Source organism: Anas platyrhynchos, chromosome 1 (genome assembly GCF_047663525.1).
Source record: "Anas platyrhynchos isolate ZD024472 breed Pekin duck chromosome 1, IASCAAS_PekinDuck_T2T, whole genome shotgun sequence".
NCBI classification, from domain to species: domain Eukaryota; kingdom Metazoa; phylum Chordata; class Aves; order Anseriformes; family Anatidae; genus Anas; species Anas platyrhynchos.
In genome coordinates, this window is record NC_092587.1 from 88,959,472 (window position 1) to 89,454,005 (window position 494,534).

General features: G+C 41.7%; 8 protein-coding genes and 3 long non-coding RNA genes across 28 annotated transcripts in view; 7 read left to right on the top strand and 4 right to left on the bottom strand.

Moving 5' to 3' along the window:
• Positions 1-73,845, top strand: part of LOC110353218 (uncharacterized) — a 234,280-nt gene extending 160,435 nt beyond the window's left edge. Inside the window, exons 8-14 of the long non-coding RNA XR_005267213.2 lie at positions 2,885-3,020; positions 10,243-10,365; positions 24,064-24,117; positions 44,608-44,825; positions 70,888-71,050; positions 72,686-72,758; positions 73,680-73,845. This is a non-coding gene — a long non-coding RNA (uncharacterized lncRNA). The remainder of the gene's footprint in view (positions 1-2,884; positions 3,021-10,242; positions 10,366-24,063; positions 24,118-44,607; positions 44,826-70,887; positions 71,051-72,685; positions 72,759-73,679) is intronic.
• Positions 73,846-89,271: 15,426 nt separating this feature from the next.
• DCBLD2 (discoidin, CUB and LCCL domain containing 2) lies at positions 89,272-133,815 on the top strand. 2 transcript variants are annotated; one of them, XM_038182498.2, is made up of 16 exons: positions 89,272-89,709; positions 107,399-107,626; positions 111,562-111,699; positions 112,963-113,014; positions 114,349-114,421; positions 117,811-117,944; positions 119,347-119,387; positions 120,545-120,760; positions 122,344-122,468; positions 126,266-126,413; positions 126,764-126,937; positions 127,838-127,931; positions 128,288-128,337; positions 129,507-129,644; positions 130,672-131,126; positions 131,894-133,815. In XM_038182498.2, the coding sequence occupies exons 1-15, from the start codon at positions 89,592-89,594 to the stop codon at positions 131,112-131,114; spliced, it is 2,172 nt and encodes a 723-aa protein (XP_038038426.1). In that variant the 5' UTR covers positions 89,272-89,591; the 3' UTR covers positions 131,115-131,126; positions 131,894-133,815. The 2 variants fall into 2 exon arrangements, with proteins under 2 accessions (XP_038038426.1, XP_027318456.2); XM_027462655.3 differs by having other exon boundaries at positions 89,276-89,709; positions 130,672-133,815.
• On the bottom strand, positions 131,715-134,612 carry LOC139998650 (uncharacterized). Its single transcript, XR_011803344.1, has 2 exons — positions 134,027-134,612; positions 131,715-132,008 (listed from the first exon to the last, which is right to left on the bottom strand). It is a non-coding gene; the product is annotated as an uncharacterized lncRNA (long non-coding RNA).
• Positions 134,613-148,603: 13,991 nt separating this feature from the next.
• LOC110353973 (uncharacterized) lies at positions 148,604-169,232 on the top strand. 3 transcript variants are annotated; one of them, XR_011803348.1, is made up of 3 exons: positions 148,604-148,730; positions 165,851-165,976; positions 169,028-169,232. It is a non-coding gene; the product is annotated as an uncharacterized lncRNA (long non-coding RNA). The 3 variants fall into 3 exon arrangements; XR_011803347.1 differs by lacking the exon at positions 148,604-148,730 and adding an exon at positions 159,410-159,671; XR_002405282.4 differs by lacking the exon at positions 148,604-148,730 and adding an exon at positions 164,148-164,334.
• LOC101792536 (cell cycle control protein 50C) lies at positions 149,885-160,780 on the bottom strand. The gene is made up of 7 exons (XM_027462698.3): positions 159,572-160,780; positions 158,635-158,745; positions 157,289-157,390; positions 155,794-155,884; positions 153,543-153,680; positions 152,347-152,556; positions 149,885-151,193 (listed from the first exon to the last, which is right to left on the bottom strand). The coding sequence occupies exons 1-7, from the start codon at positions 159,782-159,784 to the stop codon at positions 151,006-151,008; spliced, it is 1,053 nt and encodes a 350-aa protein (XP_027318499.2). The 5' UTR covers positions 159,785-160,780; the 3' UTR covers positions 149,885-151,005.
• Positions 160,938-400,001, bottom strand: CMSS1 (cms1 ribosomal small subunit homolog). 7 transcript variants are annotated; one of them, XM_072023207.1, is made up of 11 exons: positions 399,718-400,001; positions 263,529-263,695; positions 187,050-187,147; positions 182,257-182,331; positions 172,024-172,153; positions 169,018-169,077; positions 168,153-168,255; positions 166,673-166,733; positions 165,622-165,709; positions 163,916-164,004; positions 160,938-161,210 (listed from the first exon to the last, which is right to left on the bottom strand). In XM_072023207.1, the coding sequence occupies exons 1-11, from the start codon at positions 399,999-400,001 to the stop codon at positions 161,127-161,129; spliced, it is 1,239 nt and encodes a 412-aa protein (XP_071879308.1). In that variant the 3' UTR covers positions 160,938-161,126. The 7 variants fall into 7 exon arrangements, with proteins under 7 accessions (XP_071879308.1, XP_027318529.1, XP_071879318.1 ...); XM_027462728.3 differs by lacking the exon at positions 263,529-263,695 and having other exon boundaries at positions 399,718-399,851; XM_072023217.1 differs by lacking the exons at positions 263,529-263,695; positions 399,718-400,001 and adding an exon at positions 297,505-297,577.
• TOMM70 (translocase of outer mitochondrial membrane 70) lies at positions 182,257-469,399 on the bottom strand. Of its 2 annotated transcripts, none has more exons than XM_038175607.2 (17): positions 469,075-469,399; positions 459,865-460,038; positions 458,452-458,578; positions 455,687-455,796; positions 453,810-453,958; positions 452,663-452,870; positions 451,902-452,036; positions 450,633-450,740; positions 449,819-449,935; positions 448,116-448,213; positions 447,655-447,777; positions 440,670-447,180; positions 433,071-433,135; positions 416,093-416,180; positions 281,229-281,278; positions 187,050-187,147; positions 182,257-182,331 (listed from the first exon to the last, which is right to left on the bottom strand). In XM_038175607.2, exons 1-12 carry the CDS (start codon positions 469,348-469,350, stop codon positions 447,027-447,029), a joined length of 1,779 nt encoding a protein of 592 aa, XP_038031535.2. In that variant the 5' UTR covers positions 469,351-469,399; the 3' UTR covers positions 182,257-182,331; positions 187,050-187,147; positions 281,229-281,278; positions 416,093-416,180; positions 433,071-433,135; positions 440,670-447,026. The 2 variants fall into 2 exon arrangements, with proteins under 2 accessions (XP_038031535.2, XP_071900766.1); XM_072044665.1 differs by lacking the exon at positions 281,229-281,278 and adding an exon at positions 314,414-314,518.
• On the top strand, positions 316,648-398,107 carry FILIP1L (filamin A interacting protein 1 like). Of its 5 annotated transcripts, none has more exons than XM_021276995.4 (6): positions 316,648-316,929; positions 320,084-320,257; positions 327,507-327,685; positions 379,895-382,649; positions 394,277-394,461; positions 395,748-398,107. In XM_021276995.4, exons 1-6 carry the CDS (start codon positions 316,663-316,665, stop codon positions 395,836-395,838), a joined length of 3,651 nt encoding a protein of 1,216 aa, XP_021132670.4. In that variant the 5' UTR covers positions 316,648-316,662; the 3' UTR covers positions 395,839-398,107. The 5 variants fall into 5 exon arrangements, with proteins under 5 accessions (XP_021132670.4, XP_021132671.4, XP_021132672.4 ...); XM_021276996.4 differs by having other exon boundaries at positions 395,964-398,107; XM_021276997.4 differs by lacking the exons at positions 394,277-394,461; positions 395,748-398,107 and adding an exon at positions 383,232-383,987.
• TBC1D23 (TBC1 domain family member 23) lies at positions 399,902-431,390 on the top strand. Of its 2 annotated transcripts, XM_027462663.3 has the most exons (19): positions 399,902-400,037; positions 406,622-406,733; positions 406,965-407,070; positions 409,443-409,647; positions 411,713-411,836; positions 414,140-414,264; positions 414,378-414,421; positions 415,655-415,758; positions 416,306-416,428; positions 417,420-417,512; positions 419,327-419,497; positions 419,721-419,763; positions 420,401-420,510; positions 421,178-421,320; positions 422,516-422,560; positions 425,663-425,751; positions 427,200-427,335; positions 428,483-428,677; positions 429,639-431,390. In XM_027462663.3, exons 1-19 carry the CDS (start codon positions 400,000-400,002, stop codon positions 429,718-429,720), a joined length of 2,088 nt encoding a protein of 695 aa, XP_027318464.2. In that variant the 5' UTR covers positions 399,902-399,999; the 3' UTR covers positions 429,721-431,390. The 2 variants fall into 2 exon arrangements, with proteins under 2 accessions (XP_027318464.2, XP_027318470.2); XM_027462669.3 differs by lacking the exon at positions 422,516-422,560.
• NIT2 (nitrilase family member 2) lies at positions 433,451-442,567 on the top strand. Of its 3 annotated transcripts, none has more exons than XM_027462708.3 (10): positions 433,451-433,582; positions 434,825-434,943; positions 436,313-436,433; positions 436,556-436,644; positions 437,916-438,009; positions 438,984-439,058; positions 439,523-439,601; positions 440,235-440,333; positions 441,328-441,383; positions 441,755-442,567. In XM_027462708.3, the coding sequence occupies exons 1-10, from the start codon at positions 433,555-433,557 to the stop codon at positions 441,841-441,843; spliced, it is 849 nt and encodes a 282-aa protein (XP_027318509.1). In that variant the 5' UTR covers positions 433,451-433,554; the 3' UTR covers positions 441,844-442,567. The 3 variants fall into 3 exon arrangements, with proteins under 3 accessions (XP_027318509.1, XP_005026645.1, XP_027318507.2); XM_005026588.6 differs by lacking the exon at positions 433,451-433,582 and adding an exon at positions 433,620-434,110; XM_027462706.3 differs by lacking the exon at positions 433,451-433,582 and adding an exon at positions 434,190-434,721.
• A 3,340-nt stretch (positions 469,400-472,739) lies between the features above and the next one.
• On the top strand, positions 472,740-483,335 carry LNP1 (leukemia NUP98 fusion partner 1). Its single transcript, XM_005026592.6, has 3 exons — positions 472,740-473,030; positions 478,977-479,222; positions 481,300-483,335. Exons 1-3 carry the CDS (start codon positions 472,881-472,883, stop codon positions 481,480-481,482), a joined length of 579 nt encoding a protein of 192 aa, XP_005026649.3. The 5' UTR covers positions 472,740-472,880; the 3' UTR covers positions 481,483-483,335.
• Positions 483,336-494,534: the final 11,199 nt, after the last annotated feature.

Genomic DNA, 494,534 nt, shown 5'->3' on the forward strand with positions numbered 1-494,534 from the left:
CAATGCTAGAAGTGGGGATGGAGCAGGGCAAGGAAATGGTAATTCCCCAATTTAAGTACTATCCAAATTCTCTTTCCCTTTCCTCCTGCCAGTCTCCAGTTCTTCTGTGTCCAGCTCTGAGGAGGCCTGAGTGCATGTCTGTACGTGTGTGACCAGACTGTCTGTGCCCAGAAAGACCACTTGTACCCGCTTATCTTTTGGGTATGTTCTTCATTCAGTGCTACCAACAATGTGTTTTCGTTTAGCTAGGAAAAGAACATGTTCTACTTCACTTTGAACCTCCCTTGAGGGAAAAGCAAACAAACGTGTTTAAATTGCAAGAAGAAAAAGTTCACCAATTCAAAATAGTCTGATAGGTCTCTAAACTCAAAACAGAAGCATGGGAGGTTTGCCCACCGGTATGAAGATGAGAATCTGAATTGTTGGACAGGGCGGCCAGCATGCCAGCAAAGCTCTCCCTTCGCTGTATCAGGAGAAATCAAGGCTCTTTGTTAACTGACAATTCATCAGTCTCTGGCACTGATCCATCCACAGGCAAAAGAGCCATGCCTCTACATTTCTACTTCAGTTGTGGTGAGACACGCAGACAGTCTTGCAAACAGATAAATATTCAGCCCAGTCCCTGGGGGCTGTTACCACACAAAGTCTGACCTGAGATACACTGAATGCAGTGTCCGTCATTTGGAGACCCGTCTATATCTGCTTCTGTTTATTGTGAAACCCGACTGTAGGATCTATTGGATAAGACCGCCTTTATTAAGCCTCTAAATAATAGCTGTGCTGCAGTAACAAGCCAGTCACGTCTGTCAAAAGCTTGGGAAAAGCTGTACTCAGTTCAAAACAGTACTTTTATTTCCAACTTTTTAACAGAGACCAGCTTCTAAATACGATATCTCTTTGCTCGTGTTTCTGGAAGTCAACCTTTCTGACTGTTTTTCTTTGGCATCTACTTCTCCAGCAAAGAATGACCTTAATCATTTTATAAAGAGTCAGTTGTTTCTTTCATTTCACAGTTATTAGTAGAGCAACACTTAAGAATTGGTTGGTGCTTCCAATATATTGCAGTATGCCCCACCAAAGTTAGAGGAATAATGAATTTTTGTATTTGGACACTTCTTTGGAACAGCACAAATTTTCCCTTTAGCTTGTCTGGGGGCTCTGCCCTGCTGTGTGTTTTCTAGCAAGGTTTACACTGGCTTCTCTTCTTGTCCTCTGTGCTGAGTGACAGCAAAATGGCTTCCCCTCAGTGGGCAGAAGGGTTACGGCCTTTTTGCTTGTCCGGCATCTGCTGACAAACTAAAAGGCCCCAAAACTGAGGGGCGGATTTCGTAAAGGTGTACCAGAGCTTTAAACCAGCCTGCAACAGAAAATGAACTAAGCAAGGGTTTTAGAAAAAATGTCTGCTGCTGCCAAGTTTGGGAGAAAGGGAGAGCACCATTAGATACTGTAAATGAGCCCAATTTTCAGATGGAGATTCTGAAAACCTTTAAAAGCGTATCAAACCCCTTTCAGATGTTTTCTGAACAACCATTTTTTTTTCTCTCTCTCCTTTTTCTGTGCCCGTTGAATACTGCCAGCTGTGTAATTGCAATGCATAATACCTGAATATCAACTGAAAAGTTGCTGATGCCTTACCTGGATCTTAACAAGAAGCTTCCCTCTCTGATACCTTTGTGATGCAGGAAGAGGCATCCTTGTTACTGAACTAGATGGGAGTGGACGTTTATTTGTGAAACCATAATCTAAAAAAACTCACTAGATTTTATTACAGGGTTATTTTTTCTTACTTGTGAAAGTTTTTGGCAAAAAGAAAATTACCCAGAGATGAAAATCTTGCCAAAGCAGGGTTTCCCAATATATATCAATATAGACTGCAAGGAAGATACTAAGATTCTTCTTTACTACAGTCTAACAATGTCAGCATAGCTCTAGGGATACAGCAGGCCATTTTCCCCTCTCAATCTCTGCACTGAATTCCCGGTTAGAGCTTTTCTTGGGTAAAACCAGTAAGATCAGTGCTAGGGTCTTCAGTTTCCTAACATCTTTCATAAGGAACAGACTGACATTCAGCTTGACTCTTTGGAGCTGGGAAGCCCCACCTAGTTCTGCATAATCTCTAGTGCAACAGAAAGGATAACCAGCAATCTGTGTAACAATTCAGGAATTTCACACAGAGACAGTGAATTTAAAAGTCTGGTGAACATTTGTGACATTAGTAATTTGCTGCTTATTGCAGTACCTGGATCTTTGCTGTGTTAAACACCTACATTACATTTGCCTCGAACACTTATATAGAAATCAGGCCCTAAAATAAAACAGAAACCCATCTACGCTGTTCCAGTCAGCCTCTTCTCTGTCCTTAGAAATGAGCTGGCTTGTTCCTTCTCAAAATGTGCTTTCTCCCTGTTGAAAACTTTTCCACTGTGAACTCAGATAATTAGTTTAAAATAGTCTCTTTTGCCCAGCAATGACCTGTTGTACAAAGTCTGGCTGTAGCATGGGGAGAAAAATCTCTTTCTAGAAGAACAAATGTGACTATCCTCTTCTTTTCTCACCTAACCCCATGTATTTTTTAGCAAACCGGTGGGGGTAAGTAGAAAGCAAACTATTTATTCAGGCTTTTGTATTGTGTTATCAGTATAGCAGGGGCCATGGAAAGCTTAACTCCAGAGAAGTTTGCCAAAAGTATCCTTAAAAAATAAAAATAAAAAAACATAGTGAAAGAACTAATTGTGTTGTATCATCCTAGTAATAAAGAGGCTCTGTGTTGCAGCAGTATGGCATCTCTGTGGACACAAAATTATTATTTATAGTAAAGAAAATCTAGTTCTTATTTGGCACTCTAAATGTTTTACAAACCAAGTCTTTCATCTCTATTTTACAGACAAAAGTACTGAGATACAGACTGTAAACTGCCTGCAAAAGAACACCCCAAACACTAGCAGTAGAGCTAGGATAAGATTTTGAGACTCGGCACAGAGCAGGAAGCCCATGCCCTGCAAGAGCACCGACATCACCAGGTAAAACTACCAAATGACAGGGGCTATTTATTTGGGGTGGATTTTGGAGATATACTCCGCTCTCTTTCCAGCCAACCACAGTTCTACTACTGGCTTCAGTAGGAACTGAGTTTTAGACTAAGAGATTTTTTTAAGAAACTGCTATCTTTAATACATCTTATGTGTAGCAGCACCTATTATCAAGCTGTAGCTATTTGCCTTATTCACTGTGAGTGAGTCCTACATGGTTACATCTTTAGAGCTGAAAGCCCCTTCTAAATTCTACTTCAGGATGAAATAGTTGCTCTGCAGGCTTTCAAAATCTCCACACTTAGAGATAATGCACCAAACCTATTGTACCAGCAATTTATGTCTTGTTTATGGTGCCATGGTTTTCCTGTGTAAATAATCAGTCAGGATTTGGCCCCCCAAGGTTGTTGTCCTGCTTCCAAAAGGGCAGGTATTTTACTTCAAAGTGCCATGGGTTTTTTCTCCTGGCTGCAAAACAGCCTGAACCTTCACTAATATGGGGAGGCCAGAGTCCCAGTGGAATAACAACCAGCGGGTTGTTAAGAGAGAAAGACCTTTAAAGCTCTCAAACATCTTTTCTCCTACCAACAACGTCCAACGCATCCCTTCCTCTTGGTGCTAAGAAGATGAGGCCCCCACTGCATCTTTTAAAAACAAGGAGAACAACAGCTTCCCATGTAAAATAATTGCTACTAATAAGAATCTGCCTTCCTTTTTTTCCCTGTCAGTTGAACAGCTGCAGACTTCTTTTCAGTCTTGAAGGATGTCATTTTTTAATTACCTCTGTACTGACATTTTGCATATTGGGACTAGTTGTATATGGAAAGAAGAATGGCTGTATCAGATTGGATTGAGTCATCCTCTAGCTAGCCTGGGATCCTGCAACCAAAAAGTGACCAAAACCAGATGCCTAGTTAAGAGCATCAGGACAGGGCAAGCTCTCACTAATACGTTGCCAGCATAGTCATATTTTCCAGCAATCTGCAATCCAGAAACTATCTCAAGCAGAGATGATATTGTGTTTAAGTTCTGTCAGGGAAAAGGGAACATCAGGAGAGGAGACATTGAGTCTAGGTCTTGTACATTCACATGAGTGGTACATTCATTTATTTGATACTGCATTGTTTTCTATTTATTTCACAGTTGGTGTAATTTACACAGTTGGTGTAATTTATGAATTATTTTTCAAAGAGTTCATTCTTGCTACTTGGCCACAGTAGAGAATTTTTATTACAGCATGAAGAATTTGTCTGATCTGATGTCACCTAACTCAGAAGTATTTTCCCATTCACCACATGTCAGCCAACTAGCATTGTTTCCAAAAGATGCTGAAATCAAATTCTGCATGTTTCCTGTTTAAACCTTTATCAAACGTCTCTTTCTTTTCAGAAACAAACAAACAAAAAAAACACTACAAACAAACAAAAAAGCAATGTTTTTTTCAGAAAAACATTTGCATGTTTTGCCAGTTATATACTATTTACTGGAATACTAGGTGGACTCCTTTTTTTCTTCTTTAAGAAGACCTGCAGCTGCTTCTTCAAGTTCCACACAACTAATCCACTAAAATTGGGACAGTATGTTAAAGTTAATGATGTGCTATGTGATTAACTTCCTGACTTACCTGACTAAAACCAGAGTCTAGGAGTAGTAGAAAAAAGAATGTCTCTTATCTAAACGGTCTCATTAGACAAGTGGTATTTCTTGAAGGAAAAACTCCATTCAGTTTACATCCATAGGAGTAACATGTATTACAGGCTTAATTTCAGGAAGGAAAAGTTAGAGTTTTGATTCTCAGCAAGTTATTCATTATGATTTTACATAATAAATTGCACTCACCATTATGGTTTTCTCCTGCATGCTCCAACAGGCTTATATATCAGTATGCATCGCTGCTTAGATAGGGCCAACAATTAAAATCTCACTTCACTTACTTAGAGAACTTACTGCACAAGGACCAATCCTGAAAAAATAAATAATAATAATGATAATAATAATTATTATTATTTATCCAGTTGACTCTCAGGAAACTACTCTCATTTGTAAAGTGAGATAATTGTAAGTCTTGAAGGATTAAAATTCGTAACTCTAGAGGTCTTACTTCAGGCTTTATTCCACGTACAAAATGCACATGTAACTTTTTCATCATTTTGCTGTAATAAAAATCTCTCCTATGTCCACACAGTGAAAGTCATTTACAATGCAATTTGACTTCTCATATATTTCTTTGCTGCCCCTCCTGGTGAGAAATGGAAATGTCCGTGTTAATAGGTTTAACTCATAAGGGCAGCTATGGGCATGTGAAACATCCTCTAGTACTAATCAGAGATTGAGGTATTCTATATTACCATGCTCTGTACAAGCATGTTCCTTAGCATCACAGTGAAACAGAGGACCACCGTGTGCGGATGTGACAAATCTTATGCTGTCAGGGTGAGACCGAGACACTTTTTCCTGTCTCCGACCCTCCAGCATCAGCTTCTGCGTCTCCTAAAGGATGCTGTTTTCCCTGCCACAGGGATCCTGTCAGACTGCCCTGCCCTTGAACTATTTGACTCCATATGAAGGTCTTACAGACTTCCTGCTGCTACAGTTGAGGAAGACAAATGCCCTCCTGACAACTGGAAATGTTAAGAACACAAATATAATTATTCTTTCAGACCTCATTTGGGTACTTTGATTTAAAAAGTATTATTTTCATAACTGCTTTTCAAATATTACCTTCCTGGCTGCTTTGCACATTGTTTTCTTTTTCACTTAAGATGTATTGCTTATGCTGGGAGAAGCTGTGTGGCCCCACGGTTTGAGAACAAGACCAGATGGCAGGAGTTATCACATCCAACATCCAGTTTGCCACTGACGTTACGTATTGCCTTGGGCAAATTGTCTGTTAACACTGCATATCAAGTCCCGTATGCATTTTTGGAAGGAGTAGAGACAGTAATATCTTTCCTGTAGTAATTCTCTGAATGTTTCTTAAAGACTGTACTGAGCACAGGGTGCCCAGCAGAAAGCTGAATCCTTACCTCCCACAACATCCCTGCCTTACCATGAGAGCTGTGTTTGCACACTCCAGCAGATACATCCACCTCTTTTGTCAGTAGACTTAATCAGAAAAATGTAGCACGGGACAGAGGCTGTAAGAGTAAAGTGGAGTAAGCAGGGGGTGAGGTGAATGCTGGCCTGCATCTCACCAACATCATTCTCCCTAGAGGAAATCAAAGAAACATGAGTTTTGCAGACACCAGCCTCTTAGTTTAAATGCCTTCTGTGGTAAGCTTGATTCCAGCTGTTGTTGGATACCTGTGCTTGGGCTTCACATAATTTTTTCCAATGGAATAATTCTGTAAGTATAAAATTAGAAATGTTTGTTATTTTTCTTGGAAGACTTTTTTTCATCATAAAACTAAACACTTCTAACTGCACTTCTAACTGCAGCGTAACTACAAGCCAAACTGTTCTATACGGTCCTGCTGATTTTTTTTTCCTCACTGAAATGGCCTTCAAACATGAAAAGTGTGACGGGGAACTGATCAATATTTGGCACATTCTGCCAAGCAAGCGTCTTCTGCTTGAACACCACAGTTTTTTTAACCTGAAGAACTTCTGTTCTCCACTGCCTATTACCCCTAAACTCAAGTGGCAAACAGAAATAAGCAGGCCATTTTATACATAAAGAACCGGTAAGCAAAGATTCCTGAGTAAGCCACTTTCTTTTTTTATCTTTGATAAACAAATATATTCTTCCATTCGGTTGTACATTTTTCTTGGATAGGTATTGCTGCTAAGTAAAAGCCACGAAGTAAATCTAGGTGTTGTCAGCACACGGATAGCTTTAAGATTAGGACTAAAGCTAAATTCTTTCCCAAAAGAACTAGAAAGACAAACATTCCCCAGCAGTATAGATTGCAGCCTGTGAATTTTTATTAAAACATGTAATCTGACTGAAAATGGAAAACTCCTATTTCTACTTGAAACTAAAGAAGAAGGTATGAATGTCTTTAGGTGAGTTTTTTTTAAGGGTAGTTTCCTTCAAATGTGATTATCAGAAAACCAGCTGAAGGGAGGGTTTTCTGTTGTTATATATTATTCTTGTAAAACAATGTGTTATGGTTGCTTTTATTAAACATTGATCAGAAGGATCAGCCAGGGAGCTAGGGAAATCTCTGTGATAGCTTTCCTATGGGCTGTTTGCTCAGGTGTAGGAAGGGCAGTACTGATGTTTCAAGAACACATTTCCCTGAGTGTTTTTGAAAGAGCCAAAGAAACAATAGTTACATCAGGTCCCTCTCCTCACCTGGCTCCTGTGGAAGCACCTGTATTTAAAATACACTCTGTGTCCTCTCCCAGTGGTGAAGCCAGGAGAATTATTATTGGCAACATTTTCAAGCCTTAGATGTCTAGATTTAAGCATCTAAATATGTGGCTTGATTTTGAAGTACTGAACACACACATACATGCACACAGACATGCGCACGTTTTATTGAAGTCAGCTGGAGACGCTGGGTCATAAACATTTTTGAAAATCAGGCCACTTATTTAACTGTCTAACTATGGATTTATGAGCCTAGCTTCAGACACACCCAAGTCTAGTCATCGGCTCTCACAGATACAGGCGTATTGTCCCAACACTGCACAGTGCAGACTGACTAATCTTTAAGTCCCGTTCCAGAGTCACACTTCTTAAAATTAAGCTCAACAAAAATAAAATTGGGCGAATTATTTCCATATATTAAAACCAAGGATTATTATTTTTTTTAATCCTGGAAGGGAAAGGATTTGAACCTTTCTCTGCAGTAACTGGAACCTAAATATTGCAGCCCTACTGTTAGCTAGTGAGAATCAGAAAATCAGATTGATTTATTGTCCAATTTTCTATTTTTCTTTGAAATATTACAGTGTTTACTGAAGTCTGTGGGACAGCTTGTGATTATTGCTTATAAAGAACAAGGGGATCGCCAGACAGCCCTCGCTGTGCCACAGAAGTGTTATAATTACACACTGCTTTCTACTCACAGCTTCGGACAAAAATGTGACCTTGCCTCAGGGACATTAAAATGGAACACTGAAACCAGTTTTACTAAAATCTTCCTGTGAAAGCTGATGTGGGATTGGTGCAATGCTGCTGCCTAACACCTGAGCAAGAGTTTGTCTGCAGTGCCAGTTCCTACCAGCCTCTGAGGGCAAGGCTTTCGCAGTGCTGCAAGCAGGGGTTTGCTTTGGAGCCTTCTTTTGTGTCATAAACTCTCAGTCAAAAAACTTGGGTCAGGGAAGTGTACAAAACCATTTCAGTCACCACACATCTCTGACATTGTTCAAATACATTCAATGATCTGCTTCCATCACAGTTGACAACGCAAAAATGACAAAATTGACCCAAAGAAAGACTCCATAGACTCCTGTGCTGGTTTTGTTTTGGGATTTGCCTTTTTTATTATTAGTTTTTTTTTGCTTTGAGGCTTTTTTCTCTTTTTTTGGATCACAGCAGCTGGAATTTGGTTCATCAAGTATTGCTGTAAAGAATTTCCTTTACTGATAACAATGCAGAACAAATTCAATTTCTTCTTCTCACTCAGTGCAAGGATCTGTGTGTTCTCAAGAACTAGCACATTTCAGAGTCAAAGGTGGTCCAGAAAGCATGTATCCACAAATAGATGTGTCTGTTTTCATTTAGCAAGGTATATTATGGTTTAGTTTATTCTCTCAGGTAGCCTTAGACTGTCTTTTCTCTTACGCTTTTTTTTTCTTTGTAATAGAGTATCACCAGCAAAGGCTAGATAGAGTAAAGCAGAACAACTTGGTGGGCGGTAAAAACACTCAACCATGTAAAGCCTAACATTATTTTGATTCCAAATGTTCTCTTTTAGAAAACAATTTCTAAAACAATTGCTTCTGAGCTGGAAAAGACACAAAGGCTATCGCTTGATCTTTTAGTAAAATCTGGTAGCAAGGTCAGTGGAAAGACAGAAAGCCATCCTGGACAAGCACAATTCTCTTCGCCTCTTTCTTATTACCTAACTTGCAAACATTGGATGGATGCAGCCCTTTTGAATCTTTACAGAGTACAGATTTGTTTTTACGATGGTGTTAGTCTACATTTATACTACTTAAGCGAACAGAATCACACACTCTGTGTTTCACTGAACAAAGTTCAGATTCAGGTGTTGTGGCTGATACAGTCACAAATTCCCCTTCCCACAGAAGCTGTTCAGTACAGAGGGCCCCCTGTGGCTGCAGCTAGCTGGACTATAACTTTTGGTCAGATCTGAAATGGTTCTTTTCTCCCTACAAGACAACTTTGTTTCCTCTGCCTTTTCAGCATATTGTTTATAAAGCATGATCTAAAAAGATGTGAGTGCTGAAAATAAGAGCTATAATGCAAACCAAGGAAAGATTTCTGATGGATGAGTCCACAGAAAAAAATGTTTTAGTGAATGTCAGCAGCGTTCATGTTCAAGCTCCTAGAAATATCCTAATTTGATTTTTAAGAGTCCAGGTACTCTCAATTCTATTTTTAGTTCTAAAAATTCCCAGAAACACACCTTTAACACAGAACTTCTGCTGATACTCCTTTTACTCCACTGCAGGGTGGGTATCTCTACTATTTCCATTGTCTAGCTTTCTTTTTCTCATTCTTTGTGGTAGTTATGCAGTATATGTTTTCCTAGGTGCTCCCTACCATCTCCATAAACAACAAGTAAGAGACTAAGTGGGGACAGATTGGTAGCCACTTTAGTCACAGAAAAGAAATAGCAGGGGAAACTAAATTTAGCCCTGAAAATCATAGAAGTAGACAAATAAAGGAGGAACAATTCCAAGTGAGGAGTGAAATGTGCATGCCAAGACTGCAAGGGAAAACTGGGAAAACGCTTTCTACAGACACCCAGTAACAAAAGCTTCAGTCAAAAGTAATGGGAGATTCCCCATTCACTTAAACAGTAACAGTGGCAGGGCCCAGCTTTCTGGACAAAACATCACAACAGTGTAAAAAGGTGCTTTTCACAAGTAGACAAATTGTTCCTCTCTTACTGGTCTTAGAAGGAAAGGGTGAGCAAACAAGTTGCAATATAGAACAAAGGAACCAGGACACATCTACGAGTACCATTAGATGTCTGGTTGCTGGCTAATGATGACTTTTTGCTTCGAAATGTATAAATGCGCTATCATTTAGCTTCCCGCCATGATTCCGTTCCCTCTTTTTTTTTGCCCGCAGTTCGCTCTACATTCAGTGTCATCACCTGGCTCCTTTCTGACAATTGTCCTGTTTTGACCACAAGGATAAGGAGACGGACATCTGCTTAGCTCCTCGCTTAGAAAGCTAGAGGCCTACAAGAAGGTAAGGTAGCTTGTGTAGCAAAGAAAACCTAAACTTGAGAGGTGAACAGTGATGGTGATGGCACTCTGCAAAGAGTAAGGGAAACGAGACAGAAGCATGGGTAAATGCAGAGTTTAAATTCAAATCACTTTGATTTGATTTTATTTTTTGTTTCACTCATGCAAACAATTAACATATTGGTATAAGGTTACCTCTGGTACTTTCCATCACATAAACAGGCTGTCTCACAGTCTGGGAATGATCTGGGAATCATCTGAAAAGTAGATCATTTGAAATAATTGTGCCAACCCTGGACAGTGAAGCAGTAAGAAAATTTAGATTTGTGAGGAACAGAGGGTTTTGAGCTAGTCACACTATAAAAAGATATTAAATAATAACCAAAAAATGCATAGGAATTAGAGATTGTGTGGGAAGATGAGATGTAAGAAGGGGCATTTGAGGTGAGAAACAAATCAACATGTTTCTAAGATCTGGAAGGGTACAGTGTGCAAAGTAGATTAACCATAACAGGATTTTCAGTCCCTGGCTACCTTCATAAATAAGGATCTCATTAAAATGAAAGAAAAATTCACATCAGATATTTTGGGCAGCAGGACAGAGGTTGTTATTCAGGCATACGTACCTGCAGGTCTCATGAAGTACAAAGCCATTTGTGATATGAGCAGGAGAGGGACCTTGTTGTTGCTGCTGTTTTCTTGTTGATTGTTGTTTAAAAAATTACAAAATTGAAAGATTTCATGAGTTCAGTTATGAGTGTAACTTTTGTTTAGAAAGTATCGCATGCACACATGCAAGATAGTGTGAAGAGGTCTGGGATTGATGTGAAGTAACAAAGGATTTGAGGGACAAGATTGGTTATGTGCTTGCATGTTCATTACTGGGAGAAGTAGGCTTTGTGACAGAAGCTCCACTTATGAGCACACCAGATTTGGTACAAACAAAGTAAAAGAAAACCAAAAATATCCTTCCCCAAGAAACTCTAAATCTTTGTTTCTTGGCCAGGTGTAGTATGGAAGTCTTTAGAAAGCATTTAAAGTTAAACAAACTAAATCCTGTTTCTTATAGGCTTCTTAGCAGATGGAATTTTGTAAATGGACCTTGGATAGAGCGTTAATATAAACCTTAACCTGCTTCACTTCCACCTTGCATATGATGTGGTAGGAAGATACTTTTCACCATCATTAAAAATGAGGCACATAAAACTATCTGCTTCTCCATGTAGAACAGAAAATACACTGATTTCTTTCTCTTTATCTAATCCTCCCCGTGTCCAGTCCTCAGCAACACATTACAGTATTGTCAATTTTTTGTCCATTATTTTCTTAAAAACACGTTTTACCAAAATCTGGTTTTCCGCAGCATAGTATTGATTTGAATCCTGAATGCAAATGTGAGTAAATTGAGCTTTTCCTTTTTTTCTTACACACATGAAGAAAACTAGAAATCTGTAAACTAAACTTTGTATAACAGTAGACCAAGTATGCTTTTTTCATTTTACTGAACCGTCTCTTGTGGATCACACTGAAACTTGTGGACTCCTTCTCATATGAATTTGTTTTTCCAAAGAACAGCTATTCAACTGAACTGCTGCTCTTCTCCAGAGACGCTAACTCATACAGTGCTTGGTCCTTCTGAGAAGTCATTAGAAGTGTATGAATCTGAAGTTTCCCTCTTCTTTGCCATAATAGTAGCAACTAAAAAACTCACAAACTGCAATGGCTCCCAGTTTCTCTCTGCCTTCACCAAATTCAGAGAGGGTCTGCCACTGTTCCCATTCAGCTTCAGCTTTTTCAGCTTCTCAGTGCTTATGCTATCAAATGATGGTGTGGAGAGGAAAGGATATCCTCCCTCCAATGATTCAGCCTAGCATGGTAGGGTTGAGGTGAGATTTGTTTAAATACCTTTTAACACTGGAGCTTCATCTGCCCTTGGGAATAATGTAGTGAAGGGATTTTACCTCATTTGTTTCCATGGACCATAGTGCTTCAGGGATCAAAATCCTTTTGGGGAACAGTGATACCAATCCTCAGTATAGACAATGCAACAGATTGCATGCAGAAGTCAGATAACAGGCAAAAGGATGTTGTTGTGCACACCAACCAAAATATGGCTACTTGGCATACAAAAAGCCTGACACTTACCATGTGTGCTTTGCTGGTAAAAGAATAGTTGATATTTTTGATTCTATATGGCAATGTGAAGTTATTGCTGTGAAATATCAAAGTCACTGCCTGTTTGAGAGGACAGCAGAAAATCCGTATGCTTCAGTTTCAGGCTGCACATATAAATACATTGCCAAATTTACAAAACACACTGTTGATAGTGCTCTTTTAGCTATGAGTTCTGTAGATACATGATGGCATCCTGGCCACAAAAGTTGAAGTCTGGGGGTTTTGATCATTTACTTAAAGACAGGCTTTTAGCATCTGAATCACAACTTACATGAGGTTTTGAAATAGCACATAAATAGTCCTCAGAAGAGAAATACAATTCTGTTCTCACTGCTCCTTGCTCATTCTTTCCTGCAGTGCAGTCCTATATGGACCCTACTAGTACCTGTTCTTAGAGTTCCTCTTGCAAGAATTGTTGTGTGCTTTAAAGATATCAGGCAAAAGGCTCCAAAACCCATTCTCCTTTGACTTAGTGTTATTTTGAAAGACTGTAACTACATAGGCATGAACAGACCTTGTCCTTATCAAGATCAGGCCTAGAAGGTAAATTACGTTAGAGCTGCACTGCAGTCCAGTAAAGCCAGTGGATTTGCAGCAGTGTAACTTAGAAATGAATGTTCATTTATCACTCCAGCATGGACTGTCTCCAGTCATTGTTTTCATCTGCTGCTGCTTCTGAGCCATCAGCTCCTTCTGCTTGAGAATGTTTAAGTCCTTTGTTTTCTTCACCACCTAAACTCTATCCAACGGGCAACACGTTTTCCCTTAGATATTTAATATTGATTAGGTAAATGAATTTTAAATTTTAGAACTATGAAAATTTGGAAACATCTGCAGACATTGAATAAAGTCTGTTTTCTTTTGCAGTCTGCTAACAGCTGGAATCCCCAGCCTAAAAGCCTTCTTTGTTTCCCAGGTTTCCATTACACATTTTTGTACCACACATGCAAACTATCCAGGCCTGTGAAGGAGGGACAATTCTTATTTTTATGAAAGATGTTTGCCATTTTCCATTCTGCACTCTTTAGACCTCTAGTTGTCTAATAAATGTTGTTAAAGACATTCCTATTTTTCCCTCTGCAACTATATTTTTAGTACCGATGCTGGGCCAAAGCTTGGTTTTGTACCAAATTTAATCCTGTCACACAGTTAACTTCAGCAGGGTTTCTCTAGATTTGTATGAAGGCATGATAAATTTAAAATGCAGAACTAAACTTATTTGTCGTTAATCTCTTCTGTCTAAGCTGTAGAACAAATAGAGCATGTATTAACCATGGGACCAGATAATCATTTTGTCAGTAACATTGGTGAAGAGCTTTATCTTCCTTTTTCTTCCTTACATGTGTAAACATGAAGTATGTCAAGGTGAAGATTTATAGATCTTACACCGGAACCTTTTATTGAGCATTATTTTTGTCTTGGTGTGTGAACTTCACTGATGTTCCCCTAATCTTCCATGATTAGGTCCTATCAAAGACTGGTCTTTAATGGCATGCTGGACATATTAGCGTATGAAATTCTTCTGTAATTAAACTGATTAAATAGGTGAGTCTTGGTTTTGAGTACTGATCAGTATTCTGACCCAAAATGCTTGGCATAATGGCAGTATTCTGACCCACCTGGTCAATGTTTTATTTTGTCCAAGGTAACAACATTCTTTTCAACATGCAGTATCTGGTGAAGGGATTCTCAAGTATAGATACAGATACCTAGGAAACAGAGTGATCTCCACTTCTTAGAGTTATAAGACATGATTTTCAAACCCGGTAGTAAAATCACAAGATTGCATTTTAATATGTGGACAGTCTTTGTAACGACAATTGCAATCCTACACTCATAGAAAAAGTGAGGAACTGCAGAAGGTTACTTAGTCTACCTTTTATGAAGACAAGAGGAACTACTCTCTGCTGTACTCTACTTTTAGCCATTCCTGACAGAAACATATCCAGCTTGATACTAAAAATGTTCCATGAAAATTCTGCTGCCTTTCCATGCCACATATTCCAATCTTAAATAATCTGATGCTTTGAAAGATTTTGAAATGTTCCTGTGTCTCCTCTTTTTTCCTGTTATAGTGTACTATGCAGAACAACAGCATAGGCCTCCTATTTGCCATAACTCCTCACTTTTTAGAGACCGTCCCTTCAAAATATTTTTGAATAGGCAGACAAAAAGATTATGGTAATCAAGATGTATTGACTAAAATGCAGGGCAGCTTGGATTCAAAGAACTGTCTTCTGATGATTGTATCTGATGATATTTGAAAAGACCTAGCACAAAAACAAATAGACATTTGTCATTTATCTATGCCATACTTTTAGTGGGATATTGAGCAACTAAGATGTCAGATTTTTGAATGAGAATAGCATATACTTGTGGCCTGACTCCTTAAAAGACAGGTTTTCTGGAATCCTAAAATTATTTCCACTGAAGGCCAAGGTTAAAGACTGGATGCTGCGTTGTTTTTTTTTTTTTTTATCAGCATGGAACTAATTTGTGCTGGAACACTAAACTTCCATCATTCAATTTGCATACACAATCCCTTAATGGCATTGACTGCCCATACAAGTTCAAACACTTTTAAAAGCAAAGCTGTTTCGGTATTATTAAGTGGATATGTCAATTTATTAACATCATATTTAACCTTCCCTTTCTGGAACATGAGATACCTCATTTCAAAGTGACATTTTCAAAAGGAATCTTGTGTTCACTTAGCCAATGAAATGATCTCCATGATTATTTTCATCCATTTAACTTTGTAAAATTTCCTCCTCATATTTTAAAGTCTTCTGTCTCTTCTACCTCTTTACATTGACGCTATTTTTTCTTGTCATAAACAAAGATGTGACATCTCTGGATTGTATTTTATTCCAGTCAAGGCAAAAAGAGCACAGGAGCTCAAATAAAGTATAAGTCTGAATAATGCTTGTTATAAAAGGATGCCAAAGTATCTTGGCGACCACATTCATAAGCCAGAGCCAGAGAACCAGAAACTGATGTCTAGTAAGAGATGTCAGATTCAATTCTTGCTGCCAATGTCGGGCAAGAAAAATCTGCTCAATAGATGGTTTGCCTCATATGACCCAGTTGGCACTTAGAGCAAGGATGCCTAATCATCAGAGAGTAGTGCAGGTAAATTGTTATGGAAGCATGTAGTCCTCCCCGTACATCCCATTTCTTGAATACCGTTGTTTTCTGGATTTTAACACTAGGCATTTATCCATAATAATACCGTTAGGGATTATAGGAACCTCAGTCTGCTTAAAATAAAGAAATATTTGGGATTTGAATCATTGCTGGCAGTAGATGCTAGCCCAGTGGATTCATGAGAGCTTCTGCTCTTCTTCACTGACACTATATCTCTTTGACTTCATTTTAATAGGGGAGGGAAATTGTAAAGTCCTTGTATTTCTGTGAAAAGAGTGAACTTTCCTTTTGGCTTCACCACTTCCAAATGGGACATGTTTTTCTTGGTTTGCCATCTCCTGAAAGTGTTTTAAATTCCACAGGGTCTTGAGGGAAGTTCTTTATCTTCCCAAGCCACAAGTACCTGGGCAAGAAAATGGTTGAGTTTGCTGCCCTACTTAGGGCTTGTTTGTGTAACAATACTCCTCTGATGGAAAAGGCTAGGGAAGGATGCCTGCTCACCATTTGTCAATAGAAACAAGGCTGATCTCTGAAGAGAAAGGGGAGCTGGAATTGAGCTTCCTGCTCTGGCACTATTACTATAGGAAAGGAATACACAGAGACGGCAGTTTCAACATGGAGAAGCCACAAAGCACAGCATAAGCTGCAGCTATGTGTTTCTCTTTGACCAACACAGGCACACTAAGCAGTAGGTCCCTGGCTGTCCTGTCATCTCCCAACACTTCACTGACCCAGGCAACTGCCTATGTGGCCTATACCTAGAGGCAACTTTGAAGTTGAGGCTGAAAAAAACATATATTGAATATATCAAAAACTATATATTGATATATTGAATTGCACTGTTATCTAAAGGGTCAGAACATGATTTCTGTCAAATACCTGAGGCAGAGCTAGCCACATTTCTGATCTTGTTCCAAAAAGCAGGGCAACTGTGTGCTAGATTTTGGTGGCCTACTGGAGTTCAGCCTAGAAAAAAACTAGAGTGTATCCTCACCTCTACTGAGTGTGATGGAACAGTATGATAGCAAAACCAGCCAGCACGCTTATCTAATTAGTGGCTAATCAGCAGTAACAGGAGCTTGTATCCAGCTGGTGTTTGCATACAGCAACAGCAAAGTGACATTGCTGAGAGTATGCCTTAGATGGCCCAATAAATAAAAAATAATATTTAAAAAATGTCATTCCCCTCAGGCTGTAGTTATTCCTTGCACGGGAGTGTGCATAAATTGTTCCAGGTTGGCAAACACATGCTCCACAAAAAAGTCTGGAAACAAACTAAGCCCCATCTTCACTCCTTACTTCTGAATGGATCTCCATCAGCCACTCCATTTTCTTGACAGCTCGATCCCAGTGAGACCAATCAGATGCAGTTGGCTATTCTCAAAAAGCAGATACCAGAACATCTCTCTTGACCTCCTTGGCAAAAGAAGGAAAAGTAAAGTGCAAAGAAAATTTCCTGGTAAAGGAGCAAGGCAAGCAGGTCAGAATTTATGCCTCCTTGCCATAGAAAGACAAAATAGTATAAATACACCTGAATTCCCAATCAGCATTCCAAGACAACTCTGCAAAACCAAAAGATCAAATCAAAGCAAGAAAAGCATTTCCAAAATGAAGCAGAACTCAAGTTTGACTAGTTAACATGGAAGGGCTAAACATGAATCAAGACCGAGCTGCACAGTGTGTGCAGTGGTCAGTAGGGTACCATTCAGGAGGTCATTTCTCTGTGATGCCCAAATCGTGCTCTGCTTTGGTACCAGCAGCTTCTGTGGTCATCAGGAAAGCTGGACTAGTCCACATGAGGGCTGCCTGGCATGTTTAGTCCAGCTGGCTGGAGACATGCTGTTTTTAAAAAGAATTTGTTTTCAGTGCTGCTTGCAGTGTTCACGCCTGACCAACTTTCTGACTGACTATGCAACTCCCAGATAGCAAAGACACGATTTTGAGTTCATAAAATCTGATGAATAAATCATCCCCTGGGGTTTGGCAGGGCTTACTAACTGCCTGAGATCTGCTGTAACTTTCTCCACTTGGCCTAAAGACAGTGATATGAGATGCCTGAAAGTTATACAACTAAAAGCCATCTTTAGCCGCTCCATAGAGCAGACTTGCTTTAGAGATTCTGAAAACTCCAATTCCAGCAGGAGCATATGGGAACAGTTGCCGTGAAAATCAGGCCATTGTCATAAATTAGTGCTTTAGGCACACAAGGCTGGAATGAAAAAGACTGATAAATTAAATAGGATCATTGGTGAATGACCCGCCTGTGGCACTCAGTAGAAAGCTTGGAGATAGCTGTTTGGATTTCATTCATTAAGAAATGCATGCAACTGTGCTTCCCATCTGCTGTTTAGAGAATGTTATGGAACAACAGTGAGAACTTTTTTTTTTTTTGGTTTGGGTTCTGTTCTTTGAGCGCATCTTTTATGAAGCATGTGTTTGGCTATTAGTTGTGATTTCATCTTAGCGGCCTCTTTGATGACACAGATTTTTGAAACAGATGCTTGTGATGATGGAGTGACTTTTCCCAGGGTTAAGTGGGGCCTCCAAGACACAGCGCTGACGGCCTGCTTCTAGGGTCACTGAAACTACTTCAGTGGTTTCATTTTAGCTGCCTGAATGAGACCCCTTATGATGGTTTTAGTCTTCAGCCGCATTCTTTTGCTTCAGAAGAGACTTTTCCATGCATGCAGAGGATAGTTTTTTAGCAATGCAGACAGACTAGTTTTTTTTTGTTATTTTTTTTTTCAGACATTATAATTAATCATATGCATGGGTCACATATTGGTCCGCCTGCCAAAAAACAGTACACAGCAGCAAGTGAATACTGTTAGCCAAACTTTTACAAGCCAGAGGGATCTCCTAGTTTGCAGCCATCTCCCATCAAGAAATGCACATGCATCCATTCAGCACTTAAGAATGCTTGCAAGAGAAGAGCAGCCGAGTTGCCTGCTTGAAATATTTCAGGGACTGGTGTTCAACTCACTGGTTATCAAGGCCATATTCTTATCTTCCATGCTTTATCATTTGATCTCCCAGTACTTTGGATCCCTTTGTATAAATGATGATAATGCAGCTGCCCTGATCTTACAGTCTGTTGTTTTAAGGTGTATCTTTCCAAGGACTGAGAAGCACTCAAGTGGTATGGTCCAAAGTGCCATTTCATTGCCCTTCATTTTATTCTTGTCTACAAGCTGGTCTGTCCGGTTATGTCTCCTACTCTTAAGCAAGCTTGCTTCCAAAGATTCAGAAGCATCATTCTGAATCAGCAGTTGCCTCTCTTCAAGGCTTCTAGACAACCTCACTGTATACCCTCCAGGTGTTTGTCTATTCCTCTTTAAGTTCACCTTACAGGTTGTGTTGTACAAGAATAAGATACAAACAGGTCCATGCAAGTCTGAGATCAGTGTCATTTTCCACTTTGTCTGAGGGTTCAAGTACCTCATAGTCCCTAGCACAGCTACATTTACTTCACTACTGTGAAACAAGTAAGAGCTGGTACCCCTTCTACAGGTAATATTCCTTACCTTTTCAGGAGTAGTAATAGAGGAGCACTAAAAAAAAAAAAACAAACGAGTTGGTATCAGTCTGCCTGATTTTGAGAAGAAATAAAGAAGAGTACAGATCAAGGCACTCAATCCTCCAGCCTTGCCTAGGAAAGGCATCCCAAGCACTAGGCATGTGTTTCTGCATATGTTCAGGACAGCTTCTGTCCTGACAAGGCTCATCCACCCCTAGATCTGCTGTTCAAGGGTTTAATTTGATGTCACCAGTAAATCCTACCCCAGCTTCCTGGTACCATCTAATTCAGGGGTAATTTGTAAACTCTTCTTTGTAAGATGTATGTATTGCATATCAAGTTAATTTGTAGTGTTGATAGCACCAATTTTAGAGCCTTAGAATACCTTCAGCACTTACTCCTGAGCAGTTCATCTAGTTTACCTGGAATTCTTGAGAAAACACATCTCTTTTCTACTCATAGTTGATGTCCAAACATTATTTTGGTTAAAGCAAAACATCTGGATCTCTGAAGATGTTTCTGATTATCTTCTCACCAGACAGACATTACTTCCCATAGGGTAAAGATACTACTGATTAATTTGTTCTTATGCAAGGCAAGAAGAATCTACTGGAAGCCAGGAAACAAACCATCTGTACCAGAGAAGATGTGGGTAGAATATCTTTGGAAAAGAATGAGCATACAGTTGTAGAAATACTTTTTTTTTTAAAGATCTAGGAGAAATAAGGCTTCATGTCAGTGCTTCAGGAGATAGAAATCAGGGGTCAGAAAAGAAACAGAGGCATTTTATTCCATTTCCCTATAGCAAGCAATAATAAATAATAACAAATACAGGGTAACGTGAATATTGGATAAGTGTGATGATCACTTAACTATAGCTGCAAAGTAAAGACTCTGTAAATTTGAAATGCAATATTTTTTAAAGAACTAGTGGAAAGTATTTTCAACAGCACCTGCTGTTGAATTTCCGTTATTTTTCAATGGTTTTGCCATTACGTTTTCCAATTTTAAAAGAAGTGAAGCTGACTAGACACAAGATACTGTCAAATGCCTGTTGCCTTCAGGGGGCAGTGGTGACCTGGTTCAGGAATGGCACGGCGACATCTTCCGGCCGCCAGACCCTAACTACCCACATTTCCCCCCTCCCTATGCACAACCAAATTAGCTAAAATATAACAATCTTCAGACGTAGACATCATAACTTAAATAAAAAACATAAGGCACAGTAACCAGGAGAAAACTAGGAGGTAACTGGTAACCCTGAGTAAATACACTCTTAAAGTAGTTGTTGGTGTTCTACCAACATAATGTTAACTTTCTCTAACCAACTTTTAACAAACAACACAAGCTTATTTAGTATACAAGGTCCAAAGATAAGATCATACGAAGGCATCGCAGCCCCCACCCACGGAGGCCGCTTTGCTGTTGTCTGGATTCTGCCAGTGTGGAACTCTCAGGCTTAGACAGGACGCTTGCTGACTTATTGTCTTTTCTTGTCACCAGGGTATACAGATTACAGGGGTGTCCGATGATCTGTTCCTGTGAACAGAAACTCAGTTTTCATTAGTTTTATTCTGAGACGCGGTCGGGGCACTGTGCCGAACTGGTGCCAGCGCCCAATCCACTGTGATCTGGCAGATAGTAGGCGAGTTGATCATTCCTTGAGGCTGCATTTTCCACTGGAAGTTGGAGTGTTGGCTGTTTGGAGCTTCTCTGGCCGCACGAGTTGTCGTAACTTCATGGGCCCACAGGCCCTGGGCTTGCGCCTGGGGGGTGATCACTGTTGGGTCCATACCCATTAGCTGCTGCAGGCTAGAGCCATACAGTGGGTGATCCGCCCCAGTTACTTGGGCCAGTAGTCTCATACAGTTGTCCTCCTATTCTTGTTTAAAAACGATCATCCCCCCCCCAGTCAAAGATCAGTCAACAAGTTTGTTTTATATCAAACGGGAGCATGTCGTCTCCCCCGAAAACACCATCTATGAGGGTGGAGACCATTGCAGAATGAAGCCCTTTATCCGCAATGGCTTTAACAATCGCTTGCACATCGTTAGGGTTTATTGGTGAGTGAACCCTCTGCCCCCCGTCTGTCACCCAGACCGGGAACTGTTAGCATGGCCGATAGAGCCCAGACAGCACATGCAATCTTAATTTTCCTCCAATCCGTGAGAGGAATTTCTCCCCCTCACGGTGCAGCTTTATTTCGGTTGGGGATGTTTTTGCTGTCTGTCCCCATTTCCTCCTCCTCCTCCGAATGTGAATCAGGATCTGATCCGCAGTCGGCGCTCGGCTGACTGCTCACCTCCGCGTCCCGGTACCCTCCCGTCGAGTCCTGGCCCTGCCCCCCACCCCTGCGGGCGGGCCGCTCTCTCCCTCGTGGCTCGCCCCGCCGCCTTCTCGGCGAGGCGTTTGCCCCACAGGAGCGTTTTTTCGGATGGCCGTTCCGATCGGCTCTCTGCCCCTCTCTCGCGCTTCTACCTCCTCCCCGGGCGCCCCCACAGCCGTCCTCTTTCTCGCATTTCCACGTGTTAGTGAAACCTAGCACTTCTTCCCCGTTCCCGCGGAGGCATCTTCACCCGACTCTTCTAGTTCGGCACCGTACTGGGGCGCACATGGCGGTGGTCTCTCCCGGCTTTCCTCAGGCTAGTCCCGCCGCTCCGGCCGCCGTTCACCCGAATGCAGCTTTCCCGGGTTTCGGCACCGCTTGTTGCCTTCAGGGGGCAGTGGCGACCAAGCCCAGGCCGCTCGGTCCCTTGGCTCACAGACACCAATGTGGTGGATGGCAAACGGCGTTTATCGTCGAGTCACAGGGCGTGAGGCCCATAGCGTCACTCCCGCTCGCTGACATCACAGACCACACGCTACTGTCCATCAAGGGAGGGGCTCCACCTTTCCGTGCTGCGCCACATCGTCCGGCCGACAGACCCTAACCGCCCACAAATGCCCAAGGTAAATACATGGAAAGAAAATAATAAAGATACATTTTTTTCAGTAACAGCAAAGGGAATGTTAGCAGAACAGTATTAAATACAGAAGGGACTCTGACAAAAAAGTAAAAGGTTGAATGGTGTCCCTTTAAAACAAAAATTAAAAATGGCTGGAATCTTTCTCAGTTGCTTCAACACAGATTATGGAGTATGAATCAATCTGAATTTATGCAGCAGGTTAATTACATATTTGTAATATGAATCAGATATCTCAGGTTCTGTACTTAGAAAAATCACCTTTATTAGCCTCATGTGAATGCTCTGTGCCAAGACCACCCAGTGACATGACTTTACTTTGAAGGATGGAGGAAACTGTGTAGCCTTAAATTCTTAAGCAAATGCTGATTCTCAGGTTCCTAAATTACAAAATCGGAAGATGGAAACTCATAGCACATTGCAATAAAATCACTGTTTGCACCTAGAAGAGAGAAAGTCACTCATGAGGTTCCCTTCTGTGTTTTCCTGTGCTGCTGCAGGATGTCCCCTGTAGGAAACAAAAGAGCTCTTATCTTAAAGGCAACAAATTATCACACATCCACTACTTCAAGCCTAGGGCATTATGCAGGTGGTTTAGAAGTTGCATCACTAGGTCTATTCTGTTGTTCTGGAAGGGAAAGACCTAAAATGGGAAAGAAGGCCAGTACCCTGTTAAACTACTTAAGAGGTCAAACAAAATCTGTCTGCAGCCAGCAATGTTTGGATTTTTCCTTTGGCTCAAAGAGCAAGCTGTAAATCATACAGCAAATGTGTGCTCTGCTAGAGGGTCAGAGGAAAACATCTGCCCATACAGGGCAGCCACTTCAGTCTTAGTCTTAAATAAATAAATAAATAAATAAATAAATAGAAATTGCTGCCAAGTTCCTAAGAAGTGCCCAGAAGCAGCTGGTGCTCCAGGTCTCCTGCTTCATCCTGGGCTGGTGGGTTCATGTCCGCGACAGAACATTCAGCATTAATTGTGACACAGAATATGCAGAAACAAAGGGAGGAGCACTCTCATGAAGCTTTTGCTTGTTTTCTCCTGACAAGTCTATCTAAGCTTTTAATCCCAATTAGAAGGGGACTGTGGAAACCTTGAGAGGGAGAAAGAGCTCCTCACTCCTTTGCTGGTTTGTGTCCAGCCCACAGGATTAAAAATCGAGTATGTTCTGTATGTTCTAGCCTTATCCTGACGACCATCTGTCTATTTGCAAGAAAGGAGATTCACAGTTCTGTGAAGTGGAGAGCATAAAACCAGACCACCTCCACTGCATTCAGTCTCAGTGGAAAAGCCAACGAAGCAGGAAGTGGTGAAACTTCCCTGGAGAGCACAACAGCATAGGAGAAGTGCATGGCATAGGGAGGGGTGGAAAGTTGCACCAGTATTTCCTGATCCTCGCTTTTCCTGTGAATATATATTAAAATATATCCACAGATCTGTGTCTCTGTATTTATCAGTATCCAAAGCTACCGAAATTACAGCATTTTTTGTAATAACAGGGACTGACTTTAGCAAAATGAGATGTTCTGAGACACATTGAAAAAGAAGAGTCATTTCATTGATGTGGGGAAAAGTCTTTTCACTTTAATATATCTGTAGGTCTACTGAGTTTGGGGCTGATTTCTGACAGAGTAAAGCAAACAGTTATAAGGAGAACTCCGTGGTGCACTAAGCATGCTGAACTTTACAGCTACCTGCACTCATAACATTTTCAGTATTTCAGTATGGTCTGTGATGGCAGAAATCTGCAAAATGGATGGAAATGATTTCTCATTTTTCTCTGAATGTGCTATCTACCAACCTGACTTTACTGAAAAGAATTTAGATTGGAGCCGGCCTGGGTATTTGGCTAATACACTGGCTTCCTGCCTTTACCTTGAAATTTTCTTTTCCCCCTAGGCATAGAAAAACTCGGCAGTCTGCTTAAAAATGAAGAAGTCGTGACACCTAGCGGTGAGTTAAACAACAATAGCTTTTGTTTCTTAATGAACTCACAGTTGTTTTCCATAGGCATGTTGTTCTCAGTCAGATTGCGATGTGAGAGGTGTGGGTATCACCATCATGACTCCAAACATCCAGGCAGCCACTCTCTTTTTCTTACAGTCCCATGCAATGCCTGTGCCTTGTTGCATCTAACTCCTGCTCCTCTCCACCAAAGGCTGCTTTTTCATTAAGGCCCAGCATGCAGCCCCTGGTCATGCTCCTTATTGAACATGACATTTTGAATAGCCATTTATACTGCGACCAGGCTAAGTGCTTTGACTTTGGAGAAAAAGGGAGCATGGCAGAGTCCTGGCGTAAGATCAAATGGGAATTACAGCCTTTTTTTTCTTTTTAAAAACTTATTCATCAAAGTTGTTTTTAGAAGGTGACTCAAAACTGTATTGTATGGCATGCAGCAAATTCCTGGCAGGCAGTTTAAACTGACTCAGTTGCTGGCATATTCTTTTGCTTTTGAAGACTACTCAGAGTCTGCCTTGGTCAGCAGCAGTCTAAAAGCACATACTGGCTGTGATACCACGACAAGAAGTCGCACTGAAAAGCAGTAAACCAGTCTAGACATGTGCAAAAAAGCTATAGGTTCTTTCCAAACAGTGGCAAGCCTTGGAGATTTTTATTGTTTTTTAGGGAAGCAGAACAGTTGTTGAGTTAATGGTAACTAGGCTGCAGTCACCAAGTGGAAAGCTTTCTTGGCTTGTTGAGCTTGCTGATTGAGGACCAGCCATTTTTTATCACAAGAATGAGCTTCAGTGCAAGAGTTTTCAAGTCAAAACATCACAGTATGTTGTTCGGGAATCTGGGTGCATGCTTCTTTGCATCTGTAAGAGTTGTTAGCAGTGTAGCCTTCCAGTTTCATGTCCATATTTGTGCATGCTATATCAAGCATACTTTCCATTGCCTTCAACGTGACAAACTCCTTTCCCCTCCTCTTTTAGAATAGATGCTTGATAGAGCTGCATGTTGTAGCCAACAAATGGAAACTAAATTACTTGAATATATATGATTTTCTTCATCTAAAAATTTATATAACCACATGTCCACATGTATTTAGTACCTGTAACTTCCCCGGTTTGCTGTCTTGGGTATAATTAACACTTCTACCACCATAATGTCTGTATATAAGGCAAGTGAATCTAAAAACATCAGTTCTGTCCAAAATGTTCCAGTTTCCATCCCTTGAATCATCAGCATGTGACCTATTCTGTGCCAATATTAATAACCATTGCTCATGGCTTTCAAACAACTCAAACTATTTAAAAATTAATTCTGTTTACAGTACCTTTTAGAGGAAGTATTTTGTAAAAGTGAATAACTCAAACTGACTAGTGGCTACCCACAAAATATGACTATCCAGTAACAAAATGAATCATTTAGAATAAGTTGGCAAGGACAGGACGTATTGTTGGAGAAAACATCAAGCAAAGATCAGATCCAACAACCAGGAGTCCTGGGTTCTCTTTCTGCTGTACCACACATTTGCCATGCTGCTCTGACAGGCAGGCCTATCTGCAGTGGCTTAGGCAGCTACTAGCCTCAGTTACCCTGAACCACACTGTTTACTTTTTTACACTGTATGCTGTGAGGCTGAGGTGAAGTGCCCAGTTCAGCTGTCACCCGTAGAAACGTTTGCAATTGGAGTTGGAGCCCATAGGTTTATGCTTTGCCTTCTGGTTTTTCCTTTGTAAGATGGAGTTGCTCACCAGCTGATGCATGGCAGGCTTGTCTGAGGTCCCTGGTGTGGGCTGAGGGCTGGTATTACTTCAGTCTCCACTGGTGGTGATGCCACTGCCATTGCTAAAGAGAAACAACACAAAATGGAAAGCGATGCTAATGTTCACAGCCTATAGCCTGAAATAAGTAATGCAGGCCTGGTTAGAACAAGTGCAACATCTGGCAGAGCAGGAAGCTAGGCTCTGCTAAGTGCTTGGAGGCCACTTTTCACGTTTTGTATTTGCCATTGTTGCTATAGGCTCTAAGCAACCCCTAAACTGTCACAAACAGAAGTAAGGTGGTAAGAAACAATCCTGCACAGGATTTTCAATACTCAGCTAGGACATGCATTTTAAACTAGATTATATTAACAGACTATTATATTAACAGACTATTAAGCTATTGAGTGCAGGTGTGATATGGACACTGAACCCCTAGAGTATCAGACTCACTTTCATGATTAAGCCTACAATCACAGAGTCACAGAATGGTTAGGGTAACAAGGACCTCTGGAGATAATCTAATCCAACCTCACTACCAAAAGCAGGTCCAACAAGAACAGATTCCTCAGAACCATATCTGCTGGGTTTTGAATATCTCCAAATATGAAGACACAAAGCCTGTCAGGGCAACCTACTTCAGTTCTGAATCATCCTTCAAGTAAAAAAAAAAAAAAAAAGTTTTTTTTTTCTTTCTTTCTGATGTTTAAATTGAATTTCTTGTATTCCAAGTTTGTGCCCCTTGCCTCTTGTTCTTCCCCTGGATACCACTGAGAAAAGTCTGGCTCTATTTTCTTTACACCCACTAAATTGGGCATTCATACCTATTGATAAGGTAGGGTAGAGAATCATAGCTCTCAGCCTCTCCTGCTGTCAGGTGCTCCAGTCCATCAGTCATCTTTGTGGCCCTTCACTGGACTGGCTCCAGAATGTTCACCTCTCTCTTGTACTGGGGAACCCAGCACTGGACACAGCACTTCAAATGTGACCTCCCCAAGGCTGAACACAGGGGAAGAATCACCTCCCTTGTCCTGAAGGCCATGCTCTTCCTAATGTCTCCCCAGAGGCTGTCCTCTGCCTTGCTGCAAAACCATGTTGCTGGTTCATGTTCAACTCATCCACCAGAACACCCAGGTCTGGTATCTACTGTCTGGTTCCATATTAATGTCCAGTTCTAGCTGCAGCTTTCCTCAGTTTCCTAGATTTAATGCCCTGAGTTTCCCTCTAATACATAGATTAATGTGGCCAGGTCCATTGAATTGCATGGACTGTTAAAATTAATGATACTTAATTATCCACTAGGACTGAGAGGTCTAAAAAGGCCTCCAAGCTGTTGACCAGTTCAGCAGGCTGGATCCATGTGTAACTGTCATGAGCAAAGCGAAGCAGCAGCAATTTATCATGTTTTCTGGTGAATCTGGGTAATGACAAACCTCGTGCTGTGCCATAAGTTTTAATGGCATCCTAACAACTGCAGAATAGCTCAAAACGAGGGAGGAGCTGCCTCTCCTAGTAAGCTGTTTGTTGTCCTTCTTGTGGCACACAAGAAGGCACACGGTGAAGTGTTTTCTGCATACATATTTGGGCCACCTCTCAGCCCTACATTTCTCAGCCCAAAAACAGAAAGGAAAATTCACTCTGTCACTAGTAAAGAAGTGAAAGCCTTCTACAAAAATATAACTAGCTGCTTCTCCAAAGAGCAACAGAACAGGACACAGTGGGTTAACACTCCAAAAACAGGAAATACCCCTAACCAACACACTATGTCATCACATAACCTAGATTTCAGTCAAGAATTTGGGTGTTGTTTTAGATAACAAAATAGAACATGTGTTCGTCATTAATCTTCTTGAACATTTGTTTGGCCAGAAACTGTCTCTGATCAACCCACTTATGTAAACAGGTCTATGCTTCAGACAAAAGTGGTAAGATCTTATTCCAAATACTTGCATTATAGGGAATCTCTCTTTAACCCTAATGAGATACAGTTAATGATAGCCTCTGCATTGATGGCAGTACTCCAAAGACTTTTATGTTCCGTTTAAATTTTGAAATTAAACGAAAATTTATCTTGAATCAAAGGGTAGAAATATTACCTCTAAAAATCTACCTTTGTCTCTACCAAGTATCAAACACTTTTGAGTTTAGCTTCCAAATGACCGGAAAGCTTTTTCTTCTTTCGTGACCAAATAGCATATGTTGCATTCATTGCAGCTGAACACCCTGGAGAGGTTTCCATTCATCATTTAATTTTTCACAGTTACACGATCATATACAAAAATGAAGGAGAAAATGAGAACAAATAAGCTTTGTTTATTTAAGGAAAATAAATGTTGCATTGTACTTGTCTCAGCTTATTCTGGGCACAATTTATGTATTTCATTTATGTTTGAGAATGCGGTCACATAAACTTTCAAAAATTTTACTTGCAGAATATTGGTGGAGTAAATTAAAACATGAAAGTTCCTATAAGTTGTTTCTCCCCGTAGCTGGTCTCTTCATTCCATTTTGTTTCAGAACAAAATGAGAACAAGCAAATGACTGTAGTCCTGCCAGTTCAAGGGCAGGGCATGAGTGGGGGTGAGGGAGTTGTAATCGCTGCAGCTACTGACTGGCGGTGAAACTTCTTTGTCTCTATTTATTCATTTGGAAAATGTAAAATATATTTAAGAACTAGCCAAGAGCTGTATTCTTACTCACTGTGAGGGAAGTTTGCGCTTCTCAGTCAAAAAGTGTTAATGCTTTAATTGCTTGAAGATTAATCTAAGACTTTTAACTGTCTGATAGAAATCATTTCCAAATCCAGGGAGTCCTAAGTTGGCAATAAACACAAACATTAGAAATATTTATCATCAAGTTACAGCATTGAAGAAGATCAGTCTCAACTCTGCCAATTCCAGAACACAGTATCTTAATTGCATTACATATTTTGGACACTGTCATGAAATGCTTCTGAAGATCACAGAGATACAGAACTCTTGAGATACTGATTTTTGTGTTTTCTTTAATTTGGAAATCAGCTTAAGCATGACAGTTGATTTAAAAATTTCTTACGAAGTTCTGCATTCAGTAGCTGGGAATATGGTACAGAAAAGACTGTGCTGATAGACACAGAGTAATAAGGAAAGGACAGAAGCTAAAGTGAACGGAGTAAGGGAAAATAGACCAACTGCCCTGGCTCTTCATATTTCAAATGCCTGGAACAGTGAAAAGAAAACAGAGATACTTATGAAGGTAGAAAGAGAGTTTGGTAGCAGTTTAGAAAGGTGACAGCTGTTATAAATGACATGTCAGATACTGCTGCCTCTTCTCTGTCCTCTGGACAGAAATGTTCCCCATCCAGCTGTGTTTTAATGGTGGCACTGCCAAAGCCAGATTTGCAGAGCTTGCAGCCAGACGATCACATATACTGAGTAACAAATTGAATTGAAATAAAGCATCCACTTCCAATTTCAAAAGTATTAATGCAAGTCCTTTTCCATGTGGAATTCAATCCTGGTATACAGAACTGAGCAGTGGTAACTCTTCAATATGCAGTTTTTCCTCCCAAGTATTTCTCTGCAGCCCCTTCGCTTATGCAGTTTGGCTTGCCACACTGCTATCATAACAAAGGTTCATTTAAAGATATTATCCTGTTAGTATCTGCAAATGATTGAAATCCATGGTAGTCTAGATAGGTTGTCTGGAGTTGTCTGAAATTACAAAAATCCATCATAGGCCATTACATAACCTTGTTTTGAAAGCAAAAAGAAATCAGAAGCAGAGAGGTTGGCTGGTGTAAAACGGATAGGTTAAAACAATTGTGATAGAGAGTATTTAAAGCAATTGAAGTCATGCAATGATTATAACAACAAGAAAAATGGGAGGAAATATTTGTAGATGAAGTCACCAAAATGTGTTTTAAGTAACGTTTATGGAATGTGGTTGTTAGCTTTCGTGGTGTTTATCTGAGGGTCACTGAACAGAGACAGAGGAGAAATGAGTGGGAAGAGCTAATGTCATCATGGCTGTCATTTTAGTGTATCCCAGGGGGATCCATCATCACACTGACACGCTTCCAATATAAACCTCTTAGCTCTGGTGCTGAGCCTGGATTTTGGAGTGAAAAACTCACCTTGGAGCCCTCATTTTCTGAGTTACAGCTCTGGAGCACATTTACCATCTGAATAGCTTAGATTATAGGAATGTCAAAGGTATCGGCAACTAAGACCTTGAGATTTTGTTGTTGTTGTTTGTTTGTTTTTCTAAAATAGAGCTCAAAATAAGAACAGCTTCAAGGCTGCCTCTTGCGATTTGAAACCTTGGTCTTCTAGGATTCAGTATTCCTTAAACTTCAAATATATGTAGCAGTTTAAGAAGGCAAACAGAGCCAAACACCTTCAAGTCTGCAGTCAAGATAATTTTGTTTTGATACTGCCAAAATGTAACATTTAGATTGTGGGATTTTTTATATTTTCTCTTCCAAAACCAACTTCAGATTTCGTATTTTTCCTTCTGAGGTGGTATTAATTCCTTTCCCTTCTTCATTCCATCACTCCCCAATTTACATCCTAAAGAAAATCATGACTATGAAAAGCTCCATCATTCAGCAATGTGGGAAGAGTGGAATCATGAAAGGTGCAGTAAACACGTTGCAGAAATGAGCTGAAGGAATCTGAATTACTTGGAAATGGGATCTAAGCCATGAACAAACTTCTATATAATGGAAGGAGAAGTAGGCTGGGCAATAACCAGTCAGCTTAAATATACTCTTTTTTTCCCAGAAGTATGATACATTTTCTTCATTCTCTGCTCTGTAATGGATAAAATTTAAGCCACCATGATCTCCACATCAAGCCTACATCCGGAGAACTTTAGAAGTCTTGCCAGTTGCTCTGGATGTTACTGTTTGAATAAGTGGAGATCTGCAACATGTTTGTTAAATTTCTGTTTGTTTCTGTCTAATTTATGAGGGAGCCAAAAGAGTTATGCAAATTTAGAAGGAGACTGAATAGAATATTTACCTAAATTAGAATATTTACCTAAATCAATAGAGTATTTACCTAATTAGCTAACTGTTCTACAGAAAACCTAAAACAATGTAAAATACAGACAGACCAGATCAGGACCAAAGCTACTTCTAGACGATCAAAACTCAGGTGGAGGTATGAAGTAGTCAGTGTTCGAAGTGGTCTTGGTATGAGACACACACTGTGGGAAAGGAGATAGTTCTCGTAAATGTAAGTTAGCTGAATTTATTTCACATTTATTCTGCACAGTACTGGTAGTAAAAATGTAGGAAAACTTGATACTGTGCTTCTGAGGACCTGAACCACTGCCCGTTTCTGAATATCTTTTAAGTGTTCAAGCTGTCTGAAATCTGTGCATCCAGCTTTTGCAAATAGGCCTGTCTCTCCAATAGGCCTCTCTTAGTGATCCACGTGAAAATCCTGACTCCAACTGTCCCTGTTTGGAGGCCATTCCCATGCTAAATCTGAATGTTGCTGCACGATCTTGCCCACAGAGGCAGACAGCCTTGTCTGTGCTGCTGGTAGTTGGCACTTTTGAAGTTTCCAGGAGCTCTGCCTGTGCTCTGAGGGAGCAGCCAGCCTGTTCTCAAACTGCCTTCAGGGTCATGCTGAGGAAACACCCTCTTGGAAGCTGCTTGGCTTGTTGTTCCATAGGTCTAAAGTAAATGTCATTGTCTGAAAGTGTCTCATTCCTCTTTGTGTATGCAAAGACCATGGGAACACTTACAATTCAATCTCCTTCAGATACCACGCACAAAACCAGAGGAAATAACAATGTTTGTGTCTTTCAAGAAAATCCACAGTGTCCAGATTTCTTTGGCAGACATTCCCAGTTTGTTTTTCCAGGCTGAGAATCATGGAAGTACCCTTTCCACCTCTTTCCACTTCTCTGTGCCTGCCAAGTTCAAGGCTGATGACACTTGGACTCACAAAGAAAAAAATCAGAAGTGAGTTGGAGAAACACTTCCAGCTGACCCAAAGAGGAACTGCGTCCTCTACCTGCTACAGTCTTCCTCCACATGTTTTACCTTATTTCTGCAGGTTAAGTAAGTCACTGCATTCTTCTGCCATTTACTTATCTCCTGTTTTCTCTGTGTGCACAGCAAATCTCCAATGCTTGTGGGACTGTTCCAAGTTCAATAAAATTTTATTTTCTGAGGGTTATAAGATTCCTCGAACTCCAGTCAAGATCTGGAGCCAGAGGGGGTCTCAGTTTTCATAAAATCAAAGCTCTGCCACAGACAAGTGACACATATAGCCCATTAATTAAGTTCTCAATCTGAAAGTGTTATTTTCTATGTGGGAAAAGTCAGCTTAACTGACTATAAACTGTTGCTGAAATTTTAGCTGGAATTATGCACACATAGTCCTGGCTGGTGTAAGCAGAAAGTATTTGCACAGACATTCATTGTCCTGACCCACAGACAGAGTTCAAACAAACACTGATGGGAAAATTAAATTAGGAGTACAGGATATTGTCCTTCATTCTCTGCATTCAAGCTACTCAGATGGCAGAATCTGAAATTTATATGGCATTGTAATTGGTCATGAACAAAGTCAAAATGATTCCAGGGTTTGATCTGAACAGATTTTATACATGAATATTTAACATTAATAAAGCTTGTCAGAAGGAGAACTCTGAATGTTGAAACTTTGCACTCATTTGCAAAACAAGGAAAGAACCAGGGGTGAATAGTGAAAGCTTATGCAGTGTCCTATTTAACATTCTTCATCTGCTACTCAGTATTGTGCCATGGTGATACAGAAAACAGCTGAAGTTTTTACTTTTTCACTAATATTATGGATGAATACTTTTCTCTTTAATTCTTGTATCTGTATCTGCCTGCATGCATAAAGTTAAATTAGGTATGGCAAAGGAATATAGCAATATGAACAAAGTTTTTAGGCTATGTGGCTAAACTGAAAAGTAGGGAAGAAAAAGTCATTCTGGAAAACATGGTATTGGTAATAAAATTAGAAATGAGGGTTAACCAAAGTAGTTATTTTGACACAGCTATCTGTATTTTATTTGGTGTTTGGTTCAAAAATTGGTTTTGGGTCATGTTTAGATACATATAAATTTCAAATTTCTAAAAAGAAAGAATATAAACATTTCAATTTCTAAATACTTAAATGAAACATGCATCAGACACCCAATTAACACCTACTCCCTTCCAAAAATAACCAGAAGGTGTAAGTACAGTGTCCATCCCCGAGTCCAATCCCTATCCCACCCCAACAGATTTTTCTTCTCTGAAAAATCACCCATACATGAAAGACAAAAGGCTGGTAGGATTTAGCAATAAATTTGTCTTTAAAACGTCTGCTTTCTTAAAACCTGACCCTTCGCCCAACCCGTATCTTATTAATATGTGATTGTAATAATAAGCCTACCTATCTTCTATTCAGCACTACAGCGTATAGACTGTACTCTTGCTTGCAAGCCTTACCCTGATGGACAGGTTTCATGAGTAATCTCAGTTCTCTGCCCTTCCCTTTCTTGCTCCCTTTCTTTAACCATTTACTTCATTACAGACTTACCAACTCCCGTATCAGAACCAATCATCCTTTCACAATTGAGCCCTGATTCCACCTCTGCACAACCACACATTAAAAGCAGGTCTCCCCTTAGTGGTTAGGGTTAGGATTCTGGAGGGACAACCATGACAGTCACCTTCGATATAGTTAGTCACTCCTCTTGCCTCTAGGATGCCTCATCAGATCACTTCTACAAAACAAACAAACAAACAAACAAACAAAAAACAGTAGAAGTGTTAATTCAAGATGAAGTAAGGACTGCAAGGCTGCTGTGATACAGTGATACATACAATTCCACAGATTGACTTCCTAAATCCAAACCATGCATTCAGCTTTTATGCTACCTTTAACAGTTACTCTACTGTTAACCACTTCCCATCACAACTAGCCGGAAGGCACAAACTCTTGCCATCACCAGCCCTTATCCTAGACTTAACACATTAACAAGATCCTGCAGTAAATTTATGTCTGCAGCTCATCCTTTCCTAAGCCCTAACCGTAACTGTAGCTGTACGTTTCACCTGACTGCTCCAGAGCATTGAACTTAATTCCAGACATAACAATAACCTTTAACTGTAACCAGTCACTTCTTTCTACCACAGAACTAATCATTTGGCAACTAATCATCAGTATACTGCTAGAACGTCAAGCTCTGAAATTAGATTTGCAGGATAGCAAAATGCCGATACAGGAGAATTATCTTCCAGTGATGTTTCTTTTTTTCTGTCATTGGCAAAAATGCTTTTTTTTTTCTGCTTGGAAACACATATGTATTTTAAAAAGTATCTGTTGTCAGTTTTAGCTGCATTTAGTTTTGAGCACTGGATTTTAGTTTCAGTGTAGCTTGTCCGTGCTTTAGCAATCCCTGGACTAACAGACAACCGTTGTTTTGTGGTTTGCCAAAGAAAAGAAAAACATGAGGGCTTCTTCAGTATAAGGAATGCTTTGCTTTTCCAGATCTAAGCTGTATAGATATGAATTTTGATATTTATCTTTCCCTTAAATTTGTTTGTTCTAGAAGATACTTTAATTTATTCCAAAAACATTGAATAAATGAATAAAACTGTATTCTTTCTTTTCATCTGTAAAACTGCTAAGAGCACTTACCCCTCTAATTCAGTGCTGACTGAAAACTTGTGATTCCCATTAATTTTAATAGGCATTGGAACAAATTCCAAAACAGTACCCTATAAAACTAACAGCATGAAAAAATAATGCCTCAGAATTAACATAAACACTTCTCTCCATAGATACATTTATTCAAGAGCATTTCACTGGAGAAAATATACTCCAGGTTTTCCTAATCATACTTCTCTTCTGGTAATGTAAGAAGTCATTCCTCAAGGGCAATGTTTTGTTCCCATTCAAATCAAAGATAAAAATTCTCTTGAGTTTCATGGGAACAAGAGTATTCTAAAAATAAAATTGTTCCTCTGATAACCTCTAGTGGATATTTTTTTATTATTTCTCAGGAAACAAACACAACAAAGATGACATTTTCATCAGTTCCATTTCTGTCCTTAGGGTGTAATTCTGTTCAGTGCAAATTCAGCTTAGGGATATGTGAAGGTACTTTATGTCTTCTCATGTATCCTCTGGATTGCCCAGAGGCTAAACTGTCCCTTACTGCTGCTAATTTGCAGCTGCTTATGGGTAGCAGGATAGCTCAGGAGCTCTCCTATAAGTAGGAAAAAATAGTTATACTGCATCTTGGTAGGGCAACTGTTTCTTGGACTCTTATGATTTCTCATTGGCCCTGGTATGCTGCCAGAAATACCAGAGAAAAGGCTGTGATTCCACTCACAATCACTGAATCCTTCTTGAGGATGGCAAGTAACAGAGCTGCCACAATGAAAGGTGGAACAAAGTACTAGACTTGTATCCAAGCCACACATCAGCATTCACAAAATAATTGAAATTATTAGATATATTCGGCAATAGGGCCACCAAAGCCCCTGCATCTGAGACTCTAGCTGTAAATTCTTTGGCTATGTACAAAGTCCCAGGCTTTGTGACCCAAGTGTTCCAGGAGAGAGGGGAACATAAAAACTTTTAAAATCTTACTTCATGTAAAAACAATGAGCAATCTGTTTGTGATGAATGCTCTCTGTGTGCTGTGGCATTTTGTCTCATCTGCAGTTTACTCTTGCAGTTAAACAAGGCGCTGTAGGACACTTCCTAATGTCTTTTGGAGACTTGTTTGTTATTCTGCATGAATATATAGTACCACTGTTACCTTACTGCATGGCGGCACTTAGCCAGGTGACCATGCTGGGCTCAGCAAACAGCTCTGGAATTGGTGCTCCACTGTTCATTCAGTTATTCAAGTGGAGTGAGAGGGAGGACCACACAAACACAATCCATGCTTATCAAAAAGCAATGTCAGCCTTTCCTAGAAGAGCTTTGCAACTCTCTCTGCTAAAATAAATGCTTCCCATCAGGCTGCCTGATGGAACAGAACCTGCCAACACCAGCACTGAGAAAGGGAAGGCTTCAAGATGTGGCTTAGATATTTCAAAATAACCTGCACACTGATAACAATATACAAGACCAGAGTAGTTATAGACCATATGAGAGTCGCGTCTGTAACTGACGCTCCCTCAAGCAACGGGGAGGTATAGAACAGAAGAAAATGAGCAAGTTGTTGTTGTTTTTTTTTTTTTCCATGTTCAGTGATTTTGCATGAGAAAGGAATCTTTGCTTGTATAGACACGTCACTGCTTCGTTGTTCTGTTCTACTTAAGGTGGCTTGTGTTTCACAGTAGGACTTCAAGTGAAAGTAGTGTGAGAAAAAGCCACAGAGAAAGCTGCTGAAGATGCTTGGGAGAACTACCATAGGCATGGATCATGTGGGTATGGTGAGGCAGGCAAGGTATTGTGTTAAGCTTCTGAGTATGCTTGAGCTGAGCCAGATGATAAAACCTTGAGCAACTCCAGTCAAAACTGAATCCCCTGCAGTAAAGGAGAGTGTCATGCTCTCTTGGCAAACTCCATTCTGGATTCTCATCATCATCCAGATAGAGAAGAACATGGGGAGACTCCAGAAGGAGTCCCTCTGAGTCTTCCCTGATCCAGCCTGCAAAAATTACCACATCCAGAACTTTGCCTGCCAACTCATTCAGCCACGTCTTTGTGAGACTACGTTATCCGAGATTAAATTCCTATAATTATATTTATCTTCTTCTCCTCAGCTTAAGCAACGCTGAATCTCTAGGAATTGAAACTATGAGCTATTTATTAATACTCATCTTCAAATATGTGGAAGTTCCTGTGTTATGCTATAAATACAGCACCACTTTTTTGTTTGCTTTATTTAAAGGGCAAATAGGTAATATTTTTGCAGTTCCTAAAGTAAACTCTTGGAGCCCATTTTCAAACATCCTTTGATATGGCCTTTAAATTTGCAGCTATTATTCAGACAATTCAGATACCCATTTCAGTGAAATCCATGCATGAACTTTCTGAAAGAAGGAAAGAAAGGAAGAAGAAAAATTATTACCAGTTGGAAACATTTTCCTATGTGTAAAACAGTAGCAGCACGTTTATATTAAGCCACTGAATTTACTTGAAGCAACTGAAGTCTGAAGAGGGAATCAAACTTTTAGACACTCACAAAAGTTAAATGATAAGTATTTAATTTTAATAGTGACTAGATATTAATTTTCATAGCCATTACCGCTTTTATTTAAGTTAAGGTTTATTAAAATAGCTCGCAAACCATTTCAAACATTGCTTGTACATGTACCCCAGGCACGGGTGTACTTCTAGAGCAATGTGTGTTCCTCACCAGTAGAGAGCAGCACTGGCTTAACCATTGTCTCAATTGCAGGAGGTGCTCTATTTTCTTTCTTTCTTGACCCTACAGCTAAAGCCAAAGAGATATTCCTCCCTGCCTTTTTCAAGAGGAACGTCTGGTCTCGTTACTGGATGTTTTTCAGTGAAGTAAAATCTAAGCACATCATATCACTGGCAGAAATCTCTAATGATAAAACTGTTGCTTTGCCTGTTTTCCTTCCATGGGTACCTTTTGCCTGGGCGACCCTCTAATTAATTTCTCACGAGCACTGACAATACAGAAGGCAAATGTGAGACTGACGGGCAGATGAAGATGCTGGGTTATCAGCAGTGCTTTTTGCTTGACATTGCTTTTTCATGGACTGGCAAAGAGGGGAATCACAGAAGTGCATCAGCAGGGCCCTTGTCCCAGAAGATATTTTATCCTACCTGAAACAAAAATGATTGATGCAGGCAGGGAGAAGTAATACTGCCAAGGCGATAAGCTGCAGATTCTACGCTGCTGTTCAGAGAGGATAATCATAGGAGGTGGCTGGTGCTTCCTATCTGCCAGAAGGTTCACCAGCAGAGCTTGCTTACTGCCATCTTCTTAAAATACAGTGAATTGCTCTAAACCCTTCTTACTTCAGCTTTTGTGAGTGACTTTTTCCAAGTCAGGCTGCTTTAATGGAATGATTGTTTTTAAATCATTCTTGCTGTCAGAATAAGTCTATTCACACTCTCACATACCCAGAAATTCAACAGTGTAGTCAATACCTTCTAGCCAAGAAGTAGTTATGGATGGCTTTCCTAGCTTAGAAGCTGGAGTACCACTGCTTTAGCAGCTAGGCAGAACTTTGTTAAGCCTTACAGGGAGTCCAGGTCTGACAACAAAATGAGAGATAACAAATAAAGATTATAATCAGTTTCTCCCACCATGTAGAGCTGTAACCTTTGACGTAACATCATTCCTCCTACTTCATTGTACTTCTCTTATAAGCCACAAGTTAATTTCCTTCACCCTTTTAAAACCTTAGTTATGTGCTCCAAGTCTTCAGTTTACCAAAGATTTCCATTCCCAAGACTTCAAGGTCTACCAGGAGTTCAACCTTTTTGTATTCTTACCTGGTAAGTGAATGCATCTGGCTAATTAGTGAGGGATTCAACTTCAGAGTTGCCTTCTGTGTCCTAGTTAATGCTGGGCCATGTCATTCTGTCACTTCTAACGTGGCATACTGTTTTCGATTGATAAGGTATAAGATCCCTTAAACTTGTTGCATGCAACAACTTCTTCATGGGCACTGAACATTGCTTCTGTCACCTTGCAATGAAATTGATCTTTCATAGATTATTTTTTTGTAGATTCTGAGTTGGTTTTTGTTTGTTTTGTTGCTGTTGTTTGCTGTGGCAGTTTTGTTTGTTTGGGGGAGAGAGGGTATCAGTTATTCCTTAAGAAAATAAAAGAGAAGTGTAACAAATCAGAAATTCCCGCCGGTAATTTTTTTGCTAAGAAATATGTGATCTTAACTTGTATGCTCCAATCTACATCATTGGGCCTACATATATTTTTGGCTAGCTTTCCTCCTCTTCAGCCTATGTGCCTCTTTTCTTTCATAAGCAGGAAAGAACAAAAATAATTCATGGCAGTTAGGGTTTTCAGATATGAAGAGCATTAAATTAGACCAAAGCTAAACATTTTTGGAAACCATACCAAATTGTGTACAGATATGCCAGCTATTTTTCTTATGGAGTACCAATGGGCAAACTAGGAACTATACAGAATCTAAATTCATAACTATTTACTGCAGAATAGTTTAGGGAATTAGTCATCTTATGTACAAATAAATAAGGTTTCAGTTCTAGGTGGGTCAGAACACTCCTAGAGAATGAAATATGGAAAAAAGACCAACTTCACATGAGCCAATGTACTTTGTAAGGGTGCTATATGGCAAGTTATTGCTATTCAAAGCAATCCAAAGCAAACAATAACTTAAGTCAAACCCACAGTATTTGAAGGCAAACATTTAGTGCATGCAGCCTTGTTGCAGTAGTACATTATAGTAGTTTGTGGCATGAATACCAAGTGTAATTTTAAAACAGGGTTAGGTTTTATTTCTGCATAAAGGAATAAGTTTGATCGTGTATTTTACCATGGAGAAGAAGTGTAATGGACATAACTTTATAGTGGATACACATTACTGAGGCCCTCCAGGTACGTATGGGGAATTAGCACAGACAGTATAGCCCAGCCTGTCTGAGCATTGGCAATTCCTGGTTTCTCTTGCTGGTCTTTTAGGCTGTGGCCAGTGATGGCTAATTGCCAGAGCCCTGTGTTTCTCTAAAGAACCCTGGTAAGTGTTGTCTCAACATCAATGATATGGACAGCACTAATGTACCTCAAAGGCTTTTTTTTTCAAATGCCCCATCTCTCCTCCTCACGTTTTGGTCTGTGTCAAGTGTAGGCCCACTTTGCACTTTCTGTAGCCTCTTAAGAGTAATCCTAACAAACCATGATAGATGGTACACTGTAAGTTACGCATCTTCTCAGGCCCACTTAGGCCAGTGATCTCTCCTCAGAGAAATAATAAAGAGCTGGGAAGAGCTATAAATGGCTTCAGGGAAGTTATTGAAACTGTCAGCAGCTAATACACATTCTTAGGTCTGTTTGGTTTTTGTGAAGATAAAGCCATACCTACTCAGCAGTTTCCAATGCACTGATTAGTCTGCAGTGCTAGCAATTCCTCTTGCTCTGTCAAAATAACAGTATCCTGTATTTGAAGAACTGTTTTCTGTGTAGAAAAAAGAATCTTACTCAATATGAATATTTGCAAACAATGTTTATTGCATGCAGTCTTTACAGAGAGTCTCTAGTTTGGGTGGCTATTTCTGAAGAGATTCCTTCATTGGCTTTATGTAAATACTGTCTACTCAGAGAGATGGGAGATAGGTTCTTAAAACCATAAGGAATGACATTACATTTTTATTATTACACATATCCCTTCTCAGTGGTGGAGTCTAGCTGAGAGGAGCGTCTGGAAATTGTATAGCCTCCCCATGGCTACGTTGTCTCAAACAAACTCTGAGGCATATTGTAATGCTTATCTGATGTTCCTCAGGATATCTGAATCCTTTTGTTTGCAACTAACAGTATTTCATCTCCTCTTTCATGACAGGCATGCAAAATATAATGGTCCTTTTTCACTAGAAAGGAAGAAAAGAATGCCACAAATTAAATATTAGGCAAGTAATCGCCCATCTTTAATGAGCAAGGACAGTTGCTCAGCAAGTATTTTGCCCTTTATTCTTTTCACAGGAATGCCTCTGCTCTTCCTTGAGGCCACCAGGCACAGCACAATTTAGGAGAAGCCTGTGATATTTCTTGGAAACAACAATCTTGCACGGAAAGGCAAATTTCTTGTATTACACATTTTCTGTCTAAATGCTTTGCTGGCTTATTAAAATGCCCAGTGAAACTAATGAGAGAACATTTTTAGCTTGAAGGAGTAAATGATAATAGCAATTTCTCTTATTCAAAGCCATACGCTTTCATAACAAATAAATAAATAAGGAAATCAACTCTTATTATCAAAGCCAACCCACGTGTTCATCCCAACTGCCAAGCTACAATCTGTGTTACTAAGGTGGTCATCTATTCTTTTTTGATGTTTAATATTAATAGGGTGTTTATTCCTTTACCCTCTTTAAACTCTGCTCGATCAGCCAATCCTTCCACTAAAGGAAATTACAGGCTGCAGGGGAATCTGGAGAAATATCTGTGTTTTAATACTAGCTGTATGTCATCCAGGATCCCACTGGAGATGACATTATTGCTTTTCAATGGCGAGAGCTGGTCACATGGGAGGTGATGTTTTTATTATAATCAGCTGCAGAGAACTGGTGAGGGTGAGCTCATCTGCAGCTGAGTATGTTTGAACTTTTGTACCTTTCAGTACCTTTCTGTGAGCAGTAGAAACCCTCTCCAACTGGGATGTGTTAGTAAGTTTGGTTTCCTGTATGTGTTGAGATCTTAGGAAATGGCCACAGGAAATGAACTTTTAAAAAGAAACAAAATTGAAACACGGAATTACCATGTTGATCATTGAAACAAAGCAGTCTCATCCAGGTTAGGTAGGAAAGGATTATTATGGTTTAAATATCTGATTTGTTTTCCGTTCACAGAATTACTGAGAAGATTTTTTGAGTCTCTGTTTTATTACACAAAGCATATTCTGCTTACATTGTAGTCTACTGTTATGCTGGGGGTCTCTTGGGACATGCTGAGCACCCTGAACGCCTATCTGCAACCTCAAGAATTGGTCTTTAGTCAAAGCCTTTATAAACACATCGCATCTGCTTCCCTGGGACAATTTCCAGATGACATGCATTTCATTGACTTTTCTGTGAGGAGTAAATGGAAATCTAGTGGCACATCTGGTGCTGCCTTCAAATCAATTTACAATAGTTAAAGAGATTTGAATTGGCACTCACTCACATGGGGAACCTGTTGTGCAGCTCTTTGTTCACTTCACCCCACTGAATTGACCATTAAACAATTGTATTTACCTTAATGCAGATTTTGTTAGGAAAAAAATGACATTTTGCGCATGGCTGAGCGTTAAGGCAGTTAATCAAATTAAAGCAAAAAAACTTGTGGCACAGTAGGAAACCTGGATAACAGGAACAATCATTTAGTCAGCACATTTCTGTTCCCACAGGAGCCAAGACTAATTATTAGGACCAGGCTGCATCCAGAGGGATGAGGATATGGCAGCACAACAGCATTTCTCTGTACAGCTGCTCTAATCAAATTTATTTACATGTTCTACAGAAACAATGGCTTTAAAACATATTTATTCCCTGTGCAGGCTGGGAACTGTACAAAATGGAGTGATGTATTTTCTCTATCAAGTTTTCGCAACCATTTGCAGTGTATGAAAAGCAGCTTTTGCTATCCAGCTTATCCAGTACCATCCATACAAGTCAACCCTGAGTAATTTTGGAAAAGGCATATCAAAGAAACAAGGAGTTTACAAAGGGAAAAGAGGAAAGCAGATCCAAGTCTGGGAATTATCTCCATGAAACAGACACTTTTCTTTCTCTCTCTCTCTCTTTTTTTTTCTTTTTCTTTTCTTTTTTTTTTTTTTTAATTTAAGTAAAAGCAATATAACATTCCACAGTCAAAGGATGTTCTCTTATCACAGAGAAGACTTTGGGTTAATAGCATACTTCTTGATATCTCTCTATTCTATTTACTACACCAGATCGTAAAAGGTGAGAGAGAGTAGTTTAAGTCTAGAGCACTTTAATGAGGTAAAAGCATTATTTTGTGCTTAAGGCACTGAGCCAGATCTTCGAACATCTGGTTCAGTTCCTGCCTTTTCTATAAACTTCCTGTGTGACAAAATACATTTGAACTTCAGTTCCCTATCTGTCAGGCAGGGATCACATTGTTTTCTTGTTTTACAGAGGTGGTCAGTTCATACCTGCATGGCGCAGTTCAATGAAAATGTGACTTTAAGCTGTGGAGGAGAATTGACTCCCTTATGTTCTGAATATCCAGTCCTAACTCAATCACTTTTTTCTCTAGCTTAAATGTCTCTCTCTCAATATTGCCATCTGTAATATTAGAATAATGCTTTCTTACTTCCAGTGGCAGTTGTATGAATACATTGATTGCAAAGTTTCCTAGTGCTTAGAAAAAGAAATGTGCTGTAAAAATTGAAATGGTTTTGATTGTAAGAATTTCATGCATTAAGGTGCCTTTTGCATAAGATATAGTCCTTCCACTGTCAGTTTTGCTGCATCTGCTCACAGAGCTTCTTCCCTGTTGTTTTCAATATGAAACAGTTCATTCAGTCTTCAAACATTATCATCTCCCATCTCTCAGATGCACAAACTCGGCTGCAACAGCATGAAAGACAAGAAATGAGTAAATGGTGGTTGCAGCCTGATCTTGGCCAGAATGCTGTTAAGATTTTATCTCTGCAGCGCCTTTCGTGTTCATGGAAAGGCACTGACCTGCTGCTTGTGCCTAACTGGAATGCTGGCCACTAGCCAGCAGCAGAGCAAAAAGTCAAGTTGTGAAACAGGAGAAATATTTGAGTCAACTCCTGAAATAGGTGGAGCAGTCACAGGGAACTAACTCTACTTACCATCCATTCTAAGTTACATGTTTCCTTCCAACAATTTTATTGTTTCTGTGGCTTCCTGACTATTTTCCAGCAAGATTGCAGTCTCAGCCTCCAAAATGCTGGGAAGATCAGTCCTATCTAAAAGCAGTCTATGAACCGACAAGTTTCTGTGATGGCTACTTTTCTGTAAGGGAACAGATTGTTTGGAGCAAATGCTGAATACGTCTGCTTTATGGTGACTGTTTATGTCCTGGGTTTATTGAGAAAAAATGTTTTACGCTGCTAACCAGGACCATTATTTTCAGAAATATAAGTATGCTCATTATCTGGTCCTGTTCCTACAGTACTGTTGATCTTTTCTTTTAAAGTTTTACTGAGGAACCAGACACCATACTCTCAAAAGTACAGATTGTACGGATTCAGGTGTTGTGATCAACCACCATTTTATATTGCAGTATTTCTTTAAATTGTGCTGGTCCTGTTACTACCTCCTCTTTAAGTGAAGTGACTTTTTTTTTTCCTGTAATGCAGGATTTTTTTCTCAGCAATACAGGGCTCAGGAATTGTGTGGAACAATAAGCAAATGGTGTCAGTATCCTCCCCGTGGAGGAAAAAAAAAAAAGAAAGCAAGTGAGCAGGCTTTTGAGGAAAGTTTCAGCGTTTCATTCCAGGATACTCACTCACAGCAATGCACATTCCACAAGGCAGCCTGTTACTGATAAACACAGAACACATCCTGCTTTCTCCTGAACAAACATTTTCTAGTAATTTAAAGGTGAATATTTGAACTGATTAAATGATAAGCTAGGTGTCTTGAAAGAACATGAGTCATTAGGATCTCAAATGCAAAACTGCTCACTCTTTTTCTAGGCACATGCCAGATGTTGTGGGGTTCCTCAGAACCTCTCTCATGGGTACCCCAAAGTCCTTTCTGACACAAGGAACTCTGAAGGCTTTTTCCAGGATTCTGCTTAGCCCTGAGAAAGTAGCCATTAATATTTTGGGGGGGATTGGTCAGGTATGCAAATCAATGCCTGGTTCCAGAAAGCAGAATATGAAGAAAAGTTAATAAAGTGGGAGCACCAAGGACTGGGAATGTTTGAACAGCCCCAGTGCTTGTTCAGTGGAATACAGGAGTCCCTTATCACCAGGCTCCAGAAATGCTTAGTGTGGGTAAGAATTAAGGGGTGGGCTGGTATGGGAGGCACTGTGGTGGGGGTCTACTACAGGTCTCCAGCTGACAGATGTGATCACCGAACCTCTCTCTATCATCTTTGAAAGGTCCTGGAGAATGGGTGAGGTGCCTGAAGACTGGAGGAAAGCCAGCGTCATTCTAGTCTTCAAAAAGGGCAGGAAGGAGGATCTGAGAAGTGACAGGTCAGTGTTTGGGATGGGACGCGGGACCGGGGATGCCTCCTCTTCACGTACAAGGACACGCGTCTCTTTCACGCTCCTTCAGGAGTAAACAAGCCAGGAGAGATTAAAGCCTCTTTCTCCAGGTCAGTAAGATCCCTGCCTTTGGTTTCGTTGAGAATTCAGGCCCTAACAACTCAAGTGTCTTCTGGACGGTGTTTCTTCTGGGTAGGATAATTTCGTTTCCCTTTTGAAGACTTACAGGGATGTAGTAACAAAAGCAAAGGCATAAAACGGTACCTGAGGCACAGGCTACTTTTCAGCCTGCAGCAGACTATAGGTATGATATCAAAGGATATCATACCTATACCTTTGATATCATACCTATAGGTATGATATCAAAGGATATCATACCTATATCATCTATCATGATATCATATCAGGAAACGTAGAAGACTGCCTGTTGCTTCTCAGGTTTAAAGTTTTCCCTTAAAAGGTGTATGCAAAGGTGTAATCAGCTGTTTGAGTACAATTCTCACATATACACGAACATTCTCCTCTCCCCTTCCCAACTTGAGTGCAACACTTTTCATCATACTATTGTAAATTCTGAGTCAACTTAGCTTTATGAGGTTTATTTGTGGGGTTAATAAAAGACAAGTAAACGATTCGTAGTGCCGGGGGGGGAACTAGTTCTTCTTAAGACAGGGACCATTTCAGCATCTTGAAAGCTACAGAAAGGCTTGAATCATGTTCCTGGAATGTTATAAATGTCTTCAAAATCAGACTATAATCGACGGACGATCCATGGGTAAGTTTCAGGTAAGAATAGTTATATCATGAAATAGGCTATAAAAATGTAAGGTATGAATATTACACAATATTTAGCAGTCTTTTAGATACAAAAATGATTAATCATATACAGGTAGATCAATCTGAAGTTATGCAAGCGAAACCTGTTAATGCTGTACCGGCGGACCGGGGACTCGGCGCGGGACCGGGGACTCGGCGCGGGACCGGGGACTCGGCGCGGGACCGGGGACTCGGCGCGGGACCGGGGACTCGGCGCGGGACCGGGGACTCGGCGCGGGACCGGGGACTCGGCGCGGGACCGGGGACTCGGCGCGGGACCGGGGACTCGGCGCGGGACCGGGGACTCGGCGCGGGACCGGGGACTCGGCGCGGGACCGGGGACTCGGCGCGGGACCGGGGACTCGGCGCGGGACCGGGGACTCGGCGCGGGACCGGGGACTCGGCGCGGGACCGGGGACTCGGCGCGGGACCGGGGACTCGGCGCGGGACCGGGGACTCGGCGCGGGACCGGGGACTCGGCGCGGGACCGGGGACTCGGCGCGGGACCGGGGACTCGGCGCGGGACCGGGGACTCGGCGCGGGACCGGGGACTCGGCGCGGGACCGGGGACTCGGCGCGGGACCGGGGACTCGGCGCGGGACCGGGGACTCGGCGCGGGACCGGGGACTCGGCGCGGGACCGGGGACTCGGCGCGGGACCGGGGACTCGGCGCGGGACCGGGGACTCGGCGCGGGACCGGGGACTCGGCGCGGGACCGGGGACTCGGCGCGGGACCGGGGACTCGGCGCGGGACCGGGGACTCGGCGCGGGACCGGGGACTCGGCGCGGGACCGGGGACTCGGCGCGGGACCGGGGACTCGGCGCGGGACCGGGGACTCGGCGCGGGACCGGGGACTCGGCGCGGGACCGGGGACTCGGCGCGGGACCGGGGACTCGGCGCGGGACCGGGGACTCGGCGCGGGACCGGGGACTCGGCGCGGGACCGGGGACTCGGCGCGGGACCGGGGACTCGGCGCGGGACCGGGGACTCGGCGCGGGACCGGGGACTCGGCGCGGGACCGGGGACTCGGCGCGGGACCGGGGACTCGGCGCGGGACCGGGGACTCGGCGCGGGACCGGGGACTCGGCGCGGGACCGGGGACTCGGCGCGGGACCGGGGACTCGGCGCGGGACCGGGGACTCGGCGCGGGACCGGGGACTCGGCGCGGGACCGGGGACTCGGCGCGGGACCGGGGACTCGGCGCGGGACCGGGGACTCGGCGCGGGACCGGGGACTCGGCGCGGGACCGGGGACTCGGCGCGGGACCGGGGACTCGGCGCGGGACCGGGGACTCGGCGCGGGACCGGGGACTCGGCGCGGGACCGGGGACTCGGCGCGGGACCGGGGACTCGGCGCGGGACCGGGGACTCGGCGCGGGACCGGGGACTCGGCGCGGGACCGGGGACTCGGCGCGGGACCGGGGACTCGGCGCGGGACCGGGGACTCGGCGCGGGACCGGGGACTCGGCGCGGGACCGGGGACTCGGCGCGGGACCGGGGACTCGGCGCGGGACCGGGGACTCGGCGCGGGACCGGGGACTCGGCGCGGGACCGGGGACTCGGCGCGGGACCGGGGACTCGGCGCGGGACCGGGGACTCGGCGCGGGACCGGGGACTCGGCGCGGGACCGGGGACTCGGCGCGGGACCGGGGACTCGGCGCGGGACCGGGGACTCGGCGCGGGACCGGGGACTCGGCGCGGGACCGGGGACTCGGCGCGGGACCGGGGACTCGGCGCGGGACCGGGGACTCGGCGCGGGACCGGGGACTCGGCGCGGGACCGGGGACTCGGCGCGGGACCGGGGACTCGGCGCGGGACCGGGGACTCGGCGCGGGACCGGGGACTCGGCGCGGGACCGGGGACTCGGCGCGGGACCGGGGACTCGGCGCGGGACCGGGGACTCGGCGCGGGACCGGGGACTCGGCGCGGGACCGGGGACTCGGCGCGGGACCGGGGACTCGGCGCGGGACCGGGGACTCGGCGCGGGACCGGGGACTCGGCGCGGGACCGGGGACTCGGCGCGGGACCGGGGACTCGGCGCGGGACCGGGGACTCGGCGCGGGACCGGGGACTCGGCGCGGGACCGGGGACTCGGCGCGGGACCGGGGACTCGGCGCGGGACCGGGGACTCGGCGCGGGACCGGGGACTCGGCGCGGGACCGGGGACTCGGCGCGGGACCGGGGACTCGGCGCGGGACCGGGGACTCGGCGCGGGACCGGGGACTCGGCGCGGGACCGGGGACTCGGCGCGGGACCGGGGACTCGGCGCGGGACCGGGGACTCGGCGCGGGACCGGGGACTCGGCGCGGGACCGGGGACTCGGCGCGGGACCGGGGACTCGGCGCGGGACCGGGGACTCGGCGCGGGACCGGGGACTCGGCGCGGGACCGGGGACTCGGCGCGGGACCGGGGACTCGGCGCGGGACCGGGGACTCGGCGCGGGACCGGGGACTCGGCGCGGGACCGGGGACTCGGCGCGGGACCGGGGACTCGGCGCGGGACCGGGGACTCGGCGCGGGACCGGGGACTCGGCGCGGGACCGGGGACTCGGCGCGGGACCGGGGACTCGGCGCGGGACCGGGGACTCGGCGCGGGACCGGGGACTCGGCGCGGGACCGGGGACTCGGCGCGGGACCGGGGACTCGGCGCGGGACCGGGGACTCGGCGCGGGACCGGGGACTCGGCGCGGGACCGGGGACTCGGCGCGGGACCGGGGACTCGGCGCGGGACCGGGGACTCGGCGCGGGACCGGGGACTCGGCGCGGGACCGGGGACTCGGCGCGGGACCGGGGACTCGGCGCGGGACCGGGGACTCGGCGCGGGACCGGGGACTCGGCGCGGGACCGGGGACTCGGCGCGGGACCGGGGACTCGGCGCGGGACCGGGGACTCGGCGCGGGACCGGGGACTCGGCGCGGGACCGGGGACTCGGCGCGGGACCGGGGACTCGGCGCGGGACCGGGGACTCGGCGCGGGACCGGGGACTCGGCGCGGGACCGGGGACTCGGCGCGGGACCGGGGACTCGGCGCGGGACCGGGGACTCGGCGCGGGACCGGGGACTCGGCGCGGGACCGGGGACTCGGCGCGGGACCGGGGACTCGGCGCGGGACCGGGGACTCGGCGCGGGACCGGGGACTCGGCGCGGGACCGGGGACTCGGCGCGGGACCGGGGACTCGGCGCGGGACCGGGGACTCGGCGCGGGACCGGGGACTCGGCGCGGGACCGGGGACTCGGCGCGGGACCGGGGACTCGGCGCGGGACCGGGGACTCGGCGCGGGACCGGGGACTCGGCGCGGGACCGGGGACTCGGCGCGGGACCGGGGACTCGGCGCGGGACCGGGGACTCGGCGCGGGACCGGGGACTCGGCGCGGGACCGGGGACTCGGCGCGGGACCGGGGACTCGGCGCGGGACCGGGGACTCGGCGCGGGACCGGGGACTCGGCGCGGGACCGGGGACTCGGCGCGGGACCGGGGACTCGGCGCGGGACCGGGGACTCGGCGCGGGACCGGGGACTCGGCGCGGGACCGGGGACTCGGCGCGGGACCGGGGACTCGGCGCGGGACCGGGGACTCGGCGCGGGACCGGGGACTCGGCGCGGGACCGGGGACTCGGCGCGGGACCGGGGACTCGGCGCGGGACCGGGGACTCGGCGCGGGACCGGGGACTCGGCGCGGGACCGGGGACTCGGCGCGGGACCGGGGACTCGGCGCGGGACCGGGGACTCGGCGCGGGACCGGGGACTCGGCGCGGGACCGGGGACTCGGCGCGGGACCGGGGACTCGGCGCGGGACCGGGGACTCGGCGCGGGACCGGGGACTCGGCGCGGGACCGGGGACTCGGCGCGGGACCGGGGACTCGGCGCGGGACCGGGGACTCGGCGCGGGACCGGGGACTCGGCGCGGGACCGGGGACTCGGCGCGGGACCGGGGACTCGGCGCGGGACCGGGGACTCGGCGCGGGACCGGGGACTCGGCGCGGGACCGGGGACTCGGCGCGGGACCGGGGACTCGGCGCGGGACCGGGGACTCGGCGCGGGACCGGGGACTCGGCGCGGGACCGGGGACTCGGCGCGGGACCGGGGACTCGGCGCGGGACCGGGGACTCGGCGCGGGACCGGGGACTCGGCGCGGGACCGGGGACTCGGCGCGGGACCGGGGACTCGGCGCGGGACCGGGGACTCGGCGCGGGACCGGGGACTCGGCGCGGGACCGGGGACTCGGCGCGGGACCGGGGACTCGGCGCGGGACCGGGGACTCGGCGCGGGACCGGGGACTCGGCGCGGGACCGGGGACTCGGCGCGGGACCGGGGACTCGGCGCGGGACCGGGGACTCGGCGCGGGACCGGGGACTCGGCGCGGGACCGGGGACTCGGCGCGGGACCGGGGACTCGGCGCGGGACCGGGGACTCGGCGCGGGACCGGGGACTCGGCGCGGGACCGGGGACTCGGCGCGGGACCGGGGACTCGGCGCGGGACCGGGGACTCGGCGCGGGACCGGGGACTCGGCGCGGGACCGGGGACTCGGCGCGGGACCGGGGACTCGGCGCGGGACCGGGGACTCGGCGCGGGACCGGGGACTCGGCGCGGGACCGGGGACTCGGCGCGGGACCGGGGACTCGGCGCGGGACCGGGGACTCGGCGCGGGACCGGGGACTCGGCGCGGGACCGGGGACTCGGCGCGGGACCGGGGACTCGGCGCGGGACCGGGGACTCGGCGCGGGACCGGGGACTCGGCGCGGGACCGGGGACTCGGCGCGGGACCGGGGACTCGGCGCGGGACCGGGGACTCGGCGCGGGACCGGGGACTCGGCGCGGGACCGGGGACTCGGCGCGGGACCGGGGACTCGGCGCGGGACCGGGGACTCGGCGCGGGACCGGGGACTCGGCGCGGGACCGGGGACTCGGCGCGGGACCGGGGACTCGGCGCGGGACCGGGGACTCGGCGCGGGACCGGGGACTCGGCGCGGGACCGGGGACTCGGCGCGGGACCGGGGACTCGGCGCGGGACCGGGGACTCGGCGCGGGACCGGGGACTCGGCGCGGGACCGGGGACTCGGCGCGGGACCGGGGACTCGGCGCGGGACCGGGGACTCGGCGCGGGACCGGGGACTCGGCGCGGGACCGGGGACTCGGCGCGGGACCGGGGACTCGGCGCGGGACCGGGGACTCGGCGCGGGACCGGGGACTCGGCGCGGGACCGGGGACTCGGCGCGGGACCGGGGACTCGGCGCGGGACCGGGGACTCGGCGCGGGACCGGGGACTCGGCGCGGGACCGGGGACTCGGCGCGGGACCGGGGACTCGGCGCGGGACCGGGGACTCGGCGCGGGACCGGGGACTCGGCGCGGGACCGGGGACTCGGCGCGGGACCGGGGACTCGGCGCGGGACCGGGGACTCGGCGCGGGACCGGGGACTCGGCGCGGGACCGGGGACTCGGCGCGGGACCGGGGACTCGGCGCGGGACCGGGGACTCGGCGCGGGACCGGGGACTCGGCGCGGGACCGGGGACTCGGCGCGGGACCGGGGACTCGGCGCGGGACCGGGGACTCGGCGCGGGACCGGGGACTCGGCGCGGGACCGGGGACTCGGCGCGGGACCGGGGACTCGGCGCGGGACCGGGGACTCGGCGCGGGACCGGGGACTCGGCGCGGGACCGGGGACTCGGCGCGGGACCGGGGACTCGGCGCGGGACCGGGGACTCGGCGCGGGACCGGGGACTCGGCGCGGGACCGGGGACTCGGCGCGGGACCGGGGACTCGGCGCGGGACCGGGGACTCGGCGCGGGACCGGGGACTCGGCGCGGGACCGGGGACTCGGCGCGGGACCGGGGACTCGGCGCGGGACCGGGGACTCGGCGCGGGACCGGGGACTCGGCGCGGGACCGGGGACTCGGCGCGGGACCGGGGACTCGGCGCGGGACCGGGGACTCGGCGCGGGACCGGGGACTCGGCGCGGGACCGGGGACTCGGCGCGGGACCGGGGACTCGGCGCGGGACCGGGGACTCGGCGCGGGACCGGGGACTCGGCGCGGGACCGGGGACTCGGCGCGGGACCGGGGACTCGGCGCGGGACCGGGGACTCGGCGCGGGACCGGGGACTCGGCGCGGGACCGGGGACTCGGCGCGGGACCGGGGACTCGGCGCGGGACCGGGGACTCGGCGCGGGACCGGGGACTCGGCGCGGGACCGGGGACTCGGCGCGGGACCGGGGACTCGGCGCGGGACCGGGGACTCGGCGCGGGACCGGGGACTCGGCGCGGGACCGGGGACTCGGCGCGGGACCGGGGACTCGGCGCGGGACCGGGGACTCGGCGCGGGACCGGGGACTCGGCGCGGGACCGGGGACTCGGCGCGGGACCGGGGACTCGGCGCGGGACCGGGGACTCGGCGCGGGACCGGGGACTCGGCGCGGGACCGGGGACTCGGCGCGGGACCGGGGACTCGGCGCGGGACCGGGGACTCGGCGCGGGACCGGGGACTCGGCGCGGGACCGGGGACTCGGCGCGGGACCGGGGACTCGGCGCGGGACCGGGGACTCGGCGCGGGACCGGGGACTCGGCGCGGGACCGGGGACTCGGCGCGGGACCGGGGACTCGGCGCGGGACCGGGGACTCGGCGCGGGACCGGGGACTCGGCGCGGGACCGGGGACTCGGCGCGGGACCGGGGACTCGGCGCGGGACCGGGGACTCGGCGCGGGACCGGGGACTCGGCGCGGGACCGGGGACTCGGCGCGGGACCGGGGACTCGGCGCGGGACCGGGGACTCGGCGCGGGACCGGGGACTCGGCGCGGGACCGGGGACTCGGCGCGGGACCGGGGACTCGGCGCGGGACCGGGGACTCGGCGCGGGACCGGGGACTCGGCGCGGGACCGGGGACTCGGCGCGGGACCGGGGACTCGGCGCGGGACCGGGGACTCGGCGCGGGACCGGGGACTCGGCGCGGGACCGGGGACTCGGCGCGGGACCGGGGACTCGGCGCGGGACCGGGGACTCGGCGCGGGACCGGGGACTCGGCGCGGGACCGGGGACTCGGCGCGGGACCGGGGACTCGGCGCGGGACCGGGGACTCGGCGCGGGACCGGGGACTCGGCGCGGGACCGGGGACTCGGCGCGGGACCGGGGACTCGGCGCGGGACCGGGGACTCGGCGCGGGACCGGGGACTCGGCGCGGGACCGGGGACTCGGCGCGGGACCGGGGACTCGGCGCGGGACCGGGGACTCGGCGCGGGACCGGGGACTCGGCGCGGGACCGGGGACTCGGCGCGGGACCGGGGACTCGGCGCGGGACCGGGGACTCGGCGCGGGACCGGGGACTCGGCGCGGGACCGGGGACTCGGCGCGGGACCGGGGACTCGGCGCGGGACCGGGGACTCGGCGCGGGACCGGGGACTCGGCGCGGGACCGGGGACTCGGCGCGGGACCGGGGACTCGGCGCGGGACCGGGGACTCGGCGCGGGACCGGGGACTCGGCGCGGGACCGGGGACTCGGCGCGGGACCGGGGACTCGGCGCGGGACCGGGGACTCGGCGCGGGACCGGGGACTCGGCGCGGGACCGGGGACTCGGCGCGGGACCGGGGACTCGGCGCGGGACCGGGGACTCGGCGCGGGACCGGGGACTCGGCGCGGGACCGGGGACTCGGCGCGGGACCGGGGACTCGGCGCGGGACCGGGGACTCGGCGCGGGACCGGGGACTCGGCGCGGGACCGGGGACTCGGCGCGGGACCGGGGACTCGGCGCGGGACCGGGGACTCGGCGCGGGACCGGGGACTCGGCGCGGGACCGGGGACTCGGCGCGGGACCGGGGACTCGGCGCGGGACCGGGGACTCGGCGCGGGACCGGGGACTCGGCGCGGGACCGGGGACTCGGCGCGGGACCGGGGACTCGGCGCGGGACCGGGGACTCGGCGCGGGACCGGGGACTCGGCGCGGGACCGGGGACTCGGCGCGGGACCGGGGACTCGGCGCGGGACCGGGGACTCGGCGCGGGACCGGGGACTCGGCGCGGGACCGGGGACTCGGCGCGGGACCGGGGACTCGGCGCGGGACCGGGGACTCGGCGCGGGACCGGGGACTCGGCGCGGGACCGGGGACTCGGCGCGGGACCGGGGACTCGGCGCGGGACCGGGGACTCGGCGCGGGACCGGGGACTCGGCGCGGGACCGGGGACTCGGCGCGGGACCGGGGACTCGGCGCGGGACCGGGGACTCGGCGCGGGACCGGGGACTCGGCGCGGGACCGGGGACTCGGCGCGGGACCGGGGACTCGGCGCGGGACCGGGGACTCGGCGCGGGACCGGGGACTCGGCGCGGGACCGGGGACTCGGCGCGGGACCGGGGACTCGGCGCGGGACCGGGGACTCGGCGCGGGACCGGGGACTCGGCGCGGGACCGGGGACTCGGCGCGGGACCGGGGACTCGGCGCGGGACCGGGGACTCGGCGCGGGACCGGGGACTCGGCGCGGGACCGGGGACTCGGCGCGGGACCGGGGACTCGGCGCGGGACCGGGGACTCGGCGCGGGACCGGGGACTCGGCGCGGGACCGGGGACTCGGCGCGGGACCGGGGACTCGGCGCGGGACCGGGGACTCGGCGCGGGACCGGGGACTCGGCGCGGGACCGGGGACTCGGCGCGGGACCGGGGACTCGGCGCGGGACCGGGGACTCGGCGCGGGACCGGGGACTCGGCGCGGGACCGGGGACTCGGCGCGGGACCGGGGACTCGGCGCGGGACCGGGGACTCGGCGCGGGACCGGGGACTCGGCGCGGGACCGGGGACTCGGCGCGGGACCGGGGACTCGGCGCGGGACCGGGGACTCGGCGCGGGACCGGGGACTCGGCGCGGGACCGGGGACTCGGCGCGGGACCGGGGACTCGGCGCGGGACCGGGGACTCGGCGCGGGACCGGGGACTCGGCGCGGGACCGGGGACTCGGCGCGGGACCGGGGACTCGGCGCGGGACCGGGGACTCGGCGCGGGACCGGGGACTCGGCGCGGGACCGGGGACTCGGCGCGGGACCGGGGACTCGGCGCGGGACCGGGGACTCGGCGCGGGACCGGGGACTCGGCGCGGGACCGGGGACTCGGCGCGGGACCGGGGACTCGGCGCGGGACCGGGGACTCGGCGCGGGACCGGGGACTCGGCGCGGGACCGGGGACTCGGCGCGGGACCGGGGACTCGGCGCGGGACCGGGGACTCGGCGCGGGACCGGGGACTCGGCGCGGGACCGGGGACTCGGCGCGGGACCGGGGACTCGGCGCGGGACCGGGGACTCGGCGCGGGACCGGGGACTCGGCGCGGGACCGGGGACTCGGCGCGGGACCGGGGACTCGGCGCGGGACCGGGGACTCGGCGCGGGACCGGGGACTCGGCGCGGGACCGGGGACTCGGCGCGGGACCGGGGACTCGGCGCGGGACCGGGGACTCGGCGCGGGACCGGGGACTCGGCGCGGGACCGGGGACTCGGCGCGGGACCGGGGACTCGGCGCGGGACCGGGGACTCGGCGCGGGACCGGGGACTCGGCGCGGGACCGGGGACTCGGCGCGGGACCGGGGACTCGGCGCGGGACCGGGGACTCGGCGCGGGACCGGGGACTCGGCGCGGGACCGGGGACTCGGCGCGGGACCGGGGACTCGGCGCGGGACCGGGGACTCGGCGCGGGACCGGGGACTCGGCGCGGGACCGGGGACTCGGCGCGGGACCGGGGACTCGGCGCGGGACCGGGGACTCGGCGCGGGACCGGGGACTCGGCGCGGGACCGGGGACTCGGCGCGGGACCGGGGACTCGGCGCGGGACCGGGGACTCGGCGCGGGACCGGGGACTCGGCGCGGGACCGGGGACTCGGCGCGGGACCGGGGACTCGGCGCGGGACCGGGGACTCGGCGCGGGACCGGGGACTCGGCGCGGGACCGGGGACTCGGCGCGGGACCGGGGACTCGGCGCGGGACCGGGGACTCGGCGCGGGACCGGGGACTCGGCGCGGGACCGGGGACTCGGCGCGGGACCGGGGACTCGGCGCGGGACCGGGGACTCGGCGCGGGACCGGGGACTCGGCGCGGGACCGGGGACTCGGCGCGGGACCGGGGACTCGGCGCGGGACCGGGGACTCGGCGCGGGACCGGGGACTCGGCGCGGGACCGGGGACTCGGCGCGGGACCGGGGACTCGGCGCGGGACCGGGGACTCGGCGCGGGACCGGGGACTCGGCGCGGGACCGGGGACTCGGCGCGGGACCGGGGACTCGGCGCGGGACCGGGGACTCGGCGCGGGACCGGGGACTCGGCGCGGGACCGGGGACTCGGCGCGGGACCGGGGACTCGGCGCGGGACCGGGGACTCGGCGCGGGACCGGGGACTCGGCGCGGGACCGGGGACTCGGCGCGGGACCGGGGACTCGGCGCGGGACCGGGGACTCGGCGCGGGACCGGGGACTCGGCGCGGGACCGGGGACTCGGCGCGGGACCGGGGACTCGGCGCGGGACCGGGGACTCGGCGCGGGACCGGGGACTCGGCGCGGGACCGGGGACTCGGCGCGGGACCGGGGACTCGGCGCGGGACCGGGGACTCGGCGCGGGACCGGGGACTCGGCGCGGGACCGGGGACTCGGCGCGGGACCGGGGACTCGGCGCGGGACCGGGGACTCGGCGCGGGACCGGGGACTCGGCGCGGGACCGGGGACTCGGCGCGGGACCGGGGACTCGGCGCGGGACCGGGGACTCGGCGCGGGACCGGGGACTCGGCGCGGGACCGGGGACTCGGCGCGGGACCGGGGACTCGGCGCGGGACCGGGGACTCGGCGCGGGACCGGGGACTCGGCGCGGGACCGGGGACTCGGCGCGGGACCGGGGACTCGGCGCGGGACCGGGGACTCGGCGCGGGACCGGGGACTCGGCGCGGGACCGGGGACTCGGCGCGGGACCGGGGACTCGGCGCGGGACCGGGGACTCGGCGCGGGACCGGGGACTCGGCGCGGGACCGGGGACTCGGCGCGGGACCGGGGACTCGGCGCGGGACCGGGGACTCGGCGCGGGACCGGGGACTCGGCGCGGGACCGGGGACTCGGCGCGGGACCGGGGACTCGGCGCGGGACCGGGGACTCGGCGCGGGACCGGGGACTCGGCGCGGGACCGGGGACTCGGCGCGGGACCGGGGACTCGGCGCGGGACCGGGGACTCGGCGCGGGACCGGGGACTCGGCGCGGGACCGGGGACTCGGCGCGGGACCGGGGACTCGGCGCGGGACCGGGGACTCGGCGCGGGACCGGGGACTCGGCGCGGGACCGGGGACTCGGCGCGGGACCGGGGACTCGGCGCGGGACCGGGGACTCGGCGCGGGACCGGGGACTCGGCGCGGGACCGGGGACTCGGCGCGGGACCGGGGACTCGGCGCGGGACCGGGGACTCGGCGCGGGACCGGGGACTCGGCGCGGGACCGGGGACTCGGCGCGGGACCGGGGACTCGGCGCGGGACCGGGGACTCGGCGCGGGACCGGGGACTCGGCGCGGGACCGGGGACTCGGCGCGGGACCGGGGACTCGGCGCGGGACCGGGGACTCGGCGCGGGACCGGGGACTCGGCGCGGGACCGGGGACTCGGCGCGGGACCGGGGACTCGGCGCGGGACCGGGGACTCGGCGCGGGACCGGGGACTCGGCGCGGGACCGGGGACTCGGCGCGGGACCGGGGACTCGGCGCGGGACCGGGGACTCGGCGCGGGACCGGGGACTCGGCGCGGGACCGGGGACTCGGCGCGGGACCGGGGACTCGGCGCGGGACCGGGGACTCGGCGCGGGACCGGGGACTCGGCGCGGGACCGGGGACTCGGCGCGGGACCGGGGACTCGGCGCGGGACCGGGGACTCGGCGCGGGACCGGGGACTCGGCGCGGGACCGGGGACTCGGCGCGGGACCGGGGACTCGGCGCGGGACCGGGGACTCGGCGCGGGACCGGGGACTCGGCGCGGGACCGGGGACTCGGCGCGGGACCGGGGACTCGGCGCGGGACCGGGGACTCGGCGCGGACCGGGACGCGGGACCGGGGACTCGGCGCGGGACCGGGGACTCGGCGCGGGACCGGGGACTCGGCGCGGGACCGGGGACTCGGCGCGGACCGGGGACTCGGCGCGGGACCGGGGACTCGGCGCGGGACCGGGGACTCGGCGCGGGACCGGGACTCGGCGCGGGACCGGGGACTCGGCGCGGGACCGGGGACTCGGCGCGGGACCGGGGACTCGGCGCGGGACCGGGGACTCGGCGCGGGACCGGGGACTCGGCGCGGGACCGGGGACTCGGCGCGGGACCGGGGACTCGGCGCGGGACCGGGGACTCGGCGCGGGACCGGGGACTCGGCGCGGGACCGGGGACTCGGCGCGGGACCGGGGACTCGGCGCGGGACCGGGGACTCGGCGCGGGACCGGGGACTCGGCGCGGGACCGGGGACTCGGCGCGGGACCGGGGACTCGGCGCGGGACGGGGACTCGGCGCGGGACCGGGGACTCGGCGCGGGACCGGGGACTCGGCGCGGGACCGGGGACTCGGCGCGGGACCGGGGACTCGGCGCGGGACCGGGGACTCGGCGCGGGACCGGGGACTCGGCGCGGGACCGGGGACTCGGCGCGGGACCGGGGACTCGGCGCGGGACCGGGGACTCGGCGCGGGACCGGGGACTCGGCGCGGGACCGGGGACTCGGCGCGGGACCGGGGACTCGGCGCGGGACCGGGGACTCGGCGCGGGACCGGGGACTCGGCGCGGGACCGGGGACTCGGCGCGGACCGGGGACTCGGCGCGGGACCGGGGACTCGGCGCGGGACCGGGGACTCGGCGCGGGACCGGGGACTCGGCGCGGGACGGGGACTCGGCGCGGGACCGGGGACTCGGCGCGGGACCGGGGACTCGGCGCGGGACCGGGGACTCGGCGCGGGACCGGGGACTCGGCGCGGGACCGGGGACTCGGCGCGGGACCGGGGACTCGGCGCGGGACCGGGGACTCGGCGCGGGACCGGGGACTCGGCGCGGGACCGGGGACTCGGCGCGGGACCGGGGACTCGGCGCGGGACCGGGGGACTCGGCGCGGGACCGGGGACTCGGCGCGGGACCGGGGACTCGGCGCGGGACCGGGACTCGGCGCGGGACCGGGGACTCGGCGCGGGACCGGGGACTCGGCGCGGGACCGGGGACTCGGCGCGGGACCGGGGACTCGGCGCGGGACCGGGGACTCGGCGCGGGACCGGGGACTCGGCGCGGGACCGGGGACTCGGCGCGGGACCGGGGACTCGGCGCGGGACCGGGGACTCGGCGCGGGACCGGGGACTCGGCGCGGGACCGGGGACTCGGCGCGGGACCGGGGACTCGGCGCGGGACCGGGGACTCGGCGCGGGACCGGGGACTCGGCGCGGGACCGGGGACTCGGCGCGGGACCGGGGACTCGGCGCGGGACCGGGGACTCGGCGCGGGACCGGGGACTCGGCGCGGGACCGGGGACTCGGCGCGGGACCGGGGACTCGGCGCGGGACCGGGGACTCGGCGCGGGACCGGGGACTCGGCGCGGGACCGGGGACTCGGCGCGGGACCGGGGACTCGGCGCGGGACCGGGGACTCGGCGCGGGACCGGGGACTCGGCGCGGGACCGGGGACTCGGCGCGGGACCGGGGACTCGGCGCGGGACCGGGGACTCGGCGCGGGACCGGGGACTCGGCGCGGGACCGGGGACTCGGCGCGGGACCGGGGACTCGGCGCGGGACCGGGGACTCGGCGCGGGACCGGGGACTCGGGACCGGGGACTCGGCGCGGGACCGGGGACTCGGCGCGGGACCGGGGACTCGGCGCGGGACCGGGGACTCGGCGCGGGACCGGGGACTCGGCGCGGGACCGGGGACTCGGCGCGGGACCGGGGACTCGGCGCGGGACCGGGGACTCGGCGCGGGACCGGGGACTCGGCGCGGGACCGGGGACTCGGCGCGGGACCGGGGACTCGGCGCGGGACCGGGGACTCGGCGCGGGACCGGGGACTCGGCGCGGGACCGGGGACTCGGCGCGGGACCGGGGACTCGGCGCGGGACCGGGGACTCGGCGCGGGACCGGGGACTCGGCGCGGGACCGGGGACTCGGCGCGGGACCGGGGACTCGGCGCGGGACCGGGGACTCGGCGCGGGACCGGGGACTCGGCGCGGGACCGGGGACTCGGCGCGGGACCGGGGACTCGGCGCGGGACCGGGGACTCGGCGCGGGACCGGGGACTCGGCGCGGGACCGGGGACTCGGCGGGGACCGGGGACTCGGCGCGGGACCGGGGACTCGGCGCGGGACCGGGGACTCGGCGCGGGACCGGGGACTCGGCGCGGGACCGGGGACTCGGCGCGGGACCGGGGACTCGGCGCGGGACCGGGGACTCGGCGCGGGACCGGGGACTCGGCGCGGGACCGGGGACTCGGCGCGGGACCGGGGACTCGGCGCGGGACCGGGGACTCGGCGCGGGACCGGGGACTCGGCGCGGGACCGGGGACTCGGCGCGGGACCGGGGACTCGGCGCGGGACCGGGGACTCGGCGCGGGACCGGGGACTCGGCGCGGGACCGGGGACTCGGCGCGGGACCGGGGACTCGGCGCGGGACCGGGGACTCGGCGCGGGACCGGGGACTCGGCGCGGGACCGGGGACTCGGCGCGGGACCGGGGACTCGGCGCGGGACCGGGGACTCGGCGCGGGACCGGGGACTCGGCGCGGGACCGGGGACTCGGCGCGGGACCGGGGACTCGGCGCGGGACCGGGGACTCGGCGCGGGACCGGGGACTCGGCGCGGGACCGGGGACTCGGCGCGGGACCGGGGACTCGGCGCGGGACCGGGGACTCGGCGCGGGACCGGGGACTCGGCGCGGGACCGGGGACTCGGCGCGGGACCGGGGACTCGGCGCGGGACCGGGGACTCGGCGCGGGACCGGGGACTCGGCGCGGGACCGGGGACTCGGCGCGGGACCGGGGACTCGGCGCGGGACCGGGGACTCGGCGCGGGACCGGGGACTCGGCGCGGGACCGGGGACTCGGCGCGGGACCGGGGACTCGGCGCGGGACCGGGGACTCGGCGCGGGACCGGGGACTCGGCGCGGGACCGGGGACTCGGCGCGGGACCGGGGACTCGGCGCGGGACCGGGGACTCGGCGCGGGACCGGGGACTCGGCGCGGGACCGGGGACTCGGCGCGGGACCGGGGACTCGGCGCGGGACCGGGGACTCGGCGCGGGACCGGGGACTCGGCGCGGGACCGGGGACTCGGCGCGGGACCGGGGACTCGGCGCGGGACCGGGGACTCGGCGCGGGACCGGGGACTCGGCGCGGGACCGGGGACTCGGCGCGGGACCGGGGACTCGGCGCGGGACCGGGGACTCGGCGCGGGACCGGGGACTCGGCGCGGGACCGGGGACTCGGCGCGGGACCGGGGACTCGGCGCGGGACCGGGGACTCGGCGCGGGACCGGGGACTCGGCGCGGGACCGGGGACTCGGCGCGGGACCGGGGACTCGGCGCGGGACCGGGGACTCGGCGCGGGACCGGGGACTCGGCGCGGGACCGGGGACTCGGCGCGGGACCGGGGACTCGGCGCGGGACCGGGGACTCGGCGCGGGACCGGGGACTCGGCGCGGGACCGGGGACTCGGCGCGGGACCGGGGACTCGGCGCGGGACCGGGGACTCGGCGCGGGACCGGGGACTCGGCGCGGGACCGGGGACTCGGCGCGGGACCGGGGACTCGGCGCGGGACCGGGGACTCGGCGCGGGACCGGGGACTCGGCGCGGGACCGGGGACTCGGCGCGGGACCGGGGACTCGGCGCGGGACCGGGGACTCGGCGCGGGACCGGGGACTCGGCGCGGGACCGGGGACTCGGCGCGGGACCGGGGACTCGGCGCGGGACCGGGGACTCGGCGCGGGACCGGGGACTCGGCGCGGGACCGGGGACTCGGCGCGGGACCGGGGACTCGGCGCGGGACCGGGGACTCGGCGCGGGACCGGGGACTCGGCGCGGGACCGGGGACTCGGCGCGGGACCGGGGACTCGGCGCGGGACCGGGGACTCGGCGCGGGACCGGGGACTCGGCGCGGGACCGGGGACTCGGCGCGGGACCGGGGACTCGGCGCGGGACCGGGGACTCGGCGCGGGACCGGGGACTCGGCGCGGGACCGGGGACTCGGCGCGGGACCGGGGACTCGGCGCGGGACCGGGGACTCGGCGCGGGACCGGGGACTCGGCGCGGGACCGGGGACTCGGCGCGGGACCGGGGACTCGGCGCGGGACCGGGGACTCGGCGCGGGACCGGGGACTCGGCGCGGGACCGGGGACTCGGCGCGGGACCGGGGACTCGGCGCGGGACCGGGGACTCGGCGCGGGACCGGGGACTCGGCGCGGGACCGGGGACTCGGCGCGGGACCGGGGACTCGGCGCGGGACCGGGGACTCGGCGCGGGACCGGGGACTCGGCGCGGGACCGGGGACTCGGCGCGGGACCGGGGACTCGGCGCGGGACCGGGGACTCGGCGCGGGACCGGGGACTCGGCGCGGGACCGGGGACTCGGCGCGGGACCGGGGACTCGGCGCGGGACCGGGGACTCGGCGCGGGACCGGGGACTCGGCGCGGGACCGGGGACTCGGCGCGGGACCGGGGACTCGGCGCGGGACCGGGGACTCGGCGCGGGACCGGGGACTCGGCGCGGGACCGGGGACTCGGCGCGGGACCGGGGACTCGGCGCGGGACCGGGGACTCGGCGCGGGACCGGGGACTCGGCGCGGGACCGGGGACTCGGCGCGGGACCGGGGACTCGGCGCGGGACCGGGGACTCGGCGCGGGACCGGGGACTCGGCGCGGGACCGGGGACTCGGCGCGGGACCGGGGACTCGGCGCGGGACCGGGGACTCGGCGCGGGACCGGGGACTCGGCGCGGGACCGGGGACTCGGCGCGGGACCGGGGACTCGGCGCGGGACCGGGGACTCGGCGCGGGACCGGGGACTCGGCGCGGGACCGGGGACTCGGCGCGGGACCGGGGACTCGGCGCGGGACCGGGGACTCGGCGCGGGACCGGGGACTCGGCGCGGGACCGGGGACTCGGCGCGGGACCGGGGACTCGGCGCGGGACCGGGGACTCGGCGCGGGACCGGGGACTCGGCGCGGGACCGGGGACTCGGCGCGGGACCGGGGACTCGGCGCGGGACCGGGGACTCGGCGCGGGACCGGGGACTCGGCGCGGGACCGGGGACTCGGCGCGGGACCGGGGACTCGGCGCGGGACCGGGGACTCGGCGCGGGACCGGGGACTCGGCGCGGGACCGGGGACTCGGCGCGGGACCGGGGACTCGGCGCGGGACCGGGGACTCGGCGCGGGACCGGGGACTCGGCGCGGGACCGGGGACTCGGCGCGGGACCGGGGACTCGGCGCGGGACCGGGGACTCGGCGCGGGACCGGGGACTCGGCGCGGGACCGGGGACTCGGCGCGGGACCGGGGACTCGGCGCGGGACCGGGGACTCGGCGCGGGACCGGGGACTCGGCGCGGGACCGGGGACTCGGCGCGGGACCGGGGACTCGGCGCGGGACCGGGGACTCGGCGCGGGACCGGGGACTCGGCGCGGGACCGGGGACTCGGCGCGGGACCGGGGACTCGGCGCGGGACCGGGGACTCGGCGCGGGACCGGGGACTCGGCGCGGGACCGGGGACTCGGCGCGGGACCGGGGACTCGGCGCGGGACCGGGGACTCGGCGCGGGACCGGGGACTCGGCGCGGGACCGGGGACTCGGCGCGGGACCGGGGACTCGGCGCGGGACCGGGGACTCGGCGCGGGACCGGGGACTCGGCGCGGGACCGGGGACTCGGCGCGGGACCGGGGACTCGGCGCGGGACCGGGGACTCGGCGCGGGACCGGGGACTCGGCGCGGGACCGGGGACTCGGCGCGGGACCGGGGACTCGGCGCGGGACCGGGGACTCGGCGCGGGACCGGGGACTCGGCGCGGGACCGGGGACTCGGCGCGGGACCGGGGACTCGGCGCGGGACCGGGGACTCGGCGCGGGACCGGGGACTCGGCGCGGGACCGGGGACTCGGCGCGGGACCGGGGACTCGGCGCGGGACCGGGGACTCGGCGCGGGACCGGGGACTCGGCGCGGGACCGGGGACTCGGCGCGGGACCGGGGACTCGGCGCGGGACCGGGGACTCGGCGCGGGACCGGGGACTCGGCGCGGGACCGGGGACTCGGCGCGGGACCGGGGACTCGGCGCGGGACCGGGGACTCGGCGCGGGACCGGGGACTCGGCGCGGGACCGGGGACTCGGCGCGGGACCGGGGACTCGGCGCGGGACCGGGGACTCGGCGCGGGACCGGGGACTCGGCGCGGGACCGGGGACTCGGCGCGGGACCGGGGACTCGGCGCGGGACCGGGGACTCGGCGCGGGACCGGGGACTCGGCGCGGGACCGGGGACTCGGCGCGGGACCGGGGACTCGGCGCGGGACCGGGGACTCGGCGCGGGACCGGGGACTCGGCGCGGGACCGGGGACTCGGCGCGGGACCGGGGACTCGGCGCGGGACCGGGGACTCGGCGCGGGACCGGGGACTCGGCGCGGGACCGGGGACTCGGCGCGGGACCGGGGACTCGGCGCGGGACCGGGGACTCGGCGCGGGACCGGGGACTCGGCGCGGGACCGGGGACTCGGCGCGGGACCGGGGACTCGGCGCGGGACCGGGGACTCGGCGCGGGACCGGGGACTCGGCGCGGGACCGGGGACTCGGCGCGGGACCGGGGACTCGGCGCGGGACCGGGGACTCGGCGCGGGACCGGGGACTCGGCGCGGGACCGGGGACTCGGCGCGGGACCGGGGACTCGGCGCGGGACCGGGGACTCGGCGCGGGACCGGGGACTCGGCGCGGGACCGGGGACTCGGCGCGGGACCGGGGACTCGGCGCGGGACCGGGGACTCGGCGCGGGACCGGGGACTCGGCGCGGGACCGGGGACTCGGCGCGGGACCGGGGACTCGGCGCGGGACCGGGGACTCGGCGCGGGACCGGGGACTCGGCGCGGGACCGGGGACTCGGCGCGGGACCGGGGACTCGGCGCGGGACCGGGGACTCGGCGCGGGACCGGGGACTCGGCGCGGGACCGGGGACTCGGCGCGGGACCGGGGACTCGGCGCGGGACCGGGGACTCGGCGCGGGACCGGGGACTCGGCGCGGGACCGGGGACTCGGCGCGGGACCGGGGACTCGGCGCGGGACCGGGGACTCGGCGCGGGACCGGGGACTCGGCGCGGGACCGGGGACTCGGCGCGGGACCGGGGACTCGGCGCGGGACCGGGGACTCGGCGCGGGACCGGGGACTCGGCGCGGGACCGGGGACTCGGCGCGGGACCGGGGACTCGGCGCGGGACCGGGGACTCGGCGCGGGACCGGGGACTCGGCGCGGGACCGGGGACTCGGCGCGGGACCGGGGACTCGGCGCGGGACCGGGGACTCGGCGCGGGACCGGGGACTCGGCGCGGGACCGGGGACTCGGCGCGGGACCGGGGACTCGGCGCGGGACCGGGGACTCGGCGCGGGACCGGGGACTCGGCGCGGGACCGGGGACTCGGCGCGGGACCGGGGACTCGGCGCGGGACCGGGGACTCGGCGCGGGACCGGGGACTCGGCGCGGGACCGGGGACTCGGCGCGGGACCGGGGACTCGGCGCGGGACCGGGGACTCGGCGCGGGACCGGGGACTCGGCGCGGGACCGGGGACTCGGCGCGGGACCGGGGACTCGGCGCGGGACCGGGGACTCGGCGCGGGACCGGGGACTCGGCGCGGGACCGGGGACTCGGCGCGGGACCGGGGACTCGGCGCGGGACCGGGGACTCGGCGCGGGACCGGGGACTCGGCGCGGGACCGGGGACTCGGCGCGGGACCGGGGACTCGGCGCGGGACCGGGGACTCGGCGCGGGACCGGGGACTCGGCGCGGGACCGGGGACTCGGCGCGGGACCGGGGACTCGGCGCGGGACCGGGGACTCGGCGCGGGACCGGGGACTCGGCGCGGGACCGGGGACTCGGCGCGGGACCGGGGACTCGGCGCGGGACCGGGGACTCGGCGCGGGACCGGGGACTCGGCGCGGGACCGGGGACTCGGCGCGGGACCGGGGACTCGGCGCGGGACCGGGGACTCGGCGCGGGACCGGGGACTCGGCGCGGGACCGGGGACTCGGCGCGGGACCGGGGACTCGGCGCGGGACCGGGGACTCGGCGCGGGACCGGGGACTCGGCGCGGGACCGGGGACTCGGCGCGGGACCGGGGACTCGGCGCGGGACCGGGGACTCGGCGCGGGACCGGGGACTCGGCGCGGGACCGGGGACTCGGCGCGGGACCGGGGACTCGGCGCGGGACCGGGGACTCGGCGCGGGACCGGGGACTCGGCGCGGGACCGGGGACTCGGCGCGGGACCGGGGACTCGGCGCGGGACCGGGGACTCGGCGCGGGACCGGGGACTCGGCGCGGGACCGGGGACTCGGCGCGGGACCGGGGACTCGGCGCGGGACCGGGGACTCGGCGCGGGACCGGGGACTCGGCGCGGGACCGGGGACTCGGCGCGGGACCGGGGACTCGGCGCGGGACCGGGGACTCGGCGCGGGACCGGGGACTCGGCGCGGGACCGGGGACTCGGCGCGGGACCGGGGACTCGGCGCGGGACCGGGGACTCGGCGCGGGACCGGGGACTCGGCGCGGGACCGGGGACTCGGCGCGGGACCGGGGACTCGGCGCGGGACCGGGGACTCGGCGCGGGACCGGGGACTCGGCGCGGGACCGGGGACTCGGCGCGGGACCGGGGACTCGGCGCGGGACCGGGGACTCGGCGCGGGACCGGGGACTCGGCGCGGGACCGGGGACTCGGCGCGGGACCGGGGACTCGGCGCGGGACCGGGGACTCGGCGCGGGACCGGGGACTCGGCGCGGGACCGGGGACTCGGCGCGGGACCGGGGACTCGGCGCGGGACCGGGGACTCGGCGCGGGACCGGGGACTCGGCGCGGGACCGGGGACTCGGCGCGGGACCGGGGACTCGGCGCGGGACCGGGGACTCGGCGCGGGACCGGGGACTCGGCGCGGGACCGGGGACTCGGCGCGGGACCGGGGACTCGGCGCGGGACCGGGGACTCGGCGCGGGACCGGGGACTCGGCGCGGGACCGGGGACTCGGCGCGGGACCGGGGACTCGGCGCGGGACCGGGGACTCGGCGCGGGACCGGGGACTCGGCGCGGGACCGGGGACTCGGCGCGGGACCGGGGACTCGGCGCGGGACCGGGGACTCGGCGCGGGACCGGGGACTCGGCGCGGGACCGGGGACTCGGCGCGGGACCGGGGACTCGGCGCGGGACCGGGGACTCGGCGCGGGACCGGGGACTCGGCGCGGGACCGGGGACTCGGCGCGGGACCGGGGACTCGGCGCGGGACCGGGGACTCGGCGCGGGACCGGGGACTCGGCGCGGGACCGGGGACTCGGCGCGGGACCGGGGACTCGGCGCGGGACCGGGGACTCGGCGCGGGACCGGGGACTCGGCGCGGGACCGGGGACTCGGCGCGGGACCGGGGACTCGGCGCGGGACCGGGGACTCGGCGCGGGACCGGGGACTCGGCGCGGGACCGGGGACTCGGCGCGGGACCGGGGACTCGGCGCGGGACCGGGGACTCGGCGCGGGACCGGGGACTCGGCGCGGGACCGGGGACTCGGCGCGGGACCGGGGACTCGGCGCGGGACCGGGGACTCGGCGCGGGACCGGGGACTCGGCGCGGGACCGGGGACTCGGCGCGGGACCGGGGACTCGGCGCGGGACCGGGGACTCGGCGCGGGACCGGGGACTCGGCGCGGGACCGGGGACTCGGCGCGGGACCGGGGACTCGGCGCGGGACCGGGGACTCGGCGCGGGACCGGGGACTCGGCGCGGGACCGGGGACTCGGCGCGGGACCGGGGACTCGGCGCGGGACCGGGGACTCGGCGCGGGACCGGGGACTCGGCGCGGGACCGGGGACTCGGCGCGGGACCGGGGACTCGGCGCGGGACCGGGGACTCGGCGCGGGACCGGGGACTCGGCGCGGGACCGGGGACTCGGCGCGGGACCGGGGACTCGGCGCGGGACCGGGGACTCGGCGCGGGACCGGGGACTCGGCGCGGGACCGGGGACTCGGCGCGGGACCGGGGACTCGGCGCGGGACCGGGGACTCGGCGCGGGACCGGGGACTCGGCGCGGGACCGGGGACTCGGCGCGGGACCGGGGACTCGGCGCGGGACCGGGGACTCGGCGCGGGACCGGGGACTCGGCGCGGGACCGGGGACTCGGCGCGGGACCGGGGACTCGGCGCGGGACCGGGGACTCGGCGCGGGACCGGGGACTCGGCGCGGGACCGGGGACTCGGCGCGGGACCGGGGACTCGGCGCGGGACCGGGGACTCGGCGCGGGACCGGGGACTCGGCGCGGGACCGGGGACTCGGCGCGGGACCGGGGACTCGGCGCGGGACCGGGGACTCGGCGCGGGACCGGGGACTCGGCGCGGGACCGGGGACTCGGCGCGGGACCGGGGACTCGGCGCGGGACCGGGGACTCGGCGCGGGACCGGGGACTCGGCGCGGGACCGGGGACTCGGCGCGGGACCGGGGACTCGGCGCGGGACCGGGGACTCGGCGCGGGACCGGGGACTCGGCGCGGGACCGGGGACTCGGCGCGGGACCGGGGACTCGGCGCGGGACCGGGGACTCGGCGCGGGACCGGGGACTCGGCGCGGGACCGGGGACTCGGCGCGGGACCGGGGACTCGGCGCGGGACCGGGGACTCGGCGCGGGACCGGGGACTCGGCGCGGGACCGGGGACTCGGCGCGGGACCGGGGACTCGGCGCGGGACCGGGGACTCGGCGCGGGACCGGGGACTCGGCGCGGGACCGGGGACTCGGCGCGGGACCGGGGACTCGGCGCGGGACCGGGGACTCGGCGCGGGACCGGGGACTCGGCGCGGGACCGGGGACTCGGCGCGGGACCGGGGACTCGGCGCGGGACCGGGGACTCGGCGCGGGACCGGGGACTCGGCGCGGGACCGGGGACTCGGCGCGGGACCGGGGACTCGGCGCGGGACCGGGGACTCGGCGCGGGACCGGGGACTCGGCGCGGGACCGGGGACTCGGCGCGGGACCGGGGACTCGGCGCGGGACCGGGGACTCGGCGCGGGACCGGGGACTCGGCGCGGGACCGGGGACTCGGCGCGGGACCGGGGACTCGGCGCGGGACCGGGGACTCGGCGCGGGACCGGGGACTCGGCGCGGGACCGGGGACTCGGCGCGGGACCGGGGACTCGGCGCGGGACCGGGGACTCGGCGCGGGACCGGGGACTCGGCGCGGGACCGGGGACTCGGCGCGGGACCGGGGACTCGGCGCGGGACCGGGGACTCGGCGCGGGACCGGGGACTCGGCGCGGGACCGGGGACTCGGCGCGGGACCGGGGACTCGGCGCGGGACCGGGGACTCGGCGCGGGACCGGGGACTCGGCGCGGGACCGGGGACTCGGCGCGGGACCGGGGACTCGGCGCGGGACCGGGGACTCGGCGCGGGACCGGGGACTCGGCGCGGGACCGGGGACTCGGCGCGGGACCGGGGACTCGGCGCGGGACCGGGGACTCGGCGCGGGACCGGGGACTCGGCGCGGGACCGGGGACTCGGCGCGGGACCGGGGACTCGGCGCGGGACCGGGGACTCGGCGCGGGACCGGGGACTCGGCGCGGGACCGGGGACTCGGCGCGGGACCGGGGACTCGGCGCGGGACCGGGGACTCGGCGCGGGACCGGGGACTCGGCGCGGGACCGGGGACTCGGCGCGGGACCGGGGACTCGGCGCGGGACCGGGGACTCGGCGCGGGACCGGGGACTCGGCGCGGGACCGGGGACTCGGCGCGGGACCGGGGACTCGGCGCGGGACCGGGGACTCGGCGCGGGACCGGGGACTCGGCGCGGGACCGGGGACTCGGCGCGGGACCGGGGACTCGGCGCGGGACCGGGGACTCGGCGCGGGACCGGGGACTCGGCGCGGGACCGGGGACTCGGCCACAAGGTAAGGCAAGTGAGTAAGCTCCCAAACACAAAGCCACTGTAGGACCCATGAATGCTTACCTGCTCGCTTCTTAATTTGAGTCATTGCTGAACGACTTCATGGGGCAGTAGCATTATCAGGCTTTTCCTGTTCTGAGTAGTCACCCCCGATGTTACCTGTTCATAGAGTCTCCAAAGATATATCTTAGAAATGGTAGAATATATCTTAGAAATGGTAGAAAACACGAAGAAAAAGCAGCCTACTCTGAAATTCTGAGTCTTTTTCAGCAGAACTCTAGAAAAGCTCCCCAAGTTAGTGCTCCCTAAGTAGTTTTAATCTCAAACTCTCCTGGAGTGGCAGTTCTTCCCATCATTCCTCATGCTTATTATATAGGAAAGGTCAAATGATCCCCACCTGGCAGATTTCACTTCACATGTGTGGAGTCATGAGACCTTGTGGAATAGGCTCATCAACCTGGCTTCTATGTTTTAGGTTCAATTGCTAGTTATCACTAATAGAAATAAGCTGACAAGGGGCTTAGTGATTAGAGTTGACCTAATTAATTAATTACAAAAGGCATATAAGGGTCATATTTCTACTAGTCATTCTGTGAGGAAAATTAGTACAGAGTCTGTTAAAATAAGATAGATCAGCATAAATAAAAGAAACAAAGAAAAGGAAAATGACCTAAAAGGCAAAATTGTCGTCATAGATTTTCATCTGTCTTGTCACGACAGATAAAGAATACAGCAATCAGAAAGACTTTACTTGATATTAATGTTTTTTAAATTTCCTTTTCTGAGTTTTCTTCTTTATGCCAGAGTTTTTAAAATCTAGCGCCATGACCTCTGACTGCAGTATTTACTTAGGCTGCATATAAACTATCAACTATAAATGCCAGGATCTGGATCCTCACTCCCTATTCAGGTGAAGGACCGGGCAGAATGTTTAGGCTTTAATTTGGTTACATGACTACATTGCTGTAGTCGTGGTACCTGTCATCTCTCTACAGGTACCTCAAAGGAGGCTGTAGCGAGGGGGTTGGTCTATTTTCCCATGTGCCTTGGTTGGATATTAGGAAGAACTTCTTTACCGAAAGGGTTGTTAGGCAGTGGAATGGGCTGCTCAGGGATGTGGTTGAGCCTCCATCCCTGGGTGTCTTTAAAAGACGTTCAGATGTAGAGCTCAGTGATATGGTTTAGTGGGAGACTGGTTAGTGTTAGGTCAGAGGTTGGACTCGGTGATCTTGGAGGTCTCTTCCAACCTAGATAATTCTGTTTTTCTGTTGCAGTCTCCCAGCTCAGAGCCAACCACCTATTAGTCTGGCGCAACGGATTTGTGCATTCCTAGCACTAGCTGTTCCTTCACCTCCTCTTCACGTACAAGGACACGCGTCTCTTTCACGCTCCTTCAGGAGTAAACAAGCCAGGAGAGATTAAAGCCTCTTTCTCCAGGTCAGTAAGATCCCTGCCTTTGGTTTTGTTGAGAATTCAGGCCCTAACAACTCAAGTGTCTTCTGGACGGTGTTTCTTCTGGGTAGGATAATTTCATTTCCCTTTTGAAGACTTACAGGGATGTAGTAACAAAAGCAAAGGCATAAAACGGTACCTGAGGCACAGGCTACTTTTCAGCCTGCAGCAGACTATAGGTATGATATCATCCTTTGATATCATACCTATATCATCTATCATGATATCATATCAGGAAACGTAGAAGACTGCCTGTTGCTTCTCAGGTTTAAAGTTTTCCCTTAAAAGGTGTATGCAAAGGTGTAATCAGCTGTTTGAGTACAATTCTCATGTATACACGAACATTCTCCTCTCCCCTTCCCAACTTGAGTGCAACACTTTTCATCATACTATTGTAAATTCTGAGTCAGCTTAGCTTTATGAGGTTTATTTGTGGGGTTAATAAAAGGCAAGTAAAGAGTGCTGGGTGCACGGGGAGTCTGGGTTCCTCCAACACGCACACACGTTACACCAGGTGGCAGCTTTTTCTGCTCCTAGGCTAATACATGTTCATTTCTACTTCTAGAAAAGGCAGGGTTATTATAATTAGTTCCTGGATTCTGAACTCTCCCACTGGCGCATGCCTATCAGTCCCTGGTGGTCCCTCTGGGGGTCTTCCATGCTGAAGGCTCATAGTCTTCCTCCCAGGCTTTGTCCTGTGGTACATCGTCCTTCTTTGTGGTGACTGTCAAGTCTGGTGCAAAAAAAAAAAAAAGGAGAGAATTTCATGAATAGCTTTCAGAGCAATGGTCCAGATAACCAAATAGATTTTGAAAGAGTAAGAGTGGAGATTACACTTATGTGTAAAACGTGTAAAAGGAAAAACTCAGTAGCATATTGAAAGAGTGGATCTAATAATAAAGTCTTAGAGCAAATACTGTAAACAAGCAGGACTTCTACAGCTGAAACTTAGAGCAGAGAACTTCATAGCAAATACAGGTCAAATTACCAGATGCTTCCTGATAACATAGGAGGCACTCTGTGCCTGCTTGCAATTCCTCACTTAGATAATGCATAGGAAACAAAATGATCTAAACTCCCAAGGCACTTGACCCTGTGTGCAGTTGTCTAGGAACAAAATTATGTACAAAATACAGAGATATTATCTGGGTCTTGTGTATATCGTGATTCCATAGCAATGGAATTTGCTGAAGAATTGTGGTCTTGACTCTTGCTTATTATTAGATACTAAATGAAAGGGTATGAGAAGGATTTGGGAAGCCCTGAGGGAAGTCTATGTGGTGAGCATTTTGCAAACATCTAGCAAATGACAGTCCTGTCCTTAAGGGAACACAGCCTACAGAATGAGAAGATACACCAGAAAGTGTAAATGCCAATAGTAGTTGCAATAGCTGGGATTATTAAAAAAAAAAAAAAAAAAAAAAGGATCGTGGTGGTGCTTATAAAGTGTATTTCCATGAGAAGGATGAGCTACCCATTGTCTGGAGGGAGGTAAATTTGGAAAGGAAAAACATTCGTTTAGAAACAGCATGATTAACCATGTCACTGCAGAGCAATTCTCTAACTGCCTTCCAGCCATAATCATCTCACAATCCCAAACTGCCATCCCTACCATTACAGGTCTGAGAAGACCCATCTGCTGAGAAGACCCTCTGATCTTTGCCTAGTTGCCAGAATTTCCAGCTTCTACCATGTAAGTGGAAATACTGTCAGTGACAGTAGCTGAATGTGAAGCATTATAGAAAAGGCTTAAAATTAGTTTATAATGGCTATGAAACTGAAGAGTGTCTTTGAACTGAGTTAATGCTCAATATGTTTTTTTAGAATCCCTTAATTTTTAAAATATTAATGAAACAGCTGCGAGATATCTTGTACTATTCCAGAACATCTTCATGCATTCTTAGATACACATTAGATACACATTAAGTGTGAATATACAGATTTTTGACTAATCATGGATACGAATATTAGTTAACAGAACTAAAATTTGGTGACATAGGTCACATTCCATAATCCTGTAAATAAGCCAGCTATGCTCTGATGGCATTTTACCTGGGGGGGAGGGGGGGGGGAAAGAGGTGCTTTGTACAGTTTTTCCTTAAGGTAATGCACAAAATACAAGTTATACATATGCTGTTTTATAGTCCTAGACATACCCCCATAGCATCTCACATGGCCATGAGTTCCCTCACATGGCCGTGGAAGCTAGGCAGTACACAGGGAAGTACATAGGAAGTATAGGGAAGTACTGAGACCACAGCTAAGAGTCAAAATTAAATAAGTTTCATCAGTTTTAATGGGTGTATTTGTAATTTAAGGTACTATTTTCTTTTTTTTTCTTGTGCATTTAACTGCCCAACCAAACAGTTGCTTTCAATTAATAGCTGATCAGATTTTATGTTCAATTTAAATCCAACATCTTTAAATAGCTCTAACATAGAGTTCAAATTGCAATTGCCAGCAAGCAGTTCTCACTAAGACTCATTCACACTCACTCCAAATAGTATTTTGGGATGCTAACAGAGATTGAGAGCATTCCTTTCTCATTCTATTTCAATTTTGACATCTGTTTGTTTGTTACCTTTTGCATTGCCTGGCCTCCATTTGGAAATAGACTACAGAAACTGCAGCCACAGCATCCCACCAGTACACAAGCAGTACCTGTGCAGAAGCTGTTCACCGCCCACAGAGGGGAAGGTGAAGCTAGCAGCAACCTGCATGTATGTCAAGAGCAGAAGAACAGACCAAAGTGAGCACTCTGTACTGCCACTCCAGCCAGGTGAGTTTGGCACTGTGGTTTGCATGTCTTAGGGTGCTGCTGTTTACAAGGGCATGTCTTAAGGTTTCTTTCCCAATCTGCATTGTAGTTTTTCTAAGAGCTGGTCTGTAATGTGTGGAAAGAGAATATGTGGATATGTCTCTGCCTTATGCATATTCTCAAAAATGTGATTTTATGAAACCTAGATTTGACTATAAGGTTCTAGACTGGCACAACTCCACTAAATCAGCAGGTATCTGCCCTGCTATGATTGGGCTAGTTTGTTTTTGGACGTCACCTGACAGTTATCAAAACTGAATAGAGTCAAGTTAGCAAAGCTAAGACAGAAGAGCAGATTATCTTGGGAAGGCAACAAGCCAAATGTGTCTGATTTCATAGACAGACCATGGTCAGATACAGGCTTAGCATGATCGGGAATATTGTTATAGGATTTGCAAACTTTTTCAAGACTTCACCTAAACACAGCCTATTCTGAGAACTATCCGAGCCTCACCACGAAAAGCAGAACCTTGAGGAGCACTGTAGCAAGGAGCAGGAATCCTACAGAATGAAGCAGTATTCAGAAGTCAGAGAATGAGTAGTGAATCCACTAGAGCCCAAAGGGGAACTAAACACTACTCAAAGCTTTCTGGGGCCGATGCGGAGTTTTCCAAACTATCTGTATTAAACTAGATTCCTCAGTCTTAAATGGCAGTGCCAATTTCAAATGTATTTTTCCCTTTCGGGCTTTTTTCTCTCCTTTGGGAGAAAGCGGGAAAAAAAGCACTTGATGTTTTGTAAAAAAAAAGTCTTGAAGCCCAATCTCCTGTTCAGGTGAACAATCATTTAATAAAAATCTATTCACAAACTATTGGCAATCCTTTTGAAAATAGAATTGGTCTTCTTGCTCCTATTATGTCCCTCAGCGGGCTGTTTTAGTAACTCTTTGCTCTGCTCTTTAGAAACCTTCTTTTAGCTGTCATTGTGCCAGTATCATCTTTTGGAAGGCAGAGCAAATTCCTCCTCTATATGTACTCCTTGATGCGTTCATAGGCAGCAATCACACCTCTACTTATCTAATTGCTCATTTGAGCGATCTCTTTTAGCAAGACAGGCTCTTTGTGAACCTTGTATCCAGTCTCCTGACCTGCCTAGTGTCCAGTCTCTGAATCTGTTCTGTGCACACAATCTAGATCTAATTAATTTTTAAATAATGATAAATAGAACACAACAGTCCAGGAGAGGTGTTATTATTTCATGTAAATTGGAGTTAATAATCCCTTATTTCTGGTAAAATATCTTGCTTTTCAGATGAGGATCATCTTTGTCTTTTTCATAGTTTCATGTCAGTCACATCTCACAGTTGGGCCATAAACCTAACATATCAGTCATTGTCCCTGGACACCTCCAGTTGATAAACTGCCAATTTAAACCAGAAAGTCATGCGAGTCTTTGCATTTTCATCATGTTTCTATTACTCCTGACTACAAAATTGATCACTGTTTGTTGTATGATGTTCTTTTCCCTCTCTGTATATGATATTTTGCCACTGTACTGAAAATGCCTCCATGTCATCAACAGATTTCATTAATATGTTTCTAGCCTATGTGCCAAGGCCATTCGTGAGAATATTTTATAATACTGAATTCTGTAAACAGTCCTGGAGGATGTCTCCCTATAATCCTCCTTGAACCCTCAGTGATAAACCTTTGTTCTCTCTCTCCCTTACTCAGGTCCTTGCCAAACCCTCTTGTTACTGTCATACTCATTTGTATTCACAGTCAAGTGATTCTTACAGTATTTTGCATCTTCTCCATTTTAACTAATGGACTGTATAAGAAAGCTTTATAGCAGTCACGACAGATTTACTACATTTTCTTTCCCTAAAATAACGTTGATTGTTGTCAAAAACAATGCCAGAAGAATCTGTTACAGTCCATCTTTTGTAAACTCAGACTGTGTTTTGTCCTATTTTTATTGCATTTATGCCTTGCATAAGTTTTTTTCCTTTACAGTGTGTTCTAAAGCATTGTTTACTATTGAAATCTACAAGTGCATTGTTATGTTCTTTCTGTGTTATCAAATCCGGAAGTAGGGTTTGCTGTACAAGGTGGAAAAAAAAGTACTCATTTTGTTTTGTGGCCTTAGGTAGATAACTGTTACTTTCTGATCTGTTAATCTGTTACGATTGCACAATGATCCTACCTTTTTATCATTAAAGGCTACTTATTTTTGGTCTTTTTAGCAACTTATACATTATTGCTATATTTCCTGACCTTCAAACCAGAGAAATTTTGCTTGGTTAATTTCCTTTTCCATTTTATAGGCTTTTTATTTTAACTCCAAATACACTTGTTTTCAGGTAGCTGTTCATCCATTTGCAGCAGACCCCTTCTCTAGAAGTGTTTTCCTTTATTTGGGATTCAAATTACAAAGGGTTTTTGCAACTCACACTTAGAAATTCTCCCAAATTTTCTCACCATTCAGGACTTAGGGCTCTTCAGTCCAGCCTACTTCACCAAACAGTTCTCCTTGCTTTATAAAACTTCCTCTCTAGTTTTCCAACACTGTTTTTTTGTTTATTTAGATAAATTTAATTTATATTGACCTGATTTAACTCATGATTTAACTCATGATTTAACTCATTGGACCCCAAATTATTTTATGCCACTCTTGTTCTTTAGCCAGTTGGAGCAAAGAACACAGTACTTACTCAGGAACACTTAACGAGTAAATTATCAAGCTTTTTCCTTCCCCCAGGTAAATGAAATACAGTACAACAGCAAATACATATTTCTTCTGTTAGAACAGTACATCACATACAGTCTTTTCAGTTCACATGATGGCAACTCTTCTTAAGAAGTCTTTGATTTCTAGTTGTGAAGAGGCTGATTCATTAATTTTTGTGGCTTCCCAACAACAACAAAAAAAAGTCTGTCTCATTTTTTCAAAACATGTTGTGCCTAATTTAGCAATGCCTACTTTATTCTTCAAGGCTAGAGCCCTACCCTTGAATAATCCTGATGCTTTCCACTGGGGCAAATTGATAGTAAGAGACACAATATTCTGAGAAGACGTAGCAGAATCTGACCCTGAAGGAAAGGCAGTAGAGTCTTACAGAGTTTATGAGGGAGGTAAATTTTTATTGTTATGAAGGGGTGTGGTAGTAATATTGGGAAGAAATTCAGGTTAAATAAAAAAGTATCAGGAAAAAGTATACTGAGACCAAAATACACTACAGTCCAGAAACACGTCCCACAGGGAATCTTGGAAGCTTAAAAGCCTTGGACTTTTAAAAGCAGATCTGATGAAGCAATAGAATGGGCCTGCATTTTTAAGCTGGCTAGCAGAGATTTTTTCCATCTCTGTCTTCTGTGTGTGTGTGTTCCCTACCTCCTCTTTCCCTGACAGATGTTCTACTCCTCATTAAAGAAGGGAGTAACAGCACCCTTTCCTGACTGGTCCTCAGCTTTTACCCATAGTTTAAGCCTAGAATTCAAGAACTGGTGCGCTGTTTTGTACCTAGCTAATTAATTCTAGCTATTATCTGTCCGTGAAATATTGCTCCTGTCTGTGGCTCAGCACAGGCAGAGAAGCTAGCTACCACTTAGCGGTTCTGTGAAGGTAAAAACCCTTACTTTTAAGGCACAGCTTGCAACCTGCAGGTGGGACTCAAAATAAAATGTTTTTATTTGTTCTGATTAATCTCACATACTTGTGGCACCAATGGTAGGTGATTGGTTTTTGCAGAACTAGTTCCCATACCTCTATTTTTTTTTACGATCTTTGTGCATATTGTTAGATTTACATACATTCCACCTCTAACATTAGGCTGGAGTCATTCTTCATCTTCCAGGGTTAACTTATCCATCATTAGATGGACCCATGCAGATCTGTATGAAATGTTTGCTTTTAAAGCCAAGCTTTCTTACATCAGCTTTTGACATTTTATTCACTTGGACAAGCTGATTAATGGTGTCAGCATTGTACATTTGCTTTGCAATGAATACTAAACAGATGTTGTACTGGCTTGTTGCCCCAAACTATGAGCATGAAGAGGTGAATCCCACAAGACCTTGCTTTTGTGAGTAGGTCAGTCACCAAAAGGTCGAATAGTGTCCCTCAGTCTGTTTTGTACATACATCTGATCTTGATTAAACTTAGATATTTTGATTCAGATCTTTTGGGATAGGCTTTATATTAGAATTCTAGGGTCAAAACCTAACTAGGCAAAACTTGTGCTGCCTGTAAGAGCAGTTTTCTCTGTGAGGGCTTCTGGGTGAAACCAGTTGCGAGTTACTGTCACTATATCTACTGTTTGTTCTCAGTAGGTGTGCAGGCAAGGTCTGTCAGGAGAGGCAACATCTCATCAAGCCAGTGGGATGTAACAACAGAATGTAATGTTTCAGACACACAAGCACCTCTTTTGGTCTGAAATGGAGACCACAAATCTCACAAAGCTCTATACACAGTGAGAAGTGAATAGTTCTTCCAATAAATCTGGGTATGCACCTCTAGGAATAAATTATCTTCCTGTCTTCTCAAAATCCAATGGAGTTATTTATTTTATTTGATTTACTAATGTATTAAATCTGTATAGACAGAGCTATGAAATTATTAATATGGTAATTTGTTCATTCCCATGTTGTCTGTTTTCTCTCAAAAAAAAAATTCTTTCATTCTAGGGAAAAAGAAGAAAGAAAATAGAGAAACTACACATGAATCCCACACAGGTAAAACAATCTATTTCAGTATATGCAAAATACGAATATTTGTAATGCTGTGGGGTCTTACTGCCATCTGTAAAGCTCAGAGAATAGCTCCCAAGTGAATCTCTATTAATTCCCGGTTTTCACCCTTCAAACAAAGTTTTATAAGATCATTCTGAATGGTTAGGATATTTAAATGCCAGAATTATGATTTTTTTTTTTTTTAATGGAAGAATGTGTTCAGATGTAAGCTACTTCAGCTAGAAAACCCTTTTCCTTTATAAGCGTCCTTGTCCCACAGATTCCTGAAACTTGGTTATTTAGGTTAAACTAAAGAGAATGGATTCAATTCTGGAGGTGCATGGTATACTTTCTGCTTTTGAACATGATGGTGACCATCACAATACATTTTCAGATAAGGCCAAGACAATTTTATGAAGAAAAGACAGAAGAAAATATAAAATTATTTCAGTGTTAAAATATCTCTGAAAAGACAAACATAAAGTGACAAAGGACATAAATGTATGGAGGCCATCTTCTGTTTACTTTTCTGATAACTACACGTATATTGTTTACATTTCTCTATATCCATGTTACTTGCATTTCATTAAAATAAGTCCTTCTATGGTGTAACAACCAGTGCATTTTAAGCCCATTCATTTAAACTATTGAGAGTTTATGTGCGCTAAAAGCCAAAGGCAACAAGGCTTTTATTTATTGAACACCCTTTATATTGCCAATGTACCTTTTCTTGTGTAAGATGACTGTCAGTTGTGGCATAAAATGATTTCTAACCTAATTCATCACTTTCCAGTTGGCAATACCCTTCCCCTTGAATACAAATTTACAAGTAAAAAAGCTATTGAAAGGTCAAAGGATAGAGAGAAGAAGAACAGAATGGCACTTATTCCTTTTGCCACTTCAAGTTACTGACTTCCTTGCTGTTTCCATGCATTCATTTGCATAATAGAGGTGATCATCTGGCCTTTATTATGGCAGATTGAATGTAAATCAGTTACTGAAACATATAATAAGTCCCAGGGAACTCTCTCCACACTGGCATACAAATGAAGGCCCTAGTGCTGCCTAGGGATACTGGAGGTGACAAAAAAAAATATTAGTGTTGCTGATTGACTCTCATTGTTAGAACTTGCATTAGAGACTGTAGGAGGATTTCATGGTCTCAGTGAAAGAAGTGTTTCATTTAGTCAATTTCCATTCTCCCATTGCTGTAAAGTTGTTTAAGAGACTGGCTCTGGGCACCAGCCTTCATATTTCAGGATAGAACTTGCTGCCAAAACCATCCTCATTTTTGACACCCTCTTGGACAGAATTGGACTGCAAGATGGGAGATTTCTGCTTATATTCAGGCATAATCATGTACTTAATGGCCTTATTTTAAGCATCAAACGTTTTCATTAGGAAAAGACCCTCCTGATCTGCAGTGTTCTACTGAGTCATTCTGTTCAGAATATATTTGCAGTTTCTCTGGTAAGATGCTATTTTCCTTCTCAACACAAAAATGGCTGCAGGCTTTTATTCTTGTACTCACCACACTCGTACTTAACCTCTTTGACCAAGATTTCCTACCTTTCATTTTTCCTAGAGCAGGCTAGGATGCCTTACCTCCTCTATCACTTAATAGAACTACTGCACAAACACACTTGGTCCAGGGCTTCCAAGGAAAAAGGTGCACATCTGTGTTGCTGTACCTCCCTTCAGCAAGTCTGACAGTTGCTGCTTAAGCTTCCAGTATTGAATGTGGTAATCCCCTTGTCTTTAAGTTTGCTTCTAAAATATGATTTAGTGAACCTTTTTCTTCTCGTCTGCCAGTAACGGTTGTCAAAGTTCTTCATGACCTTCTCCAAATTAATTCTTGCTAGCATTCTTGTAAGTCACATCTCACTCAGCATGAGATTGACACTATTAGGTCATATGCTGCAATCTTCTGCAGTCTTCCTTATTTTTATTTTAGTCTTGCATGAAGCACGTAGGGACATGTGTTGGCAGAAAAGCTGGGGTACTGTGCATTAAGGAGTGTGCACAGGATTTGTCTCATAGATCTGAAAACAGAAGGGGTCTGGCGAAGTGAGTATTGCCAGTCATAAACCTAAAAAATAACACTAGGACAGAAAACATAGTGATATTTTTAAAAGATGTAGGGCCAATGAAAGGGGTGGGTGGCTTTCTTCTATCTTGTGGCTTCATCTTTCTTTCAGGTTGATTTGGGTCATATTTTAAAATTCTTTCAGCAATCATAATGGCCAAAACCGTACTCTTTTGTAACATCTTCTCTCTCATTCTCTCTTTTAATTTGGATTTTTATTCTTGAAACTCTTGCACAATCATTGCTTGCCAGCATCCAAGTGCTGGCAACAACACAAAACAAGAGAAATTTCCTGGGTTTTATAGTAACTGGCAAAGCTATTCTCCAGGGAGAGGCATTAGCCCTGTGCATAAAGCTTGGATTTCATATAAAACAACCCAGTTAAATATGCTGTCATTTTCATGTATGTCTTTATTAGCATAGCACAATGTTTCTTTTGATGCTTTAAATATTTTCAGACATCCTCCCATTTAAACTTATAATTCTCTGTTATTTATGTTAAACGTTACACCAATTTTCTTGAGGCTGAGTCATATTTGCCTGCAGTTGTAGCTCTGTATTTCATCATCACCAGTTAGGGTTGTCTACAGCAGCACATTACTTAAATCTAGATGAAAGATATAATCAGTTTTCATTGCTGATCTGTTGTTTCTAGAGTATATTTTCACATTTTGATTCTTCTCTTTTCACTAAAAGTCCCTTTATTTGTCACACTACTGATGTGGTAGCAACTCAGATCAGTTTGCTTTGGTGGGACTACAACCAATCAGACAAAAAAATAGGCTGCTGTCCAAATTTGTTAATCTGGAACAGACAGAGGTGATACCAATATGTTTATGGTCTAATGCACAATTTTAAAAGCATACATAATTTAATCTCTTGAAAAATTGAATTTCTTTGCTACAGAGATTACTAATCTCATCTTCAAAAACAGAAGAATGTCTCTGTTTCTGAAACAGAAAATCTTGCTTGAAATTCAGCCTTTTGCATCTTAGCTTCCAGATACTGTCTTCACAGGTCCCAGATTTTAGCATTGTAATTTCATATCAAGTTTGTGCTTACATCTCTGGCTCCCCTCAGCATTAGTAACAAATATATTAAAACTAAACATTATGTTGTTCTCTGACCTTGATGTATAGACATAGTATTTTCTTTAGGTTGAGTATATAGACCTGAAATGTGCAACACCTAACTGCTTTCACCTTTATGAAGGTGACAGAAAGGGTGTTCTTAGTATTTTCTTAATTTCTTAAATGTGATTTGTTCTCCTCAAGCATGTAAATGTATCACTAAAGAGCTTCATCTTCTGGGGAGCCACGTCTAATATTTCTATAGTTACCACCAGTCAATGAGGTTGGAAGCAGGAATCAATGTAAGATCACCTTATGATTCAACCTGTTACAATGGCTAAAGTAATTTGGAGGCAAGAATGTGTAAGGATGCAGGCAGAGAAGAGGGCTAGAATAACATAGATAAGATGCACAGAATTCAAAGGAGTTGCACAGGGCATGACAGATTGTTTCTAACTGGGGTTTGCATAAAATAAGTGAAACTAAGAAAGAAAGCTATGGTCCTGACTAAAATGTAACATTGAAAATAGGGAGAGTGATAGAGCAACTATATAATAGAGATTAAATATGTGGAAATAATTGAGGCAGCAGAGTCATGTATCTCAATTCAGCAAAAATATGTACAGACTTAATTTAATGAGCACTCTTCATTGCCACATAAGCTAAATCTATGCTTAAATTACTACCTGTGCTTATGTGCTACATTAATCGTTGTGAGGAATGTTTTAACAATTCATGTCCATAAAGAACAGTCCTGTCTGCCTCTGGGCCCTGCACTGGCAATTTAATTCTTGAACCACAGATGCAGTGTGTCCCAGTTTCCCCCTCATTCTAGTCAATTTATCAAGTCTTCAGAAAATACTCCTCAAATTTATGAACCTGTTTGCTTTTGTTATTCCGGACTTCTATTTCTAACAGTTACAGCCTTTTTTTTGTCTTCTTCGAGATTAACTTAACACTGCTATAGATGTGACTGTCCCTGTGAATGGCTGGTGAAGAATGTTTTAATTACTGGTGAAGTGTCAATAAGAAAGTTATTTGTGTTTGTATGAAGTCTTTGATGTCTGGGGGTTTCAGAACAACTGATAACAACTAGTGACTGTTATGGGATACTATGCAAACCTCTGGTATCTGGCCAGGTGTTCAAGAGATTAAGAAGAAGAAAAAAGAAGCTGAAGGATGGCTGGGAGACAAGACCTGCAGAAAATGTTCTATAAACTTGGTATGGTGTCAAAGGAGTACAAAGGACGAGAAAAAAACTTGGAGCTGAAGACTACGAGCCTTCAGCATGAAAGACCCCTAGAGACGACTGATGCGCATGCTCCAGTAGGAGGGACTGGACCCCGGAAGCTAATTATAATAACCTGTTTTTTTTAGAAGTAGTAATGAATATGTATTAGTCTAGGAGCATAAAAATCCGCTGCTTGATGTAACTGGTGTGCATCCTGGTGGAGCGGAGACTCCCGGTGCACCCAGCGCTGTTTGCTTACCTCTATTCTTTTATATTCTTTTAATAAATCCTATTTTTTATTTAATCCTAATTTGAATCCTGAGCCATTTCCAACAATCGTATAGTAATTATAGTCTCACTTCACACAGAGCCATAGGATTCATTTAATTCAGGTAATTTAGATGGCTCACTACTTGAAAATGCTGCTCTTGCTTAAGAGTACCAAAAGCCCATAATTACAAGACAGAATTTCTCTTTAACATTTTTCTAACTGTTTTTACTTGAACGATTTTAGTAGTACTGGGCATAGATCCAATAAACATGGATTCGTTGAAGGGTAGAAGACAGGCTGAAATCCTCCCTAATATTTTTTTTTTTCTATGTGATACCATAGTAAAATGTAAAAGAAAATTGGTTTTGGAATTTATGTTACCTATTTTTCTTTTATAATGACTTCTAGGCCCAGTAAAATTAGCAGATGTTTCCAACCAAAATAGCACAGAACTAAATTTTAAGTGGTTTATTTTCTTTTAAAAACATAAAGCAATCATCAGCTGAGTAACTTTAGACTGTCAAATAAATGTGCTTTATATACAATCGTAAAGCTCCTATCTGAAGTGAATTAAAAATTAATCTTAGGTAAATATATCATGGTGGTTTTGTAAATGTGTTTCTGGAGACGAGGTTAATTACATCCATTGAAGTGAATAATATACAATCAATACCCATTTTCCTTTCTGGAAGGATGAAATCAAATCCATTCTGCAACTGGGACTTTGTTGTTGTTCTTAAAAAGTCAGCAATAACAAGCAGTTAAAATGGGAACAAAGAAAAAATGAAAACAAAGAGAGGAATATAAGGATTTGTACTGAAAGCTATAACAAAAAGTAGAAACCCCAAATGAGATGAAAATGAATAGCCAAGAGCAACAAAATCTAGATCCTAAGACCTAGATCCTGCAGTCCTTTACCACCACATATTTAGCTAGTGCAACAGAGTGTAGTGCAGGATTCTGGAAGTGTTTGCAAGATCAGGCACCAACCATCCAGGTTGGCTGAAGATTAGTAGGAACTATAGTTAATAAAATAACATTTGAAATATCGTGTAAACTACTGAAGCTCCAGAGATACTTTAATTCTGTAGAACTCATGAAAGGTTAAAGTTATTCACAATTTGTCATTGCTTTTCTTTGGATTTTTAATTAAAATGTGTTTCCCAAAAAGCTGAATTATGGCAAAAGAGAGAAATAACTATTATAATAATGACATGGCAACTGTTTTAATTCAAATACTTTAACAATTAAAAATAATCAGAAAAGGGTGGGGTTTTGTTCCAATATTGTTGTAGCTGTTAAATTATAAAGCCATATTTCAATGAATAATGCTTTTATACTATGAAGCTTGGACAGTTTCAGAGACAGCGAGGTTTTTCCATGGCGTATGTCAAATTCTCCTGTTGAGCTGGGTCCAGTTATTCGTAGGCAGGCATTGGGAGGACACTGGATCTATCCACTTTTAGGTAACAGTGCTACTAAGATAATGACCACGGAGGTTAAAGTTTTCGTTTAATATTAAATGATCTTTTTAGAGTGTCTCCAAGACATACTTGTATTGTGGTAAAGGAGCTTGCTTTGTCAGTATACCTGTTGGATAGTTTGTGATGTCCAGGAGCATTTATTTTATATATTATTATATTTATATATATTATTATATTTTATATATTTATTTTTTTAAAAAGCACTTCTACAAAGTTAATGTGCAATAGTAAGGCATTTGTCTCTTGCTTTTCTGGTGTTAAGACCTCCAAATGGATCAGATGAATTTGACTACCTTGCAAATGTAGCTGTAATCTTAACAACTGTAAGATAATATTTTGTATGCCTGTTAAGCAGATAATGTAATTGTTTTGTCTGCAATTCCACCAAAAGCAGTGGAATTTGCTTTCTGGAAAAAGAGTAAAATGTACTAATAATTCAGTGGATACCAGGGTGAAACTCTGAACCTGAGTATGAATCTGAACTTGCACACAAGTGATTGCTTGTGAATACTATTCTAGTAATAACTTGTCAGGTGTCTGCTAACAGCAGAAAGGAGATATGTTGCCCTTAGATGCGCATATAGCTCTTGTATCAGCTTTGTGGGTGGGCCTTTGTATTTACTGTCACAGAACAAATCTAGTGCATGTGGGGGATTTAAAGAATTAACGTATAAGAAGTTGGATGTGCCATCAAAGATCTAATGTGTTAATATTGTGAAGGAAATCAATAATTTGTCTACTGTAAATGCATTCTTTGTTTTCTTCAAGTGCAGAAGAATTTACCTGCTCATGATGAACTCTTATTTCAATAAGGGGGACAACGGGCGCGGCTCAAGGTGAGCGGGGCCGGGGGGGGCTGAGGGCAGCGGGCGCCTCCGGGGGAGGCCCCAAGCGCTCCCCCAGCGCCCCCTCAGCGCCCCCTGATCCCGGGCCCTGTCACGTGTACCCCCCCCCCGGCCCTCCCCGGTCCCAGATCTCCCCCTCCTGGTTTTGGGCCTATTTTTGAAGGACATCGAGGTGCTTGAGCAGGTCCAGAGAAGGGCGACGAAGCTGGTGAGGGGCCTGGAGAACAAGTCCTACGAGGAGCGGCTGAAGGAGCTGGGCTTGTTCAGCCTGGAGAAGAGGAGGCTCAGGGGCGACCTTATTGCTCTCTACAGGTACCTTAAAGGAGGCTGTAGTGAGGTGGGGTTGGCCTGTTCTCCCACGTGCCTGGTGACAGGACAAGGGGGAATGGGCTTAAGTTGCGCCAGGGGAGTTTTAGGTTAGATGTTAGGAAGAACTTCTTTACTGAAAGGGTTGTTAGGCACTGGAACAGGCTGCCCAGGGAAGTGGTGGAGTCACCATCCCTGGAAGTCTTTAAAAGACGTTTAGATGTAGAGCTTAGGGATATGGTTTAGTGGGGACTGTTAGCGTTAGGTCAGAGGTTGGACTCGATGATCTTGAGGTCTCTTCCAACCTCGAAATTCTGTGTGATTCTGTGTGTAATTAGAGAACACAGATAAGCAACTACAGAAACTGGAAAATCTCTTGTTTATTTAATATATCCCCTGTCACTGCAGGAATCTTATCCATAGTATATTATCTGGTACCTTAGAGTCACATTATCATAATTCAGGCTGGAAGGGACCTTCAGGGGTTATCTCCTTCTTCAACCCTGTGCTCAAAATAGTTCTATCAGATCAGGCTGATCAGGGCCATGTCCTGGAGAGCCCTGAACATTTACAAAGACTGGAGATTCTCCAGCTTCTCTGGGTAACCTATTCCAGTGTTTGGCCACCCTGATGGTATTGGTATTTTTTCCCCTTTTCCCTGGATACGGAATTTACCTTGCTGTAACTTGTGTCTGTTGCCGTCACTGTGCCCCTCTGAGAACGGGCTAGTTCCATCTTCCAATCCTGTCCTGCAGCCAGGTAGCTGTAGACAGCAACAAGGTCTCCCCCCTGCCTTCTCTTCTCCAAGCTGAAGATGTCCATCTCTCTCAGCCTGTTGATGTGCACCATGGTCTCTGACCAGTCCCTGACCATCCCAGAGGCCTTCTGAATAGACTCCCTCCAGTAAGTCAGCATTTTTCTTGTATGGGGGTAGCCTGTAACTGGACACTGTACTCAGACACAGTCCTACAAGTGCTGAATAGAGGTGAAGGATTCCCTGGCTCTGCTGGTCCCTGGACCTCTTGCTAAAACACCTCATGATGCCATTGGCTTTCTTCACTGCGAGGGCACACTGCTGCCTCGTATTCAAATTGTCCACTAGGACCCACGGGTCCTTTTCTGCAAACTGGCTTCCTAACACCCCCAGCCTGTATTGTTGCATGGGGTATTTCTTTCCAGATGCAAGAGCTTGCACTTGCTCTTGTTGGACTGCAGGAGGTTTGTGTTAGCCGGTTTCTGCAGACCGTGGGGTTTGCTCTGAATAGCAGCCCTGCCCTCCAGCTGAGTTCAGCTTTTGAAATACAATAAAAGAATGTAAAAGCTAGAGAGCCACGGTGGGAAAGAAGCACAGTGCATCAGAAGCCTCTCAAGGGAGAAGAGAGCCAGATGGAGATGATAGTTTCACTTACCTCTAGAACTTACTTGGAATGGGAAGGAAACATTAAAGAAATGCTCAGTTGGCTAAGCATTTTTCTCTCAGCATTAAGAAGTTAGTTTGATCTTCTGTCGTAGCCTCTTGGAAAAAAAAAGATTTTTGCTGATTTCTTAACATTTGCTGGCAACTTGCCTTATGGTATTGATATTGCACGACACTGTATTTGTTTCCCATAACATTTTAATTCTGTATCTGTTTTGATTTGATGACAGGGACAGTTTTAAGTCACAAACTGAAATGGAGTCTTTATATACATTTCTGTTTCCTCCAGAGGAGATGCCTGGGAGCTCCCACGACTGAAATGCGAATTACACTGCAGCTGGTCTATTTAAACTCTTTTTGTGCTGCAGTCTTCTTAGAAGAAGGAAGATTCTGAAAGCCAGGGAAACCATCTGGATTTATCTAATTCTTCTTCTTTTTCATAAAAGGTATGTAGTAAGACAAGCCATCCAAACACTTGCATTGCTAATGGAACGATATTCCTAATTCTTTGGCTCTGCAGATTCCATAAATCTTTATGGCTTTTAGAGTGGATACTCTTTCATAGTTTGTCACCACTTCCATCAAGATGGTGTTCCCTTTGCAAAATACCTATCCTAGGGCTCCACACAAACCACTTGTGGTGAGGGAGTGTGGCTCCAGGACAGACTACTCAGATGGATTAAGCAAATTCAGCCTCTGGCTGCTTTAGAAACTGTTTCAGGTTTTCACACCCCTTTTAAAAATCAAGCCTCTCAAGGATCCAGGTACTCTTTTCACAGGAACAAATAAAAACCTTTAGGACAGTCAAATCAGGTTAGGAAAATACCACACAGCCTTTACAACAGAAAATAACACAGGAGAAAACCTGTATCGTGTCCACCAGAGACCATTATTGATTTATGGGTAGGATGTTCAGATGCTCCTGTTAATGCATGGCACTATTAAGCCACAAATTATTCAAGGAGTGATTTTTCCAGTATACAAGTACTGCTAATGATTAGTGATGTTAGGAATGCAGTCTCTGTAGTGCAGAAAGGATGTTGTTGTAGTGATATAACTGCTTCACGTGACCTGTGGTATGAACCTCTGTGTCTAGTGAATGGAAGACAAAGGAACATATAAATGACTTTCAATTCATCTTCCGTTACGTGTCGTGGGATGTCTTGCTGATTATTACATCCTGCAGGCTGACTCAAAACAGCCTCATCTCAGATATTCTTCCATTGACTGCTTTCATTGGTATTTCTTCCTGTGTGGCTATAAAGGTATGAACAGGAGAAAAATACAGAACTTAATAATTGAATCAAGGCAGGCTAGATAGCGCCTTGCATGCCTCTCTGTGGAAAACCAAACCAAAACAAACCTTTCACAACCCTGAGCATTGCCTTGAACATCTTTTAATTTTCAGGACCTTGACAAGGAATGAAAATCTTAAAGCAACTGGTGAAAATAATTTATGAAGATGGGAAGAATGCTTGCTTTCTTAGGGCACCTTTTACAGTGGAACCACTGGAGCTGGCCACCACCATTGGCTTGCAACAAGCTTTTCGCAGCAGAAAGCAGGGACCACGGTGTCTGTGGGCCAGTCTTCAAAAGCTGTGAAGGTGTACCTGTGCTTAAGGACGATGGTAGTGCAGTGGTGATCCTCTGAGCCCACCAGTGGTTTGGGTGTTTTTTGGTGTTTTTATTATTTTTTTTTTCTGCCTTAAATATGCTTTCATGATTACCTAGGGCAACCAGTGCCAACTACTCTAAGTCCCTCCAAATGTGCTACTTTGCTTCCTGGGAAGACTTGAAAGTTATTATTAATTTTTAAGTGTTTAAGTTCACGGGTGAGTTTAGCTTGCTACACCAAGCCTCCCCGATCGCCCGCTGTAAGCGTTTAAAGGCAGGCGACAGACGAGCAGGGGCATGGCGAGGTCTGGAGGCTCCTCAGCCAATCTCCTGCCTGTGTGCAGCCGGGACCGTGCTTGTGAGCAGGGAGCGGCGACCACTTCATCCTCCCCCGCTCGCAACACTCGCGGCTCCGCGGCTTTTTAGCTTCCCCCGCTCCTCCGGGGGGGGGCAAAAAGATTAATCCGGAGCTACTCTCGGAGAAGTTGCGGCGGGGCCGGGCGGGGGCACGGCCAGAGCCTCGGGGCCCGCCGCGGGGGCCGTGCGGCAGGAAGCGGGGAGCCCGGAAGCGCTTGGGCCGGCCGCAGGGGGCGGGCGGCGGCGGCGGCGCTCGCTCGGCCGTCGGCGGCCGCGGGGCGCAGGGGCAGAGACGCGGCCCCGGCCCGGCCCGGCCCGCCCGGCCCTGCCCGCCATGCCCTCGGAGCAGCGGGGGGCATGGTGAGCCCGGGGCGGCCGCTCCCCGCGGGGACCCGGCAGGCGGCCTCGCTGCTCCGCCTCGGCTCCTTCCTCGTCCTCCTCCTCGTCCCGCTGCCGGGCGCCCAGGCGCAGCAAGGTGAGTGAGGGGCAGGCTGCCCCCGCCTGCGGGGCGCTGGGCCCCGGGGCTTCGCCCACCCCCGGGGGAGGCTGCGGGGAGGCGCTGCAAAGCCGCTTGTGCGCGCCCAGCGGGCTGCAGGAGGGAGCCCAGGGTGAGGGGGAGGAATGTGGGGTAGGGGGGGTTGCGCCTGGGCTTTTTTGTGCGGTTAGGTGGGTCGGAGAGGGCTCCCTCCGCGCGTGGAATCGGCTCCGCACAGGGCGGGATGTGGGCACGGCGTGGCAGGAGGTCAGAGGTGGCACGGGAACTGTCACCCATCGGCTGCTGGGGAGAAAGGGCTGGGAATGAGCGTTTTGACGCCAAATTGAAACTTTAATTTCTGTGAATACCGGAGTTGAGAAAAGAAATGTTACAGTTTTCAGCCCGTCTTGCTTCTTGCACTGGTGTGGCTTCATTTTGGAAACTCAGCTCTGTTTTCACATAACTTTCTCTCCCTGCACATCTCAGAGGTGGAGATATATTTTGAGTGTTACAAGTGCTGCATTTAAAGGCACAAAGGGGATCGGAAACGTGTGCTGTGTACTGTTAATCACACGTTTTAACTAGATTCTTGAATGGGAAATGGTTAGAGAAGAGTGCGCAGAGCAGACTGGTCCATTGTCTCATCTTTTTATCTTACTTCAGCCTGTACACATATGAATCTAATACTAGAAAGCATTTGGCATACTTTTTGTTTTGTTTTGGTGCTGGAGGAAGTGAAGATCCATTTGTTTTTGAGAGGAAACTGGGCAGTTTGAACATTTTGCCTTTTCTGTGTGAGTCCAGCTGCAAGGCAAGGTGTTGGTTTATGCTGTTGGAGCATCATGTGCTCTTGGACACGTGCTGCAAATACTTGTGCTGACCTGACACTTGTCTGACCTTTTGGTGAGCAGACTGAGTTTGTTATTCCAGGAGAAAACTGAAATAACTGGGGTGGGAGGTGAGGCATAGTTTTCTTACAGATCAGTAAGTAGAATTGGCTCAGTGATACCGTGCAGCAAGAAGTGGGACTGCATGGACAGCAGGCGTTTAGGTACGCTGTTCACGCTACCTTTTTGTGCTCTGGGAAATGACTGATGAGCTCCTAACCTGAATTTCAATTTACAGTGTCCCATCCCTCTAGTTAATGCTTACAGTTGGCTCAGAAGTTTTGCTTTTGACAGGGAGGGGAACCTCTTTATTGACAAGCTTCATCGTATTTCATAACAAAGGGTTAGGGTCTCTGCTGTTGTTGAGTACAGTGCCCTTCATAAAGAGAAAATGTCGGAATTTCTAAGAAAATTCTGCTTGCGAGCACCTGTTTCCTTGTCAAAATATTTTCATTTAGCCAGTTTCAGAGGAGGTTGAGGAGTCCATATCATAGAATCATAGAATCATTCAGGTTGGAAAAGACTTGTAAGGTCATCTGGCCCAACCTTTAATCTAGCACTGCCAAGCCCGCCATTAAACCACGACACTAAGTTCTACATCTACATGTTTTCTGAAGGCCTCCGGGGATGGGGACTCAAGCACTTCCCTGGGCAGCCTGTTCAAATGCCTCACAACCCTTTCAGTAAAGAAATTTCTCCTAATATCCAATCTGAACCTCCCCTGGCATGACTTGAGGCCATTTCCTCTTGTCTTATCACTTGGTGATTAGGAAAAGAGACTGATCCCCACCTCACTGCAACCTCCTTGAAGTAATTACAGAGCAGGATCGTGTGTCTTCAAGTGCTGGCATAGTTCTAATTTGGTGAAGGAGTCCCGTATGGAAATGAAACTGTCTTTCTCATGAAGGGTCTGCATAAATCTAATTTACTGTATTAAATATGTGCATGGACTTCCAAGAGAATATTTTGATTGTCAAGGGAGGTACCCAAGGCTTAGGAAATCCCACAGAGTTGCATTTAAGCTCTTCTAGAAAAATGCAGTAAGTGATGTTATGGAGGAACCTAGCCTGACTCATTACTTCAGGGAGGCTGATCCTCTGTTAATAAGCAACTGTTCACTTTCTTTCTCACTGTTCAGCAGCTCTAAGCCTCGCATAGTGCATGGTATTTAGATCTTATTCTGAAGGCAGAATGTCTTGGTTTCTGACGTGCTTTTCTGGAGAGCACCTCACTAGCATCAGCTGATGTAAAAATATGTTTTTGGTCAATGTGAAACTTACTTCGAATGTTGGGTCAAGTGTTCTCCTCCTCCTCCCCTTCCAGCCTAGCTAGGGAATCAAAGCTAGGAATGAAAAAGTGCAGGTAATTTTGCAGTGAATAGGCTTTTCACATAGTAGCCTGCTGCGTTATCTTGCAGGATTAGAGTGGTGGGGTTTTATTTTTTTTTCAGTCTGTCACGCTGAAAATCATCCAGTAATCCAGCATTCTTTGGGACAGGGCTCTGAACAGTGTCTCGCTGTCTTGGAAAATAAGAGCATTTTGTGTGAGCTTTAATGTATTTGGAAACACTGGAAAAAGTGCCCCGCACTGCATGTGATACACACTCGTGCATTAAGGACCATCTAGGTGCCTGCTGTGCAAGTGACCTCTTGTGATTTCTGAAACAACATTGTGGTGGCTCTAGCTCCTGGTTGTAGAGAAATTGCTTTAAGCTCTTTTCTAGTACAATTTTACTTGTTTTTCATGTTTTATATTTTCAGTTGTTTTTCAGCTGTGAATGAAAGCAAGCCGGCACCATACAAGCTTCCTGCTCTTTGTAGGTTGCATTCTGAGAACTAGCGCTCTTTACAGATATTCAGCTATTGACATCAATCCAGCATGGCCTGTTCATTAGTTAAACTTGACTGGTTTTTGGGGGTGTAGAGAAACATAAAACAGCTATGAGAGAAATGGCTGCTTGCCTTTCATCCAAATTGAACTTAAGTAATGACTCGGTTATTCTGCAGGTACAAAGATTGTAGGGCACATGAACTTTGTTATCACGCACACAGTTTGGTAGTCATCCACTGGTGTTCCTAGCGAATATGGATTTGCATACAAAACTGGAGTAGGGCCTTAAGTTACAAATAAACTTTAGATGCTGAAGTTGATAGCTAAGTGATTTGAAGCAGATTTGTTTGCAAGTTTTTCTTTGAAAGACTAAACTTAGTATGCTTGTTTCTGAATGTGATTCACATGTTTTGCTCTACCAACCTGTAAGAATGTTATTTCATAATGGAGCCTCCTACAGGAAAGTGATTCATCACTAGCTTGAAAACTGTCTGCTTCAACGTAGCAAAGAGAAATTGTTTTGCAGTGTATAGTGCTGTGTTACTGTGATCTGAAACATGAAGAGAAAGAAGGAATGACTCTGTGCATTGAGCCTAGTGAAAGTTTTCCATGTCCGTGTGATTGAACTGCAGTATTCCTGGATCCACTGGCTGTTTCCCATACCTCGCTGGTGCCTCTCTGTCTGCCCTCCCCTTCTCTGCAGTGCTCCCGCTCTCACCTCTGCTTGCCCATCCAGCAGGCAGTAGATAACTGTGGCTTTTTCTGGGCTCAGCCCAGGGTTGGAAATAAATCTGTCCCATTTGGTGACTAAGAAAACCTTCCATTTGTGAACTTCGTGCCTGAAAGGATATAATAATGTCTTCCAGCAATAAATTTGGAAAGCAGGTGGCCTGGTTAGGGGTGAAGGAAGCAGACAAAGAGAAGGTGGCTGTAGACGCGTATCTATTAACTGGGCAAGATGGAAGGACAGGGAGACAGGCTGTAGCATCTCCAAGCCAAACATGTCTTGGAAGAGATTTCTTTCTGAAACAGGTGACTGGGGACGGCTCCAGCCACCAGCATAGCCCATTGCTGGTGTCTTCTTCCTGCTGCTTCTGCAGAAAGCTGGCATGTCAGTATGAAGCACTACTGCAAAACTGCCTGCCGTGTCAATAATTGTCATGTGCTGCCCCTCATAGGAGTGCCACTTTCTCCTCTTGCTGTATTTTGTTGAGTGCTGTCTCCTTGCTTTTCCTATCCATAGGCCTTGGCTGGGAGGGGAGGAGGAGGATTACAGACAAACTATAAGGGATTATTTTGATTTAAATGACCCCCAGCTCTTTGGATGAAAGATTTATTATCCTTCATATTAACATTAGAGTAAGTATTTTATGATGGAGAGGGCAGTGCTCTATTGAACTCCTTACTGCTTGTTAATAGGAGAGTTTCACTTAAGAATGCAGAGTGCTGTGGGGATGCAATAGGATGCTGACTCTGGAGAATTCAGGGGTTGGTGCTGTGTAAGCAGGAGTGCTGAGGCAAATCCCCTTCATCCTGGTGGCAAGACATACAGAAGAATTTTCAAGACCAGGCCATAAAGTTCTGCCAGGCTTGGCTGATGTGTCTACTGCTTCAGGTTTCCTGATGCTCTTTTCCTCTTCCCAGCATTGTAGCTTGGAGATAGATGTGGTGAGGAGTGCCCTAGAGAATTGTGTGGAGGAGTGCTGTTTCTGAGGGGGAGTGATCTGGTATTGGAACTATGAACCTAAATATGGTGATTTTTGTTGTTGTTCCTTTTGAAAACAAGAATCTCAGCAAAGTTATTTTTCCTGTTCTGGTTACTGAGCCTTATTTGAAGTGGTTAAGTGGGGCTGGTGGGCAGAAGGTAGATACATGTGTTCTGCAGCCCCGTGCTTCCTGGGAGGTTGCCTTGCAGTACTGATTCTGTTCAGCCCAGCTCATCTCCAGAGGCCTGCTGAGGTCATGCTAGCATTGCCTGCTGCTCTTTAAAGAATGCAGGAACCACCATTTTGTGTAAACACTCTTAGACTTCTCATACTCGATCCCAGAACGTGTCACATTTTGCTTTGGATTCAAGCAGCACGATGCACACGTGTGTGTGTGCATGCATGTGCATACACGACTTCAAAAATCAAGTCTCTGAGTTAGTGTTAAAAAGGTAATATTGTACATGTTCGTTCAGAAGCTTACATGTTGTTACCGTGTGCATCTTAAGCCAGTGATCTTCTGGCAGAGCAGTACAGACTTTAGGAAAACTGTTTTCCTGCTACTGAAAGGAGGCGGTAATATTCAGCTTTCAAGGTTTGGAGAAACTTTTTCTGATGTTACTTGCATAAGCAAAATAATTTGTCTCTTTTTCTGAAGTTCTGCCTTATACTTTTCACTCCAAGAAATGATGTGTTAGGTTTTTAATCTAATTACTGCTGTTCTGTATAGCTTCAGTCGTCAGCTAGTTAAGTGTTGCCTCGCATCCTTCGGTTTAGCTCATAATCATCAATACTAATGCAATCCTTTACTCATTGGAATTGCTGCTTAATGTATCAGCCACTGCTTCTATGTTGGTTTCTTTAATGTACTTCAAAAAGTTTTTAAATCCACTTGCATGTCACCTCCACCCCAGTAGCTGTGCACTACACTATGGGGAAGTACTCAGTGAATTTGTTTTATAGTCAAAGGGTTTTCCTCTCCTCCTGCAATTCCTAATACATGTAATTCCTTCCCTCAAACCATTGTCCAAGCACATAGATTTATTACAGAAGTGACACTGGGTGTGGGGGGGAAGCAGTAACGTTACCTAAAAAGGTTGCATTAAATTGGATCTGCGGCATTTTCAGTGCTGTTTCTTACAGAGTGGTGGGTTAATGCTTGTGAAACCTGTTCATTAATGTTATAACTGTGAAGGCGAAGATTGTTGGTAACTTTGTGTTACACTTTTCATTATTTGTGATAAAGGACTTGAGGTGGACTACTGATATTTTTTTGAGATTTTTTTGCTTTGTATTTGCATGCTTTTTGTGTAATTTGAGTTAAAAGCAACACTTTAATTTATGAGATTGATTTGACATTTGAACTACAAAACTATATTGGTTTTGCAAATGGCTTTTCTCTGAAGAATCCTTTGTGCAATGTTTGAGAAAGAAAACAAACCCAGCCCTTAGGTGAGGAAGAAACATTTAACCTAGGCTGTTTCTTTTTGGGCATTTGTGCTGTTCCCCTGCCTGAACACTTAGTTTCCCTAGGTGTGCCTTTGAAAGAGCAGTAAAAAGAAAACATTTCTTTATGATTGCTGAACTCTTCAGAAATTAATTTAAAGTGGACTTAGTTTATACCTATTTAACTACTGGTATCTCACTTTTGAAATATGTAGGGTCTTGGAATTGATCAATGGGCACTTGGTAGAGCTTCTGGGAGACCCTGACATTTGGATGCTTACTGCTGGCATTTCACACAAAATCTCTACTTTTATAATTGTCAGTTCTATTTTGGTTAGATGGATTCTTTTCTCAGTGCAGATACTGGAATAAAACTAATTAATCAGTCATTAGTTACTCCTCAGACTTTGGTGAGACTAATTGCACCCTGGAAATCAAGTGCCTGAGTGCTGATCTTTGACAGTAAGTGACAATTCATACTCTTAAATATTTCCTTGTGAGCTCTCAGTGAGTCTGTGATTTTAGTTGACATCTCTAGGTACAAAACAACTGACATACATTTAGAATAAAAGTATATAATATCATAGTGAGTGCATGAGTCACTAGAAGCACAGTATTTTTTGGCAGCTACGGGTAATTGCTTTAATAAGGATATTAAATAAAAGGATATTTAATAAAAATCCTTTTGAAGAAAAATGATTCCTTGAAACAGGATATGTGTAAAATGGGGGCTGAGTATCTGCCTGTCACATGTGCTCACTTTTAATTTTTGCTCACATGAAGAAGATATTTTGTCCAGTTTAATGGTCTGTGTGTAAGATAGGTGTTCTGCATTTTGACTCCTATATCCATCATTTTCTCAGATTTGACTGCTTAAGAATAAACCTCTGTTCTTAGCAATTTACTGAAAATACTACGTTTTAAGTTTTCAGCTGAATGAACTTCTGTTAACAGAAATCTCATGCATCTTGTTTTTTGAAGGGCGACAGAATCAGGGAAGTTCCAGTTCTGTACCATTGCTATGATAGTGTACATAGCTGTTGCATTAGTGAATGTTTTTGTGCAAGTCGAATAAAGTTTATGAACTTGGTTGTGTCATTCTTGGCAATTCTCGTATAGGATAATAAGGAATTGACCCATATGCTGTGATGTAGTTGTATTTTTAAAGAGTAAGTTAGAAAGATGTTTGATTTTCTTTCCCCCCAAGTGTTCAAAGCATTCTAGCTTCAGAAATAGTGAAAAATGATCTTTCTCAAGGTACCTTTAAATCAAGATCACCCGTATGGTAGACCAAGGGAAACCAGCTGATGTGATTTTTTTGGACTTCAGCAAGGCTTTTGACACGGTTTCCCATAGGATCCTACTGGACAAAATGTCCAGCATACAGCTAAATAAAAACATCATACGATGGGTGAGCAATTGGCTAACGGGCAGGGCCCAAAGGGTTATGGTGAATGGGGCTGCGTCAGGCTGGCGGGCGGTCACTAGTGGGGTCCCTCAAGGCTCCATTTTAGGGCCGGTACTTTTCAATATTTTTATAAACGATCTGGATGTAGGAATAGAAGGCATTTTGAGCAAGTTTGCTGATGACACCAAACTTGGAGGAGTTGTGGACTCGAATGAGGGTGGAAAGGCCTTGCAGAGGGATCTGGATAGGTTGGAGAGCTGGGCGATCGCCAACCGCATGAAGTTCAATAAGAGCAAGTGCCGGGTCCTGCACCTGGGACGGGGAAACCCTGGCTGCACGTACAGACTGGGCGATGAGACGCTGGAGAGCAGCCTAGAAGAGAGGGATCTGGGGGTCGTGGTAGACAGCAAGTTGAATATGAGCCGGCAGTGTGCCCTGGCAGCCAGGAGGGCCAACCGTGTCCTGGGGTGCATCAAGCACGGCATCGCTAGTAGGTCGAGGGAGGTGATTGTCCCGCTCTACTCTGCGCTGGTGCGGCCTCACCTCGAGTACTGTGTGCAGTTCTGGGCACCACAGTATAAAAAGGACATGAAACTGTTGGAGAGTGTCCAGAGGAGGGCTACGAAGATGGTGAAAGGCCTGGAGGGGAAGACGTACGAGGAACGGCTGAGGGCACTGGGCCTGTTCAGCCTGGAGAAGAGGAGGCTGAGGGGAGACCTCATCACAGTCTACAACTTCCTCGTAAGGGGGTGTCGAGAGGCAGGAGACCTTTTCTCCATTAACACCAGCGACAGGACCCGCGGGAATGGAGTTAAGCTGAGGCAGGGGAAGTTTAGGCTTGACATCAGGAGGGGGTTCTTCACAGAGAGAGTGGTTGCACACTGGAACAGGCTCCCCAGGGAAGTGGTCACTGCACCGAGCCTGACTGAATTTAAGAAGAGATTGGACTGTGCACTTAGTCACATGGTCTGAACTTGGGTAGACCTGTGCGCTGTCAAGAGTTGGACTTGATGATCCTTAAGGGTCCCTTCCAACTCAGGATATTCTATGATTCTATGATTCTATGAAATCTGAAAGCTTTCAGGAAAGTCAAACTTAATGTAGCATCCTAAATTTGATTTTGTTAGAATCATGACAACACAACTGTATGGAGCCATGTTATACAAGAAATCATATTTTAAAGGGCCCTCCTGGTCTTTAATACTGCAAATCCATTTTTCTGTAAAATGACCCATTACTTAGGGTCTGGGAGGTTCAAACTTGATACCTTTTTGTGTTTCTTTTTGACAAGTAAATTCTGGAGGGTTTTGTTTGTTTTCTTTTAAGAAATATGTCTTTCATGCTTTCTTTACTCTGGTTTGTCTTTCATTGGCAAGGCTGCATTACAACATCAGTTTTGTTAATTGCCACTAAAGAAAAAAAAAGACAAAATCAGATCTTTTCAGATTTTTTTTCTGTCCTGTGGATATCTTTGTTTTGTACATTTTTCATTGCTCAGTAAAAGTTGACAGTAAGTGTGTTTTAACATTCCTACACTCTTTATAATGTAAGAATTCAGTTCAGATCCAGCAAAATCATTGCAATAGTATCCATCAGAATGATAATCCTGCCAGCTACTGATCTTTGGGTCATTAGCATTGCTGAAAACGGATGTATTCTGCCTGCAGCCATGTGAATTCTTTTTTAACTTTTCTCCCTTACAGCAGTTCCTCTGCTAGAGCCATTTCTCTAAGCGGTATGCTGATTTTCTTGGTTCTGTACGTGAAGTGGTGTGGGAGATAGCTATTTGATGTATTTATGAGAAATATTGCTAGTGGTATAGAAAGGAACTGGAAAAGCTTGGTGTGCTTCCGTAAATTGTGGTGAGCAGGTAACTTGTCTCACAATTGAAAAAAGGTGTTGGTTTAAAAGCTTCACGGAGTAATGCTGTCAGTCATATTGTGCAGACACTGTCGATCTTGGTCTGATATTTAAACAAAGTTTTTAAATATTCCAGATTTGCAAGAGGTTAATTATTTTTATCCCTAAATGTCATTTTTTCCTTTTATTCAGTGATACATTTGTGGTTTTCCTAGACTTATATTTGGCAGTCCTAGGCCCTCTTGCCACCTGCTGTATTACTTAATGTTGCTTCACCACGTAGACAGAATCCTTTCAGGTCTCTAAACTTCTGTTTCTTGCAGTAGCAATAGTAGCTGCTGCAATGTCCAGTTGCAGCTTTTGAATTTGAGGGGGACAGAAATGCTGAACTATTCTGGCAGTTTTGTCACAGTTCTCATTACACGTCCTATCTTTGCATTGTTGGTTTTATGCTGAGGTGGAACTAAAGTGTCATGCTAATTAGATTTGGGTTGTATAGCTGCCTGCATGTAAATGTTTATTTATTATTATTATTTTGCATAGACAACCCACAGGAATAGGGCAGGTTAAAGATTCTCAGTATCTTCAGTGGAAAGGAGGTGGGTTAGGAAAGCAGTAGAAACATGAATGACAGTGGTGCAGTTTCACTTGGTTACTTCTCAGAGCTCAGAGGCCGTGACTCTGAAAGAATAACTGGCTGCAGTGATCCAGCCAGTTTCTGTGTGTGAAACGTGTTGTGCACTTCATTTGCCAACAGCTCCACAATGGTTTTCATAGCTGGCAGCTGTTACGTTGTCAGCAGGACTGTAGCCTGATAAATCTTTATCTGGTTATTTTAACATTGCTCCAAAATGAGTAAGGTGTGGGGAAAACATTGTGTGTTAGAAGGAAGCCAGTGGCACTTAATTTTGTGAGTTTTATGAAACCCTGAACCAAATTATCTGTTAATTGCTATTTGTACGCTGTTGTTGGAAAATGGTATCACCAGGGTGGAAAGAAAGGTGCATTAAGTTTCATGCTTTTAAACACAGATGAAGTCCAGTGGTAATCAGATTTTTCTTTTCCTTGAGCAAATTTGGAAGTGGTAGATAAAGCATTTTCATTACTTTATATTTTCATTTTTAAAGAGCTGTTTTCTAGGCCTTCAGTTCTATAACACAAGGCGTCCTTTTCTTCCTGATGTGAAGCAAAGCTAAGGGGCAAGTTGGTGCAGCTGCTAGGTGCAAATAATTCCAACTTGTGATTTTTGTTTTTGTTTGTTTGTTCATTTTTGGTTTTTGAAAGAAGCATCTAGATGCTCCACTCTTTGTTCAAGTACCCAAGCCATCATCTTCCTTGCTGCAATCTTCTCTGGGGCCGTGGTAGCTAAAATTGATTTTTACCGGTTGCTGCTGGATTCTCACCCTCTCCTCCCTGTCCCTAGCTCCCATCCTCTCCATTGTGCAGGCTCCAGCAATTGTGAGACCCCCATTGGCCCATACCTTTGCCCTTACTCAGCAAAAGACAAATAGGGGTGTATCCAGAGTGTAAAACTGCTAGGGTACAGCAAGCACCAGCTGTTTGTAAAGGCCACCACGGTGTATGCCAATGTGGACCCACAGTGTAGGCTGTGTGATCTCATGTAGGGATTGGTAACAGAAGAGAGGAAAAGATGATTGTGGTATTAATTTAATGTGTGTGTTACCGGTATGATTGGAGAAGTTTCTGCTGCTTTGTTGAAATACATAAGGCTCGTGAAATTTCATTGGGTCCTGGCATGATGAGGCTTTTGAGGGCTTAAAAGGATCTGAAGCCTATTCTGACCTTGACTACTGCTTATTCTTGTCTGGTTTTGTGTGGCCGTCTCTGAGTTCTTTTTCATTTCATTCATCAGCTGTGCTTTGCTGTGTTGCACTTAGTGCACTGAAGCACAACGGTGCTTATTTTTATGAACGTGTTGGTGCAGATGCTAAGTAAATGATACATCTTGGGAAGCAGGCGGGCTGCGTGCGCCAGACAAAAGATGACACACATGAACTGTCCCTTTGATTCTGCATGGTAGTAGGTCTGGAGGGCTTCTGCAACATGCATCATTGAACACAAAGAGCTGTTACAGAGTGCTCATGTAAATCACATTTCCCCATGGCTAGCCTGCCTTCATAGGCTGTTTTTTCTCGGGTACTATTTAAGCAAATCATAACTGTCCATGGAGACTTGCATCGTTTCCCTGAGATCAGTAAGGAAAAGCTCTGCCACACAATCTTAGACAGTGGATCTTCCTTCTCTGCTCTTTTGAGGTAGTCGCTTTGGTTAGTACGTTGTAGCAGAGGAAGCAAATGTCTCACCTGCTCTGAGGAGGCAATAATTTAGGATAATTTGTTTTAAAATGTTACCATATTTTGGATGTTAAATTTAGCAAGGCTAAGTGTTATGCTTTTGTGTGAAACTCAGTGACTGAAAGCTAAGACTGCATTTCCAGAGACGGTGATTGAAAAGCTCCATGTATAGATAAAAATAATGAAGTGCTAAGAATCACGAGCCCAGTATGTGGCTAGTGTTGTAAATGAAAGCAGTAAAGTTTTCTTGTAATGTCATTTCAAATGTTGTGCTTTTGCTATAAGAGCAAGTATCTTCCTTCACCTCACTGCAGTACTGAGCTGAAAACATTTTGAAAGGCAAAATACTCTGCTTTACCTTCTGTCCTGTTTCCCTCTTTGTTACACCTCAGCCCATAATTTCATTACCATTTTAAGGCTGCCCCACAGCAAGTAAATCAATGGAAGCTGAGACAACGGGAACCCAGCCAGCCCTCCTTCCCTCGCTGAAAAGAAATGCTGTGCTGTGGCAATGGGTAGGGGTGCTGGTTCGTCTTCAGCCAGCTCAGTCCTTCAAACCAGTACACCACTGTGCACCACTTTTGTGAGCGATCTTTCCCGGGAAGGGATGGTTTCTGCATTTCTGGTTGACACTCAGTGGAGTTTAAAATGCCACCACATGCTGGCAGTGCTGGGGAAAAAAGCAGTTGCTGGTGTTTCCCTGCCCTTATACTGTCCCGTCCATCTGTCAGATAAATCACTGCTGCATTTGTGCTGTGAAATAAACAGCAGGATTGCTCTAGGTTAAACCTAACAGCTCTTTTTATCTCAAGTCCCTGTTTTGGTTTACCATATGGCTCCAGAAGTGTTTACCTCCAGCACTAGGAAGGGTGTGAGAACAAGTGGCCAAAAGCGAGGGACAGACAAGGCTTGCTTTTGTTCACAGCTGCGCTAATTTAAAGCACCTTCAGGTGTTACTGAGCTATGGCCCCACTTGTGGAGGTGTGGGGGAATTTTATGTCGTGAAACATCTGTAGCGGCATGAAGTGCTCCAAACAGTATGGTACTGAGGCAAATAAATAGTGTAAAGATGAAGGTGGACTGTGTGCTTGGTAGCTTGCTAAGAGCATTAATTCTGACAGAGGAGCAGGTTCCTGCCTGAAGAACATAATTCTGGGGATGTGTGTGGAAACAGCAAGGAGTTTGGATGACAGAAATAAAGGCATTTATAAATACCTTGAAAAGCTACTTAGAATTTGAGGTCTCTATGGCCTTCATTCTTCAGTGTTTCTTAATCATGGAACTGTTTTGCTGGTTGTGTGAACTTTCTTGTCTGCACTGAGAAAAACAAGAGGTAGATGCAGCATCTTTTAGTGATGCTGAAAAAGAGCACAGAAATACAGTGTACAGGAGCTAAACAGAAGAGGAGGGATTAGCGCACTGTATCAGAGAGAGCTCCACTGTATGTGGAGCTAAAATGAATGCTTTAAAGTGTATTTTTGCTTGTATGACTAATAGATTTGGTACTACCATTGCTTAATTAAGAAAGATAGAATTACATTCTGTAAGTAGACATAAATTTACAGAAAATCATGGCTTATGTGTGCAAAACATGCTCAGGAAGTCCACTGGTTAAATAGAGTCTGTTCAAGTGGCTGTGCCACGTGTTAAAATTGAGATCAGTGTTTTGATCTGCATCAGTTATGCTTTACAGACTTTAATCTTAAACTGTCTGATCTCTTTATTTTATCATTCTCTCTTCTCCAAGTAAGGAATCAGAAAGCATTCTCATGTTTTAAAGATTAATTTTTACCATGTTTGAAAGGCAGAAAGAAGATCAACAGTCTTAAACAGCAGCCTATCTCAGGGGGAAAAAGTTCTGACTTTTTCTTAGTAGTTGAAGTCAACGAATCTGTTTAATGGATATTACTAAAGGACTTAGCACCCACTCCTGCATGTGCAGTATCCTCTCATTTTATTAAATTTCACATTGTCTTCTTGTTCACTGCATTTTGCCATGTTTATGTTGGTTCAAGTTCTGTATTTTGCTGATGCAAAGATCTTGGATATGGGAAATTATGTTAAATCATCTGCATGATTGCATCAGACATCAGCATGCTATAGCCTGGGGGTCATGTGTAATCCATCAGGTTAATTCATCCAGACTGCGTTCGAAGGCGCCTCTGGAAGAGATGAATGGTTCTCCTGACGACATCAGTCTGCTCTCCTCTACCAGCTTCATAAGAGGCGCCCGTGTTTTTAAGACTTGCTGAAGAACTGGGGTTACTCACTTTGCTGTGAACCTGGTCCTCAGGGCACACGAAATTCATTGCACATGTGCAGACTTTCCAGCAAGTGTCAGGTGTAATGTGTACGTGCAAATGATTTGGTGAAGAGCTCGGTCAGTTCTGCTGCTACAGTGGGTCTGTTGTGTGATGGAGAGGGCAGAAAGAAGGCATAGGACTCATTCAGCTGTGTACTGGTAGCTGGTAACAGAAGCTGTCATCTCATTCAAGAGTAACTGATTTAGGACTTGACATCTGTCTCTGATGTGTACTCAGATGTTCCACTCTCATACACGCAGATTAACCGAAACAAAAGATTCTGTGGTAGTTAATTAATGGCTTCCAAATGAATGAAGTAGCTAATGCTACTGTACATTGTGCAGAGAATTGTGCTTTCTCTTTTTCTTGGGGAAACTGCTGAGTATTGCAGATTGTTCCCCTGATAAAAGATGTATACATCTCTGGGGATGATCCGTGGTGTTTATACAACTCGAGCAGAAATGATGAAGCACCATTCATATAGAAAGCCTCAAGAACTATCCTTTTAGAACCAATAAAATAAAGTGAGGCTTCATTGTTCTGTGGGTTTCACTGCAAGTAGACTTTTAGAAATTCCCAAATAGCTCCTGAGTGATGGTTCTGCCCTTGGCAGACTGTAAGTGCGTGCCAGACACACGGTGATAATCTTTAACTTCTTCAGGCATGAAGTCTGGTGCTTCTGCTATCACTAACTGAAGTGAAACAAAACAAAATGAGATCTAAAACACCCAGCCAGAATGAGCTATTTTTAAAAAGTGGCATCATCATAAGGTGATGCTGTAGATGCAGTTGAGCACAAGTATTTTTCCTTTCCAGCACAATTTGACAGCAGGTTCTTTAAAGTGGGTAGATTACAGGAAAATTTTGCCTTGCATGTTTTCTTTCATTAAAGCCTACAGCAAAAGGAAGATCTCAGATCTACCTTTCTATCAAATCGTGTTCTTGGAGTTTAGCTTTTTTTTTTTTTTTTTTCTCATCAGAAAGGCGTGCCTTGTTCATTGTTACAAATGCAGTGCTGCTATTGTTCTGTGCTTGAGACAGCTGAACAGCAAGCTAGCAAAGAGAACGGTGAAAATGAGTGTTAGAAGTGCTCTTTCCTACTTTTAATTGGACAAAATCACAGTTTAGATACAGTTTGGGTCAAAGACCCAAGCTCTTCTTTGTCTTTGACTTCCAGTAACCTAGGCTGAAGAAGCAAAGTGTAGGGAAGAATCATGTGTGTTATTGGAATTCCTGGTTTTCAGAAATAGCATATGTGCACTACTGCATTGCAATAACAGGCCCATTGAAATGAGAAATAATAATCAAGTATTGTCGATCTCAGGACCATTTTATTTTCCTTACAGTGTGATCAGAGCAATCTATCTGCTTGGACGGGTCAAAGCTACTATGATCTGATGTTCAAAAGGTGATTTTATTAGCATATCTGCATATTTTAAATCCGTAAATGAGTGAACAGTTGTTCCCACCTGTGACAACAGGAAAAGCACAGAACTGGTTGACTGGCTCATTGCTTTTATTTAACATACAACCTACAATTGATTGAAACATTGAAAATTAACTTCATATGTTTGCAATATAAATGTCTGTTCTGAAATACTAGCCACAAATATCACCATGAATAGAAGACCTAGTATATATTTGTCAGTATTATTGTTGTTAATATTCTATATTTCACCTGTTGTGTAATGTGTGTGAGTACTCGCTTGTGAAAAAATAGTTTACCAGCAAAAGAGTCCTTGCTTTTTGGTTTTGTTTTGTTTTTTGACTGATAAATATACTGTGAATAATGACGAGTTTGACAAGCAAAGTTTTAGTAACTAATAAACCGACAGCATACAAATTTTAAATGATAAATCTCTCACTTTTAGGTTGATGTGCCTTTGGAAAGAAACCAGTATTAAAATGATAAGCAAATTGTACTACTTAAGCTCCCGATTTGGTAACATTGAACAATTTTGTATTCATGTATTAGAGTAAAAGTTTAGTAAAGTAAAATACACACTTTTTGTTTGTTTTTGTAATGGGATGTATAAATTAAGTAGAATGTAATTATCAGCTATCACTCAAATGGGAATAGCATTTGTTGTGGGATGGAACAGTGTTTTAGAGCAACTTGCTAAAGTTGGACAAATTAAAACATGACTAAAAACCATCTTTACGGATAAAACTTCTGATTTTACTGAAGCAGATATCCCAGTTATCTTTCCCAAAAGAAGCTGCATCTTTTTTCATTCAAGACTGCTAGGAAGAAAGTTTGCATCTGTTTGCAATTCTCTACATAACAACAGCGGTTTACTTTTTGGAACATATGACTGTCTGTAAAGTGCTCAGTTTGTGAAGAAACAGATTTTGTCACTGAAAATCAGGTACTTTTACAAACAAATTAATTAGATTTGTTTGATGGAGCTTTTCTTCCATGCCACTTCAGTGTGTTGAACTTCTGTTCATGCACGAAATCCGTTTATGTTAAGAATCGTCGAACTCAGTTAAAAATCTTAAATATCTGTACAATTTTTGGCCCTATAGCATGGCTTACCTTTACAGGTTTAGTAGGGAAGCAGAAATATGTGATAAGAAACAGTTTTTGCTGGTCACTTCTAGCTGTTAAGCAATGTAAATGATGTTGATCACTGTTGAAATCTTGACATAATGCTGGATCTGTTGTAATTGGAAGGTAGGAACTGCAGTCACGTAGGAATTTTGAGGGGCAAAATGGATCTATGGATAATAAGTGTATTTTTAGGTGGTTTTTAGGTTGTATTTTTAGGTCAGTGCTTTTTAGCAGTGTGTGTAGTCTGATTTTTGTCTCTGCTATTGTTGCTTCCATTCCTGCTCTTAATGATTTCTGATCATTTCAGGATCCTGAAAGGTCCTGATTGCTTTTGAGTTAACAGATCTCTTTCAAAAGATCTCTGGACTTTGTAGTGTCGAATCCTGAAAGTGATAATGCTGTTCCCAGCATAGTCATTCATGTGACCAAATTCAATAAATAGGCTTTTGGGGCTCCGGTGCTAATGGTACAGTGATTTGTAAAGAGCCAGTGATGGTGAATGTTACTTAAAGTACGTTCTTATTTCCAAAACAACTTACAAATTCTTATGCCAGTACTATATACTGGGGTCAGTTCACGTTATGCTGTTGAGTAAATAGATTGATGTTTGCTTTTCATCATTTGATTTTACGAAGTCATCATTTGTACAAGTCATCTCTAATATTGTTACTGCTGTTTAATATTAATATGCTAATGTTAAGTTGAGGGCCTCATGTTGGAGTTAGAAATTAACTTGTTATACAAATCCCAGAAGAATTAAGCATGTTCCCCAAGGAGCGGGTTGAATTAATTACAGCATTAAAATTGTTTTACAGTAGAAAACAACGCACTAGCAGATTGATGATGTTCAGACCTGGCAGTTATTTTCAGTAGAGTATTTGCTGTCTCTTGTCTTTCCAATTCTATTCTTTCTCGTTGTGTTATGGATACAGTAACAACAGAAAAATGACGTGCTTTTATTTTATTAGTGGGTTTCTACCTCCTTTCTCCTTTTTGGAATTTGTTTTCTACTGTATATAGGTGTTGAGGGAACACAAAATAGCAAGGACACTTTCTGTACTTTCAGAACAATTTTTAAAGTCATTGTGGACAAACTTTTATCTAGTCAAGGATGTTGTAGAACCCCTCTGGTCACAACTGATGAGAAGTTAAACCCTAGCCAATGTTAGTTCAGAGGTATTTTGTTACGATTGCTCTTCCATCTGTACATGACTTATCTTTGAGTTTTTTTTCACAACATTATTAGTAACGTTAAAAAAATAAAACACTGTTGCTTTTTGTTTTGTTTTAAATTTGTGCCACAGCAGAAGATAACTAAATCACCAGTGAAGCTTTGAAGTTGGATGCAATGTAGCTAACTCAATTTTTGTTCTTTTGTAGGTGATGGATGTGGACACACCGTTCTGGGTCCTGAAAGTGGAACTCTTGCTTCAATAAACTACCCACAGACCTCTCCCAACAGTACAGTCTGTGAATGGGAAATTCGTGTAAAGCCTGGGCAGCGAGTTCAGCTCAAATTTGGTGATTTTGATATTGATGACTCAGATTCTTGTCATTCCAGTTACTTGAGAGTTCACAATGGGATTGGCTCCACCAGGACAGAGATAGGTAATAGCTTTTATTTTTGGTATTGAAAAGCTATTGTCTTTTTATAAAACTTGGCACATAGTTTTAGTACTTTTGTAACTCTTTATTTTTCTTTCCTGTGCATAGAGTATGTGTAAGGTTTATAGTATTATTTAAGTTATTTTTTGTAGTCCTGGAAAACTGTTCTAATTCAATTGGTTATTGGTCAGGGTGAGACCTTGCCTGAATATGAGCATACAGCGCTTTTTACAGTGTGGATTTCAACTCAGAGGAGAAGTGATGAAAAGAAGGAAGCGTGTATTATATACAGAAATCTTAAATAAGGTAAAGGAAGGAATTTCAGGAATTCTGTAGTCAGAGTTGTGTTTTTCCTGAGCTTCGTATCAAGGAAACTCTGCAAAATATAATGGAGTGCTGTGTATACCCTACCACAGCAGGAAAACAGACATCAGGGACTAGTTTTAGTAACTTTACTACTAATAGTACCTCTAGAAACAACAGCTTAGGAAGGACTTGTAGTCTGTACAGGCTGAGAGTACAGATGAAACTATTAACTATATAAAAATAAAAGTGGCAAACAAAACAGTAGTCTGATAGTCCCTTTCTCAGGCGATGTGCTCCTTTCAAGGATGCTTACTATTGTTGTTCAGCACGTAAGGTTTCTGGAATGCCACAGTGTTCTTAATCTAATTATTCATAAGTAATTGCATTTTGTTTACTGCATTATTAAAGTGTATGTATATCTTTGTCTTGCTACAATTCCTAGAACCTAAAAATATACTGAAAAAAATGATGAATTATAATGACAGCAGAACATCCTATATTTTGTTTGTACATACAACTGTGCTAAATGCAACACAGATCCTATAATAGTCTTTGATTCTTCAGGCTATTGGAAGAGGCTCTGCTGTGATTTTCTTTTTTTCTCAGAGATTTCCCAGTAGCTTGCAATGTGGACAGAGACTCCACTGAGTTCTTGTAAGCAGTGAAGAGGGAGTTGCAAAATTATGAGCAACTTTATTTAAAAAAAAAAAAGGCTGCCTTTTTATACTGAGGAAACTTGTCTGATCTATTCATCTCAGTGGTAATAAAGGATGTCAAGCTTCAATAATTATGTTTTTCAGATATCTTCTGATAGGAAGGAGTCCATAGTTTAATTTCTTCTCTTTAAGAGGGCAAATTGAATTTCATTATTATAAGGCAGTTATTTTCAAATAGTGTGAAATTGTTATCCACATCAAGGTGTATGTAAGGTTTTAAAACCCTTCTGATTATTATGCATAAAACTCAAAATGAATTGTCATTTTTCCTTCACTAAAATCAGTTGCTATTATGCAGAGTCATTTTCTTTTGTTTCCTAGATCAGTAATCTGGAGAGAGATAGAGAGAGATTTACTTCACCAAGATTGTTTTACTTGTACTCGAATACTAATCCCACTCAACTGAGGCTTTTTATAAAGAGGCTAGTGGAATGTTAGCTTAGTTAAACCTCTTTTCCAACTGTTACCTTGGTAAGCGTGTGTGAAACTAAGCCTGTGCTTGGAGTGGTTGAGCCAGACTTGGTCTAAAATAGAAAGCACCGAAGTCCTTAAATGGCAAGGAACGTCCAGTTCTGATAACTCTATTATTCACTTTTACAAGTGACGTAATGGGTTCAAGTAAATTTTCTACTTCATTTATTTCTCTTGACTTTCAGCTGTTCCCAGCTGGTGTAGTAACACAGTATGTCGAGCAAACGTGTGTGTTGTTCTGCCTCTGATAAATTAAATCATAGAACAATCAGTGATATTAACACTGGCAGATACAGATGGTGCAGTTTCTTAAATATTCATATTTGAAGCAGTAAACAATGGAGAGACTAAACAGTGATTTGAATTTGGAAGGAATTAATCTTCTGAGTTTATCCAAGTTCTTAATTTTCTTGCATTCAGAACTGCTAATATAGTCTGGTATTGAAATAATTGCATTACATAAAATCTGAAATTCAATGATACCTATTTTAACTCAGAATAATTTAAAAGTTGTCTGATTTAGATTCAAAATTGACTTGTTATTGGGTTAGTTCATTGATAAGCAGAGAAGGTTTCTCCTGAAGCTCTTAATGGTTAGTTCTCACTCTAAGACTTTTGAATATTTATCAGTAAGTCAACAGATTGAAATCTTTGGTGTTAGGTTTGTCAGTAGTTTCAGTAAGATTTAGAGGTGTTTTGCATTAAGTTTCGTTGCAATCCAGCCAGTATGTATCTATACTTAGATGTATTTATTTAATATATTTTATGTAAGGCCAGATCTGTAGGAGCAAAGAATGTAAACTACTGTGAGAATTCCCCTCCTGCTGAAATGCTGCTGTACAAAAGTGCTTTGGGTCCTTCAGTGCATAAACACAGACAAATTGGTGATACTACATCTTCTGTACATACCATTGACAGTCATCACTGCAGTCACATTTTGTCCATTTCTGGTACCAACTTTTTCAAAAGTCTGCTAAAAATCTGGAAGGAGGCCAGATTTTCTTATGGAAGAGCTGGGGAAGCGATTTATAGTCTCAAAAATATGTCTTGCAATGAATCATAAGGTGCATCCATCTACAATTTGTCAAAGGCTGTATCTCCATGGTATGAGCAGCACTGGATCGTTTATCCAAGCTAGATTTACATGTCTTGCTGCGTGTGTTTGCCCAAAGAAGAGGTTAAATGGTGTCTGTCCTGAGAAGAGTCTCGTGCTGGTCAGCTGTGTAACAAGATCCAGAGGCTGAAAAAAAAAAAAAAGAAAATGCATTAATTGGAAAAATGATGCAGTTCATCGTAATGAATGCAATTAATCTCTGAAACATAGCTTAGGGCAAAATATAGGGCCACTGGGGAGCCTTGGTAAAAGGGAACTTATTTTCATAACTTTTGTTGACGACCAGCTTAAGTAGTGAACTGAAGTAAGGTTTTATTGCATGCCACTTTATACGTTTCATTGAAGTATTGTAAGATCTATTTTCTGGTTTTCATCAGAAAAAAAAAAAACACATCCTTTGTTTGAAAAATATCAGAATTAGAAAAATGTAGGAAGCTCTGAAGAGTGACAGGAACTTGCATTTCTATTTTTGAAGTGTTTGAGATTGCAGTTCTCTTTTTAAAGGAATTTGACATACCTTTTTGAAAACTATATTTGGTCAGAAACAGGGCCATGCTATTCCAACCCCACTTCCTTAGTACTGTAATTCTCCTTTAGGTGAGAAGGTTATCTTTTTTTTTTTTTTTTTTTTCCTCTTTTACAATATGATAACATACGTACAAAAAGACAAATAAATGAATTATAAACTGAAACATACGTGGTGTTATCTACTGTTGGGGTTATCCACTTTCAGTATTCTGCAGAGAATATACGGTCAGAGGCTGTTTATACCATTGATTGTCCAAGGGTGCTTGTAGAACAGAAGATTTTTTTTTCTTACCTGGTTAATAAACTGCTCAGTATTTTATTATAGTTTCTAGTTAGTAGGGAAGAATTCCGTACTGATTTGAATCTGTTTAATAGCCATTCATCCAGATAATTTCAAGTTATTTGGTAGTAATTCTAGGACTTTATAGGCAAATATTGTCAAAGCTGCTGACTCCAGCTTCTCAGTCTAAAATGCGGTATTTCTAGTCATTTTCTATTGCAAGAAAAGTATCCAGATCCAGAGGCAGACCAAGTCTATGCTGTATTACCTTTTTTCTTTTCTGAAAAGCTCCAGTACCTCTCTTACATTTTCTAGGTGCAGCAAAATGGTAGGTGAACGAATTGCAAGTTTATATTACCCATACTTTGCTTTAAATGGACACTGACTATGTGCCTTTGTATTATCTACGTGTTTTTGTTTTTGAATATATACACCAGAACTAACGTGAGCTTACACTGGAAATGAAGATTCTAATTACATGCGTTGGTTTTAGTCCACGTCTCTTACCTCCTTCTCTTCCTAGGAAAATACTGTGGCTTTAGCTTTCAAATGGATGGCTTAATAACTTCAAAAAGTAATGAAGTCACAGTACAGTTCATGAGTGGAATACACACTTCTGGGCGTGGATTTCTTGCAGCTTATTCAACCACTGACAAATCAGGTATTCATAAAATTCTCTTAGTTTTTCTGTGCTGACAAAATGAGAGTTGTCTAGTTAAAACTAATAACTAATGCAATTTTTTCCTCACATTCTCACAAATTAACATCTAAAAGTGATAAATTCTAATACAGTTTTCCTAATATTACTGCACAGGAAATTGAACTGTTGAGTTACTATATAAGCTATGGTATTTAAAAAAAAAAAGTTCTTTTTTATTAAAGCTTACCCCAGATATAGCAAGAGTCATAGTTACTTGTTATGAGTGAAAGAGCTATTTCGGATAAAAGATGAAATGCATTTTTTCAGGTAGTAATCCAGATGGCAGATAACTTTGATTTTTTTTCTTAGCGAACTCTATACATTTTAAGCAGACCCACCTCATGGAAAATTTTAGTTTCAGTAACAGCTTGCTATACTTTCTCAGCTCTTCAATCCCTCGTTGACTGCTGACTATTTTTTTAATGATTTTGTTGCCATTTCTTGTCTCCCCCCGTGTTTTTGTTTTGTTTTGTTTTTCTAGCCTTTAAAAGAAGCTACTGTATTTGTTTTGCATCTTCTTTCACTCATTGTAAAGGTGAGTGACATATGTGGTCCACAAGGAGATGAGGGATTGCCAGCAACTGCTTTGCAAGGCACAAAGATTGAGAAAATCCTTATTAGATGTGATTTTAAAAAGAACAAATGAAGGGTTTTCATGTGATTTTTTTTTTATTTTATTCTTGTTTTCTGGTGCTTTTCTGTGTATTTTGGATTGTATGTGCTTACACAAAGCACACAAACATAAAATTTGATGCAACAGTCATAATGCCAGTAACATGTCACTCTAATGTTCCTGTGCTGCCTGGTTTTAATAGTGTAAAACTGTTAAGTGCTGAAAACACAGGCCTGTTTAGCTAGCTTATTACCTAATTTTCTCTGTTTCAGTTTCCTTTTGTGAACAGAGCATATGTTTGTGTCGCATTCATAGGTTCCCTGAAGTATCGCTATAAATTACAATTAAGCTACAAAAAACTTGCCATATGTTTGTAGTGTATCTCTTCATGTCTATCTAACAGTGTATTTCTCAGTACTCAAACAAATTATCAAGGTTCTACTGTCATACAAAATCTGTTGAAAGAAAATTATTAAATAAGAACTTTCTTTTCCTTCGAGACTTTTGGTTAAGCCACAGAGGCTCAAATGTGTTTTTTGTGCCCTTTTGAAAAGCATGCTCAAACCTATTGTCTTTATCATCCTCTTGACCTAATATTTTTTTCTTTCCAGACCTAATTACCTGTTTAGACAATGCAAGTCACTTTTCCGAACCAGAATTCAAGTAAGATTAATTTTACCTCTTTTTCTGCCCCTTTATCTGTACTGAAGTCATTTTAGTGTTTCTAGTTCACTGTTACTTACACCTAACCTAACTTGAAAATTGGAGGTCGAGAGGACTCAAGAAACAAAGAGATTGGGGTTAGAGCTTAATAATATTGACATTTGCACTCGTCCTTCTTGTTCTTTCCTATTTTTTCAGTATACAGTAGAACCTCGTTAATTTGCACTAACACATATAAGCTAATATCACATTCCCATTAAAAAAATACACTTTTATAAAAGTATATTACAGGGTGTATGCCCCCTCAATACTGAAATTCATATTAAAGTTCTCAAAGAAGCACTGAACTCTGAAATGGATAAAAAGAAATAATAATTGCAAAGCCATTTCACAGTTTGGTGTGAATTAATGAGGTTCTGTAGAGGTACAAAATGCTGTTCCTTCTGATGGAGGAAACATACATTGCTCGCCTGTTTTGTGCTCCATTTCTGTCTAAAGCAAGGACAGTGTTTAAAGCTGTAGACCAAAGTGAAGTATTTAAACTTACTTTTTGGAGAAATGAAGCCCTGAAATCAAGAGCTTTCAATCAAACCTTTTGAAATGCAACCTTTGCATTCCTCATTCATTTTCCCAAGTTCCAGAATTGTAGGTTCTGGCATTGCCCTGTATGTGTTTGACTTCATATCCTGTTGATTTCACCGTAACTGCAAACTTGCTTCAACTGTTGTTGAATAGACATTTTACCCAAGTTCATTGTTAAATCTTTAAGACTTAATGATTTTTGTATGTTCAGTATGAAATGGCACCAGAATGTGAATGTGTGCAGATGTCTTCCCATTTTTTCCATGAGCTAGTGGTATTAACTGAATTTGGCCTGTTTTTTTATGATCAAAACGTTGCCAGGAGCTATTACAAAATATCATTACTTTTCAGATGTACGGTTTAAAGATGCAAAACAAATAGATATGCAGGTCTCTAGTTTATAAAATATAATTCATAAATACTGCTACTTACAAGACTTTCAATTTACAGAAGCCATGTAGTATTTATGTTAAAAAAAAAGACATAATTTTATTATATTCAGTTATTATAACTGAATTACAGATGAAATGGGTTTTTAACTACCTTTTTCAAATGCCTGTTCTGCTGTTGTGTACGTCTCTTCCAGAATATATTTTTGTCTGATTTCTTATCTTTTCAGTTAGGATATATCCTCATGTAATGATAAATGAATGATAACACAGTGTACTGTAAATAAAAAGCAGTGACTGTTGTATAACATTGTAAGTTACAGCTGCATGCATATCTTGACCTGATTTTTTGTTTTCTTCTAGTAAGTATTGTCCAGCTGGGTGTGTGATTCCTTTTGCTGATATTTCAGGCACTATTCCTCATGGATACAGAGATGTAAGTAAACTTAATACTGTGGGCTCACATGAATTTTGGTAAAATTTGTTATGTATGATTAAAACTCAGTTACAGATGTCTGCATTAGCTCTGCTGTCTGGGTTCAGGGAGTTGTGTCTCCTAAAATGAATAACATGCTACTTATGTGTTTCTTTTTACGCTGCTGCTAAATGGCTGGTGCTTCACTGAGTCCAGAGGAGGCTCACAAAAATAATCCGAGGGCTGGAGCACCTCTCCCATAAAGAGAGTCTGGGAGCGCTGGGTTTGTTTAGCATAAAGAAGAGACAGCTATGGGGAAGCCTTCTAGTAGCCTTTCAATACTTAGAGAGGGCTCATAAGATAGACAGTGAAAGATTTCACCAGTCTTGCAGGTTTGTAGGGTAGGAAGTAGTGGCTTCAAATGGAAAAGAAAACCAGAAAGAAAAGAAACTAGATCTAGATTGGATATTTGAAATACGTATTTTACCACAAGGGTGGTTAAGCATTGGTACTGGTTGCTGAAAGAAGTTGTGGATGCCCCATTCTTACAAGTGCTCAAGGCCAGACTGAACGGGGATTTGGACAACTTGATAAGGTGCCTGTGCTCCTGGTGGCGGGTTTGGACTAGATGATCTTAAAAGGTCCCTCCTAACCCAAACCATTCTATGTTGCCATCTCCAAGAAGCGCCATAATACAGTAGAGACTTGAACATTTTTTGCAAGACCTGCTGAGAAAGATGGATCAACCAAAATACTGTTTCATGTTTTGTTTTTGATGGCTTTGTCAAGTTGTGAAGTTCAGATTTATAAAGACAGAAACAGTAGTGTGTTTTTTAATGGTGTCCTCCTGTTTTTGACATGAATGTATCTCTAAACAGAGGCTTTCAGTTGTTTACATTGAAATTCCGTTTACACTCAGCAGCTGTAAAAAACATTTGCAAAACAGTTAAAACTATAAAATTAACGGTTCTATAAATGGGAAATAAACATCTAATAATGTAGTTTACTTAGAATGCTACAAAAAACTGTACACTTTTAAAATATTTAATATGAACCTGAAGTATGCCTCCCTGATTTTTCTTTTCTCAAATATCTGTAAATCCTAGGTTACCTGTATAAATAACCTCCCATATGTTAAAAAAGAAAAAAAATCACCACAGTATAACTGTGTTAGATGTTCTGGTCCACAGTAAGTCCTTACTAAATAGCTGCAGGGCAATTTTTATACCTAGTAATAAGACAGAGTTGATTCTCTGCCCATCTGTACATGTTCAGCCTGTTGGAATTTTTTTTTCCAAAATCTGCAAAAGCTGTTTTCTATGCAGGAAAAAGGAAATTTCAGGAAATAAATTCCCTGTTACTTTGTGTTGTTACTTTGTGTACTTTATTATTCTATTCTGAATAAAAGGCAGAGAATAACCTAGAAGTCAAGTTTGGAAAGAAATCAAGTTGTCCACCACTTTAGATAAAGTTTCAGGTAGAAATTTCTCTTGCTTACCTTTCTAATGATCTTAGCTTCTTGCTGCTTTAAAAAATACCCTAAACTTTGATTTTTTTGGTGTGACCCTAATGTCTTACACTCCTTGAGGACTTGCAGCGCTCATTGCTGACATCTTCTGGTGAGCAGGGATAAGAGATTTTCATCTGCTGCAGGATCGCATCCATCTGCTTTCAAGGAAAATAGGAAGGAAGGGAGAGGGGCGCAGAGTTCACCAGCCAGACGTCATTATATTTATTTAGAGAGCTTTGGGGATATTTGAGGGGTGAGGAATAAGGATCCACAATCGGCTGGAGTTTTTATTGTGAATATACTGAAGAGAATTATATCTAGGAATGTCTCGGTAAGCAGTTTTTCTGCCAGTGAGCCTGAGATATAGGGGCCTCCTGGCCTATTGCAGCATGCAATTATTTCTCAAAAGGCCACAGTAGAAAAGTTGTTCTTTTTAAAACAAAACAAAACAAAATGTTGAGGACAATCATCTATGAAGTCTCCCTTTTCTGGAAAGGATCTGCTGATTCCTCCTAACAGAATTGCAGCGAGGCTCAGTAGTGCCCAGTGGAATGGTTGGCAGAGCAACGCAGCAAATGTATTTAGTACTAGCAATGAGCAGCAAACTTTCTTTAGGACAGCAACTGTTAAAAGTAAATATAACTCTGCAGTTGTCATCTGTTGTTTATCGGCTTGGGAAATCTGTGCTGGGATACCACACTAGGAATAAAAAGCTAAATGTGGTTCTGGAAGGTATATATGGAGATACCCAGGTGATCTGCAGGCAACTTGGTCCCCGCTGATACTCTAAAATTCAGGTTGATCCCAGTCACATTGAATGTGAGCAAGGGGCTGCAGAGTTGCCACGTGTCTGCGCATACTCAGTGCTTCACGTGGCTGGCAGAGCCTGTGAATAGTCTGTATGTGCCTGTTGCACTGTGCAGAGCCAGTCATCCTGCAGGAACTTGGCGTACACCGTTGAGTGGGTGCAAAGCCCTTGCTGCTAAGCCTTTTTTGGAACTGGACTGTGTTTCTGCTCCTTAGCACAAGGACATTTCTGCCTTGAGCCCATTTGGGTTTTAAGGTCTTGCTTTCCAGATGAAAAAGGTGTCCTGAGCTGGTTTGCTGTGCAGTGCAAAACGGGCATCTAGCTCTGCTCAGTCTGTGCTGTGCCTAAATGACTTGGTGTAGTGGGTTACTCCTGCTGTCAGGACTACAAGCCATGGAAATGGAAATATAACTGTGGTATTTGTTAGCAGGGTGGGACTAACATCCTCTGGAATACGAAGGGAAGAGCAACAACAAAAACAGTTTGATTAATTGATCTCCACTGACCTGTACAACATAAGTAATAGGGTTCCTCAGAAGAAAATGTATTCATATATTAAGGTGGTTTTTTATGGATCACATTGCTGTGATGTTAAACCACGTTTAATCACGAGATGAAATATATCACCCTCTGGCTCAAAGTTACAAAATCTGTACTGCATCACTCCTTAGTTGTGAGAAAATGAAGAAAACACACAAAATATGTTTATACTAAAAGGTTTTCTTGGAATTTATATATTCAGCTTCTGTTGTCTAGCATAAAAGATTTATCATAGGCTGAAAATCTGTCTTGCTGTCTTTCTTAGAGTTGTTCACCTTGCTGTTTACTTGAGCATATTTGATTGCAAGAGTTGCATTCCAAATATGTCTGCGCTAGGAATGAAATGTCTGAGATGTTTTTTACGTTTTTATAAATTCCACAATAAAACAAAGATAAATGATTTCTAACTAACAGATATAGTTAAATAATAACTTTCTTAATGTCATAATAGCAACAAAAAATGTGACTTGGCAACATAGCATTTACAATACACTGTGTTACTTAATGTATTTACAATGTAGTATTAATTTTTTCTTTTTCCCCCTCCTCAAGTCATCATCACTTTGCATGGCGGGTGTTCATGCAGGCGTTGTGTCAAATACTCTGGGTGGCCAAATTAATGTTGTAATCAGCAAAGGCATTCCATACTACGAAGGTTCCCTGGCTAACAATGTCACCTCAAAAGTGTAAGTGCACCTCCTGTGTCCTCCTTCTCTTTAGCACCATAGATCTCGGTGCTGCCTCATCCCAGGAGTAATTTCAGTTACAGGATCTACATGTTCCGCAGGCAGATGCTGTTCTGTACAGTTCTCACAATTCTCTTTTACTCTGCAATTTTTTTCCCAGGTATTTTTTGTTAACCTCTAGACCATGAAGATTAATTTCACAAAATCTGCAAGGAGCTTTTATCTTCCAAAATGCATGGCATGGCTATAAATTCCTAATGGGCTGTGTAAAAATATTAATTTGTCCAGTTATTTTTTCATAATCTGTAATTTCTATTTTTTTTTTTTGTTAATTGGATACCATAATTTCTCTTGTATGAAAAAGGGGAAGTTTGATATCTAAGGATATATATTTCTCCTAAAATTTCAAATTTTACAAGCTAGCGTACAGGTTTTTTTCTTCTTTTTTTTTCTTCTTTTTTCCCTTCATGTCATAATAATGTGCGTGGGGATTTTCTTGGGGGGGGCAGAGTAGGGGAAGAAGGTGGGAGTGGGTAGAAAAAATTGTTTTTTTTTTTTTTTTATTCCATCGCTGTCCTTTTAGTCCCTTCTGTAATTTAACGATTATAGTTCAGACTTTTTTTTTTTTTTAACAAAACCTTGAGGCAAAAACAATCCAATAACTGCTTTATTTCCATGTTACTAGTGTTTGGAATCCAATAGACAAAGGTCACTTGCCCTTGGTTGTCTCTATTAAATGAGAGCAGCTACTGTTTGTCCTGAGGTTGGAGGTTAGGCTGGGGAACTCAGTCATTGTGAGGAATGGTCCATGTGCATGTGTGGGCAGACTCGCTCTGGGCAATGGTGAGATGAAACCTGAATAGTAAGTAATGTGATTTTGGTGGTTTGGGAAATACCAATATGATGAAGATGAAAATTTCTGAGTTTGAATGCAGGTCAAAGAAAATATTTTTTTTTTCCCATTTCGCCTTTCTCCAGGATTTAAGTGTGAGAACTGTAGTGCAGTTTTGAACAGAGGAATTTGCAGAGCAGAGCTTGCTTTCCGCTTGATGTATTGGTGTTTCCATTGTAGCTGCATATGGATGTCTGCAAGAATACTGCACAAGAGAAAAGAGTATAACGTCACTTTATCTCAGAAGTCCCAGGAACAGAAGTGATCAGCAGAGATTGATTCTTTTTATTATGATACAGTTAATTAAAAAGGGAAGCATCAGTTGAAAAGGGGTTTGTACTTAAAGCACTGTGACCAGGTGGCAGAAGTGTTCCTTTCATCATGAAATCCTTGTTTAGGCATATGTGTCTAGGTTTCAGTGGCAAGCAGTCAGACAAGAAAAATAAATTGAAGGCAATTTGTGTCAATTTTCCTTACTTACCACAAAAAACATCTTTTTGTTTTCTGCAGGGGACCATTATCTACAAGTCTCTTCACATTTAAGACAAGTGGTAAGCATTATCACTTCTACTACATGTCAGTACTTTCGTATGAGTTCTCTGTGTTCCATTACTTAATTTTGTTCTGCGTAGTATTTTCACTGTCTTCATCAGTAGTGTATAGTAGTGTTTCTTTTGAATTCTTTTACTAGCATGTTTTGATGATTAATTGTCACTACATTTAAATATGCAGTGTTGTACGTGTAAATAGAAGAATGCAGTATGTCATGCTTCAGTGATTGTTTTGTTCAGTTGCTTGTAGGCACATGTGTTTGTTGTGCTGTTTATGCTCCCCTTATATATGTGTAAGACATTCTAGAACTGCGTTCTCCGTCCTGCAGGGTGGTTGTCCTGCCAGTTTATACTTACTTGTCTTTTAAAATATTTTTCCTAGTAAAAGTCTTTCTTTAGTAAGCTTTGCTTATCTGCAAAAAGAGATTTTTTCATGTTTTGCTCCTCTACTATAATCTGGTTTAAAGTGACTTAACTCCTACGCTTTAAGCACACCACTTAAAGCAGTATTAAGGTATAGGTACTTGTTAGTTGCTCTTTATTTCTTCTTTTAGTACAGGAGCAAATAGATACTGACTAGCCACAAAGAAATTTCACCAGCAATTTAGGTAATTTTTTAGCCATTGGAAGAACATGACACGGAAGGAAACTTAGTAGGAATGGTAACAAAAAAATTAACTAATTTCAAGGACGGATGTGTTTGAGCTCAAGGTGATGTGGATTTTGACATTCATTGGTTTATTGTCATCAATTAACATTGTGATATTGAGATGGTTTGAAAACCAAGAAATTATGTAGGCACAAAAAGAAAGAGACTAGTTGGTTACTTGCTCCTCATTCCTGAACTAACCATGTGATGGACTTTTAAACGACAGCTCCCCTCCAGTGCTTCTCTGATAGTCCTCTGTGTGGGTGGTAATCGAGAGAATATCCACATTATTCTTGAGCAGGCATAAAACATTTAGTAACTAAATATTAGAAGTTTGGTTCCAGCATAGAAGAAGGCAAAAGACTGTGGTTTTTTTTTGGTAGTGTTGTTACGGAATAAATGTAGATGTTAGTTTAATATATGCCTAGCAAGTGTTAAACTCCAAGCAAGTAAAACCATTGCATAACTTGGATTTTCACTCTGAATCTTCACCTTTTCCTGTGCTCAGGTTGCTATGGGACACTTGGGATGGAATCTGGGGTAATCCCTGATTCCCAGATCACGGCGTCATCTATTCTCGAGTGGTCTGACCAAACAGGACAAATGAATACTTGGAAACCTGAAAATGCCAGACTGAAAAGGCATGGGCCTCCTTGGGCTGCTTTCCTCAGTGATGAACACCAGTGGTTGCAGATAGACTTGAATAAGGAAAAGAGAATAACAGGTAAGTGAGCTTGATGCGGCTTTTAAGGTGCATTCAGGAGGTTTGGTTACTAACATCATTTTTTTCCAGTGTTTAATCTTGGATAAAATCCAGAAGATGTTTAATTACAAGTTCAGCCATATTCTAGCTTATGCACCAGAAAATCTAGAGTTGAACAAGTGGAGTTTCATAGTACAAAACACCTCTTTCATTAGAATTTGTTGAAGTGCTTCCTGTGTTTATACTGTATCCTTGATGCTTCCTTACTGATTGTTTCCTTGGAGGCTCAAATCCATCTCCAGTCAACTCAGTCTGCTGGTACCTCTGATGTGGGTGTACTGACGGATGTTTCTAGGTTTTCCCTGCTGCCCTCCACAGCCACAGTCAATCCAGCAGTGGAGATGGGAGCAGTTGCTGTGCTCTGTGTGATGAGCAGCAGGCCGAGCAAAACAGCTGGCAGCCTCCCCTTCCTGAAGGGGAATGTGGACCGCGACTCAGGGTTGCTGGACCCTCCTAGCAGAGCCTGTTGTGTTGTCCCCCAGCAAACGGACCAAACAACGCAGAATGATGCAGCCAGAGCCTGGGTTAGGCTCTGCTCCTTCACAGGGATTGCGGTGGACCTTCTGTCATGGCTCTAGTCGCTGTGGTTGTTTGCAGAGACAGCTGGATATGCTGTGTATCCAGTTCAGTCCGGGTGGCTTCATGTTCTGGGATCTGGGGAAGCTTGTGGTTCCCTGTTCCTGCTGATGGCAGTGTGGCCCACGCTGAGTAGTGAAGCCCTGAGGCACTCGCAGTTTGGGGTTAACTTCAGGGATAGCCTGCTTGAAAGTAAACCCAACGACAGTGCAGCTATCGTATCTCCTGTGCTAATGTTAGTGTTTTCTATTTTTGACTTAATTGTTCAGAGGCAATCGCTGTTGTTAGCGGGCATGCTTGCAATCTGACTAAAGTCCAAACTCAAGTTGCTGTAGGTCAAGCATGTTTTAGAATCCTGGGCTTTGAGGCTACCCTGAGACATCCTGTTTTGATCAGTTTGTGTCTGTCTCCTAATCAAATGCATGAACTGGTCCCTGAACTCAGCTGCATACCTTGCTGTTACCTTGCATACCCTGCTTCCTGCCCTTAAACAACTTAAGTTTACCTTAGGCATCGCCTCCTTGGGGACTGTTCAGATTTTACATTACTCCTCTAATTCCTCTGCTAATAACCTTCCACGAAGCTGCTTTCCGTGTGAGTCTTTCTGCAGCTCTGAAGTGTCTGCTTTAGGGGGCTACAGTTCTTTTTGGTGGTGATTTTAGGTTGGCAGCACAAAAGCAAGGAAGAGAGGTGCTATCGGCACCTGCAGGCAGAAGCAGGCCATTTTCACCAAGAAATGGGGACTAAGTGCTTATGAAGGCTATATTATGAGAATTAAAATTTAAAAGTAAAATGATTATAAAATTTTAGGAGTTTGAGAACCTGTTACCCTGAAGAAACTTTTCTAAATGTAACTGGACCAGTAGAGATTATAACTGTCTAACTCCAGATTAAAAAGTTGATATGTTAATTTTTTTTTTACAAACTGGTGACAGTCTTTGTATAACTGGGCACTGTTATTTTCACAGGTATTATAACTACTGGATCAACCTTAGCGGAGTACTACTATTATGTGTCAGCCTACAGAATTTTATACAGTGATGATGGACAAAAATGGACAGCATACAGAGAGCCCGGCATGGATAAAGATAAGGTAAAAATTACCACACATTTTCTAGGTATGTTCTGTGGAGATTCACAATTGTAAATACGGCCAATTTTGGTACAGTGAAGAAATGTTAAATAACTTTTTCAGTGTAATTTTTAATCATAAATAGCATCCATGCAGAAGGAAATCAGAAAATGTGCAGATATGTAGGGATTTGAAGTAGTGTTCAGAAATTCAGAGGTGATTTTTTGACTGTTTGGGAATGGGAATATTCTGTACAACTTCTGTTGCCAGTGGTAGGCTGCCTGGTACTGTGTCCCTTTCTAAGAAAAATAGGTTGCTTTTTATGTTTGTTTGTATTGTTTTCCCCCCAAATCAGAGTTTAAATTCTCAACATCTTCTAGATTACAGCATAAATGTTAGGGGTTGTATGATTTTCCTTCTTTCATAGCACTTTTGTTGATCTGTTGATCTTTTTGACCAAGAAGTTTCTTAGTTGTGTAACAGAACAGTCCTTGCAGAGGGGAGGTATCCTAAAAGAACAAAAAGGTATGTTTGCATGGCAAATGCATACCACAATGGAAAAAATGTTAGCAGTAAGATAGATAGCATTGTGCTACCTGTTCTTCCTAGTGGTTCAGATCAGATTTTCTTAAACAAGAGAATATTTGGAATGCTAACTGGAACTAGGATTTCTTCCTTTTTCTTAACATTCTTGGATGCAGTTTACTTCCATAGGCTTGTTGTATCGTGTACATGTGGATATCTGGTAACTTTTTAGGAGAACAAAAACCCAATCTTAAGAAAGTTAATTCTTAAGTGGTACTTTCTGGGGTTTTCTGCTCGTTTTGTGGATTAAGAATGTTTCAGAGTAGGATGTAGCAACTTGTTTCACTTGTTAAAAGTGACCCTGACTCAGGGAGCTTGTCTACTTCAGGTTTGCCTCCAAATTCTGTTTCTTGTGGTTGTATGGCCAAGGTCTTATAAGCAGCTGTCCTCAAGGAGTTATTCTTTCCTTCCTGCTCCCTGTGGACAGTCCCCAGTGTGTAGATTCAGCCGCCAGAGCATCCTGCAGGCCTAGGAAACTGCCTCACGTGCTCTGGCTCATGACAGGCAGCAGCACCTGCTGTCGTTAACAGTTCCTGAGTCTCACTCTGAGCTTCAGACCTCTGCCTGAAGAACCAGAATGGATTCCAGGTGCTGAAATAAATGATGGTACCTTTCCTGCTGTGTTTCCAACCCTCATCCTGAGGAAGTGCAAGGTAAAAGTACCATGTTGGTTAAATTGAGAGGTTTCTTAATACTGGACACAATCACAGTGGGGAAACTTAACTGAGCAGGGGTGGCTTTACTGCTGGGACTGGTCCATCTCCTTGACCCTACACATGTGCTACCAGACTGTTAATATGAAGTATTCAAGGTAAACAAATACAGTATCTTTTGCTGTTTTTTGAGTGCCCTCTTCTGGCTGTAAAATAAAACCTCAGCTAGCTTCCTAGACTTAAGCTAGGTTTAATTTATTTTCCTAGAAAACATTTACAGCTATTGCCTGTTAAGTGAGCTTGTTCTTTTCCTTGCACGTTTGTGAAGTAAAGCAAAATGTGGAGCTTGAGATTACACGTGATGGATCTTTTTTGCTCTTGGAGCTTGAGATTACACGTGATGGATCTTTTTTGCTCTTGTTATATCATTAGTTACCATGTGTGAAGAACTGTACATATCCAAAGGGCCAGCTGTGAAGGGAACTATTTAAGTAATAAAAAAAAGATTGGTGGTGTTGATTTCTGAGGCTTCAGAATATCAGATTTTTCCTCTGGCACAATCTCATTCAATACATCTTTGCTTTTGGACACAAACACATGCAGGTGTCTCCCTTTGATCCTTATACAACTGTACACCAGACAAATCAGGTGTTGCAATTCCCTGTTTTTTGAAAAATGTTTTAAATTCCTGAAGTTGTTTAGGAGACTAGGAGCTTTTCCAAAGCTTTCCTGTAGTCCTCTATGTAAATGTCTTCTAGAGGTGTACCAGTATTCAAGAAAAGCCTTCCTTATCATTTTTATCTATTTAAAGAAGGGGGAGGGAGGTTTGAAAATGCTTGAAGTGGGGAGAAATGACAAGTTCCGTTGATGTAAAAGCACAGGGGTAAGCTGAGTCTGATAACAAATGGAATATGAAAGTGATTTGCTCATCAAAAAACTTGCAGTTTGTACTGAGCTGAGGCAAATTTTTATGGGGGGAAAAATAATATATATTGAGCTGCAGGCAAAGTTAATTTACTGTCTTAACACTTGACATCAAAAAGCTTGACTGTAATGAAAGCAGTAGTAGTAAAAAGTAGTGTTACTTCGATACAAAAAAAATGAAAATGTTGGTTACTTAGTTGAGAAAAAGTAGAAGAAAAAATAATACATCACCTACATGAAGTATTGTATTTAAAGTGAGCAATTCTTTTTTTTTGTTTTTTTGTTTTTAACTAAATTGACTTATTTGATCAGTCAGTGCTTTCAATCAGGTTGACAATTACTTTGTAAGGACAAACCAAAATTCTTACGCTCAAGTGGTAATAGTAATGGGGCTTGCGTGTCTTGAGAGTGGGGATAGACACGTTATGTAGGTCATGAGGCTTGACTCCATTAATGACTACTAAGAGATTTTTTTTGGTTTTGGCTCTTGAATGGCGAGTGTCCTGGAATAATCCTTTTCTTTCAAACTAGTTGAGTATTGCAGTTGTTTATTCAAAAAATAGATATTGTAGGGTTAAAGTATGAAACACCAACAAGCTGAATTGTTCAGAAGTAGCAAGGTACTTCAATGTTTACATAGTAATGTGATTGAGCAGAAAAATCCTACATCTCTTTAATATTTATTTTTTGGGTGTGTGCTAGTAAAGTCTAATTCACTTCTTAATTCCATTCATCACGATTTGCAATATCTGCATCAAGACTTGAAGACATGATCTCAAACCAGTCCTCCTAGAAAACGATGGACTGGTTCGCTGGCATTGGTCTGGCTGTTAGATATTGTGTTAAGCAGCTTGGTGCAAAACCTGTCAGTCTAGAAGCTTGTCAGCGTGCTTATTCTGCATCACACATATGGTGACTCTCTGCTTACTGTTTTTAAATTTCAACCAGACAAAACAGTCTTACATTGTCAAATTGGCTAAGTTCTTTATATGCAAAGGCCAGCAGTGAAGGACCAGCTTTAGCTAATTCTTTAGGCAATTTCTGCTTCTTTTTCTCCCATAATCAAATGGCTTCACATGAGATTTTTGACAGACACGATTTTGCTTTCCTAACATAAATTTTAACATAGTATTTTGGTTGGAGTTCTGCTTTGTAGATAGCAGCCGCTAGAGGACAGTGTGACTACATACTGGACTTTCTTAATTCTTCCTAAGAAATGCCATAGCCATTCATAGGACAGGCCATGCTTAAACAACTATGCAGTGTGAAGGCACTGGTAAATTCCTGCTTTCACAGTATCATAATTGCTTGCTCTATTTGAAGAATAAATGACAACAGCAAGAAAGAACTGAGTTAAAATTATTTTTCAGTGCCATACAAATGCAAGATTTATTTAGCAATAGGCATTACCTGGGTCCCATCAGTACCTTTATTTGAAGTAAGGCAAAGGCTGTAGCAGGTATGTGTGTGTGTCTGTGTGTACACAACTGTTCTTTCTTCTGCATGGGACAGGGCAGGCAGCAGCACAGTTCTGGGGCTGAAATATTCTCAGGATCCTGCATTGCTTGTTTTTGCTAAATGAAACATCTAAAACAGTTTTACTTCCTTAGTTGCTATTTATTTGTATAACATAGTCTTTTTTTTCTTCTTTTCCAGATATTTCAAGGGAACACTGAATTGTACCAGGAAGTTCGTAATAATTTCATCCCACCTATTATTGCACGATTCTTTAGGATTAACCCCTTAAAATGGCACCAGAAAATTGCAATGAAAGTAGAATTGCTAGGATGTCAGTTCAATATAGGTAAGAACTGAAAACCCTTCAATTTTGCAAGACAAGTGGTGAAAGGTGTCAGTAAAGTTTATGTTTTGGGCATATTTTCAATGAGAAAACAATACTGAGCAGAGCAATCCTTCTGTAACTGCTACTGCTGAATTTCTTCCGAAGTTACTACACTTAGCCTGGAAAATAGCTCATTTCGGTGTAATAAGGTGATTTAGAAAGTATTTCAAAAGACACCAGTCACTTGCTTTCCATGTTTCTGTTTCATGTCTTTTTCCTTATTATTTATATTTTCTTGATATATTTAAAACTTGAAATGTGTGAAACTAGCCTTTCAAAACCCTCTTTTTACAAATACTTTTCTTTTAAAGTCCGCTCTCCTAAACTCACCATGCTGCCACCACCACCACCACCGCAGAACAATGACAAGAACGATGACTTCAGTGATGACATCATTCACTCAGTGAAGACATCGCTGCAGACAGATAAAACAACTTTCACACCTGAAATAAAAAACACCACGGTGACTCCAAGTGTAACCAAAGGTACCCATGCTTAAACAGCGATAGTGTTTGGGAACTGCTGACAGTGCTTTGCTATATATTGTGTGCTTTCTGAATTTAACTTTTCTTGACAATTTTCACGTGCTATAGTACACTATCAATCTTTTCATTTTAATATTTACCAGTATATTAAAGATGTATGCAGAAACAAACCCGATACTCTAAGGAATGTAAATATTACATGTAAACTGAGTTCAGCTTTTAATTACTGAACAATTTTTTTGTTAAAAAGGAGAAGTTGCAACTTGGATTTCCCTTCAGAATTAGAAGTAACTGCTTGTTATTTAATCTGGTAATTTCTCAGGACAAAACACTTTTGTCATAGCTTGTCTTTTATGGAACAGTCACATTGGCATGAAATTCAAAAACAGTCTAGCATCCTTGTTGTTTATCAAAGAAAATTGTCAGCAGAGAGCAAGGTGATTGCAAGTGTAGGCAGTGGTGGAGTGTCCTTTGGATAGCAATGGGACAGGATGGTCTAATGTCACGTGAAGAGCCAGCATAGACAAATAGTGATTAACTGCCAAGGTACTCTGATATTTCCTTCTCATAGGAGGTTCAAACTTCAGTGGTTGCATACTCCGGGGCTCTTTGTTAGCAACAAAATATATTGTTCTAATAGAAAATCTTATTGAAACTAGGTCAAAGCTGTTAATCTTGATGAGAAAACTCTCAAAAATACTGTCTGTGCATACATGTAGGAGAGATGTTAATTACTGTTTAAACTGTGAGAGCATCCGGGGGGTAGCTTAGTTTAGCTGGGTGATCCAGTGGGCTAGATGTTATACATGACAATGACACACTCTACCCAAGTAGTTTTTAAAATAAGAACTGATTTATGAGAAACTCTTGTCTGACACCACTTAATTTAATGGCTTTCAGATGTGGCATTGGCAGCAGTTCTGGTTCCAGTGCTGGTGATGGTCTTCACTACTCTGATTCTTATCTTAGTTTGTGCGTGGCATTGGAGAAACCGGTAAATGAACGGGTTAATAAAAGTATTTCACATGAACGTTAGTCTGGTGTGTGGGAATTACATAGTCTGCATGTATTGCCACGGGAACCACTTGGTGCACACTTCTGGAAGGGACTTTTTTCAGAACTATATTCTCTTTCTGAGAAACTGTTCGTTTATTTGAGTAGCTAGCACAATGAAAAGCACTTCTAAATATTTTCATTTTAAGTGCTTTTACTGAAACTTGATTTCTCCAGTAGCACCAGGCTGGTGCTTTTACTTTAAACTTGACAGCCAGCTACAGCTAAGGTGACAGTTGCTGAGCATTAATTCATCTTCTGGTAAGCAGACTAATAAAACACTTTCTTTTCTCACAGCAAGAAAAAAACGGAGGGCACGTATGATCTACCTTACTGGGATCGTGCAGGTAACAGAATGATTTTATGACATCATTTACTTAGCATTCTTGGTATGAAGTGTTTTACAAATCACAGTAATGGGCAATTTCTACTAGCAGAAACTTCTCTACTGCTGACTAGCACAGACAGAAGGGACAGCAAGCTTCCTTTCTGAACAGACTGAACTTTTCTGTTTTCTGAATTTTATTCAGAAATGGAAAATACCTCCTGCTCAAGCTTAAAGCTTCAGTCTTTTTTTTTTAGTAAACAAAGTGTAGAGTCTCTTCATTACAAGGAGAGAGGCAAAAACGATTTATGAGGAATGTTTTTATACATTTCCTAGTCATATTTCTGGTGGTACTTCTGTCCTGGAAAAAACCTTTCATGTAGTTGTATGAGGTGTGTCAAGTTTTATCTTTTTTCAGTGTCCTATTAGCACATGGGATTACTTGTATTTCCTATTAGGTATCTTTCCTGTTTTTGCTGTCCTGTGCCACATTAACTTAACATCAGACAGTTCCACTGCACAGCATGTGGTGCTGCAGCATAAAGAGCTGGTGCAGCAGTTGGATTTTTACTGTCTGTATGACTGTGCTTCCTTTTTCTGACCCTAAGCTGAAAATTTCCACATTTGTGTTTTTGTTCTCTGGCAGTTTAAGTATAACCTTTATCCTTTAGACAAGAAACCTTTTAATGGCCTTATTTTTATTTATTACATGTCAATTTCTGATAGGTCGCAGCATCATTGCTTCAGCATGTTAGTGTCATAATATCCTGTATCAAAATGTTAATGATGGATGTACTTATTTTTCTCCTCACTTATTTAAATGTTCAGTAGGTGGGTCTGTTTTAAAAAGGACATTGAAATTTGGTAAAATGCAGTATCAAAAAAAACGCTGTTACACTTCTCTGTAGAACCTCTGTCTGTGCCCTCCCCTGGGCTGCCTCATACAGCAGTTCTGTAGGTGCTAAGTACTGCAGTGGGAGCAGACAGGTTGATACGATGACAACAATGGTTTCACCTCAGAGTCTTCAGGCTGCCATAAAACATTAAAGTATCCCATTAACACAGCATCATGCAAGTACTGGTAATTGATTTGTTTGCTCACTACTGCAGAATAAAGACATGGTGTAAAACATTGTAATAGCTTTAACTACAGTATGGATTTACTTTCATTTTCTTTAAATCCATGCGAAGGATGGTGGAAAGGAATGAAGCAGTTTCTCCCTAGCAAATCAGCAGAACATGAAGAAACTCCTGTACGCTACAGCAGCAGTGAAATCAGTCGGCTAAGACCAAGAGAAGTCCCAGCAGTGTTACAGACAGAATCTGCAGGTACTTTTTTTGTTGTTTTATGGGCTATGCAATATATAGAAAAAGCCAAAAAATGCCAGGAATTTGGCTATGTTTAATACTTTTCTGGTTGCTTTGGGGAGAAGATGAGAAATGAGTAGTTCTGTATGTAAATGCATATCTTAAAATGCAGACCTTTTCAGCTCTTACCTGATTATGCTGTGATGCATGTGGATAGATACTGTCCCAAGTTCATGCAGAAGCTGAAAGCTGCTGTACTTGTCCTTGAATGTCTCTCTAGCCAAATTGACGTGCATTTAAAATAGTATTACCACATTTTCTTTATGCACAAATTGGAGATGTGGCATTTGGTTTCCTGAGCTGAGAATGACTTATATCATCCTCTTCATCTGGAAAATGAGGAATTACTGATAACAGCACATGCCCTTTACTTGTGAACCAGACATTAGAGGAAGATGACTGCCTCTGCCTTTGGTTCTGTGCTTATGTGAGGGCAGAAATATGCAGACACGCAGAAATTACAGCTTCACAGCAGGCAGAATCAATTCTCTCTTTGGCTGCTCGTCTGTTTTTAACACAGCTAGCCAGTTTTCTCACCTCCAGCTTTTGTTATTCAGATTAGCTGTCAAACAAAACCATCTCAGCTGACCACGTGCAGGCTTCTCCCCTCACAGGACAAACCCACCACCCTAGGGACCACTTCTTATCCAAAGCCAGCCAGGATAATTTCATTTACTTTTAATATTGCAGGGAAGCATGTTTCAGAAAACTTGGTTTTGACCAGATTTACAACATGGGAAATTGTAGCTCACCAGGGAAGAAGTGTAAGCCTGAGAAATCAGGATGTTGTAAGCTTAAGCTATCCAACAGCTTTATCTGTTGTGCGAAGATTTTTTTTTTTTTTTTTTTTTTGCAAAAGCACCTGGTTGTGGCAGACAGACTGACCACTGGCTTGATCTAGGATAGTAATTTCTGTGATGCTGTTGACATTAATGTGTTGCTGCTCTAAGTGTATTTTTGTTTTGTTTTATTGGTGCTTGCACCACAGAGTATGCTCAGCCACTGGTAGGGGGCATCGTCGGCACACTTCATCAGAGATCAACCTTTAAACCAGAGGAAGGGAAAGAAGCAAGCTACGCTGATTTGGACCCTTACAATTCACCGGTACAAGAAGTCTATCATGCTTACGCTGAACCATTACCTATAACTGGACCAGAATACGCAACGCCAATAATCATGGACATGTCCAGTCACCCCAGCACTCCTCTAGGCGTTCCTTCCATTTCCACCTTTAAAGCAGCAGGGAACCAAGCTCCTCCGCCGGTGGGAACTTACAATAAACTCGTATCGAGGACAGACAGCGCATCATCAGCACAGGCGCTATACGACACGCCCAAGGGGCAGATGGGGCCAGGTGCTGCAGAGGAATTGGTGTACCAGGTACCGCAGAGCGCAGCCCACTCTGCCGGGAGTAAGGAAGAACTAAGTTAGCTCATGCGTAAGGTAGGATGAAGGCAACTGTGGCTTGTTTTTAAAAGCCAGGTTTTATTTTCTAATCACACTGTTTTTATATTGTTAGTCTTAAGTAATACAATGTTGAACCAAAAGATGTGGCATTGGAGTCTGGGAAACCAGTAATTCTGCCTTTTCTTAAGCTGTATATATAATTACAGCTTGTCTCTTGCAAAAAAACATGGACTTTTTTTTAAACTACTGTACAATTGTCTGCCAGACATGAGAGAAGAATTCTTCAAGATTAGCTTCAGTAATTCATAGATGTGAATGATAAATTGGGAGAAACAACTGTTTTAAGTACAAAAGCCAATAATTTCTTGCTAATGGTACTATTTCTGAGGGGAAAAAAGCCCACAATCAGAACTCCTAACTTTCTAAAATCTGTATGTTAGCACTATAGCTCCTAAAATAAATTTTATCCTACAAAATGCATGTACAACCTTGGACTCTAAAAATAATATCAGGACTGATGGCAAAAATCCCATTAACTTCACAGCATAAACTAGTCTTGATAGTGAATTGTTATTTTGGCTTTTGTTCACAGGATTGCTTATTGTAACCTGTATGTTCCTCATATTTCTCACCATTGTTGTTAGCCTTCTAAAACTCGAGTCCGCTGCCTATACAATCCCTCTTCTTTTCTGCCTCATCTCCTTAAGCCACTCAGTCTTGACCCCTTCTAGGGATAAGGTAGGTACAGTCTAAGTTTTACAAGCAACTTACCTGACAACTGCTTTTGCGTGTTCCCTTCTCAGTGAAGGCTGCTCTGACCAGCGTCTGCGTTCGATTCAAACTTGTACAGGAAGCTGCCAGGTGTTCGTGGTGACTTGAGTTCAGAGAGGTTCCCACACCCTCAAGCAGTATCTGTTGCTGTACGTTAAGATGTGAGCATATACAAAGAAAAATATGTATATACTTTTGTGAGTGCTTGAGAAAGCACACAAATACTCTAATGGTGCATAGCTTGTGTTAATACATGCATTTAGCACATATGGTACATTTTAGCACAATTGGAAAACTTTGGCCATAGGGCTTTTCTTATGATTGTTCTTAGTACAAGTATAAAAGATTCCAAAACCTTTGCCGAGAACAATTACTGTTCCAAAGAGTGTCAATTTTAGAAGCATTTAATTGAATTTGTATCTTTTTGAATGTTCCAGTTTTCTCTACTGCAGTCAGTCTTCTACTTGAGATAATATAGACTAGTTTTATTTAGGTAATCACAAGATGAAAGCAACGTGGCTATCACTTTTTATCTTGTTAGAAAAAAGCACAGCTTTTTAACATAAACAAGTAGTAGAAAAAAATCTTAAATAGCTTTAATTTTTATTGTAACAGCACTGTTGGGAGGATGCTGAATTAATTTATAAATGTGAAAATCCCTAGCTGCACACTAGCCCAGTTTTATGGACTTTAATGGTTACTGTTTGTTTCTGTGATATAATTCAAGTCAGCCTTGTTTATTGCCCATGGACTTTACATGGGGTGGAAAACATCCAAATCCAAACTAAAATACTATTTAAGCCGACTGCCACCATGTATTTCTTACCAGTATGGGATCCTGACTTAACACTTGAAATTTTTTTGCACAGAGGCTGTATATAACTCAGTAAACCAAATTTTTATGCTCTGCTACCTTAAAACCCAATTCTACATTTCTTTTTTGATCATGAGAATGATGCATTTTTTTAGATGTGGGAGTCTAAGCCTAAATCTGAATAGGCAAATAAGGTTGGTATGCAGGACCTAGTCATGAAAAAGGAAATTCCTGCATATAGGTTGCATTTTTGGTGTTACTGAAACATTTTATGCTTGATAAAGCTAGTTTGCAATCTTTTTAGTTTTGCTTAAACAGGTAAGTATGTGCTCTTACTCATCAGTAGCAATTATGACTCTGAAATTACCTGATTTTATTTGAAAAGTGCAGAAAGCTATGTTTGCACCAAACTGTGACACACTTATTCCAGCCAAGTCAAGAAACATTTAAAGCTTTTAGGCTTAGAAAAAAAAATCTGCCATAAAAATGAATGGATATGTTCAAGTCAATAAAATTAACACTCTTGGAAATCTGCATTTAATTTTTACTGTAGGCCAGATATGGTATAACTGTGGGTGTACTGTAGACTAAGATGGTGTTAGAATTAAAGAGTTTCTGTACAGGGAGTTACTTTCAAGCAACCAAATGCAGTGTCATTTCCTGAGCAGCATAAGCTGTTGACTGGAATGGTTGCTTTAAGAATGGAATTAAGTTCCTTTTCTGAAAGAAATGGGTCTTGTGCTTTGCTCCCTGCTTTCAACTTTGATCATTTTATCTTCTAGGGCTAAGATACATTTGAATATTGAACATTTGGGTTTAAGATGTATGCTATGAACTGTTGAACACTGATTCCCAAATGTAATTGCATGACACACCTAAGGTTAGCATTTTCCTGTGTGCAATGCAAGCAGAGGTACATTTAATGGGTCTCTTTTTTACATGTGAAGACATATGGATATAAAATGTATTTCAATCTTGTTTGGCTTGAGTATTCTCCCAGAATGTATGTTCTTACCTCAGCATGTATTGTAGTTGCTCAGTATTTGTATATGTTGCTAGAAATTAGACTGTATAAATAGTGAGTTTTTTAATGTATGTTAAAAAGTATTTTAAATAAATTGTACATACGTATCATGCTCAGTATGTCTGTATTTGACAATCTACTGTCAATAACCTCTGGTTTGGAAATGCAAGGGTTATTTTTTAGCTATGATACTACATCTGGGCCATTCCCTGCCTCCAGGACTGACGTTATGCTGTTTCCTGGCAGTAGGTGTAGGTAGCAACCAGGCAAAGAGGAATCCATCCTCGTCATGTCACCAACCATTAGAAGCAGTAAACTGACGCTTACCAGAGCTCTCCTCGTGGCGGAAATCTGCTGCTGGGACAAGCGGTATTTGCAGGCAGGCTCTTCCTGGAGTTCGCTGCTGGCAGAATGCTGGGTCTGTGCTACCCTCCAAAGACGAGTTGAGACACCATGTAGGCAGCTGCCCTGGGTTAGTGCAAAGAGAAGATCAGGCTCTGGTCCAGTGCAACCTGCTGCTTAGGGGCAGAGACAATCCCTCAACACCACTCAGCAGACCACCCCCTCTGTACTAGCAGTCAGCCAGACCATAGATATTTTCCAATTACTGACAAAAAACCTTCTTTTGCTTTCAAATTTTCCATTCTTTACCTTAATTCTTGCACTACAGTTCCTGAAATAAGATTTTTTTTTTTTTGCAAGTACAAAGTTATAATTGGATCCTAAATGGCTTAGTCTTGAGCTTGTCAAATTGAAATACTCCTTGCACCATTACCAGCAGACTATATCAAGCCTCCCTGTATCATGCACTGGCCACTATTCTAGGAGGCCTGATCTCAAATGGGACAGGGAACTGTGTAAGGCAGAACGCATGCTATTTCCTTAGATGTCTCTGCACCTTGTTAAATATACATTTTGTGGGAAAAACAACTTACCTGTAATAAATGCTGTTACTACAGTTTGTGCTGTCTCAACTTCATGTTTAAGGTTTTTCACAGCTTGGGTAAAGGCAGAAAAAAAATGGAAGCAGAAATGCATCTAGATTTCTGAAAATGTTTGTTTCAGAATTAGCAAACATCCTACTATTGCATACCTTACAGTGCATGCAAGACTCCTGAAATACTCATCTTTTATTTTTTTGTTTTTGCTATGAGGTAATAGCAAAAGCTCAGAAGTGCTTAAGTAAGTTAAAAGGCAAAGTATTCTGTTCACTACACAAACTGCATTATTTCTAGGGAAAAAAAGTTCCCCAAAACTTAAAACCTTTAATGTAAATGAAATTTGTCCATTAGCCGTAATAACACTGAGTATTCACATTTGTGCTGTATTGCTCTATACTGAGAACAAAACATACCTTACACCTGCAGTAAACTCATCTCCTCCTGCACTGGGAATGTCTCTGCAAGCTGGAGGAAACTCTTGTAACTCTACTGCACATTTGAGCTTTCTTCTAGCAGTGAAACCTCAAAGAAAGAAACACACGTTACTCAAAATGTGTGATGCTGGCCTGTGAGGAGAGTAGCAATAAGGAATTTTTAGTGTGTTTAAGTGTCAACCCTGGAAAGGCCAGCTTGGTAAGTTGTCACATCACACTTTCTCTTAAATAGATCTTAAAACAGTTATTGATAATGCAACTAAATATACCATGGTTCAACTTCGAAATGCACAGCTATTAAATATTATGAAACCACACAAATTCTCATCCGAAAAACTTGAGAAAACGGTGTTAGTTTTCAGCACGCCATGTTTTTTATACCAACTGCTGGTGCTGGTGCCTTGCAAAAGGGAAAGAAAACGTTGTTTTCACAGGTAGTGACTACTGCACATGAAATTGGAAGGATGACTTCTAGCTGCATTCACATTTAAATGGCAGAAGCAACTTCTGTCTGCATGCTGAAACTATTCAGAATGACTACACAAGCAACTCTATGATCAAATAACAGTGCAATTCCTTTTACTTTTTTACCTTTGTATGTGGCTTTAAGGAAGGCAGGGTTATAACAGTCAGGATGCTATTGGCGAAGAAAGTTGAAGTGGAAACCTACAGTCAGGTTTCACGCTAATACAATGCAGCAATGCTTCTATTCCAAGTGAACAGATCACGCAGAAAAGATTTCCTCAAGCAATAATTCTCTAATCTTGCAGCTTGCTTGCACTAGTGCATGTTTGTCAGACAGTTTATTTATGGCCTATTATAAAATCTTACGTTATTTCTTAAGTGCCTGCAGGTCACTTACCTTGCTCCTGAACAAGGCGCAGCTTCACATGGTTGTAGCTCTTCCAAAGCAAGCTTCTGGTGACAATGAGATGAGTGCCAGAGACCATTCTGCTCAGGGAGGCTCTTCCACATTGGACATGTCCTAGGACACGATTCTTTCTGAAACAAAAAAAATAAATACATAAATTGAGTTTTAACAGCAGAAAACAAAACCAATGTTTTGTTTATCAAACACCTGATATGCATCTAAAACAGTTGATAAAAATGCATGGACAATTGGGTCAAATTATTTCTTAAGTCACAGAAGTAGGTCTGATGCAAACCATTCTGAAGGTTTAATTTTGAAACACCTCAAAGTAGATTCAAAGATATGTTCTATACTGCTTAACCTTCATAAATCCTGGTGGATTTTTTTCTGCATTAAAAAAATTTTAAAAAGCAACCTTGTTTCTGCAAAAATGGCTTTGTCGGGTCACTTTACCCATCTCTGAAATAGACCACATTGCTAATATGGGTAGCAGCTGTAAGCAGGATTTGGTAACAAAGTTAAAACTCAAGTTGTAAGTGACTGTAGTAATTGTAAGCCTTCCTATTAGTGTCTCACCTGGGAAGTGGGATGTCCAGCCAGCAATGTGACTACCTGCTGCTACCGGCTCCATCATTAGTAGTGACCCAGGTGCTGCACCCGGAAGCTGCTGTGGCCTCTCTTAAGTGCATCAAGCACCCAAGTGCTGAGGGAAGTGCTGACCTCACAGCCTGGTCAACAGAACAGCCAAACAGCACAGCGACACACACTCAGACAATCAGGATATAGGTTTCCTTTGCTCTCACAAAAAGTCCTCAGCTGGACTAAAAAATACCACCAATGAGCTGCTGAATTTTTTTGTACCAATAATCACTTCATTTCACATTAAGGAAAAAAGCAACTTTCAGAATTCACCCTATACAGCTTATCACTCAATGTGAATTAGTTTTTTTACCATTTCTACAAACTTTTTAATTTTCTTCCATTGTATCAGTAGAAGAGCCATAGCCTGCAGTACGTACCAATATAAACTGCTGCCGTGCAGCAGGAAGCATTCCTTTGGGTTTCTATCCCCAAGCCATCCACTTTAAAAAGGAAAAACAAAAAAAAAGTGCTCTTTCAAGTTTGGCTGAAATTGGCCTTTGACTTTTGGCAAAGAAAAGGCAGAGCGAATAGTGCAGAAAGTCTCAACTTGTTCAAGAAAGGACAATACAAAGGATTTGAAAATACTGTGGTAAGTCAAGTAGTTCCTTTAGTACAAGCAAAGCCTAAGAATGCAGCCACCAAGGCTTCTTACAAAGCTCCTCGGAAAAGAAAGCAGGTGGAAGAGAGAGGAAAAAAGTGCAGTGGAAGATATATCTGTCACAATGCACATACCGAGTCTGCATTAATAGTACTGAAAAGCTGGTTGCACTCCCTGACATGTCAACAACTGCAAAATCCTGCAGTCCTGATGGCCATGGAGTAGTATCAACATGGATGGCATAAAGAGTCAACCTTGTTCACCAGTTAAATGACATTCTTTAGCTGCTAAAGTCATGAGAAAGCTATCTGTTTTGCATTTCGTGAAACAAAGAGACAAGGGAAAGAGTTTTTCATAGCAATGATTAGGAACAATTGAGGAACGGCTACAAAGAAAACAGAGCAGAGGGAATTTTAAATGATGAAGACCTTTAACATAGTACTTTTGTAGCTGTTCAAGATCAAAAGGCAGACAAGTTTCACACATACCTCTAAGAGGCAATAAGTAAAGCAATTAAGAGCAGGGTGCAAACAAACCAAAAAGGCCAGCAGTATTTTATACTCCTTCACACTTCAGAGAGAGAAAGCAGAACCTCACTTTTAGCTGGAAAACTCAGTGCAGGCAGAAGACTTGAGAATTACTTTAAAACCAGATTGGTCTGTCACATAAAATACACTGCAAAGAAACTGACCAGAAAAAAAATATTTTTTTTTTATGGTTATCTACAGTTCAAATTCTACCACCGGTGACTGAAAAGATCTTGTCAAGATCATTTGGTGCCTATCATGGCGAGTCAGGTACTTGGAATGGTAACTGTGTAAGGAAAGCCTTTTCTTACAAGAAATCAGGCTGTTACAGAAAAACACCAAAATTAACAAATGGTGACTGTCTCACACTTCTCTGCCTCGATTAAAATACCAATGTCATGCATTTGGTTTAACATTTTACCAGTTTCACTCAGGCTTGTTCTGGCTGTAGTTCATTCTAATAAACAGTATGGCTAACTGAGCAGTAACAGTGGAGGCTGCAATAGACAGAATCTACTTTATTTATTAAGTTAGAAAAAGATGCCGCCACATCAGGATGTATCCTCTGGAAAGGGGAAGCAACTAAGCCTTCCCTGGAGGCGTGCATCCTCCAGGCTGTGGGGTGGGACAAGGCACAAGGAGAGGAGCTCCGAAAGGGGCCCTGCAGTTCAGCCAGAGCCCACACAGAGCAGCAAGTTGCTGACAGGCACCACCACCTTGCACAAGTGGTCACCAGAGCATCCAACAGGCTGGAGAGTGCCAAACCCAGGCATTACGGAAACCAAGCCTGAAACCAAGCTGAAGCCTGAACCGAACTGAAACCTACACTACAATAACATACAGGATTTATCGTGTCTTCATGTGTTTTGCCTTAGTCACTTTATTCTCTCCTTTTTAAGTTGCTCCAGGATTTTGAATTGAAAAGCCCTTCTGCTCTTTAGGGAGCTCATGGGAAGTGGAAGTCCAAGAGAACTCTACCCCATCACAAAGCTGCTTCAGAATTTGCATTCAGAAACGGATAATTTACATTCACTACAGTCTTGCACATAACGATACCTTAAACAGAAGTGCAGAAAGGCATGAGAACAGTACCTGTCTTTAACTGCTAATTGACGTACTGTTCATTCTCACGACACAGCAGAGAAAATGTCTGGGTCAAGGGACCTTTGCTGAGGTTCACGATTTGCTTGTAGCTCCAGCTGTGAAGACTAAGTAGTATTCTGTATCAGATATAACAGCATTGTAAAACACACACACAAATGTAAACTCACTTGGACATATGGAAGAGGTATGACAGAATACATTCAGGACTCATTCAGGATTGCAATTGCAGAACAAAACAAAGAACATTCTCCAGACACCGAGATAAAATACTGCAAACAAGCCTCTGCCTTTTTGTTCAGATTTTATGACAACAATTTTGGAACAAAAACTAAAATGGCGGAAAAAATTGAAACCCCAGAGGATGTCCTTAAACTACATATATTAAAACGAAACTTAATCCAGTGTCTCTTTCTGTGCAAGATGACTGCTCAATTGGAAGTAAAAACTTGTATTCCTCAGTGAAGCTCAAATGTTTCACAACTTTAAATGGTTTCCCAGCCCCAGTTTCATGCAACAAGAAAGCATTAAACTGGTCCAAAAACTCACTGATGTACAAATGTAGCAAAATGAGGTTCATAGCTCTCAGCCCGCGTAACAGCATTTTAGCTACGACCCTTGAAAAGTCATCTTCCTTCAGGAAAGCATGCAAAAAAGACCTCCTGTCCTAAGTTGTAGCTGGTACAATAAACACCATATAAATCAGCATGCACCACATACAGTATGCAGTGGGTAAATTCTAGTACTAAATTCTAGTGGGTAAATTGCACAACAGAAATATTTTAGAGATTCTTCCAGTAATAATAATAATTACTAGTGAAGAGCAGCCTTCCAAACACTGACAAATCCTTCACAAAAAGCACATGCCGAAAACAACACTGTCCAGCAATATTTCTACACAGGAGAGGAAGATGGAACCATGTACACAAAGAACTGTCTCCTCCATAAAGCAAGGAAAAATGTTGATTATTAAACCAAACTTCTCTCATAAAACTACACCTCCACTGGCAGTATTCCCACTTAAAACAGTGGCAGATATTAAATTTGTCCGCATTGAGAGACTGAAACCATTATTCATAATTCCAAAAGTTTTAATGATTTTTGCATCTGCATCAGATTTTAAACGCATACAGTCATGAAATGAATAGCCACATGATACTCAACACTAATAATGTTGCCTGCAAAATCAGTTCCCAGTGAGTCAACCTCAAAGACCACTCTAAATACAACTATATTAGTATTATCAAAACCTGTGTTTACTTCCACATTTGACTTTTTATAGGGCATTTGTATGGCTGAGTTAGCATTATATAATTCAAAAAATATTTTTTGCATAGGTCATGATACCAGCCTTCCCATAAATTCAAAGATAACCTCCCTTAGCCTCAGCTGTAAATGATGTCACTGGTTTTTCATTTTCTGTAATGCCAACAGCACTTTGGACATCAAGAGACTCTAACATATGTTGGCATAGCTAATCTTTTTCTTTAATATATATTTGAGACACTTGTTTTTTGCTAAGTCTCCACCCCCAGTGACTTCTCTGATTTATCAGTCTGGAGGATAGGTGCATCACAGTTCAAATGAGTATGCCCAACTATACCATTGGAATCCTCCTTCATAAATAACCCACAGCTTTAAAAACTTTGTCTAGTGATGAATTACTTAGTTGATACAAAGAGAGGAGGGTATGAGGAAGCTGTTTTCCTGGTGTGAACAATGCCAATTTATTTCACTTTTGGGATGTTTTTCTGAAAAATGATTTATTTTTGAAACATCAGTTTTCTGCAGGATCTCTGGTGTGGGACTTCTCAGAGACAGCAGAATGACACATGGAATTCCAAATAGCTGTATGTCCAATTTAACACTATTTCAACAAGGTTGTCTTTTTTCCTTTTGTGTTACAATGTAAGATACAATTGAAAAGCTATTTTCAAAATCTGCAATTCAAACACAGGTATTTCAAAATATCTTCAAAGAGCTAAGAAAATGCTAACTTGGTATTCCTTTTTACATGTCTTCAGACTTCGATCACATAGAAGCTGAAATGGTTTGCATGCCTTCTCACCATGAAGCTTCACATAGAAGCAAATAGAAATTTAACATTAAAAAGCTAATCTTCTTTACCCTGTCATCTATAAACAAATGCATGAAGAATGTATTTACAATACTTGTTGACTTATTGTCAACACATATATATTAGTATGTAGGTACACATTATAAGTAGTTCTATTTCAAGGTTGTGCTACAAAGTTCTGAAAAATAAAAACAAGCCCTTATTTTTACAGAACTTGAGGAAAAAGAACACCTGAAACAACATTTTTTTCTGCATAAAACACTTATATAAAAATGCCACTGTCTTACTCATTTTTTTCCCTATACGTTTGCAAGCCAGTTTTGCCACAAACTCGAAGTTTATTTCTTCATAGCATTGACAACACCATGGAAACAAAACAAGCAGATCCTGTTACTAGCTACTTTGAGGCTGATTAGCAAAATAAGATCCTGATTTTATAATCTAAATATGTAATGGTGAATGCTTATAAAAATCCCTACTGAGTCAGACTTAAAAAAATATTTTCCCATTTAAAGCTATAATTACCCACCATCAGAATTCAGTTGATTTTGTTTTCATATCAAATAAATGAGGTACTGTTCAGTTCAGAACATCATTATTTCTATTAAAAACATTTTATACTTTTATTAGCATTATTAAGATACATTAGTAGTGTGTTGTTTCATTAATAAAAGTATTTTCAGATGAAAGATATATTCAAAAGGCCTTAAAAATAAGTGAATCAGAGACCTCTTGGATTTTCTACTAAAAATGAAAAAAATAGTAAAGAGCAAATGTCTGGCCAATGCCAGGATCAATCTAGCATTTTCCTCTCAGGCACTTCATTGACCAGTGAGGCTCACCCATGGTATGTGTGAACTGAGTTTGGAAGGAAGCATACATTTTTTAGGCTTACAAAACAAAACAACTTCCCTGGCTCTTTTCTAGTGAACAATAAACGGTGCCCAAATACGCTTCGTCCATATAAAGGCATCTGGAATAGCTAAAACAGATGCAGACATGTTGACTTAGTGATGCAAATCTCAACCTAGAAGATACCAGATTAGATGTGGTGTGTTGGTTGTGCTCGCTTGGATGCGGTTACCACATTGCATTATCTGTTTACCAGGTTTTCATTTCACTCCTTCCTAGCACATGGCTGGCACTGAGAACTGGTACTAAACTAGATTGCTGCAGAAATGGACATTCTTAAGTTACTCCTGTTGCCACTCATGATTTGAGAGTCCCTAAGCTTGCAGCACAGTGGCTGTTTGTACATTAGGTCCGATCCAGCTGTTTCAGGCCGAAACACACAAAAATTTTTTTTTTAAAAAAAACAAAACAACAACGCAATGCACGTGACTGTTCACAAACACAGCGTATCGAGGCACGGTTGACCCAACACTGGACCTGCGCACAGTACCGCTCGCGGCGCCCGGTACCCACGGCCGCAGCGCTAGTGCACCAGCAGAGCTCACCCGCTGCCTCAGGCGAGGCGCAGCCCAAGCTCCCCTCACGGCTCCGCAACGCCCAGCTACCGGCCTGTCCGAGCCGCCCCCTAACATGGCGGCGGTCCCCTGCCGCCTCAGGCACCACTCCACGAGTGACCGTTACCGCCGCGCGCCCTCAGCTTCTCGAGCCCCCATTGGCTACAACCTGCACCTCTCCTCCCGCCCGCCGCTCTCCTATTGGCCGATCGGCGCAGGAGCCCGCCCCCCGGTCGCCTGCACGGGTGGCGACCGCGCGAGGGAGCGACGGCCGGGGGCAAGGGGCCGCTGGGCGGGCAGGCGGGCACCGTCGCTGCCCAACACAGGGCTCCCCTGCTGCCCGTACCGGTACATTTCCGTCCCATTAACAACGGGCACGGCCGCAGTATGGTGCGGTTTTGGACAAAGCCGGCATCAAACAACCACCTTTTCCTAGTAAAAGAGCAAGCGGTTTTACTCTTAGCACAATAAAGTCTGAAGAACAAGTACTTCAACACAAAAGACTTCCCTTTTTGCATTAATTTCTAGGGGAATCATGCTCAGCCTGCACGTATCATCCTTACAGTAACGTCTGAGTGAAGTTTGGCTGAGGAAAACTTGCCAACATGTTGGTATTTATAGTGGTAGCACCTATGAAATCTGTAGGGTAAATGCAGAACAAAGGCCCCCTTGGTTTCCCACTGAGGGAAAGCCTCCAGGAACAGCTCTGTAAAAACACAAAACTGTCCAAGTCCCCCCAGCCATACTGAATGCTCCAGCCCTGACCAGCCCTTAAATCTCCTGCCGTGGGCTCACACGCAGCCTTCGTCAGCTTCACAGGTTACCACTACTTGCCTTTCTTGGTACTGTGCTATTTCAGTACCACCATCAGGCAAACAAACTACCTGAAGCAGAAGTGACCCAGACAGAGTGAAGACAGCATTAAAAATACATGGCTCAGTCCGCCTCGTCACTTACGAGCTACTGGTCCACTTCTTATAAAAGAAGCACAGCCTGGGTTCCAGTAGAGACAACTCCATTAACTTTGGTACAGTACTGAAACTTTAAATTTATACCCACCCCATAGGAAGGGAATATTTTTTTAATCAAGCAATTATTGAATCAAAGGCATTCCTGAAAATAATCAATCCTTCGGAACGCTAGGAACACTTAAAGTTACACCTGACATATTTTTACCTCATTTCTTTCTACAACATGTTCACAATCACCTCTTCAGTGTTTATAAGAATTCCTGACAAAACAGGTAAGTTTCAGGGCAACCCCCAATTTTAAAAGGTAGTCTATTTACTTACATTTTGTGAGACATTCCACTGCATTTCAATCAAAATCCTGAAAAAGCCAAAAATGATGAAAGTGCCCAAAAGGCTTGTGCACTGTCTCCTAATTTTCTTACCTCCCTTTGAAAAGCAACTCTTGACCTTTTTAGCTAAGACTTGGCTTTCCGCTGGTTGCCTGAGGTGAAGTTATGAACTCAGAAATCTGAATGATAAATTCCTCAAGCTACAGCCTGAAAGTCATTGGCACAATTACAATTTATACATCTGTTAAGCAATTCTTGTATTTAATTCATTTTATCAGTAACAAAAATATGCAAAGATAAAATCTTATCCATAGCTTTACTTCTTAGCTCATCAACTTCATTCAGGATCAATGCCTTTTTTTATGATTAACTGCAAAGCCAGAAACGACATGAGAAATGCATGAAGAAAGCTTGTCGAAATACCTTGTGATCGTTGCTAGATCTCATAAGACCCAGCAATTGTGATCTTATAACATGGAAATTTGCCTGTAAATACTGGATTTTTTTTTTTCTTACCGAACATAGCAAAGAAAACCTCATGCAGTCTGCAGTCAGGACAGAGATGGCTGACACCAAAATTACACATGAGCACAGCCGATGCTTGTCTGTTCTAAATTCTCATCTCCAGCCCTGGCTCATTATCATCAGAAGATAAGACTAGGAAAGACCTTAGATACAGAAACCTCACTGCTTTATAGGCTGTCTAATTCTTGTAATGTTTGGCTGATTACTCACTGATTATTCTTGCGCTATTCTTTACCTTTAGAGATTTTAATTTAAAGTAACAGTGTTGCAATCAAAGTAACACATTGAACGTAGAACCACGGTAAAAAACAGTAAAAACTGAATCAAGTTTCACAAAACTGACAGTACTCCAAAAGACACTTTCTGTGTAAATTCCATTTGTAAATAAAATAGCAAAGATCTGAACTGAGATGGGTCAGCAAAATGTAATGAGGTAACAAAAGCATTCATGCCACACTTGATTTGTCCATAGACTGCTGTTCTTAAGACCATACATTATTTTATCAGCCTCCACAATAAACTGCATGCTGCTAATTCACATAGCACTGCCCTGGTGCTCTTCACACTCCCTTCCCTTCTCTACCGTTCTGTAATTTATCTCTGCATGCAACTCAGACCACTGGCTAGGTCCAATGCATGGCGAGCCATGAAGACGTCCTGAGAGCACACACCGATTTCAGCGCAAGGCCCTGGAGGGGTCCCAAACGCCGCTTGGACGGCCCACACTTGTATGGCACAGGCCAGCGAAAGCCAGCCCATGCAGGAATGTACCCTCTTTACACCACTTGAGACACATCCTGCCACCCACCAGGATGAAGCACCACCAGCATCAAGTGCTAAATCACGGCTTCTGCTGGTACTGGGGGACACGGCGCTGCTGTCCCCTGCTGCTGTGACAGATTCCTCGGCACACCCGCCAAGGGGAGGGGTGTTATGAGCTGCAGATGTTATTATTGTCCTGAGCTGTTGTGAAGTCTCTCTCTGCACTGTCTAATAATAAAAATAAAATAATAGCTGCCACGTTGTACCTCAGAGGCAGTGACAGCAGCTTTGTACATGTCCCCCAAATGTTAACTTGTTATGACAAATGGGGTTATGGGCAGGGTTAGTCACTACTTCCCAGCCTTTTCCTTTTAACCACCCCATTTTTCTTGACACATTTCTTCTTACAATGCGTTCAGGTTCACTGTTGCTAAGAATACAGTCTGTCTAAAGCCCAGAGATTGATATAAGCAATCCGAGAAACCTCAAGAACTTTTAACCTAATCTTCGACCCTGAATCTCCCGGTGTTATAACTGGGTTTGCAGAGCTGTTAATGGAACATTTTCTCATGATGCACAGGAATCATGATGGTGAAACGGCAGATAACTTGGGATAGCTGCATCTGACACAGTAGAAAACCTCATTTTTTTACAAGTTGTATTTTAGTTGTTTCAGTTTGGAAGGGATCATTTCAGGCACTTTAACGCAGATACAATGGCTGCAATTGCATGGGAGTGTAACTAAATGACTATTTTTTGATCCGTACCACTACATTTCAAGTAGTTTCTTGTGAACTACTAATTCTGAAGGAAACATAAAACAACAAAGCAAGGTGTTTCCAAAATGAACCATACTTCCCCTGGACCTGCAGCTACTGAGGGAGACAGGTGTTTAAGATGGTTCATTGAGAAGCTCAGCCAGCTCCTGCCCCCAGACTCTCTGGCACCTTGGTCACCTTTCCAGCAAGTCCTGGACCTGGCTGCCATTTCAAATGCTGCCATTTCCAAAGCACAGCCTTGCAGTAGGTGCCTAAAAGTCTAATCCTGAGCCCAAGAGAGACTTAACAGCTATACAGCCTCCCACCTAACAGTAACGGAGAAAGAGCCACCTGCAATCCTCTCCCAAAGATACTTCTACTCAAAATCGTGTCGTGTGTTCAGTAGAGGCTGTAGGTCCACTGCATCTAACAGGAGCCAGAAAAAAGAAAAGGCTATTTGGCAACTTTTGCTTTTTGGTGTTTCTCAACTGGTATGCAACTCGCAAGGCAATAACCTTTTGATATCATTTAATATTGTCTCTACTTGCACTAGACTACAATCAGCCCTATTGTCGTTTTCCTCTCCTAGCTGGCCATATGGGGAAAGAGAGAAAAATTTCTCATGTGCTCATGAAATGTAAGCAAAAGCCGAACAAGCCCCACTCTCCCTTTGCTTGGCTTCCCATAGCCTGGGGAGAGAGCAAACAAAAACTGCTCCACAACCCCTCCCTTGCAAACAGGCCACCAAGGCAAAGGCAGCTGCCCAAGGCACTCCCAGCTCGCAAGAAAATTGTTCTTGGAATTGTAGGGAATAATGCAATTAGAGAGAACTGAGTCAAAACACCTTATCTCAAAAGCTAAGTGCTGTACTTCAGAGCGCATGTACCATCCACTGAAAACCAGTAAGTTTTGTTTACTTAACTTGACTGCTCCCCAAAGGTATATGGGGTTTATAGATCACATCAGGATACACCATCCTATGGCATCTCTTTGCCTCCTATCCAAGAGCAAATAAAGTACTTTGCCCCTTCCACCATTCTTCCTCCTTGTGAAAGCAGTTTTCTTTTCAAACCAGCTTTCTCCATACTTCACACCATACTGCTCTCAACCAAGGAGGACACTGCCTTCTTATAATGTGAAGCAAGTGCTTTCTCCTATTTCAGATCTAAACTCAAATCTGAACATTATCAAAATTTCCCAAGCCCTCCCTTTCCTGAAGTGTTCTCCTTGAATTTACTCTGGTATGAGTTTGATTTCTTAGAAAAAGGAAATGGGTTTTAACACTGTAATGCAACAATAAAATACATAGTGCTCCATCCACATACTACTATTAATATCACAATGCAACACAGCTGTTTATATAAAACAGATTCGGCATGTAACTAATTTTTCCAGATTCTATAGGTCTGTGATCATGTTAATCTGTTTCACATGAAGGATTTATCCTTTAGTTTTTAGATGAGATAAGCAAATCTCTATGTTTAGACAGAAAAAAAAAAACAAAAAAACAAAAAAACAACAATCTAGACAGACAGATACTGGATGTGTGTGTGTGTAATTGTAAAGCCTGAAAAAGACTTGGGAAAATGCTGTAGCTGAAGGGCTACTGAAATATCCTATAATTCCTACTTCAGTTTTATGTCTCTCCATATAGATATACATACTATTAAAATTCAACCCTAAAGGGAGCTGGCAACCAAAAGCAGCACAACAGTTTTTGACATTAAAATACAGCTCTCTCTTATGCCTCTCTGTAATTTAGAAATGAGATTTAAATTGTATATAAGGTTTTCAAAATAGTGGGATTCTTCTACCTCTAGATATTTTTTGCCACTGTTAAAACTGAACTACAGAATATCAGATGATAAAATTATCCTATGTGTAACTGCCATCTTCACAATAACAAATTATACACATACATACATACATATATATATATATATATAACAGCAACAACAACAAACCACAGACCAAAAACAAACAAACAAAACAAAACCGAACAACAATAAAAAGGGACTTACCTGTTTGCACTTACCAGGTGCTGCTCTTAAGTTGACTCAGCAATCTTAAACCAGGATATCTTTGTACCAAATCCACAAGTTTACATACATTATCTCATATAAAAATGCCTACTTAGTATTGGTGGAAGTATGTTTTATAGATAAACTTATTAAAAGTCACTTTTTGAAGAATTTTATCAGCACCTTTTTTTTTTTTCTTTTTGCCTTTACTCAAGGCATATAATATTAATTTGTAAAATCAAATGTGCAAGGCAAAAGTAGCTCTGTGCCAAAAGCATAGCATGGTTATGATGCTCCAGGTACTTTAAAACTAAGTTACACTTCTTCAACAAAACTACAACATCTCTGCTCTACAAATCTATTTTCCCTGATCAAATTTGATCTAATAATCACTAACCAGAATAAATTAATTCAAACTCACATTGGATTTTTGTCTGAAATCGTGCTTTCTGCCGCTATCAGCTGCTTATGACAGAAGGGGATTATCCCCTTACCCACGCCACAATGAGAACGCACTAAGGATGGCTTTTACTATCCAGTTGTTAGGGCAGTACTCCAGCCAGGACTCTCACTTCTGTTTCAGCCCCTGCAGAAGGAGTAAGGCAGAGGCAGCATAAAACAATTTCAATAAACATTTCATACAGGTAGAGGATTACATCTACAAAATTATCCTGAAAAGGCACCTTCAGGCAAGTGCTGGTACAAGGGGCAGACCAACAGCAGAGCTGGAGCACTGGCACAAAAAGCAGTGTAAGGAGGTTGCTAAAACTTTATTTTCCATCCATTCTTTTGAGCAAGGCAGATTCTGTCCAAATACATCTGCTGTGAGTACTTCATCAAAACTGCCATCCCCATTGTTCTGGGGTAGGCAGCACTACCCGAAATGACAAGACAGACACTGCAGAGCTGTTCAGAGTTAACAACAGAAACTTCCTGAGCTCAAGTAGCGGCTTCCAAGGACGCTGTTCAGAGGGTACAAGAAAGATTGAAGACGTGTTTAAAGTTGTGGTAAGATGAAAAAGAACTTTTATTTTCATAAATGAAGACTTAGATAACTTCCGGAGTAATAGACAGAGGAAGATTTGTTTGAAGACAGGTTTTCCCTGTGGAGGAGTTTGAAGACATTGCACATTTCAAGAGATGAGCCAGGTTCTTGCACAAACCTCTGGGAGATAAAGGACATACTGTGAACGCTGCTTGCTAGGCTGTGTTTTCTAAATATTATTTTTTTCTTGTAGACACTGACTTACTGAAATACATACCTCATTATTCAGTCTCCTTTTACTAACATTTTTACCAGATATTCCACAAAGAAATAACATCAATGGCAATTGTGCTGTGACTTAAACGCCCAGATGATATATCATTTCCTGCAAACCAGTTTCTCAGAGGATTTAAAAAAAATGAAAGAAAAAAAAAAAAAAGAGAAGGGGGGAAAGAAAAAAAAAAAAAAAAAAAAAAAGAGTCCTGTGGTCTGTTTGGAGCCAGAAATCCTGAGTTCAGCTTTGGCACTAGCTCCCATCAGGGCCTTCCAGAAGGCTGCATGGGATTAAATTTTCAAAAGCACTTAGAAGGTTCAGGAGCACGTCTCATTGTTAGAAGTGATTTAGACTAATGAGCTTAAGCATTGTTAAATATACTGCTTCATGCCCTGTCTCGTCCGGTCCACCGAGGGATAGTTTTCACCCACAGCCCCTGGCAGATTTAGATGCAATGGTTTGAAATACTGGAACCCTGTTTCCAGTTTGCTGATGGAGGTGACTGGCCCTGACCAGGAAGAGTGGAAGCAGACACATGCATTAGCACAGAATGTCAATACAACACACTGATGGAGCAAACTTGTACCAACAGGCCAGGCTATGAACTTGAGCAGCATCACTTTCCACTGCTCATGGCTCAATTATGAAGCACAGATTAAAGGAAACAGTACCTTCTGTTGCTGCAAATAGATTAATCAGAGGCCATCTGTCAAAGGTCGTAAGATCCTAAATACCTGATACATTTTTAAAGGCAGACTTGACAGTGTCACACAGCTTCCCTATGCCACATTGCCTTCTCTTGCTCTAGTATGTGTTTTCTTTCTTCTTTTAGTGTTGTTTTTTTTTTTTGTGTGTGTGTGTGTGTGAGGAGGAGTGAGGCACACAGAATACTTATCAAAGAAATTCATTGCATGCGTTTTATTCCATTTCCTCTTCTGAAACAGAGAAATTATTTTTAAAAATTCATACATGCCATAGTATACTTGGTCCAAATTCTTCAGTGTTGTTCCTACATTTTGCAAGAGACTGGAAACTGCTTCTAGGTGTTTCAAATATGAAACATGAAAATTGATAATAGTCTATTAATTCGCTGCAACAATAATTTTCTGAAAATAAAGGTGTCAGATTTTCTGATGTTTTATGTTTACTATGAGTCTCTGCACCACAGAAATGAGAACCTGAATGGGGAACAGACATTTAGAGTCAGTGTGCACTTCTGCACAGAAGGGTGAGTTAGATAGGTTTGGGTCTGTGGCTTAATGATTACATTATCTAGATGTTTCTGCTAAAACGTTAGCATCGAAGGAGCTTTTAATTAAACTTTCTGTTAAATTGTAACGCCCTCTGTCTAGCTCTGCAAGCTAGTCTTGGTACCCAGATAAAACCAACCAAGAGGGTTTAAACACACTCCATACTCCTAAAAATGGCCTGTATTCAATTATGAATCAAGTATTAAACTGTGATGAATATACCGCACTGATATGCAAATAAACTATCGGCTTTTTCAGGATAGCTGAAAAAAAAGCCGTATAAAACCTTAGCCAAGCCATTCAGCCCACGCATACAACCAACAAACAGACTTTACCATCAAGTTCTATCTGCTCAAGCTTTCTGGAGCAAGATCTCACTTTTTTACCAATCCAAGCTCCAATTAAGCCATTAGAAATATTGTATCAATCAAAGGCTAAGAAACAAAAATGGACTCAAGAGTTCTGGCCAAAAAATTAGTACCATACAGTTTCTCTGCCATTGAATTTTAAACTACGACAGTATCTCCTGTTTGAAAGTCAGTTCACTACCAGTTTCCTAGGAAACAAATGTAGGAGCACACATGCATTAATAATAATGCAGCCTCATACAAGTTTGGTGTTGGATGATGGAAGGGCACTGCCCCTCAGTTTGCTTACATTCACCAAACCTGTTACTGAAACTGATCTAGAGCTTAGGGGAAAGAATGAAAGGCCTGTGCTGCCTGTTCATTCACAGCAAACCTTTGCCATTGTTTATAAATCCAGGAAACCTTATTACTTCTGAAAGTATGTTTTCTTTTTTCTGAGCTTTAAGTGGATGGCAGTTATGATAAAACCTGTCAGGGTTGCTGCTGCGCCACAAACCACATAAGCAATTCCCAAGAACGGGTTACTTCCTCCGCTCCATACCATGGTTGAAAGAATCACGTATTTCTTCCCCTTGAATTTGGTTACAGGGAAATCTGACAAGGATGTTAAGGTTTCACTCATAAAGTTTACATATCTCCAGCTGAAGAAAATGTAGTGCTCAAAATCCTTTCCAACGCGTAAAGAAGCTAGAGATCTGTACTTACTGTAAAAATTTCTTTAAATGACCTGTGAAGTCTCTGCTATTCTTAACCAACAAAACCCACGAAACAAAACAGTAGCAGCTTTCAGTTATTTTAGATAGTCTCCATGTAATTCTGGAAATACTGGGATTTTTTTATTATAAATTTCTGATTCATACTTTTGTAACTGCTACTGAACTAACTTGGTAGGACCCATAGTATTTTTAAGCAGAAGAAGAAACTTACTTGAAAAGGAGCCTTTTGGGGAAGCTTACTGTGATGATACTCTACATATTCTTACTGATGAAAAGTGCTCACCTTTATTTAATAACATTGTCTACCCAGAATATTTTATGTTTTTACCTTTTCTACATAGAGCCTTTCAGAACACAACTGTGCTACAACATTTAAAATCACAGCTGTATTAGCTGAGTGGGTAAAAATTCATAGCCATCTTGATGTAACTCCTGCTGACAAAATGAGGGCTTTAGTCAGCAAAGATCACACTGTTCATTGTGAGATTGCATTTTCACCAGCACAGAAATTCCCATCAGCCCATGGCTCAAATCTGCCAGAGGGCTCTGCTGACACAGGCATCCCGTACAGCTTGCAATAGCAGGGATAACTCTGGGATTTCTTGCACCCCAGTAAGGGTGCCTATGCATCTGAGGAGGCCAATATTAAATATTTTAGCTAAATTCACGTCTTCAGCTGTCTCTTCAGGTTCCCATCCATCAGTTTTACCCCTCATGTAAAACCTAGTACTGCCATGTTCTGCCTTGCAGAAGTCAAATCCAAAGGTCTTTGCTGCCATTTGAGTAACATGTCTTAACTCTGCCTGCTAGAGACAATCTACTTGCAGCATCTTGTCACCCTTACAACAGCTAGATCTCTTCATGGTGACTTGGTTTGGGGTGTTTTGCTTTTTTTTTTATTTTATTTTATTTTTTTGTTTTATTTTTTATTTTTTTTTTCCTTGCCATTTTACTATATAAATCCCATCCCCTTCCATCTCATTGCAACCATTTAACAGTTAAGGATTGTCTTGGATTATATGAAAGGATACTATACGAGATACGGAAAGTGTAATTCCCTGCTGGGAGGCCATCAGCAAAATGTCTTTCCCGGCTGATACGACGATAAAGATTTTTGAATGTAGCAAAAGCTGACACTCGCATCCAGATAATGAAGTCATCATTTATATAACCATTGTTCCTCTCATTTTCCTCATCTAACAAATATACTGGTTTCTGCCAGTAAGGAGGTCTTGCTGTCCCTGGTGAAAAAGAAAAAAAACACAGGGAAGACACTGTCAGTATAAACAGGGGTCGGTTTACTAATTTCTGGGCCTACTCATAAACAACACAGAATACAAGAGATGGAACAAACGCAAGACTCTGTCTGTTATTGCAAAATTATATATGCTTGGTAACACTCCACATGCTTGGTTCTCCACTCACCTCAAACACGAATTAACAGAGATTAACAGTATGCATTAGAAGCCACAAGTATAGGAAAAACAAAGTGAATTGCAGAAACAAAATATACTGATACTGTTTATTCTGGCTTCTCATCTCTTCAGCAAGGAATGTACCCTCAGGACTCCACCTTCATTTTTATACATTAGTTTATTCCTGTACAACCAGAAAGGCACTTTTTTGCACTTTAATGGCACAGCCTATGATATTTAGAATCTATCATATGAAAACTACTTGGATAATTAACTCTGAGGCAGAGAAAAGTTTCTTGCATATTGCATCCAGCACAGCAATGCCCTGATCCAAAATATAGTGCTTTTAGTCCCACTTCAATATGGATCAATCCTAATGAGGAAACAGACCTAGAAAACAATTGTTTGAAATAACTGCTGAAGATGGCAGTCTCACTTGGCTCACAATTGCCAAGGTCTGAAGAAGGAGAAATGGGATATGTAATTCTCCTTTCTAGATATTTTCAACAGAAAATACAGAGACTACATCCTTGCTTTTTCTGGACAGATTAAATGTTGCAAGAAAAAATGCACAAGAGAGTGTTGATGCAGGCTACTTTCTTACAAAATCACTTTCTCTCAATTTCTGTGGTCGTTAGTAATAAGCAAACAATATTTTGGCTAAATCTGTCTTCTACTCTCATTCACTTTTTAAAGCTGCTTCTTCTTCAGGTATTTTTTCCAAAGACATTTCCCTTTTCAGAATGGGAAAGCTCTGCACACAGGGAGGGAAGCCACTGAAAAGTAAGGAATGCCAGTAGAATCCTTCTTACCTGCAAATGCAGAAGAGAGATTGTGTGATTGTGGATTGCGAAATTTCACATTTTTATCTGTCCACCAACTGTTTCCAGTCTTCAGCAGTGGTACTTGAATAACAGATGAGTTAAAATTGTAAAAAAGATCAATAGTATCTGTAGGGAATACCAGAGGCAATGTATATGAGTAGAAGTCATTCTGATGTCTAATATGACTAGCAAAACTAACATGCACCTTTCAAGTGAATAGGAAAAAAAATCCTTAGAAAGATTTTATCATGGTGGTGTATGGAGTATTATATACTCCGTAAGTAGAACTAAGCTGCTAGAGCCTTAGAACTTCTGGAGTTTTAAAGACTGAGCATACTCCTACAAACAATCTGACTGAGTCTCTGTGTAGAAATATGTGTGACTATCTTGTGTCCATCAACTCTATGACTAACTTCTTCACAAATCCTTTCTGGAACTCTCTAGGTTGCTACAGAAGTTACACTCCTAGCTATCTCTATCTCTCCCTAGAGTTTCTTTACCAGTTGTCCTAAACTGATTGTTTTGTTATATATAACTTGTTTTCAGCAAACAGTAGAAGTGAAAGCACAGTCAAGGGAATTGATGATTCTTTGGAGAAAATATTGCTACAGTTTTATGCTAATTAGAGGCCTTATTAACGAATTCGGTCACAAACATTCCTTTAATCATAAAATATTTAGTTAAATTGTGATTACCCTTGTCATCCTGGGCATTGTCATCCTGGACAAAAAACACTTGTCTTTTCCATTATATTATCCTACTTGGATTAGTTTAACATAAGGCAAAAATATTTCAGGTTTCATTAACATCTATGTAAACACCTAGGTAGCCAACGTGATGACTGGCAGGGGAGGTTAGATGGCATAGATGGGGATGGGCTGCATTTTAGGAAACACGATGAACACAATGACATGAACATTGATGAAAACATACTTTTAAAAAATCCTATTACTAAAACTATGTTCACTTGTCTCATTAAAGCCAGTCAGATACACTCTTGCGTAAATGATCATTGTGTGCTCCACTACATTCTCCATCTACTTATCATTGGTTTACTAGCAGGAATTGCAATTCTCTGAGCTCTGTCTGCTTAACTGCTCCATTATTAGCAGACAAACAGCTAAATTGTCAGAAGCACCCTCTTTCACAGCAAAGGGATAGAAATAAGCAACCAGAGTGAGTGAGCATTCAGACTTCACCAGCTTCCCCCACATCACCAGCAACTGGAACATTTCATCACACTTCGCACTAAGGACTGATGCAAAGGCAGAGACTTGAAGATTTACCTTCAGCATTTTTTATCCCTAATTTTCTGCAGGAGAATTCTGTCCTGCTAGCGAGGGCTCCAGAACAGCACAGGCTGCATGGAGGTAGCTCTGCTGGCCTAGGCCTCAGCCCAGTCCAGTAGACCAGATTTCCAGAGGAGCAGGTATGTGCACAGGTGAAAATCAAATGGGTCTAGAAGCTGCCATTCACAAGCTCTCTGGTGGGGTGGCTCAGTTACTTTAAATATCACTGCTGCATTGCCAAAAACTGCTGGGTGAAACAGGTTAAAAAGGAGTGAGAGGGGAAGAAAAAGGAGGAGGTAGGGGAACAAAACCTGTAGAAGTTCTTTTCTTCTTTCCTTCCAAAGAAATCAATTCTGAAATCTGCCAACGTTCATGGCTAGGAGCCCTCTTCTAGATTTTAGCCTTCATGTACTGAGAGGCAGATTATGTCCTCCAGATAGCCATACAGATGAAACCCAGGATCAAATAAATTCATGTAAGACTATGGATGCTTCCAGCATTCAAAGAACAAAATGCAAACATACAGATCCAAAGGTCCAAACCAGTGTCAAGAACTTGTTGGCTCTTTTTAAGCACACTATTGTGGGAAGGTAGAATTTGAGTTGTCCCATTATTTCACAGAATCCTTGATTCTGTGATTATTGTACCAGAATGGATATTTTAGCAAGAAAATACACTAAATCTAATATGTATATCATTGTTCCCTGTTTCACCAAGACTCAATTCCTGAGTCCTGTTGCAGAATCACACTGAGGAATAAAAAATCTTCCTCACTTTGAAGATGAGAGGAAAGTTACTGAAGAACTCCATACTCACCACTGCAGCGATGCCAAACAAATCCTTCTGTAGGAGAAGGACAGAGATCTTGCAATACCAGGACTCAGCTGGATTGAGGTAGCAAATCATAGTTTCAAGTGGAAATTAGTAAGATGGACACGGAGGGTACTTACCATTGAACATGCTGTTGGCAATAGCACCGCATGGAGCCATCGGTGTTCCATTTTTGTATGTGGTGAAGGGCGCACAGTAGCTCTGCTGAACCTGCATTCAAGGTCACAGAACAATCAGGCAAAGAACGTGTAGGATTTTGTTTCAGTTTGCTGGTGTTAATGTCCTCCTCTCACAACTTCTTCTGAAAAGCCACCGAATAAGTCTCTAGTACCTTTTGGTCACATTAAAGAGACATCCAAATGAATAGGTCTGTAGTTGAGGAACACATGCTGTATCTCAATATACAAACTTTAGGCCTTCACCAAGTTCTGTTGCAGCCTTGCAAACTCTAGACTACAAAACTCATTTGGTGATCTGCGGTTGTAACATAGCTACAACTTAGTATGTTCCAGTGTGCAGCCCTGACTTACCCTGGAATATCTTATTTTTCTTTGTTTTTATTTTTGATCTGCATTGCTTCAGGAATGTAGAGCAGCAGATATATTTAGCCACATTACTTCAGCGTGGCCAAATCTTGATGCATGAAAGCATGAAAGCACAGCATGAAAAACAAAAACCCACCTTTGAATTTGTCACCCTCTCACCTATCCCAATTCACTACAAACTCTAAGTCTTAGCACAGAAACATTTTCAAACAGCTCAGATCAGCTGTGTATTGATTGGCACAAAAGCCAAAAGCTGTTGCACCTGAATGCAAACAAGCTGCCTGGACACCTGGAGAAGCAGTTATATGGGGAACGTGTCTGGAGAGTTACAAGAAACATTTTATAGCAACAGGTTATTATGGGACAATCACCTTATCTACTGACAGGGCAGTGCATGAACTGTATATATGTTAACAAATGTTATTTTTAACCTAAAAACCCCACTTTTTATTTATAGATATGCAAGTTAAAAAAAAACATTAATGTAGTGATCGCAGTGTCCAACTGCTTTATGCATGCATTGCTGTGAGTGATGCTGAGTAGCCTCCTATTCAAACATCGAAGTTATGTATTTCTTAATGCTACATGATCTACATGATCACCTGTTTCACCATGTACCATTCCCTACTTCTGGTCCACTTCCAAAGCCAAATGTCAAAATGAAAGACTTTGAACACCTTAATTTCCTAAGTTTAAAATAAAAACACAAATTAAAAGAGTTCTGTCTAAAAGAACTAAAACCACTAGAAGGAAACACTTTCTGTAAATTTATTTTTATTTTTATTTTAATTAAAAGACAGTGTATTCTTAATATTAGCCCTATACAGTGCAGGTTTGTGAACCACAACATTGGACTGACATCTTCTATTTATGCACTCAACCTTCCAACTTATAACACATAATTGCCCTAGCAATCATAAAAGCAGAGACTAAGCACTGAAAATCTGTACCTTCTCATTCCCTACAGCCATCTCAAAACACCTTGAAATTTACACTTAGTTAGCTGTCTGTGTGGTCAAAGATGCACCTGGTGAAAATACTGATCTCATAATATAAAGAAAAAACTTACATTTACTTCTCGACCCAACAACTGTGCATCACTTCTTGATATCACGTATCGACGGTGGTTTTGATAGAAGTTTTGCAGGCCATAGTACATAAAAACATCACCCTAGAATTCAAGGATAAATCCTTTCAATAAGGTAAGCTCATGCAGACAAGAGAAATCATGTTACTTACAAAAAAAAAAGGGGGAAATAGAGAATTCAATTCATACTTACATTCTAATCAATTACTTTAGCAGACACTGGCTAAAACCTGTCCTTTACCCCAACTGAAAGTTTTTGTATTTTGGCACAAAATTAAACATTCTTTAAAACCCTAAATGAATTCTAAAATGAAACTGCATGATTGTTATTTTACTCAAGCTGGTAATGACTGGCCATGAACCAGCAATGAGTATGAATAATTTCATGGAGACAGACACCCATTTTCTGTAAAAGGAAGATGCCCAAACAAAAAAGCAGCCACCAGTCTTAATTCCTGCAGAATTTTTTTTCAAAAACTAAGGCTCCCTCTCCTCAATTATCTGAGTCCCTTGGAAAAATTAGTCCTGTAATTAAAATGAGAATACTAAGCAGGCAAATAGAAGGAACAAAGAGGTTTAGTAACCTATTAAAAAAACTTTATTCAGTTAAACAAACTTATCATCTCAAACATTACTGTATCTAAACCATTACTCACAGGGCACTTTAACAATCTCTTTGATACTGAAGAACCATAAAGTGACTTTATAATATAAATACCGTCGTAATTTTAAGGGATCATTTATGCAGTTCTAAGTGCAAGACACCTGTGGCAGAATATGGGGTATTCTAACAGCCTCAGCAACATAACCAGAAGTTTGGGACAGAAAACGAAAGATAATTCTTCCAAATGAAAGTGGAGAATGACACTGTTAGACTTGAATTGTTTCAAGGACCTTAGGTATTAACAGCACAAGTCCTGAAAAAAGGACTGCAATGGTTGACTTGTGACAAGTGGTCAGAGCTTCAGATTTCTTTGTTATTTGAGAGCTTAACAGTGCAGTAACACCTAACCTCAGGCAAGATCAAGGGTTTGCTATGGACTCAAAAAGAGAAGTAATCTCCACAGTCAAACACCATTTCCTCCATCCCTACTTTCTCCTTAGAGATCTCCTGTCCCAGGGCAGAGACAGCCTGATCTGAGCATTTTTAACACATGCCAAAATCAGTAGCAAATGTAAAAGTGTAAAATTCTGAGTATTTCACATTTATAAATAGCAAAAAGAAAATTCAGTCATGAGCTCTACAGAGCAAAATTAGCATATTTTATCATGCAGGGGCATAACCAGATGTGCTAAGCCACTCGAGTTGGTTTCTCATATCCACTTACCAGCATATCTTCCTTCAGTGTGAAATCAATAGAACAGAGGCATTCGATATTCCAATTAAAGGAATTTTCACGAAGTTTTGAACAATCCGAGCATTTGTCTGAATAATTAATCTGTCAGAGAAGTGAACAAGCAGGGAGATTACAATAAAGGACATGAATGCAGGAAAAGATTAGTGTTTCAGCTACAAGACCTCCCAGAGCAGTTCTCTCCTAAGTGATTTGGGATTGCCAAAGACATTGTTAAAATTGACAGAGATATAGAGCATTAAGACTTGGCCTCAATGGAACATTCAAAAATTTCATCCCTAGTTTAAAGCTGCTTTAGAGCCTTCTGATGACTGTTGCAGAACCTCCACATTTGCTCCTCGGCAAAGGAGTGCTGAGTGATGAGCACTTCTGCAGCTTGGCCTGGCTAACCAAGTAATGCTTGACAAACTCCCATGGGAATTATGGCCCGCCCTCTGTGAACAGCCTGGATGTAGTGCTGAGAGTCAGCTCCAACCAGCAGTCCATTAACAGCAGCAGGTTTAACCAATTTTGCTTCCAGGAAACAGCATTTAAACATCAGGGCTCCTGCATTTTAAGATTTTGCCCCAGCAAATATTTATCTTCTAGTGCCAAACACTATTAAAGGGGTTAGTTTATTTTCCCTCAAAAAAACGGGAAAATAATAACACCATTTCAGATATTACCACCCAGTGGTGGGAGTTCCCACACATATTTTGTATATTACTTCTCAGTTAACCACCCAGTACTTGGCTTTCATTGGTGACCAAATATCTGAGGATTTTCACAGAAATACTGTCTGTTTGACGTGTCCAAGGCATGAAGCCATTGCTATATTCTTTATCCAGAAGCACAAACTCAAAGCTCTTTTCTCCCAAACATAGACTGATTTTTTCTTAATAGAACACCTAACACCCCACTCTAAACAAACCTGGATTTCTTTGACGCTGTTTGCTGACAGTATGAGGCAGATTCCCACAGAAAGGCAAAACGCTCCTGTGAGAAAGAAGGTGGAGAGCACAGTCGCAATGGTAAGCTGGGGCTTCCACGCCGGTAGCCTCTGTTGTTTGAATGCACTGTTATCTGGACATCTGGAAGGACGTGCTTCTGCTTCTTGTGGAGCAAAACTCTTCTTGTTTTTCATATTCTTCTTAGTGAGAGGAAGGAATAATATACTTGTACTGGAGGGTGTTTAAGCTGAGATACTGTCTTCACTGCTGGGAAACTGTGCTGTTTGTTCAGACTTGCATTATAGCCAGGAATTACTTATTAACTAGATCTCTCTCCTCCTCCTTTTCTACATTCATGTCTGGATCACCATGATCAGCTTGTACCAATCAGATGTTTGTGTACTTCGGTCAGTATGTCCAGATCATGCTGCCTGAAAAAGCTTAAATATATGCCTTTTCCTGCCCCACAGTTCAGGAAATTCGGTTGCATTTATGTCTTATTCTTCTGTAAGGATACTGCCAACTCTACTGGAATTTCTGTGTAATCTCAGATTTATTATTTCTTCACCCTTCGCTTGCTGACCAGCTACCAAGCATGGGATAAAATGAAAGATCTACTCCAGTTGCATTGGATACCACTGGGAAGGACTGGAGGGGCTGAGAGTAGTAGACAGACAATATTGGTTTGGAAAACCAATTTCCTTAACCTACTGCTGCATTCATTGGTATTGATCTAGATGCAATTTAAAGTTGTAAAAATGCTGTGTGTTCTTTATCACAATAGGACAATTAATTCTAAAACAATCTGATTTGGATATATGGTCTTCCAAGATGTTGACAATCAGTCCACATCTATTCATCTTGTCTTTCTATGAAAAAGGTGTACCCATTCCCTACTTTTCAAAATGATAAAAGTATTACCCAGTGAGAGATAATCTCCTTTTAACTGGAAAAACAGTAGAACATTCTTCACACATCTCAATGGTTTAACCACAATAAAGTCTCAATTTAATATACTGAAAGTTTAAACATAATGTATCATGTTATAGCATAAAATAGCATTTGGTCAGCTGTAGATCAGATGGGAGAAAAATACTTTTTTGACAAATTACTGACATTCATACATTTCCGAAGATCCTGTAAAGCAAGAACTAGCTTACCACTCCAGTGAGAGAAGTAAAGGTTTCCTTTGGGACAGCAGAAGGAGATAACTGACACATACAAAGGCTTTCACACCTAAGTTTGCTCATCTTCCAAGTCTTAAAAGTGACATATAATAGTAAATTTTGCAGGTGAAGGCAAACTAATTTCAGTATCACATTGCTTGGGCAATAAGTCATACTAAAATCACAAATAAAACTTCTGTTTTTATTATTAAAAGAAAAGGAACATCAGAAAAAGTTACACCATGCAATCTTTCTGTATTGTTTGACCTCAGAAAAGTTAATATTCCTAATGCAATCACTGTTAATCACTTTGCCAGTTGCAGACAGAAGTAAAAAGCAGCTGTAAACAACGTCCTTGTAGGTAAAACCATTAAAAGAGTCCCAGCTTCACAGACCCTTCTCTGCATAGCTTTATAATACTCATCTCCAGTAGGTCAATTGTTTCTTTCTTTATCTGAAGAAAACAAAAATCAAAGAAAGCATCAAAGGTTACTGATAATTCTTTGGCCAAATACCATGACTCCCGCAGTCCCATCTAACACAGCTACAGATTAGGTTGCAATTCATACAGAGTTGATAAAGTATGCTGCAGCAAGAGATCTACCCTGGGCTGCAAAATTTTTATAGGACTTTCCAGAGTATCAGCCAATATCAACGAGTCCAAGGGACTGTAACAGCCAGTGTTGCCTGAGGCTGAGACACCTGAATCAAAGTGAGCAGGAAGGTCAGGTATACATGAGCCGTATGCAAAAGTACTTTTGTTTATAACTGACATGGTTGTACCTTATTGCTTATCTAAAGATAAGTCAAATGCATGTGAGGGTAAATATTAATGACACACTTCATCAGGAACACAAGATTCTCTGCTATCGTGGTAAGTCCAGAGTTTCCTTATGGTTCCTTCTTCCCACTTATGAATAACTTTTTTTCTGAGGTTTCTCTCAGGTTTACATCCTTTTGTGCACAGGAATGTATGATGTCAGAAAGCCTAACTATTCTCTATTTCTTACAAACCCTTCTGCTTTAATGAAACCTGAAATTTGCTCAATGCTTATTTGTAAATGGAAGAAAATAATGTTTAGCAAAATGCTTTAAAAAAAAAACAAAACACATTCAAATCTCACAAGTAACTCGAAGAGTTGAAACAGCTCTGTGTTGTCATCAACCTCTATACAGAAAGTTTTGGAAGTGGGAAACTTGTCCTTTGGTCAGATTGGGAAGTATACAGTCAATTTTTATTTAAACCTCTACACTTCAGTGTAACTCAAGCTCACCAAAACAGTCTGATAAACTCATTCACTCTACATTTGGTTTCTTTGTGAGGTTTCTTTTCACTTCCTTCTACCCCCCATATAGGATAAATGAAATGAGAGACAAAGGAACAAAGAAAAAAAAATCCAACAGCATTAATGAATGAGATGTTGAGGCAACTGAAAGAGCACTGGATCAGGAGAATAAGGTCCTTAGCTCCCTAAGACTGTATTCCATATTTCAAGTCTGCAAATTGCTAAGCATCCCATTGTCTTCTACAGTCCTAAGGTGCTTTACCTCAAAAGCATTATCTGGGTATCCTTTATTACTGACATTCCTTACAAATAACTTTCAGGAATCTACCGCCTGTCTGCAGCAGGATAAATAGCTGCAATAGCTGCACTTACATAGCTCAACATGTCAAAAGCCTTTCTGTATAGTTTACTACCTGAACCAAATGCAGGTTTGAAGACTTTTTGTAATCCCATGTTTACTATTCTGTAATGATATATAGAGATCTATCCTTAGACTAACACTATATATGAAGGTGCAATATTCTTACTTCTTTGGTTTTAGCTTGAACTAAGCATGAGCATTGGCTTCTCTAATTTTGATGTTGACAGCTATTTTTCCTTAATAAAATAGAGCCAGAGTCACAATCTTGGCTTCTATTCCTAGGCAGACATGCTGAAATGCTGTAATACTACATCCAGTGAGCTGAAAAGGACTGTCCAGGTTCACAATAGCCCCAAATCAATTATTAACAACATATATATATATATATATATATATATGTATTTTAGGTGGATCACCTATATTCTACTGTGTGTTTATTTACTTGATCTGGTTTACAAAAATCTGTTACACTGCAACCAGCACACGTTGCACTACTGTTTTGTGCTAACATGCCTATGAATTCCGGTTCTCCGGTCTTTGAAAAACTTTCACGTTAAGCGCAAGTGATGTACAAAAGAGGCTTAGATATTCACCACAAGAGGGAGCCTCCTTGACTCAATAAACAAAGTGTTCTTTTTGCTACTTCATTTCTGCAATGTATGTTTTTGCAGGGCACTGTATCCAGGATTATTGGATACTTGCATCTTTGTGTATGCGGGACTGTAAAATGCAGCACATTCAAATATACATGCAGGTGCAAAGATGGAATAATGACCGACAATTTCTTTCACTTGTGAAGCTTCATATCTGTATGTAAGAAAGTCCTACTTCCCTTGTGATTATGTGTATTAACCTGCTCTAAATGTGCAGGAAAATGGAAACATTGTGCAGGAACATGGCAGCTTCCTAGCAAGGACGACTAGGGCAATCTGCCTCTTTCACTCTGCTGGCTAGGTACCAGCTGATTCCCCACAGCATACGGTAAACATGTCACAGCAATTAATGTGAAAGCTCACTTATAGAACTGAAAAGCATGAGGAACTATATTAAAAGGAGTCTACAGATGATGGATGGCTCTACATAGTTTGTACCCTCCCTTTTTCCAAATATAGGGGAACTGCCTGTAGATTTACTCACAAGAAGTTATCTTACTCTCAGACAGAGACCAATAAATGCCTCTCCAAAGCTGTACTTAGTTTTTGAGGAAACTTTTGCACAAAGTCCTCTTACTGAGAAACTTTTCCAGGAACAGGCAGAACAACTACCCAGCATAAACAAGAGAAATTCACAGCACAGCTATGACCTGCAACAACAACATCAACAAAAACTTCTGCAAGATGTAACATTGAGACCAGAGAGTACAGACTTTCAAGTAAAATGTTGACTTCTTTGTGTTTCTAGACCTCTGAAGTTATCTTTACAGAAATAAATCCTTACCAACCAAGATCTAGGCACTAGAATCAAAAGTACTGAGTACAGAGAATATAATATACACAGGTGCTTATACGATACCTCAGGGATATCCATCATTCTCCTTAGTTTCTGATCTCTCCAGTTCCAATCCAGAATCATATATTTTGTGGAGTTCAAGCACAGGCCATCTAAAAAAGCAATAGAAATTTTATTACCAAGATAATACAGCATGTGCTTATCAAAATTATTTTTGTGTTTTACATCTTTTGCTGTCTGTTCCCAAGGAAACTAATCTTTGAACACTTAAGCACTACATTTGCTGGTTGAAAAACTAATGCAGTGACACTGCAAACTCCCTTAACCACATAATCCCATGCCGTTTTGGAAGACAAACACAAAAGCAGAACAACTACTGTTGCCAGGCTTGTCAGGAGCTAACATCCTGCCAGCAAATAATTCCTCAAGCTTCCTCTTGATGAAACCACAGGAGTTGAATTTCCACAGCTGATGAGGAGCTGGTAAGTTACAAGGACTCTAGCCTGAAAAATCCTATTAATGGGAACTGATGGCGTTTAGCAGTTTAAAGGGCTGGGTGCTACGTGAATATGAGACAGGTCAGTGGTGCTGGAGGGACAATTCAGAAAGGACCATTTTTTTTTTTTTTCCTTTAACCACTGTTTGTTTGGAGAATAAAGGTCCTTTCTGAACTGGCCCTCCAGCAGTTCCCTAGTCTTCTATACAATGTCCACAATTTTTATAACATTTTTCACTCCTCTTCATTCTTTAGGTGCCTGGCACTGCAACACAAAATTGTCAAAAAAGGACTAGAACTTAGAATAAAATAATACTACACTTTGTGTCCCTGCCGTAAACTGATACCACTTGAGATGGCAATGTGCTGATGTGCTGAGCAGTAACAATTTAATGTTGGTGAAAGACAGAGAAAGCAAAAAAATTATGCTATTCCTGTACTCCTTTGGAAGGAGCAGTAGAGTCCCAATCTACAGACAGTCCCTGACCACAGGGGACCAGTGACCATAGACTCCTGATGAAACCACAGACTAAGCAAGACAGTACTTAGAAAGAGGAATGGAAAGAATCACCTTATCTTGCCATTTTGTGTTTGTTTTTCTTTGCATACATCGTGCCTGTTAAGCAAGTAAAACTACTCCAAATTTGGGAAGAGAAAATTATATTTATATAGAATATTTAATTTCATCACATACAAATCAGAAATGAAATTGACAACCAGATCTTTGCTCCACCCCACAGAAAAGTTTACACTGAGCTCAGAGTGACATATGATACAATGACTTCTGCTATTATTTCCTTTTGATTTACTTGTAGTGTTTGGTTTCCTGGAGCTTTAAATCTTACACCATGGTTTTGCAATCACTTCTAAGTCAACATAAATTAGTATTCTTGACAAAAGAGGAAGTCCCCCACCTCTGCCTGCTCATTACCCAATTTTGTGTGCATGCTGGTTCTGTTTTAATTGGGATCAGTTCACTGAGCTGCCAAACATACAGTTGAGCTAGCACAAGAGGAAGGGTGGGGGAGTAAGTGGGTACTGACCGGGGGTGGAGGTGCTACTCTGCTTTTCTCTCATAATACTGATTTATTCCAGCTTAAAGGGTTCATTAAATCAACTATTAGAATACTGATCTCATTTTGACTGACACAGTAGAAAACTGCACAGCTTAGTACCACAGACTCACATAACCTAAGCTCTTCAAAAACAAAGTCTAACTTCTTGTGAGACCAAGAATAGGATACTTATTGATAAAAAAAACTTGTTCTCCTACCTTGCTCCACCAGCGCTTTTATCCTCCCAGGAGTTCCAACCCCAATGTGGAACACACCTTTCTCCAGCATATTAATCTGTTCTTTTATCTAATTTGAAAAGAGAAAGACAAACTGTTGTAAAACCATGACTATTCAAAATTTCTTCTCAAAGAGCTGGAAATAAATTCAAGATCACATACTATCTCTTTCTAGAATATCATCAAGTAACAAATTCTATTAATCTTTCAGGCTGTCAAGATGATCTCTCTGGGAGAGCATTTAAGAAATGGAACAGCCAGCTGGGCATCACACTTCTCTAGAAGGTCAGTCATGTTCAGCTTTGAAAATCTGCAACTGCACCAACTATTTCTGGAGGTGAGAACAGTTTATTTTCTTCAGTATTTAAGTATATTCTCTGGAAATATTTGGAAAACCAACAAATCTGAATTAGCTCTAAACTCCCTCAAGATGCTGACACTGGAAAAAAGATGAAATAAAGCAAGTTGTGTGTTTGACAGTATTTATATCAAAGGCCATGTTTCCACTCATTACTTCCCATATTCCCACAAATTGTGTTCTCCAACAAGTATAAATACTGGATATCCAGACATCTCACTGGCATATGCCAATGTGGGCGCTGGTACAGTTTGCTTCTACGAATGTGTGTGTAAACCTTTAGTTTGCCAAACTTTTGGTTTATACAGGCAAAATATATTTGAATGAGCACCTCATTCAAATGGACATGGAACATCTTTAACATGCAGCACATGCATAAGCATCTACACTCTGCACAGGATTGCACCAGAGTTGGTGTTCAGCTAGATTCCTCGAATTGTGACAAAAACCTTCCAAGAGGAAGCTTCACCTAGAAGAAAGGAACACTATATTGAAAAGCACTATTGTTAAATGTTTTACAAAGAAAATGGTATGACACCAGTGAATTTGGAAAAAGAACAAATCTGAATTAGCTCTAAACTCCCTCAAGATGCTGACGCTGGAAAAAAATGAAATAAAGCAAGTTATTTGTGTGTTTGACAGTTAGCTGTTCTAACACACTTACAGCTTTCTTACCTTTATGTGCTTTGCAAACAGTTTCAGAACCCTGCAGTCTCCTTTAAATGCTGTCATTGACCTAGAAATAAAAAATTGCAAAAGGAAATGCTAACATCAGGGCTGAGATTAAGACCACACAGGAGGAAAATAAAACTAGCTGGCATTTCTCAACATACTTGAGACACACAGTTCCCCAATGACCTATGATTGTACTTTGAACGCTATGTACGTTCTCATCTGCTACTTGCAGTGATCAACAACCGGACAAACACAATAGCAGGTATCAGTAGGTGGCAATATTGCTTAGATAGCTTTTCAGATACTGTTGAATAGTTAGGGCTTGTGCTTTCACAGCTAACAGTTCAAAACTGACTAATCAACAAATTCTAATTAAAATATTTGCCATTACTGACATATAGGCATCAATGAACACATGCATGTGTCCAAAGGAAAAAGCTGTATATGTACAAATGTAGATTTTACAGAATTTTCCTGCAGCTTAGCAGATGAGTAAACCTATACTGCCACAGTCTTTACTGTTGGGATTGTCCAAATTCCAGTTGACCAAAACTCATTTGTCTGAAAACCTGACTTATTGTTTTGATACTCCATTTGAGCATACACTAAGAATTCTGTTTGGTATTAGTAAAGCAGGATACTACACATCCAGTACTTATGGAATGTCTCTGCACGCTTTCTGCAGTGACCGAGCCAAATTTTCAAATTTCACTTGTGCAAAGCTAAAGGTTTATATACAAGCATACATACACCTAAGGCTCAGACAGTAGTATTTGCATGCAGGGGCTAAGCATTACAGGCACATCTGCCATGTCCATGCTGTTATCTGTAGCATAAAATTCCCAACTCTGTGTACTGACAGAAAATCACAGGAAGCAGGGTCAGGACACAGAAGACAACCATGAAATCTGTGAGGTATACATTAATTCATCAAGACTTCATGAATGAGATAGGGGAGAAGAGAGAAGGGAAAAAGAAAGACAGGGAACACTGAAAATCATCAACATTTTGTCAGCCTGAGACAGCTGAGAACACAGACACAGATATGGAGGCACTCCGGACAGACACACATGTCATCACTTGAGGCCCCAGAATGCCTTGTCCTCATTGCCTTTGGTGCTATCAGCATCATGGCTCTACAGTCACTACTTCTAGTGGTGCATTTTGATGCTTTATGGCTTTACGGCTTTACTGTGTTCCCACATATAACATGTTGACTGTCTCCCCAAAATTGGTTACACCTTTTTTTTTAAACAATAATAGCACTTACATGCAACTGAACTACTAAGTGTTACTTTAGTCTAAAACCAAACACCACACTCCCACAGTTTAAAGCAGCAAGGGATATTGCATCAGTTTCAGTCAGTAAATTTGTTGGCTAGCAGAGGACAGTGTCCCAGTTTTGCCTTTATGTCTGTGGATCCAAGACAAAACCTCTGACTGACAGCCAACCTCAACATAACATTTGCTATCGACATACTTGATGAGTTCCAAGGAACGAAGGGCAGAACTGCAGATAACCAGCATCACCACTGACTTCTTCTCCTTGTGGTTTTTACGGAGTTTTGCCCACTTAGGACAGACTGAAATGAAAAAGCCCACATACACACTTACAGAAAGTACTACTTAAATACATGCCACAATTTTAAATTGCAAGAGTACATGATGAATGGTAGCCAGCAGCGAGAACACACATGCTGACTCCTACGAGGTCTGGATCTCTGGCAACAGTTTTACATTTAGTCATGGCTGAGAAACTGGAAAATAAAATGTCCAAAATAAATACAATACAGAAATATTATAGAGCTGAACAAATGAGATAGCATTAAAAATCAACATGTGGTAAGGTGACAAGGCCACTGTCTTCGTTTGTCACATATGGTAATTTGTATCAGGTAAAACCAGTTGAAAACAAACAAACAAACATTTACCAGACCAGAAGTTCTATATAAATATATAAAAGAGAATAAAAATACTCTTGGTTCATGTCAGTAGGCAGTGGCAAGATTGTTACTGGAAGGTAATACATATACGTACATATGTATATACGTACATATGTATACATACACATACTACTTATGACAAATAATCCCAAATAATTAAAAGAAACTCTAAAACATTTTGGTCAAAAAAAAAGTTGTTTTGTAAAAATTAGCCGGAAAAACAAGACCTGTCACAAAACAAACAAATAAATGAGAACAACAACAAAAACCTATAATCCTGGAAGTTATTAATGTTTTGTAATTAAAAACTATTTGGGGGTGAAGATAAAAACTGCAATAGTAGTGCATACATAATGGTTTTCATACAATTTTCATCTCATCCAGACCAACATTTTAACTTACTCTCTTTCAGGTATGAAGAAAAACTGTGGGTGAGATCATTGGCTGGCAAGAAGCAGGAATCTGAAAAACATAAAGGAGAAAGTATTTTTGTTGACGTACTTTTAACAGCAAAATGAGTATAAATGTTTGCAGCATAGCCATTAGTTATATTGATGAAATCACATTTATGTTAAAATCCACCATCAATAAATTACCATTTGTAAAAAGAGATACAAGGACATCACGTGTACGTGAAGCTTTAAATTGTGTAAGTCAGTGAGAGTAACATTTCCCTACCCAATTGTAATTCTTTCTTTTTTTCTCCCACCATAAAAACCGGAATACAGGACTGCCCAAAGGTGATCACATACTTCAAAACAAGTCTTTACCACACTCAATCAAACGTTTTAGCCAAAAGCCTTACAGTCAACCTGCTAGACTGTTACTTCAATCTAAGATGGAAAATGTAGATCACCCAGACAATTCATACTGCATAAATGCAAGAACCTACCAATAAGTGAGACAGATGTTGGTCACTCTCCTGTCAGTGAGTTGCCTTTCTTTTTGGCCTTTCATATTGTGGTAATAATCTACCTAGTTACACTAGCCCTAATAGTAACCCTTATTCTGCACTTTGACACCTTTTGTTTTTTTCCTTTTTTTTTTTTTTTTTTTTCTTCATTTCCCATTGGCTGCCTATCTTTTACCTACATTATATTAGCCAGTAAATATGAAAAGGACTGTGGCAGACACGCCATTTGACTTTAAGGTCCATATAGAGACAATGAAGAAAGACAGTGTCCTAAATTAGGTAGTTTGGAAGGTCTCTCTTTTTTTTCAGTGCCTACACAGAAGTCTAGGATCTTAAATTTGTGATTAAAATTAGATGGTCTGAAAACTTGCCATAGTTGTTAAGGCTCTATTGCCTGATGGAACAATACGCTCCCTCAGAGCATTAACAACTCTGTCTTCAGGGACCCACATATTTGTTGTCGTTGCACATGAAGCACTGCACCTCAGGGTGCCTGTCTATGGAATGAGATGTTTGCTGATACATTTGAACTAAATTAAGGAGGTTTCCTTATGCACGTTATTTATGTTCACATGGATGGCACATTGTGCTAATGCTGGCACTGTCAATCCATGGTTTCTACTGCAACAGGCAGTGTGACAAACTTGGTTTATAGCTGGATCCTGCCAGAAGTCCTGCCTGTGCAGCTTCTTGAGAATAGCCACTCTCCACCACTACATCTTCCATTTAATGGGTGCTGTCTTGCTAAATACTTCTATTTTGTCCCAATCCTTTCTATTAAAACCAGAGATTGACATTTACTGGGACTTGAACTCCAAAGGGAGCTCACTGTGTACAAATGAAGGATCAGCAGCTGATTTAATTTTAAAATTATGTTTAAAAGATGCATTTGATGCTGGTGGCAAAGGGCAGTAGCTGGTAAAGTACCATAAATATTTGGTGGTAATAGGAGAGCTCTAACCATCCGCTACAGTCCTCTTTCCCCATGGGCAAAATATCTTAGCTGTTGGTTTGCTATTCTGAATACATTAAGTCTCATTACTGACTGAACAATTTAAAAGATGGTTTCTAAAGCATATAAGCTTCAGTCACTGACTTTTCACAAATGCTCCAGCAGAACTGAGTATTAACAACAAATTTAAATAAAAGTTTCAGAAAGAGGGAAAAAATCCACACAGCTCCAACCTGTAGCAAGAGACCACGCTGACTACAAACTTGCCCTTCTGCACTGTGTCAGTTAACAAGAACACACAGATCCAAATATTTGCTTATTTGCTCAGTGCTTTGACATGAATGACTTGACAGCTGTAGAAGTTAGTAAACTCCTTGGGTCTCCAAGCCTCCAACTCCCAGCACAAAAATAAAAATCCCCATCCAACCCAAGAGCCAATCCATGTGGAAATGGGTCACTTCATTAGCCTAAAGGCCTCTTTCAATAAGAAACAAACCAAAGCAATTTATTATTTGCTAAAAACTCTGAATGTCTAGAAATATTTAACACAAGCTTTTCAAAGCAATCTATATGGGACTTTTCCAGGTTTTCTTGATTTAATAAGAAAGCTGAACATAGCCCAAAGAAATAAAGAAGGGTCAACTTAGAATCACGGATAATAAGGAGGAGCATATTTATCTAGAAAGACAAGTTTAAATGTTAAAAGACAGACAGCACTGCTGGGCTAAAAGGGTGCTAGATTGGGCATAGGTCACCTGCAGTTCAAGAAGTATCAATGGTGCATGCAAATGTGTTAATGGGGCAGTTTGTTCTTCATATGCCATCTCAACAAATAATGGACAGTTCCTCTTCATCTGTAGGAGTGAGAGGCACACAAGTTCAGTGTTGCCTTTACCTCTAAGGCAACCTCTAGCTGACAGAGAGAAGCTAACCCTGCTCTGTCCTGCCTTGCCTTTTCTCTCTCTGGCTTTTAACTGGAGACAGAATAAAGGAAACCAAGAGGGTGCTATAGTCATGGTTAAAACTTGTTTGCTTTAAACTTGGACCAAAACTACCATCTCATTTCATGCCACTCCCTGAAAATCCATTGTGTTCAATATTTCATAACCATGTCAGAATCATGTTTTGTTACTGTTTTGTCTACTCCTCTCAGCCCTCTTATTATGCATCTGGATAGATGCAGATAATCCCAGAAATGAAAACTATTTTCACTCTCTTTCTCAGTCAGTGTCTTGGAACATACTAAGGAATCATACAATTTCTATGAGGAAGGTGAGCTCCTAAAATTAATTCTTTATAATAAAGAGAAACAAAAATGGTATTTTTTTTCTTTTCACTCTTGCAACTCGAAGAAATCCTAATATTTGTTCAAAATAAATTAACTTATTTACTAAAGAGCAAAGTATAAAATATATACAGTATAATAAAATATTTCAATAAAAAGTACAACTCTTAAGACCTGTCTGAAAAAAATCCCTATTCTTCTACGGAAAAAGAATTCACCAGTGTCACATTATTTATCTATTAATATAGGATAAATTACCTGACAGTGTTAATTCCTCTATTTCAATCACTGAACGTCTTGCACCAAAATGTTGACTAAGCAGATTCTGTAGATCCTCAGGGACACCAGGTTTCGGAGAGGATTTTTCCAGAACATCAGATATTTTCTTCTAAAAAACAAGCAACAGGGTTAAGTATGGTAGGATACCATTTTTGCTCTTTCAGTAGCTAACAACATAGTAAATAAATGTTCCTCCATAATTTCATAAAGGTAATTGGATTAATTAGAGCTTAATTAGGAAAAGCTCTTACAATGGAACAAAACTGTGTTTAGTGGGAATGAAGACTTCAGAAGCAAGTCCAGATACTTTGACAACAATGGTCCAAGACCCTGAAGATAAAAAAATCTTGTTCACTCACCTAAAACGCCACCATATCTAAAACATAAATGAAAGCTGTTTTTGTGGGGTTTGCTGTTGTTACACTTAAGTATTGATTCAAAGATCGAAGCCGAAATTCCTTTAAGTGGTATATTCTTTATTGCAGCGCTGGATGCACGGGGGATCTCTCCACCTATCGTGCATACCCAAAGCGGAAAGCAGTCTTGAATTTATACAATCAATCTATCAATATTCTACAAGCGCCTATACATATGCATTACCTATCCCCGCCTTCCCTCGCTTCTCATGCTAATTAGCCTTTTGGCACCTTGCGCCTGCGTAGAGCCTCCCAAGAATTGTGGGCAGGGGTCTTTGGGACGTGGGCAGGGGTCTTTGGGAGGAAGACCCCGAGTCTTCCTCACAGTGTACTTTTCACCTTTGGTCAGGAATCTGCTGAATTGGCAAGTTTCTTAATTGCGAGAGCTGGTTGTTGCCAATTCTTCCGTTTGTTGTATCTTTATAATGAATTCCAATGTCCAATTTTGAGATTTATAGTCCTTACATTTGTTTCTCTGTCCGTCTGCCGCTTCCTTATCATGAGTTCCAGTGTCTTGTTTCGAGATATACAGTCCATGTCTGGGGATTGTCCTTGCCTCCCCAATACCTCCCCAATACCTCCTTAATCAATCCCCCCTTTTCTTTTCCCATGCAAATTCTTTTGCATCAGATACTTTCATTATTTACAGTAACACAACAAAGCAGGCATCTAAACAACATGCACACAAATATTCCTAACACTACTAATGTGATTAGAGCAATGAACACTTGTTCCCACCATTGGAAGTTGGGCAACCAGGCGGTTAACTTATTCCATATTTCACTAAAACTCCATGAAAGATCATCTTTACTGATCTCATGTAGGACCCTTGTCTGCTTCCATATTTCTTCCAGGTCGGTAGAGATCCTTCCACTCTGATCTACATACATACAACAACTTGTATTTATTACTGTACAGACTCCCCCTTGAGCGGCCAGTAACAAGTCTAGGGCCATCGGATTTTGTAATACTACCTGTGATAAACTAGATATCTCTTCTTGTTGAGCCTTTATAGCATCCAGAGTTTTGTTTTCTAACTTCTCTATAATTGCAGAAATATTAAGTATCGCCTTTTCCAATTCATTCACTCCTAACCATGGGATAAACCATCGAACAAAACTATGAAAAGCGGTGTGTCTCTCTATCAATGGATTGTTAATTTTTCGTCTAATTCTCCAGATATGATTTCTCAAGTAACCTCGAGGCACTACATCATGTACTGTCATACTGGGGACTACTGCTCCAAGAGTGCAAGTTCCCTTCCAGTTCTCGGGCAAGACCTTACGGGCTGTATCATTGCATAGCCAATACCACCCTTTTCCTTCTGGAACTGGCCAGCTGGTTGAATTTGCCCAACTGCTAGTTGTACTAATATCAATTGTTTGATTACAAGATGTCTGATTTCCCACATAAGTAGTACCTGTATTTATACAATCCTGTTTTCCCATACCCTTAGGCGGGTTACACCTTTGTACACATACATAGTAAGATTCCAATGGCACAAAGCTACTAACTTCTAGTTCCAAAACTTCTTCATATTTTTTTTGACCCAAGATGTGTTTTCCCACAAATTAGTCCAAGATAAGTTTGCAGGCAAGGGAATCCCAATTAACGATATACCCTTATTCCCATGCTGTGGCAGATGGGTGCATACCCAACAGTTCGTCTTATTAATCACTTGAGATACAGTTTGTATTAAGGTCAGGTGTAAGTTCTCGTCCCAAGTTGCCCATCCCAAATCTGACAACCATATCCCCACAATCATTAGGATCTGGAAAAACACAATTTTGCTGGTCCAATTGGGGTCGTGGTCCATTTCCTCGCCGGGGCCTTTTTCACCTTTGAATCGTGGATCCAAGCTGCTTGCTCCTTAATCTTAATGGCGGTGTGTGTTGTCAGTAATACCTGGTATGGTCCCGTCCACTTTCCTTCCATTTTTCCTCTAGGGGTTGTCCTGAAAAAGTCTTTATATATATAATCCCTGAGCTTAAAAGGGTGGATTGGTTGATCCAACCGTCTAGCCCAGGTCCTGAGAACAAATTTATGTACTTTATTTAATTATTTCTGAAGTTCAGTTATATATGCATATAAATATTCTAATCCTAACTGTGTTCGATCCTCTCCACTAAATAGAAATGGATACGGCCTTCCAAATAAGATTTCAAAGGGACTCAAATTCCCTTTTTATTCTAGGTTTAACTCAAATTCTAAGTAATGCTAAAGGGAGGGATTGAGGTCATGACAGATTAGATTCTTGTCTGATTTTAGCTATTTGTTGTTTAATTAAATGTTTCATTTTTTCTACCTGTCCACTTGCCTGCGGTCTATAAAGAGTATGCAGTTGTCTTTAGAATATCTTTAGAATCTTACTTATCTGTTGTACCACTTGCACACAAAAATGTGAAACTCTATCAGAAGACATTGCTACTAGAATCCCAAAGCATGGTATTATTTAATTTAACAAGACTTTAACCACTTCTTCTTGCTTTGTTTGTTCGACAGGGAAAGGCTTCAGGCCTTCCTGAAATCATGTCAGTCAGAACCAGTAAATAACAATACCCCCCTTTTCTAGGGAGTTCTGAAAAATCAATTTGCCACAGTTGCCCCGAATAATTCCCTTTACTGATTATTCCAAATTTTATTCTATTCTTGGTATTGGGGTTATTGTGTAAGCAAATGCTACATTGTTGAGTTACTTGTTTTATTGTTGTATATAAATTTTGTTCCACTAATGTCTGACTCAGGCTCTTATGCAATGTGTCAGCTCCCCGATGTGTTTTATTGTGTTCTGTAAGAACTATGGGCCATATCAAATTAGAGGGTATTATTACACAGTTATCTTTTAAATATACTCATCTATCTGGTTTCATTTTACCTTTCAAATCTTCAATTAATTTTAAGTCTTCTTTTGTATAATTTGGCTTTTTGGTTCATATATATAGTTTGGATTTTACCGTCTGGTATTAAAGACAATGCCTTCACCTCAGTTATTTCAGCTGCCTGTTTAGCCTCCTGATCTGCCAATCGATTTCCAATTTCAAAATCAGAGTTTCCCTTTTGGTGTCCTTGGCAATGCATCATAGCTACCTTTTCTGATTGTTTTACAGCCTGTAACAATTTTAAAATTTCTTCAGCATGTTTTCTTTTTGTTTTCCTTGAGCAGTCAGCAATCCACGTTCTTTCCATATCGCTCCACGAGCATGTACCACGCCGAATGCATATTTAGAGTCTGTCCAAATACTTATTTTCCTTCCTGCTGCTAGTTCCAGTGCTCGTGTAAGAGCAATTATCTCTGCTTTCTGGGCGGATGTCCCAGGGGGTAATGGTTTAGACTCGATTACCTGTTGAGCAGTTGTAACAGCATATCCTGCCTTACGTTGTCCTTGTTTTACAAAGCTGCTCCCATCAGTATACCAAGATTCGTCAGCATCTTCTAAAGGTTCTTCCTTAAGATTGGGTCGACTAGAATACACAGTCTCTATTGTTTCTATACAATCATGAGTTATAGGTTCATCCAGAGTTCCGCTAAGGAAAGAAGCTGGATTTACGACGTTAGTGACCACAATTTCCACATCATCTAGTTCTACTAATATTGCTTGATATTTTAAAATCATCAATTCTTGTTTAAAGACTTTTTGTGCTTCTCCAGTCCAGACTAACTTTGACTGGTTAATCTTTATCAATTCACATAGAGGCTTTACCAATCGTCCATAATTATAAATCCAAAGGCGACACCAACCTGTCATTCCTAAAAAGGTTTGTAGCTCCTTTACCGTTTGAGGTTCTGGAGTCCGGCAAATGACTTCCTTATGTTCAGTTCCTAGTTCTCGTTGTCCTCCCGAAATTTCAAATCCCAGATAGGTCACACTTTGTTGAGCCAGCTGGACTTTCTGTCAAGAGACTTGATATCCATTTTAAACCCAGAAAATTAAGAAAACTTATAGTCCATTGAATACAGCTCCCTTTAGTCTCGGTAGCTATTAAGAGATCATCTACATATTGTAACAAAGCACCTTCAGTGTCCGGAGGCATCCATGTTTCGAGTTCCCTTGCTAATTGGTTTCCAAAAATAGTGGGGCTATTCTTGAATCCTTGAGGTAGTAATGTCCACGTGAGCTGCGTCTTTCTGCCTGAATTGGGATTTTCCCATTCAAAGGCAAATAGGTTTTGGCTTTCTGTGGCTAAGCCTAGGCAGAAGAAGGCGTCTTTTAAATCCAGTACGGTAAACCAGACTTGACTATTCTTTAATTTAGTCGGCAAAGTATAAGGGTTTGCCACTACTGGATGTATATCCTCAGTGATTTTACTTATGGCCCTCAAATCCTGAACTAACCTATAGCTTTTTCCATCTGCCTTTTTAATTGGCAATATGGGTGTATTGTATTCTGATTCACATTCAATCAATAATCCATACTGTAAAAATTTATCAATTATCTCTTTAATTCCTTTCCTATCTTCTATCCTCAAAGGATATTACTTAACCTTAACGGGTTTCTCTCCTGGCTTTAATTTAATAATTATTAAGGTCACATTTTTGCTCTTCCAGGGACTTTGGTAGCCCAAACTCCTGGACATATTGATCTGTGATCTCTAAAGGTATTTCACTTTTAGGGTCAGTTTGTATTAGTGCCAAGCTTAACACATTTATTAGTTGTTCTTCTCCTATTCTTAATTTCATTTTCCCTTTTTCAACGACAATTTCTGCTCCTAATTGCTCTAATAAATCTCTACCTAAGAGTGCCCATGAGGAGTTAGGCGTATATAAAAATCTGTGTATGCCCCATTGTTTCCCTAACTTGTACTTCAAAGGTTCACAAAAATAAGCCTTTTCGGTTACACCTTGTCCTGGTTTCAGTTAGATTTTGTCTTATTAAACTGTCTTTATCTCAACTCACGGGCTTCACTTTCCATTTCTCTCCCCCGTCTCAGAGAGGGAGGGGGAGGGTGAGCGAACGGCTGCATGGTGTTTAGCTGCCAGCCGGGTTAAACCACAACACACCTTTTACCCTAACATAATAATTCTGTGAAGGCATTAATGCTTGATTTAGAACTGAATACGTTGCCCCATATCAATAAGAAATTTCACTTCCATTCCTCCCCTAGCTTCATTATAATCAGTGGAGGATCCGCTAGGGTAGATTCCCCAGGTCCCCGTTATTCCTGTTGAAATCAGGGACCAATGATTACCCTAGAAAAAGGCTAGTCAATTTGTCCTCCGAAGCCAGGTCCAAACCGTTTTGTTTTATTTATTTATTTATTTATTTTCATTACATTTCAGAGTTGGTCCAAAAATTCCGTAGGGGTTTCTTTTAGACCTTGTTGGAAGCATATTCTCAATTCCCAATTCATCCAGATTTTAGTATTTACTTAGCCGTTCATAATTTTAGGGATGATTAGGGTCTCAGTGGGGTCGGTCAGGGGAATGCAGTTGTCCACAGTTCCCTGAGCGGTCCCATCGGTAATCTGAGCTCGCACATGAACTCAGGTTGTTTTAAGAGTTAACTGTTTTTCTGTTTCCATAACAACTCTCTCTCGGACCCATCATGATCCATTTGCCCCAAAGGGCTAACACCCATGATTTTAAGATCTTTGCCTAGAGCAGAGGCAGAACTATTAACATTCCTACATCCTCTTTCCCTGCTCATTCAACTTCAAACACCTTTAACACTTTCAACAACCCTTTTAACACTTCCTTTATCTTTCTCCAGCCTGTACTTCTCTAATGCCAACATCAAAGGCTCAGTCAGGGGCCAACTTAATTCCGTACCTTTTCCCACCAAGATGCTGAAACAACATCAGTATACAACATTTCATCCTATTCTCCTTCTCAAAACCAACATTAACTGTAGCAAAACATTAGAGTTTAAAGTTCCATTTAGGGGCCACTTTTCTCCACATTCCAGCTTATAAAGCGGCCACCATTGATTACAATATTTTATCAATGTTTTCCTGTTCACACTTCCACCGGCAGATCCTCCAATATCCTTCCAGTGACTCAAAACACATCCTAACGCACTTTTCTTAGGAATTTCACTGCTTACTCGCCCCCCCATTTTCCAGTTTACACTTTCAGAATACACGTGTTACTTACAAAAGCGTATCACAAAAACGTATCACTCACAAAATTACAGGCACGCAATATCTTTCAGTAGCGATGTCACAAAGCTACTATTACCAGCAATATTGCTAAAATCACAATAACAATAGTCAGAGTCAAATTCCACATGCGATAAGTCAGAAAACCGAACTGTGTAACACCATAACGATATCTTTCTTATAACAATGCCACGAACCTACTATTACCACCAGAAAAATAGCCAAAATCACAGTAACAATAACCAGAGTTAAATACCATACTCCATGAGTCAGAAAACCGAAATAAACAACACAATTCCAGATGGACCTTAAAGCGAGCTCTTTCCTTAAGGTCCCCAAATATACTTATGGTGCTTACCACAAAGTATATACCAAACGCTGCCTCGCAGAAGATCACCTTCTGACTTACAGACAGTTCCAGATACAGATGGACCCCAAGGTCCCCAGATATACTTGTGGTACTAACCACAAAGTATATACCAAACACTGCCTCGCAGAAGATCACCTTCTGACTTACAGACAGTTCCAGATACAGATGGACCCCAAGGTCCCCAGATATACTTGTGGTACTAACCACAAAGTATATACCCAATACTGTCCTGCAGAAGTCACCTTCCGACTTACTGGACAGTCCCAGACGACCGGTCTACCAGAAAACCAAACCAGAATAAAGAATATACTCACTTACAATGATGGGGTCCTTGTCTGCCTCCGCAGTGATCCGGTGAGTCGAGGAGTCCCTCCGGGAAATCCCGGGGGTACCCTAGGGAGTCCTGTCCCCAGCGGGTCCTGCGGTCCGGCAGAGAGGTTGTCCCATCTGGGGTGCCAGATTGATTCAAAGATCGAAGCCGAAATTCCTTTAAGTGGTATATTCTTTATTGCAGCGCTGGATGCACGGGGGATCTCTCCACCTATCGTGCATACCCAAAGCGGAAAGCAGTCTTGAATTTATACAATCAATCTATCAATATTCTACAAGCGCCTATACATATGCATTACCTATCCCCGCCTTCCCTCGCTTCTCATGCTAATTAGCCTTTTGGCACCTTGCGCCTGCGTAGAGCCTCCCAAGAATTGTGGGCAGGGGTCTTTGGGACGTGGGCAGGGGTCTTTGGGAGGAAGACCCCGAGTCTTCCTCACAGTGTACTTTTCACCTTTGGTCAGGAATCTGCTGAATTGGCAAGTTTCTTAATTGCGAGAGCTGGTTGTTGCCAATTCTTCCGTTTGTTGTATCTTTATAATGAATTCCAATGTCCAATTTTGAGATTTATAGTCCTTACATTTGTTTCTCTGTCCGTCTGCCGCTTCCTTATCATGAGTTCCAGTGTCTTGTTTCGAGATATACAGTCCATGTCTGGGGATTGTCCTTGCCTCCCCAATACCTCCCCAATACCTCCTTAATCAGTATCAGTTTGAAATTTGATTTATTATTTTTTTTTATTACCGTTATTACTCAAGCATTAATTACAGGAATCAAATGATTGTGTAAAACACCTATAATTTGAGTAAAATAGGACAACTATCTCTTTTTGGAAGAAAAGGTGGTAAGCTAGACTAATAGTATACATCATATCATGGGAAGTATGATGAAAATGAGTTCAAAGTTCACAAAAACAGAAGTCTAGCAGAAAGAGTTCAGCATCTGTTTTGCTCCTCCAGACTATACATATATTTTTAAACCAAACATTTTTTTGAGCCTTAACATGAATTCATGGAGATTGAGTTTTATGCCTTAGGAATGTTAGCAAATAACAGCTCTGAATTTTCACTGAAAAGAAAGTATTGTTGCATTTTTTCACATAATTAAATGGATCACGGTGGTAGACCAGCTCAATATTCCTGTTACCTGAATGATCTGCCAGCATTTTAGATTACAGCAGATTTTCACAGATAGAGGCAGTCTGGAGAGAATGGCACGGATCTGAAGCCTCATCCATTCTCACTGAGAAACGATTAATTTGTGAAAGGCCAGCTTGAGGTTTCTCAGCTGCGTAAGCTAAAATTAACTTGCTGCCATGAGGATGTGTGGCAGTATAAGCCTGGAAGTGAAAAAGAGATGAAGAGTGTGGCTAGGACATGGCAACGGGATATATATCTGTGAGGGAAAGTGAGACTGTGGAGGGACAAGGTGGGCCTAGAACCACTTTTGGCAGCTGTGGAGGGGTGGTGGGTATCTGTAGTGCTTAAACCTTCCTCTTGGCCTACCTTTGGCATGACCCAAACCCCCCTCCAGTCATTGGAAGACTTTCAGTAGATATGCAGCTGGTTGGCTTCTGTAGTGCCTGAACCTGTGGCATTCCTTCACAAGCTTCAGCGCCATTTTACACTGTTGTATTTTTCTGCCTTGCAATAATTGTCTTTCCCAGGCATGGCCACAGGCCACCTGCAGTACGCACAGCCTTCTCATGAGGCCTACAAACAAACCTTTTATTTGTTATTCCTAACAAATACTGAAGGCAGGGCACTAGGGAGAAATGCTCTTCTTCAGCCCCAGCCTCTTCAGTGACCCGCATTTGGGAACCTCTTCTTTAGCAGATAATAACACAGAAGTATCAGACTCCTTTCACTTGGTAACTCAGCGTAAGTGGCTGTTCCTCAGGACCATTATATCACTCTCTGGGCCACTTGATCCCTCCAGGAAAATTACAGCACTCTTGAGGGGAGAAGCCTAATACTAACAAGAAAGTCCGTAAGAGTATGAGCAAGGACACCTGAGCAAACTCTCTTCCTTCGAGGAGAGCTGTGGGGAAACATTCCTCACGCAGGAAGTTTTATTATTTTTCTTCCAATTTGTTCCAGATGCTTAACAGTAAAGTTTTTCTTTTCCTTCCTTCTTTTTTTCCTTTTTTTTTTTTCCTTATTTTTTTTGGAGACTGCAGTTTGTTTGGAAACAATAGATCAGCCTGATAAATATTTCCTGATGAATTTGCTAACAGGCTGTGTATGTTAACTCAGTTGCCCTAGTGTGCCAGTGAAACTAAAGGTGTAACCAAGTGCCTGTTGTTTGCCAGGGAATGGGGTCTCTTTGCTAGGGCTGGTTCACCACTCTTGTGGTGGGATGCTTTCACTCTGGCAGCAGTGGATCCAGCTTTGCGGTCGCTTTGCCAGAGCTGCATTTAAAGCTAAATCCCACTCTTCCTTCTTCCCATTCCCCAGCTGACTAAGAGGCCTGACATAATATAAAAAAGCCACCTCTCTGCCTTGTGAAGGAGCCAAATATTTACACAGGCTGTCCCAAATGACAATTAACTTGCTTGATGCCATGTTATTTTCATCTAGCCTGCAGAGTGTGTGTGCTGTTGAGGGTGAGGATGGAGCATGGCCAGGGGGGCAATCCAGAGTATTTATTTATATACTTATGCTAGGAGGAGAAGAGGGAATGAGGACAGTTCTTGGTGCAAAGGATGTGACAGAAGCTGAAGCCGTGCCACACAGCTGAAACTGGGCAGATTCTGCAGAATGAAATGCCACCTTTCTTTGATAGTTACATTTTCCCAGTGTGCCACACCTGCAAGCTGTATGTGGATGTAAAAACCCTTGAGCGGGTTTCAGTTCAGGTGAGGAACGGGTATTTTGAGTAAAGTCAAAAAAGTGTGAATTTCTACTCTTATCTGAAAAAGGCTGCAATGTTATGCTGCTTCACATCACACGGTTGTCCCAAAATTATACAACACCACCCACACCCCCAGGACGTTCATACCTTCTTTCTCTTCTTTGCTTTTACAGCGCTCTCTTGTTGTTTTTCTTCGGGCTGACTAAGAAAACACTCTGTAGGCTGCAAAGCACATATTCAAAAAAAAAAAAAAAAGATTCAGTATCAGATATCTGATCACCTGGAAAAAACAAAATCAACAAAGGGAAGCAAGAGAGAAAGGAATACAGGAAATATAATGCTGGCTAGGGAAAACAAACAAACCCAAATGTCCCCACCTGTAGAAGAGATCAATTTCTTACAGTTACCTATATCTGAAGTAATTTTGGACTTGAGATCTATGTTGCTGTAACCAAGAGAGGAATAAAAGAATGGAAAGCTGAATCATACAGGTTGCAGTCACATTTTCATAAAATAAAGAGAAGTGGGTTTTGATAAATTAAAAATAAAAAAAGAGGAAAACATGAACAAAACATGTCAACAACTATATACTTTTAATCTCTATTATTGCATGTGATCATTTTTCCAAATTTTGCCAATAACGCTCTGAAATATCTGGGTCTAATGTGAACATCCAGATGGTGAAAGACGGTAGAAAAGGGTGAGAATAATTGTCAATAATCATGCTCTGCATTTCCTTTGACATTTGTAATGCAAAATTTAGGAAAACATGTTTCAGATTTGTTCTGCCCCATTTGTGCTTTGTCTTCTCATAGCAGGCAGGGTCAAATGTGTGTAAGAAAAATACATGTTGCATTTCAGAATAATCTTCATCCAACACATGTGTTGCGATTTTTAACCCACATTTGTGCCTGAGCAAGCAGGCTGAACCGGTCCATTTGTAACAGAGTCCCTGTTCACATAAATCAGGGTTAGGATTTGTCTGAAAGCCACCTAAAGCTGTCCAAGAGAGGAAGCAAGGTACAGGTTTACAAGCATAGCAATTCTCTTCTCTTTTTCTTTCTTAGGGACTTCCACTTCCTGGAAATGCAAATGATTCTGCATACACAGGTTTATAAAGGACTCAGAGAAGGAAGGGGAAAATGGGCTGAGCTGCAGGAAAAAACTCCTTGATACTAGGATGCATTTGCCTGGAAAAATCTGCTCCTGTGAGAGGCCATGGAGAAATCTCATCAACATCGTACATTAATAGCTCATGGACCACCAGTCCCTGAGCCTGGAGGCAAAGGATCAGCAGGAAAAGGAGCCTGGCTGAAAGTCAGAGGATTTGCTCCTTCATTCCCTTGTTAGGGTACCTTCAACAGGGTCAAAGGAAAGTTAACAGATGCTCAGAATAGCTGAGCCCCTCCAACCACCTCTTGCACTGCCACCCTGACAGGAGGGCGCTTCATGACAACTTGCACCAAATGAGCCTGGCCAGCACATTTGTACCTTTCCATGCCCACTCTCATATCTTTATCAAAGGTGTTTGGGGGAGTTTAATTGTTCATGTTATGTCTTCACTTCCCCCTTTCTCCCGACTTGCCTTGATAATGTAGTTATAGAAAACAGGGAACAACCATGTTCCCCACAAACAAATGACCTCTATTGATTACTCCCATTTTCTGTGTCACGATACAATCACTGCAGTTGCTAAAGTAGCAGTAATGTATAAAATTGTGTCTGAAACTGGTTGAGGCTTTACATTATAATTAGGAGCTACCAGAGCAGATTTGTCTGGGGACTGGCTAGAGTAGGCAAAGCACTCAGTAGCTAGGGCTGGAATCTAATGCAGCCTGAATCAATACCTAGCCATGAGAAGCTGTGGTTGGAAATGTATCTTCCCTCAGCAAGTGAAGATCTGTCCCTGTGATTTTGTCAGGAATAAGCAGATACTATTTTCACTAAAAATCAAGATACAGCAAGTACTGTTCACTTCAGCTAAGTCATTCCAGGTTTAACATAAGTTTTGTGTTTTTATTTTTGTTTATTTTTTTTAAATCTCCGTCCTGACTCAGATTCAAGTGCTTATTAAGAACAACACCATACATTTCCTCATTCCTAGCCCTGTTGTTAGCATTCCCAGACATTCAGACAGAAACAGAGCTACCCTCTGCCTTCAGGTCCTGCTCTACCCTTATGCATCCCAGCTGTCCATAGATACTTGAAGACCACTTGCCAGGTGTTTTAACCATAAATTCCATATTTACCATTACATTCTACATAGAGACCAAGCCTTTGGATTGATTTACTCAACAGACACTACCAAGCAATCAAAAAGCCAGAATGGAGCCAATCTGAATCTCATTCTTCCCGTAGAATATGATGGTTCCTTATCCTACAAAATGTCACCACTGTTTATGAGCCTTTCAGAATACAGAAAAATGCCACTCATTCACTTTGGGCTCATTTCTTCCTTCACAAACATTGTGAACTGTTTTATATACATCTGCAAAACACCTTGTGCGCTCCCAAACAGTATCTACATGTATGTGAAAAAGAACAAAATGCAGAGCTGAAAAGAAGTCTCTAAGAGAAACAATATTTTCTCACTGGTAACCCTTCATTCAAATGCTTAAAAGTATCATCAAATGTCTTGGCTTCCTTTTTGAAGGCAGTGTGTAGCCTTTTCTTTTGATGACAACAGAAGTACACAGCGGGCTTGTAGGGAATGCCTTGCTTCCTCAGAGAATCATGTCAGGACTGAAAAAAAACTCCTTTACAGCAGCATGTATATATATTTAGGCATGGCATGCTGTTAACAAGTGTCCACCTTATTCAGACATTAAAAATAATGCCATAAGAGAAAAATAAACTTCATGGTGGTGAATGGCTGTAAATCTACATGGCTTTGATGATCTATAATCCAAAATATTTAGGCATCTGATCTAGACTGAACTTCTGACCCTTAACCAAATGTTAGTTGCCTACCTACTCATGCAATAGCTCTTTGCACGGCACCCTTAGGAAAAGGTCATTTGCATGTTTTTCTTATGCAAGACACAGAGCAGACAACCTGCTGGGTTTTGACATGGCTCCCCTGTGCTCTGTGTTTTTATGCTATTTTTACATGGAAGTTCTTAAAATGCAGAAAACAGGAAATTTGTGCTGAGACCACTGATTTATGAACTAAAATGTCATAAATTCCTTGTTTGTTAATCATGGACATAACATAAAATATTTCCTGTATTATATTTCTAACACAACTTTTTTTTTTCTTTACATGTTGCCAAGTTACTGGAAATTCAAATGTAAAGTGAAAACATTCTTGTGTGTGTGTGAAAGTTTACATTCTAGGTCAGCCATATACTCTGACTTTTGGAGTTCGTGACAAAGTAAACACATCAATGCTCCATTCAGATTGGAGACAAATCATTCATTTCATTGTAAGTCTGTGGACAGTCTGCAGACTGGAAACATAAATGTTCATAATTCTATCTGGCTGTCTCCTGACTGGCTTTAAGATGCCAAGTCCACTGCAGAATAGCTTCCAGCCCATGAATAAGGCAGAGATGAGTGAGTAGAATAGGTTATGTCACATGCACCAGAACTACAAACCTACTGGCGTTCTGTAAGTACATCCAACTTTGCAAGTGTTTTGCTCTAAAAGACAACAGCACACACATGACTGAGTTCCCACAAAACCTTTGCACCCAGGAGTTTCATGACTGAAGATCAACTTATCCTGCTCCAAAATACAGACTGATATTCTTTATATTAAAAGAAGAGCTGGGGCAGGTGTTGTGCTACAGGTGAGCAGACCAAGTCTACCTCAGGAGGGTAACCTGTGTTGGCTATCCTTTCTAGTGTTCTCACAGAATGAACAAAGCAACTCCTCCAAATAAACCATCTTAACTTTGTTCTAAATGTGTACATGAAGATAGTGTTGATAAAAAAGGGCTCCATAGGCATTCTCACTGAGTTGAATTCCTCACATCTGATTCCCAGGTAAGGTGTGTAGAAGGGCAATACAGCTTTCTGCTGTATTGCTCAGTTCTCTCTTTCCTAATCAAAATATTGAACCAGTTCAGACATTTGGCTCACTTCACCCTTGGTCCCCTTGGAAAGACACCCAAATGCATGGTAATTACTGTATTGCTTACACTTCTCTGTTACTAAAAAAAACATACCTACAAATGATTTTCACTTGGTCTATTGCCTAGGCATCATACCGTGAATTTAATACTGACCTAGGGTCTAAATTAATATCCGTAACTTCAAGGAGAGATAGCCACCAATGTCATTTTAGCTCCTTGACAAGCATTCAGTCCATTCTCCAGTTCGATACCAGGAAGACAGAAGAAACTAATTTTCAGACAAGAGACTTCTTAAAACCAGCTGAGCTCTAGCTCTGCTAAAGTGATGCTATCTGCCAATGACCTTGCTGCTGTTTCCTGGGTGTATTCCACATACCGATGAACAACAAAGTTCTTAATGGTTCTAAAGGAAGCTTTTAGCAGTGCAAAGTTATGGAAACATCAATCCGTGTAGACCTAAATTCTTCCTCATGTGGACATTTCAAAGGGGACATGCATGGGTGAAGATGTCATACAATGTTTAAAACACAGCTTTCAAGACCTTGTGTATACAGGGAAGAGGATAAAACAGTGGTAACACCACTCAGGCATTTATCCTTAGACAGTCACTTTTGCAGGCGACCAGCTTGGCAATATCAACTCACACAAAGCAAGAGCTAAATTATGATTGAATTATACTTGAATGAGACCACTTTCAAATACTGCAAAAATAATTAACCCCCTCCCAATTTATGATAAAAATCTTATTACATGAACAGATTAGACAAAAAGTGAAGAAATCTGTCCCTTTAGTGGAAGAATGGGGACTACATTCCCCGACACGGTATCATTTAAGTGCTCTGCATAATTGCTAAACTTACAGACCTGTTTTCTTTTCTTTTTCACAGCAGGTTTGGAATCTGGATCTTGATGTATTGCTGTCTTATCACTTGGTTTCTCAATTGTTTCATCATCTGAAGGATCTGATGAGAAAAAAAGAAGGGGTTTTCATTGCATTTTCATTTTTCAAATTCATCTTTTCTTTGCATTCAAAATATGGATTAAGATCTTTAACTACAAGCTTGTCAAAATAGTATAATCTCAAGATTAGCAACAAATACAGCTGTAATAGAAATTTAAATAATTTAAAAATTTAAAAAATGGTATTTGAAATTTACTCTAGGAAAAGTCCCAGTTTTTCCCTCATCTTCATAGGATCTGTTCTGGCAGGCAATGTATTTCCATGTCTTTCTGTAATGCTACACGGTTGGTGCCATCTGCAGCATCACAGGTAGAAATGTCTAATCTCTCCAGAAACCCACTTGAACTAAATTGAGCACTGAAAGAAGATGTATCTGATAAACTACAACACCTCAAGTTGCACGACATCTCTCTGTGTTATTTCAGAAAAAGTAAAATGTTACCTTAGATTCATAGCACTGCATTCATCATAGAGCATTACAGACCTATCTCAACAAATCATTAGACCCCAAAGTAAGAAACAGTTCTGCTCCTAAAGACTAATGGCTCTGTGGACCATAGGATCACCAAAGAAAACATATAATTCCTCCTAAGTTTGTTGACACTTCTTTTGGAATAAGTTATTTTTTCCTACAAGGACAAGAGTCTTGCAGATGGAGGAATAAAAATCCCACACCAACACACACACAGAAAACACTCAAACCTCCATCTAGAAGCCCCAAATGCCTCACTGACACCAAGTACCTATAAGAGGAAGACTTCTAAGATTTGTATAATCTTGTACTGTATAAAAATATATACAGATGTTTCCTGCAAGCACATTTTAGCTGTGTAACTCTCACAGTATTAATAATTAGGCAATGGCACCATTTCTAAACTTTAATCAGAATGTCTGTAACAGTAAAAAAAAAAAAAAAAAAAAAAGGTTATGCTGTCAGAGAAAATTATTTAGATTAAAATGTCTCCATTCATTCTCTTCCTCATCTCTTTTTATCTACAGAGAGATTTCTGGGGAAAAAAAAAAAATCCTATCCAAAAGGACAGTTCCCTCACCAGTGCTCTATTAGCCTCTGGTTTTAAAAGATGTTGTATTCCAACACAGAATTTTCTTTTGGGGACTAAATTACTTGCCCGGTCATTGCCAGAAGCATTACCATCTATTTAACTGAATAATTACAACTGAATAATTCAATTTCTGTGTCTGGAATACTCTGGAATATTTTTCCACTTTGCAGGGATTTCACAATTGTTGAAATCTCCTGTATGCTCAATTTTTAAGCTGTTATTTCAAAGATAAAGTTATTTATTTTAAATAGAATCAGTAAAGGGAAGAAGACTTTTGAAGACTTCCAGGGATGGTGACTCCATCCCATGGAGTCACCATCCCTGGAAGTCTTCAAAAGACATTTAGATGTAGAGCTTAGGGATATGGTTTAGTGGGGACTGTTAGTGTTAGGTTAGAGGTTGGACTCGATGATCTTGAGGTCTCTTCCAACCTAGAAATTCTGTGATTCTGTGTAAAAATTCCCTGATTTCCTAAATAGAAGTAGTAAAATTCCATAAGCATCATACAAAGTACGGAAGATCTGACTTCTGATTATTACATGATATCTATGCAATCAATAGCAGTAAGCAGAGTAAATTTAGGGCCAGAAGACATGAGAGAGAGAAAATCAAGTATGACTGCTATTTAATAATTGCAGCTGAAATATGTACATTTTGAAAAAAGAAAATATAAGCATAGGGGAATTAATATGATTGGGAAAGAGGAATCTTTACGCATCCCCAGATGCAACACTAAGCATTATATGGCAATAAGGCTCTGGTTTCTAAAATCCGCACCGGTACCAACGCACATACATACTTCTGCCTGGGAAGCACTGTCTTGCAACTTCCATCCCTTTTCACACTTTGAGGAGCTCATGTAACAGTCAGTATCTTAAAAATGGGTTGTGACAGCTGTTAAAAATTTGGGGAACTTAAAGCTAGCAATTGAAGAAAATCAGTGAATATTTTAGCAGGTTCGAAGTCATTTGTCATGAAATCTTATTTGATATAGATTAAATTCTTGGCAAACTGCAATAGCTTTAGAAACAGCAGCAGGAAAGAAAAACTAACTCTTAAATGAAGATAAACATGTTAACGAACTTTATTCAGACCAAAACAAATGCCATGAAAGAATTGGCAGCACCTATTTGCAACTTAATGCATACTAAGAAATCTTGAATGGGAATGCACCAAGAAAAGCCTCTGCTTTCCAAGACCAGGGCAAATGCACAGATGTGCGTACAAACACACAAACGTAGGCACTAAGTGGACAGTGCTGCTAAGCTGGCCTATTCGATTTCTTCTTTTCACAGACATAGCCATCGAGCCATCAAATGAGTGGACTGTGACTACCCAAGTGCTAGATCACAGAATCACAGAATGGTTTGGGTTGGAAGGGACCTCATCAATCACCTTGTCCCAGCCCCTGCCATGGGCAGGGACACCTCCCACCAGCCCAGGCTGCCCAAAGCCCCATCCAGCCTGGCCTTGAGCATCTCCAGGGATGGGGCATCCACAGCTTCTCTGGGCAGCCTGTGCCAGGGCCTCACCACCCTCTGCATGAAAAATTTCCTCCTTATATTTAATCTGTGATCCCAGGGGAAGTGGGTTGCTGGTGGCAGGGGAAGAGAAGGGATGTCCCACTTAGCCCTTGTCTCTGCTGCTCAGCTGTAACATCAAGGTGCCCCTTAAGAAGCAGGAAAGTCAGCCTTAGCAGAGGACACTGTGTGGTCATTTTGGGATTCCCTCCCAAAGGATGCGAACAAGGCAGGTGGCAGGACTAAATCTCAGGCACATATATGTACACTAAGAAGTGTATGGTACTAGGCTCCATGAGCTACCCCAACTTTACTATAAATTTATTGTTAATGCACAAAATAGTGTATCTGGTCCTGTACAGCCTAACATAAGGCAGCAGGTGAACAGAAGATATAAACTTGAAGATTTAGGAGACAAACAAATTTCTTATGTTACAGCTCAAATATCTGTGGCAATCAGCTGGGTTCTTACTTTCTCCTCCCAAGGACGTCTGATGCTCCTGAACCACGTCTCTCTCTCCAAACCAACAGTTCCTTCCCCACTGCCATTCCTCTCCAGAGTCACTGAGCACTTGTATCTTTTGGGCATTTAGGAGTCTCAGGTATGATACTTCTATAGAGGAAGCTTAAAAATTACATAATCCTTCATACTCTTGAAAGTATAAAATGTGTTTGGGTGACCCAGTATAATCACCCTGCTTTACCACATATCTGAGGTCCTGGATGCACTGCATCCAAGCAGGCTGTGTATCCACAGTAAAAATGAAGAACCCCCCAAGAGATCATTACTAGTCCTTTCTTTGTCCCTCTTGTTCAGCCTCGCCTGAGCCCCAAACACCCATTCCTGAATATATCTGTGCATGTCTGACTGAACTGAATTGCTAAACCAGCTCTTTCTCAGCATATTTATTTCACACTCGAAGTAAATAAGAATTGCATTAAGTAGGTTCATGGAAAATGCCTGTGATCTTTAAGCATTCCTTTTTTAAAAACCACTTGGCATGCTCTGAAAGGCAAACAGGGGCAGTCTAAGTTTTAAATAACGTCTTCTCTTTCTCATAACTAAAAGATACACTGCTGGTAATAGCAATCTAAAACTGGACAACTGGTTTCCATGATATGAAATAGCCTGGCAAACAATGTACCACCTGTTCACTGCCCATCCGAGTTACGGGCTGCACTTCGTGATGCAACGTCCTTCTCCCCTTTCAGCTAGAAATGAAAGGGGCAACCAGTGTCCATCCCCAAACACCTGTGAAAGCAATTCTCATTTGCACATCTTCCTGCAGTACCTGAATATTTTCACTTCATACAACAGTAGGACTTTCTGTCTATTCCAGAAACAGCCATTTACATCCCGGCTGAGGCAGCAGCTAGTTTTGAGCTGTGATTGTTTCTGACACCACGTCAGCTCCAGTGATGACAGGAGGGTTTTGTTGTGGGCATCCAAGTACCACAGGCCAGACTCTGCCACCCTTGCTCACGTTAAGCAGTGTATCTCCCTATGCAAATGGTTACCTTGAAGTCAGTGGGGTTATTCACAAAATAAATTGTAACTCGATGTGAATAAACACAGAGGCATCCAACTCAGATTCCAAACATGCCTGAATCAGAGCAGCACTGCCTGCCCTGCTTTGAGGTGTCAAGCTACCCAGGAAATTCCTCTATGCCCAAACAGGAGAGAGGACAAAGCCTGCCTTAATAACCAGTTGACACAAAGGCAGAACCTAATTGATTAATACAACACTGACTTTCATCTCTCGTGTGGTGCACATAAGCAGCCAGGCACTGCTGGAACATGGGGCCAAAAGGACGATGTTATTCAGCACAGCAATCCTCTGCATCTGTTTGCCTGTGGTGGGTAGACCTTCTGGAACCACAAGGTCATCAGAGAAGTCTGAACGATCACGTAATGGTCTTGATATAGATAAATAAATATGAATTCCAGAGCTCGCTCTTCACCTTTTTCTCCAGTATTGCATCAGCACTATGGCACACACTAATAGGCTTCCCGTCATTAGGTATTTATATTTCATTTTACTTTGAACCATGCTGAAATGGAAAAAAACATTCGTGTTTAACACCTGCCTCCCCTTCCACAAATAGACCTTCATCTTTATGATATTGATCATGTTATTTCAACTGATTCAATGCAAGGGTTTCTAACTTATAAGTCTGTGTACATCGATAGGCATGCCAAATATATACATGCGCACACATTAACACACAAACATGTACACAGGTATATAGACGTGCACGTAACAAGGCACACAGATATTTCGATAATTTAACAGGTTCCCTTTAAACATCACCTTCATTAACCACTGTCTGCACAAAGAAAGTACATTTACTTTGTTATTTATTCCAGTATTTTAAAGGCAGACAAATCCCTTATGCTACAGGAGGTAATGACACGTGCTTTGATGTGAATGCAATTTTGTCAATACTAGCTAGTGTGAATTTGTGCTTGCTAGGCTGCCTCACCATTACTGAGACTTTTGACCTTTACAATACCACTACTCTGCAGTGAAGTGATTAATACAGGAATTACAATGACCACAACATAAATCACTCATTCTTTTAAGGAATGAGCTTAACTGACTGAAAAAGTAAAACTTTACTAGGAAGATCTCCTTAAAATGCCTCCAAATAAATAAAAAGTTACAACTGAAAAGGAACAGAAAATAATTTTTGGAAAATCAGCCTTGTGGTTTGAGCCATTCTAGCACAGAAATATAGAGGATGTTAGCAAGGATGACAGAAGCTATCAAAACTTCTTCATAGGAAGAGACGATAAAGAGAACAGAAGGTTTTTTGAGGAAAAGATGAGGTATGGTGCTTGCAACTTTTCATAATACAGGCACAATGAACATATAATTGAAAAGAAAGCTTACAACAGAAAACTATTCTTTTGCTTATGTACTCAAAGACACCTGAGGGAATCATTCCTATTAGTTTGGGGGATTTTTTTTTTTTTTAAATCTGGAAGCTTAGTGAGATCAGACATTTGTTTGGCATCCAGAAGATCCCTGGTGAAACAGGACAGTACAGGAAAAGTTCATTTCTTCCAGTTAAACTAATCTCTGCGACAGAATTTGGAGGGAACCTGCCTTATGCAGCCAAGAGGGAGACTGCTTCGACTTTTATTTGAAGTATCTGCCACTACCCACAGTCAGAGAGACTCTGGGCCAAGACAGCCCATGGGTCTGAACTGTTACAGAAATTTCTGCATTCTTCATTACAATCCCACCAGTGTTGTATATCTGTACTAATCCAGAAATCCTTACAGGAAAACAAAGCTTGTGTATAATTTATTTTTTACAAACTTTGTTCCTCTTCCCTTTTCTTCCCTCCGACTTCCATCCTCCTCTGACTGTTCTAAAATTGCCTTATATCTAAAACCAGAATTTAAACAGGGCCTGTGTTTTCAATTTCTAACAGAAGGCCATGGATGCTGTGGAAATAGGTTTTGTATTTGCTAGGCTCTATTTTTAGGTTCAGGTATGGTGCAGGAAAATATGTCCTTGTCATCACTTTGTAGGTGAGCATAATTCATTCAGTTTGGTGGGCATGCTATGATGGAATCATTTCAGACTGCTTGGTTATGTTTATTTATTGGCTGATTAAACTGATCTGTATTCATTAATCTGGGGAAAAATATTTCTCAAGGCTCCCAGCTTTAAATCTAGCAGATTGAAAAATATTTTATTCTGAGTGTGCCAAGTGCGTTGAAGTCTTTTGGTTGTTGTTGCTATTATTATATGTTATATTATATGTATATTATAAATTATATGTTGTTGTTATTATTTGCCATTTTAGATTCTTTTTTTCTGGAAGTAAGAATGGAGTGGGACAGACAGGGAGCTCAAGGAAAATAATAAAATTGAAGTTTAGACCTTCCTATTATTTTCATATTTTTTCATTTAAAACTGACCTAAATTTGCAGTGAATCAGATTAATTAATCTTAATGTCAATGCATTTGCTTGAATTTTTCTTGTATCTCCTTCGCATATCCCACGAGGCACACACAGTGCAAGATCAACTAATTTTCTTATAAATGTAGCAGTTGTCTGCAAAATTGGATCCCAGCTTTCTCCTTTTTCAATGGAAAAGCCTCCTTTTTCCCCCAAGGTCGTGCTGATCACAATAGCTGGCCTGAACGTGATGATGACAATATTTAAACGTACCACTCCAGGCACAATGCCCACCAACATCCAAAGGAACAGGTGAGGTCCTTTAGATGAAACAGGCCTGCCAGGGGCGCTGATCAAGTAAGAAAACAGGTCTAACTTTGCAAATATTTTGAAGTATTCCAAGCACAACGATTTTCTGACAAAAAGAGAGGGATGAAGAGACAAAAAGATGCATTTGGAAGCAAATAAAAGGTGGTGCATAGCAGTGGGAGAAGCCAGTCGTGCATAGCAGCAATGGGGAAGGATTGTTTTAAACCATAACCTGGAAAGGTCCAAAATTGTTATCTGTGTGTCACTGGCACTGGTATTACACAAAGAAGGATCTCTTTCATGCCTACCAGGACAACCCTCGCTAAGCTCCCCCTCTGCAGGCAATGAACAGCTCTGAATTTTTCTATTACAAAGTTAACAATTGCTCCAAAGCCCGTGTCCATGGTTTAAAACCAGATGACTATGAAGGTTTTCTGAGAACCCCTCAAGACAAGCCATACAGAACTGCTAAGAATGCAAATTTTAGTATTAATACAGTTCTTCAGATCAGTTGCTGACTACTTACCATGGCAATAGTTCAGAAATTGCTGGGAAGTGTGATAAAATGGTTATAAACTAATTAAAAAAGTTATCTGGAGCCATATCCACTTCATTTCTCAAGTAGTTGCTCTCTCTGAGTTGGAAAGGGTCCACTGGCAGCCCCAGAAAGGTAAATAATACTCCATATACACGTATATATACAAATAATACATCATGAGCATAAGTCATGAGCATGAATCACCACCAGTGGCACTACTGAGAAATCCAGGTGACAGATTATGAAAAAAGAATAAAAATCACTCCCTTGCCTCCTTGAATAAGGAGTTAAATCATTCTGAACACTGCATTAAAACAAGCTGTAGTCCTAGAAATCAATTAAAGAACAGGTATACTGACAGTAATGAAAAATGAATATTTAATCACATCAAAGGACATAATCATAGCTCATCAGAAGATCTTTGATGCAAGAAAGAATGACAATATGGCTATGCAAAGAGCCTCTTTTCTTCAAAAATTAATGAAGATCTTTCCTTTTCTCTTCATTTAAATTTTTGAAGCTCCAGTTTTAAAACACTGCTGAAGTTTTCATAGTTTTCTCACTGGGGTCATGAATCAAATGAAGTCCCTTCACTTGTAAGACATTAAAATATTTGGTTATTATGATGCTTTGTAACTAAAAGGAAAAACTGTGAATGAACTGGTTTATATTATTAGTACCAGGAGGCATGAAGGTGCACCTGAAGGAAGCTCTGTTGCAGGTGACCAGCAGTTAGTACCATCGTTTTGTCAACTTTCACTGTCAGCCCACTGCAACAGAGATCAACGCTGCCTCCATGTCTGGGCTGAGATAATTTGAGCAATAACTATACGTGGTGCCAGCGCTCCATCATCCCAAGGTCTGATTTCCCTTCCCTCTGCATGAGCTCCTCTTCCAAAACAGACCTGCTCCAGCACAACACTAAGTCCTCATAGCTGCGAGTGTCCCTTAAACTGCGGACTTTACCTGCCAAGACACTTCACAGCATGTATTTTACACTTGTGAGGCATACCTGAAGGGCACACAATATGCAACTGAGCAAGAAGAGAGGCAGCCCTACTGAAGACTCAAAAGCACTTCACTTTGTCCCATTAGGAAACATCCAGACAGCGTAAGACCCTTCCCAGCCCCATCTTGCCTAAGCCAAGCCGAAGCAGAGATTATTGTAAACTGTTTGTAGGATGTGCAGGTAATAGTTTACAAGTAATGGCAACAGTATACACTACAAAGACAATATGCTTACACAGGTGTAAGCTCCTTCCTTGGTGGTTCAGAAGACACATCTACCACAAACAAACTGCCTGACAAATCTGGTGACAGGATATTCAGGATATACCTTCATTTCAGAAAAAAACAAATAATAATTTAAAAAATTGAGTCATTTCAAAATAATTTTCAATATGCTCTGATACGACAGAAAACATTTAGTGCACAGATACACCTACCTGCCAGACTGGGCCATGCAAGGAGTCTCCCACAGAACATTTCTAACAACCATCTCTTCTTTTTCCCTTATTTTTAACACTTCCTCTTTAATATTCAAAATTGGTACTTCCAAACACATTTTTGACATATATTGATTTGGGAGTGAACCGAAAGACAAAACAAAGGGCATATCCAAGAACAAGACCAGAGGAAATCCCCTGTTGTGTATGTGTAAGGACACAAGAATCAGCCTCACGGGACCAAGGTTAGGCCTAGCTTGCAGTACAGCCACAACTGCACGGCTACAGCCCAGCCTAGTCATAATTTGACCTTCACATGTTCATATATTGCCTTATAAGCAGAAATGGATTAAAAAAAAATACACAGAAATTGACTTTGCAGACATAAAAGTAGCAGGCCACCCTCCACTTAATAAAACCAGCTTTTTCACCCGCAAGGTATCCCATCCCTGTCTCACACCAAAAATAACAGCACCACCCACAGTAGGTGAAGGGCAAACACGAAGGTTTGACGTGTTAGGAATATGACAGGCTATCTCATTGCTTGCCATCCAACTTAATTTCTTCATGACTGGCCTGTCAAACAAGAGCACCCAAAGCCTGAAGATACAATAACTAACACATCAGCACGGAGCGCACATCGCTCCTGTTGTCTGCTCTAGTACTCCAAGGCAATGACACCATGAGTGGAGGCTCAAGATGACATCCCCCAGTTGCTGTATTCTCCTCATTACTCTTACTTTTGCTCTTTCATAAACCACCCTTTACTTCTGGTAATCTCTTTAAATCCCTGAATTCAGTTTAAAAGCATATTCTTAGAGAGATGGGTAAAGCGGGAGATTATTTTATTTAGTTTGCTTATAAGTAGCATGGATTTGGTCTGTTTAGAAATGTACTGGATGAATGTTATAAAATAATTAAATGCTTGACCTTGTAAAACGGGCTTCACTTCTTGACAGATTCCAGGCATTACATACCCTACAATCACTTCAGAAACCACTCAAAGGATGCTAGAAACACGATGCAATAGTTTAGGATGGTAAGAAGACACTATCCAACTCTGAGAAGTAGGGGAACGTTGAAAGTAAGAATGCAGTTGGCCATCCCAGAAATTGGCTGAGGCATTACGGTTCATACATCTTGCTTGTAAAATGCTCCATGTGATCTTTAAACAACCACAAGCGACTAGCAATTTGGGTTTAATCAAAGAAAAATCAGCTGACAAGAAATGGTTACAGAATGAACAATCATATGAGGGAGAACCCCAAAAAGCTGGCTTGAAGTAGCTATCAATCCTAACAGGCTTCTGAGAGAAGAAACAGCCTGGGATCTGGAAAAGCTAGATCCAAATCATTCCCCACTGTGGGGAATTTCCCAGAGGAAATAATACAAAAGAAGGGTGGGTAGTCAAAGAGAAAAACTGTCTAAAAAGCAGCAGACAGATCATCCAGCATCATACAGAAAACTCAAGCTATGAGTCTGGCAAAAGCTAGGCACTAACTAGGGCCTGACTCCATGCTATATTTCCCCCTTTGTGGCATGGCTAGGAAACTCATGCAAAAGCCATCTTAAAACAAAACAAAACAGAGCATATAGCACTGTTAAACAAAATATTGTTTCATTCATCTTGAAAAAAAATAGTACAATCACTCTTAAATCCTTTTCTCCTACTTGTAGGAAGTTCACATTACAGTGGTTGGTCAGGGAACATTTACAGCCCTGTAAACTGGAACAACAGTGCTCTATAAAAGCCCCCTGAAAACGAACATGCCCACTCCAAAACCACCCATCACATCATTTGTGTACGCAAGAAATCACCCTTTCTGCAAGATATTTGTATAAGAGAGGTGTGTGTCACAGCTCCTGGTGAGGTATTACAATTCCTGTGCTCTTCTGACCCATGGGCACTGCAATGCCTCTTCTTTTTCTAAGAACTGATTTATCATGAATGGAAACTACTCCAGCTTGCAGACTTGCTCCTTTTTCAAGTCCAATATCCAACCAACATCATTCATTAGTTATAATATTCACTCCTAACAAACGTTTATTTTTGTTAATTGGAAGGAAACATGTAAATTGCGGGGGAAAAAAAGGAACTTGGAATAACTCCATAAAACTACTTAAATGGTGGGCTCCAGCCTAAATCTGACTATGATTCAGTTTTGCCCAGGAATGTACATGTAGTATGGCCCAGATGTGATGTCTCTCTTCTTAGTACTGCTGGAGATTCGCATTTCCTCCTGTTCTCTCACTATCTGGGGAAGCAGCTGTGGCTTCACAGCTGTAGTTCTTGTTGTGAAGGTAGCACACAGAGTCTGGCTGACCCTGTGGACTTGCAGTTGATGGATCATGACAAAATTACACAGAGGAACTTGCCAAAAACAGTGGGCGTCCATAAAAAATATACAGCACACGTTGTAAAAACTTAACAGCCCATATTACATTATTGTTCATAGATAGGCGCTGATATTTTACCAACCACTGATATAATTGACACCTTTTTGGCTCGTTTATTTTGCAGACACACACATCTACAGTACAGTGTTATCACAGACATGACGCTTTCTCAGGTTTTCTCTGAACGTTAAATAATGTATGCACACATAAAATGTAGCCTACACTTAGCTATGTGTCAACAACAACAAACATATCCCATTAAAGAACAATACTGCAAAAAAAGCTTTTACCCCAACTCTCTTTTATGTCTTAACACAAAATGTGGAAGAAGGCATTTCAAGTCGTTGAGATTTATTCATCGTCTTGTTTTATTCACAAGTCTTCACACAACATAGCAATATCAAGTCCATTTGACAGAGCTTCAGATTGATTCATATCAAATTAAGTCTCCTTGAGGTTACGGAACAAAATACCCTGACATGTTGCCACATAGAGTTAAAGTGGCAAACTCCCTGGATCATAAACCATCTGTTGAAAAGCGGTTCCCTATCCAAAGCCCAAGGGTTATATTTCTGAGCCTCTTATTCTCTTGCTTCCTCCCCTGCATACACTACAAAATTCTCAGCAGCGTGGTCCCAGAAATTGTAGCTTGCACTGCAATTTCAAGCCACCCTAGCGTCTCAAATTTATATGTTACTGGAACACACGCTTGTGGATTTAAATCACATTTTCTAAAAATCTCACCGTAAGAGTGAGAGAAAACACATTTTCTTATAGACAGAAACCTTTTACATATGAATGAAGATTAATGTAATATAAAGGGGAAATACTACACAGTGTGCTAACGTTTTTGAAAGGAGGAAAGGCGACAGGCTTTTCATCTATGTCAATGCTCTCTATTCAAGATTAGTAATTACAATTCAATCTCTCATCTGTAAAGGTCTTTTGTGAACTGGCATGCAGCACATTTGTCTAAATGATCAAATAAAGCACATTATGACTTGATCAGTTGCAACTGCCATAAAAATAGAGCTCATACCTACATTCATGTGCTGCAAGCAGATGGTTGATTGCTTTTCTGTCCTCTTACATTGCAGTCCCGCTCCTTTAGATCCTCTCTGTGCAGAGGGTGACATGCTGTGAGGTCAGTTTTCTGACAAGGTCATCTGCCTTCAGAGTATGAAGAGAACTACACGGAAAGTGGGTTGGGCTATATTTAGAGTTTGGTCCAACTCCGTGCCAAGGTCCCCCCGCTGTCTCTCCCATGCAGCACCGTCTCAGGTCTATTCTTGCAGAGTCTCAGCCCACAGAATAGGCGAAGAGAGGAAAGCCGCTCTGAGCTACTACTGGAGCTAGGTTTTTGCAATTCGCTAGAACAAGTGGATCAGGAGCTCAGCTGACTCCTTATATCCCTCACTCTTCGGTTATTTAAAGACTTTTTCTTTCATTATTCAAGTGGATTTTCCCTTTTCAAGTGAATAAGCAGAGGGAACTGCCTGGATACAGCAAAAAATAGCCTTCTGAGCTAAGGTAAGCTTGCTTCATTTTTGTATTGTCATTGTAATTAGAAAACAACTGATGATGACTTGTTCCAGATATGCTTTTTCTGCTAGACTGGCTCTGTATGTCATCATTAACATTTTGGGGGGGATAATGAAAGACATTTAGACATTATCACTGTCTTAAGAAAATGGGAAAATAAAAAGGTATCAGCATGTGCAACAGCATATACATTGTCTGATTTCACCTGTTTAATTTAAAAAGCACACAGCCAAGAAAGCAGGCTGTGTCATTCTGAAAGTAGCAGAAAAGCATATATGTGACTATGTGCATGATGGTTACATATGTAAGTATGCAGTCAGATGTGCTGAGTGATGTTTTATCCACCTTATTTTGTATAATATGAAAACACATGGCTTCAGGGTTGCAATACAGGGCTTCTTACAACTAGCATGGTTTAAAAAAAAAGAATTTATAGATGAACTTGTGCTCAAATTCCTCCACAATTCTGAAAAAGTTGCTCAGCTTTAGCCTGAGTATAGACAAGATTAAAGACCGTGTTCAATTTAGTCTCTTTCACAGAATACTTTTACCTAGTCCTGCCTTGCTTCTCCTTTTAAAAGCATAAATGCCTGAACAGGTTTCCTCAGCACTGTTTTACACTGTTGCAACTCTTGCAACTCTTAAGTGAAAAAAAAAAACAAAAACCTGGAGAGAGTACAGCATGGCATGCTTGACTGTAAGGAGATCCTAATACACTTTGGGGTCACGGACATCATGATACAGCAGTGTGGAGTCCAACGTGAGGAGACTGTTATGTAAAGACACTGTGGAGCCATGGATATAGCGCCAGTGCACGCACAGACACCACCACCACATATATCTCCAAGGCAAACACACATGAATGGCAACCTGAAAAAATGGGGTAGAAAGGTCTACTTGGCCCTAAAGTCCAAACGCTAATATGAGAGCACCAAAAAGTTCTTCATTATCAGAAACATCAGGCACTAGCCTCAGCAGAAACATTGGAAGAGAGGCCGATGGGTTCTAGACTGAGAGTAAGCAAAGTGCAAAGGAGGTCACAAAGTCACTGGGAGTTCATCTAAGGCACGGCCACTGGGTGGATTCCTGCACTTAGTTCAGGTCTTTCTTTAACACAACCACTCATTAAACAGTATCTCTTGTATCAGGCTGAAAAAGTAAAGGATTAGATGGTGGCAAAAGTCTCACCTGCTGAAGAAACGTCTGATTCTGTTTACTCTCATCTCTGTGTAAGATCGGCTGATCTTCCTTTCCTTCTGATTTTTTATTTGACAATTTATGCCCAGTTTGAGTGTTAAGTTTATTTGGAGGCTGTAATAAACACCACCTGCTTTGCTCAGAAAACCTTTCTAGTGGTTCTACAACTCTTTAGCAAACAATTAGGGCCACATGCCGTGGAGCCAACTTGGGCTGTGTGGCATGCAAAAATTCACATTCATCCAGGTTTCCATTGCAAGAACTTCGGGAAGAGGCTCTTACACGAGGGTTACTGAAGTGCTGTAAATGTATTCATGAGGTTCTCCAGTAAGCAAAAGGCTTCACAGCAAAAAAGCAACTAGTGCTGTCTGAGATTGGCAACAACCTTTTATAAAGTTAGCACTGAGAGAAAAGAGAAAACAATGCAGCTATCTACATCTGCTTAATGAATCCACATAGTTTCTGCAAAACTTTGTGGCACCTGTTCTCTGTTTGTGTGTGGGGAAAAGTTATTTCCCCACTGATGTTACAGGTATTGGGAGCTTAAAAAGAGCAGCATGGGTGTAAGCGTAGCCTACAAATCCAGCACTCACAAAGAAACCCCCTGGCAGAGGGCAGGAGTGCTGCTGATAGCAAGAGGCAACAGGGGCAGCTGGTTTTGAAGACAGCAAGGAGGGACATCACACCTTTGTCACAGGAGCGGGGCCACAAACCATTGGGAGGTTTGTTTATGTACAGGTGGCAGAATGAGAGCAATGGAGAACGGCAATGTTGTTATCGGGGCAGATATGAACCTGGCATTAAGGGAAGATGTTGGAGAGAAGCACACCGGAGTGAACAAGCCTCATGGTCTAATGTGGACAAACCTCAGTCTGCCACTAACCTCTTCCCTGCTGGGGCCAATCCTGCCTCTAGTGGTATCCTCCTCTTCCTTGTCTGTCCCCTGTGTTAAAAATGTCCAGCACCAGAAGGAGCTGGCTTCATATTGCTGAAGTGCAGACCACCGCAGAAGGGGAAAAAAAGAAAAGGAAAAAGAAAAGAAAGCTCTTTCCCTTCTTTTTCATTTTCTTTTCTTCTCTAGTGCAGGAAAGAAAGGCTGAAACCCTTTCTGTCCACCTGGGAAGCAAAGAAGGCCTCAGAGGGAGCTGAAACCCACTTTACACAATGCAGGTGGGAGGGCATGGCTATAAGTACTGACTGACCTCCTGCCCAAGGCTGTGGAGGAGGAAGAGGCCTGGCTCACAATATATGCTGCCAGTTGGCCAGGCAAAGCTCCAAGGGGACATTCACAAACTGCTGGCACTGGTGCTGTCACCCTCAGCCGACAGGTGTAAGCAGAGCCCGAGCCAGCAGGGTAAATCCAAGCAGTGCCGGGGGGCGAGAAATTCCCACCAGCAGCCCGAGCCTCCTACCATGCACAGCATTTACGTGCCTGCCTGGTGGCTTTCCTCTGGTGCAACCAAACAGCAAACGGCGCTGGGATTTTCCTCCCTCCTTGCTGTCCCTCAGCCCAGCCAGACTGAGGGAAACAAGCCAGGGTGTTGAGGGAAGTCTAGGTGTCCTAGTTAGTTAAATAATTTCAGCCATTCTTTTACTCTCTGCGCACCAGAAAACTAGTGACACCTTGTTGCAGAAAACTGTCTGCTCTGAGGTGAGCAAAATCTTCAGCAGTTTGCATTTTCCTGCAGTCTGATAAGGCCTTGGGACTAATGGAAAGGTCTCCCACATAGATTTTCAAATTTTGGGTTAGAAAATACTGCTTTTCACCTAGGCAAATTCATTCCTCTCTACCCAAAGCACAACAAGGCCTTGCATTCTTGTCTAAGCACAATGAGCACAGACAAAAAATCTCTGAAGACCACGGTGCCAACCTGGTCGCCCAGAACCTCTGGGCACAGGCACAGCTCTGCACGGACCTGTGGTGTCAGCAAGTGCCTTAGCCCTGACTTGTACAACGACTCAGAATTAGCTAAGGTCTGTAGTGCATGGTCTCTGCATCGAAGCAGGAGGGGAAGGGGAGGCTGGAGTGGCCTCACCTGACCTCGGAAAGGCAGATCGGTGCAGTTAAGGACACAGCGGATGCAGCCTGGTTTCTCCTGGTCATGCCCAGGTCTCTCCTGCAGTCACACCAATACACATACAGACATGTACACAGCTGTGCACTGACAAACAACGAAGTTGCAGGGAGTTGAGACCCACTTTCTATCCATTAACAGAAAAACATAGTACGTTAGGCTAAGATGAAGCATCTCCTTTGAAAAATGAAGTTATTTTACATGGACCTCCAGTTTGGCTAGGTGTAAAGGAGAGCAACTATGACAATTTTACTTTGAATGATGACGAGACTGAAATTAAGCAACTGAAAGCAGTTTACCTGCAATGTTACAAAACAGCATGCAGTGGTGTGAGAGCACAGGTATATATCCAGAGCAGCAGTTTATCCATACTAGAAAACATGCTTCCAAAAGTATTTAAAAATAGAGGATGTGCAGCTGGTCACCTGCGTGGATTATTTTTTCATTTTCATAGAGCTGGTCCCAGCTTACTGACAGCTACAGATTTAAACTGAAATCAGAGTGCTCCAGCGGGGCCTGCATTTCTTGCAGTGGTAACAGAGGTACAAGGCATGCTAGCAGAAAAGGGCTCTCCAGGGAGTTCATCAGGAGCTGGGAGCCTGGGAAAGCACCAGCACAGCAGGGCTGTGCTTTTCTGGAGCAGTCTGCCTAAGAACAATGTTTGCAAGGCTTTCTGCTGCTCTGTGACACCTGCCAAGGAAGAGGATTTTACGCAATGCTAGACGGTACCAGTACATTTCATTTTAAGATGAACATAGCTAAGTTTAAAAAAAGTCCCAGTAAAAATCCCACCTACACAATGCGGCACAGTCATGCAGGAAGAAATAGTTGAAAGTGGTACTACATAGGAGTCTAACGCAAATTTCTTATCTTCCATTACACAATACTAAATTCTTTCAACCTCAGCAAATTTACAGGGATCACTAATGGGGCTAAAAAGCCAGAGAAAGAAATCCAACAACACCGAATTCTTATGTCTCAAACACCATAGAGTGAAAATGCATACACACAGCTGCAAAACCGTAAATCATAATTTTACATAAAACAAAACTTGGACAAAACATAATCTTGTTAAAATAAATCCTTGGAGGTGAACTTTTCCATTTTTCACTCATAACCAGCTTTTTATTGTGCCAGTCTTCTCAGGCATTCACTTAAACAGCGCAACAGCGTCCAACCTCTAGAACCCAAATAACATGAAACAATCAGTACTCACAACACAGTTGTGTTAGACACAGTACTCATGCAATTTTCTTAACCACAAGCAAAGGGTGAAAAGAATATAAAATAATCCACAAATGGATGTCAAATGTTTTAGGTACTCTCCCTAAAGAGAGGATTTAAAAATCATGTGCAAAATATAGTCAAAACCAGGAATTTTACATCAAGCCTTTTCTGTCTTGAAGAGCACTCGCTTTAAATAGAAAACGAGCAGCAAGGATCCTTCCTGTTACTCTGATTTATTCTGTTAATATCATGGTTAGAGATGCCATCCAATATAAACTGATGCGTAGCATCATACAGCCACTCACACAACACCCACCTAAAAGAGTGGGAAGACAATAAAAGGAAATCCCACTTGAGAAGAAGATAGGATTAACTCACTAGCATGCAAGAAAAAGGAAGGGCTAAAATCACACATCAAGATTGGTGTGCTTTGCAGTGTTTCTCACGCAGCCGAGCCCACAGGCTGTGTGCTCCCCATTGTAAATCCATGCATCGTCCAGAACCAGCCCACCTGGGAGCTGAGGCAGCTCAGGCTGTGGTGGAGTTTCTCGATACAGATAAGTACTCGTTGAAAGAGGGAGATGATATGACCTCTCTCAGTCCTTCTGCAACAGGAAATTTGAGACTCCTGAAGGGGGAGAGGCAGAGCATTCGCTCCCCCTCACACCAACTTTCATCCGACCTCCAGCTGTCCGAGGAGGACAACTTGTAGCCTAATTATAGATCTCTTGATTCTTCCTAGAGATAGTCCCCTCACGTGGGCAAAGAATCTTATGAATCTCATGCATCTTTCAGAGCAGAGACAGTCCTCCATTTCAAACCCTTCTGCTCTATCACAAGTATCTGTACCGGATCCCCCACTCAGTTTGCTCCTCCTGAGTGAAACAAAAGGACAAAATGTGAGTTTGATCAAGAAATGCAGGGTATTGAGTGACCCCTGGAGAAGGCATGGCTGGCTTCTTCTCTATTGTATTCCCCCACAACGTGTCAATAAAAAGAGCTGTTAACACGGAAGGAATTTTTATTGCAAGAAGTGCAAAACTACAGTATGCACTCAGCAGTTTCACATTTTACGGTTGTTGAGGATATACTACATAGATTAGTAAATATGCTGTGTTTTCTTTGCACTTTGTGTACACACATAAAATGTGGTGAGAGAAAGGAGTCCTAGAGGATTTATTTGGATGGAAGTCAGGTGCACGTCTGTGCGTTGTTACATTGAGGAGCTCTGGAGTCAGCATTTCTAGATCTGATAGGGACTGCTCAGTCTTTGGCAAATCACTAACAGTTCTTCCATCTCAGGTTGTCTTACTGCACAAAAACAAGATACAGAAATGCCTCTTAACTCAATGGGGTGTTTGGGGGCTTGAATGACATGTAGAGTGCTGGGGGATTCCTGCAGAAAGTGCTATGGTAGAATAAAATACTAGTTGTTTATTTTATTATACTTCAGACAGATGACCAAGTCCCTCTGCTAAAAAGAAAACAACCACCACCTTGTAAAAGCAGCATTTTTGAAAAACATGTTTTAGAGAATCCAAACCAGTTGCATTCAGCTCACTAGGATGAAAAACAACCTTGAGGCTCACTGCATTGGAGAGACAAGGCTCAGAGGGATCCCTATTAATCTGGAGTTACAACTCCCCAGACTCTATCTCTGCGTCGATAGCCACATTCAAAGGCTTCTTTGTCATAGCTTTGTTTTTCAGTGGCTTCTGGGAGAATGCCCTGACATGAAACAAAGGCATGATAAAGGTTATCCCTATTCAAAGGGTTTCACTACTGTGTGCAGCTCAAGGAAAAAATGATGACAGATGATGTAAAGCTGGGGTCAGAATATATGTGGTATGGGAGAGACAGAAGCAGCGCTTTATCTAGGCCCTGAAGGTCTCAGCTCTGGAGACAGTCTCCTCCTAAGGCAGATGTCCTCCAGTATCCTCTACGAATTCACACGCTATGAATCCATCACTCTAGACCCTGCTGGGAAAAGTAGTCTCCTCTCTACTTGATTTACTGCAAAATTACCGATAAGGAAACCGCGCTGTAGTGGAACACGACCCTCAGCACAACAGAGATGAGATAGGCCATGCATCTGCAGAGGGGAGATCACCGTCTTAGCCAAAGTTACAGAAAACAGGAATGGTGAAATAATCCAAGTCTGACCACATGGAAAACAGGATACCCTTCAAATCAGAGAGATTTTGCATCCCACTGTTTTGTCTTTGGCAGCAGAGAGTATGTCCACATGAAATTAATACTACCAGAGACTGGCACAGCAAGAAAAAAAAAATTGTCACGATAAGTTTATCTGTTTGCTTATTCTTCTGACTGACTGATCGCTTACCTCAGCAATGGGAAGGACTGGAAGGCTGCACCAGGACTGTAATGAAAATAAAGCCCCGGGGAACAATTTTGATTATAATGGAGGTTTCAGCTGACTCCATTTTAATTAATCAGAGTAGCGCAACAGTCTGAATTCCCAGGTACCCCATTTCAACCTGCAGACTAACATGACTTGTTTTAGGCCATATTTTAACATTGTTCTAATAAATTCTTTAACAGTCCTTTTAAGTCTCAGAGGTACTCTAATTTCTTCTTTATTTTTGTTATGGAAGCTTTCAACAGGCACTTCAACCACAAAACACTAAAATGATATGCCTGCAAAATGCCAAACATAGACTCAGAAACCAAATTCCTCTTCAAGCCTAACATTAATTAAAAGCACAGTGATTTTTTTGATTACAAAATAAAAGAGTGACTGTACATTGATAAAACACTTTAATTTAAAATAGATGTCTATAATAAAGACAAGCCACAGTAAAATTTGGTTAAAATGCTCAGCATAGACCCAGGACAGTAATATTAGACATCATCTGCTATAGGAGAAAGCCAGAAATTGTCAATGACAACAGAAAAGCAGGATGTTCAGGGCTCAACACACAGTGCAGTGCCTACATTATCTGCATGATCCAGGCTTAAGTAAGCCAAGGCTTAAGGACTGACAAAACACGTGCAGTCTGAGAAACGCAGAGCAAACAAAGAACTCCAAATATGTAAGTTGTGTACTCATACATCATAAGACCCAGCAGAGAGGATGTGATTTATATCTTTAAACTCACAAAGCATGTAGTTTTTTCCTCTGCATTCTCCTGTGTGTCTTGAATTCACCAGTGGTTTGCTACTGTATGGAAATAAGAGTGGTAAATGAATTGTCCAGGACTTGCCCAGGTGGCACTGAGATGCTGAGCTCCGCACACTCAGTTCAGTGTGACCTGCAGAGGTGCCTGTGTGCTGCCCCAACCTGGCAGCAGCTGTGGAAACTGCATCTTCATCCAAGAGGGATTTAAAAAACAAAAAAGACCCAGACATTACAAAAAGACCAGGGAAAAATGTGAAGGCAGCAACCAAGCAGAGAGATCAAGCTAAATGCAAGAGGAGTGCAGGAGACAGCCCTGAAGCGATGGCAGGAGGGGAATGAAGACAACACCAGTAGAGCCCTGAGCCTCTACACTTTTCCACCTCCATCATGACAAAAATGCCTCATTTTCTACAGGAACAAACCTCTTCCCCTTCTTGATGGGGAGCAGGTTTGATGAGCAGGTGAGCATCACCTGCTCGGTGTGCAGCCCAGGGAACTCTTCCTTCATCCCTGTGTGGGGGCAAGGCAGAGGGGGTGACTCTTGCTGCTTTGAGGCAGTCACAGAGCTGTGGTAGAAACAGACCTGCTCCTAGCAGCGCCTACCTCTGCTGAGGGGTGCTGAGCCCCTAATTGCTGAACTGCTTGGCCAAATGCAGCCCATCTCTGACAGCTGCCCACTTCTGTTACCTAGATCTTTTGAGAAGGCACCATAATTACGGCTCTTCCCTGTAAAAAAAAAAAGGCTGGGGGTGCAAAACAGAAAGCTCCTTCCCATGTTCTCTTACTCCAGTGTATTCATAAAGCTGCCAAAACAAACAAACAAACAAACAGCACCAACAAAAGAAAACAAAATATCAATTTAGATTGGTTTTCAAGGGTACAAGAGTTCTGCATAGGGAAAAGAAAAGGGTAGCTCATGTCTGTGTACAAGCAGCAAAGCAAACACCTGATTTAATACAATCGTAATGATTTCCCTTTGACGACAGAAAAGGTACAGACCTAAACTCCTGTCCCTGGCAAGGCATCTATTTCAGCAGTCACTACTTTCCCTTACTTTCTGATAGCCTTACAGTACTACAGATACTCTATTTTACAGTTTTAATTGCCACAAATATTACAGGAATAAATTGCTGCAGGAAAAAATCACAGTACAGTATAAAGGCTGTGACATCCTCAACTGCATGTAAAATTACTCCAGACTGGAAAACAACTGCTCACATCTAGCAGCAATTGTGAAAGCAACACTTAGAGAGTTTAGACTGAAAACCTCTAAGAGGGGAAAGCATCAAAGTTTTGCCAGAGAATGAGACGTAGGAGCTAACTTTTTGATGTGGAGAGGCAGTTTCTGCACAGATTCGCAAGCCTGAGGCATTTTTTTCCACACTGAGCAACCAACCCAGCGCTTAGTTCAGGTTTCAGAAGAGCTCCAGTGATGCATGTAACACCTGCTGTGTGCACTACCACTTCGCACTGTTCAAATCAGAAGGAAAGGAGCAGATGCTATTGATCTTCCTGCCTCAGGTTAAGCACCAGGAGTGGGAAATCCCCCACCACGAACACCAGCACTCCCACAGTGCAGCCTCAAGTGATCTAGAATTTCCCTCCCAATCCTCTGGTCTTGACTCACATCTTGTCTTTTAACTGCATCCAAGGATGAGCACGGGTAAAGAACGCAGCAGGCTTTCCCTGGGCCTGACCCCAAAAGCTACTTCAGAATGGCAAGCCTGGGCAGATGCTAGCCAGGATCTCTGAAGAGAGCCCTGAAGAGCTTGAGCCTGCAAAGCCTCATCACTCCACAGCTCTGAACGCTGCTGGCTGCTTACCAACCTCCTCAGCAATATCAAGAGCTGCTAATGTCCCAGTACCTTTCTACATGGCAGTAATTAGAAAGTGAAGATGAAGATCATGGCTTCACTGCACAAGCCAGCATCAGCAGGATGGTAACAAACAGTGTGCAAGAGAAGAAGGTCCAAAGTCTCCAACCTGTACTCAACACAGAAAGCATTCAAGAGATCAGACAGCTCTTTTTCTAACCATCAAATCTAAACTGGGAAGAAGAAGTAACTGTAGAGGATTTTCATTTGAAGAACAGACCCTATTCTGGTCTGCCAGGCAAGGCTGCTGTTAGCATGCCCTTCAGGAAGCCCACAGTACCCTCGTACTCTGCTATGCAAGTAGGAAACGAAGTTCCTTCTGCTGCACTCCTGTGTTGAATTATGGGCTCGTTTTTCACAGAGAGTTTTAAGCATACAGTGCTAGGATTTGGACATGATCAGAGGTCTGCGGATCTGTCTGCTGCTTTCAACACAGTCAACTACAAGGTGTGAGCAACTTGCCCGTGGAACCAAACAGGAGCCAGTGTGAGTCCGTCTCAGATGGTTCATCTCATTCCTACCAGGAGGCCCAAAGCAGGCAGCTGCTCCTCCTCACTGGGAGTGCTAGCAATGGCATCCCAGCAGATTAGGCTCTGTTCCCCATGAAGCTATACATTATTAATCTTATCTGAAGCAGACAGTGCTGACGCCCAGCTTCCTCAGTGTCTGGAAGAACACCAGCTGTCTCAAACTCAGCCCGAGGAAATGCACAGAACGTGCGTGAGTATCAAGAGGAAATGTTTCTTAAAGCTTTGTAGGATTCAGAATCCCTCCCCTCTTTTTTTTCCTACATGCTACCAAAACAACTGCCTGGGATTTATACCCCACTCCGTGTCTCTGCATCCCCAGGTGTAAGAATACTTTTTTGTAGTTTCCAGTTACAAGACACCTGTCTACTTTTTCTCAGACAACAACCTGTCCCTTTTGGCCCATCCATTTGATTTTGAGCATGGGTTACTGCAAGACTGTCTTTATCAGACCAACAGAAGAAGATGCCCAGATTATGCAGCTGATGGAAGACACAGCAACACCCCTCCCAAAGCCCAGCAATGGGCACTGTAAAGAAAATTACTGCACACAACATAATTCCTTAGCTTCTACCTTGTAGAAATCCTTCAAGGGCTTGGTTCTAGGACTCAGTAATCTTCATGGTCCTTTTTCATCATCACCCTTGAGCGTTACAATCAGCAAACACCACATGGTTCTTAGCATCAGGAATAAAGAGTTCATTTCTACTAAAAGGCAACCAAGTTGAGGAAGAATATTTTACCTCAAACTTAAGAAGTGGTCTGTAAGGGGCACTGAATAACACTAGATAACACCAATAACATGGTCATAAACCACTGGATGGCAAATTACCCCAAAAAATATCAAAACAGGAAAAAAAAATAATCTTTACTGACTTACAGACCTTTCAAAGTCTCTAACAATCTCAAACCAGTGACCAAGACTTTGCTAGCAAGTGAGAAAGTGTTCTACATTTTACACGTTACAGCCGAGTTGAGGAAAGTAAGTCAAGCACCCTGAATGGCTACCACGCAGTCATTTTTACAGCAGAAATCGACACGACATGGTCACATCTAATGAAACCGCATTATTCATTATTCTGGAAAATACACTTATTCTACGCACTATTTCCCACAGGTTTACAGCCCTAATAAATCTAGATTTGTGTCATTAACCTCTAGAACTAACGACTGACTACCAGTAAGAGTGCAGTAGGTGGTGATGAAAGCAACAGAAATGCCCCATAATACGGGTGTTATTGCCTTTGTGTCAGGAGGCACTGTGTGGTAAGTGAATATTAACTTCAAAGACAAGGCTCGTTTTACATGGCCGGCCTCACCTATGAAAGCTGAATCTGGAGCATGTTGGTGTAGCAGCATGCTCCCAAGACTTTTTCTGATCAGTAACCATAATGAAACACTGTGGCTGAATAGCACTATCCTCACCCACTTCCATCATCAAAACAAGATGACATCATTACTTTTATTTTCTAAAGCTCGTTTTTGGCAAAGGAAGTCATCTGTTCTCCTAGGTACTGTTTAGAAAGTGAGATTAGTAGATTAATCCATTTGTCTCCCCAAGAGTCGTGCTTTTTACATTGCCATATTTACCACATAGCTTCGGGCATGGCAGATAAAGACTGTCTTAGATTTGTGATTGCCTCAGATCTGTTTGACAGGGCTCTTTGTGCCTCTGGAAGCAGGCTGACAGTTTAGTAGCATGAAGTCCCAGGTTTAATCCTGGTATAAAGCATTTGAAAAAAATAAACATTTCCAAGTAGAAGGCTGAAAAATATTACACTTCCATACTCAAATTTCACAAGGCAAATCTCCTTATTCCCAAGGTAAACCTATTCATGTATATTTACCTGGCAAGTACATATGACGGTGTTTGACTAGAGCTGCTTATCATTGCAGCAAAGGAGGCCTAGATAAACACATACAACAGATCAGTTTAGCTAAAGCCTGTAGGATTCCCACGTTCTGAGGGTTTGACCCTCAGAGTCATTCTGTATTTCTATTAAGACACAACCACTAAGCTTTCATCAGAAGGCAATGACTGTAAATTTCCTCCCTTACCTGATCTGCAATTAATTGGTGGTGTTAAGAGCCTAACGTCTCACGTACCTGTGTACAGCATAGCAGCCAAAATCTGCCTATATATGTAGGACAGAACAATTTAAATATACAACAAATAGAGAAAATTTGATTTTAATTACATTGGACACAGTATTTGTCCAAGCAAATGCACAAGGGGAATATCTTACAAACTAAGCAAACGAAAAAATCCAGTAAAATTGGCACGTCAAAAGAGAATTATGGTCACATCTCTTAGGGTAGAAAGGTTGATAAAAAGAGTTCAGAATTGCTGCCAAGGTTATTGTCATCCTGAATTTGTATTGGCTGTTCAGACACCGGTCACAAGATGTAAAGATTAACACAACATTTAGTTTTGTATAGAACTGTTACTGCATGTAAAACTAAACAAGTTGTTTGCTTTTTCTGTTGTTTTGTTTTGTTAAAACCAACCACCATTCAGCACATGTTTGGTAGAATACACATCTTTCAGGAGTCTTTTAATCAACCATAGCAATTTGTAAACCCATTTCAAAAATAAATATTTAGAGGTCATGTAAGCAATGAACTCAAAGAATGGCTTACGTCCAGGCATTGTGCAGACTGAATGATGTGATCCTCCAGACATCTTTCTGCCCATGTGGTGCCATCAAAGAATTTTATTTTTTTAAACATGACCAAAATTAAGGAAAGACAGAGATGTGAGGAACTAACTGTAAATGAGATGGGGTCATGCGAGAGGGGTCAAATCCCCCTGCTCCACCATGAGCCAGCAGAAAGGAGGGAATGAGATAAGACAAAAGGTCGGAGCAGCAAAGGTGGCCAGATCTCTTCTTAGAAAGAGCTTAAGAACTAAATTAAAACAAAAGGCAACCTTCACACTTCTCCTCAGACATCTGCTACTCTCTGCCCTCTTTTCTCCTCGCTAGTTTGGAGAAGACTTTTACCAGGCAGATGTCCTTTAATTGTCCACCTGGACATCGAGGTGCTCAAGGCAGGAGCTGAAGTCTCAGCTGCCACCCCAGCATCAAGTGCAGCTGGCAAAATACTCAGTTCCACTAAACAACCTTCCTTGACCCGAGAACTTTCTGGGGGTCAAGGAAATGGGGAAAAAGAGAAACACCTCATCACTGAGAAATGATTTCCCACCTCAGACTAGACAGCAACTCTTTAAGAAATGCCATCGCTCCCTCAGTTCAGCAAGAGTACGAGGGAGTCCTTCTGACTTCGGAGGCCATGCAGAAGGCCTTCTTCTACTACCTCGCCACCAACCTCGCCAGGTCTCTGCACCAATTTGCAGCAATATCCTTCATTGTGCTACTCCGCTAAATTAGTTGCAGATGCTCCTGTAGTAAATCTTTCCTCAGCTGTAAGCTTCAGAAAAATGAACTGGAAAAGTCTGCTTCATAGGCTCCATGTCAGCCACAAAAAAAACTGCATGAAACCATGAAGTCAAACACAAAGCCCCCTGGGGGGTTCTGGAGCACTACTGTCACATCCTGATTTTCAAATTTCATCCACTCAGCTGAAAGGATGTTTAAAACCAACATTTCTGGGGACAAAGAAAATCTCGCTTCATTCTTCTCTCATTATTGAAGTGTGGCTGAACCCTTCTATTCTCAGAACTGCCAAAAATAAATAAATGCTGCTACATGTAGGGAACTTTCAGCCTCAGAAGTGTAATTTCTCACAAGAACTTCTGAGCAACTGAAGATGTGGGAAAGGCCATTATTACTTGCTCTCAGCTAGAGCAGTTGCTAATACGAATATATGGGCCTCTTCAAAGTCTGCTTGCACAAATGGTTAGCCTTTCGGTAAACAGCAGGGTAATTTGTCACCAACCCCCCACACCTCCCTCCTTAGAAACACCGTACTCCTGAATATCATCTGGGAAAGCAGACCCCAGCTCAAGGTGAACACTCATGCCTCTCGCCTCCTTTCTCAGGTTTACCTCTATGGCTGAAAAGTTTGTTTGGCATTCTAGCTCATCTATACCATCAGTTCAAATTTAAAGCATTAAAAACTTGCCAGTTAACTTTGGGTTTAAGGTTGAGATTGAGAAATCTCACAAAACCCAGGATGCTCAAGCTACAGCCTAAAGCTACAAGTTACAGCCCTTCTCCCAGCACCTTCTTGTCCTCTTTGGACAAGAGGAAATGGCCTCAAGTTGCACCATGGGAGGCTTTGGTTGGATATTAGGAAAAGTTTCTTCACTTAAAGGGTTGGGAGACATAGGAACAGGCTGCCCAGAGAAGTGGTTGAGTCACCATCCCTGGAGGTATTCAAAAGTCTTGTAGATGTGGTGCTTAGGGACATGATTCAGTGGTAGACTTGGCAGTGCTAGGTTAATGGTTGGACTTCATTATCTAAGAGGTCTTTTCCATCCTAAATGATTCTGTGATTCTGTACTTACAATAATAAATAAAATAATAATAATATTATTAAATTTGTCAGAAAAAAACGTATATAAAAGTAGAGTGAGTTTTCAGAGGACAGCCCTAATCTATGCAAACAGGCACGCTACAGCATAGGATGGTGAGATGATTTCCCTCAAACGTTGCATGAAGTTGATGGCAAAGCTGGGAACAGAGTGCAAATCTTGCTTATGTGGTACAACAGCAATAAACCCATGTGTGGCTTTTCTGCTTATTTACTGTACGTGTCTCTAAGTCTACTTACTTTTCACACACTGATTATGCACGACTGAGGTATGATTTTCCCACACTTGGAAGTGTGACATGTAACTGCTTGTTGTTATCACGGTGTGCATTACCACAAGAGTGGGAACTGTACATCTGAACAGCCTGGCTTTGTTCAGCTACAATCCTAAGCCTTTATGCTTGCAGCTAGAGTATTTCAGTTATGCACTCCTTGTGGCTAAATAAGGTGAATTTGCCCCACCTTACTACTCTCCAAGTGCCCATGGCTCCGAACCCCTCAAGGTGAATTTTGAGCGATGTTAGACTCACAAAAACGAATAGCCAACCAGTATCCCTGTAGTGGCACACAGTCAGGGGAGCTCAGACAGGCCAGGAAAGAGAAGCCACTGCTATAGTACTCCCTGCTTTGCATGTGGAAGAATCCTGTTTCTCAGGACATTGTAAAAAACAAAAATACATAAAAACAACAACAACAAAAAAAACTTGTCCCACACAGAGCCCAGGAAAGCAGTCAGCACAATACGGTTCCCACTGCTCTCCCCCTTTGCTTTGCTTTGTAGGGAAACGGGGCTTGTATGACCACAGTGTCTGCCTGTATGTGTATGTCAGTGTGCTGATCCCAGAATTTTGGTTTAGACCCACAGCCATATTACAACAACATTTGACAAAGGGACAGAGAAAGCAACCTCTTGCAAGTTCTTACAAGTTTTGTGAAAATTATCAGGGAGGCGATTCTGTAATTCCTGGCTGAAGGAGTAGCTGGCACGTGAGGTCCCAGAGAGCATGGAGAATCCCAACAAATTCCTCAGCCATGGGAAAAGTTTCAGCTGTGGTTCACAATCAACCACTGGACACAAATTAATAGGAAAGTAGGCATGGTCAGCCCCACTGTTCAGAAAACTACTTGTCTGGCTAGGCAGTCATTGGAAGACATAGTTATGTGAATGATTTATTCTATTTTTTCCTCTAAGAAATCTTTCCCAGCACTGAAGAAGGAGGGAGCAAGATGGTGGGTGACAAACACACTTGCTAGCACAAGAGCGACCTTTATAAAAGCAGATTTTGTGTTTTCTAATTTAAGAAAAAAAAAGCCAGTGATGGGGTGTGGCAAGAGATCCTGTTAGTTTCTCAGCTAGTTATTTTCAAACGTGTTGCATGTATATGCTTTCAAAACACAGCAATGCATAACTTCTGGAAGGAGCACCGAGGCCGAGCTGACATATGTGTTTGGGGACAGGGAGCTTATTTTCTTAAGGTCTGCATATGAGAGTAAAGAGATCTACTGCAAATGTCTTGATCACCAGCACTGCCTGCAGCTGTTTAAGGGGGGAAAGGGGCAGACTGACCCCATTATCACCCCCATACAAGATCTGTCCCTTAGTCACCCTTGCCCTTTGCAGCCCCAGTGAACCAACCTGGCAATGCCCCGTGACTCGTGCTGTTTACCCCTACCCTTGCTCCTGACAATCCAAGGCAGTCACAGAGGAAACACAAGGCACTGACCTGGCGAATCTGCAGGCACTTGTGGGAAGCAGGCGGTGACCTTTTCAACCAGCAAAACTACTGCAGAAAGACAGTGCTTGAGCAAACCTTATCACATAACAGAAAACTTCCCCACTGGCACAATAACGAAAGGGAAGTCTATTTTCCAGCAGCAGTTTACTGTTTGAGGATGTAACCTGAGTACAAAAGGATGTATGAACTTCAGCTTCCAGGTTGGAAGAGTCGTGACAGAACCACAGCACACGCGCTCATCTGTCCCACCAGGAGTTCACTCAGACTTGGCCATGCACGTGCCAGGTTGTCCTCCACAGCAGCACTTCTCTGAGAGTCAGGTATTTAACAACGTTGACAGCTTGGGACACAGGCAGCACAAAACAGGATGGGAGGCTCAGATACTCTGTGGGCTGTGAGGCCCTGGCACAGGTTGCCCAGAGAAGCTGTGGATGCCTCACCCCTGGAGGTGCTCAAGGCCAGGCTGGATGGGGCTTTGGGCAGCCTGGGCTGGTGGGAGGGGTCCCTGCCCATGGCAGGGGCTTGGAACTGGGTGGTCTGTAACTTCCCTTCCAACACAAACCTTTCAGTGATTCTGTGACACATTGCTGTGCTGTGCAAAAGGTCTCAGTGGTTAGTGAGAACAGTCTTGCCATGCTTTCTCTTGAACCTTTGCCCTCCAAGAATCTGAACAGACACTATGGCACACGAGCTGTGGGCTCTGTGCAGCACCTTCCACATGCTTCTCCTGCACCAAGTCTTGGTACCTAATACCACTGCCCCTTTTCCATGCATATTCAGCTTCCCTTAACTCCCCCCCGTAAAACCATGAATACTGTTTTTCACAAGTAGAAATTACCCACATTGACGTAACTCTTATATCACTTTAATAATAATAATAAAAAGCTTTCAGTCTCTTGCCAGCAATAAAAGATGTCAACATCACCAAAAAGTGATCTAGCTATTATCAATGTAAGCGATAGCACTAAAAATATCTTTGTACTCCAACCCTCCATGACTCAATCTCTATCTATAAATACTTTAATGGGATTTATTCCATTTATTTTCTAGTTTCCCAGGTGATGACATGACAGACCTTCAACCTGGTCTTGCGCAACAAGCATAGGAGAGGTCAGTGAATTGGCAATAACAAACTGTTTGAGAGCCAGCAACAGCAAGAGGGAGTTCAGATACTTGATGACAATGCACTAACACAAATATATGTTTCCCTCCGCAAAGACTCCAGCATAAAAAAAAAAAAAAGAAAAAAGTTTTAGGAAGAGATCTTTCATGCCATGATCCCCTAGACTGTTTGATCTGGTTACCTAAGTACAGTCTGAATGACTGGCATTTATCTGCAACTAACCTGCAAGAAGGACAAAGATCTGGTGTATCAAGTCTGCAGGATGGACCGCAATACAACAGTTCCTACATCTCTGAAATTTGTAATAAACAATTTGGCAAAGACCTCAGTTAAATGTTTTTGCCTTGTTTTTCACGTCCAATTGCACTCCCCAAGTCGACAGCCATTTCTCTATTTAGGATTTCGGGATGAATCATCCCATCTCCTGTTGTACAAGGCTTTGAGCATGCTTGCCACTGCCAACATGCCCACTGTGTGCCTCCTCTGTTGCATGCCATGTGCCAACTGCTCAAGTGAAGATCTTCTGGTGGGGCTGGGTCATGACACTGGCAGCGAACTTGTGCTCCAGGGGAAATGAAGAGCAAGCCAAATCCCTGATGTGAGAAGTGGGCCTCGTGTGAGGCATGGGGACGGGAGAATGCTTCTCCCCAGTACTAATGAAAATTTAAAAGGCTTGACTTTGGCATAGAGAAATGAAAGGGCTCTTTCTCTCTTTTTTTTTTTTTTTCTTTCTTAATATACTCCTCTGTTCACACACTCCTGCATAGCTACGTGAGAATCCTTTGTGGGAAGCTCAACAAAACACTTCAACTTCTCTTTGCCAGGGACAGCTTGGTTAGGTTACCAGAACACAGGAATCTACATGGAAGAAAAAAGCAGCAAAATGTTTATAAAACGTCCATTTAAACTCAAGCTGGTGCTCCGTGCTCAGTAACACCTCGCATGGCTGCTCCTGTCAATGAGGCAACAGAAGAGGTGTTGTTAAGGGCCTGTTCTTCAGCCATGCTCTAAAATCCCCCAGTATTAAGCAAGCCTGCCCGTCAGCCACCTTGCTCTGCCTGCAAGCAAACCCAACTCGAGTAACCTGAGTAGACATTAGCAACTCAACACTCACCGCAGTTTCATGTCGTGGTCTGACCAAGCGGCACAAGCACTTAACCACAGCCTTTAACAACAGCAATGCTACGCATACTAATCCCTCACTGATATTTCATGTCAGCTCCCAACATGAATCAGCACAGACAGCGATGGATTTGGCTTAACAAGCCGAGTCAATTGTGCTTGCACTTTTTTGGAGGAAGGGAGCTTATCGTTCCTAGTGAAATCACAGAAGGATGCTGACTACAGCCTGCCAACCTCCTCCCAGTGGTGCTTTGCCAGGGCTAACGTGCAGCTGGGCCGTCGCCACTAGGGCTGCCCAAAAGGCTTGGACATTCCCTTCGGGGAAAAACACCTCAGGAGTTGATGTCATTTACACGTTACCTGACTCTGATGAGCAAACTTGCCCGCAGCCAAGCACAACACAACAGTGCCACTTTGAAAGAAGTGTTCAGGGCATGTTTTTCATTACCACAGTCAGCCCAAACACTCCACAGCCTCCAGCTTATCCCACTGTGCCACAGCCATTAACCAGCTGAAGGGATAGCGACACGTGGATGATGAAAACATTCCACAAGCACGCTGGACTACACTGAAAATCTTGTGGGAATGTCAAGTTAGATATTTTCCATACCCTGAAGTGCTTTCTTGTGGCACATTACACTTTCCAATTCTTTTTTTTTTTTTTTCTTTAATTAACTAGTGTGCTCAAGCTTCCTGAGGCTTCTTTTTTTGCAGCAAGGCAGAACCTCAGAAGTCTAGAAAAATAAAAAAGTGACAACTCTTCAAATATTTTTCCCACCAAAAAGAAAGCATTTTTCCTCATATCCTCTGATTGTTTCCCCCTGTATCTTCCATGCTCTAAAACACTGACAGCATCAACAGACGGCCTAACTAATCAGAACCTCAGTCACAACAACCACAAAGAACTCAGAGCATTAAATGCCGATGCCACAGGTTTCTAACACCAGCTCTGTTCAGAAGAACTGCTGTATTCTTGGATGATCAAACCTTAATACAGTGTCAAATTTCTCAAATATCCAGTGGGTGAGAGGAATGAAATATGAGCTCAAAGATCTCAGGTCCAGGGCGAGGTGAAGTCCAGAGGCAGTGTGGCATAGCAATGTGTGCAGCCAAGAGGGCACAGGAAAATAATTCATTTGACTTCTCCATCCAGAAAGGCTTTGAGAGATACCCACTGTTGCTGGCTTGACAGAAGGAGCTGTGGATGACATCTATCCAAAGCAAGGCTCCTACTCACTCATCTAGAATAGAAGCAAAAGTCTTTCAACCACCTCATTTAAAAGCAAAGTTATTGGAGGATGACTGTTCTTGTTGGGCATGCCAATAAACTAACAGATATGCCAGCACTTAAGGACTTGGCTATCTCCAGGCAGGACATCGCACAGTGTCACTGCTAAAACAAGGTCAGTTATTTCCTTCCAACTGGTATGCGAAAGCTGCCAATAGCAATAACAAAAGTATTCAAGAAGGAAAAAAGGAGCACAAACATGGGGATTAGCTGGAAATTTAGACAGTAATTTTTTATTACTATTACTATTTTTAATTGCAAACGGAGTCAGAACACATTCTCTTAGTGACAATGTAATTTAAGCAGTCTATTATTCAGTATTATGTCAAACCAACAGACTGCAAAACCTTAACCTCCATCCCAGGTTCACTCTCCTGTCCCACCCCCAATATACTGGTTCCAAAAAAACACTATATTTAATCCCTGAGTTTATAAAACAGATAACATAAATGCTATTGTACTCAGCTCTAGGGAATTGTACAGTACTCTTGCAATGTCTAAGGAAACTCCTGCTGGGATAATATTTAAGACTCTAGTCCCCAAAGCAACATTTCTCAAATGACCTCAAGCCTAAAGTTACCTAAGTTGCATCAAAGCTGCTCAGACATGTTGTTGCTGGCATCAGCTCAAGTTCCTTTAAAACATAGTTGAGATGTGCAATAAATAGAGAACAATGAAGTCAGCACATGTGAAAGAATTTAAGAAGTTGCCTATAAGAAAAAGCAAGGCAGATTTTGCATGTAAATGTGAGCAATAATTTTAAAGGGTGGCCGAGTGCCTTGCTCACTTGCAACCTGCTCAGCCGTTACGCTCCTCTAAGGATTGCATGTCCTACCCTTTAGCTGTGTTAAGATGCTGCTGATCCAGATACCAAGATACATGTTAATACGCAACCTGCCAGAGGTGTTTGAAATTCTATCTGATCCTCATCAAAGAGCAAAATTCCTCGCCCTTATTGCAGTGTGTTAAAAGTTACCAAATGCCCCAGAGCAGGACGGCTGCCTCCCTTGAACACTGCCTTCCCCACATCATAATGCCATCAGCTTCAGGTGAACTATATGGGTTCCCCATGCTATCTTCATCTTTCAATAGTGGCTTTGAACCAAGAATTTTACTATTGAAGAACAAGTACGGAAGGGCTGAATCCCAAGATAAGTAAGCAGCAGGGCTGACCTCATAAGCTGTTCCCTAGGGCATACCATTGGGATTGCATGAGGTTCCTGGAAATATATGAAAAACAGACATTGAGGTTTTGCCATTCATAGGCAGGAAGTAAACAATGTTTAGCAGGAATTAAATGCACTTATTATTCAAAGAAATTTAAAACACATACAGACCAGGCTGGGGTTAAAGTGATACTCAGATCCAATACGGGAACACAGCAGGAGCAGGTCATAGCAAAATCCACCCGTGTAGCTTATGCACATGTGCACACTTGTAAACATATGTAGACAGCTACAGGCACAGCTCTCCAACCTTTCAAGAATCATGGCCACTCCATTAGAAAAATAAGAATTACAGAAGCACTTAGTGTTGTTCAGATCCACTCCCTGAGAATTTAGCAGGGAAAAACAAAACAAAACACAACCACCAAACCTTCCAAACAAACAATCCACTTCAGTGGGAAGAAAATCAAGCCAGTGATGAGTACTTCTGAATACCCTCTCATCCTACTAAAGTGCTTTGCACAGAACAAGCCGTGTGAGCCATGAAGCATTTCATCTTTTGTCTGCTTTGAGGTCACATGCTGATGAGCCTCACCCCTGAGTTTCCCCCTTGACACATGGAAGAAATCTACTGGAATATATTTGAAGCATGAGCTTTAATCGTTCTCTAATACTGAAGATTATTCTTCTGTTCTAATTTGCCATAGACTTTCAAGGGAAATTCACTGGATAATGAAAAGTTTCAGAAACACCAACCATACAGAAGTGCCTATCACTGCAGGAAGCCACAATCCTATACTGAAATTTCTCCAGACTTTTTCCTGTTGTGATGACCTCAAGGACAAGTACTTTGAACATTAAAACAGGCACCTCACCTGCCTAAGCTGCAGCATTAAGGCCCATAGTTGGAGGTGACAGACACAGTCCTTATTTTGCATACTCCATTATAAGCTCACAGGGACCACACTGATGGTACATATCAGAGACAATATGGCTTTTGCATTGGGCCTCTGCCATCCTGATTGCTGGAAAACCCCACTAATTTCACACTAACTCACCCTAGATCACCACTTGTATTTTAGGCTGCCCTGTCAGGCTTAAAATGAAGTAAAATCAGAACAACAATACTGAACCAGCAGAACATCTGAGGGAATATGCCAAGGGAAAATTGGTCTTTTTATTCCTCTGCTTGGTTTAAGAAGGCACAGAGGTTTAGATTATCCTCCCTCTATTTTTTTTCCCCGAGTAAGCTGCAACTGAGGAAGACTGAAGGCTCAACACTGCTGTGTTTTTCCCCCTTACAGATAAATTAACTACTAAGAAAGAAATCATCTTAAAAGTACAATACTCATTTTCTTCTAGTATCTTCCACCAGAAGAACTCAAAAAGCTGCACATACTTTTTAATGCACTTATCAACCACAAATCTGGAAAACTGGACTTGCAACTATCGAGTCTTTCACAAGAGGTATCAGCTCTTGGTGAAAAACCCTCTTTTTGTTTTCAATAACCCAAAGAAATAGCTTCTGGGACCCAGAATGAGAAAGAAACTTTTAATCAGTCCCATCTCATGCAGCCAAAGTCTCACCTCTGGCTAATAAGGAAAAAAATGTTCTTGATGTAGCCACACTGCACTACACTGGGATTTGCGTGTTATTCTGATGCATGGACCGTTTGATTCATAAAAAAATGAAATTCTATGAAAAAGCTGAAGGGTCAAACATTTTCATGTGTCACATACACCACCAGGGCACTGAGAACCTCTCAGCTCTGAGTACAAAAAGCACAGAACTTAAATATCCATAAGTATCCACGTTAGGATTTGCAAGAGAACAGACAACCAGTCCCAATGCGTCCCAAGGCCGAGCTGTTGTTCCATCGGCTTGGCTTTATAATCCTAAATAGAACTGAAATAAACCCAGCTCAAAGCAAGGTTCTGAAAACTCAGCATACTAAAAAGTTGTTCTAATGTCCTAAGAGGCGCATATAAAACATGAAAAAAAATATGAGCAATTAGGTTTTAGGGATTGTGATCTCACACATGAAAAAAAAACATTTTCAACCGAAGTCAATGGAATTATATCCATTGACATGAAAACACAACACGGCACTCAAAAAAATTACCGTAAATCTTAAAATCCCCAGATGCAACCTCTGTGGCCAGTGTCTATATTAGCCACATGTGCATTATCCTGAAAGGAGGTTTCAATTATTTTTATAGTGAGATAATGTTCCCTTGACTATCTTAAAGTCTTAATAGCACATAACAATTAAATTTCATTCTTCAGAAGACAATAGCAAACATCTGCAACTTTGAGTCTATACAAGAACTAGCAATTTTCCCATTTTCTTCCTGAGAAGGGTGACATCTCTCTGACTTTTCCACAATACCATAAAGCTACTGACAAGCTACATACAAGAATTTGAGGGGGAAACAGGGGGAAGTCTTCTCTGAGGCCAAGTCCAAACTGGAAGTTTTGCACTTTGCCAGTTGCAAGAAAAATGGGAAACAAAACACTTCATTTTGTAATAAAGTATCAGCTAACACCCTTAGCAGAAGGAAACCCAGCCCTCACCAGCCAAATCTGACTTTCACTCAGTGAACTAAAAATATATTTGCAGAGGTTTGTTAATATGGTTGACCTCAAAATTTGGAACTTTCTTCCTTCCAGATGCAAAATAGCTCAGGATTCTGCGTTTTCAGGGAAGGATCCAAAGGCCCCTCTACCATCTAGTCCCTACTGAATTTAATCACCAGGCATTAGCGAATACAGCCAATTCTAGAAACTAAGGAACCAGTTATCCCCACTTTTGGATATAAAACTGAGCAGTTAGTCTCTTCTGTGCTTTCTATGATATACTTTACAGCACTGCTATGCAAGCTTTAGCACACTGCATGATGCCAACGCTGACCTTTCCCAGCAGAGCTCTCCTGTGTTTGTTTGATCCTAATACATGTAATTAGAGGAAAGAAAATAGGACAATTATCAGGACAGAGATCAAATTTAGGTTCTTCTTTCCTCATCTCCACTTTTAAGATGGTGTTAAAAAAAAAAACCAAAAATGTAAGAAAAAAGACACTACACATATTTAGTAATGGAGAGAAGCACAGGAAAGGTACCATGAAGGTGGCTATAAAAAAAGGCAACTTAAAGCTTGTTTCACCAGAGATACTGGCATATATTAGCCAGCAACAGCACTATAGGTCAAGCTGACTGTTCACAGCTAATCCAAACTACAATTTGATTTGTGTGCTAGAAACTTAAGAAAAAGTATTTCAGGTTGTTGGCTTTGTTGTTGTTTAAAAAAAAAAAAAAAGGTAGCAGTAGTGTCATCAGACCTTCTTCCCTATGGACATGTGATTAAAAGAATCAGTGGATCACATCAGTTTCTTTAAGATGTACAATTATCCAATTTTCCTAGCAAAACCTCAGGGCAAACAGATAGGAAGTTTGTTGTGTTTGCACATAAAGAAAATAGACTCAATTTACTGGAGAATGATGTTCTCTTTCTCCTCTAAATGACTGTTCACCTGCATGGTTACCATCAGTATGTCCTTCCCCTGCCTACCTCACCTGAAATACGGCCTCCAGAAGTCCAGCAGCACAGTGGCCAGAGTCCTCTTGCAGCAAAACCCAAATCCCACCTGACGTCCTTTACAACAGTACTTAGCAGAGATGCAGACCTCGTTAGCTGCTCTGCAGACCTTGGGACAGGGAATATTCATTAGAGAAGCTAATGGAGGTTACTTGCATTCATGGAAGGAAGGAATCCCAATCCCCACCAGCAGCTCCAGCACACTAATATCAGCAGCTCCAGCACACTAACATCAACATACAAATTACAATCTGACACACAATGGGACCACCTCCAAGTGGAGCCAGTGGTATAGAAGAGCCTTTTTAACACAGAAATGCAGAGCAATGTGTTCTCCTACAGCTTAAACTCATTGTGGGTGGTTGGAAAAAGCATACTTTCTACCAGCAATATAGACAATCTTCAGGCAAGGATGTTAGCGCCTGAGAAGAGGGGAGGGGAGCGAAGGAAACCAGCTTCGTTTCGTGACATGACATGGAATTTGACATGCTTTTCAAGGCAGTAAGTCAGCCCAGGAGAAATGCTACATCTGGGAAAATGGCTGTGTAATGGGGACACGGCACTGAGATAGTAGGTCAGCCTCAACCTCTTCAGATTTCCTTTTTTAGCAGAAATGATAGTGCCCCCCCAGAAAAACTAATCCTCTTCAAAACTGAAAGGAACAAATTCATTTTCTTGTGAGAAATTCCAACACCCAATTAAATTACCAGAGATCTATACCAGATCATTCAGAAACTGAACTATAACCTGTAGTTACAGAGGCAAAGATGATGCATTTCCACGTGTATTAGCACAGAAATGTACAGTGTAACACAGATTCAGAAAAACAATCATCCTCTTAGACGTGGGGCTGAACTGAGCTCAAAACAAAAATTATCCAGATTAAATAGGCACCTTTTGAAGCCCCAGATACGAACCTGTGACCCCTGGCTGCCAGGGACCTACCTGTGAGACGTGTGGAGATCCACCAGGGCTTAGCAAACACACCTTGCGGCCTAGCGTCCCCTGAAGCCACTGAGCGAGACTTGCCAAGTATAGAGATTTAAATATGGATTTAATCCAGGCTGTGGCAGCATGGCTCACCAAGAATAAGGTGTCTGTGGGGCAGCAGATAGCCCGGTGACATACACTGCACAGAAGATCAGGCCAGTGGAGCCACAGAAGGCGGCAGGGCTGGAGGGGCTCTCACCCACACAGCCAGGCCCTGCCCGACTGGTGCAAACCCAGGACGAGATGGGCCTGAAGGGGCTGTAGGTATGAAGGATCAAGAGTGCGGGGAGATGCAGATATGTGGCATGACCTACAGGGAACACAGCATCTGCTTTCACAAACTACCCAGTGAGTCACCAGGGTGGAAAATATAGCGTCTGCTCTAGTCCTTCTGAGGAAGGAGCCATTTGCAAGGCTCTAATTGGCCTCAGTGGGGATCCCTCGTTAGTCATCCCGGTTCACTGTGAAGCGGAGGTACTTTCTGTGAATGGCCAAACCACAGCGATGAAACAGATTTCTTCAAGACTGAGAGACGTGAAGCAATCCCCTGCCACAACAAAGATCCTATCAGCTACTGTCATCATCCTGCATTCTCATTTGTGAGTGAAGATGCTCAGTCTGACCGCTTCTGTGTCAAACGGAAGAAAATGGCCTGCTGAGAAGGAAGCTTTGGATTTTTTCTTGGCAATGCACACTGGGCCTGGGCTCCAAACTCTGACACACCACATGTAAGCAGATTGTGCTCTTTGCCCAGCAAACAAGGAGCTGCATCTCCACAGCAAGACATAGAGCTCTCATAGCTAACATCTAGCTATAACTCAGCTATGTAAAAACAAAACAAAATCAAACCCAGAGACTGGAAACTGAGCCATCAATCAGGCAACACATATTAAAAGCTACAAAGATGCTAAAAAAGTTAAAATTCACAAAAGAAGTGATGTTAATTGGAAAGGCTCAGGTAACCTCCAGCAAAGAGCAGCAAGTCACAAAGGAGCTCTGGCTGGCCAGGACAAGGAGAGGAGGCAGCTGGAGAGGGCAGCACCATCCACTCACTGCCAGAGTGCAGGACACAGAGTAGGAAGGTTGACTGGGATCACTCCTTGTAGGCATGGCTAGCTTCAGTGTGTCTCCAGCTCCAAGGGCACACGTACAAAGGAACAAGATGCCAACAGGCAATTGTGCTGGACAGCACGCTTTCCCCCTGCCAGATACAGCTTAGAGTTGCAGCTGTTTGATTTTTACCTGATTTCAAAGACTATCTAGCACATTGGGACAAATTCCCAAGGGATGGTGATTCACTGGCAAGGATGAAGGGTCCCGGCAGGGTTCTCCACGCATAGGGATGAAACTTCTGTAGCTTTTCTTCCAGGGTCCCCCCTTGACATTCATCTAACATATTTCATACTTAAAGTCACAACACTCCTGAGCACATATGTATAATAGTGCTCTTCTTGTACAGTCCACTAAAAGAAACTACTAGGAAGCAGTCACACATTTTTTCTTTAAAAGGAAATTCAAGAGATCCTAGTTTTGATTCTCTGAAGAATTCCTCCAGCCATTTTGATACATGGGGGATATATAGAACCACGAGGAAGCAATAGTTTATCCTAGAGCAGAAACTGCACTTTTGTTTCACTGGGGAGGGGAAGGAATGAGGAGAATTAACAGATCATGCATTCATTACAAATACCAGACATCTGAAAAACAGAATGAAAACAGATTGACTAAACTTTTCTATAGTCACTGTCAAAGGAAACAAGTATCATTACCTAGAAACAAAGCATCTATACAGTACCAGTACTGTGTGATTTGGTTTTGTTACGCTGTGTGAAATGCAGAGCAAAGCGGTCCCTCAATCTGAAGAATTTAATCCAGAACTAATCCAAATGCAGAACAAGTAAAGGTAGCAAAGAGTTTAATTTTATTTTTTTAAAAGGATGTTTGTCTTATACAAGCCAATGATGTATGGTTAGGTGGCTTATTATGAGGTTATGCCTTGTTTTCATAATTGTTTTATTCAAAGTATAAATGAAAAAAACATATATTCAGGCACAAACGTGCCTATAACAACTTTTATTCATAACACATCTGTTTCACTCTCCTTTTAACTTACTTTTGAACTCTAGTTCCTTAGATGCCTTTCAATGAAAAAGATGGCCAAGTTTGCATATTGACTTGAGCTGATTTCTAGGAAGCATGTAAGTAGGAGCTCATCACAGCTGGCTCTTAGTAACACCCTCTGAACACTCTGTGGGGACAGCTGTAGAAACCCACCACTTCTCTTAGCCATCAACAAGAGCTGGGGAGAAACTGCTTTTTTTCTATCTTGCACTCAAAGAGGACAAAAGCTCATCACGTGCAAGACAATACACAGCTCTTGTTGTGGCTGAAGTTTGTGTTACATTACATTGACAGAGCTGCAGAAAAGTAAGCAGAAAAGCAATAAATCATATTCCTAAGAAAGCAGCAGCCACCCAAGAAATGAGCTAGTACAATAGCAAGACCTTGCATCACCAGGTGTTTTAGGTCATGAACACAAGCAAGCAGGAAGAGCGTTGGGTAAGCGAACATCTCATTTAAGCTTCATGAGCTCAAAGTATGGGATATTTCACAAATTCTTCCCCAGCACGACGTTTAATTGGTTCACCCAACTAAATGACTCCAGGATGAACCAGAGATACTGTAAAAGAAATAAATTGCCCTTCTCTTAGCACAGATGCTACAGACAAGGAAGTAAAGGAAGAGTCTTCATAAAGACGTGCTGTAAGCAGCTCCGTCTACTTAGGCCTAAAACCTCATTGCCCTGCAACTCTCTGTAGTGTATGTTAAAACCGATTTGGTACTTATTTTCTTCTGAGCCTCTCACCCTGAATCTGCCAACTCTTTCCATCCTTTAGCTAGCCCCGATTGCTCCCATCTCTCCTTCACACCTCGATGCCATTAGCTCCGCTAGCCTACCGGGGGTCTTCACCGTGCCTCTGACGTACACAGGAATTCTTCTGTGAGCACAAAGGAATTCTACGGCCAACGCGCGTTTATAGCTAAAAGCAATAAACTGAAAATTGAACCGACACAGCAGTTAGATCAATTACATTTTCTTCCAGTGACTAATAATTTCTTTTGTTTTGTGTTTTAAAAGTAAATGAATAACAAGACTTACAGGCAGCTGAAGCATGGAAAAATATTTAATGTGAATTTCCAGAGCGCAGCGTTTCTGAAGCCCTGCCAGTCATGTAGGAGATAGAACACGGCATTGCTAATTACTCTCATGTGTAACCACAGTGACGTTATAACACAGGTTATTTAAAGCCTTGTGGGATTCGCTTAGTATTCTAGGTAAAGTACATTTTAAATGCATTTCCCTGGATGATGTCTGAAGGGGCATTCCAAAAACTGAAGTGCAAATTTCACAGCCTCTAGCACCGGCAATATATATCCTATAAAACAATCAGAAACTTTTATCTTTTGCAGAATAGCTGGGATCCCATGCCTTTGCAGACAGTTTCATACTTTGCTCCCTAAACAATAAAAATGTCACAAGAGCTGCTGCTAGCAGGTTGGAAGGAGGTCAGCAACATGAGTGTCAGGGGCTTTTTATTTCCTTTCTTCTAAACTCCTTGGGGAGTCTAGTGATCAAAACTTAGCAAAGTGCATAAATATGTTGCATAACAGGATTGCTAGATCTGTTGGCTTCATATTAGAAAGGCTATAAAACAAAATTCCTATTATGGATATCTCTTGATGTTTGGTAGTAAGTCATGCATTCCCACTACAGATAGTCATTTTCATCCTCTTGCCGTTAAGATCTCATTAAAGAGCATTGTTGCAATACTTTCACAAAATTACTGTAATTTGGGAGTTTTACTTTTGGAAAAAAATGTAACAGCATAATTAACATGTTGATCATTTCCACTCACTCTCTTAATTAATGCCAAAACAGCTGGAAGGCCTGCAGCATTAACCACTTGCTTGCTTTAGCTATCACACTGAGAGTGTGACCCATTTCTATAACATCAGCACTACCAGAAGCCAGAATCTTCCTGCACTTCTGGCCACAAGATCTGTTTGAATGGCCAGTACAGACTTGCAAGAGTATCTGAGATAAAGATTTATCTTACTAGAATCATCTTAACTAATATTTCACCACTGACCCATGCAAATGGAAAACAGACAAATTTGAAACATACTCTGTATTTAGTCTCAGGTGATGCCTGGGTCAAGCTCAGGAAGCTGGTTTTGATCTATGAAGTTCTCTGTACCTCTGTCCTAGCTGCCTAGGGAGAGCCTCAACTTTCCTCTTCTACTGTGATAGCCTGAGACATGGAATGAGCAGAGACAATCCTCCCAAGCTTTCCTTAACAAATACTAAATCTCTTTGGAGAAGTTTTATTTATAGTAACCCAATACTGTAGGCTACTGCGAATCACTGGCAAACCATTTTGAAGCTACACTAGTGTGACTGAGAGAAAAATCCTGCCCAAGCATAAGCTCTATGTTAAGCCATGAACCAAATTTTAGTCACACTGCTTTAAATGGCAAACTTCCTATTGCTTTTGTAGGGACCAAAGTTTAGATCCCAGTTACAGAAATGAATCCATTTAAAAACACAAAAGGAATCTGGCATTGAATTTCCTCAATATATACATTAAGGTATTTTGCTACATTTTCACAATGACGTTGAAAAATATTGAAAGTATCTGCCCCAAACTAGAATTTCACATCCCTTAGGATTTCTAAAGCATTCCACCCTCCCACTCTCATGGTACTTTATAAACAAGTTTTAACATCAATACAACACATGGCACATAACAGACCTCTCAAAAAAAAAAGGTTAAGTCACAAATTCTACAGTTTAGCAGTTCTGAACTGCTAAGTCACTCTTCCCTCCAAAATGTAAAGCAGTGCCTTAGAACTACAGATACAATTTGAATATTATTTCTTAACTTCAGAGAAAATACCAGTACTGAGCAACCTTAATGAAAAAAAAAAAGCAAAAAAAAAAAAAGTAATAACCACTTTGATTTTGCATGAAAAAGAGGAAAAATATTTACAAAAAAAAAAAAAGTACTACAGCTGAAGGAAAGAAATTAAGTGCTTGCACATCTGCTGAATTATGAGCATCTTACTGAACTACACAGTCCACAGCTTATCTGACATGAATGTGTCTCTGCTCCCAGTGAGAACTGTTAGATGTTTTAAAAGTCTCTAAGGACAGTTTACATGAATAGAAAATATAAGAACCAAAAAACCACCTCCAAGTCTCTGATACATATATATATGAAAAGATCTGGGTTTAATCTCACAAAAGACTGATCTTTAAGCACAGGCAGTAATTTATTGACTATGAAAACGTTTGACTAGCCTAGGCATTACCCAAGGACCTCTTCATTCCTGAAGATGACATTATATAGCTAAAAGTCTGCTTTAAAAAAAAACAAGTCCATGTGCTTACCACCAAGGAGAAAGCAGAAGAAAAGCGTCTATTATCAAGACTGATGGTAAACATACTCCACATGTGTGTAGGACAGGCTTTCAGATAACAGTGGAGGAGAAGCAGCAGCTCTGAAGCTGGTGCTCCAAACAGCGCAGCAGAAGCACTGCATATGGGGATAAGTTGTAATCTGCATTCACCAAGGATAGGGATAACAAAACAGAATTACTCATTTCTTAGAAGGGTTTCTAGTTTCTTTTTTGAGCCCAGAAATTGTTCTCTCAGCATAGCTGAATACTTCCTGCTGCCTCTCATCCTTCAGGTAAAGGGAAATAAAAGCAGCTAGTATATGATCACCAACAAGAACTGTGTCCCAGCCACAAAAAAGAAAAGCAGAAGGCTAGTTAGACACAATGGAGATAAGCTGCCTACAATAATGGTAGACGGTGTCTAAGAGGAAAAAGTGCCTCTGACAGTAGCTTTTCCCTACTCATGCCATGAGTTTTACTCCACAGATTGAGTCACATACAAAATAGAGTGGGACTGAATAGATGCATGTGTTGCAAGTCTTTTTTTAACATTGAGTCAGTGGATCCTGAGAGATGTAAAAGGAATGCGATGGGAGAACCATGGGGTGGTTTCACCCCACAGACCGGGGAGCAGTATGTTTCTGAGCATCAACACCACAATTACTGCAGAGACCTGCAGCAGCTCTGAGACAGCCCCAGCCCTCTGCCCTGGCCCCAGCACCCCACAGCCTGGGTGTGTGCCCAGCTGGTGCTATGACAAGTCCTTGCCAAGCTGCTGGCCTCAACGAACTGCAGACAAAACAGAGAGATCAGGAAAGCAACCCCCGAGAGACTTTCACATGCCTTAGATATGCTTTGGGCTTCTCAGAGTTTGCTTCCTTCTTCTTCAGCCTGCACCCAGATAAAGTTAGGAATAGAAATCTCTGCTGAGCATATCATCAATCTCAATAAAGCAGGATGCAACATGCTTTTTTGTCATTGTGGACACAATCTTTACATCAAGCTACGTACTAATTTAAACAGTGTCAGGCAACACTCATCTTTCTAGGTTGCTGCACTCATGGATCCGGGTAAGGTAGAGGATGTCTGAGTGATGCTCACATGCCTTCTGCAATCTGGCTCCACTATTTTGTAAGTTGATAAAGGTGAACAGGGAAGGTGAAAGGTCTAAGACATGGAAATGAATAAACAGACACTCAAATTGCCAGCAAAAACAACTGGTTCACATGAGAGGGAGTAGACCTTCCATAATCTGGTGAAACTGCAACATCAGTTCTGAGGTCATTGCTTAGATGTCCATCACTACTTGTGCTCAGTCTGAGAGGGCTTCCACAAACTCAAAGATGAAGGAACTGAAGAAAGACAAATTTGATGAATATTTTCTCTCATCACCTCCACAATGCTACTGTCTTTAAATGAGCACAGAAACATAAGATGTCCCTGACATCCAAATCTGATCTTTATTAACTAATCTTTCTTGCATTGCTCCAATCAGCTTAGCCAGTTCTTTTCACCCAAATGTTGCTGAGCTGGTGGTAAAAGCAAGTGGTCAATATATTGAAGAGATGTGAAACTAAAAATAAAATATAGCAACATGAAGTAAAATGCTGTTATGTTTTAACTTCTTCTCAGATTGCAAACAGACTTTAATGTTATAATTATTTAAAAGAAAAGAAAAAAAAAAACACAAAACTTTTCAAGGGCTAAACACTCTTCAAAGGAAATCTTACCTACCTACTTTCCATGCAGCACTTTTCAAAAAATCAATTTGAGTGGTTCATTCTCCTGATTTAGACTAAATTACAAAAGTTCATTTGATAATAAAGTCTAAGAACTGCACATTTTGTTTGCAGCCACCAACTGGTGACAATCTTGCTGAGCAGGTAACTTTTCTTGCATTGAAAGACTCAAAGCCAAAACACAAAACTAAGTAAGTTCCTGCATGTGGTTGTACTTGCCTCAAAGGGCCTTAAGTGTACCCACAAAATATGAACAGAAAGTCAAATGATCCTATAACTCTAGTTTCAGAATTTATCAATACAGTTTTATTACAATTTTTAAATAATTTTATTTGCTTACAAAAGAGGCAAATATTTCATCTGGTGTTTCTTTCTATGACTTTTCCAGCAGAAAATAAAATATTTGATTATTGGCCCTAAAAACTGGGTTCTCTTATTTCAGAGTCAAGCCATTTCTCTTTTGTGGAAAGAAAGCTAATGTCAAGTGTACACTAGAAACAAACAAGCAAACCACCATTGGGTTTCTAATTTTACAGGTTTTAACACGCTGAAGGCAAAAGAGTTCAGGTAGATGAAGATGAAAACATAAGTTCAGGACTCAGCTCAGAACTGTCTTAAGTCAACGCTTCATTTTGCTGGCAAATTGAGAGAAGATGACCAGACAACATTGAAACATAAAGCAAACTAATCATACATAAAATTAATCTAAAGCACACCCATGCCGTATTATTTCTTGAAAATAAATAGTGACTAGATTTCCTAAGAAGCGGGTGCATGTTTAAAGCACAGTGGGCACTGCCATTAGCTCAGCCCTCACTCTGTACTTATACCTTTCACAACAATGTGATGAAGCAGAGGATGTTAGGAGAAGACATAATCTTGCTAATCTAAAACCCAGGTAGCCAGCAGAGCTAAGTAAGAGCTGACTGTGTAATTTATCAAGGAGTTAACCCCTTAAATAAGCTATTGCAGAGCTCCCTCCTGAGGGACTTCTCAATTGCAGTGAAAACTGTTCCAAATTCAGCTTCCACTGCTAGAATGAAAACAAACGCCACAAGGGCATGATGAGATGGAGGCCTTCACATAGGCGCGAGAGAAATGATGGGATCTCACATGCTGCTTCAGTTACCAGATCTAATAGTTTTAGTATGCCTGTAAAGACAGCCTTCAAACTGACATTGTTACAGAGGTCAGAGCTCACAGATTCCAGGCAATCCATCATCAAAACCCTTCAAAAGCTGCAGCCAGATTTAACATCAGCACCTGATGGGGTGTTATTAAACAGACAGCCTTGCACTAAAGCACTCTCATCTAGGAGCTTACACAAACTATTCAAAAAATAAAATAAAAAAATGTTATCATAATGTGCCTAGTCACCTCATCTGACCTCAGCAAGAGAGCATGGGCAAATTCATCTTGCATGGCATTCAAACCAATGCCTAAGATTCAGTACTTTACAAACAGCACTTCAATTTACTAAAGTAACAATGAAAGCCCTCCTTCTTCCATATTCCCTCCTCCATGGTGTTTTTCAGGGTGTCTTCTTTTGACAAAGACATAAAACTCAAGTCTTAGCCACTTACTGGGCTCCTTAGAAGATACAAACTTGTCCATCCTCACCCAGTGTTAGGTTGGCCAAATTCCAAACTAATTTATTCTGCTTGTCCAGATTTTCCTTTTGGTTTGGTGACCAAAGTAGCCGTAATTTCTCCATGTAACTCTGCTTCTTCTATCTTCTTATTTAACAGCCAGAATTTTTATTTTTCAAGTGGAGGAAAAGTCAAGCTAAAAACTTGTTTTGAAAGATTCTCCTTTAAAGGAGGGTGAGATAGGAAGAAAAATGGCAACAGGAGACAAAGAAGCTACTTTTGTTTTTAAGTTCTAAATGAGTGGAGGTCATCCACTCTAGCAAGATTTTAAAATTGAAAGGAAAATAACCATGATTAACAGATGCTTTTCCAAGAGCAGTGGTGAATAAAAATTACCACCGGGCAAATTCTGAAGAGATGAACTAGCTGATGATCAAGGAAAGAAGTGGTTGCATGCAGCTGCAAAGTAAGCAGCATATGTTATTTCAACAATCTTTGGAATTCATAGACACATTATGTTTGCATTTTCTGCAATGAATTGTTGCAAGCATGCCCATCAAGAGACAGGAGCTGTGTTCTAATGCTACTAGTGCTGTACAGAACCTAAAAGCATACATGGTTGCCAGTCTCTAACATCTCTCAGTTGGGATACTTTTACCCTTTACCTGCCTTTGGTACCTCCCCTAACATCTCATAAGAAGTCCTGTGCAGTCCCCAAATGCTCTTGCCCTCCATCCCATCATGTGTCCCATGCACCTTAGCAGCAAACCCCCTCAGTCCAAAAGGTGCTTTGGCATTGACTCATCTTGATGGGGTTCAGACCTGGATCCTGGGGCTGAGGCTCTCCTGTGACAGCCTTGGAAAGGACCCAGACAAGATGTCCCTTCCTTTGCATCCTTAATTTGGGTTCCTGCCTGCCATTGTGCCCCTGTGATCCTCCAGCTTTGTGGAGCTGGGCCTTTGGTGGGCTGATGGCCTCTTCGATGGCCAGGGAGGAGCTGCGGCACGCCACTTGCCTTTGTCTGCTCTCACATAACCTAACAGACCTTCCCTGTGCAAGAGTGACCTGGCATCTAAAACACCCTCCAAGCTTTTATTTTCTTTTCAATTTATTTTCCTGTATAATTGGCGAACATCTGCTCTTCCTATTGAGCATTTGGTATAATTTAGAGGAAGAATGAAAGGCATTTGTATTAGAAACACAAACAGAGGCATCAAGATCAGACCAAACAATCCTCACAGAAAGCATGAAAATAAACTCCAGCTAAACGCAAAGGTGAATTTTCTGAATTCCAATACCTCTCTTTTTAGAGGGGGGTGCAGTAAGCATTTTTCTGCAGTCACCAACTCTTAATTTATTAACACTAAATTAGAACTTTGGAATTCTTCAAATGTTCACCCTGCGTACCTTCAGCCTGGCCCAAACAATACTTCATGAGCTGGATTTGATGCACAAGATCGTTTCAGCTGATCCAAGGCATTACTATGGAAGAGGAGAAAGACATTGGCCCTTCTGGGCCAGCAAAGCCGGGCTTGCTGACTGCACCCCAGATGGAAGGCACTTTTCCTTTTCTGACCAAGGACTGAACAAAGAAGCCTGATGAAGTTACAGGAACCAACTTTTTCCAATTGTGGGGAAAAATTTCTGCTTATGTAATCTTTCTTTTGCCAAACGTGAATCTGGGAGCTCGGCTGAGCTGATGCTAGTATTTCTTTAAAGTTCAAGAGCCAAAACATTTTTCAGTGCGATGCTCTTCTGACTTCCACCATTGACTATAGGCTCTGCTGAAAAAAAAAATAAAAAAAAGAAGCAAAGCTACACCATAATCCTAAAAGTCATCAACAATTTCATTAGGATTAGGCAAAGCATTTTGTTTCAAGTATAGCTCAGAGGGCAAGAATTGGAAATCCAGGGACACCGAGAATCCTATATAAGCAAATAAGCAACAGCATTACCCTGCGTTAGGTCCCAGGGGCTACAGATACTATTTGATGCCTGTTTACCTGCGTGTCAGTGGGTTACCTTGCTTGCCTAGGAAGCAAGGAAAGAGGCAGCCTCAAGTGCCTTCAGACAAATTGCAGTTTTTTCACTTTGTTTCTTAAATTGGAAACTTATCTCTTCACTGAGAGCACAGTCCCATTGTTTTCCAAGCAGAGTCTGTTCATAGCATGCTCCCTGAAGACGCGAATTAAGGTGTAAATTTATTGATTTTCTGTATTATCTCATATAATGGTCTATCACTTAAACAACACACAAGAAAAGAAAAGATTAAGAATCTGTCTTTACCAATAAATAAATAATTAAAATTTAAGAAGATGACAAATAACAAAACCCCACCAAAACCACCAAAACCCCAACAACGCTGATTCCTGGAAAGCCCATTTCATAATTTGCCAGGAAATGGCAGTGATGTATATAAATTTCAAAATAATAAACATTAAATAAACACAGACAACCATCACTAGAAAGACTGTTATGAAAGCCTTTTGCAACAGCAATAAACCCCAAATCCTGAAAAATTGTCCAAGAACACATGGTCAAAACAAATACAAGAACTGTCTTATAAACTGCATGTAAATTAAGAACAAAACAGCAATAGCCTTCAGATTATATCTGCAATGGGAAATGGCTCATCCAAGAAAGGGATGCCAACCCACCTGCCTCAGCCATGCCTGAGCTTGGGTTGGTTCTCAATCTCCCTCAAGTTTCTATCAACCTGAACAATGTTTGAGCATCCTGACAGGCAGAAAACCAGTCTTGAGTTCAGAAGATGTTGTATACCTATATAGGGAAAAACAGTCTCTTCTGTCCATCTCATGATAACTTAATAAAAAAAAAGAAACAACCCATGAGAACATACCAATGTGAAGAGGCGTGACACAAAACACCAGCTCCCTCTTCTTTAAATAGCCTCCACTTGGCAAAGAGTAAAGGGGTTATTGCCGAGTTGCCTGCCTGAACAAATAGTGAGGGATGACTTCAGGTTAGCAAGGTTAAAGAAAGAGTTGAGAGCAGTAGTTCCATTTTTAACTATTTTTAATTTAGAGGCCACAAAATATTTTCCAGCAAAGAGAAAATACAAAGTAAACAGAAGGGGCAGTTTTTTGCATCCCTCCAACCCTCCTTTTATGTTAAATTTTAGATACCCCATAAGAAGGATGGGGTTGATTGCTGCTACCCCTAACCCGGCCTCTGGGTCTGTCACCACTGAAACTGAAAAAGGTGTTTTTGTTATTCTCAACAACAGCATTTTGCAGCAGCACATAATGCTTCTGCATTGTTATATCCACTGCTAAAATCTTGACGAACTGTTCTACAAGCCTCTTTTGACTCAGCAACAGCCAAGCTTGTTTTGGTAGCTGTGGACCTCTTCCATTTTCATCATTTCCTTCAAAGCTGATACGTATTTCCAAAGTTCCCAGTGGCTTTAGAGACAGCCACCAGCAACTCTTAGAGGATGCCACTCAAAATAAGTAAATAAGTAAAGAGGCAAAATAAACACAAACAGCAAGATAAAAAGGCACAACAGGTTTGCTTTGCTTGGTGGGGCTAACCATGGAGCAGCAACATAAAAACCCTACTTAAAAAATTCTATAAAATCCTTGCTGTTTCAATTCTATCTTACACCTGAATCCTGCATATATGCAGTGTGACAGCCTTCAGGATTTCTTCCAAAAAACCTCATTACAATATACAGTTTCTTCTGCAGTGAGCAAACTAACATCACGTGGTAAAACTGTGGGACTCTCATGGATTCTGGCTACAGGTGTCATTAAAGTAATGGGTACGCACAGCTGGGGAAAGCTGAGATTCAGCATCGGTGTCAGTGTGTCTCAGGCCACTCCACAAACGACTCATTTCTAGAAACTCCAATAAACTCCAAATGAATCTTAATTGGAAAACCTTTCAGGCTTTCCAAAAGTTAATTTTATTATAGCAAAAAGTAAAAGCTAAAGTACTGAGATATTTGATTTCTATCAACATGATAAAAATCTCACTATTGGGGAAAAAAAAAAGAGATGGTTGATTTTGGCTGTGGTTGCTGCTGCTGTTGTTGCTTTGCTATGCTTTGTTTTAAGTAAAGCTACATTTTTAAACAGTGACAAAGCTCAGTAACGAGTTATTAGTTATACTTGTATGGTTAATCTATGTTAGATTCTCCATCACCTGAAGCCTTTAAATCAGCAGCAGGCACCTCCTTAGAAGATAAGCGGTAGCTCAGCCAAGTTTATTGAGTTGTACTAAAAGCTGCTAGATTAGGCTCTACAGTTTATGTTTATATAAGATTGCAACCATGACATAACGTCTCTTAGCATAAGTGTCTACTAACCTATAAAATATCCAAAATACAAAGGCCCTATGAGCTACTACCTCTCATGGATGCAAGCATTGGCACTTGAAACAGACTGTTGTATGGCAAATGAGAAACAATCAAATGCAGAAACATCAACAAGGGCTGCTTCAGTGAGATATGGAGAATACCACAACCATTATCATGTTACAAATATAGCGCTAAAAATAAAACCCCACATCTTAAAAGAGTGCAAATACATCTACTGAAGATATCTGCCTTACTAGTGCCATGGCAACTGCACGAGTAAATACACACACTGACCTCAAGGAGTAGCAACTTCACCCAATTAAGAGCATTGCTTATAAAGGGAACGAATAAGCAAGAGCCGGCTGACCACATATCCATGAAAGCTTGAAATGTTTTCTGCTTCCAGGGAGTATTTCAATGCCTTTGTTATTATTTTGAGAGAAAGCAAGAGAGAAACAAGGTATTTGTCCCTAGTTTTACAGTCCCTGAGTGCACGAAGTTATCCAACTGAGCAGATGTACACTTTGAGGACTTCTCCAAATCCAACCTGTCTCACTTCCATTCCCCTTGGAACTGAGAAGCCTAACACCAATACCCTTAGCTAGACCCCAACCCCGCAGGCTGATCTAACCTTACACAAGCCACCCCACTGCTTGCCTTCACCCTGGAGACAATGACCTGCTCATACAAATCAGCTGACAAATTCAAAATGAAACAGCTAAATCTGCCCGTTCAGGGATTACCTTGCATTTCACCACTGTCTGCTTGAACAGCTTTCATGCTGCTATGATTCACTGCTCAAATTTGTCAGCAATGCTGTGCACAATTGGATAGACCTGTAAGAATGGACTTACGAGGGTGATCTGAGACTGGTTCCTTAGGAAGCAAACCTTCTGTGATACGTTTTACAACGGTCTGTCAGACGTTGTCCCTTACCACTGCTGGCCAATTCCAAAAGGCAGAGAGAAGTCCTGAAAATATTAAGTTCCTAAAAATCTGGTGAAAAGTCAGTACAGACAAAGGAAGATTATGATCAGAGCATGCATGGAATTAAAAATAGGCAAACTTTGCTGTTATACATCCTGCTTGGTGATACAGCACCAACATTGCTGCTGACTGGTCTCTTGCCTGGAGGAGCTTCAGACAGGGAACACGGTGTGAAGCTTAGGCCATTGCAGAGCTCCCGGTACCCAAGCAGGAAAGGACACAGATCTGTAGGAAACCAGCCATCATTACATCTTCAGTCCACAAACAACCTGGTTATGCTTGTTTAACCATAATGTATTTTTCTATTATAGCAAATTACAACGTATGCATGTTCACAAGTTCTCCACATCTGAGCAAAAACCCAAACCAGAAAAACCCACCTAGAATAATGTATTACTTACATCTCCCACAATAAATCTAACTGTAACAGTTGTAGGCTTACTCACAGACTGCATTAGCAATTTAAATATTGTCTAACAAGCAGCTAAGAGCTAAATAGACTTTTTCCCTTTAAAAAAAGTCTTACAAGTGTGAAACTTTGAAAAGCTGACACTCATTACCCCACGTCTTTACCATGACTAAGACAGACAAGCCTGAGTTACAAGCATTTCAGAATTTTGTGAAAACAACATTAACATGGGAACTGCTCTGCTGCTTCGTGACCCACTGAAACCAACTCAAAGTAATTGCTATGCACAGAGTTATTCCCAGAAAAGCAAGTCTGTAAGCCACCAAATGGGAAGAAAAGGCAAAAGAAGAGACTTGTGCATTTAATAACCAGTAACAGTTGAGACCGCTATTCTCTATCCTGCTCACCAACTTTTAAAAAGCTGTCATTTAAATGCCTAAAATACCTTATTTCTCGTGACTACTCAAGCAAGCTCTCCAGTTTGAGGGTCCTAACCACTGCTGCTGTTTAAAGCATCCAGAACATTACTTGCACATGCGCTATAAAAACAGTGCTTGCAGTAGGAGCGAAGCTTTTAAAATTTGGGGAGAACAGCCGTGGGGTTTTCCCCTTTTGAGAGCTTAAACTTTTATGAGCGAACCTAAAGGACTGCCAGACTTCTAAAGTGACAACACATTACGAAAAAATTTCCTATGTGTTTTGCAAATTTGAAGTCAGCCACATTTCAAAACTGACATCACGGTTTTTAATATCAGCTCTAATGAAATATAATTCTCCAATGACATAGCTGTGAAGTACAGCATTTTCATTTCACTAGCTGGCAGAGAGGTTCTGGCCTCATTATTATTACTACTTACGTAGAGCCAGAAGTGTTCTGGGCCTTGCACAGACACATCTGAAGACAAGGCCTCGTCCTCACATCTGCTGTAAACACAGAGACCACAGGGTATTCAGCCTAACAGAAGGGGCAGATTCATTTTCACATGGCTGCTATCGCCAAATCGTATGTTAACACACCAGAATATGAATACAGTGTAAGGAATAGTTGGCCTTCGTCTGCTCTCCAGTTTCAGTTTCACTAATCTCTTTGGGTGGGATTGAATAATTTTAGTTTGGGAGAGTTTCACTGTTGTTTTAAAAATTATTTATTTCTTAAATATCTACAGTACATGAAAAAAAAAATAAAATCTGGCTATCAGCAAAACCCTGAGGGGAACAGAGGTCAAGTTGGAAAGTAAAAATGATAGATGCTGTTTCAAATCTATTTCTTGTTTAGGTCACATTTCTTCTGTTGGATGAAAGAATGAGATACTTATTTTGAAAGCGCAGGTACCTGCACAGCTCATGGCAGTTTAATTGCATGTCAGTACAAATCAGAAAGCTCCCTGCTGCAAATGAGTGAACTATGTAAGTGAGCAGAGCTCTTCCTTTCCCAGACCCTGACAATCAAGGAGCAGGGATGAGAGAAAAAGCCAAAATTCTCTGCTTCCCTGAGGCCTACACCCACTTAACTGAGATGAAATCAGAGCATGGCAGGCTGCAATAGGAGAGGGAGTCTGGCAACCTCAGGAGCCCCAGGATAGTTGTTAGGAACACCTGCCACAGGCACTTCTCGCTGAATTTGTTGTTGGGATAAGCAACAAGAGCAATGTTGTACTTCCCTTCACCTATGCCTCCTGCTCAATGCCTGTGATTCTTCAGGACACAGTGGTGTTACTCTGGGAAAGAAATGTGCCTCAGCTTGGCTGTCCCAAGACATTTAAAGGCTCTGGAGACAGAGCATGGTGCTCTAGGGCTGAGCAACAACCCTGGTGTCATGCAGTACTCAGGGATCCTGCCACCCAGGGGACTCCCATGCACACAGGAACAGCTCCAGTGCATGACAGTATATGACAGGGGTATTGCACAGCCAAGTACGAAGGGAAAAATCTAGGCCTGACCTGACAAAACACACATAGGACGAAGAAAAGGATAATCACCATCTTCTGGCCAAGCAGAAAGTGTGAGCTACTGTTGCTATCTAAATGCAACATCTCCAAGTGGCCACTGTGAGTGGAAAGCAGCAGGCTACAGCACCTCCAGCACTGGGCTGATTCACTCACACTCTGCTTGGGTGGGAGAAAAAGTAAGACCCAGTATTTGGCACATCAAATTGAGAGGACGAGAAAAAAGCCTCCAAAAAACACATGGGACAGACATCTGGTGAGAGTTAACATCAGACTTCATTGTGGGGTGTTGGCCTCCCATATACATGTAGCTCTTGCGGTAACACCTTGTTTGATTCATAAACCATAAAAGCAGTAGATCAGTAGCAATCTCCCCTTCAGGCTGGGCTCTGATCTGAAGGTAACTCAGGAACCATGCCTTCTTTTTGCATCTTTCAGAAATCCTTAAGGATTTTTGAACGTGGGTCTGCAGTGCATGAACTGAAGCCTAAACACAATTTGAATTCCTAGTGAATGACACCTGCACACCAGCTCTGTTTGAGGCTATGGCACAAGGTGAAGAGACTCTCTCTTTACTTTTTCTAGTCAGGGGGCTGAGTAAGGAGGGGAGAGTCTGCATACGACATCATGGTGCAGCTTGAACAGTGGTGGTTGTCTCTCTCAGTGCTGCAGCTCTTTTCCAAAAAGATAGCTGCGGAGGATGAAGTAAGCGTTATCCTTCAGTTACTCTAGATTACCAACAAACACTAAACTGGTCTCCAATGCCCATGGAACACAGAAGAGAAAATACAGCATGCAGTCTCCCAAAACTTTGGTTATCTCTGGAGGATACCTTGGGAAGAGGTGGAGTATCAATGGGGACTGGTCATCTTTTCTGGGTCCATGAAACCAAGTTCAAGTCAGGAACAACACAGATCACTCCTCTGAGGGGTGGTTGGAAACTTGCAGGGGGAGACAGCACAGCAGGGGAAAAGCTGCCGTGCGTGGCTGCTCTCAAGAGGTTATGGCCAGGACTCAACGAGGCACTTGCTGGAGGCTTTGCCTCAGTAAGAAGAGAATCAGAGCCATGTAAGGGTGGTGGGGTTCGGCCCATTGTAAGCCCTGGCATTCATAAAGGAGCACAGCGTCACTGCATGCCTGTGACAGACAATCATGGCTTGTTTTTCATAATGTCATGTTACAATACTTTGCACTGTGATTTTTATATAGTAAGCCCTTAATGTAAGTAATTGAATTTTCTACTAGTGGGAAACAGGCTGCATTGACCATACCCAATAAGCTATTGTCCCACTAGTCATTTTTGCATCATTTTTTTAACCAACATTTGTTTTAAGGCACTGCCTTTTTTTTTTCCCTCTTATTTATTTTTTTTTTGAGTGCTCTCTTGCCTCTATTAAAGGACAATGCAAGCCTGAAACCAGCAAAATGCTCACGTCATTCCTTTCATCAGGAGCTGAAGCAATATGGTTTAGGAAGGGAATAAACTAGCTAACTAGTTGCTAAAGCTATCTTGAGCCCCTTCCTGTGAACTCCATAAGCACTAGTTCTCACACAACTCTAGAAGCTCAGTATGCAAAGTTATACTAAAACGGTATTAAAACTTTTACATCTTCCACCCACATAAATGAGTCCCCTCCTACCCCTCCACAGCTTCCAGCCTCAAATATCCTGGCATAAAATGATCAGACAAAATAGGTGACTTATGTTTTTATTGGTTCCTCCAGACTATGACGACATTTCCTAAAATGCTGAGCCAGGAAACTATTAATGTCTCTGAAAAAGTGGAAGGGGTCAGGCTATTTCAAAGGGCATGTGTTTGCTAAGAAGCCTTTGTTGCAGATGTATAGGCCACTTAAGATTCAATTAGTAGTAACAAAAATATTTAGCATTCACATAGTATTTCTAGCTTTCAAGTAGATTATGAACACATTTGTAACACCTCTGTGTGGTAAGAAAGTATTACCCTTTTTTACCTTTTTCAGAATTAAAACTGGAAGGTGAAACAGCTTTCCTTAGATTTTATAAAGCAGCATGTCCCTTCCAAGACCAGAAGCCCCCTCAGGTTTTGTACACGCTCCCAATCTCAGGCTGTTACTGGAGGGAGAAATGGAAATGGTCTCAAGCTTATGAACATTACAAAAAGGAAGACAAACCAGATTTTCTTGATTTATCTCAACCACATTGGCCTGCATTTGGCAGCACAAGGTAGTTCAGGCATTTGCAGGTGGGGCCATAGATTATTTTAAAAAGTTCCCTCGGTTTTATTTACCAGCACTAAACCAAACCAATTGGTATGCCAACAGGAGCATACCAAAACCAGGAGAGAAAGAAGGATCCTAGAGGGGATCCCAAAAACCTTGTAATTTTCAGGCAAATACTACATTGTGCATACTTCTTGCTTGTGCTCTACTGTCAGTAGGGATGGGAAGTGTCAAGGGAGGACACAAAAAAAACGCACAAAACCTTGGAGGTAAAGCTGCTCTAAAGGTATTATAGCTTAACTTGTGGCAAATTTAACTTCACCTGCCAACCCAGCTTTGGTCCTGATTACATTAGAGTACACATGAAGGTCAGTTCCCTAGCATGGGGGTGGCAAAGCAGATTTAAACCCAACCTACCTACAGCACACAGAGTACAATACATTTTCCACAGAAAAGAGTGCTGTGACCTAAGAGAGGTCATTCTGCCCTTACTGAGTCCAGAATCTCACTCATTTGTCACACCTCAAGCCACCACGATCCTGTCACGCTACCACCACCACCGTAGGTAAAAATCCCACTATTGCACAGTGCCATCTCCTGGGCAAGCAAGACTGAAGAAACTCCTGACTCTCTCGCAGCATCCAATGTTTTCACGTCTCTTCCAGTGCTGGCACTACCTCTGCTAGCAGAACACAAGCGGTGAAATCACAGGAAGAAGAGCAGGTTGTTTACAGCTCCCACCGTGAAACGTGAGACCCGGCAGCCTGCTCTGGAGAGAGGCAGTATGTGCACGGGCAAGTACCGTGCAAACCCACAGGATTAAGTTCACTCTGGGCTGCTGGCTAATCACAAATTAGCAATTAAGGCTTCCTTTCAACATCCAAACAGGAAATGGGAGTGGAGGAAGTGAAAGCTTAATAATTTCTTGTGTGTTAACAAGTTACATGAGCCACTCCAAGAAAAAAGTTTTCTGAAGTGAACTTAAACCTAGCACATTGTCTGCCCCAGTGGCAAGCATTTCTCTTTAAAACCAAACCGTGCGTCTTGGAAAAGAAAGCACTGATGCAAACATTCAGTTTGACACTGCTTAATTTCCAGGGAAAGAGAACATCAAGCCACGGAATGAAGTTGAGGACCCTACCTTTGTGTAAGCACAAGTGCTGAGATTATGATCTTGAAATGAAGCCAGAGGTGGTTAGTCTGGAATCTCTCTAGAAACAATCAGTGAAGAACCGGAACAGAGGGGTAACTGTTCAGTTATCATCAGCTGTTAGATCCATAATGGCCCCTGACCAAGAAGCAGGAAAATCAGACAATGTGTTAGGTCTTTTTCTTTCTACTATCTCTCTGGGCTACTGTCCATTTTGGCCCTGTATATTTCACAACATCTACCTCACCATACAATAGAGGGTGAAGAGAGCTGGGGAAGAAAGTCCCTGTGGGGCAACAAGAATCCTGAAAGGCCTGAAGGAGCAAAGGACTCTTAGGCTGAATGCAGCGAGGAACATCTCTCTCCATCTTCAAACCCATCAAGTCACAGCCCCTGGCAAAAGCAAAAAGCCTGACGCGTTACGCACTCCTAGCTTTGTGCTATCTTCACAGAAGGAGAAAGAAAAAAGCTTTGCACAACTGTTGAGTAACTCTCAAGAGCTCAAGAAAGATTAAAGGCCAGTCTCTTGGATGCCTGGAGATATCAAAGACAGATTAGGGACAAAGAATAAGATGACATGTATGGGTGGATGCAGGCAGATGTTTTGAGGGAACAAAATTGATCTGGGAATACAACAAAGAACTCCTTATTTTTTAGGGATTCTTTACAGATGTGCCTTCCCCTCCCCCCCAAACAAAACAAAAACAAACAAACAAACAACAAGAATAAAACCACACAGATAATTTAAGTGGACTGCATGGAGAACAGAAGAAAGGCAAAAGAATTTAAAAACCACTACAACAAAACACCTTCTGTCAATATATCTGCTGTACAATCTCATTATCTCCCATGGATGCAAACAAGAACAGACATATAACATAGTTACTGCAGCCCACAAATACTGACCGGAAAAAATAAGGAGCTAGTATCATGTGGGTGCATGTTCTCCATTATGGAGCGTGCAAGTTTCTTTTTTCTCATTACAGCAGCTTACCTCTACATACTTGTTACAGTATGTACATGGTTGCGTGTGTGGACTTCACTGTGGACTCTCAAATTGCTGCTCTGAGCAAGGAAAAAGGAGGAGAAATGTCTATTTGACATGTGAACTTCTATCCTAGATCTTCCAGGCCAGACAGTTTTCACAGTAGGCATTCCCCATTTCCAAGGCGACTGGAGGCAGATCAGATATTTGATCAGCCTCAGGTTTGGATCACCCATTTGCAAAAACTCTCCAGAACAAGAGTTTTGAAAATTGGAAAACATTAATTGCGTAAAACTGCTGGGTTTGTTTGTTTGCTTGCTTGGTTTTAGATGTAATCATAGGTAGGCATTATCTCCTTCATTGGAAACAGCAACGCCCTTTTCCCAAAGGACTCATACTGCTTGCTACCTTGCTTTTTACTTCTTTACAACAAGGTATTTACTTCTATGGAGTCACTACTTACTTTGTTCATTTTCTCATTCAGGATGTTTGTATTCAGGGCAGCAATGCCACTTCCTACCACATGAGAGACCATGACAACTTTGCGAGACTGCTGCCTGCTCAGTTCCCAAAATGACGATGTCTGCCAGAACATTCAGGTTTCCAGCCTGTGATGCTTCAGCAGGTTAGTTGGCCTTCACTTCTATAGTATCAAATGCTTTTCCTTAAGCCAGAGGTTTCCAATATTTCTCCCTCTCTTCCCAAAGAGCAGGGAGGGAGTATCTAGATGCGGTTACTTTGGTAAGGAGCACTGAAGAGTTCCTACTTGTTTAGCAGATATTAGTACCAACAATCCACTGCCAAAAATGGAGGAGGAATGTACTGACAACTCTTGGTGAGAGACAAATTATGATCCACATCTCCTTGCCCTACATTCACACAACATCCAAGCTCACATGTTCCATTCACTTCAGGAATACATACTTGTGACCAGTTTCTCTGGACCAAACACCAAGTACCTGTTAAATAATATTAAGAATGATTTCACCCTGAGATGCTTGTACTGGATCTTACCCAAGAACTTTTTATACATTACATATATTACTGTTTTGCTGCAGTTGCTGTTTCAAAGTAAAGCAAGAACTCTGACAGATATATGCATGAGATCATCCAGATGAGGAGACTGTATATTTGGAGAGGTGTGGTAATACTCGACAAAACAGATTATCTTTTTCAGTCTGTCTTCCAAAATAAAGATTTTCTTGGATGATTATTTAACACAGGGGTTCCTAGAGGTTTGTCCAAGGAGGGCAACTTAATAGGTGGGATATTCAGGCTAGAAGCTGCATAACAGAAATCAGTCTGTACGACAGCGCAGAACAGCTACAACTTAAAAATACCTCTGAGGGTCATATTTAGAAGTTTTCTAAGTCAGTCTTTGGGAAGTCCCAACTCAGAGGCTGAATTCTCGTCAGAAATATAACTGATCCTTGCATTTTCTTTCTTCTCAAGGAGACATTTCTAAATTTTTGTTTTGTTCTGTTTTGCGATGACTACTAGGATCTGTGTTACACAAGGAGAAGATTGACAAAGCAAGAGCAGACATGCTAGCCTTTCAATTTATAACATACTTGTAAATGCTTGTAAGCTCAAAACAAGCAATAGTCTTTATTGAAAAGGCCTCCAGCTCTACAAGCAGCTCACGTTATATTCAGGCAGTAGTGGAAGGGAAGGGGTTTTTACTGTTTAAATCTTCAGTAGATTTCATAAGTTTTTTTTTCAATAGTCTGAAGGTTTTAGAAGGTACTAAAATAACTTTTAGTATTGTCTAGAATACCACTCTCATTATGGTCTCATTGAGATACGTGCATGATGTGGTTTCTCTGTGCCACAAACACACACAGAGGAAAGAATTTTGCCTTGCGTTATATTTGTGCTGAAGCCTAGAGAGTAAGGAGTAACAACTGTTGATATATAGTCCCCCTTGAAGGCCATCAGCCTCTGTTCACATGTCTTCAAGAGAAGGTGGCAATTGTAAACTGCATCCAGGATTTGAGCACACAATTATACCAGTCAGATGACAATTCAATCACAGATAATTTAGGCACTGTTAGTAGTACAAACAGTCCCCCAAGCTTCAACTTTTTGTCTATGTTTTCAGTGGCCATCCATTCCCAGTTGCACACAGATTCACAAAATGAGAGGCTTTAGCATTTTGGTCTCTGTTTTGTAGGGTTAGCAAGAAGGCTTGCTCAGCTGTTATGCCCCTATTACCAAGACTGCAGCTTCCTTAACTTCAGTCATATTAACAGAAAACACCTACTCTAGTCCTTAAGTGCAAGTAGGTGTAAGAGAGCATTCGATTCCACCTACAGAAACCACCTGAGGAACAAACTGTTCATCTTTCTCAGCAAGCCTCTTTTTGACACTTAGTTCAGATGTTCTGAGGGGAAAAGCAACCAGTGAAATGAAGAAGCAAACAGATGAAAATCTTTGGAACGTCCCCTCAGCACTCTGCTAGGCAGGGAAACCTGGCGCCAGCCCCACTGTCCCCTGAGACAGAGGGGACTCCATCAGAGCGTGAGCTCCAGTCCTGAGCAAAAAAAATTCTTTTGTCTCTGCTAGTCTAGCAGGCCTGCCAATGGACATCTTAAGTTTTAGGCAGGAAAACATGTGTTGTGTCATGTATTCCTGTCATGCTGGATGATGGGACAGTGCCTGCGTTTGGAAGACTGGGGGAAAACAAGCACAGTGTTCTCCTGGGGTTGGATCACCCTTTGTAAAAGGGCTCCTTTTAGTAGCAAGCATGACTGGCTGGCAGAGATCTGGCTTAAGTGGAGCATCCTTCTTTTTGCTCCCTAATCCCATGCAAGAAGTATGTCTGGTCAAGAAATTACGTCTCATGCTGCCCCAAGGACCTCCATGCCTCCTTACTGAAGAGAAAAAACAAGCAGCTGCCTTCTGCTGCAAAATGACAGAGATCCAGGCTAAGCTGTCGGGAAAAATGAGACCAAAGCCTCCTGCAATGGTCTTATGTTCACTGCACGTGGTCTGACACGTCTGGTAACAGACTGGAGAACTCTCAGAAAGGGGCTGGTCCCTGGGAGACAGAGAGGCCTGAGAAATACCGCCTGCTTTTAGCTGAAGATTAGAAAGTGAGTTGTACCACAGAGTCACACAAATGTGACAAACAATATACCATGCAGCAAGCTTTCTACACTGCAACCAGCCGAGGAGATTTGATGTGTGGTCTGTTTAAGACATACAGCCTCGCTGTTTTCCATGTTTTATCTCATTCTGATCACGAGCTAAACAATCCAGTCAGTCCATTGTTCTTACCACATGGTAAGTAACTAGCTACATGTAAACAAAACAATTAGGCTCCATAAGGAATTGCTTGCCATTCAAAGCTGAACTAAACATTGCATTTCATTTCTGGAATCCAAATATGGTAAATTGGCTGACAGTTAGCTATGGCGATACGATTATTTGCTGCTCGGAAAGGGTAAGTGGAAGAGGCAGCACAAACTGGAAAATCACCTTTCTTTCTCTTCTGGGCACAAGCAAGAGCTAAACTGCCACAGCTGGCTCTAAAACTCTCCTTCTTCGGTTGCAAAAGCACCGGGCTCCATCACATCTCCTCCCCTCAAGGAGAATACCTCTAAGCCGTTAACCTCTTAACACATCTGGCATTCTGACAGCTCATTAGGGGATAGCACCGCACACAAGAAAATGATGACTTGGTTTGTAGTTATTAGCTGTATTCCTGTTTCATCAAAATCAGACCATCAACTTGCTGGACAGAATATGCATGAAGGAAGAATGAGTCCCCTCCGCAATGGGCACAAGGCCAGAAGCCTAGATCCTGTAAAACCAAATTCCCCACTCCAAAACAAAATACTCAACTCCCCCACTGCTATCCATTTTATGTGTTTAGCTTTGCAGGCTGAATGTTCCTAATTGAAGCATTCTCACAATGTAGGAGTCTTGAATACGCAGGGCAGAAAAAGAAAACAGAAAAGAAGCATTACTAAATCCACTGGTGGGGGGAGCTAATACAGGCAAAAATAGAAATGCATTTTGTCATAGGACCCACAAGGAAGGCCACTTCTGTATCTTAAACGTGCATGCTTTGCTTCTCTGCAAAGGTTTAGTTATCCACTGTTACGAGTCTGCATGATGCTGAGGGGCAGGAGGCAACTGCACTGAAGTAGGCGTAAAGCTAGGAGAGATAAAACTGAAGCAGGGATGAAAAAGGGCATAACGGGGTGGGTGCTGAGCCCTGGGGCTGAGAGGTCACAGGACATCAAGGGGAAGAAAAGAGTCTGGAAGCTCATGGTAGCTTTCAGGGTAAGTTCACATGTTTCATACTGGAAATCTGTGAGTTAAAGCCACAGTCATGGTGAATCTTCCTATCCACGTAAGACCTGCTCTCCCAACCAACTTTATGACATGCTATCTAAGCCTGTACGGCCTAAAACATCCCAGCCTTCTGATGAAGTTCCCAGATAAACTCTAAGTTTTGACACGTAGCTAGACAAAGGTTATAAAAAAGGTTATAAAAACAAACTACCGCCTGTTTACTGTGGCAGTGCAATACATACGTCTCCGCCTGTGACGAAGGGTGAAAGACGCCATTTTGTGTAACAGCCTGGCGCAGACATCTGGGGGAAAGGTGACATGCCCTGTTACGGGGCAATTATCCAAAGGACACCTAGCGCTGGCTGAGTGGGAGACAGGCTGTGCAGAGACCCTCCCCACTATATTAACAGGAGATGCATAACTTGTGTGAAAAACAGAAGCTAAAACACCTCATTTGTTTGGCTTTCTGAATTCTGGACGACAGACTGTGGGGGTGGGAGAGAAGGACCAGGAAAAAAAGGGTAAAATAGCCTTCCTAAAGGGTAAAATATTCCTTCCTGAGCTTCACCCTGCATTGCAAATATTGTTGGCCATCAGATTATTGCCAACTACTTTCTATATTCCTTGCAAATATTTGTGGGCACACCTTCAAAGCTGCCTTGTACAGTGAAGGATCACAAAGTATCCTAAATATGAGGCAACAGAGCCAGGAACACACAGAAAAATGGTGAACCAGCTTTTAACTGGATAAACTTCACGTGTAGTGCTGCTTGTCTGACCCTCATGTTTTCCCTTTTTGCCCTCTGAAGTGAAACCTTCATCCAGCAAAGACAAAAAGGCCTACAGAGAGATGCCCAAGTTCAAGTTTTCATCAAATGGGAACAACTAGTTCCAGTAGGTTCTGCTTGCCCTTCAGACAGATTTACCATCCATCTCTCCCGACACTTTCCCAGATGTACGGCATTCAGAATGCATTCTCCAAAACACACAAATGTGGTACAAGCCTTATTCTTAATTTGTTTTACCCTTACTCTTCATTTTTCTGCCTCCTCTGAGCCCTGCACCTTTTTCAGTCTCTTAGTCTTAGCTTCATTAACCATATGCTCTGCCATTTTCTGCTTTGCCTTCATGATCTCTGGTTTTCCTCCTCTTCATTAAAACAACCCTTCTTGGATGTTATTTCCCCCAAACAACAAAAATCATAGCACTAATCTGATTTTATAGATGTAGCACAGTTGATTTTACTTCACCATTCTCATTCTTTTGTCTGCATTGACATTGTCCACAAGCCCTATGGGAGAAGTGCTGATCAGATTTGAACTGTGCTTAGCAAAACAGCACCCAGAACTAGTCTGGCCCTTCAGCCTGTCCCCAACAAATGCACTTAAAAATAGATAACTTGTTTCTTATGCAGCCATCATCCTATTTCTATTTTAGGATTGAAAGTTCCAGATCCACACATTAATACTGCATCTCCTCCCAGTGCAGTACCTAATGCAATTTTCAACAAGGTCCCTTTGCCAGACTCTTTAAAGGTGGTTGAGCAATTTCACCTCAGACCCCAGGCAAGAGGCAAAACTCCTGCTGGTATCAGGGAAAATTCTTCTGAGGTACAGAGCAAAAGGCCCCAGAATTTGATCCTTAAAAAGATAATGCTGCTTGCCTCCCCAGCTCTTGCCACTGCAGCTCCAAGGGCTTGGTAAGCACTTACATACCACAGTGTTGAGCATGGCAGTAAAATGTAGACAGATTGTTTGCACAGGCTAGGATGTGGGCATCCTGTTTCTCACGGCACCATCCTCATAACATGCAACCGCCGCCAAGCATTACAGTATAAATCCCCCACTGAACCCAAGATGTGGTTGACAAATATCCAAAAAAAGAGTAAAAATATTTATATCTTAAACATGTTGAATGGGTAAACAAGATTGTAACCGGGACTCTGTTTTGTCCTGCTTACCAATAGGCAGGCTGAAGCAGACAGGAATGTTTACAGCAGGCACCGCTGCGCCCTGTGGGCTCTTCTTCCTGCTGCCTTCTTCGGCAGGAGCAGAGCAGGTCCTGGGCAGGATGGTGGCCACCCACTTATGGTTAGAAGGTGGTCAACACCTGGCACACTCGGCAGATGCTGAGCTTCTTAGGAATAATTTGCTTCAGATCCTTAATCATTCCTAAATCACTGGACTTGGTGACCCTTGTGGGTCCCTTCCAACTCAGGTTGTTCTATGATTCCCACACTACATAAAAGCACCATGCACGGCTACATGTTTTTCTTCATCTCCTAAACGCTACACAGATGTTGATTGTCACTATAGGTTTGCTTTTGCCCATCTTTAATAAATGATTCTATGGAGCCTGTTTACTTTCTCAAGATAGTTATCTAATACTTCAATAAACCAATCACTACCAAAAATGGTCAGTAAGTGGTCAGATTTGTTGCTTACAAGTAACCAACCTCAATTCTCCTCCTTTCCTGCTCTCACTCCAAGCCTTTCAAAGCCTAAATCTTTTCCTTCCGCAACCACCAGTCATTTTCCCTTTACCGCGCTTGCATGCTAGAATTCACTGAGCTGTTAATGCGAAAAGCTAATAATCTCTTACATAAATACTCTGTGTCATATTCGGCCCAAACTAGTGTTCATATTTTAAGGCATATGGCTTTAATAACTCAACATTTTAGAAATATATTAGTTTTTTTAATTTAATTTTTAACTGAAGGTATTTGACTAAAGGTCTCTAAGCCTACACATGTACCACCTACCTGTATCTGAAACGATATTCTGCAAAACTGTTCAAAATGACAAGTGAAAAGCTTAAACCTGTAAAAAGCCTGCAATATTTCAGTGCCACAGAGCAAGTAACAGCTATGCATTAACTGTCAAGCAATCCTAGAGAGAAAAACCACCTACTTAAAGATGCCATGTAACTGCTAAGGGATGTTTTCTGCAGTTAACACCTTAGAGAATACAATCTTATAACGTTAGGGGAACTCAAATATCTAAGAATAGTTTTCTGACAGATGCTGAGCACAAAAACCCTGTTTCAGGTAAGCACAAGAGCTCAGGACTTGCCTTAGACTGAAGCTCTGACAGTTCAGGGCAGCAGGTCTGATTTCCAATGCTGTCTCTATTTCCAGCCTAACTATTTACTGGTGTATCAATATATATTAAGGGAGAAAACCTGTTTCAAAGCTTCTAACATCTTCTGAAATATACCATCCCGGTGAATGTATTTATGCTGCAAATTCCTTGCTATAAAACAGCACCATTAAAAGGAGACTTGCAATCTACTCAACTACTTATATCAAGACCCTATCATGAAAATCAGTTGAGTGCCACCAATTCCCTATCCACTTTTATTGTTAATTCTTCTTTTATATCATTACTGTGTTGTCCTTTTTCTTTTAATTGGTTTGCTCCCCTTTCCTTACTGCCTGGGACACACACATAAAGGATTCACCCAACATGCAAATACAGCAGTGGAAGATGATATGCCTGAACAATGCCTAAAATAAAATCTAAAGAGAAAAAAAAAATATTTTTTTTTTCCACCAGAAAATGCAGCCATTGCTTTTAACAGTGATATGCAAAAGCCATTAAGGCAGATGTATGAAGTTTAAGCTGATGATATGCTGTAACCTGCTGCATCTGAGGAAGTGTTGTTACAGTGAATGTTAGTGAGAGCATTTTGATGTGGGCCACAGGATTGGCTAACACTAGTTTCATTGCTCAGTGTGGCATATTTTTCACATTATGTAATGCTTATTGTATGTATTATAATGACACATAGCTGAAAGCCATCAGTAAAGGCTTTCGCTAGGGATCGGGCAAAGAAATTTGATACAATGATAAAGAGACAGCACTTGATTGTTTTTCCTTATACTCTTTTGTACCTTTTGGTGGCTGTAAAATCAGTATGTTCTGATCAGATCTCCCAGGCTCACCTGCAACCCCTATGATACTATTTGTCAGACCAAATTTAGAAACCAGCTGCTGGCAGAAGAGCTGCAGTCTCCTCGCTGGTGGGAGGTCACTAAATCAGGAGATGGAGGAGGGGGGCAGGTCTCTGCCAGTTCACTTCCCATCATCACAGGCCATACAAGTACCATCTTCTGTCGGACAATTTCTTTCAGTACACACAGATTCCAAAATGGTTAGAAAGCAGACTAACTAGCTGGGGTAATTACAGGGAAACCTCTCAAAATATGAAGCCATATTAGGTGGCCTGTTATTGACTATGCCTAATTTAAAGTTTATGTGTCATCAGGGCAGACTTGCAGAAATCCTCATGAATGCAGCGTAATCAAGCTTTTATTAAAACTAGTCAGACGTTTTCACCACTAAAGCCAAGATTTCATTAGGAGCCTTTCTCTGGTTTCTCTGTTTAACTTTCTACATTTACAGAACCCTGTCAAAATTACCTCTTAAAGACTTGAGCCTGAATTAACCGATACCTTCCAGGGGGCTATTTGTCACCAAGAGAAAGTGCCCTAATTTGGATAGTTTAGGTTATTCAGATCTGATTTCTTTTCTTTTGAGAAACTTCAATGTACGTAAGTGCTATATTACTGTGCTGCTGATGAGAAACAGACGAAAAAGGACTGCTTCCAATCCCAACCTCACATACTGTAATTGTATTAAATGATCATTTAATTATTAAATAGAAGAGAGTGCAATGCAAATGAAAGTTCAGAAAGTAAACAGTTCAATGGCTCAAAATCTCTTGTGTCACTGAAAGACCACAGAGGTCTAAGAATCCACACCAACTGGAATTTTAATAGACTAAACAGGTTTGATTTATTATTAAAAATTAATGTGAAATTAAATGACTGAGCACTACTTCAAAGGAGCTGGCTCTACAGTTACTCCACCAGTTTGTTCATAAACTTATTTCCTGGCCAAATACTTTAAATTCAATACAATGTCATTATGAACTGCTGAATTGCATGTAGAAATCTGTCTATCACTTCTTTGAAATACCACAATGAAGAAATATTTATCCTAACCTCACCGGGCAAAACATAATCTTGGAACCCCTATAATTCCAAGATGAAATCACCACAATTGGTCTAAAAATATTGCATTTTTAAATTTAATACCTCATATTTTGGGGAATGAAATATTTGCATCTTGCAAAGGCTGAGAAAAGCAGCTCAAGTATGCCTGTCCTTAAAAACAAGGTTTCTCAAGGTTTCTGGAAAAAAGAAATCCACTAGCTGTGTATACCAAAAGAATCGACAAGCCCCACTCCATTTTGGTACCTGGTCACTTTTGTCATCACAGAAGCATGTGTAGAGTGCAAGGTTTAGACTGAAGACTGAAGAAAGTTGCATGTTGTCCCATACAGTGGGGAAAAGGGATAAAATCTAGAAGCAAAATTATTTGGTCATAGCAGGCCCATGTGCTCTTGGTTCCAGATGACTCCTCTCCTTAGTTTGCATCTTCAGTGCCTTCTGGGCCACTGGAAAGGCAAGTTCCTTCAAGCAGAGAACTCGGTAAGGTCATTCCAAACATCAAAGGCAGCAACAAAGATGACACAGAAACAAGTATGAGAAGGACATAAAAGAAGGAGAGTCCGGAGCAGCTGTCAGAATAAAGGAAGCATGATTGAGGCTGGGCAGACAATAAGAGATCAGAGGAAGAAATGCTGGCAGATTAGCATCAAGCTGAGCAGTGAAAGCAAAAAGGGAAAATTTGCTATTGCTCTCCACTGGAACAGAAAAGCAATCATGCTAACAGGAAGAACTTGCTGAAATAATGGAACTGTCTTTATAATATTAACCTTGCCAATGTCTAAAATCCCTTAAAACAGGCAAGATCACTGTATATGCCAAGGAATGCACAGGAAACACTTCCTATTTATCTGGCAGTCAATATTTAGAGACTATGCAGGATAAAATGACAGAAATCTGTCCTCATACAAATATAATCAGAGAAGTTGGAAAGGAGGAAAAAGCTAGAGATGTTGCAAGCGTAAGGGATGAGAATACAGAGCTCCTGTTGCATGTAGGCAACTAACATGGGTGTGCAAACATGTCTAAACTAGAGACACTGCAATAATATCATTAACTCTGCAAAGGTCAACTATGGGAGCAGCCCAGCTGGGACACAGAGCAGGTTTATTAGCTCATCACCTATCAACCTTGTTGGGTAATCCTAATCCAGCAACAGTAACTCTCTCACTGCAACAAAAAATAATGTAAGAGTAGGAGACCTTCATGCTGGGGGGGGATGAATGAGACCCCTCCATCCCTATGAGTAGAAACATAGAAAAAAGTAGAAAAAGCTCCAAATTGTGAAGCATCAGGAAACTGCATCTCTTCAATCCAGTCCACAAAGCTTAACAACAAAAATCAAGGATAAGCATTAAACAGAAGTTTACATATCTGACTTGTACATAGACAAGGATATTGCAAGGGAGAGGGAGAGGGAAAGGGAGAAGCTCTCAAGGGTTTTGGAGTTGCCAAAAACAAGGGATGCAGCAACCTTGAGCTACAAAATCATTCCCCGATTTTCTCATCTCTCAGTCAGGAGCCAATCAGACCTCAGGTCATAGTTTCTGCAGTCTCTATTTTTTCTAGGGTAAAAATGATATCCACCCAGGCATTAAAACAGGATTATGATTTAACATCGAATTAGTACCATCACAAATTCTGGATCAATGCATGTCACTCCCAAGATCAGTGTCAGCCTTTCTCCATCTCTAGTATGAGATGCCCAAGACAGGGAATTTGGTGGCACAAAAAGCCACACAGTGGGTTTCTCATCTTAGAAAACACAGCTTCACCTTCAGTACAAGAACAAACCTTTCCACAACAGTAACTACTTCAACAAATTCAGGAAGAATGCCAACTCCAACAAGGGCATGACACACCTGTCTTTGTATGAAGCCCCTCCTTAATTTGTTACCATGGCCAACTGCTGTAATAACCATAGGAATTGGGGATATGGAACTTGGCATCTGGGCAAATTATTCCTGTGCATAACATGCTGTTTGCATCCCATTATGCTACAAACTAAAACAGCAGTCAGCCAGTACTGACTTCTGCTGTGCTTGTTATTCGGGTAAATCCAATCTCTATTTACCTACCTCATGACTGAAAAGAGATCAAATGCAATCAAAGATTTAGGAGACAAAAATATTAGAATTAAACAGGAGAGCTGAAGAGCTAAGACCACCATATGTTATGGATGTAATTTGTGCCATGGAAGCCCAGAAAGAATCAATTGGTCAGGCTTTCTGTTGCTTTGCACAGGCTTTTATGCGTGAAAGACATTTCAATAAACACTGTGCCCATGCCCTAAGCAATTACATAGACGTCCTCAGTGTTATTGGAAGACAAAATTGAGAACAATGAATCATGACCCCAAATGGGCAGAGCAACAAAACTGACAGCAAGCTGAACCCTGGCCTCAATTTCACCCCACATGGCCAGTGTAACACAATTCCTATCCAACCTTTGCATCTTAGCAAAAAAGCAAAAACCTGCACCAGAACGCAAGGAATAAATCCACAGATTCCGTGTTCAGACAAAGCACAGTCTGAGATGCACCATGTGTTCTGCAGGGGAGAAAGGGAGGGAATGCAATAACCAGCCTGAGGACACACTCAAGTATTTCTTCAGTGACTTCTGTAGACGAAGCCTTGCATCCTTCCATTGTCCCAACACTCTAGGCAGTTTCCATCAACTAAAAAATGAAGAAAAAAACCCAAACCAACACAAAAAACCTGCAGTCCACAAGGGGGATTATTTGGGCCTGTAGCTATTTCTGTTTTAACATACAATTAAAATGTTGAACAGAAGTGAATTAAAAAACAGCTAATTTATACTGCGGATGATGTGGTCCACGGTCAAATATGAAGCATATTGGTGAGTCTTATTTTCCAATGTAAAACCTTGGTCTGCATAGCGATTCAGACTCCAAGCCTAAATATTTTAAAGAGCTATTTAATTACATATGAGAGACATTCTATACTTTTCTGTTATTGAGGCTGAAAAAGTGCCAGTGAACTTCTGCAGTGCTCTACCTTTGGAGGACTACATATTGCAGTCATGTTACAGCAACAGAAATTAGGAGCAGTCCTTCAAGTTTACCTCTGTAATGAAACAGACCAAAAGAATATGTTTTAACTCCTACGCAGACATTCACAGTAGTTGTAAAAGGGGTCACAATGTCCTGGTAACTTGGTCCTGAGCTGCTACAATGCATCTCAAAGATCTAACATAAAGCCTGAAGTCATTTTTGACAATTTGGTCTTAAGCAATAGACTTTATGTAATTTTATTTGTTTCTTAATTACAGAACAGACGACAGTGCATTTGTAGTTTATACAGTTACATCATGCAAATAGCATTCATTTTAACAATTGTCTAAATGCACATTTAAACAATTAGCCAATATGTTGCCTCAAATATTATCATGCCCAATTAGAAAAAAATTATAAGCACTCAAATGTAATTATAATAGTAAAGCCTTGAAAACGTATTTAAGTGATGCAAACAGCCTAATTTGAACCAGGTGGATGGTGCACCAATTCTAGAGTGTTTCGATTCTGTGGGTTTATATTAAAGGCTGGCAAAGAGATTAAAAAAAAAAAAAGGCACAAAAACATTTTTAGATGAAAGCAAAAGGGACAACAATTCATACAAATGCAGAAGAAAATGTGGATAGGATGGCTGACTGCTTTGTCTCAACATTTCCCTACAAACCCAGCTCTTGGGAACCCTATCCACAAAAGACTGATTTTTCTGACTCAGAAAAAAAAAAAAATATATGCAGAGGGAGTTGGGGTTTTTCAGCCTGGAGAAGAGGACTCCAGGGAGATCTTGTAGCAGCCTTCTAATACCTAAAGGGGGTCCTGCAAAAAGCTGGGGAGGGATTATGTGTCAGGGAGACTCTTTTGTTAAGGTCCCTTCCAACCCAAACCATTATATAATTTTCTGATTCTAAGTTTTCTGTGCTTTCATGCCCAGTACTATTGAGCCGTGCAATGTAAGCTAGAAATTCTCTTTCTCTCATTCTCGAGGACTCCTTTATTTCTCTCATGCATTCAAATAATCATAGAAAAGCTCATGTTGGAAAGGACTTTAAAGCCCATCCAGTTCCAACCCCACTGTCATGGGCAGGGACACCTCCCAGCAGCCCAGGCTGCCCAAAGCCCCATCCAGCCTGGCCTTGAGCACCTCCAGGGATGGGGCATCCACAGCTTTTCTGGGCAGCCTGTGCCAGGCCTCACCGGGAAGAACTTCTTCCTAACAACTAATCTAAATCTCTCTTCTTTTAGTTCAAAACCATTGCCCCTTGTCTTATCATTATCTGTCAGAGTAAAAAGTGGCCCTCCGTCTATTTCATAAGCCCCCTTTACCTTACTGAAAGTCTGCAATAAGGTCTCCCCACAGCATTCTCTTCTTCAGGCTGAAAAGGTGTTCATGCACCTTTTCCTATTTTTCCCTATGGATAATGCATCTTCCTATATTCAAAATGAAAAAAATGTCAGTAGACTTGCCTCTTCTTATTCTCTACCCACATATTAAAGAGGTAGCTTTACCTATTCTGTGCCAACTCTAATGACAAAGAATTAAAGGACTACGTGTTCTGCTCCTGGCGTAAATGAAAGCTGACCTAATGTAACCTTCACTTGTTCTCTATAAGGAAGTTATGGAGGCTGCAATTCATATTTAAAATCCCTTTTTCTGATAGGGAAAGAAACCTATAGTTCACAAGCAGTGTTAGGGACGCCAGCTCACTAACTTAAAGGCTAAGAAGAAGCACTGGACAAACAAGAGCTACCAATAACAACCCACCACCAAGCAATTAAAATACAAGTACAAGAGAAGACTGGCAAAGTTGGGAACTTGGAGGGTTGAGAAAAACAAAACAGAAAAACAAAGTTGACAGAGCAGAGATGCATGGCAAGACTGAGCTATATAGCCCATGGGAGATGGAGATCACCAACTCCAGGATTAATCCCACAAAAGCTTCCAGAACACATTCAGTTCTGTTCTCAAATTTTGACAGGTATATGGGAATTAGTAATATGAAGAGAGAGGTTATTGAAGCAGCTGCTTATTTAAGCACAAGATCAGTACAGGTAGGAATCAAACGCCTGCAAAAAAAACAGGATATTGTCAGTTTTCTCCGTCAAGAAAAGTGTTGCAATCTTAACAAAACAAAACAAAATCAAACTTACCAGGGCTGAAATACCTGATTTCATTCTAAAGAACTGAAAGTGTCAAAAAAAAAAAAGAAAGACAAAAAAAAAAGACAAAAAGACAGGAGGACGGGGATGTTGTGACTGATGGAGTTGGAAAGCAAAGCAATGCAGAGTTATGATGGTTTTATGATTGTTTTATTCTAGTTTTAGATGTGCAGAACCCAGAATTGGCTGAAAATAGGCAGTTATGCCTGTTGCACTCTGGAGATTAGGATCAGGCAGAGGCTTTATGCTGGCTGCCAGTGCTTGAATCGTTTTGAGACATTTCAGAAGATTATGTGATTCCAGCAGACCTTTTTTTTTTTCTTCCCCTTGGTAAAACTAGTGGGTGCTTTTAATAGATTAACAGTACAGTTGGGCTTTGTTTGATAAAGTACTGCTTATTCAGAAATAAGCAGGATCCAGACAAAATGCTTCATCAGTTCACTGCCTCCCAACAAGATCTTTATTTAGGAACAGTGGGCTCCAATCTACCCACTGTTTGGAGTGAACCCAACTTGAAAGAGAAGTCAGAAGCATCTAGCTGGGAGCAAAAGTTCTTAGCTAAATATCTAATACACAGGTGATGCTAAGCAGAGAGTCACTCCAGGGCAAAGCACTCCTTCAAAAGCTTGTACCTGGATTCAGAGCTGTGCCCTTAGTGTACCTACAGCCTCCCAAAAAAGCGATGAGGGAGCTACTGCTTGCTCTCACTCACCCGAGCAGGATCCTCACCATGTACAAGAGGACAGTTGCAAGCAGTAAGGGAGGTGAGCTCATGCTTTTGGCCAAGAGATCCAATACCTCTTATGATGACAGTCTGGCTGGTTAAGTACAAAATCCCTGCATTCACTCCATGAAAGGTGACGACTGAATGCCTACAGGATTCCAACCCAAAATGGACAAAAGCACCTGGAAAACTGAAATGGGACCACAACACTTACTTCACCCAAGACACACAGCACTCACCAGCTATAGAAATGACTGACTGCTTCTTTTTCCTTCCTGGTCTTTTTTTTTTTTTTCTTTTTTTCTTTTTTTTTTTTTTTTTTTTTGTGGTCAAAAAAATTGAACTAGTGACTCATGAGCTCTGTATCCTACAAATCTTCCCCCCTGCAAGGATGTTTAATCATTCTCAGCCGCTCCTATCACATCTCAGTCAGTTGACAAAGCTTCATTTTTTAAAGGAAACTTGTGATTTTCAAAACATTTTCCTCTCATCCTGAAGTAAGCCACTTAAGTCTCTCTACTTTATTACATGCTCCAGTACACCAAGCAGTCCATGAACATAGGGAAATGGATTAGATAAATAGAAATATTTTTGTTATGACCTAATTTAAGGATCTTAAAAATAATATGACTACTTCAAAAACTGCAAGGCATCAAAAGGCTTAAAAATATTGCAGAGACATGAGAGTGCAAGAGATCTGGCAAGTATTGATAGGGTAACATTTAACTTGAATGAGAAACAGGAGGCATTCAGAGACACATGGTTACCATTCACATCAATTTATGACCAGGGCATTTCTGTTACTGTAATACTCTTTGTACCAGGAGCCATACGCAATGGCTCTTTCTTTTATGTGCAATGTCCGTTTGTCATATTGGCAAAAAATTAAATAAAGGTTTGCATTTGGAATTCACTGCCCACCAGTACAATGTAAAAGGTGAAGGTAGAGCAGCTTCTGCTCTTTGTAAAAGAAATCAACAGCGCTGTGAGAGGAGTCATGTAGTTTTTCCAAACTTTGCAGCAAGTGATGGAAGAGAAGGCCAAGAAACAAAAGTAATCCTTACTTAATACTTAGTAATCCTTAAGCCATTCTATATCCAATGAACTTTAGTCCAGTACAGTTCAAACTGCAAGAGACACCTTTAAGAAAGTTGCCTAACATCTCTATCAAATTAATGAAGGCACTACTTCCTTGATTACCTTAAAAGCTCATTTGTGCACTTGCATTAGCATTGAAATTTCATCAGCATTTTCATCAGGATGCCTTTAGTAAATGACTTTCTACCACAGAGTCGATGTATTTTTGGTTACCTGAACAGAAATTTAAAATGAACAGCACAAAACACAGCCTGCAAAGCACACACACACAACTCTGTCTATTGCAATTCCCTCATTAGATTTAGAGTTTACATTATCTTCTATATTACATTCCTTCTTACAGAAGCACTTAGACATCACAGCAGTCTGAGTAATAAAACCCAAATTATAAATAGTAACAACTTTTCCTTATCAGGCAATAAGCGTCCAGGATCCCAAATATGGTGAAGCAATTCGTAAACTGGAGAACTAATGAGTCGTAGGAAAAAATATTCCAGCTCTTATCACCAAGCTGTTTTTCCAGAGGGTTTCTGCCTCTACCTGTACACCAAATTCACGTCGTTAAGGTGTGTGGAAACAACTCCTCAGCCACACCATGGTCAGCTCAGAGCTTTGATTCTTGGGTGTGATGCTTGACCTCCTCAAATCACTCTTCCTGTTTTGCCAGGTGTATGGCTCCTCCTAGGAGCATTTACTTTGAGGGAAGAAAAATCCTAAGCCTAAATCCATAGGAAATACCACTGCCCCCACCCTAACCAAAGCTTATTTTACCTCTAGCTGCTCCTATAAATTCCCCATCTGTCTGCATCCTTCTGTACTCTGTGCTTCTGTACTTCAGTACTTCTGTACTTCATTCCCTGTACTCTGTTGCCGTCTCACTGAGGGTATCTGCAAGCCCAATATAGTGCTAAATCCCTGAGATTTTGTAGCGTATCTACACATACGGAACACACAAGCACAATATACCCAAGGACAGCGCTAGCATACTTGTATTTCCAGTGTTGCAGGAAGCTCGTTCAAAACTAGGTGAGGTATTTCTGCACAGCTTTATACTGCAGTATGAGTCAGGCTCTCTCAAGAAGAAATCATCTTTCTCCTGCTTGAATAACGTTCCCTGTTCAGCATCATGGCTCACGAGTGAGGTCCCTCTGGCACTGCACAAATAGAAATAATAAACAGTAGCAACAGACCCTCTTGTATATTCCTAAAAACCACAAGTACACTTAGTTGGATACTGAGAGACATGTTTTCCCTTTCCCTATGGTAAAACAAGATGACGGTGTGTCTCTCTGTAATAAAACATATACAAGGGAGTCCCAGCAGAAGGCCATGCACGAGGGACAGAGCCCAGTCCCACATGCACGAGAACTTCAACATTAAGTACAGACAAGAAAATTACATTTTTTTTCATAGCTCATTGCCATTTCTTTATCACAATGCTGCCAGACCCAAAAGCACCACGGCCAGAGCTGCAGGTAAACCTAGACAAAAATTTTCTCAAAGGTAAAGGATATCCAAGGAGAGGTGGTTTGTTAAGTTAGAACATTTTATCCTATTAGTTGGTAAAACCTTACAAGCAGAAGAGAATCATTGCTCCAATGACAGCAAAACATTTTAATGTAATGTACTTCTTCCTCTAGCTTCCCTGACCATTGCTTCATCAAGAATGTCCCTTTTCCTAATGTTTCTCTACTAAAAAGGCTTCTCTGGAGAATAATAGCACATTTTCCACATGGAACATCTTGTTTTGCTCCTTTGTTTATTTGTTTAAAAACCCCCAACCACCAGCAACCCCAAAATGACAAAAAATAAAATAAGTTCCACTTGGAAGAATTCTTGGCAGGAAAAAAAAATTGAGTACCTCACGCCCACAGCAGAAAGACTGGTGGTTGTTTCACTCTGCTGGAATTCTTTATAAAATCACTGACATGCCTGTATGGAATAAAATGTCACAGCAGTTCTCAACACTTCACCTATATTTTACAAATACCTCAGTTAGGAGGTCATGTAAATTTTGCACTTAGTTCTTCTGTGTGCTTTGATCATTCGTTATTAGTTTGAAGGCAATTTTTAGATTACGGAGTAAAATGGATTCCATTGAAAGGACATGGATTATCCTATATACTGGAGGGTAAAGAGGAAAGGGGGGAAATGAGGTTATGTATCACGTGTAATGCTTTCAGAATTCCCTACATGAGTTAAACATCTAAATCCCATGGAATGTCAATGGGACTGAAGAGGCTAATATCACCTAGATGCTCTCCCTGTGCCGATTAGGTAGGTGCCTGGACAAACCCTCACACATTAGCTGCAGATTTCTAACCAGGGTTTTACCTTATTCAAAGAAAGTACTAGGCAAAGACAATCTCTCTTGGTGTTGTACAATGTGTGCGAAGTGTATTAGGACACAGCATTACCTAAGGCATGATGTGCTACAGACATACCAAATGCATGGCATGGTTTGTCTTATGTCTTACGTCTCACCCATTCAGCTGGGGAGTTTCACTGCCACAGTTCAATTCCTGGTCAAGACCACAAAACAGGGAAAGAAATTTTTCTGAAGTCAAAGCATTTGGAGGCTTTTAAGAGCCTAGCAGTTTAATAACTACCAGTTTCATCTGAAATTAATAAGTCAAATATTAAAAAGAAATCTTCTGTCCAGCTTTCAACATTTGTGGAGATGTCTGCTTTTTTTCCACTGGCATCTGAGCAGCTGATCAATCAGAACTTCAGGAAGCTTTGTAATGCTGCCATGTAGGACATTATCACCCCAAACCTTTAGCAGTAGCTTAAGCATACTGCAAACTGACTGATGATGAGCCTAGTGCACTAAAATCAGATGATGGAGTCAGTATGCATCGTTTGTGTAGGAGAACATAAAAATTTGGCAGCATTTGTTTGTTAACCAAAGTCGATGCTTGTGTTATGCAATTAATGCCATTCACACTTTTAAAAAAGAAAAAAAACAAAACACAACAAACAAACAAAAAACAGACATAACTGTCAAAGCTGCACAGTTTTTCCCAAATGTAACTACCCCTTTGCTCTGTTTTTAGAAAGACGTTCCCATTTGTATGGATGACTGGTGGAGGCTTTGCAAATTAATAAGTCCCAAAAGCTGCTTTAAAGCTATATTTCACAGATTTTTAAATTCAAGTTCCACATTAGAAGAAGGGATTAGTGTCACTGTTATAGAGATTACTGCACATTAGTATAAAGACTTACAGAGTTTTGAGTCAGTGCCACTGAAACAGAGCACAGTGCTGTATGGGAAACTCTGTTACTGCGCTTATAATAGCTCTTAGCACGCTCAGAAATGCAACAGTCCCCCAAAAAATCTCAGACCTAATTCATTACGTTCATGTATTTAAAATAATGCATGCAGTGCTTTACAATTATTTGCTCTTCCATAAACTTCAGTGGTATTTTAACATTTAAGCAAAAAGTCTGCTCTGATTTATTTGCAGATTAAGTTGTATTTTTATGCTAAATGCTCAGCTACTCTTTACCCCAAAGACCAAATCATGACATTTGCTCATATATGGTTATTCTTGGATGCATGGAAAGAAAAAAAAAGAAGAAAAAAAAAAACACCCAAGAAGTTTCTCAGTTAAAAGCTCTCTCCATCTGCCTGGAGTTTTATTAATAACTCATCACCATGGTATCACAGCATCTTAAGGAAAATAAAACAGACAGATAGTTGCTAGGCTCCCCAACCTTTAAGGATAAAAGGGAATACTTCTTGAGGAAGAGGGGGAGAAACTGTTTTGGTCTTGTTTCATTATCAACCTTGAGGGCAAGGTGAAGTTGAGAGATGGGTCTTGTATTATGCTCTGAACGCTGGAAGTATTGTGGACATCACTCACATGTGTCATCCATGACCCAATTCTCTGCACTTACATTCAAAAATAAATAAATAAATAAAAATCCAAGCTATGAAGGAACAAAACCTAAGCAGAAGGGAAGCAGATGAGGGGATGTATTGCTTTCTTCAGCACTTCAATTTAACCCTCAGAAGGTCTCTCCAGCCCCATCGCTGCTGCCCCCACTTCACCTTAAGCTAATGTGAGCTGCTTCCCAATGTGCTGAGCTCTCTCCTGGTGAGGGGCCAGGCTCCCAAACCAGCCATGGCACTGAGCTCCCTTCACTGCATGGCCTCATGCTGGCAATGCAGCTGAAGGAACAGTAGGAACCAGGGAACATTCAGATGATAGGGCCTCTATCAGAGGTGTCTCAGCAGTTTCTAATAAGTATTTTCAAAATTACTCAGTTTGAAAAGTCCAACCTTTTACCTGCAGCTTGCAGGCCCTCTTCCCTGAGGGAAGAGGCTGACAAAGAAGATGTCCCTGTGACCCCGTCAGGTTTAGACTCTAGAAGAGATGAGCAGTGGTGTATGTGCTTGTAAACATTACCTGCTTCAGTACACGAAGTGAGATAAAATATGCTATAACATATCAGACATATGATATATTGAAGCATCAAGCTGAAATGCAGTAAAACATGGCAGGCAGAGGCAAGCAGGGTTTGCTTGCAGTCCACATCCCATTTCAAAAAGCAGGTACTACAAGGTTACTCATGTACAAGCATAAACAACATCTAGTTTGGAGACTACAAGAACATGCTTCCTACTTACAAAGAATTACAATCTCAGATGCATTCATTCTAAGACCAAAGTGATGCAGTCAGAAGTCACACCTTTAATTGGTAGCTGTTCTTCTGAAGCACCTCATGCGGAAGAAAGCCTGACAGAACCACAATGGCTAGTTGCAGGGAGAGGCACACAGACTTACAAGCCACCCAGTCTACCATCTGTGAGAGGTACAGTGAGTGGTTACACCATTTCTTCCCCTCTCTTCCCTTCCCTTCCACCTGTTAAGACAAATAAGCAAACAGGGCTACCAAAAAAACAAACCGCTATGGCATGTGGCAGAGCCTCCTCCAGCACCATACCCTTGAGGTCCCAGCGCCCATTACTCCTCCTCCTCATGTAAAGTTAACCCAGCAGAAAAATTGTGCAGCTCGAGGCAGAAGACAAGAAGCCCCAGACACATGCCTTCACCACCAGTGGCTGGACATTACATGAACTGTCACCAAGAGCAGGCCAGCTCCAGGCTCCCCAGAGACTCTGCCACAGCTTAGTAGGTTTCCTTCACAGGACTTTCACTCCTGCATGCTGTTTACTCAGTATTTTAGGAGGAAGGAAACTAGCCTTTATCACCTCTTTCTAATACTGACGTTACTGCCTTCTAAAGCAGAAGCTTATTACCTCCACCAAGCATAAAATGCTGCATTTTGCTCTCTCAGGTGGCCTCACTTCACATTTCTTACAGTTGTAAGAGATGTTAAACACCAGAGGAGACTGTTCCCCTTGTCTTTCTGCTGCCTGGTTGACGAGCGCGAGCCTCAATAAGCCGAAACCCCTTTTTCTTTTTGCTAGATAGCTGTAGCTCTGAGGCGGCATGATTCCTGCAACATTAGGTTGTGTGCTACTTGGACTCCTTCTAGGGTGAAAAAGAAGCACAGGCCAAGGTAAAAATCTCTGGAAACAAAGAAACAAATAAAAATCACTCTAATTTACCCCCTGCCTGTCAGGCCGGGTGCATTTTGTCTCTCTCTGTATCCAGAACATATACAACTAATTCTATTTTCTAGAACTGCAATTGTTGATTGATGAGTCATCTTTCCTGTAAATTTATTTTTTTAAGTGATTTTGGCATTGTTCCTTGAAATTCCTTGCTGGCTATGTAATGGAAATTTTGACCTCAAACTCTGGTTTCTTTAACATCACAGATACTGAGATTATGAGTTTAGGAAGACCAAGGAGTTGAAGGAAAGATACAACGAAGAAATCTGTAGCTTAAAAAGAAAGCAAGCTGTTCTAAATAAACTATCAAGTAAATATTTAGCTGTATGGCCATTAGGCTATGTTCATAATAATACAGCAACTCATCTATCATAATTAAGAATTCATCAGGGGGAGGAATGCCTCCCTCTTTCCCCTCCCAAGGTTGGTCATGTGGCCAAAGTTGTTGGCAAGTGAAAGCTGACATCTATCAAAGTTCAGTCTTTCTTTTAATTACTGTCTCCCCATATTAGTTTCAAAAACATATCACAATTAGTAGTCAGAAAACAAAAAGCAGGAAAACGTAAACCAGAAGAGAGTAGAAAGAAAGCAAAAGCACCACATCATTCATCCATGAGAGGTAGCGTAACACTTTGCAAACTGTAATCAGCAAGATGAAGGACTTTTTACTCCCCTATTCTTGCTCCATTTGGGGGCAATGGGGAAAGTACAAGTCTAAATTTCTCAGGTATGTTAAGTGGAAAACACATGCCATAGAGCTTGAAATTTTGCACTTAATGCCACAGGAAAAGTTAGGTGAGTCTGCACGGAAAGATCAAAACTGAGCACATTTCTGAAGTACCCTGACTTATCTAAAATGTCATTTAATAAAAAGAACAGAAACTCCTCAACCCAAGCAGACTGTCTTCACTAGCAAGAAACCCCCATGCTGTTCAGAAACAGATGGGTGTCCCTAGCACCTGCTAAACTAAGAAGTGGCACATTCATGACTCACAAAAGCTAAGCCTACTCTAAAGGAATTGACATTCATGCCAATCTTCCAAACGTTAGGTGGGATTGCCAAGAGACATGGCAACGAGAACTTGAAATTATGCATTCTTGGAAAAACTCTAAACGAGATTTCTCAAATGAGAACACCATTATGGTCTCCAGTAATTCGTCCTGGTTGTGCCAGAGGGCATCCCACCCTATCCCACCCCTGTTTAGCTTGTCCCACCAACAGTTTTCATTAGGCCAACCGAAGTCGATGGAACATTTGGCAAGGAGCTCCGCTGCTGCTCTAACCACAAGGCAGCCCACAGTGGCCTCTTAACAGACTTCACTTAGACAGCGACCAACTCAAACGGCCAGTTTAAGCCATGAAGAATGCAGCAAAAGCCTGAGACTTTGAAAAGAGTCACTGCCCTTCCCTGTCAACGTAGCACTCGATGGAAACTGAATACCCAAGGGTGAAGTAGCTTTGACCACGTAGGCTGGGATCTGCGGCTGTGCTGTCGGCACCCCGAAGAGCCCAGCAGCTGCTCTGAAACTCCTAAAGTGTTTGTCCGCGGTCTGTTGCCATGATGAAGTGAGTTAATATGACTCATACAGGTGTGATGAAAAATAAGGTTTGAAAAATATTTGTGATAAGATGCTACTGGAAGTCAATGTGCAATCACATTCCCAGCTCTTGTCACAAACTTAACAAAGTTGCATTCCCTGTAAAAGATAGTGTTTTGGTTACAAGAGGGGAGGACGGGACAGTCAGTTCACTTGTTCTTTCTATCCTTCTGATCTCAGCAACCAACTAATATTCTTTCATGCAAAATAATCTTCAAATTTCCATGTAGAAAAGGGTCCGTGAAAAAGCCAACCCTTCATCTACGAGATTCTACGTATATTGATTGATGGCTCAGAGGTGGCTGTAGATGAGTAGCCTGCAACCTCAGCTAAAATACAGAGGATTTTACCTTGACCAGTCATACAGACTCCCTTACATACAACCATTACAGGACATAGAAGAGAAATGACTATGAGATTTCTTCTTATATTGACTGATGCATTTTAAAGTAATGCATTTCCAAATTCTTCCCAATCATTCTTTCCCGCCTGCTAGGCAAACTTTCTCTGATTCAAATGCAAGCCATATACCGGGGGGTGTCCATGTTAGTGATGAACATGAAAACATGTTGGGCAGAATATGGGAAAAAAATACTTAGCATCTGTGCAGTTACTTGAGCTGCTGGGGAAACTTGCACCAGATGTTCCTTGATGTTACCTCAGCTGCCTCCCAAACCACTATCACGTCTGTTCTCTTCCTTACTGAACACCAGTGTTATTAACTGGAACCATGCGTAGTTTACTCCTGGGAGAAACCTTAATATATCATTTACAAGCCTGCCAAGTGCCACATCTCTATTAGAAACTGAAAAGCGCAATCAATGTTACATGCTAAATTCAGTAACAGGTTATGCAAATGGCATAACACGGTATGCAAATGGTACAGGAAAGAAATATTCTCCTCAAGCTCTTTTCAGTCACCAGAAAATTCAGCAAATATCAGAACAGCCGCATTTTTACACTCAGTAGTATTTCCCAGGTGACTGTGTGTGAGGAAACATTTTAAATACTTCCACCCACCTAATAAATTATGTTTCATGTCTAGGGGAATATCCTGCTATCAACACAACCACTAGAATACCCAAGCTCTGTACATACACAGAGAGGCAGAAAAGCAGCTGGGCCAGAGGAGGGCCTGACACTGAAAATGAAAAGGTTTGGGGCATCACAGGGAAGATGATAGGTAGAAAAAAAAACAAACACCAGCAGACAAATCAAAACTTCTTACCCTTACATTTTTGATTCTGGAACCTGAGAAATTATCCTAAGTTTAGATATAAGCAATATACAGTATAGTATCTATATATGGCCTCAAAGGTGTAAAAGGAAATCTCTTAAGATTGCAAGCAAGAGTAATCTAGCTCATCTATTAACCTCAATGACCGTAATGCAAAAAATATATAAGGAATTAGTAATTAGTTACTCCAAACTCTCTCAAGTTACTCTCTGGGCATTTTACTTTCAGCTGAATGATTTTTTCTAGTTATTTCCTAGGTACATTGCATCATGCCATTCTGTGTAACACAGAGAAAAAATGTGTTAATCAAAGCATCCCAAAAGCAAAAAATGTACAGTTCCAAGTTACTACTATGCTCCAGATGATCCACTGGGTGATCTTGAACAAATCCCTTAGCCACATTCCCACCAAAAATGGAGAAGGCTCCAGACTCTGAGAAATGACTGTCAGACCAAAAAATGTTTATAGAGCAGCTTGCAATTATCAAACAGAGGGCTCTACAAATGGAAAGTATTACAGCATATGCTATGTTCTAGCCATGATTTAAAAACAAAAACAAAATAAAACAACAAAAAAAAAACAACAACAAAAACAGAGAACCTTTGCAATTGTGAGTAGGTACATATGTTCCTAACAGAAATGAAACCCCTCTTTCCTTGGGTAAATTTCTTTGGTTTTCATGGCATACATGATAAAGACTAGGCCTAGAAACAAGAACAATAAATCTTTATACATAAAGGATCACATAAAAGTTGTTGAAGTATTTCACAAGCGATAGGCATGACAAAGTTTGTGGAAAGAGGCAGCATCTTTAACTGTATTTAATTCCTATAACTAAAAGTCAAATTTCCAGGTACCAAAGCTCTTCTTTAGGTTTCAGTCACCTTTGTAGATAGAGTAAGGTATAAAAGGAAAAGAAGCATTCTTCTTAAAAGGGAGAGATGCAGAAGGGAAAGCACAACCTGTATCAGGTCAGGATGCGACCAAGAGCACACTAACTCTTGATTTGATAGATGGAAAGAGAATCCCTTGGTGTTTGATTTGGGTACAACAAATGCAGAGATGTTGATGTTTAACTCCAGGAGGAGGAGGTCTCTCCTTCTGGAAGGAACCCAGCAGTTAAGTTTTTCTGGTCCTCCCTGAGCTGGTTAGAAAGATTTGGATGAACATACAAAGAAATTGAATGCCACTATTTCCTAGCAAAATGCTTCTTCCATTCATATTATTGCTCTCTGTGGAGAAGGCAGCATCAGAGATTGCATTAACTTCTTCTGCAACGTCTCAATACCAAGTGTCAAGACTCAGCAGTAGGGGCAACAAGAGCTTTAATGCAGATACAGGCTGAAGCTGTAAGCATGACAATTTACTGATAAAAGCAAATCCTCTTTTATAGCATACACTGGCCAGTGTTACTGCCAGCAGTTTATTACGGCAATGAGCTATGCTAGCTACAACAAGCATATGGTGGAAAAAAAGTGGCAATATGATTAGCCACTGTGTAGGAAATAAGAGGGAAACATGGAAACTTACTAGCCACAGTTTTGTCTTTAATATAAGGTAGGTGTACTCAAGTTTTCAAGAGTCTACTAAAGGAATCACCTGAGACTATTCATATTTTCACAGGGTCACTTTTCATTGAGAGTCTTATCCTTCAGACCATGCAACCATGCCAATAAAAGCTAAGAAAATGGGATTATGAAAAGTAAAAGAAGGGTACAGACACTGCTTTATTCTTGTTTATTCTCTTTTTCTCACCTGGCTCTGCATGAAAGAAAAACACAAAACAAAGAAATATGGTCATTGATTAAAAAAGCTCCAGCTCAACACATATTGTTCCCAAAAGCATAGCACAAGCAGAGAAAAAGACTACTATATTCCCCATAATTATCTTTCAGCACTTTTTTTTTTTTTTTTTTAAATCAGCTGTACCCTTCATTCAACATGTAAATCTAAACAGACAGAGAACGGAAATAAGCATTTCCCTTCCACGTGTAAAATTCATGATTAGTCTAAACAATTAAAAGCATCAGAGTGCCTAACACCCATTGGTTTCTCCAAGTATTCATCCATACTGCATGTCTGGCAGGAGTTTCAAAGAAAATCTGGATTAAATAACATGATTCAGATGTGAAAAGACTGACAATAAACAGCATTTTAGTACCGCTCGGTCATAAAAACAGCAAGCTTTAGTACTGCATGTCCACATTAGGCAAAATAAAACTGTTTCTTCCGAGAACAACATGCTGGGTGTTTAACCTGTGTGCCCCACAACAAAAAGTAGGGGAAATCTGTTTTTCTGATTTCCCTTGTTCCATCAACATTTAAAACTACTTAAAACAGCCATGCATAATAAAGCGTAACTAATATCCTACAAAATGACTTTTTAAATTTAATTATCCACTTTCTTTTTTTCGATTTTAATAAAGCCACTATACGCTGTTTTTTTTTTTTTTTTTTTTTTTTTTTTTTAAACACTCACTTCTGTGAAGCAGAAACAAAAAAAAGGTTTTTCTCAAAGATCAGTGAAGTGCATCAGATGTCCTCTGATCCATGCAAAAGCCACTCACTGCCAGCATGTCCTGATGCTAGCAGGAATGACAGGCCTCACTTTGGCACAGTGGCAGCTCCAGAGCTGTGGGGAGAAAACACAAGGCACAGGAACCTCTTCTACATTTTATATGGGCCTTCCTCATTTCTCTTCAAATCGCTGCAGGAAAGGGTCTTTTAGTCGTTCCCATAACCACTAATTTTTCTATAAAATGGATAAAAGAACAAAGTAATTGGCTTCACCACATTTCTGGAGCTTTCTGGGCTATGGTGGAGAGCTGAACTCATCCTGCTGTGAAAGAAACTCCTCATATGCAAGTACATATCACAACAAGCTGCGAGCAGATGGCAAATATAACGCGTATGTATGAAGGAGGCTCGGGAGTGCTTAGTCATACCGCTCGCTAGAAAAGGCAGTTTACTATGGATTACTAACATGCACATTTTTCATCAAAACCAAAATTCAAAGCTGGAGATAGATTTCAGAATAGAATTTGAGAAGAATGTCGCCCTGTTCCTATGATCTTTCCGTGGCTAATGGCTACAGCTGTAGACAAGACACAAAGCTAGATGGACATCAGTCTGATACAACCCAGCTGTTCCTCAGTGCTCAGGAGAAGGCAGATACAACGGCATGATAGCCCTTCTAAGACAGTTTAATCGTGTTACTGATGGTGTGATTTTCTCATTACTTAATTATTTAATAGCAGTTCTTTTATTGTTAATGGATGTGGTTTATGCAAATCTTATCCACTACAGATACAGATTTATAAATTACTCTAAATTACAGTGCTGTAATTGGACAGTGTTGACATGAAACTTGAGTAGTTTAGGAATTTCCAGAGGCTCGATGCCTGCAGCCAAAGTTTAATTTCAGCTCTGAAGCAGATTCCCCCTGCACCTTTAGGCTACTCAGCTCTCTTTCCTCCTCTCTAAACTTGCCTCCCAGGATGGTGTTAGAGGTTTAATTAATGGATGTGAATCATCTCAGCATTGCCTCCTGAATTCAAGATATAACCAATAATAAGCCAAAGTTTTGCTTAAGCAAAACTGTGGTTACAGCCAGCCTGTGTGCGCCAGCCTTCCCATCCTCCAGACACAGAGCAGGCACCACCATACATCCTCTGAAAGCCACCTTCTCCATAGTTCTGATGTCTCCCCTTTCCCACCCACCACAGGGAAGGTGAACACTCTTTAAGCTAGCTGAACTGCTGGTGTGATCATCTTCCATCCAAGTACAACAGGGTAGCACAGACGAACTCCTTCAGCTTTTTTGGTTGAGCGCACTCATCCTGATCAAACCAGGCAAGAGAAATAACTGCAGCTGAGAAAGTGGGAATGAGGGGGTGGAGGAATGTCTGAAGAAGATAATTAAACTCCTGTCAGTCATACAGTTCTGAAGGTCTCCTTCTGCTTCAGTACCAAGGATGTGGGCAGATCCAGTAAGGAAAATGAGGGCAAAAACAGCCCATGTGCATGCCTGTGTATGAGACTGAGTGTATGAGAGCCAGTCAGTCCACAGAAATCTCATGGCAAAATCCACTTCAGCTATCTAATTGCCACACAGCAAAAGAGGTTATATTCAGATTTTGTGCTTGATAGGAAAAAGACATGTACGTGTTGTTCATGCAAGACAAAACATGAGCAGCTCATCTTAAATTATCTTAGATCTACCGCTTAGCTTCCTTTCATCAGAACTAAACAAGACAGGTGGTCTGCGCATCCCCAAAAGCTGCCTGTTCTCACACAGTTCAGCCACTGTGAAAAGCTTCTCATAGGGCTACAATCACCAAGACATGGAAGCTCACTGAATGTTAAACTACATGAAGTTAGGTTACAATTAAGACATTACAGACCCCCTGGTACTGACTGCAAACTGGAAAGCTGAATACTCAGAGGATTAAGGCTTTCATCTTATTCTAAATGGTTAAGTGTTTTCAGCTGGCAACTTTGCCAGATCAAAACAGGCAAATGAATATATATTTTTAAACTGAGCTTAGACTGCAAATCTTCCCACTACACATACCATTTGTTAGCAAACTAGCACATACTTTCCACTCCTTTACTTTCACGGGCACCAAGCATGGAGAGAGCATGAACTCCTTTCCCCTCCAAGCAGCCTTCTCTCCAACCTTCATCAGCTAAACTCTAGCTATGGGAGGCCTAAAAGCATTTACACATTTAAAAACAGCATGCTAGTCAATAATTGATGATACTCAAAATGTGATACTCATTTGGGAGTACCCCTTCAAAAACAACTAAGAAATCCCGTGGCTGTTTATGAGTCTTTCAAGCTGCAATCCAGTTTATATACACAATTTATAGCATAGAAACTGAGTCAGCTGTTATGTAATCTAGGCTCCTCCTGAGAAGTTTAGCTTCATGATGACTCCAAGTGCGCTGTTCTCCACCTACACGGGCCTGAAACGCTGCGATCATTACCATGGGCAGCTCACCAAGTCTCCCTGTCTAAAATCCACAGGAAGACATTTTCACCTTCCCCTCCCACTCTGAAACGCTCCTTATGGCTCTGGTAAGAAATGGAGCCAGCTTTGACACAGCTACTGCCTCTCAGATACAGCTCCCACCCCATTACCCTAGGGCTAATCAAGTGGTGCCTTTACTCTTGCTGCCTTCCCAGTTTGCTGACAGGCCCTGTCCTAGCCAAAAGTTCCCATGACACCTCTACAGAAAGAGTTCCCTTGCCCTGGTCTCTTTTTGCTATGCTAGAAGAGGTTGGAAGGGTAGACTAGTCCCTGACCTCACTTTCAGTCCTCTGTTCCTCCACATGCTGTGTATTGCCTGCAGCACCAGGTCAGGGATGCTGGCAGGAGGGGATGCTGCTCACTTCTGCAGAGTGAGACCTCCCCTGCATGGAAACGCAGAAATCCTCCTGTGAAAAGCCTTCCCTTTGTATTCAGAACAGACGTGGGCTTAACTAAAGGCATATTTCCCTATTCAAATGGGAAACGAGCAGAAAACGTACCACATATAAGTAAACTTCATGTGTGTGAGAGTTCCTGTTCCTGGTAAATAATTACTACCTGCAGCAACAGGTAGTGCAGATCCTCCTTTGTTTTTCCCCCTCTTTTCTTCAATTATGGCATCAAAAGAAAACTAAGACCTTTTAAAGACATAAATGAAGTATTTCTGCTCTGGAATGGCATCAACATCTGGACACCTGGCAAAACACAGCTCAATCCTGACTGTACCTATTTCTCAACCCCCCTGACAGCAAGCATGAATACTCTTGCCTCTCTTCTTATTTACCAACAACATTTAAAGAGGAGAGTGTTCAGAAGTCCATTTCAATGGTTTTCATTCTGGTTACATTGCAGCAAAATGCTTTGATCTGGGGGAGGGAGGAGGAGGGGAGCAGAGAACATCTTAAGTTCACAATGCCAAAAGCCAAGATGCACAAAACTGAAACATTCCAAAGTTAAAAATAATCATCTTGAAACTGCAAGAGCAGAGCTGTAATTTCGAGCAGTACAGCATGACATCATGGTTTATATGGGGCCAGCTCAATAAATCAAACCGTGCCTAATTAGAGATCCTACTGCAAATCTACATTATTTGGACAAATAATTAAAACAGGACAGTCTGTAACACAAGCCAGATATGTTTACTAAAACATGTTCTTTTCAAACTTTTAGCTTCACTACTGCTTACAAAGCTTTCACATTTAGTAAATTATAGACCCCTAAGCTTTTATTTTAGTCTGACTTCACTTTCAAGGAATTCTTCAATTAACTTTACGTTGCTTTAAGCTCTTCATCCAATGAGAAAACAATCTGTGGTTTCTTACTTCTTCCAGTGCCAATGGCTGCCCTCCATGTTTGACTTGCAGACTTACTGTCTTTTCAGAGCCAGGTTCTGTTTGTCTAAAACCAGCTAGTTGTCATAGCATTTTGACAAGTCTTCTGTAAAAGGAGAACAAAACTTTGTGGTGGGTAAACTGCTAAGAATAATGAAGGTTGTTCTCGCAAGCTCAACAGGCGAGTGCCAAATTTAAGGAACACACAGCAATAAGCCCAAAGCTGAAAGCCCTGACTACCTAAGTTGCCCTACTTTCCCACCCCAAGCTTTTAATTCTCCAATTTCTGCTTTTCTCCTCTCAGTTGTTTTCTAAAACTTGTGCTTCTTCTCAAGCCTGAAAGCTATGACATGCTCAAACATTTAAGGCTTAAAAGCCCCCAGTGCTATCAGGTATGTTAATCTGAAGATGGTCAGGATCCCCTGGAACTGCTAGAAATACCATGGAGACTTTAACTATCATTTACTGTGAAGATAATGTTAAACTGAGAGCCAAAGAGTTTAACAAAAAGCATGAGCTGAACAAAGGGATGGGATCCTTTGCTAAAGTGCACATTTTTCCTCCAGGAGCTTAAGAGGTTTGTACATATTTTTTTGTCTTGGATTAAAGAAGGGGGAGAGTAGAGAGCTCTCCTTTCCTTTCCCTTCTGACACTTGAGGTGCTAAACGGACCAACATATGAAGGATTAAAAGAATTATTAACACAATGCCAGAAGAGCAAAATGTTTGACAATCAACAAAATAGGGCTTTACATAACATAACCTTTACACATAGGTGTGTCTGTTGGTTGAGTATTATTCCATCCAAATAATTTTCTTCTGTATATCGTTAACCAGGCACAGACATGGAGAGGGCATCATTCGCTTCTTACACAGATTTTAGATAAAATAATCCATTAAAATTTTAAACTAATTAAAGCATATTAAATATCACGTGCACTGCAAAGCATTGTTTTTCAAAGCACTGCAAATGCACTTCCCTTGACCACAGCCACCGTGATCAGCATATAATTAAGCAGGAATGCATCTTTCAGACATCCATTTGAATTCTTTGTGACAATAAAAATACTTGTAAATTAAGAATGATGATTTTTAAAAAACTTAAGACTGTCTTAGTGCATGGAAATATTGTGACTGACCTCTTAAGTGTGAGCATTTGGAGCCACAGCCATTTGAATTCCCCTACATTCTCAGTGTGCAGCAACAGATTTCTTGAGAAAAAAATCCCTGTAACAACTATTTGGACATACTTCTGAAAGCAGCAGTGAGAATTAAAAAAACAGCCTTCCCAAAGAAGTATCTATTTTTGCAATGTGTGCTTTTAAAGCACAATGCTTACGGAATTAAATACTTCAGTTCTCTTGTGTAAACTTGTACAGATTGTTTGCTATTGATCTTTTGAGTCATATTTTGGCAGTAAACTTGTATCTTTCTAGAAAATATAAGTACTACAGACCAAGTGATGTAATCTACATCTATATTTAACTCTTTTTTACTTTTTTATTTTTAAAGAATAAAACTCTGCAAAGGATAGGAAAATCAAAGACATTGAAAACAAAACAAAAAAGCAGAATATTTGCAGTTAACTTTTTATTTCAAAATAAATAATATGGACTTCGTACTTCAATTTTATTCCCAGATTATGAGCCTTGTGATAATGAAAATCTTCAGAAGAAATAGGTTGTTTGTAGGAACACAGATCTTTTAAGTCACAGGACAGAACTCAGATGAAAGAAAGCAATGTTGCCACCTGTCCACAAGACACAGGACTATAGACATCTTTCCTTTTCAACTGAATGACGTAGCAGCTCTATAAAAGCAGGGCAAAAACTCCTCTCAAGTTAATGAGACCTACAGTTTCTTCAGACCTGATTCTACTCTCCTCCCTGCCTCCAAGCTACTGTCAAAAATAAATAAAAAGAGGTAGAGGAAGGGAAGAGAATTGCAGCGCAGCAAGACCATCCATGTGGCCTAGGCTTGCGCTCTGCATGCCACATACATACTGATGCAAAATTCCCCCTCTACATTTTTATGGCTCAAAGCAGGTGCCACAATGTCAGTGTTTCTGCTCCTTTGCAGATTACATAACACCACGTGACATTTTTGACAGGAGCAGGAAGAGCCTATGGATGGGTGTAGCTGACAGAGGGAAACGTGGAATGTTCTTAATCGGTACTTAAAGCTTTGCTCTGACTCAAAACCTCAAATGTGATAAACCTTTAACCAGCAGAAGAGATTGACAGGAAAGGAAAAGACTGAGTGAATCAAAGAATAAGAGCAAATGAACAAGAGCACAAGAGCATCTGTGGAGGAGATGGAATACATGCATTTCCTTCCTTCCACCTAAGCTGACAACCACTATCTAAGGGCTCAAATCTCTTCAAAGTCTGGTTACTCTTAGAAGAAGAACGTGGTCAGGACAATGGGTAGAGAACACTTGGCAGGATCATACCCTTTAACTCTCAAGTCAAATTTTAACTTACTTTGCTGAAGCTGGGACTCACTGATGTGGACGTCGATGAAACAGCATATTTAAGCTTTGAGAAAATCAAAATTCACACAACTTGCATTGACTTTATTAGTGGCTGAAACCCATGTAAAATCTGTGTGAATAGTAAGTGAGAAGTATCGGCCTCACTTTATAGGAAGGATCAGACTAGATGAATGTAGAGAGCTCTTCTCTCTTTTAATTGTGACAATACAGGCACGAGCAAACTTGAAAGATTAGGAGACCTTATTTCCCAGTATGAATTACACAAATTCTTGTTTTAGTTTTGGTCTTCTAAAAACACGCTAAACCCAAAGGAATTTATGCATACAGCAGCCCAGAGCCTGCCTTTAGATGCTGTCCAAATGACACACGGTTTTGACCAAGGAGATAGCAATACCTCTGTTTCCATTAATTCTCTATTAAGAATCACAGGATTCAAAACATTCATTTCCAGCATTACCTCATGCCTGGGCCTCTCACTGATTAATTAAAACTGTATACGTAGAGGAAAAAGAACAAAAAAACAGAACTGCAATACTGTGAACCAACAGTGTCCCTGATAAAAGAAATGGACTGCTGTTCTCAGCTTGCTTTCATAGGTTGATTGTGAATTGTGACCAGACAAGATCTCCTTTTTCAAGTTTCCAGCAACTGGCAAACATGTCTAATGCACAGGAAGTCATATTTATAGTTGCATAACTCTCTACAATATACCAATTCTCTTGTAATGAGAAGTTGTCTCTAGGCCTGTTAAATGAAAGACCTTTTTCCTTGGGATTGCAGCTTTTTAACAGGAAGCTTCTGAATCTACAGTTAGTAGTGGCTGCGGAGAGAAAAGCTCAATACAGTACAGTCCCTGTTAGTGGCACTAGACAGTAAAGACATATCATATTTGTGTTTTAAAAAAACAATTCTCGAATCCTGTTATTGCAACTTCTGTTAATTACTTTGTTGAATCATGATTTAAGTTACAGTATGCATTTAACTTATCTAATTGATACATTTCCTTTGTTATCTAGCTTCACATTCTTTTGGGGTTTAGATAAAGAAACTGCTACTACATAAGCTTAGGAAGAAACTTGGGCAGGGTTTTTGAGAATGCAGACATTCAATAGAAATCTAAAGCTCTGCTTCACTAAAGGAAAACATATTTCCAACTTCTTAAAAATACTGCAGGTGACAGTAACTTGCTTGTGTGTTTGTACTGTCACATGGTATGTAGGAAACTGTTAAGTAAAAACATAAACATGTATTTGAAATTTTTAAATTCTCTTCCAGCAACCATATCAGAGCATTTAAAAGGGCAGGGAAAGCACGTGGCCAAGTATTTTTTTTCTGTTCTTCCCCCACTTTAAAACAAACAAAAATAATACCATTATTAAAGGATGATAGAAAAAGAGATTAATACTTTACCAAAGGAGAGTTTCTCTGAAAGCAAAAATCACTGCAAAAGTTATTCTTACCTAGAATTCAAAAAGAGACAGAGAAAAAAAAAAAAAGAGATTAGGAATCATCACTTAGAATTACTGCACCTTTACAACATGAAGAATTCCAGAACAATATTTTACAGACATCATGACAGCCATGGAACAAATCTAAAGAAAACAAGCTACACTAGAACAGGAAATTGCAATTTCTTTGAAACAATAATTAACCTTAAGAAGGAAACCACTACTAATATAAACAAACAAGTAATAAAGGAAACCGTTTTACCACAGAGAAACCTGTCTTAAAGCAGTGGAACAAGGGAACAGAAAAGGATTTTGCCTAAAGAGATGCATTTCTTAAAAAAAAAATATCTGAGCAATCCTGCAGTAAGAATCATGCACACAACACATTAAATAAGTCATTTTTTTCAAAGTTTCAAAAAGGTGGCTGGACCACCAGAAATTCAGTAGCTTTTAAACAGAGGACTTAAATCTAAAGTGATCCTAATCTTATAGAAATCTAAAGTGAACCTAATCTCATACTGCTGGCACTTATACATCCTTGGGAGGAGTCCGAACAATCTCTGGTCCTCATTAACAGGTTGAATTGCTTTAATACTCTTAGCTTTGGATGCCCAATATTTGTCATTTTAAATAAATAAACATCTTCGTCATAATTTCATCATCTTAAAAAATGGGAATCAGAGAGGGGAAAATATGAAAAATCAGAAACTTGTGTTTGTTTGTTTTTTTTTTCTCCCTATCAGAACAAGACAATTTCAATGTATTTATTTATTTTTGTTTCTTCATGAGAAACAGAAGCAAAATTGAAAACTGCTCTCATTTTAGGGTTTTTAATCATTACTTACTACATAGAAACTCATTCTCAAACCTGAAGTATTCGTTTTTGCTTTCTTTTTTTGCCTGTGGTTCTTAAATAGTTGCAAGTGAGCAGTAGCCCTCCTGTATTTACTGATAATCCACCGGGAGAAAAGTTCATAGGGGTATAAGAAAGCTGTGACTAAAATAAATACTAAAACCAGAAACAATTCTTATTTCAGATGTTATTAAGTCAACTATCTGCAAGTAACAGCATTTCAGACACTGTCCTTATTTGTTCTTGTTTATTACACTAGTCCCTTTGTGGTTTCTAGTATTTGGCAAGAATAACGTACACAGAAAAGCTAGCAACACAACAAAATTTTAGCAAAGGCAACCATAATTTGATTAAAGAAAACACAAAACAAAACAAAACAAAAAAAAAACAAAGCACAATACAGTGAGCAGCTCTGTGAGCAGTGGAACTAACGTGGTTTGGCTTCCTGCAAACTTGTGTCCTACGGGGACTCAAAAAAGCTCAGTAGGCTCACAAGTTCACGCTGTCGATTTCTGTGCTGTGGAGCACTAAGATGTCTCTCTTCTACCTAGAAAGCCATTGCCATTAATTTCATTGACACTTATTATCGTCAAAATCTCTATTTCTCAACTGGTCCAGAAGTCACAAGGTATGACTGGCATACAGACAGATAGATAAAAGCATTTCTTCCCTCAAAGAACAAGTTAATAAGAGAAGTACCAGTCCCATTACTGAATCTTTTTATCAGTTTTTACAGGGTGTTATTTAACTACGAAAAAGCGCTTCCCTGTTCTCTGAAGCATGTCAACACTGTCAGTAGCGTTAAGATTTGTGACTTCATGTCATCTTTCACACACATTTATGAGGATAATTGCAAGAGGAAAAATCTATATAAGATGCTAAAATAGACACACAGTCAGCAAATCCCAATATTTACCTACAAGGAGATTTTGGTAAAGTAGGAAATGGAAAATATTTGTTATGGAGTTCTGAACCACAAACACACCCCCCTCTGCCACATCACCCTCACAAAGTGAGTTTTTCCTCTCTCTCCTAAAGGGATTTGGGAAATGGAAATTTCCAAAGCAAGACAAATGGCAAAAAATAACATGTACAAATTAAGAATGTCAGAATTACACTCAGGAAGCCTACGAGATTATCTCTGGAAACACCTTCTAAATGGAAAAATGGCAGCAGCAGCTATCTGAGAGACGAGGGAAAGTCGGGCCTACCTAAAAACAAGAAGCCTCCACCATTTCCCAGGAAGAAACTTAGAGAAAGAGTGAAAGATCTTCAGTCAGGAAATCACAGGTGTTTAAACAATGCACTTTTCTTATGTTGTTAAACCAAAGAGCAACAGTACACTTAGAAATCCTGTCTATCTCCTGTTTGAGTTCCCCAAAGGCTCTGAGGGAGCTGAGTAATAACCAGGAAAGCTCAAACACCCAGCAGCAACCCGCAAAGGGGTGTTTTAATGTACAGAAGGCCCACCAGCAAACCTGCAGCAAAGGCTGAGAAAGACCTGGACCTGAAATTCAGCAGAATTTCAAAAATTTTGAGAAATCCCAAGGCAGAGGCCAAAACCAAGATGGACAGGGTACGGACCTCTGCACTGCTCTCCCACCGAGTTACCAGCACGAACCATCTCTGTGTGGCACGTGAGGCCTACACGGCACACCCGCTGAGCATCATTCCTCCCCCCTGAGATCATCATTTTCGTCAGTTCTCTTGTTCTATTCCTTGTTCAATTTTAGCCCTGAGACACCACATATGCTCCTGGTATGTTGTGATGAGAGATTTCTCAAATGATGAATGCATACCAAGAATGTGCAAAATCTGTACACAGATTCAAAGAAGCGTTTTTAGGCATTATCCCTCAAAGACAAGGTACCAACACCCAGTTTAAGAAGCTTTCTGTAGGTGTCCCGTGGTCCCGTTTATGACTCACAGAGCTATCAATATTGGAAAAGACCTGCAAGGTCATCAGAAACAACCATCAATCTGACCTACGGTGTCCCATCACTAAATCATGACCCTTAGAGCCACATCCACATGTTTCTTAAACACCTCCAGGGATAGGGACTCTAACGCTTATCCAGGGAGCCTGTTCTAGTGTTTGAACCAAGGTAACTTACACATCGGAAAAGATCACAGGAAGAAACCCACACAGAAGAAAAATAAAATACTAAATCTTAATTGCTTTGGAAATTTCACAGCACTTTTTCTGAATACATAGGACTCTAATCTTGGCCGATTTATACGTATTGATCTCTGGCAAAATGTAAGATGAAAATTACTGAGGTACCAAAAAGACAACACAGAACATTTGAAGAAAACTACCTAGTTGCACACAGAAATAAACCTCAGGCAATTTGGAAAAATATGCTATGATGGTGATGAGCACTGTTACCAGGCAAGCTGCCTGCATTTGGACAGGACACTAAAAATGCCGAACAAAGAAAAGCATGTGTGAAATCACATAAATCCTTACGTAAATCTTGATTTAGGTAATCCAATAAATAAGACAATGAACTGTAGGTCCTGGCCTTTCAACTGACTTAGTTATTTTGGCTTGGGACGCTTGTTACTAGGCTACCTGAGCCAGGGCCCTGGTGCTCACATCTGCTTCCTGCTTTTTGGGCCCTTCCGCAAACAGAACTTGCACTGACCTGGGGCTGGACGCAGCCCAGCAGCAGGACAGACATCTCTCCCTGCAGCTGGGCTGCTACTTCAAGCAGTGAAAAACTCTATATTAACTGCAGGGCAGGCAATGTTCTGCCTTGTAAACTTGCGGGAGAAGTGAGGGTAAGGGTTTTACAGAAGTTGCTTAAGGACAGTTGTTTCGTGTCCCCGCTGCCCCCAACACTTCTGCTTCATTCAGCATATTTCGATTTTGAAAACAAACTTCTAAACATCGTCTGGTTCCTTTTCTAGTTTAAAGAGCAAAAAGAAGAGGGGTTTAGATGAAAAGATACCACGCAGTTCTACAGCCAAGGCACTGGCTATCTAGCAAGAAGAAAACAAAACCCAGACATACCATTTCACTGCTCAGGCTGAAATACAGATTCAAGACACACAGCTTACGTAAAGGCACGTGTCAAACAATATGCTTGATTTTTCCTTCAACACTGACTCATTGAATAAAATCTGTACTACTTTTACATGTAAACAGTTCTTCTAAAATCAGCAAAACAAAGTGCAGACAACTTTAAGCTTGGCATGAATGTTTGTCATCTCTATGCAGGCATCTAGGGAATCAATTCCATTAGCATATACTACAATGTACACAAAGTGTGCTGCATGTTACGTTAGAGAACTGAGGTTTGTTTTTTTTTTTTGCTTTTATTTGTAAAATGTTTATGTTAAGAATTTACTCATCTGGTGCACCTTCTGCGACCAGATTATTAGATGGGTTTCTTTTCCTTTAAGAGATGTTTGTGAAACGTATCAGTAAGCACATACAAAATTTTATCTCAGGCATCAATACAGCCTTTCTTAGAAATAGTTGAGAGCTATGCCTTACAGAAATAATTTATTTTTTTTTTTAACTAATTGTTCACTTTCACCATTCTTCATCCCTCAAGTGAATGTTATTTCCAAGAAATGTCACTTATCTAAGTACCAAGGTTGTTTACATTCTACACAAATGTTATGCTCTCAGGCTTTAATTTTTGAAAATATCAAAAATAAGGGGGATGATGCTCTGCTTGTAAAAACATTCTTTATTAACAGACTGAGTCTCATGACATTTTAGGTTTCCCACAAGACATTTTTCTGTCTATCATTTAAAAACTTTTTCCCACACATCATGTTCCTGATATAGGCTTTGGCAGGTTGAGAGATATGTGCTGGCTGGAAAAGGATAGCCTGTTTTCAGCATACCCTTCTACTGTTAAGCACTTCTTGCACAGGATAATTCAGACTGAGCAGTGCATACACAGAAAAGCAGACAGTTTTAGTTGAGGAAACCTGAAGTCCTGAAGTATGCCAAAGACTTCATCACTTCATCACAGTTTTACAGAGTAAAAAAAAAAAAAAAAAGAAATTTTGAAAAATGATCAGCATTTCTTGCAAAACGTACATTGTCTTCATTCTGATCCTAAGAGAGATTTAGGAGCATGTGACAGCACACTCTCCATCAAATTAGTGGAAGACTAATGCAGACACTCTGTGAGGAACACTGTTGAAGAAATCATGCACATTAGTAGAAATACTGAACTTCACATACAAAAGAAGTGTGATTCCCTCAGTTGCCTATCCTACAATAAGGGAATTTCAAAGACTTGGAAGTATATCAGAAAACATGCTCATGCTTTCTTGATCAGTAAGATCAGTTTCCCTACTACTCTGTTAAGGAATGGAGGGCCGGAATGAATGTGACCAGAATAGTTGTACCTGAAGTTAGATGAAATTCCCAAAGCTGGAGGCAGCAGCACAAACTTGCCATTTCTATTTTTAAGTTTACATGTGTGCATATTCACGAGAAGACACAGGATGCTTTATTGACAGCATCTAACTCATGGTCCTGCTGCAGAGCTTACTAATGCCATAACACTACGACTGCTAAATCCATGAATGTGAAAAAAGACTTAGCACTGATAAAATCAGAATTCATCTAGGGACAGAGAAAGTTTCTAAAACTGCTTGGACTACAGATATCTAATGGTCCTTTTCATTTAACATTACGGTCAGCTATCTGTAAAAAGTGCATTTAATGTTTCATAAACCTCGAGTTTAAAACAAAAATGCTTCTAATCAGATCTGGCAGAAAAGGGAGAAATGCATACATAGAATGAGGTAAGTGTGATCTTGCCCAGCTGAAGAACAGGGAATGGCAGGGCTTCAGGCCATGACTCACACAGACACTAAACAGTAGAGAGCTAGAGATAATTCTCAGGTAAACTTTGCCTGAGCCACTACGTCATCCCCCTCTACCCTTCCTGCATTAATCATGTCATTAGCAACCTGATGCAAGCCGAGAAGAATGTCTGATTTACGGAGAGCAGAGCAATGCTAACAGAACAAACACATTGGCGGGTCAAAAAAGGAAAGACCAACCCAAATTTCATTTAGCTCTAACCACACCCTAGAAGAGCAAGAAAATTAGGAAAAAGAAAATCCCAAAACAAAAAAGTTATCTTCCCACAGCAAGATTGCGTACTTGGTTAAAAGTTCCTGATGAACCAGTTATTGAGAGTACAAATAGGAACGACATGCAAGAGCACACAGATAGAGAACCAGCCTGAACATGCTCCCAAACAAGGCAAAGAAAAAGAAAAAACACACAAGCTTTCTTTTGAAGTTTTCATCACAGTTACATAATTTCCACATTAGTCTAAATGTTTTTGAACATCCTTTAAGCATACAGTTATGAATCAATTTACAGTGAGTACAAAGCGTACTGCTAGGAAAGATTCATGTCCCAGTCAGGTATTATAGTTACTCCACTAAAACAAGAAAGACAGGGAAACACTGGGGCAAGAAAAAAAGGAAAAGTTCCAGATGTTCTTTTTTTAAATTATTACTCACTCTGGATTGATAGCAGCTACTTTAATAAACGTGAGTATTGTTTTATATACTGTACGTGGCTATTTCAACTTAAACATCTGAAAAAGGTAATGGTCATTTTAAGGAACTGCAGTTATTTCCATTCTCTCTGAAGCAAATGAAAAACTCCACAGGTTACTTTAAAAGTAGAATGAAATAATCCATAGGCTTCTCGAGAGCATCCACAACAAACATGTTTGCTGAAGCCCATCTAAACAACTGGAAAGCCCAGTGCTTATGGGATTTTGTTCAGGTTCTCATGACTTCATTTGTTTCTACGTCTTCCTAAATAGGCTGCCTATTTTCTTAACATTTTCTTCCCAAAGAATGCTCCCTCCTCTCTCACTTTCCTCTCATTTTTAACTCAGCATCACACCTGTGAGTTGTTAATTGGATTTTAGTTTCATTACTTCAAACCACAGGGTTGCAGGTCTACTTTTCACCACAAAACAAAGGTCTGGAAAGAGAAATGCAATCAGTAAATTAACTATTTTATCTCCTCCTGTTCTCCTTAGTCTTTGACCCACTACAGTGGCTGCATGGTAGTTACTGATACCGACACATGTCACCTCGGTTCTGAAAAGTAATTTTGCTCTTGCTGATTATTCATGGCATCCCTTTCTCAATATTAAAAGTAGTATATAAAATACTACCAACTTTATAGCTCAAATATTAAGACAATATATCAAAATGTTAGTGGAATATGAGATAACAGCAAGGAAAATACAACATCCTAACACTGTTTTGGAAAGCTTCTCTGTTGCGCCATGACTGCAGAACTCAATCTCTCATTAAAACTGAAATCAAGATGTTTTGAAGGTTTTTTCAACATACATAAATGGGCATGCCCCTTTCCCAGCTGCTTGATTTAAAGTCAACATTAAGTTGAGAAAACCAAGCTGCCGTTTTGTCCCTGATAGCTGTTCAATGTCATATGCAGAAAGTCGCTAGTAATCTCAAATCTGAAATAGGCAGTCACCTCATTTATAACTATTCCCTTTCTCATCAGTTTTTGAAGGTCAGCTAAAGACTCTGTGGGCAACAAACTGAAAAATCTCTCAGAAGAGTCCCTATGTAGATAAACAGGGTGTGCCAGAAACTGTAGTTTGGTAAGCGTCATGTTTGTGCCTCATTCAGCAAAGGCATTAAAGACAGTTTCACAAGATTGGGGAGTGAGGGGTGTCTGTTTCATTCTTTTTTAATTTAATCTGAAAGGAAAGAAAAGATTTAGAGATACAATTCCAACAGCTTAATGAGTATTCTATTGTGTAGCAGTACTTCTATAGTGTATCTAAGTGCTCTGGGGAAAAACTGCCCTCTGATAAACCACAGATTTGATTTTCAGGTACCCTGCAGAATATAAAACAGGATCACAATTTGTTAAGCCTAATCTAACGGTGTCTTTCAAAACAAACCTATTTCAGCCACATCTAGCAAATAGTCCTCTTCCCACCCTACATCCAAAGCCTTATCTTCAACAACAACAACAACAAAGTTCTTCCCTAACAAAGGCTTCAACGCTATCTTCCAAACCTGCCAATAATTTGCATTACATAGTACAGCTAAGAATTTTAAAATGACCTTTGTCCCCTTCAAGGAAGTCATGAGTCTGTTCCCAATGACCCATACACTGTGCAGAAAGCCAGAGCTCCCACAAATTCCCTCAAATGTATAATTTATCTGTCCCAGAGAGTGGGCCTGCATGTGCCTCTAAGCACATACAAAAGGGTGAAATGAGCTTTCCACACTCTTGTGTGCCCCACACCTGGTCCTTATAGGCATTTCCCTGTTCCTTTCTCCATGGCACTGCTTCCCTCTACATTCACATCTCAACAAAACGCAGTCTTAATTTTTTTCTTGCAACTTTGAAGTAATATTTGCTTGCTTACATGATGTACACTTAGTGGCATACACGTGCATTTTGCCAGCTCAGGCTCTAGAAGGGCAAGGAGGAGGAACAAATGCAACTCACTCATGCTGGTCATACACTACCTATCAGACTGGACAAGGGAATATTACAAATGCCACATCCAGGAGGCTGCACTTTCCCGAAAGGAGCATACAGTGGGGCTTACTTAGTGATTGCGTGCCCCGTGCAAATGCACAGTGGTTTCTGGTGGTGGGAATTAATTTTGATACCTTCTGCCAACTCAAAAATCTATCCCTAGTGAGGAAAAACAAAAACAAAGAAACAAAACAGACAATGGCTACAGAGACTCCAGGGGAATGTAATGACTATAACAAAAGGCAATCGCAGTGCTGTGACAAGGGTTTTTTAATGGGTCAACAAACAGGCCTGAAATGACTCAAACGCAGAATCAAATCCCAGCAGGAGTGCCTTAAATTTCCTTCAGAAATTAGAGGCTTTCAAGCAGTTTGCATTCAAGATCCCTTGAAGAGACCAACAAATAGAAGGATCCATCTGCTCTTCTAGATCAGAAAGGCGCACTATCAAAGCAGGGCAGTGTTGCTAGGCTCAGAAGCATCAGGCTGCACTCTCTAAATGAAGGCAGTGGGTTGGTGCAGAGCACAAACATCAGCTCCTACCAAAGTGCTACTGGTGCAGTTCAAATGGTCTTCTTAGCAATTATAAAATTTAAGTAAGGACACGCTGGTCAACAGTAGCTTGTATGACAGCTACCATTACTAAAAGAGCACACACGCAGTCTACAAACACGGAGGGAGGTGACAAAGCTGGAACAACCTAGGTATTTTATTCCATTCATTCAAGGGTTGGCACTTCTAAGCATCTTAAATACAGCCTTGCTACTTCAAAACACCACCCTACCTTTGCTACTAGTAGGAAGCAGGACTTTCATATACTCTACATACTTCAGTATTTCAGCTCTTTACTAATGCATATATAGGTGACATTGCAAGTGTGCAGGAGACAGGACAGTATTGAGATTTTGACCATTTTGAGCATTTCCACATTCACATGCAACTTTATTTATTAAATTGATGCCTCCAACCCATCTATGCCAGGCCTTCTCTCAATTACCTGCTTTAATTATCTCAGCAATACAAAAGCTGAAACATTAACTGAATTAAAACCTAGTTCCAATGATTAAAAAAAAAATCAATTAAAAAGTCCTACTCTTTTCAATAGTGAGTTCACAGATTTTCAAGCAGAGCTTTCTAAGAAGTAAGACATTGCCTTTTTATATGTTCCTTGAGCATCAAGGAGTCTTGAAGGAGACAGCCCCAAGTTAGTTTTTCGTTTCTTTCAGATGACAAAGTCAGGTGTCAATCATTCTATATATTTGATATGGAGATGAATGCCTACAGAAGCGTTTCAGCTAAATGCCTAAAGATGAAGGAAAAAGACCACAATACACTGAGATCAAAAAGGGACAGTCAGAGACCTGGTGAGAATTATGAACTGAGCAGAAAAATTCACCATATCTTGGACAGGGTTGGGACATGGAACAGACCTCTCTGCAAGATGTCAGAAAAGCACCAGGAAGCCAAAAATTAAACTTGTTGCAAACCAGTACTCAAAGAGTGACTCAAAATAGTAAAGAGCTATTTGGTTATTAAATAAAACTTCATGACAATGTGTCAAGAGGTATTATATTATCATTGTATAACCTAAGCATCTGTGAAAGCTATGTAAAAAGTTTCCTTTCTTCCTGCTTGGAGGGCAGAACTCTAGCAAGAAATCCCTGAGATGCTGCAATCGTTTCCTTGGGGATTAAGCATATTGGACAAGTCATTGCTCTTAACAAGTGCCTTAGTTCACATCTAGTACTGTCTTAAACCACTTGCTCTGGCTAAAGACAAAAATGCACCATAAAATACCTAATGGTGCTATAACAACAAGCAGAAAAAATATATATATATATATATTTACTTTTCTTTAAAGCAGAAGCATAGAATTTCTTTATATATTTATATATATGTCTTGTTGTTAGTCAAAACTAACCCAACAGATTTCAAAGAAAAACAAACCAATCAACAAAGCCCCTTAAATAACACAATTAACTTTGTTGTTAAATGTAAACAAGTTAATTAAATGCTTTGCGATTAATCATTTTGAAAACTCAAGGAGACAGGCTTTCTGTCTGACATCCTTTCCCACATCCTACATTGCCGGATGGCTTTGTAAGGTGCATGTTCATACAGCACTTCACAGAAGCTTTCCTAATAGAGTTATTTTGACCAACAGTTAGTAAAACAGGGTTCTGTATTGTTTTTGTTTTTAAATTTGTCACTTGTGGCTTAATTGGTGACTGTTCAGTAATTACAAGCAGTTAGCCATTTTGGAATTTAAAGCCTAAATTTCATTCTTCAAGTTACAAGCTTAAATCATAAATACCACTACAGATGCAAAATCTAGCCTTTGTAATATTACAAACCAAAAATATATAAAAAAAAAAGTAAGAAAACAGGACATTTATAATTTTAAAAATGCTTCTGTTGTTAAGAGCTGTTATAACTGTCGTGGCATTTGTTATCTTATTGCAATAACTAATAGATAAGTGATCAAATGGCAGATTATCCAAAAAAAGCATGAGGAAGAATATCATGGTAGTACTGGAGATGATCTGACATCAACATGGGAGAGGAGACAGTTCATCATATCAGAAGGCAGAGAGAAATCAACATAGCCCTGTAGAGTTTGAGAAATCTCAGAGTTCAAGAAAGAGTTATCCAGAATACATGAGCTAATGCAGACTAACTGGTGCCTTCTCCTTCTGCTCTGTTATTATCTATCAGTAATAGATGGTTTAATAGTAGAAATATATCATGTGGTTTTTACTCTTGGCAATAACTTCCAGAAACAGTGGGCAAATATAAAACAATCCATTTTGAAACTGTTTTGTCCTTATATTGAGTTGCTACCAGTAAATAACAAAAAATGCTTTCCTGTATCCAAGTAATCCCATTTTCCTTTCTTTTCTCTTCTGTTATATCCTCGGATCACCATATAAAAATGAAGTTTATATTCATTCTATTCCTCAGCATATGAGATAGCCAAATTCAATTTCACTCAGGTCTTCCTCCCAGGGGTCTGCCTTCATCTCCTCTTGTGCCTTGCCTGAGTTACACGGTCACATCTCCATGACAAGGACAAACAGTTACTAGCATATAATTCAACATTAATACCATGGCATTCTTTCCAAACCCATATCTGTCTGGCTGTGGGATATACTTTTCCAAGGGTGCCTTCAAGAGCAGTGACCTAGCTCCATGAACCAGTGAAACCCCAAATGTGAAATTCGGGCTGCTAGAACTTTACGTAGAAAATTTGTTCTTTCCCTGCAACAGTAAAGGAATATTTTTGAAACTATAAGAGAATACAGAATAAAGTACAGAAGGAAGAAATCTTTAAATGAAGCAAAATCAGAGTTTAAAGGTTGGACTAGATGATCTCAGGTCTTTTCCAACCTAAATGATTCTATAATAAAAATAGCAGTGCTTTATTTTAGTATTATTACAGATATGTGCTAGTCTTCGAAACAGTGAATTACAGGAGCGTATTGTCAGTCCATAACTTTGTCCATATCCTTACTGGATCTAGTCTATTTACTCATGCTTGTTAAAAAATTTACAATGGACTTTTATATTTCATTGCAGATTCATACTACAAGACAGACAATACTGGACACAACTAAGGAATTTTAGGGAAATATCCCTAACAGCATAAGAGCTCTGAACTGGTAGGATTTTTTCCATTTTTTTTCCCCCCTTTGGCATGTTTTTAAGTGGGTGCTACTGATGGTTAAAAATTGTTTCATTTCTCATATGTGAATTTTCAAATGAGATGAAAATAATGGGAACCTGCACACATAGGACACTTTTACAGGTAATTGGGTAGACTATTTGTCGGAAATGTTAAATCTGCTCAAAAACAAACTATTTCTAGCTTCTCAACTCCTACACATGGTAAGTGCCATTCTATTTATCCAATTATGTTAAATGCTAAACATTTAGAAGATAAGCATTTTCCTTGTAATCCAATGGAAAAAAAAAATCTGATAATTTTGTTCTGCTTACTAGGTAACTCCTTTTAAGTGAATTAGAAGTTTGTTAGATACCAATTCAGCCGCTGAATCTAAAGTAAATGTGAAAACATATTATAAATTGATTTATATTTCTCCTGGTCCCTTTCTCAAGCCAAAGCCACCCTCAAAACTGTAAGCAAAAACATTACAAGTAACTGAATCCTCTTCATGTTTAAAAAAGTGGGTTCATCCAGGCAGTAACGTCATTACACTAAATATCTACAGTGGTTAACTCATCTGCTTTTGCCATTTGTACACTAGAACAACAAGCGATGTTTTTTTGGACAGAAATAATGTTTCTGTAAACACATTCTGGAATTTCACCATGCTATTTGAATTAATATGGATCTTACGGTAAGTGGCCCTTTGAGAGAGCACATTTCTGATGGCTTTGCATGAAACATACCTTCCTGAAACACTTCCTGTCTTGCACCCATTTTTGGATATTATCACTGATGTCTGACAAGAATGAAGTCAGCTAGGATTGTAGGGATACTTGACAGCAGCTGTTGGGCATTTCTTTGAAACTTCATAGCCTTTAACTCCTTCACTGCCTCACCAAAACAGACATCACAGTCTTACAGGAGCACTGCAGAAACGATGACTTTTCAGGGCACATACAGTGCCTTCCACTGAGCAATCTCCAAGTGCTTAACTGAAGGAAATAAAGAACTGAGCTTTTCAGGTGAGAAAAACGGCAAAGAATATCAACAACCTGTATGATGCAAAATGGAGAAGTGATAGGACCTTTGCAGTGGCCATGCCCAAACCCATCTGAAGAGGCAAGATGGTATCATTTATGCAGCAGACAGACAGACATGGCATGGAAAAGAGCACAGAGAGACAGCCAGGCTTAAAATAGTAAGGTTTATCAGCATTCTCCCACAGAGACCCATTTGGCTGGCTCTCAGCAAATAAAACCGTACAGTTGCTCTGCAGGACCAATAAAGCTGAACTAAACTTGTCGAAGTGGGAAAGTGTAATCTGAATTTGCGCAGAGCTTAGCTACAATGTGCCTCAACAAGCTTCCATGGGCAAAACCCTCACAAAGCTTCCTGATATTTTAAAATGGGTCGTCTCAGGTCAGGAGGACCATCAGGAAGCATTTTAATTCACTCACGAAGCTGTGGTTCCACAGTCACTAACATAAGCCCTGTGCATGAATGAGTCTTTCAGTAGCAAGAGTTTGATCTGCATCAAACATGCCTGTATTTCCACTGAAAGAGCCAGAGTTATACTGGCTGTGGGAGGACAGACAAAGCTCCAGCAATCTGGAATACAAGCTATACTCGTGTAAAAGTTAGCGTGTTAAAGACTCTTGAATTGAGCAAAAAGTTTCACTCTCAGGGTAAATTCCCTCCACCCATGGTCACCGTTTCCCATTTGAGAAGCTTCAGGACCACACAAGGCATGCTGAAACATCAAACCAGGGCCTGGGAAAGTTTCTTCATTGCTTTTTGATGCACAGTGGTGCTGGAAGTGCTGAGAGACTGCTAGATGTGGAGGGGAGCAGGAGAAGGGCTCTGCACCACACCTGAATCTCTCCACCTCAGGCACCAGAAGAGGCTGCAAGAGAACAGCACCTGGGAGTGTGGACAATGCCTTAAAAAGCCTCAGTTATGAAACTGATGAGAAACAAAGACCACAATCATGCTGCACAGATGTTCAGATACCACGATTTCCACACCTTCTTACTTCCCTTCATCAGGATGCATTCATCCGTTCTGTGTGCATCCTCCCTGTTTTTTTTACAGTGTGCCTAGTATACAACTTGTTTCAAGGATACTGTAAAGCTTTTGCAATTTAAGCCATGATTTGGTTATAAGATTAGGGTTGGCAGAGTTTTAACAGAGCAGTGTTCCTCCTCAGGCTATGCACCAGTCATACTTTGGAGGGTTTTGGCAGCAAGCATCTCGGCTCATGGTTATCATACTGTATCACTTCAGAGTGCACACCAGAGCTAACAAAGCATTTACAAACTCACCTTGGGGGAAAAATAAAAATAATAACAATAAAAAAAAAAAAAGAAGAAAGGAAAAAAATCACAAAACTGATCCTGTCTTGCAAAAACACTCAGTACGCCTGTGGCTGCTTCTGTCCCCACCTGAGCTAGGGCGTATACACACGCAATGCATAATACATGTGCGTGCAGGTCCGTGGGGCAGCCCTCTGTGCTCCTTTCCAAATGGCAGCTTGTCAAAAAGCAGCTGCCACTCTGTGCCTTATTGCATACAATAACTCAGGGCAAAGGCTGACATAAGAAGTGAGCCAACACAGAAGAAATTAACTTGATTTTGCCTACAGTAAAACCAAGCAAAACACAAAGGTGAAAGAAAGCAATTTCCAACCACCTCACCTGGCTCAAGAATCAAATGACAGCCTCTTAACACTGTGCTATGATGTGCTGCAATAAATGTTATGCCACTCTAAACTAAAGAAATCGTTGATGCCAAACTGGCATCAACACCGCCAATAGAACTCCTGGTCCCCTTCCTCCTTTTCTTACCAAAAAGTAGGTCTTTCATAAAATCCTATGATTCTGTGGTTACTCTGCAGTTATGGACATGCAATGGGAAAGGCCTGAAAGTCCAGCTTGGTGTCACAGAGCTTAGATAAAAGAATTTTGTGTTTCTTTTTCCAAAGCCTTGAACAAAACCACCAGATGCATGCAGTGTATCAGGATACTATACTTAATGGCCTATGGGGCAATGGACAATTAGCAAGATGGCAAAGGCATATTTCATTTAAGCTCAAAATTATTACATAGCAACATATTTATAGAGGTGGTGTGTATTTTTTGTTGTTGCTTTTGGTTTTTTTTTTTTTTAGATTCTAAAATACATTATTTTGTACAAGAAGGAGGCAGACAGACTTGGATAAGGCAAAGCTGTTAATCCCAACAAAGGATTTGCAAATTACTTATTACATACATTTTAAGTCAATATTGTTATGTACAGAAAAGAAAAGAAAAAAAATCTGTCAAAAAAGAGATAAGCTTTATGGAAAGAAAAAGAAAAAAAAAAAAAGAAAGAACCCTGTATTCAGGCATTGCTGGCATCTGACCTCATTCAGTACCTCTGCCACAAGGAGTCGAGAAGGCTCAGCTAAGAAACAGGCAAAAAATACTATCTCTAGGTAAATGGACAAAATTGTCCATTTTCAGACTTTCACACTCCGTTTTCCTCTAAGCTGAGAGTGATTTATTTTTGCATATGAGATGGTGAAGGACTAAGACCCGCAGGTAAACTTGAAGAGCCTGCAAGTATCAGGACTCAGACAGCACAAGATTTCAACAGCTCCTGTCCAGAAATTGTTGTCAGATGTCGCCTTCCTGCCCAGACCTCTGAACAGGTATTAAAAATTAATTTAGGAAGCAACTATTTCAGATACCTCATGCAAAGGTCAAAACTTTCCTGCCTTTCTCACTCCAGAAACCTAAAAACTTTTGAGAATTATACATTCACTGGTAATTTTATCTGTGTTGTTTCAGTGTAGGAATCCCCCCACAAAGCGAATGCCTTGTGGTTTTTATTAGCGTACATCCCTCTTTAGAGGACAAACAAGACTTACTAAATCTTAGAAACCAAGAAAATATGTAAATTCCAAAAGCACAAAATGAAAACACATATACTGATTTTTTATGTTTTTCTGATACTCCCTTTCTCTTTTTTTCCTCAGAGCTATACTGATTAGAGAAAATACATATATACATGTACATATATATGTATGAACTGTGTGTATATATGTGTATATATATATATATATTTATGTATGTATATGAAATATAGAAGACTAATTCAATAATAACAGACCAGAAACATTTTGGGTTTTGAAACAATTGCAAAAACTACCGTACTCCTGCAGGCTCCAACAGCAGCTCAAATCAATTTTGTCTTTTGTTCTGTACATGCATTGGCACCTACCTGTTAAGATACACAAAACACATTCTTCAGGGACAAATTAATTTTGACGAAGTGGGGAAAAATTATCCAATCTTACAAGCAGTTTAAATGATTAATTTTAGCTTTTACATAGCAATGAATCAGAGACTTCATCTTAATCTAACTTTAAGTGTCTGAAAAAAATCTGTGGGTTATAATGGGCCTTTTCATGGGGCTATTGTAAGGTTTATGCAGAAGTACCTCAGCATTAAAGGAAAGGGGAGAGTGGCCAGGGAGAGAGAAATAAAGGAAATGGCCTTGGAAGATGTAAGAGACACAAAGCAAAGATGTTTTGTGCAGGAAACCCAAGAAAGAAAGTACAGTAAAAGATATACTAGCAGCTACTGCTACTTCACTTAATCATGCGGGTTGATTTAAAATGTTCACAGCAGCATTCTGCAGAGAGAATCTCAATACCTGCCTTAAAAGATTTGTAATTTGAGGCACGTAAATTTTCACTGTTTCACTCAGTTAAACAAAACCAGAGAGAGCAGCAAGTACGAAGCATGAATCATTTTGCCAAAGCTAACAGGAAGGCAACCCCTGACAGTTTGGTGCAGGGTCTGTTATGAAAATCTAAGGACCAGGAAATATAAATGAGGCATTGAAGGAAATGCTTCACAGAGACTTACTAGGGCTGCAAAATAATTTCTAAAGTAATGTGGAGGAAGTCTCATCCCTTGTGATACCTAAAACTGGATGGAACAAAAGAGTGGAAAGTAACCCAAGGAAAAAGCCAGCACTGGCACGTTGACAGGCTATATGGAATACATTTTTTTCTTGCATCTCTGATTTCTATTAACATTTTTGTGGCTCTTGAGGCAGTAAGGTAGGAGCTTCAGCTCATGCTCCATAAACATAAGCCGAAAGCCTCCCACAGTTCCACTTGGTAATGTCAGCTTAACGTGCTCAAATACACACAGGCTTCTGAGAATGAGTCAAGTTCCGACTCAAACATAAATTATGCCAAAAAACGCCCAAGATTATTTCAACTAATAAACACTTGGTTAAAAAACATGTCAAATCAACCTGGTCTTTACATCAATTTAATTGCCTCTTACCACAAGCATTGCCTAAGCCATGGTGTGCTGGAAGAAACACTAGAAGATAAAGTCGATTGAAAACATGCTCACAGCGCTCCTCTGACTGTCATCACTTGTGCGGTTTCACAAAGCTCATGACTCTCCACGCTGTAAAAAGACTCTTCACCAACTGGGCTTATGCTGCAAAAAAATTTAAGGATGCTGACTCCCTAACCTTGAAAGACTACAATTTGGGAGAAATGCTGCACCTCTTATTTGGGGAGAAATACTTCTTAAGGGAAAGGTCCAAGTATTGCATCCTATCATGGTAGGGTTTCAAAGCCCTCTTAGACCACTGTCCTTTGATTCAGCATTCACACTGCCATTCTCATAGAAGACAGCTCTTCACGAGAAATACAATACTTCAAAGTATGCACAGTGTTACCCCAAGTTTATACAGATGCTGTTCATTAAACATATTTATTCTCTTCATAAAACTGTGACATTTGGACTTCAGATATTTCCAAATTCCATTCCAACTCCCCTGCTGAGTTTGTGTAATGAATATTAAAATGACAACCAAGGAGAAAAATAAAAACAAAAAATTCAACACAAGGACACAACCAAAGCGTGAAGTAACTTGTGATATATTGGATCTATTATGGACTAGATCCTGAAATCTTCTTCTCCAAGTGACTTTTTCCACAATTTATGGTTCTACAGTAAAGCACAAGGCAGAGCTGGGGTAGGTAGCTCTTGCCCAAGAGGCCTTTCCAGCATAAGCAGCATCTCTGAGAGACTACTCTTACAAGTTATTAGGAGAAAGCAAGGCTTCTACCTGACAGATAAAAATAATACAGCAGAAATACATTCATCAGTTAAAACATTGACAGAAATAGCATCGCCAGCAGCAGTCTTATCATGGACAAATAACTGGAGTTCTGTCACAATAAAAGCTGATTTCCCTGACTAGGACTGAGCCGTATTTGAAAGGCTAAGCTGAAATACACCTTTCTTATCAAAACTAGCCTTCTTCTTCCACAGCTGCCATGCTGATGCTAGCAGTGAACAAATGCTAAATTGACTCAAAACACTTCAGAGACAAATAGAAGTTCCTCAAGACAACCCTGTTCAACTGAAACCATATGTATACAAACATCATGCCCTGTCTCCATATGTAATTCAAGTATTTCTTCTTCCAGAATGGTGACATGAGCTAAAATTTCATTCCCACTGCAAGATCAGAAGTAAATGGAATCTAATTATTTGTGGGCTTAAATAAGAACAAATTGAGATATAGAACTGTGCCCACCATCCCTGGAAGTCTTCAAAAGACGTTTAGATGTAGAACTTAGGGATATGGTTTAGTGGGGACTGTTAGTGTTAGGTTAGAGGTTGGACTTGATGATCTTGAGGTCTCTTCCAAACTAGAGATTCAGTGATTCTGTGATCTCTTGAGGACTCATGGAAAGATGAATCACAATTTTTCATGGAAATAATGACTTGCGACAGCTGTAACTTCTGATATATAAAGTATCGCATGGGCAAAGTTAGCCTCACTCCCTGCTGTAAATAATTAGCAGATTGCAATAAAATGTGTTTTACTACCTAGTTTTAAAAAGGTACTGGAGGTAGAGTAGCCTGGAGACTCACCTGTACTAGAGAATAAATGCATAAGAAAAGGAAGAGGATGAACTAGGTTCAAAACCTTTCAGACAGGGACCAAGAGCAAATGCTTGGGCAAGGCGAACAACAGGAGCATCATCACTAATCCTTCTCCTAGCCTGTGATTTAAGCCGCCTCCTGAGCATCCTGCTAAGCAATCACAACTGAACTGGTTCTCTGTGAATTTTCCTACTGAATCCACTAACACTCTAGCCTTTGTGATATCCCGTGGCACTGACTTATGTAGTTCGTCTGTGTGCTGTGCAAGGAAGTACATGACTTTGCTTTAATCTTGTGACTGACATTTGTGTCAAATCGAATCACTGAGCGTCCCCTGATTATCATGCTACGACAGAGTAATTACTTCCATTTACTTTGTGTGTGTCATTCAGGACTTCTGAGTTGTAAATCAGGTGCTGTGTCTACATTTTATTTCCCATTTCAACAGTCGCGGCCTGGCAGTCCTAGCACGTAGAGCATAGGTAATCTGGTGCTACCTCGCGTTTTATGAAAATGGGGAATCATAACACCAAAATATGCTTGTACAAAGGCATAACAACGCTTTCTGGTTTGGTTTAATTTCTTTGTTAAAGCTCTCTGGGTTTTGACCAGTGCTAGTTTGAATCAGATCTATGATTTTGGATAAAGAACCTTTCTTACAAGGTGTCATGGTCTCGGGCCTCACAACTGTCCCTCACAGGGGAGTAAGCATTCATATGACTATATTTATTTATATGTGTACAGAGGAGCCTTATCTGAGGGCTCAGCATAATTTACAGACTTCCAGACACTCTGTCCAGTTCATCCTAAAATACCTTCATGCACAGCTTCTGTAAAACAAAGGTGAAATGCCAATATCAGTGGCTGCTTTCACAAAACTGTCACGTCTTTTACCAAGGGCTTCTCCTGACAGATTCTCCCACCTCTTCACCCTTCTGCTTCCCCACCAGGCAGCCCTGCTCCCCCAGGGCAGCAGGTACAGTGATGCTCTGAGCTCCAGCACACAGCAGAAAACTCAGAGCCAGCCGGGGCTGCCCGTCCTGCAGGGGACACCCCTGGAGCAGGGCTGGCCAGCATCATCGCTCCAGCCATGAGGCGACAGCCGAAATGCTGCCTCTGTTGTACCTGCCAAGCCGGGGAGCAGATGACCAGGAACCACACTTCGCAAGGCAGCTGCAAATTCGACAAAGCCATTTCTGACAAGTATTGTACAAGCCCCTTGGGAAGACGGCCTTAAATCTCCACAGGGTTACGTCTTGCACAGGTGGCCTGTATAACTTCACAGGATCCTGTTCTTAATATTTTTTTTCAAAGCTTGCACACTACATTTATTACTGCAGTTCTGACTAAGCCTCCAAACTATTTTTACGGGCCCTGAACAATAGTAATCATTTAGGATCAAGTTCAACTTGCTAAATTGAATTATATCTAGTCCAGATCCTTAAAACCCCACGTCTCTGACAAATCCTGTTGATCACACAACATAAAGGACATCAAATGGGATACTGTAGATTTAATGGATATATGAGGAACGCCACAAGAATGTCAGATGCAATGCACTGCAATAGCCTCTTACCAACAATTTCATTTTGAAATCCAAAATGCGGATGTGGTAAGGTAAAGATGACCAGGTTTTTCAATGAAGTAATCACTCTTGTCATTTTTTTTCAGAGGAATTTAAGAACCGTGTCTAGGCTCTAAGAAGACATTAACAAGATGCACATATCATTCTTCAAATACTGATAAGACAGCACTAAAACTAGAACATGCATTTCCCAAAAGCTATTTTCATTTTATCCCCCCCCAAACCCTGAAGATTTTACTTAACTCTCTCGATGGACAGCAAAAGTCATTTCTTTCATCTTATTAGTAGAAAAGCAACTTTAAACTATTCCACTTTAATTAAATTTCCTGAAACAAATCCTGATGCTTAAGCACTGCCATTTACCATGGAAGCATTTGCTTGGAGCCATACAGATTCTGAGAGTAAGTAAATAAACAATCTTACATAGCTGGGCAAGACTCACGTCTGCAGCCCCGATTTGCAAGAAACTGAAATTATGACAAAAACAATCTCATCATGAAAAGGCTCTGAGGATAAACCTACATACTTTATCCTAAGCTCATGTAAGGTGAGAAAATAAAGATAAATGCATATGATAAAATGGTATTAGTGACATTATTAACACCAGTGTTATACCAGTGTTATGAGCCACAATCTACTTTTATTTTTAACCATATATATGCATTTCTTCACATACCCTCTTCCTTCTCCCCCCCATAATCCAATCCTAAACACGCAGCCCCATGGCCTTTAACAGGCCAACCTGCACAAGGGCAGCTTGCAGAATTTCACCATGATCACCATTTTCACTCTGATGCTGGCTGGGTATTGGGTATGAATGACATAAGACAGATTCTCTAGCCTTTCATTTAAAAGCCTTTTCTTCATTTCAACTCCATGGGTTTATTTGAGCAGAAAATGCAACGTTTTGGTGTCAGAGCAGCCTTAGGATCCGTGATCATTTTTCAGCCAGAATTACTTGCACGTACAGGCACAACTTGCTGTTCTGTGTAATATTTTAATCAGAGTAAATCCACTCTATTGTTAACACTTCTTAAATTCTTGTTCGTTCACTCCAAACAGAACTGTTTGGAATAGAGGGCTAAGAAAAATTATCCTCTTAGAGAAAGAATATAAATACTATCAATGTGTGGGCATGGATGATCACAATGCACACACCTGCTGTGTGCTTAAATGACTCCTTTACAACTCATTCAGAAATCAGCTAGGGCTGCTTAGATTTTACCTTTTTTTAGCGCTAAGCAAATGTTCACAAGCAAACTTAGAAGTTTAACTAGGAGGTGTCTTTTTCATATATGTCTAGGAGACAGATGTATTCCTGTATAACACAGATTAAGGAGGCTATGTTCAGATGTGGTACATAGGTACTTAGAAAAGTGGCATTCATTTGCTGACATAACTTATAACAAATATTCTGTTTATGTGCAGAAGAGGCATGGCACTCTCAGGAGCTAAATATTAGCTTCAGATAAAATAATTTCAGTGAAGTCTTGTCTTACTAAGCAGCAGCTCTTAGGAGGCCCTCTGTGCCTGCAGGATGTGACTCATTGCTTCGCTAGGAAAGACTGGCATGTAAATGCAAATATTTACCATCACCTGCTCATGCCTTCCTTAACACACCTAAAAAACTGCAGACCTGTCCTCAGCTGCCAGGAAGATATCACAAAGAACTTAACATGACTGCTGCCGAGACCAAAACAAGTGACTCCAGAGGGACTTTGCTAGTAGCTCAACCCATTAATGATGCACACTGTGCAGGGAAAGCTTCCTTCCAGTCTCTCTGCAACGCTGAACACCGTCAGCAGAAAGTCCTCTTTGCAGCCCTTGCTTCCTACCTTGCCTCCGTCCATTTCCACCCCAGTTTGTCAGGGGTCACCCCAGAGGCAGGTAGGCGAGATTTCTGCAGGCCCCTCTGGTACCAACACGAAGGGAACAGAACGCCAGCCCAGCAGATGACATGGATATCAAGACTTTGTTTTTCTGCTGATTTTGATTACCATACTTCCAAAAAGATACCCAGGTATTTTCAGTGGTGTTTTTCTGAATGGCCTTTACAGGGACATGCAGGAGAAGGCACCCAGACCTCAGAATCCCCTCATCCCCCAAATATACCACAACCTTGTAAAATGCCCACGTGCACACGTCCCTTCACGTCTGAGAAATCCCTTTCCTCATCCCTCACTGGTCACCAGGCCAGAAACTGGCCACAGCCATATTTTATTTGAACGGATAGAAAAACAGAGGAAGGAACAAAGGCCAGTATGCGCTCTACAGCATCTCTCAAGCATGCCCTGTCCTTTCCCCCTCCCCAGAGGGCTCAGCTCCAGTGTAATCAAAACCAGGGGGAAGGCCCAGCTGTGGCCACAAATCAAGAACATTCTCCTTTGGAGTACAAAGCTCGTGTAGCAAAATTGTGGGGTCCTTATGTAGCCATGAAAGGAATATATAAGTTTTCTCCATCTGCCCCATGCCGAAGCACAGATGATGGCCTCGAGACAAAATTTCCAATGAGGGGGGAATGGGGAAAAGAAAGAAGTAGTTAGGGACACACAGGAGGTAGGTACATCTACCTCACTTACCGAACTCTATTCCGCTTCCTTTTTTTTCTATGAGGAGGCAATTTAACTTTACTACTTTTAAGAAACTTCCTATTAGAAAGCTGCGGTTTCCAGTGCATTTTTATTGCATTTTCCAAGGTTGCGTCATCAGAGTGGGGCATATTCCTATGGGAGCTGAATGTCCAAAACCGTGAGCCATTACAATAAATAATAATGAATGTCATGGCTAGTAAAACCTGTAATCTGAACACATACAAAAATTAATTTCACTGTGTACAGTTACTTTTCAAACTCTGTGCTTTTCACTTTTTCCTGGCAAATGCACGTAGTCACCAATATTAAGAATATAAAAACATATATGAGCCATCACTCAAAGTCATTATTTTACTTTGGCTTACTTAAGGCAGTATCAAACTCAATGAAACATATTCTTAAAAAATTAAAACCCAACTACAAAGCTGACTTGAGAGTCTAGCCGGAAGGTCAAATTTCTTTGTGTTCTGTTACATAGAGGGGAAGATGCAACAGATAATTAAAAAAAAAAAAAACCAACCTGCTGCCATAAAATCAGCAGGTAGGACCACAATAAATAAGAACAAAAGAACAGTAAAAGCCAAAGAAAGCAAAAGTATCCAAAAGAACAAGAAGCACAAATCAAAATTCCCGTTATAAAAAGATATTTTGATTTAAAACTTACTAAATTACTTCTACTTCCACTAAATGCAAGCATTTTCACAACTTTTTGGGAGCTGCGGTACCCTGCAACCCTAAGCTGCTCTCCTAAAAATCATGCAACAGTTGTCCAGATCCTCCAACACAATGAGAGTCACGATAATACTCAGGTAGTCGTGATCAGAAAGTTCACATTCTCCATGGGATAAAAGGGATGCATTTTAAGCTAGTCAACCAAGACACATCAACTCCAATAAGTTTTTGAAAATTCATGTATTAAACCATTCCGTAAGCTGAAAATAACAAAACATGATGCTATCTGGTGGCTACATTGTTTCAGCATTGTTTTTAAATCAACTGAAACAGCATTTAGCAGTGAAAAAAAAAAAAAAAAAACCAAGAGGTAAAAAGACAGCACAATTTAGCATTACAATGGTGAAGACCTGGATAGTGTTGTCCTGCATTGAGACACTGATGCTTCTAGTAGCACGTCTAACAAATCTCAGTGACACCACACAGGCAGCAGTGGTGGAACAGGATGATGGGAATACAGGGCACTGTCTGCCTGTGCTCCAGGCCCCGAGGTAAGGAGTAAACGCGTGCCATTCACCAGTACTCCTTCTGCCACCTGAACTCAGAACCTAAAACCTGTCTTCCAGAGGAAACGACTTCTGATTTTCAGAGAAAGGTTACAGGGAGAGGACTGTAGATGTGAGAGAGATGTCATTTCCACTAAACTCCTGGGAAAGGATAAATTAGGATATTTACCTAATTTATCCAAATTTGTCATTTGGATATTAAATATGAAGAATGTGGGTGCGGGGCCTGGTGTAAGCAATCTTCCGCTGCCGTTAGTGTGCTGCAGTTTTGTAGCTGCAGCTGGAAGGGCAAAATGGCAGAGCAGATTGCTTGCAGAGCTAAAAATTATCTCATTCAGAAAGAAATGTTAGCTTGCTGTCACATGCCTATGCATTGTCATTAATGAGAAAAAAATGGAATCACACTGCTTTTGTATTGCAGAATACAAAGAAAAACTCAGTATTTCTCCAAGTATAAGAATGCAAAGTACCAAATCAGAGAACATGATAAAGACCTGAACTTCAGTATATATACACTGAAAATTCAGCCTGCAGCTAAAAGAATAGTTTATAATCCAGGCAAAGGAAACTTGAGTGACTTCACTTCTCAGATAAACCAATTAAAGGTTACTGCCTGATTTCTAGATAGCAGCAGAATATAGTCACTGACAGGGCACTTATCAAGAAGCTGAGTTAAACAAACAAACAAAAATAAACACACACAAACCCACACAACCCAAACCAACAACTTGGAAATCCTAGGTTTAGATACAAGCCTGAAATTCTACCTAGTATTGTTCATAGATGCTTGGTGCCAGCATGACAAAAGCAGTAAAATCTGTTTGGAATAGTGAAATGCTATTCTGAACAGCTTCTCTGAGTTAAGTGCTTTCCACTACCAGACAGCACACAAACCATTGTCTGAAGCAGAAAAGATGTAGCTCATGAAGGCAAACAGGCACTTAGAAGAAAAAAAAAAGAAAAAAAAAAAAAAAGAGAGAAACTCTGGCTTGGGAAGAACAAAAATTTATCAGTTTTCCTGAAAGCTGTCTAGAGGCAGGGAATTCCAGATTAGGGAAAAGTTCACAAAGTTTCAGAGTTTGGCTAATACATGTTCTATGTTGCTTAGATGCAAAAATAGATGACGAGAATCTTGGACAAACCAAACTGAATGCAAAACAAAAGCAAAAATAATCAAAGACACAGTTTCTGTGAAGCCTTGAAAGCCATATCTGGACATTTCACTTAATTTCAGCAGCCACAAAAGCAGATAAAACTGTATTAAAAATGTCCATCATTTAATTCTTATACAGAACTCTTGAACATGCTGTGCCAAAGACAACTGTTTGAACTGGGTCATCCCACACAATACAATGGGAAAAACAACAGTTTCCTTTTTGAAAAGTTATTTTATTCATGTCTTGGTAAGTTTAGGGGGCACATGTGTAGATCTCCCCGCCTCATCCCTCTCCAAACAAGCCTTCTGCTCTCAGAGAAGGTTGCAAATGATCAAGACAAGGGAAGAATGATGCTGATCGTCTCACCCAGCTCTCCATAGACATGAGTTCACAAGAGAGGCAGCCACGCAGCTTCCTCAGACATTAGTAAAGACTTTTGATCTTTCTTTGAAGGAACTTTTCTCAGGATATTTAAAAGTCTGTGGTTTATTTCCATGTGTAGAAAAAAGCAACGCTGAGGAGCACACTCCCACACAAAGAACTGTCTCAACAAAGCTATGCTTGTCAGAAACACCCTTGAAGAAAATTAATATACACCCACTTTGAAGGTAAATATTTTTATTCGGGTAGTCCTCGCTGCGGTCTTTGCTGTCTACTTAGCGACTCAGGGATGTATGGCGCTCCATGCAATACCAAGCAGATCAAAAAAGAGTAAGATGGAAACAGAGATGGCCGTGAGGCCACGTTAGGCTCTTGGATACCTGAACCAGTTACTAAGGAGTAACAAGTTAACTTACACTAGACGATACACACTGGATAATTGCTGCTTATGCCAACTTCTACTTCTATTGCTGATAAGATGTGAAAAGTGCTTTAGCTCTGTTTACTGCTTTTTGCTTATAATGACAGCTTATTCTGTGTTTGCCACAAGCACCAAGCATAGAGAGAATTACAGACATGCACCAAGTACACAATTCTTTAAAATGTTAAACGTGTATATAAACAAACGCACACAGACATACACTGAAATACAAGAAATAGCATTAGTTTATTCCTCTTCTGTTGCCCACAGCTATTATAGCTAATAATACCATTACACAATACCATTACACTGTATTTCTTCAATTAGGCTCTGTTTGGAGAGTTGTGATTATAGGCTGCTTTTAAAATGTCTTTACACCACACTACCAGCACATTCAGGGCACACAAGAACATGGTTTGTCACAAGCACTTCTTTCCAGAGAAAGGAAGGACCATCTTACAGAAACTGTACTGGCCACTGAAGTCGTATTTGCACACACACGTGATTATGTGCAGGGGAAGTTAATCGCAAAAATCAGAGATGCAAGAATTTCATTTAGTAAACGCCTAGCAGGAATGGGGACAGCAAAACCCAGAGCCATAGATCTTGTTTCTCTGTGGCAATGGGGCCACGCACTTGGTCTATCCAGGAGTCCCTTCTCAACTACCACCAATTCCAATCAAGCCAGAGAGCAGCGGCAAGAGGTCTGAAAGACAATGAATGACACTTCTGCAAAGTCAGGAAAACTGGGGCCTGCAGAAAGAGACAAGAGACTGCCCCTGAGGAAAACATGAGATGTGGGGTTCAGCATCAGCCACGGCAGCTGCTGCCTTTGCCTTGGTGCTCTCCTGGGAACGTGGAGAGCTGCAAATTTGCAAATGGCAGAGTTGAGAGGGCTGAGGATGCAGCAGGAACGTGGGGTTGTTCTGGTGGCTCACCCCAGAGAAGGTGGGGAACTGGGAGAAAAGCAAAGGGAAAGAAGAGGGAAGCAGGTCTGTTAACACTAAGGGTATGTAGATAACCTAAAATACAGATCTATAGAAAACAGCTCCATTAATACCTCTTCACTTTCTTCATTCTTTGTTTGCTTTCTCCCCCCCGCCTTTTTTTTTTAATATACTTTGTTATGTATACTGCAGTACTTAAGCTAAATTGGAGCTGAAATTTCTTGCTGTATAAATAACTACAGTCCAGCTAATTTCAGGATATGTAGGAAAAAGGATGAGATAGATAAAAAATAACTAAGATAGGAACGTTTTCTTTTCATGTAGCACTATTTCCAATTTTCACTTTGGCTAATGCTGTAATTACAGAATAATTATACACTGGAGCCAAAATTACAGCAGCTGAATATTAAGTATTAAGCCACAATCACTGTATTAAATAATGTTAACTGGTTTTTATGTTCATAAAAAGTGAGGAAATTCTACGCTTGGAAAGCAAATTCATTTAGTTAAAATTGGAACAGCTGAATTTTATTTCAGTATACTATATTAATAAAACTGTCAAAACAGACATTCGCAAGATTCACGTTTTTAATTGACAAACATAATACGGCGTTGTGCAATTTGCCATGTCAAACACTTTGAACCTCATGTTACAGTAACACATTTTGTCACATGCACCAAAAATCTCTCTCACACTAATCTTCATACAGATTCTATTTTCAGGGTGTAACTAAATTAAAGAGTTAAACATTTTACTTTACAAAGAAAAATTAAAAATAAAACCGAAGCAAACAGAGAAAAAGCCCCCCATGGTAATCTTTCAGAAACACTTCAGTGTGATTGCATAAAAATCCCCTCAACCCTCAATTCCCAGAAGCAGAAAGTTAAAGAAATTCCAGCTATTTTACTTTTAATTATGATTCCTCCTCAAACTTTTGAACTCATAAAAGCATGGGATTATCCTAGAGCTGTCTCACTGCAGCAGCATGTTCAAGATAGGGTGCACATACAACTCCAGTCATCCTCCCCCTAAAACCAAAATTCACATTCTGCTCTTGTGGCACGTGGAGCACCTCACTGAGAAGATAAATCACTTCTAACAAATCCACTAACCTACTTAGTACATAAACTGGGTATGTGTACGTGATACATATACTGTAGTTTTCTAAGACTACCATCAATGTGGCGTCAACCAGCAAGAAGCTCAAGTTACCCTGGGAATTTTCACCATTGTAAACATGACCTGGAAGACCTGAATCACAAAATCACACACCAATACTAAAATGACAGACAACTGACATAGATGGGCTCATCCTAAGGACTCAGTAAAAACTTCCCAAACTCCAGTCCTTCTGAAGAAGACTAATACTGTACAGATCTCCTACACAAAATGGACTTTGGAAAATATTCGCTAACCACAGTCATTACATATGTGCAAAATGCTACAGCAGGGGAATGGGGAGGAGGAGACAACAGATGGTGGAAGTTTCACAACACCTTCACCATCAGCAGCGTAACACGACAATTCTCTAATATGCTTCAAAAGGCATCACGTTGCCTAAGAACAGGCTGCCTGTCTCCAGGGGACAAGAAACCTGACTCATGGGCAGAAGAGCACAAACCATGACCACCACAAAAATGATACCCAACTCTCACCCATGCAGTTTTCCTGTCTAGGAGTGTTTACATCCTCTGTTGCGTCCAGATTTTCCTCCCATCCAAGTAATTTCTCTTCTGAACAATGACAGCATTGTTCCTGCAGGACTCCTGAGGTCTTCAAAGACCAGGATTTGAAAAGAACCCAGGACAGGGAAACAGACTTCTGTTCTGTATTGCTCTCACTTGACTCCCTGTGACTGCATGCCAACGGATGGATCAGGCTATGCAGGTAAGCACTCCTGCACCAGTTTTCCCAGATAAACAGTTTAATCTTGCAGTTTCCATGCCAAGATGGGAACACTTATTCCAGAGTCTCTGGGTGATGTACTCATTCAAGGAAAGAAGTCTCTTCTCATCTATTGCCCAGCCTATGTACCAAAACAGCACAAGAGTCTACTGTGAATAAGAGCACAGCCCGATGAGATAATCAGCCGTGGTACAACAGAACGTGCTTCTGGACAGAGGCCACTGTAAATGGTTTTCAAGGAAAATGCTGAAGCAGCCTGCCCAAAAGGAAGGGCTGTATTTGTGGAAGTGGTGCCAAAGTACCACAAAGCACAGCATTCTCCACTTGGGAAGGTTGAAAGTCCTAACAACTGAGAAACACATTCTGTCAGAAGGCATCAGTTCAAGAAAAGGCTGAATGATCCCGTGAGATGGCCAAATCCTGGGATTCTAATTAATAAGACAAGGTTTTCATCTCTTCCTGTTGCTGAGCATGGATCAGCTGCTGGCCCACAGGCCAAAACCGGACTACAGAAAGAGGACAAGACAAACCTGCTGCTTTCTCTGGCAGAGGACAGGATGTGGACGCTTGCCAAAATCCCCGTCCTGTGCCTGCACACTGCCTACCTGGCACACAACCACAGAAGAAAGCAAAAGAAGAGGGACAGTGGATTCATTTCTCCATAGGCAGGTATGTGAGGCACCAAGTTGAACACGATGCTTCACAGAAGCTGTTCTACATGGGAATGGAAGAAATGCCCTGTAACCCTGTACCTAAGGTGAGAACACCCTTTTCTTGCCCAAAAGCACATTCACAGTGATGGACAGAGGGCTCCATGCCTCTTTCCAGAAGAGACTACGTGTTTTTGTGCTCTCCCATTACACTGGCATACTGAGCAATAGCATCTCAACTCCATCTGAAGGACAGCCTGCTGGCAGGGGGCTATGTATTTCATCAAATCAAAAGCATTGTCATATCCCTTTAAGAGATGTTTTAAAACAGAAAGACATAATTCCTTACTTAGTCACGGATTTTTGGAAGAAACATCAAGTTCTCAACCATTCAGGATCCTTACCCTGGGATTAAGAGAAGATTTGGTCCTATGAGGGATTTTCTTAGCTCATAAGTCAATCACTAACTAAAGAGAAAATACTAAAGGGAAAAATAGATGGAAAAATAATGGATGCCTCTTAAAACCCTACGGTGTCTGTGGTGAAGTCATCTTTGAAGGATATTTCAGTCTTTCCCACAAAAGTGCAGGGATTTCTGAACCACCTGCTTGTTCACTGCTGCCAAAGAGACAAATGCAGTTTCATCTCCTTCAGAATATGATTGAGAGGGTGGAGACCAAGTTAACATCATAGAAACATTTGGTCATTTATTCATCTGGCTCTTCAGGAAAGTATATTTTGATCCCTCAGATTACTTGCTCATCGCTAAGGAAAAGAAAATGTCTCCTTTATATGCACAAAGCTCTTTAGAAAACAGAACAAGAAACAAACTATAAAGAGAATGAAAACATGAACACTAAGAATAGATACAAACTTTGCTGAGTATGCTACCTGCAGTAATTTGATGTACCAGCATGTTTTAACGTAAGCCACCCTTGCTCCATTTTAAAACTGGGACCAGTCTACCCAGCTGCACTGAATCTGGCAAGCCTCAGAATCATCATCTTGCAACTTCAATCAAGATACTGCTGCAAAATCTTCAGTAAAACAGACACCTCGTAGCATGACTCAAAACACAGTACTGCAGAACACAGACCTCATGCTTCCATGAGCACACTTACAGGCAGTAAAGGTCAAAAAACACAGCTAAAAGCTTGGTTTGTCAGCCAGTGTCCTATGGTGCACAAAGTACAAGCACAGTTCTGTGGTTCAGTCCAGGGACTCACCTGAATTAAATATCCACTGCATGCTTGTTTGTGATGTCAGATGTGACTCTGAGATTGGGGTGGTCCCTTTCAATCTTCTTTTATTTTGATACAACCAGATCATACCCCCATCATATACATATATAGATCATAGACATCATACAAAAATGTTGATAAGCATCCTTGTTTCTTCTGGTCACACAGCAACAAGCCCTGCTGTGTATCAATCGATCCAGATCATAGATGCAAGGCATGCTGGCTCCACCATATCTTATCATCTGCTTTCTTCGTTCTTAGCAGTTATTGACTTCTTTCTAAAGGTATCTTACATTGCCATCCTTCTCGGTGGTACAAAGAAACAGATCTTAAATTAGCTCCTCTACAGAAGTTTGCCACAAAATGCCACAGTCTATACTCCAGGAGAAACCACAGAAATTCAGTTCATGAACTACACAACTGCTACTACAAACAGGGACAATTCCTTATCCCTTTTTTGCAAGCTACCTTTCTTGTATACCCCTTCCATCTAAGCTGGTTGTCTGTGCTATGCCACTTAGAGCAGTACCAACACTGCTTTGGTATCCCAGGCCTAGAATTAGTGTGGTACTGATGGCCCAATGTACCAAATCACTGTAGCCCCTTTTTATCGTAAGCTTGGTTAACAGCATAGCATGTCCACCAGTATTTAAAAGAAAAAATAAAAGAAAAACAGACTCAAAATCACTATGAAAAATACTCCCACTCACTCAAACTAAAATAAGCTTTAGACAAAGACACAGAAAAGATTGACCGGTAAATTTATTTATTAAAGCTGTTTAGCAAATGCATCTTCTTATCACCTTACTGAAAAGTACTTAACTTCCTTTCTTTTATAGGAAAATGAAAGTAGCATAGCAGAAAAAGAACTGCTTAAATTGATAAAGCACAAGGACCAAGAGCCTATTGTTCTGAATTGATTTTCTTTGCTCATGACCAAGATGCAAATTAATGCACGATGATAAGATGACTACTCTTGTGTCTTTACTCAAAGAAAGCCCTAATTCTCACCTTGTGTGGTTCTTCTATGTGTGTGTTTATGCAGTGTATATGAAGTTACAGATTTCATGTGCAGAAAATTGCATTAGCATCAGATAACATGCAGACAGCTTCATGTACGACAGCTTCTAATTCAGAACTCAGAAAGAACGGGTATTTGGCTTCTTGTCTCTTTTACATCAGGCACTAATCCAAACTGATATTAAAATCAATTGAGCAAATAAGAAATATTCCACCTTCCTCCAAATCTGTTATTTCTACATCCCGTGACCACCTCATTAGTACTAACATCATTATGCAAAAAGATAATGCTGCAGACAGTAAGAATGCCAGTCAATGTACAGGCAGTAGGAAAGCTTAAATAAATCAACAGAGAGCTAGCATGCTAATAAGGCAGCCCACTAATACCAGGGTGTTTGTGCCTCTTTTGTCAGGTACATTCAAATAATAATTAAAAAGCACTTAAAGCACAAACTTAGTATGCGTACACTTAGTATGCTTTAAGCCATACGTTTAGTAGGCCACTCCAATCTTAAATCATTCATGTTAACTGTTAAATCTGATAAATATTTGCATCAGCAGGTTTAATAGTAGACACCGGCATTCAGAAAGGCCAGAACAGAACAAAAGTGGAGCGCAGGTAATGACTGCTCTAGAAGAAAAGAAAAATCCACTTGGAGATTTTGCAAAGGTACCGTCTCCACAGGAGGGTGACCTCCTCGGCAGGCCAGCTGGCCTTCTCAGGCACTGAGTGCCTTTTGTCAGGGCAATAAAGACTGATCTACCTGATCAAGGAGCCAGCAGCACGGGTTCAAAGACAATCACTGCTAGCACTCCTCAGCTGTGAAAACTGTGCATGGCATGCGGCTTTGAAGCCCTGAGCACATGTGTAATGTAAGAGAAAAACAGGGGGCGGGCATTCGTCTTGTCAGGACTGCTGAGACTAGTGGCCTTTCAAGTTCAGGATCCTGCTTCCAGGTGCAGCCAACCAGAAAAAGACTTGAAAAGGTACAAACCTCTTTGTTATGCACCTGTTCCACTTCCCTTCAGCAAGAAATGTCACGTTGACACTTGTCACAAGCCTGACAGCAGCTTGATGTCCAATTGAGCCTGCTGTGCACCTGGCACATGAGGGGAAAAACAGAAAAACTTGGATTACTTGTGCATTTCACTGGATCCTACACTTGTGGCATCAAAGGGCACAAGTTCCTGGACAAGCTCAAGTGACTTCAGGTTATTTAATTTTCACAGCTCCTGCATCCGATCTTACAATTGCTAGCCATAAACCCACAAGTGAAAGCCAAGCAGCCATTCACATTTTATGCTGAAAGGAAACCAATGGTTTTGTTCCAAAGTAGAAATATTCTGCAAGCAAAATGCAAAAAAGTGAATAAGCCAAATAAGCAGACCCCAGTGAAAGAAGTGACAGTAAACTAACTGATAAAATTGTAGAATCGTTCAGGTTGGAAAAGACCTTCAAGATGATCAAGTACAACCATCAACCTGACCTACTCACTAAGTGCCATCACTAAACGATGACCCTTAGGGCTACTTTGGGTCATAGAATGATTTATGTTGGAAAAGACCTTCAAGAAAGAAAAGACCTTCACTTCTTCCTTCATGTCAGATGCGTAGGTTCTGTAATTTATGAGATAATTCCAAAGTTATCCTGTGTTGTCTGTCAGCCATCAATACCAAGGGGTTTTGGCTGAACTGCATTTTTAGAGACGGATGCTGTGACCATTTCTACAATGGCAACAAACTACTGAATGTTAGAACTAGTCATATAGATGTATGCAGATTGCAAGCATTAAGACTTCAACAGGTGTATCCTTCAGGAAATATATCAACTTTTCTGGCAAGTCTTTGTAGCTTCCTGGAGCCAAGGATCATAACAGGACAGGATGAGCACCGTTTTAAGCTAAGTACTATCAGGCCCCATCTCTGCCTGACTGCTATAAACAGCTCCCAGTTTCCTACATGCACCCTAACAAGTCCCATCCTAACACAAGGTTGTTGAAGCAAACAAAACAGGTATCTCAGAGCACTCTGCCCCACAAGCCTGCCATGCCTTCGTTTTGGGAAACTGGGAGAAACAAGTTCTCTTACAAAAGACAAGCTATTAGGAGTGCTTCAGATTAGACTAGAAGTGATTTCCTTCAGCATTATAGGAAATTTCACTTGCTTTTCCTGTAGTATTTTTGATATTTTTTCCCCCACTCTCAATCACCGTAGCATTCAGTGGAAAATGACCATGGATAAAGCATGCAGTCACAGGTTTAAGATTTACATTCAGAACCTGGCTGAAGGGGGAGCTCTGGAAGAACTTTCTTGGCCACGGATTTGGGAGGCCAAAAAGCAGCACAATCATTTCCTGCCTACCACAGGTCATAACAATTTTCTGGAGAAAATAACTGATTCAAGTCAAACATCTGCTGTTGAGCTCAAGCCTTTCTTTCCTTGTTCTATTCCAAAGAAATGCCCAATATGCTTTCCACAAAAGGACTTCCAGCAATTAGCCTCACACTTAAATATGAAAAAAAAAGTGCTTTGTTTGTATCTGGAATGCGTGTGATTTCACCTTTCAACCACACGATTGGGCTTTTGCCTGCCAGACTGTATCTATGACCACACCACAATCTTCCTGCAGAGGTGGACTATAATCCATTCATACCTTAATCTTAGCGGCGACAAACAAAACAGAGTTCCTGAGGTTAATCAATATTTGTACAGCGTTAGTCATTTATCTGTAAAGGCATTACAGTGTATTTGTTTAACAGTGGCACTTCAAAGGGGCCAAGCTAGGCAGGGTCTCCCTTGGCTAGGTACAAACACCTGTATGACACCCTCATAGCTTAGCACCAAAGTAGAATTTTCCCCCTCCTAAATGGGATATTTGGTCTGCAGTGGTGTGTACAGTACTGCTGCTGAAGCTGCTGCCTTTGCAAGTGTTATTGCAAGCACTATTCCTTTGCAAGTGTTATTGCAAACAAGGGATTCTTCTAGGTGCACAGGACCAGTTAAGACTTGCTCCACTACAGCTCCGCATTCAGTAAGGATCGCAGTCCAGTCCTGTTGGTTCAGGCAAGGTTGTCAGCTCCTCTCAAAAGACAAAGAGCCAAGTGTGAGAGGGAACGCTACCAGTCTGGGGGGAGTTATACCCACCATAAATTAGGTTAATAGTTTCATATTCTCTTATAGGTAAAATACTTATCTTTTTTTTTTTTTTCCCCATCTTCCTTTCAGCTTCAGAGAGAGAGAAACCATGCGTTCCAGAAGTAACAGTGCAGAAAGTCCAACCAGACCAAAGCTGTTACAGCAAAGGCCAAAAGGCCACCACAAAGAAGAGACAGGTTACAGTGGGAAAGGAAATGTGCAAAGAAAGCTGAAGGAGAAGGACGATGCACCCCAAGCCAGCACCATCCTAAGAAGCCCTAAGGCTGAGAAAAAAGAAAGTTCTTTCAAGAAAAGAGAGGATCTCTCTCGTGATGACTTGCTATTTCTTCTTAGTGTCCTCGAGGGTGAATTACAGGTGACATTGTCTTACTTTGTTTTCCAAGTTAAAATGTTCTAATGACATCTTTTCTTTTTTATTTCCTCCACTTTACTGCAAACGTATGCTGCTCTCCTGTTAGGGAAACACCCTACCTAATTCTACCTAATTTGCTGCATGAGGACAAATACAAACTGCCAAGCATGTAGGAACATTAGGAACAGCTATAAGCACAAAAATATATCTTTACACCTCCCCTCCATGCAAATTTATTCACGTGTCTTTATCACACTGAAACATACATGATCATTCACAATGGATCATGTAATTCTCAAAGCAGAGAACTCACAGACCTTTCCTATTATGCTGCCTTGTTCTAAGTATTTTGATTACAAAATATTTGCATTGCAAAAATTATACGGAGAACACTGTAGAGACTTTAAATGTCTGTTACCCAATTATTTCTTATCTTCCTTCTCCGATGAAGTCATAAGCATCAGTCAGTATGTGTCAGGTCACCAGAAGTAGCTCACTCAACAGTGTTCTAACAGCTTTTGTTAGCGTATCAAAATATCCATTTTATTTCCCATAATATACAGAAAAAGTATTGGGCGCCACTCAGCCCACAAGATACTGGATTTTGAAGAAAGAGATTTTTTTCTATCTGGAAAAGGAGCCAGCTGCCAAGTGGCAAATGATGCCCATCCTGGCCAAACATAATTTCAGGAAGCGGGAGCCGGATTTCCAGCGAGGAGGGAGGAGGTATTTCTGTGGCAGACTGATTGCACAGAGGTAGTGACAGCTACTTGAAACTGCTCACAAGCAGAGAGACAAGCAAACTGGCCAAAGCAGCATCAATGCTTGCCTAACATGTTTGCAGAGTTTACTGCCTAGACGGTGCCAGGTAATTCCATTCTGAACATACGCATACGGATTTACATAACACATGACAATAGAAGTACTTAACAGAGCACGCATGCATCATGAGTGTTTTTGATAGATTTTGTACCAATCTCTGAGGGTGCGGTTTTCTACAGAGCATTTCACTATAGGAATGGAGCAATTTATGTGTTTGTGTAATATTTTTGTCTCCTGCTCACTTGCTGTTTCTAAATTTACATTTAAATTCAGATGTCATACACTTACCCAAAACAGTCCCCTTTTCCACTCAAAAAAAAAAAAAAAGACACGTACATGTTTATATATATGCATATGTGTGTGTGTGTATATTTATACATATACAAAACCCACATCAACAGACACACTTCAGTTCTTAAGATTTAAAACTGGAACAGAATGAAATCAGAAACTTGAAAACAATGAGCCTGACATAAAAATTTTAAATTGTGATATTCAAAAGAAAGTATCCTAAATTAAAGAAGTGGGAAGTCATTTTTTAATTCCTCATTTTCCTCCTCCAGGAATGTCAAGCCAAATCTCTACAGATCATCTGACAATCCCGCTCTAATTAAGTTCCAAAGTTAGATTCCATTACCCTCTCATTTTAGACTTAAGGTGCACAAAGACCACTCTTCAAGTTTTTCTCTGCCATGATATGGATTAGAAATTGATTTTTTTTTTTTTAAACACAGCCACAAATAAGGATGTAGAAGTGCTCCTGCTTACAACAGTCAGACCAAAATTATTAACATCTCCTGATAAACCTCTCTTTCCGATCTCCTTCCAGGAGTCAAGTGTCCTTGGTTTTGTTTTTAGCTGAGATTGTTGCAAGCGATGGCTGTTTGAGAGAGCTGATGTGCTTGTCAGCGTAATGGAGGCAGGGGGCAACCTCCACCACCAGGGGATGCAGGAGAAGCAGCTGGGCACAGCCCTAAGGGAGTTGGTGACCTGAGCCAGTTTGTCCCCCAGTGGAAACACTGAGATGAGCAGATATTCTCATAAAATAACATGATTTTTGGAAGCATGACTTCAAGACAAATAGCACAGTATTTACAGCACATATTCAGTCTAACTTAACGTCTGTGAGTTCCTAACTTTATAGTAAAGAAGTGTTTTTGTTGTTGTTGTTTGTTTTTTAAAGGGCAGAGAGAATCTATAGCCCATTTCTAATCCTGCAAACACATACAGTATGTTTCTCCAGCATGGATTTACAGAGCAATGCCATAAAATAGGAAGAAGTTATGTGCACCTGCTAGACTGTGCAACCAGTTCTAAAATACACACAAGGAAGAACATATGGAGAGTATACCTGATAACATATTGTATCTACTCTTTGGTAACAGGGTGCCATCAGATGTAAGATTACAAAAGCAAATGCAGTGACGTTAAAAAAGGAAAAATATAGTGCACATTTTTAGGTTATACTTTTTAAAACAACATGATTTTTGGATATTAGATGGCACCGCTTTCTGTTAATTTTTACCTTTTAAAATGCTTGTACTTTAGCATGCATTCACAACTTGAGAATGCCATTATAGCAGTTAGGTGCAAGAAACTTGATGCTTTCAAGGTTGCTTGTTACCTGAGAGCATGTACATGTGGGTATGCACATCTACAAATCTGTAAGTACAGAAGGCACAACCTAATACATGCATGTACACATACATATACATGCACACAGACCCCTAATGTCAGCTTTGCAGGCAATTAATCTTGTTTTAAAGAACTGCCATTATTGCATGGTTTTGGAATGTGTTTTGTGAAAGGTCACATCCCCTGCACCATATACATCCCTGCCCTCAGCACGCAAACATGCTCAGTGCAACAACAGATGTAGGCTACTCCAGGCTGGTTTAATCTACAAAAGCCACCCTTGCATCCAAACCATACATTATATGCAACACTTTTAGGCCTCCAGAACCACACTAACATCTTGTACTAGAAATTAAAAATCATCTTCTAAGGCCACAAGTCACTTTTTTTCCCAGAAGTTTTGTACTGTGAATGCAACACATTAGTCCTCACATGGCATTTCAGTCTCACTGCTAACAAGGTACTGAAGCATCAGCATCAGTGAGGGTTCTGAAAATCCAGTGCAGGACTCATAAAAGAAAAAGACCAATGCTTCCCTCATGATTTACCTGTCTTCATGTTACTATTTTGGGGCACTTTACATATGTAGCATTCTTCAGTTTTTTAGTTTTCTTAAAATCAAAAGTAGAAAGCATCCAACTAACCAGTAAATACACAAATGCAGTGTAACAAAATAAAACCTTATATTGTCTTTCTGCAGGCTCAGGATGAAGTTATTGGAGTACTTAAGGCTGAAAAAATTGACTTGGCTTTGCTTGAAGCTCAATACGGTTTTGTTACTCCCAAGAAGGTATTAGAGGCCCTCCAGCGAGATGCTATTCAAACAAAGGCTGCACAATGGCAAGAAGATATCTATGAAAAGCCTATGGGAGAGGTATGAACTGTACTACTGACATTTAACCATAATTAAATTCATAGAATAATAGAATCATTTAGGTTGGAAAAGATCTCCAAGATCATCAAGTCCAACTGTTAACCTAGCACTGCCAAGTCTACCCCTAAGCCACGTCCCTTAGCACCACATCTACATGTCTTTTGAATACCTCCAGGGATGGTGACTCAACCACTCCCCTGGGGAGCCTGTTCCAATGCCTCAAACCAATTTGAACAAATCAACAGCAAAGATCTCACTGACCTTAGGGGAAGAAAGCTCTAGACCTAAAATCTATCATGAGTGTAAATGGGTCCACTAATAAAAACAGGTAGCTAATGATGCCTCCTTATACTGCACCCGAAGGGCTACAAACACAGATATGTTTATGTCTACCTCAAACTCCGGTAATCAGCCTTCTGGTTTTGACACTCTCCCCACACACTTAGAGCCCTTTATCCAAATCCAGCACTCCTACAGACTGGTAGCTCTTCATTAGCCTCACGGAGGTCATGCCACCAGTGGCTGATAAGGACACGTGCTGCAGTAATGTCACACCGTCTGCCTTTATGCATCCCAGCTCCCACTAACTCTACAGGAATTGCAGGTATGCATGATTGGGCTGAGTAATGAATTGTCATTAGAAATTTCACCCAAGCAGAAATCTAATATGCTCACAATATACCTAGGTAGTACTTGAATTTCTCTGTAACAGAAGCCATACTTTCTGGACGTTACATGGATTTCATTTCTGCCCGCAATGCAAGTCACTGGATAATATAGGCCCTACTTATCAATGTTGTTTTTTTTTTTTTTTTTTTTTTTTTTTTTCCCCAAATAACAATTCCTAGCATCTCCAGTTGAATTTAGGCTTTTTTTTTTTTTTTTTTTTTTTTTTTAATATGTTGCTCACTACAGATAATCATCCTAAAAAGAAAGTAGAAATTCTGAATAAAATTCTTCTACCAAGTGTTTTCCAAGGTTCCTGAAGAGAATCATACCTAAGGATACAGGGTTCACTTCAGAGAAAATTGTCAGGCAAAGGTCAGCACTCATTTCAGAGGCTGAGAGGTTAAACTCTTCTGGCTATAATCTGAAACAGATAAAGTTCAACTGTGGAGGTTAATTTATTTTAGAACGTTGTGGCATTATGTCACAGAAACTTTGAGCGCAAATGGAAATGATTTGAAGAGAAGTCCAAAAGAGTTTGAAAACATAAGTTCAGTCTGTTACTTTACATAAGTTTCTACACGCTTTTTCCCCTCTTGCACTTAATGGCAGAGAAAGGATTTCTAACACCACTGGATTTGGCAATTCCAAAAGGCAAAGGTAAACATCCTATGAGCAACTGAAAGTACAGAAAGACCACTAGCAGATACAAAATCTTGGTAAAACAAAGGATGCCATAATTGGCAGGTATTTCACATTTTCAGTTTTAAATCCCCCAAATTAAGTCCATGATACATTTCATTTTTGCTTGGATTTTTTTTTTTTTTGGATGTTTATAAAAAACAAGGGAGGAGTAGAAGCAGTCACAAAGTATGGGAAAGGACCATTTCATCTTCCCCATGCCACCACGGCCATGTACCTTTGTCTTTGCCCCCAAATTGCTACTGATTCAGTGCCTCTACAGCATGTTTCCCTTTCTTTTAGCAGTTAAGTGTTGTAGCCTGCAACATAAAGGATCTTCCCAAAACTCAGCTGAAGACACAGTGAATGTCAGAATGCATCTAAGATTACTGGCCCTTTAGCATCCTGTCACAACTCACTCATTTGTCCAAAGCTTTATGAAGTTTCTTGGCAAATTTGTTAAGGACTAAATAGTGGTAAAATTTGGTGACTAGACAGCTTTACTCAATAGCAACAGGATTGACAGGTGAAGTCTAACAAAATAGGAAACTGCAAAATTCCTTTGCAAAAGTTACGTGGATTGTGATAGTTCAAAACCATGTCTTCCCCATCTATGAGAAAGGTGGTTTTCTGAAAGCAGAGGGTTTCTCAGTCAAATGTGCTCTACAGCTATTTCTTTTTACAACCTAACAAGTGCCAGATAAGCTTACGTATTCCACACAGTTCAGGATACAATAAATTGCTTAATGGTTAAAGGGGCATAAGAGAAAGGCAAAAAGACTTTCTTTGTTTTTGCTTCTGTCTGACATATAAAGGCCTGAAAAGGTTTTCCATCTTTGCGTGCTTTATAAATTTAGATGATTGAGTCAGTTATTCATGAAAAACTCTGGCTTCAGATCAACTGCCACTTCTCTAGAATAGAAAGCAAATGGTATTCAACATTATCGTAAATCCACAAGAACCATTTTCCCAGATTCAAACAACAACAAGAAAGAAACAAAAATGTCAAAAAACACCTCAGAGAATGGTGATGTAGGAAGAGAAGAAAGCAAAGAGGCAGATACTGCAGAATTAACAGTGTCTTCTCTCAAGTTTCAAACCCTCATGGAATTAGAAAGACAATTCTGGTTTAAGACCGTCCCCAGTCTGCAATTAGATAGTCAAAGATAAAAACTGTGGGACCTTAGTGCTTGAAATTAGGTGAATAAGATCTCCTACCACTTTGAGATCTTCTCTAAAAGCAGCAAAATTAGAGGAAAGCCTATATTCTGCATCAGTCAAGGAAAATTCAAAAGGGAATCAATTTTTAACACCAATGAGCTTGAGGAACTAAGTGTTCTCATCATCCTTTCAGCAAAGGGTATCTGACTGCATCCTCACAACGTCTTACAAGTGTTGGTCACAACTTTCAAGCGAAGACAGTTGTAGGTCACCAGTAGGGTACAGTCACAGGAAGAGATGCTGACAACATGACATACCAGGAAAAGGAGACCAATACATCTGCATGGAAATTTGGCTCACTTAGGGCTGAAAAAGACAAGGGAAGAACTGCTCCCATAATCACCCACAATCATAAACCCAGCATTATACATTTATACACACACAAAGACCATGAGGATATTATTAACAGGAGTAATATTTCACTAAACTTTGGATAAAGAAATGTAACTAGCTTGGATTTTATTCTGGCCAAGTGCCAAACACAAAACAGTCCAAGGAGAAAGACAAAAAGTTCAGTTCCAACGTAATGAATACGAGACGCACCATCTTATTTTGACTTCAGACACAAGTCAGTGGCAAAATGTTTTTAAACTATTAAATTCCTGTGAATTTTTAGCATGCTGAACTATTCACAGTTACGTAAGACCATGCCTCCAATTTTCCATTGCATTGTACAGTATGTTCAAGTATTAATTCTAGCAAAAAGCCCATATGGTGAGCGAGAACAAAACAACAAATCACTTAATTAAGATTTTATCACTTTAGTTTTCCACAGAATACATTCATACTGCTGCTTATTAGTCCTCTTGGTGTGTTTTAGCCAAGAACTGTATATGCTGAGTAAATGTGTGTGCATATGTATAAATGGACATTTTAGCATGTGCACATTTAGCATTTGGACAGAGTAATTTGAGGAACAAGTGGTTGCTGGAGAACGCTCCCGTGAGAGGATCTTGTGCTAGCAGGGGTTCACACGACTTCTCCCTCTTCTCTGCTGGATATGTGGGAGTCAGCCACACGATCTCATGGGGGAAATGCCAGTCAAATTTGCTCCCTAGGGACATGCCCTTAGCGCACAAGGACACCACAGAGCTTCCCAGCACATCACACAGAGTGCAGCAACTCAGCACCAAACCTTTGCTCGTTGATCCCCCAGAGAAGGAGAGGCACGTTGCACAACATGGCACACCAAGATCACACGGACAAATGCCCGTACCCATTACGTGGCTTACAGCCAGTTCTCAAGGGTCTGTGTTAATCACGGTGAGCTGTCTCTCCAACTCTCTTTTCTGATATCAGCCTCTACTAGGAGAGAGACCCAGCTTCTCCTCCTTTCTCTCTAGAGTGTAATCCCAAACTCTCATCTTCACTTTGTCCCCAGCCGCAACACTCCCCCACCAACTGTGCCTGTACACAGCAGAAACAATTTGACAAAAATCCAAAATGCATTTTCTAATTTGAGCAACAGAAGCAAACTGCAACATGAAAGGTGGTTTTGATGCAGCAGTTTAGGTATTTGCCTTTCTCACCCTTTCATGTATGCAACTCTGCTCAGGACTCTGCTGTTCTTTTACCCACTTCCAAACTCATGTCACCACCCTGCCTTGAACACACACCTCACCCATCCCAACCACCAGTCTGCAACCCAAACTGCTAATCTCATCGCTGCCAAAAGCACAACTGCAAAGTGAAAGGCACTGGCACTGCTCACTGCAAAACAAAAACCTGGAGTTACTACCATTCTTCTTGAAATTAGTTAATACTGCTTGAAGTAAGCTCTTTCAGCCACTCAACAAATGCTCTAGAGCAAATGAAATATCCTGAACCCATAAAAAAACACTGGCAGGTCCCACATCCTTCACACCCAACTCTGCAGAAGCAGAAATATTTTCTGTTTGGTTAATGTTGTTTGCATTGATTAGTTTGACTATTCCTCATCTCCATCAAGCATTTTTTTATGATGGGAAACAGGAGTTATCTGATTTATGACCAACTTTTAGCCAGAAATGTCACTTTATTTTCTTGTGATAGCAATTTACACATCCCCTCAGATTCTCACATTTGCTTTTGAATCAGTGGTCCCATCTACATAAATGTGTGACTTCATTTTCTTAACCCTACCCATGCAGGCTAAAAAATAAATTTTGCAGCCTACCAAAATAAATTATAACTTCACACCTTTGCCTTATTCCCTCACCTGACCTCACGTTGAGGGCTGAGACCGGCAAACATTGTCATGCATTCGTATCAATTTAAGCAAGACAAGGCCACAGCTGCAAACAGCACCACCACAGAACATCCTCAAAAAGCAGACGGCAGGTTGCTTTCAGAGGACAGCAAACATTCACCTGAAAGTGTGACCACTAAAACCACGAGGAGCAGAAACTCAGGCGAAGGTGCTTCATGCATCTGTGCAACAGCTGATCCAAAACCTCCCTCTGAAATCTCGGAGGGGGATGAAGGTCGATAAAACACAGTGAACATTTTCTCTCCCTGTCTGGTAAACTAGTAGCTGAATAAAAGATTTCAAAATTTGAAATTCTCCCTTCTGGTGGAAGAAGAATGTGCAGAAGTCAAAACCAGCCAGTTTTCTTCAGCTTGGCCTTTTAAGGCAATTCAGTTTTCAACCCCTCTTGAGACACAGAAACACATGTGACATGGAAAATACAGCCAAGATACTGGAAGAGGTGGCACTTCTTTGCTGAGAAAGCTTGCATATTCAAGAGTTTTGATAAGAAACGTTTTCCCAAAAGATGTCCTACTTCAGATTCATGATTCTGGAAAGCATTGACCTTGCGGGAGTAAAAGTGCATTAACTCCCAGTGAACAGGATAGGGGCATGGGAAGTCTTAAACTGCTGTAATACCACCAGAAATAGCTGAGAAGGACAGTCACAGATTTCTTTATGTATTTAGATCATGCGTGAAATCAGCTCAGGTGTGTTGCAACAGCAATGACCGATGTCACACGCAGAAAGAAAAGGCCATTTTCAAAATGAGCAGTCATGGAATACTCTGGACTCAAACCACCTTCAGGGTCTTGTCAACAGTTCTCATTTCCTTATTCATGTCAGCATCACCAAAAAATAAAATAAAATAGGAAAAACAAGAGAATATATAACGCTTAAAAAGAAGCTGAAGTAAGCAGGGACTCAGAAGCCCCTGTGGAAGTTGAGGATGTTCTCAGTCCTTACAGAAACACACGTTTAGGTATTCTGGTCCTCCCTGTCATTGCTTTTATCAGCCAAACTGTGGATAACCATGAAGATACAATAATTAATCATACTATTTGGAATTACATTGCCTAAAATAAGCAGTGGCCCTAAGAATCTGAAGCCCCAGCGCGTCTTGCGGCACTTGAAATTCCTTGTGGGGGAAATGTCGGAGAACCCGAACCAGTCTTGCTTCCCACACTGCCCATTTGTGAATTCTTGCCTATTAATAGAGTGAAATACTGCAAAGCAGCTCAACCTACTAGAATAGACTGTGGTTAAAAGAAGCCAATGCTGGGCTTTGAACTGAAAATTTCTTTTTTCCAAAAAGGCTACAAGGATTCCCTTATTGACCTAATCAGGAAGGCAGTCTCCTCAGAGGAAAAGGAATGAGCAGTGAACAAAAATTTTCACAAATAAAGGTTCTTCCCAGGTCTTTAGATGGCTTCCAGTAATCCCTCCTCAAAGTTCAGCTAGATCAGTAATGCCTAAGGAGGAAAACCCCTTCTGGTTTCATACACGAATGCTTGCATAACTTTGTCACATATTGAATTCAAGATTATGATGGAATCCTCAAAATGATAGTTTTCTCTCACTCTGGGTAAATCATTTTGTTCAACAGCATAACAGTTATGCCGATACCTCTATGGTTTAGAAAAACTAAAAATGATTACCAAAGCTAAAATAGATTATTTAAAATTAAAATGCCACTCCATAATAATATTAGATGCTCAGCAGAAATCCTTGGGGATGGGGAAGGAGTCTGATGTTCAAAGTGTCCTATAAAGGTCCCATCTGCAAGGCAAACCCATTCACAGCTTGAAATACGAGGAACAAGATAGGAAATGCCCCCTATTTACTTACTTACTCCCTTCCTTAAGCGATTATTTCTAAGAAGTATGTGCATTTCTTTGACACAATCCCACTGTTAAATTTATAAACAAAGGAGACAGGACTGTTTTCCATTCTTGGTTCTGTCACACATTTGCTGTGAAACCAGAGGAAAACTGCTTTCTGATCTACCTCTCTACCCTACAGAGACCATTCAATACTCTCATTTCCTACAGAGCTACAGATAAGATTGCTCCTTCTATTCAACCAAAAGTAGAGCTACTTCTATGTGAAACAGAGGCTTCTGCTGAGCCATCTGTTTCTCTACCAGAATGATCAATGAGAAAAAGCACAGCTTGGGAACAGCAACTGCTAATTAGGAGTTGTTTAGGATCACTCGTGACAGGAGAAGGTGACTGAGGGTCCTGCAGAACAGTACCTTAACTAATTTCACTAATTCGTCAGAATCACATTGACAGAATTAAATCACCTTTTCCAAACAAATACCAAAGGATGCAATCATCAGGTTATTAAACGCACTTTACATTATTAAGCCTCCCTTAAAATCTTTTATTGATGAAAGCCTGAGCAAGTAAGAGCTTCAAAAGACTTCAGGACTTTTTGCTATTTTTTTTGCAGCTTGATAAAGTTGTAGAGAAACAGAAAGAAACCCACAGACGAATGCTGGAACAACTTCTAATGGTAGAAAAATCACACAGACAGACTCTGTATGAACTAGAGGAAGAGAAGAGAAAGCACAGTGAGTTCATGGAAAAAAGTGATGAGTTTACAAGCCTACTGGAACAGGAACGTGAAAGGTAAGGTTACCTCTTGCCATAATACTAAGAAATACCTGCAATTTATCATAACGTCTATGGACCTGTCCGCCTTCTGCATCCACTAAAAATCAGGAATATTTGCCGAGTCATACTTTGAGAGTTCAGCTATAAAACCATGACTAATTTCTCCTAGCAGTGGTGTAGGTCAGCAGGTTGGCAGATTCTTCAGCTCTCTTTGAGAGCAACAGGTATGTTATGCTACAGCACAAGGACATGCACAAATGCGTTAAAAATTACAACCACATAAAGCTGGTGAGCCTTTCAGCATGATTAAGATGTTCAGTGTGCACTACAGCATGTGAGTAGCAAAACATGAAATCAGGTATGCAGTCTACAATGGCAGAAGGAAGTCATGAGGAAAGGTAGGTGTTTGGACAGATTGCAGAAATACGGAGAGAAGATGCAAAGGCAAGGGGTATTTTCAAAGTTTTCCATAAATTAGGTTGCTGTATCAGGACTGACATAAAAACCATAAATAGAACTTTTTTTATATTTTCAAACAGCAATTCTCAGAAGGATTTATAAAAATTGAATGCCATTTACTGTCTTTAAAATGTTGAACTGCGACTTCGTTGAATTTGCATTAAAAATAAGGGGGGGTGGGAATCAAAGAGTTTCCTATTCCCTGGCTAGCTACTCCAGAAGATAGGAGAATATTGTTTCTGTTTCCTTTCGCTGAGGAACAGCTTCCAGATGGAAATGTTTGGGTGTGAGAACGTCAAGCCTATTCTAAACTCACATTATGCATAGATAATTCTTCCTCTGCTTCGCCTGCGTAACATCATGTTCCATGTATTTTGGCAGCACTCGCTACTTACACCCTTCCCACTACACCTCTCTCCTTCAGGTCTATCAAAGATAGCGCATATGGTTCCCACTGAGTACACAGCCGTATTTATGGATTGCAATCAAAGAGGCTGGGGGAAAAAATCCTTTGCTTCTCTGAAACATGTCTACTGACGTAGGCAAGCACAAGCACACACAGGAAGGCACACGCAGCCACCCCACAAAGTGCAAAAGCCACGTTTTTCTTTAAGAACTGTTTTTGTGAGACATCGTTATATCAGCACCCAAAGCCTGAGATGAACCCAGGTTTTCATCTATGCTGTCTTTTCCTCAAAAACTAGCAGACACTCATGTCTTAGAGACAGAGCTAAACAACCACGGTTGCTAAATGTGGCAAGAGGTTACATCAGACACATGTGCTCACACAGCCTGAAAAGCTGCACAGAAGGAAAGGCTAAGTGTCACGATCTTTGTTTTTTTTTTTTTCTTGTGAAAACAAGGTAGACCCAGGACTAAAACTCTATTCTTGGCCCCTCCTCCATATTCCCCTAGAAGAAGACCATAAAACATTTACCACTATTATCTGCAACATTTAGTCTATCAGCCTGGAAAAATGAAAACAAAAAAAAATAATACTGAGGTGCCTAATGAGACCTTAGAGGATGTAATAATAGATTTCAGATTAAGTCTCAATTTTTGTATTTTCTTTGGAGGACTTATTTTATGTGGAAAACCTTAAGGGGGTGTGATGTCACATATTGAGCTGATTCCAAAATGTTTGCCAAGTAATGTCGCCATCAAAATCTCCACGCAATTGCCTGCCATACCATTAAAAAAAAAAAAAAAAAAAAAAAGCTCAGCAAGTTAAGGCACAGCTCCTTCTCCATCAGCCTGTATGATTTGACATTGAGAATATATACACCCATACAAAGCAAAGTGACCTCTTCTTCCCTTTCAAAAACCTTAGTTTAATTGTAAATCTTCTCAGGATGTATATTTTGCTCTTGGCTTATGTGAGTAAATGAGAAGTGTCATCTATAAAGCAATGACAATGAATTTTTTCTTCCCCTTCCTTCAATTCCACCTAAAAGCAAATTGTACAGAAGAGCTGTAAGCATTTGTCAAAGAATTCTTTTTTTTTTTTTTTCTTTTTTTTTTTTTTTACAAGAAACAGTATTCTCTCCTGTAAGTGTGGAAAGGTATATAACATTTCTAACAAGATTTCAATTTCAATGCAAAATCCTGACCTTTCATTCAATTAGTCAAAAAAGTGTTTTACTTTATGAAAGAGCAAGGCTACAGTATATGCTAAAGATAACTCTGAAGAGCGCAGAATGCATGCAAGCCAAACAACGTACCTGAGTAACGAAGGATTTTGTGATCAACATGGAAAACTTAGATGTTATGGGACAGTGATGCTGAAGCACTGAGAACTACTGGTGATTGTAAGAATAAAGAAAAGATGAGCTCTTGCATATCAATTGATATATTTTCAAATAAGGAGGAGGGAAAGCATTTGTTCTTTCTTATGTATGCGCTCAGGGAGAATAAAACTGATGAATTGTTAAATGAAAACTTTAGTGACAAACTGAATTACCAGATGATCACTCATGTTTTGAAAAATCTAGATAATCTAGATAATGGGTCTTCCAAGTTGAAAAGTCTCGATCTCCCTAGGTTCGTCTCAATAGGGAATTAATTTCTTCGAATTTGGGAGAGGAAAAAAGGCCATTTTGAATATCTAATTTGCTTAGCAACAGACATTTACCAGCAAAACAATGATATAGCTATTCCACTATCATTACACTTATTCATCTTAAGTCATATATAGTTCAAAAGTGTAGTGACAAACCCTTATCAAGCATAGAACAGTCCTGTGGAGAAAAGGAGGCCAATGTGCAGTGGGCAGTTAACACAAGTCTTTCCTGCACTTTAGCATGAGTTGTACTCTCTATGTGTGCAGATCAGACAGGAAAAGACAAATTGCCATGCACGGTAGTGTGCTAGAGCTAAGTCTACTAGATTCCATAAAGGGAAATCCTACTGTATCGCTGGAGCCCAAATAAACAGCAGCACCCAAACTTAGCATCACAAGAGCTCACACAAACATAAACCTCCAGAGGCTAGAAACATGAAATGCACCTGAAGAGCCAGGACATAAAAGCCACTGAGCCTGTTTAGAAGTTCTTGTATTTTACAGGGGGAAGGCAGGGTAAAACATGATAGGATTAAGGACTAGGAAGAATACTTGCTTTGTCTTTCTCACAGCTACAGAGCTAAAATTTGGCTCCATGTTCTCTTTTCTCCCTGACTTGTTCCTCAGTCCTTCCCACTTGTCATTTCATTTCTCCTTTTCCTCACACCTCACTTTTGCCATTTAATTTTACATCAATTGCATGTTCAGTGCTAACAGCATTGAAAGAACTGCAGTGTTTACAAGCAAGAATCTATTCCAAGATTAAATGTCTGCAATCAATTAATGTAATCCAATGCTCAATGATGACACTTGGAAAGAAAAAATATGCTGGAAAGTATGAATGAAACTAGAAGGTCTTCCAGATAGGTATGCTCCCAGTTTGAAAACATCTCATATGCATGGAAGTGCTTGTATGTTTACATATTACTCCTTACCCCACAGAACAAGACAAACCAAACAAACAAAAAACAACACAAACAAACAAAAAACAATGTAGTAAAATGATCAGCACTTACATCACCCTTTTCCTCTGCAAATATCAAGGAGTTTTGAATGTTATGTTAGCATAGTCATTCCCCATTTTTCGGATATGGAAAGGAAATGAAGATATGAGTGGAAGAAACCTCTCCCTGTTCACAGTGTACCTGAATGGTTAGACTGGAGAAAAGGAAGAAATCTCCCAAGGTATCTGCGTGCCCCATCTTCAAACCTTCTATGTACTATAGCTAGTATGTTGATTCTCAACTACAACAAAAGGTAAAACTTCATTACGAATATACACTGGTTAAATATGTGACTGTTGTTATACAGGGCAGGAAAAAATAGCAATTTGCTAATGAGCATGAACAGTGTAAATAAATGAATAAATAGATTTTAAAGGCAGTTACTATAACTTGCTCAGAGGAATTCAAATATCAGCATGAAACTTACCAGGTTGGTATAACAGCAATTAGTAAGATCTTTAGTTAATGGATCATCTACTGAGAAAGACGATTTTTTACTCATATGGAAGAAAGTCAGCATACATTTTTGTTTTAGAACTGAATTCATACTCACAAAGGTCAGATAGAGAATGCAGTCCACAAAGAAGAAAACAATTGTTTAAAAATAAGATAATCCCAAAGTATTATAAAATGAAATCTACACCTTTTGCTCCAAACAAGTAAAAAATAAAACCAGACCAGCCAACCAAACTCTACTCCACTGCATCAGACATCAAGAGAAGGGCATTTTCAGTGTTAAGGTAAAAGTTATTATCATACCTATCTGAGGAGTCAGCAATCACCAAGCATACTGAATGGAACCCGACCAGCAGAAGTTTCAAAACTCCGGTCTTTCTCACCTAACCATGCCATGCTGCTGCTTAAGGGATTTTGTTTTGCTTTTTACTGTCAGATGAAACTAATTGCTACACACAGTAGGTCAAGTAAGCAATGCTTGAAAACAGGGACAATGCCTCAAAGAGAGAAAGAATCATCTCAGCTAAAAGGTGAAGTAGATGTTGTCAGTGTACCATTGCTATGCTTTCATTCTGACATTCTCACTCACTGCAATAACAATATATGACGTGCCCAGCACTGAAAAATCCAATATTCTCTAACAGTGGGTATAATTAATATTTACTGTTTTTCTTAATGAAACCAATTAAATAGTACAAGAAGCAGGATCTTATCTTTACAGAAAGCTGCAGTAAAAATAAACACTGTCAACTTATTTACTCGACATGTTACCAGCAGTTTTTAATTTCATGCACACTAAACTATTGTTATAGATTGCATTGTACTTAAATGCAATCATTTCCTTTTAGCTTTCTGGCAATGACTTATATATATTACATATGCCTGAGACTATGTCTTGCAAGTTGTGAAATGGATGCCAGATCTCTGTACATTTGACCTTTTTCATGGGTATCTAGTGCTCTGTAGGTGAATAAGGGAGACCCACCACAAACAAAACATCAGCGTTCTCATTCTGCACTACACCCCAACGGGACAGTCCCGCTAATAATACCACCGAGGCCCGAAGACAAGACGCAAGGAAGTGATGTACACAGATTAATTACCTCATGCTCGTACGTGGAAAAACTCTGTAGTGTTATACTACATAACTTTCAACAGATGTTGGGAAATCAAACTCTTGTCAAAAGTCAAGGATTCAGAGATTTATACAACAGTTGCTGTGCATGACGAAGGTCAAAATACTTTATCTTAGAAAAAGAATAAATAAATGAATCAAGTGCAGATTAGCAAAGGGATGAAAAATCAAAAATGTTATCTAAGATCAAATTATGTTTATTCAAAACAAAGGCTAAGGATAAATGTAAATAGAAAAAGGCCTTTTGACTCAGTGTTAATACAACTGAGAAATTCTCTGGATCTGTGGTGCAATTTTAAATTATTCCACCTACTGCAAATTAGTCAGCAGATGCAAGATTTAGGCAATACCCATGTCTCATGCAACTCCACCGACACTCATTGAATCTGAGAAAGAAGTGAGGCTCGTGCTCAGTTTCTGTAAATTCTGAGCACATAAGATGTCTGTTTACTGCTCAGGCTCTCTGTCGTGACTACAAATCAATACTACCATTGTACACTTTGAGGCAGGGGAGGACACAATGAAAAACCTTAGCCAAACCCTCATCAGTGCGGAAAGCAGTGGGCATCGCTGTATGCCCTCCCTGTAAAAGGGAGGAGATTTCCTTGAGAGGGATGATCAGGGAAAACCACCTTGGTGGCAGCTCTAGTCAGCACTTCTAACCACAGCGTCACAGCTCAAAGGGAAAGATGACCTTTCCAAGCTGGCAAGTCTCAGAATATTTATGGCTCTTGGAAATCAACACCAGCTCCATATATTCTGTTTGGAACAGAAGCAGTGACCAGCATGGGTGACGAAGCACTGGCAAAACATGGTCATGGTGAGATGCTACCGTCAGTAATCGGGCACTCACTCCATTCACCAATTTCCATTCCCAAATAAGACGCAGTGCATTGCTCCATGTACAGCACAGCATAACTAGCCTGATCGTAAGCAACAATAGAAGCAGCTGACTGCACCAAGACCTGTGACCAAAAAAAGACACGGTGAACTTCTGATTCATTGCAGGGTGGGGCAGAGGGAGAAGTAGAAATTGGCACAAGGTTTTGTAACCGGCGTTTTAAAAGGAAGCACAACATCAGACAGAGAGAAGAACCTATAAATTATTCTGAGGTAGAAGAAAAGTTTGACACTATCATAATTTTCCAGAACAAGTCATTGCTGTGGGAGAAATTATACTCCTGTTTCAGTGTGGAGGAGGAGAAGTCCCAATGAAGTTAAGATCTGACAGAAAAATTTAAGGGACGTACATGTGCTATAATTAGTTTCGTATCTTAAGAACAGGCAAGAGAAAAATGGCCATGAGAACAGAGAACGCAGGTCACACACCAGTTATCAAAACCTGTGATCTAAATCGATAACCAAGTTTCCCATGGCATACTGTGAACTTCAATGCATTTATACTCAGCTACAAAATCACTGAGCATTATTTATATATATTTTTACATAGATATATCCACAGATACACACAAACGAATACCGTAGATATACACAAACGGAAGAAGTATGCATGGGAGACTGAAGCCGGTTAAGAAAAATGTCACAGCCTCAGTCTCTGTGCTTATGACAGTACTTTTAAACAGAATAAACAGAAAAATCAGTAGCACTGAATCTGCTGAGAACAGGGATTACTAGAAAAACTGTTAAAAATAAAGAGCAAAATTATGTTTTTCACATAAGTACATACTTTTTTTGTTTGTTTGTTTCTTGAGCATGCAGCAAATGCTATATAACCTTGCACGAAAAACAACACACACTTGAACAAGGTAACACATAACCTACTTGGTGTTTGAAGACCAAGCTGAGGATGAGTACATTGAAAAAGCACGTTCAACACTTGAACCCTTCTGCTGTGAAGATCAGGAAAAAGCCCCGGAATGTGTGCAAATAGAAAAATCAACTAAAAGGCCAGGATGGACATATGAACTTCCTTTTTAAAAATTTTTGTTTCAGAGGCCTATACTAGGGGAAGAGGGAAAGGAGGGAGTGGATGGCTCTCAGTAAGAAATGGAAGCAATAGGAAGTACATGTAGATACAAAAATAATCAACCAGATCAACCAGGCTCATTCCTGTCACAGAGGGCTGTTCTCCACACACACTGTGGACAATTTTGCTTCTCATTTCAAATGTCCAAAATACAGGAAGGCCTCAATCCCTGTAGAACCATCTGTAAAAGATGCACTGTCATAAATAAAATTTCTAGTATTTCATCAAGTCATTCTCTTTCACAACACAATATGATTCCTCCTGGTAGAAGACTTCCTTCCCTTCAAAGACTTCCTCCTGATTCTTGGCGGAGACTGAAAACAAACCCTGAAGTACCCATTCTGGTGATGGACGCAAACATACCAAAGATCTGTAGCACATAAAGCCCTGAGACGGGTGTAGGAGTGCCTTGCAGCAAAATCTGCTACACAAGAACCATTCTGAACGGAGACGTGCCTGGTCCTATTTTTAGTGGGGGTCCAGATCATGCACACCCCGTGGGACAAAAACTGATACAGAGGCCCCTGTAAGGCATGATTTGAAGGTATTCCAAAGACTGAGCAGACAAAGAGACTTTGTCAATCCCTTCACCCTCCTACAAATAAGTTAGGGCTGGGAAACACTAGTGGTAAAAGCTAGAGCATGTACAGACATACTGACAACAGAAGACTCCAGTACTAAAGGATCCTAAAGCATCACTTCATTATTGACAACTTCTTTTTCTGCCTGAAAAGTAAGGAACAGTTATGATGTCAGGCTAATGAAAGAGGAGGTATTTTGCCATAGATAACTTTTATTCTCCCTCCAAAATAGGAGTTTAAAAGTGCCAAAGGGACAGTCACAATGGAAATACCCAGACAGCTAACTGGTTTGTGTCTGCCAAATTCGGACTAACATCAGTTATCTTCTCCTGGACTCTACCTTTGCCAAGAGTGTTGGAGAAGAAGGGAAACTCACTGAATGCAGAAACATGGTTATTCTCAAATGTGCGTATGATCTTGACTAGATATGCCTCACACACGTCTGTTCTCAGTCTCTGCTCAAGATACTCCTAGGAGCTTCTGTGGAGACAGCATCAGGTTATGGCACTGCAAAAGAAAATGACTAAAACTGCTCTTTATAACAAAACTCCATTTATTCGCTTGCCAATATCTTTAAAGTTAAAAATTTTGGTTGAAATCCTGAGAACTGATAAAAAAAAACTGCAACTTGAACAGAGCTCTTCACTTTAAAAGCCACTAAAAATCCTGCCTCTTTTACCTTATTACAAAACTCCTTAGCCACAGCAGTTTGATTCACGTTATCTTCAAATCACTGGGAAAAAACAAGGAAAGATACTCATGATACCGCATCCTGTGAGGTGTTAAATATTTTCACATCCTATCCGGAATTACATAGGAGTCAGGTACAGATTTTTTTATTTTTTTTTACATGATTAGTAGGACAGTTCATTTGGACGCTCTTAGTACCTCTCTCCCATTTGCACCTGTATTTATCAAACCCTAGGTTATTTTATTATAAATTCAGGTGTGAGCTAAGATTAAAAAAAAAAAAAAAAAAAAGGCAGCGCCAAGTAAAGCCAATGAAACACAAAGAGACATGCCTGCCCTCCCCACAGACATTATCAGGGTGTAAGTGACAAAACAGTGGCTTTCTTGAACCATCCTTTCACTTCAGTCAAGTATTATCATTACCATCTCACTTGCACTTCCTTACACATTATGCTAGCCTCCTTCCTCATAAGCTGGGGAGGGGAAAAAAAACGAACAACAAAAGCAGATGCTCCTGTAGCTAGGAAATAAAACCTAGCAGAAATGGAGACCTTACACCCTCCTGTCCCTTTAATTTGATTTGCATGCTAAGAATGTTAGGACTATCAGAAAATTCTTAGCACGGTAAAACACATTTTGACATATATATTTATGACTGCTAAGCTGACTTTTAAGGGATGTTCAGATCCTCCAATTTCATTTAAGTCATCAGGAAATTGGGACATCGTTTATTCAGATGTTTAGACAAGATTTCACATGTTTCTCATTTGAAAATTTTATCTTACGTCCAACCGGGGGACTGAGAAGCAAGACACACTCCCTGAAATCCTAAAATTCTCCTTTTTTTCAATAGTCTTGCCAGCTAAACTCTGGATGTCTTCGCATTCTGTCAGACAGCAGCATGAGTCAGTCTGTCCCTAACTGGCCTTCTAAAAAGGAAATTGAGAAGTTTGATGACATATTTGGATAAACACACTCACTGGATAAAGTTACTTAGCTTTTTATATCACTTTAAGTTTCCTATAAACCTTCAAAATCCTTATAGACTAGATTTAAGTATGCCCAATAAAAAGCATAGATTATAAATAAACTTAATGAAAACCTCTATATTAAGACTCAAAGAACCTTGTAAACATGCTTGTCAAAGCTTCACGATTGTAATACAGTGCCACAGCCATAAATCCGTGTTATTAATTGCTAGTCATCCAAACCTTATTGAAATATCAGCCCTATATACATCATCGTTGGTTCAGAACCCAGTCTTCTCATGGTCTCTGAGCACAACGTTAACAGCCAACACTGTAGCTCCGACTGAAGAAGAAATGAATAACACCAGAGTTTACACAGTTCAACTCTCCTGAAAAGACAGTGAAGCCCATTGGTATCATTTCTTATTACATCTCCCTGACTATAGGACCTGACCTAGAAATAAAAGATGGTTAACCTGTAGAAGGGCACAAATACTGAGCTGATTTAGCTTCCTAAACCCTCAGTTTACCAAAAGGGAAGGAGACTTAAAATACCACTTTGGAAACCACCATTTCTTGCAGTAAAACACATCCAATAGCATGGTGAGCAACAATAGAGTTTTATTACATAAACGTATCTTACAGATTCAAGATCCTGACTGCTATGTATTCCTCTCCTCTTTAGCCCTGTATTAACTTCAGGTGCAAAGAAAGAAAGGCGTTTGAAACAGCAGTGCTTTTACTTGTTGCATGGATAAAATATTTATTTTACATGAATTATTCATCAGGCTGTGTTTTCTGCATCAGCTTACAAGCATCAACAAATTTTAGGATTACTCTGGTCTAAAATTCTTGTCTGTAACCAATCTTAAAATGAAGCCAATTCCATATATTTTCTGATTTCACTGCCAGCATTTCATTAAAGCATGTAGTTTAACACTTACATATGTAAAGATCTGAGCCTTAGAACTACATACATGATCTCACTCTTGGGTATTCTGATTACTAAATGCACGATAGTTGTTTTGATGACACCCAGGAGGCATCCAGAGCATGTCTTGGAGAAAACTGAGAAGGATAAAAATAACAACATATACAGAATTTTTCAAAGTGCTTGGAGACAAAATTAGCATTTTAGCCACCTGACTACAAGCCTGTCTCCACAGCTGCATCCCTGAAACAGTACCAAAGTACAGGTTCAGGCAGTAAAGTAGCATTTCAATAATCAGTTGAAAAAATGACGCAGGAAGAAAGGGCTTGGTTTTATCAGACTATGGAAAGACTTCTGGAGTAGATGGAGCCTTTATAGGATGCACAAACTTTACCTTAAAAAAAAAAAAAAAAAAAAAGGCTTTGGTATTTAAGTTTAAAAGGAAGATGAAGACTGTTTAAACTTAGCAGAAAGTTGACGGGTAAAAAGGCATGCACTGTTGAGGATCACATTATTTGGGATGCGACCGTTAAAACTCTGTGTTCTTGGGTTAAAAAGCAGCTAAGGAAGGTAATGAAGTTGATCAAGAAAGAGCAAAGATCTGTCTAACAAAACAGCATTTCATCTAAGCAGAGTTTGCAAAACAAGAAAAAAAAAAGGTGCCAAGTGCTCTTATACAAGTACAAGCAGTCTAAAATTCGAAGAGAAATACTCAAATGTTTAGCTTCAAATGAGGGCATAAATATAATGTGCTTCTCAAAGTCAGTGAGAAAGAAATATTCCAAGGAATGTGACCATATGACTATAAAGTATTTAAATTAGACTGTGAAAACTAGTTATGCTGATGTGGGAGCTGTACAACTGAAATAGAAAAAGTAAAGCAGGAGAGAGTGGAATAAGATAAATTTATTTAACTCTATAAAAGCATATCCAGACTCTCTGAGAGTTGAATTTCCTATACAAACACAGATGATCATATAAATGGTAGACTGATGACCATCAACCCAAAACAACACTAACCACAGCGTGCTCAGAGGTAGAAAGGGAGACGTAAGGGGAATGTGCAGCTATTTTCACATGCTGCATAAGCATCACACTAGAGTACAACAGAGAAGAGCTTCTTAAATAGTCTAACTTTTGGAAAGCATCTAATGGTGAATTATAATAGGAGGAGCAAATTATGTTTTTGGTTTCTATTAGAGCAACGAACTAGCCTTCACTGTAAATATTAAAAAGCCAGGGATGAATAAATTCTCAAATTCAACCTGTTAGAACTAAGAGCAGTGAAGGAAAAACAAACAACAGCAAAATAACCCAACCAGCTACGATATGTAGCTTTAGGTGGGATAGATACATAACACTGAAGGAAGCTAATTAAACCAAGCATTTAAAAGAGTAAACTGCTTGAAGGCACCATGGAAACAAGTTAACAACATTGACACAGCAGATTCAATGTAAATGCCTATCAGCAAACCAAAAGAAACTCAAATACTTTCCCCAAAGTCAAGCACACAACTTAACAAGAGGAAAATAAATAAAGGTAGCTTCAAAAGGGAAATTTTACAAACAAAGATAATAGTCAAGAAATAGAATCATAAAGGTTGGAGAAGACCTTCAAGATCATCTGGTCCAACCATCACCCTAACACCAATGTCACCCACTGAACCCTGAAGTGGAGAACATGGAATTGCTTCCATCCTTCTCAGTGAACAACAGTACTCAAAACACATTTAATTTGTATGCCACAACCCTAGCACACTTTTTTTTTTTTTTTTTTCCTCCTGACTGGTAGCAATGTATTCCACTGTTTGGGAAATGAAGGCGGTTTTCACGTGAAACTTTAAGGAGAACGAGTCCACAAAGCTATCAGAAGCTGAACTGGGAATAGGAAGAGGTTTAGATCTAATGTGTACAACACAAAGCAATGAACTTAATAGCACTTTACCAGGACCAAATGCTATTTCAGATGACTTTGTATGAGTTGCTAATGAACTATAAGCTGGTGGGCAACTCCTCCCTTAGGAAGCCAGAGAAACAGTTGACAGCACTAGTTGTTAATAGGAGAGTGTAGGATTGATGCAAGCAGAACTCAAGACCTATCCACCTGATTCACCAACTAATTAGAAGAAACTATAGTAAAGAAGAGAACTGATAGATATCAGGCAAACACAAAATATTCCACCCGGTTGAGAGGAAAGCAAAAACACGTGCCAAAAGTCTGCTCTCCTTCCCCATCAGTCCTTAAATTGAGTAATGCTTTACCCTTCTATCCCCCTGCTAATCCTGGTATCTGCAAGTGAAGCAAGACTAACTGAGACCACAACAGTTCATTTACCCCTTTCCCGGCATGAGTGTGTTTTTCATGCACTTTGACGTGCTTAAAAACAAAACTCAAGGGTCTGACTAGTTACTTGCAATTGTTTGAAATAGATGTTTACAAGGGCCAATTTTTAATCGAGTTTCTTATGGCTGTGTGCCTCTCCCTCATCATCTTATTTTCTCATCCATCAGCTTATTTCAAAAGAAATGTAAGAAAGAAGCAGAGACTTCTAGATTATGAAATGCCTGCAGGGTTCCTGAAAACAGATATCCTTAGTGTCCAGGATATGAAGCAAGAGACCAGTTTGACCCCAGTAAAAGAACACTGCAGAAAAAAATAAATAAAATCATCTTAACAGAGTGCAAAGCTGAGTAGCTCACACATTACTGGAGACTAAAAAAAAATAAAATAATTCAGCCACAAAACAAATTTCTGTAATTTACTTTGTTTCATTATTCAAACAGGTCTTTTCCACAGCAAATAATGCTGTTTTTACACACCTTACAGAAACAGCTGCCTATCTTTACTGCACTGAAATGAAGAAATAAAATCAGAATGTCACTTTTGCTATTGCAAAGTCTGAAGATTGGGAAAGCTGCAGGAACGCCACAATCCTCACTTTTTCCTTCTTTTCTTTATAAAATCAAAGAATGAGATGATACAAATTCACATGCAAGTCTCCTGAAAACATTAAATACTTAGCCAAATTTTCAAGAAATAAGTATTGGAATGTGGGGTCATAGCTTGGAAAGAGATTAGACATGCACCTTTCACCTTCTTAGACAACTGCAGCCAGACTTCCCAATGCATTCAGGCATGCAGCAATTCCTAAAAGCAATAGGGAGATGAATGAAGATGCTGAGCTCATTGGAACAGTTCGGTTTTAAAAACTATTTCCAACAAAGCAGAGCATTCCTGCTTCCAAGTAGAGAGGGAGAGGCTCTATGCTTTTAAAAGAAAAAATACTAAAGGTATGCTCAACTATACTTGGGGAAGAAAAAAAAAAAAAAGCTTAGAGAGAAGATATTACAAGCCCTCTTCAAGTGACTCCAAAAAATGCAATAAGGCAAACTGTATATAGTAAATTTTTAAGACACTGAAATCTCTTTGATAATGAGATCAGAGTACTTGGATCCCAGTACAAGATGCCACTGGGAGCATGAATACAGAAAAAAATCCGGAACCACGTGAATACCATAACATCCCTCATAGCTACCAGATCTCTACCTTAATTCTTTAAGAAACTTCTTATGTTATCTTGTTTATTCAGCTGCTATAATTACAGCAGGAAATCAAAAAAAGATGATCGTTTGACGCACAACACTACAGTAGTCATTATACACTTCCTTATTTAACACGAGCACTTCACTTTTCTCAGTTTTAAAGGGAATAATGGCACAACACCACGAGTCACTACTGTTGTCATATCTTACTCATTGTCACTGTATTCAGGACATAAGAGTACAGACAACTATGCACTGAATTTCATAAAGTATGCACTAAACACTCCTATGAAAACACAGTGTATTGTTGTTTTCTTTGAATAGGTTTATTCGGTATGAACCATTTGACCTGAAGTACTTAAGTTCTTAGTATTAAAATAATTCTCTCTCTTTTCCTTGTTAGTTTCTGTTATCAACTCCAAAAATAATTATTTTTGCAATCATTCTGGCAAAATGCATATTTTTGGTTGAGGCCAAAAAGAACCATAACCTTCGCTTTCTATTCAGATAACATTTCTGTTTCTCTATTTATACAAGGTACACAGACCTTATAGGTATATTAACTCATATTTTAGTAACCTTACTTAACATGGAGGAAATTTTGCCCTCCCAGCACAAACGTTCCCCTTTCTGCTTTTGACTGCAGTCATAATTAATGTTCAGAAACAAGACGTAAACTTCGCTTCATGTTTGAACTTAAAGGTGTGATACAGCTTTAGATGTTTTCGTTTATAAGTGACAACATTCAGATGTCAGCACCTGAGGTCCCATCACTGCCCATGCCATCGTGTTGTGGTGGTCCACTCAGCTGACTGAAGAGAGGTGTCTTCATGTGGAGTAAGATTCCGCTCCAAAAGGGGCTACTTTTGGGTAACTCAGCTAGGAACACTATTTCTTTCAGTGACCTTTATTTGCAAAAGAAATTTGAAAGACAAATCTTCACTGGGCTGCTGATTACATTTATAACACAATCATCCAGAGCACAGTTCCTTATACCTCTTTGTTATGTACCAGCATTGACCAGTGAATCTGACCCAACTTAACAATTTCACATCTATTGTGTCTTGCATCTTCTCTCAACTTCAATCCTCCTTAGGCATGCCTTCTACCCAACCTTTTCAGTTAGCTCACCATTTAACTTTCAATTTAATCCTGCTCGGCATTTAGAAAGCAATGCCCCACTTTCTCCTGTCTTATCCCTACTCCATCCACACCAGCTCACACCACGCATTTGCTTCTCTCCCCCATTTCAGCAGCCAGGGGGTTCATGTTCACAAGTGCAGTGTTCCTTACATGGATATTCCTATATAAGAGTCCTGTTTGTTCATTTTTGTTTTAAAAATGAAAAAAAAGCCCTTCTTCCAAGGTACCTACTACTGAATCATAACATCAATGACATGGTTCACACTTCGTTACGTCTAGACCTAAAGTATCTATGAGGCGCTATAAGACCCATGGGCAAAAAGAATTCACATATATGTGAAGTCATATGAACAAATTATATTCCTTTGACTTAATCTAATAAATCTTTGGTTTACTTTTGGAGCCTGTTCTGACTTCCTATCGCTTTATTTCTGTTAACACAGTAAGGCTTCTCCTTTAAGTTCTAAGAAGGAACGAACTAAGGAACAAAGTCCTTTTTGAAGAAAATTCAGGGGATGGGGGAAAAAAAAAAAGCTGTAAAATCCTAGAAATAACTGTAAAATACAGATTTTATAGCAGACCAGTAACTTCTGTTCTGCTCTCTGCATTTGGAATGAGTGGAACTTGGCTAGCAGATATGCAGTGTATGGGAGTTGCATCAAGTCTCACAAGGACATGTTTGGCAGTAGAGGATAAGACAGTTTGGAAATTGGTACTAGATGCACAGAGTTAAAAAAGAAATGTGAGAATTAAAAAAAAAACTTTTAGAGTACTGCTGCCTTTTCTCTTTATTCAAGTCGGATATTCCTATTTATCAGCAAAGGAAAGGAAAAACGCATTTCATGAGAAGGGAAAAAAATACAGCCAAAGTCTGAATTCTGTTGGACTAAGTTTAGAGTTACAAAACGTGCTTGCATGAAAAAACGGAGCTTTGTTTGAATATTTACTTTGTAAAAGCTCTAAATTGAGAAGCTAGCAGAATAAACTGTGTATTATCATTGTCAGTGTAAATTACGGGTCTTGTTTGCCATAGCCCGTTGCAAGGAGAATCTGGCCAAGAGCCAAATGAAAGTGAATAATTTAAAACACTCACTCAGTTACCTTCTGAGGCATTTTGTTTAGTGGTTAATAAGCTCTCCAGGGATCTTGAAGTTACTAAAGCACATTGTCTTGACATGACCTAAAACGGTCCTCTTTCGTCACTGCTTTGTTGGGAATTTGACATTACTACATTAGATGAACTTCGGTCTGTATAGGTGTGTGTTTGTACACACAGATATGTTTTGCATGTATGTACATTAAGATACGTTATATTTTATTTGATAGCTTTGAACTTCGGATATTCTTTAGTACATTCCATCTTTAAACTGAAATTTCCATATTTCATAAAATTTATAGACACATTCATACATTCACTCTCTCAACAGGATTTCTTGTTTTATATATTTAGAGAGGACATAATCAAATGCATCACACTCACAATGCATCATGTGCTTAGCGAAGGCTGTTCAGGAACTGCTCTTCAGCTCCTCTCATGTTATATGGGAAAAGAGAGCTTCTACTAACATAAACCCGTCGTAACTCCAAAACTGAAAACTCACTTTCACCTAAAGCCTTTAGATGGAAAACAAAGACACAAATTGTTAGCAGTTGTAATGTCTGAGGATTCAGATGCAAGCAGGAAAAAGAAAGGAAAATGACTTTTCTGAGATCAAATGCATCTCTTAATAGAAATTAAAATAACACATTACTATAGAATAAGTTATCCTGCCTCTGCTCACCCTACAGTTTGGTTCCTACACTTTTTTGGGCATCTTATGTCAGTCACTGTGGGCATCTTATGTCAGTTAAGTTCTTCATACGAAAGAACTTCTTCACGGTGAAGGAGCGTTGGAACAGGCTGCCCAGGGAGGTTGTGGAGTCTCCTTCTCTGGAGATATTCAAGGCCTGTCTGGACACCTACCTGGGCAGCCTGCTCTGAGGAACCTGCTTTGGCAGGGGGTTGGACCCGATGATCTTTTGAGGTCCCTTCCAACCCCTACAGTTCTGTGATTGTCAAGAGTCCTGATAGTATGCTAGAAAAAGTGTCCTAACACAGCAGTACGCTCTAATTTCAACATATATCATTATTTATAAGCTTTATTCAGGACCAAAAGGTTGAGGCATTTTATATAAATGCCTTTTAGCATATACCATGATTATTCATTGTACATGGTTTCCTATATTGTGCATCTAAAGAAATTCAAGACACCGCACCAACTCAAGACACCTCACAAACAATACCATTACTTTTCAAGATACAGCATTTCACCAGTTGTGCAGAGGAAAGGTGCACAGAGTGGTAGGTTCACTATATGGCATGATTCCTTACCACACAGCTGCCCTTGTCTTTTGAGACCTACCATTCGTGCTTGTTCTGCTCTAAAAAGGTGTGCATATGTCACATGGACAATATCTGATTCTTTGAAATAGGATCTGCTCAGCTGCAGCTCTACCACTATAGACAGTGGAGACAACAGGCCTGGTTGCCTCCAACTATACCTTTTGTTAATAGGATGGAAAAGCCCTAGGGGAAGATTAAAAAAAAGGGAAAAAAAGGAAAAAAGCTTGGTGAGCTGTTCTGGAAGGTCACGCCCAACCCATGGGTCGCAGACTGGCTCTTCTGATCTAAAATGAGGTTTTGGAAAAAGAAATTGGTAAAAGACATTTATCAACCAAAAGCCTCAAGTTATCCTGAAATGCAGAAACTTGGGATGAGGTCTGGCACAGAATTACAATTTATGGTGCACAGACCTAGACCCTGACAGCTTGTAGTTTACCCGTTGTTCTTGTAAATGGTACTGGCAATACACCCCCAAGGAAGCTATGACTGAAACTGTGAGAGTCAGGAGACAAGGGCTCCCTTGGTGATGCTGCACACCATTCCAGGATTTGTTCCTACACCAGCTTTGGTACCTGCAGAATACACTGCTAGTCCCTTTCATAAAGGATATGAGAAAGTTTGATGCTTCACTTCTCATCAAAAATATAATTTATGGATCTGTTAAAGTCATTTTACCATTTTTGTTCTCTTCAGATCAAACAAGGTTAGATTTTGGTAAGCTTTATGCTTACAGCCTGTCTTCTACTTCACAGTATCAACAAATCCCACAAAAGATTACACTCCTCAGCTGTCTTTTTTGTGCTGAGACATTTAGCATGGCTGCAGGTTACTAAAGTGAGTCAAAATGACACAGCTTGAAATATTTATAGTTTGGTTGTTTGGTAAACAGGAATTCTTACTGCAATAAAAACAATCAAAGATACCTCCAAAGATAACCGCCAAATAGGAAAAGCTGCAGCCTTCATAAAACGAGTTGCACGCAGCATTAAGTGTAGCATTTCTCTCAAAAATAAAAGTACATTACACACTTTTTTTTCCCCAGTTTCTTTAGCAATGGTCTGAAAGGCCAGAAAATCTCTATCTACAATTAACAAAAAATGCTAGGAAAGATAACTTCACAAAACTTTATTTAGGCAATCCTTTTATTTCCTACTACGCAGTTGCTATGAACTGGTAATGACTGTGCTTGCTGGTGCCCTGAACATCCATAAACAAACATGCAAAAATCAAATTAGGATGTTTTGGGTTTCTGGGTGGAAAAGGGAATAAAGTGAAAGGAATTTGCAATGTTTATTCCATGAAAGGAAAAAAAAAAATTCTCAACCTGACCTGGTAGACCATAATCTCAAAAGGTGAGTTTATGTTTCAAGTACAGTCATCTATTTACATTGTTGAAATATTTCATTCATTAGTCTACATGGAAGCTATTTTAATACCCTTTAATTTTTCCGCACTAATTAGCTAATATCCTAGGATTTTACATCATTTAAAAACATACAAACAGTTTGCTCAAAAGGAAACAGTATAAAATAGCATCAGAAGACATTCTAAGACTTAAATAAAACCCAAATATTTACATAGGATCTCTGCTCTAATCACGTTACATCCTTTTCTTACAATATTTATAAACCTTAAATTATCATTTGCAATAAAACCTAAAAAGCATTAGATTTGTAGTCTGTTAGTTTACCCAGAGAGCCCTTCAAAGCATGCAATTCTTAATCACCTCTAGACACAATTTCAACATAGAAAAGAATCTACAAGAACAACAGCAATCTGGGTAGGCTGGGGAAGTAAACAAGGAAACTGATCCCCAAGACCCACAGCAGAAACTCATCCCAGTAGAGCAAACCAACACAGCCTATATTAAATTCTGAAAAAACGACTCCAGTGACACTGCACAAAAGGACGAAAAAATTTCAACAGCTCTACCTCCCAAAGAAGTTCAAACCTACTCCTGTTAAAAGTCTTGGCAGAGAAAACATTCATTCCCACCTTCTTGACATTAGGAAAGGCTGGCTGAACCTATGGCTGTGATTTCCAAAGCCAATTTATGGCCCTCTACAAAATATCTAGTACCCACTGCTGTGTCATAGCACAGGTGGGACACAGAACAGGTGGGTCAGCACCGATGAATCATGCCTCCATGACTAGTGGTGGTCATCCTGACAGCGTTAGATCTTCAGATATCTTCCTGCATCCTGTGGAAAAATGCCTCAAGTGAATGAAGAACATAGTTCTGGTAGAGAAAGCTGAGAGAGGTGAGGATTGCTTTATTTCACATTTTGGGTGGCAAATTTAACGGGGTTTCAGATCAGCAGGTACAAGGCCTGTAACTCTAGGAAACAGACTTCTGATCAATGCTCTTTAGAACTAGTACCCAAAAGTCAAAAGTAGACTAGGATTGACAACAATATCTTCCACTGCCTTGATGGCAAGCCAAACAAGACAACTAAACCTTTGCAGTACAGAAAGAAGATACTCAGTTCTGTCTGCACTAGTAGTTGAGTCTACAACATAACAGTCTCCCAAAAATGGAGCACGAGATGCATTTTAATTCAGACAATTGAAACTAAGCCCCTTCCCATGACACTATCCAACTCTTGCCTCAAATAATCCAAACAGATCTTGCATTAGTTCTAAGCACACCTGGCCAAAATTTTCTCAGAAACTGATATATTTGCTGATCTTGAACATAAGCAGCAGCCCACTGGTACTTGAAATGATGTTTTCAGCTCAGAGCTACATACCTGCATGCAGCTTTTTCAAAGCTCCAAAGATGGTTTTTAAACAGCCAATAGCTCATTAAAAAGAGGAAATGTTTATAGGGCAACTGATTGCCAGGTCTCATGGGAAGAACAAGTTCCTAAGGATCAGCTGATCTAGAGAAGGATATGTCACTATTAGAAAAAAGCAAGTCTCCTAGTGGCATAAAAGACCTTTTGGGGATTTCAGCTTTCAATCAGGGAGAAGCAGCAGCATCTGGCTCTCATCCCACACCCTTTGTATGGCGATAGAAGTAAGTGGGAGCAGCAGAGTTACTGTTGGACACAAGGGAAGAAAGGGAAAAAGAAAAGGGATGAGTTCATTTGTGCTGAAAAGGTTGTTAGCATTACACAAGAAATAACACCACGTGCGTGCACGTTGTGCTCCATGCCCAGCAGGCAGCCTGCACGTGTCTGTTTGAAATTTGGTCTTCTGTGGGCCTGCTGCCAGCCATGGCACACAGACATGCTGCAACCCTCTTGCTTAAAAAGGCTGTACCATACAAATCGTGTGGAGTTTCTCACACCGTAGAAGTGTCACTTCTTGTGACTACAGCTTCATGGTTGTGGAATATCATGATGTAAGCACCATCAGTTGACTCTCTTCTGCCACCTGAGAGTGGATATTAGTGGATAAAATTTTAACAAACAGACTGAAGCAAAAAACTCTACCTCATCCAAGACAAGTGGTGAGAGCATTTTATGCCAGTGAGACAGATGATTCATGGAAGAACTCAAAGTGGCTGATGGGTTTATGACATGAAAAGGGAGTTATCTTCTTAATATTTGCTCATAAACTGAAACCCAAACAGAATGCCATAAGGACCACATTTCCTTAAATGCACTCTACAAAACTGCCTCAATTTGGGAGCAGGGCCCCGAGCCTCTCTCATCACTCTAGTCCACATAATTAGTTACAGGTTAAATGTGTGCATTTAAGTGATTCCACCACAGTCAACTTAGTGAAACAAACAAACATACAAACCCAAAAAACAACTAGGGACAAGCGAACACATTCATGCTTAAGTAAAATAAGAAATCCAGAAGTTATCAAATAGAATACATCTCAAAAGAAAGAAAAAAACAGCTCCCCTCTCTCTGTACACATAAAAAGGAAGAAGTAAACCCTACAACCTACTCAACTCCACAGATTCCTACAGATCCCAGATGCATTTCTTTAAATGGATGACAACCAAAACAACATAAAGAGGTTTTCTTTCACAACCTTTGTTTTCATTCCTTTTGCCTACAGTATTCGTGATGTCATTTACTCTGGTAAAGAAACTAAGAAACGCGCGGCTCAGATTTCTCACGTTTTTAGGGTGTTAGTTGCTAACACAGATTACTAATCATGGAGTTTTAGAAAAAAGTCTAGAGCTAGCTTTTTATCTGTTCTGAAAGTTTAACACTGCATACTACTCTTTCCCCTCCTTTCCCTGGTTAAGTAGGAATGGTAAAGCCTCTGTCCTTCTCCCCAGAATAAGCTACGTTTGTTGGCATATAATGCAAGCTACATTTGTTGGCATATAATGCAACCAACTTGTAGACGGGCATTTCTTTATAAGCTCATGTAGGACCTACCATCTCAAAATTAGATCGCTAGACCATAAAATCCTGAGGTAGAAGAGGTCAGAAAGAAGAGCGAATAAATCAAAATGCCATTTAGTCCACTACCCTTTCCTACACAAGGATTAAGATCTCTTAGCAGCACAAGCCATAACAGGACCGCTCAGGCTATGTGCAGTTGCTCAGTTAAAGCTTTCTGAGGGCCAACCTTCAGGAGAAAAGAGGCTGTGCGTCTGAAATCAAGTGTGGTGAGGGACATTCTCATCATGTTTGACCAGTCATTTTTCAATAGAAAGAAAACAGGCCACTTTCCTCCTAAACTTTTTTTTTTTTTGAGAACATTCTCTATATTGAAGTTTTCAGTCACAGGCCAAAGTATGCTCCTAAACAAATTTTAGATGTCAACAGAAGCCCTTTTGGACCAGGTTTGATCTTGACCCTCCCAGCAACACTCTGACTTGAAATTGATTATTTAACTCATCACACAAAATTAACCAGAAGTGCTGCACGCTCCCTACATATCGCATACGGTCTGTGGGGCTGCAGTGTGCCTACAATTGTGCACAGATGTGTGCACGGGCTAGCAATGCTCCTCTGCCTAAAGTTAGCAGGTTACCTCAGCACGTACTTCACACTGGAAACACTATTTTGGGTGATGCCGGTTTCCAGGAGTGCTCTGCTTTTCACTAAGCAGTAAATCTTAAGTTGCAATAAGACATAAACGTTCTTGCTAACTCAACATGGTAAAAAAGCCCAAACAACCTCAATATTAAAATATAGGAGGTTTTCAATTTTTCCTCTCTTAAAATGAAAATATTAACGAAGGCAGGGTTGTGTTTTTGCATCCAGATTTCCCCTCTATTCCTTGGCAAAGACGCTCTGAATCTCGCACATCACCTTCCAATCCCTCAGAGAGCTCTCTGGACAGGCATTATGAAGGACCTGTAAGATACGAGCTACATACAGAAAACCTGTATAAACGCAGCGTGCATTTTTGCCTTTAAATAAATCAGTCCCTCAGAAGTTAAGTGTACCAATTATGTGGCTAACATTAGGGCAACAAATTTTCCCTAGCCTTCCTATTGCCATATGCCTGTCATTTTTTTCCTACAGTTTCCACTCACTGTTTCAAACATATGTTGCCACTTATGTGCCAAGAAAGGAATCTCTGAATTACCCCCTTCATGTATGATGAAATGGCAGACTGAATGGAGCCAGAGAGAGCACCATTAGCAGTTATTCACACTTCTGTTTTCTCTTAACTTCCTCTTCTCCAAAGTTTATTCCTCCTATGCAAGGGGATGTGTAACTATAAAGCCATCCATGACTCATGCTACAAAATATATAGCTGTAGCCATGCACTGGAGAAGCAATTTTTTATTTTATTTTTTTTAAAAGGCCACCTTAAATAAACTTTTTCTCCTTTCAGTTTCCAGATGGAGGACTCTTTTGTGAATCGCTTACCCAAGCATCAACACTGGTGATCCAACATTCTTTTCCTGTAAACTCATTGCTCAGTTTACCAGTGGTTTGCAGCCTCTCTCCCTGGAACTCCTGCTTCCCCGGGGTCAGCCTAGGTGCACACTTCACAATTTCAGAGCAGTGGACCTCAAAAAACATACACATCAGAATCCTTGCTCTTGTTTTTCCCTTCAAAATAAAAAAGACCATGAATAGATCAAACCATGCACATAATTCTTCAAAGAGGAAAGCGAACCAGTAAAAGATGAATGGAGGGAAAACACAGCAGGCACAAACAACAAAAAAGCAAGTCAGCTCGATGACTTCAATTCCCACTACGCTAAGGAATCCATTCTCCTGAGGGTGGTTATTCTGGCACCCTGCAAACCTGGCTGAGCAGCCGCCCATGGGGCTACGTTATCTTAAGCACTCTTAAGCACTCTAGTAACTCAGTAAAAAAAAAAAAAAAAAAAAAAAAAAGCAATGCCCTAAAATGGATGCCAGCAGCTACCTTTCAACCTTGCTAATGCTAAAGAGGGGTAGCAGGAAGTTCGTCCATCAAGAAATATTCTCAAAAACAGGTTAAAAATAACCAAGCGTTTCCAGGAATCGCTCAATGACAAACACAGCACAAAAGACAGATTTCTTGGATAGTGTCCAGATAAGTTACACCTCCCCCCCCAGTCTCTCATGACATAAAAAATATTATTAAACTAAAATGATTTGTCTCCTATGTAAGGAGATGGACAGTTTTCAAAGAAAAAAAAAACAAAAAAAAACATTTAATGCTAGAAAATTACTGAAATTAAATTTCACGAGCAGAGGCTGAAGAATTACCTTTTGCCTCCATTTAAATTCTCAAGAACATAACAAAACAAGTAAAAATGCAAAAAAAAAGTTTGTTAATCACATCAAAAACCAACAACTAAAAAACCCCACATCCTTACAAAATTTAAGGTGTGTTGGTGCTAAGAATAGAAATGATGCAATACAGCTTGCTTTTACATAGCGTTTTGCCATTGAGAGAACTCCACCTGAAAACACTTGGTTAATTTTTCTTGCTTTTTAAACACAGTTTTTATCCTGGACTTTATGTTGGTAGCTTCCAAGATGTCCTGCAAAACTAACTGTAGGCCATGCAGAATAATGTTTTCATTAAGTCTCAGAGAAATTGAGAAGCAGACCCACAGTCAAAGGTTGTTCTTTGCTTCTTAATCATCCTCAGTGCTGTAAGTCATTGCCCTTACCAATATCAACCTCATTGTCTCTGGAAGTTAATAAGCTAATATTATATTGCTTGACAAACAAACATAACAGCTCAAAAACTGTCCAATTTCTGCTGATTCAGCAGTGAAAATTGAAGAAAACCACCACAACTTACTTCCATCACTATGATGGAAGAAAAAAAAGGGCTTCACAACACAAAGCGAAGTACCAAGATTAATATTTTGAAGCCTGCACTTTCAAAATCAGAATCTTGTTTCAACATTTTATGGGATCATTGACCATCTGGAATTGACCTGGACAAAGAACTGGGGGATTCTGTGAAGTGACCATATCAAATTTAGTTGTTTCTAAGGACACACCAGAACAGGCACATTAACAAAAAAGTTGCCAACAAGTTCCCACTCTCCAGCCCATATATCTCAAAAGGGAAGTCAACGCTGATGGATGATTCACACTGGTGCTTAATTCAGTCTGGGAACAGGGCAGGATGAAAAGGAGAAGCAAAATCCATAGCCTTAGATTCAGTCGGACTTCTCACTAAAAAACAGTGTGGTGTAAAAGGCACGCATACCCAAAGGCTGACTAGCAGTCTTAATTTCAAAGTTTGGTGCAATTATACCCTTAAGGCATGCAAAAAAGTATGTTAAGACAACACAGGAAAAATCACCTGTAAATCATCATAACCTAAAGCTCAGTCTTTTAAGTATTACTTTTTGTGATTTTTTTAATGCAGTTTCATTTCCCACAGAGCAGGGACTTACCATTTATTTTATTTAAGTTAAGGTTTATGGAGTCAAGCTTCGTTAAATTTAGACTGAGATCACACAAAATACCGGGACAATCGATAAAAGACCAAACTTCAGTATCACTTTCAGATACCTTGAGAACTATAAATTGTATGCTACCTTTCACAAAAAAAAGAAAACACAGATCAGTTCGAAACTGGGCTGATTAAACTTGCCAGACACATAACAGTAATTTTGTACATCTGGTCCTTAACAAGTGAATAGCTCTAAAAAGAGCTTAAATTAGCTTTGAAAGACAAATTTAATATTCCATAACCAAAAAGTATCTTTCCAGTATTTTTAAGTGGATCATTTTGCAATAAATTAAAACCACAGACTGAGTGGAAATTGGTCTGCCTCCTTTGAATTCATTAACAACAGGAATTACACTACATGAAATTCCAGCAAACTGGTCTATAAACAGATCTGTAAAACCTCTTCTGGCTCTTTCTCTTGTTTACAGAAAGAAGGTGAACCCTTAACCAATTTTAAAACCTTATTTTCTAAAGTTACACCCTTCCCAAGTGAATTCTATCTCCAGTCAATTATTTAAACTTCACAGTTGTTGGTAGGATGGTTAGGGAATGGTTAATTTTGCACGATTACATCTTCCATATGCAACTGCTATTCAACATCCCACCCGAAGGGCACAATCAACCAATAAAGACTTTGTTCTGATTATGTAATGCTTACAATTTGATCTCCCACTTGAGAGCTCTTCTGGATGTAAAGACGACTGTAACATAGTGACTTTGCAAATACGGTGATGTAATGCTACTCTGGAAGTGACCACATCGTAATGAAACATTTGAGCATGTCCAGTAGGAACCACACATTTCAAAAGCCAAGGTACATTTCAGTCAGAACCATTCAATGCCTAGAGAGCTGTTTCCCTTTCTGATTTCTCTGCCTCTTAAAGACTTTGATACCAAAACCAGAATTACAGTTTTCTCCAAAATTAGCCACAAAGAAAAACCTCTCTTCTTTTGAGGTTAACAGGTTCTTAAAAATGGAATAAAATTAACTCTCTTCCAACTTCTATTTATGAATAAGAATGCAACAAATAAATTTTCTAGGTAATTTTAAGAATGCACACACCCAAAAGGAAGTGGTCAAAAGAACGCATTAAGGATTTGTGCAATTTGTTTTTTAAGACAGAAGCTTTATCTGGAAATCTAACTTGTATCAACGTATCTATAACTTAAAGAGTTATGAAGGTGTTTTTACGCGTGATTTACATTCAGATGTTGTAAGTGAACACCCCCACAGTATATTCATTGTTCATAAGGTAGAAATAGCCAATGGATGTCCTAGGACTGTGCACATGCACACAATTTTAAAAGGACTGTGGCTTTATACGCATCAGCTTCATTTCACAACAATGAAGGAGCATTTTTTGAGCAAGAAAAAAGCTCACCAGAAGTAAAACATTTTAACATTTACTAGAAGAATCATACAATAAAAAGAAAAATTCTACTGTCACCTCAGTAAAATCCTTTCTGAACACAGATTTATGCCAAGTGAAACTTATACATTTGAGACTCTCTGGGGGCCACTTTGTGATTCTGGAGCTCTTCCCTTTTGCAATGACATTCCTGAAGGAACCCAGGTGTGATCATAAGCCTCCCTTCATTCCAGTACAAATGCTAAAAGCATCTCAAGCATTCCTTCCAGTCACGCCACTGGACATCAGCATCTTCACATATTCCTCCGCACACTTTCCAATAACCTACTCATTGATTTTCTTCAGCATAACACAAGCAACCCAAAATCCCACCTGACAAATGTTAGCTTCTTTTATGGCTTTTGGCTTCTGGATGCACTGAAAAAATCAGAGATGAGCACAGAACAGCACAAGAGGAGACCAGAAAAATCACATTGATATCTGGTGAAATAGTTGAAAAAAATTAACAGGATAGTAGGACCTACACGTTTCTCCTGCAGTTCTTTTTTTGTATTATAATATTAGATTGTAATACACTATCATGTTTCCAAAGGACCTACAAACATGATTTCCATCTTGCTTTTGTATTACTTATGATATTAACTATCCCTGAAACCTAGGAATTCACTACCAAAATTGGGTAGCTTTCCTGCTTTTGAGATATACCTAAAATACTCTCATTTCCCACAACACTGAAGCAAAAACAATGGTCAAAGATTGTTTAAACAATCCAAATTCTGTAACATCACTACGTGTGGAAAACATGCGGATATGGCATTTAAAGCTAAGACATCATAAACAGCCTTCAGTCATTTCTAAAGAGTAACTCACTGAAGAGATCAACAACCTCTGAAACTATTATCCATAAAAGCTCAGGAGTATCTACTAGTCTTCTGTGTATGTTTACACAGGCAAACTTTTCAGAGCAATTTCCAAAAGGTCAGGAGGGATTTCAGATTTCACTCCCACTCAGACTTTGCTCTGCCCAAGTAAAACCACCAGTACTGGTTTCAACAAGCCTCTGAGGTATGAGTATTTCTGCTGCACAGGTACCTATCCCATCAAAACTGCTCCAAGAACTCCAACCACCCGCCACCCTGACCACTGAGCAAACTATATATAGCAGCAGCTTTCAGGCATGACTTGCACTGATTTAGATATACATGGATAGCTACAAGCTAAGGCTCCACTTACATTCCCAAGCTCCAATGTCAAAGACGTTTTATAACTCCCAAATAAAGTATTTATTCTTGTCAAGCTCTGTATAACCTTATGTTACTCTGGACACACTTTCAGCTTCTAGCAAAATAATCCCTCCTATTTTGGTAGAGTTGGATCCATGTATTTTCATCTTTATTCAGCAGGAATATCAAAAGGACCGATTTTTTGCATGTGAGAATAGGTTTGCTCATCTACTATGGGGATTCTGAAATAAATAAGAACAGATGAATACAGTAAAAAAAAAAAAGCATCACAAGAACAAAAAAAAAATCAAGCATCACAAACACAGACATCTTAGAGTAGGAAAAGCCAACTTTAATGAGGTTTTATTAGGTCATCCACAACTGGGCCTTGTTTAACCAATACAACATAACTTAGGAATTCAGAAAATATACATTCTTTTGCAACTTCTAATTCTAGGCCTCAGTTTATCACATGCAGAATCCAGACATGTCTGTAGGTATTGCTTTGAAAGTTAAAGGAACTGATAAATGTCATCAATTCCTACAAGAAGGTTGCAAGCGGTGTCATAAGAACCATATTACAGTAACTAGAATTGGTATCTTCCTTCTGCCCTTGCTATTGGCTAGAGTTATGGATATAGATTTGCCTATACACATATATATATTTATTTGGGGAAAAACAAACAAACAAAACTGAAGAGTAACAAGTTTACCATGCTTAAAAAACTTTGTATTCATAGGATCGCCTACCAGTACTAAGGTTCCTGGTGTTCCATTATACCATCCTTGCTAGGAAAAACAAGCTATTTTAAACTGATATGGAAGAGAGAAACTTGAAATTATACATCCATTTAAGAAGTTATCTTGTTTCATTTTTTCTTGAGTAACATCACATTGTTTATAAGTCATTAACAATTGTTGAATGTACCATTAGATCTGGTAGCGAAAGGAGCCACTTCAGGTTTCTTTTAAATGAAATTGCAACACCACCTGAAAGCAAGCAATATGTCTCCACATTTAATCAATCCTACAAGGCACATCATGATCACAAACACAGCATACACACAAATTTTTATGAACTGCAACTGCGATTCAGTTAATGAGTGTTAATCTTTGCATTATGAGCTTCTGAGACTGGCTACAGCAAATAGAAGCCAAAATCAATGTCCTATCAGAATGCTTTCAATTAAGCTATCAAGGGGAAACAACATAAAAAGGAACAAAATAGAAACTTCACCCTTACACACAACTAAAAAAAAAAAAAGATAATTGTAAAAAACAGATTAAAAATAAGCTAACCAACAATGAAAAAAATAAGCGAACGGAACACTGAAAAGTTTGCAGGAAAGTCTGTTTAAAGTGCACGAGATTTTAGGGAATAAAAATGATTTTTTGTCTTTGCTTCAGGTGCTAGGAAAAGAATTTCCTTAAGTCACTTCATTGTGCTCTTGTATGATATTCAAGCATGAAGCAATCTGGGGGTTATTCAAGCATTTACTTCATCTCCTGAAAGACTTTCTTAGTAATAGCCCATCCTGCTGACATAACATCCAGAGACATGAGATCAATAAAAATGTTCCCAGATAAAGACACAAGTTTAACATTGCTGAGTCTAAGGTAATAGTTCTTAATGCTGACATGTCTCATGCAGGCTGCCATAAAAAGCCAAATTAATACCCTTTTGTATTTATTCCCCTTCTTCACTCAAGGGTTTTGTGAAATTTTTGTTGCAGACTCAGGAGCTATGGAGTGTCTGAGTCTGCTAAATACATTTCCCCAAGCCCAAGAGACTCCTTGAACGGTACCTGCTGTGGGCAATCCTAACACAAAGAACTACACGGGACTACGCACTAGGAGATCAAGAAATTCTGTAAATACTTTTCCAGACTAGAGAATTGAACCACACAACGCAGTCACATTTCTAAACTATTAATCTATCAGATAGCTCAGCAATTCTGAATCCCAAAGGGATCAAAGGTTTTCAAGTTATATTATATCCCGAGGAATCCACAATCTAGAATGGCCTATATGGGATACATTTACCTCTGTGTTATTTCAGTACAGATTCCTTGAACAGGTATCAAAATCACCAATAACTTAAAATCCCATGCTTTAAACAGGAACTAGTGTACGACTTCTGAAATTGCAGAGAATAAGGAAAACATCTTAAAATGTATTTTTAGCACGAATTATAAAAAAAGAAAAATCTATCAAAGCAGAAAAATGCCTCTTATGTAATTTCATAACATAAATGGCAGCATCTAGAGACCCAATAAAGGGCCTGTGAGCCCAACAGCATGTCTATTTTACTCAGCTAGCACAGGCAGCCCAACAAAAACCATTTTCTTTCCCTGCAAAGTTTGCTTTCCTCAGCATCCAATAGCCACCTTTTGACTACCTTACTATTTTTGAGATAAGCTTTCTGTATCATCTACTTTTCCACTAGGTCAATCTGTAAGAGGCAAGAGAAGCCTGATCAAGAGAATTACAACAATGAAATGAAAGAAAATAGATTTCGATCCCCAATTCTCTCTACTTTGTAAACACTAAAAATAGAAAAAAAACGACAAACTTGTAACTCTGATATGTACACTATAGATGGTTCCTAAGCTGCATTCGAGTCCACATTCATCTAGGTGCGTCCCTCAAAAGCTCGTGCTTTCTCTTTTCTGAGACCAGAGCCTCAGGTGACTGCTGTAGATGTTGCAATCCGTAAGAATCCTGAATCCCTTCACTCACATCCCATCCCTGCTGGGCTTTGCAGTACAAGGTACTGCTGGATCAGCATCACCCAGTAACAAATGAAAAAACAATTGACAGGAAGGGAAAAAAGCAGAAGAGAGGAGACATTCAGTGATATGGAGAAGTAAAGGGACTTGTAATACCTTGATCTACTTCTTTGCTTTGAATGGAGCATCCTCCACTGACACCATGTTCAGGTCACATCTATGGAAAGAGCTGAGTCAACTTCACTCAAACCTGTGTGTTTATTATTCAAACAAGAACTAAACTGCTCTGTAAGGTTTGATCAGTTTGAACACAGTGACCGAATTCAGAGATTCATGCAGAGCTTGATTTGAAGCTTAACACTTCTCAGTCACCATTTCCCTGAAGTCCTACAAGAAGAATCTTGCTTTGACTGCATTTCAAAGGAGATGGAGGAAGAAAAGTAGGCAACTAGTATATAGACTTATTATATTTATTTTTTTTGTTGAGGTCCAATGTCTCAAGAAAGACATAATATGAGCATACTTTAAATGTGGAATTTTGCTCCCTCCAAGGTACATCAGCACAATAGTCTTCACATGGTTGCAACTCACTTGAGCTACTGCACTAATATTGAAATGGCTGTCATGCTTCCAGAAATAGTCCAACTATTTGCAGACAAAAAAAACATCAGTGCAGAACAACACTTACAAAACAAACCTCCAGGCCCAAGCTGCTTGGTAAAATACACTATTGTGCAGAGTTTTCATAGACTATGAACTGTTATCTCAATTCTTTACGTAGAATGGATTACTTGGCTATATATGGTTTATATGACAAGGCACAGAAATTAAACTCTATTAATGTTTGTTCATGACAAGCTCTGCTCCGCACTAGATGTCTTTTTTAATAAAAAAATTATCCTGGTCCCATATACAACAAGAGGTCATCTCACAAGCAAATACAGAACGTTTGCCAGTCCCTCTTAGGAGAGAGGTCATTAGCAGTCATATGAAGAGATGCAGTCATCAACTTCTGAAGGCGGCGCCCAACAAAAAGGGATCTAATTATCCCTAATATTTGGCTAGGAATTTTGTTTGTGTCTGCCAAAATAGGGAGAATAATGGAATCTGCAAACAATAGGGGAGTTTGGGAAAATATTTCTTCCTGCTGCCAAAAAAAATTAAAAACACACAGTAATGAAGATATGAATCTCTTTCCGTCCATGGTCCATAGTAAAGACACATGAATCTGAAGAATGTTATCTTTAGAACTTTCCCCTGCTTCTCCCCCTTGCCTTCCACATGCTATTTATCAGTTGTCTGTGCATTGCAGACTGTCATTTAGCTATAATGGCCTTCATATTTCTCTCCACAATATTCAGAAATTCATCTGTGCTTTATGAGACAAAACATGAAAACAACTTTTATTGATGAAATCTAAGAGACTGTCAACCACAATGCCAGGGAAATTAATAAAGACAGATTGGACAAAAAATTTAAAACGATGCTAACAATCCATGAAATAATTCAAGAAGTGAGCCTTCTTACACTGACTTAACAGCAAAACTCCCACAGACTTCAGAGACAAGGCTGAGTATACACTGGAGAAAAATCCTTGAAATTACGAATTATTAGAACCATTAAACATCAGATACCATTAATACAAGCCATTAAGATTCAGCTTGTCAATACCACGTGCTTTTCAGTTCTCCAAGTTCTCACTTGCAAAGCTTAAGCAGAACCCCATCCAAAAAAGCAAATAGTTTTAAGTAATGCAAAATCCTAACAGAAGCTCTGACAGTATTTGTACTTTGATAGATGTCTATTTTGGGAATATGAAAGTAACCTAAAGATTTTGATCCCACGGATAATTTCAAAGGCTGAGATTCAGCAATATCTACATGAAGGAAACGTGACTAAGAGCCTGAATCAGCCAAAAATTAAAATCAGGCTTATGCTGAAGTCCTTTTTTTTTTTTTTTTTTTCAAACAAAATACACAGGACTATGTTTAAGTGCTTTGTTGAACTCAGGCCCAAGTTCTAATTTCCTTTATTTATCTTAGATACAAAATGGCTAAAGGAAGGGGTCAAATGCTGCAATAGATAGGTTATGGGTTTAAGGATAGTGGAACGGCTGCTACGGACTTCTATGGGAAGAAAAAGGAAAGAGAAGTAGTTTAACGATGGAAGCAATGGGAGGAATTCAGATAGTTTAAGATAAGGTCTACGCAACAACTTCAAAGTCATTTAGCTTATTTTCCCCATCTTTTCCCTGCCTGCTAATCTTCCATCTTTCCAGCTTCTGTTTTTTCAAGTTAAATCCTAAGAGATCATGTGCACAAATAACAAAATAAAATAACACTCGGACAGACAGAGACTAGAACAAAGCTATTGCAGTCAGGCTGCAGGGAGCAGCCCCACATTGTCAGGGGATGCACCAAATAAGGTTTTCATTTTGTCTTTACTTTTTACAGATTCATTTTCTTTTGCTGTCACAGTACTTACACTGATTTTGAGCAAATCCTCCTAGTAACTAAGGAAACTGAGATGGTTTTCAGGAAGCAATGCAAAGCGAGACAGACATACCTGCCTGTCCAAAGGCATCTTTTCCCTCCAGTGAACCTCACCAGGGCTAGGACTCTACCTAGTGATACTGGAAGACACTGAATAAAAAACAACCAGTGAAAAAAAGTTTCTCAGCCTCTGTCACAAATAAGCTTTTCATGTTAGCAATCTGGAATTTTAAATCATATAGTTTCATAATAGTGCATGAAATAGTACTGTACTGTGTCCTTTATCAAGTTGTGACAACACAAGAGAAGGAAGTCAGGTCATTACACACTCAGCTGATGCTCTTTGATAAAGCGGTTTTGCAGAAGGTCACAGATGTGCACTTCTATACCACAGAGGAGAATTAATTAAGAAACTACAAGTTCATACTTTGGCTATCCCCAGATGTAAACACAGACAGGAGGATTTGCATTCCCTATTCCCTGCTCTAGCCTGCCCCCAGACTGTCAATAAACTTATCACCGGCACTATCGGAGCTGTGTTCCTAGCAACTCCAAAACAGAACTGAAATATAAGGATGCATTTTGTTTACCAGCTTCTGGGAAGCCTTCCTTCTTCAAAGCTGTGCATAGGCTACAACAGCTCTTTCATGTGGCGCGGCAAAAATGCAGGCAATTTTCACGTAGATAGACTGAAGAGATAGGGAATGTGCGGGTGAAGGGAAAAACGCAGGAAAAAAAATAAAAAGGAAGGAAAGAAAAAAAGAACTAAGTAAAAAAGACTGTAATTTTCACTCTAGTCATTTTTATAGGTATACACAGACACGCGCAGGTTTAAAAGCATGCATACATATTTAACTCCTAGCTACCTTTTACAGATCTCTGTTACACATGGTAGACTCCTACTTACGTGACTCCCCTGCAGCTTTAACAGGGCACACCATTTCCCACAGCCTGTTCTGAACCAGGACCTGCACCTGCAGCTGTCCTACTCTTTCAAGTAACTGCAGAGTCCCAACAGAAAAGATGAGTCTGTACCTGCATACAAAATCAACTTCATCTTGAAATATTTTATTTGAATATGCCAATGGACAGATCAGGATAAGACATTACATTATCTCTGCAACCAATTCATAGGGGTCAATATACGGGTATCTGTCCTTTAAAGAGATTTTGAAGATTTCTGATCAAGCACACAAACCCAAACTCTCTCAAAGACGTGCAAGGGGACAGCAGGATCATCCACACATACATGTAACACACTTCTGAATAAGCCCTGGCTCAGGTGCAGTGCAAAGGGCTGGCTGAAAAATTCCACCTGAAAAATAAGTATCTTTTTAAGACTGCACTCAGGGTAAATATGTGCAAGGTAGCTAAGAGATGTCTTTCTTTTTAATGAAATGCAAACATTTTAATCACCATTTGACTTCAAACACATGGACAACACCCCCAAATAAGTGAATTTCATTATGTTAGTGTTGTGTTCCTGTATATATTAAAGCATCCTAAAAGCTGGCAGTAGAACAGCATAAGCTATGCTAGAGTTTATCTGAAGACTAAAACTCAAACGCTGCAAATAAATGAATTGTGGATACATCTAATTTGAACAAAGCTGCACAAAATAGCGTGGAAAACCCTTTTCCATGGTCTAATTTACTCGTCATCACAAGAGGAGCTTATTTCATTAACTTAGTGGAATTTCAGCAACAAGTTTTATGCCTGTTTCAGGTATTTCTTCCTTGCGTTCGCAGTTGTATTCAGAGTGTACGCTGAAGGACAGGGAATGCAACAGATACATTTTAAGCTCTTCAACCTAAATCCTTCTTTTTGGCCTCCTGCCTCTTCCCTAAATATTAAAACAAACGACTCATTTCTTTAAGACCTCCTTGCTAAAAATAGTTGGCTGGGCTGCTTAATTGTGTTAGCTGAAACACAAACAGATGAAAAGGAAAGGGTTTTGCAGGGAAAACATTGAAGAGAAAAAAAAATTTAGATTTCATCTGGCCTTCCCATCATCACTCGGAGAATTGTTTTGTAGTTACATCATCAGGAAATAAAATACTATCCTCTGCGGACCCCGACTCTTTACAGAAGGAGGAAAAAAAAAAAGAAGGCTTGAAGTTCGTATCGCCCTCTGAGGAGCTCGGCTAAATTCACTTTTTTTGTCAGGTTAAAAAGCAAGCAAGCAAAAAGACATAAAAAGGAACCCCCCCGAGGCCGGCTTATTAAAGAAGATGACCTTGAAGACATTTTCTTAGCTCAAACTCCAGGCTGAGCTCAAGAGATTGCAGCTCATCAGCTAACAACTCCTGCCGCCTTCATTACGGACACTATAGCAAGGAGCTGTGGCAGCCCGGACCTTGGGCACATTCTTCCACGGGCCGGTAGGCAGCCGCGAGGCTTTCGCACCGTCCGGAGCGTCAGCTGGAGCCAGGAGGTATTAATAAGCTTCTCCCAGCGCTGGCCATCACCGAAACGCCGCAACCAGGCAGCGAAAGGCTCAGCTCCTTATATGGCGAGGTAATGACGTAATGCTCCATAGGCTTGGGGCTCGCCCGGCGCCCATCTCCCATTGTTCCTTCGCTGGGACCGCTGCCGTGTCCGTCCGTGGGACCCGCTGCTGTTCCTGGGACCGCTGCCGCCCGTGGGACCCGCTGCGGCGCGCAGCCCCCCGCCAGCCCCGGAGCTGCAGGTAAGAGCGGGAGGGCAGGAGAGCGCTGCTGCCAGCCTTCTCTATCCTACCGGGACGCTTCTGGCGGAAAGGTCGCTTTCGGAAAAAGAGGGGGAAAAAAAAAAATAAATATTGAAAGGGGTGAGGAGCGGAGAGCGGTGGCAACGGCACCAGGAGGTCTGGAAGATGCCCAGGCACTCGGAAGCGGGATGAGCAGCTCGAGCGCTAAAAGCTGCGCTTTAAACAATTCCTGCGGAGCCAACAGAGGAGGAATGAATTTAAGGCTGAGGAAGGAGGTAGTTGTGAATTACACACACTTTCCAAATTGTTGGATAAAATCATGACTGCATCTGAAGCTGTGGAAGGAGTCCAACTGCATTGTAATATATTAGGTAGGGCTACTGCTGCATTTATATGCATATGCTATATATTAGGATACATGTGCGAGCACATGTCTCTAAGCACTTATGCTACTTTTGAACAACTTTTACTGCAGCTCACAGAGCGATGTATAAATCGCCACAGACGTTATTTTGCAGTAAGATTTTGCCATGTCCGAAACAAACAACTGTAACTAGAGTTTAATTACTAACAAACTTTGCAACTCCTACACGCTGCTTCCCTCTTCTGTGTCTTGTGTGCAAGTGTCAAGTCGCGAGAGGACAGAGCTGTCAGATTTTCAGGAAAAAACCTGAAACACTGCTCACCAGACAGACAGAGGCTTTACAAACCAGAAAGCTTGCTGCTCTCTCTGAGGCTGGCTCTGCCAGGTGTTGCAGTTAGCAGCTCCAGAAACTGAGACGGAGAAGCAGCTCCGGTGAGGCACTGAGCACCTTGAAAGAGCAGACTTCAGCGTGTTTACAGCTCACATCTGCCTAGCACACAAAATTACACTGTCCTCTCCCTGGATTAAGGACCAAGCCCTGTCAAATCGCTGTTTATAGGAGCAAGTGCCATTAAGTCAATTGTACTGTCCTACTTGCAAACTCAGGCTACTAAGCATTGCTCTCCTGAGTCTTATGTGCACTTTAAATGTTGCACAAGTTCGACTGCTTAACCCCTTTAAGCTCAGACAAACTCTTCTCAAAAGGAAAATCAGACTTTGTTGTATTTTTTCCATTTTCCTTAATATGAAATTAAATAGGCATTCAGCATTAGTACAGATAGCAGAAAGGTGTAGGCATTCAGTGTTCATACAGACAGCAGAAAGGTGGTTATTTTTTTCTCTTTCATCCAATGTTTTAAATCCTGCAAAATCCTTGCTCATGTATGTATTTAGAAAAAATTTAAGCTGATACAATCCTATCTTTTCCAACCTTCACGATTCTATTTGTTTTGCTGTATTGTCCAACATACAAGGAGTTAGAGACTAAGAATCAAAATACCATGTGAACACTTGGTGAAATTTTTCAATTCTTAAAAAAATTCAGTGGTCATTTTCCCCATGGCTCTAAAATCTTAAACATATACAAACATTTCATTTCAAAGATAACTCAGATATTTGTGTATTAATCACCTTGGCATTTAAATAAAGGTCAAATCCACACTTCCAAGATAATCTTCCTTGTAATAAGCGAAGTCTACACCTCTGTTGATACCTTTAATCTACCTGGCTATAGAATCACAAGGGCACTGTGTAGCACATATAGAACAAAAAGAATCTCAGAAACCAGAACAAATGGAAGTTTGTATTAGAAAACCAATACCCTGGATCAGTATCCTAAACCCTTACAATGTCTTCTGCTTGCTGTTCTGCTGTATGTACATCTCTTGCAACCTACATCTCATCCCAGATAAATGATTTAGTTTCCTATACATCCTATTTCCACTGGATTTAGTAATTAGTAAACGCATCGGCAAGTTATAAAGTAACAGCATTAACTACATTGTGAAAAGATATGTTGCAAATCAAAATTAAGAAATAGACCTTCAAATGTGTCTGAGGAGGAGCGATAAGCAGAAGTCAAAGGACTACAATATGATGAACAAGGAATATTTGCAGAAATATTACACGTGCAATAAACTTATGTCATAAAAGCAGTGAGCAGAAATAGAAAAAAGACTACCCATAGCTAAGATACTATTTCAGCTCTTCTAAATCCAGCACAGGAGGGCAACATGTACCATTATTTATTGCTTTAGAAATATCCAAACTACCATCTGTACTGTGAATACTGCTAGTCTAATACAAATCATGATATCTATCAATAAACAGAAGAAATCTATTTCCCATAGGCTGTTTTCCAGAAAGACAGACTTCCTTCTAAAGGGAAGAGTTTCTCCACTTAATACCTACAGGACCAATTTTGCTCTCGTTTCTACTGGTTAAAGTCCAAAATAATTACTCAGGTATCACGATTAACATTTCTTGCAGTTGTTTTTATTTCCCCACGGTATTATGTACCTTTGTTTTGTCACAGATTTCTTTGTATGTATCGAGACTACCGAATTTTAAGCAATCAAAATGTTAGCTTGTATCACTTAACAGTAAAGAAGACAGTAAAGGAAAAGAATTGGCATGTAATTAAGTCTTGAGCACCTGCATTCCTTCACTTCAGTTTCTCCTTACTTACAACATACAATGTAAAGAGAAAGCACTTTAAGAACAAGCACATCCTCCAGAAATGAAAGTCAGCTTCCTATCAGACTGCATTGGCCCTTTGTTCCTTCCCCGTCACTTCCCTTCCTTCCACTGACCACTATCACGTAACTGCTGACAGCAAAGTTTTTAGATTGATCTAAAAGATCAACAGGTATCACTTGCACTTTTTTTATTTTCCCCATTAGTACTAGTATAATCAAGTCATTGCTCACTTTTTCTTACTAACAGCACTTTCCTGTTATTTACCCACTTGTGTGATGAATTATCGCTTTTGCGAATGGCATGGGATATTAAAAAAGAGGGAAGCCTGATTTTAGTCCTAACAACAGTTTCTACGGTGTGGCAGTTCTTAAAAAGCTGGCACTTTTCTTCAGGGAAAATCCTTTATCAGATGTAGATTGGCATGGAAAAGCAAGCAGCTACCACTCCTCAGTAACTCTCCTGCAAACAGCTTCTCTCAGATCCTGGGTGTGGTATGACCTCAACACAGTTCATTACAGAAGCAATTAAAATAACCCGTAAAAATATTTAAGCCAGAGAACACTAAGGAGGTTATAATGTAGAAAGACACATCTTTAAAAACCATCCTATAAAATTTAATTCTGACTCATTAATAGTTCCCTTTAATACTTCAGCCTGTCATCAAATTGATGTGAACTTAGAAACTGTAACTTACCACTAAAAATACATTTATTTTAATTGCTTAGGTCTGTCTTCCTCATTTTAAATGGATTTTGCCGGGCATCCATGAGGTTTACCTTGAGTTTTTTTGATGTGGTTGAAAGCTTAGTTAGTTCCCCATTCACTAAGCTGTATTACTCAGCTCTAAGAGGGTAAGAGACAGGGCTGCAAAATTTCTAAATATAGTGCCCAGTCTCGTGCTCTAAGTGAAGTAATGGGCATTCTGAGTCCTAATGGCTCTCGGTGCGTTATGCTGATTTTGAGGTTTGCTGTGTTTCCTGTCAGTGAGGCAGGAATCGCTTTGATTGCACGGCCAAGGCACCATGTTGTTTCTGGAAGGTCAAGAACAGCAATCTCACACAGCTTGACCAACGGAGCACACTCGGGCATTTACAGCTCACTTTCCTCGAGCGTTCAGAAACTCAAGGAAAGTGTATTTGAAGATTTTCTGCCGCACTTTGTAGCCCCCAGTTTAAAAACAGTACAAAATCAATACTTTTCAAAGCACTGCCTGCTCAGCAGGGTAACTGAAATGAGGTGATAAAGAAGGTGAATGCTCCTGCTATAAATGAACACTAGGTTAGCCAAGATAAGACAACACCCAGTCCTCCTTTAATAATAAGATACGGGAGAAAGCTCAAACTGACCTGGCTTAGCAACATTTCAACACAACTCAACGTCCTACAATCTCAGCCATTCAAGATGATAAACGCACACATTTTCCTGTTGCAGAAGTCACCCCATCTGCTACAGCTCATCATGTACGTCACGGTGGTGTAAAACATCCACTTCAGCCTTGAGCTGGGCAAGGGGACCTGTAGATAACCACCAGAGAGCAGTCACTGAAGAACTCATGCTGTTTTACTTCACGCTGCATGCTCATACAAGCAGAGCAACCAGAGCCCACCATCACCTTGTGCTTGAACTTCAGCAAACCCTGAAAGAAGTGCTACTAGCAGGGGGCACAAAGCTCTGATGAACACGACTGAAAACGTGGATATAAGAAATGAAATGAAATACTTTTGACTAGGAGAAAAAAAAGTTATCTATCAGAGGCATTTTGATCTTTGCATAATAATTCCATAAACAGACCATTTTTAGTTTATAAACGAAAACCTTTTCTAATCTCACCAGATGTTTTGCCCAGAATCATTCATACCCACCAGGTCAGACAACATTAAATATTCATATTTATGCCTATACAATATCAAACACAAAACAACCTGATCAAAACTGAGACCCTTAAAAAAAAACAACTATTATTTCTTTTTAAATGGGGGTGGAGGGATTGATTAATCTTGCATACATTTCAGGGATGTAAAACAATGCACAAACCAGATTTCATTGTCCTTTACTAAATTCCAAAGGCCTGGGAAGGAACACAACAATTGCATTGAAGTTAAAAGAAACAATAGGTCAGGGAGATTTTGTTTTTAAAGATCTGCCTGAAACCTTATATTCAAGGCAATTTCTTTCCAATTCACTGTAAGAGAGTGGAGAGACAAAGCTCATATAGTGTTTGCATGGCAACTACTGTAGTGGGTGCATAAGAGATGGGAAAAAATTTAAAATACTGACCTTAACCAGTATGTTGCTACTACAAGGCAAAACATATGCACACAAACAACAACAAAGATTGGCTGTTTAAAAATGGAAAGTAATAGTAATCTACTCATGAAATTCACATTTTAATTACATACCTGCTTTTAGCTCATAGACAAAAACATCTTAGGGAAAGCGTAAGCTAACTGAATTTCACCACATTTTTTTTTGTTTCAATCAATATTTTGGTAAAATTTGCAGAAATTTCAGTCATTAAGTCAAATTATTATGAAAATTTGGAAGTTTTACCACCACTTTCAGGCTTACCTGAAATTAATTCTACACCTCCTATATTCCTAAACATGATTTGATTCTACTTAGCTACATAGACATTTCTTAGAAGCAGACTGATAAATGCCACAGTTGTTTTAGTTTTCAACTACAAAATACTCCTCCCAGTCAAGTACTTACTCAACTTTAGCCATTCTGTCTCAGATCCCTTCATAGAGAAGAGGACAGTGAATGAAGTAAGCCTCATTTATTTATGAAGTTTGGTCTCCTGAACCCGCGGGTAATACAACTCATCATTTGGGGCAGCTAGCCCATAACTTAAACATCTGAAATCCAACGTTCAATGTATTAATTTGGATGTAGCTCTATGAGAACTAGGTCCTCAAACAGCTATTAATGATTTTATATAGGAAGGTCAAAAAAAAAGGTGATTTCTTAATGCTCAAAACTGAAACATTTTCTTAACTTACAAAATAGTACCACATAATCCTTCACATAAAGAGAACATCTTTTGACTAGCAGTTCATGTCATTCCCAAATTAAATAAGAAATTGGCTTCAATGAAAAGGCCACCACGAACCTTGGCAGGCTTAAAACTTCTCCTAAAATATTTCTAAAAACATGTCTAAGATATAAATAGGCACTTTCATTTTCATGTATATGGGTAAGCTGGACAGGGGCTTATAAACCCATGAAGTTATCAAGCATAACTTCCATATAGGACATTCCAAGACAGATAAAATAGATTGTCTACAGCGTGGGGAAAAAGGATGACAGCAACTGCTGGAAGTGTTTAGGTTTCTGCTAGCTGGTGCACACCTTGATTCCCTTTTGGGAAAACAGCAGGCAACAGCTGACAAAAACCTAAAAGCGTACAGATTTTGCTAACCCCTAAAAAGGAGGAGGAAAGAAAATGCAACACAGCATAGAAAAGAGCAGCCACTTACAAAAGGGTCAGCTTGTCCTTTGCTTTGTTCCCATCCTCTGATTAAAGCTCTAGATAATTATTGCCACCCTTGTATATGGCAAAATTTTCTTATTTTAGACTTGATTAACTGGGGGGACAACAAATCAGAATTTGACAACAATTTAACATTTTATAACCTGTATATGACCCTCTCATATACCTGGGCTAACACAGTTAACCAAATAACTTGCACATTTTATCTAGAGATAATGGTGTCCTTACATTTTCAGCAACTGAAATCACTTTTTAAATTAATGATAAAAGCTAAAACGTATTACATCAGAAACATACTGCACATGAAAGCATGCTACAGCTCCTTCATTTCTGAGTGACATCTGAAAATAGGAAAATACAACCTAAGCATCACAGATCATCAGCCAAGAGGCAAGAAGAGTGATCAAATGGGGATGTAGCCAAATGCCCCTCAGCCACATAATGATTCCTGGATATACATCTGTTTGAGGTACAATAACGAGCTAGAGATCGTTTTGCTGAATTACCAGCTTGAAGAGCCTTTATTTGAAGGGGCAAGGGAAAAATACACAGACATGACCCTCCTTTTTCCTAAAAAGGCCTTTTTTTCTATGGCAGTTTTTAAAAGACAGAAAAAAGAAAAAAAAAAAAAGAAACAGAAACCAACTAAAGATGGAAAAAGTAAGCATCTCTCTTGGCTTTAGGAAGACTGATTTAGGAGTTCAAGAAACCATTGCACACAGCATAGCTAGAACTAGCTAAGTCCACTTTTTCATCCTAACAATTCACTGGTTTTTTTTTCCCTAGAAGAAACATTTATTTTCTAAAGCAAGCAACAGTCACTCCAGCTGCTGAACACACGTGCAAGTAGCTACAAAAAAAAAAAAAAAAGCAGCTGATTCTAAACACAAACTGTTACTGGCACTTTGACTGGACACATGTCTAAAGGATCTAACTTTCATTTATGCGTAGGCAGGGTGTTTGATGTTTAACACAGTGAATTCTCAAGGCCATAGAAGAGTGGACAATCTTACTTGAATACATCATAATCAACCAATCTGAGAGTAAAAGATGTTTACTTAATCACAGGTGAAGACTATTTTAATTCCTTGTTATTTAAATCTATGAAGTAAACCTTAGAACTAGAAGAAAACATTTCTCAGACTAGCAGCAGCAGCTCTCAGCTGTAGTTTCCCATCCTGTAGTCTAAAATGTCCTCTTCAAGAGGAACAGTTAGGAGAAGCAAGGGTGACAAATCCTGAATAAGAGCATCTATGCTAAGGATTAACATGCTTTAACCAAACATGCACAAACATAGATGATTCACCAAGTGCTCCCAGGCTGAGGTCCTGTTGAAATAACACAACTTCCAAACATCCCATGCTTCAAGCCCCAACACACTCAGATGTAGAAGACACTTAGAAGGATTAGGACAGATGGCAAGGAAGTGAATTATTTCCCGGGCAGTGACATTATCTGAATCACAGAGCTTCAATACATAGAATCATACCCAGAAAATTCATAATATGTGGGAAATAGTCTTAATACAATTTATCAAAGAATCATACTGCAAATTAGGAAACTGACAGCATTCTTCATCACTTGTAGCTTCAAAGCTGTCTTTAGCCACCGAACTGCACTGTGCTGCACTGCTACCAGCTCCTTTTCACTTAAGTCCTCCAAGAGGAAGTGATGGGAAGGTCCATTTTAGGGAATACAAATACCCTCTCATTGTCAGGTCTACAAGAAAATGATTATCTCCACGAATTTGGCATCAAGGTAAATTTAAATTTCTCAATCTACACTTGCAGTAACAATTAAGGTTCACGTTTTATGCTAAAGAAAAGAAGGGGTGCCACCTCAGCACAGTCCTCATACACCCAGGGTTTATTATACACAGATGTACTTCAGAAGCAAGCACACGAAAAAGGGCTTATTCTTGTCTTAGGATGTATGTAGATAATAAAGATTTTATGGATATAAACATGACCTCAATAAGTCATGTCATTTTATCCACCTGCACAGGAGAGACAACACCTACATCACTCCTAAGGAATTATTGTCTAATTGTTTTTAAGTACCCCCCCCCTTCCTAAAAATGATGCTGAATTTCCAAGCCTTCCCAGACAAGCCCATTCAGTACTGAGATACCTTTAACATTTATCTCACAATATTAACAAAATGTTTTAATTGCAATTTAAGCACAAAAATTCTTGTCACACGTATTAGAGCACACGAAAAACACACTGCAGTTTGGAGCCAACTTCCACCTGTCTAAAAACAAGTGGCTGCTGTATGACTGAGCAGCTTATCCAGGTACTGATGGCAACTGGAAGGCACCCTTGGAAAGTCCTAAATTTTTGCCACTGCTGCTGACCAGTAACATACAAGTAAGGCCATGGCAGCATAAGAGATAGGCACAGTGCCTGTTCCGCCCATGGATGAAAAAGCGGCTCTAGACATTTACTTCTATATAAAAATCTGTGTTAAAATTGTTTTAGAGAACATCAAATTCCTGTAAATGTTATGGGAAAATGACATTTATGACTAACTAGTCCCCTCTGAGAAACATGATGTGTTGTTGTTGGCTAAGTGCCATTTTCTGTCATACCAAAAATATTAACTAATTGAAGTTTAAAAAAAGTTTGTAAGAATTGGATATTTGCACAATTATGCCTAGTTCTGGTCAAGACAACAGAACAGCTCCAGGTGAATCAGACAGCAGAAAAGCACCCATTTACCCAACTGCATCCAGGAAAAAACACTGATAAAACTGGAGGTCCACCTTGAACCTACACTCTATGATGTTACATTCAAGGGAAAAAAAAAAAAAAAAAATCAAATTACAGGCAGAAATTATCTATTGAAATTTCTTATAGATAACAAATTTCAGACTGTTTAATCTAAAAGAGGTATTCAACTGACAAGTGTAAAAGGAAGACTAAAAGGTTAGAAACTTACAGAGAGCTGAAGCAACTGAGGCATTCAGGGATTCAGAACTTCTGCAAACTCTTTAGTTGCTTGAATGATGTAGACAAAATACTACACTCAAAAATTCAGCCCCCAAACTGTTAACACTTCCATGAACAGTAAACACAACGTGCAGGTGGCATTTACCTCATGAACTAAACACACATTGCTTGCTTGGGGTAATCAGTGCTAGCAGCAGCCTGACCAGGAACTTCCAGAATTTGAGGCACAAAGAAGAGCATGCATCTTGCCCATCTTCCCATGGAGGAAAGACAAGCAGGGCTCGAAAAGACAGTTTGCAGGACCTCAGTTAACTCCTGCTATCATTTGTCTTGGATAAATGGTAGCAGCGGGCTGCAAGGATAACACTTACCAGTACTGATACTCCATACAGAAAATGCAAAGGTGTACACCTGCCCATGGGGAATAAAAGGTGGAAAAGCACTATCCTGTTTACCTCTGTAATACTGCGAGCTTTGTAACACTGGTGATTGTAAGAACAGCTCAACAATGTGTGGTCAAGCAATAACGTTTTATTAGTAATGATTAAAGTATACATTTAAAACAAAGCTCGGGTTCATAAAGACACAGGATCCCTCCTACTGATTTAACTTGCTCAAAATGCAGTCTTTTCAGTGACATTGCCATTTAAAATTTGACTAGTAACTATAACACTAAAACCTCTTGATTAATAGTAATTCTCAAAATAATCCATTACAGCAAGTCAACACTGCTTTTCTATTTTAAGAAGTCTAAAGTCCAGGCACAAGATTTTGCTTGTTTAAGCTGAAGGAAAAAAAAGGACCTGGATTAGTAACTGAAAAGATTTGTCTCTGTCTTGGTGCTTTGACCCCTACACCACATCTCTTGTGGTTCATCTTTCCATTTCCTTCTGAAAGCTTTCCATCTGCAAAACTATAATTTCCTGGCTGACGTAAATTTGAAGGGTTCCAAATTCTGGTGTTGCATCTGAAATCACTTGCTTTATTTCCGACTTTACAGGCAGTTTGCTGGGGGGGGAGGAGAGAATGCACTACAGTAATATGAAAATAATCCCAAACTATTAACCACCGAAACCCAAGTCATATTCATGTGAGCCTGTTAAGTTATTGACACATTTAGATTCAGAACATAAAGCGATTAACACTTGCACGCCATTGAAATGCCAGCAGTAATAGATACTAACTTCAAAGAATAATGAAATAATCTAAAATAGTTGTTAATAGAAAGAGGGAAGGAAGAAAGAAGTAAATCTCCAAAACATAACACATCAGAATACAGCTCACAACTCATTGTGCTGTGTTTTCCAGTTGCTGAAGTCTGGGAGGTTTTTCTTTTAAGGCAACTCCAAGTAAAGCTTGTTGCTCTTGAGGTCTTGTCAGGACAGAGCTCATTACAATTGTTTTTCAGAATAGGTAGTCAAGGAAGGAAAAAAAACAAACAACAACAACAAAAAATCCCTGCCAGCAATTTAATAGGATATCAACGTCTTCACTCCTATCTACAAGTCATGAATCTTCCCTGTTGATAACCTCAGATGCTGCAGAGGGCAGGCATTACAAGATTAGAAGTGAATGGCCAGAATTAAGAACCCATACATTGCAAATCTGAACAGTTATTGGCACAGAAGGTATTGCTATTTTTATACAATACTGGTGTTTGGATAGGTGATTTCCAAGAATATCTAGATACGGGAAGAATATAACTCAAGACAGGTTTTTTTTTGTTTGTTTATCAACTGATGTTTTGGGATAAAGTAAAACTGAATTTTAGTACTGGATTGAAGTTACTCCAACCAGATGTCGCTGTTAATCCAGTCTTAGATCTCAAACTTACCGATACAAATTTCAAACATTTCTGATGCCATTTATTGTCTCCAAATTTACACTGGATTTTATAATATCTATATCCCTATTCAACCAGGAGGATTTTTCAGTAAGTTAGTAGTTGTGAAATCATGGTCACAGTCAATGTTACTGTTACAGATTAATCTGGTTTTCAAAGAATATATTATCCTGTTTACATTTATGCAGCATCACAGCTAAGTACATCTGGTTATCCATTTTAAATTTTGCCCAAGTTAACCCAGAACTGGCAACACCATTCATCATATATGACTTTTATTAAGCTTTGTAAAGCAAGTCAGCGTTTTAAGCATCAGATAAAACAACGATTACCTCTCTGTGGTAGTCTGTGGAGTAATGAGCAGAACTCACACCCCCCTCATTAAAAGTCCTTATTTAATAAAATAAATTTCCTTATCAGGACATCTGCCTTACACACAGTCTCTTGCAGCTGAGACACCCTTTGCAGAGATTTGCATGCTAGTATGAACTAATGATTCAAAATATCTTCACATAAATAGTATACTGCAAAACAAATTTTAAAGTAAGTGCTAGCATTCTGTCGGGAAGTGCTGACTGATTCAGATAAAGCCAACAGATTACACAACAGCTATGGTATGCTGTTGCTGCTGTAATTTCAAAGGATTTTGACTTTCTTTATGACGGGGAAAAAAAAGAAGCATCAATACAGATAATAAAGAGAGCTGTAAAAGTAGCCATAACATATGTCTTCATAAAAACTGCACCTCAGTGAGTAGAACTGTAGGCGAAGAAAAGAAACACATAGATACCCTAAGACCAGAAACTCAGATTAACAAACCCAAATTTTACTGCCACAAACTATGGAAGGCACAGACAGGCTGGCTTTCTTCTGAAAATAAATACTTAACAGTATTGGTGTCAAAAATTACACCAACTTTTAAGATTTACCAGAAATGATGAAGCATGTTTCTTCTCTTATAAAAGCCAGACGATGGCTTATTGCTAACTGGGAAGAATGCCTCAGACGAAGAAGCATGACTTCATCTACATTTAAAAGCTTTCAGCTTAGCATTTTTATTTGCATTGTACAGGGGGAGATTCAAGTACACGTCCAAAAACTTTAGAAGCAAGTCTCCCTCATGTTATAACCTGTAAAACCTCTGTTAAGCCACAACTTTAATCGGGGAAAAAACACATAAACTGGATAAAAATTGGCATTTAAGACTTACAAAAAAGCACCCCAAACATTCAAAATCTTAGTCATTTCTACAGCATCACCTCATACATATCAAGATATTGATACTGATATGCTAAGATCTCAATACTTTGGCAGAAGAAATGATAGAAGTCCAACTAAAACCAAACCAAACAAACAAACAACAAAAAAACAGAACCTACTTTCACTTGTATCCTTAATCCTTACAGAACTCAGCTATCATTACGTTATTCCTTTAAAAAAATATGATTCTAAGAACAACGATTCATTCTAGAACAAGCTAAAAGGCAAGAGTTTTGCAATCTCAGTTTCCCACGCTTTCTTTAGTTTTCCTGAAACTCAGAGGAAAAACAGCTCCCCTAGAGTCCCGTAAAAACACAAATTAAACAATATCAGTGTAGTACAGGTCCCTGCAACAGCGGAAAACTGCACTTGAAAATAAAAAGATATCACATGACACCAAGAAGACAATGAGCTGTTTTGGGTGTCTTGTAAGAGCACATAGTAGTGCATTGCTAAATATAACATAGTGAAGCTGAAACCATAAGTATTAAAAAAGTTCTAGAAAACAAGACAACACGATTGAAAACATAGCATTGAGGCCAAGAGGCTATAGCATACAAGCTGAGAAATGCAGTTACAATGAACAGATGAGAGCTGATGATGACATATTTCTTTAAGGAAAAAAAAATGGTATTGCAAACAAGTACGATAGTAAGCCACAATAAAGCAGTAATTTATAACAGAAGCTCTGAAGAAAGAGTAATAAGACACTGCCCTGACTCTGTTTAACTACCTAGCATTCGTGTTCATAAAAACAGTTTCCAATGCCTGTTTTTGCTGGCCTGGTTTCAGAAAGGGTTCTTGTAGTCCTATGAAGTCAACTGCCTGGAATTATCTGTGAATACTTTGCCTCAATGATATGCCTACCTTTGTCTAAAATGAAGTTACTTTACCATGAAAAGCTGAAAACGTAAATGCTAAAAATATTTTAATGGATAGGGGAGTTCCCATTCCTTTATTTACTTTTCAAGTCAACTTTTTCTGATCCTTGTGTGTTTTTGGCAAAATTACTCTCTCAGATGCAACATACCTATGTCCTTCAAAGAGACCTGGTGGCTTAAAAGTTGTTTGTTTTGTTGTTGTTATTTTTTTCAAAAACTTGCTTATGGAATCTAAGGTCACACTTTCACTTTTATTTTTCTGCTATATACCTGGCCAGACTTTATAATACAAGACAACAAAAACTAGGCTTCCCCTTGCAAAAGGAGAAAGTTAAACAGGTATTCAGTCTCCATTCTGCAACCCCACATTTATCAAAAACAAATGCAAAAGCATATTTAATGACACATGATCCAAAAAAAAAAAAAACAAAAAAAACAACAAACCCAAACACCATGTTTATTACAACTTTTTTTTTTTTTTTTAAAAAAAAAGAAACATATTAAAATCCTTTAACAGCTTCTGAGTTCTGCTCCACAATTTAACTTCACTGAAGTGATTTTTATATATTTAAGGGGTTAAAAGTATTTCCTTCTATTTCTGCTAGGATTTTAAAATTGCAGTTTATGTTTTGAATCAAAGAGAAACATTTCTACATACCCTAAAGTCTTTTGGAACAATCAAAAATACCCAACAAAATCTCTTGAAAATTCTTACCAGCTTATACGACCAATAGCTCAGAGACACTGAGTATTGGTCGTAATTTAGACACTTTTGTTCAAATACCCATGGCAATTCATGGTTGCTGATCAGAACTTGGCTTAAACTACCTCAATCAAGCATTCAGCTTGATCTGGAACCTCGAGAGCTTTACTGAATCTAGACTTCAACAAGCACTCCGCATAGTTTGGGATATGGAGTTGTAGACCAAACAAATGAAAAAAAAGAAAAAAAGAGACAGGAAAAAACAGAAGTTGTACATACCTGTCATGTTCATTGTAAGGACTTTTGTTATTATTCCTTCAAACATCTGTCATCTGACTTTACTGATTTATTTACAAACAAGTCTCTGATTTCAATCATAAAATTTTAAACAGCATCCTATGTAAATTGGGATTGCTGGCTCCTATTTGGGTCGAAAGTGTTCTTTCTAAAGCAATTTAGGGGGCACCAGTCACTCGTGCATTAGCATCATTTGGACAGAGAGATATCAACTAGTTAATAAAGAAGCACTGAATAATACACCAATTAATTAAATTCAGCCAAATTTGCCTAACAAAAACAAATGACAATGAAGGAAGCAAAAATAAAACACATGCTAATAACCTCAAGTCTAACCATATTAACGTGTCTTAACTTCATACACACGCAAAAACTGAGCTCATTCCAAATGAAATTGTTGGTTGTGCTTCTGTTATGGTTTTATATCTATGGCAACGGTAAATCATCAATTGAACTTCACTACTAAAGCATTCAGAGACAAGGGTGGGGAGGGGAGAGAGTCCTGTGAGTTTTTTTTATTTAAAAAGAACTCAAACAAGCTAACGTTAAAAAGATGACAAAAGTGTATACACTGACAACACAGTAAAAAGCAGCCTTTGAAGATGGCGCAGTCGCCTTGTTCTGTCAGCCAGCAACATTCCTCCAAGCTCATTTCACAAACCTCTCCCTCTCCACTTACACCTTTTCATGTCTATTTTCCCCCATTATACTAATCTACTGCTGTAAAGAAATTGGGGCTGCTTTAAGTCTTTGAAATCAACTCAGTTTACTGTTACTCCCCCTTCCACCTAGTTTTCACAGAAACGTGAAAAAGTATTTTTCACGTTACACTCAGTATAATGCAACTTCTGCACTAAAATAAGAGCTGTGGGGATGGAGAACGTGTTAAGAAATTTCATAGCCAGGGATTTCTATCAAGTATCCCCATCAAACCAGACAAGTCTGATGGACAGTTGTACAATGGCAGGGACTTCCTCTCTCCAGGCAAAAAAACCTCAATGCTGCCAATGAGGATGTTGCTGAGGCAGCCTATTAAGCCCCCAGAAATACATGCCTCCAGTCAGCCAGCAGCTAATAAAGAGCTGTGCAAAGGAGGCCATTATCTAAGCTCTTCCTGAACGAAAAGGATGGCTGCAACAGGAACTTGTCAGTGGAAAGCTGTAAAGACTTACTGTTTGGACATCACAGCACTGACCAGGGACAGCTGTGGAACAGGAACCTGATGTTTCAGCAGCTACTTCTGGAGGGTCATTATCGCTTTTCGGGGACAGGACAGAAGGGGCCTCAGCTAACAAGTGTGTAAGCAGCACTTTGTTGAAATACACTCCTGATATGCAATTCCTTCCTCACCAGCACTCTGTAAAGGAATACGTGTCATACATATGAACAACAGCAAAACGTACAAGTGCTCATATTCTTTTAGACTAGGCTTTTAAGACTATTCTTGAATATTAGAACGTGATTCATAAGTCAGCTGTGGGAAAAATCTAATTGAAAGGAGGCAGATGTGCTGGCCAAACCTAATCATACCTCATACCCGTTCCACAAATATCTCCCTGACAAAGTCTACAACAGGACGTAATTATCTGAGGTATTTGGAGGTTTCTTAGGTTGTTATATGAACAAATGCACAGTCTTATTGCAGGTCTCTAACAAACTAAGCATGCTGCATCTTGGTTAAGACTGAATGCTAACATAAAAACTTGTAAACACTGGTTTTGGAAAACCATTGTGAAAAGTTTAAAGAAACATATAAAACAGAGTTGCAGTTCAGCACATCTGCAAGTTTTGGATATAAGACCACGTCTGAATGTAACAGGCAACAAGGTTCGGTCTTAAGTTCTTAACGTAAATTCCTGCTTATCTACTGACTGATTTTTATTTTTTAACAAGGTAATAAAGCCTGTATTTCCACTGAGGACTGACTCACCTACTATGTTTGGTTTTTGCTCTGATGTACTGTTTGGAAATTGGAATTAGTCAGCCCAACTAACAGCCTAGTGTGGGTATATTTCCTTCACATACTTTAACATCTCTAAGGTTTAATGATAAAACATCATAAAAGATCAGGATGGTTTATAAGTAGCTTAAAGGTATTAGGAGGTTTATAATGCTGTAAAAGTATACCTGCCCTTGAGGGCTGCACTGATTTAATTTCTCAAGCACTGCGATAATCACATTTCTAAAAAAAACCCTGCCTGTACACACCTAGCCCCAGCAGACAGCCAAGATCAGCATTGTTCCAGTGCAGAACATCAAACAGTTGTGTTGCACTGATAACTGTCAGAAGCTGAAAACGTAATTAAAGATGCGTAACTACTGAAGTTATTAAGTGTAAATGATCGTACTGAAGTGTCCATTACCAAAGAACTTCTGAGTAGAAAGCTAAGGCCTGTGGGGACTTCACCATGACACTACAAGGAGAGCCCTGCTTCTAGTTGCAAGTACAAGTGGATGCTCAGGCACATCTGGCAGATGTCTTAATATTTCAAGTGCATTTTTAAATGCCTATTAAAACGGCTACAAAATATGGTATTATTTCTTCCCCCCAGATTGAAAAAGCTTCTTGAACAAGAAACAGCGTATCAGGAGAAAAAAGAGAAGGAAAGCAACAAGAAAATAGCCAAACTGAAAGAAGAATTAACTAAACTGAAATCCTTTGCTTTAATGGTGGTAGATGAACAACAAAGACTCACCGAGCAGTTGAATCAACAAAGTCAAAAAATTCAAGAGTTAACCACTTCTGCCGACCAAGCACATGAGAAACTCGCCCTTGCTGAAGCAAAAGTTCAAGAAGAAGAACAGAGAGCCAGCAGGCTGGAGGCTGAGCTGCAAGCCCACAGCAGTAAGGTTTCCCAAGATCAAGAAGCAATGATGGCCAAACTAACCAATGAAGACAGCCAGAATCGTCAGCTCCGGCTAAAACTGACTGCTCTCAGCCGACAAATCGATGAGCTGGAGGAGACCAATAAATCTTTAAGGAAAGCAGAGGATGAACTGCAAGACCTAAGGGATAAGATAAATAAGGGAGAGTATGGGAACTCGACACTTATGTCCGAAGTGGAAGAATTACGGAAGCGACTGCTGGAGATGGAAGGAAAAGACGAAGAGCTCATAAAAATGGAAGATCAGTGCAGAGAACTTAATAAAAAGTTAGAAAAAGAAGCAACACAGAGCAAGAACCTTAAAGGGGAAGTTGACAAACTCAACAAAAGAATAATGGAGCTGGAGAAATTAGAGGATGCTTTCAACAAAAGCAAACAGGAATGCTACTCCCTGAAATGCAACCTAGAAAGAGAAAAAATGTTAACAAAGCAGTTGTCCCTTGAGCTGGATGGCTTAAAAGCTAGAGTTGGAGAGCTTGAAGCAATCGAAAGCAAGCTAGAAAAAACTGAGTTCACACTTAAAGAAGATTTAACAAAGCTGAAGACTCTAACGGTGATGCTTGTGGATGAAAGAAAAACTATGGGTGAAAAAATAAAGCAAACAGAAGAGAAGCTGCAAGCTGCAACTTCTCAGCTTCAGGTGGAACAAAATAAGGTGATGTCCGTTACAGAAAAACTCATTGAGGAAAGCAAAAAGGCAATGAAGTCAAAATCTGATGCAGAGGAAAAAGTATCCAGTGTAACAAAAGAAAGAGATGACTTGAAAAACAAACTGAAAGCAGAAGAGGAGAAAGGAAGCGATCTTGCTTCCAAAGTAAATATTCTAAGAAAGAGACTTCAGTCACTGGAAGCTGTCGAAAAGGAATTTCTTAAAAATAAGCTTAAGGAGACTACTAAATCCAGCAGTTCCTTGCAGCAGGAGAACAACAAAATCAAAGAGCTTTCTCAAGAAGTTGAGAGGCTTAAGCAAAAGCTGAAAGAAATGAAGGCCGTAGAAGATGATCTTATGAAAACTGAAGATGAATATGAGTCGCTAGAAAGAAGGTATGTCAATGAACGGGACAGAGCCAAGCTCCTGTCCGAGGAGCTGGAGGCTGTCAAAATGGAAGTGGCTAGGTATAAATTGACGGAGAAGGCTGAGTCCAATCAAGAGCAGCGTCTTTTTAAGAAGCTCAGAGAAGAAGAAGCCAAATCAAGTCACCTTTCCAGAGAAGTAGATGCACTGAAAGAGAAAATTCATGAGTACATGGCAACAGACGACCTAATCTGTCACCTCCGAGGTGATCATACAGTCTTACAGAAGAAACTCACCCAGCAGGAAAATAAGAATAGGGAGCTGGCAAGAGAAATGGAAAGTCTGACAAAAGAATTAGAGAAGTACAGACGCTTCAGTAAGACCCCCAGACCCAGTCTCAATGGAAGAAGAATCTCTGACTTGCAACTTTTTTCTAAGGAAGTCCAGACAGATCCCGCAGACAATGAGCCACCTGACTACAAAACCCTCATGCCTTTAGAGCGAGCGGTGATCAATGGACAGCTGTACGAAGACAGCGACAACGAGGACAAAGACAACAATGAGGAAGAACAACCGGTGTCTTTCAAAAGCAACTCATCCGCTGGGAATGCCGTGAACAAGAAGTTGTGGATCCCTTGGATGAAGTCCAAAGACAACCATCCTCAGAATGGAAAGATCCACACAAAGCAAAATGGAAACTGTGCACAGACTGGAGACCTCGTGCTAAGCCATACCCCTGGCCAACCTCTCCACATAAAGGTAACTCCAGACCACGGGCAGAACACAGCCACACTCGAAATAACAAGTCCTACCGCTGAAAGTCCTCACTCCTACACAAGCACGGCCGTCATACCCAACTGCGGCACTACCAAGCAAAGAATAACCATTATCCAAAACGCCTCCTTAACGCCTGTAAAATCAAAAGCAGCAGAAGGTTACATGAGCCCAGAGCAAGCCATTTCTCCCATTACCATGTCTGCTTTTGCAAGATCTCAAACTCCTGATTCCTGTGGTTCTCTAACTCCTGAAAGAACAATGTCCCCTTTGGCTTTACCAGGCTCAAGTTCTCAGGAACAAATGCTCTCCTCAGAGCCTCTGGAAATGGGAGCCAAGCACGCCGTTTTTAGAGTATCCCCAGACAGGCAGTCGTCATGGCAGTTTCAGAGATCTAACAGTACGGGATCAAGTGTAATAACTACTGAGGATAACAAAATCCACATCCACTTAGGAAGTCCTTACGTCCAAGCTCTCACCAGCTCCAAGCCCGTCAGCCCTTGTACCCCGGTGCAAGATAACCGAACTCCAGCACTAGCTAACGGGATACCCAGTAAGCCCACCAATAAAATCACCAGCAGTATTACTATCACACCAACAGCCACTCCTCTCCCACGGCAATCACAAATTACAGTAAGTAATGTCTATAATTGACTCCCCCATCCATGCTGACACCCTTACCAGCAACCCATCCCGTTTTTCATCCCAGCAAGAATGATTTGGAACAGCCCCTTTCCTTTGGGAGAGATCTGTGCATGAACTTTACAACAGTATATGGAACTAACGTTAAGTTTTGCCTGCTTAGTGTTATCAAGTGTGCACTTACTGTATATCTTCTCATTGAAATACAGTTATGTAAAATATTTAGTCTTGCACTTGTATAAATGCATCTTTATGTATTTCCATTTTCAAAATAACTCACATTACTTTTGACTGCAACTTGCCTTGGTAAAATATTTTAACATTACAAAAACAGTAAATAATTGATTATTTTTATCATTGCTTGCAGAACGTTTTTTGGTTTTGTGTGTGTTTGTATTTTTTTTGCATGTATGGTAGAATTTGAATTAAGCCATAATATTGCCTGCTAACTTCAGATATGACTTGATTCATTATCTTCCCTGCTATTTCCCAATTCCTCCTAGCCCTCTCATTTCAGATAATTATCGTTACATCACACACACACTCAAAATAATGTATTGTATCTTATTGCAGATTTTATGGTGCATAAATGATATGTTCCAGACCACAACAACCACTTTTTCTCCCCACCTTTTTAACACTATGTTTGGTTACAACTCTTCTTATACCCTCCTGTAAACCTTTCTTATAAGTGAACTGGATTCAGATGCCTACATCAGAAAACCACTCAAACAAGGCATGTGTTTTTTTTTTTTTTTTTTTTTTTCCAATACAGCAGAAAAACTACCATCATCTAGGTACATCGTTAAACAATTAACAGCAACACTTAGATTGCTAAACAATTAGCTTAGAATGGACTCACACATAACACTCAAATTTCATCTTAGCTCCTCACTATCAGTCCAACATGCTATATACGAGACAAGTACACTGAAGAAGAAACAAGATTAGCAAACTATGGCACGCCACGTTTTCCTGTATAATAGGCAGAGGAAGACAGAACCATTAAGAAGTGGTACTAAATCCTCTCTCCAAACACTCAGACCTCTAGGACTACGGTAAATTGCAGAACCATACAGCACAGAGAAAACAGGTTAAGATAGTTCAGTAATGAATACAGTACTAGGGCCTAGGAAAAGGACAAAAACATAAACATTGCTGCCCTCAGATTACATACGGGCCAAGCACAAAATCCTAACCACCCAGAAAGTGCTGCTACTGCTGGACCAACTTCCCCACTGAATGTAAATCAAGGCAAAAGATCCGAAAAACACTTTCGGATATCTCTTTTTTTCAAAAGCTGTTATGAAAAAAAAAAAAAAAATCAAATCGGAGAGTCAGATTCTTATTCTAAAGAAGTTAAATGCCTATGTATCTCATGCTCTTTGGGAGAGGATAAAAATCGAACCTCCTTATCAACAAGGAAGTCTGCATGCAAGCATAAAGTCCCTATTCACTAAACCCATATCTTTATTCTTGTTTACATTACGTAGTGTAAAAGAAAAAACACATTTCTGCAGTAAGCCTAGCAATTGATTCAGCAAAGGACTTTGGTACATGCTTTAACGTAAGAAAGGGACTTTTTCAGACCAGAATCTAAATGATTACAGCTGTAGGTAATAGCTGACTTTAGAAGGAACAGCTTCTACTGAAAATCAAAACCAACCACCCCTACACACTTCAGTAAAATCAACAATGGGAAGAAAAATTAAGTTATAGGTTTTGTGATAGAATTGGATACAACAAGCGTACTACAGCTGAGCAGTGGAAATTTTTAAGTCAATGTGGAACCACACAGGCCTAGTTCGGTGTCATGCATAGCTTCAGCAGATGCTGTATCAGGTTATTGGGCTTCGCAAGATGTTCTTCCCGCTTGGTTTGTCTCACGTTATCTTCACTGACTGCAAAAGTGAGATCTGATTAAGAGCTGGTTCAGAAGAAATGAATGGTCTTATCCTGCAAAGCAAATTGCAAGTTGGCTCCCACCAATTTCAGCAAAAGTTACTGATGAAGACAGTACCCAGCACTCAGGCAAGTCAAGATTACAATAATTTTAGAGTGTGCCAGTTGTATGAACAAGTTAATTTACTACATTCAGCTTATACATTATTAACTGAAAAGCTCAGCCAAAATTAAAAAGCAAAAGCAGTCAATTCAAAGCAGTCTCTGTACTGCATGTTCTATTGATCCATACCCAAGATCTCTCAAGGGACATGCTATAAGCGTAATACTGAGTAACTGGGCCCTGAGTAACAGACGTCAGATTTCCTAGAAATTAAAGAATAAACAATTGTCCCTGAGAAACATTAGCATTTTCTTCTATTGGACATTAAAATCGTGTATAAAAAAAATATTGCATTTTATACCTGTGTTCCAAGTGTACAGAAATGTGTTGATTATTAACCACCTGGCCATCTATTACAATGCCTTGTAAAAGATAAGCACAAATCAGGACATAATACCAACAAGCACACTTAGTCCTTTGGACAATTCCCAAGCTATTATGAATAAGGACGTTCAGAGTTTAAAAGATGTTTTCAATACAAAGCCTAGGCCAGAGTTCACACCACTTTGCAGGTTAATTATTAAACAAGACAGTTCTTCTGCTACTCTCTGAATATTTATTAAGACATTCTGCTAATGTCTTAATAAGAAGCATCACCATTACCTGTAAATGAACTCGCTATGTTTCCAGAAAATCACACCTTAATGAAGGGATACTTACAATCCCCTGCTAATTAAACAATCTATTTATAGACCTTCACTGACTTCGCACCAAAGGTTTTGTCATTGATTTCAACAGATGAAAAATGAAATTATTATTTTGCCTGAAAATAAGGTTTGCAGAATAAAACCTGTTCATCCTATTCAAATTCCCAAGATCTGTTTCAAAACATACAGGAGGGAAAATATATGCTTGCATGGTGTTGAGAGCTGAAATTTACTCAGCTGTTTGAACAGAAATAAGTTAGCTGTAATTTCATCATAACAATGGAAAGCATAGCTTAGGGACTGAAATCTCGTATATAAAATTTAATGCAAGCTGTTCAAAACCACTCCATATTTCAGATGATTTCTGTTTTACTGAGGGGGAATATTCACCTACTTCCTTAGCAGGTAAAGAGAAAGCAACAGAGTAAGGAGAGAAATTAAATGATCTGTCTGTAAATTGATTTAAACACTCTGAACAGAAACATCAAGCATAATCATATAATCATATTAAATTTCAACCAAGTAAGGCAATTTTTCTAGGACTGGGAAGCATTCCAGGTGGTAAGTATTGCTGTTTTAATCTTGGAGGATGAGACACTTTTGGTTTCAATATTTGCCCCAAGGCCTGAAATATGACAGGTACTTACTTATCATAATGATACAAATAAATAATAAAGCAAAATATGGTCACCAAAAATAATATATATATATATATATATATACAGAGAGAGAGAGAGAGAGAGAGAGAGAGAGAGATCAGAGGGATTAAACCTTGAAATAGTGCATAAGAACAGTTTTCAGCAGATCATAGTATCAACCCTTTCCTTTCCCAAAATTCTTAGCAAACAACTCTCCTCAAATCTAAAAATCAACTTGACATCCAGGGGAGAAGGGAAAGTCTCCAGGAACAGAAAGGGAGAGTTAGATAATAAAAGAAATAGCAGCAGTTACCAGCCCACTTTCCTTGCTCTTTTCAGTTTTAGCTCAGTAAGCCAGAGAACACAAGCAAGGGCAGCACCTACAGTTCACTGCTCAGCATTTCTGAGTTATTCTGTTTATGTGATTAAATATTTCCTTTGAAATGTTTATAATTTTGAGGGAAGGGAAGGGAAAGGAGAAAAAGAAAAAAAGAATAGAGTAAGAACCAATAATGGTATTGAGAGCAGAGTGCCCATCCACCAACTGAGAGGCACTACTTCATGCATTTTAAAAAAAAAAAAAAAAAGAAACACTCCCTCAAGTAGCTCATTAATGAATAAATTTGACAAAGATTACAGGAGCAGTCAGCAACTTTTCCCAATTCAAAGTATATTAAATAATGCAAATATGGTGCCTGGGGACAGAATGCAAGGCTGTAAGGGAAAAGATCTCTACGTAAGCATCTCACGCAAGGCTTAAAAAGGCATGATTCCCACACTGAGGAAAAATAATCAGAAACAGAATTATACAATACTTTCTGATTAAGATTGAAAGGATGCTGCAGGGTTAGGTGATGGAAATGGAGTAACGATTTTCCTAGGGACTTTGTCCCTAGGAAACAGATCCTGAGACATGCAAAACAAAAACTGACAACTGCCTAATCTCCAGGCTTAAGCAAAGACTACCAAAACATTATGTAACCAAGAAACAGAAGAGAAAAAGATCTTACGGTTCAGGCTCAGCATGAGTGGGTGTATAAAGGCATTTTAAAATTAACACCAAGTACTGTAAGTGGGAAATTGCTCAGGGAAAAGACTGACCTTAAAAATTTATGAATAAGGGACTTTTTTTCACAAACCTGCAGTCAGTGGGCCCAAGATGTAGCCAAATGCTGTCTGCTAACACATCACCCAGTGCTCCATCCTTCTGTGGCCATCCAGTAGGCCTCAAATATCAGAGCTGCCAATTGCATGTGATTCTCCCCAGAATACTAAGCAAAAATAATCTTGGGAAGCAGATTCTGAGTACAGCAGGAACGACCTATTTTCATCAGCAACTCTCCACTCCCTGGGCCCTTCACACAGGGATAGCCAAAAGCAGCTCCTTCCCCACTCGTACCCCTACCACAGGATACCGCCCGCTCAGTTATGCTGTCACTGCTGTTCAGGGGCACTGCGAAGCAGGTTGAGAAACTAACTTGGATTGGAAATGAACAAACCGAAAGATAAAACGGGATTAATTTCACAGCACAGCTTTACAAACAGCTACATCAGCACAACTGAAGGGGCAAGCAACGAGGGACAAATGCTCTTTATAATGAAGTTGCTGCCAAAGCCCTGGTCTCATCTCCTGAGGTGCTACCACTGTGCTCTGAAGAGATGCAATCTGGCCTGTCTGTGCATCACAAAGCACTCCAAATGTGCAAGCACTCAACAGAACAGTCCCACTAAAAACCTTTGGGGGCTTTAACAAGAAATGACTCACTTTACAGCTGAGAGGAAAAAAAAAAAAAAAAAGACAGGGAAGAAGCTAATTAACTCATGTGAAGGCAGAGCAAGGCACTTCGAGTCATGACAAAAATCCCCAACTTCCTATCCTTGAGTGTCTCATACTCAAGCCATTATTGGTGATGCTTTTATCCTGCAGAAACCCCAACCTAGGAAGGACAAAAGTTGAGTATTTTTATATATGTGTAATTAATACAGTTATACATATAAATTATATGTATTTATCAATTATATAATTTTTATATTTATATTTAAAAGTAGGACTCTGAATAACACACCTTTAAATGGGACCTCCACAGGTGCAAATAGCCTGCTCCCAGACAGAAAAAAGGCCCTGATGGTAAAAGCATAGGGCTCTTTTACCTCCTCCATGCAGAGCATGAGTGTGCCTTCACATCCAGAGGTGTCTGTAGGTATGAGTATATTTTCACACATCCTGAAAAGGTGGATACTTAGAAATGCATCAACACATCTATCCTTAGCTGCCCAGTCTGTGCAGAATACGACCCACTGTCAAGACTTACTCCACAAATGGCAGCACAGATCTAAGCAGAGAGAACTGATGACCTCACACATATTTGTAAAATAATGTCTTGTACAAATACACTTAATTTTTTAAGCACCAGCAGAAACATCTCCGTGTCGGCACTGCCCTCTCCTGGGCAGAATCAATACTGCAGAGTGCTCAGTCTTCCAAAAGGCCATGTGCTATTTCTTCTTGGAGACAGTGCCTAATATGGTGCCTTCTGTTCTCAAGGGGCAAAGAGAAGAGCAACAGGCACTGTCCATTTCAGAACAGCAAGCTGCCTTCTAGTGCTGATCGATCAGTCCCAGGGCAGTCTTTATCCTACACGAGTTGACTCTTGACCACCTCACCTTCCCCTGCAACTTGTCAATTATCTATTAACGATAAGCCTTTCACCTACCTTATGTTCAGGGATTATATTTCCCCGTGAAGACATGTCCTAAGAAAAGCAAGGCCTGTGACAGAATTTCAGTAATTAGAAATGCCGAGTCTGCCTCCAACCCTGCCCAACCCTGTTTCCTTTCCCTACCTTAAAGTAGATTTGAACTTGGTGTTCAGCTGAATAACATCGCAGTGGCACATTTGGACACATGAGCACAAATCATGTCAAATGTATGGAAATTATTTCTGATTTTAATAGAGATTTCTCTGTCAAGTAGTTTATATTGAAATTGTGAGTTCTGTGATAGGACTGATATAAAAAAATAGTAGAAATGGCAGAAAACTGAGCTTAGAAAGGCTGAAAAACATCCTGAGGTCCCTTTTTCTTTTTGTAATTTGGTCTGAAGAACTCTTCCCCTGTTTTACCCTGCTCTAAAACTACTGCAATGATAACAGTTTCCCTGTTACCCCAAGTATCTGTAACAGGGATGAAACATTCTTGCCGTTAAAAATCTTGCAAATTTCGAAACTAAATTTCCCTTGATGAAATTGAAATCCAGTTTGTTTCCTATCCCTACACTGGATTTGGAGAACTATTTTCTCTGCAGTGGCCTTTCACATGTTAGAAGACAGTTAACATATCTTTCTCCAGTTTTATTTTCTCCAGATTAAACAAGCCCAATTGTTTTCCCACCTAATAGCTCGATGAGTACTACCACTGTACAGATTACTAATTATTTTCCCTCTGCACAGCTATTTATAACAGTGTGTACATTTCTGAAAACGCAGTGCCCCGAGCCAGACAATTCCCTGCCTAAGGCCTTAACAAGATCAGTAAGTGTAAGGTTTACTTATCCTGCTCACACATCTGAATACAGTCACATACACAAACCGGTCGCATAAAAGGAAGCACAGAGCAACTGAGAATTTCCCCTCTGGATTCCCAGAAGACAGATGCCAGATCCTAGTGAAAGACAAGGAAATACTCAAATGCTCTGTGCAACTGAACAGTCCCGGCTGAAAACCATCTTGTTTGGACACCAAAGGGAATATTTAGCTTTGCCACCTAATCGTAACTCATCCTCACTTGCAGACCTGGCTTTCAGTCCAACCACATTCAGTTATCTAGGAACAAACTACAGTCTGGCAACAAGCACTTTGTACACATTTGGATTTCTTTGTAGAGGATCTTCAGCACCACCCTCTGGCCAGTTTCACTTACGTTGCAAATGATTCTCTCTACCACTCAAAAAAACAAAGAAATTTAAGGAGTGAGAAGGAACCCAATCTAAAGTTATTTCTCCTAGATCAAGTTCTACAACAACACCAGAAAAATAAGAAAGCCTACAGAAGAACTGTTCGCCTCTATTTAAACAGATAAATTTCAAACAGGAGGCAAAGCATGCATCACACTTTTAGAGAAAAATAAGATTAGGACCAAAGGCATTAGAACTACACAAAGAGCATGAATTTTCCCTCCTTGATGCCCGCACACACACCTGCCTTAGCCCGCTCCCCAGACAGCAAGCACTGCCTTGTGGCAGAATACCTGATGGCCCACATAAGTAACAGAGAAGCTACCTCTGAGCCCTTGGGGAAAAGCGTGTACAGAATATAAATCCCGGTATTATTTTAGAGCTTTACAGCTGACTTCCTGAAATTAAGAAAGGGCATTTTCAGTCTTGCGCATGGAATATGACAGCGGTCACCCACGAAGCCTTTGTCCCAGTCTCTGAAGTACCTGATGCCATTCACCATGGAGTAACAAACACACACGCTACATACAAGTTCTCACTGCCATTTCTCCTGCCCGTTCCTACTCTAAGTGATTAAATCTTCTTCGGAAGTCAATTTAAAACTGAAGAAGTTAAAAGATCCTTTTGAAATTGAATTTTTATTGATTCTTTGAACATTGCTGTAACTACTTAGTTCTACAACTCTAAACATTACTGACAAAAACTTTGGTATTTTCTGAATCTAACACCTAAAACTAATATGACACTGTTACTTTGACAGACATGCTGCATAACCTGCTCATTTCAAAAGCATGTTTTTTTTTTGTCGCTTTTGTTGTTGTTATCATTTGCCTATACTTACCTAACTGTTGTTTACACACATTACATAAAGGAAAACCACACAACTGCTAAAATCCCAGCTAGGTAGCTCCTGGGAAACATTTAGTTTCTAGGAGTGCTTTGAGAGCACCGATGGGAATTAAAAAGGCCTCTCCAGAGCACAAACGGCAGTTCAGCTTGGTTTTTGAAAGATAAACATCTTTCTGCCACTTAGAAAGACAGCAAAAAAAGGGCTTACAGATGAGAACTCAAGGAGCTTTAACTTAACACCAATGATGAACAGAGCTGGCAAATTCAGGAAACAAGTGGGTGGCAAAAAAAGAATCAGGTAGACTGAAAACCATTCATTCATCTTGAAGGGAGAAGTGAATTGGTAGAAGGGGTTGAAGAGATTTGAGGATAGACTTCCCACAAACAGATAATAGTGAAAGATCAAATTGAAAACACCACCAATATTTATTTTAGTTTTTTTAGCCACATAGGTCTTCCTAAAAACCAACACAGATGCCAGGAATTGCACCAACTTAGGTATTAGGACTATAAGCAAACCCTGACAAAGTGATCAGTTCCCATGCAACATTGAGCACTAAGCAGTAATAATTTAGATGCATTCGGTGCTGTCAGCGATGACCGTAAAACAGAGCATCACTTTGAATCATCTAAAACTTTTGGTTGAAATGAAATCTGACTGCTCTGAAGGCCACACTGTAAACGATGCTTTTAATGAACTAGAAACTGGCACGAACCAAAGGCCAGAGCACAGGGGTATTTTCACCATTTTCCTACTGTTTTCAGAGGACTTCAGAGTCTGGAAACCAGTTAAATGCACAAGATCTATAAAAATCTCAGCCTACAAATACTTTTTTCAAGAACTAACAACACAACTCAACCAAATACAGGTAGAATCCTCCAAGTGCTTTGTACCATATTGAATCTCTAGAAAGGAGCACTTCTAAAAAAAAAAAAAAAAAAAAAAAAAACAGAAGAGACAACACTGACACTGACTTAGCGCAACACAATCGCACTCAAGCATGCAAGACTATATATTAATACTTTTCATCTATTCATTGCAATATGTTTTTGCAAATAATGGGTAGTTCAATTCTTTTTATGGTTAGGAATCTGAGACAGACACATTCTATGTATTTTCTGAATTCATAGCAGATAGTAGCACCTCCAGAAATAGTACATCCAAATATTTTATTCTCAGTACTGTGCCTCATCTACCAAAAAACGCCACATAGCCAGAAGGAAAACTCAAGTCAGTGCTCAAGGATAGTCATACAGCAGTAACACAATTACCCCTCCAACACTCACCCCTTTTTCCTTTGCAGTTTCTTTGAGAATTTAAGTAAAATGAGTTCTGTTGGTTTAGAGTTTTTTCCCTTGCATGCTTACAATCTGAGTGATAAAATCCAAGATTATCTTAAAAATGCACGCTATTTTTTTTAATTCAGCATTTAATCATAAGTTTTAGTTCAGTTCTAGTGAAAACAGCGATGCATCACAAAACCCACAAACTTTGCTGCCACCTAGAGGTAAAATCTTTCAAGGACCACAAAGCAAAGAAAAAACGCATCTTTTTCCTTTCCATTATCAAGGCCTCCTTTATTTCTCAGTGTATAAACAGAAGCTACAGTTGATACTTTCTAATTCCAAAAATTAAAATATGAAACGAGCAACACACCGTCAGACCCAGGATCTATGCATCTCATAGCTGTTTACAAAATAAGCTGAAGTACATGTGAGCAGAGTAACATGCCCAGTTTCTAGCAGTCTACAACTTGGGTCCCTCCTCAGCTGAAACCTTCACCAGTCCTTTATGTTTAGCAGCCCTTGATGGACTCCCTGAATCAGGCTGAAATCTCTCCAAAGCAATTTACACCATCACCTTGCCTGCCTGTCCCAATGAGTGTTAGTGCATTAACAGGGGAGAATGCTTCCTTTTACTGATCTTGTACTTGTCTTTTGGTATCTTCAGTGTATGCCTTCTCAAGTACATCATAAAAAGAGTCCGTCAATGGACTAGGAATAATGCAAGCTTTTCCTGTTCGCTTTTCATCTCCACAACCTATTTTCCAAACTAAAAAGCTTCAGCATATGTTGTCACTGCATTTGCAGAAGCCATTCCATAACTGACCATCTTTGCCAGCTTTCCCTGTGTTCTATTATACCCAATTCTGAGAGATGTTCAGACAAAATTCTGCAAAACCACATAGGTATGATTAGGATTTACACACTAGAAAATTATGTTTTTATGTTTTCCTCTATACTTCTCAAAATAACTCCAAACGTGCATATTATCTGATTGACAACTGCCAGTTGCTGAATACTTAGGACCATTTACAGTGACTCCAGGACCTGTTTTCTGAGTGACGATAAATATATTTACATATAATAAATATACTATATGTAGTTTAGTATGCAAACTAGCTTTCCCCATACATTATTTTGCACTTGTTAACATTGAATTGGCATACAGTTTATCACCTTGCTATTCAGTAGCAGAAATTACCATAATCTTTGTTCTAACACCCTCCCTTTTATACCCTATGCAAGTATCATTAACTCAGTACTAACATATTCATAAATTGCATATAGGGAAAGTTAAATACCATGGGTTTCTATCACGTTCAAATATTATCACCACCAGCTGTTGAAACTGATTGTAGACTTTGCCTTCTATCCATTTGCCACTTTTTAAACATAACAACTTTCCTACTTTTTCCATAGAAACTTTGTTATCCCAAGATTCTTTTGTTAACTGACCACTATCATTTAAAAAAACAAACAAACAAAAAACACAACAACAACAACACATAATATAACACAGCCATGTCCATAACAGTAAGGTAAAAGCATCTATGCCCATCCTTCAGACACAGTCAACTCAAACTGTAAGAAACTCCCTGAGGCTCCAGAACAGGTGAGCCAGCTGCAAACCACCTACTCTGAATTAACCCTCCTCTGGGCTAACTCCCAAACTATGCCTGTGAATTGCTCCCGAGTTACATCAGGTCACAGTCCATCCAAACTATTTAACAATTTAACGTGCACAATTTTCCCCAAGTCCTCCATACTGAACACACAAAAATTTGACATCAGCCTTTCCACTCCTACTTTATTCCTTCCAGAAATTCAGTTGTCTACAGCCAAATCATAGGCTTTTGAAGTCTGATAAATTTAAATATTTATTGATTTATTCCAGACAGGCATTGTTGGCCACTAGAAGCTGTTTCTCAAAACTTGTTTTTGTCCAGCTCATTCTCATTCATACTTAACTGATCAGTTTCTATGTTGTTTCCTACTGTCCTCATTTGAGCAACATTTGCATTTTTTTTTTAATTAAATCAACAGCGAACTTCTTTTACTCTGTTGTTTAACTATAAAAGGTATGTATAAGTGTTTGTTTACATGAAGTGGAAAAGAACAGTGAAGAGCTAAGTATACAGCCAGCCTCTCATCCCTAACATGACTATTTTCTTGGTTTATTTCAAGATTACTGATGCATTCCGTCAATCAATTCCAACTCGGATCCCCAAACCAAAGCCTACGAGCACAACTAAACTACCTGTCAAAATTCCCACTGGACATCTCAACAAACCGCTCCAAGACAGCAGTTCTGGAAAGCTACATATTGTAAGGACTGTGTCGAAAACCTGCCTTCAAAGTGGAGGGAGAAGGTAAATAACCGCTTAAATCCATTTTACTGTCATAGATCAAAGAAAATCTGAACCTCAATAGCAGTTACTTCCATTGGGGGAAATCATCCACACTCAGCACATTAACGGGCACCAACCACAGGACAGCAAGAGAGAGCCAAATTCTTACAAACCAAAGCTGAGAGCTTGTCTGCAGGGACCAAGCTCTGCTCTCGTTTTTCTGATGTCATTCTGCAATTTCTCCCTCACAGTGGGAAAGCAAATGAGATGAAAATAAGTTTCTATTATAAATTTGGTTTTGCCATATTCTATAAATAGCAGTATTAATGTTGTCTCTGTATATTTGTACAAGTATACAATAAACTAAATGAAGCAGGGATGAAGAAGGGGCTGTTTTAAAGAAGTGTTTTAGTATGGGTATTTTATGTTAGCTAGTAAAGACAGAATGAAGGGAGGGATGGACAAAAATCTACTCTTTTAAATTGCATATAAGTTCAAGAAATAAAGAGTTCCTTGCTGTGCCAAGCATCACTTTAGAAACATGACTTGAAGGTGAACAATCATCTCCTCGATGAGTTAATTAGTATGATTAGCCCCACCTGCATTCATGCAGACATTACCTTTCACAAACAGATGCAAGAATTGAGGTGGATGTTTTTTGTATTAGCAATATTATCTTTTACCCTTTTATTTGGACTACAGTATTTAGATTTCAGTTCACTTAAACTATATTTGTTGGAACTGATCAAAATTTGTGTCAAGTGTAAACAATACGTTGTATTTTGAAAGAAGTGCAACTCTGTTTCTGCAGCCTTCCACAATTTTGCTCTCCCTTACAACTGCTCACAATGACCTAAAACAAATAGCTTCACTAAGTTATGACTGCTGCTTTTTCAACCAACCAATTCTTTGCACAAGTAGGAGTAGATCACCCGTGAAATAATTTAGCATTTTCAGTTTTTCTTAAAGTATACCTTCTTTAAAAGACTTTTAAAAAAGAAAAAAAAAACAACACTCAAGTTTCCTTTCAGCCAATGCACACACATATAAAAAAAAAAAATCAAAACATCAGAAGAGGCTCCAGGTTTGTTGTTTTCAATTTTGTGTAAAATAGCAATTGTTGCTCTAACAAGAAAATTCCTGACTGTTCCATTTTATAAAGTAAAAAACTAACGAGATACTATCATTGTAAGTAACTCCCCCAAGGAATTCTGTAATACCAACTAACATGAGTTACTGTTTTAGAACATAAAAATTAATTTATTTCCCTGGTATTAATGTCTCCCTCGTTCTTCTTCCCCTAACAGAGTGCATTCCAACAGTCTAAATGGCTCAACTGATAATTTGTGGGAAAGCTCCTTTCACATAGGTCTTTCTTTAAGAACTGCCAAATCCTAATTCCTAAATAAAGCCAAAGCTGGTAGTGATCACAGCACCACAGACAGAATTGGGACTGTTTTGCTGAAGCAAAGAGAGATTTTGATGCATTCAGTTACCCAATTTCTCTCCCTTTTATTTCACAGCTAAAAGTTTAACTTAGCCACTGAGACAGTACACCACATTAGCACTCCTGCGTGACTATTTTTACAAACCCACAACAGAAACCCATGCCTCCCTCAACAGTTCCACAAGAAATTCTCCATGGGTACTTAAGAAAGGGAAGGTTTAAAAAGATCAGACTACTGAAAAGTTATTTCAGCACGTGCCCTACGAGACCCATTTGTGGCAAAGAGCAGAAATTGTAAAAAGACTCATCAAGAAGCCTTCAAATGTAATTCACTAAAGCTGGAGGTAGCGATAAAGTTCTGAGGCTACGTGTGACATATGCTCAGATCCACATAAAGTTCACAGAAGCACCCTATTCGGTGCTCTGCAAGTTGCAGGACAAGTGTGTGTATGTTTGAAGAAGCAAAACAGTGTTGAAAAAGCAGGTGTCGACTTGGCACGCTTACCAGAGAGATACGAGAAGGAGCTTCTGCACGAGAACAGCATTCGTCTGAAGGGACAGCAACTCATGTATGAGCCAAAGGAAAGACACAAAACTCCCCACACGCAGATCCGCCAACAGATCTCAGCTCCAAATCAAGCCCACAAAACTCTCACAGAATGTGCTACAATGATCGGTCTGCTCCTCAGTAGCTGCAAATCCCACATTACAAATTGATGCTGTTTATCAATGACAGCCTTTACTGCCTGTCTACTGAAAGAAAACAAGAACTTCTGGCACAAGAAATTAAATCCTGCAATAGCAGCCTTTGCTTTAGAGCACAGAAGAACCCCTCAAGTGCTGTCAGTTCCTCATCCATAGCACCATGCTGTACTTCTCACCTATTTGTACTGCTGACGTAAAATAGCTTCCCCATCTTTTGCTCTGTCTTGGGATGACACAATTCATTTCTACGTAAAAGGGACACAACCCACACAGGCTCTTAAGGACATAAAAAACCTGGCAAGTGGATACTATAGTCTTATGGGATGAAGGGAGGCAATTAGGCAATTACACATGGGAGGACGAAAGACAAGGAGTGGTCACAGAGACAGAGGTAACTGGAAGAACTTCTGGACAACAGACATCTGTCCCTCAAACTACTTAGGAGATTTGGCACGCTGGTTACAGGCAAGACAAGGACGTTTATAGTGCTGTGAAGAGGGCTCTTTCTGTTCATGGAGAGAAAAGGAAACAGCTAGCGTCCTGCACCAGGACTAAACAAAGTCCCGAGTATTCCTTAACCTCTCCCGTACAGTTCTGAACGCAATACAAAAATAACATTCAGTAATGGATGTAGTTGTGGCATAAACTGGTCAAAGTGAGTGAAGGAAACCCTGCATTTACATGACCTGGGACATGTGCAACACTAAACAAAACTAATAAACAGACAATAATCCCTAACCACCCTCTCCATATCTCTCAAAGCGAAAGGTTTGCTGAAGGAGTTATTTGGCAAGTTGGTTTGTGTCATGTGGCAAGGTAAATAGATGGATAATCCCTTCAGGTTTTTTGTTTGTTTGGTTTTGTTTTTTACTCAATCATCCATAAACTACCTACAGCATGGTAATGGTAAACATTCACGTCTCAAAAGTGAGAGTAACTACCTTCAATTTTTATTACAGACTCTGAACTAATGATTTCTAATGATGTGGACAAAAGCAGATTAGGAATTACTTTTATATCCATATACTAGGATATGTATCTCATATTTTCCTCCCCTTTAAGCAACTCTGAACACTTTTCATACACTTCATCTTTTAAGCAGCATCTTCTAAGTACAAGTCACTAAAATCAAAGATACTTACGAGGGATAGGTTATTCGGATGAATATTCCATTGGTCAGGTTTTATTCTAGGGCTAGTCTTAAGGGACTTGGCAAAAGGTCAGTATTTCAAGTATGCATTTCAAATTCTTCTGTTTCTACCTACCATTGTGGCAGAGATACTTTTTAAAATAGGTCAAAGGTGGAGAGTTTTTTTAAACTAATTTCATATTTTACAGAAATAAACATGATCAAATCTGTCAAAAGCACTAATGGAAAGTTATATTCTTGTATTTCTGCTTACAGTGGACTTTGTAAACCCTGTCCAAAAGATGCAGTTCAAATGAACACTTGATTTTAAATCTGTTGTACGTGAGGAGCAGTAACACAATAAAAATAACAGATGTTCTTCTTAATTTGCTGATGACTTGTGTCGACTTAATACAGCAGGCTCCACATAAAGAACATGTCAACAAGTTCACAGGGGTGGGATCTGGACGGCAGGGTACATATATATACATGGTTTGCACAACATTCTCCCACAATCACAAGTAAAGCATCCACAGAATGTTCTTGGAGTAAACAACATAGACCACTAAAAGCTGGCTTAGACAACTCTAGGTGTTTCCTCACCTGAATTATTTTAGTGGCTCAACAATGCAATTGCAAAAGTCTTGAGGAGTTGTATATACGTGTAAAAGTTGGGATTCACAGTCTCATCTCAAAGTCTGATGCTTTACCCATCATGTCAAAAGTTCATCATTCAAGTGAGTAAATGTATTTCTGATTTGTATCAAGTTTCTAAAAGAAAGCTGTCAACAATAAATAATAATAATAATAATAATAATAAATACCAGCTAACCAGCCACAACAAAGTTAACCTCTGGTTAGCTGAATGATCAGATAGGTTCTTTGGGAGCTTTTCTGTTCCAGACTCCTAAATCCCTTACAGCATTTACCATGGGAACAGGAACGTACATGAGACTAAGAATAAAAACGGAATGCTCAGAAGCCTCAAGAGGCTTATGACCCCTCTTTATTATATATATACACACACACGTTATTTCTCTTAAAATATACTCGAAGTACCTTTTCACAGGAAGTTGGCGACCTAGGAAATCTAAATGCTGGAAGGTTTAGCACCTAGAGTCTATCCAGAGCTACAGATATCTCCCAACTCCTACTAATATTCTTACAATAATTCTTAGTTGCCTAGACCTACCTAGATTTCCACAATACATGTACATCTCCACATTATGAATGCAACGAAAAAAGTGAACTTGGGTATTGTATATCTTTTCTGTAAAGCACCTTAAGATCCACTGATTTAAGACGGCAGGTGTAAGAGACAGATATTTATCATCAAGAAAAGAGACAAATCAGCCCAAATAGCATAGTCCAAAGACAAATCACTAGAGAAAATGAGTGCCCTTTTGCTATATGACACGGCAAGGGGGATAGGAGATGCCCCAGCCAGCACGTGGGTGATGCTCTCTCCTCAAGTACCACAGGTATTTTCCCACCACAGGCTCTACTACAGGTTTACTACTTCCAAAGCCTTTCAGAACCACAACTAACCTCCCTTACGTGTACCAGCACACATTAAGCAACACCAAACACGCTCCGTTGGGAATAAAACCCAGTTTAGAGGCTAAGTATTCGCAGGGCACTGCTAGCCTGCGAACCCACAGCACGAGGCTCCTGCAGCAAGCAGCTCCCTGCACAGGCTGGCGTGCTGTAAGCCCGTTTAAACCCACTTTTTGGGGTGAATTCCTGCAGTTTCTCAAGTGCTCATGCTTGGCGTTGCCGTTTCTCCCCCTGACTGCCCCGGCTCTGACGGGCCGGAGCTCGGGCAGATCACCAGCAAATCCCCGCGGGCAGCGAGCAGGGAACAGGACGGGAACATAAAAATAAAAACATAAATAAAAACAAATCAGCGAGAGGGGAAAAGCGGGGCGCTACACGCCGAGGGGGGGCGAGGCGGGGGGCGCGGGCAGGGGGCTGCCCTAACCCTGCCGCGGCGTACCTGGGCTGCTGCGGGCCCCGGCCTCCCACCACGGCTCGTCCAGCGCGTCCCCCATGGCGCTGAGGATGATGAGGATGATGAGGATGAAGGTGATGAAGATGACGGCGGCACCGCCACGCGGGAGCGCGCTCGCGCCTGCGCCGCTCCCCTAGCGGGGGGGGGAGAAGAGCTTTGCCCGGTTTCCGCGCTTTACAGCCGGCGGCCTCACTTGGCGACAGCGGGAGGGGCAGCCGGGCGCTGTACGGCCGCGCGGGGCGGCACGGCACGGCACGGCACGGCACCATGGCGGAAGGGGAAGAGGCGCCGCCGCCGGGCTGCTGGTGAGCTGGGGGGGGGGGGAGCCGCTCCTGGCCCTCCGCCCGCTCCGGGCACGGCCAAACGGCGCCGCGCCCGCCCTGCCCCGCACCGGGGGGCTCGGCCCGGCTGGCTCCACCGGCTTGGCGGGGCCGCAGAGGAAGCGAGGCCGTCGGACCGAGGGGGAGGCCCCCCCGGGCGTGGGCAGGGGGCTGCGGGGCTGGGCCGGGCCGGGCCGGGCCGGGCTGGGCTGGGCTGCCGGCGGGGGGATCCCGGCCCCTGCCCCGCCGGGGCGTAGGGTGGGCTCACGGGGAGTGCCCAGGACCCAGTTTCAGCATTTCACCCAGTTTCGGTTTAAGCCCGGCATCTGCACTCCTGTGTGTCCCCGCTGCTTGCATTCCTGCATTATTCCTGCAGTGCGTGCGGGTTCCTTCGGTGGTTCCGTGTCCCTGCCTTGCTCTTTGTCCCCTCCGCATAGGCGCTTCTCCAGCGCTTCGTTACGGACCTGCTGCTTGCGGCTGTGTCCAAACTGATGCTTTTGTTTCTGCGCTGTTACGTGGAGGATTCAAAGTTTTGTGCTCAGCATGCACAGCCTTCTCTGTGCTGTGTTGTCTCACTGTGGGGGAAAAACCACGCGATGATGTGCTTGCAGATGTAGCTGGGATCTGTGCTTTGTCCGTGCTGGTTCTGCAAACGCAGCTCTTGGGGATGAACGCTGAGCCTGCTCATAAAGGCAAGCTCCAAGGCATTCATTAAAAATAGGAAAATAGAAGATGTTCTAAGAACTCACAGAAACTGTTCCAGCGGTTCGCACTTAAAGGCTACTTCAGGATGCCAGCACAAATCTTGTTATTGGAGCTGTATCTGCTGAATAAACTGCACAGTTGTATTCCTTATTGCTTGTTTAGAAACTTCACAGGGCTTCTTGTTTCTGCTTATTCTTTAAAAGCCAGCTTAAGTGATTTTTTATTGATTGATTTAAACTGCTGTCTTGTGTATGTATGGCTGGGTGCCACTGGAACAGAAATTGTTTTTTAAAGTATAACATTAATCATTTTGATGCTTTTTTTTTTTTGCATGTAAATTGCTATGTTATCATAGCATCAAAGTCTATAGTGTTCTGCACTAACATTTCATGTTTAAAAAGAAAACAACTGCAACATAAAACGATGTGTATATCCACCTGAACTCTTGAGACCAAAAGGGCAGCTCTGATTCCTTGCCCTATATTCAGTTCCTTAGAGGGATTCCAGGGCAGATGTAATCCTGTCTTCAGAGACTGTGACAGCACCTTGAATCTGGACATGTTTATTGGCATAAAACACCCTTCTTTTTCCTGTGTCACCTTGACATGCAATACTGGTTTTAGTAATTTGGGAGAGGAGGGCGGATACGAACTAATGATGAGTTAAACACTCATACTGACTGTTTTGTTTTCCTGGACAGAAACTAGAAATTTGCCACTACGCAATGCGATTGAAAGAAAACCTTTTTGTGTAGTTATTGAAAGATGTCATTGTTGGCTTTCATCAGTGAGCGCAAGAAGTTTGATAGCAACAGTTTTGATTTAAAAATGAGAAAAGTCTGTCAGACTTTGCTTGTTAAGTACTTCTTTTTAGCTATTTAGCATGTTCTCAAAATTAATTTTAGTTAATTCCTGGCAGTATTGTATTTGATGCTGGAAGGCTGTTATCAATAGAGAGCAGTCTTTATTACTTTCAATTCAATATAGCTCTTGTTGAGGCTTTCTTTCCAGTAAAGAGGACCATAAACAAAATGTAGGAATCAGAGTAACTAGGTTATAGGAAATATATTTCTGAGGGGGAAAAAAGCATTAGAATAAATTCATCCACTTTGCTACTGACATTGATATCTGCAGTCAGTCCTTGTAGTTGTGACAACAGCATTGCTATATGTGTGCCTGTCTTTCTCTTTCCGTGTATTTTTGATATTCATAGCAGGCAAACTTGCAGGCTGAATGTGTTTGATATTCTAGGACACAACGGGTTTATAGAAACTGAAGTTTATGATGGTCCTCCTGGCAAGATGGTATCACTTAAAAAAAATTAAATAATCAAATTCTGTAAAAGTTCATCCAATAGTAGCCTTGCTTCTGATTTAAGGAAAACAGGATTGATGTGTGAAGATGTTTAGCAAATGCATGCCTAAATACTACTGCTTACACTGGAAACAGCGGTGGCCTACTAGATAGTGTGTCACTAGCAGCTACAGTGAGCCTGTGACCTGCAGAATGTGGGAGTGAATAGTCAAAGAATATTTTCAAGTGTCAAGGTATCTAATGAATGGTCTGTATATGGGAAGCGGTTTTAACCTTCTTTTAGTCCCATCAGTAATATCTCTAATGACAGCTGTGTGGTAGTATATTCAGCATATATGGAAAAAAGACTATCATCTTACTCTGGAGTGATAAGTTCATTCTAGGTGATGAATTTGGTACATGTAGAAAACACCTGTTGTGTTGTGAAAACAATAAATTATTATTAGAAGTGTGCCCATCACAAGCTTTACGCTTTTGAAGTATTTTCTTCCAAAAATGAGTTTTGACTTGGAAGAAACACATCAAAGGGATCTGTATTTCCTAATAGCAAATGAGCATTACCCTGCTGGGCAGCTAAACTCCACCACAACCACTTTCTTACTCCCTCTCCTCAAAGAGAAGGAGAAAATATGATGGAAAAGGGCTCAGGGGTTGACATAATGACAGGGAAATGGCTCACCAGTTACTGTCACAGGCAAAATGGACTCAACGTGGAGAGATTAATATAATTTATTGCCTATGACCAGCACATTAGAACAGTGAGAATCTAAAAGCAAACTAAAACCACTTTCTTCTCCATTCACCCTCTTCTACATCTTTCCCCCAAGCAGCAGAGAGGAACGGGGAATGGGGGCTGCGGTCAGTCCCTAACGCTTCATCTCCGCCGCTTCCTCACGGTCACTCCCTACTCCTGCTCCACGTGGGGTCCCTCCCATGGGATGCCGTCCTTCCCAAACTGATCCTAAGGGCAGCAGCTCTTCAAGAACTGCTCCCACACGGCTCTGTACCACAGGGTCCATCCCCCAGGAGCAAACTGATCCAGCACGGGTCCCCCATGGGTGGCAGCTCTCCCCAGACTCCATGCTTCTGTGTGGGCTCCTCTCCACGGGCTGCAGCATGGATATCTGCTCCATGTGGGACCCATGGGCTGCAGGGGGACAGCCTGCTCCACCAGGGGCCTCTCCACAGGTCGCAGGGGAACTGCTGCTGCCTGCCTGGAGCACCTCCTGCCTTCCTGCTGCGCTCACTTGGGGGGCCACAGCGTGGGTTCTCACCCCTCTCCCAGCTGCTGTTGCCCAGCAGTTCTTTCCCTTCTTTCCCTTCCTTAACTCTGCTCTCTCAGAGGCCCAACAAGTGTCACTCTGGCCAGCAGCAGGTCCCTTTTGGAGCTGGCTGGAGCTGGCTCTGATCTGACATGGGGCAGCTGCTGGGCTCTGCTCACAGAGGCCACCCCTGCAGTCCCCCAGTACCAAACCCTTGCCACATAAACCCCAAGCATAGAAGTAATGGACTTTAGCAGGTACATTCCAAGCATTGTCATCTACTGAATGATTATAGATTTCTAAATACTGTGTTTTTTTCCTGTGTATTTGTGGTTTCTTGAAACTCCTACTGTCTTTTCCCTGCTATTCACACCCCCACAATTACTTAATCCCTTCATTAGTAAGTGGTTATTACCAAGCACTTCATGGCTGTATATAAATGAAGTAAACAATACTTAAAAAAAAGGCTGAAACTGAAGACCTAGCAGTTGATCAATTTTTGTTGCTTCTGACTCTCTCTCTCACATCATACGTGCTTTAACTAAAAACAAAACCAAAAAAAAATAAAATAAAACACTTAAGAATATTTGTTAAGGTTGCTGACCACTGGCTTGAATTTCAGAGATCCTTCTGTAGTATGGAAATTTACTCCAGATATACTACTAGCAATATTGTGAGTTACAGCATTTGAAGTAACATGTCTTGAGAGAATTATATCTTTCGGGCCACAGCTGAGGTGTAGGCTGGGATTATACTCATTTTAACCAAAGCTTGAATAGCTTCTAGGAACGTGGCAGTGGAGCCATGGTAGAGCATAAAGTTAGGACATTCGGGCTGGGGAGAGTTTACCTATAAAGAGAAGTACTACATTCTTTCCAGAGTAACTGTAGGAAGTTTTTGTCTGTGTAAACAGAAAGCTTCCTAGCTGGTATTCATTAAAGAGAAGGATCCAGACTGCCAGCAGTTTGCTGGAACATTTATAGCACAACACTGAGTGAAATAAGCTAAAACACAGCCGGTGGACATGTGTTAAAGTATCAAAATCATTTTCACAATACTTTGCCAGATAGCCTGAATAGAATTTTTATTAGAAGAGTATTCCTCATAGCCTCTGAACAGTCTTGGGATTTGACAACGAAAAAGAATAGCTAATTGAATCATGATAGAATGATACTTTTTTTTTTTTTTTTCCCTGCTGTTGCTTCATTTAGCTCAATGTTAATAAAACACCTTAATGTGAGAGATGAGCATATGAGTTTCTTGCTTTTTAACATGAAATAGTAAAGTCAAAGGGTATTGCTAATGGAAATACTTATGAAGACTTTGCAAATGATAAAGTATTATCAAGCAACTAGAGGAAGCACGCATTTGCAGATAGCGTGTTGAAGGTAATCTTGATGTTAGAACATCTCAGAGTTCATCAGGTTCTGCAGAATGCTAAGTCTTTTTGTGTAAATGTCCTGGAAATCCTTGATTTGTATTAAGGATGAACTGATCTGGTTATTTAATTTTTCCAGTGCTAATTGTTACATACACCATCAGGCAGTGGGATAGGTGATGGATGTGCAAGTGTGCTTGTGTATTTTTACCTCTGGTTTCTGTATCGGGAATCAGCTATTTTCCTGTGCATTCTGTAGTTCTATAATAATTTGGCTTTGGGATTTTATTTTGAAAACTAGAATAGAAAATTAGGCAAGTCAGTCTTTTTGTAAACTTCTTTTGTAAACTTTTTTCTTTCAACCAAATTAGTAAAAATTACTTGAAGAAAATGGACTGTTAGTTGTACCCCAGTGTATATTGGAAATATGGTTTAAAGTGCTGGAAAAGAAACTGGCTGATAACTGGAAGGAAACTGTTTACTCTTTAACCTTATAAATACTTTGAGAAGTCTTAAGTGATGCTGGCTGGTTGGTTGTTGTCAAGTATATGCATATGTTCTTTTAGGATTGAGGGCTTAATCTGCTTATCAAAAAGGGTGGTACTTAGAAAATTAGAATTTTGTGTGTTGAGCTTTCAAGAGACCGAACTCAAGAAGATTTATAGCAAGGAATCTCAGTTTGTTGTGGTTATATGCAAATTAAAGAAGGAGACTGAGCTTTTTCTGTGGGTATTTGGAATTGGCTACGCAGTACAGAGCACCTGGGGTAATGGAGAGTTGCACTGATAACGCTTCACAATGTTCTGCCACGTGTATAAGGACATGTTGTTCACAGGGAATGAGTCTTTATACTTGACTATCTGTCCTGAATAAGCAGTCCTGTTCTGTGTTTTGCTGTGGCTCTTAACCTCCTGGGTGTGTTCGATTCCTCAGGTGTATGACACAGCGTCATTCTTAAGGCATGTGTCAGAGCTAAGAGAGAGCAGTTAAGATACACAGTAAGGGAGAAGTTCTGCCTAAGGGACCTATATATCTCTGCCGTTGCTATTTTTCCAGTGAACCCGGTGTTTTGACACTGCTCTGCTCCATCATACTGAAATTCCTCAAATCAACAGCTGTGGTTCTCTCATTACTGACAGCATGGAACAGTCTGCAGAAGCTATCAGATTGTAAAGTAGCAATTTCTGAATGCATACCTTCTTATCTGTAATGCATAGTAACATCTGCTGTCTTACTACAGCAACTAAAGTATCATTACTCCTTGACTGTCTCGTGAATTTGTGTATTTCTCTACTTTCTACACTGTTGCTTGTATATGTTTTATTTCAGTCTTATGCACACATTCACACTTATAATTAACTGTACAGTTAAACCTGAGTTTGATTGAAAGGTCCTTTCCCATTTCTGGGAAAGGTGGAATTCAAAACTCAATGTTCTAAATCTTTGAAAAGAGTTTTCCATTTCCTAGGTTTATTAGTACCTTAATAATGCATTTAAAAGACCTTTGCCATCTAATTTATGTGTAGTGTTTGCTTTGAGCGCACTGTGTGTATGTGAGTGAAAGTTTGCTGTCTCTCTCTTACCTTGTAAACTAACATTAAATTTGCATTTTTATGATGCCTTTTGCAACATTGTCACTTCATGAAAATAAAAATCTGAGCTGAGCTTATTTTCTCCCCTATGGAAACTGAATGGAATTAGAAGTTGAACAAGCAGCCTTAAAAATAAAGGAGTAAACACAATCTTGCAAATATACATATATATATATATAATATTTTTTTTGCCAGTAACTGGGAAATTGTCTTTTTGCCTGATAGTAGCCCCTGGTCTATATCAATTTAATAGATAAAGATTTAAAAATATTGTGTAATTATTTTTTTTAAATAAACCCTGTACATATCATTATTGTAGGGAAAAAGATCTTGCAGAAGCTCTGGAAGAAGGAGGCTGTGATCTTGAAACTGTGAGAAATATCATTCAAGGAAGGCGATTGCCTGATGATCTGAGGGCCAAAGTCTGGAAGGTAAATATGAGCTTAAATCAAAAACTACAAAATACCTGAGGTGGTGTTTGATTTGAGGTGAATGATTTAATTATCAGGCATCTCCATGGGAAAGCCGACTTGTTCATGTCATATTGTTTTAACATGCAAGTATGTTGATTAAGTTTTAGAGCGTTTGTTCTTTAGTGAGCTCAATAACTGAGTAACTAATAAAGGAAAACACTGAAATGTGTTTTTTATTTTTGTTTTCAGATTGCACTTAATGTTGTAGGAAAGGGGGACAGCCTGGCATCATGGGACGGCTGTTTAGATCTGCCAGAACAGAGTGTAATTCATAAGGATTGCCAAGAGCTAATTGGTAAGTTCCGTTACATTTAGATCACCTTTGTGAAAACTTCTGTACTCTCAGTTGTCTTAGGGCTTTGTTATTTGAATTAAATAACCTGAATGATGTTTACATTTTGGAGGAAGATGAGAGAGCACAGAAAATTAGCAAGAAATCATAAGGAAAGAGTATCTTATCTACTCCAACACTGAGATGGATGATGTCATGGAATTTTAAAGTATTAACTTGTAAGTGATAGCTTGCATGGACAGAGTCCAATGCAAAGAAAGCTCCAGGAGTTTGAAAAAAAAAATGATGTTTTTTCCAAGGTCTGTCTTCTAACCATGTGATTCTTTTTATGGTATTCTTCAAGTTTTTAATTGTCCAATGTCCAGTATTTAATCTGAAAAGCTGGTGTAGCACAAAAATGCGTATAACCTCTAAAAGAAACATACTGAACATTTTGGACTTAATAAGCCATTTTTTAGAAAGAGGGATTTTTTAGTAGCATTTTCAGCAGAAATGAAAGGTTGATTTTGTGAAAGCAGGGTACTGCCAACACATTGGAAATAGTACTCCAGCATGCTGTAAGGAGCTGCCTCATGATCTGGTTGGAAGTTTATCATAAAAGTGGCCAAATCCCTGATACCTTGCAACAGTGGTAGTATCAATGATTAAGTGATGGAGGCAGTGGTGACTCATTAGTAAGGATACTTTGTCCTATGGTATCAATTAGAGAATCTTCCATTTTATTATCTGCCATGTTTTTAATTTATTGTTGCAGAATTGAAAGTTAAGGCAGAGAATGAAGTTCCTGCACGCATACATGCAAGCATGCATACGTACAAACATACCACTTTGAATATACAGTTGTACTTTGCCTAGCTCTAAAATCTAGTACAACTTATTTTCCTTCCCTGCCTGTCATGTAAAGGAAAGAGAAGAAAGGATTTCCCGTTTTGTCAAATTATACCATCTCTTCAGAAAAATGGTAAAACGACAATTACTATTCGTACCGTGTAAAGCTAGGCACTTCAGTCTCTCCATGCCATTATTTCTCCTTATTCCCCTCTTTATTGCCATATTTTTTCTAATATATGTTAGTTTAGCAATAGCAAAAGTGACGTAATCTGGATCAGAACATACATTTCTAAATTAAATAAACTTATGAATTATATAATAGTTGATTTTTCATAAAAATCTAAATATATGTGTTTAGTATTAAACTGAAAATTGTATGAACTTACACAAAAGTCTGGTTTCACTACAGTCCATATAATATATGCACATATATTTATACTGCAAGTAAGCTACAATCCATTTATCATCAGAAGCAATTCCTTCATATGAAAGAAAGCGTAATTTGCAGTACAGTGTTGACATATTTCAGATGTCTTAGATTCAGTGCCTCAACTGAGGTGGATGCCAGTACTTTTTCTGAAGCATTGCCAGCATTTTAAGTAAGAGCCTGTGTAGAAAGATGCTTTGTAAGTAATGAAAGCTGAAGCTTTGTGTATGTATCCAACTCAAAAATCATGGTATTTAAGAAGTGTTTGGCTTGCTACTTCAATTATGGAACTGCTTCTGTACCAAATTGTTGTGCAAGTTTTCATCCAAATGCAACTTAATACAAGTCATGGATTTAGAATTAATCTGTCAGTAAACAGGGAACATCTTAACCCTTTCCAGTACTTTACAGAATTTGTAAGAATTTAAAACAATGCGCTACACTATATAAAATATTATATGCTCATAGTTACTGTGTATCTTCTGATTAGCAGGAGTGCTAAATCTAATTTAAAATTTATTTGTAAGCAAGCAAATAGTTTCTTCTTATACTAGCAAACCAAATATAAAGTCTTAAGAAAATAACTTAAAAATAGTTATTGAAATGTGACAAATGTAAATGCTGAAATTTAAGACTATAAGCCTTGTTAACTTCAAGCTGCTGATTTTAATGAATTTGCGTATCAGTGGGCTTATGAGGAATTGAAAGGTATGCATTGTGGGATGATCTCTGTTGAAATTGAGATGAATTTGTTGTGGAGTTGTGTGCAAGTTACTTGCTGAGCGCATCAAATAGGAGTTGAAGAATTAAAAGAATTTTACCTTTGTTTCATGTAGATTCTGGAAAATCTAAACTTCTCTCATCCTGCTTTATTGTGGTATTAAATGCTTTAATCTACTGAGGTTAAAAAATCACTCATATTTTGATGCCTTTTGGGATGGCTTTCTATAAACATTCAATACATGGTGCTGGATTTTTTGTTGGTTGATGTTCTGTTGTATTTTTTTTTTCCCCAAGTGCACGGAACTCTGTATCAGTACAGTTGTCCTCTGAATTAATCTTACTCACTTTCTTTGGGAAGCTCTTAAGATGGTTTATATTGCTATGTTTATTTCAGACCGGTTGTCCGTGCCAGAAGACGAGAAGTCAGTACTGCTTTTGGATATTGAGTCTGTTATTACTTTTTACTGTAAATCACGCAATGTTAAATACAATTCTTGCCTTGGCTGGATACATCTCCTCAAACCTCTGGTGCTCCTTCGATTACCACGCAGTGATTTGTACAACTGCTTTTATGCTATCATGAATAAATTCATTCCAAGGTAAAACTCCTTCTTCCGCCTGTGTGCTGTTTTTAATGGCATTAAAAGTATTTTGTGAATGGATGTGTTGGTTAGTATAGGCTAGAGTAGCACTATAAAAGCACTGTTTGTAGGAAGGTTGTCAGATTCCTTCATATGATGATAAATCAAACCATTTTTCAATCTGTTGGTTTTAAGTCCAGCAAATAATTCAGAAGTTTTAGGATGTCAAGAGTTATTGTGTGATTGATATAGATTTAATACACTTCTTAAAGAAGAACGGTCATTTCATACAAAATCAAAAATAATTGTTTAATATCAGTCCCACCTATGTATTATGTGAAAACAATTTTTAATTCCTTTTCCATTCTTTGCATTTTTAATATCTAAAATGCTTCTATACCTGTTGCTTCAAAGTACTTCATAAACGCTAAGTTTCTGAAAATCCCTTTAGAGGAAGTAGTTGGTATTATACATGTGTTTCAGTGAGTTGTGGACTGAAATTCAGTGCATACATACTATCTGCTGCTTTCATTACTGGAACAGGCTCCCCAGGGAAGTGGTCACTGCACCGAGCCTGACTGAATTTAAGAAGAGATTGGACTGTGCGCTTAGTCACATGGTCTGAACTTTTGGGTAGACCTGTGCGGTGTCAAGAGTTGGACTTGATGATCCTTAAGGGTCCCTTCCAACTCAGGATATTCTATGATTCTATGATTCTATGATTATTTTTAAGAAATGTTAGATATTTTTTTTAATGAAAAGAAATTGGAGCATTTAATGCTGTTCTGTTGGCATTCTTGGTAAAAACTTCATTTATGTCAGAGTGTCCCTGTGACACACTAGTGGGGCTAGAGTGCACCTCACAATTAAGACTTTGTGAAATAATATGCAGACAGTCTGTAATTAAAGTTTTTAGCCTAATTTACTGGAGTGGAGGCTCTGGCCCAGCTTCTGGGTACCTGGGCATAGTATGAAATGTGCACGTTTGGTGTTGTGACAGGAAATGTTTGTCAGCCCTGGCACATGACTCAAACTGTGTTCATACTGTTAGTTATTTCCTAATTTAAAAACTATTGTGCACTGTGAACTGTTGTTGTTTTTTTTTTTCTTTTTTTCCCCCCAACTGGGTATGCTATTAAGAGTTGATTACAATGGTAGGTACCAGAAGGAAAAAAAATTAAAAATTACTGAGCAAAACAGTTGAGGAAAATGTCTTAGTAGTGTTGCTCTGCTATCAGTAGAAATGTCAGAAGTTATTTTTGGATATATATCTCTTCCTGATGTTAATAGGTAGGAAAGAATTACAGACGGATCTGAATAATTTACCATATTAACCATTCAAACAAAAAGTAATTTGCAACTCTAGAATCTTATGCTAAATTTAGTACTAGAACATTATTCTTCTTTTTGTCCTTTTTGTCCTGTTAATTTAATGGGAAGTCAGAGTTCATGTGATAATCTCAAGAAGAATCTCCACATAATTTACCGTGAATATTTCCCATTCACCCATATAGGCTTACCGTTGTTTAAGAAAGTTAGGTTGATAACTGTGTTTGGAAATTGGTGTGTCAAATTTCACATAAGCTTAAGTTTTTAAGCACTTGAGATATGTTCTTAATGTGTTACAAACAGCTGTTTATTCATTTTAAATACTCCTTTATTTCCTGCTTGATGAGTTGACCTTTAATTGTTACTCACATGTGAAATGACCGTCTTTTAAAATTCTTTTGCCTCTTCAGAATTGTTTTTTAATTCTTATTGAATTAACAACATTGATACTATGCTAGCCTTATTTTGATATTTAGATCTTTTCAATACTGCTAGGACTTGATAAAGTATGTAATACAGAAGTATTTAATTCTTTCTTCTGCCTTTTCAATATTGTGGGGGTTTTGTTGTTTGTAGGTGTTTTGTTTTCATTTCATTTTTCTGTTATGAGGCATGCTGGTTTTAAGATTAGTCCCTGTGATTTAAAAGGACTATGTTGGAAATTACATTGTCACTATAAAAAATTGCTACTTTAAGTCTGAGAAATGAAATTTTGTTGGGGGATTTCATGATTATTTTCACTGCTGCCTTTCAGGGATTGTTTTCTGAAGGGAAGACCATTCCATCTATTTAGGCTGCTTCTTCAGTACCATGAGCCTGAACTCTGCTCCTTTCTTGATACCAAGAAGATGACACCAGACTCATATGCGCTCAACTGGGTAATAAAGTGAAAGTAGGGACACATAATGAAAAATAAATTCCTTTTAAATTGAAGTACACATTGCCAGTTTAGGGAAGAGTAGTACAAGAGATTAAAACTGCATAAATTGAAATAAATCATTTATATAAATATAGTGCAGGCTTTCTTGTCTTCAGTTTTATAATGTAAGGTAGAAGATCTTGTAAATATCACATTTGTATTGTACTAGATTTTAATTGAGCCATTCATGTTAGGAACTGCTTGGAATAAGTAGGAATGCAACTGACATACTCAAGATAGTAAGCAGCCATAATGTTTGACATTAGTTTTTATAGTGGGATGTTATATGGTTGTAGATGTGAAGAAACATCAGCCTAACTTGTCTTTCAAAATCAGCTTACTGTTTTAAGAATGCCCATTGCATTAGGTATAGCGCTGTACTAGGTATACATATATATATATATATATATATATACACACATATTTTGCAGCTCTTCAAGAATTTCGCTTTTCCTTCTCCTTTAAATTTCAAAACTGCCTTGAGTAGGAGGAGATGCTTAGTAAGATGCTTACCTCAAGGAGGTATTTTTGTTGTTGTTTTTTTTTTTTTTTTTTTAAATAAAAAGGTTTGTGTAGCAGGACTACACATAAAGTAGCCAAATTCTCATGTTTCAGTACTACTTAGTAAAATTCTCATGTTTCAGTACTACTTAGTGCATATACAAAATCATGTATATGATTAGACCATACAAAATCACGTTACAGTACTTACAGAACAGGCTTAAAGAAAAAGATTGTAAACGAGTAAGGAAGACTTTGTAATTACCTCATGATCTCTTCTAGATTCTTCTTTCTTACTCACTGGCTTTGAAATTTTTTATTTTTATTTTTTTTTGGAACTCCGTTTGCTATCAGTTAAGGATATATGACTAAAATAAATTGCTGAACTACAAGTTTTGATTTTTGTTTTTGTTTAAAAAGATTTTTTGGGGGGCTGCTACCAATTTTAATATTTAAATGCAGGAAGAATTTCCATATTCTCAAAATCTGCCTTTTGTCAGTCATCAGTCTTTAGAAGAGGAATTGGGTCTTTTTTCCTATGGAGTGTGCCTATTTTTATATATTTTTCCTTAGTAAATACAAACTTATTTTAGAGTCTTTATTAAAAGATTAGTGATTTATTAGGTAAAGAAATCTTCTGAAAGGAGGTAGGGAAATTGATGTTGCCGACCTGAATGTCAAGCCCTTTGGTGTGCAAGGTTACAGACCAATCTGAAACCTCACTTTATATCTTAAGATTACATTAAAATTCATTGTTGTTTCATCTATAAACAAACTTACTTTTTATAGAAATTCTTCTAATGTGTAGAAATGCATAAGCAATATTCAGAGACTTGTCGTCTCATTGTTCAGGGATATACTGTCTTCAGTAGTGTTCGATGCAGAGCTGGAAAAATCTTCTTACCTTTTATTACAAAAGTATACCAAAAAGCATTGAAATATTCCCTGATGGTGTTTTAAAACAGCTAACTGAGCTTTTGAAAGCTGTAACTTTGTTGATATAAATTTAAATGCAATAGAAAGCTCAGTAACTCCCCAGAGAAGACAGCTGGTATGCATTTGAATTAGGTGCGATTCAAACTTTTATACAGGATGTATGAAAGGACCTTCATAGCTTTTCTTTTATCCACTTTGAACATCACTATCAGAGAAGGTGTATTTTTAAAAGGAAACATGAGAACAGGTAAACAGTTTGTTAAATGGTAATGGCAATTTTCCGTTGCTTGCAAGTGTTCAATTAATCAGCCATAACTAATCATAATGTAATACAAAGTAAGTCACATTGTCAAATTAATGTGCAACAATATTCAAGTAGCTCGGTTCTACTGTGAAAATGAGAGAATGCTGTTTACAGTAGCCTTTTGTTTGCTAATCTAGTTGAGTAAATGTATTCTATTATTGTCTTGTACATGATCTGGCATAATACAATTAGTATTGAGGAGTGGCTGTGAGCTAAGAGACGTTCCAGCCCGATTGTTGTATTTCTGGTTGAATTTGCTGGGCATACAATGGTACAGCTCAGTTTGCTTTTACACTAGGAGGATTTATTCACAGAAAAGCCTGAATCATTACTGCATGTTTCCCTAAATACTGTGAGGGAAGAGCATTCCTTTAATATGTGGTACAAATGTATATTTTAACATGTTTTTGTTGCTTTTATTATCTTTTAGCTAGCTTGTATCTCTTAAAAATGCTGTTCTGATAAGATTATTCCTTGTTACAGCTTTTTTTTTCTTCTGACAATATTTTCTAAATTTTTAGCTTGGGAGCCTTTTCTCATATTACTGTTCAGCTGAAGTCACTCAGGCAATATGGGACGGTTATCTACAACAAGCAGATCCATTCTTTATCTACTTCTTAATGTTAATCATCCTTGTGAATGCAAAGTAAGTATATTGTTCATTCTTTGAGACTTCCTCTGTTGACACAGTTTTAATCTGCTTGTATTTTATTTTGGTTTTGCTATCTTAATCTTTCCTTGTGACTTTACTGTTTTCAGAGACGTTATCTTAGCACAAGAATCAGACAAAGAAGAAATGATAAGTAAGTACTTATACGTCTTCTAGTAAAATATTCATCATATAATATAGTCCTCATTGTTTATTATGCTTCTTACTGAATAATTGAATTGTCATTTAATTATTTACTGTGATTTTCTCGTCATAACGTCCCCTTACTATTTCCTTTTTTGTTGTTCTTGTGTTGTGTCACATCTGCCCTCTTTTCTTTTCTTGTATTTCCTTTTAGCACTTCCATGCCTAGTTTTGTACTCAGTTGAAACAATTACCATGTTTTCAAGCTCAAAGCAGTAGCTTTCATATCTTTCTTTAAATATACTGCACTTGTTACATTTTCCAAATTATTATCTTTGTATGAACTCGATTGAGGCTTAATTCATTGCTCTGATCATAGAATCATAGGATAGTTTTGGTTGGAAATGAGTTCAAAAATTGCCTATTTACAACTCCCCTGCCATGGGCAGGGACACCTCCCGCTAAACCAGGTTGACCAAAGCCCCACCCAGCCTGACCTTGAGCACTTCCAGGGATGGAGCATGCTTTGGCATCCTGTTCCAGTGCCTCATCACTCTCATAGTGTAGAATTTCTTCCTTAGATCCAATGTAAATCTACCCTATTTCAGTTAGGAACCATTACCCTCTTGTCCTGTCATTACAGGTCCTTGCATAAAGTCTCTTTCTGTCTTTTTTATAAGCCCCCTATTTTGTTTTAATAGAAATTAAACTAATATTCATGTGAGCTGTTTCACTGCCTTGTATTTTGTTTTTTACATGGTATGACATGATATAATTAATAAACTAACTACTGATAGCCAAAAATGATTTTGCTTAGGGCTTGCTTTGTTGCTGTATACTCCAGAACTACACCTTTGTACTATCCTGGGCATACAACAGTGCAACTGATAAGTACTCTGTTTTAGAGGGTTCTTTTGGTCAGCCCATTTTACAGAAGGCAGCTGATTTAATATTACAACTGAAAGCTAAAACTGTGCAGAGGTAGGAATGTGGTAAAAAAGAATTCTGCATTAAAGGCTTGAATTTCTGGCAAATAGCACAGGTTTCCGTTGCATAAGTGTTATTTCCTTTATGTTCTGCTGCTATCTAGAGAATAAGTTGGCATTCAAGTTTAGTCAACAAAACAAATTATGTTAAGCTTTACTTAAAAAAAAAAAAAGATTAAAATTAAGTTACAATATGATACACTACTTCTTTGCTGTGTTTGAAATAATGATGCACTTATGTCATTTGTGTATGTCAGAATTCCTAGAAACTTCACCAGCCAATCTGGAGCTAGAGGATATAGAGGATCTCTTCTCTTTGGCGCAATATTACTGTAGTAAAACTCCGGCTTCTTTCAGAAAGGTAATAACAAAGTAATTTTGAAATTCTCCTCTTTTTAGTGACTTTAAGCCCCTGCTGACAGTAAATTCAGTGACTATTTAATTGTGATGTTTTAAACATCTTTTTCATATTATTATTCTTGTGACATTTACATTTGGGATCTTTGAATTAAAAGCTCCCGTGAAACTTGTTAGCAAGAAGCTTCCCTGCAGTATTGATTTTTCATGACTGATGACGTTGTTTTTCAAACCAAATTCTTGTAAGAACTGATAAAGTAAAAATGCCACACTGACACAATTGTCCTGTAGTAGGCTGCACAGTACTTGTAACAGCAAACAGAAAGAAAGTCACTTACATGAAGTAAAGCTGTCATCATCACAGGTTCTGTTCTTTAAGTCCTTACGTAAGAAATCCTTGGTGAATTCATGGAATAGATTTGATGACTGTGGACAAAACACATGTGTATTAGGCTTAATGTTTTTGACATGGATAATATATTTTTACTTTATGCCTTTACGTTTAAAGACAATGGCTTCATTTAACTTTTTTTTTTTTTTTGCCTTATTAGGACAATCACAGTCTTTTTGGCAGCAGCTTACTGGGCCTCGAAGATGATGACACAGACTTGAGCCAGGCTCTCTGTCTAGCAGTTTCTGTGTCTGAGATTCTTCAAGCAAATCAGCAGCAAGGAGTCAGTATAATTTACTTTTCTCTAACCTTCTAGAAAAAGAAAATAATCCCTGAGTTCTTCATGTATCAAAAACACATCTAAGTGCCAACAACACAGATAAATATTTCAGGGAAGAGTGTTCTTGTATTGAAGTTGTCTCTCTTGTAAATTATCTGTTGACTGCAGTACCTCTGTACTGTAGCAACTTGAGCTACAGCAAAAGGGAACTTAATACAGCTGATTTAGGCCTTATGGGTAGGAGCTTGAAGAAGTATCTCACTGATTTGAATTCCTTTCCAGATGTAGCTATTACAGAGGAAAATTTAAAACCCACTTCTCTGTACCTTTGAGAAAAATGCCATTATGAAGTATCGACCTTTTGTCAATGAACAGTTTAGAAAAACAAATGAAAAATGGTTTCAAACTATTTCTGTGGTAGTTCATTGAAGATATGCTTAGATGCAAGGACTTCATTTACAGTTTTTAAGACCAATATATGAATAATACTGTAGCTAGATTACAGTGTTTCCGTAGCAGTATCTAGGCTCCAGCTCCTCATGTGTATTTCTTTACCTAGTCCAAGTATAGTTAAGCATGAGTTTATACCCTGTTTAAATTAGTGGGATGTAAATCTAATCTTCTGTGTTGTGCTGAGTAGTATTGGACTGTTAGATTGGGACTTCAAAGCTGTCTCTTCTTGTATTGTTGATGCATACTCTTGTACCCACTATATTTCTTATCAGTAGAGGTGAAATAATTGCAGTATGTACTGTACCTGGTGATACTTTCTGATTTGTAAGTTAATGTGTTAATGGGAAATGATTATTAAAACACTGTTGGTGACGTGCTAACAGTAGTATGGAATACTCAAAATACGATTTGCTGATAGCTGTTAGCCCCTCTGAGGGGTTCCTGTACCATTGGAATTACTACTCAAATGTAGTTGAATTATGTGCTTTCATATCACTAATTACATGATTTTAAAATTTGGGGCAAAATCTTTCTTTTTCAGGAAGGAGTAAGATTCTTCGTAGTGGATTGTCGTCCTGCCGAACAATACAATGCCGGGCACTTATCAACAGCATTTCATTTAGACTCTGATTTGGTTTGTATGCTTTTTATTGTTCTACTGGTTTTTGAGTTAAGTAGAAGGAAAGAGGAATGTCAGTCTTGAAAAAATGACTTGTCCATGCAACTGTGATGATGAGGCTTCAAAAGTTAGCTTTTCTAAAGGCAGTTGGTGGAACCATCATTTTACTGAGAACTTTAATCCTTTGTGACATTAGAATGTGAGATTTCAGACTTCTTGATCTCCAGTTAGAACTGGAAACCCATAGAAGCTAAAGTCTAGACATTGCTTGGAGGAATCATCTTTTATTGGCATTATAGTGGCCTGGTTGTAAGGAGCATATATCCTGAAAATTATTTAGATGCTCCTTGGAAATCTTGGCAGTACAGTGTGAGAGAGGAATTGCATTGATCTTGGGACTGAGGTGTACTATGGACTAATTACTTCATTAAATATTCTGCTCTAGTTTCCATTTGATTTATGAATTCCTAATTGAACATTTAATCATACTTCTACAGTAATTTTTCTCACAAGTTGCCTATCCTTCAGCTGTGTACCGGTGTACCAGAATCTTCAATTCGAGATTAACCCTCTTTTTTATTTAATTTCAAACAGTTTATAGGTGCTGCTTGGAATGATTTCTCTGTATATATGTGATAAAAGTTTTTTTTTGTTGTTGTTTTTCATTTTTTTTAAACTTTCTCAGTTAATAGGCTCAGTCCTGCCCCTTTATCTCTTTAGTTAAAATGCTGTATTATTCAGTGTTATTTGCACAAGTATAATTATGTAATGTTTAAGTTTTTAACCTAGATTAAAAACTACTTAGGAAAAAACCCTGCAGTATGTGTGGGGGGGTCCTTCTTCTAGACTTGAATGAACATCAGATTCAATAAAGTACATGTAATAATAATCATTAGAAATTATTTAATAGTTAGAAAGACTTACTAATATATGAGAAAAAACAAAATCCTGACAAGTTTTCAGTCTTGTTTATAGGTAGTTTTAGGTGGAGGATGCAATGAGATTTAGCCCCTAAGTAATAAAGCGCCATTATTTGGTTCTAGAAAAATTCCAGTTAAAATTCAGGCTAAATTACTGATGGATAGCTTGTTACTCTGTATTTCAAAATGTAATCCATGTAAAAGCTGGGTAACAGGGACTTTTCCCCCCCTCAAATCCAGTTACAGGTCAACATTTCCTCATTAATTCAATTAATTGCCTTCCCCAAAGGAATAGGCTGAAATTTCAGATGTATTTAGAACGTCTGTGTTCCTTCATCTTTTTTTGTGTAGTAGCTCATTGTGTTTGCATGCATAATAGGCCTTCAGGAAACCACAGCCTTAACTTTTTGGGAGTACTGAGGACTCCAGGTGTTTCCTTGTGCTTCTAATTGTCAGCTTTTTTCCAAATATCAATTAAAGCAAACTTTGCAGGGAGACAAGAGTAGAACCATACCGGCAACTAGAAATTCTAGTTCCAAAATGACAAAATTTGGAATTGTCATACTTGGACATATGCAAATACAGAAATCAGTCTCTGCCATATTGCCAACTTACTGCAACATTAAAGTTGCAAAGACATTTTTTCCACCATTATTTGGTGTCTGTAAAAATAAGCTATCAAATGTAAGCTGTATTTCTTTGCTGGGGAGAGCAGTGAGGAAGAAAAGGACCATTCTTCATGTTCTTTATATAATGTGAGGTCCGAGACAAGCTGTCTGGTGTGTGTACATGTGTGTGTCTGTCTTGTGAAGTGCTGATGTTGCATTTTTTGTGTTCAACAAATTATAACCACTTTCAAAGTTTGTATCTTTAGTGTTAAGCAGATGATTTTGTTTGTGCATTCCACAGATGCTTCAAAACCCATCAGAGTTTGCACAGTCTGTAAAATCACTATTGGAAGCACAAAAACAGTCCATTGAGTCTGGCTCTATAGCTGGTGGGGAACATCTCTGCTTCATGGGAAGTGGCAGGGAAGAAGAAGATATGTATATGAACATGGTGCTAGCACACTTCTTACAGGTAAAACTGAATTGCTTTTGATATTAATAGTTGAAATAAAGTGTCTGTACGTATCAGTGATATTAAATGACAAAATATTATCCCCTTCAGATCTTAACTGTTTTAATACTACTCAAATTTTAGTCTTTTTTTTTTTTTTAACATGCCTGTGTTTCCTTACTGTGCTTGCAAGACTCAATCCACAGATTTTTTGCTTTAACCAAAAATGTCTTTTCTGTTGCAGAAAAATAAAGAGTATGTAAGCATTGCCAAAGGAGGATTTATGGGTAAGCCTATTTTAACAACCTTTGTATTAATATTGTCTTAAGAAAACTTGGTATCTTAATATTGTTTGTATTTTTATTAGGCTTTGGCTAGAAGATTCTGACTGGTGAAAATTTAGTACAGGAAGCAGGGGAAATTGCCTCTTCCTTTGAGTTTTCATTGCTGATGTTTAGTCTCTGTGCATTGCAGATCCACATGAAGATGCTGCTTAATTATTGTGTTTTCTTAAAACGTCAGTTTGTGTTGCTTAAGCAGCTAGTTCCTGGAATCAATCAGTGAGGCTCTACAAACAGTGGAGATGTTTATACCACAATATGATTATAGAAGCAATACTAGTCAATAAGTGCAGTGTCAAAACAGCTATCATTAGGATCAAAGTAGTGGCTTATTTTTGTTTGCTGCTCTATGTTGACTATTTTTTGTCTGGATGTTTGGTGGGGCTTTTTGTTTGTTCGTTTTCTTTTTTAATAAAGCTTATGTTAATGCATTTTTATTACTGAAAGAAAAAACAGGGGTGATTATAGCAGTATCTGAATTTGTGTTTTACTGAATCATGTGGAGCAAAAATTGTTACATGGTATTTTCGTCAACAGATTAATTCCAGTGTAGTTCTGAACATTTTTAATGGCCTTTTAACAGCCCTCCAGCAGCACTTAGCAGATATCAATGTTGAAGGACCAGAAAGTGGATATGGGCACTGGATTGCTAGTACCTCGGGTTCAAGAAGTAGCATAAACTCCTCTGTTGATGTGAGTAAATTTTAAGCTCAAGTGGTGTAGTGGTATCAGAGACCCAGGTGTACTGAATTTTTTTCTTCTTATTCCTCCTTCTCATCTGTAAAGTTCATTACTTCAAGTCTTGATTGTTCTCAGTTGTGTTTTTTTTCACTATCTAGTTGTAGGTAATGTAAACGTTTTTGAAAGTGAGAGCCTGTAGAGAAGAACTTGCTGTAGTCAGTCATTCACTAGCAGAGTATAAGTAATGGACTAATATAGACTCTTATTGGCTCTTTCTTACTCAGGGAATAAGATACTGTAAAGCTGGCTTACAGTTTCATGGGAAAGCTCAAAATTGGCTCTTTTCTACAGCTGATATGTTGCCTGTAGAACTTTGCTTTTAATTTGGATACAGTTTAGCATGAATATAATTCCTTCCTCCTTAGATTTTCATACTAGTGTGATGATTAATGAGATTTGTTAGCTTGCTTTTTTAGATATTTATTTCAGACCCATGCCATTGATATCATTTGATAGAACTCAAAAAGAATGCTTAATGCTGTAATTAATTTTCTGTTGAGAACCAAAAAGTGCACGTGTAATAATATTTTGTAGTCTTTTTCGGTTCTAAAAAAAATCAGAACCCGTGATGAAATTGCATGTTTTTTTAATGATTAAGCCTGAGAAGTTATTTTTGCAGGGTGATTCTCCTAATGGTTCAAGTGATGGAAAAGGAGTGAAGTCCTTGGTGAATAAAATGACAGTTGCTTTGAAGACTAAATCTGTGAACGTGAAAGAAAAAGTTATTAGTTTTATTGAAAATACATCCACTCCAGTGGACAGGTGGGTCATTTATATCTCACTGTTGTTAACAGTAAGGAATGACTACCTTTTTCAGGTGGCTATTTTGTAAATGTAAAGATTGTGCTAATTAGAAAAGGAAAAAAAAAAGTTACCTTCCAGTTTCAGTTTTCATACTTCTTACCCCTCTCTGCCCTCACAATTTTATCATGATATAGGAAATCTACTGTGCTGCCTTAGTAATTGCAAGGCCAATGTAAGCAACCTTTTCTCTTGAATGTTTAACCCTAGAATTTGTCACTGCATGGTTAGTTCAAATTACTGTAATATGTCATTTCTGTGTTTAGTCTAAAAGGCAAAAATGATTTCACTAATGTTTTAGTTCCTTCCCGTCCTGACTAACGGAATGGGTGAATGACAGAAAGATTATGGACGGGTTTTCATTGCTGTTTTCTTTTGGTTGGTTGTTTGCTTTATTTTTTTTACTGCCCGACATTGTCAAGTTGAAGTTAATTATTTTTTTTTGAGGATCTTCTGTTTCAAGTTCTGATGTAAGCTTATGTTTAAACCCTAAATTGGCTTGCTCATTTTTGTTCCTGCAAGTAGGGATGGTAATGAAAATAGTCAAGTATGTTAAAAGACACTTTCAAAGTTGAAGATCTTCATTCCAAATGCTTGTCTTAACTAGATTAAAGAAGAACAGCTTTAATCTGTCAAAGTTTTAATTGAATAGACTGCTTTAGAGTTCTTTCAAATGCATCCTTTGGAGCTGTATGTTATGAAGACATTGGTATTCCAGAATCTTATAGAGGTAGTGTTTGCTTGATAGCAGGACTTGAAATGTGGGTCAAAGTAATAGCAATTTTTTAGTAGTCTTATGCCTGATCAAAGGAACAGACTGTTGCTTGTGTGTTAGAAAGTTATATTTTTAATTAGTTCATGCTTAGAGGCAAACAATTTTTAAATAGCATTTGGTAGGACCTTTTGTCATGTGAAGAATTCAAGTGGGGTGTATAGATAAGCCATACATAGCATTAAAAACTGTGTTTTTAAATTTTTTACAAATTTTTCTACCTCACAGCTATCTGTCATGAAGCGTTCCTTAATTTATTTATAAGCATCCTCCTTGACAAAGATACACTGCCGATATAGAGCATTTCAATTGCTCTTCTAGGTTTTTCCCTTAAACTTTTTTTTTTAATTGTTTTGTTCTGTCCTCTGCCCCAATGTCCTATAGAATACCTTTCAATATTCCCTGGCCAGACAGAGCAAGCCTGGAGCGGTAAGCTTGAGAATTAAGCAGTCTGACTAAAACCACCGTTGTTGTATTTAGCATGGCATTGCAATATTTGTAAGCATTGGTTACACTGACAAAATTGCTCAGATATCTACTAAAGCTATTGCTTTTTACAAATACTAGTTAGGGGACTAGAGGAAGAAAAGAATGCTTTGGCAGAGCTTTCTTCTATTGGTTTCTGCTTTGTTACTTCTGGTTTCTTCCTTACAGTTGCTTTCTGTGGAACTATTTTTTTTTTTCACTTGTCATTTTTATTTATATTTTATAAATGACTTGTATTAGTGAACTATAACAGGAACAATTGCTGAACAAATTAAGTTTTTAACAAGAGAGACTGCAGCTACAAAAAGTGCTTGTTACAAATTGTGTATCAAGTGTCATCACAGCTTAAGGGGGTAGACTTACACTGAAATCTTATCTGTAAATCTGGAATTGCTGTGATTCTTAGCATGCAGTGATAGAATGTGCTGATAGAAACAGAGGTACTCGTTACTGGGAAAAGACAGATGCTGAGGTGGTAAGTAAATATGCCTTGCAACTTGCCCTCATCTTGTTGATGTAACAACAGCATTTCACAGAACAGTGGAGTACCCTCACATTTGTGTCAGATATATTATCTCATAAATACTTCAAAAACAAAAAATACGATTTTGAGGGTATATAAAATTTACTTTTGATTAATGAAGGACTTCCACAGTTGTGCATGCTTCTACAGTATGCATGCATAATTACTCAGGAACTTCGCTTATCCTTTAAGAACATCATGTTACAGCTTTTTACCCTCAAAAACCAAAAAGTATTGAAGATCAGTGCCATAAGAATTAATGGAGATTTAAACTGCTCTTTGAGGTTTTCAAGGATTTTGATCCACAGCTTTCAAGTAGTTTGTACATACTTAGAAATAATATTTACCCATAAGCATTACAGAATAGAGTTGTCTGAGGCAAACCAACAGTAATGGTAACCAGCATCTATTGGAACTATCCCAATAGCATATTATAATTTAGAAATCCTGAAGATTGTGGAGATTTTTCTACCCATTTTCTTGATCAGTTTTTAGAATGCTCTAAGAAAGTACTAAAATTCCAACCTGAAACACTTTTTGTGACTGTTCAGTAATTAAAAGACACTTAAATTGGTGTTTGTAACCAAGAAGTATATTGAGATTATACGTGAGTTATTTTGCTTTCTGCTTTCACTCATAGAGCTTGTTTTAGTAGGCAGATGCAATAATAACCGACTTTACTCACAGTATTGATTGTTAGACTATTATCTTAAAATTGCAGCTCTGAAAAACCTTTTCCCATTCATTTAGGAGGATCCACTTAGCTTTTATCTCCAATATATTTCATTTTGCAGATTTGTCACTAAAGGGAATTGCATTAAATTTGTAGCAATGTGATGATGGCCTTCCATGCAAACAGGTTTAAGGGAAGTTAATTTCTAGTTTAAGATGTTACCATTTTTTTATAAAATGGCTTTCTTATTTCTCTTGTCTTAACTAACTTTGTTCTATAAACACCAATAAGATCTTTTCTTAAATCCTTCCTATGTAATTCATTTCAACATTATTTAAATGTGTTTCTTACTAAATTGGTTATGTATTCCTAAAACAAGTCCATATTTACAAAAATCTACATAAAGAAACACTGCCTTCTTGAATTGTCAGTGTCATTGATGCTTATTGTCTTAAACACTAATTCGCATGTTTTTGTATGTTGTTTTTTTTTTTTTAGAATGCATTCTTTTCCTATTAAACATTTCCTTGTTTTGTCTACATTAGTAAATTTTAGCCATAGAAAGTTTAGGTTGCTTTTTTAACTTTCAAGTATACATTCAGATCTACATGTGAGCTGGCATTCATTAATATTACTACTAAGAAAGTTGCATCTCTGACATAGTTCCACAGTGGCACATAAACAAGTGTGAGAACATACTCAGAACATGAACCCAGGGTTGTGGTTTATAGGAAGTATAAATGCACATTGCAGTAGAGGCAGGCTATCAAAACTGAAATTGAGGAAAGGGACAGGTGTGTTTTGGAGTACTGGTCTTTGGGTTTGGTTTGAACTATTTCGTGTTGCCAGTTAGGCTAAAATCATTAATTGGTTTTGGGGTTGTTGTTTGGTGTCATCATTCTCCCCACCCCAGAAGATGTGCATTTTGAGGCTTTCTGAACCCTTAGGTATTCTTGGTGTTTTTTTGTTTTGTTTTGTTTTGTTTTGTTTTCAGGCATTTCTCTGTACTGAAGGGCCAGAACCTTTAACATGGCAGCTGTGACTATCTTCACAGCACTCTGGGCTAGAGCTTTAAAATATCTTAGGAGTTAGCAACTGTTATTGTCAAACATTTAAGATTCATTTCTGTTTGCTTGAGTCATTTAACATTATCTGTAGATGCAGATTTCGATGATTTTTGAGGTCAGTATCTATGCAGAAATCCCAGTGATACTGAAATTAGCAGCAGGAATTGCTTGAACAAAATTACAGGATTGGTTTTATACTGGTGGAAATAATGGACAGGAAGTCAGAATTCACCCTACAATGGATGGTTTATAATGCCCTCACTTTGAAATGCTTAGGGTATTTTATCTTTCCGAGGAGTGACCTATTTACCAGAAAAATGAACTTCTAGATGTTAATTAATAGTCTTAAATTTTTCATCTATCCCTATCTGGCATTTTCTTTTGTAAGTCTACCTTCCATGTTCAAAAATACTTCAGGCAGAGTTCAGAGTTTTGTGTTAGAAACATCATATAGTGTGTTAAGTTTTACAGTCTCTAATGTATTTTGTAATTTGGGAAGGTGATCAGAAGTTCTTAAAACAAGTGTTTCTTTTTACTTCATCATAGTACTCAGCCTTGCCAAATAACTGTGGAATACATGCTTTTACTAACCAAACTGCGTGATGTGTCAGTCCTAGCTTCCTTGAAGGCAACTCTATGAAATTCTCCCATCTTTTTCAGTTGCAAGGTGTTGTTTACGTTTTGCTATTGTGTTATGATAGGCTTCATACCATCTGTTTGAAAGTTATTTGTCTTCTTCCCTCCCATCCTATGTCCTCTCCTACCCTTTTCATTGCCAACAGACATGTCAGCAGCAGTGACAGAGTAGGAAAACCTTACCGTGGTGTGAAACCAGTATTCAGCATTGCAGATGAAGAAGAATACGATACTGGTACAGTAGATTTTCCTTTTACCTGGATTGACTTATATAGACAAATCTGTTATGTGTGGCTAAATTATAAGAGTGTGTTTTGCATCATTGTCTTAATGTGTGACATTTTTCTAACTATTGATTGTGTTTGTAATGGCGATGCCTAGAACTAACCAAGGAAGAAGTAGTCTCTTCAAATACATAATAGCAAACTAAAGAATAAAAGTTCTTGTGGTAGGCACCAAGCAGCCAACAGGAAGAAATGGAATCAAATGGATATAGGTGATTCTTCATGTTCACTCAGTATTTTTGTAGTAAAAGAGGTGTTTTTCTACACGGGTCTTGTAGAGGCAAATATAAAAACGTACCTCTATTGCTCATGACAGTAAGCAGAATGCAAAGGACCTAATTTGACTGATAGATTTCAGGTTGAATCTCTAGTACTGGCAGTTAATATAACCATCTTAATTCCTTGTACAGAAAAAAAAGTAGTCTTTAGAGGACTTATGTATGCACACCTCTCCAGCATTATACCTCTCCAATACTAAAAAGTGATACTTTTTAGCGTTGAATCTGTTAAGAATTGATTCATCTCTTGATATACGTGCAGAATGCCACAGAAAAAATGTGCAATTTTTATTTTTTTTATCTACTTTTGCCTGAAAAATTACAGGCAAAACTGGAACACCACACTTCTCACAAAGATTTTTGAGAGAAAAGTGCAAATGCTAGAATGGCAAGGACAGCAAACTGCTGTCCTGTTTTGATTCTGGTAGTGTTAACTCACTCCCAACCATCATCATCCCACAAGTAGCCATCCTGTGACCAAAAGGCATACTCAGTTTCCATATTAGAAACAAATAGCTAGATTAGGAATTGTTGACCTTAAGATGAAATACCTTAGGAAGATTAATCAGATTTACAAAATCTGGAGTCATTTAAATAAGATTGATCAGAAACAATCATTGTTTGACTTAGGTAAGAATTGGGAAGGAGCAAAATGAAACTATTTCTTCTCATACAAGAAACTAGATGTCATCAAATGAATTACACAATCTGAAAACAAATAGGAAAAGGCCCTCCTGGAATATAGGCACATTTTTAGTACTCTTTGCCAAAAAAAAAAAAAAGTATTGTAGATGTAAAAGTGTACATGACTTCAGTGGAAGTCTGGAAAAGTACCTGTAGAACAGATCTGTCAAACTTTACTGAAGGGACAAAGCAAGCCAGCTTAATGAATCCTATGAGCTGAGAATACTTGTTTGCTAAGAGAGAATTAATAGAGAAGTATCAAATATGCGTGCCTCTTTCTTGTTTCTCTCAGAGCCATTGTTTATGGACACCTGGGGGCTAGATGGACCCTTGTTTGAACCAGTGTAGCTACTATGATTTTAATTGAGCTGAAAAGTCTTCTGACATTTTGTGAAAATCTTTTTTTTTTTTTTTTAACCACCACCTCTTCAAAATAGATGAAATTGATAGCTCATCAATGTCAGATGATGATCGAAAAGAGGTCGTCAACATCCAAACATGGATAAATAAACCTGACGTGAAGTATAACTTCCCTTGTAATGAAGTAAAAGAAAATGGACATATGTTTCCCAGGTACTGGAATTACTTGTAAACTTAATGAAAATGTCTGTCTCAATACATTTTTTAAAATATTCTTGGACAGTTATTTGTGATACAATTTCATTTCTAGTATAATAGTGAAACAACTTAGAACAAAATGTTACCACTATACTTGCATTCTTATATTTTCACTGTTACAGAGTATTACTTATGTACAAAACATAGTGTGAAAGTTTACTTTGTAAAACAAGATAAGAAGAAAAACATTCTCAGTAAATATAGGCTTATTTTTCAAGACCAGGTAGACCTGAGTACCTATTCCTTCATGTTTTTCCTATCTACCTTTCTGACTTGTAGTACTTGCTCATCTTGCCCCTGAGATTCAGTGACCTTGTTAATCCTGCAAGAGCAGAACATGTTGCTTACTGCATTTTAGCTACACCAAAGAGTGCAAATCCTGTTGAATCTGGATAACACAGAATTAAGATGAACTTTTTTCATCATGGTCTGTTATTAGATTTTATTAAAATAAATCTAACGGAAAAATAAAATTATATGGTGTATGATCACTGATCTGTCATCATATAATTTCTCAAAGTGAGTTTGAACTCCAGTAGTGTGTTTCCCAACATGTGCATTGCTTCTGAGAAGAAGAGCAAAGTGGGTCTTGAACTGAGTGGGCAAGTGAACAACTTTATTTAGTGCTTGTTCAGTGACTGGCAATCAGTCATGGAGCGCCAGCACATCCTGGAGGCTTAAATCTGATGCTCCACATACAGAGTGTTTGTACAGAGTAGCTCTGTAGATGAAGGGATAAGGTTGGGGTGTGATTGAAGCATGGAGGAGAGAAGCTGGAGGCATTTTGCCCGCTCTGCATGGCCTGGCACGTTACTGGTGGTTATGATCGTTGACGTTGATCACTGGTGGCTTTTGTGCTGAGGTGATGATACTAACTACTTACTCTGATTTTGTATGCTGTTGAGGCTGCCATACTTGTTTATGTATGTGATTCAATACTTAAGAAAAATCTGAAGTATTTTGTAGACATTCCTAATCTACATAAGTATTACACTGTTTTATCTAGTTCTCTCCATGTAATTTGTTTGTAGAATTTAGCTTTGTAAATAGCTGTTACTTAGTTAAATAGAAAATGTAATTTCTGTTTTTCTTTCCCTTCAAGTCATCTCCTAGTCACGGCAACCCATATGTATTGTTTGAGGGAGATTCCGTCACGGAAGGGTCTGGCTTACATACAGTCTCGACAGGCACTCAACTCTGTAGTCAAAATCACATCCAAGAAGAAACATCCAGAACTGATTACCTTTAAATATGGAAATAGCAATACTTCAGGCATAGAAATTTTGGCAGTTGAAAGGTAAGCCATTCCTGTAGCACTGATATTGGTAGTGATGGTTTACAGAATGATGTCAACTGGAAGACAGATGTATGCTGTGTTTCCCAGAACTGAGTTCAAAAGTAATAGTTTTTATTTAGGAGCAGGTATTTAGATATGAACTAGAAAGAAGATCTGCCAGTGGAGTAAAGAACGTTATGAGACCCAGCAGAAAAGGACTCTAGCGTCTCCAATGACAGTTGTTGGGGATGAGATGTGTGCAAGTGTTTTCTTTTTTGTAATGTCTTTTCATCCATTTTTTTTTCATCCATGTAGCCTCTTGTTTCTTGTCACTGTTGTAACAAAGCCACTGACATTCAGTAGGTCATTTTTCCTATTCTTTTCCATGGTGAGAACTGTGCGCAGTGAGTGCTCTGTTTTCAGAATTAAGTGTGAGAGATTAGTTTCCCAGTTGTTCTGTTGGCTACATAGGACAAAATGAGTTTGGTATTATGTCAGACACAGGTAAATTAAATGTGTTGTGGAGAACTTTGCTTCTTGTTGAATTACTTCATCACCACTTTATTGAGTGGTGCAAATACAAAACAGAGGACGGTAACTAAATGATCTAGGTGTGTCCACAGAAATTAAAAACAAAAACGAAAATGAAAACCTAGGACTGCCATATGTAAATCGGACAGTGCTATCTGTAGAGATCTTGAACTGCCTGTTCTGTTCCATTGTCAATTAATGAGGAATTTTTCCTTTCCAGGAGGGCCAGTGAAATACTCCTCAACAATTCTAAGTTCACAAACAGAAAATGTGTCATAGCATAAATAGGAAGTAAATGTTATTTCATTGTAATAGTTTTTCCCTCCTCTTTTCCTCTAGACTGTGTCAGAGGAAAAAATCAAAGCAAGAATTTGAGTTGATGCTCAAAAATTTTGTAGCAAGTTTATGATGCCTTTTTTCTTTTTCTGTTTTTTTTTTTTTTCTACTTAAGGTATTTGATTCCAAATGCAGGTGATGCTACCAAAGCCATAAAACAACAGATCATGAAAGTATTGGATGCCTTGGAGAGTTAATAACTAAAGACTTTGTAGAGAACAGTTTATAAAGAAGAAGCAACAAAGATACTGTATGTGGACATGGGCTGGCTGTTTTCCGACTGAATACTAACTTAAGAGTTTTTCTTCTGTTTGCTGGTGGGAGTGCCTGAGTAGCAGGCCTAAGATAGGGTAAATTATTACCAATTTCTTAACAGGATTTTAATTTTTTTCTTTTTTTCTTTCTTTTTTTTTTTTTTTTAAGAAGCATATATTATAAAGGTCAGTTTGTTTCTTTTTTATGCATCCGTAATCCGAGTGATCTGCATCTTTTTAAGAGAGGATGCAGCTGGGTTCATATAAGCATGTTAAAGGAATGAACTGCCTGATATGGAGCAGCAGTTGAAAACAGAAACAGCTTTAAATGACTGATACTTGAAAGTAAAATGTCTTCATGGCCTACAGTCTATAAATTTGATTTTTGCCTACTGGGTAGTATCAAGGGCTATGCAAAACTTAGCTTTGTAAGCAGAGCAGATAAAATCTTAGGAATTTTCTTCCAGTTAAAAACGGTTAAGTGAATGGGACAAAACGCCAATAATTCGGAAAGTTAACTTTTCTGAAAGTCTTATCCACTACTAGGTTAAATAATTGGAATTGATTATAAGAGTATCTTTAAATACCAAAATGAACTGTACACAATAAGCTTTTACTACAGGGTTGTGCTTCTTATAAATTATGCTAAATTTTGCATTTCGTAGGTTAAGATCGTTTCTCTTGTGAGGATGAGTGCACGTGTTGAAATTGGAGTAAGTGCTTCATGGCAGAGTATGACAGTTGAAAAAGTTATCTGACTCCTCTGAAGCAAAATATCTAACATGTAAATTAGATTTTTATATGCCTTCAGTTCATGCAGAAATAAGCTTCTGCTGATAGAAGGTGTGTTTGAAGACTGAAGGTGTGGCAAGAAAATTAACACGCATAAAGTGAAGAGATTCTAGTGCTGCATACTTGCGATAAATGTATTCATGAACTGTTGCCACCATTGGTTCAACATCTGTTTATATTCTTTTAAAAACTTCAAAGCTAGTAAATGTTTGAGAGATGGCAACTGTGTCATAGTGTATCTTCAGTCTTCTCTTTGATACAAAATGGTTAATAAGAAGGGTTTCTCTTGCTACAAAGCCCAGTACAGGAAGGTTCTTATGGCAAAGGCATAGCATCTTTGTAGACAGATGTGAAAATTACCAAAAACTGTGAAATAAAGACACTAGGGGTTAGATTTGTTGTGTAAAGTCTTCTGAGTATTGGAGTCAGAACCTGTGAATTGGTACATCATCAGGAGAAAAAATAAACTGACCTTTATAAAAGCCAGTTATTTTAAGTTATTTTACTAGGAATCAAGCTAGGGCACCTTAATTCTGGAACTTCTTCCTTTTTTTTTTTTTTCTTAGTATCTGAGTAAACACCAATAGAACTCGAACTGTTGAAGATATTTGCATGAAATTGCACCTGGGCCAACACTCACATATTTATAGATTTGCCCAGCAGCTGTTGTATTACATTTTCTTCCTACTCCCTTCTGAAACTATCCTGAAGAGTCTCTGACTCTGTGCCTATTTCAGCAATGATATTTTTTTCATGTAAAGATGTTTGTGTTACTGTTTATAAACTACAGTTGTAAATAAACCAGTACAATTTGAACATAACTTCTGACAGAAAGTATTTTTTTATTGTATAGTGTGTGAATTCTGTGAATCAATTTAACAGTTTTTCCTAAAGGCATTTCATAAATGGAAGAGAACTTGATATCTGGAGTAAAAGAAGTTGATTATGGGTCATTAGGAGCTGCTGTCAGTGACACATAAATGTAAGTATATTGGAATTTTGGCTAATTTTATAGGATTCTTTTGGGTGAACCATGGTCAGCATTCACAGAAAGGTCAAAATGAGGTAATAAATGGTCAAATTATAGAGAAGGCTTCTGCTGAATTCCAGGCATCTCGGCATCATATTTTACTATTATGTTGACAAATGAAAATGTTGACAAAATGATACAACACATTTTGGTAGGTCATGAGAGAGTGCTAGTGAGACCAAAAAGTTGCAAACAAAATAAGGGGAGAATTAAGATGTATAGCTGAAGTACCTGAAGTGGTATCTTGAAGAATCTAGTTACTTTTGAAAAGTACATTCAGTTGTTAAATTATTATGCGTATTTGGTATTGAATATGAAGAATGAGTAATGTGTATGCTTCTCTGAGGTCAACAAATACAGACCTTTTAGATCTACAGTAACTAAAGCTACAAGAAGTCAGTTTTAAAATCTCTTCTGTGTAGAAGTGTATAACTTATGCCAATAAGAGGTTAATTATTTGTAATTTTTAAATTACAAATTATAACTGCAAGTTACCAACAGACTTCTTGTGTTATGTCCAAACTGAACAATCATAATGGCATTTTACATGTATGTCTACCCACAACTTAGAGACTACTTTTGTCTCGTGGTGTATTTGTTGTATCTGTAGTTAGGATGCTAGTTACAAAACCTGAATTGCTAAGCAGAAATTCTAATTATAGGACTAGAGTGACAGCTTCGGGGGGAAAAAAAATAATCAGAATAATCAGTGTGCAACTTCTAGTCTCTTTCATCTTTGGGGATTTTTTTTTAATTACTTGCCAGAGGTTTGCAGGCTTTTACTATGTATGTGCTGCTGACTACACTGTTGAATGTGTTATTTGAAGATAAAATGACAGCTGCTATGTTGCTCGATTTTTAACTTTCATTTAACCTCTCTTTGGTGAATAAAAATGAGGTCTGTTGCAGGAAAGGAACACTTCTCCGAGTAAGCTTTCTTGACCATTTGAAACTTACACCTTTGCTAGTCATAGCCGAGGTTCAGTACTTCTATGCTCACTGATTTTTTGATTGTTTTTGTTTTAATTGTCTCACAAGTTATTTTAGATTCTGATCTGTGTGCAAATTTGTGCAGAACTTATATTATCCACCAGAAGTATTCTCAGACTGTGGAGATATAAAGATTAATTGCTGCTCTTTCAGTTTAGTTCCTGTTAGGCCTCACACATGAGTATTAGCAGTGTTTGTAGCTTTGACTGAACATTTCAGTTGTAGTTTCAAAACTTTTGATGCTGTCAAATAACATTTTTTCAGTATGGGGGCACTCAGTGGCTGAAGAGTTTCCCCTTTTGGGGAAGGAGGGTGTGATAATCTGCTAACATGTTCTTTTTGGGTACATTGTAATGCTTTCAGATATTGCTAATGTTTTGAAATCTGAAAAACACATTGTACCTCTCATTACCATGGGAAATAGTATGAGCCTTTCTGGTTCAAAGGATGTTACCACTTCACTGCTTGTTCTTACTCTTACTTTGTATGCTGGGAACTCAGGAAACAGCTGTTCTCTGCACACGGAACCTTGCGAGGTTTGCTGTTCTGGAAAAAAAAAGAAGAAAAAAAAAAAGAAATTAATGATGGTAATTCTGACATACTTTACGTCAGTCAGTTTGGGGATGAGGGGTTTGTTTGACAGGGGCAGCCGAAGCTGCGTTTGTAACCGCAGCACGTACGGGGGGGGCGTTTTGTGGCGGTTGCGGGCTGCCCACCCTTTATCTCTCCGCCTGTGTTTCCTGAAAGCGGCCTCAGCACGACGTGTGGAGGTGACCGCAGCGGGTTACGCATTTTGTGGTACGTTTCAGGCCAACACCGCCCTGTACGCCGGGACGAGCCGTGCCCACCAGAGGGGCGGGTCGAGCCCTTCAGCCGTTCCCGCCCACCGGGGGGGGAGGGCTGGCCTACATCTCCCAGCAGCGCCCCGCAGCGCGCAGGCGCAGCGGGGGGCGTGAGGCGCGGGGATGCAGCCGGCGCGCGGAGCCATGGCCCGTGAGTGGCGGCGCGCGGCGGGGCGGGGCGGGGCGCGGCCGCTGCTCCCCTCAGGGCCCCGTCAGGGCCGCCCCGGGAGCCGGCTGCGGGCCCGGCCGGAGGGGGGTGGCAGAGCAGCGGCTTCCCCGTGGCTCTCTCGGTGGTGGGGAGCCTCGTGTCTGAGCGCTATAAGCTGAGCGCTAGAGCAGTTTCTTACCTGCGCAGTGGCCGTGTGAGAAGTTAATCATTTGCGTACTGTGTAAAAATTAACCACTTGTCTACTGAGGGGAGAAGCAAAGCACGAAGCAAGATACCGCCTGCCTATCCGTGTCCCAGCCTGGCCTGCCCTTGGACCAGCTCCCGTTTCCCCCAGCACCGTGGCAGTGCCGCTCACTGCTTCCCTGAGCCCTGTGGTTCTGGGTAACAGGGCAGCTTCCCTGAAAAGAAAAGTGATTTCAGCCTGGGGTACCGCTGTGGAGGAAGGCAGAGCGTTTGGGTTCAAAAGGAGAGAGCTCTGCCCGGTCGGGATGTGCTCTCCTACAGCCCAAGGTATGAGGAGATGCACAACGGGGAATGAATGCACACGATTTGATCTCTCCCGTGTAATTCAGAACATGCAAATATAAATCCCGCTTAGGCATGGTAGATGCTTGCAGATGTCTCTTGGCTAGAAACTGGATTGTAAAGTGACCAGGAAAGATGTTACCTTTATGGCTTTATGGTTTCTCACATCCATTTCCCAGGCCTGGTGTGATTTGAATGATAAAAGCAAACTTCCCGGATTTGTGTGCTTTGGGGATTACGCAGCCTTTAGTTTGCTAGTGGCATTTTAGGAGATTCAGCACTCATAGGGTGATGGGTGCAATGAAAAGATACACTCACAAAGCACGTAACAAATTGGGAAAGAAGTAGGACTGGATAATGTGTGGTCCCACTTTCCTACGTGAGAACGTAAACTGGGTACTGCCTAGGCTAAGCAGGAGCTAGCCTGAGACCAGCATGTCAACTCCTGGTCCTTGACCCGAACCAGGGAATGGCCATGTATGGTTCCCAGGTAACAAGCCTGCATTTAAATGTTTTCCCTGTGTTAGGAGACTTTTTCCAGAGTCATACCAACTGCAAAATGAGTTGGAAGTTGTTTGTGTATATATTGTTAATATGTAAGTAGATTTATTTCATTAAATGCTCATTAATGAATTCAAGGTTTGATTACCTGGGGAAATTCCACTGGCTAATTTTTTTTTTTTTCTTTTCTGCCATTAGACTTCCGCCTGGCACTTATTCAGCTTCATGTATCTGCTGTTAAATCAGATAACATTCAACGAGCCTGCGGACTGGTAAGAGAAGCATCGGCTAAAGGAGCAAAAGTCGTGGCTCTACCTGTGAGTAAAGATCATGATTTACTTAAAATACATACACCTCAAACCCTTGGAAACTTCTTTGTAGTGTTAACCATGCATTATATATTCCTCTTTCTCTCTGGATGTGCTTGTATGCTGTATGAGACTCCAAAACTGGGGGGAAAAAATGTGTTGATGTGCCTTGTTCCATCTACCAGAATGTGTAAAAGAAGGAGGGCGGGGGGGGAATTGTTTGTTTGTTTGTTTGTTTGTTTGTTTTTTAGTGGGACAAGAATCTGTTTGAGTTCATGCTGGCTTAAATCCCAGGCAATTCCAGCAGCTCTAACTGGTTTGTTCTGAATTAACTGAAGTAGGACTGTGGTTTGAATTTTTGCAGAAGCCTTCTGTGCCAGAATGTAGGAAAAGGTGATTTTCAGCTAAAGAATGTTGATACAAAACAGGAAATGTTGATAGGAAAGCAGGCATCCATCTTTGCCATAATTATTCAGGATCAAACAGTCAATGAGAAACTAAATAGATGTCAAACATTGCCAGCAAGTCATTTGTGGCTGGATTATGATTAAAGCATCATGACACCCTTCCATGATATCCTTGTGCGGGAACATGATCACCGCTTAAAATTACTGATCACTTCTGATTTACTTTTTAGACTTCAGCCAAGATTATCTTGCTGATTTTTTAATTTTTTATTTTTTTTAACATGATATGCTGGCAACAAGTTACCTTCCCACTGTAGCTTTGAGCTTTTTCCTCTGTTTCTGGGGGTACATGTGCCTGTGCCTTGCAGCATCTGACTTGGGAGTGCAAAGGTCTTTTCTGGATGAACTTTTGGTCTGAATGTTTTACACAAAGAATGTTTTTGTTCCTGCTGTCCTAGGTGAAGTATTAAGCAACCTTCCCTTCTCTGTGCTAACACAGCTCTTGTGTTGCAAATATGACCTTTGATTATTCTGTCTAGGTCTCCTAGATGGAGATTATCTATTATTAGCTACTTTTTGTCATGTGTACAAACAACTGAGTGTTCCAGGCCAATTTAGTTGAGATATTCTGCTTGCTAATGATAATTAGTGCTTGTAGAGTAAACCCTCTCAAGCAAGGGCAAGGTCTTTCAGCAAGTTTGGGAAGGTAAATTTTGTACTGATACTAAGAGATGAAATATTATTTTCCTTCCACCTTATTATTATTCTTTTTTAAGTCACGCAACATAAAGAGTTAACACACACCAAGCATACAGTCTACACCTTTGCATAGGCATATGGTAGTTTGTGTGACACGTAGATATTTTTTCATATCTGGCCTAGGGAGAAAGCATGAAAGAAAAATTTGTAGGTTTGAAAGGTCAAGTGCAGAGTTTACAGCCATTTTTTCATTTTTTTTTTTCTAATTCTAGGAATGTTTTAATTCTCCATACGGAACCCAATACTTTAAAGAATATGCAGAGAAGATTCCTGGAGAATCGACACAAAAGCTCTCAGAAGTTGCCAAGGAGTGCAGCATATATCTTGTTGGAGGTAGTTTATTCCTAGTGACTGTCTCATTGAGGGGAAAAAAAATGGGCAATGTCTATTTGTGCAACTGAATCAAAACTCCATTTACTATAGGGGGGTAAATATTTTTTCTCTCCTTTTTAAAGGATCCATTCCCGAAGAGGATGGTGGAAAGCTGTATAATACATGTACTGTCTTTGGACCTGATGGTGCTATGTTGGCAAAGCATAGGAAGGTAAGATGGTACAATATTGTTATTAGAAGGTTTCTCATCTATGTGGCTAGTGTTCAGCAGTGCTACCCAAAAATGGTATTGCCCCATCAGGATTTTTCCTCAGGTTCCCAAAGGAGTTAGTCTCTCAGTTATCGTAAAGACTGCTCTTTACGTACTTTTTGTGCTATATGTATAACAGTGCAGACAATTGAAGTCCAAGTTCCACAGTTAAGCTGTGTCTGCTGTTTGTGGTAGGTAGGTGCTTACTGTCATCTTCCACCTGCACATTGCTTGTCCCTTGAGAAACTACCTGTTTTCATAACTATGTAGTTCCTGCTACTGTGGCTTTGTGTACAGGCATCATTCCTTAGGTGAACAACAGCTTGCTTGTTTCAAGGAAAAACAAAAAAGAGAATGCAAGGTTACTTGGAACAAATGAGATGGTGCAAAATAGATCTGGGATGCAGTTATTCTTTTTTTTTTTTTTTTTTTTTCCTTTTAACTGATTGTTCATTTAGCTACACTGTTAGATCACTTTCTGAAATACTGCATTGTCTTCAGTCTGTCATAACCACACCAGCCCATAAGCCCTGGAGTTGTTTGCAGAACGAGTGCAGGCTTGTACTGCATATATATGAACTAACAGTAATACAGAAGCATCTTGAAGTCATGTGAACTTCGTGACTTGTTGAAGGTATTTCCTGGAGAAATTTTGCAGGAATGGAACTCAAAGCTTGCAGAGGAAAATACCACTTGCTTTACCATACTGCACTTATGATCATGACAAATTTACGTTATATACATAGAGTACATTATATATGTACCCTTTCTTTAGCAAAATTATTCATTAAATCAAGATAGATAGTTATTTTACACGGATCCTTTTCTTGAAGAAGATGTAGAGCCTTACTGCAACTTTATTGTCCTATTTTTAGCTATTTTTACTAACTATTACTGCATGGGACAAGGATTGGACATTCTATTTAGTAAACAATGTAAACATTTGATATGTGCATCACTTAGGTCAAGGCTTATATGTGTTGTTTAAAATGCCTAGTATTCATCTTCTTTATTTTTTCTCCAAATAACTGTAGACGTGCAAATTTCTGTAAAGAACAAAACTGCTTTAAATTGTCTTCAGAAGATCTCTTCATCTTAAGCAATGTTTATTTGGGAGCCTGACGAAAGAGTAGTCCAGATTATCGTGACTAGTATACATCTGACTAGTAGGAAAAGTCTCAAGCATCAAGCAGATAAATTATTAATAATTCTTAATAATCTTATAATTACAGATTCATTTGTTTGACATTGATATTCCTGGGAAGATACAGTTCAAAGAGTCTGAAACACTGAGTCCAGGAAATAGTTTCTCCATGTTTGATACCCGTGAGTATAAGACAAGCCTTCTCTTTAGGAGCACTGCCACAGTAACGCTACAGACATTCTGGAGCTCCCTTCCCTACCATTTCTCCCCAGCAATGGATTTTTAGACTGTCAGGTTTAAATTAGGCATTTGACAATGATGGCAAATGTATTTTAGGTGTGTTCCAAGCATGGGGGTCACTTCAGAAACTTTTTTAAAAGGTAACGTGATTGAAAAAGGACAGAGAAGTAGAAAGGGATAAAGCATACATCATGGCACTTCCCGTAACAAACAGTGCTCCTATTGAATTGTAAAAGAGAAGTTACTGTATTTTTAATCGCAGTTTTTAAAACAGTGCTTATAAAAACATGTCTTGGAAAACAATCCATGTAGCAAATGGCTACACTGGCAGTTGTTTCATATGAAGATGGTATAATAATGGAGACAAATAACTGCAAATTCCATTCCAGTATTCTTGAATCAACCAAAACAGATTTTTTTTTTTTTTTAAAAAAAAGACAGCTACCACCACCCTATTTTCAAAAATGAGTACGACCTGTTAACTGAGCTCTCCTAAGAGTCTCAACTCCCATGGTGACTTTCTCCTCCTTGTGATGTGAATGCTGCAAGAAAATATGTATCTGTAATTTCATTAGTCCACAAAGCACAGTGAGTAATTTTATCACTGAAAAATATGCATCTAAATCAGAGAGGAATATGTTACACAAAAACCTGCTATAGTGTGATGTTGTGGAAATGGCTGTTTTTAAAGGGTAGATGAGACTACTTCTCACAGTCATCCTCTCATCACGAAGAATGAATTCTCCCCCCGCCAACAGACAGAGTTTGCTGCAGATACACATTTAAAGAAACATTTAAATATCGCTCCCCTTGTTACTCTGAGACATGTAAACTAGCAGCTGGCAGGATGTCTTGTGATAGCTTTTGTGTACTCATGACAGCAATATGACTGTTGTCTCTTGTGTTTTGAGAACAGCATACTGTAAAGTGGGCCTGGGCATCTGCTATGACATCAGGTTTGCTGAGCTGGCTCAAATCTATGGACAGAACGGTAAGGCTGAGTCACCTAATGAAGTGGAACACACTTAGCCCTAAGGCCTGAATTTTGTGGGGCTGCTTCAGGGTGATGGTACTGGGCACTCTCTAAGTGTTATCAGGCACTCTTATCTTTGCCTATTAACATAAAATGTACCTTGTAGCCCGGACTTTGTTATTCATAAACAGAACAGATACTCATTTGTAAAGTAACAGTAATTCCCTGCTACACATCCACTGATATAATAATATTATAATGATATAATACATAATGGAATTGTAATATGGCCCCATACGTGGTGATGTGTCATAGGGCTTTGCTGGCATAGTCATCGGTGTCACACATGAATGGGCTCTACTTGTCCTTCTATTAAGAACAGAAGTCAGGAAAAAAAAAAGCGTATCATGAGCTTCAAAGTAGAGTCACTAGAGTAAATCATCTTCCCTTTAATGATGGTTTGTAATTTTCTTTTAACAAAGGTTGCCAGCTGCTGATATATCCAGGGGCTTTTAATCTGACAACAGGACCGGCTCACTGGGAATTGCTACAAAGGGGACGGTAAGAACAAAGTAACTGAGGGGGATTTTAGTATGTGGAACCAAATAGTTCTTGTATTCTACATCACGCCATACAGCAGAAGTTCTGCTGCAGGACCGCTCTGCTTTCAGAACTGTGCCATTCTTTGGGTCTTGCATGGGTCACCAAAATGATTTTGCTGTTAAGGAGAAAAGGCAGGAGCTGCTTATCCTTCACTCCTACCAGCCCGTCTGCAGTTAAGCTCTTACATGGCCCTTTTCCCCACAACTCTGAGCACCATTCACAAACTTCTGCACAGAACAGGCAGTAGACAGCAATAACCATGTCACAACTGCCTTAATTACAGACAGAAATAGATGCTTTGACTCATGATTATGCAGTATTACTTATTCATTTGGTCAGCTTCAATCAACTTTATGGCACACTGAATGAACATGTAATTCATTCTGTCTACTAACTCTGGGGCAGTTGGGTAGAGACTTCTCTTTCTAGGCTTGTTTTCTGTAACTTTTGTGTCATTTACAATTTTGAGAAGTCTTTAGGAGACTGTACTGTTTGTTCTTCAGAGTGAATTCAGAGTCTTCTGCTTAGTTAATTGGTGGTATTAAAAAGAAGACCTACTCATTTTCTTGCCCTATCTTTCTGTGAATACAGAGCTGTCGATAATCAAGTCTACGTAGCTACTATATCTCCAGCTAGAGATGAAAAAGCATCCTATGTTGCCTGGGGACACAGCACTGTAGTAAATCCATGGTGAGTTCAGAAAAAAACACCGTAGTTGAATGTTTTACTTGACGGTCTCATTCAGCCCCACATATTCACCTACTCTTACAACAAATCATCATTTTTGTTATTGTTTTCCATCCAGCTAGTTTTAAAATCGTTTAACAGTATGCATTCTTGTTGGAAGCACAGAAGTTACTTTAGTAGTAGTATTAAGCACTAGTAAAGCTGCTCACCTTTTCAACTTGCGTTATATATTGTGCACTGGGGTGACTCCTTGAGCAGAACTAAACCATATTAAACAGCTTATACAAAACTATATTTCCTCAAAGAACACTTTGAGGTAAGAAAGAATGAGAAGGATACCTTCAAGTAGATGAGACTTTATGGCCTTAGCAGCGATTACTTCCCCTCCGCGCCTCTAGGTGACTGGGAAAACATCGAGTCTTTTGGCAGTTATTTTTCGTCCAAATAAATCATTCCACCAACACTGCTCTTCTAGACAATTGCAAAGTAAATAAAGCTTTCTGTCATGTGCTCTTAACATCTTATGCTGAAAGCAGTGGCAGAGCACCTAGTGGAAGACATGATAAGCATGCTCAGTAGCTCATGCAGAGTGTAAGTATACTCCTATTAAAAGCTGGTTGGATCTGAGAGGAGAAAGTGTTAGTCTAAACAACCAACTATATATGGTTGTCCCCAGTGAGGTTACTTCTTTCCCTTTGAGGTATATTCCATGTTCACGTGTGCTGGTTCTCATAGTTGCTCTTAAGTTTCCAAAGATCAAGAAAATTCCTCTGTTAGGTATGTATATGTCACATATAAAACATGTGCCACATATAAGACCTGGAAGCTATTTCTATCATGCAAGAGTTAAGAATTATGATGCTATTTTTAGGATATCCCTGTGTCTACAGCTGTAGACATCAAGGGTAGAAACTCCCTCTTATACAAACAGCAGCAACTGGACCGATGCCTTAGACCTCTGTGTTAATGCTGTGAACAAATGTTCTTCATTTTGCAGGGGTGAAGTCATAGCCAAAGCCGGGGCTGAGGAAACAGTTATATACACAGATATAGGTAAGCATTTGGTTTTTTTCCTGCTTGCTTTCTTGGACAGGGCCTAAGACTGGAGAGACTGTTTCTTTTTTTAATGGCCATGGCCTTGTTCCTGCAGTTACAGATGATGCAGTGTTGCCAGCCCTTCTCGACTTTTGCTAGACTGCAGCAAAAACAAAGCACTACCAGGACTAGAATATTCCAGTTTCCTTACTTATGAGGAAGCTGCTACCTACCTTAGGAGAGAGCAAAGCTGAGGCTTCCTTCCCCAGCTGCTCAGTTGCTGTGCCCTATGGACTCATTCTCCATGAAAGTTGCTCTTTTCCTACCTTGTCTGAGACAAGTCCTGCTGTTAAAACTGCTGTTTTAATAGCTCTTTCTTCCCCCTCCAGATCTGAAGAAACTTGCAGAAATCCGTCAACAAATCCCTATATTAAGCCAGAAGCGCTGTGATCTCTACGGCATAGAGATGAAAAAGTGACACCAGGTGAACGGGAAAAGTTCAAGTGGCACAATGACTTGCTTTCATCGTCAGGATTCCCTTACTGGTTGCTTGACAGGCTACTGCTAAATGTCATAGTTAATTAAAAGCAAAACAACTTGTTGGTATAATTCTAAAATTGATTCAGATACAACTTCTGTATCTCCTTATACTTCATTTTATAGTATTTAACAGCTAGGATGAAGCTGGAGGTGAAATCACCTCAGCTCAGAAGCAGTTAACAATAATCTTTATTCGTCATAATGTTTTAGTTACTTTTTTATTTCACTTTTAATTTTCTGGGGCTTATATATAGGATGTAGCGGTGGGAACCACGTTCCCTCTGAAAATCATCTCAAGTCAATTTTAGTATTATGCACTTTTCACTGATTACTAGATAATCTAGAAGTACGTGTATGACTCCTCCACGTCTGTCTGTCTTAACTGTATGTGCCTCAACAACTCAATTTTCTTAGCTGTCCAACTTCAAACCAGGCAAGCTTAAAATTTAACATACTAAGTAAAATATGCCAAATTCTGCTCTGTACTACTTAAGGACAATGCAAGAAGCAGCCAAACAGAACTAGTACTGTACAAGGAACTGTAACGTTTTGGTGCATGCATCCTGTCTGGAAGATATATATTAAATTCTTATTACAATTCCTGTTTATTGCTGAATTGATGTGGATTAATGTTTTATTAAAGCATTTCACATGTCACCACACCTGTGCTCTATTTACTGCTTCCTTAATACAATGTCCGAGTTGGCTTTAGTTTCACAGTCGGGCTGTCTTCTAACTGAAGTCAGTCAAAAGGGCTAGAAAACTTCTTGCACTAATTAAGTCTTTCTGCCCCAAGTCTCACAGATGTTCAGCAAAACCAGCACCTGCTTTCTACAAGCATTATTGCTACCAAGGGCCAACTTTCACCAGCTGCATGGGAAATGGGCCTCACTCCATTGCTCTTGCTGAATTGATCAGCAAACTAATTAAAAAACTTAAAACCAGTCTAAAATTTTGTACGAATGACTTTTTCTTAGAAGGCCAGCACCTCGGTGTTTCCTTTTCTAATGTAAAAAGATAGTTTTTCCCTTCTTGGGAGTCAAAAAGCAGCACCTACGTCTGCACTTTCGGTTCTCCAGCAGCAAAAAGGCACCAGAGGCAAAAGGAGACTTCAGAATACAGAAAAGCAGAGCATCAGAGAGAGGCTTTTGTTCCATCTAGCCAGTTTCACCCCAAACCACTGTACCTGTTTCTTCACATTCAGCCATCCTCTTCTTCCCCCAGCTATCCTCTTGCCTTTTTTATTTCCTCTGAGTTCTCTGGGATGGATCAGCTGTGTGTGGTTTATAGAGGCCTCAGCCACCTATGGGGAAATTAATGGTTAAATTGAGCCAAACCCAGAGGAGTCTATCCCCTACAAGCAAGGTCTCATCATTCCACTCAGTGGCATTATCTATTCCAGCAGGCATTTTGTGTCTCTGCTTTCACAGCATTTTGGTATACATACAGTACTGGAACTCTTAAAAAGCACGCCACAGAGCACAAGGTGAAATGAAGATTTATTTGTTGAAAAATAAATATAAAAAATTAACAATTTGCTATTTGAGTTAGGTCTCCTGCATTAAATCAGTACCTGCCACATACACAAAAATCAGCATGGATGATGGCCATCACAGCAATCTAACTTCTAAACCACAGCAACTCTTATACAGCCATATTTTTTCTAAACTACTGTATCTGTCTTCCCTACCACCCCCAACCTCTATAGTATTTTAATATGCAGCAGAACAGGAACTAGACGCTTATCTTTGGAGGATTAAAGAAATGCACGATTCTCAAGGGCTACCCACTTGATTTTGGAAGTGTAAGCTGCAATCTGCCATAAACAAATCTGGGGCATGTACCATCCTCCCCTGGCTTTCCAAATGGAGAATGGGCGAGAATCGGTAGTGGACTACTTTGGTGAACTAAGCTTTAGAGGTGACACGGGTTCAGTCCCACTCAGTCTGTCAAGACAAGTTCTGAGCACCTTTTCTTAGGAGGCTATTTTAGGAGTCTCTGGTAAGATTCCCTCAGAAGTGATACCAATGGACTGAGAATTCTGGGGGAGTTACAAACAAAAAAGTACACAACTGGTTCTCAAGTAGGTAGGAGCTAAAGCAGTCAGTACTCAGTCTTATGGTGGCAAAAGACAGGCACTTTAAGTATTCACATTATACATATGCACCAATATTTTAAGTATATAAAACGAACCACCAGCAGCCCTGTAACGGCTACAGAAGTTCAGCCTGCAAGGATTTCAATGGATTTTAAAGAAATGGTAGAAAACATAGTAATGCCTGTTTTAACTAGATTCAGCAGGAGAGTTATTACCACTGCAGTGGGGAAGCCTGCTCAAAGCAGTATTTAAGCTGACTGGCTCACTCTCAGTTCCAGAACAAATCGCAGCACAACTCTTTAGTGTAGGCTAGTTCCCTTCTTCACTTTCAATCCACACTTAGATCTTGGTAAACCAAGGCACAACTGCTAATCTCCATTTTGGCAAACTTATCTATGTCTGAACGTGAACAGCAGGAATTTTAAATGACCAGAATTAAGACGCATGACAACTATGCATAGAAACAGCTTCCCACAGTCTCTAGGATACAACAAGTTTATCCAAGTCTTCAGTACTAAGCTTCCTACATGATTTCACCAGATTTTTTTTAGTAACAGCAATAATTGTTTCAACTTCAGCTCTCAACCCATATTAAAACAAAGTCTTTTCTCAAGGTTCGTATGCACACCTGGTCTAAAGCAGAACCTCATCTATATCAGCCATTAAAAAAAAAAACTAAATTCCCTTTCTCTAAAAGGAAGCCTGAGCAGAATCCAACCATGTACTCACATAACAGGATGTCAGCTACTCAAATTCCCAGCTTTCCTTTCCCCTGTAATCTTCAGCTCTCAAGATCATACCTCTGCAGGTGATGGAAGCAATCAGAGATAAGGCTCGTTCCTTCCATGTCTCCTCCTCTTTTCTTAAAGGTTCAAGTGAGAGATGGCAGGGAGTCAGTTATTATTAATTCTTTCCTAGATTCAGAGTAATCACAAGTAAGTATAGAAAACACTGCTGCAGAGAACACTTTCATCAAAACCTGTTCTTATACATCTCAGAGAGAAGTACTTGAAGGTAATATTTATTTTTTTTCAGTTTACAGGTGATACATCATTTACAAAAAATTACAGACAATGCATCCTTTCAGTGCAGTTTCAAACTAGTTCAAGAACAGGCAAGAGTCTGTGATGATTTGGAATGCTAGTATTTGACAGCACATGCTTTTTTCCCTTAATTGATTTGGTGGGGGCAGAAATGGGGTAAGGTAGGGTGAAGAGGAGAAAATGCCAATGTAGATAAGGCCATGCGAATAAAAACTGCTCAGGAGAACAGGACACATCAGTCAGCCTGGCATATTTTTGTTCTCGGGTAACTGATGCAGAGATTGGAAGTTCCAGAAGACATTTGACACTCGTTACGTGCAATACCCTTAGCAGCTGCAAGTACCTTCAACTCTATACCAACACTACAATTTCAGATCTCCCTACTAAGCTAGCTAGAATAAAAGGATTCAATCTCCATGTCTACTGCTTACCATTTTCATTCTCAGTTTATTTGCTGGGAGAAATGATGGTCAAGCTGAAAATACAAGCTGCTGCTATGTAGCATCACAAATAGAAAACACGACAGTTTGATCACAGGTTGGTTCATTTCTTTAGGAGGTGAAAAACATTAGAAAAGCAGCACAAGGAAATCTATGATTTTAAGATGGGAAGAAGCCCAAATCAGTGTATGGTGAATTAAGCAGCATCAGTTAAGAATTTGTGTGAAGTTTATCCAGCCACATCAGTCCAGGGAGAGGCACAATGGACTGCCTTCAATACCAAAAAGATCAACCCAAAGCAGCAGAGAAGCCCTCTGTGAAGTTCCTAGTTAGACTGTTTATACCAGTATTCAATAACTTGCCAATGTGCTATTTGCAGACCAGTTGCTTCCTTTCTACACTATCTGTAATCTTGGGCAATCCAGGGCCTGAACAACAAGGAAACCAATAAAGATTCTAATCCATTATTTGAAGTTTTAAACTATGCTTTGTTCTTTATCTCACTTAATCCTGTAGAGGGCTATTACAAGGACTAGATCAAAACACGGAAGTGTCTAGAGAATGAAGAAGAGAATTTAGACAGTCCATTAACTGTTACATTTCAGCAACAGACAGAGATTACAAAGATTATACGCAAGCATGACCTTACCTTGGCAGCTCTACTCCCAGCAGTGCTTTCTGTTCTTGAAAGTCTCTCAGAACCTTCCAGAACAACTTCCCGTGACATTCAAGTAAGGACTGCTGCATGAAAACATGGCCTTTCTTCCAGTAAAATCCACACTGAAGCAGCATCACCTAACCTCTCTCCCCCAACAACCTTAGTACTAACTCTCCTACACAGTACACTAGGGCTTTTTCTGGGGTGAGGATAAGAACTATCAAATTAATTCCCTAATAGCTGCCACAGGACCATTTCTAAGTAGTTATGCAGAGGGTGGGAAGGGCTTTAAGGGAAGATTGTGCATGCTTGCATATATTTACAGGATTCTCTTCACAGCTACTGGCTTTAAAAAAAATCCCTATTATTAAACAGTTTGTAAATTATTTGTTTTCCTTTTGCAAAATTAAAATCAACCCTCAAGGATTAATTGCATATAAAAGAGAAATCTATTTTACAGCGCTGACTAATATTACCATTAAAATCAACAGGGGGAAAAAAAAAAAAAAACAAACATGCTGTAAAATTGTTCGGTAAAGCAAAAATTGCCCACAACGTAATCACCCAAAATGAACCAATGTAAAGTTTTTATTTGCATGGCCAAAATATCTTCCAGTTGTTCCCCTGCAACATTATTTCCCTTAACACACCTTAAGGTTTTTTGCTGCAGAAGGAACAAGATGCAACACTGCATACTTCCTTGAACAACCACTCCCACAACACCTAAACATTTAACGGATGTAGCAAATGACAACACCACGAACGGGAAAAAACTAAGTTCCACCATTCAACATGGTTTGCAACAGCGTCTTTAGGGCTGAAGTGGGCAACTTCACTTTAGAAGGTCATTTCCTCCTCTTGTTTTATGTTTTTTTGTTGTTTTTACAGTGTCGGTGGTTTCAATCCATACTTCTTTGCAACTTCTGTCTGGGCATAGGCAGCATCACAGAGTGAGTAGAGGTGGGCCATCTCCATTTCAGATTTGGCCAGGTTGATAGCTTTGTTGAACATTTCAATGGCTTTATCTAGATTACCCCTGAAATAAACCAAAACATCGTCCAATTAATACCAACAAATCAATCTTTGCACCTCTGCAGCACTTTTTTTAAACCCAAACAGTAGGTTTGGGTGTATAGGTCAGTTTTCTTAGTACAAATGGTCCATTAAGATATGTTTAAGGACTACACTAGATACACGTTGAGCCTAATAAGGTTCAATGAAGTTATTTTAAATCCAGAAGGGATATATTTAAACACACATACACTCATCTGCATGTTGTCCAGTAAGTATGAAGGTGGCCAAATCACAAAGCAGAATTATGCCATAGATAAAAGGAAGGCTTTCCCTTCCCTAAGAGTTACAGAACAGCAGTCATGACAACAGATAAGAGTTGGCCTCCCACTGCACCAGGGAGATCATCTTAGGAAAGGTTTAAGATCCATGGGGACATCTAAAGGACTGCTGTAATTTCAAAAGTAACTTAGAATTCTTAACACTGTACTTCAATTACCTTTGCACTTCAATCGTTCCCATGGTTTCATATGCAAAATCACATTTGTTATCAATTTCAATGGCCTTGCTTATGAGTTCTAAACCTTTGTCTAAATCTTGCTTCCACTGAAGCTGAAGTAAACTGCAAAGGAAAGAGAAAATTTAGAACAGGCACATACTCCCCAAAACCCAGATCAAGTAAGCACAAAAAGATCCCAAATGGTTTAAAGGGTAGGACATGGAAGACATTAAGATGAGGCTACAGTAAGAGTCAGATGCACTTCAAGCAAATGATCAATTAGGAACAAACACTAATGAAAATTTACTGAGACTACAGTCTTATTTACTGTTTAGACATCAAGAGAAATTGTAGAAATGCATTTAGCAGCACTAAGCTATTTTTGCAAAGTTACTTCTCCTGGGTAAACTTCCAAGCACCTACCTTCCGTTTGCATTCATTCACCAGAACTCAATACATACCCTTTATGAACATATGTTGTGGCATTGTCTGGCTCGAGATCAATGCATTTATCATACATTTCATCAGCCTTGCCAAACTGCTGTTGATCAGTTAGTGCCTGCATCAAAAGAGAAACCTGTATATCAATACGCAACCAGGACATGCACCCTGTGGTAGGTTGATTCTAATTGAAATTATATTGATGATGTAAGATCGGATATAGCTCTCTCACCAGAGAGCAGGCCAGACACACCAGTTACCACAATTAAGTTTCAAAATCAAGGCTTTTTAGAAGAAAGCCACTAGGTTTTAGGTGCAAAAATTACTGATCACAGGACCATCTGTAATGGCAGATCCCCAAGTAACAAGTTAAGAATACTGCAAGTAAAAAAACCCACCACATACATAAAAACCCACCACATACACCAAGTGCAACTCTCAACTTCTTTTTTAAATGTTTCTGCTTCAGTTTTTTTGTCTGATCAAAAGGAATCAAAAGAAAACATTGCATATTGCTTCCCGACTTTGAAACGGAACATCTGATTCTACTGATGGAGAATCTCCATCCTTTGTTGGATGTGGGGGGAAACACAGTGACATGAGATGAGGAAAAGGCTGAAGTACTAAATGTCTTCTTTGCCTCAGTCTTTAGCAGCAAGATCAGCTGTTCTCCAGGCACCCATTCCCCTGAGCTGGTAGATAGAGACAGGGAGCAAAATGAAGCCCTCAAAATCCGCATGAAAATGGCTAATAACCTGCTAAAACACTTAAGATGTATGCAAGTCTATGGGAACTGATGGGATCTATCCAAGTGCACTGAGGGAGCTGGAAGAAGTGCTCACTTTCCATCATTTATCAGCAGTCCTGCCTATCAGGGGAGGTCCCAGTCAACTGGCAGCTAGCAAATGTGACACCCACCTACAGGAAGTGCGGGATGGAGGATCTGGGAAACTACAGGCCTGTCAGTCTGACCTTGGTGCCAGGGAAGCTCGTGGAGCAGATTATCTCAAGTGCCATCACGCAGCACCTACAGGGCAACCAGGCGATCAGGCCCAGTCAGCATGGGTTTATCAAAGGCAGGTCCTGCTTGATGAACCTGATCTCTTTCTACAACAAGGCAATATGCTCACTGGATGAGGAAAAGTGTGGATGTGGTCTATGTAGACTTCAGTAAGGCTTTTGACACTATTTCCAAAAGCATTCTCCTGGAGAAACTGGCAGCTCACGGCTTGGACGGGCATACATTTCATTGGGTAAAAAGTGGCTGAGTGGCCAGGCCCAAAGAGTTGTGATGAATGGAGTTAAATCCAGCTTAAGTTGCGCAGGGGAGGCTTAGGTTGGATATTAGGAGAAATTTCTTCACTGAAAGGGTTGTGAAGTATTGGAACAGGCTGCCCAGGGAAGTGCTTGAGTAACCATCCCTGGAGGTCTTCAGAAAACATGTAGATGTAGAACTGAGTGGCATGGTTTAATGGTGGGCTTGACAGTGGACTAGATGATCTCAGAGGTCTTCTCCAACATAAACGATTCTATAATTCTACTAGAATTAGCAACACATTTTCTTAAAGAAGAAATGGCATTCTCTGTTACATGTGTATTTTGACCAGAGCATGTTATTTGTCAGAATAAAACCACTACTTTAATTCCACAGATTTGACTCCCAAATTGCATACACACTCCCTGATGTTGCAACATTTATTAAGGAACAGTAAAATGCAGGTACCTGAGCATAGAGAGCATAGCCTTCAGCACACTTTGGAAACTTTTTTATGACATCTTCAAAGCCTTTCATGGCTACCTGCACAGGCAAAGGATTATTTCCTGTATAGGCTTGGCGATACTATTCAAGAAAAAAAAAAGAAAAGGCAAAATTAAACAAGAAAAGGAAAATATGGCTCATTAGACCTACCCACTTCCCCAGCATGTGTCATAATAATTACAAGTTCCAGAAGGTGACACCCTACCCGACCTGGTTTTAGGAACTAAATGTGTGTTTAAGCCTTGGTAGAGTGGACTAGCAGAGAAAAAAGGATGACAGAGCGGGAAGCCACAAGGCTTGAGAGTTTTTTTTTTGCCAAAAGCCTCCCTCCATTTCAAAAGCCTAGAAATCCCAGGCTTAGAACAGTTCCTTGCCCACACCATGCAAAGTTTTCCACAGGAGGTTCCTGTATGCAGAGCCACTGTAGTAGCTTGAAATATGTTTGTTTTCAATTTCTTGAAGATGGATATTTTACACATTAAAATTGATTTAAATGAACCTTTGTGTCATATAATTAGAGTGAAAATTTGTGTTCCTCTACCACGTAACAGGAAAGATGACCTACTGTTAAATAATGAGCACTGCAAAATAATAGTAAACCCATGCTCCAAATGAAGCATCTCTTGTTGCATTATTTCTCTACCTTATTATTAGAAGAGATTGAGATGTTTGTTGCAATACTCTTCCATGAAATGGGAAGACAGCAGAGAAGCAAAGTATGTTTTCAACATCTCTTTAAAAACAAAGAGCACACAGATAAAGCCAGCAAGTTACCTACCAGTGCAAAACATTTCTGTGCTTGAGCCAAGGCAGAATCGGGTCGTAATCGGATACATTCATCAAAGTCTTCCACAGCCTCCTCAATTTGGTCAAGCAGGATTTTCAGCTAACCAGAATGAAAGAAAATCCTATTTCTGCATTTAATCTGTGCTTCATACACTTAAGTGATAATTCGGTTAGCATTAGTTACTCATATTGTCCACAATTCAGTTTTAGAAGTATCTAGAAACTTACAAAATCCACGACTAAAAAAGAAAATCACTACCATAAAACAACAGATCTACTAATAAAACTTCAGCTTCATACATAAAAAGGCAGTGTCCATATGTAGGAATTGAGGATGTTTGCATTTTAGAGAATACTGAGTTTCCATTATTGCTTTAGCTTAATGTCCAGTCTCCAAAACTATGTCGTATTTTCTCAAGTCACTTTGCCTTTCTGTAGTTAATGCTTATGGACTACTTGGATGTTGAAACATTCTGGCCTTCACAACTGGCATTTCAGGTTTTTTTTTTGTTTTTTTTTTTTTTTAGGACAGTCTAATTCTTCCACAAGAATGGAACTTACTTTGCCATCTTACTTTACTGTTACTTTAAAATACTTTACTGTTACTTTAAAATACTAATTTTCAGTCTGCAGAAAACTTTCATCCCCTTTAATTAATAAGTAACACTGTTCTTATTTCTGAGCACTGAAGAGATCTAATAAATTCATGGAGGGAGGCACTTGATCTGTGCAAGTCTTCCCTACAAAACACAACTTAGCATATCTCCATATGGCAATGTCTCCTTTTCCTTCCAGCACCTTTCATATTACAGCCCAGTGGAAGCAGGCATCTTCAGGCCTACGAATTACTAAAGGGCACAGCAGCATCACAAGTGGGAGAGGGATGAGCTGAACAGATGCCTGTTTAGGCTGCAGATTGTGAGTTAGCAGGAACACATGGTTCTATTTTCTGTCACGTAGTTTTCTCCTATGTAGATACTGCTCTGTAAATGTATATAAGCCTTAATACTTTTTAATTAAGAGTTCCTGTTGACAGAGGGCTGAACCTTTGTCACTCTGCACTGTCTCCTATAGCTACAGAAATTTGCTGCTTCTGCCTGACCTGAACCTGAAAACTTCACCATGTATTTATTTCTCAGTAGTTCCAAAGGAGGACTTCCCCTGTTTCTGCCAGAAACAGTATAAACTGTTGTACTGTGCTTTTCTTTTAGCATACACTGAAACTTTCTTGTATTGGGACAAAATCTCTGATGTTTCTTACTTGTCCTCGATGGTGGTAAACATCTGCATTTTGAGGATCAATATCAGCAGCCATGTTAAAGTCTTGAGTGGACAGTGCGGGTTGCTGCTGCTGCATATACATACTTCCTCGTTTGATCAGAGCATTAGCTCGGAGCTGTAAAAAGACAAGTTCAAAGAAGTATTAGCCACTTCAACATGTCTCCCAATTCAGGACTTTGTTATAATTACACTAATTTTTTCATTTGACTACTTTCCCCTATTGACATATGATATTCTAAGCATGAATAAATTTCATATGAAGTCTAAATCAGTCGACTCCCTTGCCTAATTTCAAATGTTTGAAATTATGCTTTCATCTATGCAGATCTTCATCCCCCACCCAAATTCTTTAGAGGACAGTTTCCCTACACATACAAATACACAAGCATTTTAGCAACCATTAAATATGCAAGCGCAGTTAATGGTTTTTTCCTCTTATTTATGAACTGATTTTTCAGATTCCATAAGCCTCTAATTGATTCAACTTCCTTTGTTCTTTCATTTTTTTATGGCTTAGCATAGATGCTTGATATATACAATCCTCTGAAAAAAAATATTTTACAAAACAGTAAAAAGAAAATAGACCATTTCCATTAAAGTACCTCAAAACTTGGAAAAAAAATCTCTGAATTATACTTATCATCTAACTTAACATAAACATAACAACGATAAACATAAGTTTATCATCTAACTTACATGTTTTCTCAACCCACACTACAGTCCAGCTGTGACAAATCTTACCTTCACATTTGCATCTTCCATGCTGATGACCTGATCTAGGTCTGGTTTGGCAGCATTTGCGTTGCCAATAAGTAAGTAGAAAGTTGCTCGCAGAAGCAACGCTTCTGCCATGTATTTTCCCTTTGCTTCAATTTCTTTTGTGCTCTCGCTGATAATTTTGTCATAGTTCTCTTCTTCCATATATTGTTTTGCTCTCAAATAGCCAGAGCTGTAAGTGATGTAAGAACAGTTGTGTTCACTGAACATTGTATTTGCAATTAAGGCTTTTCTTTAAAACTTAACCAACACTAGCTTTTTGCTATACTGAGCTACAACACTAACATTGCAATTAAAGTTACAAATACTCCTCAACAGAACCATCACCGACTGAAAAAAAAAAAAACAGACATGCATGCCCAAATAACATTGGAAAGAAATAAGGTGTTATGTTTCGTTTTGTTTTTCACCTCTTGATCTTAGTTTCATTTGAATGATTTGGATGTTTTCAATGATTTCAATGTCCCTTGCATGTTTTTCACATTAAGGACAGCAATAATCTCTGCTTTAAAACAAAAGGGGTGGGATGGTATTCCAGTTCACAAAAATTAAATATTGCACCAAGCAATGTGCAGATTGCATGTGGAAGAAAGGATTTCAGATCAAAAATTGCTGGTACTACTGCCTTGTTCTCAGCTAAATGTCCTGGATTCAGTGAAGACTAACTTGCTTTCTTCCTTGGAAGCTCTTCTTCAACATAAAACATTCCTTTTGCCAGGAGTATCATTCAGCACTCTCTAATCCTTCCATCTCGTAAACCGTACCATAGTACTGTAGCAAATATTCGGCCTATTGTCCAATCTTGTACTTTATTCACTTTGCTTAGTGGATTAAAGCCACCGACAGATTGGAAACAGTCAGTCAGTCTTAATAAAAGTTTCCTTTGTAATACTGATATATTATTTATTCTGTAATATTTTAAGAAGTATTTTTTCTTTATTGATTTTGTCATTAAATTTATTATTCAAAATAATGTAAATCATACGTTTACATTATTACCACATGGTATCTCATGGCAAGTACTGTAAAACAGCAATTTGCACTGAACAGAACGTGAAAACCACTAAAAACTTCCAACACCAAATAATCCCTAACTGTACTGTATACTCACTTTTCTTTTACTTCGGAAGCCTCTCCTTCCTTATCCTTATCTTCATCTGATTTCTCACCCTTAAGCAAAGGTTGGGAGATGATATCGTCTGTGAAAGAACTGAAGTAGGATTTAATAAACTGTGGTGAGGGCATCAGAGGCTCACGATTCTGAAAGAGAAAAGTAAATTTCAAGTCATTAGATAGTAAAATCAGATAGTAAATGTGGAAATGGATAAATATGATTATAAAAAAAATAATCAGGAAAGAACCAAGTTATGACTTTCCACTATTTCATTTGATTGTTTGTTATTTTTGACATTTAGGGATTATTTAAGCTTCAAATCAAAATTTAACATGCATCACAAGCAGAAATCAAGTGAATATATTTAAGAGTAAAAAAAAGAAAAAAGGCATTGTATGGCCAGAAATAAGGACTCTTACAACATCATAACACATTCCAGTGTGTGTGCACATAAACCTTGTGAAAAATGAAAGCTGGTAATTTAAGCATAAGCCTAAATTCAACTAGATTCAGAATGGCAATTTGGCTAAGAGAAGCTGCTATCACTGCAATGAAGACTAGTGAGACAATATCCTAACTCTTGAGCTTGGCCCAGACACCAAACATTTTCCTTGAAGCGTGAGAAGTAACAACTTTCAAGTGTAAAATCCTTTGTATAACCATAAAAAGTTTCTTGCACAACAGAATTACAATTCAATCTTTCCTGCAAAAGAAGTCCGAATACACTCTTCCCAATTTCACTATGAAGTTCTATCATAATACTGCCTGTATGAAGCACACCTATTCTATGGTGCTTACCATACTAAAAGCATGATTCATTTTTTGTTACCTCAATGCCACACAATTATGTAAGTTTCTACGGGAAAGAAAATCAGCTTCTCAAAACAACTGTGCATTTCAGTACTTAAACCACAGTCACAAATAACAAGCACGCATGTTTTAATACCTGTCCCAACCTTTTGTAAACCCAGAGTAACTTAAAATGTCTGTTCCTGGCTATCTCTGTACTTCCACAACTCTCGCTGCTGGCAGTTTCCCAACATTTACGCAAAGAAATCTGAGTGCCCAAATAGAAAAATACAAGTATGAGCACCTAATTACAGAAATGGAACAGAAACAGACAACGACTGTCACAAATAATCTGTAGTAGTTAGGAGATAAAGGCATATTTCTGAAGATGAATTAGGAAGCCTGACCACAAATAAGAACACAAAACTTCACCCTGCATCATTTTTTGTGTATTTTTGTTTTGTTTTGGTTGGTTGGTTGGTTTTAAACAGTATTATTTTGCCACTTTTTAAAACCCATGAATTCCACTATCAACCTGTTCTTTCCTGCATGAAATTTCTATTTATATAGCCAAGAATAACCTATCAGCCTTCTCACTTTAAGCTAGTCATTCTATAACAAACAATCTTTTTTACACATTTTCATTTATAAACCTTCTTATCTCAACACACAGAACTCCACCTGATATACAAATGAACGTTTGACTACTGCTGCGCTAACACATGCTGCTTCCATTATGTTGCTAGTCCAGAAAAGCCGTAAGTAAGGCAACACATCAACTTTGGGTCTCCTGAATGTCATAATAAATTTGATTATTAAAGGGAAATAACCTGACTGGTTAGAAATAGGCTTTTCTTCCCTACAGAGGTTTCAAAAAGTTCGACCAGGTCCCAAAGGAAAACAACAAAAGTAAAACACTAGTTTTGTAATAATAATAACAATAATAATCAGAAACATTCACATCAATTTCTACACTTCAGCAGATGAAGACAGCAACCGACTTACAACAGTTGCCAAAATGCCAACAATCAACATTTAAACAGTCCGGTGAAATCAGAATTTCTAAGCAGAGTCACAAGCCCTACCTTGTACTTCTCTTTGGCCTTTTCTTTTCCAAGGAGTTTGAGAACTTTATCAGCTAATAACATACTTTGCTGGTTTTGGAAGGCTTCTAAAATGCAGACTGCAGTGACATCTAGGAAACACCATTAAATAACAGATTAAAGGCAAATTCTGATAGTCACTGGAATACATAAAAGCGTGCCACAATAGCAATGGGTTACTGTCAAATTAACACACATCCAGTAATCGATAAAAGCTTCAATTTTCTGTTTGTTGCATTTACCATGTTTTCAAAGACATGAATTGGTATTCAAAATGATCTCCTTGTGATAAAATGACTTCATGACAATGAATGAAGGAAATTAACCTTTATTTTTTATCTTCATGTCTTCATCTAAAGACAAATGCACTTAGATTAATAGTAAAAATTCATACCTCCAGCAGGGACTTTCAACACTTTGAAGCTTTGATAGTAATTAAGTAGATAGTAGTTATGTTTGTATTATCTTCACAGAAAAAGTCCTAACACAGTTTGTCTCTTGGGATTGGTCACAACACAGTTTTCTACTTTTAAAACTCACATTCTGATCAATCACAGCTCAGTCCTTTCTCAGTTTTTAAGAACTCTTCCTATATTAGATCCCCTATTTTTTCTAACTACCTCTGCACCTTTGGAAAACAACTTTAAAAGAAATACCTTGCAAGGCCATTTAAAGTGCTAATCCATATCATACCTCTTCCATTAACACACAGAGCATCTGAAAATCTTAATCCACTGCTCCCTGAATAATGTTTCATAGTGTGAAATTCACTCTTATTATACATTATCTTTATTTCTCTGGAGCCTATCATTCATGGAATCATAGAATAGTTTGGGTTGGAAAGGACCTTAAAAATCATCTAATTCCAACCCCTCTACCATGGGCCAGAACACCTCCCACTATACCAAGTTGCCCAAAGCCCCATCCAAGTTGGCCTCAAACACCTCCAGGGATGGGGAATTCATGCAATTAATTATCGCATAATTAATGCAATATTACCATTGATTCTTCCTATTCATGTTTTATTTAAACTCCAGTCACATCAATGAAGAAGCAGCAAACAAAATCTAGGAGAAGGCTTCAAATATTATTCCCATGAAGTCATTGTGTAAGGTTATTAAAGTGAAGATGAGCAGAGTTTGGACCTGAAATTCAAACGCCATCCAATACCCTGGATTTTTGCTCTCGTTTCTGTCATCATACATGGCTACACATAGCAACTCCCTACAACTCTGGCATGGTCAAGAAAAATAGGAGTCCCTGGAAAACACAATACAGCCAGAAAAAGCATAAAAGAGTATATGGCAGCAGTACCATATTCTACCACCTTAAGTGCCTGGCAGAAATGCTTTACTCACTGCAGGCAGCTGTAAACTAGTGCCCAGACTTCGGTAAGGCAGCTACATCTTCCTATATTATGCTGCTATGGATCTCTAGAGGGAGTTTTTACTGGTGGTGGTGGCAAATTTTTGTTTTGCTTTTGCTTTTCCTCCATTACGTGGACATACCCTACTTCCAAGGATTTTATTGCCTACACATGGTTGGCAGATAAACACAGTATTTTATTAGAAAACAGCTGCAATCCAGAAGAAAGGAAAAAAGCACATATAATTTTCAGATATGAAACATATTACAAAATAAAGTCAAATACAAATTGAAAGCAATTGCTATGAGCATCACCACTTAACATCACAAGGGAGTTACATTTAAAAATTGGCATGCTATCAGATGGACATTTGATTGCTCCTGAAGTTTTTATCCTGTCCATTTATTTCAACTTCATAAGGTTTAGATACTATTACAGGACTCTGGAAGTGCAGCTGTTCTGCAGCAAGCACTTGGCAGATCCAGTAAATATTCTATGGATTCTTCTGTAGTCCACGAGTGATTGCAAAGGACTAGATTGAATGACCTAAGCTATACATTTCTAGTTATGATGGTCCAACGGGATAGGAAGGCATCTTGCCAGAAGATAAATAAAATCAAATTTAATTTCTATTTCAGCAGATCTAATTCTTAGGTATTTTTACACCTAATTAAACTAATTTGATCTTTAACAGTGAAATTGCCAGTCATCAGAACACTACCTTGTTTTCTGTCCTTATTTGATAATCAGCATTAGCACTGCTGAAAATTCATTTGCCTTTTAATCTTGCATCAGCAGAATAGTATTTACAGGGATTTGACACAGTAGGTTCTGCCAAATACATAGTGTTAATATGAAAAAAGGATTTTTATTTTAATCTGTTCCAATATTCGTAACTGTTATTCATCAGAAAGAAATGCCACTGGAACTGCCTTCCCTTTAACACCTGTCAAATGCATTAAATGACCGTAACACTCTTGTTCCTGACCATACATCTCCACCTGTAAAAACACCTTAGTTTTTGGCAGACTACTTTTTCTCTAAAACAAATAGAGAAGAATCTTTAGTACTGTATGGAACTAGAATGACTGTGGTCCGGGTTATCTATTCAGCATGTTAAATGAATTCTGCTTTAACATGTAAGGAGCTTCCTGGAAAGAGAAAACACTAAGTGGCTACAGTAAGAAGAATTTCTCAACAGCTACTTCAGATCTAAGCTGATGACAGCTTAAAAAACAGAAAAGGTTTTTTCTTACATAGAAGAAAATGTATTTGCAATAGCTATGAATGGCATTTAACAAATAATTATGTATTACTCTAGTTACAAAAAGTAAAAAACAAAAGAATTTTTATCATCTCCGATGTGCCAAGAGACACTCACCTTCTAAACATTCCTTCTTATTGTCTAGTTTCTCGTGAGCCTTTGCACGTCTGAAGAGAGCTTTTACATATTTAGGATTAAGCTCAACAGCCTTTGTACAGTCTTGTGCCACTTCTGTCCATTTTTGCTGTGGGTGGAAAAACAACATGATGAAAGAAGCCCTACTCAGCTGCGTGATAATAGCTTTCCACTACCAACTCCAGGGTCATGCCCACCTAACAGTAGCTGCAGTTCCCAGGGCTCTGGTTCTACCTGCTTGCTTCTATTTCTTTAAGTTTCTCAGTAAGAAACTGCCAGGCGCCACTGGAAGCCACCTGCACCAGAAGAGCCACAAAACAGAAAAGGAATTCCTACAGAAAAACGAAACCAGACAGTTTTTGTACAAAGCATACGGGAGAAGATAATGAGTTGATGCAAAGATATTTGCAGGAGGTAATGTTGGGACTGAAAGACTGGTACACAAAAAATAGAAGACAGACGAAATTATAATGAAAACCAACAAACAAGTTTATCTAAGTGCTGAAACTGTTCATTTGGTGGTGTTCTTTTTTTTTTCTTCTTATAATTGCTATTTCAATTCACTACACTGGTTACCACAAAGGAATGATAAATGATCATGTAGGAACAGAACTGGTCAAGGCTATTAAAAACTAAAATCCATTTATCTGAAAAAATAGTGATTGAAACAGAATTTTCTAATAACTGAAAAAGAGGAACCACATTTTTTATGCATTCATTAATTACGGCATGAATTAGTGTTATAAGCTGTACTTGTTTAGACTAGAACTGTTCTATCCCTCCTTTTTCAAGGCTCAATTTCTTGAATCAGTCTCTCACTTGATACCTCAGACTACATGAAGCCAATTTTTCCATTCCGCTCACCAGCTTTGCCACAGAAGCCAGTATTGCGGCAATTTACCACTAATGATATAGTAATGCAAAAAAATACAAGCTGACTTCTAAAACTAACATCATGTATACACAGCTACCAAGCAAATGTTGCTTCCACATGTGCAAAACTTAGGGCTTAGGCTTTAGTAGGAGTTCTGTGATTTTTTTTTTTAATTTTTGAAGCAGCAACCCTTTGGCTTTTTGCTCAACAAAGCAACACTCTTGCAAAGATAAACTAAACTAACGTGTACAAGAAAGTTGTTTCAAAGGATAAGAAATTAAAACCTTATCTTACAAGAGAGAGGCACTTAAGAATTACGTAAGACAGATAAAATGGACTCAGTTAACAGAAAATAGCTTTAGTTACACGTGGAAAAGAGTGATGAACTACTGAAAAATAGCTGCAAGCTGTAGTATCTTGTGAAGCAGCCCATATCACCATCTGAGATCTTTCAGACAAAAATGACAACATACATAATTTAAAATTTGACTTTTTAGAATGAACTTATGATTACATCTTACCAGTTGTTCATAGGCAGCAGCTCTGTTTTGATAGAAGGTAGACAGATCAAGGTTTTTCTCAGGAGGGCACAGGCTGATAGCCTCAGTATAGCACTGAATAGCGTGCTCGTATTTTCCTGCTTTAAAAAATTTGTTTCCTCTGTTCTTGGCCGCTTGAGCTCTATCAAGAGGGCTCTGAAAAAGAAAGTGATAGATCAGTTCAAATGGGAAAAGCTTCACTGCTCACAAGCAATGCACTTAAGGGCTCAACTTCAAAGATATAAAAAAAGAGCCGAGTGGTAAGCTGTAGACCAGACTTCTGAAAATCTCCCCCCTTCTATTTTCTGAGAAAAAAAAAATATTTTCTTTTGCAAGTGTACAAGAGAGCAGACAATTATTTATTATTAAACAATTAAACAATGCAGTAACTTCTCTTCGGAAAGCTTGACAGGTTTTAATCTAAACCGAAAGGTGATCAGAAGAACCAATGAGATCTCTCACTGATATTGAAATAGTTATTTCTCCAAAGACTAAATGCACGAAGTAAACAAAGCTTTCAAAGCAATTCAAATAGGAAAAGTTTCCTACTGAGACACATACAGCCTATAAGTAAAGAGTTGACTCAGAAGAATATGAACTAAATAAGGGAAATTCTTTGTGGACAGACTTACTGAGCAAGATGAATAAAACCTGTAGGGAAAAACCAAGCTGCTTTGCCTTCCGTGTATGAGGCTAATTAACTTCACAGCCACCTCCCTTACAGCTTCACACATCCTGCTCATCCATCCACTGATAGAAAGCATTGAACCATCATGGTCTATCATTCTTAGCAGAGGAAGGAAAACTGCTAACTGGCCTGTGACCTTGCTAAATGAATCTTTAAGTTCTGTGCTGCTCGCTGAACATCTGCATGTGTGAAGAATCAGAATTGTCACATGTGCATGTAAGTCCTAGATTTACAGACCAGTTATTGAACGTGGTTTATGAGGAACCAGATGTAAAAAGCCTCTCTTTAATCAACGGGCTGTGACTCACATTCAAGACATATGGAGCTGCTAAAGATCCTACCACCCATCTTCTCGAGTTCTCTTCCTTTCACAGTCTAGCTTCAGTGATCATCACTTTGGAGGCTGCTCCTGCTGAACTACCAGACTGAAATGACCAAAGGTATGAACACATGTGCTGTTCTACTGACCTCTCTGAGGAAGGAAAGCGTAAAACTGATAGCAGCAATGCCTGGAGCAATAGCTGCAGGGTTCACTACATCTCACCTGTTGAATCACACACACACACACAAAAAGATCAGCTAGGATTGCTAGGTTAGAGGTTGGACTAGGTGATCCTGGAGGTCTCTTCCAACCTATATGATTCAGTGATTTGGTTGCAATCATAAATGCTCTTTTTTGACAACACTTCTATCTCTTCTTTGACTACACTGGTGTCTCCTCTCCTTTCTCATTCACTGCCAGCATCACAATCTATACCCAAATAACTTTAAGACAAACTTCAAAACGTCTTTTCAACAACTTGCTTTCCTTGATGCCTGCTTGTTACATGCCAGTCTGATCATTTTTAGTATCTAACTCATTTTTAAAACACAAAACCTGGAGGGGGACTAGAAATAGCTCTACAGGCCCCTCTTCTAAGGCTTGGTTTCCAATCATGGCATGAGAGAATCAGATAATGGGTGCCAGACTTAGGTTCCTACATAAAAATAGACGTTCAAATGGAATACAATTACCCTACAGACATTCTCCTGAAGAGAGGCTTACCAGTGAAACCATATAAGGGAGAGTATTTCTTAAATATCCCTACTGGCAGCAAAGCTCTTCGGTCAGACCTCACCAATCACCGGCCTTATAGCAAAGCCATCTCTATCATCTCCATTGTTCACAGAACAAAATAATCTGCATTGCTCTCGAGATTTTTGTTTTAATGATTTAAGTTCAAACTGATAAAAAGATCAGCTTCACCCCTTTTTGTATATGGTATTTAATGGCATGGATACAGACCAGAACCAGTGAGCAAAAACTTTTAGGGAGAGCCAAGTAACTGTGTATTTGATAAATTGTTACTTCAAAACTCAACCTAAATCTAAAGGGAAGGTTTTACTTCCCATTTACTTCAAGTATGTTATAAACTTGGCTCCCTCTACGACACCACTTGCTCCTCTTTTAACTAATACATGTAACAGGCAAAATTAAATGCATGAAAGTCAGCTTGAATTTTTCCTTCTGCGTTTCTACATCAAACCAGAACAGAAACATCTTTGTGAAATATCCTACAAAGTTCAGTGCTGTTACAAGTCACTTGGTACCAAAAGGAAAAACATACAGGATACCTGGGCCATGCTGTAACATCCAGACCTGTGGTCCCGGTCAGAAGCAATGCCAACGTAAGAAGGAAATCAACTCTTTTTTTTTTTTGTTATGCTGCCTTAAACAAGACTCCTAAGTCTTGATTGGTTTTATCTCTGCAATCTTTGTCATAGTACTCTGCTACAGTCCTCTACATGCATGCAATATATCTTTTCTGAATGGCTGATGTGTTAAGTGCAAAGGCCAATATAGCTCTGCATCATGAATAAACCCACTTTGATACAGGCTTATATGAACAACATTGCTTAGCATCGCATCCCTGTGAATAACAAATCCCATGCAGACTGTATGAAGTGTGCATTAAAAATAACAAAATGGTGTATTTGCATCTCAGAGTTGCTTATAAAGCGCAATGCCAAGTTTTAATGTCAACTCTCTTTTTTTAAATAACGATGCTAATGAAATTTATTTTCTCACCAATTATATCACTCATCTGCAATAGAAAAAATAGCAGAAAATAGTGGATTCATTTATAGGTTTGGTATACCTATCAAAGTCATGGAACAAGTCATGGAACAAAATTTTGCCCAGATATGTCCCTGGGCGGAAAAAAATAAATCATTTCTTTTATTTCAGTTTTGTGAAACTTAAACAGTTCTTATAATCAGTAACTTTGTTCAAAGAAGCTTAATAATTTGTAAGTTACATTACAGTATAGCATTACAGTAAGTTACATATACAGTATAACCTGATGAAGCCCCAAAACCACTGAAAACCTAAATGCCACGCTTCTCTCCATTTGCTTTGGGTGTTGTTATTTTTTTTGGATATTATAAATTATCACTTTATATGCACAAGTAAGAAAATGAAAGTTACTAACAAATGATCGGTTTTTGAAAGCTTGTCAAGCCTCAGATTTAACACTGAAGAACTTTTTCCAACTTTTTTAAGCTGCTGCTTGTCAGCCTTTCAGTCCTTCTTCTCAATTGCTACATTGAAGGCTTGCACAAGTAAGAAAGTGATCATGCAAGCAAAGTTCATGGTACCTCACCAGAAGTAAACAGAAAAAAAAAACACCTCCCTCAGTTTTCTTGCACACATAACAATTCTAGATGTTATTTTCCAATAGACTGAAAATATTTTTGGACTTTTTTCTTTTTGAAGGCAACAGTTCCATCTTCCAATTTCACTGCTTCTACTCAGCTGATCATGACAACTGCAGTTACTGCAGTAACATTCTGTGTGACACACTGCACATCATTTGTCCCTAAAATGAAGGGCCATGCAGACAAAGAACTTCCTTTCACTAGAAGATGACAACCTGAGGGCTCAGCGCAACAAGCAAACCAGCTCAATAAAATTAAATAAAGTTCATAATCAATTGACTGACAAGGCAGCATAAATAAATGCAACACTGAAACATGCCACAGGTTTTTTTGAATACGTGAGCACAAAATGAAGGGCATCTTGAAATTCTCTGTCTTGCTTTGCTTTGGATTAATTCTGATGAGCATTCACCAAAGAGTTATGGTGCTGTATGATGGCATTCTAGTACAGTTTTAAAGACTAGTTTACTTGTCTGCATTTAAGTACAATCTACAACAGCCTTTATCCTCCAAAGAGCAGCTTTAGTTCCTCCAAGGAAGATTTCCTTCTAATCCTAACTTAACAAGGAGGGAATTTTATTTCGTTCCCACCAATGACAAGTGACACTCTATGGCAGACATCCCATGGAAAGACAGAAGATACACTTTCAGGGCACAAATACTGTATCAGCAGGGAGATTCTGACACTTGCACTGCAGATGCTGGGAATGCAGGAACTTCTGTATTTACACTGCAAAACCAGAGGACAGCACCCCTACCTGAAGCCAGCAGAGCAGAAAGAGCCTTCTATTAAAGAAGTCTGTTTTCCATGCTTCCTTCAATAAAGGAGTCTGGGATATCATGGCAGCCAGTTCTGATTATGTATTTGCAGAGGAAAGAAGAAAAAAAGAAAGAAAGAAACACAACATCCTTTGATTCCATCTTTAATGCCCACAGGGGGATTTTATTTTTTATTTTATTTTAACTTTTCTTTAAAACCAAGTTCACGTTGCAAGCTCATTTCCTACAGATGGAACTGTTTTTATTACGTAAAACCTGAACAGTCCAGCTTTGTTCTGACTGGTTTGTCAGAGCAAACCAGCAAGTGTTAAAAAAAAAAAACTATCATCACAAGAGTCTTGCCAATTTTACAGATGCCAAAACAAAGGCAGCAATTTCAGCAACTTTCGCTAACACTTCTCTACAGTTCAATTTTTTCTTTTTATTTTTTTTAAATTTAGACCCAGTTGTCAAACAGATGTTTGACACAGCCAAACCAAAACTATAATAAGTATTTTCTATCACAGCCGAAAGCAGGACAATTTTTGACATGCATCATGGTTTACTCTATCCTGACACTCACCATTTATGCTTCTACAATGATTATACTACAAAATACTCAATAGACTCCTTTCAGTGAAGATATATGCTTTTTTCTAATCTTGACAACATTTCAAAATTTGTTAGCAACTCAGAAGTTACCTGAAAAAATAGTATCTCAGTATTTCGGGCTGCTTTTAGCAGCTGTTCACTAATAAGTCTTGAAACCTAGACTTTAAGCCAAAGAACACTTGTATATTTGAGAAGCACTCAATTTTCTAGGCAACTAAGTGAGCAGATTCCTAACTTTCTAGACACCAGATAGCACAGGCAAAAATTTGTTAGCTATTACTTTAACCTCAGCAAACGTGCTCTCTGCACAAAATGTTCGGAAACTGCACGCAAACAGTCTCCACTTCACAGGGACAGGCTGGCAGCTGCAAGAATAAAGAGCAGTAACCTCCAGCAATGCCAGCATGGTCAAAGCAGAAGTTTAGAATTTTGTCTTAGAGGGACATTGTTTTTTTTAAAGCAGAACAAGAAATTTGCTGCCAGCCAACGACGGCAGCGATTCACAACAGAAAGATGAGCGGTGAGTTCCAGCATTTTCTTTTGACTGAAAAGGATTTACACAAGCCCTTGGCTGACAGATGACACGGAGGGGGGCTATCGCTTCCGACAATATTAATTTGCTAGCTTCCAAAGATGCCCTAGAGGTCTAGACCACTTTCTTCCTCTCCAAATGAGAGGACCAAGAGGCCCTTTTGATAAGATCAGGCATCAAAAAAGTGTTATTTTCACTAGTACTGAATAACCCTTTTTTTTTTTTTTTGACTAACATTCACCTCAAGTCTTATCTCGGACCTACACTGAAAAGCATTAACTGAGTATAAATGGGTTTAAGACAGAAGAACTATTTCCACAAGCTTTAGATAGAAATTCAGAGCGCAAGCAAGGATGTGTTATAAATAATTAAGCCCAAGTTTACAGTACAATTTGTCAGTGTTCTTCAGCAGTCACCTTCCTTTCAAACGAGCGTCATCCACGCCTACCATGAATAAGCGAGCTGCACAGGCTGCCAAGAGTCTAGCAATTGTTCTACCACTTTCACACACATATCTAAGAGTTTTCCACACCTGTCCACTCCAGCTGACATGGAACATAGAATTTACAGCAGGTTGATGAGATTTATTACGCAACAGGTGCACAATACAACAGAAATGACGTTTTACGTGTTTTGCTTGGATTAATTCAGAATAAGTAAACATAACAATATAAACACACGTAGACAGAGAATTCTAACTCTTTCATGCAGTGATTTAACACCTCTGCACTGAGATAGGTAACATTCAGCAAATGCTATTAAAATAGATGCTGGAAAGAAGCCACACCAGCTGGCTGCTGATCCTGAAAACGTGACATCGCACAAGCCAGTGAGTTGGGCCACGCTCACCCACCACTACGCTCAAGTGAGTACACCCAGCTCAGAGGAAAATGTTGAGCGAGGAAGTGCACAACAGCAAAGCCCTGCCATAGACCAAACCAGCTTTGTCTGCAATACGCAGTGCCAGAGAATCAACTGAGCTCAATGCTTCCTGGAATGCCACAGCCACAGGGTTAGCCCAGAAACTTGATGCAACAGTTAATGGGGGAGATTTGGACTAGGACAGGCTTGCTTAAGGAAATGATCTTAAGAAGAAAAAAAAACAACGCAGAAGCATCCAATGCATTACCTCACTGGATAACCACTGTTTGCTCCTCTCATACAAGGAGGGAATAAACTTGCTAAATTATCATGGAAAAAGTAAAAAAACACAATCGAATCAACTGGATACAAACTACTGTAATAAATTCAAAGCAGTTTAATTTTCCAACATGTTTAAGTTATAGCAATATTCACCACAAACTAGAGAGCATACAAAAAGCAATTGTTGTTACTGTGTGGCTAAAACACATTCCACCCAAACAATGAGAAATGACAACAACTTCTGTAACGAACAGACACAGTATGACTTCACGACCTTTATCAGGACATCCATAGATACATTTTTAATCATAATTGGTACAAGAATACCAGTTCACTATATCGTCAAGGAGCTATGCTTACAAAAGAAGCAATCTCAGGAGTAGTTTGGCTTTTCGTGACCTAACACCTGTGCTAAGGGCTTCTGCCAACACAATGTCAGTCGCAGTCAGCCAGTACATCTATGCCAGGAGACTCCTCTAGTGCAGATACAGCCTGGAGGAAAATGTGAGGCCTCTGCAGCAGCTAAAAGAAAAGCTTGAACTGAATGCAAAATAGTAAGAAGCCTGTATAAATAACAAAGAAGATTTTAGACCCTGGAAATTTTTAAAGAAAAAAAAAATAATCCAGATCATGTCTTCAGAAACAGTGAATAGAGCAGCTCAAATGCGTGCAAGAGCTGATTTAATGAGATGTGCAGAAATCTCGGAAGTAACGTTTAGATCCTATGTTAAAAACGTAAGTAAAAGACTAGCTGCCTGACACATAAGCACAGCTACTGGTGGCCCATCCATTATTGACCATTACTGTGTTTTCTAGAAGATATCCCAGTTGTGTTTAAGTTGTGAAATGAATTACTGGCTCTTAACCACCACGCAGATTTGCATTTGAAATATGACTGAGTTTAAAAAATTCACATAGCAGAAAGGCAGAGCACTACAGTGAAGGTAGTCAAGAAAAGCATCTGCAAAGGTTGTGTTTTGAATCAAGGGTCTTATCAATAATATCTATAACTACCAAAAAAAAAAGTATGGAAACATGACATCTACGCAATATCTCGTCTTTGGATATGAGGAAGAGGAAGTCAGTCCTTCCCAGACACGTAAAGGGATGCTGCAACCACGTTAATTTTTCTGTAGCAACCATAGTTAGACCAGCTACTCTATTGTCTCACATAATCTGGCAAATCTTATCCCATCTTTGACTGCTTTGCCAAGTAATTTCCATCACTACAGTATGCAACAACACTTTTCAAGGAATTCTGGACCATACCATTCAACCATATACTTACTCTTAGATGCACAGTCCACCAGTAATTTATCTTGGGGAGCAACTTGAAAGTACTAGACACAAAATGTTTTATATCAAGTGCTATATGAAAGCTACTTCTTGCTTCAAGTTCAGCTACAGAATGACCATAAACCACTCAATTGCAAATACTGCAATGAGAAATACATCCAAGAAATCCAGAGCTAGCAACAGCAAAGTCACTGCAGCTAGATAAAGGGCATGAGTAGCCTGCAACCCAGAGCTCACGTGTAGCAAGTGCAACACCATAAAGGTGACAGACGTTGTTTTCAGCCACCAGGCAAAGCTACCACAGCAAACAAAGTTCGATTTCATCCTCCCTGTGCTGCTTGCCCAGAACTGCTGTCCATGAACTAACAACAAATCACTGCCTCCAGGTCCAGCATAGGTTTTGCAGCTCACTGCAGTTCCAGCAATGCCTGAGGGTATCTGTGATTCAGTAGCTATGAAGTTGCCACATTCCTCACCACTCCCATGCCTGTTCCTACCACCGCCTGCACCCTCACTTGCGTAATGTTAATCTTGCTAAAACCAACCATCCCGTATCTCCCAAACAGTTATTTTTTTAATCCCGATTACTTCAGACAAAAAGTTTAAACTGTTGTCTGACAGACAGCTGGAGGTAGTCTAAGCAGCATAAAAGAATGGGAGAATAAAATGCAGGAATACCTCAATGGGATTTTGTTATCAAAGCCAACATGGCTTAAAGCTGGTTCCAGTAAGCCAAGTTTAAGACTAGGTTCAGTACACTACTATAAACATTGGGAAAAAACCCACATACTTCATCACAATTAAAATAATACCAATTGCGCTCCTCATCCAACCAGTCTGCCAAGCCTAACACTTCACGTGTGCCTGTCAGTGGTAAGCTCACCTCAGCAGCACAACATGACAGTCACTGCAGGTGTGCAGAAAGTGCACGTTTGAGGTATTTTTCCACAGACGGATATAGAAGAGAATCGTGGACCTGATCTGGACTTTCAGTTTCCATGTTGCCCTTCACGTTTTGTAGAGACAGCTTCACCTGGAAGTTCTCAGGAAGGTCATTTATAGCAAGATAAATCTAAGACTGGAGAGCGTCCCTATTTAGGTGAAGTCTGTTGTGAAGTTTCAGCTGCTTTAACGACACAGGCTTTGCGTTTTCATGGCAGACATTTTATTTTTAAAGGACTCTGACCGCGTCTTCTCCACAGAAGGCCATTTCTCAGCAGCATCGCTGAGCCCTGACTCACGATGCTCAGCTTCAGACTCACCTGGTTGAGGCACGCTTCCCGGCGGGATGCTTTCAGACACTTTTCAAGACCGAGCACACTTTTGCTGCCAGCAAACCCAGGACAAGGGACGCGATTAGGAGCCGCCCACCCCCTCCCCACGCTGCCCCCCGAGCTGGGGCAGCGCCTGCAGGCTCCCGAGGCCCTGCGTACCCCCCCACCCCATCCCCCAGCCCCTCTCTCACCGTCTCCTGGTGGCCGGGCCCATCGGGCTGCCCTCCCCCTCCTCCTCCTCCTCCTCCTCCGCAGGCTCCGGGCGCGGGGCTCGCCCGCCCCTCGGGGGTCTTCCTCTCGCTCGCTCCCTTGCCTCCGCGGCGTGCCGCCCGCCGCCCCCACAGGTACAGCGCGCCGGCCCCCAGCAGCATGGGCGCCCCCAGCACCAGCGCCAGCTGCCAGCGGGACAGCCCCGAGCCGCCGCCGCCGCCGCCGGCCGCCGCCTCCACGGGCTTCGAGGCGGCCATGACGCGCTCGCACGGCCGGCGGGGAGGGCCGGGGTCAGCGGACACCCGGAGCAGGCCGGGAGAGCGCGGGGCACCCGGCACTTCCGCGCCGCGCACCGCCGCACCGCCGCCTGCCGGCACGGAGGAGCCCGCTCCCCGCCCGGTGGGGCTCTGCGTTTGGTTTTCGTCAAGTTTGTGGAGAGAGTCAGTCGTGAGAAGCATGAAGTGAACAGTACTGGGAGTGTAGTTGTGTGGTGTGCCCACGCGTGGCCATGCCAGCCTAACATCCCTGTCAGGAAGGGGGGACTCGCATTTCCATCTCCACTTACCTATCTCCACAGCACACAGTCAATAAAGAACATCCGTCTTTGTCCCTTGTTTCTACTCAGTTTACACCAGTCACTTCATACTTACAAATTTCCTAATAGGCAGGAAGGAAAACTGAATGTAAGCGCAGATACATACTGCTATGAAGAGGGGGGGGGAAACACGCTGAAAAGAAAAACAGCAGTAATGTTGCAAAGCAAACACTTCAGAAGCCCAGTCAAAATTTGCCAAGGTGAATTTGTTGTTGCCTTGCGTGCTGATGACACTCGCACCTTGACATCCTGACCTCCTAACCGCTACAGGTTTTTCTAGTGCAACTGCAGAGGGTGCAGCTTCTTTCTTTTCCCACTCTTTCCATCTCTTATGGAGCCCTGGTAATTTGCCCAACTTAACCTGCCATGCTGTCCCTTCATGAGCTTCGGCCCTGCTGGACTCTTGAGTCAATATGCATTGGTGCCTGGTAATAAACAGCTGGAGCCGTATCTCCTTTAATGTATGGATTATCACTCTATGAGTAAGCATATTTTGGCAAAACTGTGGGACTCTCCCACTTTTCCTTGTCACCTGTCTCAGCATGGCCAAAGTACTTCCCAGTTCATAGAATCCTTTCTAGGATTCCAGGATTCTAGGATTCATTAAGGTTGGAAAGGCCCTCCAAGATCATCTGGTCCAACCATTCCTCTACTACCAATATCACCCACTAAACCATGTCCCTAAGCACCAGGTCCAACCTTTCCTTAAACATCCCCAGTGACGGTGACTCAACCACCTCCTTGGGTGACCCATTCCAATGCCTGACTGCTCTTTCTGAGAAGAAATGTCTCCTTGTGTCCAACCTGAACCTCCCCTGGCACAACTTGAGGCCATTCCCTCTAGTCCTATCACTAGTTACCTGTGAGGAGAGGCGGACCCCAGACCCCCACACCTTCCTTTCAGGTAGTTGCAGAGAGCAATGAGGTGTCCCCTGAGCCTCCTCTTCTCCAAACTAAACACCCCCAGTTCCCTCAGCTGTTCCTCACAGGACTTGTGCTCCAGTCCCTTCACCAACTTCATAGCCCTTCTCTGGGCATGTTCCAGGGCCTCGATGTCCTTCTTATATTGAGGGGCCAAAAACTGAACACAGAACTCAAGGCGCAGCCTCACCAGAGCAGAATGCAAAGGGATGATCACCTCCCTGGTCCTGCTGGCCACACTATTTCTGATACAAGTCAGAATGCTGTTGGCCTTCTTGGCTGCCTGGGCACACTGCTGGCTCCTGTTCTGAATGCCAGTTCACATGGCAGATGAGAAGAATCTTAAGCCGTGCGATACAAGTGACATATCTACAGGCCAATAGCTTCCTACTGGGATGGCCTAAATTCTACCCACGTGATACTTATGATGAAACACAGGCCTTCAGATATACCCTATCTGTACAGATTGCTAGTCTTAAGGCCTTCAGATAAATCTAGGCTCTCAGAATAAGGCCTGGAGTATTCCCCATCTGGAGAATCAGCCTACATATCCTTCACATCCACACAGCCTTTTTATTGCTTCAGGTGTACTTTTACTGTGCTGTTTTGCAGGTATTCCTATCACTCCTGTCCATCTGTGTCTCAACCATAACAGGTAAACCTCCTGCTGCAGGTTTAGTTGAGTCTTCAAGCTCTGATGTGCAACTTCTGAGGACATGCTGTCTGTACACCCATGTGCTCCATGCTCTCATGCTACTCACAGTCTCATCTGCCCCAGACACAGTAAAATTCACGTAGGTATACATGACCAATCAGTTCCATCACCTGTATCAGAACTAAGAGTCCTACATGAGAGTATAGTACTGGGAGAATTTAAGTCTCACACCTAGACCCACATGAATAAAACTTAGGTTTTGTTACTTCTTCCATATATTGCTAATAGGATTAGGCACAAGAAGCAAGTTTTAATTCTGGACCCCTGATTGTCCATATTGCTAAATTGCTAGCAAGTGTTTTGGCATACTTCTTGTCGATGCCAACTAGCATCTCCAAGACAAAGCCTAGCCATTCGGAGAAGACCTAGCCACCCAGCACACACCAAGGTCTGCTTCCAGTAGGAAGTTAGATTTGCGTCTTTTCCTCCTGTGCAGTCTTCCAGTGCTATCCCAACAGGCTCTACATCCTCAAAGCACTCCTCCATGTTCTTCCTCCATGCCCCAAGGCATGTAACGTCTTCCAGTTTCATGCCATACAAACAACAGTTTTATGTGTCACAACAGAGTTCTCCTCTTATATCAAGTGTTTTAATATAAAATTTTTTAAAATGCCACAAAAATGCAACATGGTATTATAGCCAAAGTGAAGTAGATACAACCTCAAGGAGACCTACAGCACAAACACTATATAGAAGGGATGTGGTCAGTCTAGCCACTTAGTTTCAGGGCCAGAAAAGAGTCCGCAGCCCTGTTCTGTTTTACAGTTTAGACACGGCTGATACAGCCTATACCCAGGGCCTGTTTAGGAGGATCCAGATCAGACTCATTTCTGCTCTGTGTGCATTGAAGTGAAGCTGGGCCTACCATAACCCTGATACAGCAGATGAAATTGCTTTCATGAAAAGCAGATGATGCAAGTTCGCGCATCATGCCATAGCCCAAAAAAGAACAAGCAATTTTCTCAGGTGGGCCTTCTCCCCAGTGAACACGTTTCCTGAATACGAGAAGGAAGAGTAGAGACAACAGAGATCAGGAGGGAGGGCAGCATGGAAAGAGAGTGCTATTTGTCCTGCCTCCCATAGTCAGTTAAGTCTCTGCAAGCAGATGTGCCAGTTTCTGACCACTGTCAATATGTCAATTTTGCTTCTCAAAATTACAAGCCTGCTTTGGGTTAGAGTACACACCTCCCAGGCACATTACCGTGGGCAATTCTCCATTGGTATTGACAGCTAGTGCACTCAACAGCAATGCATATGGAGTAGAGAACACATTTCCCTTCCCGTCAGCCCCCTGCGGCAGTGTCGTATTGGACATCTCTGTAATGGAAAGATTAAAAGTTGAAAATAGATGAGAAAGGATAGACTTGATGTTTAGACAGTGCCTAGGGCTGCAGTGGGATGGGCTTTGGGGGATGGAGTGCAGAAGAGTGGTTGAAACTGCACCTCCTCTTCCTCTTGTTGACAGAACAGTGTGAGGCTATTGGCATAGTGGTGGCATTTGAGATTGCTTTTACTTGTCTGGTTGAAAGACGGACGCAAATTTGGAGTGTCTGTACATGGAATATGAAGAGGATGATGATATTTCCTTTGCGAAATGGATGAGCAGTTTCTGGGGCCACAACTTGATTGATGAGAATGAGAAAGAGGGTAGAGGCCACAAGAAACGTCAAACACGACACTTTAGTGAACGGAGAGCCTCCCTTCCGGTAAGAACTGTGTGCAATATTCCCTCTGCATGTCTCTGTGTGGTTTATCTATAAATTTTAAGTGCCATCATCCCAGGGGATGACCCTAAAAATCTGTGAGGATGAGAATGCCTCATTTAACTTGCCGTCTATGTTCAGTTCCTACTGGTAGCAGTTTCTTGCTTTTTGAACTTGTCTCCCCCATCAGAGGCCTCAGATGCCTTTGAAATGCAAGAAAACTAGTGAACTCCAAGATAAGGAAAGATGGGACCAAAAATGGAAGGAAAAGGCTGCAAAAACTGCTAGAGTCTTAACTGTGTATTACGCTGTTCTGTCTGCTAAGCTTGACCTGACAGAAAGCTAAACATTTTGGAAATCTGACACATGCAAACATTGTCTTCAGTGAGTCTGTTTCCACATGTAAAACTATATAGCCCTTCTCCAGGAAGCTGTATGTTTTACTCCCTAGGATTTAGCTGCTTGCAGATGTAACTTCTGATTTAAGCTAGTTGATATAGTCCCTCCTTGTTTAAAATCTCTGTCCCTGGAAATGAAGAGGCAACGCATAACAAAGCTAATTGTATTATGAAGTAAAATTTTAAGGGAGAAGAAAGTTCTTTTTTCTCAAACCAACAGGACACTGGGGAAAGGGAGAGGATGCACATGCAGAGGCAGTTTTTTTAAGGCAGCTGACAACTGTCTAACTGATTGTCAAAATGAAGTTAAACTGAAAGCAGACTCTGAGCTAGATTTTTGCTAATGGATTCTATCAGAATGCCTGAAAACAGAACATTATTAATGTTTATTTATTTATTTATTTTACTATATTTCAATTTTATCTTGCAGAGAATTACACAGAGAACTATGCCTACATAATTTCTTTAAGCCTAATAAAGACTGAAGTGTAAGAACGTACTTTATATCGCTTCCCATTCAGCAAGTTGCTGAATACACAGATGTATATGTGTGTGTATTTGCGTGTACATACATTTAGTTTGAAGCATGTTCTTACATTCAGTTTGTTCAAAAGCTATTTGAATACCTTGCTAACTACAGTTGCATCCCTGAATCAGCACCTAGAACTTGGATTAAGTTAGCTGAGACAGAGGAGACTGTGACTTTTGAACATTAATGTTCAATCAGTTAAAGTTACCCGGTACACTTAATTGTGTCTGGCCTTTTCATTAATGTTTCACACATTTTTTTCTTGGCTCAGTAGTATTATACAAGAGATACAAATCTCAACTACTTTATTTCTCAGTACCAGAAATTGAATGAAGGAAGGAAAAGGGAAGATCAGTTTGAAGATCCTACAATATGGAGACAAAGTTTGGTAATAAGATTTAAAAATAGATATCTCTGACTAGTTGGTAGTGAAGACTACTAAAACATGTTGTTTTAACCCAAGAAATTACTCAAATAGGGGCACTAATAAGTACTTAGGAATAATTTCAGAAAAAGCAGCTCCTTGCTCAGAGCAGCAACTTGCTATTGCACCTGGATGTGTTTTTTAGACAATTATTACAAACGACTACTACTGTGACAATCAAAACACTTACCAGTGTTAGTTAAATAACATCTTCATTTCATCATAATAGTGCTATTAATCAGGGGAATACTAACTGACATCAGACTGTGTGTCTTCTGTAAGTTTATACCTTCTCAAGGGATCGCAATGTACCCTTTCTTCTGTGTCAACATCATAAATGGAGGTAACCATTTACAGTGTCTGTCCTGGTCAAAATCAAGTCAGCAGGTTCAGGCTGACAGTCGTTCACAAAAGTTATTTTGTGCAGATACACCTGTGCTGCCAAAACAGCACTGCCAGCATACTTTGTCTACCCACATGAACTGCATCTGCATCAGGAGGACTTTGGTATTGCATAGAAAAATGCTAGCAATATGACAGAAAGGGTGTTTTGGCATAACTCTGTAATTTCAGAGCACACACTTTCAACTCTATGTTGGTATGTTGGCCTTCTTTGTAATTATTTTTTTTTCTGTGCTGTAGAAGCACGTTCAAGCCACTGCTCTCACCTCAAACGTGACAGTAAACTCCTGCAGCAACCTGTCATTGTGGAGCCTCTTGAAACATGGACAAAGCTTTGTAGAACTCCTTCTGTAATTTGCTTCACAAAAACTGACAATAATTTTCAAAATTTTCTTCCTAGTATCTTAATATAGCTCACAAACATTACTAAATGTGCTTCACAAAATGCTTTTGCTATGATCATTCCTATTTTACAGAGGGGAATGTAAAACCATATTCATCCTTCACTGGGGCTCACTAGCAGAGCACATAACTGGCCTCAGAAATCCTGGCTCCCAAGACAGGCTAAAATGATGAACCCAGACTTCTCAGTTAAAATGTGCACCTCCACTCTGCTCTCCTGAAAATCATTAGAGTTGTATATACTGCTGTGGGCCCACAGTGAATGTGAAAACTGCCCGGGGAGAACCAAGTCCTCTGTTTCCAATCCCTTTGGTTTAGTTGCTGCTAGCTGCAGACTTTATGTACAGTAACTGAGTCTCTTTTTCAAGCCTATGCACCTTCTAGTTGTCCTCCATCAGTTCAGCTCAGGCCAGTTCCTTACTTCCCAGACATTCTGTTGTGGGGAAGCAAAGGTGGCAGAGGAGCACCAATAAGAGCTTTACAATTTTACATATATATTCTTTTTGAAGTAGACATTACTGCTTGTAGCAGAAAATCGGATAAGAAACAACTAAGGGTGAGAGCAGAACATGTGACTACCGTTGAAGGTACTGACATTTAATCTAAACTAAAATCAGACTGAGTATCTACCAAAAGATGGAAACAAGTTTCTTATTTCCAACAGAAGCTGAAAAAGAGGATAGGCAATTGATATTGGCATCGATTTCTTGGGGGTATTTTTGTTAGTTTGCTTCTGTGTATTTGTTTTTTATGGGTAATTAGCAAGCGATCTGCTGCCAATTGTGTAAATAGACAGCATGACTGGCATTACACAAAGGCACACACAGAAAAAGGGAGTACTAACAGGAGTGAGAAACAAACATTGAGAACATTCTTGATGCTCCTGGTTTCTTTGATATTAGCACAAATTCCCTATTTTGATATGGGGGAACATTTATCATTCTTCATTTATCATTCTTCCTTCCCATGCCTTTTCCCTTGTTTCACAACTACCTTCCCACTTCTCCTCCAGTTTAAGAACTACTCAAGGGCAGATCCTAGAAGCCAGTGAACAAGGGAACTTGCTGAAGAGGCACCAGATGCAGGCACAAGGCAGCTGCTGGGGCAAGGGCAGGAGCAGACCCTGGAGCTGTGCTCAGAGGCCTTTGGCAAGGGAAGACAGCAGCAGTGGGTGGACTGATTTAGAGGGAATCTCTGCTGCCAGCAGCTGCTGAGACTGCAGGAGGGGGAGCATAAATTAACGCAGTCAGGCCTATTCTTATTTACAGTCGTACTAAGTAATCCATTTGGCATCAATTGTATATATTAAATGCAAGTATTCTAAGAAACAGAAAGAAAGCCATATAGATACCTAAACTCATTGTCAGATCCTCTTCATTGCTGAGCTTCATTTTATCACTCCTTCAGTTCTTGACAGAGTTTATCTTAAATAAAAGAAGACCACTGTACTGTGCTAATAATAAGGCATGAAATATTCATGTTTGAGCAGTTGTGTTAAGGCTCCCGTCCTCTATAGGGTTGTCTTAATAAGACAGCAATGTGATAACTTGCATGTGCACTGTGAGAGGAGGCACAATCACTGTGATATGATTACAGAAAATGTATGTGCAGCTTTACCCTAAGTTCAGTGAGACAGGCACACATTTCAGAGAAAGACCTGTCCCTTTTCTGGACCATTGTGCCTCTGTCAGTATGTGAACTACAGTCTTTTTGTTAAGGGCTAAGTTACTGTAACTCTGTCTGTGAAAGAAAATTAAAAAGCAACATCTTAGTAATATAAAACATTTACAGATATTGCAAAACAGGATTGGTAGAATACCATCCTCTGTTTTAGTTGTCCTCATGTTTGTTTGTTTTCATGTGTGGGTGTTTGTCTGTTTTTCCTAAACCCTCTAAGAACAAATACCAGTGATTCCTAGTGTGAAACAACATATATTTCCAGGAAACAATGTATGTTGATACCATTAAAATGACACAGAAGACATTTAGCTTGCTCAGCCTGACATGGCATGTGCACTCCTGTCCCTCGAGCACAATGAGATTGCTTTGGTGCTTTTTCAAATAACAATACAATATGACCTTACAGAAAATACAACCATATTGATTAGTTTGAAACAGCATGCCTCCAAGTAAAAATAGTATAGCAGAAATCGTTACCATTACTCTCAGAGGCAGTCCAGAATACTAGTTAGTAAAGGAAGCTTATATCTGGATATGAAGTTGAACTAGTACCATATGACTTGAAAACCCTTTGGTGTTAGGTACTTCTGACAGATATAAAACGTGTAAAAAAGTATAGTTTCAGACATCTATGAAAATAGGAAGTATAAATTAGTGAATAGCAGGATATACTGTCCCCTCAAAACATATTCTCAGTTACTGCCAACAGCCGCATGTGGGAACTTGTAATGAGGGAGGCAAACCTTCCGATATGAATCTGTAGTATTTTGCTGGAAGATGCATAACGCTATCAGGTGTAGATTTACTAGTGATTTAGCACCTCTCCTCAAACCTATCTAATGTCACAACCATATGGGTTCACAGCCTCACTGTTCAGAGAAAGGCTACACAGGTCCCCACTGCGCTGATACATTTATAATATCACCTGGGCTAGAGTAAATGCAAATGTTTACAGGAGAGGTTTCAGGTCCCTTGAAATCCAAGGGTGGTAGATTGATGTGGCCACTATACCAGGTTAGATTAGCTTTCCACTGGGGGGTAGAGAGAGGGAGAGAGAGAGGGAAAGAAGGAACGAAAAGGGAGAAAACAAAGAAATGGGAAATTTGCAGTAACAATATCCTATATAACTATATTAGTACATTTCAAAAGCCCTGTTATGGTGAGGAGATTCATACAAGCAGGACACAGAAACCACCCAGTCTCCACTAGCAAAAGCTGTTTAAGATTTTGGATTTTGAGTTGCCTGGATGGTGTTAACATGAGGCAGTATCATATGTAGGGCCTGAACATGTAGCTTCAGCCATTCTGCATTATTTTAATCTCCTTTACACACATTCACTTATACACAGTCATACAGATCATTTGTTTTTGTCTACCAGCCAGACCTGGGAAAATTAAACCACACAGAAACTAAACAACTCTCCACTCCCTCCCCACTTAAGCTCTACAAATGTCATTGGGGAAGACTGTTTCCTGCTATTTTGCTACCAGGAATGTGTCCCTTGGTGCCCTAAAATTCTCCCTCATCAGATCAGGATGAATGTGCTCAAGAAACCAGCAGAAAATTCAGAGCTGAACACTAGAACATCTTGTCTGCATGTAGGCCATGCTGCAAATATGACAAGGTTGTGCTAGGAATGGCCTCTTTCACACCCAAGTGACCTCAAACATCTGATAAGTCCTGGTGCACCTGTGGGTTAAACCCAGCGTCTGTCTCATCCGGCCACAAAAGGCTGGGTCTTTGCTGTTTGACAGCCCTGCCTAGAACCCGTCCTCAGAGGATAGGCATGGGTTTTTGAGGTTCTGAAGTATCTCAGTTCCTTGTGGTGTCAGTGGGCACCAAGAGGACCCAGCACACTTTGCATTTGAAATGCTTATTTGGATACTAAAGCTTAGATACTCAAAAATAGTAATAATAAAAAAAAATATCTGCTGCTGCCTCTGGGAAGCAACTTTGCGGTGTAAATCTCGTGCATGTAAAAGGAAAGACAGAAGAGTCTGGGAAAGGTCCTTCATTTGGCACCATTGTTTGGAGACCACTCTGTAGCAGAGAGAATCTGTCCTGCGTGCTTTGCTTTGACATTTGATACTCACCAAGACCTCTTGTTTTGCAGGCCAGGCTTTCCTCCCTCCATACAACACGACTTCATGCCTCTACCAAAGGCTCATCTTCAGGCCATCTCAAGGGCTCCAGAGAATTCGAAGAAGACCAGGATTGCAAATGCCACTGCCACAAGAAGGCAAGCAGGACACCTTCAGCTGACAGTTCATGCACAGAGAAAAGATCAAACTCCATCCAGGAATTTGCAGAGTCCTTTGAGAAGCAATTGCATTTCAAAAGCAAACGTTCAGTTTCTTTGGTAGGTAAAGACAAATAGCTTTGAGATGACTTCAGAAAAAAAAAATAAAAACAAAAAGCAAGCCAGGTAAATCCTCAATATAATTCTTGTGGCTTTTCTGGGGGAGAAGCAGAAATAAGCTTGAATTAGAATACCTTAAATGATGTGGTCCTTACTGCAGTTGAATCAAGGTTAAAGTGGTAATGTCATTAGTATAAGCACTTTGGATGTAGTGTTGTCATCTAGACTTCTTTCAAAGTGTGTATCTCCAAAATGAGACCCAGTGCTCTCTGTGGCAATGTTTTCAGACATTTCTACAGCAGTGCCAACAAAATGTGACAATATAAAAATATGTTTGCTTCAATTTTTCCATGATTGCCAGATCTCTTTCTCACTGCTGTTGACCTGGCTTAACCACATGGAGTATTATCTGTAAGACTGCCAAACATGATACTGTTTGAGAGGTTTCTCTTTCCTCCCTGGGACTCCATCCATCTGCTTTCTTCAGTGTCACTGCACATCTGCAGCAGCAGAATTGCTGTATTTCCACTGCAAGGGCATGCAACCAGCATGGATTCTCTTCCTATTTCACTCTTCTCTTCTCCCTGTCATTCTGCCCTGAGGCATAAGCATTTTCTACGTGGTTTGTGTTGAAGAAGTAACCAATAATGAACTTCCATCTATGACAATTTAACACATTTATAATTATGATACATACTGTCTAGTGTATCATACAATGGAAGGAAGGGTATTGAGCACTAACTCCCTTTTAAGTACCAGAAGAACACTGTCAAATTCAGTCACTCTGTTGAAAAGCTGTGCTTGAATAACACTTGACTTTATCAACAAACAATATCAAAGAGAAGTATCCTTTTTTCAGTTTGTTTTCCACTGACAGTTTCATATGGAGAAGTACTTTGCAGCTTTTTTTTTGCAGGCCTTCCATGCAGCATCAATGAGGGAGAAAAAAAAAATCTCTTTTCAATAAATAGCATCATTACATGATCAGTCCCACAATTACAGTCCTTGCATACCCAGTTCTCTAAGAATATGAAGAATCATGCTGATTACAACTCTGTTATGCAATTTTTAAGATTTTAAGTGCATTCAGTAATCTTGTTTTTCCCTTTTAGGAACTACTCAGAATTTATTTCATTTGGAATTTCACATTGCCTCATTTGCCAACCCTCACCAGTGGTTGATGGTTTATTCATCATTTCTCAAAAGTGCCTACCACTAGAAAGCTTGTGAGTGGTAATAATTGTGCAATAGGTCTTGTGAATATAATGCACTAAATACGACTTTGGTTCCATTTAAAAATGTGGATTCTGGTACCCTTCTCTAATCCACTGTGAAGTGTACTGGCCTATATTTTGCTCTACCTTTCCATTAGACCGAATTTTGGTTATTCCTTCAGTTACTACTGAAGCCTGTGGTATGTAAAGGACTTCAGAAACTTGAAGAACTGACTGATAAGTGTTAGAGATCTTAAAGGGAATTTGGGAGTGGACTTAAACATGAAGCTCCAAATGCAGTGTTGAAAATTCCCCTTTTTTTTCGCATTTGGAGCCTTGTGGTTGTAATTCAAATCATCCTTTACATGACTATACAGGCTAAAAGAAAAGAAAAGTGAGGAAAATGTAATTCCACTTTATCTCCTTCCTTGTCCATTGGTTTTCTCTAAATAAATAAACAAATGTGGCTTTGAAAACACTTCAACACTTTTCAGTGAGGTCTTTGCAGCCAGCCCTGGACAACCTTCAGACACATAAAGACGGAGTATATGAAAGAATAGAAACATGGAGTTTGGGCTGGAATCTCAGAGCCCTTCCCTTTTTCCTTCTTGTCTCCTCTCCCCTGCAAGCCCACCAGGCAAGCAATCCTTCTACCACTCACAGTATCATCAAAAGCATGTTGCCCCTTGCTGACATTAGGGTATTCACTTGAATTTGAGCCCATCATGTTAAAGCTGATCTTACTGAGACAGGTGAATGGAATGTTTTGTTATACATTACTATTGAAATATAATGACTACAATATTTTGTTGATCATGTAGGAGTCACTTTTAATTCCCTGTCATTTTTCTCTTGCCTTTTAGCAACCTGAAGGCATGAAGGAGAGAAGAGAAAGAGAGAGATTGCATTTGAGAAAGAGCAAGTCTCACAAGAGAATGGGAGAGAAATCAGAGCCAGGGAGAGAACAGAAAGAAGATGAATGTTCAGAAGATGTAGCTGCAAAGTACAACGAACAGTTTCCATCACAAGTAAACATTGAGAAATGATATTTATGCACATGCAGCTAGGATGTCTTAGGCTAATGAATTTTAACACAATCCCTGATGAGCAGAGGGAGTATTCTTTTGTTGTTGTTGTTATTGTGTTTTGTGTGTGTGTGTCTAGAAAATGCTTCTTAGCTAGAGTAAACCCTGACCTGTAAAATAGAACTGAAATTCAACTGCATCACTACCATTGCCAGTACCACATTGCTACCTTCCTGTCTTTACTTTTTCTGCTAGGAATGTGACCCCTCTCAGAAGGAGCAGTGAAGCATGCCCTAAGAGGGTTTCAAGCAGACCTAGCATTGCAGCATAACAGTAGTGGATGTATTCATTTAAGAGGTGTACATGTACATATTACAGAGCTGTGTAAAGTCATTCTAAGCCTTATATTTCTGTTCCAATTGAAAAAGGGCTTATTAGTAGGTTTGGGGAAGAAAACATACACATAAACTGCCACCTACTTCTTGGCCCGGACATTCACTTAGATTTGGCTTGGAAAGAGGTATCTTTTTTCTTTGACAATCTCCTAAATCCAAATTTTTGGAAGTAGTGGAAGAGAAGCCCTCACACTCTCTTCCACACCTTCCCAATGCCTCACTTCTCTCTGCTTTCTCTCACTGTCACTGTGCAATACAACTCTTGTTTCTCTGACATCCCTGTCTGCCATGTTCACAGTCCCAATTCCCAGTCACAAAACTAGTTCTTTTTGACAGCCTTAACCTCATCATTTGCCTCTTTTGTATCCTTCCCCCTCTCCATTTACTACTTTGTAGCCCTGACTCAAAGCTATTAAATTTTTGTTACATCTCTAGTTTTGCCTCATCAAAATGTGACCCTTGCTTGAAGCTCTCCAGTAAAAAGATGTTTAGTCTCTTGCACTTCTATATGATCTCCTCAAGGGGTTGCTGGTACTTGCCACAGATTCAGGGTGAAGGATTTCAACCCCTTTCAGTTTTTGTCTTTTCAAGAACTAGGGCCAAACCAAAGAAATGGGAGTCATCTCTGCCTGTGGTAAGCAGGGCCTGGGGAAGCTTTTTCCTCTGGCTGACGATCTCTTAAACTCAGGTGTAAATCTCACCAACTGTAAGCAAGATTTCTTTCTATGCAGAGGAAAACCACATTCACATGCCCATAAACACAAACACACACACAGGCTTTCAACATATGAATCCTCCCTGCAGAGAAAAACCCTGCCCTCTTTGGGAATAATTTCCCCAGGCCCAGTATGGAGAAAGCCTGGTTTGATAATAAAGAGTGAAGACTGACAAATTTATGAGCAAGAGTCAAAGTATGATGGGTGTTCTACCTGTGATTTTATTGTAATTAACAATTTTCTTATTATTTTATTTTAGAGCCTTAATTTTGTATGTTTAACCATTTAAAAGCTTAGGGCATCCTCAAAACTTTGTAACACTTATCTTCATTGGGGGATTGTTTTTGTTTAAACTGGGGCTTTGGGAATGTATAAGAAAGTGACTGAACCCTTGCTGATGCATGTAAACTGTTTCTTACCTGATTACATTTATTATAAACTAATAAATCTGACTGAAATATGTTGTTACTGTGCATAGGTCCTCTCTTCCCCAATCTAGATTGGATTTTGATGAAGTTCTTCCATCAGCCAAAACTTCCATTTGGGAAGGAAGGTAATCATCCAGAGAGGACTCTGACTGGGATGGCGGATGATATTTCTATTTTAACAGAAAGTGGAATAGGGATGTACAAGTATTCAGAAATACTCTGGAGGGTTTCCATTCTCACATGTTTTTTCTGCTCTTTCCAAGAGTTAGATATCCGCAAGGTGGAATAAAATACAAACTTTGGACATGAAGGAGATCAGTTAGCAGGCAGCAAAGGAAAAGGACCCAGAAATGTCTTCTCCAAAATCCTCAGTTAACACTGAAAACCTAAAATAGTTTTAAAACAGAGGGGAACTAGCAGGCAGCAGAACTAGTCTGCTCACTTCCTTTGTGGGTTGGCTGTCAAAAGCTGACATGATTCAGAAGCCCATGAAGCGTGTTTTAAACTTGATGTGACTCAGGGGTAGGAGACCACTCTCTGATAAAACACATGCCTATGTGGATCCTTCCCACCACAACTAGTGAGTGTTCCTATGGGAACTCAGGCCTTGGGTATGTACAAACATTTCAAGAGCAAGATCCAGTTATACCACAGTATTTTCTAAGAGAGGTAAGAAGAAAAATTCCAGTGTGGTTACTTGATCTTCTAGGTGGGAATTTTCTAAGCAAAACCCCCAGCTCTAAATGCATTCATAAATGCACACGTAAATAATTAAAATTACACACAGATATAATCAAACCTGCTGAACAAAACTATTCACAAAGAATAATCATAAGTCCTAATAATCCAAAGTCATAATCATGGGACCTTGAATTTTTACAGCCATCATTGAAAAAAAGCAGGTCTTGAACTATGTCCAGAAGGATATTGCAGCCAAAACCCACTCCTTCAGATTAGAGAGAAGTGAATAGTGAAATCAGACTGACTTCACAGACAATGCCCTACCTGCAGCTGCTGTGCCAGAGCTTTAGATAATTATGCGTAAACAAATGTTAGAATATATTTGCTCATCATATAAAGCATTGTTTGTAGGGGTTATTTTTCATTTACTCTGTTTTAGATGGACAGATGACATTCCTCTTATTGGTAGGATCCCTCTGAATACTAGTCCTGTCTCTACTGTACTTCAGACAAAGGTAACTTCTCCCAGCTGTGTCATGTCTCTGAGGTCAGACAGAAAACAGCCAAAAGAAGGCATACAGGGAGCATCAAACACTTACATTCTGTCACATTTAATGCTTTATTGTCTGTCTTACATGCTTGTTAAAATGCTTTAACTCATGCAATTTCTGTTCAGAATAGTTTTGCTGCATAGAGAAAACATACTGAAATTTGTAAAACAGTCATACATATATTTTCATCACAAAGCCCATAGGGTCCTGATGCAGAATCTACAGCCTTAGTGAATTAGTCCTATTCCTGATCCCAAAGTATCAAAAAGGAATTATTTTTTTTCTCCAAAGCTTGAGTGGGATTTGTGGACACCACTTGCCAGGGCTTCCCTTCAACTATATCCCATTTTACGGGGTGAATGGTAAGGTTTTGACCCTTTGGAAAACAGTTCTTCCTGCACTGTTGTGCAATGGATCTAAGCTGATAATCTGCCCTTCCTATAAGCACAAAATGCTTGTTAAAAGTGTCTCACAAGCTGGGTGTGCTTGAGTCTGCTCACCAAAGTTTTTTTTGTTTTTTTTTTTAATACAGTTTTGGCTGTCAAAGGGCAGCTAGAGTGATTTTAGGTTAGCCTAAAAACAACTAGCTCAAATTTGTACCCGGGAGAGAGGAGAAATTAGGGCACTCCTTTGCATTGAGGGTGAAACCTCCTTGGGGGTATGTGGACAACAAACTAACCTTGGGCTTTTTTCACTGGCACAATAGCAACGGCAATTAGAGGTTAACCCAGAATTTGAGGTGAAAAAAAAATACAACAACAACAAAAAAAAAATGACGACAAAAAAACAATTCATGAGTTTCCTCTCTGTTGTGCCAAGTTCTGCCTACCCACAGCTGGAGATGAGAGATTTTCCATTTACATTAAGGTTTCTCCTGACAATTTGATTACCTAACCAAAAGTAATTCTGATTTGAGGTCATCTAAGACTGATGAAAATTCTTCTTCACTTAAAGGAGGAAGACTTGGATCCATGTGTTATTTGCCACGAAAACCTGAGGACTGATAGCAGCACAAAACTTCACTGCAGGCACAGCTTTCACAAAGAAGCATTGTGACAAAATCCCAGGGCCTTTTTTTTTTTTTTTTTTTTTTTTTCTGTAACTTCCCATATAGAAAATAAAAGGGTTTTATGTATGAACTTCTCCACACCCTGGCTAAACCTTGAATCCTGGTGACTGAAAGAGGTTTGTGTTTGTTGGAGCTGCTGCAGTAATCCCACATTATCGAAAGCTTTATGGAATGCAGAAGGCTCCTCAGTACAATCATTAATATTTTTAGGGAACTTTGCACTGGTAAAAAGACCACAGGTGAAGGTCATGGGCCACACTGGAGCTGCTCCAGACAGTGTTTCATTCTTTTGAAATGAATTTATGACTGGATTAGCAGAAAAGGGTAACACCAGTGCTCTATAGGAGCTCTGAGCAACCCGGTGTTTGCATGTCTATAGTTCAGAGCTGGAACTGCAGAAAAGGATCAGAGTTCTTCTAATTCCTGGCTAATCAATGTAAGAGTGTTCAATCAGTTTGGCTCACTCCTTTCCATAGAGATAAATTACTTCCTTTATTAATAGTTGTACTTTGAAACACAGAACCTTAATCTCAATATTTGCTGATCTGGTACTAAATAAGCTAAAAGAGAAAGAGCTGCATACCATTTGCTCCTGGGGAAATAAATAAATAAATAAATAAATAAAAGTGTCCAGACCCTGCTGAATATACTCTTATCATAACATGATTTCATCTAATAATATTATCCTTTTTTTCTTGGTATCATTGATTCGATAAATATTTTAAGAATCTTAATTTCTTAAGGAAGTATGTATCAAAATTCCAGGGAAAAAAACATTGCTACTTAAAAATCCTGTTTGCTTGCACTCTTTTCCATTTGCTTTTAACAGTATATTCAAAAGGGGCTGCTAAGGAAACCAACCTGTCCAACATGTTGTGTCCAGGTGCTTGTGTAGTCAGTCGTAGACTCCTGTCATCCATGATGAAAGGGTTAAGAGAGGCTCCTTCAAGACTACGGAGGGGAAGCATTCAAGATTTGATTCCAGGTACATAATAAAAAAGAAAACAAAATTTTAGTTGGTGAAGTAATCCATTACAAGGTTCCTCTAGGTGTTGTGTTTTTTTTACACATTTCAGAGACCAACTTTAAAGATAAAAACCATCCAACAAACTCCTTCTGCCTGTGCATCTTATAGAAACATGTCAGGGGTTAGGGAAGTGGTTAAAATGTTTACAATTGTATGCACAATTATAAATAAAAATTACCTATTTGCTACCCAAAAAAATGCATTGTTTAAAAATGATTTCACTTATCATCATTAAATGGCTAGATGACATGCACAGCCATTTTCCAGTAGAGGGAGCCCATCAATACCGATTGAGAGGATGTGAGATGTGCTGTAGTACACACCAAGTGCAAGCTTGAGGTTAAAATCAATTACAGTGGTCGCAGAAGACAACAGGAAAAAAAAAAAAAAAAAAAAAAAAAAAGGAGCACAGGATTGTATGGTCAAATTTTGCCCTGTATTGTTGACATATGACTTTTGTTGACCTGAAGGAAATCAATACACAGTGAAACCCATGGCAGTGTTCAGTTTGGTATTAGGGATTGAAGTACCTACCCCATGGTCAGAAGAAGATCTTGATCTGGTTGCTGAGACCTTGTGAATCTCTATCACTAGCTGGCAGCTCCTCTCTTCAGGCATTTTCCAAGCTGTCTTCTTCATCTGCTCTCCTTTTCCAGGATACAGCCACATTCCTCAACTTTACCTTTCAGGGAGCTGCTGGTATCGCCCTGGGTGCCCCCATCACCATGTCCACCAAAAGGCAAGGCCAGAGGGAAGGGATGAGCAGCAGCCTGCAAAGGGACAGAGATCCCTGTGGCTCCTGCTTTCCTTGGGGTCAATGGGCAATCAATACCAGGGATGGCTCCCCTGTCTCTTGCCCAGAGAGCTGATCCTCCTGTACACCCAGCTGAGCTGCTCTCCACCTGTGTGGCAGCCCTGAGCTTCAGCAACTCCCAGCACACCCATAAACCAGGATGGGTTGTCTGTCCCTCACTTCTCTGAAACCCTGCTCAGGTACTTGCTTATACGTGGTGAGCTGCTCCTCTAGGCTAATATGTCCATGTCACCTGCTGCTCCCAGCAGGTCTTGCTGCCCATATTTTCACTGTTAAATACATGAAAGCTTTGGGGAAGGTCTTCCCTAATCCTCACTATTGGAAAGCTCTTTCCTTAGGGCTCTGCCAGGTAGGTCTTTATTCTAGCAGAATAATTGTGTGCGGTGCCAGAAGTCTCTCACTGAGAAAAAACAGTAGTTTTTTTTTTTTTTTTATTATTATTTTTTTTTTTCCTTATGAACAGCATGTTCTATTCTGCAAATGTAAACTTAAAAAGACTAATTGAAACCTTTGTTCTTAATGTTTTTTTTAAAGGAACATTTTCCTTCCAGAACAGTTAAGTTTTATTTAGCACGCCTGTGCAGGTTTCCATGAATACTTTCATGACTCTTCTTTACTTGTCAGATATGCAGATTGGCTTTTCAAACTCGGATTTACACAGCCTGAAGAAGTTTAAGAAAACTCCATTCCCTCACCCAGGAAAAAAATAAACATTACAGCACTTTTCGTATACAACATAGCTGAAAATAAGAAAGTTTTGAAATACATTCTAAAACATCTCCATTCATCAAATGTAACTTCTGCTCTGCAATGGTCTATAGCAAAGCATAGCACATTGCCTGCATTTCAGTTGGTCCAGTTCAGAGTCCACAACACTTTGCTGGGCTGTGCCCTGCAACAGCTGAAGTGCAGGGACATGTTCCTGTTGGTGAGCCTTGCTCTGAGGGCACGTACAGCACATAGACAGAAATCAGCAACTGGGGAACAGAGGGAGTCATAAGCTGCTCCGTTGGTTTGTAAAGATAATGTGAATTACAATCCTCAGTCTCTCACTATTCTCTCTATTCCAGAGAAATCTGGATACATAAAGCCGTACTGAACTTGATTCTTCATATACATATGAATATGCCTAATCACAGAGGGATTACTCGTGGCTGAAAAATGCAGCACAAATGTACATGTTGGTAGGATTGGTACCTATTTTCTGTCAGATAAAGAAATATATTTGCTCAGAAAAATGAGGTAAAACAATTTAATTTCTTAAAAAATAGAAAGAAATAAGCCACAGAATGTAAAAATAAAAGAAAGCTGATGAAAGATACATTTGTATTTCTTTTTCAATTGAAAGAGGATGTTCAATCTGGGAACTTCAGCAGGAGAGCCGTTATGAGAAATCATCATTTTTCTTTTACTCCAATCGCCAGCTTTCCAAATTACTTGGTGATTTCATTTTCATGTGCCTGTATGCATGTGTGTGTGTGTGTGCATGTAGGTACATATATTCTGACACATGTTGTCTATATATACATGTACATGTGTGTGTGGCATACATATATATATAAAGACACATACTGACCAGTAGAGGTTTGTACCCCTGCATGTCTCTTGAAAAATGTGCTGTAGGGTAGGTTTCTGTTCTCCGGTGTCCCTTCCTCACCACAAATTCTTTTCCTTCAAGCTCTCCCCTAGTTTTACTGCACTCCCTCAAGTTCCTTGCTCCAAACTGACTTCTTGCTGTCGCTGCCCTGCTTCCCTACCACCCTCTTTTCCTGAAAAGATGTTTAGCTGCCTGTAATCAGGTGATCTGACATTGCTCTGGGAGTTCAAATGAAAATTCAAGCATTCCAGTGCTTATAATACATCTGTGCCAACATACACTAACATGCAGACAGACAGATGTTTTGATGCTGTGGAAACCTGGCGGGGAGCATGGTGGGTGGGAGACAGCCCTGTGGAGGTGGGCCCGCACCATCACCGGTGCTAACAGGACACATGGGCTACAGCAAAGGCAAGGGAGAGCAGAGGGAAGCCACAGCCACTACATAGCTCATGGGAAAGCAGGGCCATTGAGGCCAGGAGCGAGGAGCTGGGCCTGGAGGTTTGAGCAGGGCCATGTGATTAAGACATCCCTGGGGAGGCATGTGGTGGAGAGAGCCTGGAGTAGTCTCTTGGGAGAGAACTTGTTTGTGAGAAGAGTTTTGGGTTGATAGAAAAAAAATTATATGTTTCGAGAGGACAAAGCTTTGATGCGTGACAGCCAGGCAGGAGAATGAAGGGTCCCATTTCCAGGTGTAAGAAAGAGCAAGGAACTTGTTGGGGCGGAGAGTCACTGAGGGAAAAGACTTGTCTTCAGGGAAAAACACACCTTGACACAGACAGAGACTTTTGTGATACATGGATGGGTTCCTTCATCATGAAAGCTTTTGCTCCTTTGCGTGCTTAAGATGAAGCTTTTGCAGGGGCAGCTTTCTGGCACCAGAACTGTTCTGTCCTGGGTGCCCTGTGGGATGCAGCCGGGTGCCTCAGCAGCCCTTTGCTGCTTTCTAACAGCAGCAAGAGGATGGCTGCCTGTAGCCCTGCCAGCAACCCAGGGGACTGGGTCATAGGAGGTAACATCTGTGAGGTGATAGATCCCAGCCTGTCCTCCCTCCACAGAAACCTCCCACTGCCATACTCCTCTCACTTTTCCCCCTTCCCCTTTAAAATCATTTTCCTCTCTCTCTCCTTAGCTTGAGCTACAGCTGGTGCTTTTCATATCAGTGTACAATTGGCCAGTTTTCTCGTCTTGTTTCTGCCTCCTGTCTCCATCCAGAGGGTTGTTCACCCAGATATCTTCCCTTGGCTAGCCCTCCATCCTGACTCAGCCGACGTACGTGCAAAATAGAGCAAATGAGTCAGAGAGACAGAGAGAACAGAAATTAGCAAAACAATGAGGAAGATGGAATTGCATCATAAAAATGTCAAAGGAACACCATTAGGTTCACAAAGTCAAACTGTCAAAAACTGGAAAAATCCAGATTTCAGCTGTCTCTGAAAGCTTAGTCCAACCCCCTCTCCTCTTCCCCCATGCAACGTGTATTATGTGACATGATTTAATCATTTGACTGCATACCATTTTTCCCACAGGACTAGCGCCTCATTTAGCGTAAACGAAGGACAGTGTCTGGGAATGGAGCTGGTCTCTGCATTTCCTTGACTGCAATTCCATGTGTGACTACAAGCCCTACTTACCACCATACAACCCAAAGAATGAGCAGCATTCAGAACCACCAGCTTCTTCATTAGGTTTTCTGAAATGGCTTTACTTCAGCATCAGAATATTTTGTAAGCATGATTATCATCACAATATGCATTAAAGGCTTCTGGGAAACCGAGAACCTTTTACTATGATTCTCTGCATCTTTCCGAATAAGCTGTTGGCTCTGTCAGTTTTTCAGAATACTTTATATTTTAAATAACTGTTTCAGTAGACTTCATTTGCTGTTCTGAGGGCTTGTCACTTCTATACCTTTGAAACCTAGACACCTCTGACCAGGTGCCCCAAAATCAGAAACTATCAGCCAAATGCAGACACACAGGCAGCTCATCCAGAAATGGCAATGGAACCTGACAGAGGCAGGGAGTTTCTAATTCTCCATAGCTGTAGTTTACTTAGCTGAGCAGGCTGTCTCGTGTTTTCCCACCATCCTCTGCCTTGTATTTCCACATCCCAACTTCTGCAACAACTGATAAACTTTGGCTTTGCCTGGTATTTGACCCTAAGTGAGTACAAGAGATGAGATCTCCTCCATCTGACAGTATCTAGTAGTTACACTGTCGTGGATGTTTTACTAACCTTTTGCTGACAATCCTCCTCCAAAAAATGCAAGGTTAGTGCATGTCATTGTTAGTGCATGTCACCAGTATGCGTAATCTCTTACTTTCTAATTAACTTGCTTTGCAAACTGAAGTGTAGTAAAAATGTTTGCAGCTTTGACACTGGAATTGCCATGATAGTTCCCTGCACAAATTTTGTGCTTACTAGGATTGTAGTTCAGTTACACTTCCTATCAGAATTATACTTCTTAGAGCTGATTTTCAAAATTCTGTGTTGGCATTGGCAGCCTTAGTAATCATCTTTGCTCTCATTCAGCAGATATGTGACAAGAGAAAAAGCAAAGATTTTTTATCTGCAAAGTACAAATAGGGATAATAGTGTGTATACATGTTTGAGGTCTTGCTCAGCTGCATAGCTCACAGTGTCAAGGTAAATATTCATTTCAAGTGCATATATAATCAGTATACTGAGACTTGCTCTCTTTTGGTGCTTCTACTTTTCCCAGATTTCTCTGTTCTGAATTTTCAATACACGGAAATGGAGAAAACACTCTGTTAACATGCTTGGCATTTCTGGCTTTATTGCCCCAGATTCCCCATGCCAAATTGCTAGATTAGTTCAAAGGACTATGATCAGTCTGAAACATTGCCATTTACTTATGAATTATAGATTGTTTCATGTATTGCACCTGCAGTAATTGCAGCTCTTCTGTTAATGCATGTAGGGGTATGATAACGTTTCCTCTTTTTTTTTTTTTTTCTCTTTCTCAGGAATTGTTTTGCATGTTCTACGTGAGAGACTTTCACAAGGGAGCGTACATTTATATGTGCTAGGAGTGAGTTTGGCAAATTGCTGGTTAATGCAAAGAGAGCATACAAACTTGGAAAAAGTTTTCTTCTCTGATGTTTCTTCTATTAGAAAAGTCTTACAGGCAACATGTTTTTAAAAAAGCCCTTCAAGCAACAGCATCCGTGTAATTAATAACAATTAAAATTAATGTTTTAAAAAATGCTGTGTATAATGTAGCTGCATATTTTACTGATGGCAGAATTAGGCCTAGAAGCCTTTTTAACCTTTACAGATTTAAACCTTCTGCATCTTCTAAATCCATATAGGATAAATATCCCTTACGGGCCTCTAAAAATTGGGCTGTTATGAAATGGTCTTTGTATTGGAATTCAGTTTTCATTTATTTTGTTTGCTACAAGTTGTAATGAAAACAGAATGTCAATGTTTGCTTTTCCTAAGGAATAGCCAATGTATGTATTTGCTCTTTATTCAACTGTTGCACAAACTTTTCAAGGCCAGAATTACTCATTTAACTTTCTGGGCACTCTGTCTGGAGACGGATTATTCTATCTGTGTCAGCTCCACTTGTGTGCTGTTTTCACAGCTATGAATTAGATATGCTGTTACAGAGATTCCTACAAAGAGCAAATCTTGAAGTTTACAGCGTCGTCTTTACACAGAAAAGCCTCATGAATGTGCCGGGTCGGACTGGAGCAGGCCTAGGAGGTGCACAGGCCATGCAGGCCACGCTGAGCCACAATTGTGCTCTGTAGCCATGCCAGGGCAAGGCTGCCTACCCCAGAGGCAGGCTGGCATGAAGGCAGCTGCCTGGTAAGAGAGCAAAGGCCAAAGAAAAGGCCAAAGACATGGTCTGCGGTGGCCAGAGCAATGAGATCAGCTTCCAATGCTCGCAGAAAGTACTGTACTTCGAGCAAGAACTGGGCATGGCATTAAATGCAATGTAGGGCTCAGAGCCACAGACATTTGACCTTGTAATGTTGTTTTTTTTTTTGAGGTAACCCCTGTGGAAAGTGGTTCAAGCACTAATTGCAAATTCATCCCACAACAATTAGGCTTAGCCTTGAAGAAATGTGTTTGTGACTTTCTTCAAGTGGGATGCTCAATATCAGCAGCAACCAACCAATCAAATGGCCACAAAAAGTCTACATTGACAAGCATCTTAGGAACTCAAGCCCAATGGATATTTATCTAAAGTAATGGTTTTTGTGGATGCTGTTTCCTCTGACTCTAGCAAGAAAGGAGGGAATCACAATTATGAAGGAATTTTCCAGGCAAAGGCAGGAGGAGTCAAGAGCATATGGAAATAATGAGTTTGTCAGATGGGCAGACATACAGGATGCATCTGGGTTGTATTGGTCAAAAAATCTGGCTTTTCTATTTTAGAAGTTATAGTTTTTGTTTGTAGTTATTTGATAGCTTGTTCTTACTGAGTTAATCGGTTTTACAGTGTTGGAAAGGATAGACACATGGCATGTCTACATGGTTTTGTTTGGTTATTTTTTGGGGTTGTGTGTGTGTATGGGGGGTGTTTTTTTTTTTTTTTGTTTGTTTTTTTTTTACCAGAGAGAACAAGCAATGCTCACATCAAAACCTTCAAATTCAAGTATTGAGTGATGACCCAGAATCACTCCCAGCACAGGCCAAACTTGCACTACATTGTTAAGCATGTAAAGGTGTTTTTTCTTATTCCTATGGACATGTTGAGAAAGAAGAAAAGTGGAACGGACCCAATAGGTTATTAGTTACAAGCTAGTAAACAAAATCTATTAATAATTTTGATTGTTTTATACAATTGCATTGTAGAAAGCAATCCTGAACAGGCAGGAAAACAGACTATAATCTGAACTAGTCTTTTTCACTTATTTTACTTCTTTGTTACATATTTAAGTTTTCCTTGGGAAATTTGTCCTTGATTGTGTTGGTTCTCAGAATAATCAAGGCAGGTGTTATATAGTTCCTTGTCTCTTTTTATCAGCTAGAGTTTGGGACACACACACAGCCCTTTCAGAGACAGGCAGATACTCTATTTTTCTAGCTAGAGCAGGGTGCAATTGCCTGTCTTTGTGCCAGGCATGCATCATGTGTTTGAAACAGGTATGGCAAATCAATTTCCTAACCTTTTGGACTCTTGTTGGTTGGTATTTGCCAAAAAAATTGCAAAAGATGCTTTGTTGTTGGTGTAGTCCTTAATGGTACTGTGGGATATTCTGCTTACTTACTGCTCTGTGATTGCCTTAATGCAAATTGCAGTTGTCCTTGCAGGCACACAGAATCAGGGTTTCCTGAAAATGCAGGGTTTCCAGTATACTAATTGGAGATTTTGACATTGGAGACACTAATCATTACTTAGAATCACTTTTATGTCATTTTAAGTACAGATAGAAGTGAGGAATCCCAGGAAGTGATTTTTGCTCCACTGCCAAGGCAAACACATCAAACCACTGATAAAGAGATGAGGTAATTACAATTCTTCGTTTCATTCGCTGATTTAGCTTAGTCTAACTGAAAACTCTTTTGTAACAGAAGGATATCCATTAGATAGAAATTAATGCCATTATCTGAGATGCATTCTGGTGTCTAAAAAAAATTAAGTTGTTCAGACCAAGAAAGTGGAGCAGCTGCCACAGAAGCCAGATTTTGGAGCACTGTTTGGGTAGAGAGGTGGTCCTTCTGGAAAATATTATTTTTTTTCCCTATACCCATGACATCACGCAACCTGCAAAGGCATCTGCTTGCCAGATGATAAAGGGTATTTGGTGTAGTAC

Coding starts and splice junctions, on each gene's coding strand:
- TOMM70 (XM_038175607.2), bottom strand. CDS start 469,350: ATGGCCGCCTCGAAGCCCGTGGAGGCGGCGGCCGGCGGCGGCGGCGGC. Junction 460,039..469,074: donor GGCCCGGCCACCAGGAGACG/GTGAGAGAGGGG, acceptor TTTCTTTTTCAG/AGCCCTCTTGATAGAGCTCA. Junction 447,778..448,115: donor ACAACATATGTTCATAAAGG/GTATGTATTGAG, acceptor TTTCCTTTGCAG/TTTACTTCAGCTTCAGTGGA.
- CMSS1 (XM_072023207.1), bottom strand. CDS start 400,001: ATGGTGCCGTGCCGTGCCGTGCCGTGCCGCCCCGCGCGGCCGTACAGC. Junction 168,256..169,017: donor TTCTTCATACCTGAAAGAGA/GTAAGTTAAAAT, acceptor TTTTCATTTCAG/TCTGTCCTAAGTGGGCAAAA. Junction 165,710..166,672: donor TGTTTGCAAAGCACATAAAG/GTAAGAAAGCTG, acceptor TTTTCAAATTAG/ATAAAAGAACAGATTAATAT.
- LNP1 (XM_005026592.6), top strand. CDS start 472,881: ATGGAATATGAAGAGGATGATGATATTTCCTTTGCGAAATGGATGAGC. Junction 473,031..478,976: donor AACGGAGAGCCTCCCTTCCG/GTAAGAACTGTG, acceptor CTTGTTTTGCAG/GCCAGGCTTTCCTCCCTCCA. Junction 479,223..481,299: donor GCAAACGTTCAGTTTCTTTG/GTAGGTAAAGAC, acceptor CTTGCCTTTTAG/CAACCTGAAGGCATGAAGGA.
- LOC101792536 (XM_027462698.3), bottom strand. CDS start 159,784: ATGAAAAACAAGAAGAGTTTTGCTCCACAAGAAGCAGAAGCACGTCCT. Junction 157,391..158,634: donor CACTGAAGGAAGATATGCTG/GTAAGTGGATAT, acceptor CTTGAATTCTAG/GGTGATGTTTTTATGTACTA. Junction 151,194..152,346: donor CACTTTCCGTATCTCGTATA/GTATCCTTTCAT, acceptor CATCCTTGTCAG/ATTTCCCTGTAACCAAATTC.
- FILIP1L (XM_021276995.4), top strand. CDS start 316,663: ATGCGTTCCAGAAGTAACAGTGCAGAAAGTCCAACCAGACCAAAGCTG. Junction 320,258..327,506: donor ATGAAAAGCCTATGGGAGAG/GTATGAACTGTA, acceptor TTTTTTTTGCAG/CTTGATAAAGTTGTAGAGAA. Junction 394,462..395,747: donor CTTCAAAGTGGAGGGAGAAG/GTAAATAACCGC, acceptor TTCCCCTAACAG/AGTGCATTCCAACAGTCTAA.
- TBC1D23 (XM_027462663.3), top strand. CDS start 400,000: ATGGCGGAAGGGGAAGAGGCGCCGCCGCCGGGCTGCTG. Junction 414,422..415,654: donor AGACAAAGAAGAAATGATAA/GTAAGTACTTAT, acceptor TGTGTATGTCAG/AATTCCTAGAAACTTCACCA. Junction 421,321..422,515: donor ACATCCACTCCAGTGGACAG/GTGGGTCATTTA, acceptor AATGTCCTATAG/AATACCTTTCAATATTCCCT.
- DCBLD2 (XM_038182498.2), top strand. CDS start 89,592: ATGGTGAGCCCGGGGCGGCCGCTCCCCGCGGGGACCCGGCAGGCGGCC. Junction 113,015..114,348: donor TTTTCCGAACCAGAATTCAA/GTAAGATTAATT, acceptor GTTTTCTTCTAG/TAAGTATTGTCCAGCTGGGT. Junction 114,422..117,810: donor TTCCTCATGGATACAGAGAT/GTAAGTAAACTT, acceptor CCCCTCCTCAAG/TCATCATCACTTTGCATGGC.
- NIT2 (XM_027462706.3), top strand. CDS start 434,595: ATGGCCATGTATGGTTCCCAGGTAACAAGCCTGCATTTAAATGTTTTC. Junction 436,645..437,915: donor TGTTGGCAAAGCATAGGAAG/GTAAGATGGTAC, acceptor TTATAATTACAG/ATTCATTTGTTTGACATTGA. Junction 439,602..440,234: donor GAATTGCTACAAAGGGGACG/GTAAGAACAAAG, acceptor CTGTGAATACAG/AGCTGTCGATAATCAAGTCT.